The sequence below is a fragment of the Lepidochelys olivacea genome (genome assembly GCF_965140295.1).
Source record: "Lepidochelys olivacea isolate rLepOli2 genome assembly, chromosome: 4".
NCBI classification, from domain to species: Eukaryota; Metazoa; Chordata; order Testudines; family Cheloniidae; genus Lepidochelys; species Lepidochelys olivacea.
In genome coordinates, this window is record NC_140414.1 from 7,408,367 (window position 1) to 7,985,082 (window position 576,716).

At 46.2% G+C, this 576,716-nt stretch overlaps 3 protein-coding genes and 1 long non-coding RNA gene across 6 annotated transcripts in view; 3 read left to right on the forward strand and 1 right to left on the reverse strand.

Annotated features, from left to right (window-relative positions):
- The first annotated feature begins 31,566 nt into the window (after positions 1–31,566).
- On the forward strand, positions 31,567–46,651 carry DUSP4 (dual specificity phosphatase 4). The gene is made up of 4 exons (XM_084626889.1): positions 31,567–31,987; positions 41,137–41,273; positions 42,063–42,282; positions 42,808–46,651. Exons 1-4 carry the CDS (start codon positions 31,609–31,611, stop codon positions 43,191–43,193), a joined length of 1,122 nt encoding a protein of 373 aa, XP_084483015.1. The 5' UTR covers positions 31,567–31,608; the 3' UTR covers positions 43,194–46,651.
- A 22,498-nt stretch (positions 46,652–69,149) lies between these two features.
- Positions 69,150–356,593, reverse strand: TNKS (tankyrase). 2 transcript variants are annotated; one of them, XM_084626607.1, is made up of 27 exons: positions 356,096–356,593; positions 338,510–338,734; positions 304,538–304,633; positions 217,082–217,118; positions 216,146–216,221; positions 169,475–169,569; positions 165,937–166,003; positions 165,290–165,476; positions 153,894–154,015; positions 147,916–148,007; positions 147,739–147,817; positions 137,074–137,245; positions 129,735–129,814; positions 118,576–118,718; positions 117,295–117,460; positions 114,037–114,256; positions 113,654–113,763; positions 109,710–109,898; positions 106,649–106,886; positions 105,917–105,999; positions 95,114–95,234; positions 92,954–93,051; positions 90,319–90,393; positions 89,022–89,127; positions 81,268–81,454; positions 80,246–80,402; positions 69,150–71,655 (listed from the first exon to the last, which is right to left on the reverse strand). In XM_084626607.1, the coding sequence occupies exons 1-27, from the start codon at positions 356,580–356,582 to the stop codon at positions 71,569–71,571; spliced, it is 3,795 nt and encodes a 1,264-aa protein (XP_084482733.1). In that variant the 5' UTR covers positions 356,583–356,593; the 3' UTR covers positions 69,150–71,568. The 2 variants fall into 2 exon arrangements, with proteins under 2 accessions (XP_084482733.1, XP_084482732.1); XM_084626606.1 differs by having other exon boundaries at positions 118,576–118,721.
- An 81,285-nt stretch (positions 356,594–437,878) lies between these two features.
- On the forward strand, positions 437,879–452,423 carry LOC311520086. Its single transcript, XR_014711485.1, has 3 exons — positions 437,879–437,912; positions 444,112–444,301; positions 452,190–452,423. It is a non-coding gene; the product is annotated as an uncharacterized lncRNA (long non-coding RNA).
- Positions 452,424–570,987: 118,564 nt separating this feature from the next.
- PPP1R3B (protein phosphatase 1 regulatory subunit 3B) overlaps positions 570,988–576,716 on the forward strand; it is a 12,792-nt gene continuing 7,063 nt past the window's right edge. Inside the window, exons 1-2 of one of the 2 annotated variants that reach the window (XM_084626893.1) lie at positions 570,988–571,085; positions 572,777–573,015. Coding sequence is in view for 1 of the 2 variants with exons in the window: in XM_084626892.1 (XP_084483018.1) it covers positions 571,072–571,085 (14 nt within the window). In the remaining variant the exon portion in view is untranslated. The remainder of the gene's footprint in view (positions 571,086–572,776; positions 573,016–576,716) is intronic. The other variant, XM_084626892.1, reaches the window with a different exon arrangement.

The window sequence follows — 576,716 nt, forward strand, 5'->3', positions numbered from 1 at the left end:
CACACAATCAATATAGGTTTCAGAGTAGCAGCCGTGTTAGTCTGTATCCGCAAAAAGAAAAGGAGGACTTGTGGCACCTTAGAGACTAACAGCTTATGCTCTAAGCAACTGGTTAGTGTCTAAGGTGCCACAAGTCCTCCTTTTCTTTTTACAATCACTATAGAGACAGAGACTAGCCCCTGCTGTCAAGTCGGCCACTCCCAACTGGGTTTGCACCCGTTACTGCTCTTCCTCCCCCCCGTTCTTCCTGTCCACTCCCTGCAGCACCTAGCACCCGCTGTGAGGTTTCATGCTCTTTCCCCGGCCAGGGAACAGTGCTGCCTTCTGAATGCAGCTGGATGCTCCTGTCTGACACACACACGCTGGCCTAGAAAGGCAAGCACTTCCATGTTGGGTTCGTGGTCGACATGAATGAATTCCACCCTGCTGATGCTGATGTCCTTGCTGCTGCATTTCTGGGCAGGAGGCTCCGAATGAGGTTTCTGCTCTTCCCCTTGGTGCAGGCCTGGACCGAATTTCTCAATGTGCCTTGAAGCCTGAGCAGCTGGCCTGCGTCGCTTTGTCCTGCCAGCCTCATCCCCTGTTTGCAAAGCTCAAGTTCTCTCTCTTCACCGCCCTCCTCCTGGGATATGTTTGCTGGTCTGGTGCCCCTGACCTTCCTCGCCTCCCTCTTCCGCACGGGGGACCTGGGAACAGCCTGCACTTCCAATGTGCACAGGGCCCTGTTCTTAGCGAGTCCACTGAGGTACACGGGGGTAATGCTGGTGTCAGATCAGCCTCAGGCCCACGCTGACTTGAGGCTCTGCTCCCCTGCCTGTTATGGAGCACTGGCCAGTGTGTCAACCGGAAACACCCTCAGGTGCCCTCCAATGTTAGTCTCAGCCTGGAGACATGTCTGCACTGACTGCCCAGACAGTGCTGGGTTGTGGTGGGTATAAGGGAATAGTTTATGTAGGCTACTGGGCACAGACAGACCCTCAAATTCTCTCTGGGTCTAGCTACCAGACAGCTCAAGGTGGTAGGAGCAGAAGGGCAGAGCAGAGGGGCACAGCTGAGTCAGGAAGTGAAGAGAAACCCTCAAGCCAATGAAGACGGCTTCTTCCACTCCCCGGGGTCCTGCTGAAGCTCCTCTGCAAACAAGCTGAGTGCTGGGGCTTCACATCACTGGAGGCACTAGCCAGGCTCAGGAGCAGTAAGCGTCTGAGGACAACCACAGCCCGTGGCGTGTTTTCTTGGGGTCTGGGCAAAAGCACAACTCAGAAACAGAGCGTGGATCAGAGCCGCTCTGAGCAGTAATGTCCCACACCCGGCACCTGCACCCCTGCATGGAGGGGAGTGAAGGTGCAGGCACAAGGGGCAGCCCAAGGCAGCGGCCATATTGGAGAGAGGGGCTCCAGAAGTGACAGGAGCTGGTAAGTTATGGTCTCACTCGCTGCCTGTGGTCTGTAACGGGAATTGCTAAACCACGCACTGGGAAGGCGATGATGTTCACTCTGAACAGGTCAGTTTGCCAAAATCAGAGCCCACAGAAAGGTGGGAAAAACAGGTTCTGCATTATCCCTTTCAGAAGGTTCAGTGGTTTCTTTATTAACTCCATGGGTGGGCCATGATTCACCATTAACAGGACAGCCAGCTCAAGCTCTGAGACATAATTGCACAACTTCCTTAAGGCCCAGGGCAGCTGGACCTGTCAAGAGGATGACCTTATGGTCTTTTTCAGTACCAGGGTTTGGTAAAGAGCAAAACCAGGACAACAGATTAAAGAGGGCTCTCTCTCAGCTTTCTGTTTGCATAGATAGATAGATAGATAGATAGATAGATAGGCTGTCAAGCGATTAAAAATGAATCATGATTACCTCGCATGATTAAAAAATGTAATCACGATTAATCGTGCAATTAATTGTGCTGTTAAACAATAATAGAATACCATGTATTTAAATATTTTGGGTGTCTTCTACACTTTCAAATATATCGATTCCAGTTACAACAAAGAATACAAAGTGCACAGTGCTCACTTTATATTTATTTTTTACGACAAATATTTGCATTGTATAAAACAAAAGTGGCATTTGCTGGATCCTGTTGCTGATCATAGCATTGAAGACAGCAGCCCGTTGGAGGCTGCATGCAGCTTTGTGGCAGGCATAAGGGAAAGCTGTCAAAGATCTTTGATCTCTCTACTTGGGGTGACAAGACCCCATGTTACACTTGGACAGGAAATCCAGGGTGTTCGTGAAAGGAAAGGAAGATAAAGGGACAAGGGGCTGGATTTTTAAAGGTATTTATGCATCTAAGATGCAGATAAGCACCTACTGGGATCTTCAAAGCACCGAGGAGCCTAGCTCCCATTGATTTCAGAGTTTTATCTCCCATTATGATCCAGACTAAATTATCTTGTTTTCTTCAGAGGTTGATCATTCTCTCTCTCTCTCTCTCTCTCTCTCTCTCTCTCTCTCTCTCACACACACACACACACACTCTTTCTCCTAGCAAACTCCATATGGGCTTGAACCTCCTTCCACTGAAGTCAGTGGGATCTATATATCTATTGTGCCCTTGTTGCCAAGAAGGCCAATGGCATTTTGGGATGTATAAGTAGGGGCATAGCGAGCAGATCGAGGGACGTGATCATTCCCCTCTATTCGACATTGGTGAGGCCTCATCTGGAGTACTGTGTCCAGTTTTGGGCCCCACACTTCAAGAAGGATGTGAATAAATTGGAGAGAGTCCAGCGAAGGGCAACAAAAATTATTAGGGGACTGGAACACATGAGTTATGAGGAGAGGCTGAGGGAGCTGGGATTGTTTAGCCTGCAGAAGAGAAGAATGAGGGGGGATTTGATAGCTGCTTTCAACTACCTGAAAGGGGGTTCCAAAGAGGATGGCTCTAGACTGTTCTCAATGGTAGCAGATGACAGAACGAGGAGTAATGGTCTCAAGTTGCAGTGGGGGAGGTTTAGATTGGATATTAGGAAAAACTTTTTCACTATGAGGGTGGTGAAACCCTGGAATGCGTTACCTAGGGAGGTGGTGGAATCTCCTTCCTTAGTGGTTTTTAAGGTCAGGCTTGACAAAGCCCTGGCTGGGATGATTTAACTGGGAATTGGTCCTGCTTTGAGCAGGGGGTTGGACTAGATGACCTTCTGGGGTCCCTTCCAACCCTGATATTCTATGATTCTATAATTCTATTACATCCCCCAACAACGGTGTGATTAAGCTTGCAAAGCCAAGCACTCAAAGGTGAGGAAAAGCCACGATTAGTTGCCTCCTTAATTCAGCTGGCTTCTGCATGCGCAGTGTGGCATCATCTCTACTTACATGATCACTTACTATTTTTTCCAGAGGACCCCGCCTCCTTTCGGGCACAGTTCCCCTTAATATGGAAACGTTGCAGGGCCTTTGAGGAAGGACACTCAAAAGACACCACACCTTCTGGTGGGAGAAAAAAAAAGTCACACACAGTAACCAAATGACAGGGTGTGCGATTATACTTCTAACTTGGGGGTTGAGATTGTGTCTTAAATTGTGTTTATACAGCACCTGACACTGATTCTGACCGAGCTATTGGAATACAAACATTAAAGAATGCTCACATCCAGCCCCGGAGTGCCGGGCAGGCGGCACGGCTGCAGTGCCCCCAGCCCCAGCCCTGGGCAGGCGAGCAGCATGGCCCCAGCCCCAGGGTCCCCAGCAATCCCAGCTCCCTCAGCCTCTCCTCATAAGTCATGTGTTCCAGACCCCTAATCATTTTTGTTGCCCTCCGCTGGATGTTTTCCAATTTTTCCACCATCCTTCTTGTAATGTGGATCCCAAAAGTGGACACAGTACTCCAGATGAGGCCTCACCAATGTCGAATAGAGGGGAACGATCACGTCCCTCGATCTGCTGGCAATGCCCCTACTATACAGCCCAAAACGCCATTGGCCTTCTTGGCAACATGGGCACACTGTTGACTCATATCCAGCTTCTCGTCCACTGTCACCCCTAGGTCCTTTTCTGCAGAACTGCTGCCGAGCCACTCGGTCCCTAGTCTGTAGCGGTGCATTGGGTTCTTCCATCCTAAGTGCAGGACTCTGCACTTGTCCTTGTTGAACCTCCTCAGATTCCTTTTGGCCCAATCCTCCAATTTCCATATTGAGAGCAGCACCTTAGGCCAGGGGAGCTGGAACAATGTGTGTAGTGGGGGTGCTGAGAGCCTTGAACCAAACTATGAACCCTGTGTGGGGAAGGAAACCCACTTCAAGCCAGGGGGTGCGGCCGCACCCCTCGCACCCGTAGCTCCAGTACCTAGGCCTTAGGCTGGTGGATTCAGTGGGCAGGGCTTCCTTGCACGGCGCTGGGCAGAGACCCCACCCTTTCCCAAATCTGATCTCCGCTTGAAGCTTTATCTTTGACTCTGGGTTTAAAAGCAAACAAAGTCTGTGGCAATTCAACATGTAAAATCTTGGGCTGAACCCGGCCCACTGTGGGAGCTAACTGCTTTTGCCTTCTGGCTTTTCAGCCTGTCTACACCACAGACCCAATTTTCAAATGAGCTCAGGGCCAGGTTTGCAAGTGCTCAGCCCGATTTTGCTCTGATAGTCCAGTTATTGCTTCAGCTGGTTTCTCTGGCCATGGCCACATCAAACACCGGCTGTTGTTCCAATGCAGATGGCTTCCTGCATCCACCTAATTAGCTGGCTCCCCTAGCTGGTCCCTCTCAGGTAATTTCCATGTCTGTGGTTACTTCCCTCTCATACTCCTGAAACTGACACCAAGGAGAGCATGAAAACACACAAGGGTGACTGCATTGTCCTGCCTCCCGCTCTTCAACTAGATTCTTGCATAATTTTCTTTTACTCTCCTCAGACTAAATTCTTTAGCATTCCCTGTGCTTAACAAGCAAATGTGCCCTAAAGAGAGTCTCTTAAGTCTTTGCTTTCTTTGGGACATTTCTTTACAACATTAGTTGAATGAACTATTCACTCTTCAGGTAAATTACAAGAGAGACTGACTTCTGAGACTGCATGCAACATCAGCCATCAAGATCACAAGTGTGGAGCTAAGTGACGAATGATGCACACAGCTGCAGAGCTGTGATCTCTGCTGAGGGCAGGAAGGATGGGCTTGTGGTTAAGGCACTGGCTGGAGAGTGACGCAATTCAGATTCTATTCTTAGCTCTGCCACAGACTTCCTGTGTGACTTTGGGCAATGCACTTAAACCTTCTCAAAGGTTAACATTCTCTACCCAACACCCTTGAGTAACCAGGCCTAGGACTCAGCAAATACACTGGGACCAGGGGAAAGTAAACCTTCACAAGCTTGGGGGTGGCTGCAGAGCCTACTTCGTTCTAATGACTGGGGAGGGGTCCATGGCCCCTGCCTTGTGTGCAGATAAAGGGATGATCCAGGCAGTAATGGATGCCCAAAACCAGCCCCCTGTGGGCTGCAATGCAAGGGGTGTGCATCCAGCCCCTCCTCCTGCCCTTGCCCATACAGTGGGGCTGTCCCATTGCCTGGAGACTAGATTTCAGGCTTAGAGGAAGAAAAAAATCAAGGCAACTTCCACTGAAAGGAAAACTCACCCTTTGGGTTTGTCTGGTGGAAGTGCAGGAGCCGTTCCCAATGCTTTGCAGAAGCAGTTTGTCTTAGGTGAAGTCTCTATTCTCTTCTATATAGGTTCTTAATAATTAAATTGAGGGTTTCAAAAGAGAGAAAGGCATGCTGACAGCTCCTGCTTGTTCACAATTAACTAGCTTTGTTTTTCAAAATTCCAATTTCTGACAGCACCCCCTTTATTTCACATGCATTACAAAAATAAAACTTGGGCCTAAGTCCAAGATTTTCAAAAATAAGTCCATATTTATACACCTAAATCAGTGGCCTGACTATTCAAAAGTGCTGAGCACCCAACAGCTACCTTCAACAGGTGTTGGATCAGGCCCTCATTGATCATCCAGTATAGTCTGTCCCCTGTGTGAATATTTTTCTGCATGTTCCCAATCATGGGATGAATATCCCACGGGCAGAATAAAAATCAGTAACTATTGTGAACCTTACCTAACGAAGGAAGATTGTGATTGATAGCCAGTGGCCTTAAATGGAGCTTGGAATGACCGAGAAGTAGCTGTTTCACATATAACAGTAGAAAAATCTCAGAAAGAACCAGCCTAGAAGCCAGGTTTGCCACGAGAAAGGCAAAGATGCTGGGCACTCCCCAAAACCAAACGAAACACAAGGCACAGAATCATAGAATCTTAGAACATCAGGGTTGGAAGGGACCTCAGGAGGTCATCTAGTCCCACCCCCTGCTCAAAGCAGGACCAATCCCCCACTAAATCATCCCAGCCAGGGCTTTGTCAAGTCGGGCCTTAAAACCCTCCTTAAGGAAGGAGATTCCACCACCTCCCTAGGTAACACATTCCAGTGCTTCACCCACCCCTCCTAGTGAAATAGTGTTTCCTAACATGCAACCTAAACCTCCCCCACTGCAACTTGAGACCATTACTCCTTGTTCTGTCATCTGCCACCACTGAGAACAGCCGAGCTCCATCCTCTTTGGAACCGATGAAGTGAGCTGTAGCTTATGAAAGCTTATGCTCTAATAAATTTGTTAGTCTCTAAGGTGCCACAAGTCCTCCTTTTCTTTTTGCAAATACAGACTAACACGGCTGCTACTCTGAAACAAGTACTCCTGTTCTTTTTATGGATACAGACTACCACGGCTGCTACTCTGAAATCAGTTATCCAGGGGTGCTGTATAGGCAGTCCCACCTACCTCCCCACTTTCTCTCACATGTTATCCTAGTAGTGTTATGTGGGCCCCACCAGTATTCTGGAAAATGGCCCCCACCCCACCATTATTTGAGCCAGGGGTGCAATGAGAATTTTGCTAAGAGGGGGCCCAGGTTACCTGCACACCACCCCAAATTTGAGTGGCATTGGGACCTGGTGCATGGATTCACAATGCCACTTAAATTTGGCCCAGCCGCCTCCATCCAAAGTGGTCCTTTGACTCCCACTGAAGCTGCTACCCTCCATTGAAATCTGAAAGGTGCCTCTGCAGTTATCCCATCTGTTAAAGATAAATATTCACACTCACTCAAACTTTAGAAATGCATTATTTAAACTTCAGGGACTATAGCCACTTTGCCAAGTTCCTGAGGCTCTTTCTCCTCCCTGCGGAAATGACTAGTTAATTACAGTCAGGTAGTTGCCATTTGGGAAGCTCTTGTTCAAAGGTAACTTTTTTTTCAAATGAACTGGTTGTTTATTAGCCACACGGACACTCATGTCAGCTGTCACATCACTATGAAGGTGGCTGGGGTTCTGGAATGGTAAAAAGGGCAAAAGATGCACTTGCTTTTTCAAGTGATCTAGATTTATACCCTAAGATGACAGTAATGTTCCTAGTTGGTGCAGACAATAAGAGCAAAGCGTGTGACATGAAGGAGTTAGTACCAAAGAGCTACAAGACTGGGACTGATCTTTGTTCAGCTGACCCAGTTCTCTAAATGCTCAAAGATGAGGCTCGATGAATTGCTGATTCAGTGTAGTTGCCTGGGTGTGAGTCAGCAATTAGTCTGACCCATGGGTTTGTGTTCTGGTGGGGAGGGAGAATGAATACTCTTCTCTTGTCTCGGGGAATTGAAGCTTTCAGTCAGGACCCATCTATGCTAGTCCGGGGACCAGCTGAGCATGACTATGCCCTGACCTGGTGACAGCAGTTCTACTCAGTAGTGTAGCCAAGATTGCAATCGTGTTCAAGGCTTTAGTCCGGTTACAGCCCCTGGTAAAGTCTCAGCTATGCTGGTATCTGTCCCAGGGATAAATGCACCAACACTGGATCTCCTTGTATCTGTAGTGTAAGTGGGCCACAAAGCTGTGTCTACACTACACACTTATCCATGCTTCAGAATTAGGCCATGATCCCACAATGTTTTACACACAAGTGGATTGCTGTGCCCATGCAGAGCCCCGTGACAGCCCACAAAATGTAGGCCTGGGCACCTTGTTGTGTAACATGGTTATGGCCAAATCATGCTAGACTGTCTTGTCTTGTCATTGTGGATGGAGACCACGTTGGGAAACCATCTTGTAACCCTGTCGTTATCTGAGCAGTGTAGAACAGACCTGTGTTCGCTAGGAGGGGGTTGATGGCACAGCTGCATTCTCCTACAGCCCAGCCCTGGAACCCACACTCAGAGCCACCCCCACCCATGGCTACTGGAGTGTGTAGTGATCTTGGCTCTGGCCAGTGAGGGGCTGGAGGGGAATGGAATAGCAGGAAAAGTAAAAACCTCCCACTTCACTTTTTTCTTTCTATCTCCGCTGCCGTGTTTGGCTTCAGAACAGCAGGAGAAGCAGGTAAGGTAGAAGGAGAAACCACACTCATGACTGGAAGGAGAATCTATGATCACGTCTGAGGCCTTCCCCTGCAAAAGACGAGGAGAGAGAATATGCAAAGGAAAGAAACAAGAATGAGGAGCTGTAAAATAGGGAGAAACCCAAACCTCCTCATGCCACAGTTAGGACACAACAGTATTGTCACCTGCTCCCTGGACATGGTACATTTTGCTGTTACACTACACACATAATCAATGTAAACCACAGCTGTGGTCAAACAATTTCATGACCACTGTTTGTGTGGACAGGAGAAAAACATTTTATACTACTCTTCGACACACAGACTTCCTAAACTTGATCATACTGTAAGTTTTTTTCTGTCCACACAGGCAAGGGAAAGAAAGTATTTCAATATGGGTGGGTTTGTTGTGGACAGGAGATTATCCCTTTAGGTCTGGACAGAGTCATCTTTGCTCAACCCTCTCCTCTCTTCTCCCACCACCATGGTATGTGTTCTTCGGGGAACTTACCTTGCATCGGTGTGCCTCTCAAATGTATAGCCCCCCCCTCATTGGATTTTAGCTGGCACAATTACAAGAGGTGTACATTCCTTTTCCTTAATTCAAAGTACATATTGACATTTAATCATACAAATATGCATCTTCTTTGACAATTCATTTCCCCCAAACTCCTTTCCTGATTGCTTTCCTGGCCGTGGCTGTATAAAAGACGACTCTTTGAGTCTATTGTGAAGGAAATGAATCACTTGTCAGGATATATTTCATTAAGCACCATCTGGGCACCCTTTGCAGTGAATATTATCTTTCACACTTTCAGAGTTTTAAAAATCAGGAAATGAGGTGACACACTCACTGGTAATTAAATCACTTCTCTTGCCCTGCAACACACAGGACCTTTGCATGATTTCCAATTGACTCGCTTTTGTTGCATCTTAACACCTTCCCAGACAAAGTTAAACAGAATTCCCTTCTAGTTAATTACCATATAGTTACTCCCTAGAAGGAGAAAATTAACCCTTTACTTTCTTTAGGATTTTATAGCAACACAAGCAGACGATGACCTTTTAATATCTCAGCTAGAGTGCAAGCCTGGATGTATGCAAGGGAATCTTACTGAAAATCCCCACGGTGCAGGTGTTCTAGGGCGAAACACTGCTGGAAATTTTGGAGATATAATTCCTTAGTTCCAACAAGGAACAAGAAAGACTAACTCTTCCAAAAGACTGGACGAAAGCGAAGGTTGTGCCAATTTTTAATCAGGGTAAATGGGATGACCCTGGTAGTTATAGGCCTGTCAGTCTGACATTGATCTTGAGCAAGATAATGGATTGACTGATACAGGACTCAATTAATATTGATATGGGACTTGATTAACAATTAAAGGGGGGTAATATAATTCATGCAAATCAACATGGGCTTATGGAAAAGAGATCCTGTCAAACTAACGACTTATTTTTCTGATGAGATTACAAGTTTGGTTGATAAAGGCAATAGTTTTGATATAATAGACTTAGACTTCTCTGAGGTGTTTGACTTGGTACCACACAACATTTTGATTAAAAAGCTAGAATGATATAAAATTAACCTGGCACACATTAAATTGATTAAAAATTGGCAATGGATAGGTCTCAAAATGTAATTGTAGCTGGGGAATTATCACTGAGTGGTTGTGTTTCTACTGGGTCCCTCAGAGATCGGTTCTTGGCTTTACACTGTTTACCAGTGGTTTGGAAGAAAACATAAAATCATCACTGATAAAGTTTGCAGATAACACAAATTGGGAGAGTGGTAAATAATGAAGAGGACAGGTCATCGATTCAGAGCAATCTGGAGAACTTAGTAAACTGGATGCAAGCAAAGAATAGGCATTTTAATATGGCTAAATGTAAATGTATATATCTAGGACCAAAGAACGTAGTCCATACAACACAAGGAGGGACTCTGTCCTGGGAAGCAGAGACTGTGTAAAAAATGTGGGGGTTGCGCTGGATAATCACCTGAACAGGAGCTCCCAGTACAATGCGGTGACCAAAAGACCTAACGTGGTCCTGGGATGCACAAACAGGGGAATCTCGAGTGGGAGCAGAGAGGTTAGTTCCCCTCTGTACTGGCCCTGGTGCGACCGCTGCTGGAATCCTGGGTCCAGTTCTGGTGCCCGCTATCCGAAAAGGATGTTGATCAATTGGAGAGTGATCAGAGAAGAGCCACAAGACTGATTAAAGGATTAGACAACCTGCCTTCTAGTGAGAGACTGAAGGAGCTCAATCTGCGTAGCGTAGCCAAAAGAGGGGTAAAGGGTGGCTCAGTTATAGTCTAGAAGGATTTGTCTACACTTATACCACGACAGCGGCTCTGTAGCTGCCCCGCTGTCGCTCTTTGGGGTAGACCCTACCTATGCCGACCAGAGGGGTCCTCCAATTGGTGTAGGCAGCCCTCCTCCCACGGAAGTGGTAGCTAGGTCGACAGAAGAATTCTTCCGTCAATCTTGCACTGTCTACATAGGGACTTAGGTCTGCGTAACTATTCTGCTCTGGGGTGTGGATTTTTCACATCCCCGAGCGACGTAGCTGGGTCAACCTAATTTTCTAGTGTAAACCAGCTGTTAATATCTACATAAGGAACAAATATTTGATAATGGGCTTGTCAGTCTAGCAGACAAAAGTATAACACAATCATAAGAACATAAGAACGGCCATACTGGGTCAGACCAATGATCCATCTAGCCCAGTATCCTGTCTTCTGACAGGGGCCAGTGCCAGATGCTTCAGAGGGAATGAACAGAGCAGGTAATCATCAAGTGATCCATCCTGTGGCCCATTCCCAGCTTCTGGCAAACAGAGGCTAGGGACACCATCCCTGTCCATCCTGATAATAGCCATCCTCCATGAACCTATCCCCCATGAACTTATCTAGTTCTTTTTTTAACCCTCTTATAATCTTGGCCTTCACACTATCTCCTGGCAAAGAGTTCCACAGGTTGACTGTGCACTGTGTGAAGAAATACTTTCTTTTGTTTGTTTGAAGCCTGATTATTAATTTCACTGGATGACCCCTAGTTCTTGTGTTATCAGAAGGAGTAAATAACACTTCCTTATTTACTTTCTCCACACCAGTCATTATTTTATAGACCTCTATCATATCCCCCCTTAGACATCTCTTTTCCAAGTTGAAAAGTCCTAGTCTTATTAATCTCTCCTCATACGGCAGCTGTTCCATACCCCTCATCATTTTTTGTCCTTTTCTGAACTTTTTTCAATTTTAATGTATCTTTTTTGTGATGGGGTGACCACATCTGCACGCAGTATTCAAGATGTGGGCATACCATGGATTTATATAGAGGCAATATGATATATTCTGTTTTATAATCTATTGCTTTCTTAATGAGTCCCACCATTCTGTTCGCTTTTGTGACTCCCACTGCACATTGAGAGGATGTTTTCAGAGAACTCTCCACAGTGACTCCAAGATCTCTTTCTTGAGTGGTAACAGCTAATTTAGACCCCATAATTGTATATGCATTATTTTGTGCATCACTTTGCATTTATTAACATTGAATTTCATCTGCCATTTTGTTGCCCAATCACCCAGTTTTGTGAGATCGCTTTGTTACTCCTCACAGTCTGCTTTGGACTTAACTATCTTAAGTAGTTTTGTACCATCAGCAAATTTTCCCACCTCTCTGTTTACTCCTTTTTCCAGATCATTTATGAATATGTTGAATAGGACTGGATGCACTACAGACCCCTGGGGGACACCACTATTTACCTCTCTCCAGTCTGAAAACTGACCATTTATTCCTACCCTTTGTTTCCTATCTTTTAACCAGTTACCAATCCATGAGAGGACCTTCTCTCTTATCCCACGACAGCTTACTTTGCATAAGAGCCTTTGGTGTGGGACCTTGTCAAAGGCTTTCTGAAAATCTAAGTACACTATATCCATTGGATCCCCTTTGTCCACCTGCTTGTTGACCCCCTCAAAGAATTCCAATAGATTGGTGAGGCATGATTTCCCTTGTAAAAACCACGTTGACTCTTCCTCAACAAATTATGTTCATGTATATGTCTGACAATTCTGTTCTTTACTATCATTTCAACCAGTTTCCTCGGTACAGAAGTCACGCTTACCGGCCTATTATTACAGGGATCATCTCTGGAGCCCTTTTTAAAAATTGGCATCATGTTAGCTATCCTCCAGTCATCTGGTACAGAAGCTAATTTAAATGATAGGTTACAGACTACAGTTAGTAGTTCTGCAATTTCACCTTTGAGTTCCTTCAGAACTCTCAGGCGAATACCATCTGCTCCTGGTGACTTATTACTGTTTAGTTTATCAATTTGTTCCAAAACCTCCTCTAATGACACCTCAATCTGGGACAGTTCCTCAGATTTATCACCTAAAAAGAATGGCTCAGGTTTGGGAATCTCCCTCACATTCTTAGCCGTGAAGACCAATGCAAAAAATTCATTTAGTTTCTCTGCAATGGCCTTATCATCCTTGAGTGCTCCTTTAGCATCTAGATCAGGGTGGGCAAACTTTTTGGCCCGAGGGCCAGATCTGGGTGGGGAAATTGCATGCAGGGCCATGAATGTGGGGCTGGGGCAGGGGGTTGGGGTGCAGGAGGGAGTGTGGGGTGTGGGAGGGGCTGCGGTGTGCAGGAAGGGGCTCAGGGGAAGGGGTTGGGGCAGAGAAGGGATACGAGGGGGCTCAGGGAAGGGGTTTGGGGTGCATGAGGGGGTGCAGAGTGTGGGAAGGGGCTCAGGGCAGGGGGGTGGGGTTCAGGAGAGTGTGGCAGGGGGCTCAGGGCAGGGGGTTGGAGTGTAGGAGGGGTGTGAGGTGCAGCAGGGGGCTCAGGGCAGGGGGTTGGGTGCAGAAGGGGTGTGGCAGGGGGGTTGGGGTTCAGGCAGGGTGCGGCAGGGGGCTCAGGGGAGGGAGTTGGGGTGCAGGGTGCAGGAGGGGTTTACCTGCAGCGGCTCCGGGGTGGCAGCAGTGTGCACCAGGGCCAGGGGAGGCTCCCTGCCTGCCTGCCCTGGCCCCACGCCGCTCCCAGAAGCGGCCAGCACCACGTCCCCGTGGCCCCTGGGGGAGGGAGGAGCAGAGGGTTCCGCATGCTACCCTCCCCTGCAGGTATCTCCCCTGAAGCTCCCATTGGCCGTGGTTCCCCATTCCCGGCCAATGGGAACTGTGGGGGGACGTTACCCACAGGTGAGGGCAGCACGCAGAGCCCCCTGCCCCCCGTCCCCCAGGGGCTGCAGGGACGTGGTGCCGGCCGCTTCCAGGAGCCCGCAGCGACACGGGGGTGGCAATCCTGTGGGCCGGGTCCAAAGCCCTGACGGGCCAGATCTGGCCCATGGGCCATAGTTTGCCCACCCCTGCTCTAGATCATCCAGTGGCCCCACTGGTGTTTAGCAGGCTTCCTGGTGTATATTTTAAAAATTGCAATTACTTTTGCTGTTCTTCAAATTCTTTTTTGGCTTTTGTGATACAGCATGGCCAGAGGGCAGCAGGAGAGTGATATAGGAGAGCTATCCAGGGGAAAGAGTTGGAGCAGAGTGGTTTGGTGTTGGAGCAGAGGAGAGTTTAGAGAAATGCCGTGGCTGGCTAGAAGACCAAGACCCTAGGTAAAGAGACACCTGGCTTGTGCAGAGAGAGGGCAGGAAGCCCCACAAGCTGAAGAGCAGGAGAGGGAAGTAGCCCAGGGGAAGGAAGCACTAGTTCAAGTGGTTTGCCACTATCCCTAGGGCCCCTGGGCTGGGACCCGGAGTAGAGGGCTGGCCCAGGTCCCTCCCTCTCCACTACCCTTCTCTGGGTTACTAGTCGGACAGTAGATACCCTAATTCAGGGGCAGGAAACTGCACCCTGAACCCCCCCCCCCCACACACACACACAAAAAGAGGAAGCGCAGGACCCATCATAATCGTGCCGGCAATTTTCCACACCTTCCTAATTATATTTTTACACTTCATTTGCCAGAGTTTATGCTCCTTTCTATTTTTCTCACTAGGATTTAACTTCCACTTTTTAAAGGATGCCTTTTTGCCTCTCACTGCTTCTTTTACTTTGTTGTTTAACCATGGTGGCTCTTTTTTGGTTCTTTTACTATGTTTTTTTAATTTGGGGTATACATTTAAATTCAGCCTTTGTTATGGTGTCTTTAAAAAGTTTCCATGCAGCTTATAATGGCTGGAAGTTGAAGCTAGTCAAATTCAGACTGGAAATAAGGTGTAAATTTGGAACTGTGAGAGCAATTAACCATTGGAACAACTTACCAAGGGTCATGGTGGATTCTTCACCAATGACAATTTTTCAGTCAAGATTGGATGTTTTTTTCTAAAGGATCTGCTCTAGGAATTATTGCGGGGCAAGTCTCTGGCCTGTGTTATTCAGGTCAGACTAGATGATCACAGTGGTCCCTTCTGGCCTTGGAATCTATGAAACATGTAATATTGCTGGAGAGGGCCTTTCCCCAAAGGTGCTGGAAAGCGTTTGCAGCCATAGGCTTGGGTTCGGGCCGTGAGAGCTGGACAAGAAGTTGCAATCCAAACGTGAATCTGTATCTAAACCAGCTCTGTTTTGGCAACTGTTCAGATGTGGGGATTTGGATTAGGCCCATCTCTAAATCTTACAGACAAACTAAAATCATATGTAGAGATTTTAAATGATGATGCACTTGTATGAGCAGGGGCATTTCAACACAATGGCAGCTCCCCTAATTCATTGCTCCTGAAAGGGCCATATTCCTCATGATGTCCTCTTGTGATTTCAAGGGAACAGCCAAGCCCCAGAATCATAGAAGTGTAGGACTGGAAGGGACCTCAGTAGGTCACCTAGTCCAGTCCCCTGCACTCAAGGCAGGACTATATAATAACTAGACCATCCCTGACAGGTGTTTTTGTCTAACCTGCTCTTAAAAACCTCCAGTGATGGAGATTCCACAACCTCCCTGGGCAATTTATTCCAGTGCTTAACCACCCTGACAAGAAGATTTTCCTAATGTCGGACCTAAATCGCCCTTGCTGCAATTAAAGCCCGTTGCTTTTTGTCCTATCCTCAGAGGTTAAGGAGAATAATTTTTCACCCTCCTCCTCGTAACGACCTTTTTTGTACTTGAAAACTTATCCTGGCCGCTTTCAGTCTTCTCTTCTCCAGACTAAACAAACCCAATTTTTTCAATCTTCCCTGATAGGTCGTTTTCTAGACCTTTAATCATTTTTGTTGCTTTTCTCTGGACTTTCTCCAATTTGTCCACATCTTTCCTGGAATGTGGTGCCCAGAACTGGACACAATACTCCAGTTGAGGCCTAATCAGCGTGGAGTAAAGCGGAAGACTTACTTCTCGTGCCTTGCTTACAACACTCCTGTTAATACATCCCAGAATGATGTTTGCTTTTTTTTTCAGTTGCGTTACACTGTTGACTCATAGTTAGATTGTGGTCCACTATGACCTCCAGATCCCTTTCCGCAGTACTCCTTCCTGGGCAGTCATTTCCCATTTTGTATGTGTGCAACTGATTGTTCCTTCCTAAGTGGGGTACTTTGCATTTGTCCTTACTGAATTTCATCCTATTTACTTCAGACCATTTCTCCAGTGTGTCCAGATCATTTTGAATTTTAATCCTATCCTCCAAAGCACTTGCAGCCCCTCCCAGCTTGGTTTTGTCCACAAACTTTAGAAGTGTACTTTCTATGCCGTTAACTAAATCATTGATGAAGACATTGAACAGAACCGGACCCAGAACTGATCCCTGCGGGACCCGACTTGTTATGCCCTTCCAGCGTGACTGTGACCACGGATAACTACTTTCTGGGAACCGTTTTCCAACCAGTTATGCACCCACCTTATAGTAGCTCCATCTAGGTTGCATTTCCCTAGTTTGTTTGTGAGAAGATCATGGGAGACAGTATCAAAAGCTTTACTAAAGTCAAGATATACCATATCTATCACTTCCCCCCTATCCACAAGGCTTTTTACCCTGTCAAAGAAAGTTATTAGGTTGTCTTTTTTGACATGATTTGTTCCTGACAAATCCATGCTGACTGTTACTTAGCATCTTATTATCTTTTAGATGTTTGCAAACTTATTGTTTAATTATCTGCTACATTATCTTTCTGGGTACAGAAGTTAAGATCACTGGTCTGTAATTCCCCAGGTTGTCCTTATTCCCCTTTTTATAGATTGACACCATATTTTCCATTTTCCAGTCCTCTGGACTCTCTCACATCTTCCATGAGTTTGCAAAGATAATTGCTAATGGCTCAGATGCCTCCAGGGATTTCCCTATACCCTCCCACCCTGGATTTCCCCATCACCGCCCCGGGGTCAACTGGTTACATGCAGTGTTGCCAATTTAGTCATTGGTTGGAAATTTTAATTGAAATTGAACCATTAATACACTCTTTAAAAGCATATACAGTATATGATAAAATACTTGTACCTGAAAAAGTATAATGGGTTTGAAAAGTATGAACAAAGACTAGCTTCCTCACACAGATGTTGTTGTATATGACTATGTTGGTGCATTTGTTTCAGCGATATTGGCCAACCTTATAATTTCTAATTATTATTTGTAAGCAAGGTCTGAATGAGCTGTCCCCTGACAGCTAGTGATGAGCAGTGTGGGGCAGGCAGAAGTTTCAGGACCAGACTGTATTTACATGAACACACCTACTCAACCTAGGTATCCAGCAGACACAGCTGTGCTGCCCAAGTGATCGATTTTGGCTGGTATTGGGTTACAAATCACTTAACTATTGATTTCAGGGATAATGAAATGTTGTTATCCTTATTGTATGAGTAAAGGGCAGCAGAACAGTTCTTAGCCTATCCTGATTGAGGGGGTCACCCTCAGTGTTTAATTTAATAGAATCATAGAATATCAGGGTTGGAAGAGACTTCAGGAGGTCATCTAGTCCAAACCCCAGCTCAAAGCAGGACAAACACCAGCTAAATCATCCTAGCCAGGGCTTTGTCATGGTAGGCCTTAAACACCTCCAAGGATGGAGATTCCACCACTTCCCTAGGTAACCCATTCCAGTGCTTCACCACCCTCCTAGTGAAATAGTGTTTCCTAATATCCAACCTAGACCTCCCCCACTTCAACTTGAGACCATTGCTCCTTGTTCTGTCATCTGCCACCACTGAGAACAGCTGAGCTCCATCCTCTTTGGAAACCTTTTCAGGCAGTTGAAGGCTGCTATCAAATCCCCCCTCCCTCTTCTCTTCTGCAGACTAAATAACCCCAGTTCCCTCAGCTTCTCCTCACACTTCATGTGCCCCAACCCCCTGATCATTTTTGTTGCCCTCCGCTGGACTCTCACCAATTTGTTCACATCCCTTCTGTAGTAGGGGGACCAAAACTGGACGCAATACTCCAGGTGAGGCCTCACCAGTGCTGAATAGAGGGAAATAATCACTTCCCTCAATCTGCTGGCAATGCTCCTACTAATGCAGCCCAATATGCCGTTGGCCTTCTTGGCAACAAGGGCACACTGCTGACTCATATCCAGCTTCTCATCCACTGTAATCCCCAGGTTCTTTTCTGCAGAACTGCTGCTTAGCCAGTCAGTCCCCAGCCTGTAGCAGTGCATGGGATTCTTCTCTCCTAAGTGCGGGACCCTGCACTTCTCCTTATTGAACGTCATCAGATTTCTTTTGGCCCAATCCTCCAATTTGTCTAGGTCACTCTGGACCCTATCTCGGCCCTCCAGTTTGTGCCAGGGGTGCCAGGGCTGAACCCCGACACCTCTAGGCTTGCCAGTTAATCGTCCCAGGACCTCTGGGCTTGCCACATCAGTGATGAATGTAAAAAATTTGCTTGAGCCCCAGCACCTAATTGCTGGAATCCCAGCATCTCTTTCACTACAAATTAAGCCTGGTCACCATCAACTGAACTGCACTCCCTAAGCAGGGGGAGATCCTAGTGGAGAGAGAGAGAGAGAGAGGGTGGGGACAGGTGCTTTGCTTGGTGGTGTGGACACTGCCAAAGAGCCACAGGCACTATTTGACCTGCCCCTCTACCCTGTTGGGTCAACTGGGTCAAGAGCTCTGGCCTGATGGTCGGGGACGAGTGGCAGGCGAGCTCCCTCCCACCCGCGCCGCAGGCCATCCGGTGGAGCATGACTCCACTGCTCTGTCTTGGCCTTTACCTTTCTGCCATGCACCCATCTCCGCCGGAGAACTGGCAAGGTTTAGAGGGCAGGGTATTGGAGTGGCTGCAGAGGTGGCCGGGACTACTCTGGCGCCTCTCCTTGCGAGGGAGGGCACTGATGCTCAATTAGCTAGTCCTGGCCATGCTCTGGCACCGGCTCAACTCCCTGGTTCCAGCCCCGAGTTTCCTGGCCAACCTCCAGACGCTGGTTCTGGTGTTCTTTTGGCCAGGACTGCACTGGGTCCCTGCAGGGGTTCTCCACCTGCCCCTGGAGGAAGGAGGACAGGGCCTGAAGTGCCTGTACACTCAGGTCCACGTCTTCTGCCTCCAGGCTCCGATATGACCGGCAGTTCCTTTACTTCCATCCGAGAGGTCTTCCGCGAGACCTCTCCGGGCTGCCGGTCTTCTACCAGGACCTCCTCTGGACCTGGAAACTGGTTTTGGTGACCAGGTCCATGGCAGCCACTGAGGGGGCGGATCACCTCGTGGAGTCTCTGCTACACAAGCCCCAGCTCCATGTGCAGGTGGCAGAGTCCCCCTCAGTGCGCCAGAGGTTGGTCCTGGCAGAAGTCACCAGAGTCGGAGACCTCCTGGACTACGACCGGGGAGACTTGCTGGATCCCCTGACGCTCGCTCAGCACATGGGGCTCTCCAGACCTCGTACTCCCCGGCGTGTACTTCAGGAGGTGAGGGCAGCCTTACTGCCCACTTCTCGGGCCTACCTCAACCAAGTCCTGCGGGAGGGTGGCCCTCACGCACCCTACACCCCAGGCCCTCTGGCCCTTCTCATCGGGTCCCTGCCCTGTGGACCCACCTGGCCATCCTGCCCCTTCACCATGAGTCAGCTGCACGAATTGCAGCTGGCTTGTTTCTGGACTACACCAAGGAAACATCTGTACACTCTTGTACTCCACACCCTTCATGTCCTCACCCTCGCGTCCTGCCCCAACACAAAGTGGCGGGACCTCCTACGACCTCTGGAGGGTGAGGAACCCCAGTTGGGCCAGCCTATACTCCACCCTGGTCCCGAAGCCCGCCAGGGATGTCAGTTGGCAGCTGCTTCATGGAACCGTGAGCATGGGCATGTTCTTGGTGCGGTTCACCCCTATCCCAGACACCTGCCCCTTCTGCACCCTGGCACATGTGTTTCTGGAGTGTGCCAGGTTGCAGCCCCTATTCCAGCTCCTCTTAGATATCCTGTTGCATTTTTGACTGCACTTTTCCCCTCACCTCCTTATCTATGCACTCCCTATCCATGGCTCCACAAAGTCGCAGGACCTCCTTGTCAACCTCCTCCTAGCACTGGCCAAAGTGGCCATCTAGAAGACCGGGGAGAGGAGGTTGGCCGACGGGGTTTCCTGCAACCGTGGGGCTTATTTCCAATCCTCCGTCCGCTCATGTATCCGGGTGGAGTTCCTCTGGGTGGTGTCCGCTGGCTCCCTTGACACCTTCGAGGAGCAGTGAGCGCTCTCTGGGGTTCTCTGCTCGGTGTCCCCATCAGGTTCCCTTCGTTCAGCCCTGTGACCTCACCCCGTCCCTGTTATATCTTTAGCTGTCCCCCATAATTAATTGAGATCCTGGACCTTGTGGATCCTTTACTTAGGCTGGGGGAGGTCCTTTCACACTTCCAGGATCCCAACAGGTCCCCTGTTTAAAGACAGAGCTGATTAGGCTCCACAGAGAGTCTTTTTTGTTTTGTTAAGTGACCACTAGAGCTGAAATCACTGATAATCAGGTCTAAGTGCCGCTGTGGGACAGCATTTCTGTAGAAGAGACGGCCCAGCCTGCACTAGCTGTGAGGTTCTCCCACTGAGAGCTGAAATCACTGAGAGCTCGATGGAACCTCAAGAGACCAACTCGCAGTCTGCAGAGGTCATAGTGGCAGGTGGCAGCAGAAGTTGATGGCTCAGGGCCATCGGCGACAGAGCAGAGGAGTGAATGGTGGTACGACGAACAATAGCAGCCAGAGCGAGTGGCTGGAACGAGTGGTGAGTGGCTGAAAGAACGAGCAAGGGTGGGAGGTGAACTCAAGTGAGAGCACCTCTGAACTCTGGGTCTTCACTGACCCAGGACAACAACTAGGGGTGGGGTGCAGTGGAGGGAGAAGGGAGGGGCACATTAAAGGAACATTTGTTTGTTGGATTATGTTTTAGTGACTTTGCTCCAGAATGCTAGATTTGTGACTGGGAAACTTATATAAATACACATTTCTTAGTAGGGCAAGATTTTTAAAATGCATTATTTGCTAAGGTCGTTATCTCACATCATTGCTATCTCGAGAGGTCGTTATCTTGGGGTGTTTCTGTACTAAATATTTTTATTATTATATTATAATTAATTTTACATAAGAACATAAGAACAACCATAGTGGGTCAGACCAAAGGTCCATCTAGCCCAGTATCCTGTCTTCCGACAGTGGCCAATGCCAGGTGCCCCAGAGGGAATGAACAGAACAGCTAATCATCAAGTGATCCATCCCCTGTCGCCCATTCCCAGCTTCTAGCAAACAGAGGCTACGGACACTCAGAGCATGTTGTTGCATCCCTGCCCATCCTGGCTAATAGCCAGGACCAGGACCAGATTGGATGGACCTATCCTCCATGAACTTATCTAGTTCTGTTTTGAACCATGTTATAGTTCTGGCCTTCACAACATCCTCTGGCAAAGAGTTGCAGCTGCAGAAGAAGACCGGCAGCAGAATGGTTACATTGTTCTTTTCTCTGATTCTATTGATCATCCAAGAAAGGCAGCACCCCTGTGATCCCTGGCTTCAGCAGATCGGGTGGGATTCCCACTGTGTGCAGGGCCTACACAAAGTTCTAGGCATCATTTGCACTCCAGTGGTTGAAGTTTGATATAAGTGGTGCCTTGTGTGGGCTCTGGGCATGGCACTGAATTTCACTGAGCGATTGCCCAGAACGCACTTTGCTAACGGCATCAGTCTCATTCACTGGAGAGCATGTGACTCGCCTACCAGAGAACAAGACACTACCCCATCTTGAGCATCTCCTCACATTTTCACTCCTCCTAGTTCAGAGGGCATAACAAGCAGTATTGCAATTCAACCTTTTCTTTGATTACTGATTAAACCCCCATGACCCTGGCTCCAGAGAGACTTCCTGGGGTTACTGGGTGCTGTTGATTTTAAGGGCTCACAGAAAGGTGGACCACAAATACCAACTCCCTAAGCTTTGTGTCTGACCCTAACAAGCCAACAAACTGCCAGTCTCTAATGTATCTAATGTATCTAATTCCCAGATACACTTGCTGCTGTTGCTGGAAGGGGTCTCTAGTCCCTATGGGTGAGTCTACGCTCCAATTAAAAGGGTCCCAGCGCTCGGGTTCCAGTATGAGCCCCAACAATATGGCAATGTTACAGCCCCACAGCGCAAGCCCGAGTCAGCTGACACAGGCCAGCCTGGAGTGTTTAATTGCAGTTTAGCCATACCCCCATAGAACTACATTGGCAATATACCGAGGGCCAATGTTCAGCAGGGCTCAGTAACTAGCAGCTCCCAGTGAGAACAGGAGGAATTCCCCCCACGCACACTGAGAACAGTGGATGTTCTCCCCACCACACACACACTGAGAACAATGGAGAATGCCTCACTACGCCACTCCCAGGCTGCCACCAAGAGAGACTTCTTCATCACACACACACACAGGCTGACAGCAATGGAGAATTCCTCACCACCACCCGCCCCCCACACACACACTAAGAACAGCGGGAGTGTTGGGAGCTGAGCTCTTTTGGACAGGTGGTCCTAAGTCTCCTAAGACGTCTCACTGACTCTTCTCTGGGACTTGTTCTCAATCACCTTGAAAACAAACTCCAGCCAGCCAGGTTCAAGGAGCTATACAGAACTCATTGTTTGGGCTACGCGCTATGGGGAACACTCAGGACAGACTGCCCACTGCACCCCCACCAAGCTCCATGCTTCTGTCGGATAGCAAGGACCAGACTGCAGGCCCTGAGTGTGCTGTGATGTCAGCAGAGGACATGCTGGGCAGGCACCATGTGCAGGGAGAGCTTTGACCAGGGAGCAGGGCGCTGGGCTTTACTGTTCTCTCAGCTGTAAAGTGGGGCTGATGAGTGTGACCTCCTGTATAAAGTACTTGGAGCTCTCTGATGGGGAGAGCTAGTTAAGGCTGAATGATGTGCACGGGTCTGGTGGGGACACACATGGAGCCCCCTGGCTCTCAGTGCTATCCCGAAGGGCAGGGACAGACCCCATCCTTGCTGCTTGGTGTTGCTGATCACTTTAAAGAGAAGAAATCCCAAACTCGCCTGTTATAATATAAATACACAGCTATGAACAAAGGATTGGGGGCAAGTAGGGATCTAAATGCTGGGCTTCAACATCCTCATCTTAGTTAGCTGAGAAGTGAAGCGTCTCACTAGAGCAGGGGCTAATATGGGCAGCATAGGCTGGTGCTAGTAGGCCGGATTTTCCCCCTGGAAGAGCAGGAGCTGATGGCAGGAGTGCAGATGCATCAGGATGGGTCTACCCCAACCTTAGCCCTGGGTAAGTGCTGTGGGGATAGCAGCTATTACAGACAAAGTGCTGAGTAGCTGCTGGCATTATAGTACCTATGTCCTCTAACCGTGGTCAGATGAGGTCCATGGCAATCTGGAGGGAAAAGCAGGAGACACCAGTGCCTTGTCGGCACCCATGCTCCCCACTGTTGCTAGCATTGCCAGGGTGAGCCACTGAGTGGCAGTGGGAAACTGTTGGAAATAAAGCCCAAGGTAGAGCAGGCCGGAGGAGCTAGCCTGTCTAAGGCCAGGATAATCCCAAGGAACGTTTCACAGAGCGGATAGGAGCTCTCGCAGTTCCCAATGACCCTATCTCAGTTAATGACCTTCTCTGCCCTGGCTCGGCAGGGGAGGGAAGCCCTACATCCCTGTTCAACCTACAGCCCTTTGGATCCAGGTCAGCTAGTGCCACCCTGTTTGCTGCCCAATGCAGCTGTCGAGGCATGAGCCAGGAGTAAGATGCACCCTTAAAAGGGCTCCTCCCGTCTCTGGCATCCACAAGGACTCTGAGTGGCTGTTCCTTCCCCCGCTGCTTCCGGGGCAGAGCAGTGACGCGCTGCCCCTTACTCAAGCACAAAAAAAATCAACTTTTTGTTGGTCTTATGAAGTGCTGCTTATCCAGCAGGTTAAATCACTTCTCCCTTCTCTGCGAATAAGCCACCCTCTGGCTTGCCTGCTGGTGGGAGTGGCAGCCCAGACAGCTGGAGCATCTTTGAGGCAGAGTAGGGGTTTTAACGCTCATCTCTTTGAAGGAAGACGATAAATGGGAGCTGCCTGAGGCGAAAGAAACTTGTTCATTGTCTCAAGTCTATAAAGAAAACTAGAGTAGCGACCGTCTCCAGGGCTGCCGGATTGCTGAACTGAGTCATAAACTGTGCAGGACTAGGAGAGCCCTGCCCGCCTGGTCTGGGGGCCAGCTTCTCACCTGCAGCTGGGCAGGGAGTAAGCTCCATCTCTGGCTCCACACACCAAGGCAGCACTAGTGGGGATGGGGTTTTGCTTGCCATGTGGATGGGATAACATGGTTATAGAGCTGAGCTGCCACACATCTCCCTAATGTGGCTCTTTAACTTGTTATCCCACCTACATGATGAAACTAAACTCATGTCAGGACATGACCAGCATAAGCACGTGCCAGCAAGATGAGACTCAAGGTCTTCTTAAAATCTCCCACTCTCCTTGGTGCAGCACCATAGCTGGGAGTACTAGTATAGACAGTGCAAAAGTATCTACCGGCGTTGTTACCGCCATGCCAAGTGTCAGCTGGACCTGCTCAGAGCAAGGTCTCCGGACACTTCTGTAGGGCCTCCAGCACCGTTCACCTGAGCGATCGCCCCAGAAGTTTCCCAGACCTGAAGACGAGCTCTGTGTAAGCTCCAAAGCTTGTCTCTCTCACCAACAGAAATTGGTCCGATACAAGATATGACCTCCGCCACCTTGTCTCTCAACAAGGCCATGGGGTAGATGGTCTCTATCTTCTCGAACTCAGGGCCAGGCCCATAGGTTTTCTCGACTCACCCAAGCTCGGGGGTGGGCATCCCGATCACCTGCTTTTCATGGAAGATGTGGATGTTTCTGAAAACTTTTCCCTGCTCGCAAACCCAGGTGCAGATGGGCCTCTGGCTGCCACCGTTTATTTCAGCACCTCTCCTGCGCTCAGAGTAGGACTACTCAAGGCAGTGCTTTTGCAAGAGTCCTGTCTACAGCCAGCGTCCCAAGGCTGTCACCATTGGTGGAGCTGAACTGGGTTACTGGGGAGTGGGAGAAATGATTGAAAAATGCCCTATTGTAATCGAGGCTAGATCTGGAAGTCACCTTAGTAACTGGTTCTGATTTTGGCAGTATCCACTCCTATGCTCCAATGCAGCAAGGGTCCGTGGGGCTGGCATGGCCCTCAGCCGGCTGATTCCGGGCATGTGGGAGCGGAGAGATGCCCTGCTCCTCTCCCCCACTCCAAAAGCAGAAGGGTTATGGGGTGCTAGTGGCCCCCTCCCTCCTGCAGACACCCCTTCATGTGCTCCAACTTTCCCTTCTCTCCCCTCAGGAGTTTGGACCCTCGCTCTTCCAAACCACGCAGGGGTGAGATATAGCAACATGTTCAAGTTAAAAACTCCCCTGTCAGAGGCAGGCTGAGAGGCTGGGGGTCAGGTTAGGCTGGAGGGGCAGAGGAGGTCGGAGGGTTGGGGTCAGATCAACGCGCCAGCTTGGGTCCATACAAACACAAAGAGCTTTTCAAACAAACTGTTCCTTTTCCCTCTGGCAGCAAAGCCACAGTCCACGTGAAGCAGGGGTCCCCCTGTGTCCTCCTAATGCTCAGCGCTGGGGCAGGTTTCCTCCCCCGACTCCAGGCACAGCTGCCAGGGTCCCGCAGCAGCAGTGACTCCCAGCCTCTGGTGCAGACAAGCCGCTCCATTCCCCACTGGGCAGGCAACTCCTTCTGCCTACCTGGGTCACCTTTGAGGAATCCATCAAGCCCGTCAGCCGCACCCAAGTGACCAGCTGTGGCTAGCGCATGTTCTTCAAAGATGGTTAGAACACTTTTGGGTACAACAGAGCAGTCCCTCCTTTCCATTGCCCACCCCCTGCCAAACACACCGGTGGCTTTGCTTTGTAACGTAGTTACCCAGGCCAGCTCAGATGGACGCCACGAGCTGGAGGTTCAAAACTAGATTAGAAACTCCATGACAAAATCCTGTATCTCTAACTCATAGCTCTAAGGCCTAGACTTCACCACTTCCTAAATGGAAACTAAGTACAATGCCAGTGTCACTTAAGAGCCCGACAGTGACTCATAATTGGGCATAACAGAAATGTCTGCTGAGATCTGATTGATTTACCAGAGTGAGCAGAATCATGGTAACTTGAATTCATAGACTGTTCTTTACACTGGGATTTACCACGGGCCATATTTGGCCCACTCAAACCTCCCCAGTAGCTACTGTGTTATTCTTCACAGTCTGTCCTGAACTGCTGTGTAGTGTTACTGTCTGCTGTTAAAGAGCTGCTGCACTTCACCCCAGAAACGGCTGCATTCCAAAACCTACATTGTCCCCATTTTCTTGTTTAATGCATGTGCATCTTTCAGCCGAAAGTGTGATTTGGAAGTATTTAAGCTGTGGCTAGTCCACTCCAGTAAACCTGCCCAACTGGAGTTAAGTTTTCTCTCTTCCTCTATTACTAGTATAGGAAAATTGGAATTCTTGTATGAATTTGAGTAATATTGATCAAGTCAGCCACCAACGAACATAACAGACTGCTTATACGTACCGCACTGACAAATGAAATGTACTGATCTTATCTATTTTGCTGATATTTATACTGCTGAATATCATTTTCTCTACTAATTTTGATACAGCACAATGATACCTTTCACTTTCTAGAATGTGTATTTTAAAACAGGAACTGACATTTGAAACAGGCTCATCCTACAGCTCCCTGTAAATTTGGGAGCTGAGCAAGCACGTACACACACCCACACACCTTTCTGTGAATCGCCTTGAGGCAATTATGGGAGCCAGTCATACACCATAATTGTCAGGTACAGAGCGAGAACTCCTTGTTTCATGACATTTTAATATAAAACCAGATGTAATTAGTATTTAAGGTGTCCAAGATAGTAACATGCACCTGGATGTACTCCACATGACGTCATAGTGTGCACATGATGGGACTATGTAGTCTACATTTCCTACAAAAAGAAGCAGGATTCCTCAGTGTATTCAAGTGTCAAACATTCCCCTGCACAAAGGCCTACATCTTAGCATCAATTCTTTAACTGAACCTTCCATTGATTTCAGTGGGAGTTTCCTGAGCAGAAAGGTGCAGTTTATGGTCCAAACTAACATTAAATTCTGCTTGTATTTGAACACAATCTTTAAATTATATTGAAATCTGACACTAAATTTTACTTTTTTCTTTTCAAAGCTCAAGATTTAAGGATGGGGCTTTATTGTGGACATCAAGGGAAATGTGACGACCCTCTGTCACTCTTTGTAGGGCAAGGCCTCAAGGTATCTTGTATGTCAGTACCTGTAGTAGTAGACTTCCTCTTTCCTGGCTTCCTCTCACAAAGTTGCACTTTGTGTATGTGACAAAATAACTTCGTCTTACAATGAATTGTAAGGATGTGGGATGGAATACATTCCTTGGGGGTATTAAACACACTGCACCCAAGGCACGTAAACGAATGACTATATTTTATCAATGGAAGCACTCTTATGGCAGCAAATGGTAAATCGCTGAAGGGTAAGACAAACCCAGCTGGCTAGCACAGAAGTCAACAGTGTAGCAGGCAGGAGCTGTCAAAGAGGGAAGTGGGCAGCGGCAGGGAAATGGGGGAAGGGAGCCTATCCACACCATGTGTCTGGGACTTGGGAACCATCTGAGTCCTCTATGGGCCTGACTCCTCACTGCCTTGCGCCATGTGCTGCTATTGGCAGGAGTGTAAATGCTACCAAAACAGAATTCTCCATTCACAGACCTCAGTGATCGCGCTTTACAGCCACTTTGCACAGGTAATCACTGCCGAGCGTGTAGAGAATCACATCCCCTATTAACCTGTCCTTCCAAACGCTGCCCTCTGCGGGAAGGAATGTCTTCATAGAAGCCTGCACACACTACCTAGTTGCCTTCTGGTTGCCACCTACAGATGATATAAGGAGCAAAGGCACATCATTTGGCTAGAGAACTGAACTCTATTCTGAACTCTCCAGCACTATTTACCCAAGAACAATCAGCCCAGGTATGTGAATGCGTACAAAACCCCTCTGCATTGGGTGTGCCTTCATCTACCATTTCCCTCAGTCCCTGGGACATGCCCCAACCTAAATCTTACTTGTAGGTTTCAGAGTAACAGCCGTGTTAGTCTGTATTCGCAAAAAGAAAAGGAGGACTTGTGGCACCTTAGTCTCTAAGGTGCCACAAGTACTCCTTTTCTTCTTCCTTGTAGGGTGGCCTTTTCCCAAAGCCATCAGAGGGTGGCAGTTTGGTCTTGTTTAGAACCTGGACTTCCAAGCAAACTAACCAGGGCTGGCCAAGGGCCACTTGCTATTTATCATGCCCTGCAGGATTTCACAGGAAATTCTGCATTTTTGACATTTGTTTTCATTCCACATTGGCACAAAAATTAATATGAAATGAAATTTTTGGGGGGGGGGGAGGAATAATTTTGTTTCAATCAAAATATTTTGATTCAATTTTAACTTTCACCTTTTTTTACTTTATAATATAAAATAATTGTCATGTTGCAGAGTCACTTTGAACTGAAAACCTGCTACATCCTGTTCTGAAGAGATGAAGCAGAACATTTCAACCTGATCAAAATGCTCCACTTCTAATGTAAAACACAATTTCATTGACATGCTCCCCCGGAAAGTTTCAATTGCAACAAAATGGCAATTTTTCAACAAAACACTGCTCCCGAGGAAAATTTTCAAGCAGATCCACCCTGCTGGGTTCTGTTCAGAAGCCCCTTGTAAATCAAGCCCCTCCAATGTTTGTCCGGCCCTAGATAAAACCCCATGGGAGGCAGGTGAAAGGAAGAGACAGAATGATGAAGAGAAGGGAAGGGGCGCCATAGGGGATCAATGCCTTAATCTTAGTGGGAAGCAAACAGGAAGTATTTGCATTATGGTGCCATAATTCCAACCCGAGACTCTGGTGAATTGAGCTTTTCTCCAACCTCCACCCCATAATTAACGTATCCATTGGTTAGTCTATAACATGATGTCTCATGGTGTGATTAAAGTGGTATTCTAATATTCCAGTATGTCATGATCTCACCATTCCAAATGGGTTCAGGAAATGTCCCAAAATATACAGAAGGAATATGGATAGCCAGGGAAGGTCAGTTACAATAACATTAGTTTTGCATGTACATTTTAAATATAAAAGAGGTCGCGTTTCATTCTCAAACAAAACCTTAAGTGTTTCTCTTTTTTCCTCCTGAAAAGCTGTTGAACTCCTAAGAACATATTGGCAGTCACTGATATTTTATTAATCGGATTTTGGTAATAGCAAGAAAAAACACAGACCTGCCAGATGCATTTCAGTATGTGCGTGGAATGCTCACAGACTCGGTCCACTGGTTTATTTGTTTGAAATAATCATTTCCCCACAGAAGGGGCATGGAAATGGAAGCCTAGTTGTTGCCAGGATCCCAGTCACATGGGTATGAGGAAGGATGCCAGAATACAGCTTTTTGTCCTTTAAAAAAAAAAAATCACTAAATCTCAGTGTTTAGGCTTCCTTCTAGGTTAAGCTGACATCATTCATCCATGGCATTACAAGCAATGTCAGGAGGAGAGTTCCTATGACAGTCTTGTTCCAAATGAAATTCCCCATCCACTCTCACATTAAAAATAAAAGCCCAGCCATGCAAAGGATCTCTTAGCATCCATTGCTTTTAAAAAAATGATACCCAAATCACTCTTTTCAGGGTCACTATGGTGCAATTCATGCCAGCTCCTCGGGCAATGTGGGGGCTGAATGATTGGGGAGGAAAACATCTTCCCCTCCCCCCAGCACTGCAGACCTGCCAACAGCAGAAAGCTATAAATAGGGACATCTGTGGCAAAAGGCAAGGATGATGCTGGCCTACTCAGCTGCGATGTATGGGATAGTGAGCTGTAGCTCATGAAAGCTTATGCTCTAATAAATTGGTTAGTCTCTAAGGTGCCACAAGTCCTCCTTTTCATTATGCAGAAGGAGAGCTATTTCAAGAAAAACAAACAGGGATGGTGCATCCTCCGTGGGGAAGGGAGTGGGTTTTCAACCTGCTTGGCCTTGTACGGGAGGTGATCCCCGCTGAAGGGCTAGGTAGGGAAGCTTACACGTGGGACTCGACACATGGGGCTGCCTGGCGTGGAGGGGCTGTTCTGCAGCTCAAGTGTCTGCCCTTTTCCCACCCACTCACTCACATGGTGCTCGCCACACTAGCTGTGCCCCACAGGCTCGTCCCTACTACAGACCCCTGCACAGGCCCCTGGCCCTATGGGTCCCCAGCAGAGGAGCCGTGCCCCGAGGGCCCCCAGCAGAGAAGCCAGCCCCCGGCCCCGAGGGCCCCCAGCAGAGCAGAGGCCCCCGGCCCCGAGGGCCCCCAGCAGAGCAGAGGCCCCCGGCCCCGAGGGCCCCCAGCAGAGCAGAGGCCCCCGGCCCCGAGGGCCCCCAGCAGAGCAGAGGCCCCCGGCCCCGAGGGCCCCCAGCAGAGCAGAGGCCCCCGGCCCCGAGGGCCCCCAGCAGAGCAGAGGCCCCCGGCCCCGAGGGCCCCCAGCAGAGCAGAGGCCCCCGGCCCCGAGGGCCCCCAGCAGAGCAGAGGCCCCCGGCCCCGAGGGCCCCCAGCAGAGCAGAGGCCCCCGGCCCCGAGGGCCCCCAGCAGAGCAGAGGCCCCCGGCCCCGAGGGCCCCCAGCAGAGCAGAGGCCCCCGGCCCCGAGGGCCCCCAGCAGAGCAGAGGCCCCCGGCCCCGAGGGCCCCCAGCAGAGCAGAGGCCCCCGGCCCCGAGGGCCCCCAGCAGAGCAGAGGCCCCCGGCCCCGAGGGCCCCCAGCAGAGCAGAGGCCCCCGGCCCCGAGGGCCCCCAGCAGAGCAGAGGCCCCCGGCCCCGAGGGCCCCCAGCAGAGCAGAGGCCCCCGGCCCCGAGGGCCCCCAGCAGAGCAGAGGCCCCCGGCCCCGAGGGCCCCCAGCAGAGCAGAGGCCCCCGGCCCCGAGGGCCCCCAGCAGAGCAGAGGCCCCCGGCCCCGAGGGCCCCCAGCAGAGCAGAGGCCCCCGGCCCCGAGGGCCCCCAGCAGAGCAGAGGCCCCCGGCCCCGAGGGCCCCCAGCAGAGCAGAGGCCCCCGGCCCCGAGGGCCCCCAGCAGAGCAGAGGCCCCCGGCCCCGAGGGCCCCCAGCAGAGCAGAGGCCCCCGGCCCCGAGGGCCCCCAGCAGAGCAGAGGCCCCCGGCCCCGAGGGCCCCCAGCAGAGCAGAGGCCCCCGGCCCCGAGGGCCCCCAGCAGAGCAGAGGCCCCCGGCCCCGAGGGCCCCCAGCAGAGCAGAGGCCCCCGGCCCCGAGGGCCCCCAGCAGAGCAGAGGCCCCCGGCCCCGAGGGCCCCCAGCAGAGCAGAGGCCCCCGGCCCCGAGGGCCCCCAGCAGAGCAGAGGCCCCCGGCCCCGAGGGCCCCCAGCAGAGCAGAGGCCCCCGGCCCCGAGGGCCCCCAGCAGAGCAGAGGCCCCCGGCCCCGAGGGCCCCCAGCAGAGCAGAGGCCCCCGGCCCCGAGGGCCCCCAGCAGAGCAGAGGCCCCCGGCCCCGAGGGCCCCCAGCAGAGGAGCCGTGCCCCGCGCCCCCGGGGACAGCGGCCTCGCACGGCGCCCGCTCGCTCGCCCGCCCATCCCCCCGCGGCCCCATTCACCAGCCGGCGCAGCGCCGCCCCCTCCGCCCCGCCCCGCCGGGTTTTGTGAATGGCGGTGACGCGAGGCGGGCGGGCCCCGCGCTCCATTCAGCGGCCGGCGCGCGGCGGCGGGGCGGGGCCGGGCGCTGTAAAGGGCCGGGCCCCAGCGCCTCCGCCAGGGCTCCCGGCCGCGCGGCCCCGCTGCCCGCCCGCGCGCGCCATGGGGGAGCTGCGCGAGGTGGAGGGCAGCGCGCTGCGGCGGCTGCTGCTGCGGCGCGAGGCGGGCCCCGGGCGCTGCCCGCTGCTGCTGGACTGCCGGCCCTTCCTGGCCCACGGCGCCGGCCACATCCGCGGCGCGCTCAGCGTGCGCTGCCACAGCATCGTGCGGCGCCGCGCCAAGGGCGCCGTCAGCCTGGAGCAGATCCTGCCGGCCGAGGGCGAGGTGCGCGCCCGCCTGCGCGCCGGCCTCTTCCCGGCCGTGGTGCTCTACGACGAGCGCAGCGCCCGCGCCGAGAGCCTGCGGGAGGACAGCACCGTCTGGCTGGTGGTGCGGGCGCTGCGCCGCGACACGGCGCGCGCCGACATCCGCCTGCTCAAAGGTGCGACCGGGGGGGGGGGTCTGTGTGGAGCTCCGTGCATGGAGGTGGGGGGCTGGGGGTGGAGCTCCGTGCATGGAGGGGGGGGGCTGGGGGTGGAGCTCCGTGCATGGAGGAGGGGGGGGGAGCCCCATGCAGCGGGGGGGGGGGCGGCTGGGGGAGTCGGGGTGAGGGCTGGGGGTGGATCCCCGTGCATGGAGGTGTGGGGGGGGGAGCCCCGTGCAGCTGGGGGGGGACTGGGTGTGTGTGTGTGGAGCTCCGTGTGTGGAGGGGGGGGGGAGCCCCGTGCAGCGGGGGGGGGCGGCTGGGGGAGTCGGGGTGAGGGCTGGGGGTGGAGCCCCGTGCATGGAGGTGTGGGGGGGGGAGCCCCGTGCAGCTGGGGGGGGGACTGGGTGTGTGTGTGTGGAGCTCCGTGCATGGAGGTGGGGGGGGTGCGTGGGGGGGTGTGTGGAGCCTCGTGTATGGAGGTTTGGGGGGGGCTGGAGCCCCGTGCAGCTGGGGGAGTCGGGGGGGGGTGTGGAGCCCCGTGCAGCGGGGCGAGGGGGGGGGGCGTGCACACATTGCAAGGCTCGCAGGGGGCTGAGTGTGACCCATGGGCCGTGCTGTATTCGTCGGCTGCGGGGCTGGCAGGCAGGCTCCGGGTGCCGTGCGGGGGGGCGGATCCTGCGTGTCCTTCCTTCCGTTCACACGGGCACATTCCATTCATTCTTTCGCCCGCCCAGCCAGCCTGCAGACCTGGGGGGGGAGGGGGATCAAAGGACCCCCCCCGCCGCCTTCCTTCCCCTTTGGGAGCTGGAGGCTGCCTCGGCAGCACGCCTGTGGCTTAGGGTGGGCCCGCGGACAGCGGGTTTATTGTCTGCTCCAGTTGGTTCCTGCCCGTTTGACCGGCCAGCTGTTGGGGAAATGCTACTGGTGACCTTTGCTTGAACCGCGAAGGCGAGTTGCAGGATTTTTTTTTTCGGTTTAGGTTTCCTGGTTTTCTCACCCACCCCCTTGTTAACATTTTACCGGGGGAGGCGGAACCACCGGAGCTGAGTGTTTGTGACAAAGATCAAACGGGATCTAGAAGCGCGCAGCCAAATTCGCTTCTGTTTGCGGGCGGGTGCGGTGGCGTGGCAGCTGGAATGTGCTTTTTGAAGGGGACTCTGCTTTATTCCGGGATAGAACCGTGTTAACGTTCCCGACTGCCTGGAATAATGTGCTGGTCTCAGGACAAAAGAAAACTGAGGCAAGGAGGATTTCATTTTCTCCACTCGTCTTTCTGTGGTGTTTTTAGGATAAAGCAATAATGTAATTAAAAAAAAAACCCCAAACAACCCTTCTTGAAGGGTTCTGGTGCCCCTGCGTGTCCTTTTTTTGGTCTAGAGTTTTGCAGTCAGACTGGGGGTGTGCTGATTTTGCTAACTAACAGGGTTTAATGATAAGAACAATGCTATAATTAGTCAATTCTCTGTGTCCAGCTTAACTGAACTACTAGGAAAAGAAAAGGAGGACTTGCGGCACCTTAGAGACTAACCCATTTCTTTGAGCATGAGCTTTCGTGAGCTACAGCTCACTTCATCAGATGCATGCAGTGGACAATACAATGGGGAGATTTTATAAAATGTAAATATAAAATCTCCCCACTGTATTGTCCACTGTATGCAGCCGATGAAGTGAGCTACAGCTCACGAAAGCTCATGCTCAAAGAAATGGGTTAGTCTCTAAGGTGCCGCAAGTCCTCCTTTTCTTTTTGTGGGTACAGACTGACACGGCCGCTACTCTGACACCTGACCTACTACCTTATTTTTCGAAGTATAGCCTTGACCCTGAGGTCCAAAGGGTCTCTTACAAGCCAAGCACGGGTTTTAGGATAAACCAGATGGGATCCACGTGCACATTTTTAATAAAATTTCAGGAACGTTGTTCTCCATCAAGCTTGATATTTAGAATATATTCTGTTTCTCTGGTGCTCTTCAGCTATGTCCAACTTTAAAGCAGACTGAGATCAGTGGGAGATGGATTGGTAATGACAGAACTACGCAGATCTTTAGACTGGGTAGATGGAACTAATTTGAATCAAATGAAACGTTGTTTTTTTTTTTTGTTTTTTTTTTAAAAAGTGTCCACATTGAGATGCTGGTGTGGCTGGGTTGCTGAAGGCAGATTTTGCTTGAGCAAAAGTCGTCTGAAGTGTGGTTCACTGTAGTAGAACAGACCACCCAGTTCCAGAGATTTATCAGCTGCTGATTATTTTTTTATAAACTGTCTGCCTCCAATAGTCACTATTTTAAAAGCAGACCGACAGTAATGACCATTTTTTTAAATAAATTTTTCTTCTACTTCTGTGTGTTTGGGTAAAGTGAGCCGCCAGTGGAATTACATTTTTGTCTTTCGGCTAACAAGTTTGAATCTGTTGGTTTTACGTAGGGATCTGTGTGTGCCATTAGATGGTGAGTCCGTTAACAGATTGGTTAAACATATTTGACATTTACGTTGTGCTAGGCACAGTAAAAACAGCGGCGCTTTTCTAAGACTAAACACTTACATAGCAATGGCATCTAGTATAAATGTGTTTGGTCTTTTTGCAAACGTGAAATGCTGGCTTGTTTGAATACCATGGCTGACTAGATTCACTTTTACATTTAAAAAAAATTGGGCCTGACTTGGTTTCTTGTCACTTGTTTGACTATGAATTATTCCTTCCTGTAAAACTTGACCCTTTGGTTCTCCAGTCTTAGATTATATGTAAAATCTCAAAGCTTTTTCACAAGAAAGACATGTTACACCTAAGGGTGTTTGTATGGCACTTGACATGGGGGTGAGGGTAAACTTTCTCCTAATGAAGTCAGTGGGAGCAATATCAGCCCCCCCATCTGTTAAGTTAAATTCACTGTAACCTGTCTTTTTTTAAGTTGTGCATGGGGTTACTGTTCGACTAATGGGAGTCAGGTGAGCTGACCTGTCGTATCTGCTGTAGAGTGAAACCAGGCTTTAAAGCAGTCATGCAGCTGGGTTAAGTGGAGTACAAGGAGATCCGAATGTCTTCCCAAACGCAGTGGCTAAATCACAATTAAGACCCAAGAACCTGCAGCTCCACAGGCCTTTCCCTAGACCACCCTGCCTGCCTACAGTTGCTGTAATCAAAGCTATGACATTCTTCTAGACCAGCAACTTCGTATTACTTGTAATCCCGCCTTGGGGTTCTGTCTGTCATGGAGTGCAGTGTTTTAATACACAGGCTGCCTATCAAGAAAAAGGGTTAGGGGAACATCATTCAATAATACGAGCAGCAGAACCTCCGGATGGAGTGAAATGTTAGCATCAGATTGTTAAATCAGGCAGCAAATTGTGTGTGTGGAGTGGGGAGGTATCCTTTCTCTCTGGCCTTGATCCTGCAAAAAAATCCCATTGACTTCAGGAGGGGGTGAACAGGGAGGAATTTAAGCGCGTGCACACAACAACCTGTTTGAGTGCTTTGCTGAAGCTGGGCCTGTTCCCACTAGGTGCACACAGTCAATGCAAATTTCCAGTTTTTTTACCAGTGCAATCAAACTTTAGAACTAAATCACAACCTTTATTGGGGATGGATGACATAAAGAATTGCACAGCCAAGACGCATAGCTCACAATTAACATGGCTTTAGGGCCAGATTCTGAGTACTTCATTGCTGTCCAGCTTCATTTAGGCTGGAGTGACTGAGAGCTGAATCTCATTGCATGAATGAATGAATCAATGAATGAGTCATTGCAGTCAATGGCAAAACAGCCTTTGATGTCAGTGGGGCCCGGATTTCATGCCGGGCCTGCCCGTTCCTGCCTGGAAGACAGAGGTGCCATCTGGAAGCTGACAGTGGGGAACAACCTGTGGCCTGATGCTATGGTTGTTCAGCTCTGTCCTCTGAGACACACACAGCACCAGTGTCTGTGGGAGTTTCCCCTGGGTGTGATGGCTTCAAGATCCAAGCCCTAGAGACTTAATTAAAATAGTCCTAAAACGTGAAAACTCTTCATAGGTATTAAACAAGAAGAGAAACCAGAATTCCGGCAAAAGGTAATCTCACGTGGGAGTCTAGCAGTTGTAAAGAGAAGGTGTTGTGTAACAGCCTCACCAGCTCACAGTGAATTGTCATCCTACCCTTTTCTGTTATTCCTTCCAGAGCATGAGTGTTTCTGTGAAGGCAGCAGCTGCCAGCTCCCCTGTTGTGCGGTGGCTGTTGGACAGTGGATGCTCTTCCATCTTCTTCTTGCAATTCTTTTTCGCTGCTGGTCATGCTACAGAGTCACACCTCAAAGGCAATGAGAAACAGGGAGAACCTGGGATCTAGAGAAATAAGGGTACATGAGGATGTGATGTGTTGATCTCCTCAGAGGCCTGAGACACCTGACGACTAAGCATACCGGAAATCTACCGAGTGCTGTATTTCAGTGAATGCCCTTCTAATATGGGGCAGGATGCTGGAAGGCGAAATGTAGGCCAAGTAATCAGTCTACTGGGTTTTATAGAAGTTGCCACCAAGGAACAGTAATTGCAAGGCCTGCAAACCCAGAACTGCAGTAGTCTGGCTGGGATGAAACACATCTGTGGATTAAGATTTCAGCAACTACCTTAGGATTTGTGGACAAAGTGGAGTGCCCCAAGGGTCGGTCCTGGGGCCGGTTTTGTTCAATATCTTCATAAATGATCTGGAGGATGGTGTGGATTACACTCTCAGCAAATTTGTGGATGATACTAAATTGGGAGGAGTGGTAGATACGCTGGAGGGGAGGGATAGGATACAGAAGGACCTAGACAAATTGGAGGATTGGGCCAAAAGAAATCTGAGGTTCAATAAGGATAAGTGCAGGGTCCTGCACTTAGGACAGAAGAATCCAATGCACAGCTACAGACTAGGGACTGAATGGCTAGGCAGCAGTTCTGCGGAAAAGGACCTAGGGGTGACAGTGGACGAGAAGCTGGATATGAGTCAGCAGTGTGCCCTTGTTGCCAAGAAGGCCAATGGCATTTTGGGATGTATAAGTAGGGGCATAGCGAGCAGATCGAGGGATGTGATTGTTCCCCTCTATTCAATATTGGTGAGGCCTCATCTGGAGTAGTGTGTCCAGTTTTGGGCCCCACACTACAAGAAGGATGTGGATAAATTGGAGAGAGTCCAGCGAAGGGCAACAAAAATGATTAGGGGTCTAGAACACATGACTTATGAGGAGAGGCTGAGGGAGCTGGGATTGTTTAGTCTGCAGAAGAGAAGAATGAGGGGGGATTTGATAGCTGCTTTCCCCTACCTGAAAGGGGGTTCCAGAGAGGATGGCTCTAGACTGTTCTCAATGGTAGCAGATGACAGAACGAGGAGTAATGGTCTCAAGTTGCAGTGGGGGAGGTTTAGATTGGATATTAGGAAAAACTTTTTCACTAAGAGGGTGGTGAAACACTGGAATGCGTTACCTAGGGAGGTGGTAGAATCTCCTTCCTTAGAGGTTTTTAAGGTCAGGCTTGACAAAGCCCTGGCTGGGATGATTTAACTGGGAATTGGTCCTGCTTTGAGCAGGGGGTTGGACTAGATGACCTTCTGGGGTCCCTTCCAACCCTGGTATTCTATGATTCTATGACATCGGACTTCCATCAGTAAAACTTAGAAACACCCACCCCAAGTGACAAAAGCTTTTTACCAACAAAAAGCGCCGCTGTGAACAGCGGTTTGTCGGCAGCAGAGTGCTCCTAACACTGCTCATTTGGGGGGAGGGGGGTGGATTTTTTGTTGGCAGGAGAGCTCTCCTGCTGACAGAGAGCAGCTACACTGCACACCGTTTAGTGGCGTAGCTGTGTTGCTAAAAGGTACATAGTGTAGAGACAGCCCTACTGTGGCTAGATTCCTGCAGTGATGATAAAAGAGCTTAGTTACATGCACAATATGGATTTTTAACAGAGGTCAACATTTACAAGGACTCAAAGATCATTAGTCTTTAAAAGAGAGAGAAATATCCCTGCAGGTAAACAGATGACATTTGAGTCCCTGCACTAGAGAGCCAATCAATAACAGCTCTGTTTTGTCTGTTCGTAGGAAAATATGAAGCCATCTGTGATTGACTATCACATGGACAATTATGAAAACCAACAAGCTGTTTCCACAGCATCATCAGATCTGTGTTTGTGTGGGTTTTCTTTTTTAATATCTGTAAGTGTGATACAGCAAACCCTTAATCACAGGGATAAGCATTGTCTGTCTGATTCCATAAACTGTAAGGCATGGGGGAACTAGGCCAAGAGTTAATTTTTAAAAAGCTCCTTTGAGCAGGGGACTGCAGTGTGGGAAAAGGGGAAGAAGACGACTTGTGATGAGGTAGAACAGCATAGATCCAGAGCTTCTTGACGACAATAAGCATCTGATTCCCCCCACCATCTAAAACCATACCGATCTGCTAGCAAAACCTAACTTGCATAGGTATAAGTGACTACACAAGGTGAATTTCACAGTTGCTCCACACAAGTGTAAATTATAGCATGAGATGCAAGGTAAACAGTCTGATTTCTCTCTCCCCGCCACCCCCCAGTCATTTATATAACTCTTGTTAGATCTGATGCTCAGCACAGGGTTGTGAGTTCATTTGATTTCCTACTTTCAAGTGATATCTTGGACTTGGGGGTGGAGAGGGTAAAAACCTTTACTCCAATGTGGTCCTCTTTCCAAACGGATGGAACTAGTGATCAGTGTGAATGGGAAGATAGGGTAGCAGGCCAATGTAGCTTGAAAAGAGAAGTCTCGGACATTGCAAATGTCACCTCCTTTAGACAGTGTGACAGAAGCTACCCTGTCATGGCCCCACCAGTTTAATTTTGAAAGCTGGCAATAACCTGTTTTCTGCTCTCCATTATCACTTGAGCTAGCATGCAACTGTTTTACTCCAGCTCTGTCCAGCTGGCTTTTCAGTCTCTGGAGTATGGTGCCTTTGAAGATGTGATGTTTTTGGGGTTTTTTGCCCATCAAAATTGTCAGGTTTTTCCCCCTTGGTATAAACAACTCAGAACAATTGCCTTTGCAAGGTTGTTCTTTCTTTTTGGAAACTCTCGCAGATAAGGATGGCAGGAAAGTCTCCTATTATCTACTCTGACAAAATCTTGCTGTCCCCCTCCCCTTCCAAGCTAAAAGCTATTTAATGGATCAAGAGGATTTTTCAGCCTGAAGACAGAGCAGCCTTGGGAAGGAGATTCTAGCACCCCTGAAAGAGTGAAGGTACTAGTTTGCTCCTAACCACTTCCCAGAGCTACACTAGTATTTGGGCAAATTTCTTTAAGCAAAATAAAATTATAGACGGGCTGTGAAATCTGGATCTGCCAGCTCGGTGGGGCAGGGGCTGTATTTCTGTGTACGTACCGCATGGAGCACACTCCTGGAGTCTCTGGAGACTGCCCTAGGCTGAGCGATTAAGAGTGATGATTGATAAATGAGCACTGAGTCTGCCCCACCTCTTCCCCAACTGTCATTGGTGGGGAGGGCTAGATAGGCTACTGCCGGGGCCACAGTCAGCTACTAATGCCCTATGCCAGAGATCCTCCGCCCCGCACTGACCTCATAGCCCCAGCAGCGTGACCCTCTTTCAAACACAGTTGGAGTCTGCTGGTGACTCCCCTTGGAAGGGTTGGGGTCACGCTCCACTGGTACAGAACATCTGCCACATCGATGGCAGGCCTGCCGAAAGCATCCCTTGAGAACGGAGGTTGTGACGCATGGTTGGCTGGCATCTGGTTCGGGTCCCTCCCTGGCACTCCACTGCTGTAGCCACAGGAAGTGCAGTGGAGCAGAATTCTGCCCCGTGTGGGATTTTTGTGTCGGGGGGCAGATCCTGGCGGCCAGGCTTGTGCCGAGGGTGTGAATGAGGGCATTGGCAGGGTCTGCGGCTCAGAACGGAGTCTCTGCACAGCTGTGCCTTGGACACAGCTCTGCTGCAGGGAACTGTCTGGCATGTAACGGCAGTCTGGGGCCCTTCCTGCAGCCAGGCTCGTGGGCGTGTGTCTTCTCATGCTCTGTGCATGGCAAGGGCAGTCTTGTCAGTCCCTGGCAATGTTGCCCTTTGAGTGCATGAACCCACACTCGCATGGAGCCCCATCCTGTGCCACTGACCTCAGTGGGAGCAGATAAGCGTTGGCTTGCCATGGTGCTGCAACCCACAAAATGGAATAATCCAAGACCGATTCTGTACTGGGGGTTACCCTCATACCAGGCACTAGTGTAAGGAGATCAGGAGAGGACCAATGATCTCTGCCCCTGCAGGGCAGGGGAGGGGACAAAATTCAACCAGTGTAAATGGCAACTTTCCTATGTGCACTGGGGGCTTGCAATGGTGGCTGGAAGGGGGCTGATCCCCCATGAGGACATGGTCTGAGCCCAGCATGGGTACCAGGATGGTGCTTCTGTTTACTTGCATTATAGAAATGCTGACACAGGGCTGGATTTTGCCAGCATGGTGGTTATTCTGTAACTTCCGTCCAGGGAGGGGGTAGGTATGCTGTGTGACCGACAGGAAGACACGAGGGGGTCTCTCCTCAGCTGGGATGAGGGACTGCTGGGTGGTGGAAACAGTCATGGAGAGCAGAAGTATATTGCTGAGACAGTGCTCACCCACCCCACCCCTTGGCTGCTGGATTTCAAGTGAGATGCTGTGTGTGCTGCCCACAAGGGCCACCCGGGGGCTGGGGAAAAGCTAGCCCTGAGCAGGGACGTTGGGAGCCAATGGCCCGATTCTGGAAAGTGCTGAGCTGCTGCAATGCCCTTGTCTTGGTTTTCCTGGAGCTGCTCATGCCTCTGTGGGAGCCCAGAGGAGGGGCAGAGCATAGCCCCTTGCGAGCTCAGATGCTCCTTAAGGTGAGGTGCCATGTACTCCAGGGGGAGCGCGGTCCCCCGGGTAGTCTAGCTGTCCTAGGCAACCCCTCCCCTGTGCACGGGTAGCATTGCCCTGAGAGCCGGACTAGGAGATGGAGACTAGAAATGGCTGACACCATCCCCTGGAGCCGTTTCCTTGCAGTAGTGACGTCTAGTGGCAAATGTAGAGCTGCCAGGTCTCTGCATTGTCGGCCCTTAGGCTCTGTAGTTGGCAGGGAGTGCAGGCTGCCTCCTATAGACAGATTTGTCTAATGAAATCGCTTTTCCAGACCCTTCATGCCTGTCTCTTTAATTGCAGGAGGCTACGAGAGGTTTTATTCAGAGTACCCAGAATTCTGTGCAAAAACGAAATCCCTGAGCAGCATTTCTCCACCAGCCAGCACAGAGCCGATCGAACTGGGGTGCAGCTCCTGTGGGACCCCCCTGCATGATCAGGTAGCTTCCCCATCCTTCAGCCCTGCTCGGAGCACCATGCTCACTGACCTTGGTCCCAGTGTTTAAAGGGTTTTCCCACATGCCATGAAATGTGTACCGCCCTGAGCGTCGGGGGTGGGGGTCTCTACAAGAGCCCAAACCACCACGTCTCCTGGCTCACCACTCGTGAGCCACATGGCATAACCTGACATGGACAGTGCGTGCGAGGTCCTGCTGTGTGCAGGACAGCATCTTGCTCTTTCAAAGGGTGTCCCCCGTGCTGTCTGGGGTCCTGGGTGGAAATAGTCCATTCCGACAGGGTTGTGCAGGTAACCCATTTGGGAAGGCCTGCTGTAACGAGTGCCGCTCTCGGCTCTGGGGACTGGTCTGTCATGGCTGTGTGCAGCCTGCCAAGCTGGAGCTGCAGTCTGCTGTTACGTGGGCCTGAATCAAGAGTGACTCTGGCTTCGGTGGAGACGCTTGAGATTCACACCAGAGCTGGGGGGTTTTATTTGCTCACTGGGCACCAGAACCTACATTTCCAGAAGCATGGAGTGATTTTGCATGTCTCTGTTCTTAGTGGCCGGGCATGAGACCCTGGGAACCAGGCCCCTTCAAGGGGCCCTGAGTAGGCCATTCAAACGAAAGATGCCCCAATTCCTGCGTTACTCTTGAAGATGCAGGACTTGCTGGCTTTTGCTGGTAGCTGGTCTCAGCCTCCTCCCCCTTCTGTGCATGACATTCTCCCCTGGCCTCCCAGCGATGTTCCCCCCCTGACAGTGACCTTTGTGTTGCTCTCTCCGGAAACAGGGAGGCCCAGTGGAAATCCTTCCTTTCCTCTACCTTGGCAGTGCGTATCACGCAGCCCGGAGGGACATGCTGGACACGCTGGGCATCACGGCCCTCTTGAACGTCTCGTCAGACTGTCCCAATCACTTCGAAGGACACTATCAGTACAAGTGCATCCCAGTGGAGGATAACCACAAGGCTGACATCAGCTCCTGGTTCATGGAAGCAATAGAGTATATAGGTATGTGTGCGCTGCTGGCTAAGCCTGGGAGCTGTGTGGTGGGCGTGGGGGAGGGCAGATACTAGGGTGGGGGAGGGCTGGCTTACTCTCACCCAAGGGGCTTCCCCTCTGGGCTAGGAGAAGTGTGCATTTTCCCAGGGCCCAGTGCCCCATCTAGAACCGTAGCGGGGCAGGCCCCCTGTCTGTTAAACACTGGTTTGGAAAGGTCCCCTTAAAGCACCCACTCACTTTGGGTGCCTGCTGTGGGCCAGCTCTGGGGCCTACTTTCCGGAGGGATGAGCACCTGCTGCCCAGTGGAAGGCAGGGGTGCTCAGAGGTACCTAATGGCAAGCAGCTGTATGGAGCTTCTGTCCCTGCTCCCCCATCACCTGGGCTTCAGGGCTGTGGCTGCTGTTCCATACAGATGTGGCCTCGTCTGACAGCTCCTGTCTCTTGTGCCAGTGGCCCTTTGTCAGCAGGAGGTGCTCCTGAGCTGTCCATTTGAGCGGGGTGAGCTATTCACAACTCCCTCCCTTCTGCCCCCAGACTCAGTGAAGGACTGCCACGGCCGGGTACTGGTGCACTGCCAGGCTGGCATCTCCCGCTCTGCCACCATCTGCTTGGCCTACCTGATGATGAAGAAGCGTGTGAAGCTCGAGGAGGCGTTTGAGTTTGTCAAACAGCGCAGGAGCATTATCTCCCCCAACTTCAGTTTCATGGGGCAGCTGCTGCAGTTTGAGTCCCAAGTGCTGGCCACCTCCTGTGCTGCCGAGGCTGCCAGCCCCCCGGGGCCGCTGAGAGAGCGGGGCAAGGCCTCCTCCACGCCAACCTCCCAGTTTGTGTTCAGCTTCCCGGTCTCCATGGGGGTGCACGCGACCCCCAGCAGCCTCCCCTACCTGCACAGCCCCATCACCACCTCGCCCAGCTGTTAGCACATGGCACTAACTACAGTACTGAGGTAGCACCTCCAGCAGGAGGGATGCTGACCTCACAGCTGCTGCCAGCCATGAGCCTGCAATAACTGACTGGCCTCGCTGGCCAGCATTGCCACTCTCCCCTCGACACCGAGCAATAACGGCTGGTCTGCCGCTGGCTTCGAGCTGCCTATGGGGGTCCTTGTTTTCGGAGAAACTCCTTACCTCATTTTTTTTTTTTTTGTTTTTAAGCAGCAAGGCTTGAAGTTGTGAATTCCACAAATCCTGACAATGTGTCTGACCAGTTTTGTTTGTTTGGGGAAGAAAATTACAATTTCCCAAAGTGCCTGGTTTTGATCCCTAATATTTCTTTAAAATCCCCCAAAACAAACACCCAGCAGAAATATTTTTAACCTGGGCAGGAGACTTCTGGTTTTAAAACATGGACTTGCTAAAAACAAAGTTGAGCCCGTGAGATTTATTGCAGTGATTTCCTCCGAGTACTGAACTGCAACATTTGTGCTGTCAGTGATTGTATAACCTGTCTGTGTGTTAACTATGAGCACAACAGCATGCAGGTCTCGAAGCAGCTAGAGAACAAATCCTCTTATCACATACCTGCAAGGACTGCTGTACCAGTCTCCTGTGTTGGGGGACAGGGATTAACGTGTGTATTTCCAGGCTGTACACAAGTGAGTTCAGATCACTCAGTCACTGCGCCATGGACTCTTCCGTTCAAGGAACAATCTTTGTGCGTGGTGGGTAGCACCTAGAGGTAGTATCCTGTCTCCTTCCTAGCCCTGCTTGTAGTAATGTATCTTACATCAGAAAAGGGTGGTTTCTTTACTTGGCGGGGCCAATGCTTATACACCTGCTTTGCACTCCCCACGCTCCTCTGGAACACTGTGTATATCCTGGCATGAGCTGGTGGGTGCTCTGTGCTGAGGCTCCTGGATGCTTGCTTGGGATCCATCCTCGGGGGATATAAGGGAACAGTGCCATGCTAGGAAGCCTGGGACCATGGCATGCTAATCAGTAGTTCATAAGCATCAGTGACAGTAGGGTGCTGCTCTGGCTGCCCCAGAAATGTTATTTCCCAAATCAGAATAGCCTTTTTATCCACTAGAGCAGTGTTCTTTCTCCATTAGGGAACAATCTTGGCAGCTGTGGCAGGGCAGGGTCACTGTCCTGTCTGGACAAGGGAGGCCTCTCGCACTCTGAATGTACAGTGCAGTTGGGTGTCAGTAGGTACCCATCATTTCAAGCCACGAGTCTGCAATGCCCTGCTCCAAACCCAGACTCAGGGCCAGTAATGAATCTGGCTGTACAAAGACGCTATCCTGCCTGAGACTGCATTTGCTGGTAATGTGGTTACTAGCTTTTTGTCCCCTTGTCAGTGTCCTTAGATTCACGCTAGCTGCATGCAGATCCTGGTCCCCTTGGCACAACTCCCATTTACTTCACTGAGATCTGGAGCTAACGAGGTACATCTGCACTACCCAAAAAAACCCAGGAACCCTGCAGCAGCAAATCTCAGAGCTCGGGTCAGCTGACTCAGGCTTGGGCTAGGGGCTACAAACAGCTGTGTATACATTCTGCCTTGGGCTAGAGCCTGGGCTCTGCAACCCAGGAGCTCTGAGCCTCATTGCCCTAGGTCTGGGTTTTATTTGTTGTGCTGTGTAGAGACACCCCCTGGGCTCCATGGCAGCAAGCCCCAAGCTTCCAGCCCAGCAGATTGAAATAAAAACCACAACCGCAGCTCATGGGACAATTTCCTCTTCTGTGTCTGGGATAGTGGACAACTCTGGCCACTGGGGGTCAGACACTTTTCACTGCAGACAGATCTTCCCTTGCCTTCCTGGTGGTGGTTATTTCTCTATGGGATTTGTGCCTTAGTTCTGTTGGGAACTGTCTCCCCAGAGCACTGCACCCCTGAGAACCATCAGTTCCCCAGACCCAAATACTGCTGGGCAAGCTGACTCCTGCCCTGTGGTGGGCTGCTTGTGGCAGAAGGAAGCAGTCCTGTTTGCCAAAATGGTATCTCAATAATGCCCCCACCAACCTGTTCTGAGCAGGGGTTTCTCTTTTCTTTTCAGTCCCCCTTAAACATCACCTTGGCTCCTGACGCAGCCTGGGTTGGAATGTCCTAAAATTACCCATTAAAGGAATACCCTAGTCTGTTAAATGAAGGTAGTTTGGCTCAAATGTTCAACAGAGGCAGCTAAGCTTCACCTCTGAGTTCCAGTCAGCGTTGGGTATGTGCATATGCCAGCTGCTTTTACTTTTGCATGTGCCAATGTCTTGCAGTCATAGCTTTGGGTTTTGGAAAATGTGTCCCTTTATATGTGCCACACCAAAACTGGTAACTCCTCCCCAAGCCAAGGCCTCAGTGATCTGATCAGTTAACAGATGGAGCACGCTCACCAGCCTGCATTGAGCAACACTGCATTTCACATCATTCCGCTCTTAATGGAAATACACCCTGGAGTCTGTGACCTCTTCCCTGTGAGTAAGGTTCAAAACTGCCATCACCTGCCCTTTTTTTACTACCATATTAACTGGTCACAGAAGTTCAGCGTTCGTAGGGGGGGAATCTATGCCCAGATTTGTTTGAAGACCATGTTTTCCAAAAGCAAGAAACCAAACACAGCCAGGCCTGTTGTGTCACTGGGTCTCTGTCTTCAAAATTTCTTCCATGTGGAGTGTGGTGGAGTTGAGCACCTTGCCCTCGGCGCCCATGCTGCTGATTCCCTAGTCCCGGCCCCTGGAGCAGGGCTGGGAGTGTAGCGAGAAGTGGAGCTTGCTGCCAGTGCCATGGGGGGGTGGATGGATGGGTGTAGCCCCTTGGCATCACAGCAGGTATTGTGAATTCCAGTGCCACCTGGCACCAGGAGGCTTCGGCCCTTCCTGCTCCTGGGGTGTCTTCACTGAGCTTGGGACCAAAGCAAGCAGGACCTCAGGTTAACACTTTAGCCACAAGATGGCAGCTCGTGCTGGTGGTGCTGGATGGTGCTCTGCCCATTTGGGTATGGCTGGCCTGGCCTCAATGCTCCCACCGTCTCATTGCTGGCCGGGCACACACATGGGTGTGGGTTTTTTGCTTTAGTGCTGGCTCCTCAAATGGCCACTGATCTCTTGTCCTGCACTTTAAGTAACAAAATACCGTGGCCCACCATAGGAGAGCATCCTTGCTTTTGATGATCGCACAGAATCTGTGCAGCCGGCTGCCCTCTCTGACCAAGGTGGCCACAGATCCTTCTCCAAGGGTACAGCAAGGAGGCAGCTTTGGATAAAATCTGGAGAGCAATGCAATAATTCCTGGGTCCAGCCCCCTCACTCACAGTGGTCCTGTTGCTACAGATGTCTGTATGTGTGTCAGATGTATATATGTATGTTTTTTTAGAAAGTTGACATGTTTGTTTTTATTTATTGCCTGAGAGATCATTTGGAGAAAAATAAATACATTTTCAACAGTACTGTCTGTTTCATACTCCTCCTACACAGCGCTTTATAACAGCAGATTTCAAAGCACTTCGCAAGGGAGGGTCAGTATTGTCCCTGTTTTACAGATGGGAAACTGAGGCAGGTGAAGGTCACTAAGCAGGTCAGTGGCAGAGCCATGTCTCCTGAATCTGGTGTTCCATCCATGAGGACCAGGATTCCCCTACAGCCGGGGTGGGCAAACTTTTTGGCCTGAGAGCCTCATCTAGGCACAGAAATTGTATGGCAGGCCATGAATGCTCATGAAATTGGTGTGGGGGTGTGCGGGCTCTGGGATGGGGATGAGGGATTACCTGGAGGGTGGGAGGGGGATCAGGGTTGGGGTTGGGGCACTGGAGGGGGTTGGGGTGCAGGCTCCGGGCAGCACTTTCCCCAAGCAGCTCCCAGAAGCAGCGATATGTCCCCCCTCTGGCTCCTATGTGGAGGTGCAGCCAGGCAGCTCTGCACACTGCCCTGTCCACAGGCACCACCCCTGCAGCTCCCATTGGCTGCAATTTCCAGCTAGCGGGGGCTGTGTGCAGAGCCCCCTGGCCTCCCCTACGTGTAGGAGATTGTGGGGGAGGGGGGGGGCTGGAACATGCTGCTGCTTCCAGGAGCCACATGGAGCCATGGGATGCATGGAGTGGGACAAGCCCTGGATCCTATGCCCCGGCAGGATCTCAAGGGCTGGAATAAAACATTTGAAGGGCCAGATGCGGCCCCCAGGCGGTAGTTTGCCCATCCCTGCTCTACAGGATTCAGTGGCTTTCTTGCGGTGAGCTAGTGAACAGGAGCAGCCAACAGGGATGTTTTGCAAGGGATTTCTCCAGTTGAAAGAGGCAAGACTGTGCTCCTGGGGGTGAGCTTGTCTGGCGGTTAGTTGATAATTGTGCACTCATTTGCTTACTTGAAGATTTCCGTATGGTCTGTGTGCTGAGCCTACTGGCCAGCTAGCCCAGCGGAGAGCTTCCTACCAAGGCTGTAGCCTGCTTGTAGCGGGGTGAGCACCTGCTCCAGGCCTGAAAGGGTTGGAAAAGCCCTGCAGAGGGCTGGGGCTGGGAGCAAAACCCTGGCTGATTGGGGGAAGTGGCGGCAGCTGGGGGCCATGCCCCAATCAGGGCTCAGCTGACTCTATAAAGGCTTTGAGCCAGAAGTTCCAGGAGAGACTCTCTCTAGTTCGGAGAGAGGGGGAGTAAGGTGCTGAGCAGGGTACCTAGACTGGGAGCAGGGCTGGGGAAGGCCAAGGGAGCTGGGAGGCTCGGGCCTAGGAAAGCTCCAGGCTGTAGGCCTGGGAAGGCCTATTAGGTACTGGGGTTGCAGGGGCAGCCATGGGTAGGCAGAAGCAGCAGGTCCAAATCCCCTCACCTGTGATGAGTGGCTGATACTGCAGTCCCAGGGAGCGGGGACTGAGTGGTGACTGGCAGTAGCTTAAGACTGAGGCAAGGTGGGGATAGTGGGTGGGGGTTCCCCTGGGAGGGGGAGACTCCAAACTGTGGGGGGTAGTACCAGGGGGCAGTACCCAAGATAAGGACACTGGGGTCCAGGAGGGACACGGGGGCCAGGGGCGGTGAGACACCACCCTGAAGGAGATGCTCTGGAGGCTGGATGCTAATTCCCTGAGATGACCAGCAGGAGGCGCTGCCGGCTGAGTCTGCGCCCGCTTACACTGCTATCCTTTGAACTGTAACCCTTTTAGGATCCCTTGAGAAGGGGGAGAAGGTAACCTGGGGAGCACAGGGGATTAAAAAGCCAGCTCCTAAGAGAGAAGAGGCGCTAGCAGACAGGAATTCTGTGACGGCGTGCGGAGAGGCAGATACAAATGTACTCTAAACCACCCCCCAGAAACCTGGCACAAGTAAAAGTAATGCAGGCAGAAGTCCAGCAGCAGAGAGCAGGCTGTCCAGGTAATCACACTGAATGCAGCAGATACAATTACCCGCCTTGTGGGCAGGTGGCGTGTGTGCATGGTGCAAGCAGCCCCAGGCCCTCAGAAACAGTGCCAGCTCCTGAGGCCCCAGTGGATGAACTGGAGAAGCTTAGGCAGCCCAAGATACATAGACAAGACTTTCTGGGACCTGGTAGAGCAGGTCCCACCCCCGGTCTGGCCACCCCCGTGCTGTTGAGAAGGATGAAAGTCTCAGGGAAGGAGAGAATCAAGTTGGAGTGAAGGAAATGATCCCAGAGCTGGGACCATTCTAGGGACCCATGATGTCGGTGAGGACACGCCCCTCCCCCCCCCCCCCCGGGAAGTAAGAAGACAGGTAATAGTAATGGGGGATTTAATTATTAGAAATATAGGATAGTTGGGTTTGCGATGACCAGGAGAACCGCCTTGTGAATTGCGTGCCGGGTGCAAAGGTTGCAGGTCTCGAGACATCTAGACAGACATGTTGTCAAGGTTCCTTCCCCACTCTGAACTCTAGGGTACAGATGTGGGGACCTGCATGAAAACCCCCCTAAGCTTATTTTTACCAACTCAGGTTAAAACTTCCCCAAGGTACAAACTATTTTCCTTTTTCCCTTGGACTTTATCGCTGCCACCACCAAGCATCTAACAAATACATAACAGGGAAAGAGCCTGCTTGGAAACGTCTTTCCCCCCAAAATCCTCCCAAACCCCTACACCCCCTTTCCTGGGGAAGGCTTGATAAAAATCCTCACCAATTTGCATAGGTGAACACAGACCCAAACCCTTGGATCTTAAGAACAATGAAAAAGCAATCGGGTTCTTAAAAGAAGAATTTTAATAGAAGAAAAAGTAAAAGAATCACCTCTGTAAAATCAGGATGGTAGATACCTTACAGGGTAATCAGATTCAAAACATAGAGACTCCCTCTAGGCAAAACCTTTAAGTTACAAAAAGACACAAAAACAGGAATATCCATTCCATTCAGCACAGCTTATTTTCTCAGCCATTTAAACAAACAGAATCTAACGCATATCTAGCTAGATTACTTACTAAGTTCTAAAACTCCATTCCTTTTCTGTTGCCGGGAAAAGCCACCCACCCCTTTTGTTTCTCCCTCCGTCCAGCTTTTGAAAGTATCTTGTGTCCTCATAGGTCATTTTGGTCAGGTGCCGGCGAGGTTATCCCAGCTTCTTAACCCTTTAGAGGTGAAAGGGTTTTTCCTCTGGCCAGGAGGGATTTTAAAGGGGTTTACCCTTCCCTTTCTATTTATGACACGTGCAGTGCTGGGAGTAGCCAGTGGTTGTGCTACATCGCCGGTACCTACATGTACGAGAGAGGTCCTGGAGGCCAAATTCAGGCTTCCACGTAAGAGTAAAGTCCATAACCTCTATGGTAGCATTTTCTAAAATGCTTCCAGTTCCATGTGCAAAGCCAGTTAGGCAGAACTAGAGTCTCAATACGTGGATGAGCCAATGGTATACGAAAGAGGGGTGTTGACATAGAGGAGTTTTTAAACTAAGGGCTAGGGAAAAGCCGACAGGTGCAGAGGAATGCATGGTTTGCACAGAGACATCCCTTAGGGGAGGATTGATTAAAAGGGAACTCTCTCTTAGTAAAGAGGGTAAAGACAGGTAGGCACTAGTGAGGGACAGTTAACCAAAAAAGAGTCCATTTAAATATAATGTAAAGATAAGCAATTCACTATTGACACGCTGTACAAATGCTAGCAGTCTAAATATTAAGATAGAGCTTGACATTAAATGAGGCTATTGATATATAATGAGGAGTCCTTGTGGCACCTTAGAGACTAAGGTTAGAACCCACTTCAAGCTTATGCCCAAATAAATTTATTAGTCTCTAAGGTGCCACAAGGACTCCTCATTATTTTTGCTGATAACACAGCTACCGCTCTGAAACATATTGAGATATAGGCATTGCTGAAACCTGGTGCAATGAGGGAAATCCATGAGCCATGGTACTAGCGGTACAAAATCTCTCAGAATGACAGTAGGGTGTGCTGGTGGAGGAGTGGTGTGTGTATATAGTCACATAGGGTTAAATGACAAATGAATTTCTATGGCTAGACAGTCCATGCTTGAACAAGAAGAGTAGAGCAGTAGGAATATGCTGCCGAACACCTGACCAGGCTGGTGATTGTGATATGTTCAGGGAGATTAGAGAGGCTACAAAAACAGAAAAACAATAATACTCAGGGATTTCCCCTATGGAGTGGGAACATGTCACCTCAAGACTGGATACAGAGATAAAAGGTCTAGACCATGTTAATGACGGCTTCTTGGAGCAGCTAGTCCTGGAACCCACCGGGGGAGAGGCAATTCTTGATTTAGCCCTAAGTGGACCACAGGGTCTGGTCCCAGAGGTGAATATAGCTGACCAACTTGTTGATAGTGACCATAATGTAATTAAACGTGATACCGTTGTATGGGGTAACATATAAAACAAACCTACCTACAGTAGCATTTAACTTCAAAAAGAAGAACTGCACAAGTCAGTGAAATGCAAATGAAAAGGACTAGGTACAAAGGTGAAATGCCTGCAAACTGAATGGAGCCTATTTAAAAACACCACATGACAGGCTCAAACTAAATGTATACCGCAAATAAGAGGACCAAAACATGCCCCAACGGCTAAACAGAGTACAACAGGCAGTTTGGGGCAAAAAGGCATCCTTTAAAAAACTGGAAGTCAAATGCCACTGAGGAAAATAGAAAGGAGCATGAACTCTGGCAAGTCAAGTGTTAAAGTACAATTAGGCAGGCCAGGAAGGAATGTGAACAGCAATTTGCTAGAGACAACAAATAATTATTTGCAGCAGGCTTCACTGCAGAAGCTATGGGTGGGAAGCAGGAATCACCACCGGAGTCATTGTTTTTACTGCCAGTTCGGAGGAACTGGCTCAATTTGAGGTGCCAGTAGAAGTAGTTTTGGAACAAATTGCCAAACTAAACAGTAGTACGTCACCAGGCCCAGAGGGGATTCACCCAAGAGTTTTGAAGGAACTCAACTATGAAATTGCAGAATTACTAACTGTGGCATGTAACCTATCACTTAAATCACATGTACCAGACGACTGGCAGCTCGCTAATCAAATGCTGAGCTTTAAAAAAGGCTCCAGAGGCAATCCTGGCAGTTACAGGCTGGTGAGTCTCACTTCAGTACCAGGCTCATTGGGAGACATTATATTAAAGAACAAAACCAAACCATCACCTACATCAATGAATGCTACGCTGAAGCAGTGCCAACACGGCTTTTGTAAAGCTTCACCAATCTACTAGAGTACTTTGAGGGAATCCTACAATCTCAGGGTTGGAAGGGACCTCAGGAGGTCATCTTGTCCAACCCCCTGCTCAAAGCAGGACCGATCCCCAACTAAATCATCCCAGTCAGGGCTTTGTCAAGCCTGACCTTAAAAACTTCTAAGGAAGGAGATTCCACCACCTACCTAGGGAACGCATTCCAGTGAAAGTTTTTCCTAATATACAACCTAAACCTCCCCCACTGCAACTTGAGACCATTACTCCTTGTTCTGTCATATGCTACCACTGAGAACAGTCTAGATCCATCTTCTTTGGAACCCCCTTTCAGGTAGTTGAAAGCAGCTATCAAATCCCCCCTCGTTCTTCTCTTCCGCAGACTAAACAATCCCAGTTCCCTCAGCCTTTCCTCATAAGTCATGTGTTCCAGTCCCCTAATCATTTTTGTTGCCCTCCGCTGGATGTTTTCCAATTTTTCCACATCCTTCTTGTAGTGTGGGGCCCAAAACTGGACACAGTACTCCAGATAGGCCTCACCAATGTTGAATAGAGGGGAACGATCATGTCCCTCAATCTGCTGGCAATGCCCCTACTTATACATCCCAAAATGCCATTGGCCTTCTTGGCAACAAGGGCACACTGTTGACTCAGATCCAGCTTCTTGTCCACTGTAACCCTAGGTCCTTTTCTGCAGAACTGCTGCCTAGCCATTCGGTCCCTAGTCTGTAGCTGTGCATTGGGTTCTTCCGTCCTAAGTGCAGGACCCTGCACTTATCCTTGTTGAACCTCATCAGATTTCTTTTGGCCCAATCCTTTAATTTGTCTAGGTCCCTCTTTATCCTGTCCCTACTCTCCAGCGTATCTACCTCTCCTCCCAGTTTAGTGTCATCTGCAAACTTGCTGAGGGTGCAATCCACACCATCCTCCAGATCATTTATGAAGATATTGAACAAAACCGGCCCCAGGACCGACCCCTGGGGCACTCCACTTGATACCGGCTACCAACTAGACATGGAGCCATTGATCACTACCCATTGAGCCTGACAATCTAGCCAACTTTCTATCCACCTTATAGTCCATTCATCCAGCCCATACTTCTTTAACTTGCTGACAAGAATACTGTGGGAGACCATGTCAAAAGCTCTGCTAAAGTCAAGGAACAACACATCCACCGCTTTCCCCTCATCCACAGAGCCAGTTATCTCGTCATAGAAGGCAATTAGATTAGTCAGGCATGACTTGCCCTTGGTGAATCCATGCTGGCTGTTCCTGATCACTTTCCTGTCCTCTAAGTGCTTTAGAATTGATTCCTTGAGGACCTGCTCCATGATTTTTCCAGGGACTGAGGTGAGGCTGACTGGTCTGTAGTTCCCAGGATCCTCCTTCTTCCCTTTTCTAAAGATGGACACTACATTAGCCTTTTTCCAGTCATCCGGGACTTCCCCCGATCGCCACGAGTTTTCAAAGATAATGGCCAATGGCTCTGCAATCACATCCGCCAACTCCTTTCACACTCTCGGATGCAGCGCATCCGGCCCCATGGACTTGTGCTCGTCCAGCTTTTCTAAATCGTCCCGAACCACTTCTTTCTCCACAGAGGGCTGGTCACCTCCTCCCCATGCTGTGCTGCCCAGTGCAGTTGTCTGGGAGCTGACCTTGTTTGTGAAGACAGAGGCAAAAAAAGCATTGAGTACATTAGCTTTTTCCACATCCTCTGTCACTAGGTTGCCTCCCTCATTCAGTAAGGGGCCCACACTTTCCTTGACTTTCTTCTTGCTGCTAACATACCTGAAGAAACCCTTCTTGTTACTCTTAACATCTCTTGCTAGCTGCAACTCCAGGTGTGATTTGGCCTTCCTGATTTCACTCCTGCATTCCCGAGCAATATTTTTATACTCTTCCCTGGTCCTTTGTCCAATCTTCCACTTCTTGTAAGCTTCTTTTTTGTGTTTAAGATCAGCAAAGATTTCACTGTTAAGCCAAGCTTAACAGAATAATAATAACAATAAGCCTGTGGCCGAAGATGAGCCAGGTGATCTAATGTACTTGGATTTTCAGAAAGCCTTTGAAGAGGTCCTTCTCTAAAGGCACTTAAGCAAAGTAAACTGTCATGGGCTAAGAGGGAAGGTCTGTCATGGCTCAGTAACTTGTTAGATGCTAGGAAACAAAGGGTATAACTAACACAGTGGAAAGAGAGGTGTCCCCTCCAGAGCTATACTGGGACCCATGCTGTTCGACATATACGTAAATGGTCTGGGAAAAGGTGTAAACGGTGAAGTGGCAAAATTTGTAGCCGATAGACAATTACTCAAGATGGTTCAGTCGAAAACTGAGCTCTCACGCACGTGGGTGACTGGGCAACAAAAAATGGCAGCTGAACTTACTTCAGCGTTGCTAAGTGCAAAGTAATGCATGCTGGAAAAACTAATCCCAACTCTCCAGAGCTCTTGCAGTCAGCGGGGAGCATTTTCCTGAAAACAGCCACTGGTGAGCAGCAGGCAAACCCGCTACCAGAAAGTTAGGCCCCACTGGGAAAGAGCGAGTGAATAAAAGCAGACAGGAGTGTGCTGCCCCGCTATAAAACCTTGACTACTACCTGCCGGCCTGGTCCCCTCAACTGACGCCCTGTGTTAGTACTGGAAAAGGCGCAAAGCCGTGTGATGCCCGTGCTTGGGGCACGGCCCCGCTGCCGTAGCAGGGCAATTAGCAAGACTGGGAAGAGTCAGCTTAGCAAAGCGATGAGTTCGTGTGCTAGATGCTTGCCACAGGCACATTGGCCAGGCGGGCCGGGGCTCCAGGCTGCGCCGCTTCCCCCTTCCCAGCCTGGCCCGGGAGCTCTTAGCCGCGTGTTTGCATGGCCGCGCGCGTCAGGCCGGCTGGCTGGGCCTGAGGCACCGTTCCCGGGGGTTTACCGCCCGGCTGGTGCTGGAGCTACTCCAGAGCCAGTGCAATCAGGGGTCAGCTTGGCAGAGGCCTCTTGGGGCAGTGCGGGGGCTGGGCGCTGAGGAGACCGGTGCAGAGGGAGGAACGTGCAAAAATCACGAGTCCGAATGAGACTGGGAGAAATTAGAAACCCTATTGCAAGGCCTCCAAATGAACCCCTTTTGTGCAGGGAGCCTGGGCCATTCCTGGAGGGGGGGGAAGTGGGCACTGGCTGGGGGGAGCTGGCAGGAGCAGTAACCCTGGGCCCGCACTGGGAGCAGGAGGGTCATAGAATATCAGGGTTGGAAGGGACCTCAGGAGGTCATCTAGTCCAACCCCCCTTCTCAAAGCAGGACCAATCCCCAATTTTTTGCTCCAGATCCCTAAATGGCTCCCTCAAGGATTGAACTCACAACCCTGGGTTTAGCAGGCCAATGCTCAAACCACTGAGCTATCCCTCCCCCGGTCAGGCTGGAGAAGTCCGCATTTCTGCCTGAGGCCAAAGTGGCTTTCTTCCCTTCAGATGCCTGTGATCTGGCTCCCGTTGAGGGATAGTCGCAGCCCCGATAAAGGTTCACCAGTCAAGCCCTGGATGCTGCACAGACACCCAGCGCTCCAAGCCAGTGCTAGACATCCCAGCTCCCCAGTAACAGCCCTGGTCGGGGGGAGGCCAGGAATGGCTGGGGCAGGGTGCTCGCAGGCGGAGGAACCCTGCGGCAGCACTGTGGAGCAAGGGAATGTCTCTCATGGGGGTGCCAGCACCCTGGTAAATGCTGCAGTATATTTCCAGCACACTGCAGCCACTGATGAATACAGCCTGCCATGCCAGGGACATGGGCATTAGACCTTAGACATGGGTGGGGAAACTGAGGCACAAAGCAGCTTGTCCAAAATCCAGGGGTGGCGGGTGCTCACCCTAATGCCACCTCATAGACAGACACCTGCCCCAACAAGGGCAGCTGAAGCTTAACGCAGCAGAGGGCACACCCCTGGTGCACAGAGCCTGTGTCACTGCAGGGAGCAGACCACATCCCTGGCAGTGCGCTCTCAAATGGGGGAGGGGGCAGTGGGGAGCTGGGTGATGGTTAATGGGCAGAACAAGCAGGTCCCTCTCATTCATCCCTCCCAGGAAGCGGCTCTGGGCCTTCCAGGAGTGGTGGAAGGCATCGCCTGCCCTGGGCTCTTAGGCCTGACCAGCCCCAAGCAGTTAAGGGCCACACATCAGGCCACAAACAATCATAGAATATCAGGGTTGGAAGGGACCTCAGGAGGTCATCTAGTCCAACCCCCTGCTTAAAGCAGGACCAATCCCTAAATGGCCCCCTCAAGGATTGAACTCACAACCCTGGGTTTAGCCGGCCAATGCTCAAACCACTGAGCTATTCCTCCTGATATTGGACTAAAAATCATGAGTTAAACACCAGTAAGCAGTGCTGGGCTGGTTCATTTGCCTCCTGGTTTCTAAGCCCAGGGTCAATCCTTGCTCTGCACTCACGCAACACAGCAGCTGTTTTAAACTGCGAGCAGCGAGATTCCCATAATCACCTGGCTCCAGGAGCTGGTGCTTGGAGAAAAATACCAGCACTGTCACCCACTTCCATGTAGCTTTTCTCTTATCCCCCCCCCCGCTTTCACACAGCCCCCTGTGTCCCAGTCAACTCCAATCCCCCTTGCTCCTGCTGCCAGCTCTGAACCCCTATTTGCCAGGCAGCCCCCTCCAATCCAGCCCAGTCCTTAGCTGCTATGATAAATGAAGAGCGGGGGCGGGGAGGGTCCCTTTTAGGGACATGCAGCCAGCCAGTTAGCTATAACTTGGTGGCTGCTTAACCTGTTAGGGGTTAAAGTTCCCCAGGTAAAGGGAAAGGAGTGGGCACCTGACCAAAAGAGCCAATGGGAGGGCTAGAACTTTTTAAAATGGGGAAAAAACTTCCCTTTGTCTGTGTGTTGTGGTTCTCCGGGAAAGAGGGGAGACACAGAGCAGCGATGCTTTAAGCAGCTTTAAAACAAAAGTATGAACAAACATCAAATCCTACTTCAGCCCTACTTATCTGAAACTCCAAATGTGTAAGTAGATCAGAAATGTCTGTCAGACGTCAAGAATTATAACATTCAAAAACTAGTCACTGAACACTTCAATCTCTCTGGTTCTAAAAGTGGCAATTCTTCAACAAAAAAACTTCAAAACCAGACTCCAAGGAGAGACTGCTGAATTGGACTTAATTTGCAAACTGGATACAATTAATTTAGGCTTGAATAGAGACTGGGAGTGGATGGGTCATGACACAAAGTAAAACTATTTCCCCATGTTTATTCCCCCTCCCCACACCGTTCCTCAGATGTTTTTGTCAACTGCTGGAAATGGCCCACCTTGATTATCACTGCAAAAGGTTTCCCCCTCCGCTCTCCTGCTGGTAACAGCTCACCTTAACTGATCACTCTGGTTACAGTGTGTATGGTAACACCCACTGTTTCATGTTCTGTGTGCATATAAATCTCCTCACTGTATTTTCCACGGCATGCATCCGATGAAGTGAGCTGTAGCTCACGAAAGCTTATGCTCTAACAAATTGGTTAGTCTCTAAGGTGCCACAAGTCCTCCTGTTCTTTTTACGGCTGCAGACTGACACGGCTGCTGCTCTGAAACCTGTCTATTCTATGACACTCCAGCTGGCCAGCCCCTGCCTGAAGGCCCGTTGTGCCAGCTGGGATGATGAAATGCTGATGCATAGGGAACAGTGGCAGAGGGTGAGGCTTTCGTAACTCGAACTCTGGCTCACAAGTCAGGGGTCCAGTCTGAGAATCCAGCTGAGCAAGCATCCAATTCTTCGCAATCAGCTCCAGCATTGGCCAGGGGCAGGGGGTGGGAGGGTTTATTTTCCCTGCTAGCAGCCCAGGCCAGAGGCACAGGTGATGAGCACACAGCTGCGTTTTCCCCACCTGCTCCTTGCACGAGGGGAGTAAGAACTGGCCCTACAGGTGGCAGAGGAAACCAGGGACAACTTTCTCAAGGGCTATGGCTGTCTAGCGCTGGAGATTAGCCTGCTTCCCTCCCGAGGATTTAGTCCCCTGGAGGCTGCTGCAGATATCACCCTTCAACTAGGGATGTCAAAGTTTAACTGGTTAACTGATACTCTTGATACTTATCAGTTTCTGTGAATGATTAAACTCCGCCCAGGGTCCCAGCTGCCGCCCCACGCCTGGCATCCAGGCGTGCCCGGGGTCCCAGCTGCTGCCCCACGCCTGGCATCCCGGTGTGCCTGGGGTCCCAGCTGCCATTCCATGTCCAGGGCTCTGCTGCCTGAGGCCGGGGTCCTATCCCTCCGCTGTGCAGAGCCCCGGGTTGGGGGGGGGGCAGCAGTGGGGTTGCCAACTTTCTGTTGGCACAAAACCGAACACCCTAGCCCCACCCCTTCCCCAAGGACCCACCCCCCACTCACTACGTTCCCCCTCCCTCGGTGGCTCGCTCTCCCCCACCCTCACTCACTTGCACTGGGCCGGGACCCGGCTGTAGGTAGCAGAGCCCTGGGCGTGGGGCCAGCAGCCTCAATCCCCAGTGGAGCCCCACCTAAAACGTGAGGGTGCTGCAGCACCCCCAGTTCCCCGGTTAAACGTTTAACTATGTAACTGATAGAATTTTAATCAGTTACATGGTTAGCTGTAGTTATTCACACCCTGACCTCCAACAGCACCCCATCGCTGACAGGGAGTGCAGCCGGGCCAGAGCAGACAAGGGCAGAGCTCAGCCCTGCCACAGAAGCCGGCCCTGAGTCATTGGGATGGCCGGTGGAAAGCTGCTTACGACACAGCTGTGAGCAGTTCTGCTACTCCCCCCACGGCCCTTCAGCTGTGGAAAGACCACCACAGCCTCCGAGCTGCCTGATGGGCACCCGTGGAGCTTGGTTTACACTAGTGGTAAGGGAGAAGAGGAATTGATTCAGTTAAAACAGTGCAAAAGGCTACACTGATCATTATTTCAGCTCACACTAGGCTTACTTTAATTTAGCTTAAGTTAATTATGAGTTGGTTTGCGCTAAACGGAAATCACCCATTTGAAACAACTACACAGCTTGTATCAGTTTAACTAAACCGGGGCACGGGTGTGTAGACAACCCTGTAGGCACCAAACTGGAGCGGCCAGATTAGTCGCTAGCTCAGCCCTGCAAGCGGTGGGATGCGGGAGAGGAAACCAGGGTCGGCAGCCTGGGGAGTGCTGAGACCAATCCTTCGTCTTGTTCACAGGCTACTTTAGAAGCACTGGGCGGAAAAGGGGAGTTAATGGCACATGGAAAACGGCAGCATGATAAGCTGTGGGAAAAGCAGGGGTTATGGCGACACCTTTATGAACACTCATACGCTGAGCAGCGTGGCCGGAATGGCACTGCTGGAACAGCATGGAGCCTGCCCGGCTGGCTGGTCACCGAACACGGCCTTTCTGTGTGCAGCAGGGCCAGGAGCAGCCTGGGATGTGTCCCTGAGGTTTATTCCCCAGGGACGTTGTAGGTGTGCTCCCCCAGCTGCATGGCACATGGGCAGAGCTGTGGTATTTAGGTGCTAGGACTGGTAGCTTCTCTGGTTTGGTCCTTCTCAGCTTCCCCGAGCCCTTCTCGGCCAGGAGACGTGCACGGGCCCAGTTACACTCTAGCTGCGAATTCCTGTGCACGTGCCTGAAATTCACTTTCCGCAAAGCTGCGAGGGGAACTGGTGACTGTGGAAACCTTGGGCTCTTTTGCCCACAGCAGTAAGAACCAGCTAGCACTGAAGGTGGAGGGGTAGGTCGGAGCCCTGCACACTTTCCGCCCAGAGGAAAGGCACAGACACCATTGTCAACATGGGCATGTTCCACTCCAGGAGCAACGCTGGCCCCTGACCGTCTGCTCCGAGCAAGGGGCACTGATGCCCCAGCACAGCAGGGACTGACCTGTGACTGGTGCCTTGGTGGCCCCTTGTCCACGCCCTGTTGCTGGGCCACCTTATAGGCTTGCAGGAAGGTGGAGAGAAGAGGCTGGGCCCACTCCCCACCCAACGAGGGGAAGCACTGGGGCTGCAGAGCTGCTCTCCCCCCGTGTCGTGACATGTGATGGGGTACCTTCCCCCTCCTCCATGGCCCGCTCAGGCCTATCCTTAAGCAGCCACAACATCCTTGTCCCCATTCCACCCTCCCTGCTGCATCAGCTTCCCATGTGTCCATTTGCAAGTCATGACACCACTTGAGCAGAGGCTTTGCAGCGTCTTCTCCAGATTCTGCACTGTGCTTACTGGGGCATCAATGGCTGCTGGCTGGCGGACAAAAGGCAGAAGACTGTAGGACTGGGTGCAGAGAGGGGCGATAAAAGACAGTTCCCTTTTCTGTAACTGGTGTTCTTTGAGATGTGTTGCTCGTGTCCATTCCACAGTAGGTGTGCGTGCTCCCCCTGTGCACCGGTGCTGGAAGTTTTTCCCCAAGCAGTACCCGTAGGGGAGCGCCCCTAGCGACCCCTGGAGTGGCAGCTCCCTGGCCCGGTATAAGGGGCGCTGCACACTCCCCACACCCTCAGCTCCTTCTTACCGGACAACTCCAACAGAGGGGAAGGAGGGCGGGTTGTGGAAAGGACATGAGCAACGCAGTTGCCTTTTCCGTAGCTGGTGCTCTTTGAGATGTCTTTTCTTTTACTGCTTGCTCATGTGTATTCCACAATACATGATTCCAAGCTAAATCTGTTGGAGGTGGGTAGGAGTTCACAGACACTCGGGACGGAGCACTGCCCTGCCGAACCCGGCATCCTCCCTGGCCTGGGAGACTATCGCATAACGCGAGATGACTGTGTTGACCGACGACCACCTGGCAGCCCTACAAATGTCCTGAATAGGGACATGAGCCAGAAAGGCAGCCCATGAGGCTTGCGCCCTTGTCGAGACAGGTCGAAACAAGTACGGATACAGGAAGTGATCCAGCTGGAGAGCCGTTGAGTGGAGACTGGCCCTTCATGCATTCGGCCGTGGTGATGAACAGCTGTGTAGACTTCCTGAACGGTTTAATCCATTCTAGGTAAAAAGCCAGGGCCCCTCTCATATCTAGCATGTGGAGGCGGCGCTCCTCACTAGACGGGTGGGGTTGGGGCAGAGGACCGGCAGGGAGATGTCCTGGCCCATATGATAGGCGGAGACTGCCTTAAGGAGGAACGAAGGGTGTGGGTGGAGCTGGACCTTATCATAGAACCATAGAATATCAGGGTTGGAAGGGACCTCAGGAAGTCATCTAGTCCAACCCCCTGCTCAAAGCAGGACCAATCCCAAACTCTCCCGATCCCTAAATGGCCCCTTCAAGGACTGAACTCACAACCCTGGGTGTAGCAGGCCAATGCTTAAACCACTGAGCTATTCCCCCCCCGGCAAACACGGTGTACAGGGGTTCAGAGGTCAGGGCTCGGAGCTCCGAGACCATTCTAGCAGATGTGATTGCTACAAGAAAGGCTACTTTCCCGAAGAGGTGGGACCAGGAGCATGTAGCAAGGGGCTCAAATGGAGGTCCTGTTAGCCAGGCCAGAACCAAGTTCAGGTCCCACTGAGTGACCGGGGGGTCTAACATAAGGAAAGAGGTGGTCCAAGCCCTTAAGGACTCAACTGGTCATGGCATGAGAGAATATTGTGTGGCCCTGTACTGGCGGGTGGAAGGCTGATATAGCTGCCAGATGCACTCTGATGGCGCTAGGCCCTGGGCTCTGAGATGGAGGTGGTAATCCAGAATAAGATGGATCGGGGCAGCCACTGGGAAAACCGAGACCATTTTGCCAGTTAGGCCTGGCGTGTGGAGAGCCTCCTGCTCTCCAGGAGGACACGCTGGACTCTCTCCAAGCAGGTCCTCTCCTCCTGGCCTAACCACTGAGCAACACTGCCATGCGGTGGAAGGCTGCTAGGTTGGGGTGGAGGCAGCAACTTTGGTCCTGATAGACAAGGTCCGGGCGGGTTGGCAGTGGCCAGACGGGTTGGCAGTGGTTGAGGCATACGTGCACACTGACATATGGCCCAGGAGTTGGAGGCATGCCCTGGTGGTCATCACGGGAAACCTTGTGACCACACCGATGAGCTCCCTCAAGGTGTCGAACCTGTCCAGTGGGAGGGAGGCTCTGGCCGATGTTGCGTCGAGAATCGCACCAATGAATGCTATTCGCTGCAATGGGGGGTTGGGGCTGTTTACCAGCAGCCCCAGTGTGGTGCATGTGGACAGGAGGAGCGCTACGTGGTCCTGTACCTGTGATCTGGAGCTGCCTTTGACCAGCCAGTCGTCGAGGTAGGGAAAAATCTGGACCCCACGATGCCTGAGATAGGCCGCTACCATAGACATACACTTTATGAAGACCTTGGGAGCCGTTGAGAGGCTAAACAGGAGGACGGTGAACTGGCAGTGTTCCTGTCCTACCATGAAGTGGAGGAAACGCCCGTGGCCCTCGAATATGTGAATGTGGAAGTACGCGTCCTGGAGATCGAGGGCGGCGTACCAGTCTCCGGGATCCAGGGTGGGAATGATGGAGGCCAGAGAGACCATGTGAAGCTTGAGCTTTACCATGTACTGGTTCAGGCCTCACAGGTCCAGGGTGGGCCTGAGCCCCCCTTGGCCTTCGGGATAAGGAAATAGTGGGAGTAGAGCACTGCCCCTGCGGTCCCTGCCAATGCCGATATTCTGTGATTCTAAGGTAGGCAATTATCAGCAGGAGAAAAAAAAAACTTTGTAGTGAGAATCAGGATGGCCCATTTCCAGCAGTTGACAAGGTGAGAGTAACAGTGTGTGTAGGGGGAAATAAACAAGGGGAAACAGTTTTACTGTGTGTAATGACCCATCCACTCCCAGTCTCTATTCAAGCCTAAGTTAATTGTATCCAGTTTGCAAATTAATTCCAATTCAGCAGTCTCTCCTTGGAGTCTGTTTTTGAAGTTTTGTTGTTGTTGTAATATTGCGACTTTTAGGTCTGTAATTGAGAGATATGATGTGTCCATTTATTTGTGTCCAAAGAATAAATGGACACAAATCAGACGTCAAGAATTATAACATTCAAAAACCAGTCAGACAACACTTCAACCTCCCTGGTCACTCGATTACAGACCTAAAAATTGCAATATTACAACAAAAAAACCTTCAAAAACAGATTCCAACGAGAGACTGCTGAATTGGAATTAATTTGCAAACTGGACACCATTAAATTAGGCTTGAATAAAGACTGTGAGTGGATGGGTCATTACACACAGTAAAACTATTTCCCCATGTTTATTTTTCCCCCTACTGTTACTCACACCTTCTTATCAACTGTTGGAAATGGGCCATCCTGATTATCACTACAAAAGGTTTTTTTTTCTCCTGCTGAGAATAGCCCACCTTAATTGATCATGCTCGTTATAGTGGGTATGGCAACATGCATTTGTTCATGTTCTCTGTGTATATATACACATCTTCCTACTGTATTTTCCACTGCAGGCATCCGATGAAGTGGGTTTTAGCCCATGAAAACTTATGATCAAATAAATTTGCTAGTCTCCAAGGTGCCACAAGTCCTCCTCATTCGTTTTGCTGATACGGACTAACACGGCTACCACTCTGAAATCTGGGAGGAAAGTACATAGATGGTTGGAGAAAGGTAGGTCGGGTGGATCCCTGGTACAAATTGGTAAGTCGTCCCTGGGCGTCCCATCAAAACTGACACTTACCCACCTGCTTGTCCTTGGAGGGCCCAGGCCAAGACTGCCACTGTGGGAGCTTCTTATAGTCTCCTGATTTTTTTTAAGGGGCTCGTATCTGGAGTCGGTGGCCTGACTTGGGGCCTGCTGCAGCTTGAACTTGGTCCTGGCCGGGGCCGGGACATAGAGACCAAGAGCCTTTAATGTCGTGTGGGAATCCCTGAGACTGTGTAACTTCACGTCTGTTTGTTCCGTGAACAGGGCCTTGGTGTCGAATGGGAGGTCCTGCAGGGAGCTCTGTGCCTCGCTGGACAACCCAGATAACAGGAGCCACAATGCCCTTCTCATGGACACTGCAGAGGCCATAGTTTTTGCAGCCCGTATCCGTGGCATCGGAGGCTGCCTGAAGGGCTGCTGTGGTGCCAGCTGTGCCCTCTTCTACCAGGGCCTTAAACTCCTTCCTCTCATGCTCCTGGAGGGAGTCCACAAACGTTGGCATTGAGCCCCACAAACTGAAGTCATATCTGCCCACCAGGACTTGGTGGTTTGCCACCCTCAGCTGGAAACTTGAGGACGAATAAATTTTTCTACCGAAGAAGGCTAGTCTCCTCGAGTCCTTATTCCTAGGGGAAGGAGTGGGTTAGCCCAGATGCTCCATATGGTTGACTGCCTCGACCACTAGGAAAATCACTGTGCCCCAAAAGTTAATATAAGAACATAAGAATGGCCCTACTGGGTCAGACCAAAGGTCCATCAAGCCCAGTATCCTGTATCCTGACAGTGGCCAATGCCAGGTGCCCCAGGGGGAATGAACAGAACAGGTAATCATCAAGTGATCCATCCCGTTGCTCATTCTCAGCTTCTGGCAGACAGAGACTAGGGACACCATCCCTGTCCATTCTGGCTAAGAGCCGTTGATGGACCTATCCTCCATGAATTTATCTAGTTCTTTTTTGAACCCTGTTATGGTCTTGGCATTCACAACATCCTCTGGCAAGGAGTTCCACAGATTGACTGTGCATTGTGTGAAGAAATACTTCCTTTTATTTGATTTAAACCTGCTGCCTATTAATTTCATTTGGTGATCCCTAGTTCTTGTGTTATGAGAAGTAGTAAACAGCACTTCCTTATCTACTTTCTCTACACCAGTCATGATTTTATAGCCCTCAATCATATCTCCCCTTAGCCGTATCTTTTCCAAGCTGAAAAGTCCCAGTCTTATTGGTTAGTCTCTAAGGTGCCACAAGTACTCCTTTTCTTTTTGCGAATACAGACTAACACGGCTGTTACTCTGAAACATCTCCTCATATGGAAGCTGTTCCATACCCCTAATAATTTTTGTTGCCCTTTTCTGAACCTTTTCCAATTCCACTATTTCTTTTTTGAGATGGGGTGACAACATCTGCACGCAGTATTCAAGATGTGGGCGTACCATGGATTTATATAGATGCAACATGATATTTTCTGTCCTATTATCTATCCCTTTCTTAATTATTCCCCGCATTCTGTTCTCTTTTTTTGACTCCCGCTGCGCATTGAGTGGATGTTTTCAGAGAACTATCCACAATGACTCCAAGATCTCTTTCTTGAGTGGTAACAACTAATTTAAACCCCATCCTTTTATATGTATAGTTGGGATTATGCTTTCCAATGTGCATTACTTTGCATTTATCAACATTAAATTTCATCTGCCATTTTGTTGCCCAGTCACCCAGTTTTGAGAGATCCTTTTGTAGCTCTTCGTGGTCTGCCTGGGTATAACCTATCTTTAGTAATTTTGTATAATTTGCAAATTCTACCGAGGGTCTGGTCTATACACAGACACTGAACCATTCAGGAAGAATAGCCACGGCAGCTAGACATGGAATGGAACACTTGCTGCCCAGCAGTAAGGTTGAGTTTTACTGATTATGTGACTATGGAACAGAAGGGGGTGCACCCATGGAATACTTCTGGAAATTGGAAAGAGTTCTGGACCCCAGAGGCCAATAGGATGAATCTCAGGGAGTTAGTGTGGCATTGGCTGAAATGCTCTGGCTATACTATCTTACTGTCCACAGTGTCTGATAGGTGACAAATCACAGTCACAATGTGGCCAGAAAACAAACCTCTCACACCACTAAGTGTAGGTGATGGATGGCTTAACCCTTAGCTGAAGCTGTTCCTGCCAAGATGGGAGGAATCAAAGCTGTATTTACTGAGACCTTGTGAAATGCTGGGCCAACTGCTCCATTGGACCCAAGTGCTCTACTGGTTCCAAGGCAGGCTTGGTTAAGCTAAGGATGGGTGCCCCAATGTATTTTTAGTACCCATATAGGGATCTGCCAAAGACACTGCCCAGTCCTAGATGCTGTAGTACATGGTGTATTTACTGAGACCTTGTGAAATGCTGGGCCAACTGCTCCATTGGACCCAAGTGCTCTACTGGTTCCAAGGCAGGCTTGGTTAAGCTAAGGATGGGTGCCCCAATGTATTTTTAGTACCCATATAGGGATCTGCCAAAGACACTGCCCAGTCCTAGATGCTGTAGTACATGGTGGAGCCAGAAGCAGACCTGAACAGTCTCCTTCCTGGCTTAGAACCAGGAACTGGTTATAACTAAAGGTAGGTAATCCAAAGCACAATAATGTTCTAAGATTTCCTTCTATGAGAGATCAGAGATCAATACACAAAGCCGAATGGCCTGTTGCAAAAAAAAATGGTCACCTTTATTAGGTTCCAAAGCTGAAGAAAGTTCTGCAGATGTTAAGAAAAACTGAAATTACCATGCATCACATAACTACTCTAATCAAGTAAAATCAGTAATTAACGGAACCAACACTAAAAACTGCCACCCAAAGATTTAGCGAGACAGAAATAGATGTATCAAAACAATCACATAATAAGCACTCTCAGGTATACTTGTTCATGTCATGTAAAATGCATAATTGGCCTCCCCTCATCCCCTGTTGAGTCATGAGGCTCATTCATCTTTCTCCAGAAGTTTTTCAGATATGTCCCAGAGCTGGTAGGTTTTACTTATATCCCATATGTTCAGATTTGTAGGGAACAGTACCTCTCCCTCACTGTTCTTTAGCTTTTCCATTTTAAAATATCATCAGAGTGCCTTCTGCTGAACTCCTTCAACATCCGTAGTTCTGTCTATGTTAGTGGACTCAAGTCCAGAAACAAAGAATAGCAGAATTCTTGAATTTTAACTCTGTTTGGATGTTGACAGATGGAGAGGAAAAAAGGAGGAAGAGAAAGGAGAGGCAAAGGAGAGCCATACTCAAGAGGAACAAGAACACCGGTCACATTTGTTCTTATGTCACTGCAAAAATCACTCGCTCTACAAACCATGATTAGGATATGGTGTATGAATCTCTGTTAACTAATTTCTTACCCAGCAAAACTGAAGTATTGTTTTAAAAAGGGCTTGAGACATTAGTCAGATATTTTATGTGCTGGATTTTTGAGCTGTGTGCGCACTTGTACCTGGGTGCACAACAGCAGCAAGGAAGCAGACAAATCTCCTGCAAAAAGTGATCAGATCCCCGCAAACACTCTCCCCCAAACCCCAATTCCAGGTCAGTGTCATTGAGCATACAAATAATTAGACTGTGTCTTGTTCGTTGACCTTTATTCCATAATTTGTGTAAATTTGGTTACGGGCAAACTTGGGTGATATTTTGTTAGCAATCGTATGTGAATTCTAGATTAAAATAAGGAATTATGTACACATTGCTCTCCATGAATGTAGGTTTAATAAAGGGATTTTGCCAATATTATAGCAAGCTACAATGGTCTGCAGTTGGCACAAGACTCTAAAATGGAATTGCAGCATCAGGGACAATGTCCTATATGGGCAGCTTCCTTGCAGCATCTGTCAGACCACATGGTTGCATGAAGCTTTGGCATCCAACAAGGCTTCACACTCCCATTGGAAGCAGACACTCTCCCTGCCTGCGATCTCCAGCAGAGAGACTCTTAGGATCCTTGCACTGGGAGTGAGAGGGAATTCTTTTCTCCGGCAGTGGTTCATCTTCAGACATCAAGTGTTTCTTCTGCATTTGCTTCCACTCTCACCAGTGTTGACAGAAAACAGAGCTTTACGATTCTTTTTAAACACAGAATTTTAATTTTAGGTTTATTCCAACTAGTACTGAACAACAAAAGTACAAGTCCATAAGTAAACCAATGAATGAGCTTCTGCCACACACGGTGGTGGTGTTGCTCTGTAGGAAGGGGATTTGGTCACAGGAGGTGTGAACAGGCCGGAGGAGTTTAGAAAGACATTCTTGTTTCTGAGATTCAAAAACAACTGTGTTCCAAAATGGTGAAAATTATATGCAGCGTTTGTAATAGTTTTCAATAGAGCTGGGATGTAGAGATAAGCAGACACAAAAAATCAAAATGAAAGGTATTGTGCTCTTATTTGTTCTACCCTAATAGAATTTGTTTACAGCACTCAGGACTGCAGTATTGTATTTTGGTATTGTACATTAGTTACCTAATTTATCTGTCTCACTGAAACCACCACAGTAATGGAGAGTAAAATCAGCACTTTCACTGTAAGTGGTTGTTCTATTTTTGAGGGTCATGTCACAAAGGGTCCAGAAGTTTCACAATGCATTGCCTCAAAAGGGTTAATGCTACAGGTTGACAGCCCTGAAGCCTGACCTTTCCCATTTTGCTCACGCAGCGGGCGAGCGGGCTCTGTAAATGTGGAGAACATTCCAGAAACAGGTCTGCTAGAATCTGAACATCTTGGGCCAGGTTCTTCTGCCCGCTGAGCATGCACCATTCCCACTGCCACTAATGGAAGCTGTGCACCCTCAGCTGATGGGGTGGCCAGGCTCAGGCTCTTCTTCATCTGGGTAACCCAGTTACGTGCCCTGAACTCTGAATTTCTCACATGCTTCCACTGGGTGTCAGAAGTTCAGACAGGCAGTGTTCTGGGTGTGCTGCGAATGGGTTTGCTCAGAGACCACCATACTGACATTGAGACATCTGCAGCCCTCCTTTTGGAGCAATGAGGATTCTCATCGTTCGGGCCACGTGAGTAGGTAAATGACACAGGTGCTGGGGCTACATTCGAGGCTCAGGCACTGGGTGCTGTTTTAAAGAATTAACAGACATGAAATTGAGTAGCTTGGCTAATGCCTTTTGTAAAAGGCTTTCCCCTTCCCATCACAGCGTTCGGCCTCTCCACCAGAAAGCTGTTTTACTCTCAGGAAAGCAACTCTGAGGGCTGGTCTTCACTATGAGGGGATCAACGTCGCTGCACCTGATGCAGTGGGGGTCTTCACTAGATCCCCTAAATCGACCCGCTAAATCGACAGCAGAGCACGCTCCGGTAGACCCCGGCACTCCAGCTCTCTGAGAAGAGTAAGGGAAGTCGACCAGAGAGCGCAGTGAAGGCACCGGGGTAAGTCGACCTAAGCTACATCGACTCCAGCTATGTTATTCATGTAGCTAGAGGAGCATAACTTAGGTCGACCTACCTCAGTAGTGAAGACAAGCCCAGAGGGTTGGACATTTGGGGATGGATCCTCAGCTGGTGTCAAGTGCCGTCAGCGGAGCTCTGAAAATGTACAACAGCTGAGGATCCACTACTTATTCTTTTGGCGAGAACCATATTAGGCTTCTGTGATACGTGAATGACTTTTAAAGCAGGTGCACTAGGCATGTGCATTCTTCAACTTTTGGCCCTGAACTGTTACAAAATCAAGTGATTTACAAGACAAAAACCACTGCAAATGATTTCCTCACACAGCACCTTTACTCTGCACAGAACATCAGATACATAACACTGGCAGTTAAAAGATATTGGACCACATTTTTGTCTTCTAGAAGTTCAGAGCTCCAGATGAAACCTAGAGCAGCCATTAGTTCAATTAGTACATTGGAAACCACAAACAACAACAGAATCAGGCATAGGGTTTTTTTTAAAGCTGTGAAGCTTTGAACTTCTACACCCATGTTAACTGTTTCGCTCAACTAAGATGCACAATTGTGTTACCATTTAAAACTATGTCTAATGAGAGATGGCCGGTAATATGCATTTTCACAGCTATCTGAAACTACTGCGGATGGCACATCCCCAACCCTTGATTAACTAAACAACGTAAAAATAAAAAGCCCTCTAAATGAATACAAACTTCAAAGCCTAGTTGTTATCATTTGAATTCTAACACTATTAAACAAATAGCCAAAACACAAACACCCAACTTGAGTCAATGAAATTTAATTAAAAGGGACAGCTGGGTCTTACTTCTGGTTTGGACTGATGAAGCATGTTAGAGTCACAAAACCAAACGCAGAACCATATGTCCAGTGCTGGCACAGGAGACTTAAGCAAAACAAAGAAAAGTTTGATGTTTATTGGAACTGCTGCTTCTAACCTTTTCTCTAGGTATACTGCAAAAGATGGTGTGCAGTTCAGCGAGTCTGCCTCAAATTACCAATTTTACAAGTGGTAACATTTGTTCTCCACAAGAATCTCTCTGCAGAATGTCTTCTGTTTTTATATTGAAAATCTCTGTTCAGATTTTTTTTGGATTGCTTTATTCACAGATTTGTGCAAGTAGACAATTCTTTTATTTTGTAAACGAAAGGCAATACACTAACCTGTCACTTCAATACTTTCTGGAGGTAAAAGGCATTAATGCAAGAATTGTAACACGAGCAATTTAACATCACTGGCTGTTATGCACTCGTAGAAGTATAGCTCTCTCAGCCATACATTTTCCAATGTCATTGCACAACAAATGCCTACAGTGCCTCTCGGTGATGCAGCCTATTCGAAAAGAATCTTAAAATGGTTTCCTTTTCAACTTCCTCCATCTTCCTAAAGTTAAAGTGGCAAAAGGAAGTCAAGATTTTGTTTTTGTTAAATTTACACCCTCTGTATTGGACATTTGAAACCATTTTATATTATGCTAAGCAATGCTTGAAAGTAACCTTCCCCTACCCAGACAAAATAAAAACAGAACATTGTAGGAAGATGATTAGAAAGGACAAAGCTTGGCTTTGTTCTCATATAAACCCAGTCCCCACTAATTGATGTTTAAAACCAATTATACACTGGTGGAAATAAATGTTTGTATCTTTTCTGTACATCACTCATGCGCTTCAATTGTGATGTTGAACCCAACATAACGTAATCCATTTTTGTTGCTTTAAATTAGCCAGTTTCTGGGTGTGTCTTTAAGGAACTGCACTTTATACTCCTGCACACAATCTTCTGGCTTTTTACCCACTAATTTTCATCCCCTCACAAAGTGGATTCTTTTGAATCATATGCCACTGTCACTTGAGAACATTTCACAGTCTGCATTGTACTTCAGCGGTCTTTTTAACCTTTCAGTCATAAAGTGATATTTATCTTTTAGTCAGCAGAGGGCACTGACCTGCTTCACGAAGTTTTACCTAGCACAAGAGGCAGCTTTATGAAGTTCACGAAGCTCACTAATACTTCCCCATGAAAACTGACAGAGAAAGCAGCAAATTGAAACTTGATTTGTTTCCACCCTAAAGTTATGCCTGTAGCAACATTTGCTCATAAAAGTGCAAAAAACCCCTAAGCTGAAGAACTGGACTTAGCCCCTTCTTGGATAAGAAACTCATATTGCATTGTTAATGATTTTAGCCAACTTGACTTTGTGCAAAATATCTTTAAGAAGGTTCTGGCTCAATTTCAGAATATAAAAGAAGTAAAATAAATAGTTGACTAATATCTCTCTAAACAATAAGTTGAATTTTGTGTGCTGAAAAGAAATTCTGGGTTTAATGCAATTTATCTGTAAATAAAAATAACGAGAACAGTAGTCTGTGAAATTTTAACATATGGAGTTGTACTGGTAATGTTTTCTGCTTGTAGCATAATGTTCCCAAAGTCTAGATCAATGCAATGTTGTTTTACACTTGGTAACTGCGGTGAGAATGAGCCTGAGATATGTTGTAAAAAGGCAGTCCCTTGTAAACATTTCCTCAAAAGGAACAGTAGGAGTTGAGTATGTATCAGTTACTCATATTACACTTGTCAATATAGCAATGCTTTATAAAAGACATACAGCTTATTTCCAGGTTGTCATGAATTTTATAGGATATTGATTTTCTGAAACAAAATGTCATCCAGTCCAAGATTTAAATCATATTTTGCTTCACCACTCGACATTTACTAGGTCTTCTGCTCTGCTGCTGTTGCAGTCTGTGAGGGAGCTTCTGGTTTCATGATCTGGTATGTAATGAGATATTCTGGGTAAGCCTGAAAATAAGCAGAGGAACAAACCATTGCTTTTCTGAAGGATATGGACAGTAAGTTACAATTTCAGCCTTCATATATTTTGCGTTGCTAAAGTATCACAAAGATGTAAGTGTCCATGGACTAGAACCTGGGTCTGCAGAACCTGGGATGGCTAACATTCCCCACAGAGCCACCAGGAGGCTATGGAAAGCTACAGCCAGGAAGCACTGTGGAGGGTAGCTACAGCAGGAAGCAGCACCCAAGGGAGCCAGAGTGATAGTACCCTGTGGCCCTCTGATTGGCCAAGTGCCCTATTAAACCCCAGGGTTGTCACAGGAAGTTGTCTGGGCAACCACACAAACTTTGGCCTGCTGTGACTCCAGACTTCATCTTGTCGCTTGACCTCCCATCTCCAATCACAGCCTGCCTCTGATCCCGACTCTAGGTCACTGAATCTGGCTCTTGTGATTCCTCCGACTCCTGCTCAGCAACTACCATTCCTGATGTGAGACCCCAGTCCAGCCAGACTGCTTGTCCCCAGTCCCTTACAAAAGGGCTTTAGACCATGGAGGCTATTACATGTCTGTTACTGTAACACTGATGTTTCAGTATAAACATCTTCCTCCTCCCATCGGCTCTCCCTCTTTGCTTTTTAGCTTTCTCTTGATATCTGTAGAGATCAATGAGATTCCTCAGTAGGAAAGACTATATAACTGCTCCCTTACCTCCCCCTGTTATTCACGGCACCAGAATTCTTGAGCACAGCTACCAAAGAAGGAGAGCAGAGAGGAAAGCAGCAGGAGAACTAGATGTCTATGCCAGTGGGGGCACAGCAGAAAGAGCTCATATTAAGAGCCAGATTTTCCAGTGTTCAGCACTGAGAAAAGACAGTTACCTTTTCCATAACTGGTGTTCTTCGAGATGTGCTGCTCATGTCCATTCCACAGTAGTGTGTGTGCTCCCCATGTGCACCGGTGCCGGAAGTTTTCCCCCTAGCATTACCCGTAGGGGAGCGCCCCTAGCGACCTCCGGAGTGGCACCTCCATGCTGCGGTATAAGGGGAGCTGAGCGCTCCCCACACCCTCAGTTACTTCTTGCCAGACAACTCCGACAGAGGGGAAGGAGGGCGGGATGTGGAAGGTAACTGTCTTTTTTTCTTCGAGTGATTGCTCATATGTATTCCATAATAGGTGATTCCAAGCTATATCTGTTGGAGGTGGATAGGAGTTCACAAACTCTCAGGATGGAGTCCGGTCCTGCCGAACCCGGCATCTTCCCTGGTCTGGAAGACTATCGCATAATGCGAGGTGAATGTGTGAACTGAAGACCATGTGGCAGCCCTGCAAATGTCCTGAATGGGGACATGGGCTAAAAAGGTAGCCAATGAGGCCTGCGTCCTAGTCGAGTGTGCCCTCACAATTGGCGGCGGAGGGATTCCCGCCAGTTCATAATAGGTATGGATGCACGAGGTGATCCAGTTGGAGAGCCGCTGATTGGAGATCGGCCGACCTTTCATGCACTTGGCCAAGGCGATGAACAGCTGCGAAGTCTTCCTGAACAGCTTAGTCTGCTCCAGGTAAAAAGCCAGAGCCCGTTTCACATCTAGCGTGTGGAGACAGCGCTCCTCACTGGACGTACTGGACTTGGGGCAGAGGACCGGCAGGAAAATGTCCTGACCCATGTGGTAGGAGGAGACCACCTTTGGGAGGAACGAGGGGTGTGGGCAGAGCTGGACCATATCCTTATGGAACACCGTGTACGGGGGGCTCGGAGGTCGGGGCCCTGAGTTCCGAGACCCACCTAGCTGATCGCTACCAGGATGGCTACTTTCCACGAGAGGTGCAACCAGGAGCACGTAGCTAGTGGCTCAAACGGGTGGCCCGTCAGCTGGGCCAGCACCAAGTTCAGGTCCCACTGTGGGACAGGGGGCCTAGTGTACAGGAAGAGACAATCCAACCCCTTAAGGAATTGGCCAGTCATGGCATGGGAGAACACTGTGTGCCCCTGCACCGCCGGGTGGAAGGCTGATACGGCTGCCAAGTGCACCTTGACGGACGAGGGTACCGGCCCTGGGCTCTAAGGTGAAGGAGGTAGTCCAAAATGAGGTGGATCGGGGCAGCCACGGGGGGAACGCCCCGCTCACCCACCCAGCGGGAAAACCGAGACCATTTTGCCAAGTAGGCTCGGCGTGTGGAGGGTCGCCTGCTTTCCAAGAGGATGTGCTGGACCCCTTCCAAGTATGTCCTTTCCTCCCGGCCTAATCACTGAGCAGCCACGCCATGAGGTGCAGTGCCGCTAGGTTGGGGTGGAGGAGGCGGCCCTGGTCCTGGGAGAGCAGGTTCGAGCGGGATGGTAATAGTCATGGTGGGGCGGCCACCAGGCTTGTGAGGGTCCCTTACCAATGCTGCCTGGGCCACGACAGGGCAATCAGGAAGAAATTGGCCTGACCAGGACAGGAGGAAGGCATTGGAGATAGCACCCCATCCCAGCCACCCCCGGAGCAGAACCGGGGACAGCGATGGTTCTGTCAAGTCGTGAACAGGTCCACCTGGGGAGTTCCCCACTCTTGGAAAAGTCTGTGCACCACCTCTGGGTGAAGAAACCACTTGTGCTGAGAGGAGAAGTCCCTGCTCAAGCTATCTGCCCGTGAGTTCCGGGCACCCGGTAGGTGGTAGGCCTGTAGGCAAGTGTCGTAGGCCGTACAGAAGTCCCACAGCTGGAGGGCTTCCGGGCAGAGGAATGGGCCCCACCTTGCCTGTTGATGTAAAACATCGAGGCCATGTTGTCCGTGAGGATCCTGACCACCCTGCCCTCTGGGTACGAGCGGAAGGCCATGCACGCCAGCCGGACTGCCCTGAGCTCCTTGACCAGGTCCTGCACAGACCACAGACCTTGGGTCTGAACATCTCTCTCATGGGCTCCCCATCGGACACCAGTTCCAGAGATGAGGCCTACTTCTGAATGGGACCCCGTGGAGCATGTTCCCCGGGGAGGACCACCATCATTGGGAGGCGATCACCAGTTCAGGCACAGTGAGGACCTTGTCCATCCTGTCTCTGGCTTGGGAGAACACTGAGGCCAACCAGAGCTGAAGGGGCCTCATCCTGAGTCTGGTGTGACAAACGACATATGTGCACGCCGACATGTGACCCAAGAGTTGTCACTGGGAACCTTGTGACCGAGGCAATGAGCCCTTTCAGGGTCTCGAACCTGTCCTGTGGGAGGGAGACTCTGGCTGACGTGGCGTCCAGGACCACCCCAATGAACTCTATGCGTTGTACTGGGACTAATGTGGGTGTCATTTACCAACAGGCCCAGAGTGGCGCATGTGGACAGGAGGAGAGCCACATGGTTCCATACCTGCGACCAGGAGCTCCCCTTGACCAGCCAGTAGTCCAGACTGGATCCCACGGCTCCTGAGGTAGGCTGCCACCACAGACATACACTTTGTAAATACCCTGGGGGCAGTGGACAGGCCAAACGGGAGGACCGTAAATTGGTAGTGTTCCTGCCCAACCGTGAAACGGAGGAAGCGTCTGTGCCCCTCAAATATATGGATGTGGAAGTACATGTCCTGCAGATCAAGGGTGGCATACCAGTTCCCGGGATCCAGGGAGGGGATGATGGAGGCCAGGGAGACCATGCAGAACTTGAGTTTCACCATGTACTGGTTCAGGCCTCGCAGGTCCAGGATGGGCCTGAGCCTCCCTTTGGCCTTTGGGATAAGGAAGTAGCGGGAGTAGTACCACTTGCATTTGAACTCCGCTGGCACCACTTCCACCGCTCCTAGACCAAGGAGCCACCCCACCTCCTGCTCAAGCAGAGCCTCGTGAAAGGGGTCCCCCAGGAGGGATGGGGGTGAAGGGTGGTTGGGCGGGGTATAGGTAAACTGGAGGGTGTAGCCCCGAGAGATGGTGCTGAGGACCCATCGGTCCAAGGTCAGCTGCGACCACTCCAGGAGGAAAGCACATAACCAGTTGGAGAAGGGAAGCTTTACTGGGGGTGGATCCCTGATGAGAACTGGTAGGTCACCCCTGGGTGTCCTGTCAAAACTGCCACTTCCTTGCCTATTTGCCTTTGGAGGATCCAGGCTCGGGGGCAGACCGAGACTGTCTCTGCAACCATTTCTTATAGTCCCGTGACTTTTTATGGGGGGGCTCATATTTAGAGTGGGTGGCCTGGGTGGGAGCCTGGTGCGGCTTAAACTCAGGTCTAGCCGGAGCCGGAACATAGAGGCCAAGAGAGTCTTAAGCGTAGTGCGGGAGTCCGTCAGGCCATGCAGTTTTATGTCTGTTTCTTCTGCAAACAGAGCCTGGCCATCAAATGGGAGGTCCTGCAGGGAGCTCTGCGCCTCGCTGGACAGCCCGGACAGCAGGAGCCACAATGCCCTTCTCATGGACACTGTGAAGGCCATGGACTGCGTGGCCATGTCCGTCATATCCGACGCTGCCTGCAGGATTGCCCTGGCAACTGCTGTACCCTCCTCCACCAGAGCTTTAAACTCCTTCCTGTTGCACTCCTGGAGGGAGTCCTCGAACTTGGCAGAGAGCCCCATAGATTGAACTCGTACTGGCCTAGGAGAGTCTGATGGTTCGCCACCTGTAACTGGAAGGTCGAGGACGAAGAAATTTTTTCTCCCAAAGGAATATAGCCTCCTCAAGTCTTTATTTTTCGGAGTAGGGGCTGGTTGGCCCTGCCATTCCCTGTGGTTGACTGACTCAGCCACCAGGGAGTTAGGGGCACAAAATACTAGCATTCCACTCTCTTAGAGATGGGGGCGAGTGAGGCCGGGTTTGCCACAAGGCATTTGAAATTTTCGCCCCTCCTTCATGGAGTGGCAAGGCCACCCTGCCCGGTACCAAGGCAGACAGGATGTTAAAGAAGGAGTCCGAGGGCTTCTCCACCTCCTCTGCCTAGAGGTTGAGGTTTGATGCCACCCTTTTCAATAGTTCCTGGTGGGCTTTAAAGTCCTCCTGTGGGACGCAAGGAGGCAGGGCTGTAATCGCCTCATCAGGGGAGGGCGAGGAGATAGGCGTGGTGCTTTGTGTGTCCACCGGCACCGGAGGATCCATCCCCTGGTTGCTCTCCAGGCATGGTGCTGAAGACGTGCGTCCCACCGACACCTTCCTCGGAGGCCAGGAGAGGGAGGCCGCTGGCTGTTCAGAAGTTCCGGCCACCGAGCCAACCGCCACTGGGGGCTGCGTTAGGGGCCACGGTGCCCACTGGTACCACTGCGCCAGTCCCGGGGCCCCTTGCCACTGCACCTGCTGTGGCACCAGCGGAGCAGGCTGTTCGGCCTGACTGCCCTGACCCAGCGATGGATGACTACCAAGGGAGGCCGGGCTGACATATGACCTGCCGCTGTCCCTGGACCGGGAGGAGCGGCGACGCCGGGAGTGGTGCTGACCACGAGACCATGACCCTGACGTGGAAGAACGGTAGCACCGGTAGCAGCTGCTCTGTGATTGGCTCTGGCAGGCAGATCCGCGACAGCGAGGCACCGGCGATCGATGTCCGGGGCTATGGGAGCGGTGCCAAGGTGGGGTCCTGGAGTGAGACGACGAACGAGAACGGCGTCGACATTCGTGTCTCAACTGGCTACGGTAGTCCTGTTGAGACGAGGACCTTTGGCGTCGTCTGCCTCGGTCCCGTCGGTATCCACTTCTCGAGGTGGAGCGGTGCCAGGAGTCTCTGTCAGACGGAACCCAGCCAGACAGCCTGGTGGGGGTTGACGGCAACCTACGTGGACTATGCACAGGATGGTTGCTGAGTGGCGAATGGCGTCAGGAACATTCCCTCTACCGAGACCGGTACTGAGCCGGGGGAGACTGTGGAGATTCCAGTGGTGGCTTGCCTCTGGACCGCGTGGCCAACACTGATGGTGCTCCAGGTACTGGCATGGACATAATGTCCTGAGGGCATCCGGACATCCAGGGAAGCCTGCTCCGAACGGGCTGGGCTACTCCACTTGACCTGAGTCGGAGGCCAATGGGGACTGAGGACTGCCCAGAATGTGTCTAGTCTCTCCCCCAGTCTTGCTCCGGTGCCATGATGAAGAAGGCCTCTTAGCCTTCTTGGCGTGTCCCGTGGATGGGGAGCCATGCCGACTAGTAGATGGTGCTGGTGGGTCGCTGCGTACTGACACCGTGATACCCGGTGCCGACTCGGAGCGGCACGCCAGAGTCGGGGTCAACACTGACTCCATCAGGATGGCCTGGAGCCTAATGTCTCTTTCTTTCTTGGTCCGAGGCTTAAACGACTTGCAAATCTTGCAGCGATCGTGGAGATGGGTTTCACCCAAACAGATAAACAGTCTGCCTGTGGATCACTCACTGGCACTGGTTGCCTACAAGTGTCTCACAACTTAAAACCCGGGGCCTGGGGCATGCCCTGGCCCGGGCGCACTAACTAAACTAAACTAAACTAATCAACTACTAATTGCAGGTACCAACACTGAACGAACAAGAGTCCTGGGGATGAGCTGGAGCAGAGCTGGAGCAGAGCAGTTCCAAAGCAACTTCACTGGCGGTAAGAAGGAACTGAGGGTGGAGGGGAGCGTGCAGCGCCCCTTATACAGCACCATGGAGGCGCCACTCCAGGAGTCACTAGGGGCGCTCCCCTACAGGTACTGCTTGGGGAAAAGCTTCCGACACTGGTGCAAGTGGTGAGCACGAACACCTATAGTGGACTACACATGAGCAATCACTCGAAGAACAGTGGGAGCTGCTGGGTGCTGAGCACTAATGCACATATGGTTCCACACTTTAAACCTTCAAGACCCTCCTGAAATGAGGCAACAAGTCTGAATAAAAAGATGTTTGCTCCATGTGGGCATTAATGAATGGACCCAACAGCCAAACTTAGACAGTTTCTTTATTCCTGAGTTAACACCATGGGTAAGTTCCTGTCTGCACCTCCCCCAAGAGCGTAACAGAATACAGAAGTAGTACTGGACTGGTCAGCGGCCCTAACTAAGTGCCAGCTGGTGATCTGTTTCGTGACCTGCAAACGTTGTAAGAATAAGGTAACTACTGAATGGGCATTGAGCACATAGTCCCCCACGGCAGGTCCCTGTGGCACAGCACCGCGCTGGCTGTGTTGCTCCAGGGCACAGCATTCTGGAGCTTCACTGCTTCCTCTGAGCCGTGGACTGTGGGAACAACCTTCCTGCAGGTGCTCACAGTAAACAGGGCACGTCAATGGAAAGTTGCATTCCCAGGGCAAATGTCTTATCTGAACTGTTTTTATTCAAAACAAGTCTTCAGTACTACTTATGCTGGCACAAAAGACAGACTAAGTTTGGCCACATAAGGAATCACCCAACTCCCTTTTTGCATGGCAATCGTACACTTTGCAGCAACGATCACCGTAACTACTAACTGGCATCTATGGAATAAGACACAGCTCTGCCCACTAACTACCAGAAAAGTCTTTGAAATTAGTCTGCCTTCGCTGCAGCAGAGCCAAGGCCATGGAGAATCAGTGCTACCAGATTATATATACACAAAGGCCAGATTCTCATCTGTGTAGAACTGTGTAGCACCACTGAAGTCAATGGAAGCTATGCTGATTTACACCAGCTGGGGATCTGGCCACCACTATGTATTCAAATGACTTGTAGAGCCCTGACTGGTACATAATTTGGGAACATTATTTGGATGGTTATCAGACAAGCACACAATACTTGGTATATGACATGGCCACACTGACTACAAATTTTGCACATTCCATTATTCTGATACTTTATAATTAAGCCCCTTTGCTTTCAGTTTAAACTGATTTTTACTGAAAAATTCCCAGGTTTCACAAAAGCGGTGATTCATTTTTTTCTGATTTTCACCCTACTTTTGTATCATTTAACTATATAAACAATAACTTGCTTTATTAGGAAAATAACACATATCTCATGCAATATATTGTATGATAATACATTCGTCTGGGTGTACGTGCAAAGCTGCCTGTTGACGGAAGGCTGTGTATTATTAGTCTGGAAGATACACACAATAACAAACAGGCACGCATGCAAACTCTGAAGTGCATGCACATCTGAACGTACTGATGAATCTCATGCCCACCACGTACACATTTCAAGGGACTAGCAGATAACAGTTTAAAGATTTAACACACTAAAATGGAAAGAGAACAAAAATCTGTCTCAAAACACGTTTCAGAACACAAAAACAGGAGAAAAGGATGAAGTTGAGTATGCGCTGCAAATGGTGCGGCCCAATTATTAAATGTAAATATTTATATGCTAATAGTTCTAAGTCTACAACAATAAACTGCTCATTCAAATGAAGTTTTATGTGGGGATTAGAGATATATTGTTTTCTTAAACTCAGAGGTGGCCTTGGGTTTTGAGTTCTGTTTTAGTTCTGCAGCAAAACACACTGATGAGTGGAATTCAAAGCATTAATCTACTGAATACTTTTTTCCTGTCTTTCAGGTCACCAAAATAAACCCTGATATTTACCCAGAAAAATTAATAATAGTGTTTTGCACTGATTTTCACATGTTTTTGTTGTTGTGGTAATAAACACTGATAAATTCGCATGCAAAGTTAAATAAAATAAAAACTGAAAATGAAAGGCCCAATTTATAATCCACATACCTGCTCTCCTCTGTAGATAACATATTCAGCATATGCAAGTCCATTCACGCTTGGCCTGCCAATTACAGAATGATGTCCTGGAGGGGCATGAGCCATTTTCATTGTACTGAACTGCAGAAAGGATTTTCCAAGAGTGACTCTACAGAAAAGCATTTGTCTAAGAGAGAAACGAACACAACACATGGATCAAATCTTACTGGGAGCAGACGACTACTGCAAACCTTAAGAACGACTTCAATATTTAGGAACTTGTTTAAGTAATCAAAATGCATTTCCCTGAGCCTTCAAATAAGGAAATTAAGAATACATTTTTAAAAATGAAAACCATGAATGAAAGAAAAACCTTCATAAAAAACGGTGCATGTGGACACACATCTGGTAAAATGCAGGCTGTGGTGATCTACTTTATAATTTATTTTAAACTGTTTTGTTTCAGGCAGCTCAAATTCTTATTACCCAATGACTGGTTCAGAGAGGGAGAGAGGCCAAGGCCACTCGCCTATGAACCACTGTAGAGCTTGTTGATATACTGCGTTGACAATCAAGGCCTTGAATAAATGACACACACAAAATCCATGAATATTTGCTCGCTACAAAAACCCTGCTCTTTGGTCAAGCTGCAATAAATCCAGTTCTTGGCATCCCAGGTTTGTTCTGCCAGCAGAAGCCACTACATGGAGGCACAAGCAGCTGTAAAGATTGCTTGGCATCCAATCACTATTATTTACCATGATCCACTCAGTTTCAACCCTGATATTTCAAGCCTTATTCATAAGCCACCATTCTCTTTTATTTATACTCCCTGTAAACTCAATGTCTATATGTAATTTTCAAACCCCTTCTGGGGCTTGCTGGGACCCTTTCTGTTCAGCCCTGACAAACTGTAAAAACTGAATTTTCATGCCATGTCCAAGCCCAAGTGGCTAGTCTTTCTCTGAAGCACATCCTGTGCCAGAGCTAAAAAGCATAAAGGAGACAGAAATTGTGTGTTTTCCCTGTGGGCAAATCCATTGGAAACTTACCTGTGACAAATGTAACAGGATCTGTCTTTGTGTGTTGGGCAGCCAGTCCCTCCCCCAATTCCATACACATACTGGTTACTTTTCGAGGAGTTCTCTGCGAAGTAAATTCCAGCTCCAAACATCCCTCCAATGTACGCATGTCTTTCATCAAATCCTTTGTGAATAATGGCATTAATAAAAGGAGATCCTAGAAAAGAAAGACACATGGGGGGGGGTGTGTGTGTTAGCTTTTGTGCAGGTTGGAGCTCAGACTTACTGTAGACTTTTACTGATAAGAGGTACTTGTTTATGTGTAATATGTAAATTAAATGTTTGAAAATTAATTCAGTCAACTCAAGGGGAAGCTATACCTGATAAAATACTGTAGGGGATGGGATTTATCATTATGTACCAGAATCCTACATATGACTCATGATATTTGTTATTCATTTACTAAATCTCATTACATGCCTTTTCCCCCCCACTCAAATTTCAGTGCAATTTATCTTGTCAAATGTAATCATTCTTCAGCAGTTAATTCCACCTAAGACAGGCAGCTTTTGTCTGATTATCCTGACAACGTTTTGCTACACGAAACCGACTTTTACTGGGGCTTGTGCAATTTGCTTAAGCTATTCAGGAGGCTGTAGTTTGCAAGCATTTCTGAGCAGTTCTCCAGAGTCTTTTGATGTCCTCCTTGTTCTTTCCGTCCTCTCTGGCTCCCTAACCTACCCTGGCATGGTGCAGCTCCCCTCCTTTCTCTGACATCCTGCCTCTCTCATGGCAATGCAATGTCATAGAATCATAGAAGATCAGGGTTGGAAGGGACCTCAGGAGGTCATCTAGTCCAAATCCCTGCTCAGAGCAGGACCAATCCCCAACTAAATGTCCTTCCTAAGGGCTGCCAATAGGTCCAGCAAAGTGGCTTGCACTGAATATGGTGTAACAAAGAAATAGCAGGTCTGAAATATAAAAGCGAGGTTACTCACCCTGTGCAACAACGAGTTCTTCAAGATGTGTGTCCCTATGGGGACTCCACTTCAGGTGTGCACGCACCCTTGTGCCTTTGATTGGATATTTTTGGTAGCAGTGCTTGTTCAGCCCATGCATGTGCCTTACCCATCCTTGTGCCCTGTTCTGCCCTCAGTTCCTTCTCTACCACAAAGTCCAACAAGAGAACATAAGAACTGACATACTGGGTCAGACCAAAGGTCCATCTAGCCCAGTATCCTGTCTTCTGACAGTGGCCAATGCCAGGTGCCCCAGAGGGAATGAACAGACAGGTAATCAAGTGATTCACCCCTGTTCCTCATTCCCAGCTTCTGGCAACCAGAGGCTAGGGACACCATCCCTGCCCAAAACTCCAAAGCAGAGAGGAAGGAGGCTGGGTAGGAGGGCACATCTCAATGAACTCCAGTTACTGCACAAGATAACTCCTCCTTCCTCATGGCTGCGCCACTTCAGGTGACTGCCAAGCACTAGTCCCACAGAGAGGAGGGAGCTCTGAAACAGAATCTAGTACTCAAGACAGAACTGCACTGCCAACTGCAGCATCCGATCTAGTGGCATGAACCACAGCATAATTGTTGGAGAAAGTATGTACTGAAGTCCAGGTCGAAGGTCTGCAAATCTCAACAACTGGAACATTCTAAAATAATGTCATAGAAGTAGTCTGTGATCTTGTACAGCGGGCTAACCCTCTGGAACGAGGCTGAATGCGAGCAGGGTCATAACATGAAATAACACACCCAAAGATCCATCTTGAGACCGTCTGGTTGGAAATTGTGGATCCCTTGGATCTGTCTGCAACTGAAACAAACAGTCTAGGGATCTTCTGGAAAGGTTTGGTTCTATCCAGACGAAAAGCTGATGTCCTTAGGCTTCTGACATCTAACCTATGGAAGGCAGATTCCTACTGAATCTGATTTGATTTTGGGAAAAAAAACTGAGATGAATGGTCTGGTTTATATGAAATTCAGAAGACACCATAGACACCATCTTTGTTTGGATGTGGCTATAATGATTCTTTGAAAAACTCTATAAAGGGGGATTCGCCATTAAATTCCCCAGCTCTTGGACCCTCTGGATGGAAGTGATGGACACCAAGAAGACTGTCTTTGGGGAAAGGTGAACAAGCAAACATGTAGCTAATGGTTTGAAGGAGCGTTCAGGAGTCCCGTTTGTTCAAGATCCTCCCACCATCATCATTACATCAGACACACCACTCTTGGGCTAGGGGGGCACATTTGGGGGTCGCAAAAAAAACAGGGCAAATAGTCATCTCGAGAGCAGTTTCTTCACATCAATCTTCTAGAGTTGAGAGCAATGAGTATCCTTTCACCAGCTGAATGACTGCAGAACCTACTGGGGAACAGGGCTTGTCCAGACTCTGCTTGTTTGGCACATAGACTGTCCGACCCATTCCTGGATGCACTGAAAATATAATCTGGCACACTGAGATACAAAGATGCAAACTGCCATGTGCCCTAGCAGTTGAAGACAATTTTTTACTGGAATATGAGAACTGAGCATAATCCTTGAGATGAGATTCTGCAGGGTGAGAAATCTGTTCATAGGATGGTAAGCCCTGGCTGTTAACACAACTAGAGAAGCTCCTCTGCCGTCTATCTGCTGTACTGGTGCAAAACTGACTTTTTGAGAATGAGTCGAAGGCCCAAAATGTGGAATAGCGACCTCATCGCTTGTACCGCTGACAATATCCCTTGATAAGATCAGCCCCGATCAACAAATTGTCAAGAAAGAGAAGACCATTATCATCAGGTGATGAAGGTGGGGATCTATGACCGCGAGGATCTAGGAGAATACCCTTGGGGCAGAGGAAAGGCTGAAAGGGAGCATGTGGTGCCAATAGTGGTCACGTTCGATGATGACGTGAAGAAATCTCTTGTGAGCAGGATGAATTGCCACATGAAAATACATGTCTTGAAAGCAGAGCTTTGGAACTGTGCTCCAGGTCCGCTCCAGCTCCAGGCAAAAACCTGCAGCTGCACTGCTCCGGAGCTGCTCTGCACTCCAGCTCTGGGCTCCGCTCCAAAGCCCTGCTTGAAAGTTGAGAGTCACAAACCAATTCCTGGAATCGAGGGAGGGAACTACAGCTGCAAGGGTTACCACCCTGAATTTCTGCTGTTTCACACAGTTGTTCGTGCATCTGATATGGAATACTGACCTCCATCCCCATTCTTTTTGGGGACCAGAAAGTACTTGAAGTAGCACCTCTTTCCTCTGAGCTGAACTGGAACTCGTTCCATGGCCCCTAAGCATAGCAGCGAGGCCATTTCCTGTCTCAGCAATTGCCCATGAGATGGGTTTTTGAAAAGGGATAGGGGAAGGGAGGGACAGGGGGATGGAGGTGAAATGATTAGTATAACCAGATGTAATGGCCTCCAACATCCATCTGTTGGATGTTATGGTCTCCCAGCAGGCTGACACTGGGAGAGGAAACATTTAAAGGGGAGAAGGAGGATAGGATGGTGCAACAGTGAGTCCTTGTCAAGTGGGCAAGAGTTAGACTCTTGACAAAGCCAACAAAACTGGTGCTTGGACTACGTGGATGGCTGGGATGAAGAAACTGTGGCAACCACTGGCTTCCTTTTTGAATATTTAGGCCTCCTGGCCCGGGTGGCCTATGGAAGGTGGAAAAATGGGCTGAGCAAGATCTCTGTGCTGACTGTGACTTGCTAAACTTTCTTTTATATGTTGGTGTATAGATCCGAAAGGATCTGTGCTTGGCCTTCGGTCATTCAAGGTGTGAATGGAGTCATGTGTAGACTTGAAAAACAATTAACGGCTGTCACAATGGAGATCTTCAGCATTATTCTGCATCTCCCTAGGAAAGCCTGACAGCTGCAGCCAAGATGCTCACTGCATTATGATCACAGTGGAGATGGACCTGGCTGCAGTACCAGCTGCATCCAAGGAGCCTGAAAGGATATTTTTACCAAAAGCTGATCTTCCTGTATAATAGCTTTAAACTGCTCCTCATGCTCCTCTGGTAGATGTTCAATAAAGGTTTTAAATGTATTGTAGTTCCAATAGTCGTATTTTGACATAAGGGCCTGACGAGTCACTACTCAAAACTGCAACATGGCTAAGGAGTAAGTCTTATAACCAAAGAGGTTAAGTCTCTTCTTGTTCTTGTTGCAAGGGGTAGATTTTGTATTGTGCTGCCCACTGCATTCATTATCCGCCTACACTACCAGGGAGTTTGATGCAGAGTGGGAGAATAAAAACTCAAAATCCCTAGCTGCGACACAGTATTTCTTATCTGCATGCTTGCAAGTAGATGGTGCAGTCGCAGATGATCTTAGCAGATTCCAGTAAAGCTTCATTGACAGGGATGTCTACTTGTGTAGAAGCTGAGGTGTGCAAAATGTCCAGGAACTTATGATGGGAATCCTGGACCACCTCTAATGGAATATGAAGTATATCAGTGACATCCGCATATCAGTCATCTGCTATCGAAGGTGGAGGAGGCATGACTGCTTCATCAGGCGATGACGATATATTAGTAAGAGATGTCATCTTCTTGTCAGCCCTTGCCTCCTGGTCCTCAAAGGTCCTCTCTTCTGCTAGAAAAGGTGGGAGTGGGGGCTAAGGAAAATACCTCTTTATGCTCTCTGTGGGAGTGAGTAGATGTTGTCAAATTACTGACAGTACAGAGTCCAAGGCCACTGGGGAGGTCCAAGGGGGAAAGCATCCACGCTGGTCAAGCCAAGAGAATGGAGCTGGAGGTCTTCTGTCCTCTTGTGTTAGTGCGTATTGGAGAAAAACCCTGACAGAAAAACCCTGTATTGAAATCTGAGTCAGATGAGTCTTCCTCAATATATTCCATGGTAGGTAACAACTGATCATCATGGATGGTAGAGTTCAGTGAGTCAGGTGGCCTGGGAGGAAAATGAGGAGTCAGTGACCGAGTGGGTGTCGGTACAGGTAAACGCTCGGTACCAGACAATAGCAGGCATTCTGGCTCACTGAAACAATGTCGTCTCTTGAATACTTAAACTCCTGTAATATTGATGGTATATGGGTAGCAGCTAGGTGAGATCCTGTAGAGACTGGTTTTGGTACTAATATCTTGGACACTGGAAGCTTGGTTTGAGAGTGACCATGATCAGACTATGTTGTTATTGCAGAGGTTCAAGATGCTGTCAGTACCACAGTGTGATGGGATGGTGTTGTGCGATGGGGTGTATAAACCCCTCATAGGACAGAAGGGGATTAAGGAGCAATTCTGGGTGAAGGAGGCGCCAAACTGCTGCCTGGATACAGGGGAGCAACAGTACCCGATGACCGGGACTAGGGCTGAAAGCCTGGAGGTGGCAATCCCCAGAGATGGACAGCAGCTGGCTGGGACGCAGATTGCAGCAGGAAGTGACCCAGAGAAACTGACTTGAGGCTGACAGAAGACGCCACCAGGTAAGCAGCCAAACCAGCCTCCCAGGGCTCTGCATTGCAACCCAGTGGAGTGGAGGGCCCAGGTTCTCCAACGCTGCCCAAGGCCCGTACCCACTAGATGGAGATGGTATGAAAGAACTGGACTTAACATAAACCTGCACTTGCCATAACCAGCAGCCTTCTTGTGCATTTAGCCATCATGAAGTGAAGGTGAGGATACCACGTAGAGAGGAAGAATTTGGACTTGCTTAGGCAGACAAAAACAGCTGCACAAGCTGCAGTGTTACTAACAAGGATAGATAAAGTAAAATGGCATTAAATGAGAATGGAAGGGAGCTGACCTTGGTCCAGGTGCCTGTGTCTGTAAAACTTCTAGCTGAAGTTGCTTTGCTGATAAGTAGAATAATGAATTATTATTTGCTGTTGCTAGGGAAATTGCTAGCATATTAGGGGTCATTATGAGTTATGTGCTTTGTTTGAAGAAACCTATAAAGAGTTTAGTTAGAGAGAATACTCTGGAGAAGTCTGGATTTTCTATGGGCAAGGAGACACTGAAATCCATCTCCCCAGTGGCTAGAAGGAAAGCCAGCCACTGGAACCCTGCTGCTGCCACTCGACACTATCTCAGCCTTTGTGTAACTATATCTATCTGGGGTGCTCTAGACTATTGCTATTTTTGATGTGTGCTTTGTACTCAATAAAAACAAGGATTTTTGGATGGAAGCACTTGTGTGTGAACCAATCGTTTATCAGACAGAAGTGCTGCGTCCCCCACTGATTTATTTCCTGACGCTGCCTGGAAAACAGAGACTAGTTACCATAGTTTTGGGTTCATATAAACCCAGTGCCACCTCTGACCTGTATCCCCTAGGCAGAGATGCTAACCTGAACTGCACCCATTAGGCAGTGCTGCTGACCCTAACTGCACTCACTGGGGGTGACTGCCGCCTTGGGGTGCTAACCACTAGGCAGGGGACTCTTCCTCCCAATGCATGTTGGTATCAGAAATTCAACTTCAGTGTCTGGTGGTGTAGTCCTCTTTGAGATCTCTAGTGGTCTGGGTACGAAGTAGATGACCTGAGTACCCAATCTCTCTTTGTAGTCGGTCTCTTAGAGGACACCTTAGAGGCCTTCCCGGTACCTGAACCACATGGAGAATCTAAAGAATTCCCCTTGTGACATGAGATATGCAGAGTCTTTTTGTGATTTGGTAGCCAAGATTTTCTAAGACACCCAGTACTCCGATTCTTCTCATCAGCAACCAGAAGCTTAGGTAACACAGCTCTCTGTACTGCGGACTTCTGACACAGAAGCTGTCTGCTGAGACTTTTGGTGACTGATGCCCAGAGGTAAACAGCATAGTTCAGCCTGTATACGTTGAGGAATTCAGTGACAAGGATCTCAAAGTAGATGGGGCACTTGAAGCCCTGTGTATGTGGAGGTTTTCGGTACCCAGGTCAGAAGTTGGTCTTTGGGCTTGTTCCATCATAGAATCTCAGGGTTGGAAGGGACCTCAGGAGATCATCTAGTCCAACCCCCTGCTCAAAGCAGGACCAATCCCCAATTTTTGCCCCGGATCCCTAAATACCCCCCTCAAGGATTGAACTCACAACCCTGGGTTTAGCAGGCCAATGCTCAAACCACTGAGCTATCCCTCCCCCTGTCACTAAATTATCACTAATCTAAACCTTGTTTCCCTATGGTTTTGAGATCTGCTCTTGAATGAGATGCAGAACTTGCACTTGCTGGGGATATGAGTGTCTACCAAATTGACAGAGACACTGAGGATGCCTGTCACTGGTAGGGATAGGTTCATGAAAGGAAAGAAAGCTCTTAAAACTAGGGGATCCAGTCAGACACCCAGAGCAAAGTCCAAAAAATCCCGCTTAACAGGGAGAAAAAAGAAGAAAAAAAGAGGGAACCGTGATTCCAAAAACAAACACCACAAACATTAAACACGAACTAGGCTGACGAGGACAGGCACACTCTACACTTCATCTCAGGCTGAAGGAGCCTGAAAAAGAACGGAGGGTGGGTCCCGCATGCGGTTCTATATATCCTCGGAACAGGGCATGAGAATGTGTAGGGCCCATGGAAGGGCCAAACGGGCACTGCTTCTAAAAATCTTTGCTCAAAGGTGCAGGGGCACATGCACACCTGAAGTGAAGCACCCACAGGGACACTTCTTGAAGAAGTGTAACTTTTCTCATCAAAACACACTTGCATACGTTCTGATGGTGGAGAGGAAAGCGAGCAGAAATACAAAAACAATGTACAATGATTAACACTAACATTTCCTCCCCACTCCCCCCTTTTTTTTAAGAAGTCGTGAAGCCTAGAAATAGAGACTAGTTCCTCACCATGAAACAACATACGCTCATTGTGATGGTTGTGATTTTCCTCGGACACCTCCTTCTGTCTGTGACAGAATCTCTCCCTCAACTTCTTGTTCACAACCTTCTGAATCTACAGTGTAAACAAAAAATATGATTCAATTCTAATGAAATGTAATTCTACACAGTATAGGGAAACTGTAGCAAGAGGCATGGACTGTATAACAAATATCTGGGGTGGTTTTGCTTTTAAAACAAAATTGGTAAAAAACATTACAGACAGAGCTGGCAGACCACCTTTAGTCAAGGTAGCCCAACACTTCCTGTTATAAGATCCTGTTTTCAGTTGCTTATTACTTTGCCAAACTTTTACCATTTGGACTGAAATTTTAGGTTCCTGCCTCAGGCAGAATTTTGTTGGAAAATTTAGGCAAAAACTGTTCAGCCATTTCTGAGAAAAAGTTAGGGGAAAATGTGTTGTTTTGTGTACATGAAACATTCATAATACTATTTCACTGTGAAGCTCCAGTCTGGTGCTTTCAAGCTTTGAAGCAGGGACTTGAAATTTGGTGGTGGTGATGCAGCTAGGCCTGGTGTCAGGGATGTGCCTTTTGCCATCCCTGGGAAAATCCATCCAAACTGGCCTAGTTATGAGCCTCTGAGAAATCTCAGTTTGCACATGCTCAGTAGAGACTTGTCAGAGTCTGGCAGCTAAATACTCTGAAGATTCTATCCATATTGAGCATGCTCCATCCCTTCACAGCTCCTAATGGTGACAGGACTGCACTTGGCTATCCCCAGAGTGAGTGAACATGTTCCATCCCAGGAGCTGTAGGGAGCTCCTGTGGGACTGGCCACAGGAACTGAAAGCAGGGCAGCTGTCTCGTCTGTGCTCCCAATACTATCCCTGTTGACATCAAGGCAATATGAAGCAGGTCGAAGTTTGCTTTGTAAAAAAAAAATTGGGGACATTACATTAAAAAACCCTACACAACGTTAAGGCTGCAAAGTCAAGCAATCAGAAGCCAGAATTAAGATTGCCTGTTCCACTTTAATAATTTGTCCCCTTTGTGTGTATGCATTATGGTACAGTCTGTAATTACATGGTCACCTCCTGCCTCCTTCACTGCACAGCATGGATGTACAGTCTTAATTTTGGTATTTCTTACCTTCTGAGTGCTTGACTGTGCAACTTTGACGTTCTTGTAATGTGGATTTTTGTATGCAATTATATAATGACAGGGCAGCATATCAAAATGATTCCACCTGTTAGCATAATTACCATTTATTTTACTTCTGATTTTCTGAAGTCTTTGAGACTTACCCTGATGACATTATATCTGTTGAAGATCCCTCCAGCATTGCCACCGTCTCTGTGCTCCCGGATTGTACTTTGCATCTGCATAAGAATATCAAATGGAATTCTGAAACATTGACACCTGCTAATAATATTAATGAGCTGGAAAGGGAGTTCATTTAAGCAAGGCCAAAAAATGGGGAACGGTGAATATACTTATAACAGATTACATTCGTGGAGAATGAGCAAAGAAACCCAAAAGTTAAGAGACCTCAAATTTGAATACAGCTATGTTCTTTTATTTGTTAGAGTACAGAAAGTCCCAGTGGAGCACATTGCTCCAGGATATTGGCTGAGAACAAATCCAATGACCCAACTTGTCAATAAAACTCCAAGTAAGAAAATAAGCACATTGGAATTTGCTGTCCAATGAATTTCATTGAATTTCAAAAGTTCCAATTATAATGTTACAAAAAGCAAGAAAGATTTTCTGGAAAGACTATGTTGACATAATAAAGAATGTATAACTAAGGTACATAATCTTCCATTTCTTGGTTACTGGGGGGATCAATACATTGTGATGTTTGTACATTACTATTACCAGCTATCAAGAACTATAATTTCATCTACAGGTAAGTGACTTTTGGTAGACAATTACAGTTAAAGTAACAGAATTTAATAACAGCCCAAATAAATATTGTATTTGACTCTGTTGGCAGTTGACTCTGTCTGTTACGCAAGCTATATGCAATCCTGTATGAACTCTGGATTTCCAAACTCTTGTCTGAGCAAGAAAGTAGCTTAAACATTTTCAACTTACTTTAAAAACAAAACAAAAAAACACTAGCACAGCACAGAAACAGTTACAATCTAGGGCAATGTTAAGTCAGAAAATCAACATAAACTGTACCAAGTGAGAGGCAAAACAGTCTAATACATGTGAACTTTGCAGTCGATATTCTGACTTTTGCTAGGGCAGCAAGCTGTTAGGGTTGCTAAGCAGACCCTTGGCATCAGTATTTCACTGGTGACAAGGTGATCGGACACAATGAGGTTGTCATACCATGCCTCCTTATTAAATTAAGCAAACAATTTGTTAAAATAGCACCCTAAGTCCCTGATCCTGCATGTCCTAATGTGCTTTCCTACTAACAGGAATGGACAGATCACACACGAAGGTCTAGGGCTCAAGGTCAAAGGTTTTACAATGTAATCTGTTTATTTTTCCATTTAAATAGCTAATACCATAAAGTAGTACACACAAAACCTCCCTCCTCATTTTGATCTGTCATATGAGCCTTTTGAACACTTCTCCAAGAAAATACACTTTGTAAGGGGAGTTAATGACCCAGACCCAAGAGCACATTCAATGGGTGTTTCCAAAAGACTTCAAGAAGCATAAGGAGCTGCCTCTTGAAGCAGTGGATACAAACCACAGCAAAAGGGATGAAGGAGAGTGTAATCCCTTTGGTTCTATTTTAACCTATGTTCCCAAACACTCTAGCTAAAAAAGGGAAAAACTGATGACTTTCATGAAGGTAGGTGCATATACGTGGCCCCGTGGTGCATACACATCGGGACACCAACTACAGGTAAGGGTCACAGCATACAGCATCCATCCTACCCTATCTAAGTTCTTATCCTGGCACTCATCGCCTTAGTATCCAAGTGTCTCTGTGGAGAAGGCAGCACCTGAGCAGGAGATTGTGGCAAGGCAGGGAGAAGCACTGGGTTAGCCTGGCTGGCAGACAGTGGACAGAGCAAGGAAGATCTGAACATGCGCAGTCACCCAGCAACATGAAAGCAGTCGCAGCTCTATGTGCACCATCATCCCCAACAGCAGAAGGGTGTGTCCGGCCCCACCCATCACCTGGTCTCTCTGGGGGCAAGAGGCAATGCCATGTTAAGGGGATCATGGGGCTGTTGTGTGACCTGTCCTACTCTCAATGATGACCCAGGACCCTGGGGAGAAATGGTTGTTCCAGCCTCCACCCACAATTACTCTCAGCTCATTTTTTGGGAGCTGCAGGATTGACTGCTGTCTTTGGGGGTGAGGTGATGCTGATGCCTGGTCTGTCCCCATGGAGCTGTGGGGGCTTGGGTCCTTTCCCCCCACACTACAGAGGACCTTGATGTTGTTTCGCTTGCCAAAAGAGACTGCATAAAAACGGCCCTTTCCTACTGCTCCCTGAGTGCCCTGGGGTCAGATCTTTTTTATTCCTGTTAACTGCTTTGGTGCTGCAGGGCTGGAGTCTCTCTTTGAGCAGCACCAACAGCATGGCTTGTTTATTTTAAGTCAGTGACACACTTGTGGAGCTCTACTAAAGGCAGCGAGGGTTGCAAAGGTATCACCGAGGCCATAATCTGAAAAAAAGTGACGAGCGCAGGTGTACCTGGGTGTGGAATTGGGCCAGCAGAGCACTGGGGATATATAAGAGGAAAAGAACCTAGTTTGACCTTCAGTTCCGAGGTGGAGTTTGAAGATCTGGCCATCGGGGATCACATCTGGATCTGTAATCACTGGGTGGCAGTAAGGTGGAACCCACCAATGCTATTTTGAGAGGATCACTTTGCAGTGTAGAACCACACTGACCTCCAGGACAGACATTAAGCAGCAAACACAAGCCAATTTTTAAAACAAAAATATTTGTATTTATAATACCTCCTCTTCTACTGATTGATACTCCTTATCATCGGGAGCAAGGTCTAGGAGAATAGTCCCTTGGCTCACACAGTGAAAAGTCAAATAAGGACTGGTGCCTGCAAAAGGGAAGAATTTAAGAAGTAAAAATCAACTGTAGGAAACAATACCAGCTGTATTTTTACCCAGCTTTACTATTATTGTTTGTTGAATAACCCCAGAGCAGGAGCAAATGCAATAAAGGACGTAAACAAAGGAAATACAACCTAAATTAGATCAAATGCTTGAAAAGCAGCAGGCATTAAAAGAGAGTATTAAAATAGAATAAAATATTAAAAGAATAAAATTTATGTGGGAAAAGAACTTATCCAGCAATTTCTGCTTTCAAGTGAAGCAACTGAAGCCTGTGTGATAGAGACAATTCCAACAGTTTGCAATTACAGTGTGATCCATTCAGGAATTAGTTATTAGTAACCAACAGTTGTGTGTGTTAATCTTGGAACAAACCCCTGCACTAGACCGTGACTGACCTTTACGTAGGTACACAAAGAGCTGCTCCCACTGTATGCACTTCATGCTGGAGCCTGCTAGAATGATGGCCTTGTGCTCAGAGCAGCATAGAATCATAGAATATCGGGGTTGGAAGGGACCTCAGGAGGTCATCTAGTCCAACCCCCTGCTCAAAGCAGGACCAATACCAACTGAATCATCCCAGCCAGGGATTTGTCAAGCCTGACCTTAAAAACCTCTAAGGAAGGAGATTCCACCACCTCCCTAGGTAACCCATTCCAGTGCTTCACCACCCTCCTAGTGAAAAAGCTTTTCCTAGCATCCAACCTAAACCTCCCCCATTGAAACTTGAGACCATTACTCGTTGTTCGGGCATCTGCTACCAATGAGAACAGTCTAGATCCATCCACTTTGGAACCCCCTTTCAGGTAGTTGAAAGCAGCTATCAAATTCCCCCTCATTCTTCTCTTCTGCACATTAAACAATCCCAGTTCCCTCAGCCTCTCCTCATAAGTCGTGTGTTCTAGTCCCCTAATCATTTTTGTTGCCCTCCGCTGGACTCTTTCCAATTTTTCCACATCCTTCTTGTAGGGTGGGGCCCAAAACTGGACACAGTACACCAGATGAGGCCTCACCAATGTCGAATGGAGGGGAACAATCACATCCCTCCATCTGCTCGCAATGCCCCTACTTATAGAGCCCAAAATGACGTTAGCCTTCTTGGCAACAAGGGCACACTGTTGACTGATATCCAGCTTCTTGTCCACTGTAACCCCTAGGTCCTTTTCTGCAGAACTGCTGACTAGCCAGTACGGTGCATGGGATTCTTCCATCCTAAGTGCAGGACTCTGCACTTGTCCTTGTTGAACCTCATCAGATTTGTTTTGGCCCAATCCTTTAATTTGTCTAGGTCCCTCTGTATCCTATCCCTACCCTCCAGCGTATCTACCACTCCTCCAAGTTTAGTGTCCTCTGCAAACTTGCTGAGGGTGCAGTCCACGCCATCCTCCAGATCATTAAAGAAGATATGGAACAAAACCGGCCCCAGGACTCCGCTTGATACCGGCTGCCAACTAGACATGGAGTCATTGATCACTACCCTTTGAGCCCGACGATCTAGCCAGCTTTCTATCCACCTTATAGTCCATTCATCCAGCCCAGTACTTCTTTAACTTGCTGGCAAGAATACTGTGGGAGACCGTGTCAAAAGCTTTGCTAAAGTGAAGGAACAACACGTCTACTGCTTTCCCCTTATCCACAGAGCCAGTTATCTCATCACAGAAGGCAATTAGATTAGTCAGGCATGACTTGCCCTTGCTGAATCCGTGTTCCTCCCCTCCATGTACCTCTTGGGGTGTGCATTCCCCAGATGAGGTGGAGAGGAGACAAGACAATGGTTCCACCCCATCTTTGCACCACCAGACTGAAAGATTCCTTTGACTCCAGCCATTTTATCTCTACTGCCTAGCCGGAATTTAGTTCAATGCTGCAAGCAGGAACACATCTTACCACACCTAGACTCTTTAAAGTCACGGTCTAAGACTGGGCGTGGTTTAAGAGCATTCCTTTTACAAGGCAACTGCTGAAAGTCTGCTGAAAATTATTTCAGACAGGTCCAGGTGTACATAACTCGAAGTTAACAGGTAGGGCCAACTGTTTTGACATATTTACCTTGCTGCCCTCCTAGAAGTCTCTCTACACCTTTTATTAGTTTGTGGCGATGTCCATATGCGTTAATGCCAATTTCTTTTAACTCTTCATGCCCCATGTCTGCCAATACATCAAGAGTTATCTGAAAAGAGAAAGGATGACAAAAATTAGTAGCCAAGTCTTCATTACCTCCTAAGGAAAAAATGAAAAAGTCCCATTGTTACAGAAATTATACTGTACCTACACTGCATTCATGCTAGGAGTAGAATCCCTCAGTTTATGTATTTTATTTTTATTATGATGACCCTGCAATCTAATAGACTGCCACCTTCCTGTCTGAGGCTGGCCCAGGTAAATACCACAGGGTCTCTCCCCAGGATGAGACAGCAGAGAGCTGCTCTATGCTGGCTGCTGCAGAATGTGTGTAAATAACACAGAACATACCTCTCTCTTCCAAAAACTAACACAGAAATCTAATTTAACATAACAGTTAAAAAGTAAGCTATTTAATTTTCCATACATCTCCCTTCATGGTAAGACTCCACACCAAACTGGGAATAATTTCTAACCATTTAATGAACGCAGTGAAACAATAGTCAAATATTACTAGGAAAATGATTTAGTCTGGATCTGATATTGCTAAAGGAATGATAAAAGGCTAATTTAAAACTGATAGGAGATTTCAAGTGTGCCTATGGGATTTAGGTGCATATGCCCCACTGCAAATCAGTGGGACTTGCATTCCTCTGTTCCTTAGGTGCATCATAACTCTTCCCCTTCAGTGACAGGCCATACTGATATTGGATTTTTAAAAATAATTTCCTGTGCTGAAGTATCATTGATGGAGCTCCACATCAAGGACGATTGTACACAGGTGGCTAGTCATTGTATTATCTAGAATGGCTCTGAGGAGGGTTAGATGGCACTCCAGCTAACACACCAATATATTAACACACCAATATATATCGGATCGCTACCCCTTCCTGCTTCTCCACGTGGGCACCAATGATACTGCCAAGAATGACCTTGAGCGGATCACTGCGGACTATGTGGCTCTAGGAAGAAGAATTAAGGAGTTGGAGGCGCAAGTGGTGTTCTCGTCCATCCTCCCCGTGGAAGGAAAAGGCCTAGGTAGGGAGCGTCGAATCGTGGAAGTCAACGAATGGCTACGCAGGTGGTGTCGGAGAGAAGGCTTTGGTTTCTTTGACCATGGGATGGTGTTCCCTGAAGGAGGAGTGCTGGGCAGAGACGGGCTCCATCTTACGAAGAGAGGGAAGAGCATCTTTGCCAGCAGGCTGGCTAACCTAGTGAGGAGGGCTTTAAACTAGGTTCACCGGGGGAAGGAGACCAAAGCCCTGAGGTAAGTGGGAAAGCAGGATACCGGGAGGAAGCACAGGCAGGAATGTCTGTGAGGGGAGGGCTCCTGCCTCATACTGGCAATGAGGGGCGATCAACAGGTTATCTCAAGTGCTTATATACAAATGCACAAAGCCTTGGAAACAAGCAGGGAGAACTGGAGGTCCTGGTGATGTCAAGGAACTATGACGTGATCGGAATAACAGAGACTTGGTGGGATAACTCATATGACTGGAGTACTGTCATGGATGGTTATAAACTGTTCAGGAAGGACAGGCAGGGCAGAAAAGGTGGGGGAGTAGCACTGTATGTAAGGGAGCAGTATGACTGCTCAGAGCTCCGGTACGAAACTGCAGAAAAACCTGAGTGTCTCTGGATTAAGTTTAGAAGTGTGTGCAACAAGAGTGATGTAGTGGTGGGAGTCTGCTATAGACCACCGGACCAGGGGGATGAGGTGGATGAGGCTTTCTTCCGGCAGCTCACGGAAGCTACTAGATCGCATGCCCTGATTCTCATGGGTGACTTTAATTTTCCTGATATCTGCTGGGAGAGCAATACAGCGGTGCATAGACAATCCAGGAAGTTTTTGGAAAGCGTAGGGGACAATTTCCTGGCGCAAGTGCTAGAGGAGCCAACTAGGGGGGGTGCTTTTCTTGACCTGCTGCTCACAAACCGGGTAGAATTAGTGGGGGAAGCAAAAGTGGATGGGAATCTGGGAAGCAGTGACCATGAGTTGGTTGAGTTCAGGATCCTGACGCAGGGAACAAAGGTAAGCAGCAGGATACGGACCCTGGACTTCAGGAAAGCAGACTTCGACTCCCTCAGGGAACGGATGGCCAGGATCCCCTGGGGGACTAACTTGAAGGGGAAAGGAGTCCAGGAGAGCTGGCTGTATTTCAAGGAATCCCTGTTGAGGTTACAGGGACAAACCATCCCGATGAGTCGAAAGAATAGTAAATATGGCAGGCGACCAGCTTGGCTTAATGGTGAAATCCTAGCGGATCTTAAACATAAAAAAGAAGCTTACAAGAAGTGGAAGGTTGGACATATGACCAGGGAAGAGTATAAAAATATTGCTCGGGCATGTAGGAATGTTATCAGGAGGGCCAAATCGCACCTGGAGCTGCAGCTAGCCAGAGATGTCAAGAGTAACAAGAAGGGTTTCTTCAGGTATGTTGGCAACAAGAAGAAAGCCAAGGAATGTGTGGGCCCCTTACTGAATGAGGGAGGCAACCTAGTGACAGAGGATGTGGAAAAAGCTAATGTACTCAATGCTTTTTTTGCCTCTGTTTTCACTAACAAGGTCAGCTCCCAGACTGCTGCGCTGGGCATCACAAAATGCGGAAGAGATGGCCAGCCCTCTGTGGAGATAGAGGCGGTTAGGGACTATTTAGAAAAGCTGGACGTGCACAAGTCCATGGGGCCGGACGAGTTGCATCCGAGAGTGCTGAAGGAATTGGCGGCTGTGATTGCAGAGCCACTGGCCATTATCTTTGAAAACTCGTGGCGTACCGGGGAAGTCCCGGATGACTGGAAAAAGGCTAATGTAGTGCCAATCTTTAAAAAAGGGAAGAAGGAAGATCCTGGGAACTACAGGCCAGTCAGCCTCATTTCAGTCCCTGGAAAAATCATGGAGCAGGTCCTCAAAGAATCAATCCTGAAGCACTTGCATGAGAGGAAAGTGATCAGGAACAGCCAGCATGGATTCACCAAGGGAAGGTCATGCCTGACTAATCTAATCGCCTTTTATGATGAGATTACTGGTTCTGTGGATGAAGGGAAAGCAGTGGATGTATTGTTTCTTGACTTTAGCAAAGCTTTTGACACGGTCTCCCATAGTATTCTTGTCAGCAAGTTAAGGAAGTATGGGCTGGATGAATGCACTATAAGGTGGGTAGAAAGCTGGCTAAATTGTCGGGCTCAACGGGTAGTGATCAATGGCTCCATGTCTAGTTGGCAGCCGGTATCAAGTGGAGTGCCCCAAGGGTCGGTCCTGGGGCCGGTTTTATTCAATATCTTCATAAATGATCTGGAGGATGGTGTGGATTGCACTCTCAGCAAATTTGCGGATGATACTAAACTGGGAGGAGTGGTAGATACGCTGGAGGGGAGGGATAGGATACAGAAGGACCTAGACCTATTGGAAGATTGGGCCAAAAGGAATCTGATGAGGTTCAATAAGGATAAGTGCAGGGTCCTGCACTTAGGACGGAAGAACCCAATGCACAGCTACAGACTAGGGACCGAATGGCTAGGCAGCAGTTCTGCGGAAAAGGACCTAGGGGTGACAGTGGACGAGAAGCTGGATATGAGTCAGCAGTGTGCCCTTGTTGCCAAGAAGGCCAATGGCATTTTGGGATGTATAAGTAGGGGCATAGCGAGCAGATCGAGGGACGTGATCGTTCCCCTCTATTCGACATTGGTGAGGCCTCATCTGGAGTACTGTGTCCAGTTTTGGGCCCCACACTTCAAGAAGGATGTGGATAAGTTGGAGAGAGTCCAGCGAAGGGCAACAAAAATGATTAGGGGACTGGAACACATGAGTTATGAGGAGAGGCTGAGGGAGCTGGGATTGTTTAGCCTGCAGAAGAGAAGAATGAGGGGGGATTTGATAGCTGCTTTCAACTACCTGAAAGGGGGTTCCAAAGAGGATGGCTCTAGACTGTTCTCAATGGTAGCAGATGACAGAACGAGGAGTAATGGTCTCAAGTTGCAGTGGGGGAGGTTTAGATTGGATATTAGGAAAAACTTTTTCACTAAGAGGGTGGTGAAACACTGGAATGCGTTACCTAGGGAGGTGGTAGAATCTCCTTCCTTAGAGGTTTTTAAGGTCAGGCTTGACAAAGCCCTGGCTGGGATGATTTAACTGGGAATTGGTCCTGCTTTGAGCAGGGGGTTGGACTAGATGACCTTCTGGGGTCCCTTCCAACCCTGATATTCTATGATTCTATGATTATTTACACTAACACACCCACCATTGCTAGCACTGGTGGAGCTGCATGAGTGACAACAGAAATAGTAAAAAAAATCCCAGACAACAGCTTTCCTGAAAAGATTATTAAGGGGTCAGGATTACTAACGTGGTGCTGTACATCAGCACTATACACATATCAACAGTTTAAAGCACACTGTAGCCAGATTTTACATTTTTGCACAAATACTGATAAATGTATTTCCACCACATACAGCATGGAAATAAAAGTTCTATTTTAGCCTGATAATTTCCCATTCTTTTGCTGTTATGTCCTTATTAAAATGTCTAACACATCCTACATCGATGCCATTACAGATTTTCTAAAACATTCGCTTTGTGTTTATATGGTGCGTGTGTGTCTCCAAACACGATTTGGCTATGTAAAATCATGCTTCAGTAACCCACGGTTCTTAGGAATAATGACTGTCATGATGACAGATCAGGACTATTCACTGGCTGTAATATATTAAGATTCCTCAAAGCATTTGACAAGGCTGCATTTCAAGGTAATAGAGATTACCTGCTAAAGCAGGAAGTAATAAAATAGGATGTTAAATAAAATGTGAAACAGAAAATTGATTTAAGAGCAGGACATAAAGGGCAGTCTAGACACAAACTTTTCATATTGTACAGAAATTCTATGCACAGGTTACTTTTTGGACCTCAGAGATACAGAAAAATTTCATTTAGGAGAGGCATTCAAATACATCTGCTCCCAAATTTACACATTACAATAGAACTGGAGGCTTAATCAACGGGAAACCATACAACTAGATTCAAAAGGAGCTGGAGAGTTAAGATGACTGGATCTGTAAGTAGCAAACAAAGTCCACTGTAGACAAAGATAATATGCTTAATTCAGGAGAGAGGGACTCAACCAAGGGATATGTGATAAACATGTGATAAACCCAACATATCGATCAGGCAAAAGATATGAAGATTACTATGAAAGAATCATTGAAAACATCCATCAAGTGCAGAGCAGCACTACAAAAGACTGCAAAAGATACTACCGTACAGCCAGAGGACTAGGATTAACATCAGGGGAGATCCAAAATGAAAAGGTGTCCCTCCCTGGTACCTGTATCACAGGAGGGCTGTTTCCTTGCAGAGATTGTAGTGTATGGGAAACAAAGACAGTTCCAGACATCAAGCATCCAAATAATATGGAATGACTATGAAGATGTACTCATTGGCTTTGAAAGGACAACAGTATGAGATGAATTAACAAGTTTTCAAAATGATGAAAGAGACAAGTAAAGCCGATTTGCATTTTTAAAACTCTCACGAGTGGGGGAAAATTGTACAGAACCTAGAAGTAGGGCTGTCAAACAGTTAAAAAAAATTCATCCTGATTAATTGTACTGTTAAACAATAATAGAATACCATTTATTTAAATATTTTTGGCTGTTTTCTACATTTTCAAATATATTGATCTCAATTACAACACAGAATACAAAGTGTACAGTGCTCACCTTATATTTATTTTTGCTTACAAACATTTGCACTGTAAAAAACAAAAGAAATAGTATTTTTCAATTCCCTCATTACAATTACTGTAGTGCAATCACTTTACCACGAAAGTTGGACTTAAAATGTAGAACTATATACAAAAAAAAAATAACTGCGTTCAAAAATAAAACAATGCAAAACTTTAGGACTGAGTGGACTTGTAGGTTCTAAAGATTCATGCTCCAACCTCCATTCCAGAGGACATGTTGATGACGGGTTCTGCTTGATAATGATCCAAAGCAGTGCAGACTGATGCATGTTCATTTCCATCATCTGAGTCAGATGCTACCAAGAGAAGGCTGATTTTCTTTATAGGTGGTTTGGGTTCTGAAGTTGCTCTTCCAAGACTTCTGAAAGTCTGCTCCACACCTCGTTCCTCTCAGATTTTGGAAGGCACTTCAGATTCTTAAACCTTGAGTCGAGTGCTGTAGCTATCTTTAGAAATCTCACATTGATACCTTCTTTGTGTTTTGTCAAATCTGCAGTGAGTGTTCTTAAAATGAACAACATATGCTGGCTCATCATCCGAGACTGCTATAACATGAAATATATGGCAGAATATAGGTAAAACAGAGCAGGAGACAAACATTTCTCCCACAAGGAGTTCAGTCACAAATTTAATTAACATTTTTTTTTTTAATGATCATCATCAGCATGGAAGCACGTTCTCTAGAATGGTGGGGGCAGTATGAAGGGGCACATGAATGTTTAGCATGTCTGGCCCATAAATATCTTGCAATGCCGGTACAAAAGTGCCATGTGAACGCTTCTGCTCACTTTCAGGTGACGTAAATAAAAAGCGGAAAGCATTATCTCCCGTAAATGTAAACAAACTTGTTTGTCTTAATGATTGGCTGAACAAGAAGTAGGACTAAGTGGACTTCTAGGCTTTAAAGTTTTAATTTTGTTTTTGAGTGCAGTTATGTAATGAAAAAAAATCTACATTTGTAAGTTGCACTTTCATGATAAAGAGCCTGCTTTACAGTTCTTGTATGAGGTGAATTGAAAAATACTGTTTTATTTGTTTATCCTTTTTACGGTGCAAATATTTGTAATAAAAATAATACTATAAAGTGAGCACTGTACACTTTGCATTATGCATTGTAATTGAAATCAATATTTGAAAATGTAGAAAAACATCAAAAAATATTTAATAAATTTCATTTGTTATTCTATTGTTTAATAGTGTGATTAAAACAGCAATTAATCGCAATTAATTTTTTTTGAGTTACTTCAAGTGAGGTAACTGCAATTAATCGACAGCCTTACTTCGAAGATAAGCATCTAAAGTAGAACTCTTCAGTGGAAGAGGAAGGTTTTTTAAACAGGAAAAATGAGTTTAAGCAATACTTAAAGATTTGTTTCTAGAGGGTCATGACTAAATGAAACAATCCAAAATTAGATTAAGATAACTAAGGAGACCAGAACTATTTGGATAGAAAGGTTTTTCCTGGTTCTAAAAAGCCAATATTCAATTTTTCTGATAAATATAAACTTCTATTAAATATATGGAAAGCACACTTCTCCTAGTTAAGGAGAAAAAGGTAGCCAAGAAATATTACAATTCATGCTGAAGTGGAGAAGACGTATACATAATGTCAATGAAAACTAAAGAAAAACAGTCATATCTACAGGAATTGGGAAGCAAAGGACAACTCTTAACACTTCATACAATAGTCTGGAGAATTTTCATAACCAACACATTATGTTTAAAGTGTTTGTGCCCTGACTTATGGCTACAGTTTAATATGTCTTATTTCTCCCCCGCCGCACATTATATCTTAGTTCACCCTAGTAAATTATGTGTTTGTCCAAGAAGCTGTTCAGAAAAAGAATTCACAATAGCATTCAAATGCTATTCTCTTCCAAAAACTGACCACAAACATGGTAACCTCTTACAATACATTTTGCATATCCAGAGTAACTGGTAACATACTTTTCCCCCACTATTTACTCTTTAGCCCTACACACCGAAAACAGCTAAGATTATAACCTTGTTTGCAGTAGGAAACTATTTCTTGAATTCTCTAGCGTAGACAAGGCCTGGGTAAAGTAGTTTCTCTTCTGCCTTGCCCATTAAGGGCATTGTTTACTAAGTTCTAATCACTTTCACTTTAATAACTCTGTTCAATGCAATAGGCTTGCACAGGCATCATAGAATTGTAGGACTGGAAGGGACCTCCACAGGTCATCTAGTCCTGTCCCCTGCACTCATGGCAAGACTAAATATTATCTAGACCAGTGGTTCTTCACCAGAGGTGTGTGTACCCCTGGGAGTACACAGATCTTCCAGGGGGTCCATCAGCTCATCAATATATTTGCTGCTCTATATTTACTGCTCTATATACTTCATCCGAGAGTGCTGAAGGAGTTGGCGGCTGTGATTGCAGAGCCATTGGCCATTATCTTTGAAAACTCGTGGCGAACCGGGGAAGTCCCGGATGACTGGAAAAAGGCTAATGTAGTGCCAATCTTTAAAAAAGGGAAGAAGGAAGATCCTGGGAACTACAGGCCAGTCAGCCTCATTTCAGTCCCTGGAAAAATCATGGAGCAGGTCCTCAAAGAATCAATCCTGAAGCACTTGCATGAGAGGAAAGTGATCAGGAACAGCCAGCATGGATTCACCAAGGGAAGGTCATGCCTGACTAATCTAATTGCCTTTTATGATGAGATTACTGGTTCTGTGGATGAAGGGAAAGCAGTGGATGTATTGTTTCTTGACTTTAGCAAAGCTTTTGACACGGTCTCCCACAGTATTCTTGTCAGCAAGTTAAGGAAGTATGGGCTGGATGAATGCACTACAAGGTGGGTAGAAAGCTGGCTAGATTGTCGGGCTCAACGGGTAGTGATCAATGGCTCCATATCTAGTTGGCAGCCAGTATCAAGTGGAGTACCCCAAGGGTCGGTCCTGGGGCCGGTTTTGTTCAATATCTTCATAAATGATCTGGAGGATGGTGTGGATTGCACTCTCAGCAAATTTGCGGATGATACTAAACTGGGAGGAGTGGTAGATACGCTGGAGGGGAGGGATAGGATACAGAAAGACCTAGACAAATTGGAGGATTGGGCCAAAAGAAATCTGATGAGGTTCAATAAGGATAAGTGCAGGGTCCTGCACTTAGGACGGAAGAACCCAATGCACAGCTACAGACTAGGGACCGAATGGCTAGGCAGCAGTTCTGCGGAAAAGGACCTAGGGGTGACAGTGGACGAGAAGCTGGATATGAGTCAGCAGTGTGCCCTTGTTGCCAAGAAGGCCAATGGCATTTTGGGATGTATAAGTAGGGGCATAGCGAGCAGATCGAGGGACGTGATCGTTCCCCTCTATTCGACATTGGTGAGGCCTCATCTGGAGTACTGTGTCCAGTTTTGGGCCCCACACTTCAAGAAGGATGTGGATAAATTGGAGAGAGTCCAGCGAAGGGCAACAAAAATGATTAGGGGACTAGAACACATGAGTTATGAGGAAAGGCTGAGGGAGCTGGGATTGTTTAGCCTGCAGAAGAGAAGAATGAGGGGGGATTTGATAGCTGCTTTCAACTACCTGAAAGGGGGTTCCAAAGAGGATGGCTCTAGGCTGTTCTCAATGGTAGCAGATGACAGAACGAGGAGTACTGGTCTCAAGTTGCAGTGGGGGAGGTTTAGATTGGATATTAGGAAAAACTTTTTCACTAAGAGGGTGGTGAAACACTGGAATGCGTTACCTAGGGAGGTGGTAGAATCTCCTTCCTTAGAGGTTTTTAAGGTCAGGCTTGACAAAGCCCTGGCTGGGATGATTTAACTGGGAATTGGTCCTGCTTTGAGCAGGGGGTTGGACTAGATGACCTTCTGGGGTCCCTTCCAACCCTGGTATTCTATGATTCTATGATTCATCAGTGTTTCTCAATCTGGGAGTGGCGATTTATTTTGTAATTATATGGTAACAATGAGAAAGTAAGTAATTTTTCAGTAAGAGTGTTCTGTGACACTTTTGTAGTTTTTAAGTGAGGTGAAACTTGGGGTAAGCAAGACAAATCCGCCTCCTGAAAGGGGTACAGTAGTCCGGAACGGTTGAGAACCACTGATCCAGACCTGATCTTAAAAATCTAACCTGATCTTAAAAATCTTATCTAACCTGATCTTAAAAATCTCCAATGATGGAGATTTCACAACCTCCCTAGGCAATTTATTCCACTGCTTAATCACCCTGACAGGAAGTTTTTCCTAATGTCCAACCTAAATGGTCCTTGCTACAATTTAAGCCCATTGACTCACAGAATCATAGACTATCAGGGTTGGAAGGGACCTCAGGAGGTCATCTACTCCAACCCCCTGCTCAAAGCAGGACCAATCCCCAATTAAATCATCCCAGCCAGGGCTTTGTCAAGCCTGACCTTAAAAACTTCTAAGGAAGGAGATTCTACCACCTCCCTAGGTAACGCATTCCAGTGTTTCACCACCCTCCTAGTGAAAAAGTTTTTCCTAATATCCAACCTAAACCTCCCCCACTGCAACTTGGTTCTTGTCCTATCCTCAGAGGTTAAGAACCACCATTTTTCTCCCTCTTCCTTGTAAAAAACCTTTAACGGGTTTATGAATGGGAAAGGACACATGTAGCTTAGGGTCTAATTTGTCCTGCAAAACCTTTATTGGTAATAATGCTCAAGACCAAAGGATCAATCGTGACTCAGATCCCGGGATGAATTTGCAGAGCTGGCAGTTGGGAAAAAAAAAATTATTTTACTTGTAAACTGAGCAAACTTGATCCCAGCCTCAAATAACTGTGATGCCATTTATTCAGTCTTTTTCTGAGGAAAACCTCACTTTAAGGTACTAGATGACTCATTTGTAGTTTCCTTTGTTATTTTTGTTTTTCACAGATGTTAAACAGTCATTTAAAAAAAGTTAGGAAATAACAGATGAAATCAAAATTTGCTTGAGTATTTATTGCATTCCCTATAAATGAACATACAAGTGCACCATACATGAGGCTCACTTATTACCTGTTCTGTTTCAAAGATATCCCGCAGGTGTTCAAGCCCAAGGCTTTTCAGGAACTGGCTGATATTCATGTCAAGACCAGCGACTATAATGAAAGAAACAGATCAATGTAGAAGATATCCATCATCTAGCATAATGTCAGCTTGCCCTCAGTTTCAAAACACAGCTCTCTATAGTCCTCAGCCAAATAACCTACCTCAGACTGTACAAAAGCTCAGTAAAAACTGAATGTTAAATACACATTCAAAACAACCGCTTAAAACAGAAACATCTGATTTCAGTAAAACAGGACAGCAAGTTACACAGGAATACAGATGACGATGGGTGCATTTTTGCTATACCATCTTTCAGATGCTGATGGACAGCATGTATTTCAAATATTAATCAAAGGATTAAAACTTTAACAACCCCCTCATCTCAGCCATCATGTTTCCCCAAATCACAATTATACCCATCAGAAATTTTGTCCAGCAGCAACAGCGGAAATCTGTTCATTTAGTCAGTGACCCTTGCGCCTTTGGATTCTGAGCTAATCATGAACGAAAAGATAACTAAGAGGAACAGTCACTCAAAGAGCAGAGGAAGAAAACAGGAGAAATAGAGAAATTCACATTTTCTTTGAGATGGGAGTATTTTTATATTCAACATCTTCAGGATCAAGTAAAGCAGAATGCAATGCTAAGCACCGTCTTATTGTATTTTTGCAAAGGAACCTTACCCAGCAGAAAAATTACCTTCTCCTTCTTTCCTTTCTGTTCCTGCTGCTCCATCCCCAGCATTTGATGCTCCTCCCACTGCTAGTTCTGCCAGAGGCCCTGTAAGGTTATCAATGCTGCTGGCAGCAGAGAGACAGGAGGGAGTCGATGCTGGTGAGATTAGAGAGGCACTAACTACGGTTGCCTGAGGTTTAAAACAGGTAGGCAAGGCTTCTGGAGGCATTGCATCTATCAGCAAAGCTCTGATATCATCAGCCTGAAAGACAGAAAGCACATTCACATAGGGCTTTATTTTCATTAAAATCACCATCTATTCATTTACTAAGGAAGGAAAAAAATACATGTAGTGGATAACCTTATTCCCAGTCCCCATCTAAGTAAAACCCCCAACAATCTCATAACATAAATTTAATCCTGTCAAAGGTCATTCATTTTGAAAAAAAAAAAACCTAAAAAAAAAAAAAATGCAAAAATTGCACCCACTTAACACAACTTTTTAAGACCAGGTCTATTTTCTATTATACGTCAGAGAGTTAATTACATTTTTTCCTCATGGCAGTGTGATTTTATAGATTTGAAGGCCGGAAAAGACCAGTATAATAATCTCATCAGACCTGCATAGCAGATCAGACAATTCCACCACGTAATTCCTTCCTCAATCCTGTAACTGCTGGTTGAGCTAGAGAACCTATTTTAGGGCTTGTCTAAACATTGCAGAGCTTGCAGTGGTGCTGCTGTAAGCTCTCTAATGTAGCTGCTCTAAACAGACGGGAGAGAGCTCTCCCGTCAGCTTAACTATGCCAGCCCCCTTGAGCAGCGGTAGCTGTCAGCAGTAGAGTATATCCTGCCAACATAGCGCTGCCCACACTGGCAGTTGTCGGTGGTTTATTTACACCCCATAGCACCATAAATTATGACAACATAGGCTGTAGTGTAGTCATAGCCTTAGTTCACAGCAATTGTCCACATGGAGCCTGTGGCCGCGCACTAGAAGTTCACTAGCGTGCTTTAATATACTCCCATTTCAAAGCAGCATAAATCAAAGCGCCATACAGAATTTGTAGTACACACTCATCAGGGTCCACACGGACACTCCGTGCACAGCAGGCTAACACACACCAGCAGTCCCCAGTACACACCTGCTGAGACCCCACAGGTACATACTTGGGATGGCGAGCCTTTGTCATTGCTCCCTGCTGCCGCACAACTGTGGCTACACCACTATTTTTAGAGCGTTAGCTGGAGATGAGTTAGTGTGACTGTCTGCACAAGCTGGGAATCACACCAGTAGCTCCAAGTGTAGACATATCATAGAATCTCAGGGTTGGAAGAGACCTCAGGAGGTCATCTAGTCCCACCCCCTGCTCAAAGCAGGACCAATCCCCAATTTTTGCCCCAATCCCTAAATGGCCCCCTCAAGGATTGAACTTGCAACCATGGGTTTAGCAGGCCAATGCTCAAACCACTGAGCTACCCCTCCCACCACAGCCAAAGTTTGCAGCAAGCTAGGGTGTGAGTCTATCCTGCACTAAATTGTTGTGCATTAAGTGTCTGTGGACCCTGCTGCTGTGCACTAAAAGTTCCTGGTTTGAAACAGGAAGAGATCAGAGAGCACTAGGGAACTTTTAGCTTGCTGCAAACTAAATGTCCCTTTAGATAAGCCCATAGGAAGACATCCAGTCTTGACTGTGAAGACTCTGAAAGATGAGGAATCTACCATTTACTTTGGTAAACTGTTCCAAAGGTTAATTTACCTCACTTTTACAAAAAGCCTGCACCTTATTCATCGTCTGAATTTGTCTAGCTTTAGCTTGCAGCCATTGGATGTCATTATGCCCTTGCTGTTAAATTGAAGAGACCTCTCCTGTCAGAAATCTCTTCCCCGTGTGGATACTTGTAGAGCATGGTCAAGTTACCTGTTGACCTTCTCTTGGAAAAACTTAATTGAGCTTCTTAAGTCTCTCACTGTAAGTCAGGCTGTCCAGATCTCAAATACTTCTTGTAGCTCTTTTCTGAACTCGCTCCAATTTTTCAACATTTTAAAATAAATGTGGACAGTAACACTGGACACAATATCCAGTAATGGTCTCACTAATGCGGTGTACAAAGTAAGAGCACCTCCTTACTCTGACTTGATGCTCTCCCGTTTATAAATCCAAGCACTGCATTAGCCCTCTTAGCCATAAGATTGCACTGGGAACTGATGTTCAGCTGGCTTCCACAATGATCCCTAAAGTCCTTTTCAGAGTCACTGGACAGCAACGTGTTTGGAGGTGCAGGGGGAACATGTAAAGTGGATTTATTTGGGGAATGGTGTCTAGACCACTCCATGAGTCTGTTTTCTTCCCCAGCTCAGCCTCCTCACCCCCTCCTGTGGCTCAAACTCTCCTACTCCCTCCCCTGTCTATTCCAAACTTCTCTACTTTCCAGTTCTCTGTGTGCCACTCCCCACACAGCAACCATCAATAATGGGGTCACCTGGAATTCATAAACTCTGTGTGCCCTATAAGATATGTGGAAACTATTTTTAACTAATCCTGCCACTAACAAAACCCAACTACTCAAAGACCCGTATTCAGGAAGACCTACAGCTAACAACAAGTTTGGAGGTTCTGGGTCATTCTAGCCACATTGTTTTGGAGTTATGTTGTACCTAAAAAGGGTTAAGAAATTATTTAAGAACTGAGAATACCCTTTTTTGGAACACTCATACTTCCTCAAAGTCTGATCTATTTCCCTGAAAAGATTCAAATAAATAAAGTGTGTGCTGGCTAAAGCTCACATCCGTGACATTTCAGGTGGAAAGGTTCAGTTTGGGTAAAATTAAAGTGCTGGGAATTAAACTGACACTTTAAACCTTAACTAAGATACTAGAATCTCACCCTACGATTTGTGCATGGGCTTGCCGCCAACAGAGGGGTTGTACCTGGACTTAAAGAAGTCCTGACCACCCTACCCTTCCCAAATCCCAGGGTGGAGAAGGCTGAGGACCACTGGCACAGTGGGGGCACGGAGTGTCATTTAATACATAAAGCAAATTCTTTATAACAGTTTCTGGCGCTTTGCCATATGAACTTACTGTTGCCAGGTCTAAAGGGGTTTGACCCTCTTGGTTCTTCATGGTTGGATCTGCTCCATGAGCTAGCAGCAGAGCACACAGCTGTGTCCTTCCTTTTTGTGCTGCTTCATGCAACGGTGTGAATGCCCATTTATCTGTTGCATTTACACATGTGCTGTATTTAATCAAGAGCGCTGCTATATCCACATGCTGAAAAAAACCCAACACTTTTATCATTAAAGTACAGAGTAGCTGCTACCGGGTATAGCAATGTAGAGGCCATACGATGCGATATTGTTAAGTCACATCTTCATTTCTTGTATGAAGAGATAATACGCATGTTCAGAGATCCTCTTCATTTCCCCTCCCTTTATTTACACCCACCTGCCTAGGTCACAACAACTTTCCCTCCAGTCAAAGGCTGAAAAGCGTTCCCATCAGCAATGGCCATACGAACAATGATGGACATTCTTTCCTCTTCCTGACTCAGCTTTGCGGTTTCAAAGCCGCATAAGGCAGCACAAGGCCATATTTTATTAGCTGAATAAACTACGTTTCTCTAAATATGAAAGTGCTAAGGAAACCCCAACTTCCCAATTCGCTCAAAGGAATCAGTTGTGCGAGTTGCTTTGGATTGCATTTAATCATGTAGTTTAGCTGTACTGTATATTAGCTATTAAGCAGTTCAGCTCCAGAATAATGAGATTTGGTTGATGTTATAGAAAGGGATAATTATGTGGAGTTTTAGATTTGCATTATCTTATTCTAAAAAGAATTCTTTATATTTTCAGACCCTGATCCTGCACATACTTACAAATGTGCTTTACTGTAAGTGTGTGATATCCCTGATATCCAGTCTGATATCAGTGTTTGTAGGACGGGGACTTTGCTGAGGAAAGTAAGTGTGTCCACTCCTGAACTGGTTTTATTATTTCTGGAGCTCAGATACCACTGTGAAGTCCCTGGGAGCAGGAAAAACATTCCAGATACTGACAAACGGAACAAGTACCATCTTTCTTCAGATTGCTGTAGCTTGTATGGCCTGACATAGATTTTAAATATGTATGAACAGGGATAAAGGAACATGTTTCATCTGCTGTTTTCGTTCTGCTTAGCAGTTCATTGACTTACACCCAATCTTAGAAAGCAAACGGTTAAGGATCTACAGAATACCGATTTACAATAAAATATACAAAATAAGGAAACCCAGGGAAGAGAAGCATTATTATTTTCTGTGTTCAAACTATTGTCGTTTATACAGTGTCAGCTAGTGCAGCTTAGTGACTTTTGGCCACATTTTAAGAAATACTCCCATTTGGGCTCCTAAAAAGGAGGTTGGATTTAGTTGCAGCTGAACCCCTTTGAAACGAACCCGTTTGAAAACCTGGCCCTTGAGCATTTATTTCATTATTTGGTACAATGAGCTACAAAAAATACTTTGAACCAAAGTGATGCTGGTACAGTTTCCCTCATCTACATTCATTTCCATAGGTTACGGATGTGGCATTTTAACAGACATGTAATTTGCTTCTGTACCCCACCCTTACAACTATAAACCATTTAAAATCATCATCCAAATTAAAAAAGAAGAAAAGGAAACAAATTATAGGGAAAAATTACTCCCTGTACCACCTTCCTATGAGTGTTTTTACTAACTGGTTTATCATTACATAAAGGCAAAAGCAGTATACTCAGCTAAAAAAACCAGCAGATTGAAGTATGAAAACTTGTTTGAAATAGGCAGCACAGACCCAAACCCAAAGATTCATGATACTGACAGATTTCATCTTTCCCTACGTTTTTTTTTTTTTTAAAGTAGCTACCAACCTCTCGCAAAAAGGCTTGGCTTTATCGCTCAAGAAATATTGGTTTAAAAGATGGCTAACCTCACTTCTCCCCTTCTGAACTTGCAGAGCAATTGGTATTTCCCATACTTTTTCTGCCACATGGTATAAAAGACACCACCTAATTATGTGGTAAACAAACAGGGTATATCCAACATGAAGATGGGGGAACTAAAGGAAAAGCAATTTTTAACGAAGGAGTTACAAAACGTTGACTATATTAGATAAAAATTCAGGAGCAACCAAGTATTCCGCCCTTCACAGCTGATCTATGCCATGTCACGGAGATTAAGAGGTGCCGATGGCGAATATACAATGAGAACAATTTAAAAAAAAGCTGCTGAAAGAATGTTGAACACAACTCTCGTTAACCACGCAGAAGAGAGGACACTGAATTAGACTGGAATTATGATTTCTTAAAGTGATTATTAGTGTGAAACAATTATTGGCAATTTTCGCTTCCAAATACCCTCCAATTTCCCTTCAGCAGATTAAAACACTTGATGCTGAAGTTGTGGGTGTCAGCGAGGGGTAAACTTGTAGCCCTCTGCATGAAGAGCAAGACGGAAATCGCAGCACTTATTTTCATTTGGAATCCATGGTCAGTTCAAGGCTCTCTAAGACTCTCTGCCCCAATTTCTGTTCATTTTACTTCAAGGTCATTAGACTTTTGACAAAGCATATTGCCACTCACTTCCACTCCCTGAAAAACATGGAGAGAGTTCCCAGTTCTCCTTCCATGGTTATCAGACTTTTTGGCTAGATAAATATTTTATACTGACTAAAAATGAAACATCTTTGTGTAACTGTGAGAGGCTGGCACTTTTCTCCCTTTTATCCCACTTCTAAAACCAAGTTTTCTAATACAACACTAAATCAGAGACTGTGGACATCTGTAAATGGCAGAGGCAAGAGCTGTCAAAGGCATATAAAAAACCAGCTCTGTCTCTGGTATCCTCTAAACACCTGCAGCACAAGACTTAAATATTCAAATAATGTTAACAACTTCAAATGATCCTTAGCAAAAGGAAGAATCAGATTAGAGGCTTGCATTCCATTGTTAACCCTTCCCATCATACCCACATATTGCAACATATCTGGTACAGTATCTGAAATAACCACTGACAAACTGAGGCATAAAATACAGCATCACAACAGCACCACTAAATATACAATTTGGTAACTTTCATTTTGGTATAAACGTGAAAACAATTCTGGACTCAATTACCGCATTCAAGCCATTTCCCCTCTGATCTCCAGTGCAGCCATTTTTGTCAGTGTTCTAGTTACTGAAATTGCATTTACAATAATGGGAGGAAGCAGAGGAAAACACAACTAGAAGAGGCAAACATATCTGGCATTAATTTAGTGTCATGTATGTAGTCTTTCATATACTTGGGATTCTTTCAAGAACAGACTTCAAGCAATTGCTTGTAATAGATTTCCTTCTGCAGTCACCCACAAGGTAAAGTGGCATGTAGTGTTTTAGGGAAAGGTCCATCTTACATCTGTGCAGATATTGCACATAAAGATGCTTGATTCTCTGTATGTTAATCCTGCTTTGTGAGAGTGGGAAGGAAGGGAGATCACTAACAGACTACTCATCCTAATAGTGCTGCTCCACAATGAACTTGTGATTGATCCAGAGACACTGCTCTCTCTTCCTTCCCACTCAAACTCTTAATCACCATCTGAATCTTTGCCTATTTCTACAACTGCAGGAGAGATTTCTTTGGTTAAAAACAAGAGGTGCCAAACATTATGCCAACTTGCTACAAATGTTTTGGTTGCCATAATAGCAACTGTTTCAATGGTACTCCAAAATTTCTGTAAGTGACCCTGTATACAGTAGTACCAACTGCATCCCCCTCCTGGTCAAATTCTGGGCTTTTTTATGAAAGCCACCGAGACCCGTGGGAGTAAGATATCGTAGTGACTTGGACCAATAATTCCCTCATGGCTACGGAGGCCAAACTTTGTTCCAGATAAGACAGTCTGTCGCAATAACTTGCTTTAGATGCAACCACTTGAAAGACTTCCCCCTACTTTGTATACTAAAAATATTACAAAATTACGAGACACTTAGCACTGTAAATCACAAGTATAAATGCTTATACTTACCCCATAGGATGCTGCATTATGTAAGGGGATTAGTCCTCCTTTGTCTTGAGCATTAACGTCAGCACCATGCTCTAGAAGGTATTCAGCTACTTCCAGGTTATTATACCCAGCTACAAAAAGAGAAAAGAAAACAGAGTATCAGTAGAACTAACAGAAAAACTGGGAAGGTGGGAAAGCTAAAACTATTTGATTTTTGGAGTTCAAAAGCACCTCTTTTGCAAACTACTGTCTTCCTGTAATACGTCTAGACAGCTGGCCTAGTAACCAAGGCAATTTGCTGTGAAACTATTTCTATGTCAGTTCCTTATAACATGCTCTGTTTTTTGTTGATTCCATTACATAACTGTGATAAGAGAGTCTAGAAGCTCTGGTAAATTGCTTACCTGCAAGATGTAATGGTGTTGAATTTCTTCCTTGGGTGTCTCTGCAATTGATATTGTCTGGTGTACACAGCTTCTGCACTCTTGCCAGACAACCCTTTTTGGCAGCATCTAGCAAGGCAGCGTCTCCCCGCAGCAAGTCCTGTATATCTGTGTCTCCTTCTTTCACCAGATCTAGAGGAGTGTTACCATCTCTGTTCTTTTTTGTTGGATCCGCTCCATGCTACAAATAACAATTCTACATGTTATTGCCACAAATACATGAGTGCAATACTTAGGTATGTCAGTTCATGGACTGCATTCTGCAGCATAGCACTGGGAATGCTCTCAAAGCTAGTGAGATTTTGGCAATCCATTTTCATGAATTAACAGCCATGTACTTTAGTGGATACCCACTGTACAGAATAGACATTACGAAAGCTAAACCCAAACTGCTAATCTACAAAGCAACCTTACGGGTCTGAAGAGCCTTGTCTATACTAGAGGGCTGTGGTGCTGTAAACGTACACTGCACTTGTAACTTCTTGCACCTATACATTACACAGCTTGCCATGGTTCACGAGTTTTGCAACTGCATCATTGTAAAGGCAACTGCTTGGAGCAAGGCTCATCCCAGCTGCATTCTGCATGTGGTCATTCTTCACAGTTGCAGTGCTGGCATAATCTAAAAGCACTGGTGTTGTAAAGGCACTTCTGTACAATCTGACAATGCTCCTGTAACCCCTCTGGAAATCCGCTCTGCAGGTTGTGCAGGTTTCCTCCTATACCCTGATAATTCTGTTCTGACCTACTGCAGCTCCTGAGTTTTGTGCTTTACAAGCTGCTGCACTGCAACATAAAGGCTTTCTTGTTCCAAAACTTCAGTATATATTTTTATACAATACAGAATGCTGATTTCTACAATCCACATTTAAAAGTTTTTAGTACAGTTTCTCTAACTGGGGATTACTATTCCCACAAACCTCTACATCTGGGCCCTGTGGAATAGGTACCCAGCGTGCTGGTCCTGGAAGAGATGGAGGAGTGCTGAATGTTGATGCAGTGCAATGGAGCACTCAGAAGAGGATGGCCCACAGGGACGCATTGCATCACTACAACTTAGTGAGTTGCACCATTGTTAATGGCAATAATGTAGCAAAGCCGAGATTCAGGAGAGAAATGTGATTCTACATAAGGGAACGTTTTTACCAAAGGTTAGCTCCCCTTAACTTTCCCACCATTGCTAACAATGGTGCAGTTCCTGTGGTGTCATAACAGTGGGAGAGTTGCAACAGACAAGGTGCTGGCAACTGCCAACATGTTACCCACTGTGTTGTATAGCAATGTTCAGAGCAGTCTAACAGTTGTTAGCACTAGCGAAACAGCCCTGCTGTTAGCTAAGGTGGGCAATTGGGGGTAGGGGGGTAGGGAGGGGGGGAGCTTACCACTCTCCTGCTTCCAAGGCTGTGTCTATTAGACTGCAGTATAGAGTAAGGATGTGAATGGAAGAAGCGGGCAAAGACTGGCTCTAATGCACCCAAGCAGCTTTCGGAGAAAGTGTTCTCTGTGGCACATTGTTTAAAATGTCTATTGCAGTCTTCTGAAAATTACAGCTCTAGATCCCTAATGTGAAAGGTTTCAAAGTGGAACTTTTCTCCTTCTGGAGGACAACAAAACACACATCCATGGGCTCAGATATATGCTGACAGGGCCATATAGAAACAGACAGGGAGAATGCTAATGAGAAACAGACAAAAATTAAGGAACACAAAGACAGCCCTCTTCACCTACAAGCACAGAGAAGCAAAAGAGAGGATGCAGTTCAAAGCAAGGTAATGGAAGAGAAGGTCACATGAGATAAGGCCAACAGCGTACCTCCCAAAAATACATTTGAAAAAACAACTTTATTTTTAATATTTTTAAATTCAAGCGGAACAAAGTAAGGGAGATTTCAGGAGGGTGCACATTCCGCATCCCAGCGCACACCAAAACAAAGGCATTATTGCCGGTCAGAGCAGCAGAAACCCTTCGTAACCAGCGGGCTAGGAGCACAAATACCAACCAGTACAAGGCTCAAGGAAATCGTCTCAAATGTACCCAGGACCAACAGATTTAAAGACCAACAGTGCCAATTTTAAGGGTGTGTCACTGGAGCCTTTTAGCTCTTGGATGCAGAAGTCTGATTTACAACAGGTATTATATAACCTCAACCTCCTAGGGACCTTAGGGAGTGCTTCTAAGTTTTCTATAATGTGTCTATTAAGGAACTGACTTTTGTTGAGGATCCTTTGAGGTTGAGTGCAAGAACGGCTAACTCCCCACTGGAAGGATCCTGGGCTGCAGAGCACTCCAGTGCTGATAAAAGAAAACTGCATTTGAGAGTTTGAGATAACTTCTGTAATCAGATGTCGCTTTAGGGGCCCTCATCAAGCACAGCCCTGGGACCTCTGTGAGGGAGAGCTTGTGGGTTCTACTGCAGCAGGATTTTAAATTGCTGTGGTGGTCCTCCATCAAAGTGAAAAAGTCCTCAGAAAAATTAACAAGATTGAGTAGGAATAGCTTGGCTAAGCAGCAACCATGTAAAAAGGGGTGAAGAGAGCCTGACAACTGCCTACCTTTTAAAAAAAGTATATAAACGCCTATGATGAAAACAATGTGTGGGGTTAATTTTCCTAATAATTTCTTGCAATTTTGTCAAGCTTATTTTAAACATTCTCATTAAGGGTTTTTGTTTAAAGCAGGGGCTGTTAGCTTGAGCACTCCTGCTGATTATCGTGCTTCTTCCAAACGGTCTTAATTTACATTTCCTCTGAGGATTTTCTCATCCATAAGATATTTTCTAAAGACCACATTTAATTATTGCTGTATTCTGTACACTTGCACAAACACCAATGAAAGTTTATTCAATTGTAGCAACTATTCCACAAGTAAAAGTTCATTTTTTTGTATCCTTAAACTAATTCCATTTGTTTCCGTTTGTATGAAGTAAATGTTATTTAACTGACATTATTGAATGTATTAGAGGAATATTTTAGAATAAATTAAAACATTGTCTTGAAAAATCATCTGTACTGATGAATTTTAATAAAGTGAACATGTTCTGAAAGGCACTTCAAATGACTTTACATTCACTGTAGAAAGCGCCAGACATCACAGCAAAATTGAAGATGAAAATGGATTCAAATTAATTCGCTGAAAAATAATAAAATGATCTTTGTTTCAGATCTTAAACGTAACAGAACACACATTTAAAAATACATTTGGTAATTGTAAATGACTTACTTTTAAAAGCAGCTTGCAGATTTCATATTTTCCTTTTGCTGCTGCTTCATGCAGCGGGGTGAATTTCCACAGGTCGGCCACATTGACAGAGGCCCCATGCCTCACCAGTAGCTCGGCCACCTCGTAGTGGCCGTATGAACAGGCATTATGCAAGGGCACTAAGCCGCTAATCAAAGAGAAAGAAAGTTTTAATGGTCACAGAAAGTCGAATTCAAATACAAGTTTACAAAGCTCCCGTGGATAAAACAGCCTCAGAGAGAAAAAAAGACTATTAGCATCTTTTAGTAGCCCCAGTTTCACAGCTTTACATGCCCTTCTATTGAGGTACATATGAAATGAACATCCCTTTTCCAGGCAGCGAATGAAAACAGCTTTTCTTCAGCTCCTGCCAATGATATTTCTAACTGATGATGTTCGACCAATTGTCATTATTAATAATTTCTATAAACAGGCCATATCAATATTGCTAACAATAGCCATATGTTGCAAGAATCACTGCTGTAATGTCGACTTTGGACACTTGGGTGTAAATTTCCAAAAAGGGTTTTAGTGGGTGGCTAAAATCCCATTTGACACGTGAAGTTTGGGCATTAGTAAGCCATGCATGTGTAATATTGTGGGGAAAAAACTGTACTCAATTCCATTTGAAAGGAGCTTAAAACTTCAAGACATTTAGGATCTGAACCTAACCTTGAAACTCTGTTCATTTTTCTCTTCTTCATAGATGGTTTATATTAATACAGAAAAACAACTTTTTAAAAGTTGACTATTGGTTTCTCTAACTACTGTGACATGTTTCCCCCCTTTTAAATCAAAGTGCCTGGAAAGTCTAGAAATAATAAAGAGGTTGTATAGTATTTCTAGCCTTTCCTGATAGTTTGATTTAAAAGGGGGAAAACATGTTGTAATAGTTAGAGAGAACAATAGTTAACTTTTTAAAAGTTAACTTTCTGTATTAATATAAACCATCTATGAAGAAGAGAAAAATGTACAGCGTTCACCCTGGCTATTTCACATCATACAAGTAAAAAGCTAATTTTAGACCTTCCAAAATATTTGATAAACTGCTATTAAGCAGAAAGAACAAAAACAAAACAGAGAACAGAGGAGAAAAAAGCTGCAGAGATGAAAGAAGTGAAGTTATCCCAACTATAATACTATTGTTTAATATTTTGATACCAGTACTATCAGAAAGCTAAACATTGCTGAGAAGACTATTAACTCTCTCCCACAATGAATGTGAGGAGCACTGGTTAATAAGAAATAATAGTGAAAAGTTACCCTTTGTCTTTGGCGTGCACATCTGCCCCATGGTGCAGCAGATACTCTACTACAGATACACGGTTATAACCTGCAGCAAAGTGCAGCGGGGTTGAATGACGTCCCTCCAAATCTCTGCAATTCACATTCTGAGGACTGCAAAGCTGCTGTTGAGATCAAAGAGGAAACAAAACGTTTACTACAGAACTTGATCACAGTTAGAAACTTGTTTATGTTTTCAACTCATTTCTTCCCCCTTAATTAAAGTAAAAAGTATTCTTTTCTGATAGTGGGACGTTTCATAAACTTGAACATGGGCACTTCCTAATTGTTCATGGCTTCGATTTGACAACTTTCCCCCTATTTTAAGGCAGTATATTTTGAGTTCACCTCTCCAAATCCACAAGTTAGAATACTGGTAAACAGAATCCCCGTCTAGTTGGGTCAAGAGATGAGGCAAGCAGGTATTATTCCCATTTTGCAGATGGGGAATCAGAAAGACATGTTAGTGGCTTGTTTAGGGAGGTCTGTGGTATAGTGGATTAAACAATGGCATCTAGTGGAATGGGGAGTCAGGAGAGCTACGCTCTAATCCTGGCTCTTATACCAATTTACTGTATGATCTTGAAGAAATCACAACCTTTCTACTTTCGTTAACCCATCTATTAGCCCATCTAATAAGATGCTATTTTCTTACAGAATGTTGCGAGATCTAGCTAAACAATACTTTTAAAGTGCTACATAAAAATGAAAAGTTAAGGCCACTTAGTGGCTGAGGTAAGAACTCTTATCTTAGCCATGTGCTCCTTTGTCTAGGTCGCTTGCTTTGAATGGGGAGGCACCATTACCCCTCTGTCTCCCTCTTCAGACACAAGGTAGTCTGGGAAATGGTGAAATCTTTGTAAGTTCTGGTAGGCTTTAAAAACTCTTGCAAGTTTAGATCAAGCTAAAAGAATTCACAGTGGCCCTAACATCCAAACCTGCCTTAGATCTACAGTAGTCACCATTACAGAGTAAACATTTACCAACTATAACCACGCAATGTTCTAGTCTATTCTGAAGCATAGGGAAACCCCCACAGTACTGGGACTGAGACTTCTGTCTGGCCAACCTCCGCAGCACAAATTCTACTGACAAAGTCTATTGTGCATATTCATCTCCAACATTATAAGCCTTAGGCTGAACTGACTCTTCCCTGCCACAAATTCTACACACGTATGAAAAAACTTTTCAATTTTTAACTTAAGAACCAATGAACCCATTTTTTCAGACTTTGTTTGTTCTATAGATCTCAGAGCAATACACAGAGCAAACCAAGCTTGAATAAAGTCAGTTCAGCTATTGAGCTGGTTCACACAACATTTTTGATTGGAACACACAGTGTGAGAAGTGTTTGTATGTATGTGTAACACATATACCCAAACCAGACAACATACAAGGCCGAACCAATTTTGCTCAATTTTTCTATGACACCTTGTGTCTGACACCAACAGTGCAATATTTCAACCACACTTATGTTTGCCAAAGCTACGATAAGCTGAGGGTGTATGGGAGAAGGTGAGATAGAGGGGCAGTGGTAATGCAAGGGGAAATTTTCTTTACCTGTTAATGTTCTTTTTTTGAGATCTTCTGTATCAGTCCAGACACTTGGGGGTTATAGTTTCTCCAATCAACAGACAGAGACAGAAAAAATGGTCACTTACCTTACAGTAACTGTTGTTCTTAGAGATGTGTTGTGTACCTACACATTCACTGTAGGTGTATGTGTGCCCAGGGCACTCGAGTCAGAGACTTTTGCCAGCAGTATGGGTGTTCTCCTCTTGCTCCCAGGTGAAGGCATACGAGAGGCATTTCCACCGTCTCCCTCTCCACTCCGTAACACCACTGTGAGCAATGACCGAACCACCAGGAAAGGTGGGAGGGTCGTGGAATGTGTATGTGCACAACAGGTCTTGAAGAACAGTTGTTACAAGGTAAGTAACTGTTTCTTTCTTCCTTCGATTGACTGTGCTCCCATACATTCCAATGTAGGTGACTCATCAGCAGTTCCTTTTCAGGTGGAGGGACTTGGATCACCAAAATGGAGACTGTAGCACTGACTTGCCAAAGCTGGCATCATAGACAGAGCTTGTGCAATGGCATAATGAGTAGAAGAGGAACAGACAACCATGTTGCTGCCTGGCATATATCAGCTATTGGAACATTGCCCAGGAAAGCTGAGCTCTGGTGGAGTGAGCTGTTATTCTCGACGGAGGAGAGACTTTAGTAAGCTGGTAGCAGAGTCTGATATAGTCAGAAATCCTGTGAAAGATTCTCTGAGACAAGCCTAGACAAGCGATGAAGATGATAACACTCATCTAATGCTGCTGCCTGCACTGGCCAATTGTCCAGGAAAGGGAAAATTGGAATGTCCAAACAACTAATGTGTCGGCTGTTACCACTGAACCATGTGCATGGTATCTGTTTTTTCAGAAAATAACTTAGACCCTGTGATGGGGTGGGACTCACCACGCTAACGCCTCCTGCTGGTTGTCTTGCGGATCAGTTCCACAGGTCGGTACGCTGACTGTTGGTGATCTCTCACCCACCATCACTTCTGCTCCTGGACCCGTGTCGCTCCAAGGATCATGGCATTCTCTTCAGAACACAGCCCTCTGGCTGTGTCACACTCTGTACTCCCCTTTTCCGGGGGGTGCTGGAGGACTTACTAGATGCATTTCTGGGAGAAGACCTAGATTTAGAGGTCTTGTGAGATAATGAACATTTAGAACTCTTTGACCCAGACAGAAATGGGGAAGCATGATGTTTGCTTCCCGACTTATCTTTGGATTCAGAAGAAGCTGGAGCACTCTGAGTCAATCCAGAGGCCCCAGGATCACAACTGGGAGATGGCTCAGACACAGGTCACATTGCCTTCTTTCGTGAGGTGAACCTGCAAGCAACAGTCTCTCTCTGCTTCTTAGTTCAGGTGGGAAAGGAGGTACAAATAAAGCATTTGACCCCCACATGCCCCTCATTCAAACAAATCAGACAACTCTTGTGCCCATCTGTGAAAGGGATAATGGCCCTGCAAGTGGCACACTATCTAAAACCTGGAGATTTTGTCATAGTAAATCCTCCAGGTACTAATAGAACTATATCTACATAACTATACTACACTATTCAGTACTTTAATATATGCTACACACTAAAATACACTTACAGTATAACTATAACAACTATGGACAAAGTTTTCTAAAGCTTGCTGACCAAAGCTAAGGCTTTAGGGAGCTCCAACTCTTGCCACAGGCAGCGAGAAGGACCTGACAGGAGGGCAGCGGGACGCCCCTTTTATGTCCTTGCCTGAGAGCACAAGGAGAGCAGGGGCAGATGTGTCGTGTAGTGATACTGCTGGCAAAAATCTCCAACTTGACTACATTGGGAGCATACACGTATAATGCAATGTATATGTGCACCGTCATTTAAAGGATAACACTGAGACTTTTGAGGATGCCATACACTCAGCTACCAAGGTCTGTCATCGCTCAGCCTTCAGTTGAATACTTCGAAAGCAGTATTAAAGAAAAATTTAGACTGATGCTATTCAAAAACCATTAAATAACCGTACTAACTGTAGCAATTGGACCATATCAGGGACTCTGCATTGACATTCTCAGGCATGAGACAGGAACCAGCATTTTATAGGAACTGGTATAGAAGAGCTCAAAAAAGAAAACAGATAAGGAAGCCTTCCCCTTCTCTTTTCTACGGCAGTGAAGATGCTTCAGACCTCCACAGTGAAGTTAATCATTTTATTACAGGTGTGATCATCATTAGACAACTGCCTGCAACACCTTTTGACAAAGGGCACATCTGCAAGCTTATTCCATAAGTTTGACAAAGATGTGTGAAGTAACGTTGCAAATCCTTCTTGTCAGATAGGATGAACTTTACAGGTGTACTTTCTTTCCTGCTGTATAGCCTCTCTGATGCATCCAGAGATAGCAGATCTGAATAGCAATTGACTTTTAAACCCTGGTTCATGATGAAAAGCTCTGAGTCTGCCTGAACTCTGTTGTCCCATCCACACAAATCTGCAGGGCTCGAGCAATGTAGCCATCTCAGGATTGGGACCAAACGTAGGTAGGGCAAATTCTCTGTTTAGGTGAAAGACAGACAATGTCTTGGGCCTGAGTTCTGGCCAAGTCTTTAGCATGACTTTGTCCAAGAAAAATTATATACAGCTGTTTGCAGGAAAGGGATTATGCTCCCTTGTCTTCTTGCTGAACATAATGCTATTACTAACAGGATTTAAGGATAGTAGTCACAGAGAAATGCTTCTCAGATGATCCAAAGGGAGAGCCATGGAAACACTTAACACCAGATTCAAGCCCCATGCAGGCTTCGGATAATGAACTACCACTCTCAGTTTATCCACTGCCCTCAGAAATCTGGAAACTTTGGGGTGATAGCCAACTGAGACTACACCAACTGAGCCTCTGAACACTGTGACTATCATGGCCTGAACTCGAATGTACCTGACGCTCAAGCTCAAAGTTACACAAGCTTGCAAGATATCCAGGATGACTGGCACTGTGGCCTCAATTGAGATTGCAAACTGTGCTGGGCCATCATGAACTACTGGACAATATCCCTGGGTACAGAATTAACAAGAGCTGGAGAGAGGGTGGGGACACAGACATCACCATTTCCAGGTACCACTGCCTTCTTAGATCATAGAATATCAGGGTTGGAAGGGACCTCAGGAGGTCATCTAGTCCAACCCCCTGCTCAAAGCAGGACCAATCTCCAATTTTTGCCCCAGATCCCAAAATGGCCCCCCTCAAGGATTAAACTCACAACCCTGGGTTTAGCAGGCCAATGCTCAAAGCACTGAGCTATCCCCCCTCCAGCATACTGGAGCTACAAAAAGCTCCCCTAGATCTGGCAAACTTCTGTAGTACCCTGACTATCACGGATGGGAGAAGGGGTTAAATATACAATAAATCCAAGGTCCAGAGTATTTCCAGGTTTCAGAGTAGCAGCCGTATTAGTCTGTATTTGCAAAAGAAAAGGAATACTTGTGGCACCTTAGAGACTAACAAATTTATTTGAGCATAAGCTTTTGTGAGCTACAGCTCACTTCATCGGATGCATTCAGTGGAAAATACAGTGGGGAGATTTATATACAGAGAGAACATGAAACAATGGGTGTAACCATACACACTGTAACCAGAGTGATCACTTAAGGTGAGCTATTACCAGCAGGAGAACGGGGTGGGGTGGGGGGGGAAACCTTTTGTAGTGATAATCAAAGTGAGCCATTTCCAGCAGTTGACAAGAATGTCTGAGGAACAGTGGGGGGTGGTGCGGTTTCCAGGATATCTGTTCGATTTGCTCCTGTTTCCATGAATCTAAGACACTTCTGGTGAGACTCAAGGATTGGCATATCCTGGAGATGGTTCAGTTTGAACAACAGGCATTAGTGACTCCATCCTGAATCCCGAGGAAGGAGGTGACTCTTTTCAAGTCCAAAACTGGACAAAGACTCCTCCACTATTTTGGAGACAATTAAGTAGATCCTTGTGTCCCCCTCTTCTCCCCAGACCAGCTGATTGGCCTGTATCTGTAACTGACATTGCTATAGGGCAACAGAACGACAAAGTCCCTTGATCATCTCACTTTGCCCTTAACTAGGCATACTGGTCTATTATCATGTCCATGACCCATGGTGGGACCCATATGTGGAAGAAATCCCTCAGCCTTCCTGTGACATTGGGACTCTGCGCTCAGGCCCTTGTACCGTCAGACAAACGATTTAAAGCCTGAAAGGGATCCCTGCAGTCTGTTACCTCTTCTTTGGTAACATAAAAAGCTAATCCTTTTGTTAGTCTGCCTTTTTTATTGGACTAGCTAGTAGGTCCTCGTCTCCCTGGATACGTGCCTACTGATCTGAAATTCTGGGGACCTGCTGGGAATCTCTTGGACCTCAATTCTCTGAAGACGCTAAGAGCTAGTGGATCTTCTCCAACTTCTTCCTGAAAAAAGTCTGCCTTGAAAAAGGGTATGGCTTCTAGCCTGGTGTTGGAGGTAGAATATGCTACCCACTGTTTTAGCTGCAGGGGTCTCTGGCCCTCTGCTAAGGCTCCCATTGATAGGATTATATCCTGTATGGTGTAATACATGGACAACATATTCGAGTGCATAACTGGGAGAGTGTTGGCCTGCTCAGAGCTCTCATTTCTGGCCTCTGGAAACCTTCCAAGCTTCAGTAGGCACCTCACTGCCCCATGGGAGGTGCATGTCGCATGTACTGAAGCTATAGTAACTATGAAGGACCTTGTCAGGCATACCTCATTTGTCAAGAAGATCTTTGAGAGCTACTTCTCTTTCCAGAGGGATTGCTGTTCTCTTTCCACCTCTGACATGGCAGCACCCATCCCTCAGGCTCTAAAGGAGCACCTCCATGTCTGACACCCGGAGGTCAAAGAGCCTTGTTGGGCTGGTTTTCTGTCTAGGGTGCCCTAGTCTCTACTCCAACATAGAGGTAGAGCCCTGTAAGAGGAGGATAAAAGTTCCCTGGCCCCAGCAAATACCTCCCAAGTACATGCCAACCTCTAACAATGTTGGCTGGTCCCAGTGGCGTACCCAGGTGGAGAAAACAGGGGGAGTGAAGATAAAAAAAGGCACCACCCGCTTGTACTCACTCGGTGGCGCTCCGGGTCTTTGGTGGCACTTTGGCGTCAGCTCCTTCACTTGGACCCCCTACCGCCAAAATGCCACCGAAGACCCGGAGCGAGTGAAGGACCCGACGCGGAAGACCCGAAGTGCGGTCGGATGAATACAAGCGGGTGCTGCTGAAGACCCGGAGCACCGCCTGACCCGCCGTGCGAGTAAAAATTAAAAAGGCCCCACTTCTGCTCGGTGGGAGAGCGGCCGCTGCCCCGCTCCCCCCAGCTACGCTACTGGCTGGTCCCCTCTGTAAGGGGTTCAGCCTTCTCTTAAGATTGGGGAAGCCTATTTCTCACTGCTCGACCTCCTCCTCAGCTAGGCCTTGCAGACTTGAGTGGTGTCTGACTGGACTGACATCTTGAGTGGTATTCTGTGACCAGGACTCAGCTATTTCTTCTCTGCAATGGAATGGATGGGGGCTGCACTCTTCCTGTTGTCTCTGTCCTGGCTTGCTCTTTAAAGACCAGAAGGCAGAGCCCCAAATCTTCGTGAAGTCCGGACTGAACAGCAGGGGAGCCCTACGAGGAGGAATAGGAGGAGGCAGCTGGAGGTGTGGTCCTGTTCCAAGTGACAGCTGTAGAGGTTTCTCTTCTTCAGCGTCTCCGCCCACGTGAAGCCAAGCTGGGCACAGTCAGTTGGGGGCATGGAGAGGGAAGAGCACATTGCTTTCTTTTCTTAGCTCATCCCTTTACTTCTCAGGGGTAACCCAGAATGGTGGCTGCTCTTTGTCCTTAATCTCCTACCTGCCCCTGTGGGAGCTGGAATTCTGATCTGACGAGGTTTGGTGAGCATCTGCAGGCAGAGCTACACACCAGCAAGATGCTCCCATCCCGCATTTTCTATGAGGACTAAAGTGTTGTTAAGAACAGCTGGAGCAGCTTCTCCCCTCTGCCCCCAGTCTGCTTGGCAATGGTGTGTGTGTGGGAAGCTGATTCCCGGGGCTGCAGCTGCCGGTACACTCCCTGCTCCATGGTGGAGAGCAAATCTTCTGCAGGAAGAAGACTGGTGCTAGACCTGCTCATCAGCTGGCATGGGTATGGTGGAAGGTGCTCAAGGTCCAAGAAAGTTCAATTTGCAGCTCAAACCAAGACATGACTATGAAAGCTACAGGGGGCTTTCCTAGGACCAGTGTCCCTCCTCAAGGCAAGTGCTGCACCTGCCCAAGGAAGGGGCAGAGTTTGGTCTGTCCCTGTTTTCTACTCCTTTTCTTTATCCTGGGAGCTGCAGATACTGGGGTCCAAGGAGCAGTCACCCTGTTGGGGGGCTCCTGAATCCCTTCCTGCCCTAAAGAGTTGGTGTGGCGCCTCCTACCTCTTCGGGGCTTTCTGAGGGGACACTTGGCCCTGTTCACCCCTCTCAAGCCCAAGCTGCCCTGGCACTTCATGCAGGAGGAGGGTCTGGCAATGCTAGCAGAATTGGAGCCCAGCCCTGGACTGGGGCCTCATTCTCTTGCTAGGGTCTGGATATGCTAGCAAAGGGGTGGGGGTTTCCCTGTTACACATGGGCAAGCCCATCAAGAAAAAATTGGGGCCCCTGTTCATCATGTTTTCTGGGACCCCTCCACTCCAATTTCACTCCCATTTCACCCTTGTTAAAGACATTTTAGGGCCCCCTTGAGCTTGGGGCCCCAGTATAATTGTCTCCTCTTCTCCCCTTCTCATCAGCCCTGCGCGAGGGGCTAAGGCTCACTGGCTTTCAGTGCCTCATATGTGCTGCTATGGCAGCCACAGACCAAAGTGTGCCATGCGGCTTCCTTTAGATCTCAAGGACCTACTTCTCTCTCTCCTCTGGCGGCCTGCTAGGGGGACACAGTGTGCTCAATCTACTAATGGCTAAGGGATATCTGGACCCTTATATGTGACATTCTCAAAAGCATGTCCCATCAGATGGCTGGGAGGAACTATAATTCCAAATGTCTGGATTGGTGGAGAACACTGAAAAGAGAAATTCTATTTAAACCATAATTATGGTACGTACCATGTGCCAGATCTGACTTTTGTGGCTGTTCTTTTATCTAAAACAAATTATGTACAGTAACCACACTTACAGGCACTGGCATTAATGAATACTTGCTCACGGACGCTTTGCATTCCACAGTTAATGGAAGAAACAGTGCTTAGGTAGGGAAAACACCGTATAATGATCACATTATTGAGTGTGTGCCTGAACTCTCATGTGCACAAGTGCCCAAGCATGGGAGAGTGGGGTCATTCCACAGGAACAAGGAAAAACAACATTTCTGAACATTTAAATGAAACCAGTGACAGAACCAAGATCACAGAATCATTGAAATGTGGTGCTGGAAGGGACCTTGAGAAGTCATCCAGTCCAGCCCCGTGAGCTGAGGCAGAACCCAGTATTCCTACACTATCCCTGACAGGTGTTTGTCCAACCTGTTCTTAAAAATCTCTAATGATGGGGATTCTACAACCTCTCTTGGGAGCTTATTCCAGAGCTTCATTATCCTTATAGTTAGAAAAATTTCCTAATATCTAACCTAAATCTCTCTCGCTGCAGATTAAGCCCATTACTTCTTGTTCTACCTTCAGTGAACATAGAGAACTACTGATCACAGTCCTCTTTATAACAGCCATTAACACATTTAAAGATTCTTTTCTCAAGACAGCCCCCCCTTCCCTTTTTTTTTTTTTTTTTTTTTTTTTTAAACTTTTCCTCCTAGGTCAGGTTTTCTAAACCTTTGGTTGTTGCTGCTGCTCTCCTCTGGATTCTCTCCAACTGGTCCACATCTTTCCTGAAGTGTGGTGCCCAGAATAGGACACAGTACTCCAGCTGAGGCCTGAACAGTGCTGAGCAGAGTGGGACAATTACTTCCCGTGCACCAGATTGTTGACTCGTATTCAGTTTGAAGATCACAGATCCTTTTTAGGAATACCACCACCTAGCCAGTTATTCCCCATTTTCTAGTTGTGCCTTTCATTTTTTCTTCCTACATGAAGTACTGCAAAGAACTTATCTTTATTGAATTTCATCTTACTGAATTCAGACGAATTAGCCAATTGTTAGTTTTCAGAGTAACAGCCGTGTTAGTCTGTATTCGCAAAAAGAAAAGGAGGACTTGTGGCACCTTAGAGACTAACATTTTGAATTATAATCCTATTCTCCAAAATGCTCAAAACCCAGCTTCATGTCATCTGCAGATTTTGTAAGCATACTCTCTACTCCACTAGCCAAGTCATTAATGAAAATATTGAATAATACCAGACCCAGGACTGATCCCTGCAGGACTCCACTATATACATCCTCCCAGTTGGAAAGCAAACAATTGATAACTACTCTTTGAATACGGTCATTCAACCAGTTTTGCACCAACTTTATAGTAACTTCATCTAAATCGCATTTCCCTAATTTACTTATAAAAATTTCAAATGGTCTGAGTCAAAAGCCTTACTAAAATCAAGATACATATCCCATCTATTGCTTCCTCCCATCTACTAGGCCGATTACCCTGTCAAAGAAGGAAATTAGGTTGTTTTGGCAAGATTTGTTCTTGACAAATCCATGCTGGCTATTTCTTATAATCCAATTATCCTCTAGGTGTTCACAAATGTTCCATGACAGGTTTCAGAGTAGCAGCCGTGTTAGTCTGTATTCGTAAAAAGAAAAGGAGTACTTGGGGCACCTTAGAGACTAACAAATTTATTAGAGCTTGCTGTAGCTCACGAAAGCTTATGTTCTAATAAATTTGTTAGTCTCTAAGGTGCCCCAAGTACTCCTTTTCTTTTTACAAATGTTCCAGTATTTTTCTAGGTATCAAAGTAAGACTGACTGATTTATAATTCCTCAGCTCCTCTTTGTTCCCCTTTTTGAAGATGGGTAAAAAATAGAACCTTTCTCCAGCCCTCTGAGACTTCTTCCATCCTCCAAGAGCTCTCACAGATAATTGCTAATGGTTCCAAGGTTGCTTCAGCTAGTCCCTTAAGTACCCTAGAATGAATTTCATCAGGCCTTGTAGAGTTGAATATATTTAACCTATCTAAATATTCTTTAACCTGTTCTTTCCCCATTTTTGGCTGCTGTTTCTTCCCCCTTTTTGTTAATTTTAATTGTGTTGACGATCTGGTCACCATTAACCTTTTTAGTGAACCCTGAGGCAAAACAGGCATTAAACACCTCAGCCTTCTTGATGTCATCAATTATTAGTTCTCCTTCTCCACTAAGTAGAGGACCTACACTTTCCTTTATCTTTCTCTTGCTCCTAATGTATTTAACAAACTTCTTATTGCCTTTTATGTCCCTTGCCAGGTGTAACTCATTTTTTGCCTTAGCCTTTCTGATTTTGTCCCTACATGCTTATGCTATTCTTTTGTATTCCTCCTTAGCAATCTGTCCATTTTTCCACTTTTTGTAGGATTCCCTTTTGATTTTTAGGTCATTGCACCTTCTCCTAGCAGAGAAGATCTTGCTCAGTAATACTTTCCATCCTACAAGTATCACCTAGACAAACCTACCTTCACAGTTTCCAAATCTCCTGCTTTGGACGCTTCTAACAGTCGATAATCCACATCAGAAGTGCGTACAGGTGTACTTTCTACAGAAAAGAAAAGAAACTTTGATAATTACATAGCCCTACACCAAAATACGGACAAACTCAGCCTCACGCATTTTCTAAATTGACCAGAGAGACTACAGGCGCAATTTTTTTAAAGTGCTTAAGCCACCACAGCTTAAGTCCCATTTTCAAAAATCACTTAGGCAATAAGGTGCAGAGCTGCTGACTTTAGAGACTGGAATAGGATTGTACAGTTTTTTACTCCTGGTAGTATTGGAGAGCCAACACAGCAACGGGAGAGGGAGCCGGACTCTAGAATCTGGTTTTGGGCAATCATTGTCCAGGGTGCACTCTGATTGGCCAGGTGGGATTTCTTGATGATGTAACAATTGTACACAGTTATATTAACTTAGAAGGAATAATGGGCCAGAGGTGTTAATGTAACTAAGTTACTGCCTAATATTAAACAGTTTTAAACAAGGTCTGGGGTTTGGTGTACAGAGACCTCAGCCTGCTTAGCACCATGGCAAATATACTATTAAAAACCTTTTTAACCTTTTATTAAAGATCTAGAAAAGAAGGAGAAACAGTTAAAACCTTTGAAATGTACAGTATTAAATAGGGCTCTCGTTTTAACATTTTTTGTTTTCTATATCTTTAGTTGGAGAGAGTTTTAGAAAGAAAAAACTCCTTGTTTGACAGTCTCTTAGATGGTATTAAAGATGGTAATAACTGTTCATTTTTAGAAAAAAGAGAAGATGTTAGTTGACATGGGCTCTAACTGTTTTTATTGCTGCTGCTGTTAAAGTTCTTTCATCCCAGGTGGTATCTGGGTTGTAAACTGGCTCCCTCTCTCTCCCCCTGGCCTGGTCTGGTCAGGACATTTCTGAAGATCAGGATAAGGAAGGCCCGGGGTCCCAAGAAATAGAGGAAGTGGCAGCCATGATAGTGAAGCTTGCTTCAGTAGCCTTTGTCTGTTCTTTCAAGTGTGCTTTTTAAAAACTCTTTTGTACTTTCCCCACAAAATTTCGTTCTTTTAAGGACCCAAAAAGTGAGGGGTAGCAAAACACATTTTTTTGAATTATACTGACTTAGATATTTTGTTTAGACTAACAGAGTTATTTTGCATTCCTTTTGTACTGTGCCCTTCAACATTTGCTATTTTTGGTTATCGTAACATTTTATGAATTGTTACATACTTTTTACAGTTAAGCTCACAATCTGGGTAAATTTGTAGGCTCAAGTGTCACAACATCACCAACTACCAAATTGAAAAACAAAATCTCTCTGCCTCTATTTACAGAGTTGGTTTAAGAAAAGTGAATGGGAATGGGGAGGCAATAAAAAAGATGCATTTTAAATATATCTTTCCTCCTTTTTAATGGATAGTTAAAAATTACAGGCATTAGCTCCAAACCCAGCCATAAACTGTACCCCTCCCTCACCCATCTTGACCAGATGTTGCTTCCTCTTCTTCCAACTGAGAGCTGTACAGGACTGAGGCACCTGAGTGAGAAAGACAGTCAGTTGGGAAGAGAGGAAGAGGCTGGGTGGAAAGGAGTGGGAGCTCAGCTGACCCTGGAAAGTTTATTGTCCTCTGATCACTTTTGCCTGCTGAATTGGAAACTCTTCAGTATTTCAAGCTTTACAACAAAATATGAGTCGAAAGTGGCATCTGTGCCACAAACATTTCTGATAACTATACTCTTTTCTCCTATTGTTTTACTGGAGACTGTTTTTCAGAGTGGGAGGACACATTACTTAACCCCCCTTCAGTTTAAGGAGCTGAGGAATAATTATTTCTGTAATGTAGCCTAACTGGTGATTCTGAGACTATTTCCTACTTCAGGTCAAAAGGGACAGAGCACTTGGGGATGGGGTCTCTTATAGGCCCTGAAACCACAGGCACACTGCCCCAGGGGCCACTATTTCCAGACGGTTCAGAGCTTGCAGTGCCAAGGAGTATGCCCACAAGAAAGCGGGTCTGCAGAGGTAATTCTTGAAGGACAAAAAGAAAGCTTTAAAAATGTGTATAAAACTTTAACTATCATTAAAAAAATTAACCCAACAGACTATACAAGCACCTTCTGCAAGTACACAAACAGAGTGATCTGGTGTCATTAAAACGTCCACAATTCTCACTCTGCTATTTCTAACCAGTTAGTGAAATCAACTGTTTGCAGAAGCGCACAACTAGTACAAATGGACATCTGAATTCCCAGCTAGCTGTGCATGTAAATTGATTTGCCAGTTCAATCTGAGGTTGTATTTCTCATTTGTATACCCTGTTTTCTCTTCCTGACACATCCTGTGATGACATAGCCGGCAGAAGGTTGCAAAGCACACAGGCAGTAGATATCCTGCCTGTGTGTGGGGGAGGGATAACTCAGTGGTTTGAGCATTGGCCTGCTAAACCCAGGGTTGTGAGTTCAATCCTTGAGCGGGCCATTTAGGGATCTGGGGCAAAAATTGGGGATTGGTCCTGCTTTGAGTAGGGGTTGGACTAGATGACCTCCTGAGGTCCCTTCCAACCTTGATATTCTATGATTCTATGATCCCAGCTGCTGTTTTTGGACCCTGCCACAAAGGTAAATTAATCTGCCTCCCCTCTGTCTCTATGAGAGAGAGAGAGAGAGAGAGAGAGAGAGAGAGAGTGTGTGTGGCAGGGGGTAGAGGAGAAAGGAGAGAGAAATGGACAGCGCTAGCTACGGGGGAAGGTAAAAGGCAGAACCTAGGAACCCACTTGCAAAGGTGGGGAAATGCTCACTAAGAGCAAGGGCAGAGGAAACTCAGGAATGGGATCAGCACCTCTGGTATGTCCAGAAAGGCTAAGTCTTTCTTTTGAGCCTACCCAGGAAGCTAGCACCACTGGCAGCTGCCAGCATGGACATTAGTAAATGATGTGCCAAAAGCTGCTGAAAGGGGATGCAGTAGGCTCCCTGCTAGTATCAGCAGCCCTGGGCAGACCACGGCATGAACCAAATTCATTTTTAGAAGGTTCAGATTCTAGCCCTCTCCCTCCAGTCATGATCTTAGTAAGAGTCTATTACCCCATTTCCCTTCCTCTCCCCAACAGCTGCTGGAGTTCACCTGACCACAGCCTCCTCAAAGCTTTGAAGTAGGGAGGCTGCACTGGAGAGTACCTTACTGCTTTGATAGGGTCACAGAACACCACCTGGGACTTGGCTCTTCAGCTGTTGTTTCCTTATCTGCTCTCTGGCCTTCTGCCCTCTAACACCACAATATGGCCCAGGAACTGACTTCAAGCAGGAAATGAAGGTAGGATCACAAAAATCAGAAATACAATCTAATTAAATTTGGAAATGGAAATTAAAAACTCCACCAGATTGAGATTTGATTAAGGAAAGGCTTTGAATATTTGAGAAGCTGACTGAGCAAAGAAACAAAGGTACTTACGCTTTAAGAGAAGATAAACAAACAACATTTTTTTTTTTTTTACAGGAGTTTAGAAAACTTTCTAATCACCCCATTTTATGAACCTTCATACATTAGAAATTTGCATTTCATGGTCATAATCAAAATCTCAATACCAGTTTGAGTAAAGACAGACCTCCCACCCATGAGGTCATCAGAAAGCTGTTTGAACGGTTGTGATCTCATAGCTGTGAAATATCCCTGCTTGTAAAACATGTGGGGGGGGGGGGGGGGGGGAAATCAAGCATACTCCAAGATAATTTTAACCAATACTTCTCAGTAATGCAATAATGGAGCTAAATAAGAGTCTTTACATCAAGCTCAATTGAATATTTAAAAATATTTCTTCAAACGAATCCTATATAAAATAAATCTGCAGAGATATTTATAGGATTTTAATATATAAACAGGACTAAGACATCTGATTACCTGGAACACAGAACAAAACATGCTCAACAACCCTTTTTTGTTCTGAGGACAACACAAAGCCCTTGCGTGCATCACGTCAGCCTCAATCTTTGCGGGGGGTTTGCGTGTGTATATGGAGGAGGGAGATAGGTGGGAGTTTTGCCCAAGTGCAAAAATACTGCCTCCTGTGCTGAAAACCAGCGTTGCATGATGTCCGAAAAAATGGCTACTCACTTCTTGTAACTGTTGCTCTTCGAGATGTGTTTTTCACGTCCATTCCAATCAGGTGTGTGCGCGCGCGTGTGTACGTTGGCTGGAAGATTTTTCCCCTAGCAGCATCCGTTGGGCCGCCTGGACACTCCCTGGAGTCATGCCTTCATGGCGCCTAATATTGAGCCCTGGGGACCCGCCACCCCCTCAGTTCCTTCTTGCTGGCTGCTCCGGTAGGAGGCTGGGTATTGGAATGGACGTGAACACCAGATCTTGAAGAACAATAATTAAGGGAAGTGAGTAATTGCTTTTTCTTCTTCGAGTGCTTGTTCATGTCCATTCCAATCAGGTGACTCCCAAGCCAAATTTAGGAGCTGGGGTTGGAGCTATCCACGGATTGGAGTACTGCTCTTTCAAAGGCCGCATCGTCTCTGGCCTCCACACAGGTTTTGAAACCGGGGGACTGCGACATACCACGGTTCCGGGAACTGGAGTGGCGGAAGGGTTGGGGAGAACCCCCAACAAACTCTATACTAAGACACTAACAACGTTAATAACACTAACGAACTAATTATATACAACCAGATAAAGAACGAACTTGCTGAGCCAGAGTTCCAGCCCCGTCACTGGTGGTAAGAAGGAATGGAGGGGGTGGTGGGTCGCCCAGGCCAACCCGACGGATGCTGCACGCGCACACACCTGATTGGAATGGACATGAACAAGCACTCAAAGAAGAAATTGAAGTTTTCACAGAAAAGACAAATAAGTGCTTACTTTTCAAAATGCTTAATTTTAAAGCTTTGCCTTACCTCTTCTTGAAATTAAATTCCGATAATCTCTTTAACAGTAAGGGAAACATGATTAATCACCCTCTCCACATTTATTCCCTAAATTTTTATTTCTCTTTCTCAATCTCTCTCTAATACACATACATAAAATCACACACAGAGAGAGGATATACATATCTAATGTATGCATAGGTACGTATCTCCTTTATGTACCCACACTTTACAAGCTTTGGTTTTTAAAATGGTACCCCCTTCATATTGAAGATTTTTTTTTTTTGCTAGAAAACAACAGGCCCATGGTATCATTTAAGTTTTCAATTTTCAAAGGAGACTAAGGGAAATAGGTGCCCAGTTCCTACTGGCTTTCACTGGCTCCTTTCAAATCCCGGCATACAAAAATCATTACCAAGTGTTGTTTAATTTGTACAAATAATAATAATAATAATAATAGTGTAATATATACAGGCATGCAAAAAGGCACATGCACAAAAAGATGGAAGTGCTTAATGAACTACCTGAAAACAGTGATACTCTTCACATATGTTTGCTGTTCTATAATTCATATAAACTTTATGATTTTATAAATCACATCCAGTGAGTTGTTACTGGATAATCAAAGCATCTGAAGTGGGAGTCGATTGCTTTTACAACTATTGATATATTTTTCTGCTCATGCCTTTTACCTCAAGACAGCAATAAGAAGAAATATTTAGTGTTTCTAAAGGCACTAGGAGTTTAAGCATCATTTAAATTACTCTGCTCCATATATTAAAACAAGTTTTTTCCTGTTGGATAATTTATCATACAAACCAAAAATAATCTGTTTGCAATTGAGAAAAAACAATCTAACCTTTGTGCCCCTTCAGGAATTCCTCTGAATGGTTATTTTAATATGTTGATCTGTGCTCTTTTAACACTTCTGAACTCTTTAAAACTAACTTCCAAAGATAAAAAAAACACATCCTTTAGAATTATGTGCTGAATACCCCAAATGACTATAGATAAGATAAGCAGAGAGCATATTTATACAGTTAATGGGAACCATACTTTCATATCTGTAGAGAGGCTCTCTGGAGTGCTGGTTCATACTAGGTATGATGCCCCAGCATGTACTCTGGTGACAACAGACACTGCTAATGTCTGGAGAGATCATCTGTAAGACAGTTAAATGGGGGTGGAGCTGGAGAGCGTATGACTCTCACATGCAAAATATACCTACACTTACTAAAGTATTCTTATTTTGAGTCTTCCCACCACCAATATTAAAAGCTTTAGAAAAATCCAAAATGTTAGAAATGGGACTCAAATATCTTTATAGGTAGGGTCCAGTTTCTAGTAGGTACTACATCCCGAGCAGAGGGCAGCAGTAGCTAGCAATCCACAGGTCTGTACTTTGGGACAGAGGAAATAAATAAGAGTAAAATGAGAAATATGCTCTCTGCCATTCTTATTATCTTGTGTCAAGGTTCCTTTACTTTTGCCCTTGGTCTTTATTGCTGCCACCACCAAGCGTCTAACAAATATATAACAGGGAAAGAGCCCGCTTGGAAACGTCTTTCCCCCCAAAATCCTCCGCAAACCCTACACCCCCTTTCCTGGGGAAGGCTTGATAAAAAATCCTCACCAATTTGCATAGGTGAACACAGACCCAAACCCTTGGATCTTAAGAACAATGAAAGAGCAATCAGGTTCTTAAAAGAAGAATTTTAATGAAAGAAAAAGTGAAAGAATCACCTCTGTAAAATCAGGATGGTAAATACCTTACAGGGTAATCAGATTCAAAACAGAGAATCCCTCTAGGCAAAACCTTAAGTTACAAAAAGACACAAAAACAGGAATATACATTCCATTCAGCACAGCTTATTTTCTCAGCCATTTAAACAAAACAGAATCTAATGCATATCTAAACTAGCTTACTTACTAAGTTCTAAGATTCCATTCCTTTCCTGTTCCTGGCAAAAAACAACACACAGACAGAGAGAAACTTTGTTTCTCCCCCCCTCCAGCTTTGAAAGTATCTTGTCTCCTTATTGGTCATTTTGGTCAGGTGCCAGTGAGGTTATCCTACCTTCTTAACCCTTTACAGGTGAAAGGGTTTTTCCTCTGGCCAGGAAGGCTTTTAAAGGTGTTTTCCCTTCCCTTTACATTTATGACACCTTGGGTTATTCAGGTCATTCAACAAATATTGATTTTTTGCAATGTAGCAGGTTACATTTAAATGTCTACTGGGCAGTGTTTTATTACATAAAATAACTGGAGAACTAGAGCAGATCTTTATAAAAGGTATCAAACACAAAGTAAACTGCAGACATTTGTGCGTGTGGTGCGGTAGCAGAGGGAAGACAAAACTTTATATAACACCGAAAGAATCAGTCTCAGAGAAATCACGTTTAAGTGATTACAACTGAGGGGAAAAAAAAGGGAGAAGGTTAAAATATGAAGTCTATTTCTACCCACCACTTAGAATTTGCTGCACTGCTTCATTTCCCATCTGTGCTGCTGTGAAGCCTTGTAAGGAGATGATGGAGGGATCAGAGCCGTAATTCAGCAGGAGGCGACAGGTTTGCAAGTGACCTGCCAAAGCAGCCCTATGCAAAGCTGTTTGACCAAGTGTGTCCAGTGCATTCATCTGAAAAATCATTCAGCAATATAAAATTAAGTATCTTTATAATTGCAAGCCTCCACCCCGTCCCAAAACCTTAATATGAAAGAAGAGTAACAAGTAAAATTTCAGCACATGCTAATTTACTTATAAACCCTACTGCCTTGCCACATTATTAAGACAGAATAACGAAGGATCAATTAAAATATTCCTAATTAAAAAGTAATTAATTATTTCAGATTACATTTCTTAACTCCTTATATAATGCAGTTATTAATTTATGTTGCTCATAAAATGAAACAGGATTACCAGAAAAATCTGTACTTTAAAACTTTATTAAATATTTTGACAAAGTTCACTTGGATAAATTAAATCTTTTTGAAAAAAAGTCACCCTTTAACAAAAGTAACTGAATAAGCAAAACTCTAATACACAGTGGATGATTGGTTAATATATTTACATCTAACCTAAGAATTTCATGCAGGTTCAAGCTGCAAGAAAATTACCATCTGCCATCCTCAGAGGAGAAATAACTCAACATAATTTAATAACAATAATTCAAAAACCCATCTAAAGAGGTCAGATGGAGGAGAATTCTTCAGGGAGAAAAATGCAAGCCTGAAACCTAAATTCAGTTATCATGAATTCAGTCCATCTTGCTACTTGTTAATTCTTTTAATGAAACAGAAATCTAGAGCTTATAAGCAGGCAACAAGGAATTAGTAATGCAGGAGCTCAGCACAGAACGATGAATAGGCATCTTCAAGTGACCTAATAAAAAGTCTCATCTAATGGAAATCTACCTGTATGACAAGATCTCATATAATAATCTAATCTAAACACCTGGAGTTTATGCAGAACATTCACAGAGAAAGTAAGAGAATAATAGCCAAGATGCACTTTAAAAAGATTTTAAGTAGAACCTTTGTAGCTAATGGCTGTTCATGGCAAATGTAAATGCAGATATCCAACAGCTTTGGGGTTTTTTTGGTCAATTTAGGAAACACAAACTGTTCTATATTCTTTGGACATTGTCACAGATAACTTGCCATCACCCTCCAACTGTAAGGTTTCCATGCTGTGAGCTGCATGCATCACAGATGTACTTACTATACAGAACTCCCATCTGACTTTACCAAAATTCTTACCTTGGTAGAATAGAACAAAGTTTTTGCCTCAATTCCTGACTAAAAGCGTGCAGCGGAGGGCAATGAAAATGATGAGGGGGCTGGGGCACATGACTTATGAGGAGAGGCTGAGGGAAATGGGCTTATTTAGTCTGCAGAAGAGTGTGGGGGTAGGGGGGGATTTGATAGCAGCCTTCAACTACCTGAAGGGGGGTTCCAAAGAGCATGGAGCTCAGCTGTTCTCAGTGGTGGCAGATGACAGAACAAGGAGCAATGATCTCAAGTTGCAGTGGGGGAGGTCCAGGTTGGATATTAGGAAACACTATTTCACTGTGTTCCCTAGGGAGGTGTGTGGAATCTCCATCCTTTGAGGGTTTTAAGGCCCAGTTTGACAAAGCCCTGGCTGGGATGATTTAGTGGGGGGTTGGTCCAGCTTTGAGCAGGGGGTTGGACTAGATGACCTCCTGAGGTCTCTTCCAACCCTAATCTTCTATGATTCAATGAGCTACAGAAAGTGAATAGGGAGTTTGCACAACATCCACCTGCAAACAGGTTTGACTCACACCAGTGCTATTAAGTCCCTCCCTTTCATGCTCACTTACCAAAAAGACTTTTATAAAAGACTAGACAAACCATAAACACAAACCAGGCACTGAAGAATTAAAATCCAGTTTTATTCAACCGAAGTTTTATTTCTGACTTGGAACCCAAGATTACCATAACCATTGACAACAGGTACAACTCCTTTAAGGAGTTTATGGCTGCCCAGGGTTATAGATGGTAAGATTAGGATAAAATTAAACTATGTAGGCAATAATACTGCATTTTGACCAAGGGGATGAACTAGAGCAGAGGCCCTCCCTTTCTCTAATTTCAATACTTTGTGACTGACAGCACAGAATAACAGGATCATAGCAGCTAGATTGTATCCCTCAGCCTCAACACTGCACATGAAAATGATGCACACATGAAAGGGACAATGGCAAAGTCATCAGATCTACCACTGGAGTAACAGAAATGGAATGAAATTTAACAGTACCAAGTGTAAGCTCATGCACTTAAGGACTAGTAAGAATTTCTGCTATAAGCTAATGGCTCATCAGTTGGAAGCTACAGAGGAGGAGCAAGACCTGGGTATATTAGGTGATCACAGGAAAACTATGAGTCACCAATGGGATGCAGCTGCAAAAAAAGGCAAATGCAATCAAAGGATTTACCAGGTGAGGTTTTTCCAGTAGAAACAGGGAAGTATTAGTACCATTGTAGAAAACACTGGTGAAGACCTCAGATGGAATGCTGTGTACAGTGTTGGTCACCCATGTTCAAGAAAGATTAATTCTAACTGGAACAAGTGCAGACAAAGGCTACTAGGATAGGGGAATAGAAAGCTTATCTTACAAGAGGAGACACGGTAGCTTGTGTGTCTCGGGATTGGATAAGACCTTGTCTTGTTCCGCCTAGCAAAACAAAAGCTGAGAGTATGATTGCTCTCTGTATACACATCAGTGGGGTAAACACCAGGGAGAGAGAAGTGATGTTTCTGCAAAGGGACAATGTTGGCGTAAGAACAAATTGGTATAAACTGACCATTAATTAATTTAGACTGAAAAATTACAGCAGATTTCTATCTATCAGATGCATGAGTTTCTGGAATAGACATCCAATACGACTAGTGGGGGCAAGAAACCTAGCTGGTTTTAGGATGGAGACTGATAAGTTTATGAATGAAATTATGTGACCAGGTTGACTGTGACGGAAGACTATTAACAGAATCACAGATTCCAGGGCCAGAAGAGAACACTGTGATCATCCAGTCTGACCTCCTGTATAAGGCAGACCAGAGAACTTCCCCCAAATAATTCCTAGACCATATCTTTTAGAAAATCATCCAATCTTGACTTAAAAATTGCCACTGGTGGAGAATCCACTAAATCCTTTGTAAATTGTTCCAATGGTTAATTACTCTGTTAAAAATATATGATTTATTTGCAGTCTGTATATACCTAGCTTCAACTTCCAGCTACTGAATCATGTTCAGCCTTTCTGTGCTAGACTGAAGAGCCCATTATTAAATATTTGTTCCCAATGTAGGTACTTATAGACTGTAATCAAGTCACCTCTTAACCTTCTCTTTGTTAAGCTAAATAGATTGAGCTCCTTGATTCTAACACTATAAGTTATGTTGTCTAATCCTTTAATCGTTCAGGTGGCTCTTCTCTGAACACTCTCCAATTTATCAACATCCTTCTTGAATTGTGGGCACCAGAACTGGACACAGGATTCCAGCAGTGGCTGCACCAGTGTCAAATACACAGGTAAAATAGCCTCTCTACTCCAACTCGAGATTCCTGTTTATGCATCCTAAAATCGCATTAGCCCTTTTGGCCACAGCGTCACACTGGGAGCTCATGTTCATCTGATTAGCCGCCATGCCCTCCAAATATTTTCCAGAGTCCCTGCTTCCCGGGATAGAGTCCCCCATCTTGTAAGTATAGCCTGCATTCTGTGTTTCTTGATGTATTAAAACATATGTTGTTTGCATGCGCCCAAATGATCCAGATTGTTCTCAGTCTGTACTCCTCATTATTTACCACTCCCCCAATTAGTGTCATCTATAAACTTTATCAATGATGATTTTGTTTTCTTACAGATCATTAATAAAAATAGCACCAGGCCAAAAACTGATCTCTGTGAGACCTTGTTGGAAACACAACCACTCAATGATTCCTTTGTTCACAATTGCATTTTGAGACCTATCTGTTAACCAATTTTTAAGCCATTTAATATGCGCCATGCTGTCACAGAGGAGGTCCCTTCCAGTCCTATATTCCTAACTGTTTTATGTTATATGGCATGCAGATCTTACCTTAGTTCTCAAATAACTAATTTTCCTCACAACCAATCCTTGCAGCAGACAAACATAAGCAATCTGAACAAGTACATGCTCACTTCCTGGACAGAAAGGGGTTTTGGATGATTAGAGAGCAGGTAAGCAGGATGTGAACTAGTTATTATTCTGGGTCCCTACAGCACTATTAGCAGAAGGTACACTTGCTTTCCGTCTTTAAAGGGGCCACTTAAGTTGGGAGTGTGGTCTCCTTAAAGCCAATCTGCCTTCAAAGCTATACAGCACTCTCATCCCAAACAATCCCAGGGACAGAACTTTACTTCAGGAACCGTTTTGTACTGTAAACCAAGATACAATCTTTAAGGCTGGAGACTGTGTACTTGTTTGTTCACAACTGAAAGACTTATTTCAAGAAAAGGTTCTACAAGTATCAGATATAAAATACAAGTCTTTAATTCCAGAAAAATATATTGAGACTTACAGTAAGTCCAACCTGATAAGGTAATTCTTTGGGTTACTTGACAATTTCCTGTCTAAAAGAGTGTCCTTTCAAATTCCAAGTCTAAGTGAGAAAATATACAGTATCCAAACTACCATTATATATGTACTAATGGGCCCGCATGATCATTAGAGCTGAACTAGTCAAATAAATGAGATGGTCATCCATGTGGATTCTCCTCCTGAGCACTTTCAAATCAGACAGCTACAGCTCCGAACTGCTTTCCAGACAGTCCTTTGTAAGTGATTCTCTCAACCTACCACACAACAGATTTGACAGCTTTTATGCTATAGAAATCATCCTGGATCCAATCTCCTCACATTTTAGCATGTAAACAGTCACACCTCTGTTCTAACCATGACATTTTAAAACCGTATTTACCTGCCAAAGAAAAGTGTTTTGAGTAAGCATTAAAAACCTATGTTCCTATCAATTGTTTTCCATTGCAGGGATCTCTCTTGCTCCCTTGTTAGTCTCTAAGGAGTCACAAGTACTCCTGTTCTTTTTGCGGATACAGACTAACATGGCTGCTACTCTGAAACCTCTTGCTCTCTATTATTTCCCTCTGTTCTTTTCATTTCAGTGCCTCCATCATGAGACCATCTGGTAGAGAAAATCAAAATGGATGTGTACTAGCCGGCACTGAAGACATTATTTTCATCATCGCGCTGCTGCTGTCTCACACAGAATAGAATCCAGAGCTTCAGCAATATTTCTTCATACTGCCAGTCAGCTGTGGCAGCTCAACAGTTGGGATCTGCTCAGGGAACATTTTGACAGTGTATCATCAGAATATCAGCTTTCTGTCAGTGTCAAATGCTGAAAGTTTGTAAAATCCTCCTAACTCCTCGGGAGAACAGCAGCACAAAGAGCAACAAACTTTTGACTGACCCCGTTGTATCTCAGTAGAAATATCCTCTTATTCTAAAATAGTCTCTTGACAGGATTTATAAAATATTTAACCATCTCAGTTTTTCTCCTACAATTCCTATGTGATGTTTTACACTCATGCATAGTATCTGAGTATCAGCACTGTCCCACTGACTCCTTAGAAGTGGGCCATTTCCAGCAGTTAACAAGAATGTCTGACGAACAGTGTGGGGGGGGAATAAACATGGGGAAATAGTTTTACTTTGTGTAATGACCCCTCCACTCCCAGTCTCTATTCAAGCCTAAATTAATTGTATCCAGTTTGCAAATTAATTCCAATTCAGCAGTCTCTCCTTGGAGTCTGTTTTTGAAGTTTTTTGGTTGAAGTATTGCCACTTTTAGGTCTGTAATCAAGTGACCAGCGAGATGGAAGTCTTCTCCAACTGGTTTTTGAATGTTATAATTCTTGACATCTGATTTGTGTCCATTTATTCTTTTACGTAGAGACTGTCCAGTTTGACCAATGTACATGGCAGAGGGGCATTGCTAGCACATGATGGCATATATCACATTGGTAGATGTGCAGGTGAACGAACCTCTGGTAGTGTGGCTGATGTGATTAGGCCTTAGGATGGTGTCCCCTGAATAGATATGTGGACACAGTTGGCAACGGGCTTTGTTGCAAGGATAGGTTCCTGGGTGAGTGGTTCTGTGGTGTGGTTGCTGGTGAGTATTTGCTTCAGGTTGGGGGGCTGTCTGTAAGCAAGGACTGGCCTGTCTCCCAAGATCTGTGAGAGTGATGGGTCGTCCTTCAGGATAGGTTGTAGATCCTTGATTATGCGTTGGAGAGGTTTTAGTTGGGGGCTGAAGGTGATGGCTAGTGGTGATGGCTAGTGGTGTTCTGTTATTTTCTTTGTTGGGCCTGTCCTGTAGTAGGTGACTTCTGGGTACTCTTCTGGCTCTGTCAATCTATTTCTTCACTTCAGCAGGTGGGTATTGTAGTTGTAAGAATGCTTGATGGAGATCTTGTAGGTGTTTGTCTCTGTCTGAGGGGTTGGAGCAAAGGCGGCTGTATCGTAGAGCTTGGCTGTAGACAATGGATCATGTGGTATGGTCTGGATGAAAGCTGGAGGCATGTAGGTAGGAATAGCGGTCAGTAGGTTTGTGGTGGTGGTGTTTATGTGACCATCGCTTATTAGCACCGTAGTTTCCAGGAAGTGGATTTCTTGTGTGGACTGGTCTTTAGAGAGAAGCTTTTTCTGCTAGGATAGCTCAGCTTACAGGCATATCACTGCAGAAACGTTTTCAATTAAATGAAGCTGCTGTAATATCAGCCAGTGGGCAATCATGTAAAAATATACTATTCTCTCTATTAAAAGTGTTTGTTACAGGGCTATTACACCTGTATTCCCCTTACGTGGTCCACGGAGGGCACCCATTCTCAGCTCCCGCCTCCTCAGCCATCACCTCTCTAGGGTGGAGACCAGCCCCTCTCTCTCTCGACCAAGGGTTTTCCAGGCTGCATGATTCCCTGCTCACACTGATATTCCCAGCATGCCAAACTATCTAAAAGCCAGCATCTGTACTTTGCTTTCTCTCCAGAGGCTATGTCCAGTGTATTGCCCGCAATTACAAGTTACACACAGCACTTTCTAAGCACGCACATTTATTCTTTGATGTAACCACTACAGAGAAATCATATTAAAAAAAAAAGAACCCACATGCACGCTAAAAAGCTTACCAGAGATCACCCCAACTCCAACATCAGGCTCTGGTAGGTGAGAGTCATTCAAAAGCCATAACTGTTTTTTCCCTGTGATTTACAGCTCATAAATCTAAGATTCATAACCAGAGGAAACATGAATAGCTCAATCTTTCCTTTATACAGCTTGGGCCTTTGAGCCCGGCCTCATGTAACGGGTTATCAGCAGACAATGGCCCACACCTCAAGACATAGCTTCAAAACGTTTGGCATTTGCTAATTTGCATTCACCTCCCCCTAGAGATTCTCCAGGAAAACCCCTTAACACTTTTTGTTCCAAAAGTCCATCCTTGTTTGGCACATTGTTGAACACAGTCCTTTGAACTCTCAGGTCTCACATGTGTGACATCTTCCCCCTTAAGAGGCGGTATACAATCCTGGCCCATAAGACATAAATCATTAATTTAATACAATGGACTCCAAAGATACTTAGACTTAATTCAGTAAGGTCTCCCAAAGATATTGTAGGAAATTGCCATACCCATCACAGGGCTCATTTGAACTTCCTGGCAGAAGAAGTCCATGTGACTGAACAGTGTCAATTTACAACCTGTCACCAAGCACGAATGAAGTCTAGTTTTGGATCATTTACCCCCATGGTGACTTGCATACTTTGTGCTTTAAGGGGAAGTAGACAGTTTGGACGGCTGCTCCAGTGGCACCTTTCAGCACAAAGCAGTTCCAACAAACTGCGGCTGTGCATGGTATAATTAATCATATCTGGCATACTTAGCAGCTTATTGTAAGAATATTATGGCAGGAGTGTTTGACTTTTTCCTGCTCTGAGTTTAGATCTGTTGTGTTTCTCAATCCCACAAGGAATGAAGTAGACAAAGATCAGCTGGTTATGTAATTCTTGCCAAAATATTTATGGCAAACTCTTCATATATTTCAGCTGATGCTGGACAATATTAGTGGTATTGAGGCTTTTACGACTATTATTTGAAAATAAATAAAGGGTACCTCCATAGATCAACCAGACACGAGGTCTTACTATAAATACAGCCTTCACCTTGCCATTTGTCATTTGATCCTGAGCAGTCAACAACATCAACAATTTTGTAGTTTACCTTGAGTTAAGAATAAAGAGAATTAAATCCCTGCCACCAAAAAGGAAATACAAATGCTAAGGTGGTCTGTTGGAATCTCCTCTCCAACAAGCTGTTTTTAGATCTTGCCCCACACACACGAAACAAAAATGACATTCCTGTACTTTAAAGAAGTTCTATGTTTAATCTACAAAATATATACAGTTAGGGCTCAATCTCACAAGGTACTGATCATTCTTACTCTGATCCAGTACCACTGAACTGCTCACATGCATAAAATTAAGCACCTGCTTAAATGTTTTCCTGGATTAGGGCTAGAGTGCCTAGCAATTTGCAGGACTGAGCCCTAACTCTGAAATACAATCAGTTTCTCTTCTCCATCCTCACACAAGAAAAAGAACTGTCCCCTGCCCACCCAAATAGCTGCCCAAGTACATTATACCTATGTCCTATATATTTTTTAATGAAACAAACAATTTTACACACATTGCAGCTACTCCCCACAGAGCAGAAGAACTTTCACTTAATGTATAAAATAGTGCCAAGGAAGGCCCTCAAAGGAAGGCCCTGACCCAAGGTACTCTAGAGCTTCCTACACATTTGTCTCCCACCTCCAGATGTGTATATTTTCAGTGCTTATTTTTGAGCGTTTTAAAAAAAAAAATCTATTTTCGATTTAAATTGTCACAGTTGTGAAAAATTATGGGGGGGGAGGGAAAACAGACAATTTTGTAATAGACACTGAGATTAAAAAAAAAGCTTTATAATCATTAAACTACAAATTGTCTACTACATGTCAAAACATACAAAGTAAATATCCTTACATGAAACTCTAAGAAGTTCTCAAGCAGCATTTTTCATACTTTGCCTGTCTGAAAATTCTTGATTCTTACTGATGAAAATATTTTTGTTGGCGTGTGTGTTCGGTGAAATCAACGTTCACTGATATTTACGGATAGAGCTCTAATCCTTTCAAACCTAACCATGAGTTATCAAAACTACCGTTCTTAGACGATACCAGAGATCTGTTCCAGGATAGCTATTATTTTAATCTCCCTAATGCTGTTATCTCTCCCCCTCCCCCCCGCCCCGACCCCTCAATAACTGCTGATACTGAACTCTTGAAAAATCTGGCCATAATCCTACGAAATCTCAATCTGCTGCTGTAAGCAACAGATGAGATTCCTGTTTCTAGCATATAGCTATATTATCAGGAGATAATGTGGGAAAATGATTATAATTAACAGCTTGAATGAATGCAAATGCTCTTCTCTAAAAAAAAAAAAAAAAAATCTCCTTGGAAAAGTCTTAGGCAAGCTACAGCTGTATCAGAATTCTAGAACATGACACACTGTGCCATGGTACAGTCATTAAAATATTTTATGATTCTATTAAACCTCTTTAAAAGTGAGTCAGATACTGAGATCTGCAAATTAGCTCTAAAATGGGCACCTACATTGTAATTCAGTTGTCTTAAAATAAAAAAGATTTGTATTAACTAGATGTTCAATTACATTGCTCTCACCTCCTAGTACTTCAGGAGTGACATTATAGATTGTTATTATAGGCACACTTCTTCATTTCTAGCTACCTGGATGCAGACTCAGCTATAGCTAACTGAACTACCCTAAAAGCAAAAATAAGATTGTTCAAATTTTAACTGATTCATAAAAAATGCCTTTTATGCAGAAAATGTCTTTGAGAGAAGGTAAGTGGCAAAATGATAATGATCACAATAACAATTTTCTAATTAGTTGCTACAGTCATCCTGAAGGGACAAAGACACACATCTTTGAAAGATGTTTAGAATTGTGGGGCTACGCTTTCATCTTTTCCTGTAATCTTACGACTTCCAAAACATGACCTTTAAAACCACAACTCACAGTGAGCTTATAAATGACTGTGTGGGTAGTGGTTATTATCTACAGCAAAAGGGTGAATTAATAAAAGGAATTTTTTGGATGGGAAAACAAGAAAAGAGTTAATTACTGAAGGCTGAGAACAAAGTTTTCAAAAATCTATAGCTAGACATCTAACTAAAATTGGCCTGATTTGCACAAGTACTGAGAACTCAACAGCCCCTACCAAATGTTAGACATTTTTGAAAATCCAGGGCAAGACTTTTAAAGAAATGGGTGACTAAAGTTAGGTTCCTAAATCTTCATTTAGGCACTTAAGTAAATGACCTAAATTTCAAGTGCTGAGAACTCAGCATTTCCCACTTATTCAATATAAGCACACTTCTGGGGTCACACAGAAAGTGTGAGGCACAGTAAGGAAAAAGCAGTAGTTCTCCTGACTGCTAGCCATGTGCTTTAACCACAAGACCATCTACCTCCTACTACTTTATTTAGAATATATTTACCTTTGCTCCATGTTTATGCAGAACTTCCATGACATCATTATGAGCTCTTTCAGCTGCAACATGCAAAGGCGTCATGAAGCTGGGTGAAAAATGGCAGACGTTAGTTTTATCATCCAAATACTGTATTACCTAGTCCTTTGAAAACGTAAAATTTGGCTTAAATTTTTGGACACCTACTCTTTGTTTTTCTCATTAACGTTAGCTCCTTTCCTGAGCAACAGTTCTGTAACTTGTTTCCGTTTAGGATGCAGGGAAGTGACAGCACAGTGCTGAAAAACAAAGCAAAAAAATTATCATGCTTCATCATTTTTACACACCCCACTGAACATTAGACAAGCTTACAAATAGAACCCTACCGAAATGTATTACATTTCTGCCTCAATATAAAATACACCAAACAAAATGTAAGCTAGTTATTAAAGCTAAATCATGCTGCTTTTAAAACAATTTTGATTTTATAACTATTAGTCACACATGAGAAATGGTTAAGTCACTAACTGTAAAAGCAAGACATAGGGACATTAAATGGTGTACTACAAGAAGTGGCTAAAGGCAAAAATTCCACTTTCTGCAGATGGCTTCTGAAGAGTTACATTGCTTCCTTCAATGTAACATGAGTTCTGTGGTAGACTGAGTTAATTGTTTTATTTATTCTTCTATTTTGATGTATACTTAATGTGTTAATCTTAACTGATTGCCATGCTGGTACAGTATGTGTTTGCAGTTACTGCTCAATATCTGGATTTATGAAATAAAGGAAGCTCTAAGGAAAGTAACGCATTCTGCATGGCATAATTTGGTTAAATGTTCCAAGTGAGAGGTATCTTTAGTGGTGTGTCTTGGAAGCAAGGGCCTCCATAACCTCCCTTGCCCAGGGGAAGACAGGAGCAAGTTGCTATAGTCCTTTACTAGATACAATACACCTCTTTGTGTGGGTCAATTCTGCTGGCTGCTTTGTGGGGAGGGTTGCAGCGTACTGAGCATGCAGCCTTTGCTCTGCCCATGAAGCCATGCGTTCAGGTAGGGCAGGTGACGAGCCATGCTCCCTCTTACTCCTTTGCACCACTGCATTAGGGCCAGTCACCCCCTGGACTGAAATTTTCAAACATGTCCACTAATTTTAGGCCCCAAATTGAGATGTCAAAGGACTGATTTTCAGAGAAACTAAGCTCCCACAATTCCAAGTAACTGAAAATCATGTCCTAAATTCCAGAGTAACGGTTGGAAGAGACCACCACTAGGATGAGAGACCATCTTGGACAAAGCTAGTTATTGGTCCCTGTAAGACAGGGCCTATTGATCTCCTGATGTTTCTGAGCCCAGCTACAGGGGTTTTAAACAGCAAGCACAAAAGTCATACTTAATAGTTATGACTCATTGCTGTGAAGAATTCCCTCTTCTAATACTCAAAGTAAAACAACATAGTCACACTGATTTGAACGAGATCATCAATTCCACTCCACTTCACTTTCTATGTCTATGTCAAAGACTGCTGGGATATTGGCTCTATGTTCTTTGACTTCACTGCTAGCTGAAATGATGAATTGGGAGCAGAGGCTAATTCCAGTGAAGTCACTAACACACAAAAATACACGCAAGTGACACTGTACCTTCATACAGAAGGCCCCCTGCTAGATAATGCCATGACCACAGCGAGCACAAAGTTCAGCATACTGCTGGGGTGCTTTGCATCTTTAACAGTGTTCCATGTCAAAGACCTGAACAAGAATTGAGAACTCATAGGGGGGCCAACTACCACAGGCAAATCCAGTAAACAACTGTCAATGCTGATAAATGCAAAGTAATGCACATTGGAAAACATAATCCGAACTACACATATAAAAGGATGGGGTCTAAATTAGTTGTTACCACTCAAGAAAGAGATCTGGGAGTCACTGTGGATATTTCTCTGAAATCATCCACTCAATGTGCAGTGGCAGTCAAAAAAACAAACAGAATGTTGGGAATCATTAAGAAAGGGATACATAATAAGACAGAAAATACTATATTGCCTCTATATAAATCCATGGTATGTCCACATCTTGAATACTGCGTGCAGATGTGGTCGCCCCATCTCAAAAAAAGATACATTGGAATTGGAAAAGGTTCAGAAAAGGACAAAAAAATGATTAGGAGTATGGAATGGCTGCCATATTAGGAGAGATTAATAAGACTGGAACTTTTCAACATGGAAAAGAGATGTTTAAGGGGGGATATGACAGAGGTCTATAAAAGCATGACTGGTGTGGAGAAAGTAAATAAGGAAGTGTTATTTACTCCTTCTAATAACACAAGAACTAGGGGTCACCAAATGAAATTAATAGGCAGTAGGTTTGTTTTAAACAAAAGGAAGTATTTTTTCATGCAACGCACAGTCAACCTGTGGAACTCCTTGCCAAAGGATGTTGTGAAGGCCAAGACCATAACAGGGTTCAAAAAAGAACTAGATAAGTTCATGGAGGATAGGTCCATCAATGGCTATTTGTCAGGATGGGCAGGGATGGTTTCCCTAGCCTCTGTTTGCCAGAAGCTGGGAATGGGTGACAGGGGATGGATAGCTTGATGATTATCTGTACTGTTCATTCCCACTGGGGCACCTGGCATTGGCCACTTTTGGAAGACAGGATACCAAGCTAGATGGACCTTTGGTCTGACCCAGCCCTCGTCTACACTATGAGTTTATGTCAAATGTAGCAGTTTTAGATCGATTTAATCCTGCACCCATCCACACAACAAAGCCATTTTTGTTGACTTAATGGGCTCTTAAAATAGATTTCTGTACTCCTCCCTGATGAGGGGTTTAGCTCTGAAATTGACATCACCAGTTCGAATTTGGGTTAGTGTGGACGCAATTCAACGGTATTGGCCTCCAGAAGCTATCCCACAGTGCACCATTGTGACCACTCTGGACAGCACTCTCAACTTGGATGCACTGCCAGGTACACAGGAAAAGCCCTGCAAACTTTTGAATTTCATTTCCTGTTTGGCCAGCATGGCAAGCTGATTGGCACAGGTGACCATGCAGATCTCATCAGCAGAAATGACCATGGAGTCCCAGAATCGCAAAAGAGCTCCAGCATGGACCAAACGGGAGGTAGTGGATCTGATCGCTGTATGGGGAGACGAATCCGTGTTATCAGAACTCTGTTGCAAAAGACGAAATGGCAAAATATTTGAAAAAATCTCCAAGGGCATGAAGGACAGAGGCTATCACAGCTACAGGAAAGGCAAAGACCGCCACTGCAGCCCCTGTGTAATCAACCGCCGTCCTCCCCAAGTTCTATAGCGTCCTCACCCAGACACCCAAGAACGTGGGAGGGGAGGGGGGCCCCCTCTGGGCACCCAACCACTCCACCCAAGAGGACTGCCCAAGCAACAGAAGGCTGGCATTCAGTAAGTTTTGAAGTGCAGTGTGGCCTTCTTCCCTCCTCCCCCACCCCACCCGGTGCGTCCCTGCTCCCACACCCCTCCTGGGCTACTTTGGCAGTTATCCCCCTATTTGTGTGACGAATTAACAAAGAATGCATGAATTTGAAACAACAATGACTTCATTGCCTCTGCAAGTGGTGATCGAAGGGGGGAGGGGAGGGCGGTTGGCTTACAGGGAAGTAGAGTGAACCAAGGGGACAGGTTTTCAACAAGGAGAAACAAACAGAACTGTCACACAGTAGCCTGGTCAGCCATGAAACTGGTTTTCAAAGCTTTTCTGATGCACAGCGCACCCTGCTGTGCTCTTCTAACCAGCCTGGTGTCTGGCTGCGCGTAATCAGTGGCCAGGCGATTCGCCTATAGGCATTTCAACATCACCAACAGTTATTTTCTGGTCTGGAAAGTAAGTCCCTTGCTGCAGCTGTTCATACAGACCAGACTTCCTGAAGATACAAGCCTCATATACCTTTCCCGGCCATCCCACGTTGATGCTGGTGAAATGTCCCTTGTGATCCACCAGTGCTTGCAGCACCATTGAAAAGTGCCCCTTTCGGTTTATGTACTTGCTGCCTTGGTGCTCCGGTCCCAAGATAGGGATATCGGTTCTGTCTATGGCCCCACCACAGTTAGGGAATTGCACTGCAGCAAAGCCATCCACTATGACCTGCACATTTCCCAGAGTCACTATCCTTGATAGCAGCAGCTCAGTGATTGTGCTGGCTACTTGCATCACAGCAGCCCCCACAGTAGATCTGCCCACTCCAAACGGACTCCCGACTTACTGGGTGCTGTCTGGCGTTGCACGCTTCCACAGGGCTATCGCCACTCGCTTGTGAACTGTGAGGGCTGCTCTCATCTTGGTATTCTTGCACTTTAGGATAGGGGAAAGCAAGTCACAAAGTTCCATGAAAGTGCCCTTACACATGTGGAAGTTTTGCAGCCACTGGGAATCATCCCAGACCTGCAACACTATGTGGTCCCACCAATCTGTGCTTGTTTCCCGGGCCCAGAATCGACGTTCCATGGCATGAACCTCCCCCATTGCCACCATAATGGCCAAATTGCCGGGGCCCATGCTTTGAGAGAAGTCTGTGTCCATGTCCTCATCAGTCTCGTCACCGCGCTGCCATAACCTCCTCTTGCAGGTTCTGATTCTGCATATACTGCATGATAATGCGCGAGGTATTTACAATGCTCATAACTGCTGCGGTGATCTGAGCGGGCTCCATGCTTGCCATGGCATGGCATCTGCAGGAGAGCAGAGTTGCAGGGGAAGCGGTGGTTGGATGACCAATTTTGCAGACCTACTGCACCGTCTGCTACCAGGACACAACAGCTGAGCGGGCTGCACGCTTGCTGTGGTATGGCGAGAGAAGAGCAGCCAAGCAGAGTTGCAGCAGAAGCGGCCCTGCGAGACCACCAGGAGAGCAGAGTGGCAGCAGAAGCGGTGGATGATGACGGTCACAGAGAAGACCTGCGAGGTGGATTTCATAGCATCAGGAGAGCAGAGTGGCAGTGGAAGTGGTCGTTTGATGACAACGGTTTGCAGACCTATGGCACTATCTGCTAAAAGCAGTATGGGGCCCGCACGGAAAAAAGGAGAAAAATGACTGTCTGCCGTTGCTTTCATGGAGGGAAGGGTGACTGACGACATGAACCCAAAACCACCAGCGACCATGTTTTTGCCCCAGCAGGTATTGGGAGCTTAACCCAGAATTCCAATGGGCGGCGGAGACTGCAGGAACTGTGGGATAGCCACCCACAGTGCAACGCTCCGAAAGTCGACACTAGCCTCGGTACTGTGGACGCACTCCACTGACTTAATGCGCTTAGTGGACACACACGACTGACTGTATAAAATCGCTTTCTAAAAAATCGACTTCTATAAATTTGACCTAATTTCGTAGTGTAGACATACCCCCAGTATGGCCACTCTTATGTTCTTTTGTAATGCTAGACAGGTCTGAATGTCATCACAACAAATATACGTTGCCAGCAGAGAGTTATACCAATCAGCTGGAGAAGGGAAACAACTGGTTGGTCAGTGAGAGCCAGAAAGCCCCTATATAGTAGGAACAGCATCAAACGTTTCACTGCTGACCTCTGTCAGATGTTGAAAGAATTAAGTATTATTAATAAACTCATCTGTGTGGGAATGTTGGAGAATGATTTTCATCAAGAAGCAAGTCTAATTGGGATTCTGGTGAAAAATTTGATTTAAAAAAGATGAAAGATAGAGGGCAGCCTGCTAACTTATTCCAATCTCCCATAAGCCAGCATGATACGTTTCTGTTGCCTGCCTCATCTCAACCCGCTGGCACCCCAAAATATTTTTTGCAACCAGTGTCCATAAAACATAAGACAAAATGGAGAGAAAAAACAAGACAACTGCAGTGATAGCAGAACACAGAGAAACCCTCTAGCAGTTGTCACTACAGGGAAGGTAATCAGGTGGGGAGAACACAAAGGTTCAACATGAAGAAATAAGCAGTAGCTTACTTGAAGGTTTCTGGAGAAATCCTGCATAAAAACTGAATTCAAGGGTGAAAAAAATGTACAATGTTTCTTCTATAGCAGTGATTTACTTTTAACACATAAGATGCCTGGTGGCACATCCTCAATTTTAGATGAATACATTTTCATAGTCTAGCAATTAAAAAAAAGCTCTTCAACTAGCACTACTTCCACATATATCATAAAAAAATGAACTGACTATATAATCTCACCAGTGCGGTCTCATGTGACTGTGGCTGTTTGAAATTAATGATCTCCAAAGCAAGAGTCTTTTTCACTTTGGCTAGGTCTGCCTCTCTGGCTGCTTGCAGTAAAGAATGTCCTTTGAATTCATCTGTTGGAGAAATAAGACATACTTAATATTCAGTAACACATCTTATTTCAGAAACCTAACTAGAATTAACCAAAGGGGAAAGAAAAATGTTCTATATTGCCCTAAATAGTAACATCAGCTATGATGACAGAATCCTAAACCCTCTCCTAGTGAAGGCAGAAATATATTCTTGGGGTGAGATAGGAAGGAAGGTTCCAGTTTCCAGAGCAAAACCCTCATCCTCCCACTCCAGCCCCAAGATGAAGAGTGTTATAAGAATCACTAAAAACTCTGTATCCAGCCAGAGGAGGAGTCTTCTAGGACCAGCACTACAGAAGACAGCTACCAGGCCACCTTCCGAGAGCCCTACCGCAATCTCCAGCATAGGGGGCATGCCAGGGTGGGGTTGCATCACACAGCACTACAGAGATTTCAGGCCCAAATTACACCAGTGGACCTTCCAGCCTCCAGATCAATCCAGGACCAAGAGGACACAAAGTTGGCTTAAAGCCACCTTACTTAACCCTCTCCCCCATCTGAGAGTTCGGTATTGCACCTGTTGGAGGTGCAGCATAGAATCTTACCATTATATTGCTCCTTTAACATAAAAATGGCCAAGCATCAGATCCTGCTCACTTTGTTCCTACAAGTAATCCCACTGATGACACTGGGATCACCGGTGAGAGTAAGGAGAGCAGGATATATTAATATCCAAATATGTAAAAGTACCCTTTAATAAATGATGAACAAAACTGAAAGTCAGCAGGCTTATTCTAACTTATTTCAGAAGTTACTTCTTGTGGAATTAGCAGTTTTCTGTAACTTTATAACTTGTGTTATTGTCTTTCATTGTTATAAGAGTGAGACAAAAACAGATGAGAGAGAAATTTAGATTCAAGGTTAGGACGTAACTTTCCCACCACCGGGTTAGGAGGAATCCTTTTTGTTTGGTTTTCTGACCAGATAGCAGAAAAACAAGACTGAGTAATGAAGGCTCTGGTGGAAAGCAGCTCTTCATTTAAGTTACAAATGATGAATCAGAATTTGGTAACATGATTATGACCAAACTGAATTCTAGAATAGTTATATTTTATATGGTCATACCTAAGTTTAGAACATTGACCATCATGAAGTAATCAAGAGGGTTTGAGAATGAATTCCAAAGAATTAAATACTGTTGCGAGAATTAGCTATAGTATCAGTGGCAACTTCACCCTGTAAGGCCACATGCCAGCATTTTCTATGTCAAACTGATGACATGCTTCAACAGATTAGTCTAATTTTCCAGCCCAGGAAGAACACATATATGAAACTGGATGACAAAACAAATCAAAAGCCTTTTTACTGCTTCACAGCCATCTGTGCCAAAAAGTATTGAACTGGTTCCATCAAAACCATCTTCTCCTGTCCGAGAATAAGCCTGGCATAACGCAGTGAGATTCAGACAGCCCAACAATGCTACCAGGCCTTACAGAATATTGGAAAACAAAGCATCATTGACGCTTCTCCTCTCTTTCCTTGTCATTAGTTTGCAAAAGCAAAAAATCAATCACATTATAGTTGGTTAGCACAGGCTAATTTGCAGGGACAGATAAATCGCCAAATGAAGTTGTCTGAAAGTCATGTTTTTGCTTTACAAAGTTAATTAAAATCATCTCCCTGAACTCTGTTCTGCTCTTATTATTATTTAATAATGAAACAATAAATTTTGAGTTTGATTAAAGTGGAGAGGGTAGGGTTCCCAAATTAGAACATATGACTTTACTAAAGGGAAAGAAGGGAAAGTAACTGGAGCTTTTTCAAAATGTGTGGTCTCCATCTGTATTCCACTGAGGGTTACGTGCGTGCGTCATATGCCCGGAGCCAGAACCTTTGAAAGTAGTATCATTTGGCAGTCCGCACATGCGCCCATGTATTGCCTTGTGGTTTCTCCTGAGGTGATAAAGGGCAGGGTGGACTGCCAGTGTCTCCAGGTCCTTCTCCACCACAGACCTATCAGATTCGCAGCAGAGGGGAAAGAGGTTGGGATTGGAATAAAAATAGGGACCACATACCTCAAAGAACCCCCAGTTACCAGCAAGCAACCTCCCTTTCTTCTTTGAGTGATGGTCCCTATTGCATTCCATTGAGGGTGTCTGACAAGCAGTTCATAGTGAGGAGGAGAATGCGAGGAAGATGACGGAATCATAGAATGGAGGACTGCTGCACTGAATGAGGCGTCTCCTGTGGAATCACATACTAGAGTGTAGTGGAGGAAAAAGTGTGTACCAACTACATGTTGCAGTTTTACATATATCTGCAAGGGACACATCATGACGCACAGCTGTGGTTGATGCTTGCACTCTCATTGAGTGGGCCTATCCCACCTGGTGAGGATTGTCTTGACATCTTATGTAATGCACCTAGAAACCCACTTAAAGATTCACTGGATGGAAATGGCCTGTCCTTTAATTCTCTCCTCTATGGCGACAAATAGCCTGGGAGACTTCCGGAATGGCTCTGTCCTTTGCAGACCTACGCACATCAAAAGAATGAAGTCGCCGTTCTCCATGAAAGATGTGTGGTTTGGGGAAGAAGGTACGTAGATGTAGGAGTTGATTGAGATGGAATCAGAAAACCACTTTTAGTAGCAACTTGGATGCAATCAGAGTGATACATTGTCTTTATGGAATGCAGTGAAGGGGGGAGGGGTCTGCCACCATGGCTCCCAGTTCACCAACCCACCTCGCTGAAGTAATGGCAACAAGGAAAGTGACCTTCATGGAGAGGAGAGAAAGAGCAGGAGGCCAGGGGTTCATTAATGAGGAACACTAGGTTGAGGTCCCATTGGGTAGCGACAGGTTGAATGGGGGGTACTTACAAAAAAAGGCCCTTCCAGAATCAGGTAGTCAAAAGGTGCATAAAAATTGAATGTCCAGCCACTAGAGGGTGGAAAGCACTAATGGCATCTGCATGAACTCTGATGGAGCTGAGAGCGAGACTCAAGATTTTCAGATAGAGAAAATAGTCTACGAGTATCTGCATGCCCACGGCCTCGGGGACAAGGCCTTGCCGTTGAGCCCAGGAAGTGAAACGTTTCCATTTGGCCTTATAGGAGCATCTCATGGATTCCTTTTGGATACTGGAGAGGATGTCTTGCACTGCTAATGGGCATTCTCGTGCTAACCAAGGCGTTCAGCCAAAAACCTAGCTTTCAGTGTTGCGTCCGTAGATCTGGGTGCCCGAGTCTGTGGTTGTGCTGTGTCAGCAGTTCCGGGAATGTCTGGAGTGGAAGTGTAGAGTGCTTTGACATGTGGAGAAGAAGAGGGAACCAGAATTGGCAAGGCAAGAACAGGGCAATCAAAATGGCCATTGCTCTCTCGACAGCGTTTGTGGAGGGAACACGATAGGAGTGGTATGGAGGAGAAAGCATAGTTCTTTAAGTCCAACTAATTGACAACCAGAGCGTCGCTCTGTGAGTGGGGACCATGTCCCCTCTTCAGCAATACTGGGTGCACCTGGTATTCTGTGAAGCAAAAAGGTCTCTGACAGGCATCCCACAGCAGTCAAAGATGTGCACGATTACTGTGTGAGGCAATTCCTATTCATGGTTGGTAGTAAAATTCCTGCTGAAGGCATCTGCAATCACGTTCTTGGTGCCAGGCAGGGAGGTTGCCGATAAAAGGGTATGATATGCTATGCACCATTTCCACAGGCATATTCATGCCCAGCGCTGGGAATCTTATGCCTCCTTGTTTGTTTACGTAGTATATTGTGGTGGTGGTGTCTGATGTGACAAGGATGTGGCGACAGTGGATAGCTGGTAAGAACAAGTGACATGCTTTGTGCACTGCCCGAAGTTCTGGTATGTTTATGTGCATCCTGACCTCTCGCATGATCCAGATGCCTTGTGTCATGTGATCTTCCATGTGAGTGCCCCAACCTGCTGTTAGAGGGCTTATTCCCTCACCCTCCTCCTTCTTGCATGAACAGAGAGCAACAATATCCCAAGTCCGAAGGTGCAAACAACTGGATGTTTATTGGGATGAACTTTCAGCAAGCTTAAATTCAAGTCCTTTTTTCCTTATTTTCGAATCCCAATTTATTTCCTGTTTGCCCTGTTTATATAGTAATATTCTTAGCTATACTTTAACCAATCATTCTACTGAAATTTACCTAACCAATCCTAACATGATTAGCTAACCAATTATATCCCACCACCTTAATTAGTTTTACACCAAGCAAAATTAATTATACAGCAGACCGAAACAATTAGAGAACCAGACAGATTAACAATAGAAAAGTGGGAGCCATAAAGATAAAACATATAGAATTGAGGGTTCATAGAACCATAGAATATCAGGGTTGGAAGGGACCTCAGGAGGTCATCTAGTCCAACCCCCTGCTCAAAGCAGGACCAATCCCCAACTAAATCATCCCAGGCAGGGCTTTGACAAGCCTGACCTTAAAAACCTCCCTAGGTAACCCATTCTAGTGCTTCAACACCCTCCTAATGAAAAAGTTTTTCCTAATATCCAACCTAAACCTCCCCCACTGCAACTTGAGACCATTACTCCTTGTTCTGTCAACCACTACTCCTTGTTCTGTGGTTTCATAACCACAACTATTGAGAAGTGATTTCTTGCCAGATAGGATGCTATCAAACTAAATTTTTTTTTTTTAAACCATTTTTATCTGGAGGTGATAGGCATTATCAGGACAGGATTGTATTTCTAACAGCCCAATAGCACCTTATTTCAGTGTGACTAGTTTGAAATGTAAGGATGTGACCATAAGCTTCCCAGCTTATGGCTGTCTCTGCTGCTTAGCCAAAGGCCTTAGCTTAAGAACAGGGCCTTAGATTGTCACAGTGAGAGAAGGCCTTTACACAAGAAAACAGTAATTTTAAGTCTTTCTTTTATGCCTCTATAACTAGCTAAATGATAAACATATACCTAAATTCTTAAAGTATAGGACTTTACAGACAGGCCTGAATATTTATATCCTAACACCTGCGAGTGACATGTCCATTATGACTGTCATGCTCAGCAAAGATAGGAGGAAGGGCATCTGGAGCAGACTTGAAGCAGGTCTCTCCACCACCAAAGTGAGGAGATGTCTTCCGGCAGGACAATTAGTGTTCATGAATTGGTGTATGAGAGAATAAATCCTTTGCAGTCATAGCTGTAGACAGCAAAGATGCAGCTAGGCAAATGGCGTGACATATATGTACGCTGCCATGTGCCCTAGGAGGGAAAGGCAGGTCCTGGCTGAAACCAAAGGTTTAGAGGTTACTATTTGGTCCAGTAGGCTTTGGAATCTGTCCTGTGGCAGATAACTTGTGAAGAAGCCACATCGATGTGAGCTCCTATGAATTCCAGGGACTGAATAAGTCGATTTAAAGTCGATTTTTCAACATTAATGTTTACTCCTAGGGAGGAGTAGAAGCTGAGATGTTGATACTTGAGCTTCCTCTCTGGACCGCGCTGCTAGCAGCCAGTCATCCAGATAGGGGAAGACAAGGACTCCCTGACACTGGAGATGAGTCGCTACCACGGAGAAAATCTTTGTGAAGACTCAAGGAGCAGAAGTAAGTCTGAATGGGAGAACCCTGTGTTCCAAGTGTCAAGGTCCTATTTTGAACCTCAGGAATCTCCCGTGGGTCAGGTCTACAACGATATAGAAGTAGGCGTCTTGCATATCAAGAGCCATAAACCACATACCTTTTTCTAGCAAAGGAATGATCGCTTGCGAATTCAGCAGTTGAGGAGCTGGAGATCCAAAATGGGTCTCCATCCTCCTTCTTCTTGGGTACCAGGAAGTAGTTGGAATAGAACCCTGTGTCCTGAAAGGGTGCAGGAACTGGTTACACTGCTAGTCTCTGCAGGAGGGAGTCCATCTCAAGGGTAAGATTTAGGGCTGTCAAACGATTAACAACATTAATCGTAATTAATTGCACTGTCAAACAATAATAGAATACCATTTATTTAAATATTTTGGGATGTTTTCTATATTTTCAAATATATTGATTTCAATTACAACACAGAATACAAAGTGTGCAGTGCTCATTTTATATTTATTTTTATTACAAGTATTTGCACTGTAAAAAACAAAAGCAATAGTATTTTTCAATTCACCTAATACAAGTACTGTAGTGTAACCTCTTTATCATGAAAGTTGAACTTACAAATGTAGAATTATGTACAAAAAAACTCTCCCCCAAGGAGTTAAGTCACAAATTTAATTAACACATTTTTTTTTAACGATCGTCATCAGCACAGAAGCATGTCCTCTGGAATGGTGACCGAAGCATGAAGGGGCATACAAATGTTTAGCATATCCGGCATGTAAATATCTTGCAATGCCAGCTACAAAAGTGCCATGCAAATGCCTGTTCTCACTTTCTGGTGACATTGTAAATAAGAGGGCAGCATTATCTCCTGTAAATGTAAACAAACTTGTTTGTCTTAGCAATTGGCTGAACAAGAAGTAGGACTGAGAAGACTTGTAGGCTCAGAAATTTTACATTGTTTTGAGTGCAGTTATGTAAAAAAAAATTTGTAAGTTGCACTTTCACAATTAAAGAGATTGCACTACAGTCTTGTATAAAAAATACAATTTCTTTTATCATTTTTAAAGTGCAAATATTTGCAATCAAAAATAATATACACTTTGATTTCGATTACAACACAGAATACAATATATGTGAAAATGTAGAAAAACATCCAAAATATTTAATAAATTTCAATTGGTATTCTATTGTTTAACAGTATGATTAATCACAATTATTGTTTTAACTGCGATTAATTTTTTTTGAGTTAATCGCGTGAGTTAACTGCGATTAATTGGCAGCCCTAGTAAGAATACTATCATGAGAGTGATCTCAGCAGGGAGGTTAGGAAGGGATATGGAGGAGATATCATAAACTCGAGGTGTAGCTACGTCGAATGATGTCCGCTTGTCCTTTGCTATAGCTCTCCACGCTAGTAGAAAGAGTTTGAGATGACGCCCAAAAGAGGTTCATGGTAGGAACATTGGTATACAGAGTGGTTGACAGCTCTCTAGCCGCACTCAGAAATACCATTTTCACGACAATTGAGTGTGTTGTGCAGGGGTCTGTGTTGCCCAAACAGGTGGATGGGTTCTGTGCACCTTACGGTGCTTCTGAGGAGGCTCAAAGGCTCATTCGTGATAGAAATGGGCTGTTCTACAGCATCGGCTTTGCAGTGGGCTATAAAATTTTTCTTTTTGGTTCCAAATGCCCACGGATTGTAAGTTGGCTCTAGAGATTTTTAGTGAGTGTAAGTAATCATCAGTTTTCTGGTTCAAGAGGTCTGACTCGTCAAATGGAAGGTCCTTGTATTGTGTTTTGTACCTCTCTAGGGAAAGCTGAGGACTGTAACCAGGATTCCCTCTTCATGACACTTCCCATTGCTAACACACGTGAGGATATGTCCGCTGAATCAACTGCAGCTTGAAGTATGGATATGGTGACCAACTTGCTTTCCTGTAAAAATGATTATGATCCTGTTGGGGTAACTTGTCTGTAAATTCTTCCATCCGGCCAGAGTTTATAAAGTCATACTTGGCCATCAGTGCCAAGTAGTCAGAGATCCAGAACTGTAGTCCAGCAGAGAAGACCTTTGACTCATAAGGTTCAGTGCCTTACCCTCCCTGTCTGCCAGGGTGGAGCACTGGTGTTGTTTCGTCTACTCCAACACAGCCTGTATCACCAAGGAGTTAGGTGGAGGGTGTGAAAATAGAAATTCTGCCCCCTTAGGGGGGACGTAGTATCTTCTCTCGGCCCATCTTTTCTCGGCCCCCTTCGGAGTCAGTGTGCATATGGCCAAGGTATGCCACATGTTGCGGTCTGGTTAAAGAATGGCCTCATTGATTGGTAGAGCCACCGTTGCCAGTACTGATGTGTGCAGAATGTCTAGTAGATGATGATGATGACTGTCCTGCACCTCTTCTAGTAGGATCTCAAGAGCATTGGCTAGCCTCCGTAGGAGCTCTTGAAACCGTCAGTAGTCTGGTGGGGAGGAAGGTGTTGATGACACGGCAACATTTGGAGACGACAAAGGGAATCTCTCCAGATCTGCCAGTACCATAAGAATCGGGCTAATCGGTGCATCGTCTAACCCCATGTCCGAACGTCTAACCGGACTAAGGTTGTCGGGGCAAGATGGGGAATCCTCCCAAGTTGAACGGGACCACTCTCAAGGTGAATACTGAGGCCATGAGCTCCAATATGACCAACCCAGTTGATCCTGCTGCTGTTGAGCCTGTGCTCAAAGAGTTGGGTACTACCTCTGTGGGTAAGACAAAGTGGGAAACTGTCATGGTGCCGTCGGAACCCTTCAGTAGTTGTGCTTCTGAAACAGGAGTGGCAGGCCACGCCAAACATTTGTATCCTCAGAATTGGAGACTTCCACAAATGGCGGTGCCAATGGAGCTGTCAGAATGGGGTGTGTCAGAGTACTGAGTAGCAGGTGACAGAAGTTTCATGCTTCGACCACCATTCCAGAGGACATGCTTCCATGCTGATGACTCTTGTTAAACAAATGTGTTAATTAAATTTGTGACTGAACTCCTTGGGGGACAATTATACGTCTCCTGCTTTTACCCACATTCTGCCATATATTTTGTGTTATGGCAGGCTCGGATGATGACCGATCATATATTGTTCGACTTAAGAATGCCTTCATTGCATATTTGACCAAACACGAAGAAGGTACCAGGATGAGATTTCTAAAGAGAGCTACAGCATTGGACCCAAGGGATAAGAACCTGAAGTGCTTTCCAAAATCTGAGAGGGATGAGGTGTGGGACATGCCGTCAGAAGTCTTACAAGAGCAATACTCTGATTTGGAAACTACAGAACCCGAACCACCTAAAAAGAAAATCAATCTTCTCTTGGTGGCATCTGACTCAGATGATGGAAATGAACATGCATCAGTCTGCACTGCTTTGGATCGTTACTGAACAGAACCTGTCATCAGCATGGAAGCATGTCCTCTGGAATGGTGGTCGAAGCATGAAGGGTCGTACAAATATTTAGCATATCTGGCACATAAATACCTTGCAATGCCAGCTACAACAGTGCCATGCAAACATCTGTTCTCATTTTCAAGTGGCCTTGTAAATTAGAAGCAGGCAGCATTATCTCCTGTAAATGTAAACAAACTTATTTGTCTTGGCGATTGGCTGAACAAGAAGTAGGACTGAGTGAATCCTTAGGCTGTAAAGTTTTACCCTGTTTTATTTTTGAGTGTAGTTATGTAAAAAAAAATTCTACATTTGTAAGTCGCACTTTCACGATAAAGAGCACTACAGTACTTGTATGAGGTGAATAGAAATATACTACTTTTTTGTTTATCTTTTTACAGTGCAAGTATTTGTAATAAAAATATAAAGTGAGCACTGTACACTTTGTATTCTGTGTTGTAATTGAAATCAATATATTTGAAAATGTAGAAAACATCAACAAATATTTAAACAAACAGTATTCTATTATTGTTTAACAGTGAGATGAAAACTGCAATTAATTGCAATTATTTTTTAATCTCACGATTAAGCGCAATTAATTTTGTTAATCATTTGACAAGCTCTAATGAAAAGCATTTTGGGGTCATAGTAGAGAAGCAATGCAAGATAAGCTTCCACTGCAATACTGTGGCAAAGAGGACCAGTGCGATTCTTGGATGTATAAACAGTGAGTAGGAGTGAGGAAGTGATTTTACCTCTGTAGACGGAATTGGTGAGACAGATACTGGAAGACTGTGTGTAGTGCTGGTACCCACGTTTTAAAAAGGATGCTGAAAATCTGAAGAGGGTGCAGAGATGAATCACAAATGATTTAAGGGCTGTAAAAAATGCCTTAGTGCGAGAGACGAACAGAGCTCAGTTGCTTAGCTTGTCAACGAGAAGATCCAGAGGAGACTTAACTACAGCGTAGAAGTATCTTCATGGGAAGAAAATACTGAGTACCAAATGGCCTTTTAATCTACCGGGGGCAGGCATAACAAGAACAAGTGGCTATAAATTCACACCAGCCAAATTCAGATCAGAATTAAAGCACACATTTTTAACAGAGAGAGTGATTGGAACAGACTACCAAGGAAAGTGGTGGATTCTCTATCTCTTGAAGTCTTTAGATCAAGATTGGATGGCTTTCTGGAAGATATGCTTTAGTCAAACCCAAGTGATAGGCAGTGGCGGATTAGCCCCCTGGGGGCCTGGCCGATTGTGGGGCGGGGTCCGGGAAAAATCCCCCGCAGGGCAGCAGAAGCCTGGAGCTCCGGCCACTAGGCCGGCAGGGTGGGAGAAACTGCAGGCCCCAACTCCATGCCCTGGCAGCAACTCTGGGTAGGTGGGGGAATCCCCCCCCAACACCCGCAGCCCTGGCAGAAGCTGTGGGGGAAGCTCCCCCTTCCTTCCAGCGGCCCCAGCCTGACCCAATCCCCATCAGAAGCTGTGGGATGGGGGAAACCCCTCCCCACCCAGAGGCCCCATCCTCATCAGAAGTCACAGGACAGGGAAAGCCCTAACCAGCAGAGACCTTGTCCCCAGCAGAAGCCGTGGGAAGCCTCCTCTCCCCCAAGCAGAAGAGGTGACACAGGGGAAGCCCCCTCCCCCGCCCCCTCCTCCCTCAGCAGAACCCTGCTTTTGGCAGAAGCCTGGGGGGGGGGAGGCAAGGTGGGAGAAGCTCCAGTGCCCTGACCCTGGTCACCCAGACCCCCGCTGCGGCCAGGGACTGGAGGAGCTCTCATTCCTTGTTGCACCCCAGGGCCATGGTGCAGGGACAGAGCTTCTCAGGTATCGTGGGCGCAGAGGGGAGGGAGGGGGAGAAAGGAGGGAAAGGGGTTGCAGAGCTGCAGTGGAGGGGGAGAATGTGGGGACCTTGGGTGGAACAGGGGTGGGCCTTGGGGAAGGGGCAGAAAGATGTGGGGCTGCATATGGAAGGGGCAGAATGGGGGCGGGGCCTCAGGCGGAAGGGGCCTTGCTCTGGCCCAGGGCCCCAGAAAACTTTAATCTGCCTCTGGTTATAGGGATTACTACAGGGGTAACTAAGTGAAATTCCCTGGCCTGTGTTGTGCAGGAGGTCAGACAAGATCTAACAATCCGTTCTGGCCTTAAACGCTATGAATAAAGGCAATTTCATGAAGGAGAACATGTATAGATCTCTACAAGTTTAGAAGTGAGAAATGGACATCTCTATAACCTGTTGTTTTGCATTTCCCATTACTAACAAGGAACTGGGTTGAAAGGTGAGTCAGTTTATATTAATAATTATTTCACGGTTGAAATACATACAAGTCAGTCTCTCCCTTAGCTCAGGTGTTGGAGCCATATCGACAGCACTCTTGCCATGGCAGTTGACCAGTGTTGGATCTGCACCATGACTAAGCAACAAAGAGCAGACTTCTACACGATTCTTGGAAGCAGCTTCATGTAAGGGGGTAAACTGCCAGAGATCCATAGCATTAACACAGGCTCCATGCTAGGAGTGGGAAAGAAATTTTTATGTTAGTAATAAGAGATAACCATGACAAAGATCACAAGGTTTTCATTTTTATAACTTTAACACTCATTAAGTTATTTTCAAATGAAATGAAAAATAATTGATTTATCTTCATCTACCAAAATCTGAACTTTGCAATGAACTTAATTTTTATTGAGACACCTTTGTTTCAAAAAAATTCCAGTTAACTAAATTCTAATGCTTGTCTGCCGAGATTATGCGGAAAAAACACATACTTAATTCAGTGGTACAGGTGTATGTCTAAAGGCCCAAAGCCCCACACAACTGAAATAATATATTACAGGTGTGAAAATCACAATTTTTTTTAAAAAAAAAACAGAAATAAGGCTACAGTCTTAACTATTGTATGATGTAACTATCTCTCTCCATAATTTTGCAATATTGCAATGCTCATGTTTTCTTCCATTTCTCCACTTACCTTAAGTAACAATTCTGTGACTTCATAATGTCCATATGAACATGCATTATGAAGAGGTACAAGTCCGCTAGATTAAATAAAACAAAACAAAATTACATATCTAGGAAGCATTTTCAAAGACTTTTGAAGTATTTTCAGGCTGTAAAATTAGCAGATTTCAAAATCAAATGGAATCTTAACCAAATACATTTACATTTATTTTCAGAATAATGCGCTGATTAAGAATAGCATAAAAACATTTTTGAGTAATGTAACATAAGTGTTTAATCTACTATACATTAATGTTAAGAAATAGCACTCACTGCATTCATAATTATACCTCTACCCTGATATAACGTGACCCGATATAACATGAATTTGGATATAATGCGGAAAGCAGCGATCTGGGGGGCGGGGCTTTGCACTCCAGCGGATCAGCGCATCAGGCTCTGACATGCTGCTCTGAGCGGCATGTTAAGGGGGCCGGGCCGGGGCCGAGGGGTTGGATAAGGGACAGAGGGTCTCGGGGGGCGGTCAGGGGACAGGGAGCGGGGGGGTTGAATGGTTCGGAGGTTCTGGGGGCAGGGCGGTCAGGGGATGGGAGCGTTGGATAGGGCGTGGGAGTCCTGGGGGGCCTGTCAGGGGGCAGGGGTGTGGATAGGGGTCGGGGCAGTTAGGGGACAGGGAGCAGGGGGATTGGGTAGAGGGTGGGGTCCTGGGGGTGATTAGGGACGGGGTGGGGTCTCTGGAGGGGGCGGTCAGGAGACAAGGAGCAGGGGGGCTTAGATAGGGGGGTGGGCTCTTGGGAGGGGTGGTTAGGGGAGGAGGGTCTCTGGAGGGGGTAGTCAGGGGACGAGGAGCGGAGGGGTTTGGATGGGTCGGGCATTCTGAGGGGTCAGTCAGGGGGCAGGACGTGACTATTAATAACAGAAATACTCGAGGCCAAAGCAAGTTCGTTATAGCTGCTCTGGGCAGGGGGCTGGAAGTGCCCCCACAACCCTAGCCCACACCCCAGCCCTCTGCCCTGACCCCTACACCCCCCCACACACCCCAGCCCTGATCCCTGCACCCCCCCACATACTACCAGCCCTCTGCCCTGACCCCTGCACCCCCCCACACACCCCAGCCCTCTGCCCTGACCCCTACACCCCCCCACACACCCCAGCCCTGACCCCTGCACCCCCCCACACACACTACCAGCCCTCTGCCCTGACCCCTGCACCCCCACACATACCCAGCCCCCTCACACCCCATGCCCTGACTCCTGCACCCTCTCTCATGCCCCCAGCCCTCTGACCTGACTCCTGCACCCTCCTCACATGCCCCCAGCCCTGACTCCTGCACCCCTCACACATACCCAGCCCCCCCACACCCATGCCCTGACTCTTGCACCCCCCACATTCCCACCCCCACCCTGAGCACCAAACGGGAGCTCCTGCACCACCCCCCACATTCCCACTTGCACCCCTCGCACCAAATGGAAGCTGCCCAAGTAGGCACTCCACATCCAAACCTCCTGCTCCAACCCTGAGCCTGCTCCCGCATTCTAGCTCCTGGCCAAACCCTGCACCGCAACCCCCAGCCTGCTCCTTCACCCCCAGCCCTGTGCTCAGTGCACTCCCACCCTCAGCTCAGTGCAGAGAGAGAGGAAGAGAATGGGCTAGAGCCAGTGAGAAGGTAGGTACCCACTCCATGGGGGCAGGGCCGGGATCCCAGACCGGCAGTGGGCTGAGCGGAGCCGGCAGCCGGGACTCTGGCTGGAAGGAGCCGGTGGACGGAATCCCAGGTTGGCAGCGGGCTGAGCGACTCAGCCCACTGCCGGTCTGGGGTCCCGGCCACCGGCCCCTCTCAGCCCGCTGGCAGTCTGGGGTTCTGGCTGCCGGCTCCTTGCCCGCCAGGGTCCCGGCCGCCGGCCCCCATCAGCCTGCTGCTGGCCTAGGTGAACAGAACCCCAGGCTGACAACGGGTTGAGTGGGCCAGCGGCGTAAGATCAGCATTTTAATGTAATTTTAAATGACGCTTCTTAAACATTTTGAAAACCTTGTTTACTTTACATACGACAATAGTTTAGTTATATAATATAGAGACTTATAGAGAGAGACCCTCTAAAAAACGTTAAAATGTATGACTGGCATGCGAAACCCTTACATTAAAGTGAATAAATGAAGACTCGGCACACCGCTTCTGAAAGGTTGCCGACCCCTGTTTTATACTATTGGCCTTCACAACACTCCTGGAAACAAGTTCTAAAGATTGACTGTGTGTTGTGTGAAGCAGTACTTCCGTCTGTTTGTTTTAAATCTGCTGTCTATTAACTTCATTGAGTGACTCGTAGTTCTTGTGTTGCATGAAGGTGTAAGTTAACACTTCCCTATTCATTTTCTCCACCCCATTAGTGTTATTACAGACCTCTATCATAGGACTCAGCCATCTTTTCTAAGATGAAGAAGCCCCAGTCTTCTTAATCTCTCCTTATACAGAAGCTTTTCCATACCCGCAATCATTTTTGTTGCCCTTCACCGTACTTTTTCCAACTCTACTATATCTTATTTGAGAAGGCGTAACCAGAACTGCATGCAGTATTCAAGGTGTGGGTGAACCATGGATTTATATAGAGACAATATTATGTTTTCTTTTCTTATTTTCTATCCCTTTCCCAATGGTTCCTGACATTTTGTTAGCCCTTTTGACTGATGGTGCACATTGGACAGATGTTTTCAGAGAACTATCCAGAATGACTCCAAGATCTTCTTCAGTGGTAATAGCTAATTTAGATCCCACCATAGTGTATATATAGTTGGGATTTTGTTTTCTACTGTGGATTACTTTGCACTTATCAACACTGAATTTCATCTGCCACTTTCTTGCCCACTCACCCAGTTTTTCTGAGATCCCTTTGTAACTCTTTGCAGTCAGCTTTGGACTTAACTAGCCTGAGTAATCTATGAAATATGTTAATTCACCTTAGAAAAGACTGCTCTGCTGTCTTCTCTTCCTATGATGTTTACTGCTGGTAATAGCTGTGAAACTAGGTGCTTGTTTATCTCATCAGTTGTGCACGTGCAAATCTCATGGAGCTGACATGCATATACCTGACAAAATAATCAGGTCACAGAAAAGTGTAACTGAATATGCCTCTTGTCTGTCACACCTTGCGTTCATTTTTTATTGCCAAAATAATACCAGAAGTCCATCAACACTCAAAATTGTGCACAGAATTTCCAATAACACAGCGGACCCATAAAGAACCAAGCAATATAGATTTCAAAATGCACTTATTTAATGAAGGAATAATCCATAAAATAGAAGATCTACATAACTAAGGAGCACACTATCCCACTTCAATCCTCACTTGGGCTTTTACAAAAGATTATTTACCACAAAAACAAAATTTTGATTCTGGAAACAACTGTGCCCCAATTCTCATCTCCAATTTTAGATTAACTCATTTTCAGATACAGACTGAATTACAACATACAACAGAACAATGATAAAAATAATTCTTAAAATGTAACTAACTAGTGAAACCAGAGAATTAATTAAAAACCAATATACATACCCCTTGTCCTTTGCATGAACATCAGCACCATGCTGAAGCAAAAGCTGGACTATTCGAACTCTGTTATAGCCTGCTGCTAGATGCAAAGGAGTGGACTGCAAAGAGAAACAACAGAAAGTAAGACGGAGGCAGAGTACATAGGCAGTTTGTAATTTATGCAGCCCACAAAATGAGAGGAGCAGCCAAAGTTAATGAACACCAAAACCGATGCATAAAAAAGGATGAGAGTCGTTTAATAAAAGGCAAAGGGTTCGAAACACAGGAGCCAAGTCACCAATCTTATTTTCAAAATGCTGAACACTCTGCAGCTTAGGGTTGCCAACTGTCTAATCACACAAACCCAAACACCCTTGCCCCGCCCCTTGCCCTGCCCCATCTCCGAGGCACCACCCCACTCACTTCATCCCCGTTGCCTCTGTCGCTTGCTCTCCCCCACCCTCACTCACTTGCACCAGGCTGAGACAGGGGGTTGAGGTGTGGGCTAGGGCCGAGGGGTTTGGAGTTTAGTAGGGGGCTCCAGGCTGAGCCTGGGGCAGGAGGTTAGGGTGCAGGAGGGGGTGAGGGATGTGGGCTCCAGCTGGGTGGCACTTACCTCGGGGGCTCCTGGTTGCTGGCGCAGTGGGGCTAAGGCAGTCTCTCTGCCTACCCTGGCCCCATGCCACTCCCGGAAGCGGCCTGCGTGCTGCCCCTGCCCCGCAGCGCCCATTGCCTGCAGTTCCCAGCCAATGGGAGTTGCGGAGTTCTCCTGCCCCCGCACCCTGGGGCCGCAAGGGAGCAGGGATGTGCTGGCCGCTTCCGGAAGCGGCGTGGGGCCAGGACAGGCAAGGAGCCTGCCTTAGCCTCACTGCACCGCCAGACTTTTAGCAGCCTAAAATCTCCCGGATTGGCTTCTGTAGCCTCCGGGAGATAGAGCCAGATTCCAGGAGACTCCCGGAGAAACCGGGAGGGTTGGCAACCCTATGCAGCTCCCGCTGACTTCAGCACTTTTGAGAGTCTGGTAACTTATTTAGGAAGTTTTGCATAAACTCAGAAGCCTAACTTTAAGATCCTATCTTTGGACATCTTGGCTATAGTTCTTAAATTTAAAAAAATTAAGTTACAGAGAGTCAAATTACTGCCACCAGGTCTGCATGAGTGACTCTGGGAATCCATGAGAAAAGATTTTGGGAGACTGCAACTTCTCCCATATTTTTAAAGAGAGAGATAGCAGTCAACTTTATGGCAACCAAAGGGAAATTAAAGCATCTACTTCCCTCTTCAAGTAGCTGCTCCTTGAGTTAGTAATGAAAGTGTTATGAGAGATGCTAGTATAATTTGGTAACTATAAAGCTCTTCATTGTACTTCAGGTTTTTTAAAAATTCTGTCTTGTAGCTCTGATTCCAAAACATCTCAATCCTGAATGTCCTGCTGCCAGTGCAAACCTAGCATCACCAGAATTGATCTCTTCTCCCACCTCCCTTAACTCTTCCCCCCTCACTCCTTTTTTTTTAATTGTTCATAATGTCACTATCCCCACAATCCCCAAACACCAGCATATACCCCCACCCCCAATCCACCCTATTACTACTTCCTCTACAGCTCTAAAAATCTAACCTTACTTCAAATCATCGTGTCAACACTCTTCTCTGCACCTTGGGTCAGTTGTCATGGAAGGCCTCAGCCCATACAAATGCTGCTGCCAAAAGACACCTTCTCCTCATGTTTCTCATCCTTGCTTTAAAGGCTCTAAAAATATTCTGCTTCTGCTTACATTTGTGATCTTATCTCTTTCCACTCATTGCCTTTACTCAGTATAAACCAGACACTTGGCTGCTCCCTTTGTTTGTTCCTCACACAGCTACATCTTCTTCCGTGATGCACGTTAAGTTTGGAATAGTTTCAAACTTTGTTTCCATTTGATCATATTTCCTTCACTCAAATTACTCCTTAAACAAGGATTCTTCTGAACAGTTTAGGATGATCCACCATACAAGTTATTTTCACTAATTACAAGTGATTCACTGAAAAAAAATCCAATCCCAACTGACAAAATAGTGCATAATTCAGGATCTTCTGCCCATAAGCAAATACATATTCCTCTGGAATATCTACTCCTTGTTCTCTCCCCTTCTTCCCCTCACCAAGCATGATCTCTTGTCATTTGTGCATCCCTATTTAGACTGTAAATTGCTAAAAAGAGGAATTGGTGTCTTGTATGCACCTATCAATCATAGAAATGTAGGCCTGGAAGAGACCTCAATAGGTCATCTATAGTCCAGTCCCTTGCATTGAGGCAAGACTAAGTATTATCTTCTATACCATCCCTGGGACATGGTGCTGGCCGCTTCCGGGAGCGGCACGGGGCCCAAGGTGCCACGGGGGTAGCAATCCTGCAGGCTGTAGTTTGCCCACCCCGTTCTAAAAAACCTCCAATGACAGAGACTCCACAACCTCCCTGAGCAATTTATTCCTGTGGTTAACTATCCTTATAATTAGGAAATTTTTTCCTAATGTCCAACCTAAACCTCCCTTGCTGCAAATTTAAGCACATTATTTCTTGTCCTGTCCTCATGGGTTAAGGAGAATCATTTATCATCCTCCTCTTTACAACAACCTTTTACATATTTGTGTCCCCGCTCAGTCCTCTCTTCTCCAGACTAAACTCCAATTATTTTTTCAATCTTTCCTTGTAGGTCACTGTTTTCTAGACCTTTAATAATATTTTTGGCTCTCCTCTGGCCTTTCTCCAGTTTGTCCACATCTTTCCCAAAGTGTGGTACCCAGAACTGGACACAACTACTTCGGTTGAGGGCTTACCAATGTGGAGTAGAGCAGAAGAATTACTTCTCATATCTTGCTTACAACACTCCTGCTAATACATCCCAGAATGATGTTCACTCTTTTTGCAACAGTATTACACTGATGACTCATATTTAGTTTGTGATCAACTATAACCCCCCAGATCCTTTTCTGCAGTACTCCTTCCTAAGCAGTTGTTTCCCATTTTGTATTTGTCCAATTAATTAGCCCTTCAGAAGCGTTGTGCTTTGCGTTCATACTTTTGTCTGCAAACTTTGTAAGTGTACTTTCTATGCCATTATCCAAATCATTTATAAATAAACTGACTATCAGATCCAGGACAGATCCCTGCTGGTCCTCATTCAGTGTCTCTTTCCAGCTTAATTGCAAACCATTGATAACTAGTCTCTTGAGTATGGTTTTCCAACCAGTTGTGATCCCACTTTATAGTACGTTCGTCAGGGTTATATTTCTCTAATTTGTTTATGAGAAGGTCATGTGAGACAGTATCAAAAGCCTTGGTCTTCCTCTTGCTTCTAATGTATTTGTAAAATGTTTTCTTGTTGCCCTTTATGCCCCTAGCTAGTTTAATCTTGTTTTTTGCCTTGGCCTTTCTAATTTTGTCCCTACATGCTTGTGTTTATTTTATATTCACTCTTTGGGAAGTAATTTGACCTAGTTTCCACTTTTTGTATGACTCTTTTTTGAGTTTCAGGTCATTGAAGATCTCTGTTTAAGCCAGGGGAGTCTCTTATCACACTTCCTATCTTTCCTATGTATTGATATACTTTGCTCTTGAGCCCTTACTAACGTCTCTTTAAAAAACTGCCAACTCGCCTGAACTCTTTTTCTCCCTCAGACTTGCTTCCCATAGGTTCTTATGTATCAATTCTCTGAGTTTGCTAAAGTCTGCCTTCTTGAAATCCATTATCTTTATTCTGCTCTTTTCCCTCCTACCATTCCTTAGAATCATGAACTCCGTCATTTCATAATCACTTTCACCCAAGCTGCCTTCCACCTTCAAATTTTCAACTAGTTTCCCGCTATTTGTCAAAATCAAATCTAGAATAGCCTCTCCCCTACTCACTTTCTCCATCTTCTGTTATTTACAAAAAATGTTGCTTCCAATGTATTCCAAGAACTTGTTGGATATCTTGTTGTAATCTGTACCCTGCTGTATTATTTTCCCAACAGATGTTTGGGTAGTTGAAGTCCCCCACCACTGCCAAGTTCTGTGTTACGGATGATTTTACTAGTTTTTTAAAAAAGCTTCATCTTTTCTTCCTGGTTAGGTGGTCTATAGTAGACAGCTACCACTGGTCTATAGTAGACATCACCCTTGGGTTTTTTTTACCTCTTTTATCCTTACCCAGAGGCTTTCAACAGGTCTGCTTCCTGAGTCTATCTTAACATCACTGCAAAGATCCTTGGTTGTAACAGATATACTAAGAGGTTGTCCAGATTTTTATTGTTGGGGTAGCTGTGGGATTTTTATTGGGCGGGAGTGCGGGGGGGGGGGGGGGGGGGAGGGGGAGAGAATAAGGTGTCCTTCGCACCCACAACAGTATGGAGAAAATGAACAGAACAAAAACAATACACAGCACAGGATATCAACACCACCAGTCTCCCTACATAGCCTGAGGACCTTGGCTCTCTAGCCAGCTCCAGAACAATGCTCCTTGGCTAGCACTCCTAGCTAGGATGGGTTGATATTTTTTGTTCAAAATGTTTGTTGGTTTGTTTCTTTTAACGGCTTTCTTTCCCCCCCACCCCCAACCCAACTAGTAATTTTTGAAGGAGATGTCTGTTTGAAACATTTGGGGGGTTTTCATTAAAAACAACAAAATTTTGAAAATGAAAAATTTGGCTAGTCAGGTAAAAATGTTCTGTAAAACCAAACATTTTGTCAGAGTGGCCACATTTTTTGTGTTTTCTGGTTTTTCAACAAAAACTCAAATAAATTGTAGAAAAGGAGACAAATGCGTTCTTTTCATTTTTGTAAAAAAAAATTTTTTTTTTACCCGAAAACAAATTCCTGGCTAGCTATACTCCATACTTCTACTGACGCTTCTGTCCTAGTGTTGCCAATGCCCATGAGTTTATCGTGTGGCTTGCAATATCTGATGTGTTGGGGTTTTTCTGAAGCCTTAGACCCTGGAGTCAGGTAACTATACCAGAATCTCCAAGAAACTGGAAAAAAATTAACCATAGGGATTCAAAAGCCAGAAGACAAATAAAAGGAACTTCAAATGTATTATTCTTAAAATCACGATTTGAGCCAATCTCATGATTTTTGGGGCCTGTCTCAGGATTTTTCAGCACTTGATAATAGCAATGCTGTTATACACTTTATTTTTAAATTGACAGGTTGAACTGGTGCAACTGACTTCCCACAGCTGTTACTAGCCATCCCAAGTGGATGTATTTGTGCATGACAATCCAGATCAGGTGGGGGGAGGGGGAGAGATCCAGACAGCTACAGATCACCCTCTCATAGTGGTGCTAACTAAATAATGGCCCAATTTTTTAGAAATGTATGTGCAGTTGTGTACACAACGCTCAGTGCAAATATTCAGGCTGGGAAATTTCATACATACATAAAACCTGAATGCATGCAGAAATGCATGTTCATTTTTTAAAACACATGCTAACATTTTTAATTCAGATTCCAAAAAGTCAAACATTTAAAAATTGGGGGAGGAAGTGCAGTGCATCATGCAGAACAAGGGACTGTGCTCCATTTGTAGGAGGGCTGTCTTTCTCTGGCTCTGTGCCCAAAGATTGCAGGTGTCTTGGTACACCATGCTTATGTACATAACCATGAATATACAGCAAACCAGGGTGGATAAAAATCAATGATTTTTTAAAAAAAAATAAAACATCTGATTTTTTAAATTTAAAATCAGATTTTTTTTTGATAAAATGCTTTTTGAGGAAAAAACCATCTAAAGATCGTTTTAATTAAGATACATTATAGCTCAAAGATATCTCATCATGGAATAGGGATTATAAATTCTAATTCTATAATATGAGACAATATATTCATGTCATGTTTAAGAAAAGTTTTGTAAATGAGTTCCAATAGTTCATGGATTAGGGACCCAATCTTATGTGGCTCCAGGGGCTTCTGTATAGATTATTTAGGTTAATTTAGGGACTCAGTGCTCAGTCTAGAAAGTACCATCAGAGATGCTTAGTTTTGCAGTTCTCAAACTGTGGATTTGTATCTCCAGCGATAACATGCTTGTTAACAGCAAAAATGTTTTTAAAAAAATAAATAATATATCGAGGTGAGAAATAACAGACCTCAACCCTATTGCCCCTCTGCAAATGTGTGTACACAGAGTCAATCCCTTACCTCTCTCTAAAAGTGCAAAGTTTCAAAAAGATCAATGAATAGATGATTGTTGGGGGCGGAATAGAGGTGGACAAGGAGAAGAAGTCTGGAGATAAATGTGAGAAGGGAGGGACAGGCAGTAGAAACAAAAGTGAAACTGTTTGAGCAGCATATTGCAGAAGTCTTGAGGTCTGAGAGTGGCCTTCACTGATTTGAGATCTACCATACCATTCTCTCACTAGAAGGGAAAACCTATAACGGCAGCAAGCCGTAAGAGAGACCCAGTTTGGGAATATTTTAATGAAGTTCCTCTACCTGTGGGTAAGACAGGCATGCATGCAAAATGCAAACAGTGCAACAAAGAAATGCAGTGCCTGGCTGCCTAAATGAAATAACATCTTGAGAAGTGTTCCCTCTCAGGAATCAGAGTAACAGCCGTGTTAGTCTGTATTCGCAAAAAGAAAAGGAGGACTTGTGGCACCTTAGAGACTAACCAATTTATTTGAGCATGAGCTTTCGTGAGCTACAGCTCACTTCATCGGATGCATGCCGTGGAAACTGCAGCAGACTTTATTTATACACAGAGAATATGAAAAAATACCTCCTCCCACCCCACTGTCCTGCTGGTAATAGCTTATCTATCCCTCTCAGGAAGACACTGCATTGAAGATGATGAAAGGAAGCAGGTTGGTCAAGAATGTACTTATGTAGAAATCTATGATTAAATCGAGTCTTCCTGACTAGTGATTTAAATCAATTTGATTTAAATCAAATCCACCCTGTAGCAAACTGTGTACAGTTTGTATAGTTTCCTCCCACAATGTTCAATTCTTTTGCAAACTCTACATTTTAAATGGCAAAACATTTTGCTACTTAAACTCTGCCCAATAATTAAAATAATATCTTTTACCTCACCTAACTAATAAGAACACCATTTTAACCGAGTGCAATTGTCCCACTTTTATTCACTTATAAGAAGTTTAACTACCTTAAAAGCTTTGAATTCAGCAGTGAATTTTGTGTACTTTTCTTCATTTGAAGGAGCAAGTACACCTATAGAAAAGGGTGATGTTATTCCCATCTTCCCTCGGAGTTAGAGCTGGAAATTTGAGAAAGGGTTTAATTTCAGGAGTTTTTGTTTTGTTTTTATTTTTTTCCCCCCACACAATTCAAATATAATTCAAAGACAGTAATATCCTACATAGAAACAGATATTCACCAACATCTAATGAGAGTTGCAAGTCATGTAATATCCTTTGTTTAGCCACAAGTGTTAACATTTTAACATAATTTAGTGTTAACATTTAAAATATACAGTATTAGAGGTGTTATTTAAGATACTTCCTCTATCATCCAGCCAAACTGCACTCTATTGTTACCGCTTTCTGTGATAAAATGTCAGAAAACACTGTACATTCACATACAGTATGTGTTTTCAGGAATTAATTCAGATTTAGGACTATACATTACTTTGAGTAGTCTGGAGTAGGTTTTTAATATAGTTCCAATATTTCATTTCAGAAACAATAGTTGCTCTGGATACTAAGCAGTAAATCTGTATGTCTCCCTGAGGACAGAGCTAGCATTGATACTGTTTGAAGTAATACCACTCACATGTTTTAGGAAAAACATCTGCACTTACTGCTTGCTAGATTTTAATTTCTGGATTTTAAACTAGTTATTTAGTTTTGTATGAAACATATACTTGGAGAATTATCTATTTTGTTTTCACAGTTCATTAGTGTTTGAAGTGTAAACAACAAATGTAAAGCTCTTAATTTAGAAGCAATAACCTGAGCCATCCATCTTGTTACAAACTTCAAAAAGATATATGAGAGTAACCTATACTTTCTCTTCTTTAAGTACAAAACAATTCTTCAAAGTTTATGTCCCTGAAATTCTTGGGATGTTATTCTGCTTTTCTGACATTGAGCTCACAGTTTGGACGAAAGTAAGATGCATTAACTTCATGGGGGCCTGCCCCAGAACAGACCACTGTAAAATGCTATGTCATCATGCTTAATGTTTCAGAGCGTACTTCAAGAATGCATATAGTGTGCTAATTGTCTCAACTCGTATAGTATAAACACCATTGGAAGGCATCTTGTGGAAACGGCTGAACAGTCCCAATATACCAAAAGGTCTGAACTACCTATGCTATCTGGAGCTGAGATCAGATCTTGGACGGAGACGTGGACTACAGCAGGGTCTGTCAGCCTAGTTTTGATTAAAGTAATTGACTCAATTTTTATCTGCATACTATTTCTAAAACAATGATGGCCACATTGCAAAGTTCCTTTTCACTCATATTAAGTGGGATTAAAAGGATATTCTCAACAAAGAACTAACTAACTGACCAGGCCTCTTGTCAAGATTCCTTCATTGCTTGAAGGCTTTTTAAAAAAAAGTTATGACTCAAGCAGAGGCCATGTAATCTGCAGCTCTGTGGCTGTGGTATCTGCCACTTAATTTATCCCTTTGCCATAGAAGTGTGCTCCAGTTTTCATGGAAACAAATTTTCCAGCTTTAATGGTTGTTGAAAACATGAACAAAATGAATGCAGTGTTGCCTGCCTGAGGGCTTGTCTAGATGGCAAGTCAACAAACTTACCATCTAGACAAACCCTGAGTTTGTAGACAACTTAAGACAATGGCTTTCAAAAGTGTGAACTGCTTCAATCTTCTTAATCAAGGCCCTGTGGACTCCACAATTCCATGACCACAGAATACCTAATTTTTCCCCCAAGATACCATGGAATTTGCCATTTTGCTGCAGCCATTTGGTTTTCTGGCTCTGCCCTGCTGGGATGTTTCCTGTAGCTGCCTCTTGCTCTCTGGCTTTCCCTTCATGAAATTGCTAATTGGTGCTCTGCACTGTTCGATGGAGCCAGAAGCTTAGGCTGGCGAGCCTAAAGAAGAGCACAGCTGCGAAGCCTGGAAGATGAGCCACTGAAACAGACCAGAAGTATTTCCCTTCCCTGAGACACCTGGGACGGAGGTAATTCTGCACCAGGATGCCTAGAGAACATCTTGGAGCCAAGGCATGGAGCGTGGTGCTAGGATCCCTGGAGAACACATTGAAAATAATCACTATAAAAATAATCAGTGGAGTTTATGCTGATGGGTTCTCAACTATGAGCCACAGCTGCATGTACTTGTGTGGAGATGGAGGAACGGCAACAAAGGAAACGTCATGGCAACTGAATACATTAATCTTGCCATGATTAATTTAAGGGATTTAGTAGTTATTGCCATGGAATTTTGGGATTATTACCTCAAAATTTTGTCCCAATATGTCATGGTGTACGCAGGGCACTGCTCATATGAGCTCTCAAAGCAGACATCAGAGAACTTCCAAAGGTCTTTTATGCCAGTATGCTGTACTTTGGCAGGTGGTGGTGGTGGGGAGGTTAAACGGCTTATTTATGCTTCATGCAAAGCATGTCTTTTTCATACATTTCAAGGCCTGAAGGGACCATTGTGATCCTGTATAACACAGGCCAGAGAACTTAGCCAAAATAATTCCTCGAGCAAATCTTTTCGACAAAAAGATTGATATTGATTTTAAAATGGTCAGTGATGGAGATTCTACCACGACCCTTGGTAAATTTACATCTTATTTCCAGTGTGAATCTGTCTCACTTCAACTTCCACCCACTGGATCATGTTATACCTTTCTCTGCTAGCTCATTAGTAAATATTTGTTCCTTAACAGCAGGGCCAGCCTTAAGGCTAGGTGATCCTGGCATCTGCCCAGGGCGCCATAGTCAGGGGGTGCCATGGTGCAGAGGCAAGGGGCTCGGGCATCCCCTCACTGCCTGCGGGATGCAGCCTGGTGCAGCAGGAGTGCCCGCCTCCCTGCTCCAGAGTGGAGATCCCCTGCTCTCTGCCCCACATAGTTTCCCAGCCCGGCTCCTAGTCCTGCCTCTGCTCTCTGCAAGCTGGCATGCTCTTCCTCCCCGCCACCCTCTGGGACTGTCCCAGCCCGGCTGTTCCTCCTTCCATGGGCAGCTTGAATGAAAGCAATGCCACCCAGTGGAAGGTGAGCGTGGCATCTCAGCTGGCCAATGGGAGCTGGAAATTGCCAGCCTCTTCCAGTTTGGGAGGGGAAGGCAAGGGAGCTAAAACTGCAGGGCAAAGACACCAGTCAGTCTTAGGGGGTCCTGACTCTGTCCCAGCCTGCTCACCCTGTCAGAGTGCAGCAGACCGCCTACTACATCATCGTGGTTGTCCTGCTCAGCGACCAGATGAGGGTCCCCTGGAGCACTGGCAGGGGGAGTCAACATTTCCTATGATGCCCATCACCCTGGCATCCAGATGTGAGTCACTGCATGGCAGGGCTGGCCCTACAGGTAGGCGACGTGGTTGGGGGATGCTTTGGTTAAGAGGCTGGAGTGCGAGGGTGGGCCTCGAGTGCGAGGTCATGGAAGGGAGCTCGGGGCAATGGGGGACAGGAGGCAGCAGGGTCGGATGAATGGGGGAGACAGCTGGGGCCAGTAGGGGAATGAATGGGGAGACGGCTGGGGCGCCAAAATACAAGTTTGCCCAGGGTGCTATTTTCCCTAAGGCTGGCCCTGCTTAACAGTGTGTGGAAGTATAACATTGTATAAGTATACCGTTGTATAAGGGGACATGCTGGATACATTGTATATGAGAGGGCATGCCAAAACATGTTACAAAGTATCTGAGGGAGCACACGTAGGGACAGTTAGCTTTTGAATGGAGAAGCAATTAAGATAGAGCCAGCACGTCTAAGAAGCAGGCATCAGAATGGAAGTTGTGAAGGGCAATTAGTTAAGTTAACTGGAAGCTGTTAAAGGAGATTGTTAAGGGTGGCAGGTAATTGAAGATACGTGACTGGTCTCAGGGATCTCGAAGGGTGGTGACTAAAATCTTTTTTCTTCTTTTGTCTGTAACTTCTCTGTAACTTGTTCTCCAAAAACTGTATAAATTAAGAGACACAAGCCCCACTCGGGGGGCTCACTTCTAAATGTATTAGCAGAGCAGCTTTGCTAATAAAACAGAGTGGTCTGACAAATTGTGAGTCTGAGTCAAACTTTGACAAGTGTAATCAAGTCATCCCTGAATCTTCTCTGTTAAGCTAATTAGATTGAGGTCTTTGAGTCTACTACTATAACACATATTTTCTAATTCTTCAGTCATTATTGTGGCTCTTCTATAAACCCTCTCCAATTTGTCAACATCCTTCCTGAATTGTGCACATCAGAACTGGATACAGTATTCCACCACTGGTCGCATCAGTGACAAATACAAATACAGTGGTAAAATAGTCTCTCTACTCCTACTAGAGATTCCGGTTTATACATCCCAGGAACACATTAGTTCTTTTAACCACACCGTCAGTTTGTGAGCTCATACTCAACTGATTAACCTAGGAAGCAGGGACTCTAAAAAAGATGTGGGCGTTGTGGTGGATAGAGTCCCCATCCCGTAAGTATGGCCTACATTCTTTGTTCCACTCTTTGTCTTGAAACAATAGGGTGGATTTAACATTTAACAATACCTACTATACAAGTGCTAATTAATTAAACTAAGGCCTACCAAGATAATGTCATACTACAGAACCTGATCATTACACAAATTGCTCGGATCAAGGAAAGAACCAGTAAAATACTTCAGTAAATGGACTACTATGTGAAACTGATGGATTGTTCCAATGGCTTCTGGAGACTAAAAACCAGCTATCATGTCAATGAGTAGCAATACTGTATATCATACTGTACCTCTAAGGTATACATCTCAATCTAATGGTCTTACTTTTAGAAAAAGACTTAATTGTTCTATGAATTCACTGTCTCCCCAATGCTTTGCACTGGAAGCCAAGTGGCCTACAATTAGGAATCCCTAGATAGCACTTACATATGTAACTATAATTCTGTGATGTTATTACTATATACCAGAGGTTTCCAAACCCTTTTTGCTGCATCCATCTTTGGAGATTCATGTCCCATTCGTGCTCCCCTCTGTCTAAGAAGTAGTATTTTTGTGGATGAAGGATCAGGGAGAGGCCATGTCTTCTCACTCCTTGACCCTCCCTTCTTGCTCTTGCCACAGCTGCCAGGCTAGAAGAACTGTAGCAGGAGACCCAGCTACTGAGAGGACAGTCAGGCCCTTACACACTCCTGGGAACCTTGTTGTACTCCTAGGGTTACCACTTTTGAAATGGAAAAACAAAAACAAAAAGCCTGGCACCCCCTCCCCCCGACATGGCAAGCCTGCCACAACTCCAACCCCCAACCCACAAGGCAATTCTGCAACCCCCATTTCAACAGCCACTTATAGTATCTAGAGAGAGAACACAATATAGATAAGATTGATAACATCACACATCTCCTCACTCCCACATGACTCAAACCCTCTCTTACACACACACACACGTACAATGCACTTGCATGTTGGTGGGCAGATAGCTGCAGTATTTTCAACAGTTTTGATCTGTGAGCAGTGTGGCCTCCCACCGAGCTAGAAGGGGAGGAACCACCCTCCATGCCCAAGTGGGCAGAGCCAGGCCTGCTCCGCTCCTCCTGCCGGAAGTACATCACTGGGAAAGGAAGTTGGGGCCTCCCGCTCAGTTGGAAGATAGACACCGAAGGAGGCAGATGGACCCTGCTGCTGAGCCCTGCAACACTCTACCCACTGGGGAACCTGCTTCTGCCACAGACCTGCCAGGACTGCCACTTGCCACCTATGCTGAAGAGGTGGAGGATCCCATGCCCTACATACAGGGCTCCTGTTAATACACCCCAGAATGATTTTAGCCTTTTTCACCACTGCATTACACCATTGACTCATATTCAATCTGTGGTCCTTTTCAGCGGTATATTATCCTGATTGTACATATGGGGACATTGAGGCACAGAGAGGGGAAGTGATTTGCCCATGGTCACTTTGCAGGTCAATGGGAGAACAAGGAATAGACCGCAAGTCTCTCAAGTCCCAGTTTGGTGCTGTATCCTCTGGGCCATAACTGCCTCATATATATGATTGCTCTCTATAAATATATCAAAGGGATAAATACCAGAGAGGGAGAGGAATTATTTAAGCTCCGTACCAATGTGGACACAAGAACAAATGGATATAAACTGGTTATCGGGAAGTTTAGACTTGAAATTAGACGAAAGTTTCTAACTATCAGAGGAGCGAAGTCCTGGAATAGCCTTCCAAGGGAAGCAGTGAGGGTATCTGGCTTCAAGATTAAACTCGATAAGTTTATGGAGGAGATGGTATGATGGGGTAACATGATTTTGGCAATTAATTGATCGGTAAATATTCGTGGTTGATAGGCCCAATGGCCTATGATGGGATGTTAGATGGGGTGGGATCTGAGTTACTACAGAGAATTCTTTCCTGGGTATCTGGCTGGTGAATCTTGCCCACATGCTCAGGGTTCAGCTGATTGCCATATTTAGGGTCGGGAAGGAATTTTCCTCCAGGGCAGATTGGCAGAGGCCCTGGGGGTTTGTCGCCTTCTTCTACAGCATGGAGCACGGGTCACTTGCTGGAGGATTCTCTGCTCCTTGAAGTCTTTAAACCATGATCTGAGGACTTCAGTAGCTCAGACATAGGTGAGAGGTTTATCACCTCAGGAGTGGGTGGGTGAGATTCTGTGGCCTGCATTGTGCAGGAGGTCAGTCTAGATGATCATAATGGTCCCTTCTGACCTTAGTATCTATGAATCTATGGTGCAGGTACACCCCGGGGGGAGGAGAGGAAGTGGCCCAGGGACAGCAGATCTCTGTCAAGCTGTAGTTCTGCCTGAGGCAAGGTCGGCATGTTGTGGCTGGATCCTTGCTGGCCCAGTGGTGCACCACGACACAAGTGTTAGGGCCCTGGGCTGGGGTCTGCTGGAGTAGGGTGGACCCGAACCCCATCTGCTACCCCACCCCACCTCTAGGGTGGTAGCCTCCCCTCACCAGGTCCAGTGCCCTGTGCTCTTAGGTTGTCCCCCGAAGCTAGGCCACCTGACCCTGGGGTTTGCTCTGTCTCTGCAGCTAGAGACCGGAACTCATTAACTACTGGAGTTTGCTTTGTCTCTGCCTTAAGAAATCAGGGCTAATTGCCTACTGGCTTTGCTCCGTCTCTGCCACAAGAGACCAGGACTAATTGACTGCTGGGTGTGCTCTGTCTCCGAACCCAGAGACTAGAGCCAATTGACTACGGGGTTAGCTCTGGGTTCTAGTTTCAGGGCCAGAGCAACCCCAGGAGTCCATCAGCCCTGGTCCCTTGGTGCAGAGACAGGGCAAGCCAGCAGTCAATTAGCCCGGATCTTTTAATGCAGAGACAGGGCAACACCAGTAGGCAATTAGCTCTGGGTTCGGGTTGCAGAGCCAGAGCAAACTGCCTACTGGTGTTGCCCTGTCTCTGCATTAAGAGATCTGGGCTAACTGACTGCTGGCTTGCCCTGTCTCTGCACCAAGGGACCAGGGCTGATGGACTCCTGGGGTTGCTCTGGCCCTGAAACTAGAACCCAGAGCTAATTGAATGCGGGGTTTCCTCTTTCTCTGCCTCCAGAAGCCAGAGCTAATCGACTACTGTGTTTGCTTCGCCCCAGCTGAAGGGCCTGGAGCTACTTGTCTCCTGTGTGGGCTCTGAGCCCTGCCACACTAAGCTGTGTGCAGCCTCCGCTCGAAGGGCCCAAGGGCTATAAATAGTTGGCTGCTTAGCCCATTAGACGGGTCAGGATGTTAACACCTCACACTAATTTCCCTGATAGTAGGGGGAGGCCCCGACAACATAGTGAGGCGGTGTGGCCTCCTTTTGACCCAGAGGGGGAGGGACAACCGCCACACCACTACAATCTGTTATCGCTTGAACTGTGGAAGTGGGAACACTGCAGCATCTTTAGCTGGACACACAAACTTTTAACATTACATATCCCAGTGTATTGGGAGAATAATGCAAATCTTTAGACCCACGTAAAAAATAAAACAAACCATGGCAGATTAAATTATTTGTCTGGCAAATCCATAAAAAAAACTGTCCAGGCTGGTGAAATACTAGCCAGGTGATAACCCTACATGCTCCCCATAGAGGCACATACCAATACCATGTACCAAGGCATACCAGTCATTTTCTAATGCAGAGGTGGACAAACTACGGCCAATGGGCCACATCTGGCCCACAGGACCCTCCTGCCTGGCCCCTGAGCTCCTGGCCTGGGAGGCTCGCCCCCGGCCCCCTCCCTTACTGTGCCCCCTCCCCCGCAGCCTCAGCTCGTTGTGCCGCCAGCACAATGCTCTGGGCAGCGGGGCTGTGAGCTCTTGCCAGGCAGCGCAGCTGAAGAGCCGCGGCCTGACCCGGTGCTCTGTGCTGCACGGTGGCGTGGCTGGCTCCAGCCGGGCAGCGCGGCTGCCTGTCCTGGTGCTCTGGGCGGTGCGGCTGTCGCACCGCCCGCCACCAGTGCTCCAGGCTGCATGCTAAGGGGGCAGGGGGTTGGATAGAGGGCAGGGGAGTTCGGGGTGGTGGTCGGGGGTGTGGATAGGGGTCGGGGCGGTCAGAGGGCGGGGAACGGGGGCAGAAGTTCTGGTGGTGGGAATGAGAGGGGGGATTGGATGGGGCGGTGGGGGGCAGTCAGGGGCAGGGGTTCTGGGGGTGTTTGGATGGGTAGAGGTTCCAGGGGCGGGGCAGTTGGAATGAGAGGAGGGGTTGGATGAGGTGGTGGGGGGCAGTCAGGGGCAGGAAGGTCTGGGGACCATCAGGGGACAGGGATGGGGGGGTTGGGGGTGGGGGCCGGGCTATGCCTGGCTGTTTGAGGAGCACAGCCTCCCCTAGCCGGCCCTCCATACAATTTCGGAAACCTGATGTGGCCCTCAGACCAAAAAGTTTGTCCTCCCCTAGTCTAATGGCTAGGGTAATTAAAAGGGGTATAACTCCACTTTACAAAACTAAAGTAAAGGCTTATGTAAGATGCTCGTGTTATCTTCAAGTTGTATGGTTTCTGTAAAGCAGGAAATGCAGGCAGCACACATTTAAGCGGAGATCATTGTACACAGGGTGGCAATCACTGCCAGCTTCTATACCCCAGATCTGTACTCAAACAGATGTTTTTTCCTTTAACATTTTTGAAAATGAGCTGCTTGGGAGTTGGAGAAGCAGGGCGATGTTTTAAGTAAAGAAATGTACCAGGGACTGAAGTTATTTTCACTTAACCTTCTAATTATCACGTTCACACTCCTTACAAAACTGCACGTGTAGTAAACTAAGGAAAATCAATGTCTAAGAAATGCAGTAAAAATATAAAATATATAAAAGCACCCCCAAAGACTGCTGATCGTGAGACGGAATACCGTGAGCCCAATCCATACAAAGTCATATGGCATTAATCCATTGGAACACCCACCAGTTACTTCCTATTTTGCATTAAACAAACAGGTATTTGAACTGTGCAAATTAACCATTAGTTGTCCTTACAACCACCAGAGATGCCCTGTGCTCCTGTCACGCCAAAACAAGTCGCTAGCCACTCCCTTGGGTTTGCAAAAGTTCCCCTGAATAAGCTTGTAAAATGGCAGATTCATGATGAATGGCGGCAGTTCAGATGCCACTTTCTCAGTACATAGCCCTATTCACAAGTACTGAATTAGACACTGTACTCAGTAACATCAAACCCGGAACAACGGCAGGATATAACAATATTTCGCCAGAGTTCCTGAAACACCAGGAAACACCTGAAACCACTAAGGTGTTCCTGAAACCACCTTAATGCCTGTTAAGGGCTATCCAAAATCCTGACACAGGTTGTTAATGAGAATAACCTGCCAAGGATCTGGAGGATGTCAGAAGCGACCACCCTTCTAAAACTTGGAGAGGACCCACACAATGTGGCAAGCTACCAACCAATCTCTCTGTTATCTGTCATCTTGAAAGTCCTGGAGCAGCTTATCCTCCAGCATGTATCTCCAGAGGTAGAGGCAACTCTCAGCGTCGACCAAGCTGGCTTCTGGAAGGGTTGAACCACATGCGACCAAGTCCTAGCCCTCACTACATATATAGGAAATGGGTTTCAACAGAGCTTGAAGACAGGAGTGATTTTCTTGGACCTGACAGCGGCCTTTGATACAATATGGCACACTGATCTTCTGGTAAAACTGTCAAGAGGTCTCCCAGCATGGGTGGTGGACACTGTTGAACTTCTACTTTGTAACAGGCATTTTTGGGTACTGTGATGGGATGCACTGACAGACACTTCATGTCCCACAAAATCTAAGTTTTCCACAGGAAAATTTCAAATTTGCTGGAAATTTTTTAATTTTCTTTGGAGAATCATTTCCAGCTCTGTAGCTCTCCCACTTCCCAGCAGCCTGCTAGGCTGCAAAGAAGCCTGGGCTTCCAGACACCTGACTACCAGGCTTATCAGTAGCCCAGAAAATCTCAGCTTCCAGGCTCCCAGAGATGCCCGGCTTCCAGGCTCTCCAAGCTCCTTGAATGGTAGGATGCCGGGGGATTCCAGGCAGCTGGGGGAGCCTTAGAAATGTGTCCAAAAGGTCAAAACAAAATGTCATTTTTAATTTTTCAAAACAAATTTTGGAATTCATAGTCCTATCACTGGAAATGTTAATGTTCTGTTCCATTTCAGAGTGATTTTTTAATTTCAGAATTTCCTCCTGAACGGGAATTCCGTTTTCCAGCCTGCTCTAGTCAGAATGCCAACACAGGTTCCAAAGTGCTAGAAACACAGGCACTGGAAACAATTATCAGCATGCCAACGTACGTACTGAAATACTAGAAACACTGGGACTAGTGCACTGTAGTGCTGGGTGAAAGTAGTATTCAAGCACCTGAGCAAGGCACCAAAAGACATAGTGAAGCAAAGGCATGAAAGTGCTAAACATACATAGAATTTAAAATGGAACTTGCACCTTGCTGAAAGGCAGAACACAGAGAAAAAAATGGATAATGCCTTCAAATCTGGTCAGCAAGATAAGGAATTGGAGGATCATCACAGAGATTCAGCTCTTGACCATGTGAAGCAAAGGTTTTCCTCACAAGAAGAACTTAACTGGAAGGTTCTAAGAGCAGCAGGTAAACTCAAAATATGGTACACAACATCCAACAGAGGCTAGCTCACACTCCACCCTTGGGGACCAATATATTTCTCAAGAACTCAAGGATTTCTGCCCATCTCACACTGGGGAACCAAGAACATATGTGAGAATCCTAGCAGACAGAATCTTTAGAGAGTAAGTATTTTAAACTTGAGGTTCTTAAACAATTACGAATATGTCCCAGATTATTAATGCCAGTGAACCAATGACTGTTTGAAATAACACCATATTACAACACTAATTCTTCTAAAGCAAACAATTTGAGTTTGAGTTAAAACGGTAACTTGCTATGGATTTACTGTGTTTAACAGTTAAGGAAGACTATTACTAATTACTGTACAGGGCCTGATCCTGCAAACACCTACATATAGCAGAAACTTTGAGCAGTCCCATTAAAGCCAGTTGACTAAAATTCTATGTATGCAAGAGTGTCTGCATGATATGATCCATATGCTTTATCACTGGGAAGTACAGTCATGGGGAAAAAAAAAAGAGTATTATGAGTATGATTCAGCAGTTTTTCACATCACCCCCACAACCTAAACGTTCAGTTGACATACCCTTACTATTCTAGTCAGTATTAGCAGGAACAAATCTGGAAAGACGTTCCCATTACGCAGAGACAACGTACAGATTACTGGAAGCAGCACTACCTTGAACAGAAGTAATTTTCTATCTATATGCATTTTAATTTTGGTTTAGCGGGTTAAAATGCTGGCAACCCAGGGGAAATGCTAGCTCCATGCTAGTCTAAAAGGGACATTACCTTCAATATCAGCAACTGAACTGCTGCTGCAATTTTTTTTAATCATAGCTGAAACGGTCGTCTTTTTTGCTTTCTGCAACAAAAGTCTCAGTACTGCCGTGTTCTACAGTAATTGGAATGAATCCTTTGTTTTCCAGTTCACAACCTGTTGGCCTGAAGTCCTAACACCTTTAGTCTACTGTTTTAAAATCTCTATAATTTTAGACAATTAAGGCATTCTCATAAGAAACAGAAGTTTCAAATGGTAGGCTATCAGTTATTATACATTTTTGGTGCTTCTAAATCACTAAGATTTGGCCTAGCTTAATGGACCCGGGATTTTAATATTAAATACAAAACGTAGTGTGAATAAAAAAACCAGTGGACAGATTCTTGTGTGTTCCAGAGCTCTTGCTCAGCAGGGGATACTGTCAGGGAGCAAGTTCCAGCTCCCTGGTTTTGAGAGCCAACTCTGACACCCAAAAAGTTTCAACTGCTGCTCTAAATTGTGCCACTGACTTAAGGTGGACATTTTACCAATAGAGGATAGCACCCAAATAATTGAAATGGTAGTTATCCCTGCTCTGGCTACATTGAAGGTGGCTTGCAAAGAAAGGGATAGGGGAAAGAGAAGGGGGTTATATCCCTGTTTTGTTCTTCTATGTTTTACAAGGAATTTGAAGTGTTTAAGAAAAAAAGGGAGAGGTGTACTGCCTGTTGTTTAAGTAAGAAATATCAAAAGATGAAGCTTGGTCTTTACTGGATTTGCTAGAGAGCTCCTTGGAGGTCTCAGGCTTGAATTGTGAGCTCTCAGCTCTTAAATGAAGGAGCAGGTATGCTGAATCCTTAATAAGAACCACTTTGCTCCCTGTTTTTCAGACATTTATATTCAACAGTAAAAAAAACAAGGCGTTTTGAACAGTGAATAAAATCACCTTCTTTTTCTGTTATTCTGGTTCACTTACATCAGGTCTTGGATGTTGTAATCCTACTGGTTCTACAGTTATCCATACAGTCTTTCAGGAAAAACAAGAGAGACAAGATTTGAATTTCCTATGTAGAAACTTAGCAGAATATTTCAGAGCCCGCACACTTTCAGGACTTCTGTATAAATCATAAAGAAAAGGGACTATGCCCAATTTTCTTCTTTGCTGGTCATTTTTAGCTCTGTTATACGGCAATCCTGTGGATTTTATTGTGTACATTAACAACAAAAATACATTTAGGTTTTTGTTTACTGACGAAGGGAGAAGAGGAAATACTACGTTTTATACACGCAGCTTTCCCACCTTCCCCACAGTCAGCGAGTCTGAACAGATTTATTTCAGAGCAGCAGCCGTGTTAGTCTGTAATCGCAAAAAGAAAAGGAGGACTTGTGGTACCTTAGAGACTAACCAATTTATTTGAGCATAAGCTTTTGTGAGCTACAGCTCACTTCATCGGATGTATTCAGTGGAAAATACAGTGGGGAGATTTATATACATAGAGAACATGAAAGAATGGGTGTTACCATACACACTGTAACCAGAGTGATCACTTAACGTGAGCTATTACCAGCGGGGGAGTGGGGGGGGGACCTTTTGTAGTGATAATCAAGGTGGGCCATTTCCAGCAGTTGACAAGAACGTCTGAGGAACAGTGGGGGGTGAAGGGGGGGAGGGATAAACATGGGGAAATAGTTTTACTTTGTGTAATGACCCCTCCACTCCCAGTCTCTATTCCAGCCTAAGTTAATTGTATCCAGTTTGTAAATTAATTCCAATTCAGCAGTCTCTCCTTGGAGTCTGTTTTTGAAGTTTTTTGGTTGAAGTATTGCCACTTTTAGGTCTGTAATCGAGTGACCAGAGAGATGGAAGTCTTCTCCGACTGGTTTTTGAATGTTATAATTCTTGATGTCTGATTTGTGTCCATTGATTCTTTTACGTAGAGACTGTCCAGTTTGACCAATGTACATGGCAGAGGGGCATTGCTGGCACATGATGGCATATATCACATTGGTAGATGGGAGGGTGAACAAGCCTCTGATCGTGTGGCTGATGTGATTAGGCCCTAAGATGGTGTCCTCTGAACAGATATGTGGACACAGCTGGCAATGGGCTTTGTTGCAAGGATAGGTTCCTGGGTGAGTGGTTCCGTTGTGTGGTGTGTGGTTGCTGGTGAATATTTGCTTCAGGTTGGGGGGCTGTCTGTAAGCAAGGACTGGCCTGTCTCCCAAGATCTGTGAGAGTGATGGGTCGTCCTTCAGGATAGGTTGTGGATCCTTGATGATGTGTTGGAGAGGTTTTAGTTGGGGGCTGAAGGTGATGGCTAGTGGCGTTCTGTTATTTTCTTTGTTGGGCCTGTCCTGTAGTAGGTGACTTCTGGGTACTCTTCTGGCTCTGTCAATCTGTTTCTTCACTTTAGCAGGTGGGTATTGTAGTTGTAAGAATGCTTGATAGATATCTTGTAGGTGTTTGTCTGTGTCTGAGGGGTTGGAGCAAAGGCGGTTGTATCGTAGAGCTTGGCTGTAGACGATGGATCGTGTGGTGTGATCTGGATGAAAGCTGGAGGCATGTAGGTAAGTACAGCGGTCAGTAGATTTAGAAAATGCAAGCAGTGGTGCAAAATTCTGACTCATTTTTCATCATATGTTACAAGTTACATTTATTCAAATCCGAATGGACTGCCTGCAGAGAACAGCAGTAATAACGATAATACTTTGCACTTGTAAAGCGTGTCTTAGAAGCTCCCTCAAAGCATTGTGTGTTTTACCTTCTTTGAATTATGGGATGCACAGTGGGGTTTCTAATCAGAGAAAAGGTCTCAGTTTCATACTTTACATACAGCTGACTACTTTGAAAGATGTTGTGATTCCTGACAAGATGATTATTTGAATTTGGTATACTAAGCAAAAGCTTCTGAGAAGGCAACAAACCTTCTCCTCCGTGGGTTAGAATTTATGCCACAGAGCCTCTTTCCAATCCCAACAGCCTGGGTCTATTTGATGCTGTTCTCTTACAGCCTTCTCTAAAGCCAACTGCATCACTCATGACCGTATATCAGGAATATGTTCCAAATGCAGGCAGTACACCCTTGCTGCCACTTTATCATACTGATTGACAAGAATGAGAGAACAAATCTATAGCAGACATTCCTGAAGTTTTACACTATACGCATTTGTTTTTAACTAGCAGCTTGAAAAGTGAGGCTACAGGAAATACTTTGCAGTAATGTATCCAGCTGTTGCCTCTTGTCCTATACTTAGATAGTAAGCTCTCCAGGGCAGAGAGCACCTTATTGTAATGTGTTTGTATCTGCCTAGCACAGTGGGGCTGGGAACGCTGGACACTATCACAATAAAAATAATGAAATGAGTGCTACTTTGAAAAATTTAAATTCCTGATATCAAATAGAGTATAGTTATTTAATATTTATACTGTGGTGTCCAGAGGCTCCAATCAGGATTAGGGCTCCACTGTGCTAAGTGCTGTATAAAGACTCACCGAAATCTAAGTAATGGAATTAGATTCTCTGTGACTAGACCAGAGTTCATGCGGACATGTTAGTCAGCCACATGGCTTGGGATCCTCAACTATTCAAACTGTACCATTTCCCACTCAGTCATTTTATAGCAGTCATGTGCTCTCTAATTGCATGGTTGACCGTTATCCCTTAAGGACAAATTTCTAAATGTAGCTCCATGAAAGCAAGTTGAGTCTTGCTGCTGAATGTAAATGGACTAACAGTAATAAGTGTAAATTCTGAAATGACAGAGCCACACCAGCTACTGAGCTAAAATAATTTCTGTAAATTGTGTGAAGAATAAAAAAAGGGAACTCTTAATGACTACAAGATTTTAAAACTAAGCAAAGAACACACTTCTCACTCAACTGTTGATCTTAATATTGAGATTAGAACTACAAATTAACTTTTGGTCATTGAACCAAATAGCAAAATATAGGACTAAAACAATCCCTATTACACTGTTTTCTGATTGGTAAATCTGTTTTCAAGTTTACCACATAGACTGCATTTGCCAGGGGTAATTTAAATTTAGTTAAATATAATTTAATTGAAACCATATTATCTTCAGAACACAGCTAGCAATATTTAATTGTGCTGTTGAACGGAGTAATTTTAGCCTGGTAAAATTAACAACAATTACTACTAAAAGAACCTCCCATGGAGCTTTGCAACCAGTAATACATACTCCCCAAAATGTCCAGATCTGAAAAACATACTGATTTAATTTTAAAATTGAGATCTCTTGTGAGGAGCTGAAAGAGACTGGGGGCAGATGGGAACTGACTAGGTGAAGAAAGAATACTTTTCATCATTCCTTTATTTGCTGTCTGAAGAACAGACAAAGTGAAAAGTCTACAGATAAAAAATACCCCAAACAACCAAAACCTTCTCTGCCACTGAATAATTTCAGGAGACAGTACAGCCAGGGTTGTGATACATAGCACAGAATATCCCCAGCTTCACCAAGGCTCATCTCCTAGTAGTGTATGAAAGTGCTCCCCTAGGTCAGTAAGTAATTGTGATTGTGAAGCATCACACCATGGAACACAGAAGTAAAAAACCCCGTGTACAGGACTCTGATGAGATCATGCCAGGAACACTGCATTCATATTAGAGCTATAGACTCAATACTAGACAGATGCTGAAGATCTAGAAGAACAGCTGGGAATGATTATACATTTTTTATTTTAAAATCTTACACGTTTGGCTATGTGAAGACTACATTATAGGTTATCGTCTACATACCTTTGTGGTGTAAACACCAAGGAAGCAGAGTAAGCACTGGAGTGTCTCCAGAGTTTAGGAAAGTACTAAAGCACTAGTGTTGAACAGCCTAGTGTGAGATGATAAACATTCAAGTTCGTTCTTGATATTTTGGGATCAAATTAATGTAAAGAATGTAAGATACTATTAAAAATATTTTACCACATCCGCTTTTCCAAACCAAAAATGGCTATTTATGAGGTGTATAATTTAATTCCTTAATAATCCAGGGAAGTAGATCACATTGTTCCACTGCAGAACTAATGCAGCCTTGCAAAGGGAAAAAAGCAGTGAAGAGATCATTCTTCTTATAGCTAGCTTCAGTGTGCTTCAAAATTGAGCAGTTACCATTCTTGAGAATTTACAGACTGTAGTGAATTTTGTCTGTAAGAAGTAGGTTTCTATTGCAAGGTGCTAATGTAGTTTTATAATTAATGCTATGCTTAGGGGTTATCTGATCAGTCTTTTCTATTTTCTTCTTATTCACTGACATTATGTTTTTTCAAGAGTTACGATACCATGAGGATTCTTAACCAGTGGCACAATCAAGAGGTGGAGGGGGCTGCGAATGCCCCCTGCCCGAAGCATTTTGTACTTGCTCAAAGGTCCATAGGCTATGCAGCCAGGGAAGGCCATGGCCCAACTACTGGGGTCTGGAGCATCACTCAGGCTGCAAGGTCAAAATGCCACTGAAATCTGACTTGGTCTGCCTTCTGCACAGCAAAATGGTGTTGAGACCTGGTGCATGGAGAGTCTGTTCCTCCATGGTGTAGCACAGGGGAGTTTGCCAAGACCTCAACTCCTGGTGGCCCTGGCTCCTGCACTGTGTGGATATGAGAGAGGAAGGATCCCCAGACCAAGGGAGACCCAGGGTCCTAGGGAAGAGGAGGCAGACTACACTGGATTTTGCCTCTCCCCCCAAGTAGTATCTGAATTGGCACCACTGAGCTAGACATTTTGTTTGGTATCCCCCCCTCATCTCGCTGCTCATCAAAGGAATACAATATAACTTAGTTTTAGAAATGGTTTATATGTACATTGCATTGTATGTCTGAATATGTATCTTTGTGCATTATCTCTCTGTGTTTCTCTTTGTATAGGGTTAAACTGATTGCTCCAAGTCCCTACTGATCATCAAAAAACCAGTTATTCTTAGCTACTAATCATTTTCTACGACTGGCAACAACCCTAATGATCGTGATCTCTATCATCTGATGTTCAAGTAGAGTGCCCTCCAATCAGAATGGAAGATTTTTAGGTCAATTCCTTCTCCCTTCTAAATTCTTCCAGCAGACTTCCAAGGCTGAGACACACAGGCATTATTGTACTGCTTATCTTCTTATTTTCTCTAGCACCCACCATCATAACATCCAAATGAATTTACCTTACCCAGGTAAATTAGGTTTGCAAGATGAGTTCCCAAGTGGACTTTGAGCCTTCTGCTTTTCTCTTTTCCCAGGTAAAGAAGATTCTTCTTGGGATTCTTCAATGGGCAGTGATCAATGTCTCCATGTCTAGTTGGCAGCCGGTATCAAGCGGAGTGCCCCAAGGGTTGGTCCTGGGGCCGGTTTTGTTCAATATCTTCATTAACGATCTGGAGGATGGAGTGGATTGCACCCTCAGCAAGTGTTCAGATGACACTAAACTGGGAGGAGTTGTAGATATGCTGGAGGGTAGGGATAGGATACAGAAAGACCTAGACAAATTAGAGGATTGGGCCAAAACAAATCTGATGAGGTTCAACAAGGACAAGTGCAGAGTCTTGCACTTAGGAAGGAAGAATCCCATTCACTTCTACAGACTAAGGACCAAGTGGCTAGGCAGCAGTTGTGCAGAAAAGGACCTAGGGTTACAGTGGACGAGAAGTTGGATATGAGTCAACAGTGTGCCCTTGTTGCCAAGAAGGCTAACAGCATTTTGGGCTGTATAAGTAGGGGCATTGCCAGCAGATCGAGGGACGTGATCGTTCCCCTCTATTTGACATTGGTGAGGACTCATCTGGAGTACTGTGTCCAGTTTTGGGCCCCACACTACAAGAAAGATGTGGAAAAATTGGAAAGCGTCCAGCGGAGGGCAACAAAAATGATTAGGGGACTGGAATTCTTGACTTATGAGGAGAGGCTGAGGGAACTGGGATTATTTAGCGTGCGGAAGAGAAGGATGAGGGGGGATTTGATAGCTGCTTTCAACTACCTGAAAGGGGGTTCCAAAGGGGATGGATCTAGACTGTTCTCAGTGGTAGCAGATGACAGAACAAGGAGTAATGGTTTCAAGTTGCAGTGAGGAAGGTTTAGGTTGGATATTAGGAAAAAAATTTTCACTAGGAGGGTGGTGAAGCACTGGAATGCGTTCCCTAGGGAGGTGGTGGAATCTCCTTCCTTTGAGGTTTTTAAGGTCAGGCTTGACAAAGCCCTGGCTGGGATGATTTAGTTGGGGATTGGTCCTGCTTTGAGCAGGGGGTTGGACTAGATGACCTCCTGAGGTCCCTTCCAACCCTGATATTCTATGATTCTGTGATCTGATCGCTGTATGGGGAGAAGAATCCATGCAGGCAGAACTCCGTTCCAAAAGAAGAAATGCAAATATATTTGCCAAAATCTCCATGGGCATGATGGACATAGAACCATAGAATATCAGGGTTGGAAGGAGGTCATCTCAGGAGGTCATCTAGTCCAACCCCCTGCTCAAAGCAGGACCAATCCCAAACTAAATCATCCCATGCCATGCCCCATCTTATCCTGAATCATTCTGGTTCTGATGATAGTCCCTTGACTCAGTCCCATCATCTGACAGGGGCTTTCTGGAGGTGTGCCCACACTGGTGTTACCAAGCCACGGAAATACTGCTTTTTCCATCTCTTGGCTGAAATCAATGTGGATAGTAGGTCTAACTAGCATTACCCAGACCCAGGGGGGAGTCCGGTCACCTAACTGGACTAGGCTGAAATGAATAGGAGGGAGATACTCAGTGGTAATCAGGCTGCCTTTTAAGAAAGGTCAGTGAAGTCCATGGCAGGAGAACTGTCCTCCACACATGTTCTGAAGGCTGGTCATGTCTGCTGATACAGCCAAATCCAGATGGCAGTGCTTGATTAACATACTGAGCACTAAATGGCAGCTCCGCACAAATCATCTGCTGTAAGTTCTCTCCTCTCAGCCAAGAGATGGGAACTACTCTAGAGAAGCATTGCCAGAGTTTTACTGTGTGAGGGCAATCACCATGAGGAAGCAAACAGCTAAAGGAACATGTCCTTGACAAATCTGTTGCCCTTTTCAAGGATGCTCAAATGCGACAAAGTAAAAGAGACTTTGTGAACTCTAGAGAAAAGGCTAGATAAGCTTTGACATGGCCTTCTAACATTCAAAGAGCATTATTGCATCTCCTTCTGGGCTCTAGGGTGAGAACAGACATTTTCCTGTCCCCCCACCTCCAAAAAACATGAACTGTAATAAATTAGAAGAATACAGGACCATGTCTTCCTGTGTTTGTACTCAGCACATTGCATAACAGGGCTCTGCTTTTGATGGGGCTCTCCGGGCATTACCTTAAGTATAAATATTAAGCAGTAATAATAACCTATTATCAAAATTGTTTAACTCTGAAGCAGGAGAGGAAACATGACACAACAGGGATTAAGGAAGCCTCTTAGGCTCAGTCTAGCCTAGGAAAATGACACACATTTAACAAATGGGTCAGATAAAATGTGTTTATTTAACAGGTTTGAAACACCACTTAGCACCCAACATAGACAAAGAGACAACAGTTTTTAAAAACCGTGATAGCAAGTCATGGTCAACCTTAGTTTAGCAAGTGTACTAGCTAACACAGAACATTTCTTTATTATTATTTGTATTAACCTAGAGCGGAGGAATCATAGCCATGGACTAGTCTTTCCGTAGTCTAGCTGTGGCCATAAATCCCTACTCCTAAGAAGTATTTTTTCTGTACATTAGTCGAACACAGACTTCACCTCCTGTCCTAAAAAGAACCCACAGAGTTAAGAAAAAGAGAAACCCTAGCAGCTCTAAAAACAACAACAAAGAAATATTTTACTGTCAGAAAGCTAGTCAAAGCGGAGTAAAGATAATGTGACTTGTATTTAGATAGTGACACTGCAAATATATTGGGCATGTCAAATATTTAAATATACACATACATACCCAACATACCCAAATATTTAAACATACCCTTGGGGCACAGTAAAATATACTGCCTATTGGGTATTTGTTCACAAATCTTTCACTACATGTGCAATTTTTTTGAAGATAATTTTTATTCTGACAACAGTTAAAACAATGAAACTTCCCTATTGTAACTGTAAATGGAGTACTAATACTATAATATCATTCTTCTAAACAATATTCATTTTAGAATATTCATCTTAACACACAGATCTCAATATAATCCGTGCACTATGTACACTGCAAACAGACGGATTGGCTTACGTGGTATTAATTTAAAAGGTTTAATTTTTACTTGTACAATCAGAAGGAAAAATGCACAACATTGAAAAGGTTCAGTGTTCCCCCTCTCGTGATTTTGTCACAAAACTTGCAATGTTTGTTTTTTTTTCTTGAAGTCCCACCTCCTAAACAGCTGATTTAAATAAAGGCTGAAGTTTTCATGTTAAAAAAGCTTCTAGCCTTCACAATTGCAGAGAAAAGTGTGACAATGTGGACTGAGAGTTCCCTGAAGGCTCAGAAACCAGAAGGCAAATAAAAAATAAAAAAGAGGTTACTTACTTTGTACAGTAACTGGAGTTCTTTGAGATGTGCATCTCTAGCGGTGTTTCACATCCGGATGCACACATGCCTGTGCATTCCTGATCATAGATTTAGTCAGCAATGTCTGCAGGACTGCACCTGTGCCCCAGGCACTCTTGTGCTCCAGTACAAGTGTTTATAGGGACAGGGTAGACCCACTACCACTTGAGTTCCTTCTCTGTCACAAAAGCAAAAGACTGAGGCAGAGGGGAAGGAGGACAGGAAGCAGAGCAACCACAGGGACACACATCTGGAAGAACTCCAGTTACTACACAAGATAAAGAACCTCTCCTTCTTCTTCAAGCAGCGTCCCTACAGGGCTCCATGTCAGGAGATTACTGAGCAGTACCTCATTTATGAAGGAGAGTGCCGAGGAGCCAGATTCAGTACAGATTGTAAAACAGTATCACCGAAAGCAGTGTCAGCTCTGGAAGCAAGTACGAGAGTGTAGTGCTAGGAAAACATATGCACTGAAGACCATATGTCTGAGATTGGTATGTATGGCAGCAGGGCTACAGAGGTAAATTGTTAATTCCATCAGGGCCCAATCACCTTTGGAGTGGGGTAAACCTCTGAGGCTTCATAGATGCATCCTGCAACCCATTTGGACAGTCTTCCGGTGGAAGACAGATGTCCTTTCATTCTTTCTGCAATCAAGATGAAAAGCCTTGGTGAAGCCTTTGAAGGGTCTAGTCCTATCCAGATAAAAAGCGAGCGCTCATCTTACATCCAGTGCATGGAGACTCATTTCTTCTCTCAAAGAGTGGTACTTGGGGAAAAAACACCGATAAACTGATTTCCTGATTAATGTGGAATTCTGAAGAAACCTTATGTAGGATGCAAGGGGGTGGACAGTGTATGACGGATTAGCCATCAAAGTTACAAGGTCCCCTACCCTCCTGACCAAGGTGATGGTTATAAGAAAAGAGGTCTTAAGGGCCAAATGAAGTAGAGAACAGGTTCAAACTGGGTTCTCCTCAGTGAACTGAGGATAAAGTTGAGGTCCCACAGTGGAGATGGTTCCCTGACAGGAGGAAAGAGGTTGAACAGGCCTTTGATAAACCTCACAGTGGTTGGGTGGGTGAAGACTGAAAATCCCTCGATAGTGGTGTGAAAGGCTGCGAGGGCAGCAAGGGGAATTTTAATTGAACTCAGCAATAATTCTTTAGTTTTTACTTTACAGGTAATCAGAGAGTGTGTGTCAGATGAGACTTGAAAGAAGGTATAGATCGATGACTGTACCAAGTCTGGAAGCATTTCCACTTCTGCATGTAAGTTTTCCTTGTGGGTTTTCTGCTGTGAAGCAATACTGTTTGAACTTCTGGGGAACAGTCCTGACCTATACCAGAAAGCCATTTAGTAGCCATGCCTTGAGGTGAAGCACCAAGAAGTTTGGGTGGATGATGGAGCTCGACTCCTGAATGAGGGGATTCTCTGTCAGAGGCAGGGGAAGAGGTGGTCCCAGAGACCAACTCTCAGTCATGACAGTGCTATGAGGATGGCTTCTAACTTTTCTTGCCAAAAATTTGTTCAAGACCTTGAGCAGTAACGGAATTAGGGGACAAGCATATAGCAATACATGAAGCCGAGGAATGATATGGACATCTGCCATTGAGTTGTGACCGTGCCCCTCTCCTCAAGCAGAATCACCCGCACTTAGCATTGGATGGTGTCACTAAGAGCTCTATCTGTGCAAGACCCCAGGAAAGAGGTAATTTGGGATAACTTGCTCAGCTCCCACTCATAGTTGATGCTGAAATGCACGCTAAGGAAGTCCACACTGTTCTGTAGTCCTGGTAGATAAGACACTGAGATCTGTATGCAGTGTAATATGCACCAGTCCCGTAGTTTTATAGATTTGGTGCACAAGGACTGGGACTTTCCTCGTTCTCAACGACTGACATACTACATTGCTACTCTGTTGTCTACAATTATTCTGATCAAGTGGCCCTTTATATGGGGTAAGAAGTGCTGGCAAGTGTAGCAAACTGCTCTGAGCTCCATATCAATGTATTAGAAGATCGCTTCCTGAGGAGCTATGAGATTTTGGAAGCGTGCACCCCAGCCAATCAGGGAGGTGTTTATAGTGATAATGCTTGTGGGAGGAGGCTGCAAGAATGGAACTCCCATACACACCTTACACCAATGTAGAGAACCAAGGACTCTCTGAGGTATGATTCCCACTTGGACAGACTGTTTGTTGGTGGTGTATGTATACTGTTCCCAGCTAGGCCTGAAGACACAGTGTATTCTTGCTAAGGGTGTCACAAGCATGCAGGTTGCCACATGGCCCAGAAGTTGCAGGCAGGCCCTGGCTGTGGTTTGCGGGCTATTGTATTGTTGAGATGAGGCTGGATTTAGTGGCAAATCTGTCCTGGGCCAAGTATGCTCTGGCATTAGAGGAGTCCAGAGTGCTGTGATGAAGTCTATTTGTTGGGTGGATGAAAGAATAAATCTTTTCATATTGAGGCAGAGGTCCAATGAGTGGAACAGAGATGGGGCATCCTGGTTGCTGTCTGTACCTCAAGAAATAAGTGGCCTTTTGGGAGCCAATTGTAAGGAAAAACAATTATTCCCATTGGGCAAAGATGGGCTGTGGTGGCTAAGGGGACTTTTGTAAACAACTGTGGGGCAATGGAGAGGCCAAAAGGTAGGATGTGATACTGGCAGTGGTCTCTGCCCACATAAAACATAGGAAGCATCTGTGCAAGCAATGCATGGAGATTTGAAAATAAGCATGGTGGACGTTGAGGGAGACAAACCAATCTCTTGGGTCCAGAGAGGGAATTATGGCTGTTAGGGTTACCATTCTGAACCAGAGGGAATAAACAAAGGTGCTCAATGTCCTGAGGTCCAGAATTGATCTCTACTTCTCCTCCATTTTTCTTCTGAACCAGGAAGTACTGGGAATAGAATATTTATTTGATAAAGTCCACTGGAACAGGTTCAATCGCCCCTAATGTTAGGAAGGATTATACCTCCTGCCTCACAAGACACACATGAGAGGGGTCCCTGAAGAGAGTGCACGGGGGGGTGGAGGAGGCGGGAGTGCGGGAGATGGAAAGAAGCTGAACTGGATGCAGTAACCTGTAGAAATCATCTCCAGTATCCACCCGTCAAGATGATGAGCTCCCAAGAAGGTAGAAAATAGGAGATGATCCCCATAAGGATATGGGGGGATAGGTGCAGCATAAGATCCAGAGAAGGAGAAAGTTCATGACCCTTGACAAGGGTCAAAATGGTCGCTTTGAGGATGTCACTGACTAGGCAGTTGCTGTAGAGGACAGTCCTTTCTTAGTGAATGTGGGCTTCTTCTTGGGAGGTGTGGCCATTCTCATGGATTGGTAGTGGACAGGGTGAGATCCACTGAGCTGTCTGTGGTCTATGGTCCTTTTTACTTTGCTGCAGGGGTTTAGATGAACAGAGATCATAGTGTCAACCAGGAGTCTCTAAAAGAATGAAGGGACCCATCCGTAGTGTCATTAAAAAAAATTGTGTTCCTCAAAGAGAAGGTCTCAACAGTGTTTGTACCTCCTGGGGCAGACCAAAGAACTGCAGCCAAGATGGCTAGTGCATGACTAGTGCTGTAGCCACGGTGCATGCAACTGCGTCAGCAGCATCGAGCAAGTCTTGGGGAAATGCTTTGACAATTGTTTGCCCTGCTACTATGAGGGCGAGAAATTGTTCTTTCTGATCCTGTGGCAGGTGTTCAAGATGAAAACTTGGAAACCTTTGTAAAATCATATGTTGCCATCAGTAATGGTAATTGGCTACCCTGAACTCCAACGAGGCCAAGGAGTAGCTTTTGCTAGAAGGTCTACCCTTTTAGCGCTTTGTTGGTTGGCATCAAACAGATCCAGATTTTGTCTGTTGTATTTGTTAACTCTCTACAAGTAGGGAGTTGGGTGAGAAGAAAATATCCTGAGCCTTTGGGTGGGATGCAGTGTTTTTGTCAGCCCATTTACACGTAGGTAGTATAGTAGCTGGAATTTGCCACACGGAACATAATCACAGAGAATCATTGATGGGCAAGGCAATTTTGCTCTGAGGCAATGTATGAAGGATGTCCAACAGGGAATGCTGTATCTCCTGCAACAGACTATGCAGGGTCTCTGCTACACATTTCGTAAGGCCTTGAAATTGTCAGCATAAGACAGGGGGAACGGTGAGAGGGACAGAGCCTAACCGCTTCATCGAGTGAGGAGGAGGATCTCTGAGAGGGTGATATTTCTTCCTCCTCAGCTAATTCTTGCTTATTTATAAGATTCGCTGTATAGCAGGACCCAAGGATGATGGTTGTTGCTCCTGATGTGCCCCCTTACAACACAGGACCCTGCAGAACTGGTCACCATAAACGGTCCACGGATTCCAACAAGCCCACCATGATGGAGCATAAATGAAGGGGAAAGGACTTCCATGGTTGTCCATGCCAGGTTTGCCAGGTGTATCTCCTGAAAGGAGTTTCCTCTTCATAGTGTACTTCAAGGGAGGGAGGTTGAAAGATGGAGGAATCTTGTAAAAACACCTCAAAATCAGATGAGGTGTCATCTCCCGTGTCAACTGGAGACAGAAATGGCTTCGGGTACCAGTGGTCGAGTCAGTCTTAGGACCTGAAAAGAGCCCTGTAATTGCATGGGTACCAGAAGTCATTATTGTTGGTGTGATGGCACTGGAGCATGTTGTGTCAGTACCAGCTAGAAAGGTCTCTCCGTACCTGCAAAGACTTCTTGAGGGGTTTCTGACAGTGTCAGTACTGGAGGGCAAGTTTTGAAGATGGTAGCAGAGGGTAAGTAGGCTCTAGGAGGTGACATGGTAGGAGTGTAGAATGTCTCTTGGTATCCCTCAGTAATGGTGATTTAGGTTCTTCCGGGATTCCAGGTCCTCATGGGATAGGAGTCTCAAACTGGTACCAAGGTGCCAGACAGGGAACCTCAGAAGACAGTATGTCAGGTGGTACAGGAGACAGTACCCAAGTCTCTGATTGGTGCATCCTTCATGTCTGGCTATTGAAGGTGGTATATCAATAAGGATTTTGACTTGGCCTGGAGTCCCTGAGTTTCCGAGGCACAGAATCTGGTGCTCATGTAAGTGCCGCTCTAGGTGGCTTCTCAGCGTGCAGCATGGTCTTAAACAGTGCTTTGATCTCAGTACCGGAAGATATCGGGGCCTCAGTAGTACCTGTAACAGACGCGAGGTCTCCCGAGAGTCAGACCAAAGGGGGGGAAGGGGACTTCCTCTTTCTTTCTTCTTTGAGGGTCTAGATCAGTGGTTCTCAACCTATTTACCATTGTGGCCACATATGCAGATCTCTGTGTTATGTAGGCTGCATCCACACAATATATAAGAACGGCCATACTGGGTCAGACCAAAGGTCCATCCAGCCCAGTATCCTGTCTGCTGACAGTGGTCAATGCCAAGTGCCCCAAAGGGAGTGAACCTAACATGTAATGATCAAGTAATCTCTCTCCTGCCATCCATCTCCACCCTCTGACAGACAGAGGCTAGGGACACCATTCCTTACCCATCCTGGCTAATAGCCATTAATGGACTTAACCTCAATGAATTTATCTAGTTCTCTTTTAAATCCTGTTATAGTCCTAGCCTTCACAACCTCCTCAGACAAGGAGTTCCACAGGTTGACTGTGCGCTGAGTGAAGAAGAACTTCCTTTTATTTGTTTTAAACCTGCTGCCCATTAATTTCATTTGGTGGCCCCTCGTTCTTATATTATGGGAACAAATAATTAACATTTCCTTATTCATCTTCTCCACACTGCTCATGATTTGATATACCTATCATATCCCCACCTTAGTCTCCTCTTTTCCAAGCTGAAAAGTCCTAGCCTCTTTAATCTCTCCTCATATGGGACCCATTCCAAACCCTAATCATTTTAGTTGCCCTTTTCTGAACCTTTTCTAATGCCAGTATTTCTTTTTTGAGATGAGGAGACCACATCTACACGCAGCATTCAAGATGTGGGCATACCATGGATTTATATAAGGGCAATAAGACATTCTTCATCTTATTCTCTATCCCTTTTTTAATGATTCCTAACATCCTGTTTGCTTTTTTGACTGCCGCTGTACACTGCGTGGACCTCTTCACAGAACTATCCACGATGATTCCACGAGCTCTTTCCTGATTAGCCGTAGCTAAATTAGCCCCCAACATACTGTATGTATAGTTGGGGTTGTTTTTTCCAGTGTGCATTACTTTACATTTATCCACATTCAATTTCATTTGCCATTTTGTTGTCCAATCACTTAGTTTTGTGAGAGCTTTTTGAAGTTCTTCACACTCTGCTTTGGTCTTAAGTATCTTGAGCAGTTTAGTATCATCTGCAAACTTTGCCACCTCACTGTTTACCCCTTTCTCCAGATCGTTTATGAATAAGTTGAATAGGACTGGTCCTAGGACTGACCCTTTGGGAACACCACTAGTTACCCCTCTCCATTCTGGAAATTTACCATTTATTCCTACCCTTTGTTCCCTGTCTTTTAACCAGTTCTCAATCCATGAAAGGATCTTCCTTCTTATCCCATGACAACTTAATTTACGTAAGAGCCTTTGGTGAGGGACCTTGTGAAAGGCTTTCTGAAAATCTAAGTACACTATGTCCACTGGATCTCCCTCGTCCACATATTTGTTGACCCCTTCAAAGAACTCTAATAGATTAGTAAGACAGGATTTCCCTTTACAGAATCCATGTTGACTTTTGCCCAACAATTTATGTTCTTCTATGTGTCTGACAATTTTATTCTCGTTATATATATTATTATATTATAATTATATTCTTATTCTATATATTATCTGTACAGCCCAGAGGACGTCACATGGGCCGCAGGTGTGTGCTGATTGGGCTGCAAGCGGCCTGCAAGTTACAGGTTGAGAATCACTGGTCTAGATGGTTTTGAAGGTCACCCAGGGTCTTTGCTCACTGTCTCAGTAGAGATGGTCACCAGAACTCTCTGGAGGGCCAATGTACAGGGGGAATGAGGGGGGTGTCATCACTCAGATCCCATTAGTCTCGGTGAGTGCTCCACTAACAAGAGTTTTAGCCTGTCTTCCCTAAAATCCTTAGATCTGCTTTTGAAACCCGAGCAGACCTTACATATGGAGGAGATGTAAGACTCTCCCAGGCAGCAGAGGCAGTCTGAAGGTCTGCTGCTGTGAGGGAAAAACCTGTGAGGGTCTGGCAGGATTTGAAGTGTGTGGTCTCAGGCATAACCCTTACTTGAAGCCGCAGGTCCAGGCCTGAAAAAAACAAAGGCCCAAATTGTGCAAAAGGAGGGAAGGGGAAACCTCCTCGTAAAAGAGCACAATCTGTGCTAACAAAATAAAAAAAAACAATACTGAGAAAAAGAAAAAAAATTAAGCAAGAAGGGTAGCAAACTGCATAGCTATCTAACAGAAATTGTGATACTCCATCTCAAGCAGCAGGCAACTCAGAAGCAACTGGAATGGTAAGTGGTCCACTTCCTCCCTCTATACTCTTGTACCAGAGCACAGGAGTGTCTGGGACACAGGTGCAGACACTGCTGACAAGTCTTCTATCAGGAGTACACAAATGAATGCTCATCCTGAGGTGAAGCACCCATAGGGACACTACTCGAAGAAGAACCCAACATTTATTATTTTTTTACATTTCCTGAATTTTAAGTCAATCTCATGATTGTGGAATGCACAGGGTTGGCAACCTCGAGTATTCTAGGTCAGGAGCTGGCAAAGCAACTTACCAACTCAGCTAGGAAGCTTTCCCCAGGGAGCTAGGGAATAACTCATCTATTTCTTATACAGTTCACTTTCTTCTTACCTGACCTGCGCATACTACAGCCCAAGCAGTCAGGCAGTGAAGGTGGGAGGAGTGGATGGGAAGAAGAGAGAGATGTAATCTCCCACCATCCCTCACAAGGTTACTCCAGAGCATCACAGCTGCTCTGTGGATGTTGCTAGAGCTTCAGAACTGGAGTAATTTCCATGCCATTGCCCCCCAGTACAAGCACATACTACACTGGGTGGGTTGTTCTCATATCCAGATTGCTGCTACACAGTGGCATATATGGGACCGACCCGAGAGCCGGACTTCTTACTATGCATTTGCACTATAGAATCCATAAATCCTGCTCGACCGCATGTGGCAAAGCATTCCTGTGTCACTATGACAGGGGAGTATGGGTCAGGAAGAAGCAGCCTGACTCAAATACAGACAGGACAATTGCTGGATTTGAGGAAATAGGGGCACTGCGGCAGAGGGAGTAGATTAGGACAAGAAGCCTGGTGGTGGGAGAATGGGAGCTGGTAGATGTATGTGGGGGGGGGGGGGGCAGACACTAGGTTGGCAGTAAAAGAGTGGATTAGACTGAAATTGGACGAGGATGGCCCTTGTGCGTGTGCACTATACATACTAATTCTTTTAGATGGTAGGTGTGCTCGGAGAACTAATCAGGGCTGTGTAGTAAAGGGGACTGGTCTCATTTGTTGCAGAGGCTGGAAGGTATGTAGTGAATGAGGCAGGGGGTTGCAAGAAGAGAAAGGATGGCCTCATGGTTAAAGCTATTAAATGCTGCCCTAGGGAACTGGGTTACATCCCTGACTCTGCCACAGAGTTCTTGTGTGATGCTGGGAAAATACATTAAACCAGGCTTTTCACAGGTGGTCCCTGATTGTGTTCCCCATTTTCTGGGTGCCTGACTTGAGACCCTGGGGTCTGATTTGCAGAAATGCTGAGCATGCACAGCTGCAACTGAAGTCAATAAGAGCTGTGCTTGGCATATATAAAGTGTGCATGGCATTTTACAGACTAGATGATTTCCCTGCTCCAGAAGGCACAACAGCTAAATTAGATGCATATCATAATAAGATTATAATGCTAACTACTCTGAAAAATCAGGCCCAACATCTCTTAAATTGGGCACCCAAAATTAGTGGATACTTTTTCATCTTAATGTGCTTGAACCTCAGTTTCCCTCTGTAAAATGGGTATAACGTCATCCCTCATCTCACAGGGAGTTGAGAAAATTAATTAGTGTTTGTGAAGGGCACTCAGGTACTACATGGTGATGAACGCCATGGAAAAGTGCCTGAGGAAATTAATAATACTGTCTTCAGAGCAAGGTTTGAACAGTGTGCAGTAAATAAGGCATGGGGCCACACACTGACCTATATGGATTAAACAAAATACAGAGTAGCAATTCATTATGTGTGCACTATCTATCCTTTCCACTGAATAAGGCAGGGGTCCTCTGGAAAAAAAGCATGTGATCAGGTAATCTTAACTCTGGCATTTCCTAACTTTGGAGTGCTTGGATTTGCAACCTTAATAATGTTCTTTTAATGTAACATTTTTTGTAATTTATATATAGAACCACAGGTGTACATGGCATTTTACAGACTAGACAACTACTTCCCTGCTCCAAAAAAGTGTAAATTTAAGTTAGACAGATATAGTATGAAAAATAACAAGCCATGGGGAAAGGGAGGAGCAAGACCCAGAAGACATGGAGAAAGGGAAACTGCTCACGTGTGTGCGTATGCACTCTGTCTCCCCCTCAGCAGAGTACTCAGGTTCTCTTTCACAAAGAGTGTTTTAGTCAGCTTCAGGTGGAGTACATTTTAAAGGTTATATGGCCACCTCTGTGACCATGAGTGGACATTGTTTCTTAGGCAATTCTTGAGGTGAGGGTAGGCCAAAAGCGTTGCTTTCATAGCATCATTTCTCCTCTTTGCTGGCCCTGTGGAAAGCTCTCTGTATGCAATCTGTGGAAACTAGCTCCCTGAGTCTGTGGTGGGTAAAAGGTAAAGCTACTATTCGAGGTAGTCCCCATCAAAAGGCAGCAAATATCCACGCTGAAGTTGATGCTGCTTCAAGCAGCGCTATCTGTAGATGAATACTTGCATCCATTTCTATAAGAGGGGTTAGAGATATGAGGTATCCAGCCATCTGGAAGGCACAGATGTGAAGGGACAGATCCTACTTGACTTGTCTCTCTAACCAACAGAATTTCTGAAAAGCATGTATACAAGGGCATATTTTATTATTTGTTTCTTGTGAAATCCTGCTACTATATAATGCTTTCAGTTGTCTTGTCAAGAAATTTACTATGTACAGCTTAGTTACTTGTGTAGTATCCTACACACACACACTTACAAATTCTATACATATATACAAACCAATAGTTACACAAACTAGTTTAATGTGTGAGAAGATACTTCTGTGCAATATTGTTGTTTATTCTACTCTATCATAATAAAGCTCATAAATTATAGCTAATCTTTGGTACTGAAGATAACCACAATCTTGGGAGTGCTTTAGCAGATGCGTGTTTTTTGTTTCATGTATTTTCTCTCTCTCTCTCATGTATTTATTTCTTTAAAAACACTTAGGAAGGTACTAATTCAACAGCCGTGAATACTGAAGTTCTCTGTTTATCAAGAGAAAAAGTAATAGGCAGGCCTCAGCAGTGAGACCCTCTCCACAACATCCAGGTAACGTGTTTAAACCTTGACCTGGAGGGACCACCTCTATGGTAATACGATAGTTCATTTCCCCTGCCTATTCAATCTTTGGCCTTTATGCTGAACAAATACATAAAAGTGGTGAGAGAGGCTAGCAGTGCCAGCTGTGATGCTATTTACGATCGGGACACCTGTCCACTAAGAATTGGACTCTTTAGGATCAACAAATTTCACAATGAAGAACAACTCTGGATCTTCTTTATGGTGCGTAAAAATTATACAGACAAAAAATGGGTAAACTATAAAATTATAACAAGCATTAATATAAATTCTGACAACAACAGCTAGAGGAAAAATGTTTGAGAAAACGTAAATAGTAGTTCTAATGCAACAACTCTTAGTATGCAGATTCTAAAATGTAAAGAGCACAATGATGACAGAACGAGGAGTAATGGTCTCAAGTTGCAGTGGGGGAGGTTTAGATTGGATATTAGGAAAAACTTTTTCACTGGGAGGGTGGTGAAACCCTGGAATGCGTTACCTAGGGAGGTGGTAGAATCTCCTTCCTTAGAGGTTTTTAAGGTCAGGCTTGACAAAGCCCTGGCTGGGATGATTTAACTGGAAATTGGTCCTGCTTTGAGCAGGGCGTTGGACTAGATGACCTTCTGGGGTCCCTTCCAACCCTGATATTCTATGATTCTATGATTCAATGTATGGAACCTACTGATGTCTTCTGTTACACAAAAATAAAAAACAACAAACAAAAGTACAGAGGTTAGTGTAAGTTTTCTCACCTACAATTAAATTTGTGCCTCGCTAGTACAGGTGCATTAAAAATGTTAAAATCAGAGAAATACACAAGAGTTTTTTTTGGAAAAACATTAAGGATTGAAAAACCAGTCTATTATCTAGACAGTAAAACATTAAAAAAAAACCAGTGTGCTAGATCCTCAGTTGGTGTAAATCAGTGTAGGTCAACTGGAGTCAATGTAGCTACTCCGACTTACACCAGGTGACACACTAGCTCACAACAGTCCATGTACCATCAGCTGTAATTATTTGCACCACAGGTTCATCTAAACTTCTTCAGAAGTCCCACAAAATAGTCTTGCACTGTTAAAGGGCCCAAAACCCACACCCTACTAATACAATACTTTCAGCTGAACAACACTGTACTTACAAAAAATGCCTTCTACTTGAATTTCCAATCTGCACACTAATATTGAAAAAAAGAAATATAAAAGTCTCAAAATAGCCTTGTCTGTGGATTCAATTTATTGAATGGATTGAGTGGATTCAATTTATTTAGCAAACTGACTCGATGGTACACATTTTTATGATACTGACTACTATTACAAAAAGGACATAGTCCTAACAATTAACAGAACCATCTTATCCTTATCTGGATGAAAACCACCTGATTTCTTAGAATGCTTTCATCAACTAGTTCTTTCACTGACAAGAACTGGACAAACACAGAAACCAATGTATTCTCTAAATGTCAGCATCGTTTACTTCTAACTCTGATGTGCGTTCTGAACCTTGGACTTAAATTAAGCTTTTGTGTTCACTCAAGTGCTGTCATACCATTCAAAGATGGCTACTAACCAAATGAGTAACTTTTTCCTTACATCTAATTTTTATTTCATGGCAACACAAATTCTAGACAGTATATTTCTGAGGGATCATTGGTCTTGTTGACCAAAGTCGCAATCCTACCTTTGGCCTCATATCAGTAGTGATGGGGCTCAAATTCTCAACCAGAAATGTGTTGTTGATTTGTGTGTCTTACTACTCAGCTATGACAAAACAGTATTTTATACATATTTAAATAATACTTCATCTAAACAGATCTGTCTTATCTTTTTAAAAACACAAACGGTGAGTTATATCTTTATAATAAACACATAGGGAGTACATCATAGATCCCCATGTATCAGGACAAAATACTGCATTACTGGAGAGAGGTAAATAGTGATGTCCTCCAGGGGTCTGTACTGGGACGAGTCCTATTCAACATATTCGTAAATGATCTGGAAAAAGGGGTAAACAGTGAGGTGGCAAAATTTGAAGATGATACAAAACTACTCAAGATAGTTAAGTCCCAGGCAGACTGCGAAGAACTACAAAAGGGATCTCACAAAACTGCGTGACTGGTCAACAAAATGGCAGATTACATTCAATGTTGATAAGTAATGTACATTGGAAAGCATAATCCCCAGTATACATATAAAATGATGGGGTCTAAATTAGCTGTTACCACTCAAGAAAGAACTTGGAATCACTGTGGATAGTTCTCTGAAAACATCCACTCAATGTGCAGCGGGAGTCAAAAAAGTAAACAACGTTGGGAATCATTAAGAAAGGGATAGATAATAAGACAGAAAATATCATTGTCGCTTGAATACTGTGTGCAGATGTGGTCGCCCCATCTCAAAAAAGATATACTAGAACTGGAAAAGGTTCAGAAAAGGGCAACAAAAATGATTAGGGGTGTGGAATAGCTTCCGTATGAGGAGAGATTAATAAGACTAGGACTTTTCATTTTAGAAAAGAGACGACTAAGGGGGGGATACGATTGAGGACTATAAAATCATGATTCTTGTGGAGAAAGTAAATAAGGAAGTGTTATTTACTCATTCTCATAACATAAGAACTAGAGGTCACCAAATGAAATTAATACACAGGAGGTTTAAAACAAACAAAAGGAAGCATTTTTTCCCCACACAACATACTTATGGAACTCCTTGCCAGAGGATGTCGTGAAGGCCGAGACTATAACAGAATTCAAAAAACAACTGTATAGAATCATAGAATCATAGAATATCAGGGTTGGAAGGGACCCCAGAAGATCATCTAGTCCAACCCCCTGCTCAAAGCAGGACCAATTCCCAGTTAAATCATCCCAGCCAGGGCTTTGTCAAGCCTGACCTTAAAAACCTCTAAGGAAGGAGATTCTACCACCTCCCTAGGTAACGCATTCCAGTGTTTCACCACCCTCTTAGTGAAAAAGTTTTTTCCTAATATCCAATCTAAACCTCCCCCACTGCAACTTGAGACCATTACTCCTCGTTCTGTCATCTGCTACCATTGAGAACAGTCTAGAGCCATCCTCTTTGGAACCCCCTTTCAGGTAGTTGAAAGCAGCTATCAAATCCCCCCTCATTCTTCTCTTCTGCAGGCTAAACAATCCCAGCTCCCTCAGCCTCTCCTCATAACTCATGTGTTCCAGTCCCCTAATCATTTTTGTTGCCCTTCGCTGGACTCTCTCCAATTTATCCACATCCTTTTTGAAGTGTGGGGCCCAAAACTGGACACACTACTCCAGATGAGGCCTCACCAATGTCGAATAGAGGGGGACAATCACATCCCTCGATCTGCTCGCTATGCCCCTACTTATACATCCCAAAATGCCATTGGCCTTCTTGGCAACAAGGGCACACTGCTGACTCATATCCAGCTTCTCGTCCACTGTCACCCCTAGGTCCTTTTCCGCAGAACTGCTGCCTAGCCATTCGGTCCCTAGTCTGTAGCTGTGCATTGGGTTCTTCCGTCCTAAGTGCAGGACCCTGCACTTATCCTTATTGAACCTCATCAGATTTCTTTTGGCCCAATCCTCCAATTTGTCTAGGTCTTTCTGTATCCTATCCCTCCCCTCCAGCGTATCTACCACTCCTCCCAGTTTAGTATCATCCGCAAATTTGCTGAGAGTGCAATCCACACCATCCTCCAGATCATTTATGAAGATATTGAACAAAACCGGCCCCAGGACCGACCCCTGGGGTACTCCACTTTATACCGGCTGCCAACTAGATATGGAGCCATTGATCACTACCCGTTGAGCCAGACAATCTAGCCAGCTTTCTACCCACCTTGTAGTACATTCATCCAGCCCATACTTCTTTAACTTGCTGACAAGAATACTGTGGGAGACCGTGTCAAAAGCTTTGCTAAAGTCAAGAAACAATACATCCACTGCTTTCCCTTCATCCACAGAACCAGTAATCTCATCATAAAAGGCAATTAGATTAGTCAGGCATGACCTTCCCTTAGTGAATCCATGCTGGCTGTTCCTGATCACTTTCCTCTCATGCAAGTGCTTCAGGATTGATTCTTTGAGGACCTTCTCCATGATTTTTCCAGGGACTGAAGTGAGGCTGACTGGCCTGTAGTTCCCAGGATCCTCCTTCTTCCCTTTTTTAAAGATTGGCACTACATTAGCCTTTTTCCAGTCATCCGGGACTTCCCCGGTTCGCCACGAGTTTTCAAAGATAATGGCCAATGGCTCTGCAATCACAGCCGCCAATTCCTTCAGCACTCTCGGATGCAACTCGTCCGGCCCCATGGACTTGTGCACGTCCAGCTTTTCTAAATAGTCCCTAACCACCTCTATCTCCACAGAGGGCTGGCCATCTCTTCCCCATGTTGTGATGCCCAGCGCAGCAGTCTGGGAGCTGACCTTGTTAGTGAAAACAGAGGCAAAAAAAGCATTGAGTACATTAGCTTTTTCCACATCCTCTGTCACTAGGTTGCCTCCCTCATTCAGTAAGGGGCCCACACATTCCTTGGTTTTCTTCTTGTTGCCAACATACCTGAAGAAACCCTTCTTGTTACTCTTGACATCTCTGGCTAGCTGCAGCTCCAGGTGCGATTTGGCCCTCCTGATAACATTCCTACATGCCCGAGCAATATTTTTATACTCTTCCCTGGTCATATGTCCAACCTTCCACTTCTTGTAAGCTTCTTTTTTATGTTTAAGATCCGCTAGGATTTCACCATTAAGCCAAGCTGGTCGCCTGCCATATTTACTATTCTTTCGACTCATCGGGATGGTTTGTCCCTGTAACCTCAACAGGGATTCCTTGAAATACAGCCAGCTCTCCTGGACTCCTTTCCCCTTCAAGTTAGTCCCCCAGGGGATCCTGGCCATCCGTTCCCTGAGGGAGTCGAAGTCTGCTTTCCTGAAGTCCAGGGTCCGTATCCTGCTGCTTACCTTTCTTCCCTGCGTCAGGATCCTGAGCTCAACCAACTCATGGTCACTGCCTCCCAGATTCCCATCCACTTTTGCTTCCCCCACTAATTCTACCCGGTTTGTGATCAGCAGGTCAAGAAAAGCGCCCCCCCTAGTTGGCTCCTCTAGCACTTGCATCAGGAAATTGTCCCCTACGCTTTCCAAAAACTTCCTGGATTGTCTATGCGCCGCTGTATTGCTCTCCCAGCAGATATCAGGAAAATTAAAGTCACCCATGAGAATCAGGGCATGCGATCTAGTAGCTTCCGTGAGCTGCCGGAAGAAAGCCTCATCCACCTCATCCCCCTGGTCCGGTGGTCTATAGCAGACTCCCACCACTACATCACTCTTGTTGCACACACTTCTAAACTTAATCCAGAGACACTCAGGTTTTTCTGCAGTTTCGTACCGGAGCTCTGAGCAGTCATACTGCTCCCTTACATACAGGGCTACTCCCCCACCTTTTCTGCCCTGCCTGTCCTTCCTGAACAGTTTATAACCATCCATGACAGTACTCCAGTCATGTGAGTTATCCCACCAAGTCTCTGTTATTCCGATCACGTCATAGTTCCTTGACATCACCAGGACCTCCAGTTCTCCCTGCTTGTTTCCAAGGCTTTGTGCATTTGTATATAAGCACTTGAGATAACCTGTTGATCGCTCCTCATTCCCAGTATGAGGCAGGAGCCCTCCCCTCACAGACATTCCTGCCTGTGCTTCCTCCTGTAAGTTCATGGAGGAGAGGTCCATCAATGGTTATTAGCCAGGATGGTCAGGGATGGTGTCCCTAGCCTCTGTTTGCGAGAAGCTGGGAATGGGCAACAGGGGATAGATCACTTGATGATTACCATTTTTGTTCATTCCCCCTGGGGCACATGGCATTGGCCACTGTTGGAAGACAGGATACTGGACTGGATGGACCCTTGGTCTGACCCAGTATGGCCATTTTCATATGCTTATACTCTTTTCTAATGGGTCTTAAACTTAATTGCTTAAATAGCTTGTTCTACCCAGATTCAGAAGGGTTCAATTATTGACAACAACCCGTAAAATTTAAAATACGGATTGTAGAAGTAAAACACTAAATTTTTTAATGTTTCTAGATATTGCAATTTTAATTTTTCTATTAAAAAGTTACTTGTTTCATTTAAGCAAACGTTAATCACATTTCACAAGAGCAGCCGTGTTAGTCTGTATCTGCAAAAAGAAAAGGAGGACTTGTGGCACCTTAGAGACTAACAAATTTATTAGAGCATAAGCTTTCGTGAGCTACAGCTCAAGCTCACAAAGGTTATGCTTAAATACATTTGTTAGTCTCTAAGGTGCCACAAGTACTCATTTTCTTTTTGTTAATCACATTGATGCCTGTAAAGGTCTGTCGGCATATTTTAACAAACGAAGCAACATTCTAGTAGCAAACAGCAGGCACTCTGCAATGGTAAGGCAAGGAATATTTTCCCTATGAATAAAGTGGACCAGATTCTTGGCTAGTGTAAATCTGCATAACTCCATTGGCTTCAATAGAGCTGTGCCATTTACCCCAGCTGCAGATCTGGGTCAGCAGATTTATTACACTTAAAAAATTTTTAAAAAAAATAATAAAAAAAGAGATTGCATTGAAAATACTTTTAAAAACAGTAAGAATTTAAAATACATGCTTTTCGGTCTGAAATACTTATTTACTGGATCAACTCAAACTCTTCAGAGTGTGATGTACAATTGCATGTGACAGATTTTCTAAGCTACATATATTAAGAAAATTCCAACATATACTTAAAAATAGCCACCAAAGTCTGTAAACCTAGAAAGCTAGACAAATCTGTGTCTGTTAACGTGAATGTCTACCATCATAAATCATGAAACCCTAAGGACATTAAGCATAGAAATTAAGTAGCCAGATGCACATTATGTAATTTACATGAACATATCCTAAAAGTCTTGCCAGCATTCTGCCTTAGTTGTCTATGCTCTTCCGTTCCCCTAATTCCAAATAATCCTTATTTTCTTTCATTCAGCATCCCTAATAAATAAAACTACAGCCAAGCCAAACAATGCAATGTCAAAGTTAAGAAAATTCAGTCAGTGCTAATCTCATTTACACACTGTCAGCTTTAACTGGCAAGGTATTAGGGCCTATGAGAGCCAACTTCCTCTACCGAAGAATCCCCCCCTCTCCCCCAAATGGGATAGCCACACCATGTAATGCAGTGGCTCAAACTTCTGTAGTGATGACCCCTTTCACACAGCAAGCCTCTGAGTGTGACCCCCCTTATAAATTAAAAACCACTTTTTTTATAATTTAACACTATTATAAATGCTGGAGGTGAAGCGGGGTTTGGGGGTAGAGGCTGACAGCTCGTGACCCCCCACATAATAACCTCGTGACCTCCAGTTTGAGAACCCCTAAGTATAATGTAGAGACAGTAAACGATCCTCTGTTCCTTTAGCTATTTTATTAACAGTCTAACATGTTACATTTTGTTCTTATTCTTGAAGACTCTGCCATCTCATTTTCTATACAACACAGTACCTGACATTTAAAAGAAAAGGCAGGCTCAAAATTCATGGTCCACAGGCTCTGTCCATCTGCCACAGCTGCCAGTATCAAGTATGGCAGCATTTAATTTCATGGTGAAAACACATCATTTAGAATTCAGCCGTATCCTCTATCCTGGTTTATATATCTGCATTTCAGAGTGCTCACATTTACCTCTCTAAAACTGTAAAAATATTAAATAGATATTAACTTACTTTCCGCCCATCACTTGCATGGCAGTTCACATTTAAAGGAGTCAATAAAGCCATTAGTTTTTCTTCATTACCGCTCCTGCAAGGGGGGGGGGGGGGGAGGGAAGACATGTCCCTTTGTAAAAGATTTGATAAGAAGTTTCATATTAATATAGTGTATATTGCTATTCTTCAAAGCAGAGAGTGGAAAATATGTCAATTTGCAAAATATCTCTTAAGTGTTTTAGAACTGCTGATGAAATCCGAATATTCTTTTATTTGCTATTAAATCCACAGTAGATCATGCAAAAAAAATTTCTGAACGTCTATTTCTTCAGCCTTATAATAGGATCTTTCCTTTAGCCAGTTTTACTGATCTGCTGAAAGCCATTTTCTGAATTAGTAGTTAACTTATTCTTCAGATCACATGCCAAATACCACTATATATTGCTAAAAATAACATTTTAAAATGTTATTGAATGGGAAATTACAGTATAAGAATAACTGTTTTACAAGCTGTCAAAGAAAAAGAATAAAATCATTTCTAGAATATTAGACTGAACTTTACACCTTTCGCTCTTGCTTCTCTAGGCTGTGTTTTGGTAGGAAACATTTTGAAAATAAAGCTTTCAGATGGTGAAACAAAAAAGGAAATACTCCAACAACATGTAATTTCCACCTAAAAAGGACAATCATTAAATGGTAAATAGGATTTCTAGCAGCTTAAGGCAAGAACTCAATTAATATTAACCTTATAAGCATCATATTGGGGGATTTCAATTAAATAAATAGACTTTTCTATTTATAACAGACTGTAAGTCCAAAGAGATTTATTCTAATAAACTGGTTTATCTGCATCATTTCATAGAAGGCAATGCAAAACATTACAGTTTATAAAAGCCCCTTTTCCTCATCTCTTCCCATCACCAAAATATGCTTTGTATTCTAAGCAGCACTTACCTAGCAGCTTCCAGGAGTTCGTCCTTCTTGTATTCACCTAAATGATTGCAAAATATCATGCTGTTAGCATTTGGCAGAACACAGATTAAGAAATGCAATAGGAAGCAAATACAGAATTAAAACAGAGAAGTGGAGAAAAAAAGAGCCCACACCCTGCTGGGTGATGGAGCTGTGACGTTAGCCAGCTTGTGAAGGCAGCATCACCAGTGCCTTGGAGACGGGCAGAAAATTGACACAGCTTCTTATCCAATCCTCAGATGAAATGGCTTTCTTCAGACAACCAATGAATGCTAAATCTTGTGTCCAGAAACACATTCCCTCTGATAACAGTATGCCAGCTGAAGACAATGTCCCCGCCCCCACTTTCCTATTCAGTAGGACACAGTATACTTGTGAAGCATAATAAATTCTAAGACAAAAGCAAGGCATTATGGCTCTTTAAAAGGTGCAAATTACCAGTTTCTAAGGCAGTTTATTTTTGAAGTTCAATATTATTATTCAAGGTCCTTACAAACAGCAATGGCTCGTAAAGGCTTAGAAAATTCCCAAAATCAGAACTTCTGAAACCTTTTCTAGACTTCAGGAAAACCATACACTCAAAATATAAAATATACCCCAAAAGGCACAAACTCTCTGAAAGTCGTAGTTTCGAACTTGCATTTAATTGCAGCGAGCATGTTCTTAAATCATAAAAAAAAAAAAAAAAAAAAAATCACCACATGAATGGTTGTGGTACACTTTAAAAATTGAATCTCCTGAATATTTTAAGTGAAAAGAGCACACGGTGAAGATGAGCTGTTCTGGCACCTCACCGCAAATGAGATGACATTCAGTGAAGCTCAATCACAACTATACATGTTAATTATAAATCTAAGCAAAGTTATATTCAGAATTAGGAAATTCACTTTTAAACATCCTCAGCAAACGCTCTGAAAGTAGGACATTCCAGGAACGCTTAATGCAGGGTTTGGAAAATGTCCTAGACTCCTACTAGCCAGAGGATTAAAGCAACCATCCAAAGGCAGATACGAAAAAAATGGGATATAGCATTCTCCTGCATGAGTGAGGTATGAAGGCAAGGCCCTGCTAAAAAGCCTACTACCACCCACATTTATTTATACCAGCCTCTGGTGAAACTCCTGTTAACTTCAATGCGAGCAGTCAGACTTACACTGAGCACCTGCGAAAATCCCACCCTAGGCAGCTGATAAGTAGGAAGATGCCAATCAACATCCCCTAGAAGAGTTGAGTTCTTTTTCTCCCTCCCCAACCCAGATCCTAACTGTTGGGAGAAGAAGTGCTTGGGTCATCTTCCCTTGTGAATAGCTTAGTGTCTATTTCTGCCATCGCTTTTAGCTTTTCCAACCAGCAGCAGAGTGAAACGGACACAGTTCTTTACAGTTTCATGGCTGCCTATAGGATTCTGAATAGCAGCAGTGTAATGGACCAAGTTGAGTTAATTACAAAATTAAAATCACCAGCAGGGGCACTGAAGGTGACTGCTTGACTTAGGAAAACAAGATTAGAGTAATTTTTGGAACATTCACAGAAACATGCTTGTAAGGAAGATTTGAACGCTGGAAAAAAAAAACCCAACAAAAAAACAACCAATGGCTAGGTCTCCCTGCTGCTCTCCAAATTCACCCAGAGAAGTTTCCTAGTTACCACTGGTGAGGGGATTTTTTCAAGCCACAACACAACATATGCCTCATTCTTAGCACAGTGTAAACAAAACACTGGGCATAATTACAGTACTTCTAATCAATGCAGAACCAAAAGCGCTGATTGACTTCCGAATCAAATAATTTACATTTTGTTACACAAATAAAGCAACAATGACAAAAAAATTCTGGCCACTAGAAAAATGGCTTGATGCTGTTTGTTATTATATCATTTCCAGCAGTGACTCTTAGCAGCCCTACTCAAATGGGGGGCCCACCTTGCAGATTGTGCGCTCTTCATCAGTGATGGCACAGCGCCTACCACAAAGGAGCTCCAGTCCTGACTGGATTTATAGTCGTACCCAAAGGTCCCAAAGTTAAATAATATTTTGCTAGATGCTGTTCAAACAAGAGCCCTCTCTCTGTCCCAAAGAGCTTGAATACAAAGAAATATTTCTAACAGAAAGAAATCTAGGATTAGGTAGCTTGATTTAACTAAGTATATGAATTATTTTTAATAAAATCAGAGATATTTACAGATAAAAGAGGTCTTGATACCAAAACCAAGACAAGAGAGTCTTAAAATTTGTCACAGCTTTCCTGCACTATGCATTAGTAAAAAAATCCTCTTTAAATGAGTGCAACTTCATTGTTCTAAAAAACATATCTAATCTGAATGGCATGCTTTGCCATGAACTATGATCCAAAAAAGAAGTAAGCACTTGCTACACCAATTTGTATAAGAAAACCTGGACACAGACTGTACCATTTGGTCCCATGTATATAATGATAAATATGTTTGCAAAGTACTTTTTTTAAGAATATACATACTCATGTTATTAAACACTAAAGTTTAGAATTGAAATACAGAAACTCAGACCATCCGCCTTGCAAATTGATTTTTAAAAATTGTAAGAAATGGACAGACTTGGACCAAACAAACAAATTAACTTTGGGTAGGCTGAGATTTATGGCTTCACACAGTAATGCTCAATCTTCACAAGATTTAGATAGTGGAGCATGAGTTGCTCTTTCAAATTCCTTAGCAATTCTCAGCTTTGGAAGAAAGAAAAATTCCTTCCAAGCACAGTGTCAGTGCCAATGATCTTGACAGCACGTACCAAGGTTGAGAGTATTATAGTAGTTAGATTCTGATAGTAAAGACAGGAATACAACATAGCCTGACAAATACCGTGCTGATCTCCAATAGGGGTCATCTTTACATCATTTCCACCCATACCAGTGGATTCAGCCTTTTGTTTATATGCTTTACGTTGATGTTATGCATTATCACTAGAAAAACCCCAAAACCCAAAGCTTTTATAGCTAAACTCATTGAACCACCTGGTAGCTACCAAACCCCCAAATCGCTTCCCAGGCATTTCCAGATGACAAAAACTGCAGTTCTTTGCCAGGCTATCAAGATTTCCATTTTCTTCACAGACATCTTCTGTTATATAATTATGGCTTACAATACAAATATCTGAATCATACTGAAATTTTGGGAGGCAGCATAAAGTAAATTGAATTATATTTCAAAATAAATGCAAGGAATAACGATCCAATCATATTATTTTATTTTGATATTTAATTCAGGCTTTTAATTACCTGAGGCATCCACAGAATTTTATAATTAAAGCAGAATACAGCACAAGAGTGCTGCAGAAACATGAGCCAGAACTTCCTGAATACAATTTAGTATCCATACCTTGGTGTCCAAAGATCACTATCTAGTGGCAGCATAAAACGGTTTCTTTTTAAATGCCACATCCTAGAGAATATCAACAAAATGAATCAGTCTTCCAGAATATTTCATCGCCAAAACAATTTTAAACTTTTAAGCCAAACAATTAAAACTGCAGCTGCAGAACTGCCTGTATGCATGGGATAAGATTGTAGTGCTCTCTGGTGCCTTTTCAGTGAAGATGAGCAATTCTGGCACCTAACAGGTCTTTTCACTTAAAAGAGCATACTGTGAAGATGTGTCCACTCTAAGGGGAAAAATGTTTTGTTTTGTATTTCACTGCTGCTAACGCACTGTAAACATGTTAGCGTGGACAAGGCAGTTGCAGTTTTAACATGTTAGCACTAGCTAATAACTACAAATGCCTTGTCAACATTAGGATTATACCATGAGTTGGTTACCACGTTAGCTTTTCCCACTGAAGAAAAGCTCTTAAATCCAGATAAAGACTAGCAACAGATCAGTTATGGATGAAACCAGGCAATTACAGTCAAAGAAAACAGCAATGAATGATGGAGAAAATACATGGGTTAAAATGTTTTCTAGGAATTGAAAAATTAAGTGGGATTAAAAAAACATTAAATATGTATAATATGTTATTGCAACTATATACCACAACCATGCCATATTACTGAAAGCTTAGGCCACTTTTATGGTCAGATCTAGTCCCATGTATAAATTCCTATTTTAATTTTGTAAACATAAAGATGAGTACACTGTGTAAGACGCCAGCTCATTAACATCTGAGAAAAAGGATGAGGAAAAAAAATTCCTGTCAAATATTCAAACCAAAATAAAAAAACAATATCTTTTTTCCTTTATGTTGATTTTAAATTTGAATAGTTTTCTTTAAACTAAATCAAAGACTGAAATTCCAAATAATTGAAATGTCTGTATTATTGCACATATTTTAATGAGAGTTCATTTTTGAGACATTCAAACAAAGATTCAGAGTTAAGCATGCAGCCATAGGCCACAATCCTGGAATGAGATCCATGCACATATAGCCCAGGGAAATCAATTGCTCTTGTAGATTCAGGACCTTCCCATTTCCCGAATCTGAATTCTTGATTTTCTAATGTTGCAATAACGATGACTTTGTTTTGTCTTTTAGCAGCATGGAGTTGATCACTTCTGTGTGGTTTGTTACAGACAAGCATATTATTGAGAATATATGATGTGTTGGTGTTCTAAAAGGATAAGATTTTTCAAACTTAGATGACTAAAGCTGGACTCCTCACTCCACAGTAAAGTGCTTTCCTGAATTAAGGGCTCTATTTACAAGCTTAAGCACACACACAAATTAAATGAGTGCTTAAAGTCCCACTGACTGCCCCAAACAGGAATAATTTCCTGAGCCCTGACCTGATTTAAAGAGGGGCTGAGCACTCAAGAGCGTTTACATGCATCAATGGGAGCTATTGAATGATAAGCCACTTTTGAAAAATCAGGGGGTGAAAATCATGGTCTCACTGAAATCAATGGGAGTTTTACTTTTGACTTCAAGAGGCCAGGATTTCACCCCGGGTCACTTATTTAGGAGTCTAAACACGGAGTAAGAAGTCTCACTTTAGGCTCCTATTTTGGAAAATCTTGGTCTAAGGTGTTTATCAGTGACAGTTTGGAATGGACACACTATTCAAAAGTGCTGAAGCTACAAAAGAGTTATGCAGATCATTCCTAAATGAGTGATGATAAAACTTTCACACAACTCGTGTATTCGGTATATCATATGTGACAAAGTATTCTAGAAAATTTTCATGACGTTTTTAAAAGATTTATTGAGACTATTGTTTGTGTCTCTCTACCTGTAAATTAGCCTTGGTTACCATCAGTCCAAAAGCACAGAGCTTAGAGAAGACATAAAAATATCTCCAAAAAAAACAGAAAAGGCAATAAACTTTAGAGTCCGATATCGCAGGATCTTGCAGACCTAGATGCAAGTAATGGGCAAATATACATGCAACATTCTTTTAATGAATGTTAGTTTCTTAAAACAGCTTTCCATAGATTCATAGATATTTAGGTTAGAAGGGACCATTATGATCATCTAGTCTGGACCTCCTGCACAATGCAGGCCACAGAATTTCACCCAGCACTCCTTCAAAAAAACCTCTCACCTATGTCTGAGCTATTGAAGTCCTCAAATCGTGGTTTAAAGACTTCAAGGAGCAGAGAATCCTCCAGCAAGTGACCCATGCCCCATGCCACAGAGGAAGGCGAAAAACCTCCAGGGCCTCTTCCAATCTGCCCTGGAGGAAAATTCCTTCCCGATCCCAAATATGGCGATCAGCTAAACCCTGAGCATATGGGCAAGATTCACTAGCCAGATACTACAGAAAATTCTTTCCTGGGTAACTCAGATCCCACCCCATCTAACATCCCATCACAGGCCACTGGGCCTATTTACCATGAATATTTAATTACCAAAACCATGTTATCCCATCATACCATCTCCTCCATAAACTTATCAAGTTTAATCTTAAAGCCAGATAGATCTTTTGCCCCCACTGCTTCCCTCAGAAGGCTATTCCAAAACTTCACTCCTCTGATGGTTAGAAACCTTTGTCTAATTTCAAATCTAAACTTCCTGGTGGCCAGTTTATATCCATTTGTTCTTGTGTCCACATTGGTACTGAGCTTAAATAATTCCTCTCCCGCTCTGGTATTTATCCCTCTGATATATTTATAGAGAGAGCAATCATATCTCCCCTCAACCTTCTTTTAGTTAGGCTAAACAAGCCAAGCTCCTTGAGTCTCCTTTCATAAGACAAGTTTTCCATTCCTCGGATCATCCTAGTAGCCCTTCTCTGTACCTGTTCGTTTGAATTCATCCTTCTTAAACATGGGAGACCAGAACTGCACACAGTATTCCAGGTGAGGTCTCACCAATGCCTTGTATAACGGTACTAAAACCTCCTTATCCCTACTGGAAATACCTCTCCTGAAGCATCCCAAGACCGCATTAGCTTTTTTCACAGCCATATCACATTGGCGGCTCATAGTCATCCTATGATCAACCAATACTCCAAGGTTCTTCTCCTCCTCCGTTACTTCTAATTGATGCGTCCCCAGCTTATAACTAAAATTCTTGTTATTAATCCCTAAATGTATGACCTTACACTTCTTACTATTAAATTTCATCCTATTACTATTACTCCAGTTTACAAGGTCATCCAGATCCTCCTGTAGGATATCCCTGTCCTTCTCTAAATTGGCAATACCTCCCAGCTTTGTATCATCCGCAAACTTTATTAGAACACTCCCACTTTTTGTGCCGAGGTCAGTAATAAAAAGATTAAATAAGATTGGTCCCAAACCAATCCCTGAGGAACTCCACTGGTAACCTCTCTCCAGCCTGACAGTTCACCTTTCAGTAGGACCCGTTATAGTCTCCCCTTTAACCAATTCCTTATCCACCTTTCAATTTTCATACTGATCCCCATCTTATCCAATTTAACTAATAATTCCCCATGTGGCACGGTATCAAACGCCTTACTGAAATCTAGGTAAATTAGATCCACTGCGTTTCCTTTGTCTAAAAAAATTTGTTACTTTCTCAAAGAAGGAGATCAGGTTGGTTTGGCACGATCTACCTTTTGTAAAACCAACTTGTATTTTGTCCCATTTACCATTGACTTCAACGTCCTTAACTACCTTCTCCTTCAGATTTTTTTCCAAGACCTTGCATACTACAGATGTCAAACTAACAGACCTATAGTTACCTATAGTTTTTTTCCCCTTTTTTAAAAATAGGAACTATGTTAGCAATTCTCCAATCATACGGTACAACCCCTGAGTTTACAGATTCATTAAAAATTCTTGCTAATGGGCTTGCAATTTCATGTGCCAATTCCTTTAATATTCTTGGATGAAGATTATCTGGGCCCCCCAATTTAGTCCCATTAAGCTGTTTGAGTTTCACTTCTACCTCAGATATGGTAATATCTACCTCCATATCCTCATTCCCATTTGTCATGCTACCATTATCCCTAAGAGCCTCTTTAGTCTTATTAAAGACTGAGGCAAAGTATTTGTTTAGATATTGGGCCATGCCTAGACTACCCTTGACCTCCACTCCATCCTCAGTATTTAGAGGTCCCACTTCTTCTTTCTTTGTTTTCTTCTTATTTATCTGGCTATAGAACCTTTTACTATTGGTTTTAATTCCCTTTGCAAGGTCCAACTCTACTTGACTTTTAGCCTGTCTCACTTTATCCCTACTTGTTCTGACTTCAATAAGGTAGCTTTCCTTGCTGATCCCTCCCTTCTTCCACTCCCTGTATGCTTTCTGCTTTTTCTTAATCACCTCTTTGAGATGCTTGCTCATCCAGCTTGGTCTACAACTCCTGCCTATGAATTTTTTCCCCTTTCTTGGGATGCAGGCTTCCGATAGCTTCTGCAGCGTTGATTTAAAATAATCCCAGGCCTCCTCTACCTTTAGATCCATAAATTCTTCAATCCAATCCACTTCCCTAACTAATTTCCTTAATTTTTGAAAGTCAGCCCTTTTGAAATCAAAAATCCTAGTTGCAGATTTATTTTTTGTTAATCCTTCCATTCCGTTTGAACTGAATTAGCTCATGATCACTTGAGCCAAGATTCTCCCCTACAACCATTTCTTCTATGAGGTCGTCACTTCTCACCAAAACCAAATCTAAAATGGCATCTCCTCTTGTTGGTTCAGCAACTACTTGATGAAGGAATCCATCAGCTATCGCATCTAGGAAAATCTGAGCCCTATTATTATTACTAGCACTCGTCCTCCAGTCTATATCTGGGAAGTTAAAGTCTCCCATGATCACACAGTTTCCATTAGTATTTACTTTATTAAAAACATTAAAAAGGGCTCTATCCATATCCATATTAGATCCCGGCGGTCTATAGCACACCCCAAGCACTATCCCAGGGGAGGCTCTAATAGTTTTCTTCCCCAATGTAATTTTTGCCCAGACGGACTCAGTCTTATCCATTCCATCGCTTCTTATTTCTTTACATTCTACCTCATCATTGATATACAATGCTCCACCACCTTTACCTTTATTTCGGTCTTTCCTAAACAGCACATACCTTTCAATACCTGTAGTCCAGTCATGACTACTATTCCACCATGTTTCTGTTATCCCTAGAATATCTGGTTTCACTTCCTGCACCAGTACCTCTAGTTCCTCCATTTTGTTACCGTTAGGCTCCTCGCATTAGTGTACAAACATCTTCATTTTTGCTGTTTGGCCTCGCTCACATTCTGTACCCTATTAGGCACGGTCATTCTACAGACAGTAGAACCTATTAGACTGGTATCCACACTGCCCTTCCTCCTTATATACATTCTCCTACCCACGGCTGTATGCTCTCTTACTTTGTTTTCTTTCCTCTCAGTGCTAAAATCTGGCGGATTATCTGGACATCTCCCAACCATCTCCCGCAGATTCCTAGTTTAAAGCTCTCTTAATCAGTTGTGCCAGCCTCCATCCTAGAAGTCTATTTCCTTCCCTACTCAGATGAAGTCCATCCCGAGAGAACTGTTCTCTGTCCAGGAATGCCTCCCAGTGGCCATACATCCCAAAGCCTTCCTTCTAGCACCACTGCCTGAGCCATCTGTTGATAGTCATAATCTTGTCATGCCTTTGTTGCCCTTCTCCAGGAACAGGCAGAATCCCACTGAAGATCACCTGAGCCTCGATTTCCTTAAGCGTCTTCCCCAGCCTAGCATAGTCTCCCTTAATACTTTCCAATACTTTTACAGCAATTAGTTTTAAACAAATATTCACCTCATTAAAATTGGGAGCAATTAGTGCCCTGACACAGACTACATGAGCTGGCTTTAAAAAAAAAAAAAATCTATTTTTCCCCCCACAAAACCTCAAAGTTTATTCTCTCTGTAACCTCTTTCAGGGAGAAATGGAAAATAGTCCACTAACATATTTCCATTTTCCCATATGATTATCCCTGCTCTAAAGCAAGCAAAGAGAGTAAAATACAGCATTAAGTCATGACAAGGTGTTTTAATAGTCCTGGAAGCATGAGGTTGTGGTAGTGTTCTAATATTACAGGGCTGAAAACTAGGGCTATCTTTTAATTGCAGTTAACTCACACAATTAACTCAAAGAAATTAATCACAATTAAAAAAATAATCATGATTAATCGCAGTTTTAATCACACTGTTAAATAACAGAATACCAATTGAAATGTATTAAATATTTTTGGATATGTTTTTCTACATTTTCAAATATACTTATTTCCATTACAACACAGTATATGAAGTAGACAGTGCTCACTTTATATTTATTTTTTATTACAAGTATTTGTACTGTAAAAATGGCAAACAAAAAAAATAGTATTTTTCTCATATAAGTACTGTTGTGCAATCTCTTTAATTGTGAAAGTGCAACTTCCAAATGTAGACCTTTTTGTTACATAACTGCACTCAAAAGCAAAACAATATAAAACTTTACAGCCTACAGGTCCACTCAGTACTACTACTTGTTCAGCCAATCCCGAAGACAAACAAGTCTGTTTACATTTACGGGAGATAATGCTGCCCGCTTCTTATTTATAATGTCACCTGAAAGTGAGAACAGGCTTTCGCATGGCACTTTTGTAGCAAGCATTGCAAGGTATTTACCTGCCAGATATGCTAAACAGTCATATGTGTCTACATGCTTCGACCACCATTCCAGAGGACATGCTTCCATGCTGATGATGCTCATCAAAAAAAATAATGCATTAATTAAATTTGTGGTTGACCTCCTTGGGGAGAATTGTATGTCTCCTGCTCTGTTTTACCCGCATTCTGCCATATATTTCATGTTATAGCAGCCTCAGATGATAACCCAGCACATGTTGCGCATTTTAAGAACATTTTTGCTGCAGGTCTGATAAAACACAAAGAAGGTACCAATGTAAGATTTCTAAAGATAGTTAGATTACTTTACCCAAGCTTTAAGAATCTGAAGTGCCTTCCAAAATCTGAGAGGGATGAGGTGTGGAGCATGCATTCAGAAGTCTTAAAAGGAGCAACACTCCAATGCGGAAACTAGAGAACCCCAACCACCGAAAAAGAAAATCAACCTTCTGCTGGTGGCATCTGACTCAGTTGAGGAAAGTGAACATGCATTGGTCCGCACTGCTTTGGATGGTTAGCAAGCAGAACCCATTATCAGCATGGGCACATGTCCCTTGGAATGGTGGTTGAAGCATGAAGGGACATATGAATCTTTAGCACAGCTGGCACATAAATATTTTGTGACCCTGGCTACAAAAGTGCCATGCAAACACTTGTTCTCACCTTCAGGTGATATTGTAAACAAGAAGTGGGCAGCATTATCTCCCGCAAATGTAAACAAACTTGTTTGTCTGAGCGATTGGCTGAACAAGAAGTAGGACTGAGTGGACTTGTAGGCTCTAAAGTTTTATACTGTTTTATTTTTGAATGCAGTCTTTTTTTTGTACATAATTCTTCATTTGTAAATTCAACTTTCATGATAAAAAGATTGCACTACAGTACTTGTTTCAGGTGAATTGAAAAATACTATTTCTTTTATCTTTTTACAGTGCAAATATTTGTAATAAAAATAAATATAAAGTAATCACTGTACACTTTGTATTCTGTGTTGTAATTGAAATCAATATATTTGAAAATGTAGAAAATATCCAAAACTATCTAAATAAATGTTATTCTATTATTGTTTAACAGTGCGATTAATAGCGATTAATTTTTTTTAATCGCTTGAGAACCCTACTGAAAATTTTAAAAATATAACAGCTTGTAAAAAGTGTGTTATGGTAATCATAGAATATCAGGGTTGGAAGGGACCTCAGGAGGTCATCCAGTCTAACCCCCTGCTCAAAGCAGGGCCAATCCCCAATTTTTGCCCCAGATCCCTAAATGGCCCCCTCAAGGATTGAACTCACAACCCTGGGTTTAGCAGGCCAATGCTCAAACCACTGAGCTATCCCTCCCCCCAGAGCTCCCTGGTGGTCTAGTGGTTAGGATTCACTGCCGCGGCCCGGGTTTGATTCCTGATCAGGGAACGCGACTTCTTTTGGGGGGAGGGATAGCTCAGTGATATTCTATGAGTTCTATGAGTAATATCCTTTCTCTGTGTGAAAAAGAGTTCTCAGTGAAAGAATGCAAGGAAAAAGTGAGGGGAAGAAAGCAGTAGAGGAAGACACACATAGTATAGAAACGTTTTTTAAATTTGTCTTTTATTACCTCAATTCTTCCTCCCCGTTTAGATTTGAGTTCCTAGATTCCATCATATTTCTTGCCCCATCTGTTTCTCAAAGGCAATTGGGCTGCTACTATAAACTGTTTATTTAATAGGCTAGATCAGGAGTGCAGTAAGCACCCCATTTTAAGCCTTTGTAACCAAAAACTAGCCAAGCCCAACCACGTTTTAAATATTGCAGAAAAATGGCAGATTGCATTTGGAAGAGCAAGTTCGAAACGTTTCCCCTGCCTGCAACAACACCTCCATAGTACCTTAACTTTTAGTCTCCTCTGACAAAGCTAACTAGGGAGAAATTTAAAAGGCTTCTTAATTAAGCGTTTTGAAACTTGATATCAAATATGGCTCAATTAACAGTGAAGTGCTGCTGAGAACAGATTTCAAAAGGAAAAATTATGGCCTGGTTTTACCCACAGCTCTGCCAAGTCACTTTGCTGGTAGCCCAGGTACTTTTAATAGCCTTTAGTTTCTTATACAGAACCTGAATTTAAGTGCAGTTCAATGCTCCTGATTCAGCTTTAAAGAAACTGAAAGTTAGAAGTCCCCTAAGGCCTGACAGGAAGTAATGCTGGGGAAATCTAGAGGCCCCTTCTGCACACACTGCCAAGAAGAGATTTCTGTAATAGTGTTCTACCATTCTCAGTTACATAACGCATATATGTCATCTACTATGTACAAGAGATGTGGCAATATTATTACTAGTAATGCTCAGATGCAGTTTAAATCCCCCATTTAACATGGACATGGGAATCACCAAAAAGGCCCAACCTGCGCATCAGAATAGGTCTCTGGACAGTCTGTGTCTAAAGGTACAGTGTAGCATATTTCATTATATTTTCAATGTATAGCAGATTTCCATTTCTGATGGATGATTTTCAGAAGCTATTTATTATTTCTTTGTAAATTTCTAATAGTACTATCCAGAGAGGAAAGGAAACAGACTTTGTCCCCAAGGGTTTGCAAACTAAAAATCAACAAAGGAGAACCAGTGAGGCAAAGAGAAGCCCATCAACAGACTGTTAGAGGGGGCTCTTCCTGAACATTACGGAGAAATAATAGAATCAAATCAAACTGCAGAATCATAACTGATAACAGGTTTGGTAACCAATTTAATCTTCACTGCCTTCAACAATGCTACCCTGTCCCAAAATATTGTTTCCTCTAAGATTTTTCAGGGGTTTGTTTGTTTTTTTTTTCCATTTTTACTAGAAGTTTCTATTTCTTCTCTGAGTAGTTTATGCCACTCACAGTAACACCGTGCTGCAACAGATCAGGCACATATCCCACCCTACTTTTTTTTAAAAAAACTTTCAGTGAGAGAAATGAATACACTTTCCAATCTATCATACCCTATTCTACACATCAAGCTTTTGCTAAAGATGTATTTTCATTGTATTCCATCACTCATTCAAACTGCGATGGGAGGACAAGACAGACAGATGGAATGCCAAGAGAATGAGAAGACACTGATAGAGGTTTGCAACTCAAAATGTACAGTAGGTAGGAGGTGGAGACATGTAGAATCTTTTTGAAAAGTAGCTGCAACCTGAAGAGTTTTAGGGCCAAGTTTTTGAGAGCTCAGCACCCAGCTGTCAAAGAGGTGTGCGTTTATTGGGGCAGTGGGGTAGACCTCCATTGTTCTCAATGGAAGCTGTTGGATGTTCAACACTCTTCAAAATCTGGCCACTAATTACTCCTGAGGGAATTCTGCACCAAAAAACTGTTACTGACTTTTCTGGAGATGATCAGTAGCTGGTATACTATACAAGTCCCCAGCCCTTGCTTGATCTTCAGTTGCCTATGATGTAACACAGCATATGGCTGCCTATATTTGTTGACTAATAACTAGAAGTAAAGAGTCAATACTAACTACATTACTATTAGACAGAGGGGGGTTGGGGATTTCCTCCAATGCTCCCCCCTCCCATTCTCCATCCATTGTATTGTAGTTTAAATAAATTATCAAAATAATTGAAACCAGCATGATTATACTGCATTATTTTAACAAATAAAGTATGTAGAATTTTGCAGAATTCTAAAATATTGTGTGCAGAATTTTTAATTTTTGGTGTTGAATTTTTAATTCATGGAACACATTTTGATAGGAAATTTTTTCAGTTCAAAAATTTAGACCAGTTCTAATTACTAAAGCACCATAAGCATTTATAAGGCCATACAGTCCTTTACAGTAAGGACATTACCACTCTGGCAATGTACAGGAGCCTTCAAATTTTTACACCTGTTTTATACCCCTGGGGGAATTCACTAAGGACAATGGGAACAATTCACTAAGCAGGCAGGCTGCTACATTCTGCTACATTGACCCTCCACGCTGAGCATTCTGCAAGAGGGACAGAGTGTCTGTCTGTCTCTCACATGCACGACTGCCCAGCATCACCCACCCCCGGCCACCCGCAGTGATTTACGTCTCTACCAGCTGCTCCAGGCGCCCACACCAACCTGTGCGTGACCACCCTTGCAGCTTCCCTTTGCTTCCCCATCAGAAGTCATTTTTCTTCAGGGAAGCAAAGACATCTGTGGGAGCCATGAATTCTGTGCACACCCAGTGATGCAAAATTCCCCCAGGAGTAATTAATGCCTAATGCAATGACAGCTTTCACTCACTTTCTCTTTTTTCCATTTCAATTCCCAGTTTTCATACTGGAAGCCAGGTAACATGAGCCTTCACTATGGTTCCTGCCACTACTTCACTATTGCATATTGTTGACTAACAATGTGTCTAATTTCTAGATTTTTCTTTGTTCACTCCTTCTCTCATTCCCATTTTCTATGGAGTTTATCTTTCTCCATCCTCCCATCCTACCATGAACACACACATTTTCTCTCCATGTGTTTTTTAAAGTAGTCCATCTGGTATGTCCTTCTATAAAGACACACAGGACTAAGCAAACAAATATTCCTATTTAGTTTTTCTGCAGCCTCTGTGCTGGCTGTATGGTTGATGCCCCCCGCCCACCATACGAAGCAAGACACCGATGTTGTACTGAGTCAGAATTCCTCCTGAGAAGATGTCAGAGGTGTGATTGCAGCATGTGTAGACAAGCCTGAGCTAGCGCTGATCGAGCTAGCTTGAGTAACAATAGCAATGATGTCGTGGAAGCACAGATTTCAACATGAGCTATACAACAAGCCCATCCAAGCCCCTGACTACATTCTTAAGCAGCTCGCCCGTACTGAAGTGGGTACTGCTGCAGCTTCACTGCTACTGTTACTCAAGCTGGCTAGATCAAAGCTAGCTCAGGTCTGGCTACATGTTCTGCAATCACACCTGTTTGCAGTGTAGACATACCCTGAGTTACGCAGGTATTTCTCCTGCTACACGTCCATCAATGCATCAGCTTGCAAGCACTTGATTCTCAACCTCAGCTGGCTGGAATAGTTCCTGAGGAGCTGAGCATCTGTGTACAAGCAACAAACAACTCATGTTATCACATCCTCTTGAACAGCCCATTCCTGAGCAGGACTCTCAAGTGGCACAATCAGCTGCTCTCACACAGTAAGGCCAGGTTCTCTAAAAAAGGAAGTGAACACTTTAGGGTTCAACCACAGACATGAGATTTGGAAGCAAAGCAGTAAGCAAAATATATAGCCCTTGGGAAAGTCACATCATGAAAGTCAAGGATGCAGCTGGAATGTTACAGTTTCTGTTCCAGAGTCATCCCAATGAACCAAAAGTTGGAAAAGATATTAAACCATGTGCTTCAGGACTTATTCCGTCTATGAGAGATCAGGATTTGGCTTGAGACCTAAAGGGGGGGGGGGGGGGGAAGAAGGGTTGGTGGTTATTAACCCACATCCGCTGACTGCATGGTTCTTGCACCTGACTTTAAAGCATCTGGTGCTAGCCCTGTCAGAAGCTAGATACTGGACGTCACGGACCTTGGGTCTCATCCAGTCCAATCATGTTATTTTGGTTAAACAAGAACACACTGTGTAGATAACCAGAAACATCACCGTTCCGCCCCCAGCCCCCACCCTTAACTGAGGTCTTTTGTGAACTCTAACTACTCAGACCTTGGCATCTCCCCGGGAAAATCTGCTTGATAATGGCAGCTATGACCACATGCATATTCTGGATCAATGCCCAAATAACCCTGGTGGATCAGACAGGTAGTGAAGTAATCTCAAGGTAAGCTTCTCATTCATGGCTGTTCACTTTGAATGTAATTTTGGGAGCAGAGGGATGGACAATTACAGCCATGAGAAGGTTTGCGAGTTTTGGAGAGACCTGGATCAAACTAATTGATGAAGGCACTTTTCTGCTTTAAGGTGTACTATCAAACAGGAGTTACTGGCATTTGACAAACACAAATATATAATGTCCTGGAATTATTGTGAAATATGCTACAGTATTGTGAAATATGCTACAGTAGTGACAGTCTGTTAACAGCAATGTGAATCCACCAATATGTAAGGCTACCAGTAAGTAGAATGCATGGATGATCTGCACATCTCCTCAGAGTAAGAACTGGCACTTGAAATTAGGAATTGAAATTACTTCTCTGTTTTATCCCATCTACGCCAGGGGACTCGCTGTGAACTTGCTTACTTTACTCTTTTCCCACTTGGCTGTTCAATAGTCGGGGAATAAGTGGATGAAGATGACATTAAAAGACTCAGAAACGACCAACAAAACCAAGCCTCTGGCCACGTTCAATAATATGCACCCTAGACTGTGAAAGTGACAAGATGTCCCTCACTGGCAGATGGAACCGAAAAATCTATATTAAGGTTGACCATACAGAGGTCAGTCAGTAGGCAGAGAAATTGTGACCACTGCCCTGTTGAAAGCCAAAAAGGCCGATGAGAGCTGTTTTGCCGATTTGTTCCAATATTTCCACGAGATTTTAAGGAGAGCGCGGAGGAGAGAAATAACCCCCATCCCTCCTGAAAACACTATAATCACAGTCGTTCAAAGAGGGGCTGTGAACTTTCAGCACAAACAATCAAGTGTACAGCATGTCAGTGACATAACACTCCCAACCGACACCTGCAGCAAGCAGTGGGAAGATGAGGCGGTGGAGTGGGAGGGGGAGAAGGAGAGGGAGAATAAGCAGATCTCTTATTCCCTACTCTGCCCCTCACCCTTCCTTGTCCAAAAGCATATTTGGCATTCTTGTGTTACAGACTTTTAGGGAGAGGAAGAAGACTATTCCAATGGATTATATAGTGTTAGGAGGGCTGGCACATACAAAAAGGGGAGTTTGTACTTATTGTATGAGGAATTTTTAACACTGATGTTAAAATATATTTTATGACTATAAACCAGGACTCCTGCTTACTCTATGATTCCATGACCATAGAATTTGCAGAAGAACCCATCCCTTGCCAAGGAATTGTGCTGCAGCATCTCATCTTTCATTTAAAGACCTGTGGCTCTCCTTTTGGTTACAAAAATAATCTTCTAAACAGGAACAGATTGTACACGGATGAAAGAGGCTTTATCTACACTGGAAAAATGACTTGCGAGAGAAAACATGTTAGCTATCTGGTTACAGGGTCTTTGCTTTAAGCATGCAGCTTGCTTCAAAATTGCTGTTTTTTCATAAAAAGCTACATATAGCTGTATGTGGTGAACTTGGGGGATGTGAGACTAGGAATTTATACAAATTTAAGGTTTGGATTTTTATCTTTACAGGGGAATATATACAACTGGGATAGGTACTGTACATGCTTCCCTTTTTTTAATCTTAAAAGTCTATTACTGAAGAGTAATTTTTTCCTGTATATCTGGAGCCATCTCTAGTATTTGAACTTATAGCTTGGGAGAACAGGGTGACCTCCTCAGAACTGCACCTGTGTTGCCACAGCTGCCCTTAACACATAACCCAGCAAGCACAGTAAGAAGCCAATAAGAATTTAGTTAATTCTCTGGTGTGGCTCAGCAGGAGCAGCACCTGAAAAATCTACTCCTATTAAAAGTGAGAGGGAAGACAAATGTTAGTCTCTACTCCCACTTTTGCCGAGAATGTCATCCAAACATCATCAGCAGAGTGATTCACCAAGATCTACATCGTAAAATTGGCCAGAATTAAATCAGTTCCACTTTGCTGTTGTCACAGTTTAAGCACCTTCTTGTCAGAGATTCTCCACAGAGTCTTCCAGATACTTCCAGTTATCAGTGAAATACAGTTGTGTGTCTTTCTTTAATACAGTGACAGAAAAGGTTAAGAAAGACCTTGGTCAAAAACTGAAAAGATCTTCCTCTTTCTCACCAGAGGAGAAATATACATTGGAGATCTCTCTAACTTAGGATGCACGTCACAATGAAACTTCTTAACAGGGTATTTTGGAAGCTGAAGAAAATCAGAAACAAAACAGACTGCATCATGTCCTCATTACCAAGTTGTTGGAATTGTTAAGAAAAAATACAACTTCATATTTTTATGTAACATTTACAGCAAACTATGGCAAGCAATTTATCATCAAAAGAATGTCAGAACAAAGGTAATAGATTTTGCTATAATGAATAACTGACTATCCTGTGTAGAAAATCTGAACTGTTGATAAATTAGTTCTCTAAAGTATTTTGAAAAATATGTTTCCCACAGTAAAAAACAAAAGAAAAAGAACAAAACAGCTTTTCCACATTTATTTTAAAAGCCACAAAACTCAAAAGTAATTTTGCCTCCCAGCTGCAGCTATGATTCATTAAACCTTTCTTCCTTCTGGCTCACTAGCCAAAAAGCATGCAATTAACAAATAGGAAAAGAATTAGGAACAAAATATTTTTTGAAAACAGGCAGTAGCTTAGGTGGTATAACACTAAGTGACAATTTGCTACAGTAGCTAATATTCAATTACCACTGCATATTACCTGGACCCAATATCCCTCTTCATATCTCAAATAAGTTACTTCATAGTTAAAAAGGGAACACAAGGTAAGATGTACTAGATATGCTTGTGTGAGCTCTGTAGGGAAGACTTCAAGAATTTTGTTCACAAGTAATGTTTAGATTCTTTACAACCTATAGATTCTTTTTAAAGAAATATTCTATGAAAGTGGCAGCTCAGAAACTAGTAAAATTTGCTTAATATTTAAATACAGATACCATTTGATGCTTCTGCAGAAATACAGCACATAGTGGCTAATATTACAGTTATATGGGATAAAAGTGTGCTTAAGATCTAGCTGTAAAGGATTATGTTATTCATTCTTCACTGGAGAAAGACTGAAAGACTTTTCTTGTGTCTACAACTGAACTTGCCTCAACATTTTCTGGCCCATGTGCCAGTACGTACCACGCTTACTTATTAATATAAATGTTGTTTTGTGTTTGTTAAATGCACAATGGTTTATAGGCTAGATATATATCAGGATAAGGCAACCAATGAATTTTTTTTTTAAACTTTATCCTGTATGACAATATACTTCACTGAAAACATAGTATAAATAAAAGCTTAGCTCCTCAGAAAACAGACTGGCAGGAGGAAAGAAAAACAAGCTAATAAATTAAAGACAAAATCCTTTAATTTACTAAGCTGCTGTGATTTAGTTTTGATTCCAAAGAACTGCATTATTAAACATTCCATTTATGCATGAAAAGATTTATCTGATGTTACAGCTGCCCATTCCCAGCATGTGTTACATGCAGATCAATCCATTGGAACCAGTCTCAGATTATTTCCACCATGCTAACACTGTCTATATACAAAACATAAATAATGTATGTTAGCCTTTTTACCATTAAAGCAATCCTCAATCTAGCATAATTTACATGGTTCACTATTCTTGAAAGGTGTCTAAATTTGAAAGAGGGAAACACTATGCCAAAGTGCAAAACAGAAGATGCTTGAAGGAGGAAAAGAGAGATGAGGAATCCCAAACGAAATACTCTCCGCCACCACCACCCTGCCTCACTTCACAAAGGAAGGAAGGGGTCTCAAACAACAAAAAGTCTGAAGCAAGATAAGCCAGGGAAAGAGGGAGAAAAGAAAATCTTATTTTTCATTGTATTTTCTTCAAAAGGCACATCAAGCAATCTTCACCCTTGATTGTGTTCAGCCTGAGCTGTCAAGCAGGTATAGGACCTCTGCCCTCTTCTATTTCCTCCTCAGAAAAATTCATCTGAAGCTGTAAAATATAGAAAAATGACAGCAACCATGCAAACCTTGTATGAGAAAACAGTTCCAGCTTGAAGACTAAAAAGGGATGGGCTGTCAGGCATGAATTCTTGAGCAAAGGAAGTTACTTGTTTAACTTAGAATGTCTTCTTTATTTATAAAGCATCTCTGGCAAGCCTTCCCATTGGGAAGTGAGCAATAGTGATGTCCCAGGAAGAGGGGTAACTTCGAGGAAATATACAATAGAAGAACCCCTACTCTTTCAAAAACATCTCTAGCACAGTGGGACCACTCTGTCATCCTCAACATCAGAGGACGTGATTGTATTGTGTCTGGTAAAAGTATGCCTTACCCCCAAGTGGCCACCTTGAAATTTAATCAGCTGACACATCTGAGTTGTACGCCAAAGCAGCAGCAATCCTGAAAGAACAAGTTGGGGTGGCCACACAATTTTTCGAGACATTTTGGTGATAAGAACAAAGGGATTTTTTCTTCCTGGTGAAAATTCTAGTCTCGTCCATCTATGTGCTTATCCACTTGTAGGAGACACGATGTCCTTATCCTTACAGACAAATTCAGACATCTTTTTTCTAAAGGCCTCCTATCTATTACAGAAATTTGAAGCTGCTAAGTTCTGTTCACTTCCAAGGGTTATAATTATATCCTAGAAACCACTTTGTAGGAAAACTCCAATGTCCACAGAAGCATATAGGACAAAGCAGCAGCCAGGGAAGTCTTGCAGATCTTGGATTTTAATTCATCTTCTGTGGTTGACATCTCTTTATACCATCCCACCACACTTTGGGGAAGCAGGGGAAAGTCTGTATGGTAGCTGCTGCAGAGTGCCTTCTCAGAGATGCTTCTATTTTTCTATTCATGAAGTTTTTTAGAAAGAAGTCACCCTTAGAGAGCTGAATGGCTCCTTTACCAGCAAGCAAACAATTTAATCTAGTGTACATGTTAATTTGTGCGTGTGTGTGTGAAAACTCACAGAATGTATGCATAATTTAGGATAGGACCATTCACATATCCTATAAAGAGCCTTGTGTACTTGCACAGTAAATAATAAATCTATCCACGAGATCTGCTAGTATTTATTCCATGTATTTTGTAAAACATTGCCCGTTTAGGTAGTTCCCCTCATTTGGGTTGTCTGACTTATCTATGCTGATAACTTGTAACTCCTCCACTACAGGAGTAACTGTCTCCTTGGAAGACATAGGGAAAAAATTCCCTCTTGCATCTGAACTTCCTCTTCCGTTGAAATAGTCTTCAATGGTCTCTGCTCCCAAACACCTGAGTCAGGCATTCTAGTTCAATGAACCCTACAGTTGCAAGCCAAGCCCTGAGGGGAGAAGAGAACGGAGATTTCCTTTCTGAAGATCAGACATGCTACAGGCTGGAAGGCTAGGGAGACCGAAGCCACTGAACAAAGGACTGTGTTGAAGTTCTGAATGACTAATAACAGCTAATGGTGTTTTTTAATTTGCTCCTAAACCCATTAGGAAAATCCCATCCTTAGATTGTGAACTCTTCAGTGCAGGAACTCAAGGGAAGCACTAGGTGCTTGTACTGTGCCTGAACAATGGACCTTGATTTGGACCCCTAGGCACAATTGCAATACAAACCAACAGCCCCCACTGAGGAGGAATGCAGAAGGATGGGGCCATGGGGACCCACTTGCAAGTAACAGCTTTTAGTTATAGACTCTGTGGTTACTGGCCTGGCAGAATACAAGCTAATAGTAAGGACAAACAGATGTGTTCAATATCTTCATGAATGATCTGGAGGATGGCGTGGATTGCACCCTCAGCAAGTTTGCAGATGACACTAAACTGGGAGGAGAGGTAGATACGCTGGAGGGTAGGGATGGGATACAGAGGGACCTAGACAAATTAGAGGATTGGGCCAAAAGAAATCTGAGGAGGTTCAACAAGGACAAGTGTCCTGCAGAGTCCTGCACTTAGGATGGAAGAATCCCATGCACCACTACAGACTAGGGACCGAATGGCTAGGCAGCAGTTCTGCAGAAAAGGACCTAGGGTTACAGTGGACGAGAAGCTGGATATGAGTCAGCAGTGTGCCCTTGTTGCCAAGACGGCTAATGGCATTTTGGGCTGTATAAGTAGGAGCATTGCCAGCAGATTGAGGGACGTGATCGTTTCCCTCTATTCGGCATTGGTGAGGCCTCATCTGGAGTATTGTGTCCAGTTTTGGGCCCCACACTACAAGAAGGATGTGGAAAAATTGGAAAGAGTCCAGTGGAGGGCAACAAAAATGATGAGGGGGCTGGAGCACATGATGTATGAGGAGAGGCTGAGGGAACTGAGATTATTTAGTCTGTAATAATGGTTGAATACTGTAGACCTGGTTACTGGGATGTTTACTGTATGAATATATTGGGTTAGTTTAATACAGGCTGCAAAAGACAAACAAGCATGAAGGAAAAAGAATGACTCAAGATAAAGCCACTTCTCTGCAACCACTTGAGGGTTAAAAGACAATGCCAGGACAGGAAAAGGACAGGAAACAAAAGACGGAGAAGACTATAGCAGTTTTAAGAGGAACTCTCCTTGTCTCGAGAGAGACGAGAGTTGTTGCAGGGAACCAGACTAAGACACAGGCACTCACTGAGATGTCTGAAGAAGGTACGCCTACCTACGTGAGCATCAGAGAATGGAAAACCTTTAGATAAGAGGTAGACTGTTTTAAAATCCTTTTTCTCTACATGCTATTTCTACAGTTAAAATAAACAATATTTTGGTTTTGTCACTGGATAACACTGGTCAGACTCCTGAAAGAACGAACCACAGGTGTTGAATCCAGTTGGACCTGCTGGTTAAGGATAGGGCACTGTAGCCCAGGGCTCAGTTTAGCAATGGGTGAATTGCTGAGTTCCTCCACAGGAGAGGTAAAGGCACAAGGCCTGATACCAGAGGGTGTGCACTCAGAGACCAGAAACAGCACAGGGTTGCAGCTAGCCCTGTAACCATGAAAACTTTAAAACTAAAAAAAAGCAAAAACAAACAATGTGGGGCTCCAAAAATCACATTGTTTCAGCCTTCGTGCCAACTAAAGATAGGTAAGTACTAATCCATAATTTGATTTTAGTGTAAATGTATAAAAATGATCAAGTCTGTCTTTTGTAAAGAATACAGAAATAGCCACTTATTCTAGCAGTAACATTCCAAGTTTCAAAACAAAATTAGGTTTCAATTAATATGTCACTTAATATCTGAGTTTACCAAAACATTTAATCCCTCCAAATATGATTCCATCTTATTTCTGTAAAAAATAAAATGTGAAGAAAGTCACATTTATGTTGTTCTCCAAGTAAATGAACTTCCTTCTGCTTAGCTGAGCACATGCCTGTAATGTAAAAGTCATATCGAAGTCTTTTTATTATGCTGACATAACCCTGTTAAAAAAAACTAACCATAATTATTTCTACATGACCACTCACCCCAAACTGCTTTCTGTATATAAGACGCAGAAGGAAGATTAATGTTGGAAAAGGACTTAGCTCCTTGCAAACTCCAGGTTCAAAGTGATTCCAAACAAGGACTTGAAAAGGCCATTCACACCAGTGAGCAGGAAGCTTTCCCAAAAGAGTGCCATCAGTGTCTGCAGAATCATTTCTATCCCTTATGGTTGGGAAGATAAACTTCCCAATATGAACCAAGTGTAGTGATGCATTGTAATGTGCAGTCAGCTCCCTTGCCTCTCATGCAGCCCAGAGCTTCTTCAACAGCTGCAGAGTAAAAACTTACAAGAAGTCTCATAGTTTTCCCTGCTGCTCTTCTGATCAATTTTACTCTTCTGCTGCATGGGAAAGTTATGACCAGTACTGAAGCTATTCGCTAGAAAAGACTCAAAGTGGGGGAAGGGCTGAGGTAGTGGAAGCTCACCACCCTTACTGCAAACAAGAGGCTCCGAGGTGGGAGGAAAAGAAAGACAGGCTGCTTCATGCAGCCAAATTGGGTTGGGGTGACCAGCTTCAGATTCAACAGACACCTACAGGCCAGAAGCAGATAGGAGTCCCTGAAGCAGGACCCTCCCTTTTCCCAGCAGCTGGGGCAGGGAGGTAAGCAGGATGTACATGCAGTGGGTCTGTACTTGGCACAGCCAAACCAGGCCGCCACAATTGCTACCCTTCCCGCCATGGCAACGCTGCAACACTGGTGCTAGCTCAGTGAGAGCTAGACGGAGTATATGTACACGGCCAGAGGAATCCCACCCCAGCTCTTAGTATAGCCAGAGCCTGAGGTCGCAAGTAGAGAAATCTTCTTTAACAATGCACACAGACACAGAAAGGATGCCTTTCCAGATGTCAGGAACACTGATGCTGATGCTGCCTTGGAAAGTACATAGACACAGCCAAAGCCTTAAGTAGCCCTGATAAAAACAACAATTTTCAGGGCTGTCTCACAGAATGGCAGTGTCCTTTATGAGAGATGACAAGGCTGCAACAACCTTAAGAAGGGAGACAAGACCTGATTTACATTAGTACACACTGTAACACTGCTTGGGTACTTTATTTAGCCTTTTTGATGCGTTAGGAAATCCCAATCCTCTGTGATAATTGTCTTTAAAGGTACATGACACATGGTTCAAGTTTGGAATACAGATCAGGGAGGGCGGGTTCGAGAGTTGCAAGAATCTGGACCAGGACTGGAAGGCATCATGAAACTTGGGGACAGGCATGTGCCAAAGGTGGAACTAATGGAAGCGATTTGGTGTGTCTTAACAGCTGAAGGACCAATAATGCTGTGTCCTCAGGGAAGCCGCATGGCTTTCTTAAGCTGGATTCATGGGAGCTTGGCAGGGGGACACCCCAGATTTGAGGAGGCACTGGGAACTTTAAAAAGGTTGTGCTGGTGGCCAGGAATGGCAGCTGATTTAAAATCACATCTGGAACATTGTTTGGACTGTGCCAGGCACAAGGTGCTAAGGGGAGAATTAATGAGACAAGCCCCAAGAGGACCTTGGGAAAGAATACAAATTGACTACACAGGACCCCTACCACCAGATCACAGGAGAAATCGATTCATGTTGGTGGTAGTGGATGCTTTTAGAAGGTGGGTGGAAGCTTTCCCCACGAAGTATCAAACTGTCCAGGTAACTGCTGAAATACTGGTAAATGAGGTATTCACTTGCTGGGGGGTCCCACCCAGACCAAGAGGCTGCTTTCCGATCAGATCTGTTAGGGGAGCTACCAGCCCTCACTGGAATCACACAATTGTTCCATATTGCTTATCACCCCCAGGCTGCGGGTCAGATGGAACGCATGAACCGCACCATTAAACGTGAGCTAAGAAAGGGAGTGGAAATGGGAGGAAAAAACTGGTCACAGTTACTGCCCTTTGTCTTAATGAGAATAAGGGCCAAGAATCAAAGGGCACAGGATTTTCTCCATACAAGGCTCTCATGGGAAGGCGCACGGAACGGTGGGAAAATCTACTTACCCCAGTACCTGGGGAAGTCACTACACAAGGCTTAACATAAGAATGGATTTTAACTCTAATCGACCATGTGAAACAAGTACAGCAGGCGGTGGCCTGGTGAGACGAGCAAGGAGCAGCAAGAGTCAAAGCATGATATGACCTGCCCGGGGAGCATGATCTACCCATGGTGGGAGATCTAGTGATGTACAAGATTCCAGGTCAACACCATCCATTCCCAGCTCCTAAATGGAAGGGCCGCTATCTTGTCCTTGACCAGTTACGGCCCAGTCTGCTATTACTGGGTAAAGAGAATGGAAGATGGGAGTGGGTTCACTGCACGCAAATAAAAAGGTACAAACAGGGGATTGGGAAAGGGGACATGTAAATTTTGTTGTGTGTGTATTACAGGTTAATTCTAAAGGGAGAAAAGGATGAAAATTCCCTGGCCCTGGATGGAACAATTACTAGTGCTAATTACAATTGTCACATTACAAATTCTATTCAGATCCCAGGGTGTGAAGTGTCAAAAGGAGGAAACAAACACATGGACGGCTACACATGCAACCTGTGGTAATAAAGCTAATGAAGACTAAGAGAATCTCCCCATAGAAAGATGTACCACTAATACTCCAACAGGAATTTGGCAGCGTTGGTATATGGTTTATGGATTAAATGGGGGAATCCTAACCAGGTGGAGAACGTCCAATTTATCAGGAAATATTGCATGGTACTCCCTGGGTGCTGCAATGATTACTGATCATGGAAAACACAGTTACCCAGCTATGTGGTTTGTTATAGAGGGTCCAAAGAATATAACCCTCTGGTCTCCTGGAAAATAGGGCCCCACATTTAGGGTGTGATGTTACCATATGTAACCGCAATGGTACTTCCATGGAAGATAATCCCCAAAGGTGTGATTGTTACGTACATATTACATTGGGCATAAAATCCCCTTTGGGACGCTGGGTGTACAATGAGTTAACCATTTTACAGACTGTAACCCTACAGGTGATATGGATGCCAAGTTGGAAGAATTCAAATTTAAAGTGGCCACAGCCTGGAACTGAGAATATTCCCCAATGAGCAAATGTCTGGGAGCCATTGTGGGAGCAGGTGCAGCCAGCACTTTTTGACGTGTCCTTTCACTCTATTCCAGGGATGGGACGCCCCAAGGCATGGTGGGTGGACCGAATTCATCCTAATGGTAGTATGTACATAAAAGGATTGAAACAACAATTCAATAGGTGGGTGAGGGGACACACCTGGAATCGTCGTCGGAAAAGGGGATTGTGGGCAGCTGGGAACACTATGCTGGGTACATGGAATCTGGGGGACGAGTGGGTAACCGAACAATTAGTGAGCCAAAATGTGAAATTTCAACAACAAATTCATGAATTAATGGCACAGCAACTATCGGCAGTTGCCACAGGGTGGAGGACACAGTGGAGGTAAACTTACAGTTAACTCATTGGGCAGGGGACCTGGTGACATGGATGGGGGATCGCTTCAGAAGACTAACATGGGGAGAAGTGTGTGTAGGTATTAGAAAAATACATTTGCAAAAACATACAATTGCAAAAACATACCCATCTAGCGGGAAAATAACATCCCCCACCTGTGGGGAGAGTTCTTGTGTAATTGTTACTATGATACCATGGGAAGGAAATGCAGATAAGGCAGTCACCCTGTGGGAGTAACTAGGAAAGGGGGAGCGTGTTGGGAGCCACTAGGAAATAGGTGGGAGGGTGGAATGGGGTAAATTGAACTGTCATCACATTGAGTAGTTGTATATCCAGAGGAGGAATATGGACGTGCCCCTCTCCTATGACTATGGAGGAACAGGATCAATGGCCTATTGCAAAGGGGGGGCATTCAGGGGTAATGTGTATGGGGTACGGTATATTCTCTTGGGAATGTATGCAATCCTGCAATATAACACTAAGAGGCAAAATCCTTTCACTATATGACTAAATTATGAACTTCTATACACTGCTACCTGGACTATGGTGCACCAATAGATCAGTGGACTTAATTGTTGTAAACAATTGAACCAGCACCTACTACCCCATGCCATACCAAGTACTTGAATTGATTTAGACAATACCAAATTTCACTGTGGATATTAAATGGATACACAATATGGACAAAAGTATGCAAAGATTATAGAGCAAATTGCTGCAAGCGCCAACAGTTGGACACACTTACAATACACACTACAGGATGGCGCTGACAAAATTTTAACCCTATCAAAGGAAAAGAAGCAGTGTTCTTGCTGGTGGCCAGGATGTTGGACCATACTGCAGTGGTCAGGACTCTCAGTGTTGCTGTGGATTATCATAGCAGCTGATGTATTGTTAACTGTATTTGTGTTACGTTGCATATGGAAACAATCAAGGGGGGCATAACCCCCTAGACAACCCGGACCCAACCTTCTCGGGCCTCCTATAATGGGAAATCTGGAACACTAATTGGAATAGGTGTGGTATACCCGTACGAGAGAAGCTGCAGGGCATTGTACTACACAAGGGGCAGTGGGACAGATGGAGCATCAACACCTTCCACCTTGATGCCTGGCCCTATCAGGAAGTGTGTCGCCATATGTCCTATGCTTTTCCAGGGATACCTTGGCAGGAGGATCCCAAAAGAAAAAAAGAAAAAAAGGGGTGGAGTGTTAGGATATAGATATCCAGGCCTGCCTGTAAAGGCCTATACTTTAAGAATTTAGGTATATGTTTATCATTTAGCTAGTTACAGAAGTATAAAAGAAAATCTGCTTGCCTTTGGCCAAGCAGCAGAAGCAGCCATAAGCTGGGAAGCGAACGGTCACACCTTCACATTCCAAACTAGTCATACTGAAATAAGGCAACCTGGGGCTGTTAGAAAGGTGATCCGATCTATCACCTCCACAGAAAGGGAAGAGCCTAGAATATGTAAAAGGAAATTTAGTTTTCTGTTTGGTAAGAACTCACTTATCAATAGGTTTCAGAGTAGCATCTGTGTTAGTCTGTATTCGCAAAAAGAACAGGAGGACTTGTGGCACCTTAGAGACTAACCAATTCATTTCAGCATAAGCTTTCGTGAGCTACAGCTCACTTCATCGGATGCATTCAGTGGAAAATACAGTGGGGAGATTTATATACATAGAGAACATGAAACAGTGGGTGTTACCATACACACTGTAACCGGAGTGATCACTTAAGGTGAGCTATTACCAGCCGGAGAGTGGGGGGTGGGGGGGAAACCTTTTGTAGTGATAATCAAGGTGGGCCATTTCCAGCAGTTGACAAGAACCTCTGAGGAACAGTGGGGGTGGGGGGGGATAAACATGGGGAAATAGTTTTACTTTGTGTAATGATCCATCCACTCCCAGTCTCTATTCAAGCCTAAGTTAATTGTATCCAGTTTGCAAATTAAGTCCACTTCATCAGTCTCTCCTTGGACGACCCATCACTCTCACAGATCTTGGGAGACAGGCCAGTCCTTGCTTACAGACAGCCCCCTAGCCTGAAGCAAATACTCACCAGCAACCACATACCACACAACAAAACCACTAACCCAGGAACCTATCCTTGCAACAAAGTCCGCTGCCAACTGTGTCCATATATCTATTCAGGGGACACCATCATAGGGCCTAATCACGTCAGCCACACGATCAGAGGCTCGTTCACCTGCACATCTACCAATGTGATATATGCCATCATGTGCCAGCAATGCCCCTCTGCCATGTACATTGGTCAAACTGGACAGTCTCTACGTAAAAGAATAAATGGACACAAATCAGACGTCAAGAATTATAACATTCAAAAACCAAAAAGAAAAGGAGTACTTGTGGCACCTTAGAGACTAACCAATTTATTTGAGCATAAGCTTTCGTGAGCTACAGAAAGCTTATGCTCAAATAAATTGGTTAGTCTCTAAGGTGCCACAAGTCCTCCTGTTCTTTTTGTGAATACAGACTAACACGGCTGCTACTCTGAAACCATTCAAAAACCAGTTGGAGAACACTTCAATACCTCTGGTCACCCGATTACAGACCTAAAAGTGGCAATTCTTCAACAAAAAAAAACTTCAAAAACAGACTCCAAGGAGAGACTGCTGAATTGGAATTAATTTGCAAACTGGATACAATTAACTTAGGCTTGAATAGAGACTGGGAGTGGAGGGTCATTACACAAAGTAAAACTATTTCCCCATGTTTATCTCCCCCCCTCCCCCGTTCCTCAGACGTTCTTATTAACTGCTGGAAATGGCCCTCCTTGATTATCACTACAAAAGATGTAGCCCCCCCCCCGCCCCCCGCTCTCCAGCTGGTAACAGCTCACCTTAAGTGATCACTCTGGTTACAGTGTGTATGGTAACACCCATTCTTTCATGTTCTCTATGTATATATATCTCCCCACTGTATTTTCCACTGAATGCATCCAGTGAAGTGAGCTGTAGCTCACGAAAGCTTATGCTCAAATAAATTTGTTAATCTCTAAGGTGCCACACGTACTCCTTTTCTTTTCACTTAACAATAGACACAGCTGGGAAACCCTTATGTCTTTATAGATGTCATTGTGAAATCCTCACTTCTGTATTGTTTTGTCATTATAGTTCCCCCTTTACTATTGTTTATTTGCATGGTCTCTGTCTGGTTCTGTGATTGTTTCTGTCTGCTGAAAAATTAATGTTGCTGGGCGTAAACTAATTAAGGTGGTGGGATATAATTGGTTAGCTAATCATGTTACAATGTGTTAGGATTGGTGAGGTAAATTTCAGTAGAAATGATTGCTTAAGGTATAGACTATATAAATTAGGGGCAAACAGGAAGAAAGTTGGGATTCAAAAATAAGGAAAAAGGAACTTGGATTTAAGCGTGCTAGAAATTCACCCCAATAAACACGGAACTGTTTGCACCTTCCGACTTCGGGTAGTGTTGCTCTCTGTTCATGTGAGAGTGAAAGAATAAGCTCTCTAACAACTGTAACGCTGCTTGGGTACATTATTTAGCCTTTTTGAGGTGTCAGAAAATCCCAGTCCGCCGTGATAACTGTCTTTAAAGGTACATGACACGTGGTTTAAGTTTGGAACCAAATGGATAGTTCTTCTTTGTGGTGTCGTTTTCTCTACTACCTTGTTTTAACTCCTTGTGACCCGTGGGGTCGTCCTGCAGAGCCTAGTCAAGTACTGAGGCTGTACTTTTTGAGTATGGCCTTCAGTATTCAATTTGAAAAGGCTTGTCTTGAGCCTTCTCCTTGGGCCCTGCAACAGTCTGACAGCTGGCCATCTTCCTAACAAGTGGAGTGAGACTCATCCTGCTTACAAGAAACAGATTTTATCCTGCATTTCTCAAGGTGCTCTGTAGCACGATTCCTTGACCAGATTCCTTACAGGAGAAGGAGATCCCTTCTGCTGACACTGGGATGTTTTTTCTTGGCAACAGAGGTCTCTTTCCTATGTGCTGCTCTTTTTCCTGCCCCCTTTTGATGGCAATGAAAAGGAGGAGGGAGAGGAGCTTGGCAAAGGCTTTACATTTCTTACTGTGGAGACTAGGAGTTGGCAGAGCACTTGCTGTACCCTTTTCTCCTCCTCGGACACAAAGGGAGAGTTCACTGACGGGCCTCAGTAGACTCCCCTGAAGAGGTGAAGCCTCATGAATACCTTTACACCTAGACTTCTTGCCCAGAAAAGGAGAACTCTGGCTGGTGGACAGAAAAGGAAGGAAGCAGGTTTGTTAGGTTTTTTTTTAACCTGAATTTTGGTGATTTCAAACAACCTAAAAACTAGAAGCTGAAAAACACTTTCTTTTAAAATGTATTTTTAATTTTATATTACCCTTTACCAAGCAAACTTCTCATTTAATCCAGGGAAAGTTTAAACCCTGGAACCTTGAACAGTGCTGTGTTCAAGGGAAGCAGGAGGAGGAGAGCGGAATCTGGCTATGACCCAATTGGGTCTGCAGTGCATTCCTGTTGGGTGGTTCCCATGCCTCTGGGGAGCATCTCCCATCCTCCGGCAAGATCAGAATCTGCTTCACTGCTACTGCGCAGCACCTGATCTCCTCCTCGTTTGGCTAGCAGAGGTTGCTCGTCAGGATATTTCCTGGCCTCCTCTCCTGTTAAGCAGAGATAGCAGGTTCCTTTTCAGGGCTCTAAACTCACACTGGCTCACTGGCAACTAAGCAGGAACGTGAGTGACGTGAGGGTGCGTAACTAGCTGGGTGCATTAACACACCAACGGAATGAAGAGGCAAGGCGAGGACTCATAGGCAATGATGCTGAGGTTGCTATGGGGGAGGGGAAGTCCTCCTTTCACACTCTCTCACAAGACCCTATAATGTTAAGATTATCATCACTGAAAGAGTTTAGAGAAAATGCATTGTGTTACTTTGGCTGGTTATTTCATGCTTTGGATAGCACTTTTTTGTATGACCAGTTTCAGTCGAAAGTAAAGTGATTCAGGGAAGGGTGGGGAGGTGGAGTTTACTGGACAATAACTAGACCAACAAGCTTTGGAATACATTTCTGGAACCCTGTATGTAGAGAGCTTCAACCACATTCCATAAGGATACTATGTCAAATGAAAAGGAATCTCCATTACATTCTGTATTTTAAATTTGTGTGAGTGAGCTAAATGAATAAGAACATTAACAGAGAAAGGTTATTATATTGCATACTGATATGAGTATCAAATTTAATGTATAAATTACTGTAGATTATTCCACTCTGTTCTTTCATACATAATAAAATTTGAGTGATAAAGTTTATTATTGAACATTTATTTGCTTCCTTTTGTTTTTTTAGTTGTGGAAAAATACTATCTCCCTTTATCTGCTAGAGACTGGAAATGCTATTGATAAACGAATGTTATGTTTGCAGGAATTTAAGTAGTATTTGCAGGTTTGCTTTCAGAGGAAAGATTGCTTCTGTGTTCAGTCACTGTCATTGGCACTCCAATAACTTTTTAAAACACAACTCATTTCTGTGTCCTGTCATAGACAATATATCTTTGCTTTCCAATGCAGCAGAAGATAAGAGATTAATAGCAAAACCACACATGAAACGGTAAGTATATCACTGAGAAAGTCGTCTCTCTTCACTTATCCAGGGCATCTTTGCCAGATACTATTTTTTGGACTCATAATTGGAGCAAGGAGAGAGAGTTTCTTTCCCATTAAACTATACTTCCTGTAGACTGGATGACTGAGGGAAACAATCTTTCACCTCCAGATCACTAGTTCAACTTCAGCCCAGAAAGTCTAACAATAATAGGGACGATTCACTCTGCAGTCACACAGTGGGGACACAGATTTGGATTCCCTGATTCCACAACGTAGGGGCCATAGAAGGGATTCAACTTAGAGAGAGCAAGGATAGTGTTTTCCTGGAAGAAGTGCTTCACTGGTGAATTCCAGAGGCTGGCCTGTTTGGAATGCATTCATTAGTAATTCAGTCCAGTTCCGAGTGGATAGTCGTCTACAATGGCACCTTTGCTGAAACTCTCAACAAAGCTCTGAGGAACTATGATGCGGTGTACCAGGCTTTGAGGCCCCCTCCTGGAGACCTTGCAGTCCTGTCACACCCCACCCCAGAAAAGGAGCAAGGAAAATGGATCCTCCAGACCTGCCAAGAGAGGCTGAGGGGAAGCAGCCATCAGAGTGCAGCAGGCCAAGTTAAAAGGAGCTGCCGGACCTGAGCAGATCAGTTGCTGGCTGCGACCAGAAGGGAGAGGACAGAGGAACACTCCAGGCAAGGAGGCCTGGAAGAGACCCTGCACAAACAGGGAACCCAAAGACTGTAACCCTAAGGTAACAGGTGAAGCTGATGGGACAGAGTGGGAAGCAGCCCAAGGAATGTACCCACAGCAATTATTAAAGAAAACAGTAGGTCCATCCCTGGACTGGGACCCAGAGTCATGGGCAGGCCCGGGTCTCCCCAGAGACCGCTGAGGAGGTGTACTAAGCCCCAAGAAGGGGATAAGACTCAGTACTAAATGCCCAGAAAGGGGCTAGAATGTAAATAGGCCCACAGATGGGACGAAAGACCGCAGAGAGGGTTACCCCGGAAGGAGTTCCTTCATATGTTTACACTGTGTGTGACTTCACCGGAGGGCTGAGCCGCTGAAGACCCGCCTGACAAGGACATCTGTTGATGTGACACCATGAGCAGAGAAAGAGAGTGCAGGTTTGCATACATCCAACTGGAGGGGCTCACAAGAGGTGAGTGCGTACTACCACAGGAACACAGATATGCCCATACAATAGAGGACGTTTGTAACTTAGTAATTATGAACTTCCCAGGGCAAGAGAAGAAAGGTTATATCAGGGGTTGGCAATCTATGGCACGGGTGCCAAAGACGGCACACAAGATGATTTTTAATGGCACGCTGCTGCCTGCCGGGTCCCAGCTGTTGGCCCCGCTCAGCCCGCTGCCGAACCCAGGCAGACAGCAGCGTGCCATTAAAAATCCTGCCCGCCCCGGCCCGCTCTTCTCCACTCCCCACATCCCCCCACAGGGGCAGGTTGAAGAAGCTCCCCCCTCCCCCGCCTCTTCCCCCAGCATACTGGGTTCCTGCCCCTCCTCCTCTCCCTCCCTGCTGCCAATCAGCTGATGTCCCTTGCGAGGGAGGTGGAGAAGTAGAGCCGCAGTGCGCTCCCTGTTCTGGGAAGGAGGTGGAGAAGAGGTGTGTGTGGGGGGGAATCAGGGCATACCACTCTGCCATGAACCACTCTGGGCAGGGGGCTGGAAGCACCCCCACAACCCTAGCCCACACCCCCAGCCCTCTGCCCTGATCCCTGCATCCCCCATGACCCCAGCCCTGACTCCAGCACCCCCCACTCATACCCAGCCCCCCCACACCCCATGCCCTGACTCCTGCACCCTCCTCACACACTTCCAGCCCCCTGCTCTGACTCTTGCACCCCCCACAGTCCCACCCCCACCCTGAGCACCAAACGAGAGCTCCTGCAACCCTTGCACCAAATGGGAGCTGCCCAGGTAAGCACTCCACATCCAAACCTCCTGGCCCAACCCTGAGCCCCCTCCCTCATTCTAGCTCCTAGCCAGACCTTGCATCCCCAGCCCTGTGCTCAGTGCACTCCCACCCTCAGCTCAGTGCAGAGAGAGGAAGAGAATGGGCTAGAGCCAGGGAGAAGGTAGGTACAAACTCTATATGGGCAGGACCGGGATCCCAGATTGGCAGTGGGCTGAGCAGGACCAGCAGACGTAACCCCAGACAAGCAGTGGGCTGAGTGGCAGCTGGCTGAGCCGCTCAGCCCACTGCTGGTCTGGGGTTCTGGCTGCCCGCCCCTTGCCAGCCAGGGTCCTGGTCGCAGGCCCCCCATCAGCCTGCTGCCAGCCTACGTGAACGGAACCCCGGGCTGGCAGCGGGCTGAGCGAGCCAGTGGCTTAAGATCAGCATTTTAATTCAATTTTAAATGAAGCTTCTTAAACATTTTGAAAACCTTGTTTACTTTACATACAATAGTTTAGTTATATAATATATAGACTTATAGAGAGAGATCCTCTAAAAAACGTTAAAATGTATGACTGGCACGCGAAACCTTCAATTAAAGTGAATAAATGAAGACTCGGCACACCATTTCTGAAAGGTTTCTGGGTTATATGATTCTAAGACAAAAAACATGTCACTGAGAAATGCAGGTTAATGTGCTTAATAAGAAAATATATATAAACATGAGAAAGAATATGGCATGCTGAATAGCTGAATGTATCTGAATTTTTAAAGAGCGCATTTTACAAATTATGATGATACATATTGTGGCAGCACCCATAAGACCCTAACTGGATTGGAGAGTCATGTTACACTGGGCTTCATATGACCCACTCACTACCCAACCCTAGCAGTACAGGACTGTTCTACAATATATTTTCTAAGGCTGTATCCACTCTAGTTTTGAACATTCAGATGAGAGAAGAGAGGCAGCCCTAGAAATGTAATGATTTGCTTACCTTTCCAGTGCCAGGTCACAACAATATCTCAAAAAGAAAAGGAGGACTTGTGGCACCTTAGAGACGAACCAATTTATTTGAGCATGAGCTTTCGTGAGCTACAGCTCACTTCATCGGATGCATTCAGTGGAAATGAATGCATCCGATGAAGTGAGCTGTAGCTCACGAAAGCTTATGCTCAAACAAATTGGTTCGTCTCTAAGGTGCCACAAGTCCTCCTTTGCTTTTTGCGGACACAGACTAACACGGCTGCTACTCTGAAACCTAACAATATCTCAGTTTCTCCTCTGGTACAGTAGTTTAGCTGTCCAGACAGAACCAATTAGTTCTGTCACCCTTCCCCAGATCTAGGTGGTCTCTTAACTCTGTTGATGCAGGAAGTTGAAGGGAGGGGGGCTTCACCCTCATTGGAAGCCTTGACCTTGTGCCCCTAGAACAGGTGTCACATCTAAGTCTAAATCCTATACTAATACTTTTTTGCCCTGGATCTCTTCCTTCTCCAGCCCTAGGGGTCCTGCCTCCTCATGGACTTCTCCACAGCCTCATCTGGACCGAGTGCTTCCCCAGCTCCCATGGCAGAGCATCCCAGACCAGGTCGGACTTCCTTCTGGTTTCTCTCAGCACTTCCCTACTCCCTGCCACTCACTTGTTCTCAGCCTCAGGTATTTAATTATAAAATTCCTACCCGCTCTTTCCAGGAGACCTTGCAGCAGCCCACAATTCCTAGGGTCCCTATGGTGACTACATCTCCTAGAATTCCCTTGGCCTAAAGGATCAGGCCCAGTAAAAGACAGGCTGGCACCACCAGCTTGTACAGAAGTCAACACATTGTATTACAAGGAGTCTATTCTATAATGCAACCTGTTCCAGCCAGCAAATTTCTTCCAATATCTTAAGATTTTCTTTTTTCAATTTCATCCACTCTCCCTCATCTTCATACCACCCTAAAAATAACTTACAAAGGGAAAAATGGATTTGCGCCCTTTGGGCACATTATGATGAAAAGATGTTTTCCTTATTTCTCCCTTCCCCTACCCCCGCCTCAGTTTGGAAATATCAGGAATGTCAAGTCTTGCTTGCCCTTTTTTGGTAGGGGACTTCTTGGCTGAATCATACCAGGATTAGGCATTTTCTCAGTCCCGACTGAATGAAGAGAGGTGCTGAATCTCTAACAAAGAAAGCATTTCTCCAACAAATCATTTTAATCAGTCTACATAAAAATCAATTCCCATATCAAATTTCACTTCCTTGAGTAAGGCCATAAAGCTACTAGGCAGGTTCTTCTGGGGCAGACAAGACTTAAATTTCTAATGTAAAAATTAAGCAGGAAACCAACCAACCACTTTCCTTTCTGTAACAGAACTAAGGGCACAAATTCTTTTTTCATTTTGCAGGACAACTTTCATAATTCATCTCCCTTTTAGGAGTTTACACCCAAATATTTGTAGATGACCATGCATCCCTATAGGGTTCACTCAGTGTAAATAAGAATCAGACCCAGTTTACCTTGTTTGGCTAAAAGTCCTTTACATTGCTCTGGCACCGTAAAGGGGTCTTATGCAACTGCTCTTCTGAGAATCCTTTGTGCTACCAGAGTGGCACAAAGAGGCCTTAGTGTTTGAGAATGAAGGCCTCTAATTAAAGAAAAAAAGATATAAAGAACTATGTGCAGTCTTTCAGGCCTTAATCTTTACTTTTTCCTTTTCACAAAATTTACTTCAGTTTATCTACATCTTTATGGTCCTGAGAGGTCACTCAATACTTCACTGAAATCACTATTCCAGGAGTAAGTCCACAGAAGTAATAGAGGCAAAGCACTTTGTGGATGTGCTTACCTTAAAGCACAGGAGTATCCCCATTGACTTCAATGAGACTACTTGTATGCTTTGAGTGCTTTGCTGGCTTGGAGCCACAAGGAGGGACTATTGCATTGCTTCACCGCAAAGCGATGCCCCTAGATATGCAAACCAAAACTGCACTGGCCTTTTTGTGCTGCCACATTACACTGCAAATCCCACCCAAATTATCACTGTTCACCAGGAGGAAGGCATAATTTGTTTATATTCCCCCAGGTCTCTCTTATCCTGGTTTACTCTTCTTTTTTTTTTTTTTACAGAATACATAAACCAACAAATACTGCATGAGTCAGTAGTTTAGAGCATGCTCATCTTTCCTTCTGACAAAGACTGGCTGAACTACAGGAGTACTTTACTATCTGAATAGGATACAAACACGTAGTAGCTACAGAAGCGCTCTCTCTACCATGTACCACTATCCCAGCAAACCTTTACCCCTGAAATTGCCCACATACAAAATGTATAGAGATAATAGTAATGAAGGGACCAGATTTTCAGAAGTGCTCAGCACCCAGCTGCCATCACTGAGAACAAACACCTGTTGGGTGTTGAGCCTTTTAAAGTTTGCCCAAAATGTCTAAGTACTTCCTTCTACCTTCACTCTGTCTCAAGTCTGCTCCCATCTGCCACTTCTCTCTCTCTCCATCTTTCCCCTGTCTGACTTATTTGGAAGGGCTGGACCTGCTCTTCATTCTTCACAAAACCACTAGATGGGGGAGATGGAAACAAATTTAAGATGGGTCTGCAAAAACTGCTCTCAAAAGATGTAGATGGGTGCTCTGAACCGGAGAGAGAGGACATTTGAGAGAAAAGCAAGGGTAATCAGGGAAAGAGTAAACCAAACTGGGATGAAGAAAGAACTGAAGCAAGGAAAAATGAAGAGGACTGTTAAAGGTAGAGATAATTTGAATATCACATTAGGACCTGTGAGGTCAAACTATGTTAGATAAATATATCTGTTGTATACAGCAAAATTGGCTAATATTATCAGCATATATACTGAAGCAAGGTATTGTATTACAAGAATTAACTTATTATCCAAATCCATATCCAACTGTTCAGATACTCTTGATTTGTGCTACTAAAACAAAAGCTGATGTAAAGCATGATACTACAGGGAGCAGCTCTCCTACTCTCCCTGATCAGAGGGATTGTGCCAGAGTGGTTCTCCCTGAAATAAATTGCATTTGAAAAGCAAGAGTGTTAAAACCTATTGGTCAAACCACCTTGTTATCTTTTGTTGCTTTGACATTACAAGTTTGGTTGATAAAGGTAATAGTGTAGATGTAATATACTGAGACTTCTGCAAGGCATTTGACATGGCAACTCACAACATGGTGATTAAAAAACTAGAACAATATGGAAGTAAAATGGCACACATTAAATAGATTAAGAGCTGGCTAAATTGATAGGTCTCAAAATATAATTGTAAATGGGGAATCAGCATTGAATGAGTGTGTTTCTCGTGGAGTCCCACAGAGATCACTATTCAACATTTTTATCAATGATGGGGAGGGGGGGCATAAAATCATCTGCAGATGACCCTGATAAAGTTTGCAGATGACACACATATTGGAGGAGTAATAGATAATGAAAAGGAAACCACTGACACAGAACAATCTGGATTGTTTGGTAAACTGGGAGCAAGCAAACGAAGACATCTAGGAACAAAGAATGCAGGTCATACTTACAAGACAGGGGACTCTATGCTGGGAATCAGGGACTCTGAAAAAGATTTGGGGGCATGGTAGATAATCAACTGAACATGAGCTCCCAGTGCAACACTGTAGCCAAAAAGGGCTAATGAGATTGTTTGGTGCATACCAAGGGAATCTCGAGGAGGAGCAAAATGGTTATTTTATGTCTGCATTTGGCACTGGTGCGACCATTGTTGGTATACTGTACCCTGTTCTGGTGTCCATAAATCAAGAACGATATTGAAAAATTTGAGAGGGTTCAGAGAAGAGCCATAAGAAAATTAAGGGTTAGAAAACATGCCTTATGATAGGCTATAGATACAGAGCTCCTGGAGTCTAACAAAAAGAAGGTTTAGGGGTGACTTGATAACAGTCTATAAGTACCTACATGAGGAACAAATATTTAATAATGGGCCCTTCAGTCTAGCAAAGAAAGGTCTAACACGATCCAATGGCTGGAAGTTGAAGTTAGACAAATTCTGACTGGAAATAGGGCATTAATTTTTTAACGAGTGTAATTAGCCATTGGAACAACTTACTGTGGTTGTGGTGAATTCTCCATCATTGCCCATTTTTAAATCAAGATGGGGCGCTTTTCCAAAAGATCTGCTCTAGGAATTATTTTGGTTATATTCTCTGGCCTGTATTATACAGGTCAGACTAGATGATCACAATGCTCCCTTCTGGTTTTAGAATCTACGAATATGCAACAGGCATTTGTTTGAAAGTGGTAATATCCTAAGAAGAATACACTCTGTCCTGAAACACCATACTTCAGAATCAGAAGCTGTAGAACTGCACATGAATTTCCCTCAAACCCTCATTCCTTTACAAAAGTAAAATTCTCAGTATGTACATACTGAACACAAACGAGTGAAACGTGAGCTGAAGCAAATGTTGCAGCCTACAGTAATGACCCATTAACACAGTATTATCTGCATGAAATTAAGCCTTTACGTTGTTAAACAGCTTGATCACCTTATGCAATATGATTGACACTGAAAACAGTGTGGCTGGATCAATAGAAGTAAGTACAATTCAATCATCATCATACATGGAGCCCACAGGAATGAATACTTGAGTCCTTCCTATCCAAACCAAAGTTAATATTATCCTGTAAGAGTCTAAAAGTTAGGGTTGGATTCCCTGATACGGCTGAGCTATACTCAGCAGAGACTCAAAGAGAGGAGAGGGCCAAAGGTATCTAAGAAATGGTGCAGTCACTTGTTCTGGGCCAGCTCAAATGCTCTACTAGTATATATCCAGACACCCACCGCCCCAACACTCCATTCTATCAGCCAGGGAAAGCCAGACCATAGCAGGTCCTGGCCACATTGGGAACTGAGATGTGGATGGCACAGTCACACCAACAGAATCCTCAGCTAGCCATTTAAGTTTTGTGCTGCTACAGCCGGGAACAGAGTCTGGCACCTATTAATTCTGTATGAGGACAATTAGGCAGGGAATTAGTTTGCCAAAGACCAACTTCTTTTTAACAAGGCTCAGATTCTCAAAGCTGCCTCAGAGATGTCATAGAATCTCAGAAGATTAGGGTTGGAAGAGACCTAAGGAAGTCATCTAGGCCAACCCCCTGTTCAAAGCAGGACCAACCCCAACTAAATCATCCCAGCCAGGGCTTTGTCATGCTAGGCTTTAAAAACCAGTACGGATGGAGATTCCACCACCTCCCTAGGTAACCCATTCCAGTGCTTCACCACCCTTCTAATGAAATAGTTTTTCCTTATAACCAATCTAGACCTCCCGCACTGACACTTGAGACCATTGCTCCTTGATCTGTCATCTGATACAACTGAGAACAGCCAAGCTCCATCCTCTTTGGAACTCCCCTTCAGGTAGTTGAAGGCTGCCATCAAATCCTCCCTCATTCTTCTCTTCAGCAGACTAAATAAGCCCTGTTCCCTTAGCCTCTCCTCATAAGTCATGTGCCCCAGCCCCCTGATCATTTTCACTGCCCTCCGCTGGACTCTCTCCAATATGTCCACATCCTCCTTTCTGTAGTGGGGGACCCAAAACTGGACGCAATACTCCACATGTGGACTCACCAGTGCTGAACAGAGGGGAATAATCACTTCCCTCGATCTGCTGACAATGCTCCTACTAATGCAGCCCAATATGCCATTAGCCTTCTTGGCAACAAGAGCACACTGTTAATTCATATCCAGCATCTCGACCACTATAATCCCCAGGTCCTTCTCTGAAGAACTGCCACTTAGCCAGTCAGTCCCCAGCCTGTAGCAGTGCATAGGATTCTTCCGTCTTAAATGCAGGACTGTGCACTTGTTCTTGTTGAACCTCATCAGATTTCCTTTGGTCCAATCCTCCAATTTGTCTAGGTCACTCGGGAGCCTGTTCCTACCCTTCATCATATCTACCTCTCCCCCCAGCGTAGTGTCATCTGCGAACTTGCTGAGGGTGCAATCGATCCCATCATCCAGATCATTAATGAAGATGTTGAACAAAACCAGACCCAGGACTGACCACTGGGGCACTCCGCTTGATACTGGCTGCTAACTAGACATAGACCCTTTGATCACTACCCATTGAGCCCGACGATCTAGCCAGTTTTCTATCCACCTTATAGTCCATTCATCCAATCCATGCTGCTTTAACTTGCTGGCAAGAATATTGTGGGAGACAGTATCCAAACTTTTGCTAAAGTCAAGGTATATTACGTCCACTGCTTTCCCAATATCCACAGAGCCAGTTATCTCATCATAGAACGCAATCAGGTTGGTCAGGCATGACTTGCCCTTGGTGAATCCATATTGACTGTTCCCGATCACCTTCCTCTCCTCCAAGTGCTTCAAAATGGATTCCTTGAGGACCTAATCCATGATTTTTCTGGGGACTGAGGTGAGGCTATAGTTCCCCAGATTCTCCTTCTCCCCCCCCCCTTTTTTCTTTTTTTAAAGATGGGCACAATAGTTGCCTTTTTCCAATAATCCGGGACCTCCCCTGATCACCACGAGTTTTCAAAGATAATGGCCAATGGCTCTGCAATCACATCAGTCAACTCCCTCAGCACCCTCGGAGGCACTGCATCCAGACCCATGGACGTGTGCATGTCCAGCTTTTCTAAATAGTCCTTAACCTGTTCTTTCACCACTGAGGGCTACTCACCTCCTCCCCATACTGTGATGCCCAGTGCAGCAGTCTGGGAGCTGACCTTGTCTGTGAAGACCGAGGTAAAAAAAAAAGCATTAAGTACTCCAGCTTTTTCCATATAGTCTGTCACTAGGTTCCCTCCCCCATTCAGTAAGGGTCTCACTTTCCCTGATCATCTTCTTGTTGCTAACATACCTGTAGAAACCCTTCTTGTTACCCTTCACATCCTTTGCTAACTGCAACTCCAACTGTGTTTTGGCCTTTCCGATTACACCCCTACATGCTTGAGCAATATCTTTATACTCCTCCCTAGTCATCTGTCCAAGTTTCCACTTCTTGTAAGTTTCTTTTTTGTGGTAAGCCAAACTGGTCGCCTGCCATATTTGCTATTCTTTCTACACATCAGGATGGTATGTCCCTGCACCCTCAATAAGGCTTCTTTAAAATACAGCCAGCTCTCCTGGACTCCTTTCGCCCTCATATTAGCCTCCCAAGGGATCCTGCCCATCAGTTCCCTGAGGGAGTCAAAGAATGAGTAGTAAGAAGGAGGAACACCAAAAGTTGAAGTGTCTGGTGGTTTGGGTTGCCTTGACCCTTAAGCTCTCAGGAGGCAGAGCAGGAGAGCATGAGGGATGCATGTGCCACCCCTAGAGGACACTGCTAGGGAAAAACTTCTCAACTACCATGCAGGGGCACAAGTGCACTAGGAGTGAGATCCACATGCACAGTTACTGTAGGTTTCAGAGTAACAGCCGTGTTAGTCTGTATTCGCAAAAAGAAAAGGAGTACTTGTGGCACCTTAGAGACTAACCAATTTATTAGAGCATAAGCTTTCGTGAGCTACAGCTCACTTCATCAGATGCATATCGTCCACGATATGCATCTGATGAAGTGAGCTGTAGCTCACGAAAGCTTATGCTCTAATAAATTGGTTAGTCTCTAAGGTGCCACAAGTACTCCTTTTCTAGTTACTGTAGGGTAACAGTTCTCTCTTCAAGTATGTCAGTGTGCATTCCACTGAGGTAACTGGCAAGTGAGTGGAAGTGAGGCATATCAGCTGAATTAGTCAAAACAGTTGAAGTACTGCTCTCCCAGACTTGGCATCTGCTCTGGCTGCTACAGCAAGGGCATAATGTTTCCCAAAAGTCATTTACTCAAGGTTGCAGCCTTACAGATCTTGGACAGTGGAATGGTTCTAAAGCAGGCAACAGATTTAGCCTGTGCTCTGGTGGACTGTGCCTTGATATTCAGATGGAGAGGCTCATCAGCCAGGTGCTAGCTGGTGGAAATGCATTATGTCATCTATTTGGAAATAATCTGTGCCAAGATGGCTTGGCCTGTGGACATACCAGCAAGTACACAGAGATAGGGAGACGGTCAAAACAACTTGATCGTATTAAGGCAATAAAGTAAAGCTCTGCATACATCCCTCTGGATGCAGCTTCTCTCTTGACGTTGAGTGCAGCTTCAGGAAGAAGTCTGCCAACTTAATCAGTTGGTTCCAGTGAAGGCCCAAGACCACATACAGATGAACTTGGGGCATGGGCTCAACACCACCTTGTCCCTATGGAAGGATGTGTATAGCAGTATGGCCATGAGAGCTTGGAACTCGCTGACTCTGAGCTGTGGGAACGGCCATCAGAAAGACCATCTTGATGGTAAGATGGTGCCTGGAGAGACATCACTGAGGTCCATGAGGAAGTCCAGACCCTAACCAGAGAGGTCTTAAACTTTGATACATTTGGATGTAAAAAAAGAGTGCGACTGTACCAAAGTGTGACACATTGATATTGCTGCCAGGTGGACCTTGAGAGATCTAAATGCTAGTCCCTCTTGCTTCAGAGAAGTCTCCACTGGATCAAACTGTTCTGATTCGCACAAAGAAAATACAGAATCTTTTCCACTTCAAGCAATAAGTCTTCCTGTTTAAATGTTTAAAACCTGTTCCAAGCAGTATCTGTCAGCAGTGCTCAATCAGCCAAAACCCAAGTTGTCAGGTGCAATGACTGAGAAATGCCATCAAGCCGAGCATAAGACCTTAAGTGACTTGATCAAAAGGTACAGTTTTGTAGACACTCAGGAGAAGATTGTGTCTTTAAGGCACAGGCCTGCACTGGCAGGAGTGTAGCATCATACTACCCCTTGGGAGTGCCAGGAAGTGCTATGCCTTCCAGAAAGCTTCCTGGCATTAAGCACAAATGTGCACAATGCACTCTCCCTTAGGCAGATGCTGGACAGTGCAGTGTTTATGGAGGCCACAGCCTATCTCCTTAATTTCCCCTTTAGAATGCTTCGCATCCACAAAGACTGCAATCGATTCAGGGTGAGTTCGTTGGATAAGCACACAAACACGCACAAGAACCAGGCACAATTTGGTTCTGAATGAATAACTCAAAGCCAAATTTCAGTTTTAAAAATATCCAAAGAGAAAAGCAGCAAACTGTAATATATACACTAATTTTATGTGTAGAGATATCTTATGGTACATTTAAACAAAGTGTTAATAACTGAATCTAAGAGCATAAATAGGGCAATTCCGGTTCTCAACTTGTTTAATTTGTTTGCTGAGTCCATGGGCAAGTGAAGACTGGGAAGGAAGAAATGAGACCATGTGAATTGCTGTTAGTATTTTCATTTAAACAAGTGAGTCTGAACACACTCGTTAGGAAACCCTGCTTTAAACAGCACTGCACAATGACATTTCCTTGGCTCTCAACTACCATGTCTCTTGAGCAGAGTGTTCATCACCTGGACAAGCATTTAGGGGGCCAACAATCACAAAGCACAGTCTGAAGCACTCTCTCTTGCAATGGGAGCATTAAGACAACAGGGGAGAGGCTCAAAACAGAGAGAAAGCATCCTCAGAAATTGTCTAAGTAGATTACACAGTGTGCCTACGTGAATCTCCATCTAGACTCCTTGGCGGCCTTGTGACAAATGTCACTCTTTATATGTTTCAGAGTAACAGCCGTGTTAGTCTGTATTCGCAAAAAGAAAAGGAGTACTTGTGGCACCTTAGAGACTAACCAATTTATTTGAGCATGAGCTTTCGTGAGCTACAACTCATCCGATGAAGTGAGCTGTAGCTCACGAAAGCTCATGCTCAAATAAACTGGTTAGTCTCTAAGGTGCCACAAGTACTCTTTATATGCCCAATGAAGTTTTGAGGAGGACCACTTTGGGCAAGTGGCAGTTGGACTAAGTTTGGTTAAAAAACAGCTTTCAATTGCCTTAAAGCAAGCATTAAAATTGCATCTAGGCCAATCTACACAATTAGATTTTTTTCTAAAACACCAGTCTCAGATGCCAACATAGACACTGGCCAGCGGGAAAGACCTTTTCAAAGATCAAAGAAACTGGATATATTGGGTCAATATGAATTTCAATCTAATGGCTAGTGAATATACAACACCTAAAATGAATTTTAAATCTGACCCAGGAATATTTTCAAGGCAATGTTTTACTGAATGTCTGAATGTTATAATCAAGAAAAAAAATTAAATTATACAGTTATTTTAATCCTTAATCAGACTCTTGCCAGGTTCAAAGGATCTTCCAGAAAGGACCAAGTAGTCATACTTAGAGAAACTGTAGCCCAGAAGAAATACAGCTAAGTCAGTCACTATACTGATGTAAGCCATTCAACTAAGAAATTCTGCAACCTAAATACCTTACTCTTCATGCAACTTAATTTGCAAGTAGCAAAGATAAGGAACCCAAAAGCTTGTTCTAGTACAGTGATTAGGATTTATTTGTAATTATTTTTCTGAGATAGCGGGTATAACAATTGTAAAAGAAAAATTTTAATACACGGATATCTAAACATTTCACTCTTGTAACATTTCTTGGAGAAATTTGTCTTCAAATATTTATTTTGTCTGTGTTCATAAAGGACAGCAATTTAACACCTCAGTGATCTCAGACAGCTCTGCTTATCACAGAGGATCTGGAAAGTATTTAGATTCACAGAATAACTGCCAAGTGTATGGAAAAGTCTGGTCAGAGTAGGGAAACAGTGAGGTAAGGAGTTGTGACAAACCCGTAAATTATAGAAGTAACATTAGGACAATATGGTGCTAAAGCAGAAAAACAAGAGCTCCAGCCTGGGGGTGAACACGTCTCCTGTGTGTCAAAGTGAAAGTGTCTCCTGTAGAAGAACGCACATAATTCTGGAGTATCCCTGCTAGTTCAGAGTATTTGAAAAAAAAAAAGTTTTATTACTTGAAAGTCAGACTTTTACAGGTGGTATCCCCCTTTATAAGGACTTTGGTGCCCTCAGCTGCCATCGCATAAGTCTATCTCCACTTGAGGTTTCTTGAGTAAGGAGAAGGACTTTTGCTAGAGTCAAATGCTAGGTTATACATCTAAGAACAAAGTATGTTGGTCATTGTTACAGGACAGAGAACTGTATCCTAGAAACTAGGAACACTGAAAAGGACTTAAAGTCACGTCACATAACCAGCTGAAGGAGAGCTCTCAATATAATGCTGCATCTAAAAAGGCTATGTATACACAGCAAATTGGAGATACAATTAAAACTAGCATGGGCATGCCTTACCTGAACTGCTATTTAGCTAGCACGGCTAAAAAGAGTAGCGAAGATGCAGCGGCACGGGCTTCAGTCCAAGCTAGCAAGGCAAGTACATACCGGGTTTTGAGCAGGCTTGCACAGCTTGCACTAAAGCCAATGCTGCTGCATCTTTACTGCTATTTTTAGCTGTGCTGGATAGACTAAAGCAAGCAGAGATATGCCTACCCAAACTGTGATCACACTGACCGTGGTGCAGACATAGTCTAATAGGGTTAATGTGATCCTTGGATGTATAAACAATGGACTATGAACAGGACACAGTATTACCTGTTTATACAATATTGCTCAGCCCACTACTGAAATATTGTGTCCAGTTCTGGTGTCTACATTTTAAAAACAGATGTTGAAAATTTGAAGAGTGTTCAGAAGAGGGCTATGCAAAATATCCAAAGTCAGGAAAACCTGAAATAAGACTTAAGAGTGAGAAACAACCTCAATCTAGTTATTTTATCAAAAGAGGGTAAGGGGTGACTTGATCACATTCTGTAAGTACCTGTATGGGAAGAGGATACCTACTACAAGAGGATTCTTCAAATAAGAGCTAATAGCTGGAAATTCAAGCTAAACAAATTCAAACAAGGTGCACATTTTTAACAGTAAGCATAATTAACCACTAGAATAACTTACTAAAGATGTGGTGGATTCTCCATCACTTGAAGTCCTTAAAGACTGGATAGCCTTCTGAAATATATGCTCAAGCTCACATTCACCAGAATACAAATAAAACCCTGAAGACCAAAACATTCACCTGCTTATTTGGAGAACTACCCTTTAAAATTTAAAAAAAAAAAAGTTATATTGGAAATTGCAGATGGCCCCCCCTTCCCCCATCACAAGCATCTAGGTTTCAGCGTTGCAGCAGAGAAAACCAATGGCTTCTCTCTCTCTCTGCCTTCTTTTATATGAAGAATCACTTTAGTTTATGGAGACCTCAAAGAACCATCTCAATAAGCTTTCCCAAAATCCTATGACCAGTACTGTGCCTAATGGAGTGATCCAAGTATGCTTCATAGGCAGCCCAAGAAAAATTTAACAAGCCTAACCCTAAGGTTGGCTCTAGCTGTGATGCTAGAGATGCTAAAGGATTTGAATATCATTTGCTAAGCATTAGCCCTTCTGAAACTATTGGAAATTGTTGAAAATCATTGTAGAGGGGGCAGTAATGGAAGAGCACCAGGAAATAAAATTTCCAATACACAGTCTCACTGTGCGCCATTTTCCTCAAACATTAAATATGCTAGCTAAAGTTCATGAATTTATTTATTTTTCCTCTATGTGGAAGAGTAACAATAATTTTTTAAAAGTAGAATTGCTATCTTGATAGCATAAAGTTTCAGTTTTACCACTGAAAATGTTTTTGTTTTGATAAATATTAACTGCCATCACTATCAGAATGCCAAGTAAACTGTAAGTGCATTTCTAAAATGGTTATCTGGCTGTAGACAGTTATAAAACAAAATGCAACTTTAATGATTGATATTCACTACAGTCCACTATACTAAAAGTGACAGCTGCTCTCAAGGTGCACTAACGAGTTACTATTATGTTCTGCAAATATGTCATCTCTGATGAGCTGAAAAATAATGCTAGTTATAACTATTCAGGCTTGCATTACATTCAAAGCTTTAAAGCAAAAGGCTTAATTACTACAGTAGTGAGGTGTTGCAATTGAAAGGCACTTTCATTTTCTTCCTCATTGTATATATTTCTTCCAAGGCTAGCTGGTGTTTGAGGGAAAAGAGGTCTGTCCAACACTTTCCACAGGGCTTCATGAGGAGATTCAAACAGCAAAAGTTAAACCATCTAAGGTCTAATAAACTTTCAGATAAATGAAGTTATTGCAAGGACGATAAGTGTGCAATAAAAAAAGAGAAGAAAGTGACACTCTTTTCTGTTCAAATATTTCAAAAAATTCTATGCTTGAAATTAAGAAAGGCTAAGAAGTAGCATGTGTTTGAAACAAAATAAATTATATTGGCTCCTAAAATATCCCAATCTGAGACTTGCTGCTGTGACTCATCTGCCTTATTGAATGGCCTTAAGATGTCCCTGCAAGTTCAGAACTGCTATATGGGGAGAACAAAGAAATAGGAAATGCAATCAGATAGCCATATTAACAGGATTCACACTTGAAATATTGTGAGAATCTAAATGAAAAAATTGCTTTAAGGCCTTTATGCTCTAGATAAAAGCAGAAGGGCCTATATATGTAAAATTTGGCTGAAGGGCTCTCTCCAGCATGTCCAAGTGAACTGAGACGAAATTCCTGAGGAAGGTATTTCAAATTAGCTAACAGCATGGGTATCTTTACAAAATACTGTAGAGGATGGATCAATTATAGCCTGAAACTCACTAAGACAAAGTCAACTTTCCATTTAATGACAGGTTTCAGAGTAGCAGCCGTGTTAGTCTGTATCCGCAACAAAAAAAAAAAAAACACCCAACACAAAACAGGAGTATTTGTGGCACCTTAGAGACTAACAAATTTATTAGAGCATAAGCTTTCGTGGTCTACAGCCCACTTCATCGGATGCACTGAATGGAACATATAGTAAGAAGATGTATATATACACATACCGAGAAGGTGGAATTTGCCATACAAACTGTTAGAGGCTAATTAAATTAGGATGAGCTATTATCAGCAGGAGAAAAAAAAAACTGTAGTGATAATCAAGATGGCCCATTTCATAGAATATAGAATCATAGAATATCAGGGTTGGAAGGGACCCCAGAAGGTCATCTAGTCCAACCCCCTGCTCAAAGCAGGACCAATTCCCAGTTAAATCATCCCAGCCAGGGCTTTGTCAAGCCTGACCTTAAAAACCTCTAAGGAAGGAGATTCTACCACCTCCCTAGGTAACGCATTCCAGTGTTTCACCACCCTCTTAGTGAAAAAGTTTTTCCTAATATCCAATCTAAACCTCCCCCACTGCAACTTGAGACCATTACTCCTCGTTCTGTCATCTGCTACCATTGAGAACAGTCTAGAGCCATCCTCTTTGGAACCCCCTTTCAGGTAGTTGAAAGCAGCTATCAAATCCCCCCTCATTCTTCTCTTCTGCAGGCTAAACAATCCCAGCTCCCTCAGCCTCTCCTCATAACTCATGTGTTCCAGTCCCCTAATCATTTTTGTTGCCCTTCGCTGGACTCTCTCCAATTTATCCACATCCTTCTTGAAGTGTGGGGCCCAAAACTGGACACAGTACTCCAGTTGAGGCCTCACCAATGTCGAATAGAGGGGAACGATCACGTCCCTCGATCTGCTCGCTATGCCCCTACTTATACATCCCAAAATGCCATTGGCCTTCTTGGCAACAAGGGCACACTGCTGACTCATATCCAGCTTCTCGTCCACTGTCACCCCTAGGTCCTTTTCTGCAGAACTGCTGCCTAGCCATTCGGTCCCTAGTCTGTAGCTGTGCATTGGGTTCTTCCGTCCTAAGTGCAGGACCCTGCACTTATCCTTATTGAACCTCATCAGATTCCTTTTGGCCCAATCTTCCAATTGGTTTAGGTCCTTCTGTATCCTATCCCTCCCCTCCAGCGTATCTACCACTCCTCCCAGTTGAGTATCATCCGCAAATTTGCTGAGAGTGCAATCCACACCATCCTCCAGATCATTTATGAAGATATTGAATAAAACCGGCCCCAGGACCGACCCTTGGGGCACTCCACTTGATACCGGCTGCCAACTAGACATGGAGCCATTGATCACTACCCGTTGAGCCCGACAATTTAGCCAGCTTTCTACCCACCTTATAAATTCATTTAATGAATTTGAGGATCAACTTGACCAAAAGGAAAAACTTAATCAATTTACTTATTCCTGAACAAAATCACTAAAAGATGAACAGATAGTGGTCTGCTATTTGCACATTTTGCATGTTCAAATAAGACAAATTAAGAAAGAATGGTGTACTCAGTCTCTTAGAAAGTGACCAAACAGTTTTGTGAGAGAAGTGACAAGAGTAATATTAACTAACTGTCACACAGTGAACTTGCAAACTTTCCTATAAAGTCAATCTTAAACAGAGAAACTGGATGATTTCTGCCCTCCTCCACCACGAGCCCATCAAACGAGTCAATCCCTACCCTATTAGAAACAGAACCAACTAGGGCAAAGTCCCTAAACTTGTGTAGAAAAGATAATATCTCTTTACAGTTATGTAAGCAATACAATGATGGTATCTGTAAATGCCATCTGTAATAGAACTGAGAACCAAACTACTCTTGGCCAAACTGTCTCTCCTGGGCTTGCTCACAACGCAGCTACCAGAGCAAAGAGTGAACAGAAATGTTTGTCACCAATGAAGGGGAAAAGCATATATTCTCACTGAGGAGTTGCCCCCTGGTTCTTGTTCTATGTATATTGCCTTGAAATTCAGTTAATCTTTACACAAATAGCTACTATGGACTCAGTTACTTTAGTCAATATCTGAACAGGAATCAGGGAACCTCAGCAATTCCAGCAAACATGCATTCACTGTGGTAAAACACCTCAGAAATAGACAGTTTATCTTGGGATTACTAACATATGGGAGAGGTCCTTTGAGAGAATGGAATGTACTCTGTTCTTTCAGCTTCAAAAGGATCAGATGACACTCCAGATCATCATTAACTACTATAATACTACTGGTACTGTAACCAAGGTAAGAGGCATGGCTTGTATAGTTGTACAAAGGTTATGATACTACTGACCATTTAAAAAACAACGAAACACACTGAATATCTGTGGGATTTTTCTAGGGCTATGCTTCCTAGTTTTCATCTTATCTATCCCCCAAAAGATGTCTGATTGTTTTTTAAAGTCTAAATCTGCACTGAGAAACAATTTAACTAGCAATTTCTTATTTGATGTTAGCATTTCCTTGAAAAAATCCCATAGATTTCTAGAGAGATGCTGGTGCAGAGAGGCTCTTTCTGGAACACAGCACACACCACCCAATCACCATCACTCAAGAATACATCGAAATAAAAACTATTAATTTCTATGGAAGGATTTCCACGAGGTTGGAGAGAAAAAGCAAGGGAAAAGAGAAAAATTAACCTACACCACCACCTCTGCTTGCCTCCTTAAGAATGATTTTTGGACGAAGTGAATGAATTTCTGTACTCAGCGGGAAATGTTTTTTCTTTTAAGTACAACTTTTATATTGGTAGCATTTCTACATTTCACTGCTAATTTAGGCCCCGGTTCTGCAATGAGACTTCTGAGGACAGCCCTCTGTGCCCACATTCTGTCTCACTGACTTCAAAGGGTCTAAATGGGCTTAAAGAGTCAACTACCTCACTGCAAGACTTGGGGCCACAGTGGGTTCACCTTTTTTAACAACTTTTATGAGGGAAGAAAGTCTTAGCCCTGGTCTAGACTACGAGTTTAGGTCGATTTTAGCAGCATTAGATCTATTTAACCCTCCACCCATCCACACAACGAAGCCATTTTTGTCGACTTAATGGGCTCTTAAAATAGATTTCTGTACTCCTCCCTGACGAGGAGATTAGCGCTGAAATCGACATCGCCGTGTTAAATCTGGGTTAGTGTGGACGCAATTAGACGGTATTTGCCATCGGGAGCTATCCCACAGTGCTCCATTGTGACCGCTCTGGACAGTGCTCTCAACTCGGACGCACTGGCCAGGTACACAGGAAAAGTCCCACAAACTTTTGAATTTCATTTCCTGTTTGGCCAGCGTGGCGTGAACATGCAGAACTGATCAGCAGAGATAACCATGGAGTCCCAGAATCCCAAAAGAGCTCCAGCATGGACCGAACAGGAGATATTGGATCTGATCGCTGTATGGGGAGACTAATCCATGCTATCAGAACTCCATTCCAAAAGACGAAATGCCAAAATATTTGAAAAAATCTCCAAGGGCATGAAGGACAGAGGCTATCACAGGGACCCGCAGCAGTCCCATGTGAAACTTAAGGAGCTCAGGCAAACCTACCAAAAAACCCAAGAGGCAAACGCTCGCTCGGGGCCAGAGCCCTAGACATGCCGCTTCTATGATGAGCTGCATGCCATTCTAGGGGGTGCCCATACAACTACTCCACACCTGTATGTGGACTCCTGCAAGGGAGTCTCACGCAAAAAGGATGAGGATTTTGCGGAAGAGGAAGATGATGAAGGGGATGCTGAAGATAGCGCACACCAGGCAAGTGGAGAAACCGTTCTCCCCGACAGCCAGGAACTGTTTATTACCCTGGAGACAGTATTCTCCCAACCCGAGCTCCCAGACCTTGAAGGAGGAGAAGGCACCTCTGGTGAGTGTACCTTTGTAAATATAATACACGGTTTAAAAGCAAGCATGTTAAATGATTAATTTGCCCCGAAGACTTGGGATGCATTCGCGGCCAGTACAGCTACTGGAAAAGTCTGTTAACATGTCTGGGGATGGAGTGGAAATCCTCCAGGGACATCTCAATGAAGCTGTCCTGGAGGTACTCTCAAAGCCTTTCCAAAAGGTTTCTGGGGAGGGCAGCCTTATTGCTTCCTCCATGGTAGGACACTTTACCACAGCAGGCCAGTAGCACGGAGTCTGGAATCATTGCATAAGAAAGCATGGCAGCGTGTGGTCCCGGTGTTTACTGGCATTCAAGCAACATCCATTCTTTATCTCTCTGTGTGATCCTCAAGAGAGAGATATCATTCATGGTCACCAGGTTGAAATACGGGAATTTTATTAAGAGAACATTCAGAGGTGGCCATTCCTGCTGGGCTGTTTGCCTGTGGCTGAAAAGAAATCATCCCCGCTGTTAGCCATGCGGTCCGGGGAGGGGTGAAGTGATCATCCCAGAGAACTGAGTGTGTGTGGGGGTAGGGGGGTTAGTTGGGTTTGTGCTGCACGTTAACCCAAAAACATCAGCCCCTCCTTTTAAATGGCCAAAGTGTCTTTTCAATTTTAATCTCCCTTTTTTTCCCTCCCGCAGCTGCAAGTGTTTCAACATTGCGACTAGCATCTCTGTCCCAGAGGCTAGTGCAGATAAGACGGCGAAAAAAAACACACTCGCGATAAAATGTTCTCTGAACTCATGCAGTCAACCCAAACTAAAAGAGCCCAGCAGAATGTGTGCAGGCAGACAATGGCAGAGCTCAGGAAAGCACAAAATGAATACCAGGACAGGAGAGACATGCGAGACGACAAGTGACAGGAGCAACAGGAGAGGTGGTGGGATCAAGAGGAAAAGTGCAGCAGCATAATGAAAGGAGGCAGGATGCAATGCTGAGGCTTCTGGAGGATCAAACTGGTATGTTCTGGCATATGGTTGAGGTGCAGGAAAGACACAGACCGCCACTGCAGCCCCGGTGTAACCAACCGCCCTCCTCCCCAAGTTCCATAGCCTCCTCGCCCAGATACCCAAGAACACGGGGGAGGAGGGTGGCCCCCTCCGGGCACACCACCACTCCACCCCAGAGGGCTGCCCAAGGAACAGAAGGTTGGCATTCAATAAGTTTTGAACTGCAGTGTGGCCTTCTCATTCCCTCCTCCCCCACCCCTCCCGGGGCTCCTTGGCAGTTATCCCCCTATTTGTGTAACGAATTAAGAAAGAATGCATGAATTTGAAACAAAAATGACTTTATTGCCTCTGCAAGCAGTGATCGAAGGCGGGAGGGGAGAGCGGTTGGCTTACAAGGAAGTAGAGTGAACCAAGGGGGTGGGTTTTCATCAAGGAGAAACAAACAGAACTGTTACACCATAGCCTCGTCAGCCATGAAACTGGATTTCAAAGCTTATCTGATGCGCAGCGCACCCTGCTGCACTCTTCTAACCGCCCTGGTGTCTGGCTGCGTCTAATCAGCGGCCAGGCGATTTGCCTCAACTTCCCACCCCGCCATAAACATCTCCCCCTTACTCTCACAGATACTGTGGAGTACACAGCAAGCAGTAATAACAACGGGAATATTGCTTTCCCTGAGGTCTGACCGAGTCAGTAAACTGCGCCAGCGTGCTTTTAAATGTCCAAATGCACATTCTACCACCATTCTGCACTTACTCAGCTTATAGTTGAACAGTTCCTGACTACTGTCCAGGCCGCCTGTGTATCCCATCCCAGACCTGCAACACTATGTGGTCTCACCAATCTGTGCTCGTTTCCCGGGCCCAGAATTGGCATTCCATGGCATGAGCCTGCCCCATTGCCACCACAATGGCCAAACTGCCTGGACCCGTGCTTTGAGAGACTGTCTGTGTCCATGTCCTCATCACTCTCGTCACCGCGCTGCCATCGCCTCCTCACCTGCTTTTGCAGATTCTGCACATACTGCATGATAACGCGCGAGATGTTTACAATGCTCATAACTGCTGCGGTGATCTGAGCAGGCTCCATGCTTGCCGTGGTACGGTGTCTGCAGGAGAGCAGAGGGGCAGGGAAAGCGGTGGTCGGATGACCAGTTTTGCAGACCTACTGCACCATCTGCTGCCAGGACACAACAACTGAGTGGGCTGCACACTTGCCGTAGTATGGCGAGACAAGAGCAGCTGAGCAGAGCTGCAGCAGAAGCGGCCCTGCGAGACCACCAGGAGAGCAAAGTGGCAGCGGAAGCAGTGGATGACAACGGTCACAGAGAGGACCTGCGAGGTGGATTCACAGCATCAGGAGAGCAGAGTTGCAGTGGAAGTGGTGGTTCTATGACAATGGTTAGCAGTCCTACTACACCATCTGCTGAAAGCAGAATGGTGCCCGCACAGAAAAAAGGCGTGAAACGATTGTCTGCCATTGCTTTCACAGAGGGAGGGGTGACTGACAACATGTACCCAACAATGTTTTTGCCCCATCAGGCATTGGGAGCTTAAGCCAGAATTCTAATAGGCAGCAGAGACTGTGGGAACTGTGGGATAGTTACCCACAGTGCAACGCTCCAAAAGTTGACGCTAGCCTCAGTGCTGTGGACGCACTCCACCGACTTAATAAGCTTAGTGGGGACACATAAAATCGACTGTATAAAATCGCTTTCTAAAAAATTGACTTCTATAAATTCAACCTAATTTCATACTGTAGACACACCCTTAGTACTAGAAAAAAGGTTAAATATTGTTAAAACAAGTTGCTACTACGTTACCGGTCCCAATAAACTTTCAGAATTATGAAGAACCTTAGGCTGTCAATTAATTGCAATTAACTCACGTGATTAAGGCAAAAAAAATTGTGATTTAAAAAACTAACTGCAGTTTTAATCACATTGTTGATACCAATTGAAATGCATTCAATATTTTTGGATTTTTTTCTACATTTTCAAATATATTGATTTCAATTACAACACAGAATATAAAGCTTACAGTGCTCACTTTATATTATTTTTTATTCCAAATATTTGCACTGTAAAAAATGATAAAATAGTATTTTTCAGTTCACCTCAGATGAGTACTGTAGTGTAATCTCTATCGTGAAAGTGCAACTAACAAATGTTGATTTTTTTGTTACATAACTGCACTCAAAAACAAAACGTAAAACTTTACAGCCTACAAGTCCATTCAGTCCTACTTCTTATTCAGCCAGTCCCAAGACAAACAACTTTGTTTACATTTACGGGAGATAATGCTGCCCACTTATTTACGTCACCTGAAAGTGAGAACAGTCATTTGCACGGCACTTTTGTAGCTGGCATTGCAAGGTATTTACGTGCCGGATATGCTAAAAATTCGGCCACCATTCCAGAGGACATGCTTACATGCTGATGATACTCGTTAAAAAAATAATGCATTAAATTTTTAACTGAACTCCGTGGGGGAGAATTGTATGTCTCCTACTCTGTTTTACCCACATTGTGTCATGTTATAGAAGTCTCGGATGAGGACCCAGCACACGTTGTTCGTTTTAAGAACACTTTGACTACAGATTTGACAAAACGCAAAGAAGGTACCAATTTGAGATTTCTATAGATACCAACAGCGCTCAACCCAAGCTTTAAGAATCTGATGTGCCTTCCAAAACCTGAGAGGGATGAGGTGTAGTGCATGCTTTCAGAAGTCTTAAAAGAACAACACACTGATGTGGAAACTACAGAACCCACACCCCAAAACAGAAAATCAACCTTCTGCTGGTGGCATCTGACTCAGTTTATAAAAATGAACATGCATCAGTCTGCACTGCTTTGGATCGTTATCGAGCAGAATCTATCAGCATGGATGCATTTTCTCTGGAATGGTGGTCGAAGCATGAATCTTTAGCGCATCTGGCATGTAAATATCTTGTGACAATGGCTACAATAGTGCCACGCAAATGCCTGTTCTCATTTTCAGGTGACATTGTAAACAAGAATCAGGCACTATTATCTCCTGCAATGCCAGCCACCAAAGTGTCTTTTGAAGTGCTGTGTGGGTTTCCTTTAAGGATGAGGACTGATAGGTCAGATATAGAATGATCACTTTGTGAAAAGTGTTCATCCACAGGTGATAGGATGCTTTTTCTATTATCATTTTCCTGTGAGAGTTCATTCAAAAGCTATAGCACAGTGATTGTCTGGTTTCACCCACATAGCTGCTAATTGGAGCATTTAGTTAACAGCCCACTTCATAGAATATCAGGGTTGGAAGGGACCCCAGAAGGTCATCTAGTCCAACCCCCTGCTCGAAGCAGGACCAATTCCCAGTTAAATCATCCCAGCCAGGGCTTTATCAAGCCTGACCTTAAAAACCTCTAAGGAAGGAGATTCTACCACCTCCCTAGGTAACGCATTCCAGTGTTTCACCACCCTCTTAGTGAAAAAGTTTTTCCTAATATCCAATCTAAACCTCCCCCACTGCAACTTGAGACCATTACTCCTCGTTCTGTCATCTGCTACCATTGAGAACAGTCTAGAGCCATCCTCTTTGGAACCCCCTTTCAGGTAGTTGAAAGCAGCTATCAAATCCCCCCTCATTCTTCTCTTCTGCAGACTAAACAATCCCAGCTCCCTCAGCCTCTCCTCATAAGTCATGTGTTCTAGACCCCTAATCATTTTTGTTGCCCTTCGCTGGACTCTCTCCAATTTATCCACATCCTTCTTGTAGTGTGGGGCCCAAAACTGGACACAGTACTCCAGATGAGGCCTCACCAATGTCGAATAGAGGGGGACGATCACGTCCCTCGATCTGCTCGCTATGCCCCTACTTACACATCCCAAAATGCCATTGGCCTTCTTGGCAACAAGGGCACACTGCTGACTCATATCCAGCTTCTCATCCACTGTCACCCCAGGTCCTTTTCCGCAGAACTGCTGCCTAGCCATTCGGCCCCTAGTCTGTAGCGGTGCATTGGATTCTTCCGTCCTAAGTGCAGGACCCTGCACTTATCCTTATTGAATCTCATCAGATTTCTTTTGGCCCAATCCTCCAATTTGTCTAGGTCCTTCTGTATCCTATCCCTCCCCTCCAGCGTATCTACCACTCCTCCCAGTTTAGTATCATCTGCAAATTTGCTGAGAGTGCAATCTACACCATCCTCCAGATCATTTATGAAGATAAATTCACCTTGAATGGTCCCTTGAAATGTGTGTTAACTACTTATGCTGAATCTGTTCAAATCTTGTATTTAGCAGAGACACTTCGAGTTAGTTTCCCAGGCCATGTTTACGCTACAAAGTTAAGTCAAATTTATGTAAGTCGACATCAGGCCTCCAATTTAAGCAAGTAAATCTTGTGTGTCCACATTACACTCATTGTGTCAACGGAGCACAACCTCACTAGTAGCGTTTGCATCAACGCACAGAGCACTGCAGTGTGAGCAGCTACCCCATAGTGCATGTAGCTGAATGGAATTTTTGGTGCGGATTGCAATGCCTTATGGGACTAAAACATTGGCGTGGGTGGTTATGGGAACATGGCGTTAGCCTCCCGTGATACACTTACCTCCCTTCCTCCTCCCCTGAGATCAACGGCAAACAAACCAAGCCTTTTTTGTGCCTTTTTTTGTAAGCCTGGGTTACCTGCACAGACAATAAGCATGGACCCCGTTCAGCACCCTATCCTGCAGTATTTACACAGCTGATACAGGAGCCGCCTTGCAGAACAATGTGATGCCACACAAGCAGCCCTGCTGGAAGACACAGAGCAGAACAATTTGCAGTTGCTGGTGAACATCAGGCATTACCTTGACACGGTTGAGCGCCGTTTCTGGTCCTGGGAAACGAGCATTGACTGGTGGGATCGCATCGTTATGCAGCTATGGGATGACGAGCAGTGGCTGCAGAACTTTTGAATGCGTAAGGTCACTTTCCAGGAACTGTGTGAAGAGCTTTCCCGAGCCCTGAAGCGCAGCAACAGTAAAATGAGAGATGTTCTGACAGTGGAAAAGCAAGTGGCTATAACTCTGTAGAAGCTTGCAACACCAAATTGCTATCGGTCAGTGGGGAATCAATTGGAGTAAATTTACCGTGGGATCTGTTGTGGGAGGGCCATCAACAAACTTCTGCTAAAAAGGGTAGTGACTCTAGGCAGCATACAGGACATAGTGGATGATTTTTCTGCGATGGGGTTCCCTAACTGCAGTGGGGCGACAGACGGAATGCATATCCCTATCTTGGCACCAGACCACCTTGCCAAAGAGTACATAAACCGAAAGGGATACTTCTCTATGGTGTTACAAGAGCTGGCGGATCACACAAACAGAGCTGTTTCACCGACATCAACGTGGGATAGTCAGGGAAGATGCATGACGTGCACATCTTTAGAAACAGAAGTCTGTTCAGAAAGCTGCAAGCAGGGACTTCCTTTCCAGACCACAAAATAACCGTTGGTGATGTTGAAATGCCAATCATGAGCCTAGGAGACCCAGCCTACCCCTTGCTCCCATAGCTCATGAAGCCGTATACCAGTAGCCTAGACATCAGTAAGGTGCGGTTCAACCATAGTCTGAGCAAGTGCAGAATGGTGGTGGAAAGTGCCTTTGGACATTTAAAAGGTCACTGGTGGTGTTTGCTTACTAGGTTAGACCTCAGTGAAAGTAGTATTCCCATTGTTATTTCTGCCTGCTGTGTGCTCCATAATATCTGTGAAACAAAGGGAGAAAAGTTTCCACCGGGGTGGGCGGTTGAGGCAGATCACCTGGCAGCCAATTTTGAGCAGCCAGATACCAGAGCAATAAGACCACCACATCGAGAGACTGTGCATCTCTGTGAAGCTTTGAAAAACAGTTTCAGCAATGAGTCAGAGTAATGCGACACTTGTGTGTTGTTCCTTACCAAACTGTCCCCTCCATTGCATTTTCTCCCCTGTAAACTCCACCCCCACCAACTACCATGTGCTGAATGAATAAATAGCCTTTTCTCCTCAATCATTTAGTTTTATTATGCAGACAAACACACAGACAGCAAGGAAAAGTAAGATAACCTGGGGCAAAAGGGCTGATAACACTGTGGGGGGAGAAACAAGGAAAGCTTTCTTACAGATGCACTGCAACAACAATCAAAGGTGTTGGAATGGGTGCCTTCTGGTCCTTGTACCCTCCCCTGGTGTTGAGTGCAAGTGATACAGAACTCCCCAAACCCTGCCCCAATGGACGTTTGAGAGAGGAGGACTGAGGACTGGGTGATGATGGCAGCAAATTCAGCATAGGCTGCAGAGAGACTAGCATCCAGCTGCCTTTCTTGAAGCTCAACCAGACGCCTCGAAATGTCTGACTGCACCTTCATAATCCACAGCATCTCTTCCTGTCCATGTCCAGGTTCTCAGACAGTGTAATCCTCCATGCTCTAAGCTCTGTCTTGTCACTCTCAGAGGTGCACATTAACTCATTGAACATGTCCTCCCAAGTCTTCTTTTTCTGCCTTCTAATCTGGGAAAGTGGCTGTCCCGGTATGGAGGATGCGCCAATGGACAAGGTTTCAGCTGAAAGAAATGCAAAGCACAAGGGTAGGACTGACAGTGCATACACTGTTTCTGGTGCAAGCCACAACGTAATCACAAGTGCTAGCTACTGCTGCTCCAGCCATGGTGAGTAAGGCCATGAGGCATGGGTGAGACATCTTGTGCTGCTGCTTTTGGGAAGACATCGTTGGGATCACAGGTTGGAACTTGTAAAAAGCCCTCTTTCCCACAGCAACCTGGATGGTGCTTGAGGACCGGCATCAGCGTAAAGCCCCCCAAATAGGTTGGTTTGTTTAAAAAAAAAAATTAACAAAAGCGGCCCCGGGTTGAGGAGGGAAGGGAGACAAAGAGGAAGCAACCACACCCCCATGCTGCTTGCAGTACATGGTGATCCCTTGCAACCACAGCCATGGCACGTTTGGAAAAGCATAGTTGTGTGACCCAGATTTCAACAAGGGGGGGGGGGGGGGGTGGATTACTTACTTAACTGTTTCCGGTTCAAGGGCTTGCATTGAAAACTTACCCGTTTCCAAGCGATACCACTCTCCTGAAGAGAACGGAGGCAAAAAGGAAGCAGATGCTACAAGCATCTGGGTACAGACCTGGTCCTTATGTTGCAATGTTCTCTGCTGCAATGATGTCAGAAGAGTTCATACTTGAGCGGCACGGGAAAGTGTCCTACTGCACTGAATGAAATAAGGAAGCCCATCCCAGAAACCTTCTGCAAAGGATTACAGAGTACCTCCATGAAAGCTTCCAAGAGATCTCCATGGAGGATTCCCAGGCCCCCCCCACACACAAACAGTTTTTTTTTCCTGAGAGCACCCTCTGCACAACTGGAGTGGCCACCGATACCCAGTACACCTACATTTTTTTTTTCAGATTAAACATTAAAAATAATAGCATGTAACTCCTACAGTTTGATTGGAAATGTGTACTCACCAGAGGTACATTCCCCGGCATCACACTCTGCTGCCAACTGGTCCTGTGAAGGGATGGGCTCCAGGGTTAAAAACAGTTCTTGGCTGTCGGGGAGAATGGATTCACAGCTTGCCTGCTTCCCATTCCCCTCTTCCTCATCAACAACGTCCTCCTCGTTGTTGCTCAAGGTCGCCCAGGGCTCCTCAGAGAGCTCCACTGAGCATTCTGAGGTAGTAATGGGGTCGCAGACAAGAATCGCATGCAGCTCCTCACAGAAGTGGCATATCTGTGGGGCAGAACCAGAACAACTGTTCGCCTCCCTTGTCTTCTGGTACGCTTGCTGAAGCTCCTTTATTTTCACACGGCTCTGCTGCATGTCCTTCATGTAGACCTTCTCCCCCATACCCCATACAAACTTGGCATAAAAGTCAGCGTTACTTCTGCTGGATTGGAGCTCTCTGCCTGCACAGAGGATTCTCCCCACACAGCAATAAGATCCACCACCCTCCTGTGTACTCCATGCTGGAGCACGTTTGCAACCTTGAGTCTCCATGATCAGCCGTGCAGACGAGCTCTCCATGCTGATCAAACAGGAACTGAAAAATCAGAAGTTCCCAGGGTTTTAACAGGGGATCAGCTGTTTCCTGTGTACCTGGCTGATGTGCAGAGGAATTGAAAGTGCTCTGCAAAGCGTTCACAGCAGAGCACTGTGGGACACCTCCTGGAAGCCAATTCATTTGAATTACACAACACAGTGTCTAAACTATCCCCATGTCAACCTGCGGATGTTGAATCAAGTACTACACTTCTCGCGGAGATGGGAGCACAGAAGTCAACTTTACAGGCCACTTAGATCAGTGGAAGGAGCTAGACAGCGTAGACACATACATAATTAGATCGACTTAACACGGCTTCTGTCAACTTAAGTTTGTAGCATAGACCAGGCCCCAGATCCGAAAAAGAGCTCTGTGTAAGCTCGAAAGTCTGTCTCTCTCACCAATCAAACGTGATCCAATAAAAGATATCACCTCACCTACCTTCTCTCTCTCTAATCTCCTGGGACCAACACAGCTACAACTTATCTGCAAAAAGCATCTTTATGGGCGGTTCTTTCCTTCTTTCTCCCTTCTTCTCATCAGGGGAAAATTTATGTGGATTTTTTAAAATTATATATTATGACCCAGGTTTTTGTTTTGTTTTTAGTGATTGGCAGGTTGAAGAAGAAATAAAATATTATAACATGTAAATTATAGTAAAAAGGCCTACTGACTTTCATGTTTCTTTTTCCATGTAAGAAATCATAACCTGCCATCACATATCCAAGATAAATAACCACCTCTTAGGATGGAATATGAGAAATCTGACATTTCCCCAGAACGGCTGTCAGTGAGTGACCGGTAATAAAAGTAAGTGAATTTTCCCCCATCAAATTTCAATTCTACAAAATTAGAACTGCACAAAAATATATATAGTATTCAAGAAGTTCATTACCTTCAGTTGACTCTTATAACAGGAAATTTCCAACAAAATTTCTCCTCCACTTGCTTCTGAAGGCAGTTTTGTATTACTGAACAATTTAATTATGCTGCTTTCATTGTGAATTACATTGAAATCTGATTTTTAGAATGTGCCTGTTAGTGTTTTAATATGCATAATTATAGTCACTACTGAAATACCCACAGAGCAGGTGGAAGGTTTGCCGCAACTCCGCACAGCTGCCTGCCCAGCTCTTACAGTGGCCGGGCTGCAGCTCTGAGCCGCCCTGGAAGCTGTGGGGAACCTGGGTCCTTTCCACTTGCCCTGGGCGGGGGGCCCAAGCAGCCATCGGGCAGCTCCATGGATCTCCCCTCTCCCCCCGCCAGGCCAGCACTGAGCCCAGCTGGAGAGCCATGGCAGACCCTCCACCTGTCCGGGGTGGGGCGGGGGAGGTGGAAAGAGAGCTGAGAGCAGGCCCTGGCAGTGTCCCCACCCCTGAGGCTCCCCGCCCAGCTGAGGACAGGTGGAGGGTCCGTGACTCCGTGTGGGCTCTCCACAGCTGACCGCCCACCCGTCTCTCCCCAACCAGGCTCCGGAGGGGGGATGCCTCGGAGCCTCAGCCCATTCCCCAGCATATAGCCCTGCAAATCCGCAGATACCCGCAGATAATTTTGGCAGATAGCGGATTGGATGCGGATACACATTTGCATATTCATGCAGGGCTCTATAGGTTGGGGAACAGGCCACGTGAGGAGATGGGCAGGAGTAAAGGGGGACGGGGACATGCTAAGAGAGAAGCACAGAGTCTGTTGCTATTAGAGCACACTCCTCTTCAGAACCTAGACTATGTTGCCTGTGCAACCTTAATTCAAGTCTCTTGGACATATGCTTTCCGATACAATTTTGATGACTTTTTCCCCCATAGGACGTCTGCCTCATTAGCTGCTCGCAATGGACAGTGCTTAAGCAAGCAATCTGGATTGTGTAGTGAATGAGGCTGTCAGCTGGACCCTTATCTCATTTGCTGCAGAAGTTGGAAGACTCAAAGGGACTGTAGGAAGAGAGAATAGTGTCGTGGTTAAGATAATGCATTGTCACATAGGAGAACTCCAGTCCTTCCCAGGCTCTACCAGTTTGGCAAGTCACTTAAACTAAGCTTTTCACTGGTGGCCACGAATTGCATTCCTCATTTTCTCTGTGCTAAACTTGACACGCATGGTGCCTGATTTGTAGAAGTGCTGAAATGCAAGTTAAGTCAATGGGAGCTGTACTTCGAACATAAAGGGCTATAAAAATACTGCAAAATCAGACTTTAGATTTCTCAGACTGGGCACACACAGTTAATTGAGCCTTTTGACCTTAAACTCTCTGTGCCTCAATTCCTCCATCTATAAAATGGGGGTAATACTACCTCAAAGGGGTGTTGTAAAGATAAATTCATTAGTGTTTGTGAAGCACTCAGATAATACAGTGATAAGCAACTTAGAAAAGCCAGTGAGGAAATTAATAATTTGGTATTCAACACAGGGTTTGAATAGTGTGCAGTAAATAAGACCTGGGGCCATATACTGAACAATACACTGAATAGCTCATTAAGTGAGCAGTGTCTAGTCTGTGCGCCACATGAGGCAAGGGCTCTGTTGGGGAAATAGTACATGACCATGTAAATACAGAATGTACCATAATGCATGGGCACAAGGGGTATGAGTTAAAATTGCACAGGAAACCTCAATATGGCATTTGCTAGTTTTTGAATGCTTGACCTTCCAAGCCAACCAACGCATTATTTTAAAAAATATAATTCATATTAAGAGCCCCTGCATGTGAGGGTGGCCACTGGGATCATCATTATTTTTTTAGAATGTGACTTTACCAGAGAGGAGGTGGCCTTACTGTCCATTGCCAATGGACTGGAAACTATGTTCACAGCGCCTTTACCTTCCTAAATCCAAGAGCTACAGCTACTGCCCCTTGGTCAAGAACTGTGGTGAGGACATACCTGTAAAACTACCACCTGCATTCTTAGCCTAGGAAAGAGGCAGAGAGCTATTAGAGAAGCATGCACTGTATTTGATACCATACAAAAGCCACAACTATAGTCAAAAGCCACTCTCAGGCAGTCTAAAAATCTCCATTCAAGTTCTTCTTGCCATCTGCTTCCACGTAGGCACTGTGCCCTATCACTGGTCACACAAGAAGAAACTATCTACATATGAAGAAAGAATGCTTTCTCCCAGTTTAGATCCTAGGCTGACCCACTAAGGGCTGTGAGATAAAGAAAATAATGGCCTATTGGTAATTAGTGGAACTTCAAGGGCTACCAAATGAATTATTTAAAAGAGTTCAAGTACATTAGACAATTATATTATCTCCCCTTTTTATATCTGTTTTTAAAGAAAATAATTGGACTGAGCTGTGGGAAGAAAATTCATATTGCCCACCCACCCCCCTCCCGTTTCTCCCCCTAACAGAACAGAATAATAAATAACAGTATAATAAAATAGTAACAGAATAATAAAAAACTATGTTATTCACCCACAAGAGGCTAAATGCTAGGAAAATATTCTTTAAAAGATCTGACAAAGTGCCAGAGACGGAAATGTGAGAGTAAGTACTGGAACACCATTTAGACCCTCTGCCCACCCGTGTCACAAAAATGACACTCCTAAATTCAGTAAGATTGCTAGTCAGCTTCAACAGCTAAAGCCATAGGTCTGGAACCTAAGAATGAGGGCTCTATTACAACTTACACCTCTGAAGAATTGAAACTTCTATGTTGTTCAAGAATTATAAAATTCAGAGTTCACAGTAATCAAGAAATATAGGACCATCTAAAAGTCAGAACATTAGGAGCAAAAAGTAACTGACTGTGATGTTTCGGAGGTATTAGGGTTGTGAGGCATCTCACAACCACCTGCTCTTAGCATGAGGAATCATCATTTGTGCCTGCTGTTGGTCAGTTTCCCACCACCACCAATTTCTGGCAACACTAGTGCTGCCCTCCAGGCTGCCACAGGCCCCACTGTCTCTTTACAGAATAACAAGAGGTGCACTCCAACCCCCGAGTCCTGAGAATCTCCCTGGAGTGCCCGGCCCCTGATCCAATACTAGACACTCACAGAATTATCAGATCCTCTGCTCTCAAAGGAACACTACATCAGAGTTTATCAGTTATACTGTAGAATACCGCTCAGCTTAACGCACTGTACTTACATACGTTTACAGAGAAAAGAAGTATACGTTTATGTACCAAAGAACAGAGATTCAAATGATAGCAAGTAGAAATATTGGAAAGAAGGAACACACAAAATAAAACAAGCATACAAGAACCTAAAGTTAACCAATAAGCCGCTGTCATGTCAGAGCAAAAGCACACCCAAAATCCTTCCAACACATTACAGCCAGACTTCGCTGTGATCTTCGGTTCAGGAAAAAATCACATCACACTCTTGCCTCCTCAGTGGAAAGATCCAGAGTCAGTCTCTAGTTATAGCCTAAAAATCTATAGCGTGACCTCAAACAGGATAACCTCCACTGCTTTGTGCTTTCCTCTCTAGGGTCTTCCATGGAGATTTTATAATCACTTGATTAGCATTTTGTTCAGACTGTAAATGGGTGTCCATTGAGAACTATACAATACTCAGTGTACATGTAGATAGATGGATAAACATCTCTTGCCTGAAAGAAACCAGTTTCTCACATTTTCTGGTGACCAGCCCCAAGTCACAGATTTTAAGAACATAATCTTCAGTATATATACACATACATCCTTACCTATTACCCCTATATATATTTGACTATGATTAGGAGAACAAATCTGACACAGGCTCTCATTAGAGACCTTATATGACACTTGGGCAAACTAGTATGTAGATACCAAACCCTCTGTGCCCTCTGCCAGTTGGCACTAAGAGATCGCTGGTTCACACTGAGGTAGAACTATTTCAAGCAGAGTGTGCAATTACCAAGGAAGGCAACTGAACCTAAGAGCCTAAGTGATGCCAAAAGGAAGTCCCTCCCCTTCCTTGGAGCACAAAAACAAGCAACAGATACAGTGGAAAAAATGAAGGTGGGACCAGAGAGCAAGCAAAAATAGGCAGGCACTCTTGAACAGATGATTTGCACTGTTAAAATGTGTGTGTATTACTAAAAGTTAATTGCTGTACCTCTCTATTCAAGTATGGTAGCAAGAAAGGAATCGCGGAGGCTTAAAAATAAAGGGTTAGCATTCAAAGTAAAACTAAAATATATACAAAGTATCATAGAATCATAGAATATCAGGGTTGGAAGGGACCTCAGGAGGTCATCTAGTCCAACCCCCTGCTCAAAGCAGGACCAAACCCCAATTAAATCATCCCAGCCTGGGCTTTGTCAAGCCTGACCTTAAAAACTTCTAAGGAAGGAGATTCTACCACCTCCCTAGGTAACGCATTCCAGTGTTTCACCACCCTCCTAGTGAAAAACTTTTTCCTAATATCCAACCTAAACCTCCCCCACTGCAACTTGAGACCATTACTCCTTGTCCTGTCCTCTTCCACCACTGAGAATAGTCTAGAACCATCCTCTCTGGAACCACCTCTCAGGTAGTTGAAAGCAGCTATCAAATCCCCCCTCATTCTTCTCTTCTGCAGACTAAACAATCCCAGTTCCCTCAGCCTCTCCTCATAACTCATGTGTTCCAGGTCCCTAATCATTTTTGTTGCCCTTCGCTGGACTCTCTCCAATTTATCCACATCCTTCTTCTAGTGTGGGACCCAAAACTGGACACACTACTCCAGATGAGGCCTCACCAATGTTGAATAGAGGGGAACGATCACGTCCCTCGATCTGCTCGCTATGCCCCTACTTATACATCCCAAAATGCCATTGGCCTTCTTGGCAACAAGGGCACACTGCTGACTCATATCCAGCTTCTCGTCCACCGTCACCCCTAGGTCCTTTTCTGCAGAACTGCTGCCTAGCCATTCGGTCCCTAGTCTGTAGCTGTGCATTGGGTTCTTCCGTCCTAAGTGCAGGACCCTGCACTTATCCTTATTGAACCTCCTCAGATTTCTTTTGGCCCAATCCTCCAATCTGTCTAGGTCCCTCTGTATCCTATCCCTGCCCTCCAGCGTATCTACCACTCCTCCCAGTTTAGTATCATCCGTAAATTTGCTGAGAGTGCAATCCACACCATCCTCCAGATCATTTATGAAGATATTGAACAAAACCGGCCCCAGGACCGACCCCTGGGGCACTCCACTTGACACCGGCTGCCAACTAGACATGGAGCCATTGATCACTACCCGTTGAGCCCGACAATCTAGCCAACTTTCTACCCACCTTATAGTGCATTCATCCAGCCCGTACTTCTTTAACTTGCTGACAAGAATACTGTGGGAGACCGTGTCAAAAGCTTTGCTAAAGTCAAGAAACAATACATCCACTGCTTTCCCTTCATCCACAGAACCAGTAATCTCATCATAGAAGGCGATTTGATTAGTCAGGCATGACCTTCCCTTGGTGAATCCATGCTGACTGTTCCTGATCACTTTCCTCTCATGTAAGTGCTTCAGGACTGATTGTTTGAGGACCTGCTCCATGATTTTCCCAGGGACTGAGGTGAGGCTGACTAGCCTGTAGTTCCCAGGATCCTCCTCCTTCCCGATTTTAAAGATGGGCACTACATTAGCCTTTTTCTAGTCATCCGGGACTTCCCCCGTTCGCCACGAGTTTTCAAAGATAATGGCCAATGGCTCTGCAATCACAGCCGCCAATTCCTTTAGCACTCTCGGATGCAACTCGTCCGGCCCCATGGACTTGTGCACGTCCAGCTTTTCTAAATTGTCCCTTACCACCTCTTTCTCCACAGAGGGCTGGCCATCTACTCCCCATGTTGTGATGCCCAGCACAGCAGTCTGGGAGCTGACCTTGTTCGTGAAGACAGAGGCAAAAAAAGCATTGAGTACATTAGCTTTTTCCACATCCTCTGTCACTAGGTTGCCTCCCTCATTCATTAAGGGGCCCACACTTTCCTTGGCTTTCTTCTTGTTGCCAACATAGCTGAAGAAACCCTTCTTGTTACTCTTGACATCTCTCGCTAGCTGCAGCTCCAGGTGCGATTTGGCCCTCCTGATTTCATTCCTACATGCCCGAGCAATATTTTTATACTCTTCCCTGGTCATATGTCCAACCTTCCACTTCTTGTAAGCTTCTTTTTTATGTTTAAGATCCGCTAGGATTTCACCGTTAAGCCAAGCTGGTCACCTGCCATATTTACTATTCTTTCGACACATCGAAAGAATAAAGTAAGACACTTACAAAGCTCTGGTGCTATTGTAACTAATGGATATGAACGAACACTCACTATATCAAAAGCTGTGCTTTGCATGGCTCCATTATACCAAAGAATCTATTTGCCAATTTAACATACACTCAGAATGCACACCAGATGGGACTGACAGAACATATAATACCTGATCAACCTTTATGCAAAGTTTTAACTCTTATAAACATAAGCTAAATAATACATGCACCATCACCGGAGATTTCTCCCTCAGTGGTATCCATCGGGCTGGCTCTAGCGCCCTCTTCTGCCATCTGCTCATGCAGCAGTATAAGGGGCCCAGCCAGCCTGTAAGTGTTCTAACTCACCCCGCAGCGCCTCCTGCTGGTCATTCTTTGAAATTAGCTCAATTTCCTGCCCAGAGCATCCTCCGCAGGCCGGTGATCTGCCTTACTACTAGCCCCTGTGTCCATCCCAGACCCGGTGCCCTTGCCTTGGGTGCTGCCCCCCTGGCAGTACCCCCACTCCCTGGGTCTCCCCACCCCAGGGAACCCTCATCCACTATACCCATGTCTGACAGAGCTTCTGGCTCCCATCCTTTATAAGGGCCAGCTGAGCCCTGATTGGGGCATGGCCCAGATGCGGCTACTTCCCCAACCAGCCCAGCTTCTAGCCCACAGCCCCAGCCCTCTCCAAGGGCTGTTTTAAGCCCCAAAGGGCAGGAGTGGGTAACCACCCCGCTACACAGCTCCACACCCTCTCAGTTCCTTCTTGCCAGCTAACTCTGACAGAGGGACAGGAGGGTGGGTCGTGGAATGGACATGAGCAATGCATCTCAAAGAACAACAGTTATAGAAAGGTTAGTAGCTGTTTTTTCTTCTTCCACATTAGGTGACTCCCAAGTAGTACCTAAAGAGATGGGCTTGGAGATCATGGACATGTGAATTGAAATACTGCTCTACCGAACTTCGCATAATCCCTAGCCTGCTGGGTGATGGCACAGTGGAAGAAAAGAGTAGTATCAATGACCAGGTCATTGCTCTGCAGATATCTCGAATCGGGACCTGGTCCAGAAACATTGCTGATGAAGCCTGAGCTCTCATCAAATGGGCTGCCAAGATGGTAGGCAGTGGGGAACCTGCCTGCTCATAGCATGAATGTAGGAAGAGATCCAGGAGGAAATTCTCTGAGCTGAGGCCTACTGGTTTGCTACTGACACAAAGAGCTGTGTGGACTTATGGAATGGCTTGGTTCTTTCAATGTAGAAGGCCAGGTCACATCAAACATCCAGCATGTGTAGACAATGCTCCTCTGTATTCTTGTGTGGTTTTTGGAAGAAAACCGGGAGGAAAATAGCCTGATTACTATGAAACTGCAAGACCACCTTTGGGAAGAATGCTGGGTGGGAGCGCAGTTGAACCTTGTCCTTAAAGAACACCATATATGAGCCTTGATCTCCGAGACCCTCCTGATCAAGGTAATCGCTACCAGAAAGGCAACCCTTCCAGGAGGGAGATGACAGAGGGCACGATGCCAGTGGCTCAAAGAGAGAGTCTGAGTTTTGACACGACCAGGTTTAGGTCCCGTGGTGCAATGCATTTATGAATTTGATGGTAAAGCCTCTCTAATCTCTTAAGGAAGCGAATGGACATCTCATGTGAGAAAACCAATCGACTCTCCACCGAAGATTAGAAAGCTGAGATTGCTGATAGATGCATCTTAAATCTATGAAGTGGCTAGTCCCTGTTGTTTCAGATGCAGCAGGTATTCCAGCACAAACTGAAGGGCTGATGAGAGGCCTTGTTGGGAAGACCACACCGAGAAATGCTTCTACTTGGCTAGATAAGTTGCTCTAGTAGTTGGTTTCCTACCACCTAACAAGACCCCGTGGACTTGTTCTGAGTAGGCCAGCTCCATCAGATTCAACCCAGATCAACCCAGACACTAAACTGGGAGGAGAGGTAGATACGCTGGAGGGTAGGGATAGGATACAGAGGGACCTAGACAAACTAGACGATTGGGCCAAAAGAAATCTGATGAGGTTCAACAAGGACAAGTGCAGAGTCCTGCACTTAGGATGGAAGAATCCCATGCACCGCTACAGACTAGGGACCAAATGGCTCGGCAACAGTACAGCAAAAAAGGACCGAGGGGTTACAGTGGACGAGAAGCTGGATATGAGTCAACAGTGTGCCCTTGTTGCCAAGAAGGCCAATGGTATTTTGGGATATATAGGTAGAGGCATTGCCAGCAGATCGAGGGACGTGATCGTTCCCCTCTATTCAACATTGGTGAGGCCTCATCTGGAGTACTGTGTCCAGTTTTGGGCCCCACCCTACAAGAAGGATGTGGAAAAACTGGAAAGAGTCCAGCGGAGGGCAACAAACATGATTAGGGACCCGGAACATATGACTTCTGAGGAGAGGCTGAGGGAACTGGGATTGTTTAGTCTGCAGAAGAGAAGAATGGGGGGGGGGTTTGATAGCTGCTTTCAACTATCTGAAAGGGGGTTCCAAAGAGGATGGATCTAGAGTGTTCTCAGTGGTAGAAGAGGACAGGACAAGGAGTAATGGTCTCACGTTGCAGTGGGGGAGGTTTAGGTTGGATATTAGGAAAAACTTTTTCACTAGGAGGGTGATGAAACACTGGAATATGTTACCTAAGGAGGTGGTGCAATCTCCTTCCTTCGATATTTTTAAGGTCAGGCTTGACAAAGCCCAGGCTGGGATGATTTAGTTGGGGATTGGGTCCTGCTTTGGCATCTTAGAGACTAACCAATTTATTTGAGCATGAGCTACAGCTCCATATATACATACAGCTCCGATGAAGTGAGCTGTAGCTCACGAAAGCTCATGCTCAAATAAATTGGTTAGTCTCTAAGGCGCCACAAGTACTCCTTTTCTTTCAGAGGAATGGGGGGAAACATGTAGAACATGAGTTTTGGCAACAGGAGTAGAACGGCGTCTGAGAGGGAGCCCGGACTGCGGCCGCACAGCGATCAAAACTGCTGACATTTCCTATTCTGCTTGGGTGCAAACAGGTCTACATGGGAAAATCCCCACCTCTGGGAGATGGTTCTGGTTACTTCTGGATGAAGGGACCACTTGTGGTGAGAAGAGAAAGACCTGTTGAGGTGATCTGCCAAAGTGTTCTGGGCTTCTGGGATGTGGGAAGCTTCAAGGTGGATAGAGTGTTTCACTCAGAAGTCCCACAGGCAAATGGCCTCCTGACACTGGGTAAATGAATGCACTCCTCCTTGTCTGTTAATGTAAAACATGGCTGCCGATTTGTCCATGAGCACTCATACAACTTTGACCGTGATCTGGAGTAGGAACACCTGGCATGTTAAGCAGACCACTCTGAACTCTGATGTTTATGTGCAAAGACAGCTCTTCCTGGGATCACAGGCCCAGAGTCCTGAGGTGCTCAAGGTGAGTCCCCCAAAATAGGTTGGACGAGTCCAAAATGAGGAATACTGAAGGTGTGTGTGGGTGGGGAGTGATGAAGGGAACGCCTGCACCCACTGATCGGGGATCCTTCACCAGTAGAGGGAGACCGGGTCGGGACTGTAAGCACCGAGTCCAAGTGATGACTGTTTGATGAATACACCGAGGACAGCCTAGCTTAGAGGAGTCTGAGGCATAGTCTTGCGCGCCATACCACATAAGCACATGCGGCCATGTAACTCAAGAGTCTGAGGCAAAAACAGGCTGTCGTGACCAGGTGGGCCTTGACCTTGGATATCAGCGCCGACATTGTCTGGAACGGAGACTCTGGGTAGAATCAAGCACTTCCCCCGATAAACTCTATCCTCTGGATAGGGACGAGAGTCTACTTTTTCTCGTTTATCAATAGGCCCAGGGCACAGAAGGTAGTCAAGGGCAGCATACCAGTCCCCTGGATCCAGGGAGGGAATAATAGAGGCCAGAGACACCATGCAGAACCTCATCTTCTTGAGATAACAGTTGAGGAGACGCAAGTCTAGGATCGGTCAAAAACCCTCTTTGGCCTTCAGGATTAGGAGACAGCGGGAGTAAAATCCTTTCCCTTTCAGGTTCTGAGGCACCTCCTCCGCGGCCTCTACCTTCAGGAGGGCTTGCATCTCCTGGGCTAGAAGTTGCTCATGAGAAGGGTCCCTGAAGAGGGATGGGCCGGGGTGGAGGGGAGAGAGAAAACTAAAGGTGATGAAGAACCACACCAGGCTGAAGTAGAAGAGTTGGCCTAAAAACAAAGGGGGGGGGGGGGGCAGGATCCAGTATGGGAACTGATATAATGCCCTCAGGTGCCACTTCAAAAAGCTCTGCTGGGGGACTCCCGTATATCTGTGCAATCCCAGTAGTGTGGTTGAGGTGGAGGGGGGGGGCAGTTGTCTACACTTATAACCCCTGCTCCATTTTTTAAACAGGTCTTGGCGAGTTGGAAGAGCTAAGAAGAAGGCTGGCTTCTGAGGTCTGAAATATTTCCTTGAAGGTGCCGGGAAATAAATGCCCAGGTATCTGATGGTAGCCCTGGAATCTTTCAGACCATGGAGTTTTGAATCCATCTGCTCAGAAAAGAGGGAGGTTTCCTCAAAGGTAAGATCTTGGATGGACTGCTGAACCTCTGGAGACAGCCCCAAGGACTAGAGCCAAACATCTTTCTCATGACCACAGCCGATGCCATTTTTCCGGCCACCGTGTCAGCTGTGTCTACAGCTGCCTGGAAGGAGGACATGGCTATGGTCTTCCCTTCCTCCATCAGAAGGGACTCTTGCCTGGACTCCTGTAGTAAAGAGTCCTTAAACTTTGTCATGAAGTCCCAGATGTTATAATCATACCTCCCAAGCAAGGCCTGCTGGTTGGAGATGCGAAGCTGTAACCCACCAGTAGAATAAATATTTCTACCAAACAGGTCTAGCTTTTTTGAGTTCTTTTGCTTCGGGGTCATGCCTTGCAGCCCTTGCTTGTCTCTTTCATTGGCCGCCTTGCCTATCTCTTTCATTGGGAGAGGGGTGGAAATACAGGTATTGATACCTCTTGGCAGGAACACAGTACTACTTCTCAACTCTTTTTGAGTGGTATGGCCACCTTTGACAGTGCCGCCGCAGCCGAAATGTCAATCAGGCTGTGTGAGGACTCTAAGCACCTACACCTCTAGCCCCAGGTTAGAAGTAACCCTTCTAGCGGGCTCTAAAATTGTTCTGCTGCACCGAGCTGCTCGGTCCCAAGACAGCTTCCTCTTAGGAGGAGGCAGCCTGCAGCGGCAGGAGGCCTTCCTCTTCTTCTGCACCAACCACGTCACACAGGCCTAAGTCGGTACCGGACTCATTCCTGGAGTCCAGGTCGGGTGCTGGATGGTATGGGGGAGGAGCCCTTCTCTCGGACACCAGAGTATGAATGGCTGGAAGGCAGTCCCAGTGGAAAACCCATGGATTCCAAAACCACCATTGGACCTGCATCAGCCATTGTCCTCCGGGCCAGGCTCTGGGGGAGGGGGGGTGGGGCAGCAGTGGCAACCACATTAAGATCCGTTAGGAGGTAGGTCAGGTACTGGTCACAGGCCCTTGATTGGGTGCAGGGCTCCACCTCCAATTCCAAGGACAAGTCAACTTGAGGAGACCATGAGGGACAGTACCCTTCGCTGCTGCCAGCTGGTGCCAAGGGTGCGGGGATTGGTGCTGGACAGCGGAAGTTTTCGTCAACATCAACAGGGCCAGTTTCCCTCTGGTTGGTACCAGAGGACCTGGTGCCAGATAAGAGCTCAGGATAACATGATCCCTTCTGCTTGACTATCTCACTGGTGTCAGGACTTGTCCCAGCAGGGTCAGCGGTGCTGGGAGAGTAATCAGGTCGCTGGCCGCCGGAAAGGCCTCTAGAGTGGACGGTACCGCACTCCCGGTGGTGCCACAATGTCCCCCCGCTGTCAATGGATGGTCCTGCACTGGACTCAAGGGCAGCTACAAGCAGGGTAGAGTCAACAGTTACATTTATGGAGCGGGGCTAGAGGAGGGGCCCAATGCAGGTCGCACTCCACAGCACTTCCTTTGCTTGTCCTTGCTCGGTTCCAGCAAGCATCCTCTACAGAACCACTGACTGAACACCTTGCCGAAACAAGAGAAGTTGTTCCAGAGTCTGTCACGGGAGATAAGAAAGAACTGAGAGGATGGGGGGGCCAGTCAGGCTCCTTAAACTAGCGCATGAGCGTACGGCACCAGAGGGCACTAGAGCCAGCCTGATGGATACCACAGAGAGAAAAAATCTCTGGCAACGGTGCACATGGCATGCAGGCACCTAACATGGAATGGACATGAGCAAGCACTCTAAGAAGAAATGAAAATGTATCCCCTCCTCCTGAAGCTTGTTACTTAAAATGAAAGTCAGTTAGGTTGTGCACAAAGTCCTTTCTCCTACTCTCCAAGCCTCAGTAAATTTGCAGTAAAATATCCAGCAGATTTTGCCTTTTTTTCTAATAGTAAATTATCCATTGATGGGATTTCTGTGTACAAATGTGTACATTTTATGTAAACATATCTCAGCCTATAGGCTGTGTGTGAACTACTTGTTTACACTAAGAAGGTAACACGTCACATGTCATTGTTTCTGCTCCGAGTGACTGACAAACATTTATAAATAAAAGACTCAAAGAAGATTTCAGAATGGCTGCACAAACACTTGGTGTGACTCTTCATATGAAGATTTATGTCCATTCTTTGAAACAAAAAACAAAAAGTCACTCCTATGAGTGTTCACAGAAAACTAACAAAAAGGAATCAAACGCCAAAATAAACTAAAGGCTTATTCATATAAATTCTCATTAACACTTTTTTGTAGTGTTAGCCCAGCTTCACCACTACAAATCTACCTATCCCTAACATAACATCTTTTTTAAAAATAGGTGAGGGTGAGAAAAGCTGAATATATGATTTGAGTAATGCTTTTCTTTTTTAAAAAAAGTGGTATTTTTATTTCCATAATAAGTAGGAAGATCACGGTCCTTGTTCTAACTTGGAAAGTGGATTCAGCTCATGAACATTAAATTAGTTTTCCCTAATATTCCTTTTATCTGGGGAAAGGGTCTAAGGTATTCAGGTTCGGGCTTTTCATTTCTAGGGGAACCCTCACCTATCAAAGAGCACACTTTCCACTCACTGCGTATTTAACTCCCATTAATAGCTTTGGAAGTTGCACAAATGCACTGATGGGCAATTCATATGTAAGAAGCAACTCAGAATAGCAAGCAGTAGAGTAGGAGAAGTGAAGCTCATTACACGAGCAACTTTAAAATGAATAGTGAATTTTCTCAGTTAATTATATGACCGCATACAAGAGAAATAAAAACATTAACATTTAAAATGGAAATAGGTAAAACAATGCAATAATTAGAGGCTGTTACTTATTGGACTTGTATTGCAATACATCTCCCAGAAGTTCCATTCATTATTAAGGCCCATTGTGCTAGGAACTGTACAAACACTGATTAAAAGTCAGTCCCTATCCCAAAGAGTTAATCTAAAAACAGGTTAGCAATTTAAGGAAGAGGTAACTAGAAAGCTTCTTTAAAAGACTGCAGGATGTGTATAACTTTACCAGTTCTTTAGACATGGGTATTTCATTTTTATAGCAAAACTGGTGTAAAGACAATACAGAAATTTTAGCCCAAAAGGAAGATGTTTGTTGCAGGGTAGGTACATGCCGTCCTGGGTGCCGGGTCTCATATGGTGAGAAGAAGGGGAAAAAACTGCATAGCAGCCAGTTAGGTCCTGTGTTCATGGCCCTAACTATAAAACATGGTAGTGCAGCCTAGTGGCCAGAGTCAATGAAGCAGCCCTTCCACTCAGGGCAGCATGGCCTGATGGCCAGAGTCAGTAAAGCAGCCTTTCTGCTCAAGGCAGTGAGGCCCAATGGCCAGTGACAATAAGCAGTCCTTCCAGCAGGGCAGCGTGGCCTAATGGCCTGAGTCATTAAAGTAACCCACCTCTGTGGGATTGCATGGCTCATTGGCCCGATGGGGAAGTGGGACGCCACTTAGGGGTGTGTGGCACCCAGGGTAGGGGGACTCGGGCCCTCCCTGCTCCTGCGAGTCCCAGCCCAGGGACCTGGCAATGGTGCGGGTGCTCACCACCAAGTCAGTGGGGATCCTCCCGTGATAAGCTGTCTGGCTCTCCAGTTCACTCACTGGGAAATGTCTAAATCCCCTGGGCTGCTTCCTACCCTTTCTTCCTCGGCGATGCTCCACGGTTCCCCAGGGTCTCTGGGGTCCTCAAGTGGCATAGGTCCTGCCGGCACAGTCCCTTTTCCGGGCTCATCAGGCAGCCTGGAGTCTGCCTAGACCTCTGTGTGCCATAGCTCTGTAATCAGGGCCTGCAGTAGCTCCCTGGAGAGAGCCTGCAGTCTACATCCTCCCACTTCAGCTGCCTGCCCAGGCTGAGCTGGGCTGCTTCCTTTTACACTTTGCCTCCAGGCTGAGCATGCTCAGCAGAGTCAGAAGCTTGGGATTTCCTCAGCCTGCAAAGCACAGTTAACCTTTTTGTGACTGGTGCAAGGCACGTACACCCCATCACAATGATAAAAACCCTTCTTCAGTCAGCTTGGAGAAACCGTTAGAGATGGCTATATTTTGCTAAGAAAGGCAGAGGAATTTTAAAAAATTGAGATAATTAACCACTGGCATGAAATGCTTGTGTCACTCCAGGGATGACTTGGTTACTTGCAGAAGGAAGGGAAGCTTGTTTCTGAGTGTAGGTATCAGAACACAATTTCCATCCTCTGGATGGATATACAATTATTTTCAGGAGCCGAATCTGGGTGTTTACTTAACTGACGTTAGAGAAATTAAACTGTTTTAGACTCAGTTTCAATTTTAGAGCAAACTTTAGAATGCCATTTCCATCATAAAATTGGTCCCTCATTTGCATTGTGTCTTCTTTGTACACATTTTAAGAAAATGTATTAGAAGAGAAGCTGGAAGTCTTCCCTGAAAGCCTTGCATTACATACCCTTCCCCCAGACTGAGAGACGGGGTGGTAAATACATTTTCCTAGTCTGGAAGATGAAGAAAATGGAATCACTGTGGCTTCGACAATTGCCGCCACTGTGCTTAATATTGCTGGAAATGCAATCTACATGGAAAGAAAGTATGAAACTCCCATTATTGAGCTAATGGGAGTTTTTTCTTTTCATAAATCTGTCTGAAGTATTTCTTTTATGACTTAGCCAGTGTATTGATGACTTCTCTATTCACTTTTTCTCTTTAATTTGTAGTTCACAAAAAGTTCACCACTAAAATTTACTCCCAAAGCATGTATCAATGCACAAAATTCATTGGGTAAATAAATGAGTTTGTAAGAGGAATCTCAGTCTCTCAAGCTATGCAGCAGTGACCATTTTACACACATGGACACTTAAACCCTACATGAATAACAGCAATAAATCAACATTGCTTGAATAAGTGAGTGCTCTAAAGGTACAAGCATAATGAAGGTTTGGATGAGTTTTCCAATACACTTGGCATTAGGGTATGTCTACAGTATGAAATTATTCTATTTGAATTTTTGAAAGCGATTTTATACATTCGGTCTTGTGTGTCCCCACTAAAACACGTGAATTTGGCAGAGTGCGTCCACAGTACTGAGGCTAGCATCGAATGTCAGAGCGGTGCACTGTGGGTAGCTATCCCACAGTTCCTGCCGCCCACTGGAATTCTGGGTTAAGCTCCCAGTGCATGATGGGGTAAAAACATTCTTGCAGGTGTTTCTGGGTGTGTGTCATCAGTCGCTCCTCCCTCCATGAAAGCTACGGCAGACAATTGTTTTGTGCCTTTTTGGCGTGCAGACGCCATACTGCTTTCGGCAGATGGTGCAGTATGGTGCACCATGGTGCACCGCTTCTCTCCTTTCCTTCTTTGAGAGAGTAACAGATTTTTTAGATAAAGGAAACGCAGTGGATCTAATTTATTTAGATTTTAGTAAGGCGTTTGATACTGTGCCACATGGGGAATTATTAGTTAAATTGGATAAGATGGGCATCAATAGGAAAATTGAAAGGTGGATAGGGAATTGGTTAAAGGGGAGACTACAACGGGTTCTACTGAAAGGTGAACTGTCAAGTTGGAGGGAGGTTACCAGTGGAGTTCCTCAAGGATCAGTTTTGGGACCAATCTTATTTAATCTTTTTATTACTGACCTGGGCACAAAAAGTGGGAGTGTGCTAATAAAGTTTGCAGATGATACAAAGCTGGGAGGTATTGCTAATTTAGAGAAGGACAGGGATACCCTACAGGAGGATCTGGATGACCTTGTAAACTGGAGTAATAGGAATAGGATGAAATTTAATAGTGAGAAGTGTAAGGTCATGCATTTAGGGATTAATAACAAGAATTTTAGTTATAAGCTAGGGACGCATCAACTAGAAGTAACGGAGGAGGAAAAGGACCTTGGAGTATTGGTTGATCATAGGTTGACTATGAGCTGCCAATGTGATATGGCTGTGAAAAAAGCTAATGTCGTCTTGGGATGCATCAGGAGAGGTATTTCCAGTAGGGATAAGGAGGTTTTAGTACCGTTATATAAGGCACTGGTGAGACCTCACCTGGAATACTGTGTGCAGTTCTGGTCTCCCATGTTTAAGAAGGATGAATTCAAACTGGAACAGGTACAGAGAAGGGCTACTAGGATGATCCGAGGAATGGAAAATTTGTCTTATGAAAGGAGACTCAGGGAGCTTGGCTTGTTTAGCCTAACTAAAAGAAGGTTGAGGGGAGATATGATTGCTCTCTATAAATATATCAGAGGGATAAATACCAGAGAGGGAGAGGAATTATTTAAACTCAATACCAATGTGGACACAAGAACAAATGGATATAAACTGGCCACTAGGAAATTTAGATTAGAAATTAGACGAAGGTTTCTAACCATCAGAGGAGTGAAGTTTTGGAATAGCCTTCCGAGGGAAGTAGTGGGGGCAAAAGATCTATCTTGCTTTAAGATTAAACTCGGTAAGTTTATGGAGGAGATGGTATGATGGGATAACATGGTTTTGGTAATTAAATATTCATGGTAAATAGGCCCAATGGCCTGTGATGGGTTTTTAGATGGGGTAAGATCCAAGTTACCCGGGAAAGAATTTTCTGTAGTATCTGGCTGATGAATCTTGCCCATATGCTCAGGGTTTAGCTGATCGCCATATTTGGGGTCGGGAAGGAATTTTCCTCCAGGGCAGATTGGAAGGCCCTGGAGGTTTTTCGCCTTCCTCTGTAGCATGGGGCACGGGTCACTTGCTGGAGGATTCTCTGCTCCTTGAGGTCTTCAAACTACAATTTGAGGACTTCAATAGCACAGATATAGGTGTGAGGTCTTTTTTAGGAGTGGTGGGTGAAATTCTGTGGCCTGCATTGTGCAGGAGGTCAGACTAGATGATCATAATGGTCCCTTCTGACCTAAATATCTATGAATCTATGAATCTGGTACTACGAATCCACCTCGCATTTCCTCTCATCTTTCTATGCAATCTCTAAGTATCTACACTCTCTCTTCCTCATCGACCACTTCCGCTGCCAACTCTGCTCAGCCATCATGAACCAAGCAGCACAGCTTCCGCCACCAACTCTGCTCTCCCGCTCTTGCCATGCTAACATGGAGAAGCTCGGTGTCTGTCCTGGGCTCCCGCCTCCATGAAAGCTACAGAAGACAGCCATTTCCCGCCTTTTTTCGGCTATCGTGAACCGAACAGCACCTCTTCTACTGCCACTCTGCTCTCCTACTTTTCACGCCATTTGTCCAGGATTACCCATGCAGGCGCCATAGCAGATCTCTGCTGCAGTTCTGACCATTGTAAATACCTCGCACATTATCCAGCAATAGATGCAGTACATGCAAAACCGGGCAAGGAAGTGACGACAGCGCGATTACTATACTGATGTAAGACATGGACACAGACGTTCCTAGAAGCACGGCATGTGGTGATTGGGAGATCATGGTGGCGTTGGGCCAGGTTCATGCCGTGGAATGCTGATTCTGGACCCAGGAAACAAGCACAGACTGGTGGGACCGCACAGTGTTGCGGGTATGGGATGATTCCTAGTGGCTGAGAAACTTTAGTATGAGTAGGGCCACTTTCATGGAACTTTGTGACTTCTGTCCCCTGCCCTGAAGCGCAAAGACACCAAAATGAGAGCAGCCCTCACAGTTGAGAAGGAGTGGCGAAAGCCCTGTGGAAGCTTGCAACGCCCGACAGCTACCCATCAGTCAGGAGTGGGCAAATCTACTGTGAGGGCTGCTGTGATGCAAGTAGCCAACGCAATCATTGACCAGCTTCTATCAAGGGTAGTGACTTTGGGAAATGTGCAGACCATTGTGGATGGCTTTAATGCGCTGGGGTTCCCTAACTGCAGCAGGGCAATAGATGGAACGCATATCCCTATCTTGACCCCGGAACACCAGCGCGCCCAGTATGTAAACTGCAAGGGGTACTTTTCAATGGTGCTGCAAGCACTGGTGGATCACAAGGGACGTTTCACTGACATCAACGTTGGATGGCCGGGAAAGGTACAGGATGCTCGCATCTTCAGGAACTCTGGTCTCTTTGAACAGCTGCAGGAAGGGACTTCCCCACCAGAAAATTACTGTTGGGGATGTTGAAATGCCAATAGTTATCCTCAGGGACCCAGCCTACCCCTTAATGCCAGGCTCATAAAATCATATACAGGAACCCTGGACAGTAGTAAGGAGCAGTTCAACTATAGGCTGAGCAAGTGCAGAATGGTGGTAAAACTGCTTTTGGACATTTGGAAGTGCACTGGCGCTGTTTACTGACTCAGTTAGATCTCAGCACAACCAATACGCCAATTGTAATTGCTGCTTGTTGTGTGCGCCACAATCTCTGAGAGAGTAAGGGGGAGATGCGAACGGTAGGGTGGAAGGTTGAGGAAACTCGCCTGGCAGCCAATTTCACACAGCCAGACAACAGGGCGATTAGAAGAGCGCAGCAGCGCGTGCTGCGCATCAGAGAAGCTTTGAAAGCCAGTTTCATCACTGGCCAGGGTACGGTGTGACAGCTGGTTTCTCTTGAAGTTACCCGCCCCCTTCATTCATACATATTTTATATATATTATAGATATGAAAAGAAATAGTCACAATTGTTTAAAAAACATTCTTTATTATTTGTTGCACAACACATTGAGAGAAATCAGAAGGTAGACCAGGAAGGAGGGGGGGTATTGGGTTCAGGGGGGTGGAGGAGGAGGGAAGGACAAGTCCGGAAAGCAAATCAAAATTTTGGATATGCCAGCTTTCTGCTGGTTGTGCAATCCTCTGGGGTTGAGTGTGTGGGTCCCTGCAGCCTCCCTTCCCCCCCCTCCCCGTGTTCTTGGGCATCTGGGTGAGGAGGCTACGGAACTTGGGGAGGAGGGAGGGCAGTTATACAGGGGCTGCAGTGGCAGTCTGTGGTCTACTGTCTTTCCCGCATTAGATCCACCATACAGTGGAGCATGTCAGTGTGCTCCCCCGTGGGCTTGCCTGCCTGCTCTCATTACGCACGTCCCTCCTCTCTTCGTGTTCATTTAATGATTTATGGGACTCTGCAATTGTTTGCCTCCACACATTCAGCTGGGCCCTATCAGTGCGGGAGGACTGCATGAGCTCAACGAACATGTCGTCCCGAGTTCGTTTTTTCTGCCTTCTAATCTGGACCAGCCTCTGGGACAGAGTAGATAGGAGCTGCGTTGTAACATTTGCACCTGTGGGAGGAGAAAAAGGGAGGGTAATATTTTAAGATACATTTTAGAGAACAAAGGGGACACTCTTTCTCAGTGAAACAAGCAATTCATAGTACACAGCACATGTTCTTTCTGTACAAGGTCACATTTTGCCTCTTATGCTGAAGTGCCTGACACTTTGGTGTGAGTAAGCAGGCCGGGCAACAGAATTCAGCTTGAAGGCAGACATGGTAAGCCCTAGGGGCACACAGGGTTCTGCTTCTTCCGCATTCATTTCAATGCTTTCAAACTGCCGGGCCCCTTTTCCCATAACAAGCAATGCCTGGTGGGTTTGCCATATCAAAGGAGGGCCTGCAAGCTCTCTGGGATGATCGCTTTACACAACACGCCACCTCCCCCCACCGCGTGGCTCCAATGTGGCTCTGAGCAGGGATGAGCCCTTTAAACTAAACGCGAACAGCCCAGCACAGCTGGGTTTTCCCCCACCCCCAGGCTCCGATCAGACTCGTACTCACCAGAAGTGCCTTCTCCAGGGTCATGGTCCAGGAGGCCGCCTTGGGAGTGGGGGGAGGCTATTGGCTCCAGCATTAAGAATAGTTCCTGGCTGGGGGGGGGGGGGGGAACTGATTCCCCACTTGCCGCCTGTGCCCTGTCCTCCTCTTCGTCCTCCAATAACTCATCCTCGTCACTCCATGCAACTCCCCCCTTGCAGACGTCCACGGACAGTGGTGGGGTAGTGGTGGCGTCACCCCACATAATTGCATGTAGGTCACGGCAGAAGCAGCATGTATGGGGCTGTGACCCAGAGTGCCCATTCGCCTCTCTGGCTTTTTGGTTCGCTTGCCTGAGCTCCTTGATTTTTGTACAACACTGCTCTGTGTCCCTGGAGTAGCCTCTTTCTGTCATGGCCCTGGAGACTTTAGCACACATATTTGCGTTTCTTTTTCTGGAGCATAGTTCTGCCATAACAGATTTGTCTCCCCAACATGCAATGAGATGCAGTACCTCCCATTCGGACCATGCTGGAGCTCGTCTGCAAATCCAGGACTTTGTGGTCTCTTGTGATGGTGGACTGTGCTGATGGTGACCAAACAGGAAATGAAATTCAAAAGTTCCCTGGGCTTTTACTGCCCACCTGGCTAGTGCATCGGCGTTGAGAGTGTTTTCCAGAGCGGTCACAAGGGAGCATTCTGGAATAGCTCCCGGAGGCCAATAACGTCGAATTGCATCCACGGTACCCATAACCTAGAACTGCAATCTCGATTTTAGTGCTACTCCACTTGCCGATGTGGAGTACAGAAATTGGATTAAAGAGCCCTTTGAAAACCGGTTTGGTCGTGTGGACGGAATCCGTTTTACTTCATAGAATCATAGAATATCAGAGTTGGAAGGGACCTCAGGAGGTCATCTAATCCACCCCCCTGCTCAAAGCAGGACCAATCCCCAGTTTTTGCCCCAGATCCCTAAATGGCCCCCTCAAGGTGATCAATGGCTCCATGTTTAGTTGGCAGCCGGTATCAAGTGGACTGCCCCAAGGGTCAGTCCTCGGGCTGGTTTTGTTCAATATCTTCATAAATGATCTGGAGGATGGTGTGGATTGCACCCTCAGCAAGTTTGCAGATGACACTAAAATGGGAGGAGAGGTAGAAACGCTGGAGGGTAGGGATAGGATATAGAGGGCGCTAGACAAATTAGAGGATTGGGCCAAAAGAAATCTGAGGAGGTTCAACAAGGACATGTGCAGAGTCCTGCACTTAGGATGGAAGAATCCCATGCACCGCTACAGACTAGGGACCGAATGGCTCGGCAACAGTTCGGCAGAAAAGGACCTAGGGGTTACAGTGGACGAGAAGCTTGATATGAGTCAACAGTGTGCCCTTGTTGCCGAGAAGGCCAAGGGCATTTTGGGATGCATAAGTAGGGGCACTGCCAGCAGATCGAGGGACGTGATCATTCCCCTCTATTCGACATTGGTGAGGCCTCATCTGGAGTACTGTGTCCAGTTTTGGGCCCCACGCTACAAGAAGGATGTGGAAAAATTGGAAAGAGTCCAGCGAAGGGTAACAAAAATGATTAGGGGACTGGAACACATGACTTCTGAGGAGAGGCTGAGGGAACTGGGATTGTTTAGTCTACGGAAGAGAAGAATGAGGGGGGATTTGAGAGCTGCTTTCAACTACCTGAAAGGGGGTTCCAAAGAGGATGGATCTAGACTGTTCTCAGTGGTAGCAGATGACAGAACAAGGAGTAATGGTCTCAAATTGCAGTGGGGGAGGTTTAGGTTGGACATTAGGAAAAATTTTTCACTAGGAGGGTGATGAAACACTGGAATGCGTTACCTAGGGAGGTGGTGGAATCTCCTTCATTAGATATTTTTAAGGTCAGGCTTGACAAAGCCCTGGCCGGGATGATTTAGTTGGGGATTGGTCCTGCTTTGAGCAGGGGGTTGGACTAGATGACCTCCTGAGGTCCCTTCCAACCCTGATATTCTATAATTCTAAGGTTTGAACTCACAACCCTGGGTTTAGCAGGCCAATGCTCAAACCACTGAGCTATCCCTCCCCCCCAATTAACTCGGCTAATTCCAAAATAACCGCGTACTGTACACCGAGCCTGAGTCAACTCTGCTCCCATTAAAGTTAGGAGTTTTACCATTGTCTTTAACAGGAGCAATGTTAATCAAACATTGAGCACCTCCAAAAATATCACCATGTAACATACAAATACTGTAAATGAAGTGTAATCTAGTACTCATCTCACTAAACAATACCTTCTAACACATTTATATCTGATCTCAGAGAGAATACTACTGCCAAAGGCTATTGTGAAGCTCGAGCCACCAAAATTTTCTGTCAAATCCCTTTAAGACAGTGAACAGAGGAGAGCCCCTAAAGATGTAGCACACTGGAAATACATGGGAAAGCAGAAGTTTAACAGAGAAGATATGCAGATGAATAGTCTCCACAAAACAGTCATTAATAAGAAGTTCTGATTTAGGTGGATTCCAGCTACAACATTTTTAAACCTATTAATTCTGTTGTATACCAGCTGAAGGGTGATGTGTTTCCAGTGTATACAGCTAGGGCACAGATGCACAATATATAACTGAAGGGCCAAAATGTAGCCAAGGGTCACCTTCAGGACAAAGCTGAGGAACTTCAAGCTCTCACTGCTAGTGATAGTAAACAAAAAAAAAAAAAAAAAAACTCATTTTATTAATCTACAAAGGAAGAATACAAGCAAATTTGGTTCTATTTATATTTGAAGTTTATATGCAGCTTCGGTGCAGACCTTTAGCTTCCATCAATTTGTCAAGGTATCCCTCAGTACTGCAACAATTGGGCACTCCTGTGCTAGGAGATAAGGAAGAACAATTGCAAGCTCCATACAGCAAACTATGCTTACCGCAGGGAGAGTCTACAGCCTTCCAGAAGGCCACTTCCAGCCCATACACACTTGCTACAACAGACTGTTCTCTTTTTCCAAAGGCACATGAGCTTGATCCAATGCCCACTGAAATCTGCAAAAAGATCCCCATGTACTTAAAATGGATAATGGGGCACGTCATAGTGAGGTCACCTTTGCAAAAGCTCTTCCTAAATTTATTGCTGACACCTGAGGTTGGCCTTAGGGAGAGCCTGAAAAGATGGCATGAATCAGTGGCCCCAAAGCGGAAAATTTTCAGTGTAGCTTGTAATTAAATTTTCCATTCACATTAATCCCTTCCTAGGTAGTTTATTTTAAAGTTGCCTTGATTCCCACATATATCCTATCTGCATGCAGTGTCTGTAATACCTTACCTTTTATTAACTGACAAAAATCAGATTAACCTGACTAGCACAGTTATCATTAATGTTAACACTACAGGAGTCTCTTTAAATTTGAGGCACAGTAATTAAACTAAGTCATGTTTAAAGAGCTTTGTTCCACAAACACACTCAGTTCACTTCAGATCAGATAATGTATAACAGTGTACTGGGAGAAAAAAGAAAGGGGGGAAATGTTTACTGACCGAATGTGATGGGAGCTGTATTCTCCCTTCCTAAACATAAACATGCACAAGGAGAGATGTGTTTTGCATTAGCAGATCAACTACACATTAACTGGGCAATACAAAAGAGGAGGGAAGAGTGCAAAGACAAATAAAACACTAGGGAAAAAAATAGCTAGTTGTTGACAATGAGGGTCAACTGCTGAATCTAATCCCCAGCCTAATATGCTTTTATAGCCACATTTATCTTCTTCTAACCTCTATTTCCTAAAAATCACTTAAAACAAAACCAGCACAAAACGTATATGAACTCTGGACATACAACTCTTCCATAGGATACTAATTTTTAATGGTCACTGATATTTTAAAGTAATTAATGAATATTATATATAAAAATATAAGTATATAAAAACATTACATTCGTAAAAAACAATGTGCAAAGTATTCTTTAATGGTTAGGTTAATAGCCCACAGAATTCAGTGTCGCCCATCATTTATATCTAAATGGCTAATGATGAGGAGGAAGAAGAGCAGCACACAAATCCATAGCAAATATTGATTTAAGCTATAAGGTAGCAGGTTACCTTTCTGATCACAGCTACTATTACAGTAATACAAACGTCCTTGATTGTTTTAAGACCTTCACTGTTGAGTAATTGACACCTTTTTTTTTTGGGCAGGGGATGCAGGCTGCAATTCAACCCATATGAAGGCTAGTGATAAAAATGCAGTGAATAATGAATGATGTTTTCTAATTACATAATTCTCTCAAATAAGTGAAATAAGCAATTCAAACCTCTGGAAGCATGGCAATTAATGGCAGTTATATCCACTCAATAAGGAACCTGATAACGACACATACATTTTTGCTCCTTCTATGCTGAAGAGGTATATACACAATGAACTATAGAAGACAATTCAATAGAAACTTATGACTCTTACCTGTGAGTACAGCTTTTGCTGAAGGATCTGCCAGGTCCAGTGCTGATTTCCCATCAGTGTTCCGAATGTTTGGATCAGCTCCGTGCTGCAGCAGCACTGTGCAGGGAAAGCAGAAACAATATCTTACCTCAGGGACACACAGATTATTTACTGGTAAGGGTCTCCTCGGCATGGTGTAAGCATAAACACACATTGCACAATTTTCCCTGTTTTTTTTTAAATACACTGCAGCAAAAGATCCTCTCTTGAGTAAAGCTAAGTTGGCAACTTAAGGTATAGTAAAGATCACATGACTTAGCATCATAATCATGAAACCTGAATATTTTTTCAATATACAGTTTTCATTCCCTCCTGCAGGCAGCTATCTGGGAAGCTGTGTTCACATTGACTCATACTGTGAAATATGCTAACTGTGGAACCTGCTCTGTCTTTACTACCGCTGTTGCTGCTGCTGCTGCTCCTTTTACTGCTGAATATCCAGATCCTTCTATCTCAGAACAGTAGTAATGCTCAAGTCTTTTAGTGGCTCACCATTTACAGAGAAACTTTACCACAACATACTCTCGGTGTCCAAAATTTGTAACAAGTAGGGTAATGTGTGCTATTCTGGTACCCTGCAATCTGGATGCTCAGAAGTTACTACCCTCCACAATATTTTTTTCTACTGAAACTACTGAGACAAAAATTCAATTACATAAAAATATCTGAAGCAGAGAGCAGTATACAACCATAGGCATGTATGTGGTAATTCACTGTAGCAATATCCTACAAGAGCCTTTGCAAGAAACTGGAAATGGATATTCCACACTTAAGCAATCTTAAACAAAAATAACTACAGTAATACAGTTCAGGCCTTTTGCTTTCAAGACCAAAACATTTCCTAAAGAATGGGATGACAAATAGTGAAGTCCACGCACCAACATCAAATATTAAATACCAGGAGACCAATTGTCCACTGCCCTGTATACTGCACAAAGTAAGTAAAATGCTACCAATTCTGAATGACCATTTTATACCCACTTTACACAGGTGTGAATGATAGTAGAGTGTCCATGACAGTGCAGAATCAGTCTCAAGAACACTATAGGTAAGAAGAAAAGCAGGTGTTTGGGGCAGCTCAAGCAACAATGCTCACCGTGAAGCTGCAAGACTACAATGGATTTATGATGAAAAAGTACTGGGAGGTATTTCATCTTGCAACTGATAAAACCCCAAACATTTAACTGACAGGATTCCAGAAAGAGAATGTGATCCAGCACAAAACCAACTAGTCAGTAATAATCATATCTAACCAGTGAGAGATTCTTCAAAGAAAACACCTGCTTTATTACAGATTGAGCTAGGAGCACCACCTACACTGAAGTCTGTCTGACATGTTCCCATAAGACAACCGTGGTTTTAGTTGTTTATAACTTTGCTAAACTTTAATCATTTAGGCTGAAATTTCCTATGCCAGGCTTCTGCCTCAGTCTTAATTTTTGGGTGAAAGTTTCAACAAAAGTAGTTTGTTTCAAAGAATAAAAGACTGAAGAAAGATGTTGTTTTGCCCATGTTAAAGTCATACAGCTGTTTTGTTGAAAAGCTCTAGTACTTTCATGCTTTAGAACAGGGACCTGAAATGTGGCAGGGGGCACATGGGTTCTGGTGTCAGAGATGTGCCTTTTGCTGTTCTGGGCAGGAAACTCAAAATTTGGCCACATTATGAGCCTTTGAATAATCTTAGCAAATGCTCAGAAGAAACTTTGTTAGAGTTTCCCTGTAACTGCTGATCCCGGTGGCACCAGGCAGAAAAATGAGGAAAGGGAGACAGTCTGCACTGTCAATGCTCCCTCTACTATGCCCAGGTATCATGGAGGAAAAAAGCAACCTGTCTCAGATGCAGAGGAGACAAGACCTGGACCGAGGGAAGGGAGCAGATTGGTACAAGGAGCCAGGGAAAGGGTATTGAGACTGAGAGATGGAGGGGAGAAGCAGAGGGTAGAATACTAAGGGGAGAGAGAGATCAGATGAGAAGGTTGGGGGCAGGGGACTGGAACTCGCTAGGCAGGAAGACTAAGACAAGGAGCTGGGGCAGAGGGAGAGAGATTGGAAAGGGGCTAGAAGGGACAGACAACCAAGACTGGATGAGGACCCCAGAGAAGCCAGGGTTTGGGGATGGCAGGTGCAGGGAAGCAAGTGGAAATCTAACAGGGAGTTTGCTGTGGGAGAAAAGGGCTGGCTGCGAAAGGAGAGTGGGGCTGTGTTTACACTGCCACTTTCAGCGCTAAAACTTTAGTTGGTCAAGGGTGTGAAAAAACACATACCCCTTAGCGACAAAAGTTTTAGCACTGAAAAGCGCTAGTATAGACAGCACTCCCAGCGATAAAGCTACCGCTGCTTGTTCAGGGTGGTTACTTTTTTATCGCCGGGAGAGCTCTTTCCCCGGCCATAAAGTATGACTAGACTGCCCACATCACTGCACTGCTGCAGCCGTGCTGTAACATGGGCAGTGTAGACATACCCCAAAAGTGTGATGAGAGGAGTCATCGGGGGTAGGGTGGGGTGGGTGTATGGAGATTAGAACTAACTAGATTGGGAGACTGGAACAGAGACAGGCCGGAGGTGACAAATGCAGAAGGGTCTGTGACCACTGGAGTATACTCCCTATTCTCCCCTCTGGAACCTAAAATGGAATACAAAATTTCTGAGTCTGCTCCGCTGCCACCAGACATCTGTGAAACCCACTGGCAAAACGCTTCCTATTGCCCTCTGGTGCCTTAATCATGAAACAATCCTCCTGTATTCTTCTACCTCATTCACCACACACCTTCCAATTTCAGCAACACAAGGCAGGGGTCCTACAGACAATTGCCTCTTTTACTACACAACGCTGATTCATTCCCAGAGCAGGTCCCATCCTATGCACTGTATGAAGCAGGGGTCCTGTGGGGGGAAAAATTAGTATGCAATCACATAATTAAAGACTGCATCATAATGCAGAATTACTGCAGAGCGAAAATCCCATTTTGTAGCTCCACAATACAGAAATACCACTAGACAGTATCCCCTTCCAAATTTGTATTTAATTCAAACTTTTTTTAAAGTCTGGCAGTCAAAATAAACAGGTATAAACAATACCATTACTTACCCATTAGGCCTTTTTCACAAACTTTTGTAAAACCAGTACAGAACAGTTTTCTTTTAACTGATCCTTTATATAAAAGATGAGAAAAATCAAAATCCTGTAAACTTAACTATCCAAAAGCTTTACATGGAATTCAACTGCATTCACCATCATTATGATTCTTAACTTATATAGATTGCTGGTCTTCACTGATGCCTCACATTTCTTCACATGACACATAAGATTGTTTTAATTACATTTGTTACTACAGCAATCAGTACAACAGATAGTTAACAAAGGTCAGATTCCCTTCTCCCCCCAAAAAAATGAGAGTTATAAAGTTACATAGAGCATGAATTACAGCTGCTGTTAAGTGCTTCAGGCTACTCCCAACTTGATATAGCAGGATGAACCCTGAAAATAAGGCCGTGTCTACACTAGCACTTATGTCAGCAAAACTTCTGTCACTCAGGGGTGAGAAAACATACGCCCGAGCCACATAACTTCTGCCAGCATAAGCGCTTGTGTGCACAATTATATGTCAGTGGGAGACGCTCTCCCGCTAACACAGCTACCGCTGCTTATAAAGCTGGTTTTATTATGTCAACAGAAGAACTCTCTCCCACCAGCATGGCGTAGCTATAAGAGCACTCTTACAGTAGTACAGCTGTGCTCCTATAAGCTTGGAAGTGTAGACATGGCCTCACCACTTGATCTAATGCCGCTTGGCATGGTTATTTTCAAAACGACTGAACTTGATCATTTTGCGGTCAAAAATTTGTCTTCCCTTTAAAAAATAGTGAGTAAATGATTTCACATTTAAATATACTGTATTCTTACCTTTCCAAATTTTCCCTGGCAAGACTCAATGAAAGCTTTCCTGAGTAACTACAAGACCACAGTGAGTCAACAGTGTGCCCCTGTTGCCAAGAAGGCCAATGGCATTTTGGGATGTATAAGTAAGAGTATTGCCAGCAGATCGAGGGACGTGATCATTCCCCTCTATACGACATTGGTGAGGACTCATCTGGAGTACTGTGTCCAGTTTTGGGCGCTACACTACAAGAAGGATGTGAAAAAATTGGAAAGCGTCCAGCGGAGGGAAACAAGAATTATTAGGGGACTGGAACACATGACTTATGAGGAGAAGCTGAAGGAACTGGGATTGTTTAGTCTGCAGAAGAGAAGAATGAGAGGGGATTTGATAGCTGCTTTCAACTACCTGAAAGGGGGTTCCAAAGAGGATGGATCTAGACTGTTCTCAGTGGTAGAAGATGACAGAACAAGGAGCAATGATCTCAAGTTGCAGTGGGGGAGGTTTAGGTCGGATATTAGGAAAACTTTTTCACTAGGAGGGTGGTGAAGCACTGGAATGCATTACCTAGGGAGGCGGTGGAATCTCCTTCCTTTGAGGTTTTTAAGGTCAGGCTTGACAAAGCCCTGGCTGGAATGATTTAGTTGTAGACTGGTCCTGCTTTGAGCTAGATGAACTAGATGACCTCCTGAGGTCCCTTCCAACCCTGATATTCTATGATTCTATGATAACAAAAATGGAAGTAGTCTTCCAATTCAGTGGAAGAGAACCTCTATGGGCTTGTCCACACACAGACTTTCATCAAAATAATAATCTGTTTTCATTCACACTTTATTATAAATTGAAGCTAAAGTTATTTAAAACCCACAGCCTGAAATAAAAGAGCCCATGGCCATATTGTGAACTGAATTCCAACCCTATGCTCATTGTACCAGAATGCACCGCCTTGCTGTCCAGAACTGCTGAGCATCCACAACTACTATTTACATCAGCTACAGCTGCAAGCAATCAGCACTTCTGCAAATCAGGCACCAGATGTTCCAAGTTGAGCAACCAGAAATAAGGAACCGACTGTGGTTAACTGAAATTTTGATCTAAATGACTCACCCCGCACCACCGAGAAAGTCTGTGGCCCAGCCAGGAACGGAACGAAGTTATACACAATGGATCACTCACAGCATCCCAGAGCTATTTGCAGTCTCAGTACAGGAATACAGCACTGACTCATTCAGAAGGTTATCTTAGCTATCAAAGAATTTCCGCAATCCTGCAAAAACCTATGTGGCCATCAGAGAAGTGATTGTTTGGTGCACTGGGCATACTAGCTGAGAGAGCAACTGGTATTTACTCGTCGTGGGCATAAATTCTTATTGTCCTTATTGTCTGCATGTAGAGCCAATATTTGTCATGAGGATTTTGTCTAAGCCAGGTGATGTCTGGAAGTACAGAAGTGGCTACTGGCCAACAAAGTGTTAGTGTTTAGCAAGACACTTGTGATCCAGGAACACCGAAGTCCCTAAAGTTATTGCTCATGTGGTTTTCAGATTACAGTATTTTTTTCCCTTAATTGGGATACATATGAAAGGAATTTTATTCCAAATGAGTTAGTTTTGTTGTTCATAAAACGGATTTAATTAAATCAGTCTTCAGCATATTTTTCTATTATACACTTTTAGCTCCTTTTCATTTTGTTCATTTCTCTTCTTCAAATATCTTAATTTCATTAGTATTGATCTGTGGTCAATGCCTCATGTCCTTCCCGTTCCCATCACCAACCTCCTTTAGTTTACTCTCCGTTTTTTCCTTGGTAGGAGGGAGCAATGGAGGGAGGGGATTCTCTCTCTTAGGGTACACAGGAAAAAAAAAAGGAGGGGGGGGGAGAAAAAGGCTTGGTAGCGAATCTCAGAGCCCAGGTCAATGGATTCTGGTTCAGGAGGCTCAAGCTGCAGTGCTAAAAATAGCAGTATAGTTGAGCCTAGACTCCAGATCATCCCCCCCTCGCTGGGTTTCAGAGCCTGGACTCCAGCCCGAGGCCTAATGTCCACACTGCTATTTTTTAGCTCCACAACACAAGCCCCAGGAGCCCAAGTAAGTTGATCTGCGCTCAGATTCGTTACCATGGGTGTCTCTCTTGCTGTGTAGACATTCCCTTAATTATTTTCATCGTACTTTCCCTCTACCCCATCCCTCCCAAAACATCTCTCTCTAGCCACCATATTTCCCCAGCAGCAGACAAACATCAACCTAATAATCTGGGCCAATTTCACCCTGAGGTTTGGAAACAGTATGGCAACCACAGCAAGTACTGTGAATATATTTCTAACTGTGATTGGGAAAGGGACTGCAACATATTCTGATTTCATCCAATACAGAGAATCTGAGCCACTGATCTTTGTTTGCTTAATATTCCTAATGCTAAAAACCAATTTAAACCTATTTCTTTAAAATGTTTCTAATTGGATGAGGCCTTGTATTAAAGAGATTATTTTATTAAAAGAACTTTTTAAAGTGATATCTATCATTAACAGCTAAATATAAAGCAGCAATAGTAAATTTAGGTCTGGAAGGGACTAGGAGGTCATCTAGTCCATTCCCCTGCACTGAGGCAGGATTAAGTATACCTAGACCAGTGGTTCTCAACCTATTTACCATTGTGGGCCACATATGCACTCTCTGTGTGTTGTGGGCTGCATCTACACAATGTATATACTAACTGTATGGCCCTGAGGATGTCACATGGGCTGTGTGCTAACTGGGGTTGAGAACCACTGACTAAGACCATCCCTGGCAGGTGTTTGTCTAACCTGTTCTTAAAAACCTCCAAGGGCGGGGATTCTGCAACCTCCCTAGGTAGCCTGTTTTAGAAAGTTTTTCCTTATATCTAACCTAAATCTCCCATGCTGCAAATTAAGCAGATTTCTTCTTGTCCTACACTTGGTGGACCTACAACTGATCACAGTCCTCTTTGTTAACAGCCTTTTACATATTTGAAAACTTACCATGCCATTTGACCCCCCAAAGTCTTCTCTTCTCTAGGATAAACATGCCCAATTCTTTCCAACCTCTCCCTATAGGTCGTGTTCAAAGCCTTTCTTCACTGTCACTCTCCTCTGGACTCTCCAATTTGTTCACATCTTAGAGAGTGGTGCCCAAAACCAGGACACCATACTCCAGTTAATGCCTCACCAGTACTGAGTATAGCAGAACAATTACCTTCCATGTCTCACATATGAACATCTGTTAATAAATCCCAGAATATTTGTCTTTTTCACCACAACATCACACTGTTAGCTCCAGGAGCTCAATCTATTCAGTTTAACAGAGAGAAACTTAAACGGTGACTTGCCACATTTTGTAAGTCTGTACATGGGGAACAGAAATGTGATAATGGGTTCTTCAGTTTAGCAGACAAAGGTATAACAAGCTCTGATGGCTGGAAATTGAAGGTAGGCAAATTCAGACTGAAAATAAGATTCAAATCTTTAACACTGAGGGTAATTAACCATTAGAACTTACCAAAGGTTGTGGTGAATTCGCCATCACTGGCAATTTTTACATTAAGATAAGATTTTTCTTCTAAAAGACATGCTCTACTTCAAATAGAACTTCCCTCAATTAATTCCTATTGTCTGTGTTACACAGGAGATCAAACTAGATGATCACAGTGGTCCCTTCCAGCTTTATAACATATCAATCACATTTACAGATAACAGATTGAGATTTTACAAAAAACTAAAATCACTTTACAGCCCAGTGACTATTTCAGCTCTCTCATGCAAACTAGAATTGGTGTCTTCTCCCCTACCCTCCAATGCAATACGGTGACTCAGGGAAACAGCACTGTCAAAATGCAATCTAGCTGTGAAGAAGGTGACATTTTTGCCAAATTCATTTTGAAACACAGTATAAAATTACTCTCTACTACTTTTCTCTAGATTATAATACCTACAAGGTATGCTGTACTTTGTTAACCCAGGACCTGGTAGCACATAAATCTAGGTATTAGCTGTGAACATCACATATTCCCAAACTATATTTAACTGAAGATTTAAAAGCTCATTTCTCTCAGCATTTGAAAGCATCCAAACAATTACACAGCAGTCAAAATGGAATTCACTCTTTTGATGTAGACTAAAAGGTATTTTACCTCCACTATTTCTATACTTAAAACTATTGAAATTTTGATACTTTTTTGTTCCCAGTAGGATGATCCCTTACCTGAAATTCATTGTTTTGTGTCTCAGCTACACTAATCCTGAATTGACAGGTTACCAAGCCTGAAAGTAAAACTGGCCCATGGAGAGAAAAGCAAGAATTTAGCCCATTAAAGGGCGAAGGGGGGAGGTCATTACTCAGCACCTGCCTTATTAGTTTACAGAAAAAGGATTAATCTGAACTGGCAGTAACTATGCCATCAAATACTGCATATAGAAAGCATGAACTGATGTCATATAGCAATGGAACAGGTTCAGTCTGCCAAGAAAGTTGGAATCCTAGTTAAGGGAACTCCAGCCCATCAGTCCCCATGCTGTGATGCCCAGTGCAGTAGTCTGGGAGCTGACCTTGTCTGTGAAGACCGAGGCAAAAAAAGCATTCAGTACTTCAGCTTTTTCCACATCCTCTGTCACTGTGTTGCCTCCCCCATCCAGTAAGGGTCCCACACTTTCCCTGATCACCTTCTTGTTGCTACCTTACCTGTAGAAACCCTTCTCGTTACCCTTCACACCCCTTGCTAGCTGCAACTCCAATTGTGCTTTGGCCTTCCTGATTACACCCCTGCATGCTCTAGCAATATTTTTATACTCCTCCCTAGTCATATGCCCAAGTTTTCACTTCTTGTAAGCTTCTTTTTTGTGTTTAAGCTCACTGAAGATTTCTCTGTTAAACCAAGCTGGTTGCCTGACATATTTGCTGTTCTTTCTGCACATCAGGAGGTTTTGTTCCTGCCTCCTCAATAAGGCTTCTTTAAAATACAGCCAGTTCTCCTGGACTCCTTTTCCCCACATATTAGTCCAAGGGGATCTTGCCCATCAGTACCGTGAGGGAGCGTTTTATTACATTAAAACGGTGGCTCTCAAACTTTTTTTTACTGGTGGCCCCTTTCACATACCAAGCCTCTGAGTGCGACCCCTCCTTATAAATTAAAAGCACATTTTTATATATTTAACACCATTATAAATGCTGGAGGCAAAGCAGGATTTGGGGTAGAGGTTGACAGCTTGCAACCCCCCCCATGTAATAACCTTGCAACGCCCTGAGGAGTCCCGACTCCCAGTTTGAGAACCCCTGCATTAAAACAAGATTACAAAGGGAGCTTGGATTGGAGAGCTATTTCTGCTCTATATGCTTCTCTAACACCAGGGGTGGGGAGGTGGAATGAGGGCTGTGAATTTTGAAGGTATGAGTGGCCTCCATTTTACCCCTCCCAGAAGACAGCTAGAAATTCTGATTTACAGCATTAGCTAAACAGAGATTTACAGCTCAAGAGTAATAAGAAATACTATACATATCCCAATCTTCAATTATATTGAGGACATCTGCCTCATAGCCCGTAGAGCTAGCTTAGCCTATATTTTACTCAGCAGTAATGCAAGCAACCTATAGGTCTGTATCCTGTAAGACACTGGCTTCAACAAGTTAGCATAAGTAAAGTAGGCCTTTGACCCTTAGCACTGGGGGGAAGGATAGCTCAGTGGTTTGAGCATTAGCCTGCTAAATCCAAGGTTGTGAGTTCAATCCTTGATGGGGCCCCTTAGGGATCTGGGGCAAAAACTGGGGATTGGTCCTGCTTTGAGCAGGGGGTTGGACTAGATGACCTCCTGAGGTCCCTTCCAACCCTGATATTCTATGATTCATAGATCAAATGGCCCAATAGTTCCCATTTCCCCAAAATCTAGGGTAATAGCTTGCTCAATAGAGGGAGCTGGTACATAATGATACCAGACAACCACAAGAACATTGAACTGATACTAGGCTTAGATATTCTAGGGTAAAATAGCTGGTAGATTTAATAATAGGTGATGTATATGATAATGGCCTAAAAGGCATTAATATGTTATCCTATAAGTTAAGTGTACCCCACTATTATGAAGGTGAGGAAGTTAGATTTGGACATAGAAGACTGGGCATCAGCATGAACATTCATGTTAGTGCCAAGAACCTATAACACCAATCCACCATTTGGGGGGGGGGGGGGGGGCGGCGTTATGTGGTCTAGTGCTTTCCTGTCTCTACTGATTGTTTTAATAAAAATAGCCATAGCTTGGCTTTGCCCTCAGTCCGAGTGTCTTTGCCACACATCTCAAGGTTTCCTAAAAGATATTGAAGTTGTCAGTTCTAATTCTATGGAGCCTGATTCTGGGATAAGAACCGTATTACCCTTAACTCCTTAAATTAGTACCAATTGGGAATCAATACAATTATTAACCATCTAAAAGGATCAGGCAACAGCTCCCTTGAAAAAAAATGCCTCTCCCCTTCTGGTAAAGAGAGTGAGCACAGATCCTTTCAGAACCTGAAGTCACTGGAAAACACTGCGTAAAAACACCACCCACACCCACCCCTTTTGCTAGCAGACAAGAGTGAGGCAGATACACAATCAGCTTGCATCACCTCACAACAAAGCACTGCCCTGTTTGCTGCAACAAACACAGTGATAAGTTAGAAATGTTTAAGAAGTTTCTGCAGGAATGTCAGAGACTAGTCTCAAAAGAGGATTTTTCCATTGCCCCCACACCATCTTTTCAGTTTTCTATATGCTGCAGATTTTTTACACTGAAAGCATATAACTGCATCATCCAAAATAGTCACGATGGTGTGGGGAGAAATCGCAGTCTTAGAGCATAAAATATATTTCAATAGTTCGTGCTTTTTTCTATGGCCAAAGGGAACAATTTAAAAGGTCCAGAAGGCTTCCCCAAACTAATATTTTAGACTATAAAATACATTAGTACACCATACATAGGAATACACAATGTTTTTTTAAGCTTGTCTTAGACTAGTTTCAGAGTAGCAGCCGTGTTAGTCTGTATCTGCAAAAAGAACGGGAGTACTTGTGGCACCTTAGAGACTAACCAATTTATTTGAGCATAAGCTTTCGTGGGCTTATTTTAAGCCAAGTTATTTGTGCCTCAGTTATTGCAAAGGTTGTCCAAGACAAAGTTTTATCTCAAAAAGCTGTAACTGCAGCCAGAGCTTGTACTTTACAAGGGCTTTAAGTCTGTTCTCTATTGGAGAGGGAAACCACAGAAGAATGGTGGTCAAGCACATCCTTCCACCCAAACCCTCAGAATTTACTTTGGCTACCGCTCCCATTAAACAGCAATTGTATCTTTATCTACCCAACCAATTGACTATAACCATACTTTCAAGTTAAGCACTTTGAATGGAAATGGAGCAATATTAAAAAAATGCAATCTCCAATGCAGGACTAGAGGTTATAAGCTCACCACTTCCTCTTTTTATTTACCTCTCCCTGAAGTGATCCTCAACCTTTCCAGACTACTGTACCCCTTTCAGCAGTCTGATATGTCTTGTGTTTCCCAAGGTTCACCTCACTTAAAAAGTGCTAGCTTACAAAATCAAACATAAAAATACAAAAGTCACAGCACACTGTTACTGACAAATTGCTTACTTTCTCATTTTTACCATATAATTATAAAATAAATTGTAGCCCTCAGGTTGAGAAACACTGATACAGTATATAGAGCAGTATAAATAAGTCATTTATGAACTTTTAGTTTGTACTGACTTTGCTAGTGCTTTTCAAACAGCCTGCTGCAAAACTAGGCAAATATCTAGATGAGCTGACGTATCTCCCGGACGACCTCTGCATATTCCAAGGGGTACACATACCCCGGTTGAGAACCACTGCCTTATAGTATATGTCCAGACGAGAGATTTTGTCTTAGAAGTTAAGCGGAGTTAGCTAAAAAAATTATGAATGTTAGTCTGAACACTACATAAACATCTTTGTCCCAGGACATAACTGGTTCTATAGGCTGTGTCCTAGGGTAAGCTACAGGCACTTGTATTCTGGAACAAACGTCTGTAAACACTAGACTAGACTCTGTACCATTTATGTTAGGCAACTCAGGTTAACAAGGGCAAAACCCTCCAAACTAGACATAGTGCCTCAAACAGAGGGCCACAAGACCTCCAGATATCCCACCATGTTGGCAAGAAGACTTTGTTTTGAGAATACCAGAACACAGAAGCACCACTGCCATAATCTGATAGCCTTCCTGCAAAGTTGGGAAGAATAAGCACCACCTGGCTTTCTATGTAGAACACCGTAGTAGTTGTAGTAGAGAGCCCGAGACACGTGCCCTTGTGTCCAAGGCCTGAGCTTACTGAGTCGGCAAGCTTTGCGAAGTCACAAAGTCAGGCGGTGAGCAGACGTCAGACCCTGTGTATTTGCAATACCAAGCCTATTCTTGCCAGAGGCTGTGAGCCTGCTCGCAGGCAGAGCCGGATGTCTGCTCCCAGCCTGACTTTGGCTAACTTTGCTTTATATCAGGAACACCTGCCCACGACTTTAGCTCAGGCCTCTGATACAAGGGCTTATCTCTCAAGCGCTTTCTTTCTGTTACCACTTACCTATCTGAAAGGCAGGGTGGTACAAGGATGCTTTCACAATGCCCCTCTGACAACTCTTAGCTCTTGCTGATGTGCAACTTCCTCTCAAATATTCCAAAGACTGAGGCATGAGGCTGCTGCAATGACCTCCCCAGCCTGCTTTGGAAGCATCTGACATTACCCCTATTGACAAAATGCCACCCCATTTGGAGGGGCTGTCCACCAGTATAGGTGTATTAGACCATTCTTTAGAATAGTAACTCTTGTTCATACTGTCCTGTCCCAGCATGTAACGGTTGAGAGCCAGTGACTCCTCATTTTTAGCCAAGTGTATGGGGTTACATATGTTGTTGCAGCTAACGTGCCCATTGATTTGAGGCAATAGTCTCACATAAGGTATGTACAGCCAGTGTTACACTCTGAAATCTGTCAAGGTAGGAACGTTTTGTTTTCTTGGGAGTCCAATACCACACCTATTAACAGGATTCTCTGCAGTAACTGAAATGATTCATTTTGATTTATTGTAAATCCCCGAGTCTGGAAGAGGGTGCATGTATCAAGAATACTTTTGGCAAACAGAGATTGACACGGAGAGATTGATTTATTAACCAGTTGTGAAAAAGGGAAAACAAATGCCTTGTCTCCTGAGGTATACGAACATTGTGATCACTCGGGGGACATTAACAGTCCAATGGGAAGGAACCTATATTGAAAATGGTTTCAGAGTGGTAGCCGTGTATCAGCAAAAACAACGAGGCGTCCTTGTGGCACCTTAGAGACTAACATTTATTTGAACATAAGCTTTCGTGGGCTAAAACCCACTTCACCAGATGGTGAAAATGCTTATTTCCCCAAGGTGAGCCAGAAGGATGTGCGAACATCTTACAGCAATGTGAAAACACATCTTTCATCTGTCATGTAAACCAGAATTTCTGGGAAAGCTTGGGAATTAGAGAAGCTAAAGTCAACATTCAGAAGCAGAACTTGTGAATTTGTTGAGCTTTCTTAGGTCTGGGATTGGACAAAGACTCCCTCCTTCGGGGGTATCTGGAAATAACTGGAATAAAATCCTCTGCCCTTGAACTTTTCCGGGACCTCCTACACAGCTCCCAATTCCATGAAAGCCTGAAACACACTGATCTTGATAGACTAATGAGGAGGGTCTCTGAACATGGAGGGAAGAACTGGAAGGAGGAATATTTTTTAACTGAATTGAGTATCCAGTGTGGATAATTTCTAATGTTCATTTGTCCGATGTCACAGATGACAATTGGTGGAAATACTGACTGCCTCCAGAAGAAAGTGAATGAAAATCTGGGAGGAATGGTTTGCAGTCCTTGAGATGCATGTCAAATCTGAAGCTTGACATTCAAAAATATTGCTGTTGAAGACATCTCCATGCCCGGAGCTCTTGGCTTACTATTCCTTCTCCCATACTGATATGGAAGAGGAGATTACTGATGTTGGTGATAGAACTGGTTCTTCCCCCTCCTTCTACATTTCATGTACAAAAAAGGCAAACTTCTAATATTTAAACAATCTTCTTCTGGGTGCTTTGTAGAAACCCAGTCATCTAGCCACATACCTTGTATCCTTTATTCTCTAAAACCTCATCTGTCCTGGTGCTGAAAAATCCCTCTTTCTCAAAAGGCATGTCTTCCACCTTAGTTCCAGGTGCAACCCCAAAGATATGAACCTAGTGTATCTACACAGAGAGCAGATACAAGAGTTCTGGCAGCTGTAACTGAAGAGTCAAATATTGTGTGCAAAGGCAGCTTTGCTAGCTGCTGTTCATCAAAGACTATGGCATTAGCCAATTTTTCTGTTCATCTGGTAACATTTTAGTAAAATTAGACATTTTGTCCCGAAGACAGAACTGATAGAGAATGGCCCACTCAGTAAGAGTGACTCAAGCTCAGGGTAGAGGAGGAAGAGACCTTTCTTCTTAAAGCATCAGTTATCATCCTGGTCTGACAGTGTGGAATGCAATCACCCATCTCCGACTCTCTGAATAGCAGCTTCTACCACTAGAGTTAGGTTTCAGGACATATGAAAAGCCATCCTGAGATAAGTGATACATCTTTATCCGCTTTTTTGGACATTGGACAAATTCTTCTCTGCAGCCTAATTAATTCTGCAAGTTGCAACAGACTGTCTGAAAGTTGTAATGATACTCTTCCCAAAGACTGAGCACACAATCAAAAATTGGATGTATTTCTTTCAGAGAGCAAGTAGGTAGTTTCAATGCAGAGGCCACCTTCTGTACTAGTTCTTGGAACGCTACTGTATCTTTATATAGATAAGTGGCTAGTGAAACGTTCATGTTTTTAACAGGCAACTGCTGGATCCAAATCAGGGTCCAAATCAGTAAACTCCTGAAAGGCCACTTGCTCTTCATCCTCTGAAAAACTTCTTGTAGACACAACGGAGATTGTACCCCTTCACCAGATAACTGTCAAGCTACATTATGTGTGGATCTAAGAGAGCCAGTTCCAACACTGCAGTAGCTACCACCTTCTATCATCTTCCATCTGTTATGGATTCATAATGAAAGGTTGGGGTTACCAGTAAGGCAGTCTGTACCACAGTGGCCTTCTCCATTCCAACTGATAATCCATCTGCAGATCCAGTTCATAATAAGAGTTCTTGGGGGATCAGTTGAGATCCCAAGAGTTTCACTCTGGATGAAGGCTAGAACCAAGGTTGTCCTTGATCTGATTCTCCTTTGGCTTGTCATTCTAATCTAGGATTCAAATACAAAGCTGTAGATGCTAAAGGCCACAGACCCAGAGAAAAATATCTAGCTGGGGAAGTGAAAAATACTTAAAGTAGGCGACCATCTTTCTCAGGTGAAGAGGGAACACAGACATGCCAGACAATTAAGAGCAGGTTTAAAAAGAATAGAGGTTTGCTACCCCAAACTGTTTGTGGAGGAGTTATTTTTAAAAGTTTTAGACAGAGGCTGAAGTTAACTCACCTTACTAACTGAGGGTGAAGGGCAAAAAGCCTTAAAGTATAAAAGAGTGCAGCCTTGTTCAGACTGCTATCTTTGAGACAGTCACCAACTAAAGAGTTTCAAGGCCCATGAGGAAGGAGAGGAAACAAAAATATTAGAAATTAAAAGCAAGGAGTTGAACCCTGAACACCAGTTCAGAGGATTTTTCACTGAACCTGAACTGAACCCAAACTGAAAACCTCTGAGTTGCACTGAACCCAAATTGAAACAGAACCCAGAAAAAACAAAAACCGGTTCAAATCAAAAGATTCAATAATCAGGTGCTGAGGGACGGTCTCTCCCTTGTCCAACCCTCAAAAAGGGATAGACGCTACACTTCCCAGTAAGCCTTTGGAGGAGATGAAAAGACAGGTCAGAGGCTTAGAGAGGGGTTCTAGGATTGGTAGCTCTCCTGTTATGCCCAGGTAAGGACTGCCCATAGAAGGGAACACCTCCCTCCCCTTCCACTTCCTGCTGATTGTTAGCAGCCAGTAACTGAGGCCTCAGACCTGAGGGTGAGGCAGGACGAGAGAGAAATAGGACCTTTGTTTTGACTTGAGGCTGCAAAGCTCCCCTGCTCTTCCACTCTGTTTCTGGTTTTGTTTCCCTGGTGAAGTTCCTTCCTGCTCCCACTCCACTGGCCACCCTGCATAGGCTAAATTACACTGTTATGCTAGGGAGGTGGCGGGGGGGTGGGGTGGGGGGGGGAAGGAGACAGCAAAGGAAGGAAGGAGTGTCTCTGGGGGACCTGAAAAAAGGAAGAATGAAGGGAGGGGACTGAGGAGGGAGAGAAGGAAGTTCAGTCTGAAGGGGGAAAGGTTCTGTAGCAGTTCTTCTGACTAATTACCCCACTGTCACCTCACCTCAATGGCTGGTTGAGCCCAGAACTTTTCCCCTCTGTCCACTAGGACAGAGGAGTCTTTTTTTCCAGAATAGACATTGCATATTGCTTGATTTATTATTTATTTATTTAAGGTTTGCAGTTCCACGGTGTAGAATCTTTTATTGTTTAATATAGGCAAAGAAATATTAGTAAAAAAAAAATTAAGGCCTGTTACTTTCCTTTGCTACTTTTTTGGGTTCCTTTATTTCAAAATTAACTACTTAATGAACTCTCTTACATTCTTAATCTCAAAGAATGTTGAAATGTTTCAGTTGCATTAAATCTTTGAGTTGATTAGCTTAAACAAGTAGAACCAACTAAACACAGTGCATTGCTCAGGCCAGCAGCATGGCCAGAACCAACTGCTAACTCACCCACTGCCCAACCTGAGGCTGTGCCTACCTAGTCTCTCACGTGTGTCCTTGAGGACAAAGAGTAGGATCAACCATTGACAGAGGAAAAATGGACATCATGTGACCTGGAATTTATCCTAACCCAGCTCATAATTTGAAATTGTGATACATTTTTGTAGACAATTTTTTGAATGACATTCTGTTGAAAAAGTTCCTAAAGCATACAATGATAAATATTTTCGCTAGGAGGAGTTACAAAGCGAGCATAAGAGCATATAATATTAATCTACAAGAAATGTATCTGAACTGGTTCAAACAAGAGTGGTTGAACCAGTTACCAAACCATCATTCTAAGTTAGTGTCTGAACTGGAACCAAACTGGAGAGTTAGGAAATATTGATGAACCTGAACAAGAACTGAACCAAAATTTTTAACAGTCTTGTAGGTTAGACAGAACTTCCAAAGTGCAATGTTTTGTTTTTATTTTTTAAAATCCTTCACCTCTATTATGAAAACAACTTTACCCAAGCTGCAACAAAATTCTACATTTATACATTTTTGTCCTGCATACTGCATTTTGTGTAACATGTAGTTTTACGTTTATTTTTATGCCACTGGAGTTTAGTGATGTAAACTGGAATTCAATTGAAAACACACAAAAACAACTAACTAATAAATACAGTTTTAAAATAGCTAACTAAACTGCCTTGAATGTGCTGGATATGCAAGAAAAAATGTTTATCAAAATATGTTTTGCATTTACAAACTGATTAAACAAAGGAAGTATCTGTAGTTAGTGATCTGAACTGATTGTTTCTGGTCACCAAGTCCTTCAAGATTCAATAGATAATCCTCACACCCCATTTTTATTCAGAGATTTAAAGAGGACAACAAGCTTTCCTGCTTTTTCCAACTCCCCATCCATTTCTAAACTTTGAACAAACTAGTCATTTAATTTAAGTAGCTGAAGAAAATAATTTCTCTGCCCCCGCAGAAGAGGCTACTGCTGACAAAAGCTGGTTTAGCACTTCATAGAATCATAGAATATCAGAGTTGGAAGGGACCTCAGGAGGTCATCTAGTCCAACCCCCTGCTCAAAGCAGGACCAATCCCCAATTTTTGCCCCAGATCCCAAATGGCCCCCTCAAGGGTTGAACTCACAACCCTGGGTTTAGCAGGCCAATGCTCAAACCACTGCCACTTCAACTAAAATCCTAATTTTAAGTGCTTAGCCAGTGATTCCCACTAGTTTAGGGGGGTTAAAACTCTGGCAGCCCATGTTCTGTTCACATTTAAAAAAACGAGTTAGATTGAAGTTTAGGCCTTAATAAAGGTTATTTTAAAATACAGATGGTATTCGATCAATAAAGAAGTCTCTACTAGAAATCTGAGGTGTCATTGTGGGCCACATGGATGGAGAGGAGAAAATATGCATTCAGAAGATAGAGAGCCACAAACCAGTCCAAAAAGATCTAGGGAAGGGAGTGTGGAAGCTAGGATGACCATTTGGAATCTAAAAATGACGGATAAACACATTGAGATTTTGAATGTCAAGGAAGGGTCTCCAACCCCCTTTCTTTGGGGCTGAAAAGTAAATGACAATAGAAGTCTCTTCCTCAGAATACTAAGGGTACTTATTCCAAGAGCTCTGTGTTGCATTAGGGAGCTCACCTCCTGTTCCTGAAGAGACCCATGAGACTGGTGCCTGAAGAGGGTTGAGAAAGGAGGGAAGAGGGTTGTTATTAAATGAATGAATCGGATACCCCTTTACCTCGAGGACCCACCAGTTATAAGTTTTCCTCATCCAATTGTCTCGGAAGCAGGAAATAGAGTTCCGAAAGGGATGAACAGAAGCAGAAGCAGCAGCAGAGATCCATGGAGAGTTCTGTCAGACTCAACTCGCATCAAAACTAGTTTTTAGATAAAAGGTCCCTCCTGAAGGGCAGAGTTCGTATCCTTTTCAGGAGGGAAGGAGTACTTGTGGCACCTTAGAGACTAAGGTGCCACAAGTACTCCTTTTCTTTTTGTGGATACAGACTAACACGGCTGCTACTCTGAAACTTTTCAGGAGGAGTGTTTTAGAAAGCCTGTTACCTGGACTTCTCCCGAGTTGCTTGCACCACTAAGGAACAAGGATCAGGTGCCAGAAAAAAAAGATTCAAATCACTTTGTGGGGACTTGATACTTTGTCCACCCTCTTCATGCTGGGTTGAATGGAGACAGGAGTATGCCAGATAACAAGGCTCTTTTTGAGCTGACTAAAGTTAATGGGCATTGCTACTCTACCCAGTGTTGCCATGTGGAGAATGTCTAGTAGTCTGTTTCTCCTGTATCACCTCAGATTGAATGTGAAGGGTCCCTGCAATCCTCTTCAAGAGATCCTGAAGGGTCTTAAATTCATTCTGAGATACAAAAGAGGGTGGTTCAACAGCCTCATTAAAGGGACGAAGACGAGAAGTAGGATGCTCTATGTACTCCGTGCCCTCTAGGATTCGGGGCTGAGTGATTGGGGTTTGCCTCATCTGTAAAAGAGATCTTAGCTGACATACCGAGGAAATGAGTCTTCTGAAGTGGGGATTCATGTCCCAGGAGCTGGTAAGAAAAATGGGGTGGCAGACTCAGGGGAGATATCACAAAAGGTGCCCCCTGAAGTCCACTTGTCTCACGTTCTCCAGTATACTCTTCTCTAGGTTCCCTACCAGATACCCATTGGGCCACACAAGGTGGATAATGGGGGCAAAGGGGAAGACAGCCTTTGGAGCATGCTGATGAAGAGGACAAGGAGGAATAGGTCTCCTCTAGAGGGGGCACTCCTGTCCAAAGTACTGGGTCCACATGAGGTATGATTGTAGCACATAGTTGCTTGGAGACAACATCTCAAAAAATCCAGTATCAGAGACTCAGGGAACAGACCGATAGATTGGTCAGCCAGTAGCATGAAGAGTCTCAGTGCTGGGATCTCCAGTGCCAGGGAAGGGTCTGTGCTGAGATGGTGCTCTGTGACGGGTGAAGTGGTCACCACCAAATATGTCTGCCAATGCCAGGGCCAGAGTCACCATGTAGCTATGGTACTGAAGCAGCACAGTCCTTGTGGGATGAAGGAATCATCAGTGCCATGGCACTGGGAAGGAACTCCAGGCCATGGATCTTGATGGAAGCAGAGGAGAAGTTTTAAGCCTCTTACTTGGGGTCAGGGGTGGTGATCTGCATCTAGAATCCTGACTGGCATGGTACTCAGTTCTCCTCTTTAAAAACACAAACAGATGCAGTGTGCTCTGAGAGAGGAAGCACTTTTCAAAGTAGAGGCTGAGCCACAACTTCCTGGTGCCGAGATAGGGTGCACTGGATCATTCCCAGGCTTCTCAGGGACAGAGATGGATGTTCCATTAATCTTTCCAGCAACAAGAAATTCAGCCTCACTTCTCTATTCTTGAGGGCCCATCTTAGCAACAGAGCTGCAATCTGGCACATGCCTGTCTCCCAGACAGGCAGATGAGGTAACTGGTGCACCTATCATTAACAGGCATGGCGGAGTCACACAACTGTCAGGTCTTAAAGCCAGGAGACTTGGGAACTCCCCATGATAAAGGAATAACCCCCTCTACTGGGAGTGTGCTATACTTACCCACTCAAAGGCCATGTCGACTCACCAGCTAAATCAGCACCGCTGCGATTGATGTGGTGGTGTCAATTTAGTGGGTCTGTTGAGAGCTCTCCCATCGACATTTGTACTCCACCTCCCTGAGAGGCAAAAGCTGTGTCAATGGGAGAGCATCTCCCATTGACATAGAACAGTATAGACACCGCAATAAGCCAACCTAAGTTATGTCGACGTCAGTTACATAAGTTACATAACAAATAATGTAACTTTTAGATTGATTTACAGCGATACTGTAGACCAGCCCAAAGACAGCCAAAAAAGCAGCCAACAGGTAAAAAGAATAAAAACTAAACTAATATTAAACTAAGAATAACTCTAAAAAAGGCCACGTAGTGGAAAGATTTAGGGAATCTGCATAACTTCTGAGCTCTGTGTGGGATTATGAACTCTGTATGTATCTTTACTAAGCTGCAAACTAAATTTTGAAGGTGCAGCACATTGCCTTCTGTTGTCCTTTCACCATCATGTTGGACCTAAATTCCAAAGGGCTGTGATACCAGGCTGATAGAAGACAATCCTAATTTAATTATTCTATTCTAACACAAACATCCTAAACAGACTGAATCATAGAAAATCAGGGTTGGAAGGGACCTCAGGAGGTCATCTACTCCAACCCCCTGCTCAAAGCAGGACCAATCCCCAATTAAATCATCCCAGCCAGGGCTCTGTCAAGCCTGACCTTAAAAACCTCTAAGGAAGGAGATTCCACCACCTCCCTAGGTAATGCATTCCAGTGTTTCACCACCCTCCTAGTGAAAAAGTTTTTCCTAATATCCAACCTAAACCTCCCCCACTGCAACTTGAGACCATTACTCCTTGTCCCATCCTCTTCTACCACTGAGAATAGTCTAGAACCATCCTCTTTGGAACCACCTCTCAGTTAGTTGAAAGCAGCTATCAAATCCCCCCTCATTCTTCTCTTCTGCAGACTAAACAATCCCAGTTCCCTCAGCCTCTCCTCATAACTCATGTGTTCCAGACCCCTAATCATTTTTGTTGCCCTTCGCTGGACTCTCTCCAATTTATCCACATCCTTCTTGTAGTGTGGGGCCCAAAACTGGACACACTACTCCAGGTGAGGCCTCACCAATGTCGAATAGAGGGGAATGATCACGTCCCTCCATCTGCTCGCTATGCCCCTACTTATACATCCCAAAATGCCATTGGCCTTCTTGGCAACAAGGACACACTGTTGACTCATATCCAGCTTCTCGTCCACTGTATCCCCTAGGTCCTTTTCTGCAGAACTGCTGCCTAGCCATTCGGTCCCTAGTCTGTAGCGGTGCATTGGGTTCTTCCGTCCTAAGTGCATAACCCTACACTTATCCTTGTTGAACCTCATCAGATTTCTTTTGGCCCAATCCTCCAATTTGTCTAGGTCCCTCTGTATCCTATCCCTACCTGCCACCGTATCTACCACTCCTCCTAGTTTAGTATCATCCGCAAATTTGCGGAGAGTGCAATCCACACCATCCTCCAGATCATTTATGAAGATATTGAACAAAACCGGCCCCAGACCAACTCTTGGGGCACTCCACTTGATACCGGCTGTCAACTAGACATGGAGCCATTGATCAGTACCCGTTGAGCCCGAAGATCTAGCCAGCTTTCTATCCACCTTATAGTGCATTCATCCAGCTCATACTTCTTTAACTTGCTGACAAGAATACTGTGGGAGACCGTGTCAAAAGCTTTGCTAAAGTCAAGAAACAATACATCCACTGCTTTCCCTTCATCCACAGAACCAGTAATCATAGAAGGCGATTTGATTAGTCAGGCATGACCTTCCCTCGGTGAATCCATGCTGACTGTTCCTGATCACTTTCCTCTCGTGTAAGTGCTTCAGGATTGATTCCTTGAGGACCTGCTCCATGATTTTTCCAGGGACTGAGGTGAGGCTGACTGGCCTGTAATTCCCAGGATCCTCCTCTTTCCCTTTTTTAAAGATTGGCACTACATTAGCCTTTTTCCAGTCATCCCGGACTTCCCCCGTTCGCCACGAGTTTTCAATGGCCAATGGCTCTGCAATCACAGCCGCCAATTCCTTTAGCACTCTCAGATGCAACGCATCTGGCCCCATGGACTTGTGCACGTCCAGCTTTTCTAAATAGTCCCTAACCACCTCTTTCTTCACAGAGGGCTGGCCACCTACTCCCCATGCTGTGATGCCCAGCGCAGCAGTCTGACTCCAATCCATAAGAACTGGTTTGTCAGGGGAGAGGTTGCAAGACAGCAAAATCAGCTGGTAAGGGTCTGGGATTACCTGAGGACGCTGATCTGGGAGCCACCTCACACAGAGAGACAGGTGGTTATATACAGGGCAGGAACTGATCTATTCTGCATCTTCAGCCATTCCACCACCTCAAGCAAATGGAAGCTAATGCAGGAATATGAGACAAGGGAACCTTGCCTACCTCATAATTCAGACAGTTGTCCCCTGCCCCACAAATGAAGGGTGGGCAAGACCGAGCAGCATTACATTCAGGCTTACATTCTGTATGATCTGTACTCTATTTCTGGTGCTTAAGGAAAGAGCAATGAGGTTTCAGAATCCTGTCCAAAGTAAGTATCTGAGGTATGTGCTACAACGAACTAAGTTTCCCTTGAAGAGGGGAACTGTGGGCCCAGAATACCAACATGGCTTGAGTTACAAGAGACAGTGCGTTTAAACTATGGTGAAGTCTAAGTTGTCAGCACTGCTAACAGGCTAGGCAGCTTAACCAAGATGTCTCAGCTCTCAGAAGGGGGCACTTGACAGAGGATCTTCACCCTAAGAGTGATAGAGACCCCAAGCTAGGGGCAATGCTTGTACTTGATTCAGACTCCAGAGGCTTAATGTACATTGGATCCAGCAATAGGATCCCCTCAGCAATCTGCTGAGACCCCAAAAGCATGTGCTTGTCTGCATCTTCCGACAATAGTGACCTAGGAAATGGCTATGTTGCATAAGGAACATGGGCACTGCTAGTATTTTGTCTTGCACCAAGAGCAAATCAGAGGAACTGAGCGATGGGTACCCTGCCCTGCCCCTTACACCCAGAGCTATGATATTCTGTAGGCAGGGATGGGCATTAGTGCAGCCACAACTGGTACTGCTATTCAAAAAAGAATCTCATTTCACACACATGGGGCACATATGCACCAAGAGCGAAATCAGTGTAGACAATCACATAAGCATCATAGCTTGTAAAGACACTATTCTCTTGTCACTGTTGTCAGATAGTATTTCAGTATCACTTTCCTTCAAGGAATGTGAATATTTGTAAAAGCTTGAATGATTGTTGTTTTGCTTATGTTTTCCCACAACCATAGCATTACATTTGAAACCAGTCTTGCTCTGTATAAACCCATTTTCATTCTGAGTGCCCTGATCTGTACTGTTTGATCATGTGTAGTTAGCCACCCATGCTCCACAAAGTTCTACTTGGCAGGCGCCAACTATGCTCTCTGAATGGCATCTGGGTCTGACTTGACATTTCAGTCAAAAAAAGATCAGAACAAAATTAGAAATCCACAAAGCCCACAGGGTAGGTGGTAGAAAATGTTTTTTGAAAGCCAGTGACGAAGCTTTAGAATTAAACCCACTTTAAGAGTGCTCAGAACAGTTTAAAACTCATAAACAGTGTCACCAAATTTGACATATCTCCTCTCCAAGTAAAGTGGTTTCTTACACAATGACAATCAGTTCTGCCATCTTTGACCTACTTTAAATTCACCTTGTGGTCATCTGACACTTCCATTCCAGTATATGCCTATTTTCAACAGTTTGTCAATGAGACATTGTGATATTCTGTATCTTCGGGGAGCACGCTGTAACCCCCATATTCCTCATTTTAATATAATCGTGATCTTACATATAAAGCATGCCTTGTAAGGTATCAGGGGAAAGGTCATGGTCTGCTGGAAGTCATTTCTCTATCCATAGATGTGTATCATTAATGCATATGATATGAGAACTGTGTAGTATGGTGGTCACTAAAACATGCTGTAAGTTGGGGGAAATCAGCCAGGTATTGGGTCCTCAGAAGCAACAGCAAGGAAAGTAACCAAATCCCGGGTGGGATGTCAATAAACTATCAACAGCCATTGTCCACCAAGGGAGCTCCAATGCAATGACTCGCCTGCATGAGGCCCCACCAGGGAATTGCTCAACCTTGCTGGGAAAGACTCAGCAAGGCCCCCCAGACATTCCTGGACTTATGTTCTACAAGAACATGGACTGAGGGCATAAAACAGGCAGAGTGGACACATACTGGGCCCTTTTCCTGCCCCCACTTCTGCTGCAAACAACCAGGACACTGAGAAGACGACAAGACTCCAACACAGGAGACTGGCCCAGGTTTAAGGAACAAACCTGCATATTAAGGACTGCAATATCCAGTAGGGTGAGAAAAACTGCTTAATCTAGTTGCTGCCCAGTCTAATAGGGTTGAGAGTTTAGACTGTGTGCTTTTATTTTATTTTGGTATCCACTCTGACTTGTTATGCATTGATTTATAATCACTTAAAATCTATCTTTATAGTTAATAAATCTGTTTGGTTTGCAGTGTGTCAGAGGCTCCCCTTGGGATAACAAGCCTGGTACATATCAATTTCTTTGTTAAACTGACAAACTCTCATAAGCTTGCAGCGTCCAGAGGGCATAACTGGACACTGCAAGACAGAGGTTCCTAGGGTTGTGTCTGGGACCGGAAATATTGGCTAGTGTAATTCACTTACAAGTAGCTGGGAGCAGCTTACATGCCAGAGGCTGTGCGTGAACAGCCCAGGAGTGGGGGTTCTCACAGCAGAGCAGGGTAAGGCTGGCTCCCAGAGTTGAGGACTGGAGTGGCCTAGCAGATCACTGGTCCGGACACCACCAGAGTGCAACGTCACAGACATGTAATTCAATTGTTTGGCATATTAACATTTCTATATTTGCCCTTAATGCTTATTATGCACTATTCCCATGTTTAGTCAACTTTTAGATTTTGAAGTTAGTTTTTAAAGCTTAGATTTTAAAGCCAAAAATAACCATGCTGTCTTAGTCATGTCTCCTGTATGAGTTAGATCATAGAATTTCCTCCACTTCCACTCCCTAATTTCTATAAATAAGTGGGGATGTTATTTTTATGGTGACTCCCTCCCACTCTCCCTGAATCCACAGATATACCTTTCTAACAAATAGGGTTTAAGTTCTGCAGGAAAAATATGTTGCTGTCACATATTAGCAAGAACTGAAACATTTAGACTATTAGTTCATACTCGTCGTAAGACGGGTTTCCTATGGTGAAAAAAAGAGTAATCTTTATTTTGTGATTCCAGCAGACAGATTAAGTGAAAAAAGTAGCACTCGAAGAGCCCTGCTTCCTGTGGAGATCTCTGGTCAGAACACACCCAGTAAAAATCTACCATTAAATTGCTATTATAGATTATGACATCACTGGAACCACAAATTCAGCATGCTATCAGATTTTTTTTAAAGAAAATTTTTAGGGATGTCAAGCGATTAAAAAAATTAAACAGAATACCATTAATTTACATATTTTTGGATGTTTTCTACATTTTCAAATATATTGATTTAAATTACAACATAGAATGCAAAGTGTCCATTTTTTTGTTTATTTTTATTACAAATATCTGCACTGTGAAACAAAAGAAAAAGTATTTTTCAATTCACCTAATACACACACTGTAGTGCAATCTATCAAAGTTGAACTTACAAACGTAGAATTATGTACAAAAAAAACTGCATTCAAAAATAAAACAATGTAAAACTTTAGAGCCTACAAGTCCACTCAGTCCTACTTCTTGTTCAGCCAGTCACTCAGACAAACAAGTTTTTTTTACATTTGCAGGAGATAATGCTGCCTGCTTCTTGTTTACATGTCACCTGAAAGAGAGAACATGGCCCTGTTGTAACCAGCATCACAAGATATTTATGTGCTAGATGCACTGAAGATTCATGTGTCCCTTCGTGCTTCAACCACCATTCCACGTGTCCATGCTGATGACGGATTCTGCTCGATAACAATCCAAAGCAGTGCGGACCGACGCATGTTCATTTTTATTGTCCGAGTCAGATGCCACCAGCAGAAGGTTGATTTTATTTTTTGGTGGTTTGGGATCTATAGTTTCTGCATCAGAGTGTTGCTCTTTTAAGACTTCTGAAGGCATGCTCCACACCTCATCCCTCTCAGATTTTGGAAGGCACTTTAGATTTTTAAACCTTGGGTTGAGTGATCTATCTAGCTTTGGAAATCTGATATTGGAACCTTCTTTGTGTTACTCATAGACTTTAAGGTCAGAAGGGACCATTATGATCATCTAGTCTGACCTCCTGCATAATGCAGGCCACAGAATCTCAACCACCCACTCCTGTTTTGTCAACATGCAGTGAAACTTTTCTTAAATCAAACAACATATGCTGGGTCATCATCCAAGACTACCATAACACGAAACATGTGGCAGAATGCGGGTAAAACCATGGAGCAGGAGACTTACAATTCTCCTCCAAGGGATTCAGTCACAAATTTATTTAACGCATTTTTTAACAAGCATCACCAGCATGGAAGCATGTAGAGGCATATGACTGTTTAGCATATCTGGCAGGTAAATACCTTACAATGCCGACTACAAAAGTGCCATGCGAACACCTGTTCTCACTTTCAGGTGACATTGCAAGTAAGTGGACACCATTATCTCCCGTAAACTAAAAGAAACTTGTTTGTCTGAGCGACTGGCTGAACAAAAAGTAGGACTGAGTGGACTCGTAGGCTCTAAAGCTTTACTTTATTTTGTTTTTGAGCGGAGTTATGTAACAAAAAAATCTACATTTGTAAGTCTCACTTTCACAGTAAAGAGACTGCACTATAGTACTAGTATGAGGTGAATTGAAAAATACTATTTCTTTTGTTTGTAATTTTTACAGTGCAAATATTTGTAACCAAAAATAATATAAACTGAGCACTGTACACTTTGTATTCTGTACACTTCGTATTTTGTAACTGAAATCAATATATTTGAAAATGTAGAAAAACCATCAAAAATATTTAATAAATTTCAATTGGTATTATATTAACAGTGCAATTAAAACTGATTAATCACAATTTTTTAATCATGATTAATTTGAGTTAATCGCGTGAGTTAACTGATTAATTGACAGCCCTAAAAATGTTATAACCATCGCTGAAGAAAACAGCTTTTTATAGCCTTTGATAATGCAAAATAAATGAAGAAAATCTGACATCAGACCAACTATTGCAGATGAATCCTTAATATTCTTTGGACTAATGGGACTTTTTGAACAAAGTCTTGGAATGTGTACAACATGAAAGTTAGGTTTCAGAGTAGCAGCTGTGTTAGTTTGTATTCGCAAAAAGAAAAGGAGTACTTGTGGCACCTTAGAGACTAACCAATTTATTTGAGCATAAATTTTCTGTAGCTCATGAAAGCTTATGTTCAAATAAATTGGTTAGTCTCTAAGGTGCCACAAGTACTCCTTTTCTTTTAACAAAAAAGTTAGCTACTCTGTAGCTAAAAATAGCAGTATAGACTTTCCCAGTCGGGCTCGAGCCCAGGTTCTGAGACCCTCCCGTTCAGAGCTCCAGCCCAAGTGGGAACATCTACACTGCTATTTTCAGCCCTGCAGTCTAAGCCCCATGAGCCTGAATTAACTGACCCAGGCTCTGAGTGTCAGCACCACACATTTTTCTTTGCAGTGTAGACATACCCAGAGAGGAAAAAGCTAAAGCTAGAAGAGCTGTATTATTGAGGTCCTGACTTCTGCAGATTACAGGGGATTGTACGCCACACTTTCTAGGAGAGCCACTTGGTGCAAGAACTCTTGGATTGCTGAAGTCTCACTATAACAGGGGTGGCCAACCTATGGCTTCAGAGCCACATATGGCTCTTCATAAGTTAATATGCGGCTCCTTGAATAGGCACTGACTCCGGGGCTGGAGCTATAGATGTTAACTTTCCAACATGCCCGGGAGTGCTCAGTGCTCAACCCCTTGATCTGACCCAGGCCCTGCCCCAACTCCAATCCTTCCCCCGAGCCTACCATGTCCTCGCTCTCCTCCACTCCCCACCAGAGCCTCCTGCACACTGAGTAACAGCTGATCATGGCGAACGGCAGGCACTGATTGGTGGGCTGCCGGCAGGCAGGAGGCACAGCAGGTTGGAGTGGGGGGAGCTGGTGCGGGCTGCTGATATATTAATGTCGCTCTTTGGCAATGTACATTGGTAAATTCTTGCTCCTTCTTACGCTCAGGTTGGCCGCCCCTGCGTTATAACAATGAACCAAGGAGTACCTCAATAGCAACAAACTAGCTTCTTCCTTTTCATTGCTTTGATTTCCTCCAGCATGCAGAAGGGTTCTAGAAGAATCCAAAGATTTCTCAAGCGTTCCTACTGAGACTAATAACGGAGTTCTCTTTACAATAGTTGGCAGCAGTTGTGGGAAGTATTTGGAAAAATGTCTGGTATAGACAAAGCCAAAGATATCAAATGATGTTGTAACAAGTTACGATGCTCAGTCTCCATTCATAGTATCTGGAGTGGTACAGAAAAAAAGCTGTATACAGAAGTGGAATTCATACAACTTCAGTTGCCTAATCCATAACAAGATTTACATGCATGCAAAGACTATCAATCAAGGTTCGTTTTCAGTATTTTGCTTCAGGAAAAAAAAAAAGGGGGGGGGGGGAGCTTTTCCTACATTTTGGCCATAAGCATGTGTGCTCTACACCTACACCCAGCACCACAAACGGTCAGTATTAAGCTAGATGCAATGTTTTATTGGGACTGTACAGAAACAAGAAGGTTGAATTCTTAGTATGCTCATGTTCCCTCATATTTGGTCTTCCATAGCAAACTAGAAACCTTCGTTCTCCCTATCTTAGCTTTGAAAATCACTTCTGTGACTTGACAGTACTCTTCCATGAGTATTTAGTGTTCATTCTTGAATTATAGTAAAATGCTTCTTGCTTGGTTCTTCCCTAAGCAAATGAAATGGTGCTCGATCTTGAATAGCAATACTTAAGAGCAAAATGCTTCTCATTAGCTCTGGGAGCAGAACTCAGACACTAAACATGCATCTTAGTAACAGATGAGCCAACACAAAGATCTATAAATATCATCAACTTGCATTGGAAACAAGAAAACTGTTAGATTGCTTGAGTCAATTTAAAAAACACACACATTCATTAAATGGTGTTAACACACAAAACCTGACATACATTTGATTACTAAGTAATGAAAACAAATTTTCAATGCCTAATCATCCCAAAAGAAATGGCCAGCACATGTTCACTTTTGCTAAGCATTTGCCATCCTTAGGGATCCTTGGTGTTCCAAGATAGAGAGCACAAAGACGACAAAGGGACACACCAGGTCAGACTACAAGTCATGGGCCAGATTTTCTGAGCTAAACAGGTGCACCTTTCCATTCTGTGCTATACAGATTCTTATACTGTCTTATCACCATGGTAAACAAGCGCCTTCCTGTAGCACATTAAGCAACATGACCTACACTTGCCACATATGGTTTGTTCTCTCTCATGTTCTACCTGGGGGAAAGAAATGTTGTTCAGTTAGATGCAAATAATGTCAATGACAATTAAGCAATATCAAAACTATGCAGTAGAAGTGTGCATTTACTATTTTAAAAACTATTTAACAACTGAAATCCAGAGACCATTAGCAATCTTCAGATCTATTGTAATCACTATCCAGTTTTTGCTAGTATTCTAGCTTTCCTATCTTGTTACATTTATTGTGGCTCTGAAAGACCACTGTTAATGACTTCTCCATGTTTCCTGGCTCATTATGCTCTTCAATTACCAGTTTACTCTCCTGCCATATTACAGAAGCAGCATTCGCATGGTAACGATGATATGGACAAAGACATGCAGATGGGAGGAAAGAACAAATATGGCAAGCATCTCCCATTTTAGCTTTTGGATGATGTTCAAAATAAACAAGAGCCAAAATGAAGCATGTGGGGAAAAAGTCAGTAGACAGTTTCTAAAAAGAAAAGTTTCAGCAGATATTGTGGTGTTCAACAATAATTTCTCATATGTTGTGCCAGTGTTCCAGACACTGTCAAATTCTTGCTTTATAATAAAGCATACCTGACTTGTTTAAGTCTAGTACCTGACACTGATTTGTACCAGCCAATTTCTTATATAACAATTATATCAGTAATCAACACTTTGGGTAAAAATAGCTACTGTACAATATACTTAGGCTTGGCAGAATCTATTTTTATGCATGTCAGCATTTTTTGTATAATGTCAGTTGAAGTTTATTTTTAAGCCTTTTCCCCCCATTTAAAAATTTCACAGTTGTGGGAGTGGGTCAGAATTATTTAATGACAGCATAAATAAGTTAAATCTTTATACATCATTAAAACAAATGGTCAACATCACATGTCAAAATATACAAAGTAAATATCCTTAAATCATCAAGTCATACCCGTTACGATTCATTCATGAATCCATTCATAACAAGCCTAATTCAAAAGTCTTAAAAAAAAATCTCTGGATTTTGACTAAAATTCTCAGCATTTTTATTACCTTTCCTATCTGCAAATGTTTATCATCTAAACATCTGTCGGTGTCTTTAGGGTGAAATCAACATTTATCAATAAAAATTAATCCTTCCAAGCCTAAGAATATTGCAGAAATATATTTGCAAGTGGTCTGAATCCTTGCTGTGCCATCAAATATTGCTTAAGGCATGAACAAGACTCCACCAACCTCTCTATCAAAGACTGATATTTGTACGTCCTCTTAACACTCAAGCGTTCTGCCATACATAGAAAATTAAATGATAAATAAATGTATACAAGTCTGCTTTGCAGAGTTATTTACTTACAGGACTTGGAGATAGGGCCCCGTATAAAAATAGGAAGGGACATACTAAAATGGGTAAAACAGACAAGGCAGACACTAAATTATCTACATCTTGATCAAACTACACCAGAATCATTTCACACACATGTAGAAAAGTGTACACCGCAGGTTTCTATGGAATCATTTAAGTCCTTAATATGGCATGAGAAAGACCATGATTCTTGATGTAAAGATTTCAAGTGATGGAAGAATCTACTACATCCCTTGGCAAAATATTCCCAATTACCCTCACTTAAATTTGTTATGTATTCCTGTGCACATCTAGACTCATCTTGTCATGCCATTGTCACCTAAAGGAGCTCTCTAGCATCAGGTCTCTTCTTCCTGTGTAGCTATTTATGGACCACGATTAAGTCACCTCTTAACCTTTGTTTTAAGGTCTCAATACACGGCAGGTTTTCCAGTTCTCAAATCATTCTCGTGGCTCTTCTCTGAGCCCTCTCCACATTTTCCACCACACTCTTTGGAGTGTTGACTGAGAACTGGACACAGGACTCCCATTAGTGGTCTCATTATCCACTGGTAATATAATCTCCCTACTAAATTTTTGTCGGGACTGTCTTTAAGCAAACACTGTAGGTTTTTCAAAATTGGTCCATATAATAAAATGAAGTGCCCTCAGATTAAAACTAAGATCTCAAATTTGTAACCATGATCATTAATATGATGTGGCTACATAATAAAGTTATTTTTTCCCTCCAGATCTGAAATACTGACCACACAATTTCACAGCTTCCTTCAGAAGTAACTTTCAAGCCAGTCTGCACAATTAAAAATAAAGAACTCTGCTTGAAGAAAGTATTACTAAGTAGACTGAAAATATATAAAAATGAAAGATATTACTGAAGAATATTTACTATGATCTACATACATTTAAAATGATTGAAATATTCAATTTTATTTGAAATTGCTTTGGCTCTAGGCTCTTCTACGACGAGATAACTGGCTCTGTGGATGAGGGGAAAGCAGTGGACGTTCCTTGACTTCAGCAAATTTTTTGACAGTCTCCCATGGTCTTCTTGCCAGCAAGTTAAAGAAGTATGGGCTGGATGAATGGACTATAAGGTGGATAGAAAGCTGGCTACATTGTCGGGCTCAACGGGTAGTGATCAACGGCTCCATGTCTAGTTGGCAGCCAGTATCAAGTGGAGTGCCCCAAGGGTCGGTCCTCGGGCCGGTTTTGTACAATATCTTCATTAATGATCTGGAGGATGGTGTGGATTGCACCCTCAGCAAGTTTGCAGATGACACTAAACTGGGAGGAGAGGTAGATATGCTGGAGGGTAGGGATAGGATGCAGAGGGACCTAGACAAATTAGAGGATTGGGCCAAAAGAAATCTGATGAGATTCAACAAGGAAAAGTGCAGAGTCCTGCACTTAGGACAGAAGAATCCCATGCCCTACTACAGACTAGGGACCGAATGGCTAGGCAGCAGTTCTGCAGAAAAGGACCTAGGGGTTACAGTGGACGAGAAGCTGGATATGACTCAAGTGTGCCCTTGTTGCCAAGAAGGCCAATGGCATTTTGGGATGTATAAGTAAGAGCATTGCCAGCAGATGGAGGGATGTGATCATTCCCCTCTATTCGACATTGGTGAGGCCTCATCTGGAGTACTGTGTCCAGTTTTGGCCCCATACTACAAGAAGGATGTGGAAAAATTGGAAAACGTCCAGCGGAGGGCAACAAAAACTATTAGGGATCTGGAACACATGAGTTATGAGGAGAGGCTGAGGGAACTGGGATTGTTTAGTCTGCGGAAGAGAAGAACGAGGGGGGATTTGAGAGCTGCTTTCAACTACCTGAAAGGGGGTTCCAAAGAGGATGGATCTAGAGTGTTCTCCATGGTAGCAGATGACAGAACGAGGAATAATGGTCTCAAGTTGCAGTGCGGGAGGTTTAGGTTGGATATTAGGAAAAACTTTTTCACTAGGAGGGTGGTGAAACACTGGAATGCGTTACCTAGGGAGGTGGTGGAATCTCTTTCCTTAGAAGTTTTTACGGTCAGGCTTGAGAAAGCCCTGGCTGGGATGATTTAGTTGGGGATTGGTCCTGCTTTGAGCAGGGGGTTGGACTAGATGACCTCCTGAGGTCCCTTCCAACCCTGATATTCTATGATTCAGTACATGCTGAAAATATATAACTGTTTTGAACAAGTTTGTCTTGTAACTAGTCCCTCAAAGCTTTCAAATAGTAGTAAAATGGTCAGCCTTTCAATTCTTATAACACAGGAAATACCCAACTTCACAGGTTGAATACCACCACAATACCAGGATCAGCCTCAAAAAGCCATGAATTTATCTGAAGTCAGACCTTCCATTTTATTGGCAGAGTTCTCATGTTATGTTTCTGCCAAAATGGTAAATTAACTCCATTAGACTACTCCTCCATCAAAATTTAGCTCCTGTGCCAGTTTAGCTTTCCAGACCGCAAGCTTAGAAAACACTGTGTTGTGAATCCTGTAAGTCACTAAATTTTAGGTTACCATCTCTTTACTTGCCTACCAGGGGCGTGGGGATGGGGGGGGAAAAAATACACCCTTCTTAACAAGGAAGAGAAAAGCAACTGGTCCCTTGTCTATCAAGTGGAATGGAAACAGTCACTACAATTCTGAGCAATACAAGTTCACTGCAATGTTAATGTGTTTAAATTTTTAAGTAAATTGATGTAGTTAATAACAAATACTTACCAATACACACATCTATCTTCCCTTTGATAGCAGCTTCATGCAGAGGAGTGTAGTTCCAATTGTCTCTGGCATTTGGATCTGCACCTTGACATAGTAACAGGCTAACCACCTCAGCATGACCAAAGGAACAAGCATTATGAAGAGGTATTAGCCCTCCATCATCACGAGCGTGAACATTGGCTCCTGTTTGCAGCAAGTGTTCTACTACATCCTTCCTTCCAAAACCTGTGAGATGAAAGAAACCTTTGTTAAATGTTTGTCGACACAGAGTCTAATTAAATATCTATGTTGGGCTAAGAAGTATGTTCTAGAGATAGGAACAACCACGAGAAGTAAATCCATTTTTAAAAGCCTCTGTATTTCAATCGTTTGATCATAAACATGGAATGTTCAGTACAGGTCAAATATATTTCCCACTTGAAAGATGCACTTAGACTGACAAGGGACATATTTACAATAAATTCAGGTAATGAGAAGAATGTCCCCTAAACTCATGTGCTTCCAGAGCCTCTTGCAGAAACAGGTTCTGGAGCACAAAGGTTACTGCCCTTTGGGGCCCTTTCTGAGAAGACCTTGTAGGCATCTCAGCCTTAGCACTCTTCACCTGAAGCCAGTGCAATAATCCCATTCTTTTAGACGGGTCCCCCATCGTGGGCAAGGCCTAAATTAAAGATTCAATGAAATGGTCAGAGTTAAATAGTAAAAACAAACTTTTCCACCTAACCCTAGTGACAAAATAAGAAAACTATTTATAGTCAAGTTTGTTTCTTTAATAGTGGATGAAGGGAGAGAGACTTCAATGACCACTCCAAAGGTCGAGAAACTGAAGGACCATTAAAAGGTGGCAGTGTAGGCAATGGAGGACCTGAGGAAACTGCAATCATAGCTGCCAACTATGGCTCAGAATTGTTCTGAGGTTGGGCACAGGACTCATACAATGGGCTCTGTGAAAACAGTGTCAAAGGGAAAATAGAGGGCCTTAATAATGAATGTTAAAATCCTCAATTAGCACTTCTTTCTAGAGCTCATCATTACATCACACATCCCAAAATCATGGACAATCAGAAGGTTAGTTCTCCAAAATCCAAGGCACCAATCCAAGTGCACATACACGGGTAGTATGCCCCAGCAAGAAGATATTAGTTAATATTAGGACCCTCCCAAAGACCTCTTAAGAAGGTAAAAGTCAAAATCCTAACCTTTTCCTCCATTTCTCATTGGGGGGCAACAGGTCTAGAAACCTTTCTCCTGGGTCACATCCTACTCTTTCAAATTTTATGTATTCTGGAATGCCTTTTCAAAGAGCACAACTGACAAAATTTTAATGTGGTTAAAGTCAACACTGACTAATCTAGTTATTGTTGTTAGATCCTCCCTTTCACATGCAGATTAGGACAAGCAGCTGGACAAAGCAAAGTTCCTTCCTCAACCACCTCAATCTGTAAAATGGAGATCCCACCATCTCCCTCACTCAGTTTTGCCAAGAATTAATGGATTGCATGAAACAATGAAGATTAAGAACAAGAATCTAATTAGCACTTTTTTAAAGTCTTGTTTCCAGTTCTATCAATGAAGCTTTTTAATTCAGGAAACACGTGAGTCAGACTCAGAATCGTTAAAGAGATTATGGGTCTCTAGAGACCCATAGACAAAGAAAAGTGTTTTGGATATACAGCTCGAGTTTAAACTGACTTCAGGGCCCTCTTTCTGATCCAGCAAATGGACAGAATCTTCTGTTCAAGAGAGGGCCCAAAACCTTAGGAAAGGGCTAGAAAGACTCCTGCTGGAGTTGGAGGGGGGGGGAAGGGTGATCGTTGGTAAGTTTATTAACATGTGTAGGTTCCTTTATTGTTTTTAATGTTTTCTTTGTAATGCTTTCACCTTAAGAATAAATGTGCTTGCATAAAAAGGGTTGTGTTAACGCATAACTGCTGGCAATTACTTTGTTCATTGTCTTTCAAGGGTAAGCAAACACAGATGCCATGCTCATTAGGCAATCTGGCAATAACAGTGTAGACAGGGAACTGTGCAGCTTGGAAATACCCCTGGAGGGGATGGGAGGGAGAAGAGAGACAGACGCGCGCGTCCACACACACGCAGGTCTCCACCCAAGAGAGGTGAAAGCTAAGCAGCTGGGAGCCTAGAGTGGGTGTTGCTGCTGCATCACAGAGAGGAATACAGGTTCAGTTGCCCTGAACTGTGAGAGTTTTGTTTAAACCTTAAATCTTTGTGCATTTCCAGATAGAAAGTTGATCCATCTAACAATTTACTCAAATTGAGGCTTTAATTCAAAATCCTCCACTTAAAGACCTTGCCCAGATGATCAGGTAAAACATTAAGAAAATTAAACCTTCAACAAGACTTGAAACCAGTGGCTCTCAACCTGTGGCCCTTTACGGCCCTAGCAGCACACAGCTACGGACCACGTGACATCCTCAGGGCCATACAGGTAGCATACAGGTATAGTGTGTGGATGCAACCAGTGATGAGCTGAAAAAAGCTGAAGAACCGGTTCCTTCAGTCGCTCCGAGCCTTCGGCAGCACTAAAGGACCCGCCACCAAAAGCCCGGAGTGAGAGAAGGACCCGCCACCGAAGTGCCGCCAAAAGCCTGGAGTGCCGCCCGGTGAGTAAAAATTCACCGGGGGACCTCCAGAGCTGAGAGCTCAGGTGGGACAGACAAGATGGTCCCACGGGCCAGAGTTTGCCCACCCCTTTAACAACTGGTTCTAAACCGGCTTCAAAATTTAACAACCGGTTCACACAAACCGGTGCAAACCAGGTCCACCGCACCACTGGATGCGGCCCACATAACACAGAGAGCTGCATATGCGGCCCACAACAGGTTGAAAACCACTGCTTTAAACCAAGTTCATCTTGGCAATTAAGTCAGTGGGAGGGGGTAGCTGCTTAGCACTTCTGAAAGTCTAGTTACTTATTTAGGTGCCTAACTTTAGGCTTTATTATTAAGTCTTGGCCCTCATGTTTTCTGCAGGTAAGAGACTAAAGTCATAAAATACTATAGAATATCCATACCCTTGCATGAAGAAAGAAGAATATGTCTTCCCCAATTAGAGTACTAGCTACATATCAAGTTCTAGTTATATCATGCAGTCAGATAATGAAGTTGTATAATTTCACTTGTCTTACTAAAAAGCAGAAATGTATATCTGGTTTTGACAGGTATCCCAGGTAATGTGGGAGTGTCAAATTGTTTGGCTCAGCCAATGACACAATTAGTGCAACTTGTGAGCCAACCTAGCTAGGTCTATTTTCTTTTAAATGAATTATAATCTCAGTTTTACTCTGATCACAATTTTCCGTAAAACTTTGGTTTTCAGTTTTCTAGGAAAGATTTTTATTGTACTTTTTATTGTAATTGTACTTTCATTGCATCTTTTACCCTCTCTTCCACATTACAGATTACTTGCTCTTAGATTTGTTAGTCCAAACACTTCTTTAAAAAAGTCTGAGAACATATCATCAAGAAAATGGAAAAGCACAGTTTATCCATATCTGAACACTGTCATTATGTTTGATAAAATAGCAGAAATGCACTGAATAAACGTAATCCCATTTCATTACTTTTTAGAGGACCAAACCTAGTTCACATCAGAACATGTGCACTTCTCCATTTCAAAGAGCTCATCTTATTAAGAAAATGGATGTTATTGTCAGAATGGTTTCCGTGGTAGGTGGGGACTTCAGGCTAGTTTAATTTGTCTTTTCAGTTAAGCATATTTTGAGCCAGATTTTCCCTCACACCAGTTTACATCAACACAACTCCACTGACTTAAATGGAGCTATTCCCAGTTCACAACAGTGTAAAAAGAGAATTAAGACCACTGGCTGAAAATAAGTGCATTAACTTCACTGTATCTAGAAACTGAATCAGACATTTTCAGTGCAGCATACAAGCTTTCCAGTAAAATGCGGTTTGAGGTTTCACTAAATAAATAATTTGAGTTTAAGTTCTATGTTCATGTTCTTGTACTTTCTCATTCTCCACCTCCACACATTTTAAACATGATTTTGTTGTACAAGACCACACTATTCAGAGAAATCAGAAAACAGGCTATAGCTGAAGCACAGAACACTTCATGTCATTAGAAGTTAATACAATTCATACAGATAAAATATTGAGAACGATCAGAGATGTTTAAAATGAAAGTCTGTTGGATCTATTAAATTTGTCCTTGGGATTTTGCCATCTCACAGGCCCTAATCCTGCAAAGGCGTCCAGTCCATATGGGTATGAGTCTGCGGACATGGATCCCTTTGCAGGATTAGGGCCTTGGCTTCTAGAAGTGTTTTAGCCTCCGCAAAAAAGGTATACTTCAAATATTCTTCTTTATCCTCCCACCCCATCAGGTGCATAGAGCATCCAGATGCCACCACTGATTTTGGTTTGGTGCTGGTCTGTTCTGAGTGTCAAACAGATGGATTCGACTTCTTTCTCCCTTGTTCTGCATAATGCTTCTCTAGGTTGCCCTCTTCTCTTTCCAGGTAGCGTCCACATTATTACTTGATGTGGAAGTCAGGTTGGTGGCATCCTTAAAGCATGTCTTAAATATGTCCATCATTGCCTGACCATGTTTGATGCTTTTGTTTAGTTTGCTCTCCTTAGAATTTCTGATGTTGCAAGATACTTCCCAGTGAACTCTGAAGACCTTTCCCAGGTTTTTACTTTAGAATGACAGGTTTCAGAGTAGCAGCCGTGTTAGTCTGTATTCGCAAAAAGAAAAGGTGTACTTGTGGCACCTTAGAGACTAATAAATTTATTTGAGCATAAGCTTTTGTGAGATATAGCATCCAATGAAGTGAGCTGTAGCTCACGAAAGCTTATGGTCAAATAAATTTGTTAGTCTCTAAGGTGCCACAAGTACTCTTTCTTTTTACTTTAGAATGAGTTGATCTTATCCATTTCTGTTGTAGATTCTCATGACTCTGCTCCATAAAGGAGGAGAGACATGAATTAAAAATTCATACTTGTATCACTGTCAGCCATACTACTTTTCCAAATCTTTTCAAGTTTCTGAAAGTTGTTTGCTGCTTTCAATATACACTGCTTGACATACAGCATGCTGACACCATCTTTACACATCTCACTCCCTAGACAGGTAAAGTGCTTCCTACTTCTAGTGTCTCTCCATCTACTCTGTTGCTTTGGGGACATTGATAGCCATATATTTTGTCTTCCCTTTGTTGATGAACCAATAGTTTATCTGCCAAAAGCTGGGTCTTTTTGTCCCTTAAGTGATGTGTTGAACTAAACAGGACAATATCATGAGCACAAAATAAACAAGGGGGTTATCCAGTTGTGCTTCATTGGTCAATAAAATTCCTCAGTTGCCTTCTGCAGTTACTTTCCTCATGACATAGTGGGGACATAATACACCCTTACCTTACTCCTGTTGTCAGTGAAAACCATTGGCTGATGTAACCATCAGACTACATGTTTAACGTTATATAGATCCTTGATGGTGCCAATTATTCTTACTTATATTCCATAATATTTCATAATTTTCCAAAGACTCTCTCTCTCCACACTGTCAAAAGCTTCTGGAAAGCTCTAAACTTTATCACAAGAGGTGCCTGCTGTGATTTTGCACTCCATTATGTTTTATGGAAATATGCTTATGCGTGTGAATATGATGTAAGTGGAATATGCTTTATGCAAAAGGTCTCTTGTAAGGTATCAAAGGTTATAACCTGCTAAATATATTCCTCCTATTGGTATGTATGTATCATTCTTGTATCTGAAGCTAGAAATATAAAGTACAACTCTGAGGTCCTATTGTAATTATGCAAAGTGTGGGCCATTAATGCTGGTTTAAAATCTTGATGGCTCCCACTGACTAGGACAATTGGTTGTAAATGGCTCTGTTTACTTGCAAGCCTTCCTGTGTCCCTGTGAGCCAACCCAGGAAGAATGGAGGCTGGAGTCTCACAGGACATGTGAGCATGTCACCTGATACTGGAATCCATCTTAAACCTGGTGCTTTTCCATTTAAAAGGAGGGGTGGGGACCCAGAGACACAAAAGATTCCCACCTTGTGGGAATAAAAGGGGGTGAACAGAACAAAGGGGGCTGCCAGTCATGAGAACACCCCTATTCATAGAATCATAGAATATCAGGGTTGGAAGGGACCCCAGAAGGTCATCTAGTCCAACCCCCTGCTCGAAGCAGGACCAATTCCCAGTTAAATCATCCCAGCCAGGGCTTTGTCAAGCCTGACCTTAAAAACCTCTAAGGAAGGAGATTCTACCACCTCCCTAGGTAACGCATTCCAGTGTTTCACCACCCTCTTAGTGAAAAAGTTTTTCCTAATATCCAATCTAAACCTCCCCCACTGCAACTTGAGACCATTACTCCTCGTTCTGTCATCTGCTACCATTGAGAACAGTCTAGAGCCATCCTCTTTGGAACCCCCTTTCAGGTAGTTGAAAGCAGCTATCAAATCCCCCCTCATTCTTCTCTTCTGCAGGCTAAACAATCCCAGCTCCCTCAGCCTCTCCTCATAACTCATGTGTTCCAGTCCCCTAATCATTTTTGTTGCCCTTCGCTGGACTCTCCAATTTATCCACATCCTTCTTGAAGTGTGGGGCCCAAAACTGGACACAGTACTCCAGATGAGGCCTCACCAATGTCGAATAGAGGGGAACGATCACGTCCCTCGATCTGCTCGCTATGCCCCTACTTATACATCCCAAAATGCCATTGGCCTTCTTGGCAACAAGGGCACACTGCTGACTCATATCCAGCTTCTCGTCCACCGTCACCCCTAGGTCCTTTTCCGCAGAACTGCTGCCTAGCCATTCGGTCCCTAGTCTGTAGCTGTGCATTGGGTTCTTCCGTCCTAAGTGCAGGACCCTGCACTTATCCTTACTGAACCTCATCAGATTTCTTTTGGCCCAATCCTCCAATTTGTCTAGGTCCCTCTGTATCCTATCCCTCCCCTCCAGCGTATCTACCACTCCTCCCAGTTTAGTATCATCCGCAAATTTGCTGAGAGTGCAATCCACACCATCCTCCAGATCATTTATGAAGATATTGAACAAAACCGGCCCACCTAAGATGGCTGCTGGAACTAACAAGAACTGTATGAGGGGAAAGTATCGGGCCCAGAGTAGGAAGGAGTCTAGTCTGTGAAACAAGCTTATTGAAACATCTCTGATGGTGAAATTTTTCCTGTAATCAGTTTCTTAATGTATTAGGTTTAGACTTGCGTGTTTTTGCTTTATTCTCCTTGACGACTTACTTTGTTCTGCCTGTTAGTACTTGAAACAACTTAAATCCTACTTTTTATACTTAATAAAAATCACTTTATCAATTAACTTAGAGTAACTAATTAATACCTGAGGGAGCAAACAGCTCTGCATACCTCTCTATCAGTGTTATAGAGGGCAGACAATTCATGAGTTTACCCTGTATAAGCTTTATACAGAGTAAAAAGGATTTCTTTGGGGTTTGGATCCCATTGGGAGCTGGGTGTCTGGGTGCTGGAGATAGCTGACCTGCTGAGCAGTTTTTGGTTAAAGTCTGCAGCTTTGGGGGCGTGGCCCAGACCTGGGTCTGTGTTGCAGCAGGCTAGCATGTCTGGCTCAACAAGGCAGGGTTCTGGAGTCCCAAGCTGGCAGGGAAAACAGGCTCAGAGGTAAATTCAGCACATCAGACGACAGTCCCAAGGGGGTCTCTGTGACCAAACCCGTCACATCTGCCCACTCCAGGATTTCTTCTAAAATAGGTCTGAGATATGGTTCAGAGGTCTAAAACCTGCTTCCGTCTCTAAGCTGGAGATCTGTTTCTTAATATGTTCCAGGATGATGTTGCACATGATTTTTTGCAAGCACTGAGAATAATGATACCTGTCCAGTTATTAAGCCACCCTTCTTTGGCAATTTTACTATCAGGTCTCTTTCCACTTGGTAGGTTCACTACTTCATTCTATATTCCAGACAGAAACCCCAGGAAAAGTCCAGAGAGCTATTTCATCACTTGATTAAGTATCTCTCCAGTAATATACTCTCCAGCTGCTTTCCCATTTTTAGGTTAATGGATAAGAACATAAGAATGGCCAGACTAGGTCAAACAAAAGCTCCAACTAGTTCAGTATCCTGCCTTCCGACAGTGGCCAATGCCAGATGCCCCAAAGGGAATGAACAGAACAGGTAATCAAGTCATCCATCCCCTGTTGCCTTATCTTCCTCTATTAAAGGAAACAATGACAGTTTTTCCAATTTTCCAAGTGAGATCATTGTCCTTTGGTCTGTTGTACTAATTTAGATTGAATAAGTGGGCCCGAAGAGTGAAGTGTTAACATGACCTCTACCACTGTTTAAAACTGTTCAATGTTGGACACGGTTCAGGGTTTGGTATACAGAAACCTCAGTCTGCAATGGCACACAAACCATTAAAAATCATTTTAACCTTCTATTAAAGCTGCAGAAGAGAAAACAGTTAAAACATTTGAAATATAAAGTATTAAATAAGACTTTCATTTTAACAACATCCCTTGCTCCCTTTAGCTGTAGAGTCTTGGGGGGGGGGGGTGTAAAGACACCTTGTTTCACTGTCTCAGGGGGTAATAACTGTCCTTTTCTTTGGTGGGGGGAAGGGGGGGAGAAGTTAATGGACTGGAGCTGCTACCATTAAAGTCTGATCCTGTTTCCTAGAAGACAAAAACAAGACAAACATACAGAACACGGGAGAGAAAGAACAGCAAAAGAAGAAAATGCAGCTTCTGTTTCTGGTGTTCCCTTTTACTTGCAATCTTACCAATGGAAAAGACAGGAACAGCATGCAGTTCTTATTAGTCACTCCAAGACCTGGCAAACATCTACCAGCATCGGGCTATTTAAGGCACTGCTTTTAGCTGCCTTTTTCTAGTCACAGTTTTGCAAAATACCGAGTCTTGGCCAGCAAAGCCAGACTCTTACTAGACAGCAGGAAAAAGGAGAGGGGTAAGAAAGAAGGTGAAGAAGGAAGGGAACACACAAGGGGGAGGAGGAGGCTGACCGAGTCTCACATCCCAAGGGGTATTTGGGATCTAGCCAGAGCCAGTGGTGGTGGCGGCAACGTCACCTGGCTCCCTCTCTTGCCTGGTCATCTCATGATTAGGCTAAAGAAGGTCTGGGGTTCCAAGAGATGGTGAGGGTAGCATCCATGGTGAAACTCATTGCTTCCCATCAGCCAGTGTCTGTCCACTCAAAGTGTCTTTTTGAGGACGCCAAAAGAGAGCAGTGGGCAAAACAATGCATCTCATTATTCTGTCCACCAATTAGGCATAACTTCCAACACACCAATTTTGATTCATTAATTTCTGGTCTCATAGTCCTCTTGTTTACCAGGCATGTTCTTAACACAATATTTGAATTAAATCAGTAGATCTTTGTTTAGATTAATTCAGTCTGTCTCCCTTTTGTAATTTTCCCATCAACATTTGTTATTATAGGTTGCGACGTTTTATAAACTTTCACTCACTTTTTACAGATGAGCTCACTATTAGGATAAATTTGTAGGCCCAATTATTATCATAGGTCCTTAGTCACTAGTTATAGTTTACTGTGGAAAGATTTAAAAAATCCTCAACATTTATTATTGAGAGCAAAGGGATCCAACGCCTAATGAATATTACTAAAGTTAATGAGGAGTACTTCTAAAGAAAGACATTCCCCTTCTTCAACTAGATTCCTTTGTTAAGCTAGTCCCGAGGAGAGGGGCAGCAATGGATACACCTCAACATGTAGTCTCTTTACCTTTTACCCCAGGCCCATTTCATATCTTAAGACTTAAAAAGAAAGTTATCATGAAAATTCACCTACCCAGGCACAGAGTCTACTCACCCATCCTTACCACAATAGTAAGTGAGATCTATCACCTCTTCCATCAAAACAAGTCACTCATCTCAAATAAAGTGTTGCAATACTGATCTAAAACGGTTCTACTGTTTGTCCTTCTTTGGCATAAAGAGGCAGCCTTAAAAAGTAAGTTAACACTGCTAGAAGTAAACCATCCAAGAAGAACAGAATCACTATAGTGTCTTCATTCCTTTGTGATGGCTCCCTTACAAAAGGGCGGGGGGAGGGAAAGAGTAGGTCTCATCTTCAAGCTATTTCAGTTTAGAAGAGAAACTTCTTTTCCTTGATCTTCAGAGAAACAGAATTACAAAGTATCTTCTGGCAACATTTTTCACTCCTGCTTGTCCAGCACTCCAAGTTCTTCAGACTTTTAGATCCAAGCACAGCAATAGCAGGTAAGAACATGTGATATCCCCTAAAGGTAGGGAAGCACTACCCTTGAATCCTTCCAGTCATAAGAACACCCATACCACCTCAGACCAAAGGTCCATCTAGCCCAGTATCCTGTCTTCCAACAGTGGCCAATGCCAGGTGCCCCAAAGGGAATGACCAGAACAGGTAATCAACAAGTGATCCATCCCCTGTAGCTCATTCCCAGCTTCTGGCAAACAGAGGCTAGGGACACCATCCCTCCCCATCCTGGTTAATAGTCATTGATGGAACTATCCTCCATGAATTTATCTAGTTCTTTTTTTTAAACCCTGTTGTTGGCCTTCACAACATCCTCTGGCAAAGAGTTCCACAGGTTGGCTGTGTGCTGTGACACTTCATGACAGAGCAGAAAACAGAGACTTTCCATAAAAAGACGCAGTCACAAAAATTACTGAAGCATTAAATGCATCAAGGAGACACTGCAATAAAACAGTGTAAAATTAACCAGCTCCTCTCAACATTGTTTACTGCCAAATTCCAAGGAAATTCATACAGGAGGCATCTTCGAGAAACAGAGTATCAAGGTATTTTTCCCTTCTGTGAAGATACCATTTCTGCTGGATTTCTACTCTTCGAAGGGAACTGACTTGGTGAATGTTTAAGAGAGCAAGCATTAAAACTCTGACAAACAGCAAGAACAAGGCCAACGGCAACAAAGTAAATTCTAAATATAGAGGAAGGGTAAGAAGACACCTCCATAAATGGTATTTTTATATCCTATAAGTTGCATCCAAAAGCAAATAACTGCAGTGTGGCAAACTCAAAAACACTGATCACCAAAAAGATATTCTAGAGGGCAGGAGTGTTTGAGCATTACTGCTACAGAAACAGACCAAACCCAAGCCAAGCAATCATACTTTGTAGAGTATGAGCAAAGACTATGAGGCTATTTTTCCTATGTCTGAAATGAAAACCTCCATTAGTCAATGAATTGAATGAGCCTCACCATGGCCCTCCAGCTTCACGCCAGCCACATCACAACAACGCAAGATGCAATCAGCCAGCCATTTGCTATAGTCTTTTAGTGACAGAACTGCCAAAAAAATGGTTGTTGAATAGAATAAAGTTGGGTGGACTTTAAGCACCTTAATCCACTTAAAACACAAGCCAGTATTCAGTACCAGATGGATCGCTGCTGCCTGTAATTCATTCATATTACATGCTGAAGTCACTGCCTCTACAAAAATGGCCTCCCTCACCGAAGAAGTTTGAGCTCCCAGCTAAGAGTGGCTCAAAAAGCAGCTTTTCCGCTCCACATCACACAAATAATGCATCATGGCCTTAGAATGTTTGTTTCCTTAACATTTTGAAAACCTAATTGTGAAAAGATTCAAATATCAACCTTAACTCTGCCCTACTATCACTGTGTACCAACCTAGCAAGTGAAAGACCTCATCCGTTTCCATGCAGAACTTCGCTGTTAACTATAGGCAATTAAAGCAGAGTTCTCTGCACATTATAAAAAAAGATTTCAGCAAGTTCCTGTGTTCTGGGAAACAGATATGTTGAAAAGAAACACCAAAATTGTTAGACGGTGAAGTACCTTAGAGTGACCAAAGCAGCAACATAAACTGGGTACAGCAGTACCTCCTCTGATTGTCTACTGACTTGGTTGATTTGAGGGAAAATGTGGAGAGCAGACAAACTGGCAGCTCTGTGCTGACAGGGGAAAGGAGGCTGCCACGCAAAAGTCACACAATATAGCTCCTTTATGGAAGATGGAGCAAAATAAAGGGCCCCTGCTCAAATTTATATGATACTTTGGGGTCTCTAGATCATTTGTTCTATCCACAATGGCTAAAAGGGAATTCTTTGGACTGTATACAGAGAACAGGATTTCCAACTCAATTACAAGAGTGAACAGTATAGGTACAGTGGGGGGTTTCAGTTGATGACTGGAAAGTAGTAGTAGATTCACAGATAAGGCCAGAAGGGACTATTGTGATCATCTAATCTGACCGTCTGTATAACAGAGGCCAGAGAACTTCCCTGAATTAGTTTGACTTACAGAACCTCTTTTAGGAAAACATCTAATCTCAAAAAGCAGCGGTATGTGGCCCACACAAGGAGAAGAAGTAGGAGGGAAGAAACCACTTGTAAAAATTTCAAATTTGTTTTTACATATTATATCTCAGTGAGAACCAGCACACTATTTACCACCAAAACACAGCGTAAGTGTTCCCAAACAAAGGGGATACACATTTTCACAACGTCCCCTAAATCTACTCTAAAGCTCTAAAGCTTTCATTTTAAAAAAAACAACAACAAAAAAAAACAAAGTCTCTAGACCATCTTGCTGCAAAAAAAAAAATATAACCTTCAAAACATAAGCCTGTCACTAGGCTTACAAATTTTGGCATCTGATTTTAGAAGTTAAACAAAAACCAGAAGGAATAATCTAAGAAACATCCAGTCCTTGCCAGCTGTTCTTTCTCCATCTTCTGACAGCCGGAATCTTCACCCTCCCTACTAATAGAGGCAGAGAACAAAGGCAAATAAAATTCACCAGTCACTGCCACATGCAACTCCTCTTGAATATCTGCTTGTGAAATTCAGCAGCCCACTTAATAGCACCAGGGGAGGAAAATACATATGGCCCCCAGCCAGCCCCTTAACCACCACTGCTGCTCCCCCCACAAATACATACTCCCCTTTTAGGGAGATAAAGTTCCTCAAAAGGTGAGTGGGAAGAAGAGCATCTCCTGTCCATGAAGATACCCATAGTCCCAAAAGAGGCAGCTCCAGAAAGATATGCTCCCTGTGCTACCTGAATAAGGAAATAAATGTGACTCCTTATTTACCATCCTCCTGACGTGGTGGAAGGACTCCACCATCCAGATACAGCCTAAAAGGTCACTTTTACCCTATTGATTGCTGATGAAAGGAGCTATGTTAAACTCATCTCAAGCCTCTAAATACAGTTTTGCTGATGTAACAAGCGGATGTATTAAACCTAATTGTTTCAAGTGTATCTTGAGTTTTGCAAATAATTGCTCCAGAGTACACATGTATTTTGCAATCTTTGCACTAGAGAGAGAGAGAAAAGGAAAAAAAGCATTTTGATTCCTAATGTTCTTTTCTCAGGGGCTATTTTTCTTCTCTTTCCCTTATGATAGAGAAAGATTTGTGAACCTAAAAACTTCATAAAGTTAAAAAACACTGATCTCAACTTTTTTACCAAAAAACCTGAAGCCAAAAGATTACTATTGTAATAAATTAATTCTTCTAATTTGTCACTGTTGCTAAAGAAGCAATGTCTGAACATGAACAGTCAACAAACTGTGAATTGGGTGGGTGAACCAAGACCCAGAAAGAAGTGACTGGAGAATGGAGCCTTATCAACAGCCACAGGCAAAATTCATATAAGTGACTGCAGACTGGAGGTTTTGGCTTTGTTTGGGGTTTGGTTTTTGTTTTGTTTTTTCGGGGTGGGGGGGTGGTTCCTTCTCTTTTATGTTAGTCAGCAGTGCCACTGTCCTGAGGCAGCTGCGACACTGTAAGATCTCTAGTGAAGCCAGCCGCTCAATGCGGACAGAGAGCCCTCTCCCATCAATTTAATTAATCTGCCCCAAAGAATGGCGGTAGCTATGTCGGCAGGAGCAGCTCTCCCACCCTGTCCACAGCAGCACTTATGTCAGTGTAACTTATTTTGCTCAGGTTGGGGGGGGGGTCACACCCCACAGCAACATAAGTGGTAGCGTACCTAGCCAGAGACAAGCTTTTGAGCTTACACAGCTCTTCTTCAGGTCTGGGAAATGTACACAGCAAAATACAAGATGGAACAGATTGTTTAGCATAAGTAGTTAACGCATATTTCAAGGGACCATTCAGGGTGAAGTGGCCCATTAACACCCATCCAGTCATAGGATGGAAAGGAAAGGGGGAGGGGGTTGTTATGCTGTTGTAATAAGCCATAAATCCAGGATCTCTGTGCAGTCCATATTTTTTAGACCTGCTCTCCACTTCTACTTTACAGAGCTGAAACTTTCTCGCTCAGGGGTGTGACCCCCCCCCCCCGAGCGATGCGAGTTTCAGCGCTGTAAAGTGGCAGTGTAGGCAGTGCACCAGCGCTGGGAGCTGCTCCCCTCGTGGAACAGCTCTCCCAGCGCTGGTGCCATGACTACACAGCCACATTAAAGCGGTGCTGCGGCAGCGCTTTAACGTTGGTAGTGAAGACGTACCCTTAGTGTCGAGCAAAGTTACAAATTTAAGCTCCCACACGAGTCTTTTGAAAACGTTGTGCGTGTTTTCTTTGAGGTTGAGGACTGACAGGTCAGACAGATTGATCACATCATGAAAAGTGTTCACCCACAGGTGATGTGGTGTTTTTCCTCTTTTATCATTTTCCTGTGAGTTAATTCAAGAGTGTAGTGACTGTCTGGTTTCAGCCACATAGTTGGTACTGGGGCATTTAGTGCCCAGTCTCCATCAGACATCAGTTGCCATGGCTGACATTTGCAGACACTTTCAAAGGCAGAACCCCCTAATACAAAAGTTTATCGTAATACCTTCCCAACACATAAAAGATCCACTAGTACCTGATGTCATTCTTATCAAATTACGATAATTTACATGGCACCTGAAAAATGTCTAGTCCAGGGGTTCTCAAACTTCATTGCACCGCAACCCCTTTCTGACAACACAAATTACTACATGACCTCAGGAGGAGGGATTGAAGCCTGAGCCCATCTGAGCCCCGCTGCTCCGGACAAGGAGGCCAAAGCTCGAGCCCCACCTCCCTGGGCAGGGGGGGCCCAAAAAACTTCATCTCCAAGCAGGAGGCCTGTAACCTGAGCCGCACCACTCAGGGCTCGAGGCTCAGGCTTTGGCCTGGGCCCCAGCCAGTCTAACGCCAGCCCTGACGACCCCATTAAAATGTCTGAGAACTGCTGGTCTAGTCTATAGATATAGGCACATACAGAGTTAAGTTTGATGTTGAATCTTCCAACAGTAAGTGTCCTGCACTTCAAGCAAGTTTTTGTTCTTCTATTAGAACATAATATTCTGTTAAAATGGTTTTAAAGGGCAACATTCGCAACTTCTCTCACATAAGTTTTGTTCATTTCCCCTCAAAGTAGGAAAGTGTTTTTCATGTTCACAATCCAAGTGACAGATTAAGTTTTGCTTGTAACTTTAGTGACACCTGTGTTTCACCAGTGATGCTCAAGAGTTTATGTATGAAGTATGTTGGTGAAGCTTGAATTCAGGATAAGTAGGACCTAGCTGAGGCCAGGGCTCAGAACCACCATGTCACGCAACGGACACTTGACAAAATTACCATACTTAGTGATGGACACTGGGGGGGTTGTGTCATTCAGTCCTTCAATTTTTTGAAAAATTACCACGGACCTCAAAATTTTTACCACAGACACTTGTGTCCATATACAGACATGCTGCTGACCCTTGGTTGAGGTCTCATGGAATTATCACTTGAGCTATAGAACTTAAGGAGTTTTCAACCATAAGCCCACATTTCAAGGCTCTGTAGAATTAAACTCTATCTGCATACTCCTTGGGGATAAACTGCTTTTACAAATTCAGTCAATATGAAGCTCATGAGCTATAGTGGCAGCACTTGGGGACTCAAGACATGGGCCCAGCAGAGAACCACTTTTTGACTCTTTACATTGACATATCCAGAATAACCAAGGCAATACCAGTGGGAAAGGAAGCTGGACACACTTTGAAGTCTTTGAGAGAGCATTCCTTAAAAGTGCTGATTTTTCTAAGAAAGTCATTTCAGTGTGGTTAGTCCGAACCACATTTTAAAATGTAAATATTGATCGTTGTGTACACAAACAGATTTTGTATTATTAAATATTTTAAGAGTAATGCCCAGAGGCCACAATGTACAGCACTTAGCACAAAGAAATATAGAATGTGCCAGAGAATTTACAATCTGCACAAGAGCCACGTTCAGTAATCATGGTAGTTAGTGGGCGGAGGCTATGGCTTATTTTGAATATCTTGCACATTTTATTGTTATCCCCTTCCTTATTTGTGTGTTTTTATACACTTGTGTCATTTTCACTAGCCAGGACTATGTTCTTTGGAGCAGAATCTCTCTTTTAGTACATGCCCACATAGCGCACAGCTGAATGGGGTCCAGGCTGATACCCTAGGAACAACTGTACTACAAAGAACATCATCCCCCAAAAGGAAGTTGGAGCCCAACTGTGTTCCGAAAGTGCCCCAATGTTACTTTCTCCCCTAATTATATGCACACTAGTGGATTAACTTCTTGTACAACTAGTAAGGAAGAAAATTTTCATGGCCTATGATTTTTTTTTGTTTCTCATTGATCTTTCCTCCTCTTTTCTTCTTAACCCAGTGAGTTCAAAGTATTATTTTTTGCCCTTGTTTGGGGGGAAGGGGACATTTGAAGAGTCTGCTCTCACTTGCCTCCCCACCTGTAGGTGCTTTGAAGATTCCACCACTAAAGCAACTTTTGTGCTCTAGAGACCCTTCTTAACACAAGGATGGAACTTAGCGTCTTGGACCTTGTGGTGGAAACACTGGAGAGCTACTTCCACACAAGTCCTCTTCAGACAATGTGGAGACAGCATCTCTCCCTTCTCAACAACCAGGAAGGATTACAGGACATAGACACAACATCTCCCCATGCAAGAATAATCAGAAGAGAGCGGCTCACACAGACACCAAGAATATGAGTTTGAAATAAGAGCTTAGGCAGAGAGCAATTACTGACATCACTGAGGGCCTACCTTAAGAATGTAGTAATGCTTTCTGTTACTAAACTGCCTTCCTTTAAGAAAAGGCCATTGACCTACACCTACTCAGCAGTTTGTTTTGAAGGGCTACAAACTTTTTTTTAAACTAATGTTTAAGTTACAAAGAAAAGTGCCTGTAACATTCACCAGGAAGATAAGGAAAGCACAAAGAGAGTCATCCACTGATAACAAAAACTTCTGTTCTCCAAATCTGTAACACTGCTAACCTGACATTAACACATCCCTGTCAAGACGGGAGCAGACCAAAAATCCTTAAGGTTTTTTTAAAGGGGGGGGGGAGGGGGTCAGAGGTGGTTTCAGAGTCTCCAAGGCAGCAGTCCGAAGTGCTCTCCCCAAGCTCACGAGCCAGCTTTATCCTAGGGTCTGTTCTAGCCCAGCCCATGGGGGGATCTCAGCTCCATTCTCATCCAGTGACCTAGCCACCTCCCCAGCCCCACTGCGCAGCAGCTACACTGGGGCAGGTCCCCCGGGCCGGGCCGCCCACCCCCACGCAGGGCGCCCCCGCGCACAGCGACCCCCTCCCCGCCGGGCGGCGGCGCTCACCCGCGGCGAAGTGCAGGGGGGTGGATTTCCTTCCCGCCATGTCCTTGGCGTTCACGTTGCCCGTGTCCACCAGGCGCTTGACCCGGGTCACGTCTCCATTGCGACAGGCCTCGAGCAGCTCCCGGAAGGCGCCGCTCCCCGCGCCCGGCCCGGGCGGCTCCGGGCTCTCGGCCGCCGGGCTGGAGGCCGCCGAGGAGGACGACGAAGCGCTGCCGCTGCTGGTGGCCACGCTGCTGCTACTGGAGCCGGAAGCCGGCGGGGGGGCGGCCCCGGCCGCGCTCTCCGGCTGCTCCGGCGGCAGGGCGCGCTCCGCGTCCCGGCCGCCGCCCGAAGCGGGGGCCTCGCCCTCCGGCCCGGCCAGGCTGTGCCGCTGCGGGGAGGGCGCGGCGCCCGCAGGGGAGAGGCCGGGGCTGCGCGGCGGGGAGGCCGGCGCGGGGGGCGGCGGGTGATGGTGGTGGTGATGCTGGGAGCGACGCGGCGCCGCCATCTTCCACTCCAGCCCTGTCACTGCGGCAACGGAGCGGCGCCCGCCCTCGCTTCCGGTCCGGCGCCTCCAATCGCAACTCGGGGCGCCCGGAAGTGACGTCTGTTGTTGTGGTGAGGAAAGCTTGTCGGGGGGGGGGCCGGAGGAGAACAACGCGGGGCGGGGTGTGGCCAGAGCTCTTCGAGGCCGACGGCGGCCCGGCCGCGCCCCCTCCGGCCGCCAGCGGCGATGGGAGGAGACCAGGCCCCGCGCCTCCCGCCGGTGCGCGCTCGCCGCGAGCCAGCCCGGGGCCCGCTCACACTCCCGCAGGCCTCTGCCCGTCGCACGCTCGCGGCCCCCCGAATTTGCTCCTGGTAGATTAGAAGCAAGTGGGAGACCAAGCACAGGGTAGGCCTGTGGCGTAAGGGGAGGGGGCAATAACAGGAACTGGGGACCTGGCAGAAGGGCTTGGTGACCTCTTTGTGTCGGTTCTCATCAGGAAGGCTGGTGGTGAGGGGATGCCGGTGGAAACGAGGTAGGCGCAGAAGCGGCTAAAACAGGGAAAGAACAAATTAAAAATTACTTGGGCAAATTAGCAAAAAGAAGAGGAGGACTTGTGGCACTTTAGAGACTAACCAATTTATTTGAGCATGAGCTTTCGTGAGCTACAGCTCACTTCATCGGATGTAGCTCACGAAAGCTCATGCTCAAATAAATTGGTTAGTCTCTAAGGTGCCACAAGTCCTCCTTTTCTTTTTGCGAATACAGACTAACACGGCTGTTACTCTGAAACTTGGGCAAATTAGGTGTCTTGGAGTCCCCAGAGCCTGATGAAATGCATCCTAACTAGAATACTCCGGGAGCTGACTGAGGAGATCGCTGAGCCGTTAGCAATTATCTTTGAAAAGTCATGGAAGACGGAACAGATTCCAGAGGACTGGAAAACAACAAATATACTGCCCATCTATAAAAAGGGCTATAAGAACAGCCCAGGAAATTACAGACCAGTCAGTTTAGCTTCTGTACCCAGAAAGATGATGGGGCAAATTATTAAGCAATCAAATTGCAAACGTCTAGAAGATAATAAGGTGAAAAGTTACAGTCAGCATGGATTTGTCAAAAACAAATCAAGAACATAAACATAAGAAATCGTGTCAAAACAACCTCATCGTTTTCTTTGACAGGGTAACAAGTCTCGTGGATGAGGGGAAGCAGTAGACATCGTATATCTTGACCTTAGTAAAGCTTTTGATACTGTCTCCATGACCTGATAAACAAATGCAACCTTGGGAAATGCAACCTAGACAGAGCTATAAGGTGGGTGCAAACCTGGTTGGAAAACCAGAGAGGAGTTGTCAGTGGTTTACAGTCATGCTGGAAGGGCATAATGAGTGGGATCCCACAGGGATCAGGTCTAGGTCTGGTTCTGTTCAATATCTTCATCAGTGATTTAGATAATGGCATACAGAGTTCACTTACAAAGTTTGCGGACGATACCAAGCTGGGAGGGGGTGCAAGTGCTTTGGAGAGTAGGATTAAAATTCACAATGATCTGGACACACTGGAGAAATGGCCTGAAGTAAAAAGGATGAAATTCAATAAAGACAAATGCAAAGTGCTCCATTTAGGAAGGAACAATCCGTTGCACACATACAAAATGGGAAATGACTGCCTAGGAAGGAGTACTGTGGAAAGGGATCCAGGGGTCATAGTGGAGTTGTAACGGAGAAAGGAGTATTAACCTGGTAATGTTGCATGGGAGTTTTACTAGTTTACTGTCTTCTGCTAACATGGGGTGTGCCTCTGTTTCCCTGGGGTACTGCACTGTTAGGGGGCTTATTCCTTCACCCACTTACTTCCCTGGTCCTTCTCGCATGAACAGAGAGCAACAATACCCGAAGTCCAAAGGTGCAAACAATTCGATGTTTATTGGAGTGAACTTCCAGCAAGCATGATTCCAGTTTCCTTCCTTAGTATCCTCCTTCCCAGCTCTGACACCACAGAGCCTTACACCTGTGTCCCTGATCCCATTCCTACCCTTAGCCAAACATGATTCCAACTTCCTTACTCCCATTCCCTGTTCCCATTTCCCCCTTTAGCAAAACATGATTCCAATTTTCTTACCCCCATTCCCTGTTCCCATCTCACATGCCCATGCCCACCCCCACCCCCACCCACACCCACACCCACTCACTTCCTCATTGACTACAGATTATATAGTAAAACTTGAGTTCTGCTTAGCTATACCTTAACCAATCATTTTCCTGAAATTTAACTAACCAATCCTAACATATTGTAACATGATTATGTAACCAATTATATCCCACCACCTCAATTAGTTTACACCCAGCAAAATTAATTATACAGCAGACAGGAACAATCACAGAACCAGACAGAGATTATACAGACAAACAACAGCAAAGTGGGAACTATAATGACAAAACAATACAGAAGTGAGGATTTCACATCCCAGCTATTGATAAGTGAGTTCTTGCCAGACAGGATGCTATCAAACTAAGTTTCCTTTTACATTTTCTAGGCACTTCCCTTTCTCTGGAGGTGATAGGAATACAATCCTGTCCTGATAGTGCCTAACAGCCCAATAGCACCTTATTTCAATGTGACTAGTTTGGAATGTGAGGATGTGACCGGTCGCTTCCCAGCTTATGGCTGCCTCTGCTGCTTAGCCAAAGGCCTTAGCCTAAGAACAGGGCCTCAGACTGTCACAGTAAGAGAAGGCCCTTACACCAGCAGACAGTGATTTTGATTCTTTCTTTTATACCTCTATCACTAGCCAAGTGATAAGAATACACCTAAATTCTTAGAGTACAGGCCTTTGCAGACAGGCCTGAATATCTATATCCTAACATGCACCAATACTAGATGGAGATGGGAAATAAGGGTGTGACTTCACTGAGGGATGATACTTGACGGCCAGCACGTAACCGATGGCAGCTGCCCTCCATAACCTGAGCCCAGGAGGGGGTTGGGGCCAGGTAACACCCTCTTCCCGGGAAACTGGACAAAGGCTGGAGAAGGGGCTGGGGGAGGCTGCAGGAAGGGGTTTCAGTTTGGAGCTGGCTAGGGAGACGGGGAGTTAGGGGGCTTATTCCTTCACCCACTTACTTCCCTGGTCCTTCTCGCATGAACAGAGAGCAACAATACCCTAAGTCCAAAGGTGCAAACAATTCGATGTTTATTGGGGTGAACTTCCAGCAAGAATGATTCCAGGTTCCTTCTTTAGTGTCCCCCTTCCCAGCTCTGACACCACAGAGCCTTACACCTGTGTCCCTGTTCCCATTCCTGCCCTTAACCAAACATGATTCCAGTTTCCCCACCCCCATTTCCTGTTCCCATTTCCCCCTTTAGCAAAACATAATTCCAATTTCCCCACCCACACACTTCCTGATTGACTGCAGACTATATAGTAAAACTTGAGTTCTGCTTAGCTATACCTTAACCAATCATTTTACTGAAATTTAACTAACCAATCCTAACATATTGTAACATGATTATTTAACCAATTATATCTCACCACCTTAATTAGTTTACATCCAGCAAAATTAATTATACAAAAGACAGGAACAATCACAGAACCAGACAGAGATTATGCAGACAAACAATAGGGAAATGGGGACTACAGTGATAGAACAACACAGAAATGAGGATTTCACATCCCAGCTATTAATAAGTGAGTTCTTGCCAGGCAGGATGCTATCAAACTAAGTTTCCTTTTACATCTTTTAGGCACTTCCCTTTCTCTGGAGGCGATAGGCACTATCAGGACAGGATTGTATTTCTAACAGCCCAATAGCACCTTATTTCAATGTGACTAGTTTGGAATGTGAGGAGGTGACCGGTCGCTTCCCAGCTTATGGCTGCCTCTGTTGCTTAGCCAAAGGCCTTAGCCTAAGAACGGGGCCTCAGACTGTCACAGTAAGAGAAGGACCTTACACTGGCAGACAGTGATTTTGATTCTTTCTTTTATACCTCTGTAGCTAGCCAAGTAATAAGAATACACCTAAATTCTTAAGAGTATAGGCCTTTACAGACAGGCCTGAATATCTATATCCTAACACGGGGGGCTCCCCACCCACCAAGAGGGACCTGACTGAGGGGTCCTGTTTTCTGTATCTACAAGCTCTGTTTTAGATTGTGTTCCTGTCGTCTAATAAACCTTTCTGTTTTACTGGCTGGCTGAGAGTCACAGTGAGTTGCAGGAAGTGGGGGGTGCAGGGGCCTGACTCCTCCACACTCCGTGACAACTGGTGGAAGCGGTGGGATCTACTGCACCCCATGGATGGCACTTCCTGCAGTAAGTGACTGGGGAGCAGTAAAATGAAGGGGGATTAATGAGAACCAGGCATGCTGAAGGCTCAGAGAGGAGCTACGCTTAACCCCTGGGAGTGTGTGACCAGCAAGAAGGACTGTTGCAGTAAGGGGATCCCCCTGGGGACTGCTGCAAGCGGTTTTAGGGGCGGAGAAGTCTGCAGCTTGACCCTGGGAAAGATGTGGTGACCTGGAGAAAGGCTGGCACAGTAGGGGTTCTTCCTGGAAATTAATGAGCACACAGGCCTGCGAGTCCACAACAACTTGGGAACAGCGGGGAGATGAATGATCTTTAAGAGAGATCTTGTAGAGCTGTGCAAGGAGAAAGGGCTTCGCAGAGGGAAGGCCACCAAAGCATTGCTGATTGCCCAGCCGAAGGAGGAGTATCGCTGGGAGGAGCTGATCCCTGTCCCTAAGGGAAGCAGCCTGGCAGATGCAGCGCCAGCACTGGTGTCTGTCCGGGCTGGGAGTGGTCAGACTGCTGCCGAGGGCATTCCAAGGCCCCTCCCACCTATGGCTATGGGAGGGGCTAGAGGCATCCAGGCGAACCCCAGGGACACCATGACCCCCATGGCCAGCAGGGGATCCTCACAGCCAAGCTCCTCATCGCTGGAGCTGAGGCGGTTGGAATGGGAAAGGGAGATAAAACTGAAAGAGCTGGAGGATTGGAAGAAACAGCGGCAGCATGAACAGGAGTTGGCAAAGTTGAGGAGCAGAGAGCCCCCCACTGCAGTGAGTGAAGGACCGAGGACTACATGGAACTTTGATAAGCGCATCCTGTCCCAGTTTAAGGAAGGGGAGGACATAGATGAATTCCTGATGGCCTTTGAGAAGGCCTGCGGGCTGCACAGAGTTGACCTGGCAGACAGGCTCTGGTTTCTTACCCCCTTACTGGACCCCAAAGCCGTAGTGATGTACAACCAAATGGAAGGGGTGGAGGCAGGGGACTATGAACTGTTCAAATAGGCCCTGTTATGCAAGTTTGGAATGACTCCCGAGGCGTACCAGAAAAGTTCCAGAGTCAGCGTAAAACCCCTGAGGACACATATCTGGAACTGATCCTCCAAATGGAGGAATATGTCCACAAGTGAGCAGATGGGTCCCAGACTAAGGAGGACATGGTTAAACTGGTTGTACTGGAACCCCTGTATGAACATTGCCCATCCGACTTGAGGATATGGTTGGTGGACAAAAAGCCAGAGGACCTGCAGAGTGCAGGGCAGCTGGCCAACGATTTTGTGGACAGCCGGTCAGGGGGTGGAACGGAGGAGTCCAAAAAGAATAAGCCCACCACAGTGCAGAGAGAGAGTCACCCTAGGACCCCCCAAAGGGGGAATGTGGAGACCCTCTCTCCAGGGGAACAACCAGCACCAGGACCAACCGACTGGCTCACGGGGACCAATGGACTGAGCAAATCGAACCCTCACAGGGTTAGCTGGGTAGGGACCCAGCCGGAGGAGGGGCAGGCTTCCCAGGCACAGGGGGCTAGCAGCTTACCAACTGCTCAGGAGGGAGGAGTTTCCCGGACCAGCTTCGCTGGGGGGCTTGATGCTCCAGACTCAAGGTTCTCAGTTTACAGGGTGGGCGCGGGGCTGACCCTGCGGAGCAAGTGCCTTGTTCCCCTGGAGGTGGATAGAAGGAAGGTCAATGGATATTGGGACACAGGTGCTGAGGTGGCGCTGGCCCAGCTCGAGATGGTGGCTCCAGATCGGGTATTGCCCAATACCTACCTGACGCTGACAGACATGAGCGGGACTCCATTCAAGTTGCCTGTAGCGAGGGTACATCTGAAATGGGGGGCCATGGAGGGCCCCAAAGACATGGGGGTGCACCATCATTTGCCCACTAAGGTGTTGATGGGGGGTGACCTAGAGGATTGGCTAAGCAACCCCCAGAACGCCTTAGTTGTGAGCCAGAGCCAGCGAGGGGCACTATGCCCTGACATCGGGGAGGGTACCTCACTAGAGGTGCAGGACCCTACCCTGGTGGGGAGGGAGTGCACAGGGACAAGGCTCAGAGGGGCTGTGGCTTCAGACCCAGCCAGTGAGAGGGAGCAGGCCCCCATCCCTTCCCCAGCTGCTGAGTTCCAGGCCGAGTTGCAGAAAGATCCCTCCTTGCAGAAGCTAAGGGACCTGGCTGGCCTCAGTGTAGCACAGACCATGGGGAGAGGTTGCCAGGAGAGGTTCCTGTGGGAGAAGGGATTCCTGTACCAAGAATGGGCTTCCCCAGGGGAAGTGGAGTCATGGGGGATCCAGAGGCAGCTGGTGGTCCCCCAGAACTATCACTGCAAACTACTGTACCTGGCCCATGACATCCCTCTCACAGGACACCAGGGAATCCGGAGTACCAGGCAGAGGCTGCTACAGAACTTTTACTGGACTGGAGTCTTTAATACTGCCCGGGTCAAGGGGAAAGTGGCTTTGAGACCTTTGCTCATCATAGAGGAGCCTTTTCAGAAGATGGCTGTGGACATAGTGGGGCCTCTCAGAAAGACAACCCAGTCAGGGAAGAAATACATTCTGGCGGTGGTAGATTTCGCTACCCGTTACCCCGAGGCAGTGCCTTTAGCTTCCATTGAAGCAGACACCATGGCAGATGCGCTGCTGACCATTTTCAGCCGAGTGGGGTTCCCCAAGGAAGTCTTGACAGACCAGGGATCCAACTTCATGTCAGCCCTGCTCCAATGCTTGTAGGAGAAATTTGGGCTCCGGCACATCTGGGCCTCAGCATATCACCCCCAGTCCAGTGGCCTGGTGGAGAGGTTCAATGGAACTCTAAGGATGATGCTGAAAACCTTAATGAACCAGCACCCACAGGATTGGGACAAGTATTTACCTCACCTGCTGTTCGCGTACAGGGAAGTGCCCCAGGAATCTACTGGGTTTTCGCCTTTTGAACTGTTATACGGAAGAAGGATAAAGGGGCCCCTGGACCTGATGAGAGACAAAAGGGAGGGGAAAGCCACTCCCAGTGGAGAATCAGTGATGGAGTATGTCTTGACCTTCCGAGAAAAACTTGCTGAGCTTGTGGGCTTGGCCAAGGAGAATCTGACCAGAGCCCAGAGGAAGCAGAAGGTCTGGTATAACCGCAGAGCGTGGGCCCACGCCTATGCCACCGGGGACCAGGTGATGGTTCTCCTCCCCGTGAGAAAAAACAAACTACAAGCCGCCTGTGAAAGCCCTTTCAAGGTTGTCAAGCAACTAAATGAGGTAAACTATGTGGTGGAACTGTCTAACCGGGCACACCGCCACTAGGTGTACCATATTAATATGATGAAGCCATATTATGACAGGGGGAATGTGGTTTTGGCCGTGTGTAGGCATTGGGAGGAGCAGGGAGATGACCCTTCAGTAGATCTATTCCCTGAGACAGGAGCTGGCTCCTCCATGGAAACAATTCCCCTCTCTGATCAGTTAACACCTGCCCAGCAAGCTGAGATCAGAGAGGTGCTGCATTTGTACCAACAGCTGTTTTCCAACCAGCCTGGACTCGCTAATCTGACTGTCCACCGGATGGAGACAGGATCGCATCATCCTATAAGATGCTCTCCCTTCCGAGACACAGGGAAAACTGCTCAGGACCTGGAAAGAGAGGTCAGTGACATGCTGGCTTTGGGGGTGATTCAGCCATCTTCTAGCCCTTGGGCCTCTCCTGTGGAGTTGGTCCCCAAAAAGGATCGATTGATCTGGTCCTGTGTGGATTATCGGAAACTTAATGCCATCACCGTGTCTGATACCTACTCCATGCCCAGGCCTGATGAGCTCCTAGAGAAGCTGGGAGGAGCTCACTACCTTACCACTATGGATCTTACAAAGGGCTACTGGCAAGTGCCACTGGATGCAGATGCCAGACTGAAATATGCTTTTATCACCCCTCTGGGGCTCTGTGAGTTCCTGGCCCTGCTTTTCGGCCTCAAGGGAGCGCCTGCTACCTTCCAGCGCCTGGTGGATCAGCTACTGAGGGGGATGGAGAGTTTTGCTGTGGCATACATTGATGACATCTGTGTCTTTAGCCAGACCTGGGAGGACCATGTGTCCCAGGTTAAACAAGTGCTGGACCGACTCCAGGAGGCTGGGCTGACCATACAAGCTGAGAAGTGCAAGGTGGGGATGGCCAAAGTATCTTACCTTGGCCACCGGGTCGGGAGCGGCTGCCTAAAGCCGGAACCATCCACAAAAGCTTATGCCCAAATAAATGTTAGTCTTTAAGGTGCCACCGGACTCCTCGTTCTTTTTGTGGATACAGACTAACACAGCTACCCCCTGATACTTGATAGTATAGACCAGGGGTCGGCAACCTATGGCACGCGTGCCAAACACGGCACGCAAGCCAATTTTTAATGGCACGCTGCTGTCTGCCGGACCTTGGCATTTATACAGAACAACAAGAGGACCTGCGAGGTGGATTCATGGCACCAGGAGAGCAGAGTTGCAGCAGAAGTGGTGGATGAGGACGATTAGTTGTTCTGTATAAATATCTATTCTCATGGCATCCGTTGTCATCCACTGCTTCCGCTGCAACTCTGCTCTCCTGCTCACACCACACCACAGCAAGCATGGAGCCCGCTCAGCTCACCGCTGCGGTTGTGAGCATTCTAAACACCTTGCGCATTACACGCAGTATGAGCAGAACCTACAAAAGCAGGCGAGGAGGCGACGACAGGGCGTTCCGGATAGTGATGAGGACATGGACGCAGACTTCTCTCAAAGCACGGGCCCTGGCAATATGGGCATCATGGTGGTAATGGGGCAGGTCCATGCTGTGGCACGCCGATTCTGGGCTCGGGAAACAAGCACAGACTGGTGGGACCGCATAGTGTTGCAGGTCTGGGATGATTCCCAATGGCTGCAAAACTTTCGCATGCGTAAGGGCACTTTCATGAAACTTTGTGACTTGCTTTCCCCTACCCTGAAGCGCCAGAATACCAAGATGAGAGCAGCCCTCACAGTTCACAAGCGAGTGGCGATAGCCCTGTGGAAGCTTGCAACGCCAGACAGCTACCGGTCAGTCGGGAATCAATTTGGAGTGGGTAAATCTCCTGTGAGGGCTGCTGTGATGCAAGTAGCCAACGCAATCATTGAGCTGCTGCTATCAAGGGTAGTGACTCTGGGAAATGTGCAGGTCATAGTGGATGGCTTTGCTGCAGTGCGATTCCCTAACTGTGGTGGGGCGATAGACGGAATGCGTATCCCAAACTTGGGACCAGACCACCAAGGCAGCCAGTAAATAAACCGAAAGGGGTACTTTTCAATGGTGCTGCAAGCACTGGTGGATCACAAGGGACGTTTCACCGACATCAACATGGGACAGCTGGGAAAGGCGCATGACGCTCACATCTTCAGGAAATCTGGTCTGTATGAACAGCTGCAGCAAGGGACTTACTTCCCAGACCAGAAAATTATCGTTGGGGATGTTGAAATGCCTATAGTTATCCTTGGGGACCCAGCCTACCCCTTAATGCCATGGCTCATGAAGCCATACACAGGCACCCAGGACAGTAATCAGGAGCAGTTCAACTATAGGCTGAGCAAGTGCAGAATGGTGGTAGAATGTGCATTTGGACATCTAAAAGTGCTCTGGCACAGTTTACTGATTTGGTTAGACCTCAGCAAAACCAATATTCCCATTTTTAATGCTGCTTGCTGTGTGTTCCACAATATCTGTGAGTAAGGGGGAGACATTTATGGCGGGGTGGGAGGTTAAGGCAAATCACCTGGCGGCTGATTACATGCAGCCAGACATCAGGGCCATTAGAAAAGCACAGCTGGGCACCCTGCACATCAGAGAAGCTTTGAAAACCAGTTCATGACTGGCTAGGCTACGGTTTGACAGTTCTGTTTGTTTCTCCTTCATGAAAACCCGCCCCTTGATTCACTCTACTTCCCTGTAAGCCAACCGACCTCCCACTTTCAGAGGCAATAAAGTCATTATTGTTTCAAAATCATGCATTCTTTATTAATTCATCACACAAATAGGGGGAAAACTTGCAAGGTGTAGCCCAGGAGGGGTGAGTGAGGAGGGAAGCACCGGGTGGGGTGGTGGATAAGGGGGGAAGGGGAAGGACAAGGCCACACTACAGTTCAAAACTTATTGAATGCCAGCCTTCTGGTGCTTGGGGAATCCTCTGGGGTGGAGTGGCTGGATGCCTGTAGCCTTCACCCACCACGTTCTTGTGCGTCTGTGTGAGGAGGATATGGAACTTGGGGAGGAGGGCAGGCGGTTAGACAGGGGCTGCAGTGGTGGTCTGTGCTCCTGCTGCCTTTCCTGAAGCTCCACCAGATGCCTAAGCATATTAGTTTGCTCCCCCATTAGGCTCAGCATTGCAACCTGCCTCCTCTCAGCGTGCTCCATGGGTAATGAACAGTTCCTGGCTGCTGGGGAGAAAGGATTCTCCGCTTGCCTACTGTGCGCTATCCTCAACCACCACCTCCTCCTCCTCATCGACACAATCCTCACCCTGTTGTGTGAGACTCCCGTTGCAGGTATCCATGGACAGGGGTCGAGTAGTCTTAGGGGGCCCCCCTTAGAATTGCCTGCAGCTCATCATAGAAGCGGCATGTATGGGGCTCTGACCTAGAGTGACCATTTGCATCCTTTGTTTTTTGGTAGGCTTGCCTCAGCTCCTTTACTTTCACGCGACACTGCTGTGTATCCCTGTTTTAGCCTCTGTCCATCATGCCCATGGAGATTTTGGCAAATATGTTTGCATTTCTTCTTTTGGAGCAGAGTTCTGCCTGCATGGATTCTTCTCCCCATACAGCGATCAGATCATAGAATCATAGAATATCAGGGTTGGAAGGGACCTCAGGAGGTCATCTACTCCAACCCCCTGCTCAAAGCAGGACCTATCCCCAACTAAATAATCCCAGCCAAGGCTTTGTCAAGCCTGACCTTAAAAACTTCTAAGGAAGGAGATTCCACCACCCTCCCTAGGTAACGCATTCTAGTGTTTCACCACCCTCCTAGTGAAATTTTTTTCCTAATATCCAACCTAAACCTCCCCCACTTGCAACTTGAGACCATTACTCCTTGTCCTGCCGTGTGCTACCACTGAGAACAGTCTAGATCCATCCTCTTTGAAACCCCCTTTCAAGTAGTTGAAAGCAGCTATCAGATCCCCCCTCATTCTTCTCTTCCGCAGACTAAACAATACCAGTTCCCTCAGCCTCTCCTCGTAAGTCATGTGTTCCAGTCCCCTAATCATTTTTGTTGTCCTCTGCTGGACGCTTTCCAATTTTTTCACATCCTTCTTTTAGTGTGGGGCCCAAAACTGGACACGCTACTCCAGATGAGGCCTAACCAATGTCGAATAGAGGGGAACAATCACGTCCCTCGATCTGCTGGCAATGCCCCTACTTATACATCCCAAAATGCCATTGGCCTTCTTGGCAACAAGGGCACACTATTGACTCATATCCAGCTTCTCATCCACTGTATCCCCTAGGTCCTTTTCTGCAGAACTGCTGCCAAGCCATTCGGTCCCTAGTCTGTAGCAGTGCATGGGATTCTTCTGTCCTAAGTGCAGGACTCTGCACTTGTCCTTGTTGAACCTCATCAAATTTCTTTTGGCCCAATCCTCTAATTTGTCTAGGGCCCTCTGTATCCTATCCCTGCCCTCCAGCGTATCTACCTCTCCTCTCAGTTTAGTGTCATTTGCAAACTTGCTGAGGGTGCAATCCACACCATCCTCCAGATCATTTATGAAAATATTGAACAAAACTAGCCTGAGGACAGACCCTTGGGGCACTCCACTTGATACTGGCTGCCAACTAGACATGGAGCCATTGATCACTCCCCTTTGAGCTCGACAATCTAGCCAACTTTCTATCCACCTTATAGTCCATTCATCCAGCCCATACTTCTTTAACTTGCTGGCAAGAATACTGTGGGAGACCGTGTCAAAAGCTTTGATAAAGTCAAGGAACAACACGTCCACCGCTTTCCCCTCATCCACAGAGCCAGTTATCTCGTCATAGAAGGCAATCAGGTTGGTCAGGTATGACCTGCCCTTGGTGAATCCATGCTGACTCTTCCTGATCACTTTCCTCTCCTCTAAGTGCTTCAGAATTGATTCCTTGAGGACCTGCTCCATGATTTTTCCAGGGACTGAGATGAGGCTGACTGGCCTGTAGTTCCCAGGATCCTCCTCCTTCCCTTTTTTAAAGATGGGCACTACATTAGCCTTTTCCAGTCATCCAAGACTTCCCCCGATCACCATAAGTTTTCAAAGATAATGGCCAATGGCTCTGCAATCACATCCGCCATCTCCTTTAGCACTCTCGGATGCAGCGCATCTGGCCCCATGGACTTGTGATCGTCCAGCTTTTGTAAATAGTCCTGAACCATTTCTTTCTCCACATTGGGCTGGTCTCCTCCTCCCCATGCTGTGCTGCCCAGTGCAGTAGTCTGGGAGCTGACCTTGTTTGTGAAGACAGAGGCAAAAAAAGCATCCAGTACCTCCCGTTTGGTCCATTCTGGAGCTCTTTTGCATTTCTGGGACTCCATGGTTACCTGTGCTGATGAGCTCTGCATGGTCACCTGTGCAGATCAGCGCGCCACGCTGGCCAAACAGGAAATGAAATTCAAAAGTTCGTGGAGCTTTTCCTGTCTACCTGGCCAGTGCATCAGAGTTGAGAATGCTGTCCAGAGCAGTCACAACAGAGCACTCTGGGATAGTTCCTGGAGGCCAGTACCATCGAATTGTGTCCACACTACCCCAAATTCGACCCAGCGAGGTCGATTTTAGCGCTAAACCCCTCACCGTGATGCGTTTGATACAAGAGTGGTCTATCTAAAAGATATGCTCTAGTTCCAACAAAAGTTACGGGCTTAGTGCAGGAATCAGCGGGTAAGGGCCCCTGGTATGTGCTAGAGAGGAGGGCAGATGGGATGAGCATAATAGGGTTTTATCAATGCCAATCGCCCCTGGGGCCCAATGCCTGTAACAGGGCTGCTGGGCTCCAGCTGCCTTGCTCTCATGAAGTGGCAGCTCTTGCCAGCCAGCCCTCACAGGAGAGGGTGAGCTCTACCGCAGGGAGAGGCAATAGGTAAAGGCAGCAAGCAGATGCCATACTGCTGTCAGCAATGCTCAAAGGCACTGCTTTCTAGGAGCAGTCCACAGCTCAGCAATGGCTGGAGCGTACAGCCCATCAGAGTCTCTCTGCAAAGGCAACATAACCCAGGAACTGTGGTTACTGCAGAATAATCTCTGTATAGATCCATCAGCACCTGTGGCTCCAAGAACCCGGGCCATGGAGTTTAGTTTGTGTTGGTCTCCTCCTGTTTTTGTTTTAAGCCAAAGGGGGCAGCACTAGTTACCTACTGAATTAGAGAACTAAAATAATGGGACTGGAAGTCTGGGTGCAGATTCAGGTGCTGGATACATAACAAATGGCACTTGAGTTCACAGGTCCAGCTCACTCACTCAGAGAGAGTAAGAGTGTCTGAATCGAAGGCCTTCAGCCTAGATAAATCCAACCAGGCAAAATGAAATTTGCTGCCTATTCATTTGTCTCAAAAGCGCCTACGGTGTATAGCAGCATAAATCCCCCACTTCCTAGGGGATGTATGCACCTAAATCCTTTAGGGGTCTTGAAAATCTCCCCCTAAGTCTTAAACTATTAAGAGCAATTTACTAACGAATAAAATGATCAGGTGAGATTTTTGTGAAAGTTGGGTAGTTAAGCACACAGTCGAACCCCAGAGGCTTCCCATTGACTTGGATTTGTCCCCTGTTGTAGTCAAAGGGAGTTTTGGCTGAGTAAAAGCTTCAGGATTTTCCCACTTTTAAAAAGTTCATTTCTGTCTGCTAGACTGAAAGCTTGTGTAACAGAAGAGACAAGCACTACTTTTTGGTCCATTTAGCTGAACAGTGCTTGCATTTGCAGAGCTGAAGAGAGATTTTTGCATTAAATGGAGTCAGAGTGGACTGTAAAACGTTGTTCACCTACACATTCCTCGCCCTGTTGTCGGAGCCCCCTTGATGTGACATGGCTTTCTGAAGTTAGTGTTGCAATGTGTCAGGAAATGATGCTTCATGATGTAATGATGCTATGATATAACTATCACTACATAGCGGCAGGAAATAACACCATGGTTACTCTGTGTTTTGCCCTCTTGCCAAAAAGGTTTATAGAGTTAAATAGGGAAGGGATTAAACCAATAATGGTCTATGGACATTTAATATAATTCTACAGAAATTGAATTAAATAGAGATACCTTTCCTATGTTTATTTGAACTATCCTATAGAATTCTAACAGATACCATTCCCTAGAACAGTACGACTGATTGAAATCAGTCAGTAGTTCATATTTGATATAGTGCAGGGAAAAGGGGAGGATTAAGAAAATAAAAGCCCTGTCTCTTTAAAAGCCAACAAAGCTGGATTCAGATTAATCCCCTGAGCCAGGGACAATTGACGGGCAAACCAGGATCCTGTCTCCTTGACATTTCAGACTGGTTACTGGGAAGGCAAGAGCACAACGACATTTCTGACAGTTGGCTTTGAAAGATGAAACTGGGAAATAACTCTAGAGCTAGATTTGAGCTGGAGCTGGGTGAGGAAGAGTGGAAGGGAGAGAGATTTTGGCAGATATAGGTAGGTGACCATATGTCCCATTTTGGCCGGGACAGTCCCTTTTTTAAGCCCTGTCCTGGCCGTCCCAACTTTTTTGGCAAAACTGGACATTTGTCCTGTTTGCTCTTGCCAACTTGATCAATTGGCAAGAGCAAACAGGACAAATGCCAACTTGTGTCAAAAAAGTGGGGTACGGAGGGGCAATGCCAGCCCCATGCCAGGGGGGAAGCAGGGCTCGGGCAGGGGGGCAGTCAGGGGTCAAGAGATCAGTGACTCCAGCCGCAGCCTCACTCAACAGGCAGGCAGGGCTTGGGCAAGCAGCAACACCAGCCCCAATCTTGTATGTGAAGGCAGGCAGGGCTCAGGTGAGCAGTGATTCCAGCCCCGTGCGGGGAAAGAGGGATAGGGGGCAGGGCACAGGCGAGTGGCTCAGGCCAGCCCCTCATGGTGTCCTGTTTTCCCTTTGGGAAATATGGTCACCCTAGCTATAGGGGACAATAGGAGAGACTATTATACTTTCTCCCCAGACAGTACACCTGATCAAATACAGCATTGCTGGCATGCTGGTGTAACCTCAACCTGCATTCTCATATGATAAAGGGTTCCATTACATCTCTATCATTCAAAACCGACCATAGAGTGTAAAGAAACGGGACTGCAGGGAGCATGGCCCGAGGCACCGGAGATGAGAGCCATGCAGCTCAGGGAAAAAGGAAAAAAAACATGAAAGCTGGTTAAGGACACCCCCAGGAAATGTGTGGATTCTTTTCTCTCCCAGTGGGTGGCACCTGGCCCTGCACAGGAGCTGGGCTTGAGTCTCCACTGAGAGAACTCAGGCCCCGATACAGCACAGTGCTTAAACTTGAGCACATGAGTAGTCCTATTAAGTGCTCAGCACTGGAAAATTCAGCTTCTTATTTAGGCACCTAAATATGGAATGAGAAACTTTAGGCTTCTGTTTTTATCCATATGGTACCACAAATACTGTCACATATTACTGCAATCTCCTTGCCTCTATGGTATTGTACTGCAGCCTAGTCCACTTCTCTTTTGATAGAAAGATGGCTCTAATCCTGTACAGTTACATTTCTTCATATAATTAAATATTCAAGTTATGACCAAATTGGTGGTAATCTTATTTAAAGGTGGTTTTAATAACATTTGTATCCACTTCTATTCTAAAACTAAAATATTATTTGCCGTATAGGTAGTTTGGAGTGATACATATATGACCAGCTGAACTGAAAGGAAGTCCTGGTAAATGCATAAAACAAAGCAGAGTAAGATGAAAAAAATTAAAGAGAGAGAGAGTGTGGGGGGGGGCGGGGGGGGCTGAATAGTAGAAAGTAGAAGAGCATTGTCATACTGAATACAGTACACTGGCACAATGTACCCACTCTTCCTGAGATAAGGAGGACACATGGCAAAAGTAAACAGCTGACATTATATGCTTTAGTTCTGTTTGCCAATGTGTATAGCGCTCTTTTAGTCTACTATTTTTGTCTTTTGAAGCTAGGAGATTTCTTGATCTGCCAGCACCTTGCGATGAGGCCCTAGTAATCAGTAATTGGCGTTGGCCTGGAACGCTGCATCAGAGCATCACAAAAAGGAAAAATGAGGAGTTTTGGGCTAAGGCCTACAGCACTGAATGGCCTACTCCAGATTCATGCTGATTGTGAAAGTGAGCTAATTCCTGTGGCCCCTTTCTGTATCTCCTGTATTGCTGCACATTGGGATGGTATATAAATGGTGAGATCGCAATGATACAGTGTTAACAATTGTCATTTTAGGATGACAGTAGCACACTGACAAAATGCAGCCCCTGTCCCTTCAGCATGGCCCTCTAAGGCACAGCATGAAATAAGAGGTTAATGTGAACAGAAGCAAATGCTGCAGTCTCCACAAGACTCTCTTTATGGTAGGATTTGCAGTAGTGCTTAAAGGCTTCAATTCAGGGAACCTGTGCTAGGTGCTAAACATACCTACAGTGAAGAATTAGATCAGTTCATGGAGGGCAGGTCCATCAATGTCTATCAGCCAGGATGGGCAGGGAGGCAACCCCAAGTTCTGGGTATCCCTACCCCCTGACTGCCAAATGCTGGGTCGGGGAATGGATCACTGGATGATTCCTGTCCGTTCATTCCCTCTGAGGCACCTGGCATTGGCCACTGTTGGAAGACAGGACACTGGGCTAGATGGACCATCGGTCTGACCCAGTGTGGCCATTCTTATGTCTTCTCTATAGATCCCAAGGCCAGAAGGGACCATTGTGATCCAGTCAGACCTCCTGGCTATAGAACTTCCCCAAATAATTCCTAGAGACGGTCTTTTAGATAAATATCCTATCTTGATTTAAAAGTTGTCAGTGATGGAGAATCCACCGTGACCCTTGATAAATTGTTCCTATGGTTAATTACTCTCACAGCCATATTGAAGCTATTAAAAAATTTTTAACCCAGTTATGCTTTTGGCCTTCACAACATCCCCTGGCAACGGGTTCCACAGGTTGACTGTGCATTGTGTGAAGAAGTACTTCCTTTTGTTTTGTTTTAAACCCACTGCCTATTAATTTCATTGGGTGACTCCTAGTTCTTGTGTTATGTGAAGGAGTAAATAATGCTTCCTTATTTACTTTCTCCACACCAGTCATGATTTTATAAATTTCTATCATGTCCCCAGCCCACCCACCCACAATGCTGAATCAAGGTATAAACTAACTAAGCTACAGTTTAGGATTTCGCAATATGAGGGGCCTCTAAAAAAGAAAAAAAAGACTCCATTTCAAATTTTATCAAAATCGGATGATAAATAAAGGAGATATGGGAAAAGGAAGATTCTTTCTAAATATAGACATTTTAATTCAAATATTACAATGTCACAGGGCGAGACCCACCCCTGCGGCGCCTCCTGTCGGTCATCCTGGGAATTAGCTCTTTTGACCCGGAGCACCCTCTGCAGGCTGGTGCCTCGCTGCCACTGGCCCCTGTGTCCTTCCCGGACCCGGTGCCCCTTGTCCTCAGGCGCTGCCCAGTGGCAGTACACCCGCGCTCTGGGTCTCCCCACCCAGGGGAACCCCCACCCACTATCCCCACCTCACCTCAGTGGCTACTGCCAGTCACCATCTAGCCCTCTTTCACTGGGGCCAACTGCAGTCTGTATAAGCCACTCATCACAGGCAAGGGGGGTTTGGACCGGCTGCCTCTGCCTACCCTGGGCTGCACCCTTGCACCCCAGTATCTTTCTGGCCTTTGACAAGGCTGCAGCCTGGGGGTTTTCGAGGCGGGAGCTCCCCAGCTCCCTTGCCCTATTCTCCAGCCTGTTCCCCTCAGGTACGCTGTTCAGCTTCCCAGCAGCCAGGCCCTTCTCCCTCTAGAGACAGAGAGAGACTGTCTACTCCTGGCCCACTGCCCTCTTAAAAGGGCCAGCTGGGCCCTGCTTCTCCATTCAGCCTTCCCCAGCCACAGCCCTACCCTAGGGCTGCTTTTAACCCCTCCCGGCAGGAGTAGGGTGACCACCTCGCTACAGACAAAAATATACACATCTGGCTACACACATACCCTTACTCTACTTTTACCCTTCACTAATTGTTCATTATTGACAGATGGGAGGCCAGGGCTGAGAAAGAAATGATAATTGTACTTGTAAAATTAGTATTTCTACATGTAAGTCCTCCATCAGTCTCCTAAGGCAGCCTTTTGTTGGCCAGCTGCTACTGGTAAAATTCTGACCGTGCCTTCAGAACATTTAAATAAATAAATAATCTCGCTGCCGATAAAATCGGGAAAAATGTGAAGTCGGAGACAGCAGGGTCGTGAAGCCATCCTGCCATGCTTCTACTCGTATGTTAGTGGGGTCTTTCTCCTTTTGGTCTCTACAGACGGACAATTGTGTATTTTAGTGCGCACACCGCTTGCTGCTCCATGCGTTATCCATGCTTCACACGACTGAGTTTGCAGGCGATCATCTTATGGACTTGGGTCGAGTGGACCTTGGGGATGATAAATTTGTGTTGGCTTCCCTCCGTCAGTTTCAGGAACCTTCACAGTAAATATCAGAAAGTGTGGACGAAGGGATAAATATAGGGTTTTGAGAGAAGTGAAGGAAAATATACATATATATCAAAACATTTTGAGTACTTGGTGAGCAAGTTATTTCAAACTATGTGCATATATGACATATAGGCTATGACTTATAGGCTATTATGATAGGCTATATATAGGAAAGTATGGGCTCCTTACTGAATGAGGGAGGCAACCTAGTGACAGAGGATGTGCAAAAAGCTAATGTACTCAATGCTTTTTTTGCCCCTGTCTTCACGAACAAGGTCAGCTCCCAGACTGCTGCACAGGGCAGCACAGCATGGGGAGGAGGTGACCAGCCCTCTGTGGAGAAAGAAGTGGTTTGGGACTATTTAGAAAAGCTGGACGAGCACAAGTCCATGGGGCTGGATGCGCTGTATCCGAGAGTGCTAAAGGAGTTGGCGGATGTGATTGCAGAGCCATTGGCCATTATCTTTGAAAACTCATGGCGATCGGGGGAAGTCCCGGACTGGAAAAAGGCTAATGTAGTGCCCATCTTTAAAAAAGGGAAGAAGGAGGATCCTGGGAACTACAGGCCAGTCAGCCTCACCTCAGTTCCTGGAAAAATCATGGAGCAGGTCCTCAAGGAATCAATTCTGAAGCACTTAGAGGAGAGGAAAGTGATCAGGAAGAGTCAGCATGGATTCACCAAGGGCAAGTCATGCCTGACTAATCTAATTGCCTTCTATGATGAGATAACTGGCTCTGTGGATGAGGGGAAAGCGGTGGACGTGTTGTTCCTTGACTTTAGCAAAGCTTTTAAGTGAGCTGTAGCTCACGAAAGCTTATGCTCAAATAAATTGGTTAGTCTCTAAGGTGCCACAAGTACTCCTTTTCTTTTGACACTGTCTCCCACAGTATTCTTGCCAGCAAGCTAAAGAAGTATGGGCCGGATGAATGGACTATAAGGTGGATAGAAAGTTGGCTAGATTGTCTGGCTCAAAGAGTAGTGATCAATGGCTCTATGTCTAGTTGGCAGCCAGTATCAAGTGGAGTGCCCCAAGGGTTGGTCCTAAGGCCGGTTTTGTTCAATATCTTCATAAATGATCTGGAGGATGGTGTGGATTGCACCCTCAGCAAGTTTGCAAATGACACTAAACTGGGAGGAGTGGTAGATATGCTGGAGGGTAGGGATAGGATACAGAGGGCCCTAGACAAATTAGAGGATTGGGCAAAAAGAAATCTGAGGAGGTTCAACAAGGACAAGTGCTGAGTCCTGCACTTAAGATGGAAGAATCCCATGCACCGCTACAGACTAGGGACCGAATGGCTCGGCAGCAGTTCTGCAGAAAAGGATATAGGGGTTACAGTGGACGAGAAGCTGGATATTAGTCAACAGTGTGCCCTTGTTGCCAAGAAGGCCAATGACATTTTGGGATGTATAGGTAGGGGCATTGCCAGCAGATCGAGGGACGTGATCATTCCCCTCTATTCGACATTGGTGAGGCCTCATCTGGAGTAGTGTGTCCAGTTTCGGGTCCCACACTACAAGAAAGATGTGGAAAAATTGGGAAGAGTCCAGCGGAAGGCAACAAAAATGATTAGGGGACTGGAATGCATGACTTACGAGGAGAGGTTGAGGGAACTGGGATTGTTTATTCTGTGGAAGAGAAGAATGAGGGGGGATTTGATAGCTGCTTTCAACTACGTGAAAGGGGGTTCCAAAGAGGATGGATCTAGAGTGTTCTCAGTGGTAGCTGATGACAGAACAAGGAGTAATGGTCTCAAGTTGCAGTGGTTTAGGTTGGATATTAGGAAAAACTTTTTCACTAGGAGGGTAGTGAAACATTGGAATGCGTTACCTAGGGAGGTGGTGGAATCTCCTTCCTTAGATATTTTTAAGGTCAGGCTTGACAAAGCCCTGGCTGGGATGATTTAGTTGGGGATTGGTCCTGCTTTGAACAGGGGGTTGGACAAAATGACCTCCTGAAGTCCCTTCCAACCCTGATATTCTATGATTCTATGAAAGCCGATAATCATTATTTTTCCTTGCATATAGGTTAGTTTTTCCTCAATGCCTGTCTAGAGATTACCAGTCTTTTTTCTAGTAAATCTTTTTTCTCTTTTGCACAAACAGCTTGTTGTCACTCTGTGTGTCCGAGGTGTTTACTCAAGTTTAATTAGTGGCCCTGGGGGAGACAGAGGATAGAGAAGCGAATGCAAAGAGAAATATCAGCCTAGAAAACAGACTGGGATTTTCTGCTCGGCGGCTTTGGAGCGCGCAAGATCATATTTTATTAGGGTCATGTGCTCTGTACAAATGCTTCTACAGACTTATAAATCACATCATATATGCATAATGCATTGTATTTTTATAGTATGGCAAAAGAAAAATCCCAACAGTTCATTGTTTCGTAGCAAAAATTAAATGGGAATAAACATTTGTAAATATATTTTATATATAGTCTGGGTAAACTTTGTATTTCCCTACCAAAATTAATCAAGTGTTTTTTTCATTTATTCATATGAAAAGAAAGATAATTCCCTTGTTCATGGTGTAAAAAAAATTATATATCCTCTCATTTTCCTGTGAGAACATAGAAAAAATAGCACTAAATTTCTCAGAAGTATCTTGGTAAAATACAGGTTTTTAGCATATATATATATATATATATATATATATACATATATAAATAAAATATTATTTTGTATAGATATATAAATCTCAATATTTATAATATAGAATTAATTTTACTGGTTTCAATAAAAACTTTTTGCTACTTATTTTAGTACCAATATTAGGTAATTCAGCATAACCATCTATAAAAACAAAAGAAATCAATTTATTGGAAAAATACAACCCACATACAGTTTTCTGATGGTTTGCTTATTACCTAGGTGTATTTTATATCAATAGAACTAACAGGTGAGCTTTAAGCTTCTGGGTTATCCCCATCCTATATCCTCCATTGCCTCTTGTATTGTCTATTGCCACCTTATGTCTTCTGAGAGTCTCATTGCGTATTCAGACAAGGAATTCCACAATTTAGATGCCAACAGAGAAGACAAATTTCCTGAGAACTCTTCTAGTAAATTGTATTATTTACTGTATTTTTTTATTTTGTATTTTTTATATTGTATTGTTTGTTTCTACTTTATTTACATGCAATTAGTTCAAAAAATTTGTCTAAAATTTATTTCTGCCATGATGTCATTGTTACAGAGAGGGCTGCTGAAAATGAAGATTATTATTTTATTTTTTACAACTTCGCCTTTCTGTATATATGCAAATATGAGGGTTTTGTTTTTATATATCCAATGTCCTTTCTATGAAAATAATAAATTCATTTTTTTATGGCAGGGGGCCTCTTACACTTGACATAGCTTAGGGCCTCAGAATGTAATAATCCGGCGCTGCTCAACCATCTTGGAAAAGAGACAGCTAAACAGCCCCAGTCTCTTTAATCTCTACTCAAGGGGAAGGTGTTCCATACCCCTCATCATTTTGTTGCCCATCTCTCTCTCTCTCTCTTTTCCAAATCTAATATATCAAATTAGATGGAGATGGAACAACCAGAATTGCATGCAGTATTCAAAATGTGGGTGTACCATGGCTTTATATAGTGGCATTATGATATTTACTTCTTATCTATACCTTTCCCAATGGTTCCCAACATTGGTAGCTTTTTTTGACAGCAGCTGCACATTGAGTGGATGTTTTCAGAGAACTATCTATAGTGACCCCAGGATTTCTCTCTTGAGTGGTAACAGCTTACCCCACCGTTTTGTACGTATATCTGGGATTATGTTTTCCTCTGTGCACTACTTATCAACAGTGAATTTCACCTGACATTTTGTTGCCCAGTTTTGTGAGATCCCTTCATAACTCTTCACAGGCAGCTTTGAACTTAACTACCTTGAGTAATTTTGTATCATCTGCAAGCTTTGACACCTAACTTCTTACCCCTTTTTCCAGATCATTTATTGACTAACACTGGCCCCAGTACAGCTCCCTGGGGGACCCCACCATTTAGCTCTTCACTGTGAAAGCCAGCCATTTATTCCTACCCTTTTGTTTTCTATCTTTTAACCAGTTACTGAATCATGAGTACCTTCCCTCTTATCCCATGACTGCCTACTTTGCTGAAAAGACTTTTGTGAGGGACCTTGTCAAAGGCTTTCTGAAAGTCCAAGTACACTGTATCCACTGGGTCCCTCTTGTCCACATACTTGTTGACCCCCTCAAAGAATTCTAGTAGATTGGTGAGGCATGATTTCCCTTCACAGAAGCCATGTTGACACTTCCCCAACAAATCATGTCCATCTATGTGTCTGACAATTCTGTTCTTTACTATAGTTTCAACCAGTTTGCCCAGTACTGACCTCAGGCTTACTAGCCTGTAATTGCCAGGATCACCTCTGCAGATTTAAAAAATAAAAATGTCACATTGGCTATCCCCTAGTCATCGGTACAAAGGCTGATTTGAATGATAGGTTACATACCACAGTTAGCAGTTCTGCAATTTCACATTTGAGTTCCTTCAGAACTCTCAGGTGAATACCATCTGGTCCTGGTGATTTATTACTGTTGACAGGTTTCAGAGTAGCAACCGTGTTAGTCTGTATTCGCAAAAAGAAAAGGAGGACTTGTGGCACTTTAGAGACTAACCAATTTATTTGAGCATAAGCTTTCGTGAGCTACAGCTCACTTTATCGGATGCATTCAGTGGAAAATACAGTGGGGAGATTTATATACATAGAGAACATGAAACAGTGGGTGTTACCATACACACTGTAACCAGAGTGATCACTTAAGGTGAGCTATTACCAGCAGGAGAGTGGGGGGGGGGAAACTTTTTGTAGTGATAATCAAGGTGGGCCATTTCCAGCAGTTGACAAGAACGTCTGAGGAACAGTGGGGGGTGGGGGTGGGGGATAAACATGGGGAAATAGTTTTACTTTGTGTAATGACCCATCCACTCCCAGTCTCTATTCAAGCCTAAGTTAATTGTATCCAGTTTGCAAATTAAGTCCAATTCAGCAGTCTCTCCTTGGACGACCCATCACTCTCACAGATCTTGGGAGACAGGCCAGTCCTTGCTTACAGACAGCCCCCAACCTGAAGCAATTACTCACCAGCAACCACACAACAGAACCACTAACCCAGGAACCTATCCTTGCAACAAAGCCCATTGCCAACCGTGTCCACATATCTATTCAGGGGACACCATCCTAGGTCCTAATCACATCAGCCACACTATCAGAGGCTCGTTCATCTGCTCATCTACCAATGTGATACATGCCATCATGTGCCAGCAATACCCCTCTGCCATGTACATTGGTCAAACTGGACAGTCTCTACGTAAAAGAATAAATGGACACAAATCAGACGTCAAGAATTATAACATTCATAAACCAGTCGGAGAACACTTCAATCTCTCCGGTCACTCGATTACAGACCTAGAAGTGGCAATACTTCAACAAAAAAACTTCAAAAACAGACTCCAATGAGAGACTGCTGAATTGGAATTAATTTGCACACTGGACACAATTAACTGAGGCTTGAATAGAGACTGGGAGTCGATGGGTCATTACACAAAGTAAAACTATTTCCCCGTTGTTTATCCCCCCCAGCCCCACCCCACACTGTTCCTCAGACATTCTTGTCAACTGCTGGAAATGGCCCACCTTGATTATCACTACAAAAGGTTCCCCTTAAGTCCCTTATCCAAGACCCCGCCTCCATCACATCATCTTCCCTTTCTCGGTTGCTCGCTCTCCCCCACCCTCACTCACTTGCTCATTTTCACCAGGATGGGGCAGTGGGTTGGGGTGCAGGGTCTGGGGTGGGCCAGGGATGAGGGGCAGGGGATGCCGGAGAAGGCTCTGGGCTGGGGGCGTGCAGCTGAGGAGTTCAGAGTGTGGGAGGTGGCCCAAAGCTGAGGCAGGGGGTTGGTGTGCAAGCTATGGGCTGGGGCCAGAAATGAGGGTTCAGGGTGTGGGAGGGGGTCTGGGTTGGGGCAGGGGGTTGGGGTGTGGGAGGGGGTGCAGGGTGTGGGCTTGGAGGGATTTTGGTTGTGAGAGGACGCTCAGGGCTTGGGCAGGGATCTGGGGTGCAGGAAGAGGTGCAGGGTGCAGGCTCCGAGAGGGAGTTTGGGTGCAGGAGGGGGCTCAGGAAGGGATGCGGGGTGCAGGGTCTGGGAGGGAGCTAAGGGCTGGGGCAGGGGGTTGGGGTACGGGAGGGGGTGAGGGGTGCATGCTCTGGGTGGTGCTTACTTTGGGGGACTCCTTGGAAGCTGCAACATGTCCCTTGGCTCCTAGGTGTAAGGCAACCAGGTGGCTCTGCACAGTGCGCGCTGCTTCCGCCCGCAGGCATTGCCCCCCCAGCTCCCATTGGCTGCAGTTCCTGGTCAGTGGGAGCTGTGGAGCGGGCGCTCAGGGTGAGAGTAGCACAATGAGCCCCATGGCTGTCCCTTGGCTTAGGAGTTGAGGGGCATGTCGCCGCGTCCGGGGAGCTGCGCAGAGCCAGGTACGGAGCCTGCCAACCCCTTGAGGGTTCCAGGACTAGCAGATACAAGTCATTAATGATGTCTAGAAATTGTATCCCTGCATCCCATCCTGAGGTGATGTACCTAGTCAATATGGATATATTTGAAATCCCCCATTATTATTATTTAGTTTTCCATGTTTATAGTCTCTCTAATTTCCTTGAGCATTTCCTGACTGCCATCCTCTTCCTGGTCGGGTGGTTGGTAGTATTTCTACTGCTATACTCTTATTGCTCAAGCATAGAATTTCTATCCATAGAGATTCTATGATGCAGTTTGAGTCATTTAAGATTTTTACTCTATTTGACTCTGCTTTCTTTCACATGCAGTGCCACTTCCCCACCAGCACAATCTACTTGTCATTCTGATATATTTTTGTACCCTGATATTAGTGTCCCATTGATTATCATCATTCCTCCAAGTTTCTGTGATGCCTATTATATCAATAGCTTCATTTAATACCAGGCACTAAAGTTCACCCATCTTAGTGTTTAGATTTCCTGCATTTGTATACAAGCACTTATAAAATTTGTCAATATTTAGTTGTCTGCCTTCATGTAATGTAACTGAATGAGATTCTTTTTCATTTGACTCCTTCTCTTCAGCTTCTACCTGTACTTTATCAACTTCTATCCTCACCTCCTCACTAAGATATGGAGAATCCCCATTAATCAGTCCTCCCCTAAGGGATGTCTGTCCAAACCATGCACTCCTCTGCACCTGTCAGCTTCCCCCCAGCCCTTAGTTTAAAAACTCCTCTATGCCCTTTGTAATTTTGGTTCCATTTTGATTGAGGTGGAGCCCATCCTTCCTGTACAGGCTCCTCCCATCCCAAAAGGTTCTTCAGTTCCTAATCAACCTAACCCGCTCCTCCCTATGCCATCATCTCATCCACACATTGAGACCCTTCAGTTCATAGAATCACAGAATATCAGGGTTGGAAGGGACCTCAGGAGGTCATCTAGTCCAACCCCCTGCTCAAAGGAGGACCAATCCCCAACTAAATCATCCTAGCCAGGGCTTTGTCAAGCCTGACCTTAAAAACCTCTGAGGAAGGAGATTCCACCACCTCCCTAGGTAACCAATTCCAGTGCTTCACCACCCTCCTAGTGAAAAAGTTTTCCCTAATATCCAACCTAAACTTCCCCTTGAGACCATTGCTTCTTGTTCTGTCATCTGTTACCACTGGGAACAGTCTAGCTCCATCCTCTTTGGAACCACCTTTCAGGTAGTTGAAAGCAGCTATCAAATCCCCCCTCATTCTTCTCTTCTGCAGACTAAATAAACCCAGTTCCCTCAACCTCTCCTCATAAGTCATGTGTTCCAGTCCCCTAATCATTTTTGTTTCCCTTTGCTGGGCTCTTTCCAATTTTTCCACATCCCTCTTGTAGTGTGGGGTCCAAAACTGGACACAGTACTCCAGAGGAGACATCACCAATGCTGAATAGAGGGGAATGATCATGTCCTTCGATCTGCTGGCAATGCTCCTACTTATATAGCCCAAAATGCCATTAGCCTTCTTGGCAACAAGGGCACGCTGTTGACTCATATCCAGCTTCTCGTCCACTGTAACCCCTACATCCTTTTCTGCAGAACTGCTGCCTAGCTACTCGGTCCCTAGTCTGTAGCAGTGCATGGGATTCTTCCATCCTAAGTACAGGACTCTGCACTTGTCCTAGTTGAACCTCCTCAGATTTCTTTTGGCCCAATCTCTAATTTGTCTAGGTCCCTCTGTATCCTATCCCTACCTTCCAGCTTCCCTTATTAATTCTTCCCGGTTTGTGAGCAGCAGGTCAAGAAGAGCTCTTCCCCTAGTTGGTTCCTCCAACACTTGCACCAGGAAGTTGTCCTCTACACTTTCCAAAAACTTTCTGGATTGTCTGTACACCACTGTATTGCTCTCCCAGCAGATATCAGGGTGATTGAAGTCCCCTATGAGAACCAGGGCCTATGATCTAGTAACCATAGAATCATAGAATATCAGGGATGGAAGGGACCTCAGGAGGTCATCTAGTCCAACCCCCTGCTCAAAGCAGGACCAATCCCCAACTAAATCATCCCAGCCAGACTAACGTCTGTTAGTTGCTTGAAGAAAGCCTCGTTCACCTCATCCCCCTGGTCCAGTGGTCTATAGCAGACTCCCAGCACGACATCACCCTTGTTGCTCACACTTCTAAACTTAATCCGCAGACTCTCAGGTTTTTCTGCAGTTTCATACTGGAGCTCTGAGCAGTCATACTGCTCTCTTACATACAGTGCAACTCCCCCATCTTTTCTGCCCTGCCTGTCCTTCCTGAACAGTTTATATCCATCCATGACATGTGAGTTACGTCAGTCATGTGAATTATCCCACCAAGTCTCTGTTATTCCAATCACATCATAATTCCTTGACTGTGCCAGGACTTCCAGTTCTCCTTGCTTGTTTCCCAGGCTTCTTGCATTTGTGTATAGGCACTTAAGATAACTCACTGATCATCCTGCTTTCTCAGTATGAGGCAGGAGTCCTCCCCTCTTGCGTTTTCCTGCTTGTGCTTCCTCCTGGTATCCCATGTCCCCACTTACTTCAGGGCTTTGGTCTCCTTCCCCCGGTGAACCTAGTTTAAAGCCCTCCTCACTAGGTTAGCCGGCCTGCTTGCGAAGATGCTCTTCCCTCTCTTCGTTAGGTGGAGCCCGTCTCTGCCTAGCACTCCTCCTTCTTGGAACACCATCCCATGGTCAAAGAATCCAAAGTCTTCTCTCCAACACCACCTGCATAGCCATTCGTTGACTTCCACAATGCGACGGTCTCTTCCTGGATCTTTTCCTTCCACAGGGAGGATGGACAAGAACAACATTTGTGCCCCAAACTCCTTTATTCTTCTTCCCAGAGACATGTAGTCTGCAGTGATCTGCTCACGGTCATTCTTTGCAGTATCAAAGAAGTGCTAAAGGAATTGGCGGATGTGATTGCAGAGCCATTGGCCATTATCTCTGAAAACTCATGGCGACCAGGGGAAGTCCCGGAAGACTGGAAAAAGGCTAACATAGTGCCAATCTTTAAAAAAGGGAAGAAGGAGGATCCTGGGAACTACAGGCCAGTCAGCCTCACCTCAGTCCCCGGAAAAATCATGGAGCAGGACCTCAAGGAATCAATTCTGAAGCACTTAGAGGAGAGGAAAGTGATCAGGAACAGTCAACATGGATTCACCAAGAGCAAGTCATGCCTGACTAATCTAATTGCCTTCTATGATGAGATAACTGGTTCTGTGGATGAAGGGAAAGCAGTGGACGTGTTGTTCCTTGACTTTAGCAAAGCTTTTGACACAGTCTCCCACAGTATTCTTGTCAGCAAGTTAAAGAAGTATGGGCTGAATGGAAGCACTACAAGGTGGGTAGAAAGTTGGCTAGATTGTCGGGCTCAACGGGTAGTGATCAATGGCTCCATGTCTAGTTGGCAGCCGGTATCTAGCGGAGTACCCCAAGGGTCGGTCCTGGAGCCGGTTTTGTTCAATATCTTCATTAATGATCTGGAGGATGGTGTGGATTGCACCCTCAGCAAGTTCGCGGATGACACTAAACTGGGAGGAGTGGTAGATACGCTGGAGGGTAGGGATAGGATACAGAGGGACCTAGACAAATTGGAGGATTGGGCCAAAAGAAATCTGATGAGGTTCAACAAGGACAAGTGCAGAGTCCTGCACTTAGGACGGAAGAATCCAATGCACCACTACAGACTAGGGACCGAATGGCTCGGCAGCAGTTCTGCAGAAAAGGACCTAGGGGTTACAGTGGATGAGAAGCTGGATATGAGTCAACAGTGTGCCCTTGTTGCCAAGAAGGACAATGACATTTTGGGATGTATAAGTAGGGGCATTGCCTGCAGATCGAGGGACGTGATCGTTCCCCTCTATTCGATATTGGTGAGGCCTCATCTGGAGTACTGTGTCCAGTTTTGGGCCCCACACTACAAGAAGGATGTGGAAAAATTGGAGAGAGTCCAGCGAAGGGCAACAAAAATGATTAGGGGTCTGGAACACATGAGTTATGAGGAGAGGCTGAGGGAACTGGGATTGTTTAGTCTACAGAAGAGAAGAACGAGGGGGGATTTGATAGCTGCTTTTAACTACCTGAAAGGTGGATCCAAAGAGGATGGATCTAGACTATTCTCAGTGATAGCAGATGTCAGGACAAGTAGTAATGGTCTCAAGTTGCAGTGGGGGAGATTTAGGTTGGATATTAGGAAAAACTTTTTCACTAGGAGGGTGGTGAAACACTGGAATGCGTTACCTAGGGAGGTGGTGGAATCCCCTTCCTTAGAAGTTTTTAAGGTCAGGCTTGACAAAGCCCTAGCTGGGATGATTTAGTTGGGGATTGGTCCTGCTCTGGGCAGGGGGTTGGACTAGATGACCTCCAGAGGTCCCTTCCAACTCTGATATTCTATGATTCTATGATTCAATGGTGCCCACGTGGAGAAGCAGGAAGGGGTGGCGATCTGAGGGCTTGATGAGTCTTGGCAGTCTCTCCGTCACATCGTGAATCCTAGCTCCTGGCAAGCATCACGCTTCTCGGCTTTCTCAGTCAGGATGGCAGATAGATGACTCAGTCCCCCTTAGGAGGGAGTCCCCGACCACCACCACCCACCTCCTTCTCTTGGGAGTGGTGGTCATGGAACCCCCATCCCTAGGACAGTGCATCTCATGCCTTCCAATCAGTGGAGTCTCCTTCTGCTCCCTTCCCTCAGATGTATCATCTGGTCCACTCTCTGCATTGGTACCTGTGGAGAGAACATGAAAACGGTTGTTCACCTGTATCTGCATTGCTGGTACATGGAAGCTCCCCTTTCTTCTTCTGGAGGTCACATGCTGCCAATTTTCTTCATTGTCCTCCTGTCCCCGCAGTGCGGCCTGCTCTGAATCTTCAGAATGTTGTGTTCGCAGAAGCATATCCTGATGTCTGTCCAGGAAATCTTCAGTTTCTCTTTTGCAATGCAGGGTCGATACTTGTTTCCCCAGACCTCGAACCTTCTCTTCCAATATGGAGACCAACTTCCACTTTGTACAGACAAAGTCGCTTCTCTCCTGTGGAAGAAAGACAGACGTGGCACAACCTGTCCAGGTCACAACAGCTGATCGCTCACTATCCGTTTTACCTTCCTTCTACGAGCTTCCTCAGCTGTTGCAGTACCTACTCAGAGAAGCCTGTAAGATGAAAGCCTCAGTGGGCTCTCCCCAGGTGAACTCCCTCTGTTAGCCTCTCTGCTGTTCACCGCTCAGCTTGTTCGCAACTGGCTGCCTTTTTATAACAATCAGGCCCACTCAAGGCCCACCTGGAACAAAGCTCTCCCAATTCACACTTTTTAAACAATCAAGCCACATGATCAAACTGACAAACTGTCCCCCAACAGACACTCAGATACTCACCCCCCCACCAACTGCCAACGCAGCCCCCCAATGCAGCACTTGGCATAGCTCCTTTCGGACAGACCCCAGGCCAACTCCCTCTGTTAGCTGCTCCGCTGTTTGCCGCCTGTCCAACTGGCCCTGCGCGTGGAACTGGGAGCATTTCAGATAGTGTTACCATGGACTTTGTAATCTTATGTGGCTGCCTGAATTTGGCCTCGAGGACCTCTCTCCTACCTTTCCCTACGTCATTGGTACCTACATGTACCACAACAACCAGCTTTTCCCCAGCACTGCACATGTCTGTCTAGATGTCTAAGAGATCTGCAACCTTTGCACCCAGCAGGCAATTCACCAGGCGGTTCTCCTGATCATCACAAACCCAACTATCTATTTCTAATAATCAAATCCCAGATTACTATTACCTGTCTTCTCCTCATAACGGGAGTTCCCTCCCCCAAAGAGGTGTCCTCTGCACAAGAGGATACCATGACATTACCTGGAAGGAGGGTCCCACTATGGGATCATTTCCCTCCACTCCAGTTTGATATTCTCCTTCTCTGAGACTTTCATCCTCCTCAACAGGAGAGAGGCTGCCAGACTGGGGGTGGGACCCACTTTACTGGGTCCCAGAAAGTCTCCTCTGTGCATCTATCTGCCTCCTTTAGCTCCTCCAGCTCAGTCGCTCTGGCCTCAAGAGCCCATAGGCCGTCTCTGAGGGCCAGGAGCTGCTTGCGCCAAATGCACACATACGCCTCCTGCCCACAAGGCAGGTAATCATACATGCTGCATTCAGTGCAATAAACTGGACAGCCCCCACTCTGCTGCTGGACTTCTGACTGCATTATTTTTACTCATGCAGCTTTTTCTTTCTTTGTTTTGGGGGGAAATGTTTATTGGCCTACATTCAGAGAATGTTATCTGTATCTGGTGGTCATGCTCCCCCTCTGCACTCCCTTGCAAAACTCCCCTGTTTGCTAGCTCCTCTGGTTGCTTAGGTCTGGAGCTGGCGTTTTAAACCCCTGTGGTCCGTGAGTAGCCCTGCCCCCTTGCTAAGGGATCCTAAAGGGATCAGGAATCAAAGCCTCATTTCAGCAGCTCTCAGCCTTGCCTGGCAGGCCACTAGGCTCAACGCCCTCCAAACAGACCACTCCACTCTATAAATTTCAGTCAAGCAGGCATACAGCAAGCAGCAAGCGAACAACAAACTAATAAGCAAGCAAACTCACTCCAAAGGTCACAGTCATTCCTTCTTCACCCTGAGAGCTGCCTCGCAAAACTCCCCTATTTGCTGGTCCATTTGCTAGCTCTGCAAACCGTGCAAAGGAAGGGGGAAAGGGATGCAGTCAGTACGCAGGCAGGGCGGTATGGGTGATAGCAGGGACACACCACGTTAACCACAGGAAGTTCTGTGTAGGCTGTGTGTACATATATAAAATATTAACTGAAGACCTGCACTGAGGGGTGGCTGTGGTTTGATGTGGGAGAGGAGGGGGGAGTTCTGCAGCTGGAAGAGGGGGACGGGTAAAGAAAGGGAGGTCGTAATAAAGTGGAAAGCACAAGGACAGGGAAGTGGCGTCAGGAGATGAGGGAGTGCAGTGGCAGGAGAAGCAGGGGACCATCCACCAGTGGAAAATGCAGCAGTCCCAAGGCAGCCAGCTGTCAAGCATCTTGTGTGGCACTCACATACTTGGCAGGCCTGTCCCACATTCCCACAGTGTGTCTGAAGCCTCAGGCACTGCAGGGAGGAGCTGCAAGTCACCCTAGCAGACACTAGAGGGTGCTGAGGTTGTCAGTTTGGAGCCTAGGGAGGCGGTGGTGGCCATGCTGCGGCAGCAAGCGGCAGGGACCTAGGAAGGAGTACTGAGACTGGGACATAATGGGTCCCCCACACACTCAACAACCTTCCAGGCTTTTAGAGCCAAACGTCCCCTGGCCTACTTTTTTGGCTCTGTCCCTCCAATCATTTCTTCTGAGAGTTGTGTTTAACTTTCACCACTCTCTCACTTCCACTAAAACACCTCAAGGAGGCCTGGAATCATGACATTTCTCGTCAGTCTAGATTCTGAGCAGGTTCCACCTGGTTCTCTTCTACCAGCCCAGATTTCAGGCCCAGTTTGGAGAGGTTTTGGCTGGGCATCTAAACTTCTGGGGGGTCTTCTGAGCTGATCATGAGAGCTGGGTCATGTCTGCTGATAGCAAAATAGTGGGAGGGGGAAATGTGCAGAATTCTGGACGGCATCTCTGATGTCATAGTCACCGAATTCCAGAGCCAGGAGGCTTACAAGATGAAATGGTGTCCTCTGAGCCGTGGGAGGTCTACTGAAGATTTTCTTCTCTTAAACTAGAAATTGTTAATTACAAGTTACTGAAAAGAAGAAAATCTTGGGCCCTGTGGTGCCTTTATTTGAAACACATGTTCTGGAAGCAAAATGCTGAGCTTGTGAGTAAGATGCCTTTTGAACATGAAAAAAAAAAACTGTGGAAGGAAAAATTCCCGAATACGTGGTAAGTTCTTGTCAATTCATTGTGTGTGGGAGCTAAGAGAAATCGTTAGAAGAGTGTGACAGTACTGCATGGCACAGGAGGGCAACATTATATACAGTGCAAAGAGCAATAGGGTAACTGGAGAGACTGCAGCACAATAAGGGGACAGCACCATAAACGGTCATCGAGGAAGCGGAAACTGAAGGCTTGTGTTGTAACTAGGGCTGTACGGTCATCCTGTTACCACTGGACTTGATCAGAAACCACTTACATTAATTTTCATAAAAATCAGTCTATGCATCACTGACGTAGAGCAATCCTTCAGCAAGGCATCGCCCCTGAAAAGGCACATCTGCACATATGCTGTCCAAAAGCCCACGGCGCTGATAACCCAAGTAATGGAATGGACTTGCAGGTATAAGTGGCACATCAGGCTCTTCTAGAAAGTGATCAGAAAGGGACAGGAATTAATCAGGCAACTGAAAAAGAAGAAAAAGTGAAATTTTCAGACCAAGTAACGCTGGCTGGGTAGACAAGCATTAGAAGTATTCCTCCAGCATTGCAGGGGATTGAAGCCATAAAGATTGCCTCTCACCGATAAGAGCATAATATTTTTCAGACATCAGGACAAGTTATCTTCCCATGAATCCAAACTGGGCACATGGGCACGAAAAAATGCCAGCTAAGATCTTTGGATTTACTCCTTTGCAATGAAGGTCAGCAAATCAATTTACTTCAGGGTCTCTATTCTGCTCCAAAAGGCCTGGAAAGGCATGTGCTGAACTTTGATATGGATGAAACAACCTGATGGCTGTTGGTAGATCACTGTTGATCAAGCAGATGCTGAGGGAGGGTGGAGTGTCTGCAGGCTGGATTGATGTGAACATTGTAACACTTGTTTTGAACAGCTGAAAATAATCTGTTCTGTGAATCTGCTGCGGATGCCCCCACCCTGCCAGATGACACGGCTCCCAAAGCAGATAAAGCCTCAGCCCCCAGTTATGATCATAACTTGTGAACCACTAGATGTATCAGCAACATGAGCCTAAAGATCTTTTAGGACAATGTGGGGGAGGCTGAATACAGCTCCAAATCATCAGTTTACCAAGTCACATCCAGTATGGTTTGTAAAGCCTGGTACAGAGATCGTAGGCAGATGTAAAAGGAGCACACTCCCTGGCACATACAACAGCCTCCCAAAATGACTTGTGGGGGCAAACAAATTAGGTAGTGTTAAGAAAGAGATGGATAAATTTATGAGTGTGATTGTATGTCAGGCTACTTGTGATGGTGGGGGCAGGGCTCAGCAGGCTTGATCATCCCTTCTGGTTCATGTCAGGGTTTGTAAAGTCTCATGCTTCAGGGCTTTAGCTGAGCACCTCCAGGGATCAGGATGGGTTTTTGCCCCTAATGTATTCTGCTGTTTTGTTCTTTTCCTCCAAAGCATCAGGGATGGCCATGGCTGTAGATGGGTGAATTGGCTGGGGTGTGCCAGGGCTCTGAGCATTCTCAGGTGCTTGGCTGTCTGGTTCTTGCTCAGGATCTAACTGATCACCATAGGGGGAGGTCAGGAAGGAATTTTTTCCCATGCTAGATTAGCAGTGAGCTTGGGTTTCTTTGCCTTCCTCTATGCTGTAGGTGTATAGATCAGCACAACTTGAACCTGTGCCTGCAGGGCTCCTTGGTAACCAGCACCCCAACACCATCACCCAGCAACAGCTGCAATGGGGCCACTCCCTTTGACCCACAACCCACAAAGATTCAATGCCACAGGAAGTTCTTTCTCGAGGGATGTGACCAACAATGGTTTTTGCAATCTCTGATTAGCTCCTTGTCCCTATAGAAGCCCATGGGACATACCAGGAAGTTTCCAGGCAACAATATGGGTTTCTAGGTAGCTGCAATGACTGCCCTTCTTTTCTGTTCCTGAGCTTCTGGTATTGACCTTGGTTCTGACTTGGATTCTGACTCCTGATTGGCCCCTGGAATCCCAACACGGACCCCGATACCTGGTTTTGACCCTCAGCCTGATTCCTGGCTCTGACCCTTGGCTGAACTCTTGACCCTGCTAGCACCTCTAACCTCTGGCTTCAGTTCTGGAATCCCAAACTCCTGCTTCCCTTTGCCCAGGATCCTGATAGCAGGCTGTGGTTCATCTGCCAGAATCACCTGGGTCTGTCTCAACTTAATTCCCTGCCATTGCAAGGGGCTAGGGCACTGGTGCACCTGGATCCCTCCTGTTCTCTGCCCGGGGCACGGAACAGGCAAGTCTCCTACAAGCTGCAACACTTTGGGCCCATTGTGGTTGCTGAGTTCAGCAAGCGAGCGCTAGGTGGTGCTGGTGGCCTGTGATACGCAGGAGGTCAGACTAGATGATCTGCAGGTGCCTTTTGACCTCAGGCTCCATGACTGTCTACACACAAATCCACAGTCTAAGAGGCAACACAAATGCCATGTGCACTGTCCCCCTTATCTCCCGTCAGTCTATCCCATTCCCTGAGTGATCAGACTGATGGCAGCTGAGTCACCCTTTCCCCAGGGAAGCCTCTTACACCCCAACTTGTTGGCTGTAGTCCCCAGGCCTGTGAACCCAGCTCTCTAGAGACATGCATCCCCCTGGTCATGGTGGCTGCCTCCCATTCAAGTTCAGTTCCCTCCTGGTTATTAGCTATAGCTGGAGCAGCCTCAGTCTGAGCAGTACACTGCTGTCAGCTATGCTAGGGCTGGGCTGACTTAAGTCCCAGTCTCCAGGAGAGACCATTAACTTTTTCATGCCTTGGTCTAGCACAGGGTTTGTACATCACATTACATCGTCCTTTCCTAGTGTCCCAGCAGGGAGGAGAAGATAATGGTGAAGAGGAAGCAGAGAATAAAATCACTGATAAATGAAGCCCATTTCCTCCCTTTCAATCAACACGCTGCTTTCCTGCTGGATATAAGACCTTTCTCCCCTGATCTCTCTGGAGAGCTCAGACGCCGTAACAACCAGGAACTCTATTGTCTGTTACATACTAGCAAATTCCAGTAAGACTATGTGGGGCCACCAGAACTGAGCCAAATGCACTTGGAATGACTAGTGCAGCTCTTGTCGCAGCTACTTCCTACACACCTTAACCCCTTCTTTAAGGATAAAAAGACTACAGTTTATTTTAATCGGTCTTTTTTTGTAAAAAGGTGGGAACGAGAAAATGCTGGAGAAGAAAATCCCCATCATCATTCCTCCCATTGAATAATAAATAAAATGAAGATATACATAATAAAAAGCCCAACCAGGCTCAGAAGTCAATACTAAATTAAAGGGTAGGAAAAGGTCAGCAGCAGATAACAGCAAGATTGTAATAGGGAACACATAAATGCAGGGTTTCATAAGAATGGTCATACTGGGTCAGACCAAAGGTCCATCTAGCCCAGTATCCTATCTTCCACCAATGGCCAATGCCAGATGCCCTAGAGGGAATGAACAAAACAGGGAATCATCAAGCGCATTCCCTCCCTGTCTCTCATTCCCAGCTTCTGGCAAACAGAGGCTAGGGACACCATCCCTGCCCATCCTGGCTAATAGCTCCATGAATTTATCTAGATCTTTTTTGAACCCTGTTATAGTCTTGGCCTTCACAACATCCTCTGGCAAGGAGTTCCACAGGTTGACTGTGCGTTGTGTGAAAAAATACTTGCTTTTGTTTGTTTTAAACCTGCTGCCTATTAATTTCATTTGGTGACCCCTAGTTCTTCTGTTATGAGTAGGGCCATACCAAATTCATGGTCCACACACATGTCGGGCTGTATGAATTTAATGTACTCCCTTTCAGGCTGTGGAATGCACCCGCCACCTTCCAAAGACTTGTAGATGGTCCCCTAGCGGGATTAGGAGAATATGCAGTCGCCTACCTTGACGATGTGGCCATATTTTCGGATTCCTGGGCAGAACACCTGGAACATCTACAAAAAGTCTTCGAGCGCATAAGAGAGGCAGGACTAACTGTTAAGGCTAAGAAGTGTCAAATAGGCCTAAACAGAGTGACTTACCTTGGACACCAGGTGGGTCAAGGAACTATCAACCCCCTACAGGCCAAAGTGGATGCTATCTAGGTGGTAGAATCTCCTTCCTTAGAGGTTTTTAAGGTCAGGCTTGACAAAGCCCTGGCTGGGATGATTTAACTGGGAATTGGTCCTGCTTCGAGCAGGGGGTTGGACTAGATGACCTTCTGGGGTCCCTTCCAACCCTGATATTCTATGATTCTATGATTCTATCCAAAAGGGACCTGTCCCAAGGTCAAAGAAACAGGTTCAATCCTTCTTAGGCTTGGCCGGTTATTACAGACTATTTGTACTGCAATACAGCCAAATCGCCGCCCCACTGACAGACCTAACCAAAAAGAAACAGCCAAATGCCGTTCAGTGGACCGAAGAGTGTCAGAAAGCCTTTAACCAGCTTAAAGCGACACTCATGTCTGACCCTGTACTAAGGGCTCCAGACTTTGACAAACCATTCCTAGTAACCACAGATGCGTCTGAGCGTGGTGTGGGAGCAGTTTTAATGCAGGAAGGACCGGATCAAGAATTCCACCCTGTAGTGTTTCTCAGCAAGAAGCTGTCTGAGAGGGAAAGCAACTGGTCAGTCAGTGAAAAAGAATGTTATGCCATTGTCTATGCTCTGGAAAAGCTACGCCCATATGTTTGGGGACGGCGTTTCCACCTGCAAACCAACCATGCTGCACTACAGTGGCTTCATACTGCCACGGGAAATAACAAAAAACTTATTCGGTGGAGTTTAGCTCTCCAAGATTTTGATTTCGACATCCAACACATCTCAGAAGCTTCTAACAAAGTGGCTGATGCACTCTCCTGTGAAAGTTTCCCAGAATCAACTGGTTAAAATCATCCTTGAGATGTGGAAAATATTGTTAGTCTTTATGTACTTGGTAGTACATTTAGAGGTGCATGTGTCTTATTAACTCTGTTTTTTCCTAGAGCTCCAGGAAGAAATCCCAGCCAGCGTTTCACCCTAGCTGAGATTTGGGGGGCGTGTCATAAATGTAAAGGGAAGGGTAAACACCTTTAAAATCCCTCCTGGCCAGAGGAAAAACCCTTTCACCTGTAAAGGGTTAAGAAGCTAGGATAACCTCGCTGGCATCTGACTACAATGACCAATGAGGAGACAAGATACTTTCAAAGCTGGAGGGGGGAAAAAAAACCAAAGGGTCTGTCTGTGTGATGCTTTTGCTGGGGACAGAACAGGAACGGAGTCTTAGAACTTAGTAAGTAATCTAGCTAGATATGCATTAGATTATGATTTCTTTAAATGGCTGAGGAAATAAGCTGTGCTGAAAGGAATGGATATTCCTGTCTTTGTGTCTTTTTGTAACTTAAGGTTTTTGCCTAGGGGGATTCTCTATGTTTTGAATCTAATTACCCTGTAAGGTATTTACCATCCTAATTTTATAGAGGTGATTCTTTTTTAATTTTTCTTCTATTAAAACTCTTCTTGTAAGAAACTGAATGCTTTTTCATTGTTCTTAAGATCCAAGGGTTTGGGTCTGTGGTCACCTATGCAAATCGGTGAGGATTTTTACCAAACCTTCCCCAGGAAGTGGGGTGCAAGGGTTGGGAGGATTTTGGGGGGAAAGACGTTTCCAAACAACTCTTTCCCAGTATCTAGATAAACATTTGGTGGTGGCAGCGAAAGTCCAAGGGCAAAGGGTAAAATAGTTTGTACCTTGGGGAAGTTTTAACCCAAGCTAGTAAAAGTAAGCTTAGGAGGTTTTCATGCTGGTCCCCACATTTGTACCCTAGAGTTCAGAGTGGGGAAGGAACCTTGACACCCACCACCAACACTAATAGAGTCTTGTGCAGATAAGTACCTATGGTGATTTCCTGCCCTTTCCCACAGGGCTAGGGAGGAACAGAGCTTCCTCACCCTTGGGATTTCATAGCACAACTGGACTCAGTTAACCCCATCCTCTCCCCTTGTTTCCTTCCTGTGTCTTCTGTTATAGCCTTCAGATGATGGCTAGTTGGTTCGCAGCCCCCAGACAGATTAGCTAATTAGCTGCATATTTCCCCAGTCAGCCTTCTCCAGGGGAGCTGATTGGTGCCTAAGTGAGCAGAGGGCCCACCTGTTCAATTCTAGCAGCCCCCACTCCCAGATCCCTCCTGCTTTCTCACTAGCTGCTATGTGGGAGACCCTGCTGGCCTTCCTCTCAGAGAGGAGTGAGTGACCCCACCACCACCGGGGTCTCTCCTGGCTGACTGCTGATGTTGAGGAGGAGGAACAGCTGCTGTTGCTGGACTCTGTGGTAGGAATGCTGTTGTTGCTGGACTGAGTAATTTTGTCATCTCTGCTTGCTGGAAGCTGTGGTCTCCATGAGCAACCACAGTCTGCCTCTTTGTGGCAGTGCTCAGCCATGCCCTGGCATTGGCACCTCGTCTGGGCACAAGCTGCTCGTGCAGGGGATGAGGACGAGCAGCATGGAGGCCGGGAGGAGCCTTTGCAAGGGCTTTCCCAGCCCCTGCCCTACTCGGGATGCTCTGTCAGGGGCTGGGACCTTGCAGCCTCCCCATCACAGCACAGGCAAAGGGTGACTCACGGTACAGCGCTGTGCTAGTGAGTGACTGTCCAACCCACCTCGCAGGGCCCTGTGCTCATTGTCTCAGGGGCACGAATGCCTCCAACTCCCAAGGAGCTGGGAATCATGCTAGGGCCTTCCCAGCCTTGCAGCATCACCAGCAGGAATGATTCGGCAGGCCACATCCTGACCTCTGTGCAGTCCCTACCCCAACTGTCCTGCCACCTTCAGGTCACACACACCGGTGACTCATGTGCAGCCACATCCCCCTCCCCCCAGTACCTTTGGGTCCTGCCCCCGGGTGAGCCCCACAGAGCCCTAACCCCATTGCCTGCATTAGATGGCCCAGCTAGCCATCCTTCTGGAGATGTGTGAGCCAGACTAGCCTCTGGTTCCCTCTTCCACTACTGGGCTGAGTCTATGGCTCTGACAGGAGGTTTTGTTTCCCTGTGAACCAGCAGCTCTGACTGTTACCTCCAAGGGTCATTCTGTGCAGCACAAGGGGGCTGTTCTTTCAGAGGTACTTCTTGCTGCTTACTGCAGCTGGTAACGGAGCTGACCTCTTTCCCCTTCTTTCTGTGATGCTAGGCTTTTGGGAGCACGTGGCCCTGGTAGCTCCATATCCCCTCTCAGCAGCTCTACATGGAGGTTCCTTTTAGCGTGAGGAGCCCCTCAGCTTTCAGCAGTTCCAGACTCTGGGAGTGCTTTTGTAGGGCTGGGAGATTGACTCCTATGTAGGGGAGATGTCTAGCTTGCTATCTCAGGGTTTTGTCCTGCTGTCCATCACTGCAGGACCTGAGTGCCTTCCATATAAGGTCCATAGCAATAAGAAAGTCCATATTGATGAGCAGCTTAAGTAGGGAGTTAGGTAACAGGTAGGCCTCATTGGCACCCTCACTGGTGGGGACATCAAAGCAGGCATTCCATAACTGATCAGTGGACTCTATATACTTCATGAACCCATCCTGGCCCTGTGCCTAGACGCAAAGAGACGGGTAGTACACACCCTGAGGGACTGGCCCACAGTTTGAAGGGGCTGAAGAGATGGGAACTAATAATGTTGGGGAAAGGGCCCTGATAAGGAGAGTCTGTACAGAAGGAGAAAATAAATAAAATGCTTTAAAAATAATGGACAGCAAGCCCAGGGTCACTTGTCCCTGGAGTGGGGCCTTGAGGGAGTCCCAAGGATCTGGTAGGGAACTCTAACAAAGCTATTCTTAAAAAAATACCTGATTTGGGACCTTCCTGTTGACCAGCTCGGAACTGCAAGAGTCCCTCATCACTCCCCTCCTAGCATCCATCATGTTCACTTGTTGTGTTGGCTTTTAAGAATGATTGGAGCTCTTGGGAGTAGGGACCATCCTTTAGTCTGTGTTTGTGAGGTCTGTGTAGTCTCATGAAATGAAGTCCTGATCTTGATTTAGGTAAGGGAACCACAGGGCTAACCCCCTCCAGAGCCAGAAAAGGAGAGATGCTGAGATTGTGGATCACTTAAAAGCTGCCTGGGAAGCCCCAGTCCCTCCACCTGCCCTGGGAGGGGAGGCCGGGGAGCCTGAGATCAGCCCTTGGCCCATGTCCCTGCCCCCCAGGGTGTGCTGCCCAGGACAGGTGGAGGGTCCAGGGCTCCCCACAGCACCCTGGGGTCCTTGGGCAGTTCTGACCACGGGCCAGCTCCAGCTTCCGGCCAGGCCAGGGAGCAGGGCCTTGGGTGAGGGAAGGGGAGGAGCAGCGTGCTGGGCCGTGGGGTGCGGGTGGGGAAGCCCAAATGTTCTTTATGCCCAGGGCCCCAGTAAATCTTAATCTGCCTCTGCCTCTCATTCCACTGGCAGGTACAGATCCGGCTGCTGCTGGCAACTTGTGACAAAGAGGCTCTCGAGGGGTCCTTTCAGGGGACACAGTACTGGGTGCATTATTCCTTGGGGGAGGCCTGGTGCTTCCTTTGCTGGGCAATGGGGCATGTCCAGAGGAACTGCCCCTTGGCTGGCACGAAGGGGCATCTGGGACTCCCAAGACCCGGGAGGGTGCTGGCCCTGTTACTGCCAGCGACCCTGGCCACCCAGTTCCGGGTGCTGCCCTTTCTCCTCCTTCACCTGCCATCGCCTCTGCTTGGGCTCCAGGGATAGCCCCTCTGTAATGCGGGTGGGCCCCGTCACCACTGTGTACAGTGTATTGTCCCACCTTTGCCTCCCCGACCACTGAAACCATCACTCTTGCCCCCTAGACCTGCTCCCACTGGCCAGCCCTCCACTACCACCTTGGAGGGCTGGGTGCTCATTCAGGGGAAGAACAGCAAGTGGAAGGTGTGGGCCCAGCACCTCCTCCTCGGCATGGAGGGGGAGGAGGCCGCCCGTAAGACCATGATGGGAGGCTGCTGCTGCCCAGCCTTGCGCTGCGCCCCCTGACAAGGCCCAGTGGCTGGGGCTGGCCTGGGATACCATGGCAGCAGAGGCGGCAGTAAAGCCTCCCTCCTGGATCCCCTCCCCGAGGAGGCCTCGGAGGGAGCCCCCAGCCCCTTTGTCATCCATGCTCCCCGTTGGCGCCAAGGTAGACGTTGTCTCGGTTGCTGATGGGAAGGACTCGGTGGTGGTGGTGAGGACTTTAGCTCCATTTTCGAGGAGCTCTAAGTCCTGGGTCTGACCCCGGTTACCTAGGGGGAGGGTGAAACTCTGCCAACAGGCCTCACTCTGGGTGCTGATTTCATTGCACCATCCCCTCCCCTTCCCTAGGCAGCTGTCCCAACGCGGCTCGTCCACCTGCCTGGCCGCAGACATCACCCTGCTCCAGGCCACTGAGCCCATTGTGATGATGGCTGGTGCTGAGATGGGGCAGCTACTTCCTTTCCCATCTGGAGGCCTGGATTCAGGCAATCCCTCACCTGTTGCCATGGCCATGGGTGCCAAGTCCATCATGGTGCCAAGGACTGAATTTTTTGAATCTTGCTTTAATCTATCATGGGCCCACTCGTCAAGCATCTGACCGGCCCCCTTCTTGGACCATCATTTGGTGGCTGTGACAGCCTCTCTTACTGTGGAGAGGCCAGGGCCAGTCTATTGGCATTTCAACAATAGCCTGCTGGAGGACATGGGCTTCATGGCATCCTTCCGGGACTTCTGGCTGGCCTGGCGTGGGCAGAGGTGAGCCTTTCCCTCGGTGCATTGGTGCTGGGATGTGGGGAAGATGCGCACCCTGCTCTTCTGCTGTAGCTATACATAGGGGACCAGCTGGTGGAGGGACTTGATGATAGAGTAACTGGAGCAGGAGGTCTTGGAGCTGGAGAGGCGTCTGGCTGCCAGCCCTGGGGATCCATCCCTCTGTGGAGCGTACAGGGAGCTCTGGGCCCTTGATGACCATAGGACTCGGGGTGCCTTTGTTTGATCCCTCATCCTTCTCCTTTGGGAGATGGATCACAGCTCCCACTTCTTTTATGCCCTGGAGAAAAAAGAAGGGGACCAAGAAGCATGTCACCTGCCTTTTGGCAGGGGATGGCACCCGCATCATGGATCCAGTGATGATGTGGGGGAGGGCCAGGGCCAGGGTCTTCTAGGTCAGCCTTTTCTCCCTGGATCCAACAGATGCAGATGCCTGCAGGGTGCTCTAGGACACACTCCCGATGGTCAGCACGGGTGACTGGGACCAGTTAGAGCTGCCCCTCACTCTGGCCATGTTCTCGGAAGCCCTCCATCTGATGCCCACTAATAAATTTCCGGACATGGACAGGCTGACCATGGAGTTCTACTGCATGTTCTGGGACGTCCTGGGCCCGGACCTTGCTGTCATCTGGGCCATGTTCTTAGGGAGCGGGTGCTCCCGTTGTCATGCAGGTGACGTGCTTGCCTTGCTGCCTAAGATGCTGTGACCTTCAGAATTGGCATCCCATCTCACTCAGCACAGACTACAAAGTCATAGCAAAGGCCATCTTGCTGTGGCTAGGGTCCGTGCTGGTGAATGTGGTCCACCCTGACCAGACCTACACTGTCCCGGGCCACACCATCTTTGATAACCTTTATTTGGTCCATGACCTCCTCAAGCTTGGATGTAGGGATGATCTGTTTGCTCTCCAGTCCCTGGACCAAGAGAAGGCATTTGACAGGCTGGACCATGGGTATCTCCTGGGCACGCTGTAGGCATTCGACTTCAGGACCCGGTTTGTGGGCTTTCTCCAGTGTTCTACCCTTTCATGGAGTGTTTGGTTAGGCTCAACTGGACCCTGACCAGTCAGTTTCTGGCGAGGGGTGCATCAAGACTGTCCACTGTCAGACCAGCTTTACACTGTGACCACTGAGCCTTTCCTCCATCGCCTCTGCAGGAGGATGATGGGGCTGGTGCTCCATGAACTGGAGCTCTGGTTGGTCCTGTCAGTGTATGCCAACGACATGCTCCTAGTGGTCCGGGACCCAGACCTGGTGCAAGTGGAGGCCTGCCAAGCTATCTACTTAGCAGCCTCTTCTGCCTAGGTCAACTGGGTCAAGAGCTCTGGCCTGATGGTCGGGGATGGGTAACAGGCAAGCTCCCTCCCACCTGCACTCCAAGCCATCCAGTGGAACGCAGGCCTGCTGCTCTATCTGGATGTTTACCTTTCTTGCACCCATCTCTCCCTGCCAGAGAACTGGCAAGATTTGGAGGGCAGGGTGGCTGAGTGGCTGCGGAGGTGAACAGGACTGCTTCGGTGCCTTTCCCTGTGAGGGAGGGTACTGATGCTTAACCAGCTGGTCCTGTATATGCTCTGGCACTGGCTCAACACCCTGAGCCTGGCTCTGGGTATCCTAGCCTGGCTCCAGAGGCTAATTCTGGAGTTTTTCTGACCCAAGCTGCACTGGGTCTCTGCAGGGGTCCTGCGTCTTCCCCTAGAGGAGTGAGGACAGGGCCTGGTCTGTCTCTGCAGTAAGGTCCATGTCTTCCGCCTCCAGGCCCTGAAAAGACACCCTTATGGTGCAGGTTTCAGAGTCTGGTGTGGAGCATGTTGGCACACGCCTTCCTCCACTACCTCTGAGGGCTCCAATATGACTGGCAGCTCTTTTGTCTCCATCCAAGGGGTCTTCCGCGAGACCTCTCTGAGCTGCCAGGCTTCTACCAGGACCTCCTCCAGACCTGGAAGCTGGTATCAGCAACCAGGTCTGTGGTGGCCACCGAGGCAGCAGATCTCCTCGCGGAGCCCCTGCTACACAACCCCCAACTTGGTGTGCACGTGGCAGAATCCCCCTCGGTGCACCAGAGGCTGCTCCTGGCAGGAACCACCAGAATTGGAGACCTCCTGGACTATGACCGGGGGCACTGGGGTGGATCCTCTGGCGCTCAGTCAGATCCTGGGGCTCTCCACCCTTCATGTCCCCCAATGCATACTCCAGAAGGTGAGGGCAGCCTTACTGCCCACCTCTCGGGTTTTCCTTGAGTGGGTCCTGCAGGAGGGTGCTCTCTGCCCACCTGCTTGGCATCAGGCCCCTGCTCCGCGAGTTTCCCCTGCCCCCCCCGCCCCATATTCTGAACCAGCTGTGTGACTTGCTGCCAGTTCGTGTTTGAACTGTGGCTTGGAAACAACTGTACACGCTTATGCTCCACATCTTTCATTCCCTTACCCTCGTGTTCCATCCCAACATCAAGTGTCGGGACCTCTTACCATCTGTGGAGGGTGAGGAACCCTGGTGGGCCAGTTTGTATTCTACTCTGGTCCCACGGCCTGTTGGGAACATCTGCTGGTGGCTCCTTCGTGGGGCTGTGAGCACAGGCATGTACTTTGTGCGGTTCACCCCCCTTTCCCTGACACTTGCCCCTTCTGCAGCGTGAGGTAGACCCTGGCACACATCTACACAGAGTGCACCAGATTATAGTCCCTTTTCCGGCTTCTCCAGAACTTTCTCCATAGGTTATGGCTGCACTTTTCCCTGCAACACACCCTATCTGTGGTCCCACAAAGTCACAAGACCTCCTCACCAACCACCTCCTGGTCATCTATAACACCAGGAGGAGGATGCTGGATGGGGAGGTGCTCTGCAACTGTGGGGCCTATTTCTTTTCCTCCCTTCGATCACGCATCTGGGCAGAGTTCCTCTGGGCCATATCCACTAGCTCTCTGGATGCCTGCAAGGAGCAGTGGGCATTGTCTGGGGTTCTCTGCTCGGTGTCACCTTCATGCTCCCTGCACCCTGTAACCCTCACTCCTGTCTCTGTTTGACATCAGTTGTCCCTCAAACTCACTTGAGCCCCAGGTTCAATAGGGGAGGGGCCTTCAGCTATGGACAGGCTCACACCCGCTCACTCCCAGAACTCAGTAGGGTCCAGCACTCTATCACAGATATATTAAGAGGAGTATTCTAAGTAACACGGGCGGTGATTGTCCTGCTCTACTTGACACTGGTGAGGCCTCAGCTGGAGTACCATGTCCTATTTTGGGCACCTCACTTTGGGAAAGATGTGGACCAATTGGAGAGAGTCAGGAGTGCAACAACAATGATCAAAGGTTTAGAAAACCTGACCTATGAGGAGAGGTTTAAAAAACTGGCCATGTTTACTCTTGAGAAAAGAAGACTGAGGAGAGATTAACTGTCTTCAGATCTGTTAAGGGCTGTTATAATTTTCAGCAAGGCAATTTAGGTTCGATATTAGGAAAAAACTTTCTAATGACAAGGGTAGATAATCTCTGGAATAGGTTTCTGTGAAGATACATGCCCTCAGTCTGGCCGAGAGGAGACTAACAAGCTCTTCTGGGCCTGTTTGGCACTAACAAGGTGCAGCTGCAGGGCTTGTTCTGCCTGGATGGGGGGAAACCTGGCCCAGGAAGGGGTGGTGAAGAGGAGAAAGGCTGTTCCAATCCCAGAGATGGCAGATGAGAGGGAGACAGTTGCAGGCCTCAGCACCCACAGGGGTGCACAGACAACCTGGGGCAGGACACCCCAGAGGAGAGGGCAGAGGTAGGCCCCACTAGGGGACAGTAGACCTGCTGGTGAGGTTCAATAAATCTGAGAAATCTGATGAGGTTCAATAAGGATAAGTGCAGGGTCCTGCACTTGGGACGGAAGAACCCAATGCACAGCTACAGACTAGGGACCGAATGGCTAGGCAGCAGTTCTGCGGAAAAGGACCTAGGGGTGACAGTGGACGAGAAGCTGGATATGAATCAGCAGTGTGCCCTTGTTGCCAAGAAGGCCAGTGGCATTTTGGGATGTATAAGTAGGGGCATAGCGAGCAGATCGAGGGACGTGATCGTTCCCCTCTATTCGACATTGGTGAGGCCTCATCTGGAGTACTGTGTCCAGTTTTGGGCCCCACACTTCAAGAAGGATGTGGATAAATTGGAGAGAGTCCAGCGAAGGGCAACAAAAATGATTAGGGGTCTGGAACACATGACTTATGAGGAGAGGCTGAGGGAGCTGGGATTGTTTAGCCTGCAGAAGAGAAGAATGAGGGGGGATTTGATAGCTGCTTTCAACTACCTGAAAGGGGGTTCCAAAGAGGATGGCTCTAGACTGTTCTCAATGGTAGCAGATGACAGAACGAGGAGTAATGGTCTCAAGTTGCAGTGGGGGAGGTTTAGATTGGATATTAGGAAAAAACTTTTTCACTAAGAGGGTGGTGAAACACTGGAATGCGTTACCTAGGGAGGTGGTAGAATCTCCTTCCTTAGAGGTTTTTAAGGTCAGGCTTGACAAAGCCCTGGCTGGGATGATTTAACTGGGAATTGGTCCTGCTTTGAGCAGGGGGTTGGACTAGATGACCTTCTGGGGTCCCTTTCAACCCTGATATTCTATGATTCTATGATAGACCCAGTCCAAAAGACTGCCTGAGAGCCAGGCCACCTTTGCCCTTCTTGTCTTTCACTTGGAGTCCCCTGTCTCCTACAGGAGAGGGGGCGGGGGACACCCGTTCTTTTTTGTTTTATTCTGAGAGCCCCTCGTGTGCTATGAAGTGGGGGGTGGGCAGACATTGTACATGACTGGCAGTGGGGCCTGGAGAGGACTTGAGGGAGCCCCTGCCACCCAAGCTTTGAAGGGAGATTGTGGAATCCCCCTCACTGGGGGGTTTAAGACCAGGTTGGACAAACACCTGTCAGGGCTGGGCTAGGTAAACTCAGCCCTGCCTCAGCCTGGGGGATGGAGTAGTTGACCTCCTGAGGTCCTGTCCACCCTGACATTTCTATGATTCTGTGACCCCAGTGGGCTGCTGAGGAGTGGGGTAAGCGAGCTAGCAGGGACCAGGAAGCTACAAAATCCTGCCTGCGTTCTGTTAAGACTCCTCTTTTCCCAATGCTGTTGTAGCCATGTCGGTTCCAGGGTGTCAGACAGACAAGGTGGGAGAAGCAATATCTTTTACTGGAACAGCTTCTGTTGGTGAGAGAGACGAGCTTTCGAGCTCCTCCTCAGGTCATTGGAAGTGATGTGTTTCCAGGGAGTATTTCACTTTTGATGACTCAGGATTTATGTCTGTAAAACGTTTCACTGGAAAGTTTCTAACTGGCTGTAGCTGCAAAGCCTACCAGCCAAAAGTCAGGCAATGCCAGCTTCACAGCTGCCCATCTGTGACGGGGGCTGGGCAACGGCAGTTGTGACAGCGCCCTGATTGCTGGCTCACCAACTGAATCATCCCTGGCGGGAGAAAATCTGAGGGGCAAGACTGTGCCTAACCGATAGACTGGGCTGGGCAGGAGAGAGCTACAAAGTTGGTTAACCCATGAGGTGAGAAAGTAGCAAGACACGGGAAGGAAGGGCTCAGAGGGAAGAGAGAGAATAGCAGACTTTTGAGAGTGAGAGCCAGGGCCGGATTAATTCTCCTGTGGGTCCGGGGCTATTAGATTTTGTGGGGCCCTGGTATACAAGTCTGTCATAACCATACAGCTAAGGGTAGCCTAGAATTCCTCCTTACCTATAAGGGGTTAAGAAGCTCAAATAACCTGGTTGGCACCTAACCAAAAGGACCAATGGGGAAAGATGATACTTTCAAATCTGGGGGGTGGGGGGAAGGCTTTGTTCCTGCTCTTTGTTTGTGTGTTCTCTTGAGAAGCACCAAGTCAGAAAACTCCTTTTTCTATAAACCATCCTAAAGTGAGTCTCAATCTTGCAAAAAGAGTAAGTAAATAAGGCAGGGCACGTTAATTACCTTTTGTTTTCAACTTGTGAATTTTCCCTGTGCTAAGGGGGAGGTTTATCCCTGTTTTTTGTAACTTTAAAGTTTTGTTTAGAGGGCAATCCTGTGTTTTGAATCTGATTACCCTGTAAAGTTACCTTCCATCCTGATTTTACAGAGGTGCTTCTTTTACTTTTTTTTCTTTATTATAAAGTTCTGTTTTTTAAGAATCTGGTTTACCTATTTGGTTGGTAGATTATTCTCAAGCCTTCCCAAGAAGGGGGTGTAGGGCTTGGGGGCGGGGATATTTTGGGGGAATAGGAATTCCAAGTGGTCCTTTCCCTGATTCTTTGTCTAAATCACTTGGTGGTGGCAGCGTACCATCCAAGGACAAAGGATTTGTGCCTTGGGGAAGTTTTTAACCTAAGCTGGTAGAAATAAGCTTAGGGGGTCTGTCATGTGGGTCCCCACATCTGTACCCTAGAGTTCAGAGTGGGGAGGGAACCCTGACAAGTATCTTTCCTAATTTAAAACAAAATGATCACAATTATGGCATCAAGGCTATTAATGCTATGCTAGACTTGCCTTTTAATTAACATAAAGCCATTCTGTGGTTACATTTCAGTCTTAAAACATGTAGAATATAGTTAAGTTAATTCAAAATAGCCTACTTCTTACCTTAGAACAGCTGTTATATTAGTTTCTTTCTGGGAGGGAGTTTGGGTGCAGGAGGGGGCTCCAGGCTGGGGCAGGGGGCTGGGGTGCAGGAGAAGGTGAGGGGTGCGGGCTCTAGGAGGGAGTTTGGTGCAGGAGGGGATTCTGACCTGGGACAGGGGATTGGGGTGTGGGGTCTGGGAGGGAGTTTGGGTGCAGGAGGGGGATTCTGACCTGGGGCAGGGGGTAGAGGTGCGGGGTCTGGGAGCTGCAGGGACAACACACAGAGACTCCTCCCCCACCCCCACACACACATCAGGGGCTGCAGAGACATGCCATTAGCAGGCCGCTTTTGGGAGCAGCGTGGGGCCATGGCATGCAAGCAGCCTGCCTAAACCTGTTGGAGGGAGGGATAGCTCAGCAGTTTGAGCAGTGGCCTGCTAAACCCAGGGTTGTGAGTTCAATCTTTGAGGGGGGCAATTTAGGGATCTGGGGCAAAAATTGGGGATTGGTCCTGCTTTGAGCAGGGGGTTGGACTAGATGATCTCCTGAGGTCCCTTCCAGCCCTGATATTCTATGATTCTGAGCGTTGCTGCACCACTGGACTTTTAGCAGCCTGGAGATCGCAATCAACTGGCAGAGGCTACGGGATCAACCAGTTTAATCACAATCAATGGGTTGGTGACCACTGAATTGTGTATAATTATGGATTTATTTTTGTAGGGCTCCCCTTAGCCCGAGGCCCTGGGCTGCAGTCCCTAAAACCCCTGCGTTAATCCGGCCCTTGTCAGAGCCAGTAGAGATCTCTCTGGAGGAGATACCATCCGCTTCTTCCTCCTTTGCTGAATGAGCTGGGGAGTGAATGCTGTTGTATACAAAGATGCACAAGTTTTGTAATGGTGATGGGGGGAAAACATGGTAAATAAATTGCACAAAGGTGGTGGCTAGAAAAGAGACAGGAGCAGGATGATGTCCTGTCTCACCATGCAGTCTTAATAAACCCCCTTTTTGTGTGCATCCAGTGCACTGAATAAGGCAGGGGTCTTGTGGGGGAAAAAAGTGTGTGATCCTGTAATTAGACTGTATCATAACAGCTATGCATGTAACCTTGTACCTGAGCTCTAGCAGGTGGGAAGCTCACTGCATCCATCTAGTGGTGAAGCCAAGGGGCTGCTTTATAAGCTACACATAAAAGCTCTGCAGAAAGGAGTTCTTTGCCCCCATCTATTGGTCAACAGGGGGAAGTATAGCTGTGGAGACAGTTCATTTGCATATGCTTGCTACCCAGAAATCCTCCAAGTGACACTTTTGGGAGTAACCAGAACTGCACATGAATTCCAAACTGGTGGAGTAGTAGGACTGACCTGCAAGCAGAGGAGGAGAAAGACTTTTCTACTCTGTGGCAAGCAGCATGTCTCCAACAATAAGGACTCTGCTCAAGGGTCTGATGTGCCATTGAATACTCTCCAATGAAGACTTGGCAAAGGATAATGCCGAGGCAATTCTGCGATGAAAGATGGAACAGGGCGGCGGCAGCTCTGCAACAGGAGAAGTCTCTTTGCAGAAGCCTCAGAGGGCAGCAGCAGCTGAACTGAGGGCACTCCAGTAAGGGCATCTCTACCCAGCACAAGTAAAGCTGAGATCACTCTAGCTGCGCTGGGCTTGGTACCTGAGCACCAAACCAGATAGCATTTCCCAAGGGACTGGAGACAGGTCTACCTGAGTGCACTCCCAGACTCTTGGACCATGCTACCCAGTGACACCAAACCGTGAGTGGGGTGCAGTGGATGGGGAAGGAGGGGGGAGTAATTTGTTAAAGGATATGTGCTTGCTGGATGTCCACACAGGCAGGTGGGGAACTGAGTTACAGCATTCCTGCCAAAGACACCAGGAGAGTGGGGCATGGAGGAGGAATCTGAGTTTTCATTCACTTATCTCTGCTGTTGCTGTGTTTCCCCAGACTGATGATGTGTCCCCTGATGGCTTTCTCTTGCTTCATGCCCAGACTCCATGCTGAGTGGGGAAGATGCCTGTCGAGGGTGCCCAGGAGAGGTGTTTAGCTTTTCACAGGTTTCTGTGTGGGGCCTTGAGCTGGTGGATTTCTTAATTTTAAGAAGAACCCCTAGAGATTTGTTTCTTCTGACAGCCCCAAGCAGAAGAGTTACGCGTACAAGGGGCAGAATTAAGGTCACATGAGCAACTGTAAATCTGGCATTTCCTACCTTTCGAGTGCTTGGTTTTGCAACACAAAAAGCATTCTTAAAGTAGGTTTTAAAAATATATTTTCCTATTTTTAAAGAAAAAAGTAGAAACCTTCCATTATGTGTAACTATCCATCCAACAGGAAACTGGCTGCTCAATGCACAGAGTTAAAGGGCTGGTTGCTGTCTGCATCCTGCTGACCTCTCAGCCTGTGCTGTCTTGCCAGCTCCCCAGTGGTCTCGTAGTTATGGTGAATAGTTTGGTGGGGACGAGATGGGCCTGGGGGGGTTCCATAGTTTGGGAACTGTTGTCCATAATGACTTTTTATATTTGGCCTGAGGGGGAGGGCCTGACCCATTTCAGATGGGCCCTTCCACCTGAGGTCTCTGTATACATCTGGGAACAAGGAATGTAGGCTGCCCTTAAGAGATGGGGGCCTATCTCCTGGGAAGCAGGGACTAAAAAAGATTTGGAGGTCATGGTGGATAATCAGCTGTACATGAGCTCCCAAAGCAATTCTGTGGCCAAATGGTCTAACGCAATCCTGGGATGTATAAACAGGGGAATCTCAAGTAGTAGCAGAGAGTTATTTTACCTCTATTTGGCACTGGTGTGACCACTGTTGGAATCCTGTGTCCAGTTCTGGTGCCCACAATTCAAGAAGGATGTTGAAAAATCGGAGAGGGTTCAGAGAAGAGCCACAAGAATAATTAAAGGATTAGAAAACCTGCCTTATAGAGATAGCTTGAGGTCCTTGAGTCGAACATAGTTTAACAAAGAGAAGGTTAAGGGGTGACTTGATTATAGTCTTGTGACGGGGCAAGGCCAGATGGCTATAGAAAAGTAGTGGGAGAGAAATATATTAGCTCCAGGCTAAACAAATCCCTAGTACCAGGATAGGTGAAATGGCAGCTGCTCCAGGTCAATTAAGACACCTGGGGCCAATTAAGAACTTTCCAGAAGGCAGGGAGAAGGCTAGGTTGATTGGGACACCTGAAGCCAATCAGGGGCTGACTGAAACTAATTAAAAGCCTCCCAGCCAGTCAGGTGGGTGTGGATGTCAGGAGCTGTGGGAGGAAGTTGCACTGTTGGAGAGGCTGAGTAGTACACACCATATCAGGCACAAGGAAGGAGGCCCTGAGGTAAGGGTGAAGTGGAGCTGGAGGAAGTGAGGGCTGCTGTGGGGGAAGTAGCCCAGGAAATTGTACATGTCATGTTTCTAAAAGGTCAGCTACCATAGCTGATACTATTAGTGTCCCTGGGCTGGAGCCCAGAGTAGAGGGCGCACTCGCCCCCCCCGCCCCAGCCCCTGCACCTTTGCCCCCTGATTAATCACTGAGACTGGGAGAGAACAGAGACTGTGCAAGGAAGGATAACTTCTCCTCACCTCCCTCGCTGGCTTATGAAGAAAATGGCTCAGTAGACTGTGACACTTGTCTCTAGAGAGAGAAGCGTTACGTGCAGGGTCACAGTGAGCCTCTGAGGCTAGCGAAATCCTCCAGGAAACGTGGGACCCATGGAGGCAATGACAGAGCTTTGTCACAGTCTTTAAATACCTACACAGGGAACAAATATTTAATAATGGGCTCTTCGATTTGGCATGATCCAAGGGCTGGAAGTTGAAGCTAGATGAGTTCAGACTGGAAATAAGGTGTCAATTTTTAACAGTGAGTAATTAACCACTGGAACAATTTACCATGGGTTGTGGTGGATTCTCCATCACTAACCATTTTTAAATCCAGATTGGATGCTGTCACGGACTCACAGGACTTGTGCTCTCTTTCAGCTTCGTACAGTCCCTGGGAGGAATCCCCTTCAGTGTGACAGCCTTTCTCAGGGGTCTACTCTCAGGGGTTAAGTTGTAAGCCCCTCCACCTCCTGGGACCGCACCTCTCTGAGCCTCCAGCACACCTGGCTCTGCTGTGGGCCACCTCAGGGAGTCCACTTGCTCTGGACCCTCAGGGCCTCCACTCGCAGAGGGAGCAAGGCAACTCTGTTCTCTACACACTCAGCCAGTGTAAAACAGGAGGGTTTATTGAGAGTCTGAACACAGCACATGAAACTCTCAGGACCCTTGGGCCTAGCAACCCTCAGCACAGTACATCTAGGTCTCTCTTGCATCCAGGTGGGCTCTGTCTGCTCTCTCAGACCAGTCCAGAAGCCCCATCCTTCCAGCCACGCATCCTATATCGCCTCCCCCAGCTCCTCCCCTGTCCTTTGTCTTCAGTCCCAGGTAAACAAGTCGCCTGGGCCCTCTCTATTCTGTCCTTTGTTCACCACTAGCTGGAACCAGTTGATCAGGTCCCTGGGGTCCTCTCTCCTCAGCCCTTTGTCCTCCCACTGGCCAGAACAGGCTGACTGCCAAGCTCAGGTAGGACTCCTGGTCACCAGGTCACCGGTCGCTGGGGTCCCCCATCTCCAGGCAGTTGTTTGGGCGCTTGACACCTAGGCAAGGTCACACCTCGTACTCTGTAACAACAAACCCCCTCTCCCACCACCTTGTTACACATTCAGCACACAGGGAAAACTGAGACCCACACAGTATTCATGCAAAACACTAAAAAAATCCCCCACTTCTTCACAGTTGCTTTTCTAAAAGATCTGCTCGAGAAATTATTTTGGGGAAGCTCTGTGGCCTGCGTTATACAGGGGGTCAGACTAGATGATCACAATGGTCCCTTCTGGCCTTGGAATCAGTGAAAAAGTGTGATTCCTTCTCCTGGCCCTTATGGCTACTGAATGGTTTGTGTTTCATCCCCAGCCCAAAACATCGTTGTGGGAGGTGGGGAGTCCTTGTACAATGTGGCTAACGAAATGGGGAGCTGCCCAGTTTGCCCGGACTCTCCTATAACCTCATAGCCTTAAGTATCTGGGTGCCACTGCTGGGCATGACCACATATTCCAGAGCTATGCTTTACATCCCCTTCCCCCTGCCCTCAATGCTGGGACCAGCTGGATGCTAGTTAAGCCCCCAGCACTGGTTAGAGCACCCTCTGGGACACTCTAAGCTAAGTCGTGCTGGCTCATAATAACCCCTTACAAGAATCCCCAGCTGCTTTCCAGTCCTTTTGTGCCACTAGAATGGTGCACATGGGCTGGCTTGGGGGCCAGGGCTGACCCACAGTTTCCAGAACAGACCTGGATATGGCTTCCAGCAAACAGTTCATGAAGAAAGATAAGCTGTAGCTCACGAAAGCTTATGCTCTAATAAATTGGTTAGTCTCTAAGGTGCCACAAGTCCTCCTTTTCTTTTTGCGAATACAGACTAACACGGCTGCTACTCTGAAACCACACAATTCATACTTGCCACACTTTCATGCTTATCCTCTCGTTAGCCATTGGATTCAGGGAAAATTACAATCATCTGTGTTTTACATTGTCATTCAGAGTCTAGCAGCTCTTTGCTAGCATACCCCTCCCTGCCCAAAATATGAATGTATAAAGTGCTGTGAATCTTTCTTCTGGGCTTATGCCTTGGCATCGATTACTGGACATACTAAAAATTACGTCCCAAATGCAGTCTTGAATGCATTGCAAAAAGTCTTGCTATCAATTTTGCTATTTTGCTATTTTGCTTAAATTTTAAAAATTGCTATTTTGTTTAAATTCACTGCTTCATTCCCTTCAATACTTCAATATTTAACAAGTGAGATACACATGCACTCCCTCCCGCAGCTGTACTGAAATGTTCATAGCAGGAGCTCCACTGTGCAGCACTCAGATAACCGCACAAGGATGGATGTCAATGGCGCAGTTGGTTGTTAATGCTCAGATGTTCGCTCGTCATTTCTTTCTATTACTTTAAAATACAGAGACAAAACCACTCCAAGTGACAGTAAATTACCTCAATCCATTTAAAATTATGCCTCAAAAATTGTATTGTTTCCTGGGTACACAAAACATACAGAATGAAAGAATGAGAGTGTGATGTGACATAAAGGTTTAATGGCATGAGTTTGGGATGGGACATTATGCACAAGCAAGAGTCATGAGCTAGAGCTCATCACAATGTGTGCCAATAAAATCAATGTGCCCCAACAAACAGCTATACTATACCACGCTGTCAGACTGACTTTGCTCCACATCCATTTCAAGAAAAATAAACTTGTTAAAATGCTTCAGTGAGTTTGAAACCATTTCATTGGGTTGTTTTTCATATCTCTCCACCTGCAAAGCTGAGCTCCACCATGGGTCCAAGGGCATAGAACTCCAAAGGAGAGGAAACTATGGTGAATACATTTTTAGACCCCTCAAATTGTTTGTGGACAAAGTGTTCCATTTTCAAGTTGTGGTTGCTTATGCTCTCGCAAGACTAACAAGTGCTGTTTCCTACTGGAAGAGGATGGGGGTCCTAATTCTCCAGTGGGATAAAGCATTCTCTGCTCTAACACAAATCTGACATCAGGAATCATAACATTCAAAAACCGGTAGGAGAACACTTCAACCTCTCTGGCCACTCAGTAAAAGATTTAAGGGTGGCAATTTTGCAACAGAAAAGCTTCAAAAACAGACTCCAAGGAGAAACTGGTTTCAGAGTACCAGCTGTGTTAGTCTGTATTCGCAAAAGGAAAAGGAGTACTTGTGGCACCTTAGAGACTAACCAATTTATTTGAGCATAAGCTTTCTTGAGCTACAGCTCACTTCAGCGGATGCATTACACATATTGAATCTATTTCCTTAAGTTAAGTATCCTCACACCTTCTTGTCAACTGTCTAAATGGGCCATCTTGATTATCACTACAAAAGTTTTTTTCTCCTGCTGATAATAGCTCATCTTAACTAATTATCCTCTCACAGTTTGTATGGTAACTTCCAACTTGTGTGTGTGTGTGTTACTATATGTTCCATTTTATGCATCGGATGAAATGGGCTGTAGCCCACGAAAGCTTATGCTCTAATAAATTTGTTAGTCTCTAAGCTGCCACAAGTACTTACTTCTGTTCTAATTCCCATGGCTCAGAAGATCATCATTTATCATCAAGGTGAGTCCCCCAGGGGTGTAGCCTCCTTGCAGGCTGGTTCTTGCCCAGATTTCTGTGGCTCACGGGTGGACTGTCAATCGGGAACTTGTTTAGGGCTCTCTCTTGCCCAGCTTGCATCTCAGACAAAGTTTGCCCAAGGCATCTTGCTCTTCCCGTGGAGAGAGCAGACCAGAACACACGCCTCGTCTTGAGAGCTGGCTTGCTTTCAAACCTCACTTGGTTCCTTTGTAGCTGATGCATTTAGTTGTATTATTCTGTAGTCACATAGTGCCACAAGCGTGCAGAGCACAAACTGGGATTCCTTTGTAGTCATCAAAGAGGTCCTTGATCTTTCTGGGGAAATGGGGAGGATTGCCAGGGCATATACAACCAGTGCCAAGAGGGGAAGTTCTCTCCCTGAATAGCTAGCATTCACTTCTGTTTCTCTAAATTCAGTACAGCTGCTGGTTGCTTTATTGGCACATGGGGTGAGGCACACCTGCCACACAATGACAAATAGCATGTCAGTCACCATGCTTTGTAACCACTCGAGCAGTGGATCGCTGCAGACCAGATCCGGAAGGGCTCTGAGTTCCTCCGGGGTGGAGCTGAGAGCACTTGGCTCCCTGTGATGTGATTGCTGGCGGGGCCTAAGGATCCCAGTCACTGCCAAGAGCTGAGTGCCCTCAGGCCATACGTGTGCGTGACAGTGAGACAAGGGTGTATCCTTCTATTAAATGACACAGGAAAGATTTCAGCCCATCACAAACCAGAAAATGATGTGTAACCCCACAAACAATACTAAAATAAAAAGAAAAGGAGTACTAGTGGCACTTTAGAGACTAACCAATTTATTTGAGCATAAGCTTTCGTAAGCTACAGCTCAATTCATCAGATGCATTCAGTGGAAAATACAGTGAGGAGATTTATATACACACAGAACATGAAAAAATGGGTGTTATCATACACACTGTAAGGAGATCGATCACTTAAGATGAGCTATTACCAGCAGGAGAGCGGGGGGTGGGGGGGAGAAAACCTTTTGTAGTGATAATCAAGGTGGGCCATTTCCAGCAGTTATGTCCAAGGAGCAGTGGGGGGTGGGGGAAATAAACATGGGGAAATAGTTTTACTTTGTGTAATGACACATCTACTCCCAGTCTCTATTCAAGCCAAAGTTAATTGTATCCAGTTTGCAAATTAATTCCAATTCAGCTGTCTCTCATTGGAGTCTGTTTTTGAAGTCTTTTTGTTCTAATATTGCGACCTTTAGGTCTGAAATCGAGTGACCAGAGAGATTGAAGTGTTCTCCGACTGATTTATGAATGTTATAATTCTTGACATCTGATTTGTGTCCATTTACTCTTTTACGTAGAGACTGTCCAGTTTGACCAATGTACATGGCAGAGGGGCATTGCTGGCACATGATGGCATATATCACATTGGTAGATGTGCAGGTGAACGAGCCTCTGATAGTGTGGCTGATGTGATTAGGCCCTAGGATGGTGTCCCCTGAATAGATATGTGGACACAGTTGGCAACAGGCTTTGTTGCAAGGATAGGTTCCTAGGTTAGTGGTTCTGTTGTGTGGTGTGGGTTGCTGGTGAGTATTTGCTTCAGGTTGGGGGTCTGTCTGTAAGCAAGGACTGGCCTGTCTCCCAAGATCTGTGAGAGTGATGGGTCGTCCTTCAGGATAGCTTGTAGATCCTTGATGATGCGTTGCAGAGGTTTTAGTTGGGGGCTGAAGGTGATGGCTGGGTGGCGTTCTGTTATTATCTTTGTTGGGCCTGTCCTGTAGTAGGTGACTTCTGGGTACTCTTCTGGCTCTGTCAATTTGTTTCTTCACTTCAGCAGGTAGGTATTGTAGTTGTAAGAATGCTTGATAGAAATCTTGTAGGTGTCTGTCTCTGTCTGAGGGGTTGGAGCAAATGCGGTTGTATCGTAGAGCTTGGCTGTAGACGATGGATCGTGTGGTGTGGTCTGGGTGAAAGCTGGAGGCATGTAGGTAGGAATAGTGGTCAGTAGGTATAGGGTGGTGTTTATGTGACCATCGCTTATTAGCACCGTAGTGTCCAGGAAGTGGATCTCTTGTGTGGACTGGTCCAGGCTGAGGTTGATGTTGGGATGGAAATTGTTGAAATCATGATGGAATTCCTCAAGGGCTTCTTTTCCATGGGTCCAGATGATGAAGATGTCATCAATGTAGTGCAAGTAGAGTAGGGGTATTAGGGGACGAGAGCTGAGGAAGTGTTGTTCTAAGTCAGCCATAAAAATGTGGGCATACTGTGGGGCCATGCGGGTACCCATATCAGTGCCGCTGATTTGAAGGTATACATTGCCCCAAATGTGAAATAGTTATGGGTGAGGACAAAGTCACAAAGTTCAGCCACCAGGTTTGCCGTGACATTATCGGGGATACTGTTCCTGACGGCTTGTAGTCCATCTTTGTGTGGAATGTTGTGTGGAAACTGAGGCTTGAATAGAGACTGGGAGTGGAGGTGTCATTACACAAAGTAAAACTATTTCCCCATGTTTATTTCCCCCACCCCCCACTGCTCCTCGGACGTTCCTGTTAACTGCTGGAAATGGCCCACCTTGATTATCACTACAAAAGCTTTTCTCCCCCCCGCTTCCCCCCCCCACTCTCCTGCTGGTAATAGCTCATCTTAAGTGATCACTCTCCTTACAGTGTGCATAATAACACCCATTTTTTCATGTTCTGTGTGTATATAAATCTCCTCACTGTATTTTCCACTGAATGCATCCGATGAGGTGAGCTGTAGCTCACAAAAGCTTATGCTCAAATAAATTGGTTAGTCTCTAAGGTGCCACTAGTACTCCTTTTCTTTTTGTGAATACAGACTAACACAGCTGCTACTCTGAATACTAAAATAGCCAGTCGGGATGTGTCCAATAAGCCCCAAATTCTGGCTTCCAGTTTGGTTCCTGTTGTTCAATACAATTCCTAGATGTTTTATTTATAGGCCATTGTTGGATCCTTTGATACATCCCAATGTCTTCCCCTACCTCCCATTTCATCTTTGTTCTCAGCTTTTGAGTCTCCAGCTTTCTTGCTGCCGTCCCCAGGTTCTGCGCCCCCATCACCACTTGAGCCTGCTTGTTGGATGTTCTCTCTTCTCGGTGTCAGGAGTGCCTGTTTTCCGGCTCACATGCTCTGTTGCGGAGCGTGGCAATGGGTCAGTTTCAGTTTCAGTTTGTGAAGCATGACTCAGAATCGGCATTGGTTCAGAGGATGCATACTGCAGCCTTACTGGAGGGCATTTTAGCCATAAAAAAAACTTAATTAGCTTTTTGGCATTTATTAAAGTATGACTACTGAATTTTTTTGCAGGACAAAACTCCCAAGTTCTATCATCCCCACATCCTTGGATACTAATAAAGATGGTTCTAATAATTTACCCTGAAGTACTAGAGTTAATTGTAAGTGAATCTGTCAGATTACCCTTATTCTCCCTAGAATACTGGGTCTGCAAAGTCATCCCTCCATATTGGAGCCAACCTGACTATCTCATGGCAGCAGTGTCGTATGTCCAGCGTTTCTGACTGTCCTACGAAGCCACTGGGGTTTAGCGAGACATTGAGAACCAGTTGCCACCGTAGGTGTATCCCAAAGCTTTCCTCAGACCGCCTCTTCAGCCAGTTCTCACTTCTCTAAAACTGGCCCAAGATGGTGCTTAGAGGCCAAATGTTGTGCCTGCCATACAGATGTCACTGAGGGCCTGATGCTACCCCCAGTGCTGCAGGGCCAGGCTTTAAAGTGCTCCGCTCCCATTTAGGCACCTAAGTGAAGTGGCCAGGTTTTCAAAAGCACTGAGTCAGAACTCAGCAGCTCCCATTGCAATGGACAACCTCCCCTACCCCATTGTGAACACTGGGTGCTACTGTGTGCTGAGCTTTTGAAAATCTGGCCCATAAATAATGGCCCTGTGCCTGGGCTGGATTCCACTGGCCTTGTCTGGCTACAATGCCTCTAGCCCTATCCAGTGTGTCTTCGGCCGTGTCTATGCTACAGCCCGTGTTGGCATTCCCCAAGCGATGTAAGTTACACTGACACAAGCGTTCGTGTGCACAGCGCTATGTTGGCAGCTTCCCCCGCTGACCTAGCTTATGCCACTCACAAAGGTGGGATTTTTATGCTGACGGGAGAGCTCTCTTCCATCCGCATAGAGCATCTTCACCACACGCACTGCAGCAGCACATCTGTATTGGAACAGCTTTACATAGAGACATCCCCTTAGCCGTTGAGATCAATGTTCCCATTAGAACAACCAACTCCCTTAAAAGCGGCAGAGAGTCCTGTGACACCTTAAAGACTAACAGACGTGTTGGAGCAACAGCTTTCGTGGGTGAATACCCACTTTGTCGGATGCATGGAGTGGAAATTTCCAGAGGCAGGTATAAATATGCAAGCAAGAATCAGGCTAGGGATAACGAGGTTAGTTCAATCAGGGAGGATGAGGCCCTCTTTTAGCAGTTGAGATGTGAACACCAAGGGAGAAGAAACGGCTTTTGTCGTTGGCGAGCCAGTCACAGTTCTTGTTTCATCCTGAGCTGATGGTTTCAAATTTGCAAATGAATTGAAGCTCAGCAGTTTCTCTTCGAAGTCTGGCCCTGAAGTTTTTTTGCTGCAGGATGGCGACCTTTACATCTGCTATTGTGTGTCCAGGGAGATTGAAGTGTTCTCCTACAGGTTTTTGTATATTGCCATTCCTAATATCTGATTTGTGTCCATTTATCCTTTTATGTAGGGACTGTCCAGTTTGGCTGACATACATAGCAGACGGGCATTGCTGGCACATGATGGTGTAGATTACATTGGTGGACGTGCAGGTGAATGAACCCGTGATGGTGTGGCTGATCTGGTTAGGTCCTGTGATGGTGTCGCTGGTGTAGATATGTGGGCAGAGTTGTCATCGAGGTTTGTTGCATGGATTGGTTCCTGAGTTAGAATTACATATTTATACCTGCCTCTGGAAATTTCATAGAATCATAGAATATCAGGGTTGGAAGGGACCTCAGGAGGTCATCTAGTCCAACGCCCTGCTCAAAGCAGGACCAATCTCCAACTAAATCATCCCAGCCAGGGCTTTGTCAAGCCTGACCTTAAAAACCTCAAAGGAAGGAGATTCCACCACCTCCCTGGGTAACGCATTCCAGTGTTTCACCACCCTCCTAGTGAAAAAGTTTTTCCTAATATCCAACCTAAACCTCCCGCACTGCAACTTGAGACCATTACTCCTTGTTCTGTCATCTGCTACCAGGGAGAACACTCTAGATCCATCCTCTTTGGAACCCCCTTTCAGGTAGTTGAAAGCAACTATCAACCCTTCCCCCCCCCCCATTCTTCTCTTCTGTAGACTAAACAATCCCAGTTCCCTCAGTCTCTCTTCATAAGTCATGTGTTCCAGTCCCCTAATCATTTTTGTTGCCCTCCGCTGGACTCTTTCCAATTTTTGCACATCCTTCTTGTAGTGTAGGGCCCAAAACTGGACACACTACTCCAGATGAGGCCTCACCAATGTTGAATAGAGGGGAACGATCACATCCTTCCATCTGCTTGCAATGCCCCTACTTATACATCCCAAAATGCCATTGGCCTTCTTGGCAACAAGGGCACACTGTTGACTCATATCCAGCTTCTCGTCCACTGTAACCCTAGGTCCTTTTCTGCAGAACTGCTGCCTAGCCATTTGGTCCCTAGTCTGCAGCGGTGTAGGATGGGATTTTTCCATCCTAAGTGCAGGACTCTGCACTTGTCCTTGTTGAACCTCATCTGATTTCTTTTGGCCCAATCCTCTAATTTGTCTAGGTCCCTCTGTATCCTATCTCTACCCTCCAGTGTTATCTACCTCTCCTCCCAGTTTAGTGTCATCTGCAAACTTGCTGAGGGTGCAATCCACACCATCCTCCAGATCATTAATGAAAATATTGAACAAAACCAGCCCAAGGACTGACCCTTGGGGCACTCCACTTGATACTGGCTGCCAACTAGACATGGAGCCATTGATCACTACCTGTTGAGCCTGACAATCTAGCCAGCTTTCTATCCACCTTATAGTCCTTTCATCCAGCCCATACTTCGTTAACTTACTGGCAAGAATACTGTGGGAGACCGTGTCAAAAGCTTTGCTAAAGTCAAGGATCAACACTACATGCATCCAACGAAGTGGGTATTCACTCATGAAAGCTTATGCTCCAATACGTCTGTTAGTCTATAAGGTGCCACAGGACTCTTTGCTGCTTTTACAGATCCAGACTAACATGGCTACCCCTCTGATGCTCAACTCCCTTACTTTTGCTTTCAGAGCTGCAAGACAGCACCTCTTTTTGTTGCAACAAGAGAGCATTACTGTCAACATACTATTGCTACTTGGGCATCACTTCTTATTTATTCTTTAGTCTAATGCCCCTTGAAGCAGGAGAGTCCAGTCTTTTGATGCCTGCTAAGAACCAGCCATCTTTAGTGATAACACTTGTCTGTCTGTGGGCAATTATTGTGTCTACACCATCTCCTGTGAAGTTTAGCTTTTTGTATTTTCTTTTCATATTTCCTGCTGTTTGCAATCCCTCACCCACAAGTACACTGAAAACAATATTTCTTCAGTTACATAGGACTTGCTGTATGTCTAGCATAGAGCCCATAGTAAGGGGCATTGCAGGCCACTACCCCAGAGGGAGATCTGAGAGGCACCATGCCTCCTAGGGCCCCTATTGCACTGGTGGCTTGGGGACGGACCCTATCACACCCCTTTAAAGGCTGCAGCATACTTTCCACTATGCAGCTTTGCTTGCTTCCTGCCCCCTCTCTACCCACATCCATCCAAAGGTGGGGAACAGCTCCCAATTGGCCCCTTCCTCTCTCCTACACACCCACCAGGCCATGGTAGGGCAAGCCCCAAAGCATCCCTTCGGAAATGCTGGTAGCTTGGCTGCAAACTGTACAAATGGGGTTACTAAATATTAGTCCACATTTGCATGCATACTGGCAAGAGTTCATAAAACACTGTCCTTTACTGTAACATACTTTTCTATTAATTATCATGTTTAATTTGGAAAGCAAAAGCAGAAATGCCATATGGAACATTAATTCTACTAATGAACTTAGTGAGCAATTTTCTTGCTCTCATCCAATAATTAGAGTTTTACAACCCTCTGCCTGCCTTATCTAGGCCATCCAAGACTTGCTACATTTGTCTTCATGCCATTAAATTCTGGGTTCTCTCTTTTAAACTGACAATTTTACTATATTATCTTGATAACAATCAAACAAACTGTCAATAAAGAGAATTAGCCAGTTCTGACATTTTCATAGTGTCAAATAATTGTGTTAATTTTAGGAAGGGGATGTTAACAGATTGTGGGCAAAATCGCACCCCAAGTTTTCCCAAACTGGGTGACATCACATGATCTCAGAAGCTTTTGCAAATACAGACCCCAGTTCAGGAAAACTTTAATTCTTAATTTTAAGCATTTGTTTGTGCCCCAATTAGGACTTGGGCACATGCTTAAACTTAAGCTGCTAAATAGTAATACTTTCTTGACTGGAGTATGAAGAACATTATTTGCTTGGAAAATGTTTGCCTCTCCTTTTCTCCTTCTGTTTTAAGCAGTAATGTGTGTTCAGTACAACATGACCAAAGTTTTCAAGCCTGGGAGCATAAAGCTAAGCTCTTAAATCCATATTTAGGCTCCTAAATAGGTGACCCTATTTTTATAGATGCTGAGCACCCACAAGACCCTTCAAAGTCAATGGGAGCTGCAGATGCTCAGCGCCACTGGAGAATAATCAGGCTGTCTTCATTTTGATGCCTGAATATGGCTATAGGAGCCTAACTTTGAGCTCCCAGGCTTGTATCAAATAAGGCTTCTAAAAACGTGAGCTTTCTAGTAATGTGTCTCTCCTGCAAATTAAATCCAAAGGAGAAGTAAGAACTTGGGTGAGTGGAGATAAATAGGCTGCCCACCATCCCACACCAGCAAATGTTATTTCCTGTTTGATTTATGAAGTGTGTAGTGATGAAATGTTGGGGTGTGAGAGGGTGTTGTAAGATATGTGAATACAAGCCATGATTTATAGAATCATAGATATGTAGGGCTGAAATGGACTTTGAGAGGTCATCTAGTCTACCTCCCTGCACTGAGGTAGGACCAAGTAAACCTAGACCATCCCTGACAGGAGTTTGTCCAATCTGTTCTTAAAAACCTCCAATGACGGAGATTCCACCACCTCCCCAGTTAGCCTGTTCCAGTGCCTAACTATCCTTATCACATGTTAAGCCTTTTCAGGCTGAAGCCCAAGGAAGGGGAAGAGATTTGTACCACACTGTGGAGATCAACAGGCTGAGCACTACAGACTGACACAGATAGCAAATCCCCAAATCAAGGGACCTGTGCTGAAAATGCTCAGCTTCCAACTGAGAGTCATGGGAATGTAGGACTGGAAGGGACCTCAATAGCTCATCTAGTCTAGTCCCCTGCACTCAAGGCAGGACTACGTAATAACTAGACTATTTCTAACAGGTGGTTGTCCAACCTGTTCTTAAAAACCTCCACTGATGGAGAGTCTAGAACCTCCCTGGGCAATTTGTTCCAGTGCTTAACTAGCCTGACAGTTACGAAGTTTTTCCTAATGTCCAACCTAAACCGCCCTTGCTGCAATTTCAGCCCATTGTTTCTTGTCCTATCCTGAGAAGTTAATGAGAACAACTTTTCTCCCTCCTCCTTGTAACAACCTTGTATGTACTTCAAAACTGTTATGTTTCCCCTCTTAAATGAACCAAACTGTATCATAGAATCTCTATGGATAGCAATTCCATACTCTAATAATAAGAATGTAGCAATAGGGATATATTACCAACCACCTGACCAGGATGGTGATAGTGACTGTGAAATGCTCAGGGAGATTAGAGAGACTATTAAAATAAAAAACTCAATAATAATGGGGATTTCAACTATCCCCAGATTGACTGGGTGTGTATCACCTCAGGACAGAATGCAGAAATAAAGTTTCTTGACACCTTAAATGACTGCTTCTTGGAGCAGCTAGTCCTGGAACCCACAAGAGGAGAGACATTTCTTAATTTAGTCCTAAGTGGAGCACAGGCTCTTGTCCAAGAGGTGAATATAGCTGGACCACTTGGTAATAGTGACCATAGTATAATTACATTTAACATCCCTGTGGCAGGGAAAACACCACAGCAGCCCAATATTGTAGTATTTAATTTCTGAAAGGGGAACTAAATACTTTGTATTTATGCTTATTGAATTTCATCCTGTTTATTTCAGACCATTTCTCCAGTTTGTCCAGATCATTTTGAATTGTAAGCCTGTCCTCTAAAGAGCTTGCAACCCCTCCCAGCTTGGTATCATCTGCAAACTCTATGTCATTATCCAAATAGTTTATAAAGATAATGAATAGAACCAGACCCAGGACAGATCCTTGCAAGACCCCACTCAATATGTCCTTCTAGCTGGACTGTGAAACAATGATGACTACTCTGAGTGTGATTTTCCAACTTGTTGTGCACCCATCTTATAGTTGGATTGTAGAGGCTATATTTCCTTCGTCTGCTTATGAGACAGTATCAAAAGCCTTACTAAAGTTGAGATATCCCATCTACTGCTTTCCCCCTATCCACAAGGCTTGTTATCCAGTCAAAGAAGGCTATTAGGTTGGTTCAACATGATTTGTTCTTGACAAATCCATGTTGACTGTTACTGATCACTTGGCCTTCTAGGTGCTTACAAATGGATTGTCTAATTATTTGATACATTATCTTTCTGGGTAACAAAGTTAAGCTGGCTGGTCAGTAATTCCCTGGGTTGTCCTATATAATACCCCTTTTTATAGATTGCTACTACTTTTGCCCTTTTCCAGTCCTCTGGGACCTCTCTTGTCCTCCATGAGTTCTCAAAGATAATTACTAAGGGTTCAGAGATCTCTTCACCTGTTCAGCTCTTCAGCCATTCAAATCTAGGTTCTGTCAGTAAAACCATCCCAGCTGACCACGCCCATTGTAGCACAGGGTGGAAGGGTGGTCTCATAGCTAGGTCCCAGGCTTAGTACTTTATAGATCAGTGTCATCACCAGGAATTGCATCGGCAAGGCGATAGGAAGCCTGTGCTGTCTCTAGAACACAGGGCTAACATGCTCCTTGCAGCTAAGGCAAGGAGAAGCATTGTGTGCCGCTGTTGCTTGAGTGTCTATCACAGAGCAGAGTGCGTTGCAGTCACGTCGTCTAGAACTGGGGTTCTCAACTTTTTTCTTTCTGAGCTCATCCCCTCCCCCCACAACATGCTATAAAACCTCCACGGCCCACCTCCTCCACCACAATAACGGGTTTTCTGCATATAAAAGCCAGGGCCGACGTTAGGGGGTAGCAAGCAGGGCAATTGCCAGGGGCATCCACGAAGCTACATTGCTCAGGCTTCAGCCCCGGAAATGATTAGGGGTATGGAACGGCTGTCATATGAGGAGAGGTTGAAATGACTGGGACTTTTCAGCTTGGAAAAGAGACAACTAAGGGGCGATATGATAGAGGTCTATAAAATCATGAATAGTGTTGAAAAGTTGCATAAGGAAGTGTTATTTACTCCTTCGCATAACACAATAACTATGGGTCACCAATGAAATGAATAGTCTGAAGATTAAAAACAAACAAAAGAAAATATTTCTTCACAGTCAACCCCTGGAACTCTTTGCCAGGGGATACTGTGAAGGCCAAAACTATAACAGGTTTCAAAACAGAGCTAGATAAGTTCATGGAGGATAGGTCCATCAATGACTATTAGTCAGCATGGGCAGGGATGCAACCCCATGCTCTGAGTGTCCCTAGTCTCTGTTTGCCAGAAGCTGGGAGTGGACGACAGTGGATGAATCATTCATGATTACCTGTTCTGTTCATTCCCTCTGAAGCACTTGGCATTGGCCACTGTTGGAAGACAGGGTACTGGGCTAGATAGACCATTGGTTTTACTCAGTATGGCCGTTCTGATGTTCTTATATAGAACTGAGATGTATCTGCGCGCCCCCCCCCCCCGGTCCTCTGTAACCCAATATACCCCTCTCCCCTCCCAGAGCTGAGATAGAACCCAGGAGTCCTGACAGGGTCTCTCTCTCTGCAGTGTTAGTAACAAAGTAAGAATATACATTATAATTTTAAACCTAAACAGTTTCCCTTAAGTGACTTGCCAAAAGATGTCAGAACCTGCTAGTATTAGAGCTGAGTGGGTCTAATATTTAGTTTTCTTTCTTTTATAAAGGAATTAGATACAATGCTAATACTTTGTTTACACAGTGTTCTACAGCAACTGATTAACACAAATCACAACATTATTTCCATTTTATAGATGGGAAAACTGATGGGATAGATGGGATTAGACCCCAGGTTACCTAACTCATTGTCTGGGGTGAGTGTTCTTTAATATTCACTTAAAAGCCACTGTCTGAGCAAACATTCCTGAAAGAAAACTTCATTGGCGAGAATAGTTTTGGAAAGTGCGCGCACACAGTGTGGCCAGGTGGCTGAAGATATTCATAGTTTTTTCAAGGGAATCTTTACAGAACAATTTTCACCTAGAAAACAGATATTTTGGAGCATATATGGTGGCTGTTGCTTCAATTTTGGAACGTGTAAGTTCCGCAAGTTTCCATTTAGGCCAGTGCATTAGCCTGGTAATCTGCATAGGGAGATAGGATTTGCCATCCCGGATCACGCAGCACTTGGTCTATGTCATGTCAGATATCCTGCCTCCAGCAGAGACCAACAGCAGATGCTCCATGGGAAGGCAATTCCTCCTTTACCACTCTTGCACTTAGCCAGCTGTGCAATGCTGTGTGTAGGGAGAATCATAGAATACCAGGGTTGGAAGGGACCTCAGGAGGTCATCTAGTCCAACCCCCTGCTCAGAGCAAGACCAATCCCCAACAAAATCAACCCAGCCAGGGCTTTGTCAAGCCTGATATTAAAAACCTCTAAGGAAAGAGATTCTACCACCTCCCTAGGTAACCCATTCCAGTGCTTCACCACCCTCCTAGTGAAAACGTTTTTCCTAATATCCAACCTAAACCTCCCCCACTGCAACTTGAGACCATTACTCCTTGTTCTGTCATCTGCTACCACTGAGAACACTCTAGATCCATCCTCTTTGGAACCCCCCTTCAGGTAGTTGAAAGCAGCTCTAAAATCCCCCCTCATTCTTCTCTTCTGCAGACTAAATCATCCCACTTCCCTCAGTCTCTCCTCATAAGTCATGTGCTCCAGCCCCGTAGTCACTTTTGTTGCCCTCTGCTGGACTTTTTCCAGTTTTTCCACATCCTTCTTGTAGTGTGGGGCCCAAAACTGGACACAGTACTCCAGATGAGGCCTCACCAATGTCGAATAGAGGGGAACGATCACGTCCCTCGATCTGCTGGCAATGCTCCTACTTATACAGCCCAAAATGCCATTGGCCTTCTTGGCAACAAGGGCACACTGTTAACTCGTATCCAGCTTCTCATCCACTGTAACCCCTGGGTCCTTTTCTGCAGAACTGCTGCCTAGCCGCTCAGTCCCTAGTCTGTAGTGGTGCATGGGATTCTTCCATCCGAAGTGCAGGATTCTGCACTTGTCCTTGTTGAACCGCATCAGATTTCTTTTGGCCCAATCCTCCAATTTGTCTAGGTCCCTCTGTATCCTACTTCCCCTGTAATCTCTCACAATTTGCTGACGCCCTGAGACTGAGGGTTGACTGCGACATAATTATGTGTTATTGGTGATAAAACTACCTGGTTCTTTATAAATACAGCAACAGTATTTGCCTCTAGGACCTCCTGGGCTAATGAATTCCATGGGCTGGCTACACAGTGTGAAGTAGTATTTCCTTTTATTTGCTTTAAGTTTAGCTGCTGTTAGTTTAATTGAATGATTCCTTCTTTGCATTCCATGGGAAATTGTTAATAGGGAAGGAGGGATCTGATTTCGGTAAGGGCCAGATCCCTAAGCCATTTAGCACCCATCAACCCTTAACCAAGGGGGTGGGGCTACTCAGGAAGACCAGGGTTTTAAAAAGCCGGCTCCTAAGCGACCAGAGGAGCTAGCGACCAGGAGCGACTAGCAGGGGAGTTTTGCAAGGGAGTTCTCCAGGTGAAGGAGGATCAATTACGTGACGCACAGTCAGTCTGTGGAACTCCTTGCCAGAGGATGTTGTGAAGGCCAAGATATAACAGGGTTAAAAAACGAACTAGATAAGTTCATGGAGGATAGGTCCATCAATGGCTATTAGCCAGTGTGACATTCTATACCTTGGGGGAGCACCCTGTAGCCCCCATATTCCTCATTTATATATAATGGTGATATTGCATATAGAACACGCTGTGTGAGGTATCGGGGAAAGGTTATGATCTGCTGAAAGTCATTTTTCTATCTAAATATGTATATCATCAATGCATATGAAGTTATGAGAATGTGTTGTATGGTTGTCACTAAAATATGCTGTTGGTTTGGGAGGCACCCAGATACTAACTCTCCAGCGACACTGACAAGGGAGGTAACCAACACCCAGGTGGGTGCTGAACAGACATAACCAGCCATTGTCCAGCAAGGGAGCTACAATGCAATGACTCAGTTGAATTAGGCCACACCAGGGGAATTGCTCAACCTTGCCTGGGGACTCAGCAACGCCCACTGGACATGCCTGGACTTGTGTTCTCCATGCACATGGGAGTGACAGTATAAAACAGAACACAGCGGCCACATGCTGAGCCTTTCTCTTGCCCCCACCTATGCTATAAGCAACAAGGAGACTCACAGAAGACTGAAGACTCCAGCAGAGGAGACTGGCCCAGGTTTCAATGGTGAAACCTGTGTACTATGAACTGCAATATCCAGTGGGGTGAGAAAAACTGCTTAATCTAGTTGTTGCACAGTCTAATAGGGTTGAGAGTTTAGACTGTGTGCTTATATTTTATTTCTTTTGGTAACTAAGGGCTTGTCTACACTGGCAATTAACAGCGCTGCAACTTTCTCATTCAGGGGTTTGAAAAAACAACCCCCTGAGTGCAGCAAGTTGCAGCGCTGTAAAGCGCCCGTGTAAACAGTGCCCCAGCACTGGTAGCCACGCTCCCAGCGCTGGTAGCCACACCCCTCATTGAGGTGGGGTTTTTTTTAGAGCACTGGGAGAGCTCCACGACCACACAGCGTAGACTAGCCCTAACTCTGACTTTTTACCTATCACTTATAATCACTTAAAATCTATCTTTTGTTGTCAATAAACTTCTTTTACTGTTTATCTTTACTAGTGAGTTTGCTTGAAGAGTTTGGTAATATGCTCAGGTTTGCAAAGGCTGGTGTATATCCACTTTCCATTGATTAAGTGATGAACCAATTAATAAAGATGGTATATTCCCGAGGTACAAGTCTGGGAGGTGGGGGGATTTGGCTGGTGCCTTTCTCTTGAGATTCCTGAGTGGCTCTGGGAGCATTCATGTGATCTAGCTGGGTGTGAGGTTCCACATGCTGTTGTGCTGAGTGATCACAGCACCTGGAGGGGTTTGCTGCTTGTCACTAGCAAAGCATCTATGAGAGACAGCCCAGGCTGGAGAGTTCAGGGGGCACAGCAGTCCCACAGTCCTAGGCTGCACCCTGGGGATCCTGTCACAGCCAGGATGGGCGTGGATGGTGGACCCATAAGGTGGGTAGAAAGCTGGCTAGATCGTCGGGCTCAACGGGTAGTGATCAATGGCTCCATGTCTAGTTGGCAGCCGGTGTCAAGTGGAGTGCCCCAAGGGTCGGTCCTGGGGCCGGTTTTGTTCAATATCTTCATTAACGATCTGGAGGATGGCGTGGATTGCACCCTCAGCAAGTCTGTAGATTACACTAAACTGGGAGGAGTGGTTGATACGCTGGAAGGTAGGGATAGGATACAGAGGGCCCTAGACAAATTAGAGGATTGGGCCAAAAGAAATCTGATGAGGTTCAACAAGGACAAGTGCAGAGTCCTGCACTTAGGATGGAAGAATCCCATGCACCGCTACAGACTAAGGGCCGAACAGTTAGGCAGCAGTTCTGCAGAAAAGGACCTAGGGGTTACAGTGGATGAGAAACTGGATATGAGTCAACAGTGTGCCCTTGTTGTCAAGAAGGCTAACAGTATTTTAGGAGCATTGCCAGCAGATCAAGGGATGTGATCATTCCCCTCTATTCGGCATTGGTGAGGCCTCGTCTGGAGTACTGTGTCCAGTTTTGGGTCCCACACCACAAGAAGGATGTGGAAAAATTGGAGAGAGTCCCACGAAGAGCAACAAAAATGATTAAGGGGCTGGAGCACTTGACTTATGAGGAGAGGCTGAGGGGAACTGGGATGATTTAATCTGCAGAAGAGAAGAATGAGGGGGGATTTGATAGCTGCTTTCAGCTACCTGAAAGGGGGTTCCAAAGAGGATGGATCTAGAGTGTTCTCAGTGGTAGCTGATGACAGAACGAGGAGTAATGGTCTCAAGTTGCAGTGGAGGAGGTTTAGTTTGGATTTTAGGAAAACACTTTTTCACTAAGAGGGTGGTGAAACACTGGAATGCGTTACCTAGGGAGGTGGTAGAATCTCCTTCCTTAGAGGTTTTTAAGGTCAGGCTTGACAAAGCCCTGGCTGGGATGATTTAGTTGGGGATTGGTCCTGCTTTGAGCAGGGGGTTGGACTAGAAGACCTCCTGAGGTCCCTTCCAACCCTGATATTCTATGATTCTATGAATTTGGAGTCACTGTGGATAGTTCTCTGAAAACAGCTGCTCAATGTGCAGAGGCAGTCAAAAAAGAGAACAGAATGTTGGAAATCATTAAGAAAGGGATCAATAAAAAGACAAAGGATCATATTGTGTCTATATAAATGCATGGTATGTTCACATCTTAAATACTGCATGCAGATGTGGTTGCCCCATCTCAAAAAAGAAATATTGGAATTGGAAAAGGTTCAGAAAAGGGCAACAAAAATGATTAAGGGTATGGAACAGCTTTTGTATGAGGAGAGATTAATAAGACTGAGACTTCTCAGTTTGGAAAAGAGACTAAGGGTTGATATGATAGAGGTCTATAAAATCATGACGGGTTTGGAAAAAGTAAATAGGCAAGTGTTATTTATTCCTTCTCATAATACAAGAACGATGAGTCACCAAATTAAATTAATAGGCAGCAGGTTTAAAACAAACAAAAGGAAGTATTTCGTCACACAACTCACAGTCAACCTGTGGAACCGGTTACCAGAGGATATTGTGAAGCCCAAGATTATAAGAGGGTTCAAAAAAGAACTAAATAAATTCATGGAGTATAGGTCCATCGATGGCTATTAGCCAGGATGGGCAGGGATGGTGACCCTAGCCTCTGTTTGCCAGAAGCTGGGAATGGGTGACAGCAGATGGATCACTTGATGATTCCCTGTTCTGTTCATTCCCTCTGGGGCACCTGGCATTGGCCACTGTCAGAAGACAGGATACTGGGCTAGATGGACCTTTGGTCTGACCCAGTATGGCCGTTCTTATGTTCATTCTTCCTTTGCAACTTTTCACACTGTCTGTTGCTCTCCCCCATAGCACCTACAGTTACAGAACATTTCTCATAGACTCTAAGGTCAGGAGGGACCATCATGACCATCTAGTCCAGGGATCTCAAACTCAAATCACCACAAGGGCCACATGAGGACTAGTACATTGGCCTGAGGGCCACATCACTTAAACCTTTTCATACAACAATACAAAAGTATAGTCAAAAATGAAAAAAATGAAGAGTAATATAGTATGCTATTAAAAGTCAATGTATTAACTTTTTAAAAACTGTAATGCAAAAAGGGGTTTTAATAAAATATAAACACTCAGCAATGCACCTCACTCAAATGACAAAACACGCATTTACTTTTAAAATTACTAAAATTACTTGCCCTCCACCCCTCTGCCCCCAGCTCCGCCACCACTCCACCTCTTCCCCGCCCCCATTCCAATCCCTTCCCCAAAGTCCCCACTCCAGCTCCACCTCCTCCCTGCACCTATTCCAACCCCATCCCCAAATCCCTGCCCCAGCCCCACCTCTTCTCCGCCTCCTCCCCTGAGTGCGCTGTGTCCCCGCTCCTCCTCCCTCTCTCCTGGAAAGTCCTAAGCACTGCCAAACAGCTGTTTGGCAGTGGGAAGCGCTGGGAGGCAGGCGGAGGAGAGGGGACATGGCATGCTCACGGGGGGAGGAGGGGTGCGGGGGGCAGGGGAGCTTGGCTGCCAGTGGAGTTGGCACCTATTGTGGGCCACAGGAAATAACTCCGCGGGCCGCATTGAGACCCCTGATCTAATCAGACCTCCTGCATATCACAGGCCACAGAACCTCACCCACCTTCTCTTGTAATAGCCCCATGGCCTCTGGCTGAGTTACTAACGTCCTCAAAGCATGCTTTGAAGACTTCAAGTTACAGAGAATCCATCATTTACACTAGTTTAAACCTGCAAGTGGCCCAGGCCCCATGCTGCAGAGAAAGGGGGTGGAAAAAACCCAAAAACCAGGTGGAAATTCCTTTCAGACCCCAAGTATGTTGATCAGTTAGACCCTGAGTACGTGGGCAAGACCCACCAGGCAGACACCTGGGAAAGAATTCTCTGTAGTAACTCAGAGCCCTCCCCTTCTAGTGTCCCATCACTAGTCATTGGAGATATTTGCTGCTAGCAGTCACAGATTGGCTATGTGCCATTGTAGACAATCTCATTGTACTCTCCCCTCCATAAACTTATCAAGCTCAGTCTTGAAGCCAGTTAGGTGTTTTGCCCCCACTGCTCACCTTGGAAGGTTGTTCCAGAACTTCACTCCTCTGATGGTTAGAAACCTTCATCTAATTTCAAGCCTAAACTTGTTGATGGCCAGTTTATATCCATCTGTTCTTGTGCTTAACTTAAATAAGTCCTTTCCCTCCCTGATATTTATCCCTCTGATGTATTTATAGAGAGCAATAATACCCCTCAGCCTTCTTTTGGTTAGGCTAAACAAGCCAAGTTCTTTGAGTCTCCTCTCATAAGGGAAGTTTTCCATTCCTCTGATCATTGTAGTAGCCCTTCTCTGCACCAGTTCCCATCTGAATTGGAATTCATCTTTCTTAACCATGGGAGACCAGAACTGCACACAGTATTCCAGATGAGGGCTCACCAGTGCCTTGTAAAATGGTGCTAACACTTCCCTGTCTTTACTGGGAATACCTCACCTGATGCATCCTAGGACCGCATTAGCCTTTTTTCACAGTTGCATCATATTGGCGGCTCATAGTCATCCTGCGATCAACCAATACATCCAGGTCTTTCTCCTCTTCTGTCACTTCCAACTGAAAAGTTCCCAGCTTATAGCAAAAGTTCTTGTTGTTATCCCTAAATACATGATCTTGTACTTTGCACCATTAAATTTCATCCCATTTCTATTACTCCAGTTTACAAGGTCATCCAGATCTTCTTGTCTGATATTCCGGTCCTCCTCCATATTGGCAATACCACCCAAATTTGTGTCATCCACAAATTTTATTAGCACACTCCCAATTTTTGTGCCACGGTCAGTAATAAAAATGTTAATAAGATCAGTCCCAAGACCGATTCCTGAGGAACTCCACTAGCAACGTCCCTCCAGCCTGACAGTTCACCTTTCAGTATGATACATTGTATTCTCCCCTTTTAACCAGTTCCTTTGTGTAGGGATTGTGGCAGAGGAGAGTTTTATAGAACTCACAAAAAGAAAAGGAGTACTTGTGGCACCTTAGAACTCACAGTCAACCTGTGGAACTGGTTACTAGGGGATGTTGTGAAGGCCATAAGTATAACAAGGTTCAAAAAAGAGCTAATAAGTTCATGGAGGGTAGGTCCATCAATGGCTATTAGCCAAGATGGTCAGGGAGGCAACCCCATGCTCTAGGTATTCCTAAACCTCTGACTGCCAGAAGCTGGGACTGGATGACAGGGATCACTTGATCATTGCCCTGTTCTGTTCATTCCCTCTCAAGCATCTGGCACTGGCCACTGTTGTAAGACAGGATGCTGGGTTAGATGGACAATTGGTCTGACTCCATATGGCCATCCTTAAGTTCTTAAGAAGGCATTTGAAGGAGGATAATGAAATGGCTCCTCCCAAGCATGAGGGGCAGGGTGGGGGAATGCACAAAAGTGCTTGTTTGTGAATTTAACAAGTGGCCGATAGAGGCTGACACCATGGGCTGACTGGAGACAAGAGCCGACCTTTTGATACTGAGTGAGAAATGACAGGTAGGTGGGGACAGGCTGTGAAGGGCTTTGAAAGTGATGTTTGATAAGATAGAGAAGAGGAGCCAGTGGGTGGATTCAAAGAGTGGGGTGAGATGATCAAAGCCCGGAGCTAGGAACACAGCCTATGTAGCAGCACTCCGACTGGGTGTGAGTGGGGCAGGAATGCATTTGTCAAGGCTGGAGAACAAGATGTTGCAGGTATTGAGACTTCTGTCTTTCTGGATTTAATTTCATCCCACTCCTAGTTCTATTCCCTCATGTCACTCAGAACAATTTCTCTCTCTCTCTGGAGTTTTACCTTGGGAATACACTTATCATTCAAAAGTCTTAGATGTAGACTGAGGAAGGTAACAGAACCAATGGACAATGTCCCACGCCAGTGACACCTGTGCAACCCCACTGATCTGAAGTTGCAACAGCGAAGTATAGCCTAATTCAAGTTAATGGAGAGTAACTGAGTTGTAGGTGTAACCAAGGGCAGTTCTTCCTTATTTACTAATTGGGTCTGCAATGACACTGACGAGCATTGTTCATGATTCATGCAATCTAATTTATTGCTGCCGGTGCCAACACCATGTGTCCTAAACTTTCGCCTTCGTTTGTGTTCTTTTGTGGACTTAAATTAGTGCTCATGAAAAGCTGGAGATATAATTTATTTCTCCCCTCTTGACTCCAGCATATTAATTCTATTTAAAAAGATATGTAAATCATGGTCACAGCACCCACGCTAAAGGGAAACCCAGCTAGCATGGAGCATGATAATTATTCTGAATCATCTCTCCAAAGCACTCATTCTTATGCATGCCAAGCCTGATGCATGCCAAGCTCCCATTAGACATGCTGCAGGGTGACTGCCGCTAATAAAAATGCCTGCGAAACAAGGAAGGAGACTCTGAGACCAAAACTTCTTATGAACTCATAGGTGCTGGTTTCCATAGAACCCAGGACCTGCTCTTCTTCCAGAATTCAACGAATAGAGTTATTTGGCAACGTTTGTACAACGTGAAATCAGATTCAGACTCTGCATTCGTTATGGTGCATCCCACATAGATTCTGTGGTGCTACGTTCCATCTGTTCTTGGGAATCAAGGGCTCTGGATGGTAGAGGCCTGGATGTCTGCATCAGATGGGCAGCAGGCACCTGCCCATGCAGTGCCTGGATCTGGGATTAGGGCGGAAGGGGCCCAGTGGGACAAGGGTTGGGGAGTAGCTGTCAGGGGCAGGAGGTTTGCTCCTCTTGCTAGACACTTCTGAGCAGAGGATGTTTCTCTGGGGGCCAGTTGTGAAAATAAATTTCCAGTTGGAGGCCATGTAAACCATGGTGTATTCCTCCTGGTGAGAATGGTGGCTCTACCAGCGGGAGTGATTCAGGATGCAGATTCAAAAGTACTGAGTACCCAAGAGCAACTCTTTCCTCCCTGCATATTTCCTGACTCCCTCACTCCTGCAAATGCCCTTTTCCCCCAATCTTCACTCTTTCTCCCCAAACACCCTTTCCTTCATCCCCCAAGTCTCAAATTCTCTCCTTCTGCTCCCCTAACCCTTCTCTCTCCATTTCATGAGAAGACCTAAAGCCACCCCGACTTTCCTCCCTCCCATCTTCATGGTATGACCCTCATTCTCTTTCCTTACGTGCTGTGGTAAGCACTGCAGTAGTTCACAATTTTGACATATAAGGTATCCTCATTGGCATCTACCTTAGTCCTCACTGAAATGAACGGAGCAAATCACACCTCACACTCTCTGCAAATTCGTGGAGGTGTCTCTGAATTGGTCACATTTTGCAGGGTTTTTTTTACCACCATAACCGCTAGAGACTTGCTTTTCAGATCATAGAAAGCTTAGATTCTGGAGGCCAACCGAGAGGCCAGGCATCCTTGTAGCTCTTTTCTGAACTCTTTCCAACATTTCAACATCCTTTTTGACGTGTGGACAGCAGAACTGGAGACAGTATTTCAGTGATAACTTCACCAGTGCCATATATAGTACAACCACCTCCCTACTCCTCTTTGATATTTCCATAGTCATACATCCAAGGATTGCATTCGTTCTTTTGGCCACATCTTCATGTTCAGGTTGTTCTTCACCATCAGCTGCACTCACACAAGCCCAAGAGAGAAAGAAGGATCTCTGTCTCTCTCTGCTCTTGGCAGGAGAGGGAAAGCTGCTTTGCCCTGCACTCCCCCTTGACCCTATCCCCCAGCTAGGGTAGTCCACAGTCAGAGATACAGAGACAGAATTTAGGAATGTTTACACAAGGACGTGATCTTTGTATCCAAAGAACATGGCTGCATTCTGGGTATCAAAAGATACTTAAATCCAGAAAATAAGATGATTCTGGGTTAATCCAAATCAAAACAGCAAGTGTGCAGTACAACTGCACAAAATAAGGGTTCCCTTCCACTTAGGAGATGAAGCTGTTTTTGAATCGACCACCTTGGGGTGATATATGTCCTGTCTGGTGACATTGTTAAATGCACTTCTCATTTTAAAGGGAATGGATTCAAATGCAATTAGAAAAGGCTTTTGCTCATTTGCCTTAATATGACTCATTGCAAATTATTGAATTTTGTGAATTAGCAAATAGGTTAATCCCAGATTCAAAAGCAAATGTAGGAAAAGCTTTCCTGTTCAGGAAATATGGACTGACTTCAATGGGACTTATGTACATACTTAACTTTCAGCAAATGCTTAAGATCTTTCCTGAATTGAGACCATAGTGCATTAAACATACTTTGCTCATTTATTTGGTAAGTACAGTTTAATTATTTAGCATATACTTACATGACATCTGTTTTATACACTGCAGTGTATTTTGTAAGAGCAATGAAGTCCTAGTAATAGGAGACTTCACTGTAGCTCTTTGCTTGTGGAGAATTCTTGTGTGAGGGGATTTAGCAAAGTGCTCAGTTGAAAGGTATTAGTTTTCCTTAACTCTCAGTGGGATTGTTCTTGTATCCTTCAGGCCTACATTAAAAATGTAATGTGCCAGGTCCTCAGCTGGTTGCAATCTGCATAAGTCAATAGAGCTATACCTAGTTACACTGGCTGAAGATTTGGCCCAATACATGGGAAACAATCTTTGAATGAAATCATGTGTCATTTCCAAATCTGAGGACTTCATAGAATCTCAGGGTTGGAAGGGACCTCAGGAGGTCATCTAGTCCAACCCCCTGCTCAAAGCAGGACTAATCCCCAATTTTTGCCCCAGATCCCTACATAGCCCCCTCAAGAATTGAACTCGCAACCCTGGGTTTAGCAGGCCAATGCTCAAACCACTGAGATACCCCTCCCCCCAGACTGCTTCACTTCTGGCTGTGCAGCAAATGGCAAGCCCCTGAACGGCTTTATTTCTTTCATGTGGTGATACAGATTAATAGATTTTAAAGCCAAGAGGGACCATTATAATCCTCCTGCCTGACCTTCTGCATAGCACAGACCACAGAACCTCACCCAGGAATTTCTTCACCATGCCCATATGTGATGATCTGGGGAATCTGTCCATATACAGCTTACGATACTGGTTGATCCTGGGGGCTGTCTACGTGTATTCATGACAGACTGCAAGCTCCATTTTGAATGCGGGGGTTCGTTCACTTTCTCTATTGTCCGTCTACCTCCACATCAAGCTGAAATGCCAAGGGATAGAGGCACAAGACTAACAATAAAGGGCTGTTAAATCTGGATGGCCCTCTGTTCACATAGACAAAAGGCTGGCTCCTACCTAGGAGAGCTGGTTTATCCGGAGAAGTCGCCTGGAAACAATGTCATCTGGTAGGGGACTGTGGTCCTCTTTTGCGACTGATCAGTCAGTCACATGATCAAAGACACTGGGAGGTTACAGAAAGGTGGGAGCTGTTCTGCTGTGCGTCTTTGGCCATTTTCACCAGCTCAAGCAGAGGGGAGCTGCTGCAGGGAACCCTGCCTACCTGAACACAGATGGTCCCCCAAGGACTCCCAAGGGAAGGGTGAGCTAGAGAGAGGCACATGCCGCTCAGGAGAGTCTGTTTTCCAGTCATCTGTGCTCTCTTGTGCTTTATCTCTTGAGTAGAGAGTAACTGGGTTAGGAACCTTTTGCTAAGCCTGAGTCAACTGGCTTTCAATATCGCTTATCCCTGACTCAGCCGCATAGGTACTGGAACTAGGGGTGTGGGGGGAAGGGCAGCAGCACCCCTGGCTTGAAGTGGTTTCCATCACACACAGGGTTTATAGTTTGGTTCAATGGCTCTCAGCACCCCAAGGATCCACATTGTTGCACTGCTCAGCAGCCTGGCAAATGTCCAACAGTGGGAGCTTGACCAGATCTGTGGCCCCATAACTTTTGTGAGAGCTACAGTGCATTTTCTAGAAAGACATCCAGCCCTGATTTCAAGTGATGGAGAATCCACCACAACACTTGGGAAGCTGTTCCAGTGGTTAATCACCCTCAGCTGTTAACAATTTATGCCATATTTCTAGTTTGAATTTGTCTAGCTTCAGCTTCCAGCCATGAAGTCTCATTAGACCTTTGTCTGACAGATTAAAAGAACCCTCTACTCTCAGAAATCTCTCCCCTGGTAGGTACTTGTGGACCATGATTAAGTCACCACTTGACCTTTCTTTAGGAAAAATAAATAGCTTGAGCTTCTTAAGTCTCCCACTATAAAGCAGAATTTCAAATATCAAATCTTATGTTGTGCTTTTCTGCAGCCTGCAGTAATGGCAGAGGTGAAAGTAAGCTGGTATTCCTCGGTATGGTGTACCAGTAAGAGCCACTGCGCTGTACCAGGACCGGCTTTCCCAGAGGGCAATTTAAAGCCCTGGGGTAGCAGCGGTGGGGCTGCAGCGGGGATTTAAAGGGCCCCAGAGCTCCAGCCACTGATATTGCCCTGGTCCTTTAAATCCCCACCTGAGCCCTGCTGCTGAAGCCCTGGGGTAGCGGCGGCGGGGCTCTGGCAGGGATTTAAAGGGCCCCGGAGCTCCAGCCCCCCCTACCCTCCCGGGGCCCTTTAAATCCCCACCTGAGCCCTGCTGCCAAAGCCCTGGGGTAACCACTACCACAGCGAAGCCCCAGGCCCTTTAAAGCTCTGCCAGAGCCCAGATCCCCGGGGTAGCGGTGGCAGCCGGGAGCCCCCAGCTTCTCCTCAGTGATTTAAAGGGCCCAGGGCTCCACTGCAGTAGCGGCAGCTGGAGCCCTGGGCCCTTTAAATCGCCCCCGAGCCCTGGCCCTTTAAATCAAGATTTAAAGAGCCCGGGGATTTAAGGCCCTGCCTCTTCCGGGTGAGGCCACGCCTCTTCTGGTTGAGGCCACGCCCCCTGCTCAGGATTCCAGCATACCGGTAAGTCCTCTAACTTACTTTCACCGCTGAGTAATGGTCTAACTGATGCCCTCGACAGCAGTAATGGCACCTCCCTACTTCAACCTGCTATTCCCCTGCTTGGTGGCACACTTATGACCGAACCCCAAAGGTTTCAAAAAAGCCTGGCTTATAGCCTCTGCGCTGAAAAGCTCCTGAATGTTAGAAACTCTGTGTAGTGGACTTGAGTACTGCTAAGCCAGGAAAGGGTGGTCATGTGAATCTGTGATAAAGAGCATGTAAAGGTACTTTTCTCAGAGTGAAGAGTTCATAAGCCACTGGAATTTCAGAACGGCTCTCAGGAAACCTTTATTAAACCAGGGAGCATTTTTGTAATCCTCCAGAAATTTCAAGTTATCCTCTTGCAGGAATATAATGGAGCTTAATAAAAGCCTTCTGCAAGACCCAGCACCCAGAAGGCATTACTGTAGAATGATATGCCTGTCTTTGAAATAAAATGTGCAATTTGCAGGTGAAGAGTAAATAAAGTTATTTTAATGCATTTTACCTAAAATTCATGGCTCCTTGAGAAGTATTGCTTCCAAAGATATTGTTCACTGGATACATTAATGTTTTGTGTCAGCTGCTGTCTCTTTTCAGTGTATGAATGATTAATATATGTTGAAGCCAATGTGAAGCAAGGAGATTCTTTTCTCCAAGAATCAGGCAGCACAGACAATACTGAAGAGGTTTATTTATGGCACCGGGGAGACTGATAAACAACTTCAAAAGTACGATGTTGCTGTGACCAGTTTTATATATATATATATATATATATATATTATTTGCATTTATTTTGTACTTACAGAGACAAACATTGTTTCAGAGAGAGAGAGAGGGAGAGAACACTTAACATGATAATGACAGGAACAGAACATACAGATAGAAGCCATCCTGATTACATTAATTATCTATGACTACCCTTAAGGCGAAGGAGTGGGGTGGTGGGGGTAGGGGTGAGTGTTCACAGATATCTGGAAAGCTGTGGAGGATTTGTACAGTTCTTTCTTACTGAGAGGCTGAATTACTGGGCAGACATCTGACCAGTGTTATCAAGTGTTTACAGCTGCTATTGTCCTTGGGCCTCTGGTAGGCCAGCTTGTTAGTTATGTGGGGTTTTGCCTTAGCTGCTAACTGAATTTTTAATTTTTGCCTAACAGTTCCCTCATAGAAGGGACCTCAGGAGGTCATCTAGTCCACCCCCCTGCTCTAAGCAGGACCAATCCCCAATTTTTGCCCCGATCCCTAAATGGCCCCTCAAGGATTGAACTCACAACCCTAGGTTTAGCAGGCCAAAGCTCAAACCACTGAGCTATCCCCCCCGCTGTTTAACAAATCGAATTCCCAGGTGAGGATGTAGTCAATACTTGAATGCTTTGATATACATGACTTGTTTTAGGGTTGCCTAAGGGAGGTGGGAGAGGGGATGAGGAGGGGAGTTGGGGGAAAGGGGCAAAGGTAGGAAGCATAGTGAGATTTTTAAGCATGTGTCTGAAATACCCACACATGACCATAGAGGTTAGTAACACAAATACAGAAGCAGCAGCAGCTGTGATTTGTACAATAGTCCACCAGCAGATGGGCTAACCCTTGTCTAACACCAATAATAAAATTCATTTTGTGAACATGGTGTAACTGCACATTCTTGGGACATCCACAAAGACTTTCATAAGATGCTGTGCTCTGTTTCTAAGAACTGAATCCACAAACCCCAAACTAACCTGACTGTGCACCAGTGAGTGTAATTAGGAGGTAACACAGGAACCCTGAATTGTAAATCCGGTTCAGGCATGTACAGAAGATGTTCTGTTAAATCACCATGAAATCTCTGAGCAAAGTTCCTGTTGACAGATATTTGACGCTTTCCAAGAAGAATGTGTCTGAGGATAAAAAGAAATCCAACCCAAATGAAACCAGTTATCAGTGTCTGGCAAGGAGGCCACTAGAGGACTTGTATCTGTCACTCCTGTCACCTGCATCTTCAGTGTTTACGATTGATTAAAGCCGAATGAAGGCTACTGCTGCTCCTGGATGTTCCGATGGCCCGTTGGTTTCAGCTTGGTGCCTGTTTGCACAGCCCCAGCAGTGCCTTAGGGCTGTCCCCAGCCTCCGCTTGCTTCTCTGACCACACAGAGACACAAGCTGTCACCACAGAGTCTGCTCGCTGTTCCAGCTGGGGAGCCTGCACTCCACAGCAGCCATGTTCAGCCTGACATGACCACCCAAGCCCAACCTCCCATTCTGGAAAAGCTTGGCCTGATGTGATAGAATGATCTGATAAATCACATCTAAGCCACACAGTTTGAGTTTCAAATAGTCATGATACATCTGTAAACCAAAATCTATTATCTAACTGTAACATGTATTGGAGGAAAATGATATTCTATAAGCAGAATGAGGTCAAATTTGTCAGATAAATATCTCATTGTGAATCATTCCCTAGGCTTGGCCTGTATCCTTTCCCATCCATACTGCATTAGCTTACTGGAAATCATAGCCACCCTTATGTCTAGGGTTAGGTTGTATTTAAAATACTGAGGTATTTCTTCCTTCATTTTGGCTGCTGCATCTTTCCCTTGTAAGAGAGAGTTATTTAACCCTTTAACCTGGGGGGTGGGGGTGGGGAGGCACGTAACCAAAGGGTTGAAAATCTTTTGTAGCACTGCATGCCTTTGATTCTCTAGACTCTGTTGTATAGGAGGTCAGATCAGAAGATCACAATGGTCCCTTCTGGTCTGAGAAGCTATTAATCTCTCCTCTCCTTCCCTTGCCATCTGAGATCCACCCACTTCTACTCCTTCCCCTTGGCCTTTAAACTCCTGCCCTGATTCACACTCCAGATCCTTCCCCTGCATGACCAGCCACACAACTAGACTGGTTGGAAAATGCCGATTTGCTGGACTGAAATGTTTCATCTGATCTACTGCAGACTTGAGAAGACTTTTGCCTAAACACTGGTAGATTTCTTGCAGGTGTCCAGGGCCCACAGCTCTGGGGTGGAATGAATGGGTTGTTAAAGGACTGGCTGAAACCCACCTATATCAATGGAGGAGCCACAAGGCCAGTGGGAGCCCCTGAGGACTGTAGAGTCGACACCTTGCCATGGGAAGCTCTGGCAGGCAGACGTGTGAACTCAGCGTGGGTCTGCAGGAATTGAACAATGGCCTGAGAGGTGTCAGGGGCTAGAATAAGAGTTGGCTTTTGGGAGCAACACAGAGCTGTCACCTGAGACTGGCGAACCAGAGCCAGAACTGGGTTCCATGGCAGGCTGAGTGGGTGGAGCACTGGTTTGGACTATGATTTAACCCTTATTTCCCTGTGCTAACCTAAGGACTTCCCGATGCTGTGTTCGAGTTGGCTAATAAACACTGCTCTGTTTTGAAAAGGTTGCTTCGTGTCACTGCAAATGCTGGCTGAGGTGCACTGGTCCCTGAACAGTGTCAAAGTCTCTGCCCAGGAATCTGTCTCAGCTGGATCACTGAGCAGAGCTCATGGTGTGACGCAGGGCTGTTGGAGCATGGAGGCTCAGTTGTGGAGGTGTTGAGATTGCCTGGCTTGGGGGGCTGGCACATTGAAAGGCTTCCTCCAAGGGACTGTTTACAAGCTGGGGTGTAGCACAGATCCCGTAGAGCTGTGACACCCACTTGGCTGCACATACAAGTGCCTTCTGTAGCTCTTACTGGTGCTTGCCGCTATCCCACATGGCTCCCAGTCAACCTCCTTCAGTTAGCCAGCCGCCCTCTGCACCTGACCTTCCTGGCTGTGCCCCTGCTCCAGATCCCTTGCCCACCCTCTGCTGTTGTGCAGCTGGCAACGCGCAATCTGAGAGTTTAAGGCATAGCGTGCATAATTGCACTTCCCCTTGAATGTGCTCAAAATGTCCTTGAAGCTGGAAGTACTCCAGCACCTGCCCTGTTTATTTTCTCCTGATCCAAGCACTGAACTCCATGTGAAGTCTCTCTGATTTCTCCCTAAAATACTCTCGGAGTGATGCCTGAGTGGCAGTGAAGGGCTGGAGGAGCAGCCCTGTCATGTTTCATTCGAGCCATGCTGCAGGGTGATACAGGTGAGATGTGATGTGCATACGCAGAGACGTGGAAGGCTCTGCATAGGGAGCAGTTTCTCTCCAAGGATTCTGGGTTCTCTAACACTGTGCCTAGGTTTGGCAGCTGATTTGGAATCCAAGGTAACCCACTGTGATATCTGCCAGCATCTTGCAGAGGCAACACAGCATGCTAAAGGGCTTGACAGTAGCAACTGCCCCAGCTTCTGTCAAGGTGAGATTGAGATTGATCCAGAGATAAAATAAGGATGATGACATCACAGTGTTGCCGGCACCCAGTGCCGAGAGGCAAAACAACAACTTGGTTCACTACCCGGTGTGCTTCACCCAATAATCACAACGAGAAGCAGAAAAGTTTATTTTAAGCTTCAAAAAGGTCCAGGGAGAATAGAATCTCAAATCCTGCACACAAAGCAGGAAGTTACACAGACCTTTATACATCCTTTCTTCATCATACTTATCCAATAGCAAGCTGCCCTAAGTATCCATATAGCCAGCCAATCCAGTTACCAGCTAGTTCCCTTGTTCTCTGTTAAATCATACATAAAGCTGCTTTATTCAGCATTGTTCTTCCATATCTGCCCTGTTTGGTCTTGTTTAGTTTCAGGCAGTCTGACTCTGCAACATATTGTTGCAGATCCTCAGCATAACTTCTGTGAGTGCCTCCAGGCTGGGGGGCCAAGGACACTTGGGCCTAGTAGGCAGAGCTGCTGCGAGTGCTTCCAGGCGGGAGGGGGGGCCAAGGACACTTGGGCCTAGTGCGAGGGGGCTTCATCGACACTCGTGGTCTTCCATCCCCTCGAGTTACCTAGTGGCCATGCCCCAGTGTCCCCAACAACAGGAAATGAGGATATCCAGATGTGATATTATAACCCAAACCCTTTCCCTTCCGGGGCCCAACCTGATCCCTTCTGCCCTCTGACCCTCAAGCAGAAGGCCCATCTTATGTTGGGAGGGGAAGAAGCAGCAGGATTTCATGTCATACGCCTAAACTAATAACTGAGAAATAGCACCACAACTAGAAATGATAAAGAAATACATTGGGATGCAAGGAGAAGATAAAATGCAAAGACAGAAAGAGGAAAAATATTTCGTGAAATATGTGAGGGGTTTTAAGGAAAATTGGAGTTTATAAATCAAAATGTCAGTAAAAAACTTCTCAGCACATTTTCCCACAGGAACTATTGGAGAGAGGAGTGTGAAGACCTAGGTATTTATAATGATACTTTATACTGATCTGTGATATAAGAATTATATATTTTATTACAGGTTTTTAGAAAGCAAATATGAGACTTTAAAAAAAGATAAACAGAATTGCTGATATTCTTACATAAGTATTGAAAGAGGGAGCAAATACAGAATGTAAAGAATTATAGTTTACACTTTCTAATGGGTATTAATATTGATTTTGTAAAAATCCTGTGAATGAATGTTTAAAAATCGGTTCATCCCTTTTGGCTCATCTTTTCTCAAATAGGCCAATTTTTAATGCAATGTAGATAGTAATTCACTTCACTGTCTTAATTCTTTTATTTTGGTTCTGTAAAAAGTCTGGTTTTGCAACCAAAGTGATCAAATGCATTTATTGGGTGCAGCCACGAAAATTCTAAGCAGGTGTCTGTCTTTATTTAGCTTTGGACACGTCAGGATATGTTCCTAGCACAATGGTCATAGGAACTTGGGGGGCTGGGCCCTAAAATAGCTCTTACATCAGTTTTCTGACATCCGACATGTAGTCATACCAGATTTTAAAGCCAAAAAAGGTTTGTATTGTCAATATATATATATATATGTTTTAAATATTTATAACAACCCCTAACAATAGTGAATGGAGAAAATGATTTATATATATATAAATATATAAAACTTAAATTATTAAACTAAAAAGCAGGAAGCAGGAAATTTGTTAAAATCATTTTAAAAATTCTTTAATATTCTTACAAGGTGTGATACAGAAGGGCCAGGGAGCAGTGGGAGAGTGCTAGAGGGGAAATATATAAGCTCAAGGCTAATTAAGGCGTGGGTCCCTATAGACTAGGGAAGGGGGCTGCAGGTTAATTGGAGGACCTGCAGTCAATTAAGGCCCTGTTAGGAATCTAATAAAACCCTCTGCTTCAGGCAGACAGAAGGAGAAGGACGGACTGACCGACCGACAGATGGACGGACCGACCAACGGACGGACTGACCGACCGACCGGAGCTGTGCTGTGCTGTGCTGCTGTGAGACTTGGAAAGTCAGAGAACTGAAGTAAGGGGGACCCTGCCCCAGTAGGGAGGGAGACTCCCTTCCCTACCCAAGGGAGAAGAGGGTAAGAACTCGCAAGAGTTGAGAGGGGCTGGGGCTCAGAGTGAGGAGCAAACCCAGACCCCTCCCCCACTTCCCTCCTTTACCACCTTCCTGGGCCACTAGCGAGGCCATCGGCGCCCCAAGAATGGGGCAAGGGGTGGCATTTTAGCTCCCCGCCAAGAAAAGGGCAGGACCCCCCAAGACTAACGTCGGCCATCTTGTCACACAGGGGTAGAGAAAATATCACTAATGAGTTATTGCCTAGAGTTGTGGAGGTCTCAGACAATGGGATGTTTTTACTGCTTTTTTATTTAAAAAACAAAACAAAACCCTACAGCACAAAGGATGGAAGTTTTCCCCCTGTTTGTACATGCTGGTCCCTGGTGCAGACATTAGAGTTGTTTTTCTCTAGACTATGGCAAAAAGGAAACCCTTGATATTTTTGCCATTGACTGTCATGCTGTTGTGAATATGCTGTAGATTAGGGAGCACTGGGTCGCTCCCCAGGCTGGGGTAGCCTGTAATAGAGCTGCAGAACAAGTAGGCCCTGTCCATCATTCTGCCACGATCTGTTAGGCATTTGAGGTAGAGTGTGGGGATGATGGGAGGTTAAGCCAAAATCAATGACAGGAAATGGATCAGCCCCTTCTCAAGGAGTGTTTTGGATGGGCCATCTCTCTTGAGAGCTACATGAGATGGGCATACATGGTACTTATATGTCCAGACCCTCTTGCTGTTGACTGAAGGGCAGAACTGCCCCCAATGAGCAAAGAAAATGATACGTTCTTTGGAAAATGTCAACGCTGGGGCAATACTGCACAACACACACAGACAAGGTACTGCAGGTGATTCCACACAGCATAGCCAGATTTGCCATGCAGCCTGCATGCAGCAGCTCTGGACTCAGGGCGCTGTTCTATGGATGAGATGTTACACTGACCTCGCTCGTGCAAAGCAGTCCAGGGGAACGTAGGGCACTCTTGGCACATGGTTTATCACTTTGTGTTTGGGACAAACTTTCCCCCTTCTGTGCAGCAGGGTTTAGTGTCTCAGCCGTGGATGGGTACTAAGTAGCTGATGCCCTGAATCATTTTTAAAATAATATAAAAAAACGAAGTCATGAAAATAAAATAGAATATTTCAACTATCATGTCATAATATGTCCTGGAATTATGATGTGTTCACAGTAGTAGTGCATAGTATGACATGTCATAGTGACCACTGCTATTACTGACATGTCATGAAAGCATGTAATGATGACAGAAGTAATATACAATAACATATATTTGTAAATGAAACTTTCTAAATGAAAATTTTTCTAATGAAAAATATATTTTTATGGAAAATATTGTGCAAATTTGATCTGATTTTCCAAAAATAAACCCCAACATTTCATTGAATTGATGCAGCATTTCCCAAGAGAAGAGTGCTCTGTTGCAACTCTTATGAATTCATCATGAGTGTCACAATATTCACTGTTTTAAAGCCCTATCTCCTGGAGTCCTGTGATTAAAAATTTTGCTTTCATTAACAAAAAAATGCATGTTTCCAACCCTCATGGTTGCAGAGAATAGCTTATAAATGTGACCCAAGTGCCCTCTAAAGACTCAAAAGCCAGAAGGCCAATAAAAATTTAAAAAAAGACTTTATGGGTTTTTTTAAGCTACTCTAATGTTTTTGGGCAGCCAGACTAATGACCTGTAAACAGTTGGGGTAGGCAAGGCTGCCAGTTAGGACCACAACCACTGACTATCACGTCATAGAATCATAGAATATCAGGGTTGGAAGGGACCCCAGAAGGTCATCTAGTCCAACCCCCTGCTCAAAGCAGGACCAATTCCCAGTTAAATCATCCCAGCCAGGGCTTTGTCAAGCCTGACCTTAAAAACCTCTAAGGAAGGAGATTCTACCACCTCCCTAGGTAACACATTCCAGTGCTTCACCACCCTCCTAGTGAAAAAGTTTTTCCTAATATCCAATCTAAACCTTCCCCACTGCAACTTGAGACCATTACTCCTCGTTCTGTCATCTGCTACCATTGAGAACAGTCTAGAGCCATCCTCTTTGGAACCCCCTTTCAGGTAGTTGAAAGCAGCTATCAAATCCCCCCTCATTCTTCTCTTCTGCAGGCTAAACAATCCCAGCTCCCTCAGCCTCTCCTCATAACTCATGTGTTCCAGTGCCCTAATCATTTGTGTTGCCCTTCGCTGGACTCTCTCCAATTTATCCACATCCTTCTTGAAGTGTGGGGCCCAAAACTGGACACAGTACTCCAGGTGAGGCCTCACCAATGTCGAATAGAGGGGAACGATCACGTCCCTCGATCTGCTCGCTATGCCCCTACTTATACATCCCAAAATGCCATTGGCCTTCTTGGCAACAAGGGCACACTGCTGACTCATATCCAGCTTCTCGCCCACCGTCACCCCTAGGTCCTTTTCCGCAGAACTGCTGCCTAGCCATTCGGTCCCTAGTCTGTAGCTGTGCATTGGGTTCTTCCATCCTAAGTGCAGGACCCTGCACTTATCCTTATTGAACCTCATCAGATTTCTTTTGGCCCAATCCTCCAATTTGTCTAGGTCCTTCTGTATCCTATCCCTCCCCTCCAGCGTATCTACCACTCCTCCCAGTTTAGTATCATCCGCAAATTTGCTGAGAGTGCAATCCACACCATCCTCCAGATCATTTATGAAGATATTGAACAAAACCGGCCCCAGGACCGACCCTTGGGGTACTCCACTTGATACCGGCTGCTAACTAGATATGGAGCCATTGATCACTACCCGTTGAGCCCGACAATCTAGCCAGCTTTCTACCCACCTTGTAGTGCATTCATCCAGCCCATACTTCCTTAACTTGCTGACAAGAATACTGTGGGAGACTGTGTCAAAAGCTTTGCTAAAGTCAAGAAACAATACATCCACTGCTTTCCCTTCATCCACAGAACCAGTAATCTCATCATAAAAGGTAATTAGATTAGTCAGGCATGACCTTCCCTTGGTGAATCCATGCTGGATTCATTGTCAGCTCAAGCCCCTCCCTCCGTCTGCTCCTCAGTCTTTGTTTTCAGATGCACTGTGAGATTCCCCTGGGAGTAACACAACTTGGTGCAACTTTCAAATCACCTTGAATATTTACAGGAAATGTCCATTGCAATGTAGGAGACGGGCATGGCTAATATAAATGAACAGAAAGGAACTGAGCGAAGGTGGACAAAAGCCAGATCAGGCACAGAGAAGTTCTTCATCCTTCAGTGAATCTGAGGGACGAATGGACAGGAGTAGCACTGGATCAGTCCTGGTGATGGCAGACCAGGAACCATGCTGCTGTAATTAGCATTATATAGAGTCACATGCAACCAGGAGATCAGACGAAATGGACCTTATTATAGGGAGCTGTGGAATGTGCTTTGTAGACATGACAGAATTATCCTCATTGATCTCCAACTGAAGGAGTTCCCCACTGACCTGAAGATCACAGGAGCACATGCTGGAAAATGGTGAGTCTCATCTTTCACATAACCCCAACATCAGCGTTTATGCCCAAGTCTGTCCTTACACAGGAGTCAATGTTTGCTGGTCATTGGGGCTATTCCTTTTTTCTGGTTGATAAACACTGAGATTATCAGACCTCAGAATGCTCCCTGCACCCACTCCTAGACTTACCAGCCATTCCCCCACCTGAGGCCTACAAGAGTAATTTGCCAGTCCACAGAGAACATTTACCATTTTTTGATAACTGACATTTCTAGTTGTGTACCTGATTTGCTTTTGGTTAGAAAGAAGAAATTAAACATTTATTGACAAGCTGTAAATAAATACTTAGTTTTGTGAACTCAAAGTAAGAGAAGCATAATTTTGCCACCATTAATGTAGTTTCTTATGGCCCAAGTCACCCAGCACAGCTCTGTCAGAGCTGGAAGAGAATCCAATCATCTGGCTCCTGGTGCTATGCTTTAATGAACAAATATGCTTCCGAGACCAGTATACCACACTGGCAGTACTAAACATACACCACAGTGGTAACTACCAGCTCGATCAACTCCCACACAGTATAGCAATCAGGTGAGAACATTTATTGTTTAAACAGTAGCATTCTCCCCATTGTCAGATCACTGTGAAAGCTGAATGCAACTTACAGCTTAGTGTGAACTCCATTTGGTGTACTTCCTTTCTTTCTTCAGCATATTAAAAAAAACAGACTAAAATGGTATAATTAGAGCTGGTCATAGAGTGAGAAAAGGCAAAAAATATTGTGGCAAATTCCCCTGCCACACCCACGCACACTGTCCATCAAAATTTCCTGATCAGCTCTAACATTCATACACCAAACAAGAGGAGCATATCAGCCATAGGTACAGTATAGAAGATTCTGACATTTAATTACAATGCCCCTGGCCTCGTTAGTAATTTACAAGTACTCAGAGTGGAGGTGGACCACAATGGCAATGTTTCGCACTCCACGCTGCACCAGTGAAACTGAACATCCGCTGTGCAGTATCTAAGGTGTAAGGTATTGGAGGGTTGGGCCCAACATACCATGTTTCTTTGCTTTCTTACCCACCAGGTTCCTTAGCAAAGCCACGCTACTTGTGTAAAAAACCCTTTGCCATAGCTTAGGGTTATGTTGTTGGTTTTTTTCCCAGGGCAGCAACTGGATGAGAGCACCACCATTTTGAAGTCTCCGTTGTTTTCTCATCCATTGTGCCAAAATCCAGCTTTAATATACATTCATAATAGAAGCCAGATCGCTGCTTGTAACAAACTAGGCTTTTGCATGACTATGCTGCTCCTATTTGTTTTTTCCTATGTGCTTTCCTGTGAGGGCCTGATGGCTGGCTGGCAGAGAATCTCTTCCAGATGTCAGTAGAAGTATTTGAAGCACCACACACTCTGGAAAGCATCACTAACAAAATTCCTTCAGCGTCTTGATTACAGTACAGACTGCTAAGGTGTATTGCTTCTGGGTGCCATCTAGTGTGTCTTCCCTCAGTTTAGAAGGGATTCCTGAGGGAGGAAGATAAAGACACTGCCTTCGTTAGCAAAGTATATCTAAAATGACAGCAGTTTGAAAAGCTAGAGGAAAACACAGTGAGCTGTAGCTCACGAAAGCTTATGCTCAAATAAATTGGTTAGTCTCTAAGGTGCCACAAGTACTCCTTTTCTTTTTGCGAATACAGACTAACACGGCTGTTACTCTGAAACCAACAATTATTTGTGTATTTGGAATGAAATGTTAAAATAGTCCCTTGACATTTTAAACCATTTTTACATGGATTAATTTAACAAAATTCCACTCCGCCACGGGATACCTCCTCTCAGGGTATGTACATGTTAGCAGTTTAGGACTATACAAGTTGTTAAAAAAATTCACATCCCTAGGCACATTTTTTCAAATCACGTGTCAAACGCTTCACACTCCTTAGCACTGATTGGTCAGGGTGGTGCTAAGAGGGCTGTGACATAGGTCCTGCCCCTAAGCATGCATTGGGGCAAAGTCAGGACTTCTGATGGTAGCATCTCTCCTCCCCTTGACTAATTAGCACTGAGATGGGTCCAGAAATCACAACTTTCTGTCTTCTGAGACCCCACTGACCAGGGCTGTCATAAACATACAGCTAAGGGTAGCATAAAATCCCTCCTTTACCTGTAAGGGGTTAAGAAGCTCAAATAACTTGGTTGGCACCTGACCAAAGGGACCAATAAGGGAAGAAGATCCTTTCAAATCTGTGGGGGGAGATTTTTGTTTGAGCTTTCTTTGTGATTCTCTCCAGGACCGACAGAGACCAGGGCAGGAAAAACACAACTCCTAAAACCCTTCCTGAAATAAGCATCTAAGTCCATGGGGCTGGATGCACTGCATCCGAGAGTTCTAAAGGAGCTGGCGGCTGTGATTGCAGAGCCACTGAATCAGAGAATATCAGGGTTGGAAGGGACCTCAGGAGGTCATCTAGTCCAATCCCCTGCTCAAAGCAGGAACAATCCCCAATTAAATCATCCCAGCCAGGGCTTTGTCAAGCCTGACCTTAAAAACCTCTAAGGAAGGAGATTCTACCACCTCCCTAGGTAACACATTCCAGTGCTTCACCACCCTCCTAGTGAAAAAGTTTTTCCTAATATCCAACCTAAACCTCCCGCACTGCAACTTGAGACCATTACTCCTTGTTCTGTCGTCTACTACCACTGAGAACAGTCTAGATCCATCCTCTTTGGAACCCCCCTTTCAGGTAGTTGAAAGCAGCTATCAAATCCCCCCTCATTCTTCTCTTCTGCAGACTAAATAATCCCAGTTCCTTCAGCCTCGCCTCATAAGTCATGTGTTCCAGTCCCCTAATCATTTTTGTTGCCCTCCACTGGACTCTCTCCAATTTTTCCACATCCTTCTTGAAGTGTGGGACCCAAAACTGGACACAGTACTCCCGATGAGGCCTCACCAATGCCAAATAGAGGGGAATGATCACGTCCCTCGATCTGCTGGCAATACTTTTACTTATACAGCCCAAAATGCTGTTAGCCTTCTTTGCAACAAGGGCACACTGTTGACTCATATCCAGCTTCTCGTCCACTGTAACCCCTTGGTCCTTTTCTGCAGAACTGCTGCCTAACCACTAGGTCCCTGGTCTGTAGCGGTGCATGGGATTCTTCCATCCTAAGTGCAGGACTCTGCACTTGTCCTTATTGAACCTCATTTGATTTTTTAGTACAAACCTCTAATTTGTCTAGGGCCCTCTGTATCCTATCCCTACCCTCCAGAGTATCTACCACTCCTCCCAGTTTAGTGTCATCTGCACACTTGCTGAGGGTGCAATCCACACCATCCTCCAGATCATTAATGAAGATATTGAACAAAACCGGCCCCAGGACCAACCCTTCGGGCACTCCACTTGGTACTGGCTGCCAACTAGACATGGAGCCATTGATCACTACCCGTTGAGCCCAATGATCTAGCCAGCTTTCTATCCACCTTATAGTCCTTTCATCCAGCCCATACTTCTTTAACTTGCTGGCAAGAATACTGTGGGAGACCGTATCAAGAGCCTAAAGTCAAGGAATAACACGTCCACTGCTTTCCCCTCATCCACAGAGCCAGTTATCTCGTCATAGAAGGCAATTAGATTAGTCAGCATGACTTGCCCTTGGTGAATCCATCCTGTCTGTTCCTGATCACTTTCCTCTCCTCTAAGTGCTTCAGAATTGATTCCTTGAGGACCTGCTCCATGATTTTTCCAGGGACTGAGGTGAGACTGACTGGTCTGTAGTTCCCCAGATCCTCCTCCTTCCCTTTTTTAAAGATGGGCACTACATTAGTCTTTTTCCAGTCATCTGGGACCTCCCCCGATCGCCAGGAGTTTTTAAAGATAATGGCCAATGGCTCTGGCTTGTTGGAGTAACACAGTGTAGGCTGGGAACTGTGCAGCCTGGTAAAACCCCTGATCTCTGCCCAAGAGCAATAGCAGCTGAGAGCCATAAGCCTCAGTGGGTGCCCTAGCTGGACCACAGGGGTAGGGGAGAATATAGGTGCAGTTGCCCTGAATTGTGACAATCGGAATCTGGCCCAAGATTTTCCAGGCTCTGGAGAGTCAAAGGGGTTAAAGCTTTTGCGGGCTGCTTCCAGGCAGAGCCGTCCCTTGGGTAGGGCGAATTGGGGCGACCGCTCCGGGACCCGAGCTTTGGGGGGCCCTGCAGGCCGGTACGATTGGCCAGCACGGTTGGTCCCGAAAGAGACGAATCTGCCCCAGACCATGCACCCCCCCTAGGGATGGCCCTGCCTCCAGGTCAACTAATTCATGTGCCTTAAACAATTTAAACTTAAACTCCAGGTTGAAAATAAGCCACTTTTTATGATTCCACAGCTTTGTGATTTCATTGGTAAGACACTGTTCACGTTCTCCTTCTCTTTTCAATCCACAGACATAACAACAACTAGCAACTCCTAGCCTGCTTTGATTCTCTCCTTTATACAGTACCCGAGGTGAAGAAAAATGTCACCACCTCACTCTACAAGCAATGAATGAAGACGTGGAGCTGAAATCACACAGGACAATCGGGTTGCTGATCTGGTCAGAGTGTAATTTGTAAGAAATTTCTTCAAATGCAGTATTGGATTGCAGCTAAAGTAGATCATTTCCCAGTTGCAGCAAATAAAGTCTGGATAGATCTTCCACCAAAATACCTGTCTTATGTCATTCCCTGTCGTAAGTATAGTGACTTTGGAAATGTTACGCTTATAAAATGTGTGGCCTTAGTGGAGAGATTTCCAGATCTATTCAGAATGTACGTAACAATGCAGATAGTGTTTTCTTCTTCCTGACATTGAAAACCAGGATTTATTGCTCTCTGCGGAAAATACCAACATTACCTCTTGGGTTCATAACGAGTGCTATTCACCTTCACAAAGGTCAATAGCTGCTGGTAATATGGCTTTATGTCACACAAGCCCCACATTTTGATTTACCGAAAGTATTTTAATCTGGATGGGAAAATTTTCAGGATTTCAAGTATCTTGGGGATTTTTTTCAGATTTGTGTGATATTACCTTTGTATATGGCATTCGGGAACCCATTGCTGTCAGTATTGTAAAATGGATGTTAAAAGACTGGAATGTGCTCAGAAAAAGAGCCACAAGAAAGATCAGAAGTCTGGGAAATCTGTGTTACAGTGAGATGCTTAAGAAGCTCAATCTCTTTAGTTTATTCAACAGAAAGAGGAGCTTTCCACAGCTCGAGGGCAGAGCAAGGTACAGTGAGCTCCAGGGGCTGGAAGATGAAGTTGGTCAAACTGAGACTGGGTGCAGGGAGCACATTTGTATCAGGGTTCTGCTTCGTGCTGGGCAACATTTTTCAGCCACATGTTTGTGGGTAAAATGCAGATTCGGTGGCCGTAAAATGTTCAGGAATTTGTGTCTGGATTGTGACAGTAAAATAATTACATACATTGGAAAAAGCCGAAACATTTTGTTTTGACATTTTTCAAAATGAAATGTTTTGATTTTTTTTTTCAGTCCAAAACTATTTTCCTTTAATTTTATTTAAAAAGCAAACATTTTAAATGATCAAAACGGCATTTAAACATTTTGATTTTGTCAAAACAAAATGTTTCATTCAACCCAACCATTCATTTTTGGTTTGCTCTGAAACAATTTGGCAAACTGAAAAATCTGCTATTACCTCAGCTATGGCTGCAGTGGATTCTCTATCATTTTAAATCAAGATTGGACATCTTTCTAAAAGACATGTTCTAGGTCAATCAACCAATGATTCCAGCCTCTGAAATTCTATGACCTGTATTATGTTTGATGACCATAATGGTCCCTGCTGACCTTAAAGTAGATGCAGATTGGTTTGTTTTGTTTAATAGCATTACAAAGAATACAGAGTTAAAAAAGAGAAACAACACAAAAAGCTCTGAATTCCCCAAGAGTCTCCTTTTAACCCTGGTCTAATGACATACAGATGCCTACCCGTCTGCTCTGATTCTGTTCATTGGCTTTGCTCAGATTACAATACCCACTGACAATAAATAATAGATTAAAAAATGAATCTCTCTTCCTCTGACACTTAGCTATCACTTCCCATCATGCTGCATGCATCGTATCTTGTAGTGTGATGCTGCTTTGTCCTGACACACTGCGGCACAATCAGCCATGTGAGTGATGCAACTGGACACAACTGATCAGAAGGCAAAAAGAGATGTTACAATATCACAGCCAGAACAAAGATTTGCTCTTACTGGATAGTGGTTCTAAAGTGAGAGAAACCTGCACTTTACATACTCTGCCTACAAGGTCAAAGTTACCCTTTTTAAAATCTAAACACATCATAAACACCAGCCTATGGCGTTGTTTCTACTGAAATACTTTTAACGCATGATGTGATTCTTTTTTTTAAAACTGATTCGGGTAAAACTGGTTCAAACAAAAGTGGATCCTCTTAATACAATTTAAACCTGATTTATATAGATTTTGGTAAGGAATCAACTTCAGGTAAATGGGTATAAACCTGGTTTAAATCAAGTTAAGGGTGTTCACACTGTATCTTGCACCAGCTTAACTAAATAGGTTTAAAATAATTCATTTAGTTAAAACAGTGCATCTTTGAATATAGATAAGGCCTCAGTCTCCTACCCTGTGTTGGCTGCCTTTTAGGGATGCTACTTTGACCTATTTGTCCCAGACTCTAGCTCCCTTTCCTGAGGGCATCTCCCACTTCCCTTATCTTCAGGGGTGTGTCAATGAGTCACAAATGCCCGAGTGAGTAACCTGCGGCATCAGTGAAAAAGTCAATGACATGTTTGGAATCTACCTTCTTTCAGCCCATAAGAAAATGTGACCTCTGTGGCAGCCCCTTGGAACCCCCATATTCACTGCTGTCATATAATTATGATGTGTTGTGTACAAAGTCTGCCTTGTGAGGTATCATTTTAAAAGTCTTGATCTGTTAGCACACACCAGTCAACAGGATATTAGTGTTTATCATTGTATAAGAAGTTATGAAGTTTTGCTACATGTGTGTTACTGGAATATGTTATGAGGTTGGGAACACCCATAACCAGCCTTTCAGGTACAACAGTGGAGCAGCCAGATGCTGCTGATGGCCCATTTAAGGGAATCCACACTCACAAGGGCTATCCTAGGAACAGTATACAGTGGAGACTTCTCAGACATAGCACATAGACAATGGAGACTGCTTGACCCACCCAAGCAAGATGAAAGAAGCAATAAAAGAGGGGAAGTGACATCACCACTTGGCCTCGTTTCTCTTCCCCCCCCCCACTCAACACCTGGAAAAACATCTGTAGGACAAAGATCTTGAATGGGGGAGGCTGTCACAGGCTGAAGTTACAGGTTTCAGCTTGTGTATTGAAAATATGTGGCCTGTTTGTACTATCTATCAGGGTGAGACACTGCTTGATTCAAATCCTGCTTATAGAATTCAGATTGTGTGCTTATTTTTGTTTTCTCTGGTAACCATCTCTATCCTTTATGTCTACCACTTACAATCACTTAAAATCTATCTTTCTGTAGTTAATAAACCTATTTTATGTTTTATCTAAAACAGTGCATTGTGGTTGAAGTGCTTGGGAAATCTGCTCAGTGTACAAAAACTGGTGCATGTCCTCTCCACATTGAGGGAGGGATGGACCGGTACAGCTCTAGGGTCATAAGCTGAGGGCTGGGAGGAATTGGCTGGAGCCTCTCTATTGTTAGTTCATGAGTGAACTGGGAGAAGCATTCATATAACTCACCTGGGTGTGTCCCTGCCTGTGGATGTCTGTAAGTACAGTACCTGAGAGAGGTTTGTGGCTTAGCCACAGCATCACAGTGTGAGAGAAAGCCCAGGTTGGAGGAAGAGAGGGCTCAACGGTACTCCAGTTCCAGGTTGCACCCTGGGAAAACCCGTCACAACCTCCACTTGCATTTCATTCGTGGCTTCCCTTTAAACTAAGCAACATTGCTATAGTGGGTGATGCCCAGTCCGACCATGGTTTTCTACGACTGGGGTTCCAGCACCTGCAAATAGATCGGAACAACGGGACAGTCCTCACCCATCCATCGTGCCATCAGCATTCTCTCTCTCGGCATATAGTCCTGGCGCCTGCCGTCTAGAAGCAGATGCTGTATTTCCACTCATCTGACACATGATGATTCAACACCCCAGCATCGCTTGGTTTACTTATAGACTTGGAAAAAGACAAGGAGGACTTGTGGCACCTTAGAGACTAACAAATTTATTTGAGCATAAGCTTTTGTGAGCTACAGCTCACTTCGTCGGATGCATTCAGTGGAAAATACAGTGGGGAGATTTATATAGACAGAGAACATGAAACAATGGGTGTTACCATACACACTGTAACGAGAGTGATCAGGTAAGGTGAGCTATTACCAGCAGGAGAGCGGGGGGACGGGGAAGGGAACCTTTTGTAGTGATAATCAAGGTGGGCCATTTCCAGCAGTTGACAAGAACATCTGAGGAACAGCGAGGTGGGGGGGAATAAACACGGGGAAATAGTTTTACTTTGTGGTTCACACATCAGTGCAGTAGGTCTACACTAAAGGCTTCCACTACATCAGAGCAACCACCAGATCTGTGCTTTATTAGACACGGAAACCCCAGACAAGCCAAACATGTTTTTCTTATTTTTTGTCTTCAGTTGTCATGGAGTTTTGATCAGACTGACATTTATCATGCCTGACTAATCTAATCGCCTTCTATGATGAGATTACTGGTTCTGTGGATGAAGGGAAAGCAGTGGATGTATTGTTTCTTGACTTTAGCAAAGCTTTTGACATGGTCTCCCACAGTATTCTTGTCAGCAAGTTAAAGAAGTATGGGCTGGATGAATGCACTATAAGGTGGGTAGAAAGTTGGCTAGATTGTCAGGCTCAACGGGTAGTGATCAATGGCTCCATGTCTAGTTGGCAGCTGGTATCTAGTGGAGTGCCCCAAGGGTCGGTCCTGGGGCCGGTTTTGTTCAATATCTTCATAAATGATCTGGAGGATGGTGTGGATTGCACCCTCAGCAAATTTGCGGATGATACTAAACTAGGAGGAGTGGTAGATACGGTGGCAGTTAGGGATAGGATACAGAGGGCCCTAGACAAATTGGAGGATTGGGCCAAAAGAAATCTGATGAGGTTCAACAAGAATAAGTGCAGGGTCCTGCACTTAGGACGGAAGAATCCCATGCACAGCTACAGACTAGGGACCGAATGGCTAGGCAGCAGTTCTGTAGAAAAGGACCTAGGGGTGACAGTGGACGAGAAGCTGGATATGAGTCAACAGTGTGCCCTTGTTGCCAAGAAGGCCAATGGCATTTTGGGATGTATAAGTAGGGGCATAGCCAGCAGATCGAGGGACGTGATCGTTCCCCTCTATTCGACATTGGTGAGGCCTCATCTAGAGTACTATGTCCAGTTTTGGGCCCCACACTACAAGAAGGATGTGGATAAATTGGAGAGAGTCCAGCGAAGGGCAACAAAAATGATTAGGGGTCTGGAACACATGACTTATGAGGAGAGCCTGAGGGAACTGGGATTGTTTAGTCTGAAGAAGAGAAGAATGAGGGGGGATTTGATAGCTGCTTTCAACTACCTGAGAGGTGGTTCCAGAGAGGATGGTTCTAGACTATTCTCAGTGGTAGAAGAGGACAGGACAAGGAGTAATGGTCTCAAGTTGCAGTGGGGGAGGTTTAGGTTGGATATTAAGAAAAACTTTTTCACTAGGAGGGTGGTGAAACACTGGAATGTGTTACCTAGGGAGGTGGTAGAATCTCCTTCCTTAGAAGTTTTTAAGGTCAGGCTTGACAAAGCCCTGGCTGGGATGATTTAATTGGGGATTGGTCCTGCTTTGAGCAGGGGGTTGGATTAGATGACCTCCTGAGGTCCCTTCCAACCCTGATATTCTATGATTCTATGATTATCCAAGTACCACCAGCCCCAACACTGCACAGGATCTGATTCCCAAAGGTGATCAGTCCTTGATGCTGGATATAACATTAGGCAGTTGCCATTCTCACGAAGTCTTGACAAGTTTGTCTAGAAAGATTAAGCAATGCAGTGGCTGATGAGAGACAGTGTCTTTTGAGGTTTATAATGATTGCAGATTTAATTCATCATTATGGCTGCCTTGTCAACCTTCATGAGTGGCGACTGGTTCTTTCCTTCAGTAGCTGTCCAGGGCCGAAAGAGAAAGTAATAATCTGATTCTCTTCCCTGTCAGACTGGCCTTTCATCTAAAAGGCTGGCCTTGTTACACAGCCCCTTGCTAGGGCTGTCTTTTCAGGACAGATTTTCTTTTTATTCCAGCTGGGCTTTTGGTCTCTTTGCACAGGCATGCAATGAGGTTCTTCAGAGCTCAGCACAGCACCTTCTACACAGAAATCAGACGTAGCTTTCTCTTTGCGTGTGGGGAAGGTGCTGAGGTTATGGTATTTCTGGGACACAGAAACTCAAATCCCTTTTTTAAAAAAAAGATTAGTCTCTAGAAGTGCGTGAACAAGTCAAGTGCTCTTCCTGCCCTAGATTCAGCACAGCCCCACCAGCACACCCAATCCCTACTTAGACTCATGCAGTGAAACAATCTCAAGGGACAAGACTAACCAGATTCTGCTCCCTGGGTAAAGTGGAAACTCAGAGCTTTCTCTTGATTTTACTTCCTTTTACAGCAGAAAGTGATGCAGAGAAAGACACATCCACTCTGCACCCACTGTGGGGAGGAGGAGGAATGCCATGGGCCTGTGCAGAGGAGAGCTGGCATTAGATGACGATAAACCCGTGAGCAACTGCATGTCTGCTTGGGTCACTGGCTAGTGAAGGGTTAAATAAGAGGCAGCGTGGGAAGGAACGGTCCCTGGATGTGAGCAGGAGAGGAGCACACAGGCCCATGTGAATACATCCATTGGTCTCATCTGCAAAGGCCAGCCTCACCCCCACCCTCCTAGCCCTGTTCCCTGAGTTTTGTTTCCAGATTCAGGCCCAGATGAACCCCTGAACTTTAAAGCAAAATTTACCTCAATTCACTGCCAGCTTTGAGTCAAAGCACATGTGGGAGCCTCCCCAGACATGCCCCTCTCTCACACCCTCCCTGTGCATTGTGCTGACCCTTGGAGGGGGGAGCATGGCCTGCAATCCCCTCTCCTGACACACTGGACCAGGCCGGTTGGCTTTCCTGGGCCCAGCCTTCGGGGTGGAGTAGGGGTTGACAAGGCCAGCCCCCTCGTCCCCCACCCCCATTAAAAGGTACATTGAGCAGCACAGGATCATGCTCCTACCAGGCAGTGATTATCCATGGCCCTGCTCCTCTGCCTGCAGGACTCCCAGCTGCTCCAGGCTGGCCCTCCCATGATTCTCAGGGTGTTTATTAGATGTCAGTGCACTCCCCAGGACCAACCTCTCCGCCGGCCAGCACCCAGCCCTCCTGCCCCTGGCTCCTCTCCGTGGCTTGGCTTCTGCTGTGGAGTTAAAGTGCTGATAGGAAGTTGAGGCAGTAGCTCACTGGCTTTCGGATGTTGAGTGCTGGCGGCTGAGGAAGCTGTGCTGTCCATCCCTCCATCTACGTCCCTCAGAAAGTGCCCAGCCCAACAGGGCCTTGATCTCAGCGAGAACTTTCCGCATGCACTCCTCAGAAAGTGGCACAGGCTAAGATCAAAGCCCTGTTGGGCTGGGCACTTTCTGAGAGATGTCCCCTGCCCCAGCAAGCTCCCCGTCTAACTGGACAAGAGGCAAACCGAGGCCTGGAGAGGGGAAGCGACTTGCCATGGATCATACAGCAGATCCTTAGCAAAGCCAGGATTAGAATCCAAGTCTCCTGCTCCCTAGACGAGGGCCCTGTCCAGCAACCCTTGCTGTCTCTGCTGCTGCTACTGTTAGCACTAATCCTCATCTTAACTTCTGTAGCTGTTAGGAAGCAGCTGTTTGGAGGGTGTTTTAGCTTCCATTAATGCACTGGTCCTGTGAGCAGATGCAAGAGTGACAGTAGACACTCTGAGGTCCTCTGCAGCCACCTTAGGGTCACTGATTCTTTTAGAATGGAGCCAAAGGTATTTATGGGCTGAATCTGCCTTTGCTGATGGTCACTGGGCCTACAAACTATGGGGTTGAACATCTCATAGCAGAAGACCCAGGTCCAGAACCTCTGAGCTGGGCCACCAGAACCCCCAGCATGTGGGATCGAGCACTGTGGAGAACACTGACAAGTTCATCTGTGTAAACTGCAAAACATCTATGTGCTGAGACTGAGGTCAGGATCTAGTGAACATGTGTGCTGTCTATATTGCTGTACAGGTCAGAAACCTGGATCCTGTTACAGGCAGAGTTGGAGTGGCTGGAGACATTCCATATACTCTGTCAGCACCAAATCCTGAGAATAAAGTGGTCTGACTTTGTGCACCATGTCACAGTCTGGCAGAGATCTGGCTTTTCTTCAGCCATGTTGCTCTTAACCTCTCCATCAGCTCATGAAGGGGTGCATGCTCTGACCCTACCTGGCACTGCCTACAGGGCGCCCCGGAAATTCGTGGATTCGCAGGGTAAGCCACATCTGGGAACTTCACTACACAACACCAGGTATGACATCATCAATCATGGCTTCTCTGGCTGGTGCAATGGTCCACAGTGCACACTTGATGACGATGATGACTGGGCCTACGAGCTCTTTCAGCCAAATGCCTAAAAGCCCATTAACATTCACATTAGCCAGACTGCTTGGCATTGTGTAGACTCCCCTTCTGCACTGCTAGGGGCTGTTGGCCACTGCCTGAGAGAGCAATAATCATTCTTCTTCGCAAGTTCCCAACTGCGTGTTTGAGCAGCATTCCCAGGAAGATGCACTTCTCGGAGGAGTCAGCTTGTAGAGAGACTGTTTCTCTGTACCCATTGTGATGCTGTATGAAATACGGGAGACACTTTATGATATTATTAACACCAATATTATAAAACTGCAAGGAATCTGAGCAGATATACCATGTGAGGTATCTGCGAAAATGTTAACAAATGTTATAATTTGCTAAATATGATAAGCTTGTTTATATGTTTGTATCCCCTTTGTAGTGCGAGTTATAGATAGGTTGAAATACTTGTGCTGTGTTTCTGGGTGACACCCTCAAACAGACTGGCATCAACACTGTCTAGCCTGTTCGATGGCCCATCAGGGGTCATCAGCTGTACAATGAACCCATTGAACCGAGTCAGGGATACAGCTTATGAGTCAGCAAGCCATGTAGGGGCCTGCCTATGGGCAGAACTCTAAGACTTTTCTATGCCATGTGCTGTGAAGCTTGTGTTTGGGACAAAGGAAGTACAAGCCACAGGGCACAAGAGTATAAAAGGCAGCTGCATCTTCTCCATCTTGTCTTCGTTCCTGCTTCCTACCTCTGGAGGGACTTTTCTACAAACAAAACTCTGAACAAAGGACCCATCCGAGCTGTGGATCTGTTCCAGAGGAACTTTCAAGCCAGCAAACTCACCAGTACTGCTAAGAACCTGATATATGGACTTTGAAGTTTGTATGTATCTGACTGCTTTACCATTTAACAACTCTCTTCTTGTTCTTTCTTTTTCCTTTACAATAAACCTTTAGTTTTAGATGCTAAAGGATTGGCTGGCAGCGTGGGATTTGGGGTGAGATCTAAACTAATATTGACCTGGTAATGTGGCTGACCCTTTGGGGTCAGAATAACATTTTATATAGTGAGTAGAGTTTTCAAATAACTTCTCACGGTACTGGACCCATGTGCCAATTGGGAGCCAGAGAACTATAATGGGTGGGGTGGAGCAGATGACAGAACAAGGAGCAATGGTCTCAAGTTGCAGTGGGGGGAGGTCTAGGTTGGATATTAGGAAAAACTATTTCACTAGGAGGGTGGTGAAGCACTGGAATGGGTTACCTAGGGAGGTGGTGGAATCTCCTTCCTTAGAGGTTTTTAAGGTCAGGCTTGACAAAGCCCTGGCTGGGATGATTTAGTTGGGGATTGGTCCTGCTTTGAGCAGGGGGTTGGACTAGATGACCGCCTGAGGTCTCTTCCAGCCCTAATCTTCTATGATTCTATGACTGTGTGATTTCTTTTTTCAGCTTCTCGATAGCCAGTGTGGGGGATCAGGAGCACAGTTTATGAGTGGTTGGTGAGTCTAACTTCAGTGTTAACCACCAGTTTTGGGCATATTCTCTGTCCCTTTTGCAGCCTGCCCTGACCTTGGCATTTTCGGGAGGGCTGCCCCAGGCACCCTGGGTCACACCCATGTCCATACCTATCAACTTGCCCAAGCCCAACTATGGGATAGTGTGTGACAAAGCTATAACACAAGGGACAGGACCCACTACAAGTCCCATAACTAGAAGGAATGGAGCTCTACAGAAGGAATGGCGCTCCTACAGGAATGGAGCTCTCTGGAGCACTGGCAGTGAGAAGGGCAAAAAACTGCTCTGTCCGCTTCATGTCCATGGTTATCCACAATTCCACCTAACAGGATTGGTGGGTTTGGTTAGATTTTGTTTATGTTTTAAGTAGAAGACTAATAAAAAACAGTTAACTTGGCAATAAAGAGGGGCATAAAAATTGTGTTGAACATGCCCTGGCTCAGGGGTCACCCGAACTCTACAAGAACTATATTTTGGTGGGATAGTGAAGGTTGGGTCCAGAAAGAGAAGGGTACAGCTCTGTCTCATGGAGGAGGACTGTGATGTAGGGATTGTGGAGGGACTCTATTTAGAGATCTAGTGTGTATGGTGTTTCCACACTGATGGAGGAACGGATGCTCTCTGGAATGATGTCAATGGCACAGAACAGACTCAACTCCTTGACTAGAACAGCATGGGCTGTTATCATCAGGCTAGCAGAGGTGAGCTGAGCAGGCTTTGTAAGGCCCTGACCCACTTTGTTCTGGGCTATGTTGGCTTGCAGAGTTGGACCAGGTGGTTGCTCCAAGCTGAACAGGGTCTCTACCTCATTCAGTGCACAGGATGGATGGTGCTCACTTAATGAACAGCTATTCAACAATTTGCTTTAGTCTACTTGTTTGCTGTGTGGCCCCAGGCCATATTTACTGACCACTATTCAAACCCTGTTGATTACAGAATTATTAATTTCCTTATGGGCTGTAGTATGGCACTCATCCCTATTGTATGTGAGTGATTCACACTCATTAATGAATGCATCTTCACTATACCCTTTTGAGGTGAGGTGGTGCTATTATCCCCATTTTACAGATGGGGAAATTGAGGCACAATGAGATCAAGGTCAAACTTTTCTACTGGTTTGGGGTACTCAGGCAACAGCAGTGGAGACACTGGAGTTCCTGTACCTGGTCCCCCAGAAACCTGGAGCAGCAATTGCAGGGAAACTCCTGCATAGGTCCTGCGTCCCCAGGCTGCAGCATACTCAGTACAGGTTCAAGTTTTGGAGAACTTAGCTGCCAAACTCAAACAAAGTCTCTACTGAGCATGTGCAGACTGAGATGTTTTCAAGGGCTTATGAATTTGCCACATTTGGATGATTTTTTATGGAAACAGCAAAAGGCACATCCCTGGCACAAATGTGACTCCTGCCAAGTTTTAAGTCCCTGCTCCACAGCATGGGGGTGCTAGAATTCCTCAAAATAAGTTGAAAATTAATTTAACATGATCCAAAATCCAAAATAATGTATTTTCTCTTAACCTTGTTCTCAGAAATGGCTGAAATAAGTAATTAAGGAATGAGTGTTCATGCTCAACAGGTTGTGAGTGCCTGGGGTAGGGTGGGGAAATGTGGCTTCGCTCTCAGATCTGATTCATAGAGTCCAAGGCCAGAAGGGACCACTGTGATCCAAAAGCCCTGGCTGGGATGATTTAATTGGGGATGGGTCCTGCTTTTGAGCAGGGGGTTGGACTAGATGACCTCCTGAGGTCCCTTCCAACCCTGATATTCTATGATTCTATGATCATCTAGTCTGACCTTCTGGATAACACAGGCCAGAGAACTCCCCCAAAATAAGCCCTAGAGCAGATCTTCTAGAAACACATCCAGCCTTGATTTACTAATGTTCAGTGATGGAGAATCCACCATAATCCCTGGTAAATTGTTTCAGTGGGTAGTTACTCTCACTGTTAAAAATGTACACCTTATGTGCAGTCTGAAATTCTCTGGCTTCAACTTGCAGGCATTGGAACGTGTTAGATCTTTCTCTGCTAGCCTGAAGAGCCCAGTATTACATACTTGTTTCCCATTTAGGTACTTATAGACTGTAACCATGTTTAATGACAGGTTTCAGAGCAGCAGCCGTGTTAGTCTGTATCCGCAAAAAAGAACAGGAGGACTTGTGGCACCTTAGAGACGAATTTATTTGAGCATAAAGTGAGCTGTAGCTCATGAAAGCTCATGCTCCAATAAATTTGTTAGTCTCTAAGGTGCCACAAGTCCTCCTTTTCTTTTTGTAACCATGTTGCCTCTTAATCTTCTCTTTGTTCAGCAAAATAGATAGAGCTCCTTGAGTCTATCAGGATAGAGGAAGGTTTTCTAATCCTTTAATGATTCTCATGGCTCTTCTCTGACCCCTCTCCAAATTTATCAACATCCTTCTTGAATTGTGGGCACCAGAACTGGACACAGGATTCCCGCAACGGTTGCTTCGGTGCCAGTTCCAGAGGTGAAATAACCTGTCTGCTCCTGCTCGAGTCGAGATGGCCTTGTTTATACAGCCCAGGATCACATTAGCTCTTTTGGCCACAGCACCACACTGGGAGCTCATGCTGAGCTGATCATCCACCAGAACCCCCAAATCTTTTTAGAATCCTGGCTTCCCAGGAGAGAGCCCCCCCATCCTGTAAGTATGGCTGATGGTCTTTGTTTCTAAATCTATACAATCACATTTAGGCGCATTAAAACCCACATTGTTTGCTTGCACCCAACTTACCAAATGATCCAGATCGCTCTGAATCAGTGACCTGGCCTCTTCGTTATTTACCACTCCCCCAACTTTTGTGTCATCTGCAAAACTGATCAGTGATGATTTTATGTTTTCTTCTAAATCATTGATAAAAATGTTAAATAGTGTAGGGCCACAAACCAATTCCTGTGGGACCCTGCTGGACATACATCCATTCTGTGGTAATTCCCCATTGAAAATTACATTTTGAGACTGACCTGTTAGCCAGTTTTAAACACATTTAATGTTTGCCCTGTTAATTTTATATCTTCCTACGTTTTTTTCCTGAACGTGCCATGCCGTTCCAGGTCAAACATCGAGTCTATTACAGGACCGCTGTTACCCCTGGCCATAGGTGTCGTGTGATTGCTGTATGGGGAGGGCAAAGTGCGTGCATAGAATCATAGAATCATAGAATATCAGGGTTGGAAGGGACCCCAGAAGGTCATCTAGTCCAACCCCCTGCTCGAAGCAGGACCAATTCCCAGTTAAATCATCCCAGCCAGGGCTTTGTCAAGCCTGACACGTGTGCATGCTGAAGCCAGGTGCCTTGGCTCCCTGGCTCTCTCCCCCCGCCTGGAGTGGTACCTGGGCTGCGGGGACGGTGCAGCTCAACGGGGCAGCCCCGGCTGCTGCGGGTGGCCCCTCCAGCGCTGGCTGCCGCAGCAACGTGGCTCCTCTGGTTTGGTTGCAGCCACCTCCCTGCTAGGGCTGCTGCTGCTGCCGAGGGGACGCCACATGCCCAGCTTCTCCCCCCTTCCCCCCCGCCCAATCCTGTATCCCCTTCTCTTCTTCTCCCCGCACTGTCCCCTGCCCCATCCCACCCCCTTCTCTTCCTCCTGGCCTATCCTTCTCTCTTCCCCCAACTTACCTTCCCCCAGCCCCACCCCAACCCCCTTGTCCTGCCCCCCCCGACCCCGTGTACAGGAAACAGGCGGGCAGGAGGACTCAAGAGGCAGCGGCCCGGAGCCATGCCCCATCAACCAAACCTGTAATCTCACCAAAAAAATTAAGTGATTTGACAAGACCTAATTTACATAAACCCATGTTGATTGGTATTAATTATATCACCCTCCTTTAATTATTTATGGAGTCCTGTATCAGCTGCTCCATTATCTTGCCTGGAATCAGTGTCAGACTGACAGGCCTATAATTACCCAGGTCATCCCTTTTACCCTTTTTAAATATTGGCACAACATTAGCTCCAGGCTTCTGGAGCTTCCCCACCGTTCCAAGACTTATTGAACATCCACATTTATGGTCAAGTGAGCGCCTCTTTTAAAAATCTTGCAAGCCAGTTGTCTGGAACTGCTTATTTAAATATGTCTAAATTTAGTAACTGCTGTTTAACATCCTCCGCGATATTAGTGGAATGAAAAGGGTGTAACATATGACATGACTACATCATCTGGGGTTTTTTCCCTCAGAACAGAAATATTTACGGAACATGCCTGCCTTTTCTGCGTTGTTACTGATGGTTCTACCATTTTCTAGTAATGGTCCAATACCATTGTTAGCATTCTTTTTGATCCTCATATATTTAAGGAGTTTTTTTATTGTCCTTAACTCTGGTCATAGATTTCTCCTTTTGTCCCTTTGCTTCCCCTATCAATTTTCTACAACTCCTAGCTCAGGGGTGGGCAAACTATGGCCTGGAGGCCAGATCCAGCCCACCAGCCATTTTAAGCCGGCCCTCCAGCTCCCGCTGGGGAGCAGGCTCTGGGGCTTGCCCTGCTCCAGCGCTCCAGTGCTCCAACGCTCCAGCAGGTAGCAGGGTCGGGGGGCCGCTCCATATGGTTCCCGGAAGCAGTGGCATGGCCCCCCCCGGCATTGCAATAGGAGCTGCGAGGGCGGCGCCTGCAGATGTGGCAGTGTGCAGAGCCCCCTGGCCGCCCCTCCACTCAGGAGCCGGAGAAGGCACTTCCGGGAGAGCTGCTTCTGGGCGAGCTGCTTGTTACTATCAGCTTCCCCTTCGGTTTTTATTTTTTTTAATTTATGAATGCTTTCACTTCCCCTCTAAACCAGGTCAGTTTTGTAACCATACAATCTTCTTTCTTGATTATGTCTCTTTGGGTATCTAGTAAAGTGTTCTGAAACAATTCCCAATTTTCATTCAGATTTTACTGATTAAATTCTTCCTCCCAGCTGATTTGGCTCATAACTGTTTTCAGCTTTGTGAAGTTGGCCCTTTTAAGCACCAAATATGTATATTAGTGGTCTGGACTTTATTCAGTTTGCACATTATAAATGTGATCAGTTCTGTAATCAGTTCCTCTTTATGTGTCATGACAAGCTCCCGCCGTGTTGGCTGCAACACTTTTTTGAGCTAGGAAATTGTCATCTATAATGTTTAGAAATTTCGACGTTGTTTTAGTATTGGCTGCATGACACCTTGAGCACATGTCACTGAAACGGAAAGTCCCCCCCCCCCCCTTTTTTTAGATAGGTGTGTAAGGAGGCAGGTCATTCTGTTCCCAAGTGTCATTTGGTGGTTTGTAGCAGACATCAACTAATACCTCATCATGTGCTTTATCTATTAGAATAGTGAACATTCCCTAAGCATTCAAGATAATTTTCTTCCAAGTTAACAGTGACATGGAAACAGGTGATGCCATTTTTGGCAGAATGCCACTCCCCCCACCTTTGCCCACTCGATCCTTCCTAATTAGATTATAGCCATTGATCTTAACATTCCCGCCATGGGAACCATCCCACCAGGTGTCAGTCACACCAACTAGATTGAATTTATGATCATAAATGAGTAATCCCGGTTCCTCTTGTTTGTTGGTCAGGCTCCTAGCATTAGTGTATTGGCAATTAAAGAATTTCTTCTCTTCATATGCTTCGGTTCTTTGTTTAATTTTGTTCTAAATGTTTTTACCTTCCCTTTTTGTTATTACTTTAACCCTCTCCTGTCTACTCTAACCAGCTTGTTCATGAGAAGATTGGTCCCCCTTCTCCTGAGAAGGCCACCCAAATTATACAGCCCCCTCTCCCTATAGAAGGTGGATCAATGTTCCACAAAACCAAACTCTCTAACCTATACCCCTTACCTAGCCAGAGCTTCACGTCCAGAATTTTCTTCTTTCTGACTTCCTTTGCTTATGGGACAGAAAGGATCTCAGAGAAGATTGTTTGGACATTATTATTCTTCAGCACACTTCTGAGTTTCATGAAGTCATCTACTGTCTGTGAGAAATCCCATGACACAATGTCATTAGTGCCAGTATGAACCATCACCAATGGATCCTTACCTATCGACTTCAGAAGGCTTCCCGATCTTAGAGTGACATCTCATGTCTTGGCTCCAGGAAGACAAAACACTGTCCTCTTGTCCACCTGTCCCCTTGTAGAATGTTCTCTCAATTTTTCTGAGTATTGAGAAATACCCCAACAAGGATCGTATGTCTTCCTTGGACAGTTGGAGAACTCTTTGTGGGCAAGCTTGATTTTCTTACAAGTTGGGTCAAGCTCCCATCCACCGGTGTGGTCCCGTACATCACTCTGTTCCCTTGGACCACATCCAAGATTCTTTGGATCTTACGAGATATCTTCCACAGTTTCCACATTGAGAACCTGGTATCTCTTGAAAACTTCTAGTTGTGTGGAATTCCTCCTGGTCATCTTCTGTCTAATGTGCACCTGTGCTTCAATTTCCCCTTGGTGACCTGCAGTCACCTTGTGCTGGTAGGCTAGTTTGTACCTCAGTTTCCCCTCTGGCTGGGGAACCCTTAGCAAATCTATAAAATTGATCTTTTGTTTTGGGCCTTACAACCCCACAGCATTCAACCTATATAGAATCATAGAAGATTAGGGTTGGAAGAGACCTCAGGAGGGTCATCTAGTCCAACCCCCTGCTCAAAGCAGGACCAACACCAACTAAATCATCCCAGCCAGGGTTTCATCAAGCTGGGCCTTAAAAACCTCTAAGGATGGAGATTTCACCACCTCCCTAGGTAACCCATTACAGCTTCACCTCCCTCCTAGTGAAATAGTTTTTCCTAATATCCAACCCAGACCTCCCCCATTGCAACTTGAGACCATTATTCCTTGCTGTGTCATCTGCTACCGCTAAGAACAGCCAAGCTCCATCCTCTTTCAAACCCCCCTTCAGGTAGTTGAAGGCTGCTATCAAATCCCCACTCAGTCTTCTCTTCTGAAGACTAAGCCCAGTTCCCTCAGCCTCTCTCATAAATCATGTGCCCCAGCCCCCTAATCATTTCTGTTGCCCTCTGCTGGACTCTCTCCAATTTGTCCACATCCTTTATGTAGAGGGGGGCCCAAAACTGGATACAATACTCCAGATGTGGCCTCACCAATGCCGAATAGAGGGGAATAATCACTTCCCACAGTCTGCTGGCAATGCTCCTACTAATGCAGCCCAATATGGCGTTAGCCTTCTTGGCAACAAGGACACACTGCTGACTCATATCCAGCTTCTCGTCCACTGTAATCCCCAGGTCCTTTTCTGCAGAACTGCTGCTTAGCCAGTCAGTACCCAGCCTGTAGCAGTGCATGGGATTCTTCCATTCTAAGTGCAGGACTCTGCACTTGTCCTTCTTGAACCTCATCAGATTTCTCTTAGCTCAATCCTTCAATTTGTCTAGGTCACTCTGGACCCTATCACTACCCTCCAGCATAGAATCATAGAATCATAGAATACCAGGGTTGGAAGGGACCTTAGGAGGTCATCTAGTCCAACCCCCTACTCAAAGCAGGACCAGTCCCCAACTAAATCATCCCAGCCAGGGCTTTGTCAAGCCTGACCTTAAAAACTTCTAAGGAAGGAGATTCCACCACCTCCCTAGATAATGCATTCCAGTGTTTCACTACTCTCCTCTCTCCTCAGCTTAGTGTCATCCGTGAACTTGCAGAGGGTGCAATACATTCCATCATCCAGATCATTAATGAACAAAACCGGCTCCAGGACCGATCCCTGGGGCACTCCGCTTGATATCGGCTGCCAACTAGACATCGAGTCGTTAATCACTACCTGTTGAGCCCATTGATTGAGCCAGCTTTCTATCCACCTTATAGTCCATTCATCCAATCCATACTTCTTTAACTTGTTGGCAAGAATACTGTGGAAGACAGTATCAAAAGCTTGCTAAAGTCAAGGTATATAACATCCACGGCTTTCCTCATATCCACAGAGCCACTTATCTCATCATAGAAGGCAATCAGGTTGGTCAGGTATGACTTGCCCTTGGTGAATCCATGTTGACTGTTCCTGATCACCTTCCTCTCCTCCAAGTGTTTCAAAATGGATTCCTTGAGGACCTGATCCATGATTTTTCCAGGGCCTGAGGTGAGGCTGACCGGTCTGTAGTTCCCCTGTAGTTCTTCCCTTTTTAAAAGATGGGCACTATATTTGCCTTTTTCCAATCGTCCGGGACCTCCCTGATCACCATGAGTTTTCAAAGATAATGGCCAATGGCTCTGCAATCACATTGACCAACTCCCTCAGCAACCTCAGATGCAGTGCATCCAGACCTATGGACGTGTGCACGTCCAGCTTTTCTAAATAGTCCTTAACCTGTTCTTTCACCACTGAGGGCTGCTTACTTCCTCCCCATACTGTGTTGCCCAGTGCAGCAGTCTGGGAGCTGACCTGGTCTGTGAAGACCGAGGCAAAAAAAAAGTATTGAGTCCTTCAGCTTTTACCACATCATCTGTCACTATGTTGCCTCCCCCATTCAGTAAGGGTCCCACACTTTCCCTGACCACCTTCTTGTTGGTAAAATACCTGTAGAAACCCTTCTTGTTACCCTTCACATCCCTTACTAGCTGCAACTCCATTTGTGCTTTGGCCTTCCTGATTTACACCCCTGCATGCTTGAGCAATATTTTTATACTCCTCCCTAGTCATCTGCCCAAGTTTCCACTTCTTGTAAGCTTCTTTTTTGTGTTTAAGATCAGCAACGATGTCACTGTTAAGCCAAGCTGGTCGCCTGCCATATTTGCTATTCTTTCTGCACATTGGGATGGTTTGTTCCTGTAACCTCAATAAGTCTTCTTTAAAATACAGCCAGCTCTCCTGGTCTCCTTTCCCCCTCATATTAGCCTCCCAGGGGATCCTGCCCATCAGTTCCCTGAGGGAGTGAAAGTCTGCTTTTCTGAAATCCAGGGTCCGTATTCTGCTGCTCTCCTTTCTTCCTTTTGTTAGGATCCTGAACTTGACCATCTCATGGTCACTGCTGCCCGGATTGCCACCCACTTCTACTTCCCCTACCAATTCTTCCCTGTTTGTGAGCAGCGGGTCAAGAGGAGCATGGCCCCTAGTTGGTTCCTCCAGCACTTGTACCAGGAAGCTGTCCCCAACACTCTCCAAAAACTTCCTGGATGGTCTGTGCACTGCTGTATTGCTCTCCCAGCCACTTTGTTCCTGCAGAAGAAATAAGGACACTTGTAAAAATGTTCCTTGAGGTCTTTTTTTATATCATCTGTTTAATTCCTCATTTATTGTGCTGTGTCCTGACATTTTATCTAAATCAAGAATTTTCTCTTACAACAGCTCAGCTTCACGATAGAACTGCTGCAAAATTGCAATGCTCTTCACAGAAAATCCCAGTTCAATATGCTTTTGTTGTAATATCAGATTTTCACTTTGACTGTCTGGCAAGAATGGCTTTCTATGGCATTAGCTAAATGAGAGTTGTGCATCTGTATAATGACCAAGGTTTAGCTGGAAGTACAGTAGCCGCAGTACTGCCTCCTAAAGCAATGTAGGAATTGTCTAATGCTCTTTTAACTGCACAAACCTATTTTGAACAGCAGATGGCCTTAGAGATACAGTGCTGGGCAAAGCAAATAGTTTCTCAGCTGTAACTGGGGCCATTAATTTCACATCACCTACACTTCCAGACACAGATACTGCTGTTGACTAGGCCCTGCCTTCACTCCAGCAAAGTGAAGTGCTGTTGGCTATCTGCGCTGCTGTGTATCACACCTCTCTCTCCTTTTGCAAACACTGCCGGGAGGGGAGCTGCTGTTTGGACACAGGAGGTGAGCTCTTGCCTGCAGCTAATGGCTTGAGTGAAGGAGGTCGGTCACACCTTTTGTGCTGTTAATGTTCCACAGTCTGTCAATATAAATCCTGTACCACTGCTTGGACCTTGAGGGGTATCTGCTGGCATTTGAGGGACTTTAAACTCCAGATATATAGATCCCCTTGTGGAATCCAGCAGAATTTCCTGGATTTTATAGAACCCCCGAAATCTGTGCAAAATCAGTCACTGCAGCAGCGATAAATTTACACCTGTAGGATGTCTCCAGTACTAGATTTCACAGTCCTGGGTCTCACTGTGTCTGACCTACACTGCGCCGAGCCTTTTCCTTTTTCTTTTTTTTTGGTCATCTTATTTACATTTTCAAAACGAAGGCATCAACAAATACATAGTGACTAACTTGGCAGAGAAACACTTTTAAAATGTTCTTGCAGAAGTCTGAAGCAAAAGCCTCTAAAACAGCCCAGGTGTGGCTAACCATAGTAGAGAACGGTTGGACTGGCAGACTAATAAATACAGTAATGCCCCAAATCTTGCTGTGCTGTCTCAGACCGTGCTATCTCAGATAATGATCTGAGCAAGTACAACTGCAGGCAGTGAGTAAAAAGCTCTTCCTCAGACATAATCAGTGGATCAAATTTTGCTTCCTCATCAGAAATGCTGAGGTGATCAGGCATGATACCCGGATCTTAGCGGCTCAGTAAGAAGTGTTGTGACATTGCCATAAAAAGATATTTTTAATAGCTTCAGTGGTTATGTGCAGTTTAGCAGGGACAAGCACTGATGCATTAAAACTCAAAGTTATTTGGATTTAGGAACCAAAAACCCTTATGTTGTCTCAGCCAGATAAGGAGGAAAATCTGGCTTTCTTTTTTTAATCTACTAAACTGTCTTTTTGATTCCAAACTGTCTGCAGGTCTTCCTCATCCGTTAGAGTTCTGCACAGAATATAAGTAGAAGGAGATATTCTTAAGTATTTAAGTATTTGAAAAGGAGCCTTAAATGTATATTGTGGCATCAAGTTCCAAAAACAGACAACCTATCATTTGGGCCACTTTGAAAATGTTCCCATGCATCTAATATACAAACTTTAAGCCCAAACATACTAACACTTAGGGCATGGCTACACTTGCAGATGTAGAGCGCTTTGAGTTAAACCTGCCTTCGGAGAGCACAGTAGGGAAAGCGCTGCAGTCTGTCCACACTGACAGGAACAAGCGCACTGGCGTGGCCACATTTGCTGCACTTGCAGCGGCATTGGGAGCGGTGCATTATGGGCAGCTGTCCCACAGGGCACCTCTTCCCATTCTGGCACTGTGGCTTGTGGGAAGGGGACGGAGGGTGCAGGACATTCTGGGTCCTGTCCCAAAGCCCTGTGATGCATCACTTTGCATCCCAGCAATCCCTGTGCTTCCGCCCACATTTGGCTCCATCTTTCAACGTTTTTTGTACTGCGCGCTCTGTCTTCCCTTTCGGTCTTCAGGAATGGAGCCCGAACTGCTGAGGAGTATGCTGATGGGTCTCGCCAGCACGTCATGAATTGCAGTCGAGTTACTCCTTAAGCTACAAACTGACAGTGAGGGCTCCGACGATGATGTGGAGTCGCGTAATGCATATGATACGAGTTTGCTTGTGGCTTTCACAGACATGCTCACCACCGTGGAATGCTGCTTTTGGGCTCGGGAAACGAGCACTGAGTGGTGGGATCACATCGTCATGCAAGTCTGGGATGATGAGCAGTGGCTGCAGAACTTTCGGATGAGAAAAGCCACTTTCATGGGACTGTGTGAGGAGCTCGCCCACACTCTGAGGCGCAAAGACACGAGATTGGGAGCTGCCCTGACGGTGGAGAAGCAGGTGGCTATTGCAATCTGGAAGCTGGCAACTCCAGACAGCTACCGATTGGTCGCTAACCAGTTTGGAGTGGGAAAGTCTACAGTTGGAATCGTGTTGATGCAAGTTTGCAGGGCCATTAACTGCATCCTGCTCAGAAGAACTGTGACTCTTGGCAATGTGTGTGACACTGTGGCTGGCTTTGCACAAATGGATTTCCCTAACTGCGGAGGGGCGATAGATGGGATGCATATTCCAATTCTGGCACCAGCCCACCTAGCCTCAGAGTACATAAATCAGAAGGGGTATTTCTCTATGGTTCTCCAGGCGCTTGTGGATCACTGTGGCCGTTTCATTGACATTAACGCAGGCTGGCCCGGAAAGGTGCATGACGCATGCATCTTTCAGAACACTGGCCTGTTCAGGAAGCTGCAAGCCGGGACTTTCTTCCCAGACCAGAAGATCACCGTAGGGGAAGTCAAAATACCCATTGTGATCCTTGGAGACCCCGCTTACCCTTTAATGCCATGGCTCATGAAACCCTACACATGAAACCCTACACAGGGAACCTTGACAGCAGCAAGGAGCAGTTCAACAACAGTCTGAGCCAGCGTAGAATGACTGTGGAGTGTGCTTTTGGCCGTTTAAAGGGCCGCTGGTGCTCTCTGTATGGGAAGCTGGACCTGGCCGATGACAGCATCCCCACTGTTATATCCGTGTGCTGTACCCTCCATAACATTTGTGAAGGGAAGGGTGAATGATTCCCTCAGGCATGGAGTTTGGAGGTTCAACACCTGGAGGCTGAATTTGAACAGCCGGAGAGCAGGGCTATTAGAAGGGCCCAGCGCGGGGCTGCAAGGATTAGGGATGCCTTGAGGGAGCAATTTCAGGCTGAAAGCCACCAGATGGGAGTGAAGTGCAGTGGCTCCAATGTTAGTAGGAATCTGTGTTTGCTATGCTGACTTGCAGGGCCTGTTTCTTTCCTGGGCTAAGGTGTCTTTTACTTTATGCAATAATAAAGAATGTTTTCAAAGCCAAAAAATCCATTTATTGAAAAGAAAATTAATTTATTGAAAAGAAACACAACTGCTATGTGAAAAGAAACACAACAAATTATGCTATTGTGTAGACTTTGCTTGTCTTTAAGTACAGGGGAAACATTGCTCTGTCTGGTGTGAACAATGCTGCCTCTGTTAAGTGTTTGCATTTTGCCTTTACGGATGCAACCTTGAGATCTCAACTGTCCCTGTTATCACCGGCTGAAAGACTCCATAGAATCAGAAAGAGGCCATGTAGAAGCAAAGAGGACATGCTTCATGAAGTAATGTAGCATTCCAGTAATGAAAATCAAAAAGTGCAGGAGTGGCAGGACAGTGACAGGAGGATCCGCCAGCAGAATGAGGAGTGCCGGCACAAAAGCACAAAGCGGCTGCTAAGCATCATGGAGCACCAAGTGGACTCAATACAGGCACTCGTAGCAATGCAAGCGGAACAATGCACACATCTCTGCCCACCCCACCGCGCGGCTACTCTCTAGGATGATCCCTTCACCCCACCCTCCGCCGCGTGGCTATTCTCCGGGATGATCCCTTTTAGCCAAGCACAAACAGCCCAGCATGAATGGGGTCCTTTTACTGTTCCCTTACAAAAATCACCCTATTTCAACCAGGTGACCATGAATGATATCACTCTCCTGAGGCTAACACAGAAAGATTAAGACCGAATGTTGCTTGAATGCGACCAAACCCAGGACCATTCGCTGCCATGCTTTGTGCTGCAATGATTCCAGACTACTTGCTACTGGCTTGGCGTGGTAAAGCGTCCTACCGTGGAGGAAGAAATAAGGCAGCCCTCCTCAGAAACCTTCTGCAAAGGCTTTCAGAGTACCTCCAGGAGAGCTTCATAGAGATGTCCCTGGAGGATTCCTGCTCCATCCCCAGACACATTAACAGACTTTTCCAGTAGCTGTACTGGCCACGAATGCATCTCAATTCTTCAGGGCAAATCAAACATTAAACACTATTGCTTTTAACGCCTGCACTGTAGTTACAAATGTGCACTCACCAGAGGTGCCTTCTCCGGCTTCATGGTCGGGGATCCCGCCTTGGGAGGGTATTGGCTCCAGGGTGAGGAAAAGGTCCTGGCTGCTGGGGAGAACGAATTCACCACTTGCCTGCTGCACATTCTCCTCCTCCTCCTGCTCCTCCTCCACAAAATCCTCCTCCCTGTTGAGTGAAACTCCCCCCTTGCAGGTGCCCACGGACAGTGGTGGGGTAATGGTAGGGTCCCCCCCTAGAATGCCATGCAGCTGATCATAGAAGCAGCATGCATGGGGCTCTGACCCGGCGTGACCATTTGCCTCCTTTGTCTTTTGGTAGGCTTGCCTGAGCTCCTTGACTTTCACGCGGCACTGCTGTGTGTCCCTGTTGTAGCCTCTGTCTATCGTGCCCTGTGCGATTTTGGCATATGTATTAAGCATTTCTTCTTTTTGATCGGAGTTCGGCCTTCACAGATTCTTCTCCCCATACAGCAATCAGATCCAGTGTCTCCCTTTCAGTCCATGCTGAAGCTCATTTGCGATTCTGGGGGGACTGCACGCTGACCAAACAGGAAGTGAAATTCAAAAGTTCCCGGGGCTTTTCCTGTGTACCTGGATAGTGCATCAGAGTTCAAAGTGCTGTCCAGAGCGGTCACATTGGAGCACTCTGGGATAGCTCCCGGAGGCCAATACCATCAAATTGTGTCTGCACTACCCCAAATTCGACCCAGCAAGGTCGAGTTTTAGCACTACTCCCCTCGCCTGGGAGGAGTACAGAAGTGGATTTTAAGAGCCCTTTAGGTTGACAGAACAGGGTTAGTTGTGTAGATTCATTCATTTTAAAATCGACCTAACGCTGCTAAATTCGACCTAACCCCGTAGTGTAGACCAGGGCTCTGGGTGGCAAAATCTGGCCATAAGCGTTTGCAGGATTGGGAGTTGGGAGTTTTTAGTCCTTCTATTTTACAATGTAAGGAAGATCTGTCTTTAGTAGTAGCACCAGTTAACATTTTAAATTGCCATTCTGTGACTGTAGATGTTATACAGTTCACTTCAGGCAATTATCAACATTTCTACTTCCCCCCCTTTCCCCCCCTTTCCCACATTTCCATAGTGCAAGGCGGTGGGATGTGGCTTTCCCAGCATTCCCATGATAACTTTTCAGTGACTCAGATAGTGTCCAGTGCTGGAGGAAACAGAAGGCAGAAGCTATAAACGGACTGAGAACATCTCCTTTCAGTCCAACACAGCAGTTTTTATCTATCATCTCCAGCATAACAGACAGAAGTAATAAAACATTGTACCGTGGACAGGATGTACTGGACCCACCATCATCATCCTTCCCCCCCCCCAAGGAATTTTCCCAGAAAGAAGAAGGCAGCCAGAAGATGTAGGAAGGAGTCCAGGGAAATAGCAGCAGAGTCTGGGAGCAAGCAGATCATAGTTGCTAGGCATGGAACCTGGGGATATAGGGTGGGCCAGGGTTCCCCTAGCAGCCACTGGGGAAGGAAGGGAAGACTGCCCTTTTGGATGGAGAAACCTTGATACCCCAGAAGGAGAGGACTATAGTGACTAGGCTGGAGGCCAAGCCATGAAGAGGGCGTGCCCTGAGTTGCAGAGGGGGCGGCTCTGGGACATGTGAACAAATGACAGAAGGGAGTCTTGGACCTGGAGGGAGCTAACCCCCAGAGCAACCAAGAGGAGGTGCCCTAGTGGTGAGTGGTACCCTGTAACACACCCATCTCACCCCTGTCAGTCTGGCCATTTCTGGTCTTGCACTATGATGCATCACTGTGAGAGGTTCTGGTGGAGCTGGGAACAGAACATGGACATAATGGCATTGTGCTCTCCCCCAGTCCTCAGCTCTGCAGGCTCTGGTGGAGGGGCGCACATGCTCGCTGATCAGCTCAGGCCAGATGAATATTGCTGTGGAGGCCCTAGCTAGCTTGGGGACTGCTTTAGCAAGCCTGCCCCACTGGTCTCTGTTCTGGGGACAGCTGACCCATTGCCTTGCCCTTTCTGTGACACTCCCCAGGGTTGGAAGGCACCTCACCACCATCTGCCCTTAGCATGGAGCAGTCTCATCTGGACATGCTATGGATCAGCTCCCTGATCCCACCAGCCTCTGGCAGCACGAGGTTAGCGATAGGAACACACCCACCCCAGCATCCCTGTGGAGCGCTAAGCCCCTGCCCCACTGAACACTCACCGACCTCTCACTCTGCTCCCAAAGGAACAGTACACACCAGCTTACTATCAGATGCAAATGGTTACATAACAACATTATAGCATGCTTTGAAGAGCCTAAACTTAACTGTCAAGACCTTCCTCCTGTCTCCTACAGATAGCTACCCCAAGTCCTTTCCCCAGCATTTTCAGCCAGGATGGCGGAGAACCCCCTTTCATAAGATCAAGCCCACTGCCAGCCTGTCCTCCCAGACAGAAGGATGCAAGGACATCTCTCTGCATCCCCAGATATACCTGACCAGACCTTTGATCTTCACCTGAAAACGGGGTGACCCCGCCCCCCGCTGCGCACCTCTTCCTGATAATTTCCTCCTGAAGTCTCCGCAAGCTCCTCATTGGCTCAGTAGGCTCACAGGTGTCTATTGTAGGACACATCATCCACAGTCGCCCACCCAGGAGATCAGTGCTTCCTCCCTCGTGCCTGAAGACGTTTGTTCAAGACACGCTGCCTTTGAGTGACCTGCCTTTAACTACAAGGGCTAGTGCACATAATATTCAGCATGTAGACGTAACTCCTCACATATTCACCATACATACACCTCACAATGGTTATGATGACCAGTGTGGCACAGGCTTTCAGCAGAGACCTTACATCACCCCTGTCAGTGACCTCAGGGGATCCCTGTAGCCCTATGTACCCTGTGCCCTCTGCCAGTTGGCATCAAAGTCCCTGGGTCTCATTTTCCTCTCCAGGCCAGCCTGATCACCCCTATCGGTTTCTGGCACCATCCAGTGACAGTGGGGGCCCAGAGCTATCAGCCCAGCACGGGGCCGCTGCACTGCAGTAAATCTCAGTGCTGGCACCATGTGTGGCATGCTCGCCCAGGGCAATGGTAGTGTAAGGCAGGCACATGAGAGTATCATGACAAGAGCATTCTGGAAATAGAGGCTCTCTCAGGTCTAGGTTTGCAGTTACGATACTTTGCTGGCCTCAGCTAGTCCTTTGGGCTCAAGGTGGAGACCACACGCTTGTGGCATGGATACCGAGAGGCTCAGCCGTTCTGTAACTAATAAACACATTCTACATACAAAAGCGGGGAGGGTGGGGCAGGTTTCGAGTAAGCATGCAGGAATCTATTTTGGTGACTGACACAGCAAGTATTAGCTAGTGACTGGATACAGATCAGATAAGGTAAGAAGATGTTGAAAATCAGAATCAAATGTATGTAGCATTGGTATAACATCTACACCAATGAGCAGGGGGTTGGGCTAGATGACCTCCTGAGGTCCCTTCCAACCCTGAGATTCTATGATTCTATGATTCTATGATCTACTGTTGGATTTTTTAAAAATTGTTCCTAATTTGTTTTTGTTCCCATTGCCCTGCTTACAGTCTGCTCTGAGGCTATGTTGTCATGAGACATGAGGCTTTTGCACACTGTGTCTCACAGAAAAGAGAGCCTTCTGAGATTTGAACTCATGTTGGCCCCTGTCCAGAAAAGCATGTGTTTAAATACAGTTCCCTAAGAACGTGATAATAGGATCTCAGTTCTCACTGCCAATGGGACTTTAAGAACTCCTGTATTTGCCTTTTCGGACTGAGAACCATCCTGCACAAATTCAGAACAGAGACTTCTCAATAAACACTGACTCATAGGCTCACAGATTTTTAAGGCCAGGAGGGACCATTAGATCATCGAGTCTGACCACAGGCCAGAGAGTTTCACCCTTTTACTCCTGAGCCTAATAACTGTTTTATTAGCTTATCTGAACATCTATTCTCTAATTGCTATGATTAGATGTGTCCCATGGCAGACTGTGTTAATGTTACAGGGCATGAGACTTATGAATGCTGCATTTTAGTGGGATGCTGTTAATCATGTGGTTATCTGATGTGTTTACATTTGTGCCAATGAGCAATTCACTGAATCCAAGCACCTCTAAAAATCTGGATTCCAACTTGACTCAAACACACATCCCCAACTTGCCATGACCTGAATTAGGTCTTTGTGCAATAGGTTAAATTTTCAGTGCCATGTATTGGCATTTCTCCCGTTAATTGTAACAAAAGTTGTAATCCGAATTCTGCACCCAATGCTCTTAACTTACTTCACTGTAAAGAAAAGGCAGAATTTTCAGCAGCATTTACTGCTGGCCTCATGCTGCTCCCATTGAAATTAATGGGAGCTGATCAATGGGACCAGTGTCAGGCCAGTGCTGAACGCCTGCAGCCGAGCATGTCCACTGGGGAAGTATGTCATGCTGTGAAATCTCACCTACTCATTGCTGCACCCTATCTATTAATATGATCTCCGAACGATGGTTTGCACTCATTGGAGCAAATGGTACTCCGTGCTCCAAGTCACAGAGAAACAATCTCTGAAGGCAAGTTTTGATGTGGGGTTGGTACCACAGTAACCACATGTTCCCATCCCTCACAGCCAATTGTCACCTGCCCTTTTGGTCGCTAACAGTGGCCTGCACAGCTGGTTTCCCAGGGTGCCTACCTCTGCAAATAGCATTTCCTAGCCAAGAAAGCAACATGCCTGCACCGCTGTTGTACATTTTTTAAATGATTTCACAGCCTAACACAGAAGTGGCCAAACTCCACACTAGCAAGTGACGGCCCGTTTGATAGTCCACAGGGCAGATGCTGAACTGGCATAGGCTGAAAAAGGGAGCAGATTTATTTGTAAGCCTGGAGGTACCATCCGTACTCAAGAGCCAGCTGCAGCCACCTGGAGACAGTACTGTTGGACAAAGCTGGGCTGAGCTTGCCAGCGTAGGTAGTGCAGGGAGGGAATCAGGCCAGGCCAGTCTCAAACCAGCAGCCTGTCAAGGGCAGTGGCCAAATAATTCAGGGCAGAGTCGGGTGAAGCCAAAGCCCTTCCCACCTGCGGGTTGTGTCATATACGCCATTTTAGTCCCGCCGGGGCTTTTTTCTGGCTAGGTGCCAGTCGGTGGAGGGAAGTCAGGCTGGAGGGCAGGCACAGTGCCAAGCACCAACCCCGAGGGAAGGTCACCAGCCAGGCTGCCATTGTGTATGTCCCTGGCCCAGCTACTCATGAAATCCCGGCACCCCACATGGAGCCTGGTCACAGGGGGAAGGCGGGGTCCACAGCTGGCTTTCAATAACTGGAGGTGTCAGGAATAACTTTTCGTGCTTGACCAAAGGGGAGCTGGTGCCTTCCTACCCTAGGGCAATGGGGAGCCCTAGAAACACCAGGATGGAGATGAATGAATCTCTCAGTCAGGAGTCGCTGATGAGCACCAGAGCTGTGGCTTTGGCCCCTAGGCCCCACAATCGAGGTGTGTTGAGGGGGAACCCAATTTTCATTTGGGAACGGTCTTGCCATAGCCACTGATGGGGCAATCAGGCTGTGACGGTGTGTTTGGTGCTGCATGCCCTGTGCTTTGTTGGGGCACTGGGGTCTGAGGTGGCCTCCAGGAGGGACTGCTAAATCTCCGCCTTGCTGCCAGAGACACCCGCGGGCTCTGTGGGGAGAAGGGAGAGTGGCTGTTTCCTTTCTCAGCCACATTAATATATTAACCATGCACAGGGCTGGTGTCTGGAGTGTCTGATTTTCCTACACCCTGGTAAGAAATCTCCCCCTCTGTTCCCACAGAGCCTGGGTCATAGGGTAGCTGGCCCCTGAGGTGGCCAGGTGCTTGGCCTACCTGTGACAGGCTCTGCTGAAGAGAACAAGCCAGCCCGGATCCATCTGGGGATAACTCAGAACTAATTAACTTCTGCCCTGTGTGCTCGGCAGGACAGAAAGCAGGGAGGGAGCACCTGGGGAAAAAGCTCCTCCGGGGCTGGCTAGGAAGCTACACCAAGTGGGTCTCCCTACAGATCAGGGTTCCTGGGGAGAGGACCAGTCCCCAGAATGCAGAAAGAGAGAGCTCCCAAGGGGAAGGCTTCTCAGGGGAGCTGGTGAGGGGCCTCACCAGGACAGGAAACCAAGGAAGAGCGCTCCTAGGTGGGGGAGGCTCTGCAAGGGAGGAGCTCCAATAGAAGGACTTATCCAGGTGGGCGCAGGAGCCCCCAATCAAAGGCATTATATGCTGTCCTGAGGAAGGGGTGTCATAGTGTGATCTCTGTGGGGACCTTGACTCAAGAGGAGAGATACTTCCCCAGCTGATGACAAGAGGCCCTGGCACCAGAAGAGGTTTCTGGGTCAAGAGGGCCTCTCTGATAAGGGACCTGGGCTTGAGGGGGGTTGGACCAAGGATGCTGAGGATGCTAGAATGCTGGAGTTGAGGCCTATTTGTGTAATGTTCCATCTTTGGGTTAAATAAGCTAGATCCCTGAAGGGGCACTTCAATATACATCAGCCTCATTGGACTTACTGAAAGCCCATTAAGGGAAAGTGACGCAGGGATATCATTGTAGTGCTGCACAGGGTCCCCATTATAGCCTGCCTTTATTGATCCCATGTATATCTTCAGCAAAGAAAATAGTGACAACTTGTCAGAGGGGCAGTATGCTGTAGGCATGTTGCCGTTTTTCTTCCCAAACCATTCTCTCCCCTTCAGCCCCCTGGGAATGCAGAGAGGGTCTGGGTTGTACGTGCAAGATGGGACTGCTGCTCCCTTCAGCCTCCCCATCAGACGAAATGGCTGCAGTCTGGCTCTTGGTGTCCCTTCTGCTGCCTCACAGTGGCAAAAGGTGATTGATTTAAACCATCCCTTATCATTGGTTCCTTTCTCCACTCTGAAACGTTTGGTAACAGTAGCAGACCCTAGGAAACTAGACAGTGCAGTCCCATATGACCCCAGGTGCTTTCTGCACCATATTAAGGGCCATCTTGGAGAACACCTGGCTGCTTGAGGGGTGTCTACGCGAATCCAATTTTCTGTAAATTTCACACTGTTGCTACCACCAGTTCCGCTTCATCAGTGCTAGCAAAGCCAGGAGCGCTGGTGTACACTGGCTGCTTGCATCTTATCCACTAGGTCATCTATGACAGAACGAGGAGTAATGGTCTCAAGTTGCAGTGGGGAAGGTTTAGATTGGATATTAGGAAAAACTTTTTCACTAAGAGGGTGGTGAAACACTGGAATGTGTTACCTAGGGAGGTGGTAGAATCTCCTTCCTTAGAGGTTTTTAAGGTCAGGCTTGACAAAACCCTGGCTGGGATGATTTAACTGGGAATTGGTCCTGCTTTGAGCAGGGGGTTGGACTCGATGACCTTCTGGGGTCCCTTCCAACCCTGATATTCTATGATTCTATGATTCTATGATCTGCGCCTGCCCGGAACTGGTCTAGGGGACAAGGGTGTTCAGAACAGCTGCTCCTGGCACCTACGAACATCTACCCAAGCACTCCCATGGTTGCTACCACCAGGGATCAGCCTCAGTGGTAGCAATGGTGGGGACCAGTAGGTAATAAACCGGTGGTAGAGGAAGCTTGGGAAAGCTGCATTGTTACTGTCTGTGTCCCATCACCAGAGTAAGGAAGGTGACAGCTACAGCGCAAAGGAAACAGCTCAAGGGGTGAGGAGTTATGGCCCATCTGGGCATGATTTGGTACAATGCCAAGCTGTAAAATACAAATAGAATACACTCTGGAGAGTGGTTTGCTCTCTGTTTGCTATTCATTAATATTCTAGTGGGCCATTGAAAATGCTACCTCGCTGAGCACGGTAACCAGAAAGAGAAATGATGTGGAAAATCTGAAGTGCTTGTGGCACTGTGTACAATAGCCCCGTCTGCGGGCTTTGACAGGTGTGTGCTACGCCAGGAGAAAAGGTATGCCGGCTTGGAAGTGTTGCGAGTCACGTAGGCCAGGGCTCCTCGTGCCCCTAGGAACATGCTGGATGTAGTGCCGGGAGATGGTGGTCCCACAGCCAGGGTGAGTCCTGTGCACCTGGATGGGGGTGGAGGCAAGCTTTGTTTGTTTGACGCTGTGTTCGGTGCTGCATGCCCTGTGCTTGAGGCTCAGCCAGCGGTTGGCAAACCCTGTGTTTCCCCATCTCCTGCGGCAGGCCCGTGGGGAAGAGGAGCGGCAAGCCCAATGGCACGTACGAAAGACCCCTGCGTGAGTCGTGCTGCACAGTACCCACAACGCCCCCTGGAGGAACTAGAGTGCTGGCCATGTTAACGTGCAGCCCCACTTCCACAGCACAGCCAGGCAGGCTCCTCTGTGCACCCCCGGAGCGGGGCAAGCCCAGCAGCGGAAAGACAGGGCTGGTCTGCTGCAGGGGCGGGGCTCCAGGCACGTCACATCAGCGGATCAGTTCTCAGTGCAATCAGGCGCTGACAAAGACCTCAGTGAAAATGCCCATTGGCCTTTCTCTACTCATAGCTCTGCTAATGCAGGCACTGGATGCCTTTGATGTCCTCTCATTCAAACATGCCGTCACTGGAAATGGTCATCCTGCTAGGACATCACATCGCCTCTGCAGTGATGTCATCCCGCCACCAGCGGGGCTCCTGGGAGTCACACCCCAGAAATCACAGCCCTTGGTGCTCCCCACCCTCAAGGCCAATAGCCGCGGGCCTTACTCAGCTCCTGTTCCAGCTAGAGTCCCATTGCCTTCCGTGGACTTTGCCCGCGCATGAGGGGAGTGCATGCTGGTGTTGGCTCTGCCCACGGAGGCCGTCTAGCCAAGGCAGGATCCCCAGGCAGGCCTGTGCCTGAGTGTTTCCAGCTCCAGAAGGGACCTGTGGCAATTACATTGAAAGGGCTTTTAAACCGCTCGTGCCTCTCTTGCCAATGCACAGGGTCTGGGCAACGATGGCTGATTCTGAGTTATTGCCTGGCCTCTCAAATGTCTCTCTGAGGCTCAGTGGTCACCAACCGGTCGATCACAATTGACTGGTCGATCCTAGAGGATCTCCCAATCGATCGCAATCTCCGGCAGCAGCGCAGTGTGGCGGGCTAAGGCTACCCTGGCCCCACACCACTCCTGAAAGGGGCCACTGCAGCCTGGCGACCCCAGAGGTGTGGGGCAGAGGTCTCCTTCCATGTGTGCTGCTCCTGCCTGCAAGCACCGGCCCTGCAGCTCCCATTGGCCGGGAGAGCTGTGGGGGTGATGCTTGCAGTGGGGCAGCGCACGGAGCCACATGCCCCCCGCCCTCCCCACTCCAGCGGCCGCAGGGGTGTGTTGGCCTCTTCTGGGAGCGGTGTGGGGGTGGGGTAGGCAGGGACCCTGCCTTAGCCTTGCTGCGCCCACCGGGACCTCCCGGAGGTAAGTGCTGCCCAGCGGGAGGCCACACCCCAACCCCATCCCTGAGCCCCCTCCCAGAGCCAGCACCCCATAACCCCTCCTGCATCCAACCCCCAGCCCTGAGCCTCCTTCAGGAGCTAGCATCCCATACCCCCTTCTGCACCCAGAACCCCCTCCTGCACCCCAACCCCCAGCCCTGAACCCCTCCCAGAGCCAGCACCCAGTACCCCCTCCTGCACCCCATACCCCCTGCTCCAGGCTCAGCCCAGAGCCCCATCTCACACTGCGACCCCCTCGTCCCCAGCCCAGAGCCCGCAACCTTTCCAAACCCCAAACCCCTGCCCCAGCCCAGTGAAAGTGAGTGAGGGTGGATGAGAGTGAGTGACAGAGAGAGGGGGGCATGGAGTGAGCAGGATGGGGCTTTGGGGAAGGGGCGGGGCCTCGGGGAAGGGCCAGGGTAGATTCTGAATTGCCCTTACATTCAAAAAGTGATCTTGGGTATAAAAAGGTTGGAGACCACCACTGTAGCTGAAGGTCTCTTGTGCCATAACCATCCCCTAGCACAAGAGTCTCAAACATGCGGCCCACGGAGTTATTTCCTGCAGCCTGCCATAGGTGCCGACTCCACTGGCAGCCAAGCTCCCTTCCCTCCAGTCCCCTCCTTCCCCCTGCCCCTGAGCGCATCGCGTCCCCTCTCCTCCACCTACCTCCCAGCGCTTCCCACCGCCAAACAGCTGTTTGGTGGCGCTTAGGACTTTCCGGGAGGGAGGAGGGCGGAGTGGGGATGCAGCACACTCAGGGGAGGAGGCGAAGAAGAGGTGGGGCAGGGGCGGGGATTTGAGGAAGGGGTTGGAATAGAGACAGGGAAGGGGTGGAGTTGGGGTGGGGACTTTGGGGAAGGGGTGGGAAGAGGCAGGGCAGGGGTGGGGCCTCATGGAAGGAGTGGAGTGGGGGCGGGGCCGGAGGCAGCGCAGGGGGTTTTAACCAAAGTAATTCTAAAAGTAAATGCGTGTTTTGTCATTTGAGTGAGGTGCATTGCTGAGTGTTTATAGTTTATTAAAACCTCTCTTCGCATTACAGTTTTTAAAAAGGTTTCAGAGTAGCAGCCATGTTAGTCTGTATCCGCAAAAAGAACAAGAGGACTTGTGGCACCTTAGAGACTAACCAATTTATTTGAGCATAAGCTTTCGTGAGCTACAGCCCACTGCATCGGATGCATACTGTGGAAAATACGGAAGATGTTTTTATACACACAGACCATGAAAAAAATGGGTGTTTATCACTACAAAACGTTTTCTCTCCTGCTGGTAATAGCTTAGCTTTAACTTTTTAAAAAGTTAATACATTGACTTTTAATAGCATACTATATTACTCTTCATTTTTTTCATTTTTGGGTATACTTTTGTATCGTTGTATGACAAGGCGTCAGTGATGCGGCCCTCGGGCCAATGTACTAGTCCTCATGGTGATCTGAGTTTGAGATCCCTGCTCTGGTACATCTGTTTGGGGCAGAACCTGAGCGCAGAGCCCTGAGAGGTAACCCCCATGCACGAGATCAGCAGGCAAAGCAGGGCCTGAACCAACATCCCTGCATAGCTCTCCCTCTCGCTGACAGCCTGGGCACCCCTGGAGGAACAGCGGCACCATTCCCCCAGCCGCAGACATGGCCCCCTGACACCGTTAGCCAACAGCACAAGTTAGGCTAATGTACCCTAGTGACTGGGGAGTGCAGAGATGGGCTTGGCGTTCCTCCTTGAACTGTGCCTTTGTGCTCCTTAGCCCCAGAGAAGGACCTGGCCCGGTACCAGAATACCCATAGGCAGGGTAAGCATGGGCCCCTCGCATTCTGAGCAGGGGCTGGCGTTCTCCACACATATTTCAGCCTAGACTTTTGGCCTGGGCGCTCGCCCTGCCGCCAGCATGCTCAATGAGGCTCTCGATGGACCCTGACACAGATGGGTTAGTGAGTACTCCATGGCCCCCAGGCTTGTTCTCCCTGCTGAAGCACCAGCCCCTCTCTGAAACAGCAGGATGCTTGGGGGCATTAGACCCCATAATGTTTTTCCATAGCACAGTCATTGCATGGCTCCTCTCGCTCTCTTCTTAAAACAATAGGCCTAGCAGTTCCCATTATTGCAGTCAAGGAATATCGCACAGCCTACCCTGGTATGCTATTCAGCACCAAGGCACTCCTAGGCCCAGGCCCGTGCCCACTCAAGACAACACAAGGGCTCCTATTGACTGCAGTGAACGCTGGATCTGGCCCCTAGTGCACGTGACTGGACTGGCCTCACTATAGCTAGAGAGATCCTTGCTGTTGTACTCCTATCCTTCCCTCAAGATGGCTGCCTCTGCTGGCCTGGCCAAGGTCGGAGAGAGAAACTCCCACGGTGCAATACCTGGGAGGAAGGTGCTGTAAGGGGAAATGGCACTTTCTTGGCCTCTCTGCAATAACCCCTGGGGCCCAGATTCTCAAAGATATTTAGGCTCCTAACTTCCCCTGAAATCACTGGAAACGAGGAGCCTAAACCTATCCAAGGCTCTGTCCCCGTGTGTCTGATGCAGCGGTTCTCAACCTGCAGCCCCTGTGGCCTAAGTAGCACACAGCCGCAGCGCATGTGACATCCTCAGGGCCATACAGGTAGGATTGGATGCCACCCACATAACACATTGTAGGCCGCATATGCAGCCCAGAATGGCAAATAGATGGAGAACCGCCAAGGCTTGGGTCCCATGCTGCTCACGGCAGAGTGCAGTCAAAAGATGCAGACACAGCCACTCGGGGAAAATTCCATCTGACGCTGATTTCTGAACTGTCGTCTGATCGGAACAGTCTTTCTTTGTTAACCAGCGAATGGGGGATTTGCTGGCTGCTGCATGAAGTCACACTCCATGCGGTTTCTCCCAGGGGGGAATCACACTGCATAACTGTTTGCTTATGTTTATTACTTGTGGTTGTTTGTACTGCAGCAGGACCCAGAGTCCCCAGCCGGGGTCAGACCCCACTGTGCTGGGTACTACAGCCAGAGAGTTTTATTTAATCCTGTAAATACCAAATTCAATCCAAATAGAAACAGAAGCCTCCTTCCCAGCTGACTGATTGTATTGAGTTACCAGGAGGCATGGTAATCAAGCTCAGTGACCATTATCTCTGTTGTGGGTAGATTAAATGGCTCTTTCCTGTAACATGAAACAGGTGCAGCTTTTTGTAGGTCCCTTATCTTTATTGCAGGGACTGAGGGCCCAAAGGGAGCATGTCTGCAATGGGGATGAGGGGTAGTGTGCAAATTGGTGAAGGGAACATTGTGTATCTTATCAAGCAACATTAGTTATTTAAATTAGTCCGTCAAAGCCCAGCAGGCATTGCAGTAAGCAGCTAGCCGCTGGGCTAAGTCCCCCCGGAGACTGTGCCATAGCACACTATCCTACAGGGAGATGGGAAACACAGAAAGAAGGGAGCTGTTAGAAATCTCACTGATGCATGCAAGCCCTTCTTTGACTATAATGCGCGTTCAAACAATGATGCAGGTGCTGCCTTCAAGCGTGTATTACTATGGCCAGAGAAGCCTTTAAGCCAGCTATTCCCCCAGAAATCTACAGTGTTTGCATTTCTAAGATGTATTTTCCCTGTGTATCTAACACGCTTTCATTTTAGCAACACAACTTTAATCAACCTCGAGGGGAAACAAGATAAGAAAATTTACATCCATCCTTGCTGTTCACGAGCTGTAATTCCAGCTAGTGTCAAGCCAGTGCTGAGAAGTAACACTGCCACTGTGCTGCGGGGAAATCTGGGGAAAGAGTTTGCTTTATGTGCCCACTGATTTGGGGTACCTTAATTGCTGGGTGTCCCACTCAATAGCTAGGGCCTGATTTTTCAGCAGTGCTGAGTGCCCACATAGCAGCTCAGAGAATGGGGCCCTAGGTGGCTCAAGCCAGACACCCAAACTTGGTGAATGCTTTTAGAAGTGTGACACTAAACTGGGAGGAGTGGTAGATACACTAGAGGGCAGGGATAGGATACAGAGGGACCTAGACAAATTGGAGGATTGGGCCAAAAGAAATCTGATGAGGTTCAACAAGGACAAGTGCAGAGTCCTGCATTTAGGACGGAAGAATCCCATGCACCGCTACAGACTAGGGACCGAATGGCTCGGCAGCAGTTCTGCAGAAAAGGACCTAGGGGTGACAGTGGACGAGAAGCTGGATATGAGTCAACAGTGTGCCCTTGTTGCCAAGAAGGCCAATGGCATTTTGGGATGTATAAGTAGGGGCATTGCCAGCAGATCGAGGGACGTGATCGTTCCCCTCTATTCGACACTGGTGAGGCCTCATCTGGAGTAGTGTGTCCAGTTTTGGGCCCCACACTACAAGAAGGATGTGGAAAAAATTGGAAAGAGTCCAGCAGAGGGCAACAAAAATGATTAGGGGATTGGAGCACATGAGTTATGAGGAGAGGCTGAGGGAGCTGGGATTGTTTAGTCTGCAGAAGAGAAGAATGAGGGGGGATTTGATAGCTGCTTTCAACTACCTGAAAGGGGGTTCCAAAGAAGATGGATCTAGATTGTTCTCAGTGGTAGCAGATGATACAACGAGGAGCAATGGTCTCAAGTTGCAGTGGGGGAGGTTTAGGTTGGATATTAGGAAAAGCTTTTTCACTAGGAGGGTGGTTGAATCCCTTTCCTTAGAAGTTTTTGAGGTCAGGCTTGACAAAGCCTTGGCTGGGATGATTTAGTCGGGGATTGGACCTGCTTTGAGCAGGGCGTTGGACTAGATGACCTCTTGATGTCCCTTCCAACCCTGATATTCTATGACCCAACTTCTTTATGCTAAATTTACCTCTTTGCACAACCGGAAGAACCCCATTCAACCACAGAAACTTCACAAGGGGCTTAATTGTTTGCTCAGCATTTGTAGAGGTGCCAATGAAATGTGCCCCTGGGGTGGAAGTGGTGGCATATCGCTCTTTTTGGGATGACAGCGATTTTCGGCCCCATTTATTAAGTTACTTTTTAATTTTGATCACTGAGTGACGTTGATCAGCCTGTGGAGGCTGCTAGAATTAGGGCTATTTTGGTTCATGTCATCGAGGTAAATGAGAGCTATTCTTAGCAGCTGCTGGGTTTTGACTCATGCTGCTTCTCATCGCCCATAGATTAAAGCTATAAATTGCCTCCTGTAAAGTTGCTGAGCAGGTGTTGTTGCTACGGCCACCAGCTGCAATAACTGTGTTCTGACTCCTAGAGAGGTGCGTGTCTCCACGGCCAGAGTATGGAGCCCTACAGTACAGGTTGGTGTTTAGGTGACCATGGCTTATTTGCATTGTAGTGTCCAGGAAGTGGGTCTCTTGTGTGGACTGGTCCAGGCTGAAGTTGATGGTGAGGTGGAAATTGTTGAAATCCTGCTGGAATTCCTTACGGGCCTCTTTCCCATGGGTCCAGATGACAAAGATGTCATCAATGTAGTGTCCACCCTTCTCTGCCAGAGCACAAGGGGCCCCCCCACATCTGCTTTGGCTGGCCAGGTGAGCACTTCCCCGCCCGTTTCAATCTCCTTTAACCCCTGCCTGCCTCTCGTTCCCAGCCCCGAGGTGGTCAGTAAGGGTAGGGGGGCAGGGTTGCTCTGCGATAAGCGCAGTGACTGGCTGCTGTAAGTAGCTGGGAAGAGCCAGGTGTGACAGTGTCCTTTCCCTAAAGGAGCCCAGCGAATGCGGTCACTCCTTGTCATCTGACCAGCGGAGAACCCTCCTCGCAAACACCTAACTGCTCAGAGCACTGGGCAGGCCACAGCCCACTCTCGGGGTCTGTCTTCCCTGGCGGAAAGACAGCGCCGGCCGCTCCAGCCTGGCTCAGAGCGCGCGGACGGGAAACCGCTGCTGTGTGTTCACACTGTCCGCTGCTTGTGCAATAGCGTGGTCCCGCGTGTGGCCCTGGCAGCGCTATTTGGAGCCAGGCACTCTGGGCAGCTGTCCCACAGAGCCCCTCTTTCTCTTCTGCCCCCAAGGAACTGAAGGGGTGGGGCTCACAGCTGGTCACCTGGGGGCCGAGCAGTAGAGGTCAAACCAATGACCAGAGAGGCGAGAACAGGCACTGTGGGACACCTCCCGGCAGGGCTGTCCCTAGCCATTTGGGTGCCTTACACAGCCCCCCCGGCCTCCCCCCATCCCCAGCGTCTGGGAGGCAGGAGTTGTGGGGGGCACTTTTGGGGGGCCCAGAGTGGCCCAGGAGATTAGCGGGGAGCAGTCCGCAGTCCGCTCCGCCTCCCTCACCCCGGCCCCAGCCTTGTCGCTCGGGGAAGGGGGGTTGGGGGAAGGGATCCCCCTCACCCCCGCATTCACGGCAGTGGCGGGAAGCAGAGCAGCCCGGTCTCAGCCAGCTCTACTCCGCCAGCTCCCAGCCACGGCGCTCCGCTTCCTGCCGCCGGTGACAGCGGGGGGGGGGTCCTTTCCCCAGCCTCCCCGCACTCACCGACGGCGGGAAGTGGGAGCTGGAGGAGTGGAGTGGGCTGGGGCCAGGTTGCTCCACTTCCCACTGCTGCCGGTGCGTGCGGGGTCGCTGGGGGAAGAGGTGGAATGGGGGCGGGCCGGGGGAAAGGGGAAGAGGTGGGAGCTGTCCAGGGCCCCACACCCCCCTAGGGACGGCCCTGCCCCTTGAGGTGGGTGCAGCCCGTGGGGGGGGCAGCCGAGGGATAGGGCTGGTCACTGGGGCTGGGGCTGCCGCGTATGCAGCACGCAGCTGCCTAGGGCACCATGAAATTTGGGGCAATCTAGGGTTAACGCCCTAGGCAGCTGCGTACGCCTAAGGACGGCCCTGCCTCCCAGAGGCCAATCACAGCGCTGTATCGACTAGGGTGTCCACTCTGGCACTGCAGCGCTGAGGCACCCGTGCAGAAAGCTGAATGGCTCTTCTCGGGGTGGTCTTTTTACCGTGCTGCAGCTGCCCGTTTCTGCACACTCAGTGGCTTGGCAGCGGGTGCAGCCCGGGACTTCCAGCCAGAAAGCTGCTTTACTGCGCCACAACTTGCCAGTGTAGACAAGGCCTCAGATACTCCGGTAGGAATGGGGAGTAACTCCACTGAAAAGGCATTCACACCACTGTCACAGATTGGAATCTGACCCTGTGGCCGCCTTTCCAGCTGTGCTTGAATTGACTGTTGGGTGTCCATTGCTGACAGAAGCTGACTGGGATAGAGTCTGGAGAGAGAGCTGTGTGTGCTTAGGACAGGCTGTTTCCAAACGGAAAAACATTTTTCTGGCGAGCTTTGGATTTAAATGACTCTAAAACCTCTGAACCCCCTTGGAAGACATCTTCCCTTTGGCAAGAGCTGACTCGTCTGGTCGCCCTGAGCCAGTCCCAGACTGCCAAAGGAACGCGGGCGGACGCTTGCCTCACACAGAGAGGGGTGGGTGGGTCTCACAATCACACAGCGGGACCTCTGGCCGAGCACTGCATTTCTTCCTGTCTTTTTCTGCTGACTTTCATGACACTTGCACTTGCACCAGGAAATTGTCCCCTACCCTTTCCAAAAACTTCCTGGATTGTCTGTGCACCGCTGTATTGCTCTCCCAGCAGATATCAGGGTGATGGAAGTCCCCCATGAGAACCAGGGCCTGCGATCTAGTAACTTCCGTTAGTTGATGGAAGAAAGCCTCGTCCACCTCATCCCCCTGGTCCGGTGGTCTATAGCCGACTCCCACCACAACATCACCCTTGTTGCTCACACTTCTAAACTTAATCCAGAGACTCTCAGGTTTTTCTGCAGTTTCATACCGGAGCTCTGAGCAGTCATACTTCTCCCTTACATACAGTGCAACTCCCCCACCTTTTCTGCCCTGCCTATCCTTCCTGAAAAGTTTATAACCATCCATGACAGTACTCCAGTCATGTGAGTTATCCCACCAAGTCTCTGTTATTCCAATCACATCATAATTCCTTGATTGTGCCAGGACTTCCAGTTCTCCCTGCTTGTTTCCCAGGCTAGCTAGCCCCCTATCTGACTACCCCAAAATGCCCAGGAGAACAGATGAGCTGTGCAGTGCTCCCAGAAGATGAACAAAGCCAAGCTCTGGCTAAAGGAGGGCAGGAGTAAATTCCAGAGTCCAACACCTCCAGCAATGAATGCCTGGCCAGCAGCCTTCTCTCCTGGAAACTACGGGCAAGCAAACTGCAGGGTCTCCACTGACCACAGGTGCAGTCCTGTCAAACTGCCAAACCATGCACCCTGCTGCTAACGGAAAGGGATGTTGCCCCAGAGCGTATGCAGACATTCTTGCTAAACCAAATGGGCTCAACATCACAGACAGGTTGGAGATACCGTAATACATGCACAAACTATGGACCTTTTGCAGGTGTTTGCCACTCTAAGGCAGTCGGGGAACTGACTACTACAGACAGTCAAGAGCCACCAGTTCTGGGATCTGTCACATGTGATGACACCCACCCTGCCTGCAGAGTGAAACTGAATGGTCACGGAAGGATTATTGACTTTCAAACTGACTCAGAAACAGATGTGACTGTCCTAGTGGAAGGACTGCATCATCGCCTTCAGCCCCTCCCAGAGCTGAAGTCACCTGACCCACACTGACTAGCCCTGGAGGGATCGGAGCTGCCTGGGCCAGCTCACCACAGAAACCACTTCCAAAGACAAAAGTAGTGCATGAAAGTCTCTTACAGAGAGCACAACTCTTGCATCTCCTCCACGGCCAGTAACCAGGGCTCACTATGCGACCCTTGCACTCTGTCCAACCCACAGCAGTATTTCCTGGGGCATGGCAATGCAGACTCCGCATGCACAGACATGCACAGATTTCCTGACATGCTCAGCATCGGCCTGACTGCTCCCACTGGCTTCAACGGTAAAACTCCAGGCAGTGGGATGGGAGCAGAGAGCAATGAGAAGCATAGGCAACAAGTCCATGGGTGCTCCAGCCCTGGAAGACCCACGGGGGGAAAATGGTGGGTACTGAGCACCCGCTGGCAGCCCCCCTATCAGCTCCCCCCTCCCCGCAGAGCCTCCCACCCGCTGCGGTCAGCTGTTTCGCTGCATGCAGGAGGTGCTGGGGGTTAGAGGGGAGGAGCGAGGATACGGTGCGCTTGGGGGAGGGGGTGGAATAGGGCAGCAAGAGGCAGGGCGGGGGTAGAGCGGGGGCGGGAAGATGTGGGTGGAGCCTTGGGGGAAGGGGTGGAGTGGGAGTGGGGGTGGGACTGGGGCTGGGGGCGGGGCCAGGGGTCGAGCTCCCTCCTGCACATTGGAAAGTTGGTGTCTCTGATGAGAAGGCTGGGTCATCCTGGGGGACGGGTCCCGTAATCAATCCCTGCCACTGCAGGGGCCCTGGGCATAGGGGTACCTGGGGCTCTCCTATTCTTTGCCCCTGGCACAGGCTGGTTCAGTCTCCTGTGAGCGGTGATGCTTAGATCTCATTTCAGTGGGTGGGTGCTGCATGTTGCTGGCGGCCCGGGCAATGCAGGAGGTCAGACTGGATGGCTGGTGGGCCCTCCTGGCCTTCAGCTCGATGACTGTGAGTTGTTGGGTGCTGAAGGAAGCCTGAAACCAGTAACCCAAGGCGATTATCGGCCGAGAGGTAACCGAGGCTTCCTGGGTGCCAGGCACAGGAGACACTGATCAATTGTCAAACAGAGGGGAGAGAGCACCAATAAAGGTCGCCTGTCCCTATGGCAGGCTTTGAGCCAGAGTGGCCGAAAGGCTGTTGAGAACACTGTAATCCTGACACCAGAGCCAGATTGCCACATCCAGCTCAAGGGCTAGCCTTTCCAAACACACGCATGCTACTCACTTGAAAGGTGCATTAGCCACTCGACTCTGTGCGCGGACCGAACCCGTGGCCACGGGATTTAAATGCATGAAGCTCTAGGGCTTTGGCTAAAGGGCTGGCAGCGTCCCAACCCGCCATGTGTGATCTGACTGCTAGAGGGGGGCAGAGAGCTATGTGAGTGCTCCAGACCCTCACCCCACTAGAAACACAGTTCTCCCCATATGGGCCAGGACTGTACCAGCCACGCCACAGGGACTGGCTGCAGTCCTAAAGTGCCATACGCGGTCTGACTACTAGAGGGGGGCAGAGAGCCACACAGGGCTAGCCTGGGTTCCCTGTGGAAGATGCACTGAGGGCCCAGCCTGCTTCCCCAGTGTGGGCGGGGCCGGGGGGCTCTCCTGGAGGACTGGGGCTCTGCCACTGTGCAAAGGGGAGGTCAGGGATGGGCACATGCCCCTGCACTATAGCCCAGAGCCCAATTCCCTGCACACTGTTACATGGGGGAGGGTGCGGGGGAGGAGGGGGCCTTGGGGATCTGACACTACGTAGTTCCTCTGGCTCCTTGCTCTCTGCTCCAGCCCTGTGACTGGCACTCCATGGGTGGTGAGGCCCAGACCAGTCCAGCCGGGCTCTGCATCCCCCTCCAGTGGCACACAATTAGCTGCCACCTCCAAGGCCATGACGCTGGTGCTTGTAGCCGCACTGTGTTCCTGCAGGTCACCTGTAGAGGGATTCTTCCTTCACTCCCCTTCCAGCCCCAGTCCCACTGCCTGGAGGGGTGATTAGCCTTAGTGGGCCAGAGCCTTTGCACCTGGTCTACAGTGGTGCTCCCACTGATGGAACTCACCCACTACGCCGACCTCCGGGAGAGGCGGAGTGCTTAGCTCGATGTAGTAGGGCGATGCAGTGCCTATGTGGCCACTGCTTTGATTACATAGCCTGGTGGCCGACGGCTGGAGCCCCCCGGCCCCGGGCGGCCGACGGCTGGAGCCCCCCGGCCCCGGGCGGCCGACGGCCTGCTATCAAGCTGTGGGCTCAGACCGTCAGCCGTGGTGCGGGGCGGGGGGCGGCTCTAGCTGTCAGTCCGGGGTAGTGGGACTCAGCTGTCAGTGCCCCACACCGTTAAGTTGGTGGATGATTTCCTGGTGAGGACACGCACCGCTGACAGAAGGCGCATAGTGTGGACATGACCCACCTCTTTAGTTACTGCGGTGGCTGTACGTCAACTTAAGTAGACTTAATTTTGTAGTGTAGGCCTGCCCTTATTGATGGAAAGAGCTATATGGCAGCTAGATCTTAGTACGATGAAAGCCCTGGTGAGCAGGGAGCGGGCTATTGACACCTGGTGGTGAAATGAGAGAAGCATGGCCCAGAGCTGCCTGAAAACTACAGGGGCCAGGGACTCCACAGGGGAGGGAGTGCTCTGGTGCCATCTCAGGGTGAGCCATGGGAAGTGATTGAGTGGGCCAGGCCTTACTGGCATTTCGGTTATGTGACAGTTTGGGATATTTTAGTCAAAGTTCCATGATGTTTTAAGTGCGAGGGTGACGGGCCTTTATTATCCCTGTGGGAAACTGAGGGGGCAGTGAACAGCAGCTCCAAATGTGCCTGCCATGAAGGGTCACCCTGACCAAAACCACAGTCTGGCAAGGTTGGGCAAGAGAGCCTGGCCCAGACTAGAAAGAGGGGGTAGGGGTTCATATTTGCTGCTGGGAGTGGCTCCCTGGAAACAAGGAGTATGTGAAGGGCCCTACATGCCCCTGACCCCTCTCCGAAGACTAGCCACCAAGCTGAGGCAGGTAACAGGGCCAAGCAGTTTGGGCTGACACCACAGGAAAGAGCCGTGTAACCCAGTGACTCCAGTGGAATCGCGTCAGGTAGTAGGACCCCACGCAGCGCTCCCCATTGGGGCTGGCGACAGGCTGGCAACCAGGTGTGAGCGGGGAAGCTGGGAAGTGGCTAGACTGCAGTAGCCACTCGTAACTGTGAGAGGAGGATTGAGGGACTCTTGCTAAAACATCCCGGAGGGAGGGGTGGGAATCTTACCTCAGAGTTCTGTTGGCTTATTAACTTCTGCCTTTCCCAAGTTTATTCTGGTGCCCCCTCCCCATAAAGTTATCTTTGTTTTAAACCCCTGGAGGATGAACTATTGGCTATAATCTAACCCAGCCCTTTTTGTTGCTGACAACACCTAGCAGAAGGCTTACAAAGCTTAGTCTAGCCACGGCAGTGAGCTTTTAACAGGTTAAACTGCTTAGTCCCTGTTAGAAGCACACCATCTTTTCCACACTAGGCCATTCAAACATGTTATTTAACATGTGTTTGCTTCCACATGATAGCACACCTTTTATCCTACTCTCGCCGAGGCAAAAGAGTGCTTGTTAATGCTGCGAGCTCGCTGCAGAGAGCTAGCAGTCTGGCTTTGTCTCAGTGAGGAAAAGTGGAGGAGGTTAGGTCTGGTTTAGCTAAGCCTGACCTAAATCCCCACTTTTCCTAGTGTAGATGAAGGGTGTCCCCTTTAACTCGATGTTAGCTGTTGGAGCCGAGATGAAGACCCCACGAGCTAACTCCAGCTAACACAATTGTAAATTGTCTGCACAGGGCTGTTTAGAATCAGGTTAACTCACTTGAGTGAGGTACCAGGGTTTTAAAAGGCCCCCTCTTTCATCAGCTGGACAAGGCCTAAGTGTGCATGCCAGGGTGCAGTCCTGAGATCAAGTAAGTCACGCCCTGAGGAGGCAGCTCTGGTGATGCAGGCTCGGCTCTCCAGGGAGGAAAGGGCAAGAAAACCCTTTGGCTGGATTCAGACTCTGGCTGCACAAAGCTTTGGGCTGGGTACAGAGGAGCTACCAGAAGCTTCTTCTAAACTCTTAAGCCTTGTCTACACACAGGCTGGAACTAATGTAGCTCAAGGTGCTCTTTCAGTCAATGCTAGCTTGTGTGGGACATGTGCAGTTTGGTTACAGGCTGCTTATTTTCAGTTTAGTTTCATCCCTGTGTTTTACCTTGTAAGTTACATGGCCATGGAACACTCTGCAGCTGAAATGGGAGTGCTGCCCCGCAACAACAAAGGGCGGGGGGGCCATGCAATCCCATTGAGTTACTCCAGTGCTAGTTTGGGTGGAAACCAGTCTAAGTACCAACCCCCACAGCCAGGTAGTCAAGCTCCCCATAGCCAGCCTCTCACCTGCTGACCTGGGCTTTAGACCTTGCTTTTCATGTGCCAAGCGCTTTGGGTGCCCACCGCTGAATGCCCAGCAACGCCCAGACAGTGACCATTCGTGCACAGATGCCATCGGTGCTCTCCTCCCAGCCCCTATCGCAAGGTGGCTGACCCAGGAAGCTCCTGCAAGGTAGAAGAAGCAGAAGGTTATTTGGGCCCCTCTCTCGGCTGGGCGAGGCCTGCCCAAGTCATGCTTGTGATGTGCTCACTGTGCCACAGGGGATCCGTGCAGTGTTTGTGCTCTGCAGTATTTGTTCTATGAACAAAGTCAGGACTTCAGTCTCTGAGCTGGCAGGCTAGCAGCTTCCCAGCACTCTGCCTTCATGTGATTGCTGCCCAGCGCACGCTCTGTGGCGGCCTCCCCCCACCGCCCCGTACTCACTCCAGGTGGGCTTGATATTCTTACCTCACTGCCGGGGGAGGCAACAGCAGCAATGGGAGCCAGTGTGGTCTCCTGCAGGAGAACGGGACGTGCCCTTGGAAACTGCCTTCCTCCTCTCCATGCCACAGAGCGGGGCCTGTGGGGTTTCCACCCTGGGGGTGACACTAACACAGCATAAGCCTTACCCAGAAAGAAGGGCCTGGATGATGATCCCCGCTCCATTGCTCTGGTAAAACAGGGCTACCCACAACCCTGCAAATGACATCCTGGCTTGTCTGCCTCTCTTTACTTTTCTTCCTGTTACTGGCTATTGAACCAGACTTGGCTCCCGCTTGGCAGACCTTGATCTGATCACTTGCACTTCTCCTTGCCTTGCTGTGCTTGCTGCAGTACCCCTCAACACTAGCCAGCTCCTTGCAGCCACACTTCCTGAATCAGCTGGAAGCCCGGTGCCTTGGTGGGAGCACAGAGACCTCAGCCAGTGCCTGCTTTATCTGTCCGTCTGCCTGGGTTTCGGTGAGGTCACACATGGGGGTATCTGAGTCCCCCCCTACAAGAAGCAAACCCTGAATCTCTCTGGCCCTGAGTGGGCATTGGGGCTGCTGCACGAGGCTGCAGTGTAGCTCTGGGGAGGCGGGGAGGCAGCGAGCCCCATCAGCTCAGGCTGGTGCCTGTGGAAGTGCTGTGTCCTGTGCACGTGACTTCTTCTTCTGTATAAAGCTTATACAGGGTAAACTCATAAATTGTTCGCCCTCTATAACACTGATAGAGAGATATGCACAGCTGTTTGCCCCCCCCACCAGGTCTTAATACATACTTTGGGTTAATTAATAAGTAAAAAGTGATTTTATTAAATACAGAAAGTAGGATTTAAGTGTTTCCAAGTAATAGCAGACAGAACAAAGTGAATTACCAAGCAAAATAAAATAGAACAGCCAGTCTATGTCTAATACAGTAAGAAATAACTGAATACAGATAAAAACCTCACCGTTAGAGGAATTCCGGTAAGCTTCCTTTTACAGACTAGTCACCTTCTAGTCTGGGTCCAGCAATCACTCACACCCCGTGTAGTTACTGTCCTTTGTTCCAGTTTCTTTCAGGTATCCTTGGGGGTGGAGAGGCTCTCTCTTTAGCCAGCTGAAGACAAAATGAAGGGGTCTCCCACAGGCTTAAATAGACTTTCTCTTGTGGGAGGAGACCCCCTCCTCTCCCCTATGCAAAGTTCAGCTCCAAGATGGAGTTTTGGAGTCACATGGGCAAGTCACATGTCCATGCATGACTCAGTTTTTTCAGGCAGCAGCCATTGCCAACATGGTATCTTGAATGTCTCCAGGAAGACTTCTTATGTGGATTGGAGCCTTCCAACATCCATTGTTCGTTAAATGCTTCTTGACCAGGCACTTAATTTGCAAATTCCTTTCTAAAGAAGCTGACCAAATGCCTTACTAAGGTTATTTACAATCAGACAAGTATACAGCCAATATTCATAGCTCCAAATACAACAATGACACATGCATACAAATAGGATGAATATATTCAGTAGATCATAACCTTTACAGAGATATGTTACATGGCATATGTAGCATAAAACATGTTCCAGTTATGTCATACACAGATTCAGAAGCATATTTCCATAAAGCCTTATGGGGGGGCACCCTCACAGTGGCTCTGCCTTTTATACCAGCACACAGCAACATGAGGCAGCGATGGGTGCATATGCCACTTGGATGGGTTCCACTGAGGGAAAAATCTTTCCCGCTAGTTCACTAGGCGTGGATACACCGGAAGTGGATTGGAGATGTGCAACCACTCGAAGAAGCACGCATGTTCAGCTAATTATCTACCATGACCCCCAAATCTTTTTCAGAGTCACAGCTGCTCGGGATAGAGTATCCCACTGTGTAAATATGGCCCACATTCTTTCTTCCTAGAAGTATACATTGATCTTTAGCCATATTAAAATTCATATTGTTTGCTTGCACCCAGCTTACAAGAGATCCAGATCACTCTGTATCAGTGACCTGGCCTCTTCATTATTTATCACTCCCCCAACTTTTGTGTTGTCTGCAGATGAGTTTATGGTTTTTTTCCCCAGGTCATTGATAAAAATGTTGAATAGTGTAGGGCCATGAACTGATCCTTGTGGGTCCCCTCTAGAAACACACCCACTTGGTGATGATTCCTCATTTATAATTATATTTTGAGACCTACCAGTTAGACAGTTTTTAATCTACTTAATGTGTGCTATGTTAATTTTACATTGGTCTGTTAATGTTAATGAAATTGTCATGAAAACATTACATTGTTAATGAAAATGTCATGCGGTACCAAGTCAAACACCTTAGAGAAGTCTAAGTCTATTATATCAACACTACTGCCTTTATCAGTCAAACTTGTAATCTCATCAGAAAAAGAAGTCAAGTTAGTTTGACAGGATCTCTTTTCCATAAACCCATGTTGATTGGCATTAATTATATTACCTTCCTTTAAATCTTTATTTACTGAGTACAGTATCAGCTGCTCCCAGACTGCCAGGTCTATAATTATCTAGGTCATACCATTTATCCTTTTTAAATACTGGGGCAACATTAGCTTTCTTCCAGCATTCTGGAACTTTCCCAATGTTCCAAGTCTTACTGTAAATCAACCTTAAAGATCCAATGAGCCTCAACCAACTCTTTTAGAACTCTTGGATGTAATTTATTTGTACTTGCTGATTCAAAAAGGTCTAACTTTAGTGACTGCTCTTTAACATCCCCATGAGTTACTGTTGAAAGGGAAAGCGCGTTGTCGTCATCATGATGTGATAGGAGCACATCATCTCTTTTTTTCCCAAGGTCAGAACGGAAATATTGATTGAATGCATCTGCCTTTCGTGCATTATTACTGATCATTCTACATTTCCACCTAGGAATGGACCAATACCATTGTTAGGATTCTTTGTGTTCTTATCATACTTAAAAATCTCCTCTTTATTCCCCTTAACTCTGCTGATCATAGATTTCTCCTTGTGTCTCTTTGCATCCCTTACCAATATGCTACAATTCCTAGCTTCTGATTTATATTCATTACTATCAGCATCCCCTTTCTTCCATTTTATATATATACATATATTATAGCTCCCTTCACTTCTCCTTTAAGGTCGATCCTTTTTTTAACCATACAGCCTTCATCCTTGATTATGGCCTTTTGGGCATCTAGTAAAATGTTCTTAAACAATTCTCAATTGTCATTCACAGTTTTCTGATTAAATTCTTCCTCCCAGAATATTTGGCTCATGATTGTTTTCAGCTTTGTTAAACTGGCCCTTTTAAAGCACCAAGTATATATATTGCTGGTCTGAACTTTATTCTGTTTGCACATTACAAAAGTGATCAAGTCACAATCACTTTAACTAAAACTACCACTGATTTACCACTCCTGTGACTTCAGAGTTATTCCTTATTTACACCAGTGTGAGATCAGAAACTCTTCCACTGCACTCTTCTGTCCAAAGTATCCCAGCTCTGCCGCACCCCTACCTGCATGATGCAAATGTTCTGCAGGAGACAGACCAATGCTGGGGCCTTACAAAGGAACTGAGCAGAAATGCGTTTGGCCTCTTTCCACTAAGTGCTGAGCAGGCAAACAATGTTTCCACACAGCATTCTGTATTGTGTTTCAGTGGGTGAGTGATCAGGAGGATATTAGATTGCTTAGCTATCACATGACATGTCCCCTGAAAACACACAGGGGACACAGTGCTTTGGAAACCACAACTCCTCCAATTGGCAGGATCACTCTGGAATGAGATCGGATGAGCCTTTCCTTTTGGTTATCACCTCAGTCAACCCTTGTGTTTGGTTTTATTTTAAGCTTGGCCCTTGATATTCCTTTTGGCAAAGGAAGGAGTATGGATGGCCATGCAAAAACAGCAAAGGGGGCAGGGCAGAGACTTCTGCTAGGCAAATCAATGGCTTTTAACATTACTAATAGCAATATGACAACTACATTGAAAAGCACCTTGATCTGAAGCCCTCATCTTGAGAGTCCCTACTCCACACACATCCCCACAGCCTGTACAGTGGGTAAACGATTTACAGGGGCTACTACCCCCCCGCACACCCCGATGGAACGACAGCCTCTTCTGAGGGCAAGGGTGTAGCAACAGCTTCACAGAGCACACAAATGCTACATAGGAGTTTAGGACAGGAAGTCAAGCCGGTGGGAACTCCAGGGGGACGCGTAACTGTCCCTTCCATGTAGCTATGTGAACTGTGATTGTCCAAGTTGGAATGTGGCCAGGACACTGGGGTTTGGGCCCCACTCCCAAGGGATGTACCACAGCATCATTAATGAGCTTGACTGTTCGGGGCTTCTGCTTCCATCTTAAATGTGTCCCAAATGCTGGTGAGATGTTGCCACCAACCACAGTGTGTCAGGAATGGACTCTCCATCCAGGAGCACTTGGAGGTTTGTTTGTTTGTTTAGCTTAACAAAGACAAGGCTAAGGGGTGACTTAATTTCAGTGTATAAGCCGACATGGGAACAAATATTTGATAAGAGGCTCTTCAGGCTAGCAGAGAAAAGTCTAGAATAGTCCAATGGCTGGGAGCTGAGGCTAGTGAATGTCAGGCTGGGAATAAAATGTAAGGTGTCACCAGCGAGGGTAGTTAACCACGGGGACAACACACCGGGCCCGGTGGAGTCTCTACCACTGGCAATTTCTGAATCATGACTGGATGTTTCTTCTGAGAGGAATTATTTGGGGGCAGCTCTCTGGCTTGTGCAACACAGGAGGTCAGACTAAATGATCACAGTTGTCCCTTTCCCTTCTGGCCTTGGACTCTGTGTATCCATGAAGTCTTATTCCTCCCTTCTGGGGCAAACTCCTCTTCTTCCAGCTGCGGGCTGGGTCCCAGGTTCGAAGAGATCTCATCGGCATGACAAGCTACACAAATGTTTCCCCACTGCGAATGCCTGTCACTCATTCCACACCCAGTTCCCTTTGCATCAGTGGACGTTCTGCATGCAGAATATGCAAAGATAGCCCCAGTGTGGATTGGAGAGGAGACATTTGGCTTCCATTGTATCCTTGCCACGAGGACTGTGGGTACAATTTGACAGCCACAGGTAACCAGACCATCAGCTTCAGCGAGCTCTCATCTCATTGCACAGAAGCCAGGATCTGATAAGCGACTCTGCCAGCCATGTCTGATATATCTGGATCCAATCTGCACCTGTGGACTGGCTCCAGGGGCTATGTTAATCCGCCCTACTTTCTGCTGAAGCTGAGGAGCACTCAGAATGGCTCCCAGAGGCCTCCGCTATCATCCTGAGAATATAATGGATCTATGGGGCTCCTCAGTAAGATGCCAGCCAGCATTGCAGCCTTCCCTGGTGGAAAGTCTGCACTGGATTTGAACTCATCACTAACTTGCCTGAGTCAGTGTCTGGCATGCAAGGGGTGCTGGATCTATGTCCTTGCTGTTGGTTAATGGTTCGAGTTGCTTGTGGTATGGCACTAGCTCAGAGCGATCATGACCCTGCAAATCGCTCAGTGGTTTGAGCATTGGCCTGCTAAACCCAGGGTTGTGAGTTCAATCCTTGAGGGGGCCATTTAGGGATCTGGGGCAAAAATTGGGGATTGGTCCTGCTTTGAGCAGGGTGTTGGACTAGATGACCTCCTGAGGTCCCTTCCAACCCTGATATTCTATGATTCAAATCTCTCAGGTAGGTGCTCACGTGCTCCAGACTGGCTTTCAGTGCCTGGGCGCATGAGACCTCAGTGTCTGAAAGTGACCTGGAACTGTGCGTTAAGGGCTCCCAGTCATGTCCATGAAAGTGGAATAGCACCCCACCAAGGCCGGAGGTGCTGGCATCGGCTGGACTGGCTGTAGATCTGGAAACAGCATACATTGTCAGTCTGTGGGGTGGGGACGCACAAGATTTTAAAAAGTGGGTCTGTGAAGTTAGGTTTCTACGTCCATATTTAGGCAGCTACACAGATAGGTGGCCCGAATTTCACAGGTGCTGGAGCACCCACAGGAGTCAGCACCTCAGGTGCCACTTTTGATGTGATCAGTGGGGGAGCGGCCGCTCCCCCTGCTCCCCCCCAGCTATGCTACCCTGCCCCTAGGAGCCAGAGGGACCTGCTAGATGCTTCCTGGGAGCTACCCCAGGTAAGCACCGCCGGGACTCCCCACCTCTCCCCCCGGCAGTTCCCTCTGGCTCTTAGGGGCAGGGCGGGGTGGGCACCCACTACGGTGACCCATGAGACCCTCCTGCCCGGTTCTGGGGGCAGTCAGGGGACGGGGAGGGGGGTGGATGGGGCTGGGGTCCCAGGACGGGGGGCGTCAAGGGATGCGGGCGGTTGGATGGGGCAGGAATCCCGGGGGCGGGGCAGGAGTCCCAGGAGTCGGGGCGGGCCACGGCCCTCTTGTGGGGTGAGGAGGGAACCAGTTGTTAAGATTTTGGCAGCTCATCATTGGTTAGTGTCCTGGGTGAAAGTCCATACAAATTCCTCTGAGCACTGAATTCCTAGAATGGTGGATTATGGAATGGATTGCGGGGTCATGTGGAAAAAGTATCCTGAGATAATGTCCTTGCAGAACGTGTCATAATGCATCCGCACAAGGGGACTGCACGAAGGTGTAGGCCCACCTTGACATAAGACCTCGTTTCCATGGGCATGACTGGGAAGGTGAAGAGAAGATTAAGTTGTAAGTAGGCTGGAGTGAGTCTAGCTCAAATAAGCAGGAATGTCCTGGTACTAAGGACAATGGAGAAGATGAACCTGGAATGCAGCACTCAGGTTACAGTGAACAGCGCATGGACAGAGCATGCTGGACAGGGATGGGTTCCTGAAAAGTAGCCAAGCCATGAAGTATGCGATGCAATGTACAGTCAGGAATGCAGGTGTTAGTGTAAGGAGAAGTTTTGTGGTGTGACTTTGGGTTTGTGATATACCCTGCATCTGCCCCCCTGCACCTGAGCTTGCTCACCCTGGGTGTAGCGTTGCTGTATGCCAAATAAAGTGGCGAATTCTGGAATTGAACTGAATGTGTGGGACCTGAGCGGAAGAGGGTCTTGGGACATCCCAACAGAAGGTCACATGGAGACCATAATTCTGGCCTGTCCTAACTTTTCAGGGCTTGACTCTTTGGACATAATAACTGCCATGGTGTCCCAAAGACACTTGCAGAGAAATGAGGCTTTTCCTGCCCTGAAGAGCTAGGTGGGCTCTTCCCTCAAGTAGGATAGGAGGAGTTCAGGAAGAGATTACGTCACATCACGGGAGAGGGGGGTACAAGCTCTCTGGGAGTGGAGTTGTGCTGTGGGGGGCATGCACCTTTCTGCACTTCAGGGTTGGTAAGCAGTGGCAGGAACACGCAAGAAGAGTGAATGTGTGTGTGTGTTGGGCGCATAGGCGCCGACTCCGTGGGTGCTTCGGGGCTGGAGCACCCATGGGGAAAAATTAGTGGGTGCTTGCACCCACCGGCAGCCAAGTTCCCTGCCCCCTGCCCTGCCCCCTGCCCCACCTCCTCCCCCACCTTGAGCGCGCTGCGTCCCCGTTCCTCTGCCTACCTCCCAGCGCTTCCCGTCACCAAACAGTTGTTTGGCTGCACTTAGGACTTTCCAGGAGGGAGGGAGGAGGAGCGGGGATGCAGCATGCTCAGGGAAGGAGACAGAGAAGAGGCAGGACAGGGGCGGGGACTTGGGGGAAGGGGATGGAATGGGGGCAGGAAGGGAGTGGGAACTTTGAGGAAGGGGTGGGGCGGTGCAGGAGTGGGGCCAGGGGCGGGGTTGAGCACCCACCAGGAACAGTGGAAGTCGGCGCCTATGGTGGGCACTTCTCCACCCTACCCCCTGTGGGGTGATGCATGGCCCCAGCCCTTGCACTCCCTGTATTCCCCCAAGCACAGTCCTTGTGCTCTTCCCATGCCCTCTGCAGCAGGGCCATCCCTCGCTGGGTCCCTAGTTAAGGTAAGAACAACAGGAGGAGATGCCAGGACGGGCTGAGGCTGAGGGAGAGGCTGGTCGGAGTGCATGGCCATGTGTCAGGTTCAGGCAGTGTGGAGAGGATAACAGAGAATGGGGTTATGAGGACAGCAACAGTCTCTGTGCCTTCTCCAGGGAGCTGGGGGTAACTGCAGAGCTGCCCCTTCTCGTGGCATCGCTGATGCCCAGAAGGGGCATTGCGAAGCCATGGTTACAGTAACCAACCCCCACTCCACTTCTAGCACCCGCTTGACACAAAGCTGCAGAATTGAGTGCCTTGTCAGTCAGGTCTGGGGTGGAACTGGGCCAAACTGTCTAGGAAAATGGCCCAGAAAAGGGCCCAGCTTTCCAGCACTTTTCTGTCTCTACAGCAGCGATACTCAGACTGAGGCTTTTGAGTCACAAGTGGCTCTTTAATGTCTCCCCTGCGGCTCTTTGCAGCACATGATATTAAAGTTATTAACCAGTCAGGATACTTCTCCTATGTTATTAACCAATGAAGTTATCAACGTGCACTAAGTTATTAATTTATTTGCTATGGGAATGATAGATTTATATATTATATCCAAAGTACATATTTCCCTGCCATATTGTTTACATATGAACAGTACTACAGAAGATGAAACAATGAATTCACATGACTGTGGCTTTTCTGGGTAATCTTCATTGCTAATTTGGTTGCTGGACCGCTGAGCTCTATCACTGCCCTACAGTGTAGCTTCCCGAGTTATTTCAGAGCAATACAAAATTATCCTGCGAGCATCTCAGGGTCTGTAGGGGATATGTTCGTCTAGCTAGCACCATGGTCGGTGATGGCAGACATGTCACTCTCTGTGTAGCTATGGTCCAGTGTCTGTGAATGTCTGGATGTAAGGCACACACACTGTGTGTATATAGATATGTGTGTTTGCACATATATCTATATGACTATGGATACATGCTCACACACGTGTATAAAACCTATCGATACACATGCACACACATAGCTCTGTCTCATAGGTGTGTATATAGGCACACATATGTACCGCCCTCATTTTATTCCCACTGAACTGAAATTATATCGAGCCTGCAGTGCATTATACAAACCCAAAAGCTTTGGAGAGAGCTGTCGATATTGTATTTTATTCCTTAAGGCTGCCCAGGATCGGATCCCGAACGGAGCTACTTCCTGATTGCTAAGATGAGGAGGACACACTCTCTGCCAGCAGACTGCACTCCCTAGCAATTCTCTCAGCTCAGTGGGTGCAGCAGGGATCATGTCAGCCCTTTTCTCAAGCTGGCATTGGCTTCCTGATCTCAGTTCTCTAGAAGGTCAGGTCAGCGGGAAGAGGCTGTGAGCCCCGCTGGCTGCCTGTCACGGACACCTAGAGCTGTGCTCTTTCACCATCCTCCCATATGACGCAGCTCAAAACCCTCAGGGACGCTCAAGGTTATGCTGTTTGCAACAGTCTGCCAGGCTAATCCAGGCCTGGAACAAGCTTTTCACTGCTCTGGTTCAAGCCTCTCCTGTGTGCCCTGCTAATGAGCTCAGAGGAGCTCAGTCTGTACAGCTGGGTCCTCTGGGGGGCTACCTGATTCAAGGAGACGCCCCTGGAAATAATGCACTAGAATGTAAATATTGTTATCATTACAGCATTTATTAACACTCTATACACACGGTATAACCCCATCATCCACACATGAACTACAAGGGAATCTCCAGTCACTGCCTTACAAAGAAGCCATCAGAGGAAGATTTAAACACTTAATAAAACTGCCAAGCATCCAGCCTGCCTCTGCGCGGGGAGCTGGAGTCCCTGGGACAGCCCCCATCAAGGACTGCCCGCATTTTTTTGGTTTCAGCCTTTAACTGAACTCATCTCTACCCCGCTGTCTCGCAGGTGAGTGGTGCCCCTCGCCAGGCTCTCTGAGCGAAATGCAGCATAGCCCCAGGTCTAGCGGCTTCTGAGCCCTAAACCCAGTGTGGATTCTGCACAGCTTCGCCTTCTGCCAAGGGGGGGGAGTGATTCTGAGCTTCCTTACATTGCCCGCTGTGCAGGGACGAGGTGAAGGGGGTCTTGCTGGTGAAGGACTGCTGGGCAGAGCCTGTGCATCTGCGCCATGGTGACTAGTTGTTATTTACTGGCATTTCCTGGCACTGAGGACTGAAGAACGAGTGCCTAGTCACAAACATTAATAATGTCTCCCTCACAACACCCGGGCAGGTAGGGCTGCGCCCTTACCCCCAGCAGGCAGATTAGGAATGGAGGCACACAGGGACTGAGGCCAGACTTTCAGAAACACACAAAACCCCCAATTGGAGGGAGCTTTTCAAAAGAGCCCAGCTCCCATTAGTGGCCCGATTTTCAGAAGCGCTCAGCAGGTCAGGTGCACGTTGGGTGCTGAGCTGTTTTACTGATCCGTCCCTAAGGGACATTGTGGGACCTGCACAGTTTGGAAAATCTGGACCTTATTTATGTGACCAAATGGGAGTTAAGCTCTTGAAAATCTGGTGCTGAGGGATATGCCCAGGGTCCCGCACGAAATCTGTGGTAGGGCAGGGAAATTAACCTAGAGCTGTAGGATTCCAGTCCAGAAGCCCAGACAGGAATGGAGCAAAAGGAAAGAGAAGACAATCTAGAGCAGTTCCTGTACCCTGTCTTGCACAAGCGAGACTAAGGAAAGCTACAGACCAGTCCCTGTGTTATGGTCAGGATGTTGGCGATGTGGTTTTGATTTCTCGGTTTAAGAGCAGAGAATTGTCTGAAAACAGGGCAACTAGCTCAGCTGTAGGTTATCTGATCCTCACTGCCAAATTGTGGAACAAAAGTGTCAGCAACTGTTTTTATTCCCCATTTCTTATTTTGTTCAGATCCTACATTAATATTTGATAGGGTTCTTTGTCCTTGAGACATTTTGAGACAATTTTTACTTTGATACCAATAATCAACAGCTCTCTTAGCTCAGCGTTCTTGTATGCACATAGTTATTATTTGATCTCATAAAATAACACGAGAGAAGGACGTAGTTGAAATAAACACCAATTAAAGTCTTTTATGTTCTACGAAAGATCGTTAAAAAGACGTTATTCAGCTGTGGCTGAGGGGTTTGGGGTCCACATTGGCGATGGCTGTGTATTGTGGAGGTTCCTGGGGTTAACACTCTAGTCACAGCAATGGCATGTGTTCAGCCCTTCAACATGCTGACATGTTTTGTTTAAAAGAGCGCCAGGGCTGGAATTGGGCCAGACCCTGGCATAGGGGAGATCAGGCTAATGAGAAAGGGACCCCCGGCGCGCCGGCAGCTACATTCCAACCCCGAGCACAGCAAGACTGGTTCAGGAGAAACCAAAGTGGAGCTGCAGTGTCCTGAGCCGTGGCCACTCTGCCGTGAAGGTAGCAGCCTCCTGCTACGTGCTTAACACGGGCAATGGGCCAGGCTCCGAACAACTGCAGCCCCTTTCGCCTCTACGGCTGGAGTGACTGGTCAGTGGGAGCCAACCTGAGAGCTGCTGTCTCATTTCCTTGGTGGCCAGCTTGCAGTGAATGAATCTGCTTACAGCCCGTGGCTGCGGATCTCATCCAGGCACAATCGAAGCAGCAAACATTGCGTGGGAGAAAGGCCAGAGGCTCAGATCCTGCGCATGCGACAAACCGAGGTTAACTTAGAAGCAGTTCTGTCAGCATCAAGGGTATGGCTGCATTGGTATGGCTGCTCCCAGCTGGGAGGTGAACGAGCTGTTCCAGGATAAGGCACGTTTATAGCAGTAAAACTGCATCCCTAATAGGGGCCGTACAGGTAAAACTAGCTTAGCATAAAAATCATACCCCTCTGTGACACAGTTACAAAAGCTGTATGTAGGCCAGGACTATCCATAAGAACGGCCATATGGGGTCAGACCAATGGTCCATCTAGCCCAGTATCCTGTCTTCTGACAGTGGCCAGGTGCTTCAGAGGGAATGACCAGAACAGGCGATGATGGAGTGATCCGTCCCCTGTCGGCCAGTCCCAGCTTCTGGCAAACAGAGGCTAGGGACACCATCTCTGCCCATCCCGGCTAATAGCCAATGATGGACCTATCCTCCATGAACTTACTCTTTTTTTGAACTCAGTTATAGTTTTGGCCTTCACAGCATCCTCTGGCAAGAGGTTCCACTGGTTGATGGTGAGTTGTGTGAAGACTGTGCATTGTGTTTCCCTGTCCAGGAACTCGCTCTGGCTGAGCCGGGGGGATCCATCCCTCCTGCCCTGGTGCAGCAGCTCTTAGTCCACTTTGTGCCACCAGAGCAGAGCCAATGGAGGCAGGGGCTGTGTGTGTTGGGTGGGAGGGGTGATGCACACCCAGAGCGTGTGTGTGAGGGGTGATGCACACCCAGAGTGTGTGTGTGTGGAGGGATGATGTACACCCAATATGTGTGTGTGTGGGGGGGTGATGCGCACCCAGAATGTGTGTGGGGGGGAGTTATGCACAGCCAGTGTGTGTGTGTGAGGGGGGTGATGCACACTCAGTGTGTGTGTGTGAGGGTGATACACACACAACATGTGTATGTGTGGGGTGCGGGGGATGTACATCCAGCATGGGAACAGGGGATCTGGGGTGATTTACAGCCAGTGTGGGGGAGGGGTCTGATGCACACCACGCATGGAGGGGAGGGGGCTGGAGTGATGCACACCCAGTGTGTGGGGTGAGGGGTTGGGGTGATGCACACCCACCCTGGGTATCCTGGGTGTTAGGGAGTGAAAGGTGACACTGTGGCTGCCCGGCTCCTTCACACTCCTAGCTGCATGGCAGCCCCAGCACACATTGCCATATGTAGCATTCCCTCCTGCTGCCATTATTCCTATTTACGGACCACTTGACTTCTTGTCTCTTATCAGGTTTTCCAGATTCCTCTCACGCTGTGTTGTGACACCGCCAGCTGCTCCCGCGGCAGCAGCCCTTCCCAGCGTTGCGCAGAGCCAGGAGTGGCTCGGGACTTTTTTGACAGGTGAGGCACACATCACAAAAGTGATTTCCACCCCAACCTAGTGTAAGGTTTATGGGCTATTAAAAGCTTATCCTCTTTACAGTGCAGCAGCAGCAGGCAGCCTCGGGAAGCTGGCGCTTCCCTCACTGCCCCCGCTCTGTGGGCTGGCACAGGCCTGGGGCCCACCTCCAGGGAGGGGGCCAGGCAGGTGCATGGCCCAGGGCCCATCCCTGCCCCCTGCAAACTCCCTGCAGCCCAGGCTTAACCTCTACCCTCCTGCCATAGCATCACCAAGCAGGGGTTACCACAGCAACGCCCTGATAAAGTGTCTCCTGAGTGTGGTACATTGCTATGGTAACAGGGCAGCTTCGGGAGACACTATTAGCAACACCAAGACCGGAGCCTCTCCCAGCACCAGAACTTCGAACTGTGCTTCGACCTGTCTGGTGCTGCCTCTCGCTCCTGGAGAGAGGGAGTTCGGGCGTTTCAATCAGCTCACCGCTTGTCCCTTACTCGGAATGGATTTAGCACTGAAGTGAAAAAGAACAGGCAGGGTGTACTTTTTAGCTTTGGGGAATTGTCGGTTAGGCTGTGCCCCACTTGCCTGGGCTGACAAGCCGCCCCTGCACAGATCTGGCCTTTCTTCTCTGACAGGAGCTGGGCTGATGGGGAAGGAGAGTGCTGAGCTAAAGCCAGAGGGGCTGAATCACTAACTCATGCCTGCCCAGTGGAGCTGAGAAATGCTAACACTCAACGCTACACAAAGAAACACAAACAGAACTCTCAGGAGGTGCGTGTGTGTGCGCACGAGTGTTTGTGTGTGAATACACACATCTCATGAGCTTCAACATCATTCCACGCCCTTGTTTATTTTCAGCCCTTGTATTTCAGTTCATTCAGAATGTGAGATCCTTGGCACCTATGGTTTTAATAGGTCTGGGAAGTGCCATGATGGAATAAATAAATAATAATAAATTAATAGAGATGCTAGGAAATGTTACTTGGACACATTATAGTTTCCTGTGGAGCTAATGCTCAAACAAATGTTGTGTGGAAAATTGACAGGAAGTCCAATCTACTTGTCAAAGCACAGGTCTTGAATCGGAAGATCTGAGTTCTGTTCCTAGCTCTGACGGGGATTTGTTGTGTGAACTTGGTAAGTAACTTAACCTCTCTGGCTGGGATTGCCAAGCACCCAAGGCAGTTATTTGGACCCCTGACTCCTTGGGGCTCCCTTGAGCACACCAGATTCAGTGTGGAGGTTTCTCCATCTTGTAAAGCAGGGTGATTAGTACTTTTAGTATTACAGGAGGCCCCCGTCCTGGCAGGGGTCCCATTGGGCCGGGCACTACTCAGAGACACAGTCAGAGACAATCCAGGCCTGACGAGCTCCCAGCTGAATTGAAGACAAGCTGCAGCATGTGGCTACAGCTCTGAGACAGAGGGAAAGCAGGAGGGAGGACACACATGGTGACACAGACAGACGGCTTACAGGGCATTCACAGCTGTATTGTTGCTTAAAGTGCTAAGCTATAAATTCCAGCACTCCCTGCTGGCAGTCCCATTCCCAGCTGGCAATTTCCCAGGGGCATCACAGGAGAGGCGGGGCTGGAGAAGGGATTTGAAGGAGCACATGGCAACGACTGCACAGATTACCAGCGATGCCATGGAAGAAAGCATGACAGTGCTTGTGGGAGAAGGGGACAAACGGGCAAAGGATGCTGGTGTGGGCGGTTGAGTAGAAGGGCCAACATGCTAAGATACAAGAGCTGATACACAGGAAGGGGCAGCGCTGGGACAGGCCTTCAAAGGGCGAATAAGAAGTTTCACTTTGATGTGATGGCGGAGGGGGAACCAGTGCAGGGGCTCAGACAGGGGTGACATACTCAGAAGGCTAGGCAAGGGCCATGCCCTACTAGCAATGTTTTGAATGGAGTTGAGGGGGATGCCCTGTGCATCATGGGAGATGTAATCCAGCTGGGGAGCCCAGCCCATAGAGCAGAATGGGGACATGAGGTAAGCGTACTACAACTCCAGGAGGCAATATGGCAGCATTTCCAAATCACAATATGCTGGTTTTCAGGTGCTAAGTTTTTCAATAAAATACCAGTTCTCTTGGCGGAAAGCAGACACTTCTCATGAGAAATTTTGCTTAGTCAAAACCACAATTTTCTGTTGAAAAACACTTCCAATAGAAAAGGAGTACTTGTGGCACCTTAGAGACTAACCAATTTATTTGAGCATGAGCTTTCGTGAGCTACAGCTCACTTCATCAGATGCATACCACGGAAACTGCAGAAGACATTATATACACACAGAGACCATGAAACAATACCTCCTCCCACCCCACTGTCCTGCTGGTAATAGCTTATCTAAAGTGATCATCAAGTTGGGCCATTTCCTGCACAAATCCAGGTTTTCTCACCCTCCGCTTTTACCAGCAGGAGAGTGAGTTTGTGTGTGTATGGGGGTGGGGGGGTGAGAAAACCTGGATTTGTGCTGGAAATGGCCCACCTTGATTATCATGCACATTGTAGGGAGAGTGGTCACTTTGGATAAGCTATTACCAGCAGGAGAGTGAGTTTGTGTGTGTGGTTTTTGGAGGGGGGTGAGGGAGTGAGAGAACCTGGATTTGTGCAGGAAATGGCCCACCTTGATTATCATACACATTGTGAAGAGAGTGGTCACTTTGGATGGGCTATTACCAGCAGGAGAGTGAGTTTGTGTGTGGGGGGTGGAGGGTGAGAAAACATGGATTTGTGCTGGAAATGGCCCAACTTGATGATCACTTTAGATAAGCTATTACCAGCAGGACAGTGGGGTGGGAGGGGGTATTGTTTCATGGTCTCTGTGTGTATATAATGTCTTCTGCAGTTTCCATGGTATACATCCGATGAAGTGAGCTGTAGCTCACGAAAGCTTATGCTCAAATAAATTGGTTAGTCTCTAAGGTGCCACAAGTACTCCTTTTCTTTTTGCGAATACAGACTAACACGGCTGTTACTCTGAAACTTCCAATAGAAACATTTTTGAGCAGCCTTAGTGACAGGGCTGTGACTCAGCATGTCTGTGGGGGGCTGCAGACAGGGCAGACTGAAAGATGTGTCTGCATGAGTGTCACGGACTCACAGGTCATGCCCACTCTTGACCCCGTACGGTCCCTGAGGGGAACCCCTTTCAGCGTGAAAGCTCTTCTCAGGGGTCCACGCTCTCTCGGGGGTTAAGCCCCTCTGCCTCCTGGAACCACACCTCTCTGAGCCTTAGCATGCCACTCTCTTGCCGTGGGCCCCCTCAGGGAATCCACTCGCTTTGGACCCCCAGAGCCTCCACTCCCAGAGGGAATAATGCCCCCCGGTTCTCTAGACCAGAGCAATTCTCAGCCAGCGTAACACTGGAGGGTTTATTAAGCATCTGAACCCAGCAAAGGAAGCTCTCAGGGCCTCAGGCCTGGCCTCCCTCAGCACAGCACATCTAAGTCTCCCCTGCATCCAGGTGGGTTTGGCTGCTCTCTCTGTCTCCAGTCCAGAGACCCTACACTTTCCAGCTGGGCATCTGATATCAGGGGCCCCAACAGCTCCTCCTCTGTCCTTTGTCTTCTGTCCCAGGTAAACAGGTCTCTGGGGCCCTCTCTTTTCCGTCCTTTGTTCCCCTCTGGCTGGAACTGGTTGGTCAGGTCACTGGGGTCCTCTCTCCTCAGCCCTTTGTCCTTCCACTGGTCAGAACCAGCTGACTGCCAAGCTGGGTGGGCCTTTTAGTCACCAGTTGTTAGGATTCCCCATCTCCAGGCCATTGTCCAGGGGTCCGGGCTGCTAGGCGAGGTCACACCTGGTCCTCTGCAACAACAAACCCTCTCTCACCACCTCGTTAAACATGCAGCACACAGGGAAACTGAGGAAGGCACATGCTATTCATGTAAAACACTACAAAAATCCCCAGCTTCGTCACAGTGAGCAACTGGGAGGGTGAGAGAGAGCACCCTCAGACAGGGGGATGGCACTGGGGGATGGCAGCTCTCGAGGGAGGGTTTGCCCATGGCACATGTAAGTGGCTGGAGAGATATCCAGGAGGAGATGTCAGGTCTTTGCTGATAATAGCCCCATGCACAGGGGGCCTTAGGGAGGCTCAGCTCATTTCTGCTTGTCAGGCATTTTGAGATCTGTGGCTGGAGAGTGCTGTGCTAATGAAGTGTAAGGCATTATTAAGTCTGTTGCTATCACACAGAGATAAAGCCAGTGTTTCTGTATTTCAGGGCACGCAGACAGCCACTCTGCAAAAGCCCATGGTATTATTACTATACTGTGGGATTATGCACAGCTAATGAATTCTACCCTTAATTCATTCCTGCTGTTGAGCTGTGTATTTCACGGGAGCTCCGTAACAGAAACAAACAGGACAATACTAGGGCAGAGCCAACCACCCACAGTTTCCTTTCCCCCTCTAACCTGTTATTCTGGACTTCCCACTTAAGATATTGCATGTAGTTTTGGGTCAGGAAATCAATTTGGAGAGCAGAGCTCTGTATGCATTTTTGCAGGTCACAAGGGTGGGGGTTACATGTGGGAGAGCTAAGGACAAGGGGCTTTTGTTTAGGTTAAGAAGGCTGCTGAGGGATTTTTAAATGAGAAAGAATCACATATATTGAAAAATCATGAAAACCTCTCTGTTCAAACTAGGGTTTGTGAAATAGTCTGGAGGTGGTGGTTGATCTTCCTCAGTGCACCTTTCAGGTGAAGAATTAGAAACATCCTTGAACAGATCAAGATTGTTTGACATTGTCTCTGCTGTGGTAGGTCTTCGGCTAGCAAAGGAGGTCATTTCAGGCTAGCAGCCGTGTGACCCAGTGGGTAAAGCTTTGACTTGCAGTGTCAGTGAGCTGACTCTACTCCTGGTTCTCCTGTGTGACCTTGTACAGGTCACTTCCCCTTCTGTAGAGTGAGTCACGATATTCATGCTTCTTTGAGATGTGCTTTGAGCTCCGTGCCGGAAAGTGCTATATCTGAGCTTATTATAGCTGATCTTAAACCCTCATTTGTCTGTCTGTAGAGATGGTCATTAGGCTAAAGTTTTCAAACATGGATGCCAAGCACCTGATCCTGAGAGAGGCTGCACTCATGAGTCCTCTGGGGCCTGGATTAACGATATGGGATGTCTGAGGCTAACGATATTCTGTGACCCCCTTTTTGTGAACACGGTGTTAACGAAAGCAAAAAAGGACCCAGCTTAGGACAATCAACAAGTCCTGTATATTACTGAATAAACACGAAAAGAAATGGAAGACAATGAGCAGGTTGTATACTGCCTGGATCAACCTAAAAACATAAACCCTTTAGAGTTAAAGGAAATGCTGCATGTTTAAACTGACATCTTGCAAGCTTTAAGTGCTGCCAATCATAGGATTGGAAGGGACCTCGAGAGGTCATCTTGTCCAGTCCTCTGCACTCATGGCAGGACTCGGTATAATCTAGACCATCCCTGGCAGGTGTTTGTCTAACCTGCTCTTAAAAATCTCCAATGATGGAGATTCCACCACCTCCCTAGGCAATTTATTCCAGTGCTTAACCTCCCTAACAGAAGTTTTTCGTCCAACCTAAACCTCCCTTTAAACTCATTGCTTCTTGTCCTATCCTCAGAGATTAAGAACAACAATTTTTCTCCCTCCTCCTTATAACAATCTTTTATGTATTTGAAAACTGTTATCATGTCCCCTCTCAGTCTTCTCTTCTCCAGACTAAACAAACCCAATTTTTTCAATCTCCCTTCCTAGGTCATGTTTTCTAGACTTTTAATCATTTTTGTTGCTCTTCTCTGGACTTTCTCCAATTTGTCCACATCTTTCCTGGAATGTGGCACCCAGAACTGGACACAATACTCCAGTTGAGACCTAATCAGCGTGGAGTAGAGTAGAAGAATTACTTCTCATGTTTTGCTTACAACACTCCTGCTAACACATCCCAGAATGATGTTCGCTTTATTTACAACAGCGTTACACTGTTGACTTATAATTAGCTTGTGGTCCACTAAGACCTCCAGATCCCTTTCCACAGTACTCCTTCCTAGGCCGTCATTTCCCATTTCCTATATGTGCAACTGATTGTTCCTTCCTAAGTGGAGTACTTTGCATTTGTCCTTATTGAATTTCATCCTGTTTACTTCAGACCATTTCTCCAGTTTGTCCCGATCATTTTGAATTATAATCCTATCCTCCAAAGCATTTGCAAGCCCTCCCAGCTTGGTATCGTCCGCAAACTTTATAAATGTACTGTGCCGAGTTCAGTCACAGAGACCCCCTTGGGACTGTCACCTGACGTGCTACAGTTACCTCTGAGCCCATTTTCCCTGATGGCTTGGGACTCCAGAACCCTGCCTTGTTGAGCCAGACACACTAGCCTGCTGCAACACAGACCCAGCTCTGGTCCACACCCCCAAAGCTGCAGACTTTAACCAAAAACGGCTCAGCAGGTCACCTATCTCCAGCAAGAAGCTTAACTGTTACAATATGCCTTGAAACTTCCTGCCAGTAAGCAATTTGCATTAAAAGTAGTGCTACCAACTCCCTGACAATGCGATTCTTGCCTTGCAAATGTGCTAGCCATGCAGCCAAGTCTTGTTCAATGTGAAAGGCAACATTATCTTCTTCCACCGCTATTCTCATTGCTGTCTATACAGATTGGGGATAGGAAAAGTGGGCCGGTCATCTCCTTCATTGTCACTTTTGACATCCAGCCCAGCCTGCTGCAAAGGAAATAAACAGAACCGGAGTCAGGCTATCACTGAGCTGCACACGCCTCCATCAACTCAGCTGTTCATAGTGCGACCATTGAGAGAGTCAAGAGCGTTAAGATGTGCCAAGCTGCCACAAGGATCTCCTGCGAATAGCCATAGGATGCCAGCTGTGCAGAGAGCCCTCTCACAGGAACACGTTCAGCGCTTGCCCGGTTTTTCTGGGATGTGGCAAGTCAGCACTGAGCAGCAAGGCACGAGAGAAAGCTGAGTGGCCCCAGGTGCACTGGGAAAAATGTGCCTGGCTCGTGTCTGTTCAGAACCCTGCCAGCTACAACACAGTGCCTTCCGGGAAGGACTTGCCTTGCTTAGAAAGCAGGGAAGTCTGCAGCAGCCTGGTATTTCAATGGCTGTCTTTGCAGCATCAACGTGTGGGCCCCATTCTCTAAGACGTTGCCCAGCCAGGCCATGGTGCATGGTATTAACTGGGCTGAGAATCATAGAATCATAGAATATCAGGGTTGGAAGGGACCTCAGGAGATCATCTAGTCCAACCCCCTGCTCAAAGCAGGACCAATCCCCAATTTTTGCTCCAGATCCCTAAATGGCCCCCTCAAGGATTGAACTCACAACCCTGGGTTTAGCAGGCCAATGCTCAAACCACTGAGGAGAGAGCTCTTCTTCCAAATTCTTACTCCACAGTCAGCAGCTATACACTGAAGGCTTTTAGTTCAGAAAATCCTCTCTGACTTTGCTTAGAAGAGGGATGGTGACACAGCACAGTGTTCAAAACAAGTCACCTGTCCCTACCTTCCTATACTGCCCACAGAAAACACTGCTGCATGAAATATACAAGCAGTCTAATTCCCTTCCTTTCCAAGGGAATAGATAGGAGAAGGTGGAAAACCTGGTTGTACATATCATGAGAATACTTGTGAAAGACTCAAACAGATTCCTTGGTGCTTATCTCCACACAAAAGAAGTATTGCTTTCTACCAGTATTGCTAACACCGTGCAAACCGTACTGTGGGTGTGCATACTGGTATAGCTATTCCCATATGGGAAGAGGAATAATCTACATCAGTAAAAGGCACACTTATACCTGTATAACTGTGTCCACACTGGCGGTTGTACTGGTATAAGTGTATTGGTAAAAAAACCCACACCCCTAGGAGACCATGTTGAACTGGTAAAAAAATCTATGTGTAGACAGGGCTTAGTAAGCTTCCCCCAGTAATGTTATGTACCATGGTTCCTGCTCACAAAACTACTACGAGTTGGGTCCTCAGCTGGTGTAAATCAGCATTGATCCAATCACTTCAGTGGAGCCCTGCTCATTTACAGCAGCTGAGGATCTGACCTGCCCTCTTGTAATTGGCCAGTGATGTATTCTATGCATATTGTAAGATAAACGTTATACCCATATCTTCTTCCTGGGGCCTGCCATCAGAACTGTCTCTTCTGCTTTCACATCCCGGCTGGACCCAAGGTCTCAAAGTGACTCAAGCTGAGCTTGCTTCTCCCATACTAGCACAGAGAAAGCAATCCCTTTGATTTTGGGTGGAACTTCCTACCCTGAAAGCAGTTCCTGGGTGGTAGCTGGCTCTCAGCACACTCATCACACTGCAGCCTGGCAGCTACTGTAAACAATGCATCAGATACAATGTGCATTAGCTGGCTGTTGGGGTAGATCTCTGCTGCATGAAGAGGCAAAAGGCCAAATGCCAAGTGCTTTCAATAGGCAAGACACCAGTAATTGACAAATGCCCCTGTAGCCCCAGCAGGCTGCTGGGAACAGCATTACCAACACATTTGCAAACATGGCTTTGTTTGGGGGAAAGCACAAATCAATGGGGCAGTGCTGGAAGAGCAGCTCCCAACAGCCTCCATGGCTGGAGTGGGAACCAGTGAACTTCCTGCATCTCGGTACTTCATAGAGAGAGAAGACGTCTGTCAGACTTCCCCTGGGGCTTGTCCTCAAGCCAATAAGAACATAAGAACGGCCATAAGAAACATAAGAAAGGTCCATCTAGCCCAGTATCCTGTCTTCTGACAGTGGCCAATGCCAGGTGCCCCAGAGGGAATGAACAGAACAGGTAATCATCAAGAGTTCTTTTTTGAACCCCGTTATAGTCTTGGCTTCACAACATCCTCTGGCAAGGAGTTCCACAGGTTGACCGTGAGTTGTGTGAAGAAATACTTCCTTTTGTTTGTTTTAAACCTGCTGCCGATTAATTTAATTTGGTGACCCCGAGTTCTTGTGTTATGAGAAGGAGTAAATAACACTTCCTTTATTTATTTTCTCCACACCAGTCATGATTTTATAGACCTCTCTCATATCCCCCCTTTTCTGAACCTTTTCAAATTCCAATGTATCTTTTTTGAGATGGGGCGACCACATCTGCACGCAGTATTCAGGATGTGGGCATACCATGGATTTATATAGAGGCAACAGGATATTTTCTGTTTCTGTCTTATTATCTATCCCTTTCTTAATGATTCCCAATATTGTTTGCTTTTTTGACTCCTGCTGCACACTGAGTGGATGTTTTCAGAGAATAGACTCCATCACACCAGTGGTGGGCTCAGTGAGGGGATAACTGCTTGGCTGGTCCCTGGTGTGGGAGGTGAAAGGTGACCCAAAGGGAGCTGCTAGGTTTAGCTAGGCTTTTGCTAGGAACTGGACCAGGAGTACTGTGTTCCAGCTCATTTATGTGCCGTCGGTGAGCTCACAGCCATGAAAGCTTGGGAACCAGTGCAGGGCTGCGACATCTCTACCAAGGCCCGAAGCAGCAATCTGAGAAAGCTGCAGACAGCTGGCAGGCAGAGCGCTGGCAGTAGCCTAGTGCCAACAGCCCCTCACATCTGCAAACCGACCTGGGACCCTCCCAAAGCTCCAGGGAGCGTGGAGTGTGCTGGCTAGCTCTGCAGGGGCTGTGACGTGCTCAGCCTGGGTGAGGAAGTGGATCTATCGCAGGCAGTTGTACAGCCCCCACCATTGCAGTATTTGTGTCTCAAACACATGAAATACTGTAAATCTTCACTGTAAATCTGTCCGGAAGGCAGGGCCACTATGCACACTGGACAGGTGGGCATGAAGCTCAGAAGGACTGAGGTCCATGTCCTCAGGTATTTAGGCTCCTGACTTCCACTGAAATCGCGATCTCACAGGGAGCCAGTGACAGAGCACGGAACTGAGACTGCGTCTCCTCTGCACGTGCTCGTACTGGCCCAAGGTCCATCGCCCCGTGTGAAAACACGCCACTGATGACATTCAATGCAAACCATCTTGCCTTAGCCCCTAGCAGCACTGTCCAGCGTGCTGCTACAAGATGCGGCTGGCTCCAGTCCAGCCCAGCCCATGGGACTGTCACCACTAGAGCTAGAGAGGTCTTAGGGGCACTGCATGGTGGTAGCACCCAAAGACCTGCTTGTCTGGGGTCCAGCTGTTCTTAAGACACAGCTTTAGGGTAATGACAAAATAGCTCCTTGGCTGTAAAAAAATAAGCTCCATTTTCTGCCACCTGCCTCCTGCAAGAAGTGAAATGCCGTTGGACTGGTGCCAAATGGGTTATTGGTTAGGTGCTTATGTCTGAAGCACTATGGCCAGGCCTGGGTGTGATCACCAAATCTTTCATATACAGACAAATATTTAAGGTTCCAACCCTTGGAGCCAATGGGGCTGTTCATGTCAAGGCTACAGAATTAGGCCCAAACCAAACGTATAGCTGCTGTGAGAGAGAGAAAAGAGAACAGGGACTTGTGACCCTGCAACTTCTTAATAGCAGCTGCTGATGGGCTTGACTTTTTCAACCTGATCTCTCCTCCGTGCTGCAGACAGCTGCACGTGTCTGACAACTCCCAAGACCTGCATTTCCCCCTGCTGAGAGCAAGGAATGGGGGGCTCTTTGGAAAAAGGATTCCATGTGACTAGAGCAGAAGGACATAGCTGCCAGTTGTCACTAGAGTGAATTTTACAAATCAAGTCAGGTGCCATTGGCCCAACAATCCATAAATGGTGATTTTACAAGGGAGCACTTGACTCTGCCCACAGACTGATGTCACACAGATAATATTGCTCATGGATAATTAGGACAGAGCACACTGGGCCTTCTTCAGGAACTCTCCTGTGGGTCTGGGGCAGCCTCGGGGAAGTTAATAAAGCAGGAGCCTCGTACAGCTGGGGCATGTTTTGACTTATGGCACACACTATTCTTGTCCTTAGGAGATAGCACCCTAAAGAAGGGAAGCAGCCTGCAGCAGAGAGGGAGTGATCTCCGTAGATAAGAAGCACGCACATGCCGATGATAAGCAGACCAGGCTAGGGATATGCCATCATGGTCCCTGTCCATTCTGTTCCAGACCCATTGGCATCTGGGCTACATCTGCTCAGTAGTCACCCTAACCTGCCAACACCAGCTATATGAAGCATATTAGGCTTGGGGGTGGATTTGCAGCATGTGTCAAGGAGTCGTTTACATACCAGGGCAGTAGTCTGGACACTTTGCTCTGTTTTATTTAAAGAGGATTAGTGGTTTGTTTTAATGATTGTGTTTGTGTCTGACCTCCGAAGATGACATGACCTCACCTTAATTTATGGCACCACATGATTCTTCTCTTTGCTACAGAAGCTCAGTTAAATTTCCTCTTGTCTCATGCAACTAAATAATGTTCTAGCAGGTTTGGAGACATCTCCTCTCTGAGTGCTGCCAAGTTTTGACATCACTATGTGTGTCCATTATGGAACAAATACACCCCGGGGGACATATGGCACAGCAGCGGTGATTATGAGGCTGGAATTCACTCAGGCGTGGCTGAGCTGACATCCTAAACAGAGAGCAACTGAGCCTGGAGACCAAAATACAGCCGAGCCCAGAGATCCCAAACCCAGTATTAGCTTCAGGGTCATCACTTGCTATTTATAGGCGCTTCACAGAATGTTTAAGGGAGAGATTTTCAAAAGCCCCAAAGGGATTTAGAAGCACACCTCCTGCTGAAAGTTAGTGGTACATGAACCCCTGCGTCCCGTAGGCACATTTGAAAGTTTCCCCCCCAAAAAGTTCAGTTTTTATGATAGTTAATGGCCAATTGCCCCTTAGCACTGACTGGCTCTCGCGGCCTGTTTTGGCTCCGAGGAGAAGCAGGAGACAGCAGGTTCCCGGGGAGGCAGGGGGAGGATTACCCCGCTATTGGAACTCTGGCACAGTCCATCTTAACGTTGTTCCTAACACCATGCTGCACAACTTGTGTACCATTCACCTGGGAAAAGCAGAGTTCAGAGCAGAGGCCGGCCCAACAGTGTGTGCTGTTCACTGGCTACAATTCAGCCTCCCACCCCGTACTCAAAGATTTGTAAAAGATTCCAAGTTATTCTGCAGCCAGCCCAGCTTGAGCTGTGCTCAGGTTATACCTAAACGAAACAGGGTTAGGCCTTGGATGGAGGCTCTGCAAAGAAAACCACTGTGTTTGACAAAGTAGTGGAGGTCATTCAGTAGGCACCTCTCTTGCTTCTGCGTAATTAGGAACCACAGTAAAGAAATATAACCTAGTGGTTAGAATAGGAATTGAGAGTCAGAGCTCCAGGGTTCTTTTCTCTGACTTGCTCTGTGCTTCAGTTTACTCATCTGTAAAATGGGTGCAGGTATACTAACCTACCACTCAGCTGAGTGGTATAGTATACCTAGAATAATTCATTCAGAGAATGAATTAATGTTTCTAATGTGCTTTGTGATCATCAGATGACAAGAAAACTGCGATCAGCTGGATAAATTCGGTGCTTGCTCTCTTTCAGGCTGATTATATGCCAAGAATCCAAATGCTGCAGGAAGATCATGTTCTGAAGTGCCAGTGATATGAGCCCAGGTAATGAGTGTAGAGAACTTTGCAGTCTGATGCCAGCTGCATGGTTCATTGCTGTGCACTGCAGTGTCACACCATTCATTTCAATTGAATGACACTGGCATATCATTGGGGTAATGCAATGGAAACCAGTCTTTTTTAAAAAGCAGCAGAGCTGGTATATCAGGAGACCCTTGGGAACAGGGCTTATCATGTGCTTATAAATGTTAAAGATTTCTGTAATCACTTTGAATTTATTTGTCATGAAAGACTGGAATATGATGCAGTTTGCTGTGTGGAACTCATTTGATCTCCAAGCAAATGACAGGTTTCAGAGTGACAGCCATGTTAGTCTGTATCAGCAAAAAGAACAGGAGGACTTGTGGCACCTTACAGACTAACAAATTTATTTGGGCATAAGCTTTCGTGGGCTAAAACCCACTTCATCAGATGCATGCATTTGTTAGTCTCTAAGGTGCCACAAGTACTCCTCGTTCTTTACGTAAATGACAATATCTGTTATTAAAAGCCTTCCCTTTGGGATCACTGGATCCTGATTAGCAAGATAGCTCATCTGTGACCATGCAGAGCACAAGCCTGAATCTTGTATTCACAGCCTTCACCAAAGCAACCTTCTATATGTCTTTCCGTACAGGACTGATACCTAAACATTGTGCAGCCAAGAAGCTGTATGTGCTTTGCGCTCAGTGATATGCATGTAACTTCTGCACAATACATGAAAAGCCAAAAGCCTTTGACCTGATCTGTTTTCCCGTTTTTTCAAAGCATGGCCCTTCAAAATCAGATAACACTGGTCAGGTAAGTATTATGGGAGCAGATCTCCAGCTGGTGCACACTGGCAGCTGAGGATATTTCCCTTTTCCTTTAATGTGACTAATTTCATGTGCAGATTGTCACGGAGTGTGGGGGAGTCAGCGCCCGGCACCCCCTACTTCCTGTGATTCACCGTGACTCTCAGCCAGCCAGGAAAACGGAAGGTTTATTAGACAACAGGAACACAGTCCAAAACAGAGTTTGTAGGTACAAACAGGACCCCTCAGTCAGGTCCTTCTGGGGGGCAGGGAGCTTATAGACCCCAGCCTTGGGGCTCCCTCCATTTCCCCAGCCAGCTTCAAACTGAAACCCCCCTCCAGCCATCTCATCCAGCCTCCCCCCGGCTCCTCCTCCAGCCTTTGTCCAGTTTCCTGGGCAAAAGGTGTCACCTGGCCCCAACCCCCCTCCTGGGCTCAGGTTACATGCTCAGGTATGTCCCTCAAGTGAATTCACACCCTGGTATCCCATCACCAATGCAGACAGTCCCAATAAAACTCCCCTGCAATACTCCCCGATCAATTCGCCCCACTCCCTACTCCGTCACACAAATCTGTTAGCTAATTTCAGCTTGATGTTGTTTACTCCTTTGTATTGAGTTTCCTGTGGATCTAATCTTTCCCTTGTCTTTTTCCAGATTTCCCAGGCCAGAGCCTCAGCGGCCATCAGTGCTGGGTTTACAATGGGGTCAGTGGTGCCAGGGAGCCAGGCCCATGCTCAGAAGGGGCCCCGGCCTGCTCCGCTTGCCCTGCACCCCGAGAACCTGCCAGCCAGCTGGCTCCCCTTCACCCATCACTTGCTCCTCTTGGCTGGCCGAGAACTCCTCTCCACCCCCTGACCCACCCACCAGCTCCGCCCTGCCCCCTGGCCGGACCCCAGTGCTCCTCCAGCTCCAGGCAGTCTCTGCTTCCCACCATTGACCCCCGGAGCTGAGCCACCTGGGACTGGTACAGAAGCCTGGCCAGTCTCGGCCAGTTGTGGGGAGAAGGGAGAACAGTGGGGGAGGCTTGGCTGGGCCCCTCCAGGCAAGTGGGTCCTGAGGCAGGGGCAGGCCTTGACCTGGCTGATTGCGCCACTCCCAAGGGTCTGGAGCCATTCCCCGCCCCTGGCATACACAGTCACTTCCCAGCAAGGCCAGTGAGTGCGGCCAGGAGGCACGGCGTGGGGGAGTGGGTCTCTTGGGGGGCAGGCGCTGGGCTGTGAGGGGGTGGGGAAGATCAGTGTGTGTTGGGGCACTAGGGAGTGGGGGTTCTTTGTGGGGTGCTGGGCAGTTGTGGTGGGGCTGCAGGCAAGGGGGCGCTCGGCCTGTGGGCAGGGGGGCGCTGGGCAGGAGTGGTGCTCTGCAGGGTGCTGTGCATTTGTGGGTCAGAGTCTGGGGGGGAATGGCCATAACAGGTCCGGGGAGGGCTCCAGCCATAGGGAGGCGGGGGGTGTTGCAGAAGTGCCAACTTTCTGATTCCTGGTGTGCTTGACCCCCCCCTTTGTCCCAGGTCCCGCTCCCACTCCACCCTTTTCCCCAAGACCCCACCTCCTCCCCGCCTCTTCCTGCCTCATTCTGCACCCTCCGCCCTCGCTCCGCCTCTTCCTGCTCCTCCCCCTCGCCGCTAATCAGCGGCAGGCAGGAGGTGCTGGTAACGAGGGGGAGGAGCTGATTGGTGGGGCCGCTGGTGGGTGCTCAGCGCACACTACCTTTTGCTGTGGGTGCTCTAGTCCCGAAGCACCCACAGAATCAGTGCCTATGGGATATTGGGTGGGGGGAGGGAAGGGGCTGTGTGGCATGGCATTGGCCTGCCCCCCCAAGGGCAAGGGGCATGCTAGCAGCACATGGCCGGGCGGGCCACTGTGCATCTGGCAAATGCCGGTTTGTAAATAGTGCCCTGCACTGGGCTGGGCAGAGCAGGGCTGCCCTTGGCTGGCCCCTCGCTCTGGGAACCCAGCTCCCCGCACCATGCACCATTGCCTCCATTGGGGCCCACAAATAGGTTTGGTGCTAGGCCCACAAAAGGTTAATCCAGCCTTGGCTGTCGTGCATTGGCATGGGCCACACACCTTTGCAAAGCATGGGCCACTGAGCGTGGGCCACAGACTTCCTTGGGCTGAGGGTGGAGTAGGCAGGCCGCTGCTCTGGATCGGAGTGCAGTTGGGTGGACACATAAGCGGTAGACGCTGTGAAATGAGTAGAGGCCACCTATGGGACGTAGAGGCCACCTATGCTCTGCTCCAATAGTTCCTTTCTGTGTGGAAGGGCCAATGCACATCCGGGGTCAACGCTGCCTTCTCACTCCTGGCGCCATTCCCAGGAGCATTACCAGCCAGTAGCGTTCCTGGCCCTTCTCCTTCACCCCAGCAGTCCCCTCCCAAATTCTGAATTTCACCCCTGTTGCCTGCCTCACTTCCCCCAGCCTCGCTCCCTCCCTGGCCTGCATAACACCCATGCAGGAACCTCGGGACCAAGGAGAAACATGTATCCAAGGGAGCGATTTGCTTCACTTTTGTTACCCACCAACTGTTTCCAGTGCTTTGACTCGCAGTCACTACAGGCGCCAGCGGTTGTTGTTTAAGCAAACAGCTGATCTGAGCAGGCTGCTGCTGGGCTCCCTCTCCACCTAACCCCCCCCCCCCAATCTGATGCCCAGGGAACAGGGTGGATTTGGACTAAGAGATGAGACGGGGCGGGGGGAAGAACGAACGAACGACAGTGCCCCTGAAGGCCGTGCCCCTGCCAGCAGCAGGGCAGCAGTGAGGGTGGTAATCCCATGACCCCCCTACAATAGCCTTGCAGCCCACCCACCCTAACTGCTTTTTGTGTTAGGACCCCCAGGGTTTTATAACACATGAAATTTCAGATGTAAACATCTGAAAATGTGAACTTGACTAATTTTAAAACCACCGGCCACGAAATTGACAAAATGGACTATGACTTTGGTAGGGTCCTAATGCTTCCAGTGAACAGCCACATGAAACTGTAGCAAAATGGTGATTTAAAGAGTCTTTCCAAGTTACATTAAAAAATAACTAAATAAAAACTTTTTAAAAGTTAGAATATTGTGGTTGCAAAGTCAGGCACTCAGAAGTTAGGGCATGACAGAATTAAGGTTACCCATACTTCACTTGGCCCCGTTGTATGCCTGCATGACCATGCAGTCTGTATTGACAGGATCACACACTACTTTTCCCACAGGCGCTTGCCTCATCCAGTGCCTAGGAGGGAGAGTGTTGCCTGAGTGAGTAGCTGTTTGATATTTCTTTGTATCCTTACTCATTTGATCTGTAGCCCCCCTATCTTATTTACGCTGCCCATCCAAAGCCAGATGAAGACAAAATGGAGAGACTTCCAGGGCCTTTTATATTCTCCCTCTTGTGGGTGGAAACCCTTTTGTTCTTCTGTGCAAAGTCACAGCAACAAGATGGAGTTTGTAGCCACCTGGACACATCACATATCAATGAATGATTCAGCTTTTTGCGGGCATTGTTTACATGCTAGTTTGAACATTCCCAGGCAAGTTCAGGTGTGGATTGGCATCTCTCAAAAGTCCATTGTCAGTTTAAGTGTTTCTTGATTGGGCACTTACTGAGAATAGTCCTTTCTCAAGAAGCTGACCAAATGCTTCACTGAGACTACTTAGAATCAAACACATTGAGATACAAGTACCTAGCCAATATTCATAACTTCAAATACAAAAATGTTACACCTACCGACAGCATAATCATAACCAGCAAACTGCAACCTTCCCATAGATACCCCACTTGACCTCCTCTGTACAAGGCCTGGTGCAACCATAGGGCCCTGATTGCAACAACTCTGGGTTAATTAATAAGCAAAAGTGATTGTATTAAGTATAAAAAGTAGGATTTAAGTGGTTCCAAGTAATAACAGACATTTTGGGATGTATAAGTAGGGGCATAGCCAGCAGATGGAGGGACGTGATCGTTCCCCTCTATTCGACATTGGTGAGGCCTCATCTGGAGTACTGTGTCCAGTTTTGGGCCCCACACTACAAGAAGGATGTGGATAAATTGGAGAGAGTCCAGTGAAGGGCAACAAAAATGATTAGGGGTCTGGAACACATGACTTATGAGGAGAGGCTGAGGGAACTGGGATTGTTTAGTCTGCAGAAGAGAAGAATGAGGGGGGATTTGATAGCTGCTTTCAACTACCTGAGAGGTGGTTCCAGAGAGGATGGTTCTAGACTATTCTCAGTGGTAGAAGAAGACAGGACAAGAAGTAATGGTCTCAAGTTGCAGTGGGGGAGGTTTAGATTGGATATTAGGAAAAACTTTTTCACTAGGAGGGTGGTGAAACACTGGAATGCGTTACCTAGGGAGGTGGTAGAATCTTCTTCCTTAGAAGTTTTTAAGGTCAGGCTTGACAAAGCCCTGGCTGGGATGATTTAATTGGGGATTGGTCCTGCTTTGAGAAGGGGGTTGGACTAGATGACATCCTGAGGTCCCTTCCAACCCTGATATTCTATGATTCTATGATATTGTCCTCATTTTTATCCATGGGAAACTGAAATGAAAGCCAAAATTGTTAGAAGGGTCAACTAAATTTGGATACTCAATTTGAGAAACTAGGAACTGATTTTTCAGAGTGCTTCACGTTTTATAGCACGTTAGTTTTGGAGCACAGCCCCCATTGACCTTAGTTGCAGCTGGTAGTGTTCAGCATTTCTGTGAATCAGGCCCCAGGAGTCACATGGTGGGTGCCCAGAAAATCAGAAATCCACAACTAGTAGCCACCTGTGAAACATTTGGTCTAAATGACTTTCCCAGCATCACACATAACTGTTTATACACACAAAACATGTTCTACGTGTTGTCATACAAGTGGATTTCATGACACCCAAACATATTGTATTTCTGTTTTCCCCAACATGATGTAAGAGATTTCTTTAGTCAGTAAAAATGTTAGCAAACAGCAGCATAAAAAGGTGTTTGCGAGACATGTTTCTTGGGCAAGATGACTTCTCCATGGTGGATTTGTGGAAAAATCTAAATTCCAGAGAGAGACAACGTACTGTAGGCCAGTGTTTCTCAATGACCTGTCTGTGGACCAGCGCTGGTCCCGGAGATCTCCCTTTCCAGTTTAGGAAGGCAGCAAAACAGTCCCTGGTGTCAAAAAGGTTGAGAAACACTGCTCCAGGTCACATGTGGGAAGAGTGCATTAAAAATATTCTCAACTATGGAAACATGATTGCTCATGAGCTGGAAAGAATCATAAATGACCTTGCACTCCAACAGGCAAAGAATGTTAGACGGTAGGAATGGCAAGCACAGGTACAGCCAAAGAAGTTAGCACAGAGGGTGGATGCAGTGTTGTTGTAGCCATGTTGGTCTCAGGATGTTAGACAGACAAGGTGGGTGAGGCAATCTCATTTATGTATGAGAAGCTGGCCCTCACCCACCTTGTTTCTCTACCACAGAGGGTGCTAATTCTGTTCTGTGGAAACCTACAGCCCCAACCTGCAGTTCTTATGGCTTCCTTACTCCAGCTAGACTTCCATTCATCCTGTGGGAGATTTTCCTGAGGAAAGGCTTCCGGATTTGGCTCTGGGTGTAACACAATTCTGTGTGTGAATGATCTAGACCAGAAATGCTGATCCTTCAAAAAGGGTTTGTAACCCTATTTATTATAAAGAAAGAAAAGACTCCTGTGACAGTTTATGCCCCTAGGATCAGGGCAGTGTGGCCTAGCAGCCAGAGTCTATAGGGCACCCACCAAGGGGTGTGGCAGCCCAGGTAGAGAGGCCCAAGCCCTCCCGACTCCACCAGGCCCTGACCCAGGGCCCTAACAGTGGTGTAACAACTTGCCACTGACTCAGCACGGTCAGGGGGTGAGGGGGTCCTACCAAAACACACTGAGGTTTCCTGGGCAGAAGGTACCACTCCATCTCCCTCCCTGGGTCACTTCCTACCAGAGTCTGCACTGGGGTCTCCCATGAGACTTCAGATTCTCCATGGTCAGCTGGGCTGGTCGCCTCCTGTGGCTCCTCCAGTTGCTGGAGTTCAAGCAGGCCCAGGGAGGCTCTGATTTCTGGCACAGTCAGTAGCTGTGGCTGACCCTCCACAGGCACTTCCCAGACAGATCCCTCCCCTGCAGCCTCCAGCACAGAATGAGCTGGGCTTCCTCCCTTTACATTGCTAGAGCATCTCGAGCATGGCCAGTCCCAACAGGGAGGCGGGACTTCTGCTGTCAATAATATGGGTTTAACCCTGTCTGGGCTAGTTCGGGGTAAGCAGACCCCGTTACAACTCCCATACTTTGAGCTTTTGAAATCTTACTTTCTGCTCCTCTTTTTTGGACTTTGTCAAACATGTGAGTATGGGTAGGGCCAGAAAAGTGTATTTCAGTAAAAACATGTTGTCTCATGCACAAAATTACCCTTAGATTCAGTCTGCCCTATCTGGATGGGTGTACACAAGTCTTTGTCTCCAGCAAATAAGGTTGGTGGTAGTGGTAAGGCACCAAAGCTGAAATATACAAACGTACGTGTCAATTCCAGATGCAAATACTGTGAGTGAGATCCTCAGTTGGTGTACATCAGCATAGCTCCCCTGAAATGAATGCAGTGCACTGATTTACACCAGCTAAGGATCCGTTCCTATCTCTCTGTCATCTCATTAGTGTATTAGCATAACGCTCAGCTGCTCAGCAGAAATGGCACTGGTTGTTTGTAATCTTCTTACATCCTGTGCTTTCAAATGAAGAGCCTTTGTGTAACCCCAGCATAGCTTTGTGTGAACATGGACCTTTCTCCTCCTCCTCCCCAGGCTTGCATTGAATGCAGTATTCAGAGCAGAAAGACGGCTCGTGCTGGAACTGCCAGAGGCCCTACCTGACCTGGCACCTGCCTCTCATAAGGCAGACTTCTGGGGCTGCAAAGGACCATTTTGATGAGGTTAATAAAAATGCTTCCTTTGCTCCACTTAGCACTCTGGAGACAGCGTGGATCCTGACCTCAGGCATGGGGAATCAGGTGCCATGAGCAGCACTGAGCAAACAGAATAGTGGCGTAAAAGTCCTCGAGGTCCAAAACATATGGGGACAAGGTGTAAGAGCTGCAGGGATCTCCTCACAAAGGGGAGCAGCCCCCTCCTTCTTCCAACACCCTGGGGTGATTCAGGGGGCTAGACCCAGCTCCACAGGGGTACTTACGTGCCTAAACTCTCACATGTGCTCTCTGTCCCAGGAACTAAGTGTTTAGCCACAGTGGAACCGTCAGTGGGGCAGAGAGAGAGGGAGAGACATAGGTGCCTTCTCCCTGAGAGGAGTGAGGCTAGGACACCCCCATCACTGACAACTCTGAGTGACTAGTTGAAGCGACTCCCCAGCTAACATGCTATCTTCAGTGGATCCACTTTCAGGTGCCTGTCTCTTCCCTTTCATAGCAGAGGGAGCCTGGGCGCCTAACGCAGGCTTTGTAGGGCACGGCGTTTTTCTTGTGATCTTCTAGCACCTAACAGTCCGGTGCTGTGCTGCTCTGCACTGCACCCCCCAAGTCCCTTCGTGGAGCCCAGCCCTACGGACTATCGCCAAGGCCAGCTCATTGGGCTGAGTCTTGCCGATGCAGGGGCATCATCCCCATAAACGAGAGGACATGATTATTGTGTCACTGTGTGGATGCAACGCCTCTCCAGATGTTCACCGCTGAGTCTCCACTTTTTAGCAGCTCCTAGAACTTGGCTCTGCACCAAAGAAGACAGCTGTGCCATTTCTGCTCACCTCCAAGGTACATTGAAATCTGACTCTTTGCCCTCTAGCACTAGGGGAAAGCCACTTTTTGTCCATCCCAACCAGTTGTATACATGCAGTCGTGAAATGCTAGCTAACAAAAACTTAGACGCAAAACCAAAGGGGCCATGTTCCAAAGGATTTCAGGGCTGTTCCCAAAGTAAAGGTGGGAGGCCACTCAGCTAGTGTTAGGTAAGCACAAAATCCAAAGCACTGAGCAAGGGAATGAGTTTGGAAAGGGCCAGGATCCACTGCTTCAGAAGAATGCTGCAAAATAGCTGTATTCTATTGCTTACAATAGCAAAAGAGCTACTAAAAGAAAGCAACTTAATCCAAGTGTTGCAGATAACTGGAAAAGCTACATACTTCTTCTGCAACTTGGCCATCTCGGTGTTTGCACCCCTGTCATTAGCACTGTGGCTATTTGCAGTGGGGATGCCAGTTTTCTCATCCCTCCTACCTGTATTGCCTCCAAAGGATGATGCTTTCAGAAATCACATCAGAGTGGCAAATACTTTAGGGTTATCCACAGGTTGGAGGTTAAAACACCAACCCATAATTTTTATGAGGTTAATAAGTAGCCACTTACTTTAGACATTTTTCTAGGTAAATGGAGGGTAGTTAGAAGCTTATCAAACAATATATTCTCTCCTTGTGCATTCAACATAACTGTCCTGCTGGTGCCTTCCCAGCTGTTCAATCGTTTCTAGTGCCAAAGATTGTTGACTGGCTAGGTATTGGATGAGCCAGGCTCTGGGGACCCTGCCACTCCCCACACAGTGGAACTTTGATGCTTCAGCAAATGCAGGGCACAAAAGCCTTGTGTCCTGGATATGATATTCAGGCACAGTCCCTGCCCTTCTCCCACTTTTAGGAAAAGTTTGGAAGTCAGGTAATCTTATCTCTCGCAGCCATCAGTGCAAGGGCTGGGGAGCAGGCCAAACTGGTTTGGGGTTCATCTTCGCTAGGAGAAAAGGAACTAACAGGATCCTAGTGGAGACAAGGCAGTTTGTCATTTTCGTGTTAGAAGGTCGAAGTAAAGACTATGGGGGAGGCTGGGGTCTATGTGGACCTGTGAACTCATGTGAATGCTACAAACTGCCTTGTCTTCACTCGGATTTTACCTCAAGTTAGCTAACTCTAGTGACTGCTTTCAGGCCCACCCATCCACTCTGCCTTGCAGAAACGCCCCAGCAGGGAGCAGAAAAACCTTGGAAGGTTTCTCAACTCTTTGTTCTTTCATTCAGCCTGCCCTGCTGAAAGGAGTTCTGCTTCAAGCTGCAGGTTTTGAAGCTTTAAAAATCCCAGCTGGGAGTGACCCTCCCCAAGGAAAGAAGAATTAGTTCTGTAGCCTGAGCAACATTTTCGCCAAGCCCAGTTTCCCAGTTCAGCCTTTCGGATATAAGTCGTGTACAAAACAGGTGTTTAGGCACCTAAAGGTGCAGATAGGAGCCAAGTGAGAGTTTCAAAAGTGCCTAGGTACTAATTCCCCTGGATTTGAATGGAAGGCACCTAAACACTTTGAAAAACCTGGCCCTTGGAGTCGAATCTCAGGGGTATCTCTCTCAGTGAGGGGCCACGGAGAGCGAGGTTTCTCTGCAGGCTAGGGCGTGGCTGCCTCATGCCACCTGATTAACTGGTTTGCTTGCTCGTTACTAATTAGCTCTGCCGTGCTGAGTCATCTTGCGGTAGCCAGATGCTGGTATGCAGTGATGGTCTAGCTCTACTCTGAACAACTACTGTGTCTTTGTAAGGAATAGCAACCCCTTGCTCACACAGAGCTGGTCTGTTGAGTCAAGTGACAGTACGTTTTTATTGCAGGAGCCAACCCAGCTGAAAGAGACTTTAGGCCCACTTGTGCTTAATGAACATAATTGTTCACCGTAGCCCAGTCTATGAATCATGTTAATTATAGTTAAGGCTAATATTTTGTCACGCGTATTTTTAGTAAAAGTCACGGACAGATCAAGGGCAATAAACAAAAATCCATAGAAGCTGGTAACCTGTCCATGACTTTTACTAAAAATATCCTGAGGGGACTAACATCGGAGGCCTGCTGGTGGCTGACCACTGACTGCTCCTCCAGACCGGCCGCTGCTCCTGCGCATGGGGGCTGCCCGTCAGCCCCAAGGGCTGCTCCAGCGGCGGCTGCTCTGGCCCTGGCCCACTGCTCCTATGGTGGGGTTGACAACTGCTCCAGCCCCACCGCTGCAGTGGGCTGAAGCCAAAGAAGTCACAGAGGTCCGTTAAAGTCATGGAACCGATGACCTCAATGACAGAATTGGATCCTTAATTATATTGATTACTTAAGAATCCCCAGTTATCACTCTGAGGTTTGACAGGTTCTTGTCCCAAGATCAGGCCCAGTATTATTAAAATTACTGTTCAGTTGGGAACCCCAATGTGCTCAGCTGCAACCCTCCCACTACAGGTTTCAGAGTAACAGCCGTGTTAGTCTGTATTCGCAAAAAGAAAAGGAGTACTTGTGGCACCTTAGAGACTAACCAATTTATTTGAGCATGAGCTTTCGTGAGCTACAGCTCACTTCATCAGATGCATATCGTGGAAACTGCAGCAGACTTTATATATACACAGAGAATATGAACCAATACCTATTCCCACCCCACTGTCCTGCTGGTAATAGCTTATCTAAAGTGATCATCAGGTGGGCCATTTCCAGCACAAATCCAGGTTTTCTCACCCTCCACCCCCCCACACAAATTCACTCTCCTGCTGGTGATAGCCCATCCAAAGTGACAACTCTTTACACAATGTGCATGACAATCAAGTTGGGCTATTTCCTGCACAAATCCAGGTTTTCTCACATCCCCCCCACCCCCATACACACACAAACTCACTCTCCTGCTGGTAATAGCTCATCCAAACTGACCACTCTTCAAGTTTAAATCCAAGTTAAACCAGAACATCTGGGGGGGGGGTAGGAAAAAACAAGAGGAAACAGGCTACCTTGCATAATGACTTAGCCACTCCAAGTCTCTATTTAAGCTTAAATTAATAGTATCCAATTTGCAAATGAATTCCAATTCAGCAGTTTCTCGCTGGAGTCTGGATTTGAAGTTTTTTTGTTTTAAGATAGCGACCTTCATGTCTGTGATTGCGTGACCAGAGAGATTGAAGTGTTCTCCGACTGGTTTATGAATGTTATAATTCTTGACATCTGATTTGTGTCCATTTATTCTTTTACGTAGAGACTGTCCAGTTTGACCAATGTACATGGCAGAGGGGCATTGCTGGCACATGATGGCATATATCACATTGGTGGATGTGCAGGTGGAAATGGCCCACCTGATGATCACTTTAGATAAGCTATTACCAGCAGGACAGTGGGGTGGGAGGAGGTATTGGTTCATATTCTCTGTGTATATATAAAGTCTGCTGCAGTTTCCACTGTATGCATCCGATGAAGTGAGCTGTAGCTCACGAAAGCTTATGCTCTAATAAATTGGTTAGTCTCTAAGGTGCCACAAGTACTCCTCCTCCCACTACAGGAACCCTTCTGTACTTCCAGTAGCTTAATACATTCAGCACAGTCACAAGGGCTCTAACCCAGCACGGTAGAGGGAGATAATACAGAAAGTACGTCTGCACATCCATACTCACACCATCCCTCGCAGAACAGCCCGAAATGTCAGCCATCAACTTCCTCATCCCCATCCTCTTCCTCATCATCACCAGCGGCACCTCCCAAGGGCTACATCTCTCTCTCCTCCTGCCCAAGGGCTGGGATACAACTTTTATAATACGTTATGCTGATGCCACCATGCCTAATGTATATTCTGTAGGGGGTTCTCCCTTCTTCCTTATTTGTATTTCCTCACATTACTAATGCTGGGGTGCCCTTGTCCTATAGGTTAGTACACTAATGATCTCAATTTATTCTCATATACATCAGTTCGTTGCCATGGCCCTCTTGTGGTTAGACAGCGGCAGATGTTCCCATCCTATCCAGAAGCTGGTGTTAGCTCATGTTCCTGTGATTGGCTGATGTCGTTATGAACAAATTTCCCCCTTAAACACTCTATTCTCAGGTCCCCAAAATTTGGGGTGACCATCGGGTCATTTGTCTGTGCCAAAGTCCATAGGCCTCTAGCCTTATGCTCACTGCTAAAGCCAATGTCGTAGAGGGGACAGGCCTGAAGGTCCTTTGCGTTACTGTGGAATAAAATAAATGCTAAAGCTTGCTCTGTGGGCTACATCACTTACTTCCCATTAGTTACACCCAGGCAAATCACTGAGACAATGAGGCTGCACAAGTGTGACTGAGGACCTCATTTAAGTACAGAAATCTTAGCATCAGTGATGATGAGTGAGGGAAGGAAATAACCCAGCCTGACCCTCCGAACCTAGAGCAGTACTGGCAGTTAGAGAAAACACAGAATTATTTGTATTCTATGTTCATCTGATCAGGGCTGGCCCTAGATGAAATGGCACCCCAGGCAACAGGGCCGTTTAGGGCTCTGGGGCAAAAATTGGGGATTGGCCCTGCTTTTGAGCAGGGGTTAGATTAGATGATCTCCTGTGGTCCCTTCCAACCCTGATATTCTATGATTTCAAGTGTCAACAAGCCCTCTGTTTGAAAACTTGTTGTGTAAAACAGTGCCTCATAAAAGCCATCTGTTTGGATCTGATCTTGCAGCCCTGAATCATGGCAGTGATCCCCTCTTATGTGATGTTTATGGGTGGAATCCTGGCCCCATTAAAGCCAGTGCAAGTTTTTCCATTGACTCCAATGGAGCCTGGATTTCACCCCATGTCTTCAGGATCAGACCCTTAGTAACCAATGTGCTCCATGTCCTTAGAGCTAACACTCAGATATGGATAGGAAACTGGATCCAGAAGTGAATGGGGAGGTGAGTGAAGTGCGTGGAGCACTGTTATACCTTATCTGTAGGGGCATTCTATTGCATATCTATGGAATATAGATTATTTTTCTACACCTCCTACCATAGCTGTCTCCTTTGTTCTTGTATCAGCCTTAACGAGCTCATGGAAGCTTTTGTCCCTGTGTTTTGCAAAGTCATAATGATGCTTTTGGACTATCTCATTTCTCCTCCCCCTCCACAGCTGAGGCGGGCAGTGGCCATTGACCGTGTCCCGCAGGAAGCTACATGCCAACACAAGGCACATGTTCTCACTGAACTTACATATTTTCATGGCGTACGTGGAAAGCAGCCCAACTCCTGATTGCAAAGGGGAGAAGTGAAGAGCTGGATCTTCTGAAGTGCAGAGCATATCTCCTAGGTGCTAAGCCCCCTTACCTCATGTTGAACTCAACAGCCATTGTACCACCCTAGAGCCTCCAGCTGCTGGGAAACAGCTCACACAGGTGCCTAAATGCGGACGTAGCTGCCACAAGTTAACCACAGAAATTTGAAAACTTTGTCCTAATTTGTATTGATTGTTTGTATTGTGGCAGCACCTAGGAGCTCCAGCCCTGGCCCGGGTCCCCACTGTGCCAGGTACAAACACAGAACAAGAGGCAGCCCTGTCCCAGAGAGCTTGCAGTCTACGTGCCCAGTTTGCGCTCTGCGTACCTGAACCTGTGTCCCCCAGTCCTGTTCTACAAGAGCTTCATTATCGATGTCAATAGCAGGCCGGGCCAAGAATGGAATTCCCTTGGCTTGTCCGTGCATTTTAATCAATGGCATTGGGTTTATTGTATGATTCTGGGGGTGCAGGTGTGTGGGTTTGAGCACAGTAACATCTGGGGAATCCTGTCGCATAGCACCTGCCACAGCAGCTGCCCTGAAGCTGCCACTTAGCTGGGCTCTCCTCTGTAATCACTCTGGCTGGGCGGCTCCCATTGCAATTAGCTGTTTGCAAGTTTTTACTTTAAAAGGAAGATACTTTGTTCTTGGCTCTTCACTGAGCTGTCCCAGATCAGCTCCATGAATACTGCTGTGCAGAGATAACTCTCTGCTCTGGACAAACTGGAAAACGTATGCCCTTACAGCCTACAAACACTATCCTTTTTGCGGCCTCTAATATTTTGCTGACTTTGGCAACCACCTCATCTGTTATAGCCAGTTCTGCAACTATGACTTAGTTATTCCACTGAATAACCTCTTCCCGTTTTAATTACTGGGCCAGTTCCCTAGTAGAACAAATAATCGTGGTTATGCAACTCACTCTGAAACGAAACTTTTGTTTAAACATTTTCCATGATGTAACATCGGTCTAAAATTATCTTGTCCAGTAGAAAGCATCCCAACTTGCACGTACAGGCCAACCTTAGAAAAAACCCTAACCAATGTACATTATTCTCCAATCAATGACTGGCTTGAAGGCAACTGCAGGTACATGGCATAAACGGCCTTAATTGGTGCCAAAGTCCAGGGAATTGGCTTGTTCTTATTCATAATGATGCAAGAAGGTGAGTCCGTTAAACAAAGACACTGACAGCAAGTGTTTTTAGGGCCTATGGTGTGCTAAGGAGCGTGCATGGTGGAAAGGGAAGTCTATAAGGCAGTGGTCCCCAAACTTTTTACCTCATGTCCCCACTTATCTTTGTCTGCCTCGCCTGGGGCCAGGAGCGGGGCTGTGGCTCTGGGATCAGGGCTGGGCTGGGAGCTGAGACTTGGCCAGGGGATGAGACCAACAGTGGAGCCCCCGGGTGTAGGGCTAGGATCAGAGTCCTGGGCACTGGGCCAGCAGCTGGGGCCAGGGCCAGGAGCAGAGCTGAGTGACGCTTCCTCCCTGCCATCCATGGGGGCTAGCCCAGGGCCCAGCCATGCCTTCCCCTCCCCCCCCAAATGTTCCTCAGCGCCCCCCTAGGGGGGTGCACCCCACAGTCTGGGGTCCTGTGCTATAAGGGCTGTGATGAATCCCCCCAGACTTTGTGAATCCAGATTAAAACATCTGCATCTTTGCCCTTCCCGACTCCCCCTGACCCACATGCTCTCATGGCTGAAAGGTCATTGTGCAATTGCAATTGATTAGCTATGATGAAATGTGTAAATAGTTATTGCTCCAGTTCAAGCACAGAGGAACTTCAGTCTCCCCAGAATTTGGGGTTGTTGGACCAAAGCAACACAGCTGAGTCAGCAGGCAAAGCAGTGATTCTTTCAAGGAGGGCAGGGAGACCTGTACTCAACAGGTACAAGAATCCCGGAGACACAGCTGGCTCCCAGAGGTTGGGCTGGAGCCACTGTTCAGGCTCACTGAGAGCTGCTGTCTTGAAGAAGAAAATGCTCCCCGAGTGACCTCTATGTCGACCTCAGTTTGTGGGAGGTTTTTAATGTAGCGCTATCCTGCTGGCAATGGATTCCCGGCCTAGGGGGAAATGGAGAAAGGTGTGTGGCAGCAGCCTGAAACCCCCCCAAGGGAACTTTTTGCAAGTGAAGAGGCATGGAGATTAACTGCCTCTTGCCCATTCCACACTGAGGTGGAGGCCAATGATCAGGCGCTAATGTTTGGGAATCCTACACTACTGCCCTTTCCATGTTCTGTGCACAATGAGAATGTCCCAGTCTGCAGGGCTGGCAGGCTCACACCCGTCACCAGCACAACAACGCACTGACCAGTCTTGACCACATTACAAGACAATGTGTGTGTAGAGCAGTGATGTGGATAAATTGGGGCCTGACCCAAAGCCCATTACTGTCAATGGGTGTCTTTCCACTGGGCTTTGGATCAGGCTCATGAGTTGGCTGCTGCTTGTTCCAAGCCAGGGTTATCTGGGTGCATCTTGTTTATTTAATCCTTTCCCTGCCATTGCAGATACTGGTGCACCTCGGTTCCCCTCCTCGTGGCTGTGGTACAGAACAGGCTACTCTCTTCTAGAGTGAAACACTTTGGTCTTGTTTTGGTTGTTGGGGATAGTGTGCGGGTGCTGGGTGGTGTTGGTGGTCTGTGATGCACAGGCTGGACTGGATGATCTGATGGTTGGGTTACTACCTTAGAAATGCAAAAAATCCAGCACTCACCCCCCCCCACACACAAGGCAACTCCACAACCCCCCCTTCAACAGCTACTTATAGTATCCAGAGAGAGAACACAATATAGATAAGATTAATAACATCACACGTCCCTCACGCCCACATGACTCAAACCCTCTCTTACACACACATGTGCAATGCGCTTGCATGTTGGTGAGCAGACAGCTGCTGTATTTTCAACAGTTTTGATCTGTTATCACTTAAACTGTGGAAGTGGGAACACTGCAGCATCTTTAGCTGGACACAAACTTTTACCATTAGCTATCCCAATGTATTGTGAGAATAATGCCATTCTTTAGACTCAAGTAAAAAAACATGGCAGATTAAATTATTTTCTGGCAAATCCATAAAAAACCAGACAGGCCAGTCAAATACTGTCCAGGTGGTAACCCTATCTGGTGGTCCCTTCTGGCCTTAAACTCTCTGACTCTAGAACTAACCCATGTTGTGAAGTGAGCTGTAGCTCACGAAAGCTTATGCTCAAATAAATTTGTTAGTCTCTGAGGTGCCACAAGTCCTTTCCACGTTGTAGGATTATAAACACCCATGTCAGAAATCATTTCTCACCTCCTCCTCCGCCTGCTTTATCTGTGCATCCATTGAGGACCAGAGTAATGTGCCTAGATTGTAAACCCTTTGTCTCATGGACCAGCTTTGATTATGTATCTGTACAGCAGCTAGCATCACGGAGCCTTGCTCCATGCTGAATGGTCCTGCGAACTAGCACCATACAAATAATAAATCAGAATAATCAGTCATATTTGGATTCATTTCTCTGTTTTCCTCCACAGATCTGAATCCTGCAGATTACACGCACTTATCAACAGCAATAAACGTAAGAAAACCAATCGTAATTCAGAACATCGTTAGTTCCGCTGCTCCATGCAGCAGGAAAAAGAGTTCCTGCAGAATATTATTAAATGCAATTGCTTTAGGATTTTGTAAGTGCTAGGTCATGCAGTTAACGCTCAGAGCAGTCCTGAGGCGCAGTTCAGCCTAGGGAAGGGCTGGGGCGCAGCTGCTGGATCTGGCTCATACACCATTTATACTGGCTCTGGGGTTATTGTTAGAAGCTGGAGGAAACCTTGTTAAAACGGAAGTGTGAATGTGCCCTGCACCCTCCACTTCACACCAAAAACAAGGCCTCACAGAGTCTACCCAGACAGGAGCACTATGTGGGCAAGGGGTTCGCCTGGGTATTGTGGTCAGATGTGTGTGCCTGTGATTGGTATATGTGTGCGGGGGGGCGGGGGGAGGCAGAACAGAAAAAACTCTGACACTGGGGAGACAGCCACACAGCCAGAGGAGCAGCTGAGAGCCCGGCGTCTGACCCTGGGGAAACCTGGGGAGAGATTCTTGGGTCAGGGGTGCAGGCTGAAAAGAGCACACTTGGTGCTGTGAGCAAAGGAAGCTGTTTCCTGCTCCTTGGTTCTTTCTGCATTCAGGGCTTTGTGCATTCTTTGTAAGAAAACAAAACTGCTTCAAATAAATACCTGGCTGGTATTTCTACTCCCAGCTGGGCTATCCCCAGGGCCTTTTGTCTAGCTGCTCAGGTTGAAAAGGGGCAACATTATATAAGCTGCCTTGATGGTTTACAGCACTCGACCTTGAACCTTGTTCCTGACATGGCAGGTCCACATTACACAATCAAACAGGCCCTTCTCTGTTCTGTTTTGGGAGCTCCCCTCCCTGTCTGGGATGCAGTGGCCAGATTCTAAGGGGTGATCAGCACCCCCTGGCTCCTACTGATCTCTGTATGTGGGAGATTGCTGTGTTTGGATCGCAGAGCCTGCATTGCTTCTGAATAACATGGAAAAACCACTGAATGCATCCGATGAAGTGAGCTGTAGCTCACGAAAGCTTATGCTCAAATAAATTTGTTAGTCTCTAAGGTGCCACAAGTCCTCCTTTTCTTTCTGTTAAAATTGAGATCTATTGCTTTAAATTCTCAGGGGATTTCCTGGCCCTGGTTGCAGGCAGGGAATTCCCTAGGGAAGCATGCAATCTCATAGCCTCATAGACTCATTGACTTTAAGGTCAGAAGGGACCATTATGATCATCTAGTCTGACCTCCTGCACAACACAGCCACAGAATCTCACCCACCCACTCCTGCAATAAACCTCTCACCTATGTCTGAGCTACTGAAGTCCTCAAATCATGGTTCAAAGACTTCAAGGTGCAGAGAATTCTCCAGCAAGTGACCCATGCCCCATGCTGCAGAGGAAGGTGAAAAACCCCCAGGCCCTCTGCCAATCTGCCCTGGAGGAAAATTCCTTCCCAAACCCAAATATGGCTATCAGCTAAACCCTGAGCATGTGGGCAAGACTCACCAGCCAGACACCCAGGAAAGAATTCTCTGTAGTAACTCAGATCCCACCCCATCTAACATCCCATCATAGGCCATTGGGCCTATTTACCACTAATAGTCAACGATCAATTAATTGCCAAAATCATGCCAAATCTGGCATCTAGCAGCAGTCAGTCTGTAGCCAGCCAGCCTACAACAAGAGGTTGGGGGGTGAGTTGGCTGTCTCTGCCTCAGGGAGCAGTCTTTTTTGTCTCTCTCTGCTTTGGGATTCTTGTGTGTTCTGAATTCTAAGAAATAAAGCAAAGCTGCATTGCATCCTCCCAGCAGAGTATTTGATATTTTGATCTAACTTGTGTGTGTGTGTGTGTGTGTGTGTGTGTGTGCGCGCATACGCACGCGTGTGCCAAGGATATAACAAAGTGCTTTGCTGAACAGGTGTGGTTTGCAGAGGTGGGACTAACTGTCCCGCTCTGTTGAGGAAGGTGAAGCATTAGCCAGTTTCCAGGACAGTTCCACCCTGGCCTCAGTTAGGAAAGTGATACCTGTGATGTTCTGAGGCCCCGACAGTGGTGGGGTTAAAATAGAGATGACTTGGAGAGGTCATGCAAGCTCTGGTGGGACCAACTGGACCCAGCTGTCATTCTGCAAAGGTTACAAGTGTATTTTTAAATGTTCCAAACTGAAGTCTCTTGTTCCCAGTTAAGGCCTAATATCCCCTCTTTACATGCTGCAGCCCAGATGACACTAGGCTAGGCCAGGTTTTCAGAGTGCCTCTGACTTGCCTCTCACTTTGGACCCCCATTTTATTTAATCTCATGTTTCAGGTTTTCATCCAGCCACTTGCAGGGGTCAGGAGGGGATTTCCCCCTCCCCACCTCCCACTATGTTCTGGTGTTTGATGTTGTTTTGTTTTTCCTTCCCTTCCTCTGAAGCATCAGGGCAGGCCACGGCTGAAGACGGGACATGGGCCAGGGAGGGCCAGGGCTCGGAGGTGGTATTCTCTCTCTCAGGCATTCTCTCTCTCAGGTGATGGGTGGGCTGGTTCTGGCTCACACTCTCAGGGTCTGACTGATCACCGTGTGTGGGGCTGGGAAGGAATTTCCTCCAGATCAGATTAGCAGTGACCCGGGAGTGTGGGGGGGTAGCCTTGCTCTGCAGCGTGTGGGTCACTTGCCAACCTCATCTAGGTATATCTCAGTTAATCATTTCCCTGCCATTGCAGAGGCCTCAGGCCCTCCTGTTCTCTCCCTGTGATCCATCACAGTCTGGTTTTCAGTGGGCTGTAACTTTGGTCTCATTTCAATTGTTGGGTGTAGAGTGTGGGTGCTGGGTGCTGCTGGTGGCCTGTGATGTACAGGCGGTCAGACCAGATGAGCTGGTGATTCCTCCTGGCTTACACTGTAGGACTCTAGGACTGTCTGATGTAGGCCCCTTGCTGGGTGCCCAGCAGTAGATTTGCACAGGTCAGGGCATTTATGCATGTAAAGCATGTGCCCTGCTCCATGCTGTGTGCAGGAACAAATCAGAGATGGGGGAGAGGGGCCAACGACACCAGGGCAGTGGCACCACTCCTGCAAGCCCCTAAGCATGTGTGTATTGTTACTCCCAGGAGTAACCCTGTTGGGAATTGCTCACAGGAGTAACATTGCACTCATTGTTCGGTGTTTGAAGGGTTGAGCTCCAGAACTGGAAAGGCCAAAATTTGGCCCAACAGGTTCAATGTTTTGCCAAGGAATGTGTGGGCCCCTTACTGAATGAGGGAGGCAACCTAGTGACAGAGGATGTGGAAAAAGCTAATGTACTCAATGCTTTTTTTGCCTCTGTTTTCACTAACAAGGTCAGCTCCCAGACTGCTGCGCTGGGCATCACAAAATGCGGAAGAGATGGCCAGCCCTCTGTGGAGATAGAGGCGGTTAGGGACTATTTAGAAAAGCTGGACGTGCACAAGTCCATGGGGCCGGACGAGTTGCATCCGAGAGTGCTGAAGGAATTGGCGGCTGTGATTGCAGAGCCACTGGCCATTATCTTTGAAAACTCGTGGCGAACCGGGGAAGTCCCGGATGACTGGAAAAAGGCTAATGTAGTGCCAATCTTTAAAAAAGGGAAGAAGGAAGATCCTGGGAACTACAGGCCAGTCAGCCTCACCTCAGTCCCTGGAAAAATCATGGAGCAGGTCCTCAAAGAATCAATCCTGAAGCACTTGCATAAGAGGAAAGTGATCAGGAACAGCCAGCATGGATTCACCAAGGGAAGGTCATACCTGACTAATCTAATCGCCTTTTATGATGAGATTACTGGTTCTGTGGATGAAGGGAAAGCAGTGGATGTATTGTTTCTTGACTTTAGCAAAGCTTTTGACACCGTCTCCCATAGTATTCTTGTCAGCAAGTTAAGGAAGTATGGGCTGGATGAATGCACCATAAGGTGGGTAGAAAGCTGGCTAGATTGTCGGGCTCAACGGGTAGTGATCAATGGCTCCATGTCTAGTTGGCAGCCGGTATCAAGTGGAGTGCCCCAAGGGTCGGTCCTGGGGCCGGTTTTATTCAATATCTTCATAAATGATCTGGAGGATGGTGTGGATTGCACTCTCAGCAAATTTGCGGATGATACTAAACTGGGAGGAGTGGTAGATACGCTGGAGGGGAGGGATAGGATACAGAAGGACCTAGACCAATTGGAAGATTGGGCCAAAAGGAATCTGATGAGGTTCAATAAGGATAAGTGCAGGGTCCTGCACTTAGGACGGAAGAACCCAATGCACAGCTACAGACTAGGGACCGAATGGCTAGGCAGCAGTTCTGCGGAAAAGGACCTAGGGGTGACAGTGGACGAGAAGCTGGATATGAGTCAGCAGTGTGCCCTTGTTGCCAAGAAGGCCAATGGCATTTTGGGATGTATAAGTAGGGGCATAGCGAGCAGATCGAGGGATGTGATCGTTCCCCTCTATTCGACATTGGTGAGGCCTCATCTGGTGTACTGTGTCCAGTTTTGGGCCCCACACTTCAAGAAGGATGTGGATAAATTGGAGAGAGTCCAGCGAAGGGCAACAAAAATGATTAGCAAAAAGAAAAGGAGGACTTGTGGCACCTTAGAGACTAACCAATTTATTAGAGCATAAGCTTTCGTGAGCTACAGCTCACTTCCTCAGATGCATATCGTGGAAACTGCAGCAGGCTTTATATATACACAGAGAATATGAAACAATACCTATTCCCACCCCACTGTCCTGCTGGTAATAGCTTATCTAAAGTGATTTCCAGCACAAATCCAGGTTTTCTCACCCTCCACCCCCCCACACAAATTCACTCTCCTGCTGGTGATAGCCCATCCAAAGTGACAACTCTTTACACAATGTGCATGACAATCAAGCTGGGCTATTTCCTGCATAAATCCAGGTTCTCACATCCCCCCACCCCCATACACACACAAACTCACTCTCCTGCTGGTAATAGCTCATCCAAACTGACCACTCTTCAAGTTAAAATCCAAGTTAAACCAGAACATAACTACTTCACATTTGGGGACAATGTATACCTTCAGATCAGCGGCACTGCTATGGGTACCCGCATGGCCCCACAGTATGCCAACATTTTTATGGCTGATTTAGAACAACGCTTCCTCAGCTCTCGTCCCCTAAAGCCCCTACTCTACTTGCGCTATATTGATGACATCTTCATCATCTGGACCCATGGAAAAGAAGCCCTTGAGGAATTCCACCATGATTTCAACAATTTCCATCCCACCACCAACCTCAGCCTGGTCCAGTCCACACAAGAGATCCACTTCCTGGACACTACAGTGCTAATAAACAATGGTCACATAAACACCACCCTATACCGGAAACCTACTGACCGCTATTCCTACCTGCATGCCTCCAGCTTTCACCCTGACCACACCACACGATCCATCGTCTACAGCCAAGCTCTGCGATACAACCGCATTTGCTCCAACCCCTCAGACAGAGACAAACACCTACAAGATCTCTGTCAAGCTTTCTTACAACTACAATACCCACCTGCAGAAGTAAAGAAACAGATTGATAGAGCCAGAAGAGTTCCCAGAAGTTACCTACTACAGGACAGGCCTAACAAAGAAAATAACAGAACGCCACTAGCCGTCACCTTCAGCCCCCAACTAAAACCCCTCCAACGCATTATTAAGGATCTACAACCTATCCTAAAGGATGACCCAACACTCTCACAAATCTTGGGAGACAGGCCAGTCCTTGCCTACAGACAGCCCCGCAACCTGAAGCAAATACTCACCAACAACCACATACCACACAACAGAACCACTAACCCAGGAACTTATCCTTGCAACAAAGCCCGTTGCCAACTGTGCCCACATATCTATTCAGGGGACACCATCACAGGGCCTAATAACATCAGCCACACTATCAGAGGCTCGTTCACCTGCACATCCACCAATGTGATATATGCCATCATGTGCCAGCAATGCCCCTCTGCCATGTACATTGGTCAAACTGGACAGTCTCTACGTAAAAGAATAAATGGACACAAATCAGATGTCAAGAATTGTAACATTCATAAACCAGTCGGAGAACACTTCAATCTCTCTGGTCACGCGATCACAGACATGAAGGTCGCTATCTTAAAACAAAAAAACTTCAAATCCAGACTCCAGCGAGAAACTGCTGAATTGGAATTCATTTGCAAATTGGATACTATTAATTTAGGCTTAAATAGAGACTTGGAGTGGCTAAGTCATTATGCAAGGTAGCCTGTTTCCTCTTGTTTTTTCCTACCCCCCCCCCCAGATGTTCTGGTTTAACTTGGATTTTAACTTGAAGAGTGGTCAGTTTGGATGAGCTATTACCAGCAGGAGAGTGAGTTTGTGTGTGTATGGGGGTGGGGGGATGTGAGAACCTGGATTTATGCAGGAAATAGCCCAGCTTGATTGTCATGCACATTGTGTAAAGAGTTGTCACTTTGGATGGGCTATCACCAGCAGGAGAGTGAATTTGTGTGGGGGGGTGGAGGGTGAGAAAACCTGGATTTGTGCTGGAAATCACTTTAGATAAGCTATTACCAGCAGGACAGTGGGGTGGGAATAGGTATTGTTTCATATTCTCTGTGTATATATAAAGCCTGCTGCAGTTTCCACGATATGCATCTGAGGAAGTGAGCTGTAGCTCACGAAAGCTTATGCTCTAATAAATTGGTTAGTCTCTAAGGTGCCACAAGTCCTCCTTTTCTTTTTGCGAATACAGACTAACACGGCTGCTACTCTGAAAAATGATTAGGGGACTGGAACACATGAGTTATGAGGAGAGGCTGAGGGAGCTGGGATTGTTTAGCCTGCAGAAGAGAAGAATGAGGGGGGATTTGATAGCTGCTTTCAACTACCTGAAAGGGGGTTCCAAAGAGGATGGCTCTAGACTGTTCTCAATGGTAGCAGATGACAGAACGAGGAGTAATGGTCTCAAGTTGCAGTGGGGGAGGTTTAGATTGGATGTTAGGAAAAACTTTTTCACTAAGAGGGTGGTGAAACACTGGAATGCGTTACCTAGGGAGGTGGTAGAATCTCCTTCCTTGGAGGTTTTTAAGGTCAGGCTTGACAAAGCCCTGGCTGGGATGATTTAACTGGGAATTGGTCCTGCTTTGAGCAGGGGGTTGGACTAGATGACCTTCTGGGGTCCCTTCCAACCCTGATATTCTATGATTCTATGATTCCTTGTGGAAGTGAGAACAAACCTACTCAGAGCTGCTTCTGCTAACCCAGCAGCCCTGGAGCTGAGCTGAGCCATAACCCAGGCAGCAAAACCAGGGCTGGCTCTGGAGCTGCTGTTCTCTGTCCAGCAAGGGAAGTTTGAAAAACCCCCCAGTGTGAAGGGGAATGTTCCCCGCCCTCTGCCTGGGGATTATGCAATGCCACGGGGGACACATTCCTATTGTCAGGTAAATCTCCTCATCCGATCTGCATTGCGTTTTCTTTGTGTTAGCCCTGTTCTGCCATCCAAGCACTTACCATGTCTAACTGACTTCCCACTTGAGTTTGAATACAGCTTGGAAATGCCATGAGCAATTTGGCTCGGCTGGGATTAGTTTTGCTGTCCTCTGGTGTGATTGGTGTGTATTGTTGACAATGGGAAGGTCAGGTAAATGCAAGTGCATATTGGCCCATTGGCCCCGTGGGTGGTGTGATCCTGGGGACTGATTTCTACCCCTGAGAAAGGATGATGTTTATCCTGTACAATGGGGATCACATGGGCTCAGGCTACGTGTCCTGTGTCAGCGTTCAAAGAAACAACATTTTAGAACGTCTGTATTAATGTTGTCCACATCTACACTGCTTCTCTGCCCAGTTCTCCCCCTTTCCCTCACATCTACCCAGGCCTTGGCTGAGCAGCTCTCCCCCCTACTACGCAGCCCGTCCTGGTGAGTATTCATTCTGGAAGGGCAGGCTGAGTTTTCAAATACGGCGGTGCCCTCCCTGACACACTTCCATAACCCACCCAGCTTGTCTGCATTATGCAGAACGCCAGGTCCTATGCAGCATTAGTGATGGTAGAACAGGGCCGTGTGTATCCACAGCATTCCTGCCGGGCTATGCTAGCAACCAGGGCCATGGGTTTTCATAGCTCTGGGGCAGAATCCATGTGCCTGGCTGGCTGTCCAAGTGCCAAGCTGAAGAACTGACCCCAAGTGCCTCCTAATGCTTCTGAAAATCAGGACGCTGCCAAGTCACAAGATAAAAATTGGGGCTGGTTCTGTTCTAAAGTGGTGCCATTGTTACATCAGAACGACCACACTGGGTCAGACCAAAGGTCCATCGAGCCCAGTATCCTTTCTTCTGACAGCGGCCAATGCCAGGTGCCCCAGGGGGAATGAACAGAGCAGGTAATCACCAAGTGATCCATCCCCTGTCATTCATTCCCAGCTTCACAGAGGCTAGGGACACCATCCCTGCCCATCCTGGCTAATAGCAATTGATGGACCTATCCTCCAGGAATTTATCTAGTTCTTTTTGAACCCTGTTATAATCTTGGCCTTCACAACATCCTCTGGCAAGGAGTTCCACAGGTTGACCGTGCGTTGTGTGATGAAATACTTCCTTGTGTTTAAAACAAACCTGCTGCCTATTAATTTCATTTGGTGACCCCTAGTTCTTGTGTTATGAGGAGGAGTAAATAACACTTCCTTATTTATTTTCTCCACACCAGTCATGATTTTATAGAGCTCTATGATACCCCTTAGTCCTTTTCCAAGCTGAAAAGTCTCAGTTTTATCACTCTCCTCATCTGAAAGCCATTCCATACCCCTAATCATTTTTGTTGCCCTTTTCTGTACCTTTTCCAATTCCAACATATCTTTTTTGATCTGGGGCAACCAGAACTGCACACAGTATTCAAGGTGTGGGCGAACCATGGATTTATATAGAGGTAATATGATATTTTTTGTCTTATTATCTATCCAGTGTGCATTACTTTGCATTTATCAACATTGAATTTCATCTGCCATTTCGTTGCCCAGTCACCCAGTTTTGTGAAATCCTTTTGTAGCTCTTCACAGTCTGCCTGGGACTTAACTAGCTTGAGTAGTTTTGTATTATCTGCAAATTTTGCCACCTCACTGTTTACTCCTTTTTCTAGATCATTTATGAATATGTTGAATAGCACTGGGCCCAGTACACACCACTATTTACCTCTCTCCATTCTGAAAACAAGCCATTTATTCCTACTCTTTGTTTCCGGTCTTTTAACCAGTTACTAATCCATGAGAGGACCTTCCCTCTTATCCCATGACAGCTCACTTTGCTTAAGAGCCTTTGTTGAGGGACCTTGTCAAAGGCTTTCTGAAAATCTAAGTACACTATATCCACTGGATCCCCCTTGTCCATATGCTTGTTGACCCCCTCAAAGAATTCTAGTAGATTGCTGAGGCATGATTTCTCTTTACTAAAACCATGTTGACTCTTCCCCAACAAATTAAGTTCATCTGTGTGTCTGACAATTCTGTTCTTTACTATAGTTTCAACCAGTTTGCCCAGTACTGAAGTCAGGCTTACCGGCCTGTAATTACTGGGGTCACCTCTGGAGCTCTTTTTAAAAATTGGGGTCACATTAGCTATCCTCCAGTCATCTGTTACAGAACCTGATTTAAATGATAGGTTACAGACTACAGTTAGCAGTTCTGCAATTTCACATTTGAGTTTCCTCAGAACTCTTGGGTGAATAGCATCTGGTCCTGGTGACTTATTCCTGTTTAGTTTATCCACCATTGTTCTTCTGGATGAGTTCCTACCTGGAAAGAGCAGTGCGTCTCACACATACATGCATGGCAGCAGGGCACCTGGCACAGCAGAGAGCATTGTGCCCACGTCTAGGACACAGGCTGCATTCTGCGTGGTGTTTCCTAGCTAGCAGGGCCACCACTGCTCCTGTCACACCTCACCTCCTCTCTCCTTCTCTTTAGGGTTTAGAGCTGTGTCATCGAGCGGAGGGGAGGGAGGAGAGCGATCTGTCACAGATTCAGGATGTCTGTACCAGTATAACCCTCTGTGGTCCTTCAGGCCACCCACTCAAAGGTTTCCATCTCCCAGCCATCACCTCTCCTGGGTGGAGACCCGCATCTCCCTCCCTCCTGACCAGGGGTGATAAGGCTGGACAGCTCCCTGAGCTATATCCAGATATCCTCAGCAAGCCAGGCTGCCTAAACAAGCCAGTGCCTGCACTTGGCTTTCTCTCTGAGAGCGATAAACATGTATTGCCCACAGTTACCAGTTACCCCAGTTCTGAGCTTCTGAGCAAGCACATTTATTCTTAAAGTAAAAGCATTATAGAGAAAACATTTAAAAAAAAATAGCATTCCTATACACCTGCTAACAATTTACAGAGGTCACCCTCAGTCTTATGGGGCCTCCAGAGCCCAAAATTTTATCAACCCTTCCTCAAGGGTAGGGAGCCCCTTGGACAGCAGCTCCTGTCCATTTGCTGGATCAGAAAGCAAGCCTCAAATCAGTTTAAATGCAGCCTATTTATCCAGACGTCCTTTCTTTGTCTGTTGGTCCCTAGAGAATCCAGTCTGAACTAGTAGATGAGAACCTTCCCAGGAGGTGGTACCTGGCTGATTTGCCTTATCGCCACCCCATTTTCAGTTCCAGGAGGAGCTGTGGCAACTCCTCCCCCATGCCGCAGAACAGAATCATACATGAACTATTACTTTAAGACATGGGACCCCCAAAATACTTCAGATGAATTCAATAAGGTCTCCCCAGATATGGCAGGAAGTTGCCATATCTGTCACACTGTCTCCACCGGATTTCACAGCCCAGCCCCCCCAGCCACTGGCTGTCCTAGAGGTCACAGAGGTGAGGAGGTGGAGGGAGCAAGGTGCTGATCAAGAAGGGGTTAAGTGGCCAGGCGGGGAGCCCCTATTGTGACTCCCAGGAAGGGTTTAATGCAATGCAGGATGAGATTTCCTGCTGTCTTCGATTTAGCACAAGGACCATTGCAGTGAGCACCTATTCACACCAAGGAGAGCCCAGCAGGAGTCACGGCTGCACACCCAGCTGGATGCGCTGGGGTTTAATCACACAATTCCTTGCATGCCACAGTAGTCCGAGGGCTCCGCATGGACAGGGACCACATCCTAGCGCTTTCTGGCCTTTGCAGCTCTCCCTGGGCACTAGAAGAGCCCTAGTCAGTGCCACCTGCCCGGGTGGTGAGTTGCCCCTTCTGGAGCTGTATGCCAGCTGGAGCCGACAGCAGCACCAAGCACCTTGCTGCAGCTCCGCAGGGAGAACAGAGGCAGGAGAAGGGCAGGGGTAGCCACAGGTCCAACTTGCTTAGATCCGACTAACCCCAAGCAGCAGGCACATGGCAAATGCGTTTTCTTCCCAGATGAGTAATCAGCCTGGGAGAAGCAGGCTTCTTTGGAGCTGACTGCACAGGATAAGCAAGAGCTGTTCAGCAAGGGTCGGCGCGTGATGCTGTTGCAGAGCGCCACCAGGTCACTCAGAGATGGACATGCTGCTGCTGTTGCAAGCGGAGGCGCGAGGAGGGCTGCTGAGTGGAATGCAGAAGGGTTGCTGTAAGGATGTTGTTTACACTGGGAGTAAATGAGTCTGGGGCTGAAGGAGAGTGTTATAGAGATGGGCCTCGGGCCTCAGCTCCTGGGTCATCTCCATGCCGCGCAGAGAGCTGGACCCAAAGCTGCAGCCTCCCTTTGGTGGGGTAGAAATGACAGGCCGTACCATGGCCTGTGACAGAGGAACCTTGACAAGGGCACAGACTGCATGGAATGGGCAGGGGGTCCTCCCCTGAGCCTACAGGTACCTCAAGATCTGTGAGGAGCATCCTCCCTGCTCCCACTCCCCATAGCAAGAGCAAGAGGGATGCTTCCACTTACTGGAGAACAAGGCCTGCTCTTAACCCTTCCTCAGGACCGAGGAGTCACGGGGCAATGGGGCTGCTCTGCTCTCTGCATGTGGGGACACCAGGTCATAGCAGTCAGACAGGGTCAGGAAATCCCTGAAGGTCTGTGAGGGACAATGTCCCTTGGCCCCCCAGAGACCCTGCACTGTGGATCATGGGAAGAGGAATGCCGTGGAGCCCATGGTGCTGGAGAGGAACAGGTAACCCAGCGCTTGGACATGGAATGGGCCCCGGTTCTGGTGGTACTGCCCCACAGTTGCTGATCTCAGGCTGTGAAATCCCTGCCTTTACAATACACAAACACTTACCAAGCCCCCTTCCCCCCAAATCCCTGGCCTCCCTCAGAAGGGGGAGTGTGTAGGAAAGAGGGTCTCTGAATCCTCTCCCCTTCATCTCAGGGGAAGGTAGGGTACTGCCAACACCTCCTCCCCACTGCAGCCCCCAGGGTCCTCCTTCCTTACCTCTCGTTGTCTTCAGGGGGTTATTGGCCTGCCAAGGTAGTACTAGTAGAATTTATATTGTTGTTAGGGCAGGGGTCCCCAGTCATAGAATCATAGAATATCAGGGTTGGAAGGGACCCCAGAAGGACATCTAGTCCAACCCCCTGCTCGAAGCAGGACCAATTCCCAGTTAAATCATCCCAGCCAGGGCTTTGTCAAGCCTGACCTTAAAAACCTCTAAGGAAGGAGATTCTACCACCTCCCTAGGTAACGCATTCCTGTGTTTCACCACCCTCTTAGTGAAAAAGTTTTTCCTAATATCCAATCTAAACCTCCCCCACTGCAACTTGAGACCATTACTCCTCGTTCTGTCATCTGCTACCATTGAGAACAGTATAGAGCCATCCTCTTTGGAACCCCCTTTCAGGTAGTTGAAAGCAGCTATCAAATCCCCCCTCATTCTTCTCTTCTGCAGGCTAAACAATCCCAGCTCCCTCAGCCTCTCCTCATAACTCATGTGTTCCAGACCCCTAATCATTTTTGTTGCCCTTCGCTGGACTCTTTCCAATTTATCCACATCCTTCTTGTAGTGTGGGGCCCAAAACTGGACACAGTACTCCAGATGAGGCCTCACCAATGTCGAATAGAGGGGAACGATCACGTCCCTCAATCTGCTCGCTATGCCCCTACTTATACATCCCAAAATGCCATTGGCCTTCTTGGCAACAAGGGCACACTGCTGACTCAGATCCAGCTTCTCGTCCACTGTCACCCCTAGGATTGGTGCCCTGCTGTGCTGGGTGCTGTACAAATAATGGCAGACAGGCTCCCTGCCCCATACAGTCCACGCTCTAAGGAATTCCTCGGCCCACTCAGCCCAGTTCCAGATCCTCGGTGGCCCTCTGGAGTTCAGGATGCTGCAGGGGTTAAGTGATCACTCTCCTTACAGTGTGTATGGTAACACCCATTGTTTCATGTTCTCTGTGTATACAAATCTCCCCATTGTATTTTCCACTGAATGCATCCGATGAAGTGAGCTCTAGCTCTCGAAAGCTTATGCTCAAATAAATTTGTTAGTCTCTAAAGTGCCAGAAATCCTCCTGTTCTTTTTGCACTAAGATGAGTAGCCATGTGATTCTAGAGCTCCCAGATTCCATGTCTGTGATGTCCTTCCAGAGCTCACTGAGTCACTCCATTTGTCACTGCCTTTGGGGAAGAGAGGCGAGGAGAGGACAGCGAGGGGAGGACTTGCTCACTGAGGCTGAGGAAGAGGAGCAGAGCGAGCAGCACGGATCAGGACAAGCTGCCGGCTGGTAAAGGTGATCATGCCAATGGTCCTTTTGCCATCTAGGGGAGTCTGGAACCCTTTGGAATGTCCAATGGAGCCAGAGTTGTCTGTGTGTTTGCCTTTGGCATGACCACAGTCTGACACCGCTCCAGATCTTTTACATTTGTGGTGAGTTAGATGTCACTCTCAGGCTTGATTTCTCTGGCATTTCCTGGCTGAGGATTAATGTTTGACTGCAGGCCAAGTTGAATACTGGCCATGAAGTGTTCTGACTGAACTCTGATGGGCAAAACCAGAACCATTCATGCACAGAGCCCTGGATGTTGGGGGAGGGGCTGGACAAATGTGGCTGGGTCTAAACCATCCTTGGGTTTCATTTTATTCAAATAATCCCACAGCCACCTGGTTTTGCTCCTCTTTGCCTTAAATTCAAATGTTCAGGTGCTTTGATTGTAATTGCCGTTGTGGGACTAACAGAGGAGTCAGACATGCATCTGATGAAGTGGGTTCTTACCCACAAAAGCTTATGCCCAAATAAATCTGTTAGTCTCTAAGGTACCACAAGGACGCCTCATTGTTTTTGCTGCTACAGACTAACACGGCTACCACTCTAAGACCTTAACTCAGGCCATATCTGCACCACAGTGCTGTAGCTATGGGGGGGCAACTCCATAGTGTAGTAGGGTTGCCAGGTGTCTGCTTTTCAACCGGAACTTCCAATCGAAAAGGGACCCTGGTGCCTCCGGTCAGCACCGCCGACCGGGCCATTAAAAGTCCGCTCGGCGGAACCACCTGGCTGCCCATGAGCCTAGAGGCTGCAGAGTCGCGGTAAGCGCTGCCAGGACCCCGCACACACACCTCTCCTTGCACTCCAACCCCCTGGCCCAGCCCGGAACCCCTTCCTGCACCCCAAACCCCTCATCCCCAGCCCCACCCCAGAGCCCACACGCCCAGCAGGAGCCCTCACCCCCCTGCACCCCAGCCTCTGCACCAGCCCGGAGCCCCCTCCTGCACCCCAAACCCATCATCCCTGGCCCCACCCCAGAGCCTGCACCCCCAACCAGAGTCCTCACCCCCTCCTTCACCCCAACACCCTGCCCCATCCTGGTGAAAGTGAGTGAGGGTGGGGAAGAGCGAGTGATGGAGGGAGGGGGGATGGAGCGAGTAGGGGGGTGGGGCCTCAGAGAAGCGGTAGGGCATGGGCAGGGCATCAGAAAGGGAGCGGGCTGGGGGTGTTCAATTTCATGTGATTAGAAAGTTGGCCACCCTATAGTGTAGATGCAGATGACAGTGATGGAAGGGGGGTTTCTGGGACACCACCTCCCCCAGCAGTGGTAGCTAGGCTGACAGAAGCATTCTTCCGCTGACCGAGCTGTGACTCTGCCGGGGGGTAGGTCAGCATAGCTACTACACTTGGGGGGGGGATTTTTCACACCCCTGAGAGAGGCAGCTATGGGGTCCTACACTTTAAGAGGGTGGTGAAACACTGGAATGCGTTACCTAGGGAGGTGGTGGAATCTCCTTCCTTACATATTTTTAAGGTCAGGCTTGACAAAGCCCTGGCTGGGATGATTTAATTGGGTCCTGCTTTGAGCAGGGGGTGGGACTAGATGACCTCCTGAGGTCCCTTCCAACCCTGATATTCTATGATTCTGTGAGTACAGCCGGCCTAAGGAGCCACGCAGGTGCAGAATGTGTCTCTAGGTGGCAGGAGGCATGTTTCAGGGGATGCTGAGAATGCTGCTGGGCAGCCATCAAGCCCTTCCTGCCCCATAACACTACTGAAGCCCTGGGTGATATTCTGGCCCCTTTGAAATCCATGGGAGTTTTGCCACTGACTTCCATAGGCCCAGGATTTTGCCCGGGGGGAATGCATGGTAAAGGCCCTGGTTGGTGGGATGAGGCCTGCATTTAAATCATCTCCTCAGACAAGACCATTGCGCAGCTCACTCCACCCCCTTTGTGCAGTGCACACTAGCAAGCGAGGGGGCAGGCGTGTGAGGGGAGGGAGGTGCACTGCCATGCCAAAGCCCAGTGTCTGGGGCAAATGGGACAGCAGTGCTCATCACCAGCCTTCTCTCACACTTGCCCGGGTGTGCAACAGACTGGTTCTCCCTGCTGTGCACCGCGCAAGGTCTTGCAGGTCCAAGCCACAATGTATATTCATTATTATAGCTGTGTGTACATTGCACTCAGTGGCGGATTAGCCACGAGGCCGATGGGGCCCATACCCAGGGGCTCCAGCCAACTGGGGGCCCTGCACTCCGACCCACTCTGCCTGCCCAGTGCTCCTGCCAGGGAGTGGGATCCAGATGCGGTGGCTGGCCCAGTCCACCCTCCCAGTGCACCAGCCAGGGAGCGGGGGAAGCCCCCATGCCCCAACCTCACTCCCCAGCAGAAGCACCAGGAGAGTGGAGTGGGGGAAGCCCCCAGGAGCGCTGGGCAGGTGGACCGGGGCAAGCCCCTGTACCCCACCCCCACCCCCCGACAGGAGCACCTTGGGGGGGGGCACGTGTGGGTGACTGCAGGCTGATGGGGGGGGAGGGGCCCCCACTTGCTCTGGCCCAGGGCCTTACAAAATGGTAATCCACCTCTGATTGCAGTGACTGTTGGGGAGAGACCAAACGGATTCTATAGCTTTAACATAGGAACCACAGTGTGGCTAATTCAGCCTCAGAATCCTTACCAGGCCCACTCTAGCTTTAATGCTGGCAAACAGTCCTGTCGCGATGGGTGCAAACCATCCGAAGTCCGATTCCCTCCCTCCATCCCAAATCCTAGGGTTTGGATCGCTCCATCACACTGGCGCAAGAAGAGTTGCCTCTCCAGGTCCTGGGCCTCCACAGTCTTTGATAAGGTTGGATCTGGAGTTTGGGTTTGGGGCCATTCCCTGCATCACAGAACAGCTCTTCTCTCCCTCATCCTTCATCTGCAAGGAATGCTGAGGAAACAGAGAACTCTCACCTCCCCAAGTGAGGGCCAAAAAGCTGCAATGAGAGTGGGTGGACCATACTGGGATCACCAAGAAGGCATGTGGAAAGATTGGAAAGAGTCCAGTGAAGGGCAACAAAAATGATTAGGGGACTGGAACACATGAGTTATGAGGAGAGGCTGAGGGAACTGGGATTGTTTAGTCTGCGGAAGAGAAGAATGAGGGGGGATTTGATAGCTGCTTTCAACTACCTGAAAGGGGGTTCCAAAGAGGATGGCTCTAGACTGTTCTCAGTGGTAGCAGATGACACAATGAGGCGTAATGGTCTCCAGTTGCAGTGGGGGAGGTTTAGATTGGATATTAGGAAAAACTTTTTCACTGGAATGGGTTACCTAGGGAGGTGGTGGAATCTCCATCCTTACTGGTTTTTAAGGCCTACCATGACAAAGCCCTGGCTGGGATGATTTAGCTGGGGACTGGTCCTGCTTTGAGCAGGGGGTTGGACTAGATGACCTCCTGAGGTCTCTTCCAACCCTAATCTTCTATGATTCTGTGATTCTAAGAGGGAGGCACCTAGCTCTGCTAGCAGAGATCCACCACTAGGGCTCCGCTGTCGGAGCAGGCAACTTAAGTGCGTGAGGCATTTTTTCCAGGAATAAGTTCAGTGCCTGCCTCACTCCCCAAAAATCAGCCCAAGGCCATGGTGGTGGTGCCCACCTTACTCCTTTTAGCCCAGTGGTTGGAGCACTCCACAGCTTCAATGCCCCCTTTCTGCCAGAGGGGGAGAACGGATTTGAACCGGAGTCTCCCACCTCACAGAGGGGGACAGAGAGCCAGAGTGCCTCCAGAGCCCAGTGCTTAGGTGAGCACTTGGGAGGTGGGAAATCCAGGGTCCCGTCCCTCTGCTCTGCTCACTCGATTGTGATTTAGCCCCAGTGGCACAGCTTCAACGGGAGAGTCTGAGGGAGCCCCACAGCATGCTACCCCATAGGCCAATGGTTAGAGCACCCTTCTAAGAGGCGGAGAGCCCTGTTTAAATCCTTTCTCCAACTCAGACAGAGGGGGAGTGACCCTGGGTCAGGGGCGCCATTTCAGATTTTGAAGGGGGGCAACTTTAACCGTGATTCCAAGGGCTACTTAGGCACCTGAAAACTCTCGGATTTTTTTGCAGATAATAACTCAGAAATTAGCTGGCACTGTATCTAATTCCTACATAAGAAAAGAGGATTTAATAAATATTAGACCCACTCACCTCTAATACTAACATGCTCTCACATCTTGTGTCAAGTCACTTAAGGGACACTGGTTAGGCTTAAAATTTTAATGTATATTTTTTGTTACTAACTCTTGAACACAGCCATTGAAACAATTGTAGAGAAATCTAGATGACTTTCTATCACTTTTTTGCAGTTCATCAAGCTTGGAATAGAGCATTTAACTTTGGAAACATCCTATTAGGGCAAAGCCCCATGAGTTTATAGTGCACCTGCCTGGGGCTCTAGAGGTGTCACCTCCTACAAATAATAGACCAGAAACTAACCTTAAACAGGAGTGAAGCTGACACTTTCAAGTCCTTTTACTTCTGTTTAAAGACTAGTTACTTTCCAGAAGGCTCTTAACTACAACACTACAGCGACTGAGTTGCAGTTCTCACCGGAGAATATTTAAAACCAAACACCAAGAAAATTCTATATTTTAAAGTTGAAAAAAAACCTGAGACTTCTGAGGTATGTCAAGGCCACGGCAGGCAGGAAAGGAAGATAAACAGGCATGGGAGCTCTGGGCAGCTCTTCCTTTAGAAAGAAAGTTGGAGGGTCAAATCTTCTAGTCCTTAATCCAGGAAAACTTCTATTGCCATCAGCACCTCCACTCAAAGCTATAAACCTCACAGTGACCATGTGACAACACTTCGTACTTACATATCTGATAAATATATCTAAATATATTTACCCAGACCTAAAAGTAGCAATTATTACAGACCTAACAGTGGCAGTTCTTCAACAAAAAAACTTCAAAACTTCGGTGATAGGCAGGAATTCTGTGGAGCTCAGGGGAGCTGAGCACAGGGACTTACGTACCTGACTCTCGAGTCTAGGTGCCCACGTCCTTCATGGCCCCTGCCCTAAGAGACTTGCCACAGTTACCCAGGGAGCCTGGTGCAGAGCAGGGAACAGAATCATAGAATCATAGAATATCAGGGTTGGAAGGGACCCCAGAAGGTCATCTAGTCCAACCCCCTGCTCGAAGCAGGACCAATTCCCAGTTAAATCATCCCAGCCAGGGCTTTATCAAGCCTGACCTTAAAAACCTCTAAGGAAGGAGATTCTACCACCTCCCTAGGTAACGCATTCCAGTGTTTCACCACCCTCTTAGTGAAAAAGTTTTACCTAATATCCAATCTAAACCTCCCCCACTGCAACTTGAGACCATTACTCCTCGTTCTGTCATCTGCTACCATTGAGAACAGTCTAGAGCCATCCTCTTTGGAACCCCCTTTCAGGTAGTTGAAAGCAGCTATCAAATCCCCCCTCATTCTTCTCTTCTGCAGGCTAAACAATCCCAGCTCCCTCAGCCTCTCCTCATAACTCATGTGTTCCAGACCCCTAATCATTTTTGTTGCCCTTCGCTGGACTCTCTCCAATTTATCCACATCCTTCTTGTAGTGTGGGGCCCAAAACTAGACACAGTACTCCAGATGAGGCCTCACCAATGTCGAATAGAGGGGAACGATCACGTCCCTCGATCTGCTCGCTATGCCCCTACTTATACATCCCAAAATGCCATTGGCCTTCTTGGCAACAAGGGCACACTGCTGACTCATATCCAGCTTCTCGTCCACTGTCACCCCTAGGTCCTTTTCCGCAGAACTGCTGCCTAGCCATTCGGTCCCTAGTCTGTAGCTGTGCATTGGGTTCTTCCGTCCTAAGTGCAGGACCCTGCACTTATCCTTATTGAACCTCATCAGATTTCTTTTGGCCCAATCCTCCAATTTGTCTAGGTCCTTCTGTATCCTATCCCTTCCCCTCCAGCGTATCTACCACTCCTCCCAGTTTAGTATCATCCGCAAATTTGCTGAGAGTGCAATCCACACCATCCTCCAGATCATTTATGAAGATATTGAACAAAACCGGCCCCAGGACCGACCCTTGGGGCACTCCACTTGATACCGGCTGCCAACTAGACATGGAGCCATTGATCACTACCCATTGAGCCTGACAATCTAGCCAGCTTTCTACCCACCTTATAGTGCATTCATCCAGCCCATACTTCCTTAACTTGCTGACAAGAATACTGTGGGAGACCGTGTCAAAAGCTTTGCTAAAGTCAAGAAAGAACTACAGTCTCCCAGGGTAGCACGCTAACCCCTGGCCAGCCTTCCTCTCCTGTGCATTGGGAAGCTTTTTCCCTTTGCGGTGCATTTTTGTAATTATTTCAATAAAATGGAAAGTTACTGAATGATTGAATCCTGCATCCCTGCAAGAGTGTGCTGCACATTTCACTGCTGCTCTGCCATACAAGTGTTCAGGTTAAAGGGCCATGCAGTAGTGAGAACCTATGTCACAAAAGCAAGGGGCTCCTGATGCTGAGCTCCCTTCCAATGTCCTAGAGGGAGGAGAAAGAGGCTGGGTCTCATTAGGCTTTAACAGGCAATGTTTGGAGTCAGAGAGGGGCTCAGCTCCTGGGTCACATCCAGGACCTAGGGGAAGAATGGTATGGAGGATGACAGACTTTGTAGTTGGCCTACTTTGGACTTCTGAGGCTGCTGGTGCAGCATACCCTGAAAAACAGGGTGGTGTGTTTGTAAATTAAATCCCGTAGGGACTCTGAAATGAAAAGGACCTGGAGATTACAGTGGATGAGAAGCTGGATATGAATCGGCAGGGTGCCCTTGTTGCCAAGAAGGCCAATGGCATATTGGACTGTATTAGTAGGAGCGTTACCAGCAGATTGTGGGAAGTGATTATTCCCCTCTACTCAACACTGGTGAGGCCACACCTGGAGTATTGCATCCAGTTTTGGTCCCCCTGCTACAGAAGGGATGTGAACAAATTGGAGAGAGTCCAGCGGAGGACAACAAAAAAGATTAGGGGGCTGGGGCACATGAATTATGAGGAGAGGCTGAGGGAACTGGGGTTAGTTAGTCTGCAGAAGAGAAGAGTGAGGGGGGATTTGATAGCAGCCTTCAAACTACCTGAAGGGGGGTTCCAAAGAGGATGGATCTAGACTGTTCTCAGTGGTGGCAGATGACAGAATGAGGAATAATGGTCTCAAGTTGCTGTGGGGGAGGTCTAGGTTGGATATTAGGAAACACTATTTCACTAGAAAGGTGGTGAAGCTCTGGAATGCATTACCTAGGGAGGTGGTGGAATCTCCATCTTTTGCAGTTTTTAAGGCCTGGCTTGACAAAGCCCTGGCTGGGATGATTTAGTGGGTGTTGGTCCTGCTCTGAGCAGGGGGTTGGACTAGATGACCTTCTGAGATCTCTTTCAACCCTAATATTCTATGATTCTAAATGGGCTAATGCCTAAATGCCTTGCCAGGTCAACACTGTGGTCAGTTGGGCCCTGCTGAGCCTACTGCGGGGCCCGCAGGCTTCCCCTTGATTTCTTTGAATTTGATCTTAGGACTTATCTTGCAGTAAGAGACTTCTAGGTCTGCTCCTATCAACACTATCCTTTTAGCTGATAGATTATGCTTGTGAAATTGTAATTTATTCCTTCAGGCGTCAGGACATAACAATGGCCGTGTGTGCTACCAGAAGTTAATTAAAAACAAATATCCACGGAAGGAGTGCAGCTTTTTATCCCTGAATGTTAAAAGCTCTAATGTAGCTGAGAGTCATCATTGGCAGCTACCAAGCTAGACTGGGCTATCCCTGAATGGGTGCCCATGGAAGGGGAAGGGTGCAAGACTTCCTACCCCAAAAGCCATGCGAGGGGCACCCACATCTCAGATCTTTCATTCCTGGTGTATGAGCACTGGGGATGTCTGATTGTGCCATTGGTGCTAGGTGCCTCTAAAAGAATGGGCTGAGCTGTGTGCTGGGGAGAACATCTGCTGTGCCACTTCCAGGAGTGTTAAAGTCCCACGCTGATCTACACGTTCCACAGGCAGTGCCAGACTGGATCAGAGCTGTGGTCCACCTAGCCTCTGGCAGTAACCAGCAACAGATGCTTCACAGGAAGGTGCAAGAAAGCCCTTTGTTTTACTATTACAATTTTAAACTCTTCAAGCAGGGACTCTCTCTTAAATATGTGTAATACAGCACCTGCAACAATGGGGCTTCTAGGCAGTTCTGTCAGATAAATAACAATCACAATAGTGTCTCTATTAGATACTGTAAAATTAATTGGAAAAGATGTTTACTAAGAATCCTGCAATGAGCTGTCTAAGGGTGGGATTGCTGCACCCACAGGAAATTCACTCCAGGATTGGGGCCTTGGTGCTTTGGGGAGCAGTGGAAGAGGCCATGCGATGATCAGATCCATGAACGTAGGATGACTCCTTTCTCCCTGTTCATCCCCTACCACCAAAACGTTCTAGATAGGCTACTCTTGTGAGCTCACAGCCCAAAAAAGCCTTTCCTTGCAATGAAAAGGCAATTGGTTGGTTTGTTCCTTTTCATTTATATTTAGGCTTATTATAAAAACTTACATATAATATACTTTGTTAAACCTGAACAATAACAACAGTCAGTTTCAAATCCATCCTAGCTAACATGTCAGTTCTCCTTGCTGTCTATAATTCTGAGCTTCTGCCCCTCGCCCCACCTAGCTATGGGCACAATTCCAATCTCACAGCAGTGTAAATTAGGAATAATTCCATTTGACATTTCACACCAGTGTGAAATCAGAAGCAGACCCTATTTCTCTAAGACTTTCAATAAGAACTAAAAAGAACTTACAAACAAAAAGCCTTATTAAAGCCTGGGCAAAGTGTGCATAACAATTTGTCCAGACAAACCCCTTCTGATTTGTGCATAGCCCTGTAAAGTGTTGCATATGTCTGTAAAGGGTGAGTTCATGGCTTTGCAGCAGCTGGGAAGACATTAGCTCTGACCATATTATTCCATTATTCTGTATCAGACATCTGAATTTTTCAATGTGCCGTGCTTGCATTTTCCACCTGTGTCTGTGGTTAAGTGATGTGCTGCTCTCCTTCGCCTCCCAGGCAAATAAGTACTCCAGGAATTCACATTAATGGTGTACTTGTGGCACCTTAGAGACTCACCAATTTATTTGAGCATAAGCTTTCGTGAGCTCAAATAAATTGGTTCGTCGCTAAGGTGCCACAAGTACTCCTTTTCTTTTTGCGAATGCAGACTAACACGGCTGCTACCTGAACTTATCTGAAACTTGTCATTAATGGTGTGGTGCACCTGAACTTCCATGGAATAGAGAGGAAAGGGGTGTCAAGAATGTGAATTGTTTGCTTGAGTACTGAAGCAGAACCGGCATCTTTTACAGAAAATGGCTCACTGTTTCTGGGTACCATTGGACACAATTAAGGGGACAATACACTGGTTGCCCAGAAAGAAGGATGAAGATCCTTATCTAGACCATCTTATTTCAACTGGATCCAAACAAACCTACGTTTGTTGAAGGATACAAAAGGGGGGGGGGGGCGGAAATAATGAGGTTGTGCTAGCTTGAAAACAAAATATGTATAAAATGTTTTTGGAGTAAGAATTCACTCTTGTCACTTGTTGTTTCAACTGCTGTGAAATGGGATCTTCAGGTGCTTTAGTAAATAGATCAAACGATTTTCTAGTTCTTTATAACTTCCATAACTATCTTTAAATACTTGAAATCCTAAACTATAATTACACAACAGCAGTGGTATGAATTGTAGCAGGTATCAATTCAGCAGCAATTGCACTGTGGGGACACTCTTTCCATCTTCTACAGAGGTGAAGGGCATGGCTACACTTATGAGTTAGAGCGCATTAAAGCGGCCCCGGGCGCCCTAACTTATAACGCATCCACACTGGCAAAGCACATACAGCACCCGGACTCCACGGCTGGAGGACTCCTGGTAATCCACCTCAATGAGAAGCATAATGCTTGCTGCACCCTGGCTGGAGCACCGCAGCACCAGTGTGGACACCCTGGTCTGTTATTGTGCTGTGATCGGCCTCCAGAAGTGTCCCACAATGCCTGTTCTAGCCACTCTGGTCATCACTTTGAACTCTACTGCCCTGCCCTCAGGTGACCAACCCTCAGACCCGCCCTTTAAATTCTCTGGGAATTTTGAAAATCCCCTTCCTGTTTGCTCAGCCAGGCGTGGAGTGCTCTTAGCGAATCTTTCCAGGCGACCATGCCTCCACACGCCAGGCGATCCCCAGTATAGAGCAGTGGCGAGGTGCTGGACCTCATCAGTGTTTGGGGGGAGGAAGCTGTCCAGTCCCAGCTGCGCTCCAGCCATAGGAATTACGATACCTTCGGGCAGATATCAAGGGACATGATGGAAAGAGGCCGTGACCGGGACGCACAGCAGTGAAGGTTGAAGTGAAGGAGCTGCGAAATGCCTACCACAAAGCCCGCGAGGCAAACCGCCGCGCCGATGCTGCCCCTGCGACCTGCCGTTTCTAGAAAGAGCTGGACGCAATACTTGGGGGCGACCCCACCTCCACTCCGAGGACCACCATGGACACTTCAGAGCCCAGTTCAACAAGGCAGGAGGAGGAGGAGGAGGAAAGCGGGAGCGAGGGGACTGTGGAAGAGGGAGACACCCCAGCATCCCCAGCATGCAGCCAGGAGCTGTTCTCAAGCCAGGAGGAAGGTAGCCAGTTTCAGTGGCCGGTGCTTGGGGAAGGACAAACACCAGAGGAGGTGCCCTGTAAGCGGCTTTTATTTTGGGAAGGAAGTTTGGTGCAGGCTCTTGGGGCGAGGAGGGTTGGGCTGCATGCATGCCTAGATGCGGAATAGAGCGTTGATGTGCTCTCTCACATCATGGTAATTGGCCTCAGTGATCTCTTCAAAGGTCTCATGCAGAAGCCGGGCAATGTGCTTGCGCAGGTCCTGTACTATGCTCCTTGTCCCAGTCAGGCTAACATGTCCACGCCATGCTGTGAGGGGCGGGGGACCATTGCTGCCCACAGGCAAGCTGCATATGGGCCAGGGCGGAAGCCGCATTGCAGTAGAAGACCCTCCCTTGTTTCCCAGGTCACCCTCAGCAGCAAGATCTCTTCCAGGACAAACTCATCCTGTGAAAAATGTGGAAACAGTGTTCAGTATAGGGGCCCCCTGCGGCTGTTAGCTCTCCCCAAGGCACAGAAACCCAGAGGACAGTATGGCCATGAAACAATCAGTCCCCCTTGCCCCTGTGCTTACTCACCATTTTGGGGCTCCTGTGGGTTATGTGCGCTTGCTTTGGGACGGGCAAATTCTGCTATTGTGTAGACTGTGCTTGTCTTTAAGTATGGGCGAATCATTGCTCTGACTGGTGTGAACAATGCTGCCTCTATTAAGTGTTGCATTTTGGCTTTACAGATGCAACCTTGAGATCTCAGCCATCCTTGTTATCACTGGCCGAAAGACTCCAAAGAATTAGGAAGAGACCACATAGAAGCAAAGAGGACATGCTGCATGAAGTAATGCAGCAGTTCCTTAATGAAAATCAAAAAGTGCAGGAGTGGCGGGAGAGTGAAAGGAGGGTCCACCAGGAGAATGTGGATCGCCGGCACCAAAGCACGGAGCGGCTGCTAAGCATCATGGAGCACCAAGTGAACTCAATACAGGCGCTTATAGCAATGCAGGCAGAGCACTACCGCCCCCCCCCCCCGCAGCCCTTGTGCCCCCATGTCACCTCCAACCCACTTTCCCCAACATCTGGGTTCTTATCACCACCAGCTGCCTCCCACACCTGTAGCCTCACCACTCAGCCCTGAAAACTACAATGATTACCTGCTGCACTCAGCCCCCATCACCATGCAGTATAGCCATCCTGAAGTGCAGCACTCATTGCACAGCACTCCAGACAGGAAGGCTGAGTATAACAACAAGACATACGCAAATCTGTGATTGTACCGTTCCCCACCCCACTCCCTTGCCCTTTCTGTTTCCCAAGCTGTTGTGTTTCTTTTCAATAAATGAATTTTTTGGCTTTGAAAACGTTCTTTATTATTGCATTAACTAAAAGATACTTTAGCCAAGGAAAGCAACAGGCCCTGCAAGTCAGTGTATCATACAGAGCAAACACAGATTCCTACTAACATTGGAACCACTGCACTTCACTCCCGTGCAGGGCACCAGCCATTACTGGTGGCTTTCAGGCTTAAATTGCTCCCTCAAGGCATCCCTAATCCTTGCAGCCCCGCGCTGGGCCCCTCTAATAGCCCTGCTCTCTGGCTGTTCACATTCAGCCTCCAGGTGTTGAACCTCCAAGTTCCATGCCTGAGTAAATCTGTCACCCTTCCCTTCACAAATGTTATGGAGGGTACAGCACATGGATATAACCGCGGGGATGTTGTCATCTGCCAGGTCCAGCTTCCCATACAGACAGCGCCAGCGGCCCTTTAAACAGCCAAAAGTACACACCACAGTCAGTCTGCACTGACTCAGCCTGTTGTTGAACTGCTCCTTGCTGCTGTCAAGGCTCCCTGTGTAGGGTTTCATGAGCCATGGCATTAAAGGGTAAGCAGGGTCTCAAAGGATCACAATGGGCATTTTGACTTCCCCTATGGCAGGGGTCTCCAAACTTTATGAGACGAGGGCCATATTAGATTTTTGAAGGGGCTTCATGGGCCGAAGCGACTGTGAAAGGAATTAAATGTATGCAAATATATGCAAAATCATTAAAAACAACACTACTCTGTGTCAGTGTTGCATTACATTCTAAATCAGGTATAAAAGTTAATCGATGCAGGTACTGTGAAATCACACAAAATATTTGTCAGTACATTAAAAATCATTTCACATTTTTTTTTATTTCTAAAAACTCACACATTTGTATCATACAAATACACATATTCAGAAATAAAGAAATATTATGTTAGAATTAGTGAGAAGTATGATACTGATGTTTTTCTGACAAAATTGCATTTAGCTGTGGTTCAAAGTTAGTGTTCCCTATCATCAGAATTGATTGTATCTACTGGGCTGCAGCAGCAACTCTCCCTTAAGTTGGCTCCCCTTTTTGGGGGACACTGGCTCCCGGGGGCACTCAACCCTCCACACAGCTCAGCTGAGCTACCCCTCCCGCACGAGCTGCTGCTGGCAGCTCCTCCCCCTGCCTGCTTGGTGTGCCTACTCAGCTGTTCGCTTTTCCCCTGTTGGTTGGAGGGCACAACAAATGGAAGCCCTGGGCTGGATCCAGCCCGCAGCAGTAGTTTGAAGACCCCTGTCCTACGGTGATCTTCTGATCTGGGAAGAAAGTCCCGGCTTGCAGCTTCCTGAACAGGCCTGTGTTCTGAAAGATGCGTGCGTCATGCACCTTTCCGGACCAGCCTGCGTTAATGTCAATGAAACGCCCACGGTGATCCACAAGCGCCTGGAGAACCATAGAGAAATACCCCTTCCTATTTATGTACTTGGAGTCTAGGTGGGCTGGTGCCAGAATTGGAATATGCGTCCCATCTATCACCCCTCCGCAGTTAGGGAAAACCATTTGTGCAAAGCCAGCTACAATGTCATGCACGTTACCTAGAGTCACGGTTCTTCTGATGTGATTAATGGCCCTGCAAAGTTGCATCAATGTGATTCCAACGGTCGACTTTCCCACTCCAAACTGGTTAGCAACCGATCGGTAGCTGTCTGGATTTGCCAGCTTCCAGATTGCAATAGCCACCTGCTTCTCCACTGGCAGGGCAGCTCTCAATCTCATGTCCTTGCGCTGCAGGGCTGGGGCGAGCTCAGCACACAGTCTCATGAAAGTGGCTTTTCTCATCCAAAACTTCTGCAGCCACTGCTCATCATCCCAGACTTGCATGACGAGGTGATCCCACCACTCAGTGCTTGTTTTCTGAGCCCAAAATTGGCGTTCCACTGTGGTGAGCATGTCTGTGAATGCCACAAGCAATCTCGTGTCGTAAGCGTTATGCGAGTCGACATCATCATCGGACTCCTCACTGTCAGATTGTAGCTTAAGGAGTAACTCAACTGCCATTTGTGACATGCTGGCGAGACCCATCAGCATACTCTTCAGCAGTTCGGGCTCTATTCCCGCAGACCTAAAGGGAAGACAGAGCGCGCAGTACAAAAAGCGTTGCAAGATGGCGTCAAATGTGGACGGAAGCACAGGGATTGCTGGGATGCGAAGCGATGCATCATGAGGCGTTGGGACAGGACCCAGAATGCCCCACCCCCTTCCCACAAGCCACAGCGCCAGAATGGGAAGAGGTGCCTTGTGGGACAGCTGCCCATAATGCACTGCTCCCAATACTGCTGCAAGTGCGGCAAATGTGGCCACGCCAGTGCGCTTGCAGCTGACCGTGTGAACACACTGCAGCGCTTTCCCTACTGCTTTCTCCAAGGGCTGGTTTAACTCCCAGCGCTCCACATCTGCAAGTGTTGCCATGCCCGAAGATACAGCAGTGAGGTTGTCGCAGGTGGTTTTGCCTGAAGTTAATTGGCTGCTAAAAACTTATCTGAGAGGGTAAAGCAAATATGTGTGTAAACGTTTGGGGAGTGTCCAAAGTAGTATTTACAAATGTGTTAATTACCTTGAATTAATTACTAAACAATTAACTCAAGGCTCAACAAATAGCCCCAAGTGTGGACATTTCCCAAGGCTGTGGTCCTACATCTCCAGAGCAAACCTGCATGTCAAAGCACGTTTCAGAGTAGCAGCCCTGTTAGTCTGTATCCGCAGAAAGAAAAGGAGGACTTGGGGCACCTTAGAGACTAACCAATTTATTTGAGCATAAGCTTTTGTGAGCTGCAGCTCACCTTCATCGGCTGCATGCAGTGAAAAAAGCACGTTTGACTCTAGTACTCTTTCTAATGTAGCTCTGTAAAGTGTTTGCTTAATTGCTGGTTTACAGCCCCCTCATCTAGTTAAGATTATCCTTTTATTGAGTGCAAATGTTGTAGGAAAGAAAGAGTAGCTCTCCTGCCCTGTGCTCACCGCAGGCTTGGAAAGCGGGGTTTCCCCTCCCCATCTCCGCACTCCACAATTCCTATTTTGGAGAAGCTCCGCGGGAATTAGCGTTTGATCGATCAGATAACAAAGGGCAAAGGGAGGAAGCGAACTGAGCCGGCCACGTTCATTGACAAAGGTGAAAGGGAAGGCCCCGAAGCCAAGCGCCGGCAGGCAGAGGCCAGATGCGTGGGGACCGCCGGGATGAGGTGGGCTGGCACTGGCAGGTGACTGCGCTGCAGGGGAATGATACCGAGTTAGGCGGCCACGCGGGTCGGGCTGTCCTTCTCCCGGGAGTTTTGGGCTTCGTCCCCCGTGGATCCCTTGGGCCGGCCCTGCCCCCTCGGTTATCCCACTTCGCCCAGCCCTCGTGGGGGCGTCTGCCCCCGCTCCAAGCCCTGGCTGGGGGAGGGGGCCCACGCCCGGGGGATCGCTCCAGCTCCTCTGGGCAACGGGGGTGCCTGCGCAAGGGAGGGGCTGCCCCCCTCGACCCCTTGGAGGGGGAGGGGGGCTGTGTCTGGCGGAGGGGCTGCCCCCTCGACCCCCTTGGAAGGGGAGGGGGGCTGTGTCTGGCGGAGGGGCTGCCCCCCTCGACCCCCTTGGAGGGGGAGGGGGGCTGTGTCTGGCGGAGGGGCTGCCCCCTCGACCCCCTTGGAAGGGGAGGGGGGCTGTGTCTGGCGGAGGGGCTGCCCCCCTCGACCCCCTTGGAGGGGGAGGGGGGCTGTGTCTGGCGGAGGGGCTGCCCCCCTCGACCCCTTGGAGGGGGAGGGGGGGCTGTGTCTGGCGGAGGGGCTGCCCCCCTCGACCCCCTTGGAGGGGGAGCTGTGTCTGGCGGAGGGGCTGCCCCCCTCGACCCCCTTGGAGGGGGAGGGGGGCTGTGTCTGGCGGAGGGGCTGCCCCCCTCGACCCCCTTGGAAGGGGAGGGGGGCTGTGTCTGGCGGAGGGGCTGCCCCCCTCGACCCCCTTGGAAGGGGAGGGGGGCTGTGTCTGGCGGAGGGGCTGTTTCACTCCCGGCCCAGGGGGGGCTGGCGTCTCAGGGCTGCTCCGCAGAGCACCGGCAGGGGTATGCTCACGAGCTAAATTGTAGCGGGTCACGCGGAGACTCCGCTCCGATTGGCTGGCGGGTCGGGCTGGGCGCGCTCCGATTGGCTGGCGGGTCGGGCTGGGCGCGCTCCCATTGGCTGCAGTGGGGATGGTCTGGCCCGGCCGGAGCTCGGGGCTGAGCGCCCCCGACGTGGTTGCGCCCCGCCCCCGCCCCCCTTGAGCCTTGTTCGACAGCCTCGGCCCGCTGCTGCCGCCGGAGCCGGAGCCGGGCTGCGCGCGCCCCGCCGGACCCATGCGCCGCGCCAGGTACGAGCCCGCGGGCCGGCCCCGCCCTGCACGGGGAGCTGCGGGAGGCTTCGCGGGGGACGCGGCGCCCGCTCCGCTCCGGCCCGGGGCGGCGGCGTCTGGCCGAAGCCCGAGCCTGGCCCCGGGTCCCTCAACCCGGCAGCGCCAGGAGAGCTCGGGCCTCCCGAGCCTGGGTCCCGCGAGCCGCCCCGCCACAGCGGCGGCCCGGGACCGACCCCACCGCCCCGCCCCGCCACAGCGGCGGCAGAGTCCGAGCTCCGCGGCGCGGGGGGGAGGCTCGCGGGGCCGCTCCCCGGGGGAGCGCTCGCTTGGGCTTGGGCTGTGGCGACCCGTGCGGAACTTGCCGCTCCGCTGGTGCCGAGGCTTGAGAGCAGGACGGTTTTTCTCCGACCGCAGCGTCTGGCGGAATGGAGAAACCGGCTCCTTTCGTTCACTTGTGCGCTGACGTCTGACTTTTCCAAGGTGTGGGGCAGCCTTGGGGCCCAGCAGTGGCAATTCCTGAATTATCGGCCCGTGGCCTGAAGTGTGGGGACAGGTTATTCCGCCAGACTCACCCCCACACTAGCAGAGGGGTTTTAGGGAAGGCGATGCAACCCCCGGATTCCACAGACTTAGAGAACTGAAGAAATGCAGAGCAGGAAGGGGCCCTGAGAGATCATTTCGTCCAGCCCCCTGTGCTGGGGCAGGGCCCACTTACACCTTCCCAGACAGATGGTAACTTCTTTGATTCCCTTTTGATCTGGGTTCAGATCTAACTGTGGAACTTAGACTCCTGTCAGCTGTTTGATCTAGCAGCAGGTGTCCATTTGATCTGCCTGTAGCTTTTTATATTAATGACCGCTAACAGAACATTGGGCATCATTAAGAAAGGGATAGATAATAAGACATAAAATATCATGTTGTGTCTATATAAATCCATGATACGTCCACATCTTGAATACTGCACACAGATGTGGTTGCCCCATCTCAAAAAAGATATATTGGAATTGGAAAAGGCACAGAAAAGGGCAACGAAAATGATATTATGGAACAGCTTCCGTATGAGGAGAGATTAATAAGACTGGGACTTTTCAGCTTGGAAAAGAAATGACTAAGGGGAATATGATAAAGGTCTATAAAATCATGACTGGTGTGGAGAAAGTAAATAAGGAAGTGTTATTTACTCATTCTCATAACACAAGAACTAGGGGTCACCAAATGAAATTAATAGGCAAAAGGTTTAAAACAAACAAAAGGAAGTATTTCATCACACAACGCACAGTCAACCTGTGGATCCGGTTACCAGAGGATATTGTGAAGCCCAAGATTATAACAGGGTTCAAAAAAGAACTAGATAAATTCATGGAGGATAGGTCCATCAATGGCTATGAGCCAGGATGGGCAGAGATGATGTTCCTAGCCTCTGTTTGCCAGAAGCTGGGAATGGGCGACAGGGGACGGATCACTTGATGATTACCTGTTCTGTTCATTCCCCCTGGGGCACCTGGCATTGGCCATTGTTGGAAGACAAAGGATACTGGACTAGGTAGACCTTTGGTCTGACCCAGTCTGGCTGTATGTTCTATTGTTGCCTCTTCCGTAGGATCTTAAGGGATTCACTTTGTGGGCTGCTCCTTCTGAGGTATTTGAAAGCATATTGGATTGCAATTGGTGTCTTTGTGGGGTTTCACCTTGTTCCTGTTCTTGTGTAGAGTCACTGTTGATAGGGAGAAGTATTCCAGATGGCATGGATGATCTATGGTTTTTCATCTGTGGCTGGCCAGGAGATGTGCAGTCATTACTCGCTAGTGCAAACCTCCCAGTGATCTGACGCTTTGGTTACCTTCAAGCTTCGCTGCTGTGATAAAGTCCTGAGTAGGAGTAGTCCTCAAGCCCACGGGAAGACTTCTGGTCTTCTAGAACACACCTGTCCCTCTCCACCTCATTGCAGGTAGGCATGCATGAACATAACATCCAGAGTCACTGCTCTGGGTTTCTGCTCACTTGCAAGTGGTGACAACCTTTAAAAACCTTGAATGGCCTTGCATTCTTATGTGAGGGCCTTCATTAGAATAGGTAAAGTGAATGAGAAGTACTTGCAATCATAACCTAAGGCTTACGGCAGAGCAACTACCTTGGTACAGCTGTGTCGCTCTAAGGTTTCTAGTGTAGACATGGCCTAAATTTTGATAACTCTGTAATTTGAGTCCAATCTTTTTGAAAATCAATGCCTGTAAAGTCTCTGGGTGAAGTTCACTGACCTGTAGGCCACAAGCTGAGACGCCATTTATGTTGTCTAGGATTTGATTTACTGTTTTTGTTGGTGTTGGTTCTTAACAACCTGTAACTGGAGCGCCTCTCTTCCGTAGTGGTAAGTGCTGTCAGGGTATGTCTACACCGCCCACGTTACAGCATGGTCCTGGCGGTGCTGTCGTGGGCAGTGTCGTCACGCTTTATCGCTGGGGGTGAGCTCTCCCGGCGATAAAAAATAACCACCCCGAACAAGGGGTGGTAGCTTTATCGCTGGGAGCGTGACTCTTCAGCACTAGAACTGTTGTCGCTCAGGGGGGTGTTTTTTCACACCCCAGTAATGTTTTAGTGCTGAAAGTGGCAGTGTAGACATAGCCTCAGTAGTAAATTCCCTCCCTCATAGAAGCGGTGTCCCCACAGTCATTCTTCGAACTTTGAGACTCTAACCTGCGTTTTGCCTCTGTTCAAACTGGCTTCTCCTGGACACTTCAGTAAAAGTTTTTCCAAAAAGCTCTGCAGGACTTCTTGGCAGAGAAGCCAAAGTGGTGGGAGTGAACAGTGTGTGGGTTCTCTGGTGCCTGGGAGCAAAGAGTGCTTAGTGCATTGTCTGCATCGTCCCCTCCACTGAAGCAGTGGAAGCGTGACGTTTTCTGGCAGCAGTGTTGACGTTGGGGACGCACCCTGCCTATCCCCTTGTTACAGTGCTTCCTTACTTGCAGATATATAAGGAGTGTGGTGGCTTCAGATTACTCTGGTCCCTCTTCTGGGAGCTTAGTTCTTGCTGTGCATCAGTTGTTCATTGATAGTGATAGGATTTTTAGCCTTGTTGGCTATTTAGTCTCTGTCAGGATGTGCTTGGAGCTCATGTGCAATTGTGATCCTCATTTTACTGGCTTCATGTTATGCTGTTCCTAGAATGGCATTCAGACCATTGCCAGATGTCGTACTGTTTTCTGATTTCTTGTGAGGAGGGGCATGTGTTGCACCATTGCTCTCCTATATGTCATTGACTAACAACACAATAGGGCCAGGTTTCAGAGTAACAGCCGTGTTAGTCTGTATTCGCAAAAAGAAAAGGAGTACTTGTGGCACCTTAGAGACTAACCAATTTATTTGAGCATGAGCTTTCGTGAGCTCACGAAAGCTCATGCTCAAATAAATTGGTTAGTCTCTAAGGTGCCACAAGTACTCCTTTTCTTTTTACAATAGGGCCAGACTCCCAGAAGACCCCTGTTCCCATTTAGACACCTAAATAATGGCTGGATTTTCCAAAGTCATTTATTTGTATTTATGTTGCTGTGGTGCCTGGAGGTGTCTGAGATCAGGGCCCCATTATGCTGGGCACTGTACATAGACGTAGCAAGAGACAGTTCCTGCCTTATAAGAGCTTACAATCTAAATGGGCCCTTTCAATAAATGGAGATGTTGGAGCAAGTGAAGGATTTGTGGCTAACTCTAGTTTCTGTACTAGCTACATCTAGGAGAGAGGTGCTGTAGGTCCCAAGCCCTTGAGAAGGGATTTCAGAACTTCTGTTTTCCTCTTGTTCCAGGCTCTCTGGTAGTTCTAGCTGCCCAAGAGAGGCCTAGACAGTCTTTCCCTTTCCTGAGAGGATGAGAAGAGAAGGTATTGGAACTTCTCAAGAGACCATACGTATGCATCAACTGTACGTAGGCAAGGCCTTGAAGCTAGGGATGCTTTGCTGGCAAAATGGTATTGGCAGAGCCTCCTACTGTAGGTGCACCTCCCTGAATGACATCAGCTAAGCTGACACAAGCAATCCTCTGTCAGCATAGCTGCATCTACACAAGGGCTTTTGTCAGCATAACTGGCTGTGTGGTTTTGTTTGGTTGGGGTTTTTTTCCGCACCCCTGACCAACATAGATATGCCATCAAAACTTTGTCAGATATACCTGGCCCAAATGAAGACAGCTGATTACCAAGTGGTACTAGCATAATACTTCCTCACTTAGAACAAACTGCCTCCTCTTCTGGACCTAACAGGCAGCATACAACATACCTGTAAAACTGTCTTCAACTTGTTTGTTGTCAGTATTCTTTCAAGATGCTTGCTAATGTTTGTTGTATTAGTCTGCTGCAGACAGCTAGCAGAGAAAGCATGGGTTAACAAACCTTATTTTTGGATATGTACCAATATAATCAGAGGCTGCTGACAAACATGGATTTAAACAGTTTTGTTCCCAGGTTTGCTTATGCTCCATAAAAGCTGGGGTGGGAGAAAGGGCATCAGTATTTGCTCGGAGGAGAGGGTGAAACTGGCAGGGTAATACAGTTTTGAAGTCTTTGGGGTGGTATTGAAAACTGGGCAAATGAACTTCAAACTTTCTTTAAAAGAATGAAGATATCAAGTTGTCAGTGTCCCTTTAAACACACTTCTGCATTCTTGTAGCTGAACACTTCCTGTGTTTTCCAGAGCTGAGTTTGTGGGCTTCTTTCCAGTAACAGCTATTCACTGAATCACTTTTAAAGATCTAAATGTTTTAAAACCTGAGACAGTTCATTAACCTTACTGTAAGTCTCTGACTAAAATGAAAAGCTTCCCCATTCCTTTTAGGGTGGTTCAGCAGTCCCACCCAGCATTCCTGGACTTTGAAGTAAGTGCCCCAAGGTCGATCCAGAGCAAAAGTTCACATCTGAGTTATAAAATCGTAACTGAAAATTGCAGTCAGTTCAGTAGATCTGGCCTTGTGACTTTAATGGCCTAAATAGGATGCATCGTGAGAGGTTTGACTTCTAAACACCCTTAGGTTGAATGTCCCAAAATAGCTTTATGATAGAGTACCTTTTTATTAAATAACACAATATATCCTTCCTTATCCAGATATTGCCAGGGACACTGAGGCTGCAATTATTAGTTTCTTCAAATCATAGAAGATCAGGCTTGGAAGGGACCTCAGGAGGTCATCTAGTCCAACCCCCTGCTCAAAGCAGGACCGATCCGCAACTAAATCATCCCAGCCAAGGCTTTGTCAAGCCGGGCCTTAAAAACCTCTAGGGATGGAGACTCCACCACCTCCCTAGGTTTAACTGTAATGAGACATGACCCTGTAATGTTTCTGAGAGTGGTCAAGGTAACAGGCAGTTGTGAATATTTGAGGCTGTGTTGTTTTGCAGGATGAAATAGCATATACAAACAATAGCTTCCTACGTGTGAGTAGAAGCTTTACAAGACCACGTACAGCAGAGCAGAGAATGCACACATGGATTTAATGCTGTTCTGTGAGGCTTGGGACACTTTAGTTCAGGGGTGGGCAAACTTTTTGGCCCAAGACCCACATCTGCGTATGGAAATTGTATGGCGGGTCATACATGCTCATGAAATTGGGGGTTGGGGTGCGGAGGGGGGTGAGGGCTCCAGCTGGGGGTGCGGAATCTGGGGTAGG

Coding starts and splice junctions, on each gene's coding strand:
- DUSP4 (XM_084626889.1), top strand. CDS start 31,609: ATGGGGGAGCTGCGCGAGGTGGAGGGCAGCGCGCTGCGGCGGCTGCTG. Junction 41,274..42,062: donor GGACCCCCCTGCATGATCAG/GTAGCTTCCCCA, acceptor CTCCGGAAACAG/GGAGGCCCAGTGGAAATCCT. Junction 42,283..42,807: donor GGAAGCAATAGAGTATATAG/GTATGTGTGCGC, acceptor TTCTGCCCCCAG/ACTCAGTGAAGGACTGCCAC.
- TNKS (XM_084626606.1), bottom strand. CDS start 356,582: ATGGCGGCGCCGCGTCGCTCCCAGCATCACCACCACCATCACCCGCCG. Junction 154,016..165,289: donor GCTAAGGGAGAGACTGACTT/GTATGTATTTCA, acceptor TTTCTCCAACAG/ATGAATTCAAAGGACATTCT. Junction 114,257..117,294: donor TCTGCAAGCTGCTTTTAAAA/GTAAGTCATTTA, acceptor TGTTATTTGTAG/CATGGAGCGGATCCAACAAA.